General features: G+C 48.5%; 5 protein-coding genes, 1 long non-coding RNA gene and 1 pseudogene across 21 annotated transcripts; 4 read left to right on the top strand and 3 right to left on the bottom strand.

Moving 5' to 3' along the window:
- The first annotated feature begins 48,083 nt into the window (after positions 1–48,083).
- Positions 48,084–100,191, top strand: ST8SIA5 (ST8 alpha-N-acetyl-neuraminide alpha-2,8-sialyltransferase 5). 6 transcript variants are annotated; one of them, XM_027576529.2, is made up of 9 exons: positions 48,084–48,741; positions 65,088–65,195; positions 80,100–80,192; positions 80,890–81,057; positions 90,096–90,182; positions 93,650–93,794; positions 97,367–97,479; positions 98,219–98,311; positions 99,486–100,191. In XM_027576529.2, the coding sequence occupies exons 1-9, from the start codon at positions 48,611–48,613 to the stop codon at positions 99,952–99,954; spliced, it is 1,407 nt and encodes a 468-aa protein (XP_027432330.1). In that variant the 5' UTR covers positions 48,084–48,610; the 3' UTR covers positions 99,955–100,191. The 6 variants fall into 6 exon arrangements, with proteins under 6 accessions (XP_027432330.1, XP_027432333.1, XP_027432331.1 ...); XM_027576530.2 differs by lacking the exon at positions 65,088–65,195 and having other exon boundaries at positions 48,085–48,741; positions 99,486–100,189; XM_027576531.2 differs by lacking the exon at positions 80,890–81,057 and having other exon boundaries at positions 48,086–48,741; positions 99,486–100,188.
- A 17,027-nt stretch (positions 100,192–117,218) lies between these two features.
- LOXHD1 (lipoxygenase homology domains 1) lies at positions 117,219–267,252 on the top strand. 2 transcript variants are annotated; one of them, XM_035723929.1, is made up of 41 exons: positions 117,219–117,348; positions 123,242–123,356; positions 129,684–129,764; positions 131,587–131,771; positions 151,881–151,979; positions 156,520–156,668; positions 165,568–165,691; positions 167,966–168,216; positions 171,527–171,662; positions 172,234–172,394; positions 173,399–173,485; positions 173,920–174,055; positions 184,396–184,550; positions 186,180–186,340; positions 192,022–192,098; positions 192,976–193,172; positions 195,649–195,841; positions 199,889–200,049; positions 202,428–202,890; positions 203,383–203,537; positions 205,757–205,890; positions 211,051–211,217; positions 212,060–212,164; positions 214,653–214,781; positions 215,857–216,021; positions 219,805–219,986; positions 223,686–223,802; positions 224,750–224,912; positions 228,514–228,668; positions 232,444–232,653; positions 232,785–232,920; positions 234,812–235,020; positions 235,900–236,085; positions 238,806–238,933; positions 243,814–243,931; positions 244,780–244,954; positions 246,586–246,771; positions 253,277–253,447; positions 259,254–259,386; positions 260,704–260,862; positions 266,276–267,252. In XM_035723929.1, the coding sequence occupies exons 1-41, from the start codon at positions 117,219–117,221 to the stop codon at positions 266,754–266,756; spliced, it is 6,825 nt and encodes a 2,274-aa protein (XP_035579822.1). In that variant the 3' UTR covers positions 266,757–267,252. The 2 variants fall into 2 exon arrangements, with proteins under 2 accessions (XP_035579822.1, XP_027432285.2); XM_027576484.2 differs by lacking the exon at positions 235,900–236,085.
- On the bottom strand, positions 227,886–232,857 carry LOC113912775. Of its 2 annotated transcripts, none has more exons than XR_003516955.2 (3): positions 232,474–232,857; positions 230,351–230,487; positions 227,886–228,623 (listed from the first exon to the last, which is right to left on the bottom strand). It is a non-coding gene; the product is annotated as an uncharacterized LOC113912775 (long non-coding RNA). The 2 variants fall into 2 exon arrangements; XR_003516956.2 differs by having other exon boundaries at positions 227,886–228,599.
- A 12,324-nt stretch (positions 267,253–279,576) lies between the features above and the next one.
- Positions 279,577–405,585, bottom strand: RNF165 (ring finger protein 165). Of its 6 annotated transcripts, none has more exons than XM_027577136.1 (8): positions 405,567–405,585; positions 294,240–294,555; positions 292,425–292,535; positions 288,624–288,753; positions 286,749–286,853; positions 286,307–286,402; positions 280,808–280,914; positions 279,577–280,302 (listed from the first exon to the last, which is right to left on the bottom strand). In XM_027577136.1, exons 2-8 carry the CDS (start codon positions 294,413–294,415, stop codon positions 280,185–280,187), a joined length of 843 nt encoding a protein of 280 aa, XP_027432937.1. In that variant the 5' UTR covers positions 294,416–294,555; positions 405,567–405,585; the 3' UTR covers positions 279,577–280,184. The 6 variants fall into 6 exon arrangements, with proteins under 6 accessions (XP_027432937.1, XP_027432934.1, XP_027432936.1 ...); XM_027577133.1 differs by lacking the exon at positions 405,567–405,585 and adding an exon at positions 382,151–382,234; XM_027577135.1 differs by lacking the exon at positions 405,567–405,585 and adding an exon at positions 382,151–382,234 and having other exon boundaries at positions 286,749–286,796.
- LOC113912379 lies at positions 394,585–395,533 on the top strand (annotated as a pseudogene).
- A 28,062-nt stretch (positions 405,586–433,647) lies between the features above and the next one.
- On the bottom strand, positions 433,648–515,739 carry C14H18orf25 (chromosome 14 C18orf25 homolog). 4 transcript variants are annotated; one of them, XM_027575821.2, is made up of 5 exons: positions 515,614–515,739; positions 478,142–478,926; positions 457,150–457,332; positions 445,648–445,774; positions 433,648–437,660 (listed from the first exon to the last, which is right to left on the bottom strand). In XM_027575821.2, exons 2-5 carry the CDS (start codon positions 478,854–478,856, stop codon positions 437,471–437,473), a joined length of 1,215 nt encoding a protein of 404 aa, XP_027431622.1. In that variant the 5' UTR covers positions 478,857–478,926; positions 515,614–515,739; the 3' UTR covers positions 433,648–437,470. The 4 variants fall into 4 exon arrangements, with proteins under 4 accessions (XP_027431622.1, XP_027431621.1, XP_027431624.1 ...); XM_027575820.2 differs by lacking the exon at positions 515,614–515,739 and adding an exon at positions 515,002–515,284; XM_027575823.2 differs by lacking the exon at positions 457,150–457,332 and having other exon boundaries at positions 515,614–515,666.
- LOC113912541 (28S ribosomal protein S33, mitochondrial-like) lies at positions 505,193–505,581 on the top strand. Its single transcript, XM_035723906.1, has one exon. It carries the CDS (start codon positions 505,228–505,230, stop codon positions 505,546–505,548), a length of 321 nt encoding a protein of 106 aa, XP_035579799.1. The 5' UTR covers positions 505,193–505,227; the 3' UTR covers positions 505,549–505,581.
- Positions 515,740–516,480: the final 741 nt, after the last annotated feature.

Below are 516,480 nucleotides of genomic sequence, written 5' to 3'. Positions count from 1 at the left end.
TAGAGCAGTGCACACTGAGGAAAATAAGGTGTAAGTAGGTATTGTATTTAAACCTGAAAGCCTAAATGACCCCCTTGCAGACCCAGCCTCCTGTGTGCGTATATGACTGGGAAATCTGTATAATCTACATACATAGGACCACTCATCTGGGTCAGGTACGCCACACTGAGTTACACAATACCATTGTAGATGTAATTCTGATTTGTCAACCTCAGTCTCTCAAAGGTAACAACTTGACCCAAGTCGTCATTGGAGTCTATACTTTGTTTGGAACTGGAACAAGAATCAGTTAACCTGATGTCTCTGGAGATCAGGCCCACATGCCATTAGATGAGCAACAGGCTTATCCTGTAACATATGGGTAGTATTGAAATCATGAAAATGCAAGAGCTCAACCTGAGAAGTCAGTGAGAAAAGAGCTAGGAAAGGAACACAACAAAGAGATTGAGAAGGAGCACCTGAGGTAGAAAGGAAATCAGGAGTGATATCACAGAGTCCAAAACAATAGAGCATTCCAAGAAGAGAGTGTCAGTGGAGTTAAAAGCTTCTATAATGTAAAGAATATCCACTAAAAGACCTAATTTCAGAAACACTGTATTTGATTGAATCCATACCTGATTGATTGTAACAGCTTTGTGTAAACAAAGAAAAACCTGATTAAACTATGACCCATTGCTTTCAACCGCATTGATTGTAAGATAAAGCTCATTAAAATGGGGAGGAGTGAATCTGCATCCTGGAATTTAAGAGTTAGGATAATCCGTATCTTCCTTTAGTTTTCTCAACCTGGCCATATCTAGTAATTGCACTAAGATCAAGTTCAGTGGAATGATGAGGGTAAATCTAGGTTGCATTGGGATGAGGACTGCAAAGTACAGTAATGAAGTGTGCAAATATAGACAACTCAGCTAGTCTAATGAAGGGTGAGGCTGTAGCAGTAGAAATGTGTATGGTGGAGGGAATTTTTTTTTTTTTTTAAGAGGGAAAAACTTGAGTCTCATGTTTCCATGCTAATTAGATAGATGCAGACGGTAGGAGAGGGAGAAGTGAATGTGGGTAGTGCAGGGGTTGGCCAAGATCATTGGTACATCTAGGTCCCTGAGCAAGAGGGGGAAGTTGGGATCCATATCAGAGGCAGAGGAGGGCTGGATATGGACACAGTTGTGTCAGGTAGCAGAGAGTATAATGTTTTCATCTAATGGCTTTGCTTTTATGTTTTTGAGAACCAAGTGAAATGGCCAGTTCCAGAAACGGGAAGGAGATGAGAATGGAGGTACAAAGTCAACAGAGATAGAAATAACAAGTGTTAGGCTGTGGAGAAAAGGGAACTTTTGTGCACTGTGGGAATGTAAATTGGTGCAGTTACTCTGGAAAGCAGTATGGAGGTTCCTCAAAAAATTAAAGAAGAGACCATATGATCCAGTAATTCCATTTCTGGGTATTTATCTGAAGAAAATGAAAACACAAATTCCAAAAAAGATATATGTACCCCTATGTTTATTGTAGCATTATTTGCAGTAGCCAAGATAGGAAGCAACCTAAGTGACCTTCAGACTGAATAGATTCAATAGATGAATGGATAAAGATGTGTGTACACACACAGTGGAATACTATGCAGCCGTAACAATGGTGAGATCTTGCCATTTGCGACAACATGGATGGGCATAGAAGGTATGCTGAGTGAAATAAGTCAGAAAGACAAATGCCATATGATTTCACTTATATATGGAATCAAAAAAAAACCAAAACAGAAACAGACATACAGAGAACAAACTCGTGGTTGCCAGAGGGGAGGGGATGCAGGTATGGATGAAATACGTGAAGAGGATTAAGAGGTACAAACTTCCAGTTAGAAGTTAGGGATGAAAAATACAGCATAGAGAATATAGTCAGACATATTGCAACAATTTTGTATGTTTACAGATGGTACCTATACTTACGAGCATTTCATAATGTATGTAATTGTTGAATCACTCATTTTACACCTGAAACTAACATTGTATATCAACTAGAAATTTAAAAGGAAAAGACAACAGAGTTAGTTTGAAATAGTCTTTTTTTTTTTTTTAAAGATTTTATTTATTCATGAAAGAGAGACAGAGGGAGAAGCAGGCTCCCAAGGAGCAGGGAGCCCGATGCGGGACTCGATCCCAGGACCCTGGGATCATGACCTGAGCCGAAGGCAGATGCTTAACCATCTGAGCCACCCAGATGCCCAGTTTGAAATAGTCTTAGGATTGGAAAGAGAATGGGCTAGAACAGCAATGAGCTGGACAATATAGGTTTAACAGTGGCATCCATTTCTCTGTGGGACTTTTCAGCAGTGCTCATTGGTAAAGTCTACTTATTCAAGGCTGGGTTTTTGTAAAGTTGGTGCAACAGAAGAATGACAGGAATAACATCTTGAGGATGCTGGCAAGTAGTTGACACAAAGCTCAGCTGCCATCACACTCCTGAAATTATTCTTGCTGAAGTCAAAATGTGCACGTAATTGTCAAGTTCCGTGGACTTGACTTTCAACTTCAACATCTGCATTTGACACAGTCTCTTCCATTCCTTGGTTTTTGTGACAACACAATTCTTTTCCTGATTACTCCAGGAACTCCTTTTCTTCTCTCTGCCCTGGAAATGTACATGTAGGTGTAACTTTGCTTGGTTGGCTGCCTTTCCCAGCCACTTGACCCACGTTCCTTATTATACTCAACTACCCTCCGCTAGAATGTAAGCTCCACGAGGGCTAATATCTTTGTTTCTTTTGTTAACCACACTCTTGTAAGTGTCTAGAATAGTTTTACTTTTAACTTATGCCATTATATTTGAGGTGAGTTTCTTGTAGACAGCATATGTTTGGTGTTTGTTTTTTGTAGAACCTTTATTGAGCTATAATTCACACATGGTTTTAGTTTGCAAGGGCTGCTATAAAACTCGTAAGGTGTCAGCAGGGTCGGTTTCCTCTAAGGGCCTTGAGGAAGATCTATTCCAGGCCTCTCTCTCCTTGTAGTTGGTCGTCTTCACTCTGTGTCACTTCACATTGTCTTCCCTCCATGCCTGTCTCTGTGTCCCAAGTTTCCCCTTTTAATAAGGACACTTTATATTGGATTAGGGCCCACTGTAATGACCTCATTTTAATTTGATGCTTCTAAAGATTCTATCTTCAAATAAGGCCGTATTTTGGTGTTAGGACTCCAACAACTTTTTTGTGTGGGACACAATTCAACCCATAACACACATGCAGCTCACTCATTCAAAGTGTACAGGTCATTGGTTTTTGGTATATTCACCGAGTTGTGTAACCATCACAACTTTCTTAGAACATTATCCTCACCCCCAAAAGAAACTCTGTACCCATTAGCAGTCACTCACCCCTGGGTGAAGGAAGATGTCTAGGCTTTCCATTCAACTTTTGCTGATGGGTAGCGATGGAACACAGGGTTTTTCCTGTGGTGTTTGACTAGAGTGATTGTTGTCTAAAGTAGTTAAAAAAAAAACTAAGTGTTTTGTTTTCTCAATTAAAAGGCCATATGGCAAGTGTTGGCTAATAGAAATCTCTAAGGAAAGAGCTGCAAATTGCTAGAACTACTTGTAAGAAACATACAGTTAAAAATGGTGGTTAATCTCAGGCTGTGTGAGATGATTCTGTTAATCTGTTCATACGGCATTTCTCTTTTCCTTCCTTCCTTCCTTCCTTCCTTCCTTCCTTCCTTCCTTCCTTCCTTCCTTCCTTCCTTCCTTCCTTCCTTCTTTCTTTCTTTCTTTCTTTCTTTCTTTCTTTCTTTCTTTCTTTCTTTCTTTCTTCCTTCCTTCCTTCCTTCCTTCCTTCCTTCCTTCCTTCCTTCCTTCCTTCCTTCCTTCCTTCCTTTCCTTCCTTTCCTTCCTTTCCTTCCTTTCCTTCCTTTCCTTCCTTTCCTTCCTTTCCTTCCTTTCTTTGACAACTGAGCCACCCTTCCTTCCTTCCTTCCTTCCTTCCTTCCTTCCTTCCTTCCTTCCTTCCTTCTTTCTTCCTTCCTTCCTTCCTTCCTTCCTTCCTTCCTTCTTTCTTTTTCTTCCTTCCTTCCTTCCTTCCTTCCTTCCTTCCTTCCTTCCTTCCTTCCTTCTTCCTTTCTTCCTTTCTTCCTTTCTTCCTTTCCTTCCTTTCCTTCCTTTCCTTCCTTTCCTTCCTTTCTTTGACAACTGAGCCACCCTTCCTTCCTTCCTTCCTTCCTTCCTTCCTTCCTTCCTTCCTTCCTTCCTTTCTTTCTTTCTCTCTCTCTCTCTCTCTCTCTCTCTCTTTCTTCTTTTTTTGCAAAGTTCTTTAAATTTCAGTGAACCACATGTTGATTACAGACTCGGAATAGATAGGTAGCCTTGGTGTGGTTTTGTCATCCCCTTCTCCCTGGCAGCTATGGCAGAACAATATCGGAGAAGGATTTCACAGGTGGAGGAGTAGGAGAAAGTGGTATGTGTATATCTCTTCTGAATACAGAAGTAATACTCATTACAAAAAATAAAAAATAAATCTGGGGTGCCTGGGTGGCTCAGTTGTTAAGCGTCTGCCTTCGGCTCAGGTCATGATCCCAGGATCCTGGGATGGAGCCCCATATCAGGCTCTCTGCTCCGCAGGGAGCCTGCTTCTCCCTCTCCCACTCCCCCTGCTTGTGTTCCCTCTGTCGCTGTGTCTCTCTCTGTCAAATAAATAAATAAAAGTCTTTAAAAAAAAATCTGAAATTAGGATTAAAGAGATACTTCACCCAGAGAGAATTATATTTTTAGCCTCACATTTGTTTTCTTTCAATTTGCTGCCTATTTGTTAACATGAAAGCTTCATTAATAGGCATCTCAAGAGATTATAACTGCTTGAAACTTAATTGTTTCTTAAATCATATTCCTGTACCTCTCATCGGAGAAAAGACAAAGTCTAGCAAAAGCTCTGGCAACTGGGTTTGGTGATGTGGAAGGCATCAGGGACCCTCACAAAGGCAGTTTCAGTAGAGTGTGGTGAGAACAAGAGCCTGACTTGGAGGGACTCATGAGGCAGTGGGGGAGAGGAAGTGAAGGCGGTGGTTCCTGGCAAGCATGCAGCGATTTTTAATGCTGAAGCCTAAGGTATGTTCGTAGAAGGGGTGCTGAGGTCAGGGAGGAAAGGCAAGATTTTTAAAGGAGAGGATGTCAAGGAACTGAGAGGCCAGGGTTGGAAGGGCCATCCATGCAGATATTGAGATCACCAAGAAACGCAACAGGTGTAGTAGTGGACAGAGGAACTGAGCCGGGGGCTGGCTTCAGGGAGTGTGGTGAGTGACCTACAGGCCCGTAGATGACTGCACCAAGGAGGGGTGGTATCATTTGATCATAGGAGCTGGAGGTTTTCAGGGAGGTGAAAGGGAGAATCATCTGGAATCAGTAACTGGTCCGTCCACTGGTGGGAGGAGTGATAAAAAGTATATCCCCTAAAGAGGGTTGCAGGTAAGCAGGGTCCTCAGGGGAGAGCCAGGGTTCTGCTAGATCAAGACATTGAAGGGAAATTTCAGAGAATGGATGAGAATACAGGGGATTTTGCTGATGATGGATGGACCCTGAGTTGCAGAGGATAACACTGGAAAGGTTTGGAGGACTGAGAAATAATGGGGGATGTTAGGTTGGGGAATGTGCAGAGCCTTATGGGATAAGAGTCTAAGTGGATGTGGGATTCTCTGGCTTCATGTAATGACATATTAACAGGGATGAGGGCATGATGGCGTTTTTCATGCCAGTGTCGTGTGTGTGTGTGTGTGTGTGTGTACACACATATGTATACACATATTTATATCAGTTTTATTGAAATACAACTCCTATGCAGTTTACCCATTTAAAGTATATAACATTGGTTTCCAGTATATTCAGAGTTGTGTGCCATGACTACAGTCAATTTCAGAACATTATCTTCACCTCCCCAAAGAAACTCCATACCCATTAGCAATCACCCATCCCCAACCGTCCATCACACCCCACAGCACTAGGCAAACACTAATCTACTTTCTTTCTATATATTTGCCTATTCTGAACATAAAATATGTGACCTTTTGTCACTAATTTCTTTCAGTTAGCACCCAATGTTCTAAAACTTCATCCATGTTGTAGCATATACTATAGCATTTCATTCCTCTTTATGGCTGAATAATATTTCATTGTATGGATGTACCATACTATATTTATCTGTCCACCAGTTGGTTGACATTTGGGTTTCCATCTTTGGCTATTATAAATAATGGTACTATGAATATTTGTGTATAAGTAGTAATGTGGACGTATGTTTTTGTTTCTCTTAGATATATACCTAGGAGAGGAATTGCTGGGTCATGTGGTAACTCCAGTTTAACATTTTGAGGAACTACCAGACTGTTTTCCAAAGTGGCTACACTGTTTTAAATTCCCTTCGACAAAGAAATCAGGGCTCTGATTTCTTCTTATCCTCACTATTTGTTTTTTGTTACTTAGTTTCTAATTATAGCCTTCCTAGTGGGTTTGATATGTTACCTGATTATGGTTTTGATTTACATTTCTCTAATGATGTTGACCATCTTTTCACATGCTGGTTGGTTATTTGTATATCATCTTTGGAGAAATGTCTGTTCAGATCCTTTGCCCATTTTTTTTTTAAGACTTTATTTTTTTAGGGCAGCTTTAGGGTCATAAGAAAATTAAAGGGAAGGTCCGTAGATTTCTCATATAACCCCTGTCCTCACACGTGCACAGCCTCCCCCATTATGAACATCCTCCACTGAAGTGGAACATTTGTTAACAGTTAATGAACCTACATTGAGACATCATAATCACCCAAAGTCCATAGTTTACATTAGTGTTCACTCGGTGCATATTAGATAGGTTTGGAAAAATGTATAATGGTATGTATTCATTATTGTGGTATCATACAGAGTATTTTCATTTCCCTAGAAATTCTCTGTACTCCCCCTATTTATCTCTCTCTCCCCCAGCCTTATCCCTGGCAGCCACTGATCTTTTTTACTATCTCTGTAATTTGCCTTTTTCAGAATGTCATATAGTTTCAAATAATTCAGTATGTAGCCTTTTCAGATTGACTTCTTTCACTTAGTAACATGCATTTAGGGTGCCTCTAGTTCATGCTAAGAGTATGTTCAATTTTGTAAGCAACCATCAAACTGTCTTCCAAAGTGGTTGCACCATTTTGCTTTCCCACCAGCAGTGAATTTGAGTTCCTGTGTTTTCTACATCTTTGTCAGTATTTGGCATGTCCGTGTTTTGGATTTTAGCTGTTTTAATAGCTATATAGCAGTATCTCATTGTTATAATTCCCAATTCCCTAATGATGTGTGATGTTAAGTATCATTTCATATGCTTATTTTTCATCTGTACATCCTCTCTGGTGAGATGTCAGTTCAGATCTTTTGCCCATTTTTTAATTGGGTTCATTTTCTTATTATTGAGTTTTAAGAGTTCTTTGTTTTGGAAACCAGTCCTTTATCAAATATATGTTTGCAAATGTCTTTTCTGAGTCTGTGGCTTATATTCTCTTCTCTTTACAGTGTCTTCTGCAGAGCAGAAGTTTTTAATTTTAATGAAGTCCAGTTTTTTCTTTCATGGATTGTGGTTTTTGTGTTGTATCTAAAAAGTCATTGCCCAACCCAATGTCATCTAGATTTTCTCCTATGTTACCTTCTACTAGTTTTACACTTTGCATTTCACATTTAGGTCTGTGATTCATTTTGAGTTAACTTTTGTGAAGGGTATAAGGCTTCTGTCTGGATGTTTTTTTTTTTTTTTTCATGTGGATGTCTATTCTAGTACCATTTATTGAAAGATTATCCTTTCTCCATCGAATTACCTTTGCTCCTTTGCCAAAGACCAGTTGAGGGTATTTGTGTGGCTCTATATCTAGGTTCCTTATTCTCTTCCATTGATCTATTTGCCTATTCTTTTGCCAAGACCACACTGTCCTGAGTACTGTAGATTTATATTAGGTCTTGAAGTACTGTAGATTTATATTAGGTCTTGAAGTATTCTCTTCCATTGATCTATTTGCCTATTCTTTTGCCAAGACCACACTGTCCTGAGTACTGTAGATTTATATTAGGTCTTGAAGTCAGGTAGTGTCTGTCTTTGTTTTTCTTCAATATTGTGTTGGTTGTCCTGGGTCTTCTGCCTCTGTATATAAACTTTAGAATCAGTTTGTCAATATCTACAAAATAACTTACTGGGATTTATATGAATCATTATATGAATTTATAGATCATGTTGGAAAAAAACCCTGACATCTTAACAATATTAAGTATTCATACCCATAAACATGGAATATCTATACATTTCTTTATTTTCTTTGATTTCTTTCATCAGAGTTTTGCAGTTTTCCTGATGTAGATTTTATACAGAATTTGTTAAATTTATACCTGAATATTTATTTCTTTTCCTTTGGTGTTAATGGTACTGTGTTTTTTATTTCAAATTCCAGTTATTCATTGTTGCTATATAAGAAAACAATTGACTTCATCCTCATCGCCTGCAACCTTCCTTAATCGCTTATTAGTTCCGGGAGGTTTTTTGTCTGCTATTTTGGATTTTCTACACAATCATGTCATCTGCAAACAAAGACAGTTGTATTTCTTCCTTCCCAATCTGTATACCTCTTACTGTCTTACTGTATTAACTAGGACTTCCAGTATGATACTGAATCGGAGTGTAAGAGGTGACATCCTTGCCTTTTGTTCCTGATCTTAGTGGAAAGATTGAGTTTCTCATGACTAAGTACGATGTTAACTGGATGTTTTTAGTCAATGTTCTTTATCAAGTTGAGGAAGTTCTTCTCTTTTCCTAGTTTGCTGAACATTTTTATCATGAATGGGTCTTGGATTTAGTGAAATGCTTTGTCTGCATCTATGATTGTGATCATGTGTTTTTCTTCTTCGGCCTGCTAATGTGATGGATTATGTTAATTGATTTTTGAATGTTCAGACAGCCTTGCATACCTCAATAAATTGCACTTCGTCGTGTATAATTCTTTTTATACATTGTTGGATATGATTTGCTAATATTTTGTTGAGGATTTTTGCAGCTGTGTTCATGAGAGATATTGGTCTGTAGTTCTCTTGTAATGTCTGGTTTTGGTATTAGGGTGATGCTGGCCTCATAGGATTAGTTAAGAAGTACTCCCTCTGTTTCTGTTTTTTGGAAGAATTTATAGAGAATTGGTATCATTTCATACTTAAATGTTTGGTAGAATTCAGTGAACCTCCCTGGTGCTTTCTGTTTTGGAAGCTGAATAATTATCAACTCAGTTTCTTTAGTAGATACAGGCTTATCCAGATTATTTCTCCTTGTATGAATTTTGGTAGTTTATGTGTTTCAAGGAATTGGCTCCTTTCGTCTAGGTTATCAGATCTGTGGGCATGGAATTGTGCATAGTGCTCCTTTATTATCCTTTTAATGTCTATGGTATCAGAAATGTCCCTCTTTCATTTCTGATATGAGTTATTTGTATCTTCTCTCCTTTTTTCTTAATTAGCCTGGCTTCAGGTTTATCAATTTAACTGATTTGGGGTGGGGGAGGGGCTGTGTTCATTGGCTTTTCTCTACTGATTGCCTGTTTTCAATTGCATTGATTTCTTCTTTAATTTTTATTATTTCTCTTCTTCTCACTTTGCATTTAATTTGTTCCTCTTTTTCTAGTTTTCTAAAGTGGAAGCTTAGATGGTTGATTTTAGATATTTCTTCTTTTCTAATATATACATTCAGTGGTACAAATTTTCCAAATAGCAGTGCTATTTGCTATATCCCATAAATTTTGATAAGTGGCATTTTCATTTTCATTTAATTGACAATATTTTAAAATTTCCCTTGAAACATTTTTGGCTCACAGGTTATTTAGAAGTATGCTGTCTAATCTCCAAGCATTTGGGGATTTTCTGTGTCCTCTCTTAATTGCTTTCTAATTTAATTCTGTTTTGGTCTGAGAGCATATTATATGTTTTCTGTTCTTTTAAACTTGCTAGGGTGTGTTTTACCCAGAATGTGATCACTCTTGATGAGTGTCTGTGTGGGCTTGAGAAGAGTGTTGTCAGATGAGGTGTTCTATAGATGCCCCTTAGATCTGGTGGATGGCACTATGCAGTTCCTTACGTCCTGATTTTGGGCCTGCTGGATCTGCCCATTACTGGTAGGTGTTGAAATTTCCAACTGTGTGGTGGTTGTATCCATCTCTTCTTGAGGTTCTATCTGGTTTTGCCTCAAATATTTTGACTTACTATTAGGTGCAGACACATTAAGAACTGCTCTGTCTTCTTGAAGAATTGACCCCATTTTCCCTGATAGCTTTCCTCCTTCTGAAGTCTGCTTTGCCTGAAATTAATAGAGCTAGCTATTCTAGCTTTCTTAGTATTAGCATGGTACATCTTTTTCCATTCCTTTACTTTTTATTATCTGTGTCTTTATGTGTAAAGTGGGTTTCTGGTAGACAATATAGTTTGGTCTTGTTTTTTTTGATTCACTGCTGAGCTGGGAGCCCGATGCGGGACCCGATTCCAGGACTCCAGGATCATGACCTGAGCCGAAGGCAATCTATCCTTTAATTGGTGCATTTACACCATTGACATTTAAAGTGATTTTTTATATAGGTGGGTCAATACGTGCCATGTTTTTTCCTGCTTTCTGTTTGTTGCCCATCTTATTTGGGTTTTTTTTTCCTCTTTTTCTGCATTTTATATTCCATTTTTTCTTTGCAGTATGTCAATTCTTTTTTATTTTTGTTTTTTCTTTTTATTTATTTTTAAATTCTACCTTTTTTTTTAAACTTTTTTTTTTTTTTTAGTGGTTGCCCTTGACTTTGCAATATACATTTACAGCTAATCCCTGTCATCTGTCAAGTAGTTCTGTACTGCTGCACAGGTAATGTAAAGTGTCTTATACTGAGTATTCCCAATTCCTCCCTCTGTCTCTTATGATACTGTCCTTCAGTGAACTCATCCGTAGCTATAATCACTGAATATTTTATTGCTTTTATTATTTTGAACAAACTATTCAAATAAGAATAAGAAAACTAAAAGATTTTATTTTACCTTCGTGTATTCCTCCTCTAATACTCCTCCTCTAAGCAGATCTGAGTTCCTGACCTACATCATTTTCCTTGTTTTTTTTTTAAAGATTTTATTTATTTATATTGAGAGAGAGAGAATGAGAGACAGAGAGCACGAGAGGGAAGAGGGTCAGAGGGAGAAGCAGACTCCCTGCAGAGCAGGGAGCCTAATGTGGGACTCGATCCCGGGACTCCAGGATTATGACCTGAGCCGAAGGCAGTCGCTTAACCAACTGAGCCACCCAGGCGCCCCACATCATTTTCCTTCTTTCAGGAGAATCTCTTTTAACATTTCTTGCTAGACAAGTCTGCAGTTAACAAATTCCCTTTATTTTTGTTTGTCTGAGAGAGTCATTATTTTGCCTTCACTCTTGAAGGTTAATTTGGCTAGTGACATAATTCTAGGTTGGTTAGGTCTTTTTTCCCCCACCACTTTAAATATTTCACTGCACTCTCTTTTTCCTTATGTGGTTTCTGAAGATAAGTCGATGTCATTCTTACCATGGCTTCTCTATAGGTAAAGATGTTTTCTTCCTTTGGCTTCTTGCAAGATTTTCTGTCTCTTTGATTTTCTGCAGTTTGAATATGATATGCTTAATGTAGGTTTTTAAAATATTTATCCTGCTTGGTGTTCTCAGAGCTTCCTGAATCTGTGGTTTGGTGTCTCATTAATTTTGGGAAATTCTCTGTGATTATTGTTTCAAGTATTTCTTTGGTTCCTTTCTCTTTTTCTTTATGCTCTGGTATTCTTACCAAGTGTATGTTATACCCTTATAACTGTCCCACAGTTCTTGGATATCCTGTTCTCGCTCTCTCTCTCTCTTTTTTTCATTTCCATTTCCATTTTGGAGGTTTTTATTAACATTTCTTCAAGCTCACTGATTCTTTACTCAGCCATGTCCAGTGTGTTGATGAGCCCATCAAAGGTATTATTTTTGTGACAGCATTTTTTATTTCTAGCATTTATTTTTGATGCTTTCTTAGAGTTTTTATCTTTATGTGTTATCTCTCTGTTCTTGCATGGTGTCCCATTTTTTTCATTGGAGTCCTTACCTTATTAATCATAAGTTGTTTTAAATCCCAACCTGGTAATTTCAGTATCTCTGCCATATGTGGGTCTGGTTCTGGTGCTTGCTCTGTCTCTTCAAACTGTCTTTTTGGTTTTTTAGTATGCCATATAATTTTTTTGTTGAAAGTTAGACATGATATACTGGGTGACAGGGGCCCACTGTTGGTTCCTGTGATGGTTTCTGCTTTGGGGCTTCTGCTCTGATTGCTGGTGATTCTCTGTGTCTGCCTGCCAGCAGTTTGCACTGTGATACTAGTTCTCTGCTGGATCTAGAAGGGTTGTTGGTTTTCAGTTTGAGCTTTCTTCCTGTTGCTAGGGTGGGAGTGACGACTTCCAAGCTCCTTTCATGCTGGAAGGACTCTTCAACTTTTGAAGAGGACTCTTGGCTTCCTCCTGCATTCCCACTTCTTGCCCTGTGGCCTGAGACATAGGACTCATCTGGCTTGTTTCCCCATCCCTCTCGGATTGCTTTCCTTCATTACCATACATCCAGTGTCTTGGAGAATTATTTTTTCACACTTTTTCCCATTGTTTCAGGTAGAGGGGTAAGTCTGACTCCTGTTATTCCATCTTGGCCTCAAGCAGAAGCAGCAGGTTTTATTTTCAATAATAATATTTAATGCCAGTTTTCCTCCCAAGCACTCTCTATTTATAACTTTATTTCTTGGTCATGTCTACTACTTTTAAGTGAATAAGATGAGAGGTAAAGGAAGTACCACTTTCCCTCCCCAGTAGAGCTGTGGCTAAGCCAAATTTGGCAGCATTTTCCTTGGTCATGTCAGCTTCCCAGCTGTTCTAAACTCTTTTCCTTATTGGTTGTACCTCTTCTTGTCCAGGATGTGAGAGCCCACAGCCTTTTCTCCTGCACGCCCTAACCTCCGAGTCAGCCCTTTTCTTTCATGCCATCAAATGGTAGCTTGACTCAAAGCATCCCTACTCATGTCTTTAGTTAAAGAAGTAAAGCTCTAGCAGTAGGATTAGGTCCTTAAAGGCATTTTATTTTAATGGGGGAAGACATGGTAGTAACAGCATTCTAACTTAAACAACGTAGAGTTCTATCTCCCACATCGTTATTTCATCTGAACCTCATAATAACTTTGTACTGCAAGTTGGACTGTGTGCATGGATTGCTCATTTTAAAAGATAAAAGAGAACTTTGATCTAAAACATGTGGAACGTGAATCAATACTGGTTTCTCGGTGATTTATATAATGATTTGGAGATACATATTTTCAGAGCTGATGGACTATCTCTCATTCATAGCAGCCATGTGTTGGGGGATACAGAAGCCTAGGTTTTTAATTCTTGAGGAAAACTTCCGTCTCCGCAGGTAATTACACGGTCTGGCTGCATGGCGGGAGGCCGGGGGTGGTCATGCTGCATATATGTCTTTTCCTTACCTGGACGATTGTAATTGTAGGAAACATGTCTTGTTGCTTTCATCCTGGCCTCCCTATGGCTATTTCTCATAGCAACAAATTTGTCTTCTTAAAACACAGATTGAATCAGGTAACTGCTCTGCTTACAACTCTTCAATGTTTTCCTGGCTCACTCGGTAAAATACAAACGCTTTTACAAAACATGACTTACAAGGCCCTCCGTTAGTGATTCTAAACTTTCACTTGTGACCACAGTAAGAAATATATTTTACATTATGTCTTAATATACACGCTTTGTATATACACATATTATTTTACTATTTTCTTAAGTAGGTTCCATGCCCAGCATGGAGCCCATCAAGGGGCTTGAACTGAATACCCTGAGATCAAGACCTGAGCTGAGGGCGCCTGGGTGGCTCAGTTGTTAAGCGTCTGCCTTCGGCTCAGGTCATGATCCCAGGGTCCTGGGATCGAGTCCCACATCGGGCTTCCTGCTCAGCGGGAAGCCTGCTTCTCCCTCTCCCACTCCCCCTGCTTTTGTTTCCTCTTTTGCTGTGTCTCTCTCTCTGTCAAATAAATAAATAAAATCTTAAAAAAAAAAAAAAAAAAACCTGCGCTGAGATCGTCAGATGCTCAACCAACTGAGCCACCCGGGTGCCCCCCCCACACCTATTTTTTTAAAGAAAAGTTTGAGAAACAGTATTGGTCCTTATATATCTAAGAAGTATATATGACTTCATTATCATTTAAATACAGCATGACTGATCATCTGGTAATTTCATTCAGTATATTTTTCATCTCTGGAAGTTCATTTGGGGTCTAATTTTAGTCTCTTCCAAGTTGCTATTTGATTTTTGAGCATGTGGAATAAAGTTACAATAACTGTCTTACTGTCCTTATCAGCAAATTCTAACATCTGGGTCAGTTCTGGTTTGCTTTTGATTGATTGATATTTCTCCTAATTATTGGTCATGTTTCCCTGCTTCTTTGTATGCCTGGTAATATTTGTTTATGTGCCAGACATTGTAAATTTTACCTTGTCAAGTGCTGAATATATTTGTATTCCTATGAATATAGTTGAGCATTGCTCTGGGATACAGTTTGCTACTTGGAAACATTTGATCCTTTCAGGTCCTGCTTTTAAGATTTGTAACTCCAGAACAGTGGTCTCTCTCGAGCTAACTATTCCCCACTACTGGGGCAAGGTCTTCCCGGTTATTGTACCCAGTGCCTCTTGAATTATGAGTTTTTACACTCTAGCTGTTGGGAATAGGTACTATTCCTGGCTCTGTGTGAGTGCTAAGCATTGTTCCCCCCTAATTCTTCCAGGTAGTTCTTTCCCCAACCTCAGATCATTTCCTCACACACACTTAGGGATAACCACGGGGATGAATTTCTTAGGGGGTGCCTCTCTGTTTAGCTCCTTGTCTCTGGCACTCTGTCTTGCAAATTCTCACCACCTTGGTCTCTCTGGGTTCTTGGCTCCATTTCCTTAATCCAGGGGCTCTTCTGGGCTCTGCCTAGGTTCTCTGTGCTGCAGCTGAGAATCTCTCTAGGCAGTAGGGTGCACCCCATTTGTTTCCTCACTCCTGGGGATCACTGTCTTTTGCTGCCTGATGTCCAGTGCCTTAGGAGCAATTGTTTTACATATTTTTTGGATGTTTTGATTGTTGCAGGCATAAGGATACATCCAGTTCCTTCTTGGGTAGAAGGGAAGTCACTAAATTTTTTTTTTAATGTTTCAGATTTCTTTCCTGGAATGTAGTGAGTGTTTGTGACAGAAAAATGAGATATAATACCACCTCTATTTTTATTTCATTCAGACCATTGTCATAAAAACATTCACATTCTTTTTTAAAGATTCCATTATTTATTTGACAGATTGACAGCGAGAGCAGGAACACAAGCAGGGGGAGTGGGAGAGGGAGAAGCAGACTCCCCTCCAAGCAGGGAGCCAGACGTGGGGCTTGATCCCAGGACCCCAGGATCATGACCTGAGCTGAAGGCAGATGCTCAACGACTGAGCCACCCAGGCGCCCCAAAAACATTCACATTCTTAGGAGTGTTAGCAAATTTAATAGAGTGATGACTTTTAAGTCTTGTTTTCGATTTGAAAAATGCTATCCTTGATAGTATTCTTTCTAAAAAATGAACTCATCGTAATTGAACAACTGTCAGAGTATTGACACGTTCACCAACAGTGGATTATAGGACCAAGAGTGGATTGTGTTAATATAAAATTCAAATAATACAGGAATGACCCTGCCTGGGCCAGAAAGTCAAATGGAGCTCCATTCTACAAAAGAGGAAATGATCTGTTCCTTCCATTTCATCTGTTCATCACCTGCCCCTCACTGTTTTTCCTATACTGTTTGTCTCAGCCATAGTGTTTATTGAGACTTGTCTCGTTCCTGTAGAGAGTCCATGGGCTCTCTATTAGGTACTTTCTATTCTAATAGCCATTTCAGTAGATATTTCTGATATTTCTATTTTTTTAAAAACTGCTGATTGTGACCCACTGCATTGATTTCCTGACACATTAAACTGTGTCAACCAGCAGTTTAAAAAGCACTGCCTGACAACACTGGGTGTTGTCCACTTGGCTGCATGCAGACAGGTGTCTGGCCAGGTTAGTGCCTCCTGCTACAACAAGCAACTTCCAAACTGGCAGGTGGATAAGTGGGATGTAAAAAATAAAAAAATAAAATAAATAATAAATCCAAATGATAGAAATAAAGGAGAGAAATAGAAACATCAAAATTGTGGGATAAATGGAAAGCATGTGTCTCATACATAAGTTTTTCTTAATCTCTGCTAAATCTCTACTTATTGACAAAGATGGTCATATGAGAGAATATGCTGTTTACAAAAGAATCTGAAACAAGAGCACAGAAATACTGGACTTAAATAGATAGCAGAAGATACATTAGGCAAACTCTAAACCAGAGAACATTGATGTAACTGTATTAACATCAGAACAGCCACAAAATTATCAGCTAAAACAGTTTTAAAGTTACATGCACTTAGTAACATAGCCAAAATATATATTGCAGAAAATGTCAGAACTGCATTGAGAATGAAAAAATCCAGTTGTAGGAAATAGTAACACACCTGTCTTTGTAATGAATAGAACAAGCATATTAAAAAATTAGAAATGTACCGAATTAAATAACATGAAAAACATGGTTTAGTGAACATATAGAGGACCCTATATCGACCAGCTGCAGAATACACATTCCTTTAGAGCACAAGTGGGACACGTCGTAAAAACTGACCAAAGACTAGGCCAGCAATTTCAAATCTCAAAGGGTTGAAGTACCAGAAGTATGTTCTCTGACCACAATGCAATTAAGCTAGAAGTCAGTGCAAAAAATCCTGTCTGGAAATTAAGAAACCTACTTGTAAATAACTCCTGAGTTCAAGAAGAAATAGTATTAGACATTAGGAAGTATTTAGAATTGAATGACAATGAAAACATGGTACATCAAAACTTTTGGGATGCAGCTAGAGTAATACTTGGAGGTTTGTAGCCTCAAAGATGTATATTAGAAAAGCTAGGCTGAAAATGGATGAGACAATCCATATAAAGTTAGAATAAGACTAGCATAGTAAATTAAAAAAAAAAGCAGAAATAAAATAGAAAAATACAATGGAGTGATCAGTATGTTTTCATCCCAGCCGTTCACCCTCCTCACCATGCTGAGTTACCCTTCAGATTCCGGTTTGGCCATCCCTTTCTCTAGGGCCGTGGTTCTCTTAGTGTTCTCTAACTGGGAGACTCTGTCAGAACTGAGACTGAACCAAGACTCTGGGGGTGAGGCCTCCGGGGCTTTGCAAACTAAATGTATTTTAAGGAGTCCTGCAGGCAATTCTGATGCCCGTTTAAGTTTGAGAACCACTGCTCAACCCACTGCTCAAACTTGAGTTTGTGTTAGAAGCCCCTGGAAAGCTGACTTAGGAGATCTGGGATGGGATTTCTAACAAGTTCCCAGGGGATAGTAATGCTGTTCTTTTAGAGGTTGCTGTTTTAGGGGCTCTTAAAAAATTGCTCAAGAGATTCTGATGGTTTAGTCTGGGCTGTGGCCTGGGCTTGGCAATCTTTTGAAATCTTCCTAGTGTTTCTAGTATGCAGCCAAGGTGAAGGGTCACTTCTCCAGGAAAACCCCAACAATCCCTGGCCTCCCCAGCTTTGGGTACAACTCTCTCTCAAGAGCTCTCCTGGCACTCTGGGCTTCCCTCCCCAGGAGTCATTGTCCTGCTGCCAAGGACAGACAACTATCTACTTACCTTTTCTCTCATCAGAAGGTAGACCTGTTGTAGGCAAGGATCTTGCCTCCTTTGCTCTTTTACCCTCAGTGCTTTGAAAGGCACTCAGTAAATATTTGTTGAATAAATAACACATAAAATACCTCTATTAGTAGTGCTCACCAGCATGGGGGATTGTTGGTGCTCTCCTTTGACATCAGTAGAAACACAAAGAAAAGCCTGTGTTCTGTGGTTTGGGATGAGGTCTCTGGAGGGAGAAGAACCAGAGCTATGCTTCCTGTCCCTTGGAATTGAGCAGTCTGGCCAGATCCTGAGGTAGCGGTTAAGAGTGTAGACTCTGGGGCTAGCCTGGGTTCAAATTCTGTGTCCCTCTCCGCCACTCACTGCTTGTGTGATCTTGGCAGTTACTAAAGTGCTCTGTGTTCCAGCTTCCCCTCGTGCAAAATGAGGATAATTGGAGTACCTTCCCTTTGAGTTTGTCATTTTGGAGGATTAAAATACAGGTAAAGCCATGAGAGCAATACCCAGCTTCTATTAAGTACTATTATCACTCCCTTTCAGTTTATGGATGTGATCAAAATTATCTGATTATTTTAATCTCAGGTTAGAATAAATGGTTCTCATTTCCCAAGCCCCTAATTAAGCCCAAACATTCGCTTTTTACACCACAAGTTGTAAGCAAGATAAATAACAGTGAAGCAACACAAGCTAATAAAATTAGGAAACCACAAGGCATGAAAGTATTTGCTAGCATGAGTTCCTGTATTTCACTCAGTTTGAGTCCCTAATTTAAAATCAGTTTGGTTTTAAACTGAATGCTCTTTAGCATACTTTTTAATTGGATATATTTGGATATAATAAGGCTATTGCATTTTTCTTATTTTGTAACTAGGACCAGGCTTACGTTTTGTTGCTTTTATTAATACCCCCACCAATTTCTTTTCTTTGCAGTTCTCCTCAGAGCTTACAGGTAAGATTGCTCTGAGCTCTGGAGAGAGGTAAAGATACTAAAACATATTTCCTGTGTTAGGGTACTGACTTTATTGGGGATATATAAAAAATGCCCTTTTCTATAACTTTTTTTTTAATCCCCGAAAAGCTATATCTCATAATCCCATGAGGAATATAGGGTAGAAATCTATTTCTCTCTCTCTCTCTCTCTCTCTCTCTCTCTCATTTTCCAAAGGGAAACCAAACTACAGACTATTCACCAAAGGTCAGACAGGACTCCAAACTGACTTCCAACCCAAGACCTTTCCCATCAGGCCCTGCTGTCCTGGGAGGAGCAGTAACCATCCTACATAGAGCTCGGGAGGAGGTCGTGGCAGGTGGGTGCCAAAGGACAGTGCAAGTTCACCCGTTTCATCCAAATCCACAAGCTCTAACCCCGTGGTTCCCAGCCCCGGCTGCACATCAGAGTCACTTGGGGAGCGTTTTAAGAATTAACCTGTGACTGGGCCTCCACCTCTGACTGATTAAGTCAATTTCTGGAGAATGGGGGTCCCGCATGGGCACTTTTTAGAAAGCTCCAGGTGGGGGATCAGAGGGGGGGATGCGGGTGGAGGTAGGTATTCCAAGGGGCAGCCGGGGCTAAGAACCCTTGTGCCTGGAAGTAGGAAGTACCTGGAATGAGTGAGTAGGTGAGTGGACCTGTAGGGCTGTAGGAAGCTGCGGCCCACCGAGGCCCAGTCACCTGCTGTAGGGAAGGTTGATAATTCCCAAGGCTCCCGTGTACACAAGAGAGCCCTCGCTGCAAGGGAAAGCCTGCTGCAGTCAGGAATGGGGGTAGCAGGAGAAGTCCACCCTGAAGCTCCAGGTCCTTTTCTGTCTCTCTTTACTCCATCGTCCCCTCACACCCCAGCAGGGGAGCGAGGGGCGCTAGCCTCTGGGCGTTGGTGCTGATTTAGGAAGCTACCCTGGCCCACAGCCCTTTGAGGGAATATTGCTGCAGGTCCTTGGGGTGGTCAGGATGGTCCCTACCCAGACTTAAGAGAGCCCTCCAAGCCGGGGAGAGAGGACAGTGGGTTTCTGATGGTGACCAGTGCCCCTTCACGGCTGCTGCCCAAAGGTCTGATGGCCAGGGACAGCCAAAGGCATGTCAGGAGCTCTTCCCAAGCATGTCCAAAGAGCCGGTACTCCAGGGTGCCCACAGGAGCGGTGGCTGGTACCTGGAACCTCTTCAGACCCCAGCACCTCTTGGGTATGGGTGTGGGGGAGGCTCTCCCCGTGCCTGAGGCTGGATTTCCTACCTGTTCCGTGAGTGGGAGTGGGACGGGGGCACAAGCAGGATCATATTTATTGAGAGGAAATAAACACAAATGCCGGAGTTTATGAACAGATTTATTCCTGCTCCGCATGCCACGAAAGAGAAAGGAATTAGCCTTCCTTGAGTGTCTAACAGTAGCTGACATTTACTGACCCCTTCCTACGAGCCAGGCACTGGTTAGCTCGCTTAGTCAGCACAGTGACCCTGTGAGGGAGGCACTGATATCTCCATTACACAACGGAGACATTGAGGTGGCCACAGTCCCGCGCCAGTAAGAGGGAAACTGACATTCGAGTTCAGGGCACCTCGTTCCAGCCTCTTACTCAGATTGCTGGCTACGTTTTCACCTGCCTCTTCTTACTCAGTGCTCAAGATAGCCTTTCAGGCAAGTGGCATGTCACCCATTTTCCATCAAGGAGACTGGGGCACTGAGAGAGAGAAACTTGTTTGACCCCTCACAGCTAGTAAATGCGGCGGGGAGAGGGGAAGCTCAAGATCTATCTGGTGATAAACACAAATTCTGACTCATCACATTACCTCTGCCAGATGCTTGGACTCATTCTGTCTCCCCTCCCTTCCGGAGGGAATAACCACAGAGCCAGGCCCTGCCCGGCCTCGCGAGGCAGACACATGTGCGTCTGTAATGTAAGTAATGACGTTGTGATGGGATACATGCTAAAACAGAGTTGTGGGTGAAGTCTTAGGGGCGGTGGGGTAGGGTAACGGCCCTGGCATGACAGAGGGAGGGCAAAGTTCTGGCCCAGAACCAAAGGAAGTAGGGAATTTTCAGGTGACTCGGCTCAGCTGACTCCTCCCCAAGTGAAGGTATTAGCATGAGAAAAAGCCCCAGAGAAGAGAGAATGTGGACTCAAAGGTAGATCCACATTTTGTAGAGTTTGGACATTATGCAGTTTTGGGGTCCCTCTTCGGGAAAATGCAGTATTAGGAAAACAAGGTTAGATAGGAAAGTAAATATTTACAGAGGGTGAAAAAGATCAGAGCAGTTGCAAATTCGAAAAGCTGACTGTGTTGGAGGTCTGTAGGACCACCCTCGGGCTCTGTGATAAGCTAGAAGGACTCAGAAAAGCAGTTAGGCTAGTGGTTGTGGTTTATTACAGGGAGAGGATGCAGATGAAAATCAGCAAAGGGGAAACGCACAGAGGGTGGGGTCCAGGAGAGACCAGGTGCAGGCTCCTATTCGTCCTGTCCCGGTGAGGTTGCACGGGCAGCACAGAATTCTCCCATTCATGCTGTGCATCAACGTCTGCGAAGTGTCACCGAACAAGTGAGCCCACCTGAGACTTGTGTCCAGGGCTCGTACTGGGGGAGGTGTCAGTCGAACAGGCAAGCAGCTCCCATGCAGCTGATCTTAGCTACTCAGTCTCCAGCCCCCCAGAGGTCACACTGATAGGGTATGGCCCAGGGCTTTGGACACACAAAAGCAGGCATTCCCCATCGGTCTCACTGTTAGCCTAAACTATCTGTTCACACTGACAGAATGTGGCCCAAGGCCTCAGGTATTTAAAAACAACCTCTTATCAGGATATTCCAAGGGCTCAGAAGTTCTCTCCCAGGAGCCCGTAAAGGACCAATCTTTGGAATGTGCAAAGTTTGAACAGTCTGAATCTGTTAAGCTAACCCTTTACTGCAGACTGATAAATACCACAAAAAGTCCAGCAGAAATTTTTTTTTTATTAACTGCTTGACATACCTCTATAAAACATTGCTCAGACATTACTGCATATTTTCATCGTTTCATAGTTTGTAAGATTTTCTATAGAGAGAACAGAAAGTTCAGTTTTCTAGCAGTTGGTCCGAATTTATTGCTGGTAGGATGCATACTCAGCTTCACAGACATACCCACTGTTCGTAGTACCACTCACTACAGGTTTGTGTTTGAAAAACACTGGAATTCTGATGCACTTTATTTCTCACAATTCCCATTAAGAAACATCATGCATTTATAATTGCATATGTTGCATTATCTGCAAATTTTACCAATACCTATGACGGGTGAACACGTGCCTAGAGCCCTCGTAGGGCTTTTAAAGGGGTCCCGGGAGCTTAAGTTTCCTCAGCTTCGTGGTAAAACCTCCTCTGGATTAAAGAGTTAGTCACTGGCAGGCTAGCCTGTGCCCAACACAGTGCTGAGTTTCACAGGAGCAGCCCCGATCCCTGCTCACGAGTGCGCAGGCCTGTTAGGGAGAGTAAGGTGTAAAACTGTACAAATGAGGAACAAAATTGACTTCCAGGCCTGGGAGAATTTAGGAGGTGTCTTAGTCTGGGCTGAATTATCAAAGTAGCAGGGACAGGGTGGTTTACACACAACAGGCGTGTATTTCTCACCATTCTGGAGGCCAGAAGTCTGGGATCAGGGGGCCAGCACGGTTGGGTTCTGGCCCCTCTTCCGGGTCGCAGACCATTGACTGTTCATTGTAGCATGTGGTACAAAGAGAGAGCTCTGATCTCTTCGTCCCCTTATAAGGACCCTAATCCCATTCTTGAGGGCTCCAGCCTCATGACCTAATCACCTCCCGAAGGCCCCACCTCCCCATATCATCACATGGGGCGGGGTAGGTGTCAACATCGGAATTCTGGGGGGACACAAACATTCTGTCTAGAGCAGGAGGTCTGCTAAGCTTTCTCCTTGAGCCCCCCTGCCCTGGGGTCCTAATCTTCAGATTTAGCTCTGACCCAGGACCACTGAGGACCAAAGGGCAGACTGGGGATAACTGAAGAAAGTGACGAATCGGGAAACTGCTTTATTACTAACAGAGTGAATTTTCTAAGAGATTCAAATCTAAGTGCCTCCTTCATTTAACATGTGTGGTAGTTTTTTACCAAAATTATTTAGTAAGCAAGATCGAAACTTATAAAGTGCAGTGTATAATTGACCACTGGTTTATTTGTATTTAATGGGTAAATGAAACAAATTATGGATACCAAAGTCTACTATTATGATAAAGATTTCAACAACAACAAACCAAAAAAACTGACATATGAACTAGTGAATAAAGTGCTTATATATTTTAAAAAGTTTTTAACTCCAGTCAACATACAGTGTTGTGTTAGTTTCAGATGTATAATGTAGTGATTCAGCACTTCCATACATCACCCTGTGTCATCACAAGTGCTCCCCTTAATTCCTATCACTTGTTTCACCCGGCCCCCCACCCCCTTCCCCTCTGGTGACCAGCAGTTGGTTCTCAATAGTTAAGAGTCTGTTTCTTGGTTTGTTTCTCTCTCTCTTTTTCCCCTTTGCTCATTTGTTTTGTTTTGTTTTTTAATTCCACATAGGAGTGAAATCAAATGGTATTTGTCTTTCTCTGACTGACTTCACTTGGCAGCATACTCTCTAAATATGTCATTGTAAATGGCAGGATTTCAGTCTTTTTTATGGCTGAGTGATATTCCATTGTATGTATACACCACATCTTCTTTATCCATTCATCTATCAATGGACACTTGGGCTGCTTCCATATCTTGACCATTGTAAATAACACTGCTATAAACATAGGGTGTGTTAAAGCGCATATATACACACATATATATATGCATTTTTATAGATTTTATTTGAGAGAGAGTGAGTGAGAGAGAGGAGAGCAGAGAGTGTGGAGAACTACAACATATTACCAAGTTGGCTACAAAGAAAGTATTTTAAGAGGCGCCCCACCAGGCAGTATGGACAGCTAAGCTGTTTCTGGCACTAAGACACAGGAGTGGCGTGCGCGGCTAGACACAGGCAGCGCCCGCCTGAGCTCTGTGGGGAGGGACAGTCCTGGAGAAGGAAAGAGGCAGTTACAACCCTCAGACACAGGCTGCGCAGCAGGGATGCCCCTTGGCTCACGAAGCCTGCTCACCTGAGAGCTCCCCCCGGGGGATCGGCGACAGCCTCTGCAATTGGCAGCAATGGAGTTGTTAGAAGAAAAAAACCCGGAGGAGGTCGAGCCGCCTGAAATCAGCATCGGTAACGGAAGGCCGGTCCTGCACACCTGTCACCCAGCACAACATGTCACCGAACAGCAGCTGCAATGTGAGCATCCGAGAGGCTGAGAGCCTTCTCCTTCAGCCTGTGGGCCCCACGCTGAAGGTTCTGATGACACCAATGGATGCCAGTTAGGTAGCCCCGTACGTGCCAAGCGCTTCCACGTACATCCTCTTATTTTTAATCATGCATCACCAGAGAATGATTTACCATGCTCTATGGAAAGAAAGATAACCTTGCAAATTAAAGCGGTCATTCTCAACCCTAGCTGCACCCTTGGAACACCTGGGGAGTTTTACAAACCTGTGGTGACCACACTGTACCCCAGGCCAACCAGAATTCAGGGGCTAGGAGCCAGGCAGAGCGGGCGCCCACAGTAGAGCTGCTTTCTGCTTTCTCGTGTATCTGGGCCTTGGCCTGCATGGGGGTTGGGAAGGGCCTCCGGCCCCTGAAGATGCCCTGCATCGCTGCCCAGGAGCACCTGGCCCCGCAGTGGGAGGGACGTGGGGCCCGAGGCAGGAGGGCCAGAGTGGGGCAGCTTGGAAGGACTCTTGGGTGAACGGAGATTTAACGAAGCAGGAACTCAGCCTGCTGTCCAGCTGCCTTTAATTGTCTGAATTTAGAAAGGAAGACAAGATTACGGCAAGTGCTCTATTTTATTTTAGCTCAGGCAAACCCAACACCATGGGTAGAAGGAGAAAAAGTAAAGGCCCCATTCAGAGCATACTTCCTCCAAGAATTCAGGAGATTTCTCATTTGTCTCCCCGTCAAGGACCATTTCATAACTCGGAGCAGCTGTTTTTCTTTTATGAGCCGTCTTCATTTTTTACCAAATGGCTGTGCGTGTTTTGGTCTATTTCTGTACTTTTGATTCTGTTCTTTCAGTAATCTGTCCCTTCACGTATCACTGCCATACTGTTTTAATTATCAAGGCTTTGTAATGCATTTTAATATCGTCAAGCCATTGCCCTCTTATTGTGCTGCTTTTTTTCAGAGTTGGAGGAAAAAGTTTAATCCAAGTCACAAGTTCATCTAGCCTAGATTTAATCTTTCATGTCAGTGCTTTGTGGAGTCCTTCCCTCCTTGGCCCTGGTCCCCGTTCTCTTTTCTTCATCTTTGGTGAAACTGTCTTTCAAATTAAATCTTGTAAGTAGATGAGGAGGAGTGGCTCAGGTGGGATGGGGGTGGTGGGGTCCTGGAAACGTTGCCACAGAAACCCATGTTCTGAAGAAGGGTCTAAAAATCCCTGACTTACATACTTAGGATGCTGCATGGTAATCTGCTGGAAATGGCAAGCTGTTCTACTAAATAACTGTGATTAGTATCATTTTTATATTGACGGCTCATTAAAATTTTTTCCTCTTCTCACTGTGTAAACACTCCAATCTATTAACTATGAATAGTATTCTCTTAGCTGATGTCTTTGTCTCTCTTTCTTGCACACACACACACACACACACACATACATCTCAGGGGACAGACCCAGACCTTGCCCCATTCTCCCCAGGACAAGTGTTAGGCATGGCATGATTTTAGGGCAACATTCTCTCCCTCTCTCTCTTTTTTTTTTAAGATTTTATCTATTTATTTGACAGAGAGAGACACAGCGAGAGAGGGAACACAAGCAGGGGGAGTGGGAGAGGGAGAAGCAGGCTTCCCACTGAGCAGGGAGCCTGATGTGGGGCTTGATCCCAGGACCCTGGGATCATGACCCAAGCCGAAGGCAGACACTTGATGACTAAGCCACCCACACGCTCCAGGGCAACATTCTCTTAGCATCCTTCTTCATCTACTTATTAATGCCCCTCATTTCCTTTATAAGAGAAAAATCCTTTCATGACATAAAAGAAACTGGTAAGCATTATTGTGAATAAGCTCTACTCCAAGCACATAAGAATTTTTTTTTCTTTTTTGGACAGCTACCAAGCAAAAAGATGAGGAAACCATGAAGGCCACTGTGTGTCAAGGTCATAGGAAAGGGAGGATGGATATACAGAAGGCTCTGGGGACTTCACAATTTTGTTGTGGCCTCTAGTCATTATTTTTCTACCTGCATGTGTACAGTGAGAACGGTGGGCTCATGAGAGCTGGAGCCAGAAAGATAGGGTGCAGCCTTTAATTACGGAACCTTCATTTTTTCCTTATTGGTTAAGTCAGCCTGTTCAGCCATCATTCTGTTGAGCATCTACTGCATGCAAGATGCTGTGGAGAATACAGAGATTTAAAACCTCAAGGTTTTTATGATTTCTTGGAGAAATAGGCAACACAACCTCACAGAAATAGAAGCAAATGACAAATTTGCTGGATGATAACACAGGTGAAAATCTGCATGATCTTGGGTATGATGATGACTTTTTACATACAACATTGAAGGTAAAATCCACAAAAGAAATAATTGATAAGCTGCACTTAATTAAAACTAAAAACTCCTACTCTGAACTCTATAGAACACTTATGAAAGAAATTGAAGACGACAAAAAGAAATGGAAAAACATTCCATGCTCATGGATTGGAAGAACGAACATTGTTAAACTGTCTATACTACCCCAAAACAATCTACACATTTAATGCAATCCCTATCAAAATACCACCAGCATTTTTCACAGAGCTAGAACAAACAATCCTGAAATTTATATGGAACCACAAAAGACCCCAAAGAGCCAAAGCAATTCTGAAAAAGAAAAGCAAAGCTGGAGGCATGATTCTGGACCGTCAAGCTGTATTACAAAGGTGTAGTCGTCAAGCGAGTATAGTACTGACATAAAAACAGACATGTAGATCAGTGGAACAGAATAGAAAACCCAGAAATGGGCCCACAGCTCTCTGGTCAACTAATCTTTGACAAGGCAGGGAAAAAAAATCCAATGGAGAAAAGTCTCTTCAACAGAGGGTGTTAGGAAAACTGGACAGCCACATGCAGAAGAATGAAGCTGGACCGCTTTCTTACACCATACACAAAAATAAATCCAAAATGGATGAAAGATCTAAGGAAGGTCTATAGGTGTTTATAGCAAGGTCTAAAGACCTCCTATGAGACAGGAAACCATCAAAATCTTAGAGGAGAACACAGACAGCAACCTCTTTGACCTTGGCTGTAGCAACTTCTTACTAGACATGTCTCTGAAGGCAAGGGAAACAAAAGCAAAAATGAATTATTGGGACCATCAAGATAAAAAGCTTCAGCACAGCAAAGGAAACAATCAACAAAACTAAAAGACAGCCTACAGAATGGGAGGAGATATTTGCAAATGACATATCTGATAAAGGGTTAGTATCTTAACTCTGTAAAGAACTTAACAATCTCAACACCCAAAAACCAAATACTCTGTATTTCTGTATAATAATAATAATCTAGTTAAGAAATGGGCAGAAGACATGAATAGGCATTTTCTAAAGTAAACATACAAATGGCTAATAGACACATGGAAAGATGCTCAGCACCACTCATCATCAGGGAAATACAAATCAAAACCATGATGAGATACCACCTCAACACCTGTCAGAATGGCTAATGTTAACAATGCAGTAAATGACAGAGGTTGTCGAGGATGTGGAGAAAGGGGAACCCTCTTACACTGTTGGTGGGAATGCAAACTGGTGCAGCCACTCTGGAAAACAATATGGAGGTTTCTCAAAAAAGTTAAAAATAGAACTACCCTATGACCCAGCAATTGCACTACTAGGTATTTACCCAAAGGATACAAAAATACAGATTTGAAGGGACACATGCACCCCTATGTTTATAGCAACATTATCAACGATAGCCAAACTATGGAAAGAGCCCAAATGTCCATCAACTGAGACATTTAGACATTAGACAACTAAAGAAGATATGGTGTATATATACAATGGAATGTTACTCAGCCATCAAAAAGAAGGAAATCTTGCCATTTGCAGTGGTGTGGATGGAGCTAGAGTATATTATGCAAAGTGAAATAAGTCAGAGTAAGAAATACACTATATGATTTCACTCATATGTAGAATTTAAGAAACAAAACAGATGAACATACAGGAAGGAAAAAAAAGAGAGGCAAACCATAAGAGACTCTTAACTACAGAGAACAAACAGGGTTGATGGAGGGTGGTGGGTGGGGGATGGGCCAGATGGGTGGGCCTTAAGGAGGCCACTTGTTATGATGAGCACTGAGTGTTATATGTAAGTGATGAATCACTGAATTCTACTCCTGAAACCAATATTACACTATATGTTAACTAACTAGAATTTAAAAAAATTTTGAAAAAATAAAAACTAAAAACTCCTGCTCTGCGAAAGTCATTGTAAAGAAAATGAGAAGGTGAGACACAGGGAGAAAATATTTGCAGAAGACATTTCTGATAAAGGATCGTTGTTCTAAATATACAAAGACCTCTTAAAACTCAACAATAAGAAAACAGCTCCATTTAAAAAATGGGCAAAAGTAAAAAAATAGGCAAAAACCCAGATACCTCACCAAAGAAGATACACAGATGGCAAGTAAATATATGAAAAGATGCTCAGATGAGAGGTCATTATGGAAGTGCAAACTAAAACAACCTATTAGAATGGCCCAAATCCAAAACACTGACAACACCAAAGGGTGGCCAGGATGTGGAGCAACAGGAACTCTCATTCACTGCTGGTACGGCCGCATTGGAAGCCAGTTTGGCAACTTCTTACAAAATTAAACATTCTTTTACCATATGATCCAGCAATCGTGCCCCTTTGTCTTTACCCAGAGCAGTTGAAAGTTTGTGTCCACTCAAAAACCTGCACATTGATGTTTATAGCAGCTTTAGTCATAATAGCCCAAACTTGGAATCAATAAAGATGTCCTTCAGTAGGTGAATGGATAAACCGTGCACATCCAAACAATGGAATGGTTACTCAGCACTGACAAGAAATGAGCTATCAAGCCATGAAAAGACATGATGGAACCTTAGATGCATGTTACTAAGTGAAAAAAACCAATCTGAAAAGGCTACATACTGTGTGGTTCCAACTATATGACATTCTGGAAAAGGCAAAAGTGTGGAGATAGTGAAAAGCTCAGGGGTTGGTAAAGGTGGGGATGGGGGAGGAGAGATAAATAGGCAGAGCACAGGGGAATTTTAGGGCACTGAAACTACTCTGTGAGATACTATAAGGATGGATACATGTCATTATACATTTGTCCAAACCCATCTAATGTACAACACTGAGTGAACTGTAATATGAACTATGGACTCCAGATGATAATGATGTGCCCATGCAGGTTCACTGATTGTGACACATTTCCTGTTCTGGTGGGGATGTTGGTGGTGGGGGAGGCTGTGCATGTGGGGGGAAAGTGGGGTGGGGGTACATGGGAACACTCTGTACTTTCTGCTCAATTTTGCTGTGAACCTAAAACTGCTCTGAAAAATAAAGTTGTGTTGTTTTTTTTAAAGGCAGTCTACACAAACACTTTGAACTTCCTCAGCTTAAAAAAAACTTCATGGAAATGCCAACTATCAATTGTTGCCTCTAAACAAAGGAATTATTGGTTAAGAAAAAATGAGTTTCAGGGGCACCTGGGTGGCTTAGTCAGTTAAGGGTCCAACTCTTGATTTTGGCTCATGTCATGATCTCAGGGCCGTGAGATCGAGCCCCAAGTTGGGGTTCTTTCTCTCCTTTCTGCCCTTCCCTCTCCACCTCCCCGGCCCTCACTTGCACTCTCTCGAAAGAAAGGGAAGGAAAGAAGGAAGGAAGGAAGGAAGGAAGAAAAAAAGGAAGGAAGGAAGGAAGGAAGAGAAAGAAAGAAAGAAAAAGAAAGAAAGAAAGAAAGGAAGAAAGAGAAAGAAAGAGAAAGAAGAAAGAAAGAAGAAAGAAAAAGAAAGAAAGAAAGAAAGAAAGAAAGAAAGAAAGAAAGAAAGAAAGAAAGAAAAGAAAGAAAGAAAAGAAAGAAAGAAAAGAAAAGAAAGAAGAAAAGAAAAAATGAGTCCCAGACCTAAATATAATTCCTGAAGCTGTGAAACTTACAGGAGGAAACAGAGAGAGAATCTTTATGATCTTGTGTTCGGCAGTGACTTCTTAGTCAACACCATAAACACTCACTAGGAACAAAGATACTCTGAACTTCACTAAAATAAAATTCTGTTGTTTCAAAACACACTGTTGAAAAAATTAAAAGAGGAGTTGCAGACTGGGAGAAAATACTTGCAAAAGACACATCTGTATCTGGAAAAAAATATATAGGTATGTGTAAAAATTTAAGAATAAGAAAACAAACAACCAATTATTAAATAGGCAAAATATTTGAACAGAAATTTCGCCAAAGAATAGACACGGATGGCAAATGATGTATACATTAGCACAGCTGTAGAGGGGGAATAAATCCATGGGGGAGAATAAACAGATCGCCCATGGAAAAGAATTCCAAATAACTCTACCCTGAAAGATGTGGACCATAACTCTCCACTCCTTAAGCGGGGCTACACATGGTGAAGACTTCTTTCCCAAGGGTATAGCACAGAGAAGGGGTGAAGTAACATTGCAGTGAAGGCTGACAAACTCTGCTTCAAGGTCAAAATCAACAGTGATTAGTTATGTTGATAGTATGTGCTGTTGACACGATATGATGAAAATGGCACTTTACCTCTGTGGTCTTCTTGCCAAATACCAATAAGCTCAGTCTAATCATGAGAAAAGAATCAGATGAACCCCACTTGAAGGGCATTCTACAAAATACCTCCTCAAAACTGTCATCACAAACAAGGAAACTGAGAAACTGTTACAGTCCAAAGGAGCCTAAAGACACATGACAACTAAATGTAATGTGGTGTTCAGGATGGGATCCTGGGACAGAAAAGGGACTTTAGGTAAAAACTAAGGAAATATTACACACTGGACTCTAGTTAATAACATCATATCAGTATTGTTCATTAATTGTGAAAGATGCACCACACTAATGAATTTGTTGACAATAGGAAAAACTAAGTGTGGGTTATTTAGGAGCTCTCTGTACTACCTTTACAATGTTTTTTTAAATCTAAAAACTTTTTTTTTTTTTGAAGTAGGCTCCATGCTCAGCGTGGAGCCCAGTGTGGAGTCCAGTGCGGGGCTTGAACTCACAACCCTGAGATCAAGATCTGAGCTGAGATCAAGAGTCAGATGCTTAACTGACTGAGCCACCCAGGTGCCCCAAATCTAAAACAGTTCTAAAAAATAGTTTATTTTTAAAATGCTGTTTACAATAACATCAAAAAACATAAAATACTTAGGAAGAAATTTAACAAAAGATGTGGGAGGCCTGTATGCTGAAAACTATAGAGCAGAGCTGAGAGAAACTCAGTAAGATATGAGTAAATGGAGATGTATTCTATGTTCATAGATTTGAAGACTTAATTTGGTCCAGATGTCATATTGTTAAGATGCTATCCCAATTATAATCCCATCAGACTTTTTGCAGAAATTGGAAAGCTTATTCTAAGATGTACATGAAATTGCAGAAGGACCTAGAATAAGCAAAACAGTCTTAAAGATTGAAGTTGGAGAATTTATACTGCCAGATTTCAAGACACACTATGAAATTATAATAGGACAATATGGTATTGGCATATGGATAACTAAATAGATCAATGGAATAGAATATCAAATCTAGAGGTAAGCCCATAGAGTATAACTTGATTTTTAATAAGAGCACTAAATGAATAATGGGGGAAAGGAATGTCTTTCCCAAAAATGGGACTGGAACACTGAATGTCCCTATGGAGCAGAAATGAACCTTGACCTCTACCTCACACCATACAAAGATTGATTTGAAATAGGTCCTAAATTTAAGTGCAAAAGGTAAATCTACAAAGCTTCTAGAGAAAACATTCTTAAAACACCTAAGTCCCTAATCATAGCAGAAAAACATGGGTAGATTTGACTTCATCAAAATTAAAAATTTCTACTAATCAAAAAAAACTTCTAATCATGTCAGAAATAAAAACACAGACCACATTCCAGGAGGAAATATTTATAAGCCACTTTGACAAAGAACATGTATCCAGAATGTATCTTGAAAGCCTCCTACAAATCAATAATAAAAGACAACAGCATTATGAAAAGGACAAAAGACCTATGCAGGTTCTTCATAAAGAAAGATATAAAAATGGCTAATAAGCATATGAAAAAGCTACCCATTTTTCTTCCTCCTCCTCCTACATCTTCTTTAGGCACAGGTATTGGATAAGTGGGGGTGGCATCATTCACTCAGTGTATTAGGGTTCTCCAGAGAAACAGAACCAATAGGGTGTGTGTGTGTGTAGAGAGAGAGAGAGAATGTTTAAGGAATTGTCTCTCGTGATTGTGGGGGTTGGTGAGTGCTAAATCTGCAGGGCAGGCTGGCAGGCTGGAGACCCAGGGAAGAGCTGATGTTGCAGCTCGAGACTCAAGGTAGTCCAAATGCAGAATTTCCCCTTCCTTGGGGGGAGGTTGATCTTTTTTTTCCTAGGGCCTTCACCTGATTGGATGGGGCCCACCCATATTGTGAAGAGTAATCAGCTTTATTCAAAGTTTTCTGATTTAAATGTTAATCTCATCTAAAAAATGCCTTCACTGAAGCATGTAGAGTAGTGTTTGACCAAATGTTGGGTACTGGCCCTGGCCAAGTCGACACATAAAACTGACCAACCCATTGAGCAAGCATTAACTGAACACAACTTCCCTAGGTATGCCCACTGGTGATACAGCAATGAAGGAGAGGTTGCTGTTCTCAGCTCTCTCCCAGTCTGGCAGGTTTAGCAGCTTGCACACCCAGAGAGAGAGGCAATGAACTCACCCAGCTGGTGGGCATGAAGGAGTGGAGTGTGGGAAAGCTTTCCAAGGGAGATGACAATTGAACTGACTCTTGAAGATTTATTGCTGTATTCTGAGCTCCTAGAACAGGGCTTGGCACAGAGCAGTGCTCAAAAAATATTTGTGAATGAGGTCAGAAGCTATGGAAAGAGAATAGAGCGGGACAGTGATAATCCTTGCATGCCTGGCTAAGGAGTCAAATGCGGTGAAGAGCATCTGATGGGTTTTAAACAGTGCGTGAGATCGGCGTTGCGAAGTCTCGTGACAATGTGGAGAACAGACTCTAGAGGCTGGCAGGGAGGTTGGAAAAACAGTCCAGAGTGTACTACATTAGACCAGGAATGACATGAATAGGCAGCTAACTAAGACATTGGCAAACCTAATTGGTGAGGGACGGAGAAGAGAGATTTAGGGGCCAGGACTGAATGCTGGAGAGGCTCCGGGGAGGAACCCAGCACAGGACGGGGCCTCACACACCATTATTTTCACAGATGAGGAGTCTGAGACCCAGAGAGGGGATGCAACTTGCCCATGGCCACACAGCATGCTGAGAGAATGTATTAGACCAGAACCCAGGTCCTGTCTCTGATCAGGTGCTCCTTCCATGCTGGATGGACCGTGTCCTGCTGTCTCTTGCTCTCCCAGCCAACCTTGTCCTCAGGGAAGTTTCCAGTGTCCTCGGAGCGTCTGCAGTGGGAGATGAGTCCCCAGGCGGCCTCACTCAGCACCACCTCTGGCTGCGGAAGAAAAGGCCACAGCACTGCTGAAAAGCTGGGGAGTCTGGGGGATGGTGCTGGGGGCAGGGGTCACCTGAGGATTCTTCTGGGCACAGTCCTCATCCCCGAGTATCTCCCTCGTCATGGCTGAGGCTGACCCTGAGTGGCGGCTGTTATTTTAAGTAATTCACGTTGGAGGGAGGAAGTGAGGGAAATGTGAAAATGCATAGCTATTGCAAGATGTGTGTGATAAATGAAACAGGGAACATAAAGACAGACGAAGAAGCACATCTGTTATTTTCCTCCTTTTTATAGCAACCTGTAAGGCAGACTTTTCACACCAAGTAGGAACCCCTTAGCTCCTGAGCAGTCTTCTGGCCCCAGCCCTCATTAGCCCCGACGGGAGCAGTGGAGGAGGGTGCTTGCTGCCGGGGCCGCGAGAACTCGCGTGAGCCCCCAGAACCGCACCCCACTCCAGGCCCTCCCAGCAGGGCAGAAACCAAGGTTTTGTCCGGGAGCGGGTTGGTGGCTTCCTCTCCATTTATTGAAGTGTGGGGCGGCTCCCTCAGCCAGTCCCTAAACCCAGGGACATCTGCTCCCAGACTGCTCCTTACAAGCAGCTGGGAATGCAAAGGGGACGTTCGTAAGAATAGAGACACGGCTCCCTTCGCGTGGGGAAATACTGACATTCTTTCTCTCAAGTCACTTTGCCTCTTTTTAGAGGTGGATGGTGTGCCCGGTGCCCGCGTGCCAGTGTTGTAGGGAGCTGGGGCCGACGCAGCCAGAGGATGCTGAGCTTTCTTCAGGGGGCTCTTCTCTTTGTTCCGAGGCCCACCAGCTGCTGTGAGGAAGGATCTAAGGGCTGCTGGGGGGGACCAAGGCCCCCAAAACAAGCCAAGTCAGCCTTCTTGGGGCCTCGGACTTTCCCTGGGAGCCTCCTTCAGAGTGAAGCATGGAGCGAGCATCGATGCCGAGTTTAAAAACAAATCACCCTGGGAGTGCGTCCAGATGAAGCTGTGGGTCACTGGGGCCTCAGCTCTCATCAGGTCATTTCTGTCAGTTGTAGGATTCAAGGGAAAGAGCAGGTCGGCTCCTTCCTGGGTGGCAGTCAGCCCTGAGGGGAGCTGGGGCAGCTTCGGAGGAGTGAAAAAGACATCTAAAGACAGAGGAGAGGGAGGAAGGGAGGGAGCTTTTCAGGGGAGTGACCAAATACTTGGGATGACTGCCACGAGGCAGGCAAAAGAGCAGGGAAAAGCCTCATCCAGGAGTGTGGGGGGCTCTGTGGGGCTGGAAACCACCGTCTCCAGAAGTGCCTGTCAGCATGACTGTGTTACTTTCTCCAGCAGCAGGCCAGCAGGAGTGGGTGGTGAAATCATCACCGCCTGGGGATGGACCAGGGGGGTACAGCCAGAGGACTGTCCTCCCTCCTCCTCCCTCTTATTTGGGGCAGGAAGTAAGCAGTGACTGGGTGAGGCTATGTGACTGGGTTCTGGCTGTTGGGATGTAAGAGGAACGTGTTGCATGGGGAGGTTCTCTTCCTCCATTGTGCTGTCTGGAATGTAGACACCATGGCTGGAGCTCCAACAGCCATTTTGGACTCCGAGACAATGTGCTAGAACATGGGCAAACAGCAAGAGAAGAGGAGCATGGGTCCCTCATGCACTTAGAGCTACCATCCCACCCCTGAGCTAACCACCTCTGGATTTTTCTTTCTTTCTTTCTTTCTTTCTTTCTTTCTTTCTTTCTTTCTTTCTTTCTTTCTTTCTTTCTTTCTTTCTTTCTTTCTTTCTTTCTTTCTTTCTTTCTTTCTTTCTTTCTTTCTTTCTTTCTTTCTTTCTTTCTTTCTTTCTTTCTTTCTTTCTTTCTTTCTTTCTTTCTTTCTTTCTTTCTTCCTTTCTTCCTTTCTTCCTTTCTTCCTTTCTTTCCTTTCTTTCCTTTCTTTCCTTTCTTTCCTTTCTTTCCTTTCTTTCCTTTCTTTCTTTCTTTCTTTCTTTCTTTTTCTTTCTTTCAAGATTTTATTTATTTATTTGACAGAGAGAGAGACAGCAAGGGAGGGAACACAAAAAGGGGGAATGGGAGAGGGAGAAGCAGGTTTCCCGCTGAGCAGGGAGCCCGACGCTGGGCTCAATCCCAGGACCCTGGGATCATGATCCGAGCCAAAGGCAGACGCTTAACGACTGAGCCACCCAGGCGCCCCTGGATTTCTTTTATGTGAGAGAGAAATACACTCTAATGATTTTAAGAAGGGTTATTTTGGGTTTTCTATTATATACCACTGAACCTGATCCTGATAGAAACAAACCAAGCATGAGGAAATCGTGGGTAATTATAAGAATGTCAGTAAAGTGATTGACCACGGGGTTTTATTTAGTGAAGCAGGAAAGGACAAGAAGCCGGGAGGTGGCCCGTACACTGGAGAACGGGGACTCCAGCCCCATTCTAACACAGCAGAGCAGTCTAGTGGGGGCTGAAGATCTTTAAGAATGAAAAGTGGGAAGTTGTGGTTAGAAAGTAGAATTTCTGACTTTATGGTTTCAGAATGTGCTTGACAAGACGCGGTCACGGTATGCGCTAACATTACCTGAATGCTTCCCGTGCCTCTGACTGCCTTTTAAGTGGGTGAGGGTGTGCTCAATCTCAGTCCCCAGCGTAACCCTGGAAGGTAGTTTCTTTTATTAACCTATTTCATAAAGAAAGAAACTGAGGCTCAGAGAGGGCAAGAAACTTTTCCAGGGAGACAAAATGTAACTGGCTGGATCACCATTAGAACCAAGGCAGCCTGACTCCAGAGCCCAAGTTCTTGGCCAGGCTTCTCTGCCTCCCGCAATGGGGGCTCCCCCAGGGGGAGGGAGGAGAAGCATGCAGGTGCAGGGAGGTGGAGGCCCCTGAGGCTGGCTCATGGTTGCATCTTCTGGATGGCCGTCCCAACCTCCCAGCCTGGAGGCAGGAGGCCAGGGCAAGGGGAAGGCAGCCAGCCTCAGTACCAAACATTGAGTTTACAGAGCAGGCTGAGGAGAGGGTGAGCCATTGGTGATGGGAGCCTGGAAAAGGTATGAAGGGCTCGGATCTGGCCACCCACGAGCAAGCTGACTCTGCCCTGGGTCCTGGGGTCCTGCGGCTTGGGGGAGAGCACAGGAGTCTAGGGAACGTGCACCCTGCAGCAGGAAGCAGGAGGGTGGGCTGTGGGACCTGGGGGACTGGGGGCCTGGGGGCCTGGGTGCAGATCCCACTCTCTCCTCTACCTAGCTCTGGCACCTTGGACAGTTACTGAACCTTTTGTGCCTCTGTGTCCCCAGGTGTGTAAGCTCCATAACAGTTCCTTCATCTACCTTCATTCAAGGGAGATTACACGCATTAAGAGCAGGGAAGTGCCATGAAGAGTGCCTAGCACACAGTGAGCGCTCAGGGCCCCGTGGTGCTGTTCCACACCCCGGTGGAGAAGGAAAGGAGCTGTGACATGGTGAGCAAGCGGAGGACAGGATTCCAGAGCAGACAAGGAGAAACCGCAGGGCTTGGCTGAACCACCTCCATGGGAGGCTGTCATTCTTGTGCTCCGCACTTCACTTTGTTCACATCCCTAGGCCTCCTCTCCTAGGGTTACTTGCTTCTCAGTCTTCTTTGTCTCAAAGAAGGAAAGACCCGGCCCCTTCTAAATAAATGTCTGAACACCTTAGGGAGGGATGAGGAGTTTTCCCCGAGCCCCCAAACCACACAGAGGCATGTCTTGCCCAGCACCCATCCCAGGGACATTATCCAGGAGTAGTTGTTGGATAATGGCAGGGACAGCCCAGTGCTGCCAACATGGCCAGGCCGGGGCCTGACTTTGGTTCACTGTCCTCCTCCTCCCACCAGCTGCCCAGCTTGCCCCCTCCCAGCCCTGCCCCTGTCCTGGCCACAGACGCTGCCTTGACCCTGAATGCTCCACATTCTGTCTGCTCCTGGAGGGTCCCACACGCTCTTTGCATGGCCAGCTATTTACTCCTTGGTGTCTGCAGTTATTATTAGACACCACCAGAACCCAATCCTGCTGGGGAAGGTTTTATCAGCAGATGTTGTAAGGCTGGCAATTGTGTATCTATTGAGGAAACCCTCTTGCGGGGCAGAGACAAGCATGAAGGTGACAGTGAACCAGTTAAGGAACCAGGCACCTCTGGGCCAAACAAGCATCTGGACGGCCGGGGGCCTGTGGGCGGGTCCGAATTGCCTGCCTGGTCTCAGCCCCTCTGGGGTAGGAGGGCTGCAACTCCAGGACACATGCTGGTGCAGCCTCAGAGCTCAGAGGCTGGCCCTTCCTCGGCCGCCGACCCACCAGGCAGTGTAGGGCAGGCCATTTTGCCTCAGTGGACATCTCGGCATCTATCTGTGAAATAGAGGTAATGAGTGCCTCCCGGGGCTCTTAAAAGGCCCAACCAAAGGAATAAAAAGGAAAATGCAGTGACCGTCACATGGGCCACCATGCACGGAGTGCCCAGCATGCTGCCGGACGGTGATCTGACCCACAGGACAGAGATGGTGTCTCTTGCTCGGATTCACAAAGCTAGTGAGCAGAGGAGCTAAGATCTAGATCTTGGTAAGTCTGGCTCCACAGGTCATGTTGTTGCCACATGCTATGTGCCAGAAGGCAAAACAGCCTCAATATGTGACCCACCACCACCCTCACCCCTGCCCCCCGGGGTTTCTGAGAGGCCTGGGGTGTGAGGTGAGCAAGAGAGAAGACAAAGAGAGGATAGAGGATGAAAGGAGCGAAGAGAAATGACGGGGCACATTGGATTGGGAGCGGCACGAGGCGGGTCCAGGCGCTGGTGGTTTCCTTCTTTCTTTCTCTTTTTTTAAAAAGATTATTTATTTATTTATTTGACAGAGAGAGAGAGAGAGAGAGAGCACAAGCTGGGGGAGCTACAGGCAGAGGCAGAGGGAGAAGCAGGCTCCCTGCGGAGCAGGGAGCCCGACGCGGGGCTCGATCCCAGGACCCCGGGACCACGACCTGAGCCGAAGGCAGACGCCTAACAACTGAGCCCCCCAGGCGCCCCTTCCTTCTTTCTTTCATCTTAGTGGTGGTTCCTTGGGTGTCTTCACTTTGTGGTAATTCATGGGGCTGTACACCACGATTTGCATACTTCTCTGTACATATGTTATACTTCTTAAAAAGGTTAAAAAGAAAATAGGAACTTTTTAGCATATAGTTATTGAGTACCAATGTATTTTCAAAGTTCACACACTCTATTACTTATGCAGCTCTAATCTGCATCTATTCAAATGACATTAAAAGTTATGTTGAAGAATCTGAAGATATTCCGGTAAAATTCTCAAGAGTCTGGGCCAACATATAGATCCCAGAACTGAAATTCTGGGAATTGTTGACCCCTGCCTTGTGGCTAACTAACTCCTGACATGGAACCCACCATTGGTCATGGGTCCTCCTTCCTTGGAATAGTAGAGTAATGAGCTAGAGGGAGCCTGGATCTTCAAAGACTTTTTTGAATGGAGCCACTCTCTGAGCCTTGGATTGCTCACCTCTGAATGTCTGTTATGTCACAGGTAAAAAAAACCAAAAAACAAACTGTGTATATTAAGTCTTGTTATTTGGGGAATTTCTGTACCCAGAGCAGAACCTGATTATAACTCATCCTCCTTCCCTGCCCCGTGAAAGACACGATGACTTTCCTTGTCTTCCTTGGGCCTCGTGGTTAACCATGGAGCTGATGGGAGCCCATGCTTTGGCAGGTCCCAAATTGGGGAGCCAACAGGTCACTCACCACCCTGAAAAATGCCATTAACCACTTCAAAATTAGGCCCTACATGAACGCTGAATGGATGACCCAGGTTGAGTGATTTCAGGGGATCCAGGGAGTCTCTCAACTACCCCTTTCACATACATGGTGCCTGAAATTCCATCTTTATTTGTGAATTCATAAGAGTATGCATCTTTGAGAATTCGTACTTAAATACAAATGATTCTAGGTGGGGGAACCATATTATATTATGTCTCACATTAGCATGAAGTCATTTATCTTAGAAGTAGAAACTGAGTTAGAGAATTGTAAAGACGAATGGGCCCTTGGGGGATCATTTAGCTCAGTGGTTTTCAAAATATGCTTCAGCAAAGCCCTTGCATTTTTATAATGGTACTTCTGGGCTGCCATTCAGGCCAAGAAGTGCAGGAGGGGAGGATGGAGGGCACGGAGCACCGCTGTGCTTCCAAGCCAGGTTTCCACGCTGGAGAAAGTTTTAAAAACCACAACTCTCTTTTATTTTATGGGTTCAAAGTCCAAGATTGCCACTAGGTTAATGTAGCCTGAATTCAGAGGGCTGGTCAGTGGCAGAGCAGGGCCTACAATTCCGGATTCTGCCCCTGAGGGCTGTGCTCTCCACCATTCTGTGCTTCCCTCGGTGAGTTGCAGATGTGTGTTAAGGAGATGGGATGGTGAGACTCAAGATGGGTAAGTTTTGATAGGAGGAGAGCGAAGGGGGCAGATCCAGGTCTGGGCTTCAGTGGGGATGCCACAGAGTTATGGGCAGTAGACAGTCCTGGGCACTTGGAGTAGTCAGGGCTGATGGGGATGAGGGAGGCTGCTGAGGACACCTGACCCCCTTCACAAATCTGTTGAGACTCAACATTTATGAAATCTCTCTATCTCGGGCCATTGCAAATAATGCTGTTTATCTTAGAGTTGTATAGCTTTATGGTTTACAAAATGCTTTTATAATTTCACATTTGATCTTCAAAAACAACTACTTTGAGGGCTAGATATTATATTTTCCAGTTTCCATGTGAGGATACCAGTGGGTTAGAGAAGGCAGGTGTCTCTCCTGAGCTCCTAGGGCTGTGACCTAAAGCATGTCTCCTCTGACTCCCCTTCCTGAGCTCCTTCCCACCATCCTGTAACATCTCCCCACCCCCACAATGGCAACTACTTTCCCCAGCCTGTCTCTGTCTTTGCAGCCAGACACCAAGGCATTCAGACGTAAACATAATCTGTGTCCACACTTGTAATTTGGCTGACCTGTTGCCTGGCTTCTTTCTTGTACCGCAAGCTTGGTGAGTACAGTCGTAGGTGCTGCTGTCAGTGAACCAATAACGTGTGTATGTCTGGGGAAATGGGCAGGAGACAGGGCCACAGGTGATCCTCTTCATGGTTCTGAAACAACATTTCTGGGACATTGGAGGGGCACCTTTTCTCACTCTCTCGTTTGTCTGTCATCAACACTAATCAATGACAGCAATGGTACGCCATCAAAAGGAAGAAAGGAAATGTAAGTGAACAAGTGCTGCTCTTGATGATGTTGGGTTGACTCTCCAACATCCATTCCATCTCCAGCTGTGTAAGCAGCTATGTGGTTTCTGGGATTGACCCTGGCTCCTGGGAAGGGTTCTTTAGTAGACTAAACCAACTAGGATAATACCCTGCCGTTGTCAGTGACTGGTTCAGGAATGCAGTATAACCCGGTCAGTGCATGGCATCCCTCTGGTGATTATTATTGATCCTAGGTTGGAGGAGTCTCTCTCTCTCTTTCTCTCTCTCTCCTGCTATCCTCCCAATTACTAATGGCAGCTGTCATATAACCATGAGGACAGCCACTCTTAAAAAGAAGCCTATACTTTAGATGGTAGAGCAGAGGATGGGAAGAACCTGGGTTCTAGAAAGATTGATTAGCCAGTTGCAGAGCTCACCCCACCTCCAGTTTTTCTGATATGTGGGATAATACATTTCTTTATGGTCTTTGTTACTTTAGCCAAAAGATCTAACTGACACGATGACCTTTAGAACACAAGAATTTATTGTCTCCAGAAGTGAGATGGCATCTCACCAAGCAACCCATATTTGTGCTCAGGAGTCCCTGGTGACCAGGGGCCTATGTTTATGAAAGAGATGGTCCAGGTTAGGGGGAACTTTCTGCATGGAAATGTCATCCCATGATCTCCAAGCTGTACTTCAAGGGTAATTGAATCTGTGCAAACATGTTGACGGTGGAACAGATTAACATGTTATAATTTATCAGGCCTTCGTAGACGTCCTGCCCAAACACAGGGGAATGCCTTTCATGGTGATTCTCTAGTTCAGTGGAGTCGGACTTTTGCATGGGGCTCTGCAAATCACATGGTGTGGCTCTGGGCGGAGAAGCAAACTGTAATCTGTGGACCAACTCTGGTCACACTCCTGTGTTTCCTTATTGTTTATTCTTTCACATTACAACAGCAGAGCTGTGTGCAACAGCGACTGTATGACTCACAAAGCCCTTTCAGGTTGCTGACCCCTGGTATACAGCACTGTCCACTCGGCCCGTAAGTAGTGGCCATCTGGGCAAATCCACAACATAGCCAGGTGAGGGCTGTCGTACCAGTGACCACACTTGTGAACAATGATCGGTTATCAGGGTGTTTGGGCAGAATACATCAATCCTGTTGTTCTTCCAGTGTAAGTACTGATGTGGTTGGATGATGATAAATTTCCCTTAGACACAAATCCTGTTTCCACTAATCCCTATTTATAAAACCAGGTATGTATTCCTCTAGAAAACCCCTCCCTGTTAGACTGCACCAGGAATGTCTGAGGATGTGGTTAAGGTGATGGTCACCCATAGGTCACCCATAGGTCTCTTCACACGGCTCTGCGTGTGGTTCTAATAGGACATCACCTCTACCACAGGCACTAGGATATAAATGAAAGCTATCAGAGCCTTTCCCAAGGGCAGGGTTTTCAAAGGGAGGAAGAAGAGAGTGTTTTTGCACCAGGAACCTGTGGAGCAGAGGGAACCTCAGAAAGTGGCAAAAAGGGTGTCCTGGAGACACGCTCTGCGATTGTACCAGTGTGCAGTGGTCCGGCCCTAACCACACTTCACCAATTTCCACGAACACCAAATAAGAGGGCCGATGAAGCACTTCATACAGCGACAGTGTTCATATATGAGGCAGTAAGCCCGTGCCTGCTCCCCTGGAAGGCGGCAGAGAATTCCTTCTCAAGTTGGCACAAAAATGAGAAGAGTGGTGGGGCTGCCTGCCCCTGGGTAGGGGTGTGTGTGATGCTGCAGTGGTGGGGAGGGGTCTGGTGCTGTCAGCGAAAAGAGAGCTAGGCTGTCACGCCCATGCCTTTTCAGGCATTTCTCCCTCCAGCCGCTCTCTACCAACCTGGAGGTTGATTTACCCAAAATGCAAATCTGATCATATTATTCTCCTACTTAAAATCTTGCAATAGTTCCGTGGATAAAATCCCGACTCCTGTGCTCCGGCTCCTGCCCACTCCTCCAGCCTCATCTCTCCAGCCACCCTGAGCCCAGTGGGCCACGTGTCCCACTGCCAGGCTTTGTCCGCATTGCCCCCGCCCCAGTCCTTGACCTGGCGAATCATCCTTCCCCGGCACAATTCAGGTCAAAGGCTACCTCGTCTGAACCCCTTCCTTGCCATTCAGCTCCCTACCCACCTCCCCAGCCTGCCACCCCCCATTTGGGTTAGCGGCTTACTTGCCCTACTAGAGGGTACTGTCTGTCTTCTTCACTGCCACCTAAATTCCTTTAAGGGCACTGACTGTGACTTACAGATTCTCATTTCCTTGGCATGTCACGTAATATCTAGCACATAGTAGACACTCGCACCACAGGCACTGAAAGCCTGGCCTTTGAGAACCTAGGACAGAGGCTAAGTGACACATACTTTGCTATGGCCATGGTGTTAGGACCGGGAATCTCCTCTGGTGTTTTAGAAATGGATGATCATAGTGGGACACACATCCCTTTTCTCTTTTCAGGTACCCAGGGAACATTAAACTTTTCTAAGCAGCTGTGTTCCCAGGGCATTCTTTTGAGGTTTTGGCATTATACAGACCACCAACAAAACATGTCGAGGAGCCTGCACTAGACTGGAAATGAAAAACATTCTCTCAGCTGAATTTTTCAGAGCTCCTCCTCGGAGGGCAGAACCTGATCCCAGGGTTTCTACCCCAGGACTTGGCCTCGAGGGTGAGTAAAGAAGATACCGTGTCATCTAAACGTGTCCCGAGTGACCTCATGATAAAGCGTGTAGCTGTTTCTGGCTCCCTGTGGGAGTGTGACATCCCCAAGGGGGAAATGAGCCTTTTCTGCTCTTCGATGCAGGAGCTATTGTGTATTAATACCAAGAAGCCTGTCTCTGCCTTTGGAAACCGACTGGACCCATCAGGGCAGATACAGCAGAGGAATCCCCAGGGGGTGGTGCTAGGACCAAAGGAAGTGTCTCTCAGGTTGGAGATGTGAAGGCCATAATGTGACTTCATAGCCTTGTTCAGGATTATTTAATACGTTATTCTGAACACACCTCGTACATTGTAAGGGAAGTGAGCACAGGGTTTAAATTCTAGTGCTATTCTATAATAATAACTTAATAAAAACCAGTAGGCTCCAGTGTCTGCAGCTGACCGAGCAATGGTGAACCCCAGCTCTCTAGATTCTGAGATTATCACTGGGCACTTTTGCTCAGTGGCTGCAAGACACCCTCAGCACAGACAAAGTGTCCCCAAATCAGGAATCAGCCTCTTGGAGCCTGCCTTGTTAACACAAATATAAAGAGGCATAAGAACAGCATGTACTTATCACAAACTCCGTGAACACATGGGTGGAATGTCACTTACATAACCTGGCAGGTTGCAGTTGTGCCGTAATGTTACAAACCCTGGCTTTCTTAAACCAGCAGAAATCTCTAAGGTCTTCTTTTAAAAAAAGGAGTCTTTCCGTTTCCTACTGGAGACAATGCTCACAGCATGAGTAATGCCCATCAGTTATCAGTAATTTAGCAGATTGTGCCAGTGTTGACATTTGTTCTTGGCTTAATTGTGCGTGCGTGTGTGTTTTAAACAATGATGCAGCTGTCCCCATTGCTGGCAATTAGGATATAAAAATGGTGTTCACTGAATCTGGCATAGTGATCAGCTATCCATGTGTTTACTCTTTTGTTTGCAAGGCCTTCCGAGTGTTTGCTGCAATTCCACAATCAGAATATAGATTTGGCCTAAAATGGAACCTAGATCCATATATTAATAGCAACAACAGGGACTGCGGACCTCCTTGTTTCAAGATCTTTGGTCTCTGACTCCACCGCCGACGCTTGTATCTGAGTGTATGTTAAAGGTACCTCCCAACTTGATACCAAGATGGTCGGATTTAAGACACTGTTAGGATTAGGAGAGCCCTGTCAGCAGAGGTGCGCTGGACTATTGCTGATCGTTTGCACGGTATCAAGTGATCCAAACACATCGCACATAGAAGACTACCCCAGAGTTCCCAGCTGTGGCCAAAGTCGGCATCAGCCCTCACTGCAGATTCCTGCAGGCCACCTGGCCATCAGGGAGAGTCCGCACCCAGCATTAAGTAATTCCTTTCTCTGGACTCTTTTGGCTCTTAGCTTGGTGGGGTTTTCGCTATTAGATTAGCCGGTTAATGTTAGCATCAGCTGGGGTGTGGACCAATTCCCATTAGGTCATGGCAGGTTTGAATCAAATACCTATGAAAAGAAAAACCTGGCCCTTTGGAAAACTGGAAGGAATCACTAAAGCTGAGCCTTCTGTGACCCAGCAATTTCACTTCTAAATACAGCTACCCACAGACAAGCATGCGTGTATTCACCGAAAGACGCACACGGGAAGGCTCGTGGGGGGCAGCTCTCCGGGGGTCCGTCAACAGTACAGTGGGTAAGTAGGCTGTGTCACAGTCCAGCCATGACATACGATACAGAAATAAGATCGAACAGACTAGAATGGTATCTGTAAACTCTCTAAACCATAGTATGCGAAGTATTCGTTTTCTGGCACTGGGAAACACATGGCCAAACCAATTCAGTGGCTGAAAACAACATAGGCTTTTACCAGCTCGCAGTGGCGTAGGTCTTAAATCTCGCTTCTCCTCGGAGGGCCTCACAGGCCAGGAGCTCAGGACCCTCTTCCCAGTTCATTCAGGTTGTGGCGGAATTCAGGGTCTTTCTTGTGATTGGAGGACTGACGTCCCCCATTTCCTTGTGGCCTGTGAGCCAGGAGCCAGTCTTGGCTCTCAGAGGCCGTCAAGAGCTCTTGCCATGTGGAACCCTCTGTCACCAAAGCCAACAGTGAAGAGCTTCCCTCGAGTCCATCTGTCTCATGCTTCAAAATCTCTGTCACCAGGAAGAGCTTAGTCCCTTGTAAAGGCTCATGTGATCAGTCCCACTGAGAATAGTCTCCCTTAAAGCCAACTGATTTGGGCCTTAATTACATCCCACCATCCCTTTACAGCAGCACCTAGACTGATGGTCGATTGAATAACTGGGAGAAAGTGCGAGTACCAGAGAGGATGAGGAATCTCAGGGGATTCTCTAAGAATCTTAGAATTCTTCCTACCATACACAACGACATGGAGGGACCTTCCAACTGATGGTGAGTGAAAGAAATCAGACATGAAAGAATATATAAGGTATGATTCTGTTTGTATAAAATGCAAGAACGGGAAGCACTGATCTTTGGGGTTAAAAGTCAGAATAATGGTTACTCTTGAGTACATAGTAACTGGAAAGGATCCGGAGAGGGGTCTTGCGGGGGGCGGGGGGGACTGATAATGTTTTTGTTTCTTGATCTGTGTGCTGGTTACATGAGTGTGTTCAGCTTGTGGAAACTCAGCAAGCTGTACGTTTTTAGAATAATTTAGATTTCTTATTTTAAAATAGATTCGTTTTGTTTTTCCAAGGCACTATGCGTTCAAAGACAGCTATCAGAGAGGGTACTTGATGGGGGTGGGGAATCAGCAGGAAAAGAAAGGAAATGAGAGTGCTTCCCCAGCAGTGATGGGGATGGTACCTCATGACCTCTGCAGGGGAGGACCAAAGAAGTGAAAAATTAGACTCTGTCAACTTGGACTGCTGTGCAGGACCCGCCACATAATGTGTGTGGTCCAGTGCAAAGCAAAATGCAGGGCCTCCTAGTTCAAAAATTATTATTTTTTTAAAGATTTTATTTAATGTATTTATTTGACACAGAGAGAGGAGGAGAGAGCAAGCCCAAGCAGGGGGAGTGGCAAGCAGGGGAGAAGCAGGCTCCCTGCTGAGCAAGGAGCCCGATGCGGGGCTTGATCCCAGGACCCTGGGATCATGACCTGAGCTGAAGGCAGTCGCTCAACCGACTGAGCCACCCAGGCGCCCCTAGTTCAAAAATTATTAAGAAGTTAGACAGCAAGAGTGGAACATTAAGCCAAGGGTAGGGGTGCGGGTGGGGCACTGGTCCCCCACCCGTGAAGCCAGCCCTGCCTCTCTGGGGGAAAATGCCACATCTCCCATTCCAAACACTTCTTGCTAGGTGAGTTACTTTGGCCAACCAGAGCTTTGGTCCTTTTGATTGTAAAGTGGGTTAGCTAGAGGCTAGCAGGCACTAATTCAATTAATATATGCAAGAGCAAGCACTTTTTGATGTGTAAGACACCAAATAAATATAGGGATTGAATGGGCCATCTAAATGTTTATATGTTCTTTCTTTAATTGACCTCATAGATATTTTGGTACATAAACTCTTTACAGATAGGACAGGTTCCACTGCCACCTTGTGCATTAACACGAATTCCAAGCTTATTGGTGAATCCCTAATCATGAGATTTGCCTCCCTGTTCTTGGTCTTTCCAGCTCGAAGAGCAAACTACTAAAGGGTAAGGCCAGAGCATTGGAGTCTGGACGCTTCCTCATCAAAGTCACTTTTTCTTGCTGCGATTAGAGTTTCAGTCTAGTTGGGAGCCGAATCCTTGCCCGGACTCCAGAACCTTCCCAGCGGTTGTGGGGCCCTGGGAAGGGGCGCCCAGAAATCATCCAGCGAGGGCTCCATGGTGAACGCCGCGGGCACGTGACTCTCCAGGCCTCGGGAGACTGCGGTGTCGGGATGACAGGGCTGGCACCTGGCTTTCAGAGCGGGGGTTTAGGAAAAGGGGAGCACATTTAGGGACTTGGATTTCTGAAGAGGCGCGACTTCTGTGTTTATTTTCCCTGGCGTGCCCTCTGAAGCACAAACCTTTCCAGACTTGCTGACTTACTAAAGCTTTTGGGGACCGTGGTACCCTAAGGCGGCCGGCCGCCTGACCTAAGATTTATGAGCGGCTCCAAGGATGAGACAAGGTCCCAGTGTCTCGGTGACAACAAGGTCTTTGACGAACAGCCGCGGGCTGCAGCTGGGGAAAGGGAGGAGGCCTAGGGTCGGGGTGTAGAGCCTCTGGATTTTCTCCCTGCAGAGTGGTGCCCGGGGCGCAGGCGGGCAGCCCCGCAGGCCATCAGCATGCAGGAGCCGCGCGCGCCGTCCTTGAAGGGTTGCCCGTTGACCTTGCTCCGCTTTCTCCGGAGAAATCTCCCGAGCGCGAGGACGCGGTCACCGCGGTGACTCAGTGCCCTGCGCGCCGCAAGCAAACGCTCCCTTCCAGCATGCCCAGCTCCGCAGCCGCGGCTTCCCCTTCCTGCCCCCTTTTTTAATTCCACGATTCAAACCCGGTGTTTTCCGCTCCACCCCTCCCCCTCTCCACCGCCCGCCAGGCATTCGCCAGCCTGTCCGGGTGTTTGGTCCCCCCCACCTCCCATCTGCAGAACTGAAGGCTAACCTTCGCGCTGCCTCGCTGCGGGCCCGAGGATCGGACGTGGCCCGCCCGCGGCCGGGCACCGCGCTGGGCGACCGCGATCCGGCGCCCGACCGGAGGGGGCGGTGCGCCGCGCTCTGTGCTGCTCGGGCGGACGGCGCCCGGGCCCGACTCCCCATTGGTCATCACCTCGGCGGGGAGGGGCCGCCCCGGGCCTGGGGCACCTGGAGTCGCCTCTCCGCAGGGAAATCGGCGGCTGCCGGGCACGGGCGCCCAGAGGTAAAGGCGTCCGGAGGGAAGGCCCGGGGCCGCGGCCGAGCTCTCGGCCACCGGGTCTAACCTGCCCGCCGCTCCGGCGCCGGCCACGCTCGGATGCCCCCTGCGCCCGCCCCGCCAGGCGGAAACTTTGCCCCGCCAAGTCCCCCGCCCGCCTAACAGCGCCTAGAGGCGCCTGGTCGACCGCGCGCCCCGCCGGGGCCCCGAAATCCCGCGCGTGATTGCGGGGGCCCCCCGGCGTCCGGCGCCCGCCGCGCCCCGCCGTGCGCGTGCGGCCGCCAGGATGCGCTACGCAGACCCCTCGGCGAACCGGGATTTGTTGGGGAACCGAACTTTACTCTTCATTTTCATCTGCGCCTTCGCCTTGGTGACCTTGCTGCAACAGATCTTGTACGGCAGAAACTACATCAAGAGGTAAGAAAGTCCGAGCGCGGGTGGGGGTGCACGGAGCTCGCGGGCGAGCCCCCAGGTGGCGGCCACAGCGTCGTCCCCGGAGTGAGTGACCCCGGGGTCGGCACTTTGGCCGCGAGCACCGCCGCGTTAGGTTTGGGTCCTGGCCCTCCGAAGCGCATCTCTCCTCCCAGCGGCAGCAGAGAGCCTGCCCTGCGTGGGCCGGAGGGGCCCGACAACTTTGTTCTCTTGTGAAAATGAGGGACAGCTTGGAATTCCGAGCGGCCACGCTGTTGACAAATCCATCTGAACGCCCCGAGGGGCCACAGGGGTCAGATGGGTGTCCCCCAAATCTACAGTGCCATGGCCGTTTGGTTGGAGGGGAGGCTTCCGGGAGTGGAGGGCTCAAAACCGGATAGGATTACCCTGTGAGTTCTGAACTCCTGTGGGGGCTCTTGGGGGAAGAGCATCCCCCCAACCCCAGGAGCGCCAGGTTAGGTGGGGAGTGATAGTGGGCTGGGGCTGCGACAGGGATCGTCAATTTTCATGAACCAGTAACCACTGGATGTGTGAAACTCACAACCTGATCCGTCCTGAAACAGATGGTTCTCTCTCATGCTTACCCAGAAGGTCAGAGCTGCAGCAGGAGTTAACTCTCCCCTCGTTGGGCTCTCTTCCTCCACCACCACCCACCCCCCCCCCCCGCCCCCATCCACCGCCAACTCTGTTGGAAGAAGGAGCAGTAGGAGCTGTCACAGCCCGGGTCCCTGTGTATGCGAAAATCCCAGCTGTTTTGTTCTCCTGGCGAGGAGAGACGCCTTCGGGGTACTCTGCCCGTTTCAGAGCTTGGGGATAGCGGTTACCGCAGGATACTCCCACCTCAGAGCCACCCTTTCGGAAATAGCTTATCTCTCCTTTTGCCTGGAGGTTTGTTCTTTGTTGCAGTTAGGCTACTTCCCTTTCCCCCCGTCCCTCCCTTCCCCCCCCCCCCCCCCAGAGCTGGGGAGTATGAGGCCCCTTGCCTGGAACATTTGTTTTTTAGCCAGCCACAGCCCCTGACCTCCCCAGACAGCATTCTTCCCTGGGGGAGGGCAGCTGATGAGCTTTGCATGGTGCTGGTGGCTTTAAAGGACATTTTCGGGGTCTCCTGGCTGGCTTGGGTCTGCCTCCCCTTCTGGCTACTGCCGTGCCTCCAAGATAACCCCATGCAAGGACTGCTGGGCCCCTGCTGGCTTCCACCTGCTGCACTTGTTACCTCCTCAGCAGGTGACTCTGGGTTCCTGCACCCTGTTGGCACCTACTCAGCACTGCTGGGGCTGCTGGGGTCCCTGCTGCCTTGTCAACAGTGGGAAAACATCAGTACCCATGCTCAGCGCCAGCTCATCTACTAACTGCTTTGCTCTAGCAAGCCCTCCCTGGTCTTGCGTGGATGTGCGAGCTGCCCAGAGTTCAGCGGCCATGCAAGTTGCCTCCCATCCTCCCTCACATATAGATCCTGACTCCCTGAATCTCAGATGACTCCTCTCAGGCCTCACTCTAGGGACATGGGTTAATCCAGTCAAGCAAGCAGAACTGGCCTATACTTGATCCTGGAAAGTTGCTGTGGGGGTCTGTGAGGAGGCAGATGATGTGGTCCTGGTGTTCAGGAGGCTTGAGATCTCTTTGGGGAAACAGAATGACTGCAGAGGAGATAGTTAAGTAGTAAGTGTTAACTTGTCTGAGGAAGGAGGTACCAATGGGCTGGAGTAGTTAGGGAAGACTGCCTGGAGGAGGTAGAACCTGAGTGGGCCCTTGAAGGAAGGGTGAGATTTAGATGGGTGTGTGTGCGGGGAACGTGTGAACTGAAGAGTGTGTGAGCAAAGGTGCAGAGATGGGGCACCACCTCCTTTCCCCCTCCCATGCCCAGACTACCCACTCATGCATTCACCTGTCTTGTTTCGTATACATACAATCATAATGAACTGACTTGATGTGATTATTGGTCTGTGTCCTGTCTAGAAATACCTCACACTTGAGTGTTCCCCAAGCAGAGATCTTGGGACAGCCTCATGAGAATCGCCTGCAGGGCCACTGATATGCAGATGCTTGGGCTCAGAATTGGACTGTCTGGGGATAGATCCAGTACGTGCTTGTTACCAGGTGCCCACATGGTTCCTAACAAGCTCCCCCTGCTGCTCTAGACCCACAGTTCTCAAGGGAGAACAATGTTACCCCCAGGTGATATCTGGAAACATTTTTGGTTGTCACACTGGGAGAGGAGAGTGCTACTGGTGTCTTATGGATAGAGGCCAGGGATGCTGCTGAAGATTGCACAGTGCACCATCTGCTTCCCACAGGAAAGCGTTATCCAGCCCTAAATATCAATAGGGCTGAAGTGGAGAAACCCTGCTCTGGACCGAAAGCTCCAGGAGGCAGGGATTCACTCTATTTTGGTGCCACCTGCACCCTGAGCACCAAATATGATGCCTGGCATGTAGTAAGCTCTCAATAAATATTGGATAATGAAGAAATGATTAAAAGTGGTGTGTGTGTATGTGTGCGTGTGCCCACGTGCGCCCAGCGTAACTGGAAGACACAGTGAAGAAATGGATCCAACTGGTATAAGGGAGAACGTGGAGAATGGGGACAGATGGAATGTTGGGTGAGCAGCTTTAGTGAGGTGCTTTGTGGATGGGGAAGGACAGGTTGAACTGGGTTCATTCAGTCATAGGGAGCCACATGTGGTCTTTGAGCAGGGTAATGATATGATAAAAGCCTCCGGGGATGGAGGGTTATTTGGGCTTTGTAAGGAGAGGTTAGCGATGGGGAGAGGCTGGGAGGCTCTTGTTACAGCCTGGTACAAAGTGAGGAGAATCTGGTGTGGAGGGCAGATCCACTTTGGACGTTGGGGGTTCCTGAAGGCTGCCATTCTTCGTTTCCGTTCTGAGCTGGGCTGATGATGTATTCAGCAAAGCCTCCATTGTTTCCCACCTTACAAAGAGCTCAGGGGCGCAAAGGTGACAAGCTATTTCAGTGAGAATTCGGGACAGACTTCACCAGAAGGGAGTGGGGGATGTGAGTTGGTATGTGTTCTTTCCTTGGCCCCTGGTCTCTGCCTGTGCTGTGCTGTGGCCACTTCTGGGGGTGCCCGTTGGAGCAATCAGGACTCTGGGGCCCATCTTGCAAACACCTCCGGTGCTCAGAAGGGGAGAAGGTGGGCAGTGCAGATGGCTCAGGGGGCATAGTGTCTGTGGAGAATGTGCACACTCTGGACTGGGAAGAGAGAGCATGAGACAAAGCTGCGAAGTTTGCTGTTGATGTTCTTGGCTTCCTCCTGCCTGCGCTTTGTTGAACACATACTTAATGAAGATTTGCTCTATGCTGAACACCACGCTAAGTGCTGAGGAGAGTCGTGTGGCAGGCGGACACAGTCCACGGTCTCCGGGGAGCTTGCAGTCTATTAGGAAGACAGAAAGGCACGTAATACGTACATAAGCCAAATTGGAGGTGTGAGCAAGAGCTTCCAGAAATGAGGAGGGAGCCGTAGTGGATCAGGATGGCTTCAAGGTGCATGGAGGCATTTGAAGGGGGTCTTGAAGAAAGGAAAATGATCCATAGGCATGGGGGAGGAGGAAGGAAAGGGGTTGAAAGCCAGCTTGAATAAAGATAGCAAAGTGCAGGGGAGAGCTAAGTAATTCTGCATGACTCAGATATCACAGCTGTGTAGCTGGGGGCAAGGTGAGGCAGGCAGGGCCTGATTATGGAGAATCGAGTAGGAAATGTGTGAGAAGAAGCATGTCTGGAGGGAAGAGGGTAACAAATTTAAGTCTGGATCTGTTAGGACACTCACTGCAAGGAGATCCACATGGAGCTATCCAGCAGCTCCTTGGAAATGAGCTCTGGAACTGTGGGCGGAGAAGAGCCAGGCTAGCAATGCAGATTATTTAGTTACCATCAAAATCAGTGTTTTCCCAACTTTTATAATTGTTAGCCACAGTAAGAACTGTGTTATACCCAGGGATCTAGAACACACTCATACACATCTGAAACAGGCACAGTAAGAACTGTGTTATACCCAGGGATCTAGAACACACTCACATACACATCTGAAACAGCCATTTTGTGAAACAATGTTTGGCCTTATTATAAGAAATGTGCTTTTAATATTTTCTATTCCACTTAATTTACAAAATAAATTCAGCCTTAAAAAGGAAGGGAAATCTGATACATAACATGGATGAATCTTTTTTTTTCTCAACATGGATGAATCCTGAAGACATTATGCTACAATAAACCGGACACAAAATGATGGATATTCTATGGTTCTACTTACATGAGGCACCTGGATTAATCAGTTCATAGGGACAGAAAGTAGAATGGTGGTTGCCAGGGGCTGGAGGTAGGGTGGGAGGTTAGTGTTTAATGGGGACAGAGTTTCAGTTCGGGAAGATGAAAACGTCTTGGAGACGGATGGTGGTGATGGCTGCATAATGGATTGACTACACTTAATGCCACTGAACTGTAGACTTAAAAATAGTTAAAACAGTAAATTTCTGTTATGTATATTTTACCACAATACAAAAGTTGAAGAAATTCTCGGGGTAAACCACCAAGTTGATTTTATAACTTGTTGGTTTGAAACCCTTAGTTAGAAAAACACTGGTCCCGGGCTCCTGGGTGGCTCATTCGGTTGAGCGACTGCCTTCGGCTCAGGTCATGATCCTGGAGTCCTGGGATCGAGTCCTGCATCGGGCTCCCTGCTCGGCGGGGAGTCTGCTTCTCCCTCTGACCCTCATCTCTCTTTAAAAATCTTTAAAGATTTTATTTATTTATTTGAGAGAGAATGAGATAGAGAGAGAGCACGAGAGGGGAGAGGGTCAGAGGGAGAAGCAGACTCCCCACCGAGCAGGGAGCCCGATGCGGGACTCAATCCCGGGACTCCAGGATCATGACCTGAGCCGAAGACAGTCGCTCAACCGACTGAGCCACCCAGGCGCCCCAATAAATAAAATCCTTAAAAAAAGAAAGAAAGAAAAACACTGGTCCCCGTGATGAGGTTGGATGAGATCACCCAGGAGAGAGCAGAGTGAGGATGATGAAGCCCGGGGCACAAAGGAGAGCCTTAAGGACTGCCTGCATCTAAGGGTCCAGAGAGGAGAGCTGGCTCTGGAAACTGAGGCTGCAGAGAGGTAGAGGGGAACGGGTGTTAAGGAAACCAAGGCATAATGGTGCCAAGCAGAGAGCGACGGTCACCCGTGACACCCACTGCAGAGGGATCAGGTAGGATAAGACCTACCTGGATTTGGCTATATGGGCAAGGACAGTTCTGGGGGGCGGGGGCGATGGGTCCAAAGAAGGATTTTCTCGAATCAGGGGCATGGAATTTGTACCGTCTTCCTTTAGGCCCTCCACTGCCCCCAAGCTCCTTTGTTAGTGCTAAAAATCTTCACATGAACTTGCATCCCTAAGAGTGCAGAGGACTAAAAGTACTTACACTTTAACAGAGGGGCAGGGAAAGGGCAGTAGGTTTTTGTTGTTGTTGTTGTTTCTCTGTTAGTTAGAAAGGTCACTGTAGATTTTGTTTTTACAATCTGGTCTCAACCTGCCTTTTAAACTTAATCTCAGAGGAAGACCAGATAGGCGTGGGCCTCGCATGTCCTCTTTTTATGTCTTTCAATGACATTTTGTAATTCTTCGTAAAGAATTTGAACATTGCTAGGCTTATTTCTAGCCACATAGTTTTTACTGCTATTGTAAAAATTTATTTTTAAAAATTAAATTTTCTAAACATTTGTATATATACAAATGTATATACTAAAGTATACATATGTATATATATGTAGTATATACAGTATTTGTATAGCATTTGTAGCTAGTATATAGAAATAAATCTGATCTTCTTGTATATAGATTTTATAACCAGCAACCTGGATAGTATATACATAATGACAATAATTTGTCTGTAGAATCTTCTGGGATTTCTGCATAGACTTTTTTTTTTCTTTTATCACAACCCTGTACTTTAATTATTTTTCTTGTCTCATTGAGCTGGCTAGGACCTTTGATATAAGGTTCAATAAAAATGTCATCGTGAATATCCTGGCCTTAATCCTGATTTTTTTTTCTTTTTTAACTCTCTTTTAAAATAGCTTTATCCAAATATACAATTAAATGACTTTTGGTATATTCACACCATTGTGCATCCATCACCACAATCAATTTTAAAACATTTTCATTATCCCGAAGAGAAACTGTACTCCTTAACCATCATCCCCCAGGACTCCCATTTCTCCTAGCTGTAGGGATGCACACATATGCTAGTGTATCTTCTGTCTCCATAGGTTTGTCTGTTCTGGACATTTCATACAAATGGAATCATATGATATGTGGTCCAGTATGACTTTCATCTTTCATTAAGTGTGATGTTTTCAAGGTTCATCCACGTTATGGCATGTGTCAGTACTTCCTTCCTTTCTTTTTTTTTTTTTTAAGATTTATTTATTTATTTGAGAGAGAGCACCTGAACACGAGTGAGGGGAGGGGCAGAGAATCTCCAGCAGACCCCGTGCTAAGTGTGGAGCCTGACATGGGGCTTGATCTCAAGACCTTGAGGTCGTGACCTGGGCTGAAATTAAGAGTTGGCTGCTTAACCGACTGAGCCACCCAGGTGCCCCAATACTTCATTTCTTTTTGTTCATGAATAATATTCCATTTATAAATATACGACATTTTATCTGTCTGTTCTTCAGTGGTGGAAACTGGGTTCTTGTTTTCACTATTACAAATAATGCTGTGATGAGGATTTGTGTCCAGGTTTCTGTGTGGACATGCATTTTCATTTTTCTTTCTTTAAAGAGTTTATTTTATTATTTATTTGAGAGAAAGAGAATGAGAGATAGCACGAGAGGGAAGAGGGTCAGAGGGAGAAGCAGACTCCCTGCTGAGCAGGGAGCCCGATGCGGGACTCGATCCCGGGACTCCAGGATCATGACCTGAGCCGAAGGCAGTTGCTTAACCAACTGAGCCACCCACGTGCCCCATTTTCATTTTTCTTGGGTATATACCTGCAAGTGGGATTGCTGGCTCATATGGTAACTCTACATTTTACCATTTGAGGAATTGCCACACTCTTTTCCAAAGTGGTTATGCCATTTTATACTCCCTCCACGCAGTGCATAAGGGTTCCAATTTTTCCATATTTTTAAAAAACACTCATTTTTATCTGTCCTTTTGGTCATAGCCATCTTGGTGGTTTTGAAGTGGTATTCCATTGTGGGTTTGATTTTGTATTTCTCTGATAACTAATGATGTAGAACATACTTTCATGTGCTTATTTGCCATTTGTATGTTTCCTTTGGAGAAATGCCTATTCACATCCTTTGCCCATTTTTAAATTGGATGATTTGTCTTTCCGTGATTGAGTTGTGAGAGTTCTTTATAGCTTCTAAATATATTGATTTGCAAACATTTCTCTTATTCTAGGGGTTGTCTTTTTACTTTCTTGATGATATCCTTTGAAAATGTTTAATTTTGATCAATTCTTATTCATATATATATATATATATATATATATATATATAGTTGTTGGTTGCTTGTGCTTTAGGTGCTGTATCTATTAAATCATTGCCTATGTACACTGCTCAGTGTCACAAAGATTAGCCCCTGTGTTTTCTTCTAAGAGTTTTAGAATTGTAGCTCTTATGTTGAAGTCTTTGCTCCATTTTGAGTTATTTTTTGTATATTGTATGATTAAACCTGACTTTAAGGAGAATTATAGTACAAGTGTCTGCTTAAGTTTTTGTTTTTGTTTTTTGTAGATAACCTCTAAGAGATTAAGACTCCCTTGTGGAGTATGCTAACAAGTTTTGTTTACTTGTCTTACCGTGTTTGGATATTCATTTTATCAGATGCTTTTTTACTGCTCTTGGATAATATGTAGTTTTTTGCCTTTAATCTTTTGATGTGATAAATTACATTAATAGGTGTTAAACTTATAATTTGGGGGATGAACCCAGCTTGTTTATGGTGTATTATTTATTTTCTGTGATGGGAGATTTTGTTGGCCGGTATTTTTATTTAAGATATTATATCTCATGTTAGTGAATGATATTGGCATGTCATTTTCTTATAGAATGCTGTCTCTGTCTGGTCTTAAAACCAGTCTTGTAAAAAGAGTTGGGAATATTCCTTCTTTATTCTGTGGGATGATTTATGCAGGTCTGAGATCATCTATTCTTTGAAAGTTTGGTAGAACTCACCTGTACAGCCATCCACACCTAATGTTTTTCTTGGGGGAAGACTGTAAGTTGCTAATTCCGTTTCCTTCCTGGTTAAGATGATTTCTTCAACCACACAGGAGCAGAGGTTGGGTCTGTTTTGTTCTGCCTTTTGTAGAGCAGACTCTCCTCTATGCTCTTCCCTCCAGCCTTGCTCTCCTGCGCACGGAGGGTGCAGATCTGGGCTGCCTGCATGTGGCTGGTGCAGGCCTGAGACCTGAGGATATGAAACTGGGTCAAGAAAAAGCACAGCCTGACTCCGTGCTGTATCTGAAGTTGCATTGGAAGGCTCTCCTCATGCAACCAACCCTCCTTCTCTTCGACTGCCCTGAGAAACAGGCACAGCCCAGGAGATAGGACCACAGGGGTGGGAGGGTCTATCCAGGGGCTGGTTCTGGAGGGGGGCAGGTGCCTCATGGGGACCTGGTGGAAATGGATGGTTCCCCAGAGAGGAGAAGGGATGCTGAGCTGACCGGCACCAGGGTGTGTGCTGGGCCGGCAGGATGACCTTGTTTGGCTGATCAGAGCAAGCTTGTCTTGAGCATCTGACACAGGGCTGGGATTAGGGTGAGGGAAGCCTGGCACCCAGGGGACAAGACTCGAGGAGGCCTCCCTCTCAGGGGTCTGCCCTGCACCTGCGTGAGCCTGGGAGGGTAGGGCCCTGGGAGCCTTGCTTGCCTCCGTCCAGTCCTGACCCTGACCCTGACCCAGGCTGCACTTGGTTGTCTGTCAGCTGCCTATCCCTGCCCCACATGTCCTCCAGGGATGCAGTGCTGCCCTCTCACACTTCTCCCTACCCCTCTCTTGGTCCCGTTCTTTTCTTTTTGACATCTGTACTTTTCAGGGAAATTGGACCTCTTAGAGGTCTTAGCATCTCTTCTGTGACTTATCCAGGCCCACTTACTTCTCCTCTAATACCCTCTGATCCAGAACTTCCCAAGTTTAGCCCTTAACCCTATGTATAGGGACCCCTGTCCCCTCCCTACCACACACGGGTGAAGGATTTATCAGGTAATGATATTAATTATTAACATTCCTTAAGGGTTCATGAGCCAGGCTCTGACCTAAGGAGATAGTCCTAACTGAGGATTCTTTCATTTAATCCTTACAAGAGTCCTGTTAAACAGGTACAATCATCCTCATTTAATACTCACTCAGAGAGGTGAGTAACTTGTATAAGGTCACATAGCTTGCAAGATCCTTAAAAAGACGTTTTATCCATCTCTGAATTCCCAGGACCTAGCACAGTGCCTGACATTAATTGCTGAATGAATGGATGCATACAAAGGGAACCTCTAGGGGTGCTTGGGTGGCTCAGTCCGTCAAGCATCTGACTCTTGATTTCTGCTCAGGTCATGATCTCAGGGTGGTGAGATCCAGCCCCACGTCGGGCTCCAAAAGTCTGCTTGTCTCTCTCCCTCTGCTCACTGCCCAGCTGTCTCTCTAAACAAACAAACAAACAAACAAATCTTTTTTTTGAAAAAAGGAACCCCTAAACTTTTCCTAATAATTATCAAATAGCAATTAAATGCGCACTCAGCTTTGTACTGGGGCGGGGGGGGGGAGAGGGGATGTTACTAAAAATTATTAGCTATGATGCATATTCTTAAGGAACTTAGAGCACACATAAAGAGACAAACATGAAAAACATGTAAAACTGTATAAATAAACTTGCAGTTGTGTGGCATAGGTGATAAAGCTCGTAGGGTTCAAAGGAGATAGCAGTTGGGTGATGAGTAGCCTGGCAGGAGCTGATGTGGGCTTTGGAGAGCTAGTTTATTTGAGGGGGTGATTCTGGGGGACAGGCTGGGGTGTTGAGGCTGCAGGTGCAGAGGGTGGCAGTCATGGAAGGCTTTTGAATTTCTTTTTATTCCCTGGTGCTTGGTGAGGCGGATAGCCTCCCTCTAGGATCTCAGTTTAGTGTTCTGCAATGTGAGAGAATGAGCAGGAGGGCTGTTCTCTTTCCCAGCTCTGAGGAGGGGGGCTGGCCCTTCAGCACAAAGGCTCGGGTCAGGCTTTGCCGGTCCTGTCTGTGAGGGGGCGCACAGGTCCTGCAGGCACGGGAGATGGGAAAGAGGCTGGTAAGCCAGGGGATGGGGGCGGGACTGCCAAGGTTATTGGGAGAATAAAATGCATTCGCGCTCACTCCAGCCTGAGATGGTACCCGATTTGTGTTGCTCCTGTTGAGCCTCTGAGTAAAGGAAAACAAGCCCCCCCCGCCCCCCAGTACACCAGTTCTCCACTCTTCCCCGGGCCATCAGGCTGAGGATCAGTATTTCTGGGATCAACACTGCTCTTTCCCCAGAAATAAACCACAGCCCCCCCAGAAGAAGGCTTACAGGACTCAAGACTCCCCCAGTGTTTTCTCTTTTCTCAGTGTCAGGCTGGGTTGCTATCCTGACACCAGTTCATCACTCTGGGCCCTCTTCCCCCAGCCAGTGCTTGCAGAGCAGATGTTCCCACCCCTGTGGCCTCCCACCCAGTGCCCTCCAGCTGGTGGAGGTGCCATTCTGCACATCTAGTCCCAGCCTCCTCCTGGTTAAGGTTCACTAATTGGTTCATTCATTCATTCATTCGTTTGTTCATCAGCAAGCATAACTCACAGGCCCTTTATGTACCAGACCTTTGGTGTCCAATATAATAGGCACTCGCCATGTGTGGCTATGGAACACTGGAAACATGACTAGTCTAAACTGAGATGTGCTGTAAGTATAAAATACACACTAGATTTCAAAGACATAATATGAAAAAAGATGTAACCTATCCCATTAATTTTTCAACTAGCAATAATCACACCACGGATAAACCTCATTGATTATATGTTGAAATGACAATATTTTGGATGTGTTAGGTTAAATAAAATATATTATTAAAATTCATTTCACCTTTTTTTTTTTTTACTTCTTAGAAACCTTTTTATTTTGAGAATTGTAGATTCACATACTGTTGCAAGAAATAATACAGAGAGAATCTGCATACCTTCCTCCTGTTTGCCCAGATGGCAACATCTTTCAAAATTATAGTACAATATTACAGCCAGGAAATTCACATCCATACAATCCATCCACCTTACTCAAATTTCCCTAGTTTTACGTACACTCATTTGTGTGTCTGTGTATAGCTAGTTCTATGGAATTTTATGATGTTTGCTATTTTTTATTTTTATTTTTTTTATAATGTGGCTACCAGAACATTCTAGATGACATCTGTGGCTCCTGGTGTATTTCTGTTGGATAATACTGCCCTAGTCTCTGGTTGCCAAGATGTATGAAACAGGCTTCCTCTCAAGGAGCCCTTCGGAGAGAAGGACCAAGCACTTGTGAAAAGTTGACAAACTCTCCTACATACTAAGTGCCAAGTGTGCTGGGGTTCCAGGACAGAGAGACTCCTAGAGCCTCAGACAACGTGGAAGCCTGTGTCTTAAATGGAGAAAGGAGGGTACTCGTTTGACACAGAGTGGGGGCTTCAGTCCTGCCCACCTGGCTCCCTGTTCCTCAACCCCACCCTCTGCCATGTCCCCTCCCTCCTCTGCAGTCACAAAGGGTACCCCAGTGCCCCGCAGAGCCAAGCTGGAGAACTGCGGGCCCAGGCTGAGCATCTGAATGGAGTCTTGAAGGAAGAGTAAGTTCCTGCCCTGGAGGATTAGAGAGGGAACTCAAGTGTATTGTCGGGTAGGACTGCTGTCACAGGACCACGAACTGGGTGGCTTCAACAGAAAGTTGCTGTCATGCAGTTCTGGAGGCCGGACATCTGGGACGAAGGTGTCAGCAGGGTCGGTCCCTTCAGAGGGCTGTGAGGGAGAATCTGTTCCATGTCTGCCCTGCAGCTTCTGCTGGTTTGCCTGTAATCTTTGGCCCTCCTTGGCTCGTAGATCTCTCCCTTCATCTTCACTTGGCATTCTCCCTATGTACGTGCCCATGTCCAAATTTCCCCTCTTTATAAAGACACCAGTCGGTCATATTGGAGTAGCTGCCCCCCCCACTTCAGCATGACCTCATCCTAATTTAATGAATTAACTCTGCAGTGACCCTATTTCACAGGTAATAGGGGTGAGGATGTCAACATAGGAATTTTGGAGGGACACAATTCAACCCATCGGAGTCGTAGGAACGAGCAGAAGCAAAGGCTGGGGCAGGAATGAAATGATTGGAGAAGTTCAGCTGGACGGGGTTCCCCAGGTTTGGGGGAGAGGGTTGTTAGTTAGCGTGGGCTGCTAACATCGGAGAGTTGGGGACGTGTCCTAAGATGGAGAAGATAGAATTAGTGGGTGCTCTTAAAGGAGAGTGGTTGGAGTGAATGCATGCATGAGTGTTTGAGGGCCCCCCGTGTCCACATCACCCCACTGCCCTCCAAGGAGGCAGGGGGTCCCCACTCTGCTCGCTGTAGTCCGCCGGTGGGGGTCTTAGTGCCGGAGGACAGACGAAGACTGTGTGCGCAGCCCCAGCCCCTCCCTCACCCTGTGCTCCTGCTGCAGCAGCCTCTCTGGAAGGGGAGGTCTGGAGCGCCGGCCCAGGGAGCGCGACGTTTGGATGTGGGCCTGGGGGGCCCAGGCTCCTCTGCGGTGCATAGACTGGGGGTGGCAAGGTGGTCTCACAATTGTGCCTGGAGCTTGTCTGGTTTCTCTCTCTGGACCCCTCCCACGGCTGGGTGTCCCCGTGTGTACCCCCGTGTGTACCCTTGCCCCAGCACTGTCAGTACGGAGACCCCTGGGCCCTGGCCCAGCCATTCCTTAGCCAGAAGCCTCTGCAGAGCCATGGAAGGTCTTAGAATCCAGGAGCCTCTGTCTGCTCCCTGGAGCTATGGGTTCCAGGCCTGGGGGCTCTCAAGGAGGCCAAACCTCTGCCACCTCTGGGCAGTGCTTGTAGGGAGGACAGCCCCCCCCCAACTCCTCTCCTCCCTCAGGAAGCCCCCACCTACAGCAGCTTTTCTGTGGCCCCACATGAAAGTCCCCACAGGGATGAATCCACTTCCCTTTCCCCCTGAGGTTCTTCTGGGGGGAAGGTTACCATCCGGCCCTTCACAGAGAAATACCGTGAGTCACTAGTGAGTGAGGAGCGGGGACGGGCAAAGGAACTTGTGGAACCTGGTAATTTTGCCCATTAATCTCGCTGAAAAGGCTTCCCAGCTGGCAGGCACTTCCACTTGCATCTGGGTGGGAAGGTCTTGGCACCTTCTCAGAGAGGCCTTTTCTGACCAGATCCTTCTGGAGACCCAGAGCGGGGGTAGGTAGGGGAGGGCCTGGCGCTCGCAGACTCCCTGGTGGCCCGGCGGAGTTCTTGGCTCCTCAGGAGATGATGTGGTCCCACCTCCCTCTTAGATGGCTTTGAGGGAGCACAGCAAGGTGACGCTGCTTCTCTCGGCCCATGCCCTGTCACCTGCCACCTGCCCTGGCTCAGTCCCAACTACAAAGACCCTCTTGCCAGCCCCGGAAGAAGCCATCACACCCCTCAGGGCCAGCACAGGTGCCAGTGCTGGAACATTCTTCCTCGGGAGCCACCTGCTGCCTCATCACCCACTTCCTGTCCTGCTCCATGTCACCCTCTCAGAGAGGCCCCCTGGCCACCCAGTGTGGACCAGCACCCCTCACCACCCCAAACTCCTCATCCCCCTCGCTGCCCTTTCTTTTTCCCACAGCGCTTGTCGGCATCTACACGTGTCACCTGTTAGCTTATTGTCACTGTATCTGTCTCCCTCTGGTAGCAGTTAAGTGTCCTTGGGGCAGAGTTTTTTTTGGTTGGTTCATTGTTGAACCCCAGCACCCAGCCTGGCAGGGCTGTTCAATAAATATAGAATAATATAATAAATATTTGAAATATATCTACCTATATAATAAAATAAAAATAGCTTGAAGATAAAGGAAAAATGTCCTCAGTCAGTTGTGAAGTACGACACAAGCAACTTGCTGATGAATGATGGAAAAGTGGTAATACCTTTTATTTCACGAACTCGGTGTGAAAGGAAGAGTTCATTTCCTTTTCTTCTTTTAACTGAGCTTTATCCACCAGCTGGTGGGAAACTGAGTCTCTCATCCTTGAGGGGCCTTCCATCCACCCTCCTCCCCCCACTACCCCAGGTTTGTGTGGAACAAAGCAGCTGGGGGGCTCCCAGGGCCACCCCGGCCTTGGTCAGTCTGCTCACTGCTCTCTGGAGGCTCCTGGAGCCCTGGGTCCAGCCTCCTGGGGTGCCCCAAGCTGTGGTCTTTCTGAGGCTCCCCTGTCTGTTTAGAGGGGGATGTGGTGGGGGAACCCCAAAGCAGGAAGCTGGCTTCCTGGACTTGACGCATCTTCTGCCAGCTACCCCTCCTAGACCCGAAGCCGGTTTGCTCCCCTCCTGGCTGCCTAGGACAGTTTCTTCAGGGAGCTGGGAAGCTTTCAGCCCCCACAACACACAGGGTCCTAAAGTAAGAGAATAAAAAGCCCAGCTCCCTTCTTGGAATAAATAATTCAATAGATTATCCTCCCACGAAAGTTAAGTACTGATGTTTTCTGAATGACTTTCTTCTTTTATTATTTTTTTCCACATGGAGTCAACTCAAGGTTAGCCTTAGCCTCACAATGATAACACGTTGGGCATTTCTGTTCCCCGTTGCTTGCTTTGCCAGTGGGCGAGGGGGAGGGAAAGGGGTAGTCACGGGCTCTGGGCACGCACTCCCCCAGGCTTCCTCGGTGGGCGCCCCTTGCTGTTTGTTTTGTTCTCTGACTTTGAGGTTAAAGCTTTTCTTGCGTGCTGGTTGGTGGCCTTTCACTGCCTGTTCATATTTCAGGGCGAGCCAGTCTCCGGAAGGAAGGTTCGTTGGAGCTCTGTGAGGTGGGCATTGTCTTAGGACAGTGGTTCTCAGCTGGGGGGATTTGGCCCCCCAGGGGATGCTTGGCAACCTCTGGAGACATTTTCGATCATCCCAATGGAGGGTGTGGGTTGAGGTGTTCCTGGCATCTAGAGAGTAGAGACGGGGAGGGGCACAGCTCAGCACCCAGCAATGCACAGGACAGCCCCACAACACAGAATGACCCAGCCCCGGATGTCCGTAGTGCCGGGTGGAGAACCCCTGTGCTAGGGTGATCAGGTGACACAGTCCTATTCCTCCATAGTGGTTTTTTTGTTTTGCTTTGTTTTTTTCTTTTTGACTTGGTCTGGTTCCCTCCTAAAATCCACCCTCGCCACCTGTGAGACAGGGTGTGGGGTGGGTGGGTTGCAGATTGGTGTCTCCGTGTATGAGGAAAATTGCAGAACTTCTGTGGGTCAGCTACCTGGAGCGCAGCCTCCTGCCGTCTGTGGGGCAGGCCGGTTCTGTGCCCACACTGCGTGGGCTGAAGGAGGGGAGCCGGTGTTGGGGGGGTGTCCCGCCGCTCCTCATACAAACCTGAAACAGCCCTCCCACTTTCAGCCCCACTCTGCGCTCCTGCCCTCAGTGGCCCCGGACCCCCAATTTCAGAGCCTTCTTGAGTTGTGCACAGGGAAGAGATCGACTGCCCATAAACATTTGGGGCTCCACTCTTTCGGGTCTTAGGGTAATTAATTACCCATCTGCTTTTCATCTTCCATGGTGTTGTCACTGGCCCCCCCTCCATCGCCTCCTCTCCGTGCTCACATCCTTATTTATTCCTTTGCTATCATTTCAGTCAGGGGTGGGGAGGGAGCAGAGATGACCATGGGTGTGGAGTCTCCAACCAGGAGGTGTACCCTTATGCCTGGGAGAGCCGGATTGCATGAAAAGCTTTGCAGTGTGGCCCTCCGAGGCCGCCAAAGTGCTGGAGCCTGAGAGCTCTTCCGGTCTAAGTCTCCAGCGGTGGGGGTTGAGGGACTCACCACATAGGAGGTAGCCGAGCTCTCTGACCCTGACCTCGCTAAGCCTCAGTTTCCCCGTGTTTATAGCGTGTGACCTCAGCTCTGCTGGTAGAGGCGGAGAGAGGGGATGGAGATAAATGAGCAGAGAACACGATACCGGGCTTTGGTTTATCATCGTCCTCCTCATGGGTGGGGATCCCCTTTATCTCCAGTAAGCGAGCGATCAAGGTGACGTGTCCCTCGGCACGGCAACGGAAGGAGGCTCTGTGGTTAGATGGGTTTCAGCCCGCGGGTGAGTGCTGAGTACCGACTGCCTCGTTTTCTTGCCAGAGGCCTCCAGTTTGGTTGGCAGAGTGGCGACCAGCTGGCCAATTGGACGGGGCTCTTTAATGTCACGGACGACCCGGCAGTGCAGAGCGGCAGTACCTCCAGCTCCAGGTACAGACCCCCCGGCAAATGACCAGGGAGGGGGGGGAAGCCCATCCTGAGGTGGCCTCAGAGCCCTGCCCGTGGCCCACCCCCAGAGCTACCCTCAGGGGAGAAGCAGGTGGCTCAAAGCTCACTGCGTTTGGCACCCCGCCTTTGACATGAGGGGTGAGGGCTAGGACCCAACCACAGCACAGCGGGGACTCACTGGCCCCTCTCTCAGGGAGCGGGGAGCTGGAGGGGGTGTGGAGTCTGGATCTCAAGCTTTCCTTGGAAGTGGGGGCTTTTCACTCCGTCCCTGCTGCAAAGGTTTCGGATGTTGGCCCACAGGTGTGTGTAGGTCTGTGTGTGGGTGGCATCAGGGGTGGGCGTCGGGCACGGGGCATGGGCTCTGCTCCTCGGATGTCCCGTGGTACGGGAAGTTCCTATTCTGCCCCCAGGCGGGGCTGACCTTGGCTGGGAAAGAACGATTCCCATCAAGATGGTGCTGAGATTTGACATCCTTGCCATCGCATGGTTCTTCCTTCCTGCTCTGCTGTTGTGTTGGGAGTGAAATCAGTAACGAGGGGCACTCTATACTCAGGAGCTCAGCGTTTGTTGAATGCGTGAAATGCAGGATGCTCTGGTGGGGGGCACTCATGGCGGGGAGGGCATGGTGGGGAAGTCTTTCAGACAAGGCAGAATGCTTTCTCTGGGTGTGACTGGGACTTGCCAACTAAGGGTTTCCAGGGGCCAATTAAGTTGTTTGGTCCCTTAATTTTTGCATTTCTCGGTATGTGCTGTCAGGTCTGTTTCCCTGGGAAAGAGGCCTGAGTTTTTGCTGTTGTTAATTTTGACACTAAAACCTTAAATTGACCCCACAGAGGAGAAGTAATGTGTTTTTTAAGGACCGCCCCCCCCCCCCACCCGGATACGTATGATTCTGTTCAGTGCTTTGAAAAAGTACAGACGTGGTTCCAACGTCAGAAGCATCTCAGCGGTGGCAGTGTTCACAGACAGGACTTAGTGTGTGGGCCAGCCTCAGAAACCCAGGTCTTACTCTGGCCAGTTCTTTCCATATACGGGGGTAGAGCCCCGGCCAGCTGCTGGGCCCTGGGATGTCACCCAGTAAGAGTGGGGCATCCAGAATTGTCCCTTCTAAGTATCACACCTCCACTGTTGGCCCTTCTGCTGTGTGACTCACCCACCCAGATGGGGGTGGTCTAGGTAAGTCCGCAGTGTCTGCCTTCCTGGGTAGGACTCTTTGAAGAACTCGCCGAGAGGTTTGGCTAGAAGGTGCTTAATCAACTGAGCAAGAAGGGACAGGCCCCTGGGAGCCATCTCTGGGGGGAGACCCCAGCAAGAGCGCTCCTTGCACCTTCTCCTGTTGCCAGCGGGCTTTCCCTCTCCTCCTCTCTCTGCATTTTGTTGCTGATTTCTCTGCCCCTCTGCCCGACCTGTTCTCCCCTCCTTCCTGCTACCCTTTCTTGTTCCCTAGTTCCTGCTTCCCCCCCCATCTCTTTTCTTCACTACTCCCTCCTTCACTTCCCCTCCCTTTTATTTTTCTCCCCCGCCACAGTGACCCTGGACAGCCCCCTCTTCCCTGTCACCCGGGACCCCCCAGGGTCAGAGCCACCGCTGGTCTCTAACCATTTGGTTTCAGAACTAAGGCACCCTTTCGTCACCGTGCTCCGCAGCTGAGCTGATTTCCTTCTGGAGAGCTGCCATTTGACCCAGAGCCCCCTTAGTCATGGAACAGATGTGATGAGCACACAGCCCAACTTCTTCTGGGACAATTCCAACGTCAGTTCACAATTTCTGGTTGACCCCCCCAAAGTACTATTACATATGTGAGAAACCATAATATGCATCGTTCCCACATGTGGGAAATAATGGTTAATGTAATTAGAACTGAACCGTATGTTGGAGATTTTTTTTTTTTTACCTCGGCGTAGGAGTGGCTTCTGCCCTCTTCATAATGGGTAGGACAGCTCCTGGCAGCAGATTTGCAGGGCTGGGGGGAGAGGGGGCCTAATGCCGCTGTGGAGAGTGCTCTTCAGGGTGAAAGTACATCATCCCGGTGAACAAGTCTCTACGCCTGGAATATGTGATGTACTTTGTGGTATTTTTCACCTTCTGAATAATTCAGTGCATGCCATATTTTGCTCCGTATAGTTGTGTGGTGGGTCGTGGTGTGGTAAAGTGTGTTATTTATTATTAACGTGGTTGGAGGGGAAGTTAGGAGGTACCACGTATAACCAGAGCATAAAGAGAGGCAGAAAAAGCAAATGACTCATAAATTGTATATTCAAACAGGAGTCTTGGGAGAAGGAGCAGGTCCAAGCGATCGGTCTGGAAAAGTCCAAATAAGACCACAAAGAAAATCCAGGCCAGAGAGTGCTCAGAATGGCTGCAGTCAGGTCTTCTCATTGGACATGAACTAGGAGAAGTCCAGGCTGAGTTGGAAAGTGTGTGAGTTATAAAATATACATCGACATACAGCTTTATTAATTTCAAGTGTGGGTCTAAAAGTGTCCAGTGAGAGTCCTCCGGGGAGCTGTTTTAGTGAGCAGATAGGACTCAGTTGGAATCAGCAAATGCTGCTATTTAAGTGGGTGCCTTGAACGCAAGCAGGAAGGTCTTTGAAGACACTTCTCATCATGTTGGGGTTATGTTTGTGTTTCTTTCTCCCGCACTAGACAGTGATGTGAGCCCTCAGCACCCAGGTAGCACCTAGCATGTAGAAGGAGCTCAATGCATGTTAATGGAATAAAATAATGAATTAAGCAGGTGCACAGTAAAGGCTGTTGGTAAAAAAAAAAAAAAGCAAACTTACATTTCGGGGTTCCCGAATTCTCCCTTAGAGATGTATTCCTTTGAATAAATCTGTCTCTGGCACTGTCTTTGAAAATTAATCCCCAGAGGGGAAGCACTTTGAATCATAAACTCCTTCACAGTTTGGAATGATGGGAGAACGTTCTCTTGAGAAGAGCAGAAGGTAGGACCATCGGAGCACTCTGGGCAGCCTGTCAGAGGGGGAGGGGCTGGCTCAGCAGGAGAGAGAAGACAGTGAAGGCAGAGTATACACTCCTGCAATGACTGACTGAGAAGCCCTCCCAGACGCCACGCACAGAGCACCATAGCAGTTCTGGAACGGTAGATGTGCGGGTGGGGAGCGCCCGTGTCCTCCACAGCCAGTTCAGTGCCTTGAGCCCTCTGCCCGGGCCCCCCAGAGATGGCCCAGAGGGCAGGGGCAGGCAGCAGCACCTGTGGTGGTCATGGTCCTGCAGGGTGGGAGTGTTGCATGCACTGCCTGAGCACGTCCCGGGGGTAGGACTGAGTCAAAGGGGCTGAGGGCAGCTGGGCCAGGAGTCCCCCCAGGTGCTGACTCTGAACCAGGCCTGTAGCCACAGCGCATAGGGCTTCACTCAGCTTCTGCCACCTGGACCCTGCTCCACATCAAGTCCTTCTCATCCTGTCGGTGTCCATCTCCCACTCCACCTCCTCCTTGAAGCCTTCCTGGACAGCCCCCTTACCTGTACATTCTGTAAGAAGTGTCTGCCCGGAGGGCTCTTTCTATCATTTCACATACACTCAGCTCTCTGGCAAGTGCACATAAACGTCTCCGTGTTTGCTCAGGCATTCCGCAGATCCCGAGAACCGGCCTGGACCACCTGTGCGAGCATATCCAGGGCCCTCCAGACCCTCCAGCTTCAGACACAGCCCACAGGCGGCCCGGCTGGACGGTCCCATCAGCCCCTGTCCCAGATTCTGTACAGCCTCAGCCCTCCTGGGCTGCGGTGGGATGGCAAGAGGCAGTGTGCAGCCCACTGTCTGATGTCTGGAGCAAAACTGCCCAGGCTGATGCCCATCCAAGCTGCCCATTCCTGGGACAGCATTCTCCCCGTGTTGCTGGGCTTCCAGGCTGGGGTGCAGGGGACTTCCTGAGTGGGAGAGTAGCACCAGCCATGGGAGAAAAGAGCCAGCCTCAAACCGATAACACAGGAGACTCTGCTCCACTGAAGAGTGAGTTGGGTGAGAGTCCAGGGCCTGGGCCAGAGCCCTTCACTCGGGGTGCGATCTGCGTGTGTGTCTAGCAGGCACCTTGCAATGTGGGCTTCAGGATGGTCATATTTCAGAGCTGCGATTCAGTTACCATTTTATTATGCTGTATTCAGTTGTTCCCTAATTGTTTCAAGATGGTATATAATTAGGTAATAAATTGCGTGGCACCGATGACGAGTGTGCCAAGAGCTCAGCGTGGAGGTCAGAGGTGCTTCCATGGAGGGGCAGGACTTGGCTGGGATCTCGGCAGGTAAGGGCTGACTGTGTGCCAGGTGCTGTGCTGGGCACCTGCACCTGTTCCTGCACTCAATCCTCACCCTCCAGTGCCTGAGGCGGGTCCTGTCGTTGCCTGCATATTCCAGATGAGGATACTGAGTCACCACTTCGAGGTGGTGGCTGACGGAGCTGGCCCACACAGCATCCTCCACTCCAGAGTCTAGGGACTAAGGCCATGCTAGACAGAGGGCTTCTGCTTCCTGGGTTGTGGACAGGTCAGCCTGGGTAGGGTTGGGTGTCCTGCTCCATCTTTAGGGTCTCTCGTCTCCCCACCCCTCCATCTTCTGTATCATTCTCCTACCCTCTCTCCCCCCACTGTGCTTAGTGCTTTCTTGATTGTTACACCTGACAAATGCTTCCTTCTACCTGCTCCTGGACATTCTACATTTCAAAGAGGAGCCCTTGGGGGCAAGGTTACCCCAGGGGAAAGAATTTTCCACGTTGGACTTGCAGGTGTGGTGACAGCTTTTGAGGGCTGGCGCCCGTGCACCTGACTTGTGGTGCAGGCTGGTTTAGCATAAGCCTCTGCGGTCAATTTTTAAGTCTGTGGGAAAGGACAAAAAATAAAAAATAAAAAGAGGGATGGAATTCTCGGGCTCCGTCCAATGGAGAAGAGTTTGGAGAATCAGGTTTGGCAGAATGTTCTGGGCTGCATGCTGGAAAAGCAAAACAAAGTTGGTATGGCTTCCCCATCTCCTCCCATGTACCTGATGAGGGCCTCTGGTGGCCAACAGGCAGGAGGCTGTCTGTGGAGGCCAGGTTGTGGGTGTCTTGGACTCGCCAAGTGGTGTTGTCCCATAGTCCCCCTGGACCTTGAGCTTTGCGGCCCTTGGTTGAGTCTGAATTGAGTCTCCTGGACAAATAACCACTTAGGTGAATGGTTCTGTGCCCCAGCTTCCCATCTGGTAAGCTCCTGCCTTGCTCAGTCACTAGTAGGGTCCCCTAAGAGGACCTTCTGGGTAGATCCAGGCCCCAGCTTCACCCCGACTCACAGCTGGGTATGAGGACTTCCCCCTCTAGGCCTCATTTCCAGATCAGATGGTCAAGGGTGACTGTCAGGGCCTCACCCCAGGTCAGCTCCCAGAATGGAAAGAAAAAGGGGGCCGGAGTCAGCCCGGGAGGACTCAGCATCCACCTGATAAGCAGTTTAGGGGGTGCCCAGCTGGTAAGGCACACCGGGCTGTCCCAGCTTTCCAATCCACGTAGTCACGCATAGCCTGCACCTCCTACATCGAGGGCCCTAAAGACTGTGCTGGGATGGGGACAACGGGGTTCACAGAGGCTGTCCTCCCCACGCAGGCCTCCTTGTGTGGAGTGTAAACCTTCCCTCCCTCACGCTCCACTGGGGCCTTCAGGGTCTCAGAGAACACTGAGGTGTGTTCCTTCTAACTCTGGCTGGTTCTTCCCACGTTGAGGCAAATGCCATTCTTGCCCCCTCAGCCAGGACTGAGTCTTCACGTGCTCCCTGTCCCGGTACGGGCGGGCTGCTTCCACAAAGTCCTATAGATCCGGGTGGCTTGTAAGCAGTACACTGTCTCTGATAGTTCTGGAGGCTGCATGCTGGAGATCAGGGTGACAGCACGGTTGGGTTCTGGTGGGAGCCCACTGTCATCTTGCTGTCCCCTCACATGGTGGGAAGAGGGTGGGGGAGCTTGCTGTGGTCCCTTTTATAAAGGCCCTGATCCCATTCATGAGAGCTGCACCCTCATGACCTAATCACCCCAAAGACCCCACCTCCTAATACCATCACCCTGGGGGTTAGGATTTCAGCATGTGAATTTTGGGGGGACACAGACATGCAGTCCTTGGCACCCAGCGCTCATCACACAGACTTCCGCCATCACTGTCCCCAGCATCTCCCACTTCCGTTCTCACTTCAGCCCATGCCAGTGGGGCTTCTGCCTTCCTGCTCCGCTGAATCTGCTCTTGTCAGGATCACCGACGACCACCTAGTTGCTAGGTCAGTGGGACCTTCTCTTTCCTCCTCTTCCTTGGCGTTCATTAGCTCTGGACAGAGCTGGCCCTCTGTCCTGGAAGTGCTCTCTGCTCCTGGCATCCGTGTCTTTGGGATCTCCGGATTTTCCTCCTTCCCACGACTCTCCTTCTCAGACTCCTTTGGTGGCCCATCTCCCCTGCCACCATCCAAATGTCTGTTGGAGCCGCAGGCTTGCCCTCTGCTCTCCGCCCTCCCCTGAGATCTCTCTAAGTCCTTTGTCCCTTGACCGTGGAGCATGTATCTCTGACCCTGACCTCTGCACTGGGCTGCAGACGTGTGACTCTGACTGCCTACCTATGATCTCCCCTTGAATGCCTGACAGTCACAGCAAGCTTCCTTTGATTCAGGCCCAGGCTGTTTTTCTCCATCATTCCCTCCTCTTACCATGGCTCTGTGATCCAACTAGTTGTCCAGGCTAAAATCTTAGGAGTTACCGTTGATTTCTCTCCTTTTTTTCCACCTTTCCAGTCTTGCCATCAGCACATCCTGCTGGTTCTATCCTTAACGCATGTCCTGTTCGGTCTCCTTCTCGCACCTCTTTGCTGCCTCTTGGCGCAGTCCACCATCCCCCTGTCTGCTCTGGCTGGACGGCACGGTCTCCCTACGGCGGCCAGAGGCAGCTTTCACATCGGGCCATGCGTTTCCTCTGCTCCAGCATGCTGCCGTATCGAGCAGCCCCCAAGCCCAGCTGGACCCGGTGCCACTCACCCCCGGGCCTCGATTCCTCTCACCGCCCATCACCCCACGGCCCTGTCCCTGCAGCCCTCTGGCATTGTCCATCCTCGGCGTGTTTGTGTTAACTTGCTGTTCCTTCTCTAGAATGTTCGTCCTGGACCCCTGCTGACGGCTCCGTCTGTCTTTGTCCGGAGAGGCCATCCTTGACCTCCTACCACCCTTCCAGGTGCCCTCCAGCCCCCTTGCCTGCTGTACTTTTATAGCGCTTATCTCTACCTGGCTCTGTGTTGCATTCATATTTCATTTGTCTCCTATCCTGGAAGTCCGTGAGGGTGGGGGCTTTATCTGGCTTGGTCATCACGGCCTCCCGGCCTATCCCAGTACCTGGCACGTAGTCGTGGGTCAGTAAATCTTCGGTGAGTGAAAGAGGAGAAGAGCCATCCGTCGAGGGCCCTGGCCCGGGAATGGGGTTGTTGGGCAGAGTGCAGTGTAATAAGGACGGAGGCGGAGCGTGCAGGGCGCTGTGGGCGCAGAAGAGGGAGGGCAGGGAAGGCTCTGGCCAATAAGCCGGGAGCAACTAGAGAGACATGGTGAGGAAGAACGTTCCAGACAGAGACACGCCTCCAGGGAGAAAAGAGGACGGACTCACGCCCCTCGTGCCGGGAGGGGGAGAAGGGTGCCGGAGGGCGCAGAGGTGACGAGCGGGGTGGGAGGCGAAGGGCGAGGAGACCGGGAGGGTGCCGCCTGTGGCACCTGGGGGGCAGGGTGGTGAAGTGGGGCAGGGGCGGTAGGGGAACCAGTGCTAGTTTAGACACCGGGAGGTGGGCTGGAGTTTACACAGGGGAGTTTTTCCGGGCTCCCTGGTCCGGCCCAGAAGGGAGGGCCACCGCATGTGTCCTCTTGCATGGGATATCGAGACACTGGATCAGGGGGCCCCGAAAAACCACTGGCTGCAGCGGGGGAGGAGGGGCAATAGGCTTTGCCCCTGACCCCTTCAACCCCCACCCCATGCCGGGAATGACACTCCAGTGAAGTTCACACCGGGAGCAGATTAATCACAGGACTATCAGGGTTGCGTTCCCAACATCGGGCTTTTTTAGCTTCCAGCTCTGAAACTTCAAATGCCCCTGCAGATTCCCATGCACGGATGGGGAACTGGTGGCCCAGAGAGAGCCAGCATCTAGTCAAGGGTCTGAGCCAGGTCTCTCCAGCCCCCGCCCCGGGGAGGGGAGCATCTCCCCCTGGCAGCTGTGACCTGTAAGTCACTGACAGCCCAGCCCTTCTCGCTTCTCTCTGTACCTATTTGGGAAGACACTACAGTCCTTTGAATTGTCAGGCTGCAATTTGCAGACTCTCATTTCGGTGCATTTGCTCTGACAGGTAGTGTGCTGTCTCGAGATGGCACCTGTTCTCGCTCTGAAATAGCGCTGAGCTCCCTGAAGGGGAGGGGGCTGTTCACCGAGAACCGCCCCCCAACTGTGGCTTGTCAGAATCAGGGAGAGGGAGTGCACTGCCGCGACAGAAGAACATGGGTTTGGGCTCTTGAAAGCCCTGGGAAAGCCCTTTCCAGAGCCCCCATTTACTAGCTGAATGACTTTGGGCAAGTTGCTTTACCGCTTGCAGTCTGAGTCTTGGGTATAAAATGGGGAAACAATGCCTGCCTCATAGGGCTGTTGGGAGGATTAAACAAGACAAAATTCAAGAGTCCAGTATCAGGCTGCCATGGCCGGTTGTGCAGGGTGGGCACTGCACAAAGATACCTAGCCAGTAGGTCACTCTCACTTGATAAGCCATGTGACTGGCATGTGGCCTAATTCACCTGGAGAAAAAGGTACTTTTTCCTAATTTGCACAGAGGTGTCATACCCTCACTGGGTTCCTACCCAGTGTGGAATAAATGAACCACTCTGTGGTCCCCTGAGACTCTGCACCAGGTTCGAGAGGAGCCCAGGGCTTCCAATTGCTGAGCTGGGGCTGCTTCCCTGCTTGCTGGGCTGGTGGAAGCTCTTGAAGGATGTCGGGACCTCCCTGGGCTCCTGTTCTCTTGAACACCATCAGCACCTGGGGAGGAAAGGCAGTGTTAGCTGGTGTTAGCTGAATGCAAGGGCCTTATCTTGTACTGGCCAGTGGTGCTGGGGCTCAAAGTACGGTGGCCTCCAAGAAAGACACCATGGCCCCGACGAAGCTCTGGAGGGGGTTCAGGCCAACAGGAGAGCCCGCTGAGGGACAGGCTTGTGGAGAAAGGCTGGCAGGGATGCACGCAGGCCCCTGGGCATGCTGAAATGAGGCCTCTGCAGCCTGCAAAGCCAGAGCCCAAGTCTGGGGAGGAGGAGGGCCGTCGTGGTCACCTCTGCCGTTGTCTTCTCCCTTAGGGAGAAGGGAGTGGCAGGACCAGTCCTGCCACTGGTCAGGGAGCTGGGGCTGCCCGCCCCCCCCGCCGCAGTTCCTGAGGGCACCGAGATGGGGCAGGACGGACGCAACTTGGTGCCAGTCCCGGATGTGGCTGCCGGAAGCCAAGTGGCATCTGAGATGCTGCTGGGCTGACCGGCTGAGGCTATTTATACCTGCGCGGGTGCCAAATGTGTTACCGAGCCCCTCCCCTCTGTGCTGGGCAGAGATCACCTTTCCAAAACTGGAAGAAGAGACAGTGACTAACTCACCTTGAGAGGCTAATGGAGTTGAGAAAGTGGGAGAAATTGCTTTTCTCAGTCTTACAGCAGGTTAAGGGGAAGCTTGAGCTGTTTCGAGGGAGATCTAGGACTTCAATAAAAGGGCATTTTTTGGTGATTTCCAATAACACAAAAATCATAACCCCATTACAGAAAACATAAAAATACAGAAAGGTATTTTTAAAAATCGTTCATGGTCCCATTACTCCAAGAAGCCCACTGTTAGTGCCTTGTTACGGCCTTTCCCTTTGCCCTGGGCATTCACATATGTATGTCCCATTCCTTTGGGAGATCACAGTGTTGTAACTTGCATTTTCCACTCAGCAAGTTATGTCATGCGAGCATCTTCCCATGTCATTCCAGAAAGAAACTGGAAGCCTCATTTTTGATATCTGCATAGAAATCTGCGTCCAGGCCAAACAAGGATTACCACGGCTTTTCCCAGAATGCAGGACGCAGGTGTCCTTTCAGAAGCAGAATGCGGGGGCACGCTTGGCGGCGCTTGTTACAATCTCATTTCCCCAAGTTAGATTATCTTCAGAGACTGGGACGGAGCAGGGCAGCCCAGAGGAACAGAGCCCAGGTCGGATGGGGATGTCAGCAAGAGCTATTAGCTCCATTTTCAGCTGGGAAAACGAGGGCTTTCGCCCTAGGCAGGGCATGGTTTTGATGGCTTGCCTGGGGTACCACGTGGAGTGTTTTCAGGGTGGCTGGGCTTTGTCATAGTCGTGCCTTGTGAGACACACAGACATGGGAGTCATTGCCAGGAAGGAAGAGGGTTTTATACCCACAGATGCCCAGAGACAGGAGGCACGCCACACCATAGGGGAGCACCGGAGGCCGGGGCGGGGGGGTCAGGAGCAGAGGGAGTGACGGGAAAAAGTGGGCAAGAGCCTCTACTGTGGAAGAAACAGGTGAGACAGGTTCACAGGCTTGGGAGTCATCAGTCTGAATAATTTCACTGGGCTCCGGGGCATAAAGGCTGCCCCTAGTTGTCTGGTACCTGGCCCTGGGATGATCAGGGCAGGGGGAAAGAGGCCCCCCACCGTGGGAGGTGGTGGTGGGGGGGTTGTAAGCTCTGGATTGGTTTGTTTGCATAAGAAAGGTGCTCACAGGTGGTTACTATCTCAAGGAATTGGCTAGCCCTGGGAGGGACAGTCTCCCCAGGGTCAACAAGGCCCGGATGTTAAAGCTTCAGACACAGTTTATCCATGGAGTCTGCAGCAGAGACAGGTGATCAGGGACATCCCCGCGTCCAAGCAGAACGCAGCACAGGCTCTAGCTGCAGGGTGGCAGGGAGGGGTTTGCTGGTAGCCGTGGAAGAAGGATGCCAGCTGATCCAGATGGCAGAGAAACTTCCTGAGGGTACTTGTGCCTGACCCAGCTCTGCCATCAGCCAGCCGAGGAGCCATAAGCAATCACTGACTCTCGGGCAACTCTTGCCCTTTAGTGGCAGGAGAAAGGAGCAAGAAAGGAGTGAACATTTCTTGGGCACTTGGCTGTGTGCCGGGCACTGTCCTGGGACTTTCCCCAAATTTCTCATCAATATCTTCTCTCCACCCTGTCACACATGAACTGCACTTTTTTTGTGTGTGGATTTTACAGATGAAGAAAGTAAGGCTCACAAAAGTGATGGGCCTAGGGTGGCTTATGGGGGGCAGGGAAGGACTATGACCCCGTTCTGAAAGCCTGTCCACCGAATAGCCACCAAACACACGGCACAAGAGCATTTGGAATCACTGTACCTCCCAGTTCCCTGTATGGGTGAGGTTGGGGTTTCAGGAGAGAGGGAGACCGAGTGGAGGCTGCCGGAGGTAAGGCGGGGAGGGCCTTATGGAGACATTGGAGGGGCTGGCTGATGGCAGGGGAGTGCTGCCTGGTCTTTGCGAGTTTCTTCCTCATCTTTGTGGATCATCCATCCACAGTCATATTCTGGCTTGGTTAGTGAGTGGGAAACACTGAGAGATCATATTGTAGTGCTGCCTGGGCCCTTGGCTATCACGTAGTTCAAACAGATTATTTTAAGGAGGAGAAAGAAGAGGCCCAGAGCAGGCAAGCGATTGACCAAAGTCACACAGCTGGCTTAGCGGCATAACAAAGATGTGTCTGCAAGACTCCCAGCCCCCTGAGACCACTGGGGTAAGTCTCTCCTAAATAACTCCTGCACCATATGAATCTGGAGCTTTTCTTTGTAGCAGCCTGAGATCATGGATTCACATGACCCAGTTGATTCCAAAGGACTTAGTGCCAATGGCTCTGGTTGCAAATGATCTTTGTGCTAAGACACCAGACCTCACTTATTGTTGTGTGACTGGAAAATGATGTGAGTTACAGCCAAGGTCATGGATTTTTCTGGTGGCCTCATGCTGATCCCTTGTTCTTAATTGTAGGTAACTGAATCCATTGAGCTAGTGAAAGCAGAAAGGGATTTATTTAGGGGAAAGAATATAATATATAATAATAATAAATAATATATAATAATAAATATAATATATTTATATATAAATATAATAGGGTGTGGTGCCACTGCAGTTTATATATAATATATAATAATAAACATATAATAATTGTAATATATTTACATAGAAATATAATCATGAGGGTACTGCTACCACTGCAGTTTCCAAGAGCCATGCCACTTCTGCCACATTCGGCACCAGCAAAACAGTGCCTGGAGCCTCGTCATTCTTTACCTATAACCCTACAACACAGCTCTGAATCAGTCTCATGTAAACGCTTCTGACTGGTTGAACCTAAATTGCATCTGCACCCTAGCTGCAAGGGAGTCTGGGAAATGTAGTTTTTAGCTAGCCAGCATCTGTAGTACAAAATGTACAGAGGTAACACAGACAGAGTCCCGGTGTTTGAGATATTCACAACACCGTTTGGAAGGGAAAACAGATACATAAACAGACTGTTAAAATACAATGTTATTTGCTCTAATTAACGATGTGGATGGAACTAGAGGGTATTATGCTAAGTGAAATAAGTAAATCAAAGACAAGTATCATATGATCTCACTGATAATGAGGAATTTGAGAAACAAGACAGAGGATCATAGGGGAAGGGAGGGAAAAATGAAACACGACGAAACCAGAGAGGGAGACAAACCATAAGAGACTATTAATCTCAGGAAACAAACTGAGGGTTGCTGGAGTGGAGGGGTTGGGAAGGATGGGGTGGCTGGGTGATGGACATTGGGGAGGGTATGTGCTATGGTGAGCGCTGTGAATTATGTAAGACTGATGAATCACAGACCTGTACCCCTGAAACAAATAATGCATTATATGTTGATTAAAAAAATGTTATATTTGCTTTTAATTAAGAGACAAAGTAAGAGGGACCCCAGGAGTGAGGGTCAGAGAAGGCTTCGCAGAAGTGGGGGCATTTGAGCTGGGTACTGAACGATCAATTTGGGTTTGCCAGATGAGAAAGACAGACAAAGGAGTTCCAAAACACGGGGAAACAGAAAAAGGTGAGTGTGATATTTTGGGAATCCACAATGCCTAGTTCTTAGGAATTCTGCTTCAATTCTTTCATGACATGAAAACAAGGAGCCAATTTCATTTTGTCAATAGGAGCCAATTTATTGTATAAAATGTTTTAATATTTAAAAATATTACTTGAAAGTACTGAAAAATACAACTAACACTTAACCATTAAATTATATGAAGATTAAGAACAAATATTTTAAAATATATAATTTAAAAAGTTAAATATGATACTACCTACAGAAGTTATTTAAATACAGGTATTTTAAGAAGAAGCCACTTTATTGGGTAAAATGCCTTTCTGTGTGGAAAGCAGCACATCCATGACACAGAACTGAGGCATGTGAGAACGCATGGGAAGTAACCACCCCCATGTGTCGGGAAGGTTTCTGGGAGATGCTCGAGGAATGATTTTATTTTAAATCCTCAGTCACGGCCCACAGGGCCCAGGAGCAGCCCTGGGGCACCACTCCCACTTCTGATTCGCCAGAGCCACCTGTCACCAGGACACTGACCCCACATTTAGAGTGGCTCAGCCCTGCAGGCTTCTGGATTCTCTGGTGTTGAGCAGTCCAGGATCCAATCCCCCAGCCTTTTCTGAGCAACCTCCAGAGAGAGAGGCTGCGAGGACAGGCCCCATCCTGCCTCCGTGGCTGAGCTCAGCAGTGAACAGCTATGTTTTATGTCTGTGGGAACCCTCCACCCACCAGCCCTCAGGCAGGTACTCTTCCCTCTCTGGGCTGGTGGGAACTTCAGGTGTGAGAGGGGTCAGCTTTAAAGGTCTCCTCACCCAGTGGCTGTGGAAGGCCACAGGGCCCTTTTCAGGGGACACCAGCTGTCCTTATAGGTGAGTGGACAAGCGTAGCCTCGAGTCAATGTGCAGGCTCATGTCCCAGCTTTGCCATCTACCATCTACGTGGCTCTGGGCGAGTGAGTGAACTCCAGAGCTCCAGAGCTCATTCCAGATGCTCATGCTGATGACTTACCTTGTAGGCTAGTTCTAAAGATGAAAAGTGGATGCATCCACAGCAAGCACTTGGCCCGAGGTAAGGGCTCAGCAAGCACTGGCTGGAACTGGATTCTGCGTGGAGCTGCAGAAGGGACCCTGAGGTGGCTCTGGCATGCGTGGAGCCAGCCGGTGTTGGGAAGGGCTTGGGCTCCCCTGTGGTGGGACCCAGCTCAAGCTTGGCCTGGTCCTACTGCTCATGGGACCTGAGCTCCGTCTCCTTAGCCTCAGCTTTCTCAGCTGCCAAATGGGAAGAAAGAAATGTCAGCCTCACTTAGGCACAGCAGGAGCATGAGAGTCAAGTGAGCTACTGACTTGTAGAAAAAGCAGCAGATCTTAACTGTGCTCTTGTCCCAAGGGGAGGAGAAAGGGGCAGGAAAGTGTTGAAAGTGCTGCCTCACACAGAAGCTCAAGAATGAGACCATGCCCGGGGCATCCTCCCCCTTCCCTTCTCTTTGTAGCCACTAATTTGGAACCAAACCTGCTTCTGAATGTCATGATTTGCTGAGATGAGTTCATGCCTTGTAAAGGCTTACACTCCTGGGGTAGTGGGGTGCTGGGAGTAATCAACCACCCAGTGATCAAGCCAGAGGGCCCCAGCAGTCCTGGGGGCCCCCACCATCTGCTGGGGTGGGGCTGGTGTGCTCTGTTAATTTGACCAGGATCGACCCGCCCCCACCAAGAGCCCCACAGTCCCCCCCCCCGGCCAAAGTCTGGCTGGCTTCTTCGCGTAGTAACCTCTGTCCCTGTTGGTTCCCAGGTACTTTGAATTTTACGAGGGCCCGTTTGAATATAACTCCACGAGATGCCTGGAGCTGAGGCACGAAATCTTGGAAGTGAAGGTGCTGTCCATGTGAGTGTGGCCAGGGTGGGTGGTGGGCACGTGGGATGGGGCAGGACCCCACAGAGCGAGAATGACAGGCAGGACCCCGGGGGCAGGGGGGAGGTGGGCGGTGGGGGCATGGACCCCACAGAGCGAGAATGACAGGCAGGACCCCGGGGGCAGGGGGGAGGTGGGCGGTGAGGGCATGGACCCCACAGAGCGAGAATAAGATCTCCTTTCCCCGGGCCTCTGGCATTTGGAGAGCAGGGATAATTGTGCATTCTATGAAAAAAGGCCAAGTTTGCAAGGTCACCTCTGGTGACTCAGGGGATTCAGTCCCTGTCTCAGTTACCAGTCTCCAAGACATTGTGCCTGGGGTCCTCCTGTACGGAAGCCAAAGAGAGCACGGGAGCATCTTACCTGAAATTCAGGACTCCGAGTGGAGGGTTAAGCAGTGCCCTCTTGCTATTGCCTTTTCAACATTTTATAGTCATTAGATTAAAAACTTTTTAATTATTTAAATGATACAGCATTCAAGTGGTACAAAAAGGCGTATAGTGAAAATCCCCCTCACAGCCCCTCGGTCCTCGTCAGAGGCACCCCAGGTGTCCTTGTGCATCTCCCCAGAGAGTCTGCATCAACCAGCACCTGTGCACGGATGTGCTTTATTTATTTATTTTTTTCACAAATCACAAAAGAACTGTACTTTCTGCTCCTCACTCAACAGTACAACACCTACGGCTCTTTTACAACCTATGGGAGAAAAAGCACAGTACACGCTGCACATTTCAGTGAGTGGGAGCTTCCGCCAGCCTTCTCTCCCACATGGGACCACCACGAATTCATCACCCGCTGAGAGGAATGTTGTTGTGCTCATCATGGCATTTGGTTTCAAGTAAAATTCATATGTATTTGAAAACAGTCCTATCTGGATGTGGAAGGACTATAGTTTATTCAGACTCAGGTGGTTTTGGGGGCTCTTGTGGACTCCTGGGCCCCCGACACGATCCTGGGATCACGGTCTGTGGCCCCCAGGCAGGAGCCGCTGCGCCTTTTGCCATTTGACACGATTGCCATGCAGTGTGGGTCATAGACGGAGCATGGGCCTGGGGGCTGGCAGACCTGGGATCTTAACAGCTCTGCATCTTTATACAAATTACTTAACCTCTCTGAGCCTTTCCTTACCTATAAAAATTGGGACACTATTACCTAGCTCTTATGGGTCACCACAAGACTAGTTGAAATAAGGTATGTGAGAGCAGATAGCCCTGCAGTCCATGCCCACAGTAGCACACATAATAGGTGCTCTGTCAGTGTTCATATGCCTCCCTCCCTTTTCTTCCCCTGCTGGACCCACCCCCAGGGGCAGTAGCTGCAGCAGGTTTTCGGGGCTGTCATTCAGAATCCAGAAGTTTAGTAGCTGCAGGGAAGCTCCCAGGACGCGTCCAGCTGGGGCTAGCTGCGTTATGGTCCCTGAACTAACCAAAGGGCTCCGTACCCTCTCTAGAGGTAAACACGGGAGGCAGGTCACCCTCCCATCGACCCACCCAGCCCTGCGCTGAGCACACACAGTGCACCGTGGTCCCCGCCCTCATGGAGCTCACAGCCCAGTGAGACCTACGTACCCTAGGGACACAAGGGGATGGCAGAGAACTGGACTTGGGCTGGGGCGGGGAGGGTGTTGTCAGGCAAAGCTTCTCTGAGGAAGGGATCCTGGCGCTCCTGTTGGAAGGGGGGTAGGAGGGAAGTAGGCCAGGTTCCAGAAGGTTCCAGACTGAGGGAACAGTCTGTGCAAAGGCCCTGTGCCGGGAAGAGGCCTGCCGTGTCCCCGATCTGAAGGGTCAGGGCAACTTGAATGCCAGTGTGTGTCGGGGGGGGGGGTGGAGAACAGGAGCCATGTTGCTGAAGGGGCAGACGGGGGCCCGACCTGGTGAGGCCATGCTGTGCGGACCGGGATTCAGATTCTGTCACTGTCTGAGGGCCGCGGGAACCCGTGGGAAGGCTTTAAGCAGGTGGCAGTGGCGTGTGTGTGATGTGATCGGTGAGGAGTTGGGATTTAGTGGCAAACATGGCCGTCCGGACCTCAGGCACGAGCCAAATTTATCAGCTCCTGAGCAGAGATCCTTTGTCTTTTCCCAGAATTCAAAGACCTCAGGCCCTTAGATGTGCCATTCTGGAAAGGCAGGGCTTGCTTTTTAACAGCATACCTTAGTGTCTTCCAAGGTAAATAAACTCGTTTTAAATTATAAAATGCAGCTAGTTTCTTCATGGTCACCTCAGAGTCTAGACCCGAAGATCTGAGAGTCCCCATAAGTGGGCCATCCTTCTCGGTGACTTCCCATTCCTCTAGCCATGCACTGCCTCTGTGTTTGCGTTAGCCCCTCTGTGAGTTGGCGAGAGCCTCCATAACCAAGCACCACAGGCCGGGGGCCGAAACAATGGAACTTTGGTAGATCCCACAGCTCCGGCGGTGGGAAGTCTGAGATCGAGGTGCCGGCAGGGTTGGTGCGGAGGCCTCTCTGCGTGGCTTGCCGATGGCCGCCTTCTCCCTCTGTCTTCACATGGACTTCCTTCTGTACCTGTGTCCTCGTTTCCTCTTCTAATAAGGACACCCGTCATACTGGATACGGGCTCACCCTAATGGCCTCATTTCAGCTTAACCACCTCCTTAAAGACCTTGTCTCCAAAGAGCCACATTCTGAGATCTTAGAGCTTAGGATCGCAGCATAGGAGTTTTGAGGGAGAGACGATTCAGCCCCTAACAGTCCCTATCCCAGCTTCCACCCAGGCCCTGCATCACAACATCGTGGGGTGGGTGAGGCACCTCACCTTTCCCGTGATCGGTGCCCACCTTTGTCCCTTGTCAGGGACACGTGTTTGGTGCTCTGCGCGTTAGGCTTGAGCTCTCCTCTCTGCCTTGCGGCACCGGCTCTAGTTCTCCTGAGCTGAGCAGCTGTCCCAGCTGGTGACGCCTGGGCCTTGCACCGCCCTGTGTCCTTCACCTCTGCATGGTCCCCACACCCTGGGAGCCTGGGCCCTGGTGGCCCTGGGGCTGTGAGAGGAGAGGAAAGGTGGAGGCTCTTTCCCGGGCACAGGCATGAGGCTGGCAGCTCCTTTCCTGGGCCTGCAAGCTGAAGCTGGGTGGGACCTCCAGGGCTGACATCAGAGATCCCGGAGGCCAGCCTTGGACTCGAATGGTCCTAGCATCATCCAGGTACCTGCGGGCCTCACTGTGCTCTGGCCTGGGGCCATGAGCGCTGCTCCCAGTGGAGACTCTGAGTCATCGGGGAAAGGTTAAGTCGCCATCTGTGTGTGGAGGGGGCTGCGCGGCTGGGCTGTGAGGCCCTTAAGGCGTAAGAATGTCAGCCGGCATTCTGAGGAGACAGGGAGGGGTGTGATTCATCTGGGAATGATTCTGATCCAAAATTGCTCCAAACACTGGTAGAAACCAGTCAGCCGGAAAATTCCCACGTGGAGAAGACCTTGGTCCCTGACGATGGCAGACGCAGGAGGAGTTACTCTGTGCTGATTTATTATGAAAGGCATTGTCACTAATACTTGTAGAAATTATTTATTTGAAGGGAGTCATTCTAGAGTCTCTTGGTTTTGGAGCCAGTTCCTGCCACCAGGTGGGGGTGGTGTCTGGGACGTCACCCTGGGGCCTCTCCTGCCACCCCTTCCCCATCTTTCTGGGGTAGGGAGGCCTGCGCTGCACCCAGGAACAGAGGTTGGGAGGCCCCTTCGTGCCCAGGCGTCTCTGAGCCCCCGAGGGTGAGCCTGCACGGGCTCAGGACGTGGGCAGGGCACATATAGGAGAGCTGGGTGGAAACAGAGGAGGCCAGCGGAGGAAAGAGGGAGAAAGAACAGAGATGGTGACGATCACCTCCTTATCACCATCTCTTGCACATGGCAGGAAAAATCAAGTAGGATCAAGAAGCTGCTAATAATAAAAAGCCACAGTCCCCTGCCCCACACCTTTGCCCTGCAGCCTGCTCCTTTGGACTCTGGCTGTTTCTTCTGGTCATTACCTCCACACCTCTCAGTAACACGCACCTGCTGTTATTTCTCAACTTACTGCGGCATGCACTGACGTCCTGCCTTGGTGGGTGAGGATTCAGCCCCCTTATGCCGCCCCCACCCCCTCCCCACTCTTCTGGGTTGGGGGATAGTGCTATTTTTAGTTCTTCTGTCTGTAGATTGCCTGAGTAACTTATTTCTGGTTCTACCAAATACTGGCAGTAGCTCTTGAGCCTGTACTTTGTAAGGTAGGGCTATGAAAATCGTCCCTATGTTTTGGTTCCGGTCATCCGTGTATTTACCTTTAAAAGGTCATTCTATTGGTACCCATAACGAGCCTTTTTTGGGGGTTTCCTCTCTAGGTTGACTCTAAAATTTAAAGAACAGAAAATAGTGATTCTCCTTCCTTTCTCGTACCTCCTCCCCCTCCCCCCCTTTTTTTTCTGGAGCTTCTACTCATCTTTTCCCTCTTGAACTCTTTGTCTCTATTATGCCCTGTTTGGGGTTTCTGCTTGCCTCTCCACCGACCAGCCTTCCCCTCAGAGTCTCTCTTTATCCTTGTGCTTCAGGCTGGACAGGCTGCTCTCTTGCTGGGCCAGGTGCCAGTGTCCCAGGCACTTCCCTTCCCTGCCTTCTTTGCTTGGATTCAGTTTTGCGGAGAACCGACAGCTACTTCTTGTTTACGCCTTCATTTTGCTTCTACCCATCTTCCAATAGTCATTTCCAAATGATGGGTAGGAGGTCAGGTTTTGAGTTCTATGTCTAAATGACTTAATTCTTCCCTTATACCTGATTGTTGGTTTGGTGGGGTTGGAATTTTAGGAGAAAATCATTTTCCCCCCGCATGTGCTGAAGACTTCCCCCATCACCTTCTAGTGTCCAGGGTGATGGGAACATGATGCCACCTGCTCCTTTGGAGGCAACCTTTTTCTTTGGAGTGTTTCCGGATCCTGCAGTTCTGAAATGTCTGGGTGATATGCTTCAGGATAGACACCTGTTGGACCTCTGCATCTGGGGCTCATGTCCAAATTCTTGAACGTTCTTTTGGATTTGTAAAATATTGCCTAGGACGCCTGGGTGGCTCAGTCATTAAGCGTCTGCCTTTGGCTCAGGTCATGATCCCAGGGTCCTGGGATCGAGCCCCGCATCGGGCTCCCTGCTCCGCGGGAAGCCTGCTTCTCCCTCTCCCATTCCCCCTGCTTGTGTTCCCTCTCTCGCTGTGTCTCTCTGTCAAATACATAAATAAAATCTTTAAAAATAAAATAAAATAAAATAAAATAAAATAAAATATTTCCTTCTCTCCATTCCTCTCTACTTCCTCTTTCTGGTCCTTCTAAGGGTTGTACACCGGACCTTCTGGATCGCTCATGTAGTGCTCCCTGTTTGATGCCATTTTTTCTGTCTCTGCCAATTGCTTCCATTTTCTGAGAAAAGTCCTTGACTTCATTTTCCAGTTCTTTCAGCGAACTTGTCCCCACCCCAGAGCTCTTTCTTTGCCCTCAGAGCAATCTATTCCTATCTTTAAGGATGTCATGTCTTTTAGACTCTCTGGAGACACTAAGTAGACTATTTTAAAGTTGTATTTTGTTCCTCCAATATTTTTCTCTTTGGATATTTTTTTTAAAGATTTTATTTATTTATTTGAGAGAGAGAGCACAAACTGGGAAGAGAGGCAGAGGGAGAGGGAGAAGCAGACTCCCCGCTGAGCAGGGACCCCCCCCCCCGCCCCCCCATGCGGGGCTCCATCCCAGGACCCTGGGATCATGATCTGAGCCGAAGGCAGATGGACCAGACTGAGCCACTCAGGCGCCCCTCTCTTTGGATATTTTAACTGATGGGTTTGTCTTCATCTGTTTCCTTCCAGTTGACCAGGTGATCCTTGCTTATCTTATTCGTATTTAAATTTAGAACAATAAAAAGCTGATAGGAACTCTGTAGGAGAGCAGGACTTCCTCAAGAGTCATTGTTGGAGATGCTATTCCTTTTGCTGTTAGAATGTCCAAAGCTTTTCACTGGGAATGATAATTTGTTTTTGTTTTTTGGGTTTTTTTGGTAGGAACTGACAGTCTGATTCCATCCCTCCCCTCCCTCTGCTGGACACTGAATATTTGGCTGCTGTGGGGGTGGGTTTGATGGTTCTGGATACGGACTTACAGCTGATGCTCATTTTCAGCACCATGCCCCATCCCCACCCTCCACCCCCTTTAAAAATGTCCCGTGGGGTTGGACTCTGTCTCTGGGCCATGTCATCCCTCCATATGATCCCCCTCCTTCCACACACTTGTCGAAATCTCTCTTCCACTGAACTCTCCCCACCGCCATCATTCTATTCATCTGGTAGGTCTATTAACTTTTTTATTCCTCTTCTGGAATTTTAGTGGTGTCTGCAGAGAAAGGAGATCAGAGCCTGGGGTCAACCCCTCATCTTTAAAGATTTTATTTATTTATTTATTTATTTATTCATTCATTCATTCATTCATTCATTCATTTGAGAGAGCGAGAATGAGAGAGAGAGAGAGAGCACATGAGAGGGGGGAGGGTCAGAGGGAGAAGCAGGCTCCCCGCTGAGCAGGGAGCCCGATGCGGGACTCGATCCTGGGACTCCAGGATCATGACCTGAGCCGAAGGCCGTCGCTTAACCAACTGAGCCACCCAGGTGCCCCAGCTCAACCCCTCATCTTTAAAGTAAAAGTGATCTCTACATTTGTAAAGCAATTTATAAAGTATTTTTATGCATATCATCTCATTTGATCTTTCTGACAACCCTGGAGATTAACAGAGCAGAGGTTATTATATCCGTTGTACAGATAAAGCATCCAAGTCTCAGAGAGATTCAGTGACTTGTCCACTGCAAGTCGGGGATGGAGCCAGGATTCAAGATTGGGTGTTCGGGCCCCAGCTTTTGTCCAGCGCGTGACAGGCATTGGCACAGAGAATGGGACCCAGATGCTGGTGACAGTTGGACTTGGGACTCCGGCCTGCAGTCCTGCGAGGACTGTGTTTCCAGGAGGTGTCTGAGGCACTGGCCATGTCGGGTGCTGTTCTAGGGGCCTATGGGTTGCAGAGAGCAGGGGAGGGAAGCAGTGGGTGAGGCGGGGGTGCTGTGTAATGCCTCTCTTCAGATGTCACATTAACCCGAGAGGGGAGGGCCACAGTGGGGGGTTTGGGGAAGCCAGAAGGAAGGCATCAGCTTGGGAGGAGGGGTTCCTTCCAGCTCCTTAAACCTGCCAACTAAGTTCCTGCCCCAGTGCCTTTGTACTCACTTTTCTCTTTGCCTGGAATACTCCTTCCCCAGGTGTTTACATGGCTCACTCCAACCATTCCAGTTCTTTGTACAAAGTTCTCCTCTTCAGGGAAGCCTTCCCTGACCAACCCTTCTGAAACAGTCACTTTTTAGTTCCTTTACCTTGCTTCATTTTTCTTCATAGCACTCACCTCTCCCTGACATGGCATTATTATCTGTTTTCTTTTTCTTAGTTGGGCTAATAACACTTGACACGAGATCTGCCCTCTTAAGCGTACAATCCAGTATTGTTAAATGTCGCACTAAGTTGTACAACGGATCTCTAGCACTTATTCATTAGAATAAGTAGATCGTGGAGCAGCCAGGAGCTCCCCCTTTCTCTTTCCCAAAGCCTCCAACAACCGCCATTCTACTCCCTGTTTCTCTGAGATCGACTGTTTAGATGCTTCGTGAGTGGAATCATGTTGTGTGCATCCTTCCATGACCGCCTTATTTCACGCAGTACAATGTCCTCCAGATTCATCCAGCTTGTCACCTATGGCAGATTTCCTTCTGGTGAGAGGCTGAAGAGTATTCCATTGTACATCTGTAGCACATTTTCTTTATCCATTCACTCATCAGGGGACATTTAGCTGGTTTCCATACCCTGCTTACTACTGAATAATGCCGCAGTGAACATGGGAGTGCACCTAGTTCTTTTCCCATCCTGATGGCAGTTCTTTTGGATATATACCCAGAAGTGGAGTTGCTGGATCGTAGGGTAGTTCTATTTTTAATTTTTGGAGGAACCTCCATGCTGTTTTCCATGCTGGCCACGCCAGTGTGCATTCCTACCAGCACTGTGCCAGGCTTCCCTTTTTTCCACATCCCCGCCAACGCTGGTGATCTTTTTTGTTTTCTTGATTTTAGCCATCCTAACAGGTGTGAGATGATATCTCGTTGCAGTTTCAGTTTGCTTTTCCCTGATGATAAGTGATGTTGAGTGCCTTTTCATGTGCCTGTTGGCCATCTAGATGTATTCTTTGGAGAAATGTCTGTCAAGTCTTCTGCCCATTTTATTTTGCTTTGTTTAATTTTTATAAAAGATTTTATTTATTTATTTGAGAGAGAGGAGAGAGCGCACGAGCGGTGTGGGGGGCAGAGGGACAGAGAGAAGCAGACTACCTGATGCAGGGCTCAGTCCCAGGACCCCGGGATCATGACCTGAGCCAAAGGCAGATGCTTAACTGACTGAGCCACCCAGGTGCCCCACTTCTGCCCGTTTTAAAATCAGGTTATTTGGTCTTCCGCTGTTGAGTTGTAGGAGTTCCTTATCTATTTTGGATTTTAACCCCTTATCAGATATATGGTCTGCAAATACTTTCTCCCGTTCTGTATGTTGACTTTTCTCTCTGTTGTGGTCCTTTGCTATACAGAAGCTTTGTAGTTTGACATGGTCCCACTCATCTAATTTTGCTTTTGTCATTTGTGCTTTTGTTGTCATATGCATACATATCTGTTTTCCATTTGCCTCCTTACTAGAATTTAAGCTCCATAGGAACAGCAAGCTCTTTTGTTCTCTGCTCTATCCCCAGTTCCTGCCATATAGAGGAGTTCAATCAATAATTATAGACTCTATTTGAACTCAGACTTATGGGTTCATTCACTAATTTATTGATATGCTCAACACCTATTTCCCACACATTGGCCATGGGCCTTAGCACTGGATTTATGGGGGTGACCTCAGGCATGACCCCCTGACCCCACAGTATTTACTATCTTGTGGGAAAAATTAGGAGTGAGCAAGGACAGGTTATGGGTTTTACAAAAGGGAAAAGTCAGGGGATCGTGAGCGAGCATCCTCATGGTAGTGCAGTTTAACCATAAAAATAACTTACCTCTCTCAGGAACTTTCCGTGTGCACTTCCCATGCCTAGCCCTTTATTTTATCATTTTATTTAATAATCTTAACAAATCTGGGACTGTGAGTGATAATCTATTATTATGCTCATTATACAGATGAAGCTCCTAGAGGTCAAATACCCTGTCTGAAGTCCCTTAGTTAGGAGGTGTCTGAACTCGGTCCAGGGCCCAGCTCCTCTTCTGGCTCCAAAATCTACACACGTTGCTGCCATCCTGTATGACCTCTCCAGCAATCACCCCTCCCCACATCAGTCATGTGTGCGTTCCTTCTGTGGGGGAGGCTTGCCCTCTTTGGGAGCAACTGGTTCCCCTCCAACAAAACACAGGGGACCCAGCTCTGCAGAATGAACCTGGTTTTTACTTTAAGGTTAAGTGAGTATTTGCCCTGTTTTTAGAATCAAAGACCTCTTTGAGAAGCCAATGAAAGCTTCAGATTCTCCCCTAAGATATGCACATGGGCGGACAGACAGGGGATTTTGTCTATAATTTGGAGCGTTCCTGAGTTCCCTTAAGGCTGGTGGCTCAGTTGACAGAACTGACGATGAGGAAGGTAGAAGGCATGCTTGCAGGAGAGCAGTTGGCTATCTCTAGGAATGAGCAAGGCCCCAGACGCCAGAGCATCCAGAATGCCCCAAATAAGAAAACACCGTTCATGGAAAGGACCACCCCAGGATGTGGCACCTGGGGAGCAGAAAGGGAGGTTTGGGAATGCCTACAACTCTGTCCAGCCTGGCCCCTTTCACGTGCTCTCCTGTCCTCCCCTCCCAAAGGGTGAAGCAGTCGGAGCTGTTTGACAGATGGAAGAGCCTGCAGATGTGCAGATGGGCGATGAATATCTCTGAAGCCAACCAGTTCAAGTATCTGTGATTTGTCTGCCCTCCCCAGCCCTGCCTTTGGTGCTGTTCTCCTTCCTGCCACCCCGTCCCGCAGGGCCCTGCCCCGGGCTCATCTTCCCCAGAGCTGGCCCCGCCTGGGCTTTGGGATCTGGGCCGTGGGGAGGTTCTGACTCAGTGCACAGGCTGAGGGGGGCACCTTGCTGGTGGCTGTCCCCCACATTCCGGCCCTTCGTCCTCGTGGCAGCCCTGCGGGGTCAGGGGTGTCGTCTCCATGACAGCCCGTCACGGTGCCGTGCTGGGCTCCACATCTCCAGCAGGCCTGAGCGAGAAGGCACGCTAAGCATCTCCTCTGGCCGCCCCCCCGTTGCCACCCCCTCGTGGGGCAGCCTGCACCAGAAGCGTGAGGCCTGCTGCAGATTCATCTATGATTGCTTTCTCACCCAAACTGATAGGTTATAAGCTCCCAGAGAGGCAAGAGCCATAGCTTCAGGTTCCCCTGTCTGCGAGAGCTAAGCAGTCAGCAGGTGTCCACAAATTCCTTTTGATGGGTGGGAACTGTAGGGGGGTCTCTCCATCGCTGAACTCCTGTGAGTTCCCAGTATTGTTGTGGTGCAGATGGAGCTCACGGAGTGGAATCGGTGGGATTCTAGGTTCATGTGCATGAACCGGAGGTGGGCAAGTCAGGCTGGAGTTCATATGTACCAAGGAGCCATCAGACGTGGCCATCCTGCCTGGGAGGCTGTGGAAAGCAAATGACACTCAGCATTTTGTCTTTTCCTTCGAAGTCATTTGTTCCAGTTTGGTGCAGTTCTGGGCCCCATGTAGAGACCGAGTCGTGGTTTTAAGTGGCACATTTCTAGAAATGAGGATGTCTACCATGGTAACCCCTGAAGAGCAGGTGCCAGCAGCCCCGACCCAGAGGCCCCGATGAGACTGCGGATTCCCGGCTAAGGCCACACATGCCCCCATCATAAAAGTCGAACGTGAACTTGAGCAGAGTGCTGGGAGGCGGGAAGAGGGCCAAGATCTATGCGGCAGGTGCCACCCCAAATCTGCCTTTTAGCAAGAGGTGTTATGGTGGGGTGGCCGAGGCCTGAGCGTCCTGGTGGTGTGGCTCATCCACACCCAGCCTAGATGAGGTCCATGGGATGCAAAAGGATATTGTCTGAGCTGAGAGCTGAGAGCAGCCCAGAAGTCTCCTCACTGGGATTCACAAATAAATCTAAGGAAATAAGGAAGCAACAGGAAGATGAGGTGGCAGAAGAAAACCAGGGATGAATGTGGGGGCCTTCAGCAGGGATCAGCCGGAACTATTCTGGGGAGAGGCTCCGGGGAAGCCGGGACCCTTCCGGGGGCGGGGCGGTGGGGGGGAGTAGTTTCAGGTGTGGAAAAGGGAGATGACATCAGGTCTTGCTAGGTTCTAAATGGAAAAACCTTCAAGGCTACTGGGTGGCCTCCCTTTGCTCTCGTCACAAGCTCATTGAACCGTGATGAGATTCTTAATTCAGGCTTGTAAGAGCCTGGCACGGTGAAGTGGGCGGCATGGAAGGGGTGTGTTAGAAGGCAGACATGAGCTTTCCAGTTGTAGGAGAGGGGCCCTGTAACTGAGGCCTTCCCCCATCCTACCGCCTACAAATAGACACATTGGCATTCTGGTTTATGTATCAGTCATTCGTGAACTTGGTTAATGGGAGTCAGTCTCCCTCTATGGAGTATTCTCCAGCGGGCTGACAAGATTGAGTTCCTGGACCAGCAAAGCTAAATGGGCCAATGCTGACCCATGGCCTCTGCCTGGCCCCCACTCTGGGAGGCCTTAGTCACATTCTGAAACTCAACACTCCACAGGAAAGGCCTCTCTCTGTGACCGGCGGTCAGCTGAGCACCCCAGTGAAATCCTTGCAAGAGAGAAAGTCATAAAAAATAATTTTATAACCTTCCTGGCTTTGGCAACCTACAGTCACAGAATTACCGAGGGTCAGAGGTGGACCAGCCACGGCTGCGTTCTACAGACAAGGGAGCTGAGGTCCAGCCTGGGGAAAACACCTGACCAGGGCCCCACCGCTGGTGGGAGCAGACCAGAAACTAGAACCCAAGCCTCTTGACACCAGGGTGGCTACCCCAAGTTTCTATCCCAGACCTTGGAGGGGAATTTTCCAGAAAGCTCCTCCTCAAACGTTGGTGGTGGTCATCATCCCGGCTCCATGGAGAAGGTGTCCCATCCCTCCTGGGGCTGCCTAGGTGCTGCATGGGACTGTGCCTGGAGCCAGTGTTGTGGGGAGCAGGCCAGTGTGGAGTTGGCACCCACTGCTGCTTCTGGAAGAAATGGAGCCTTGTGGGCTCAAAACCCCCATGTGAGAGAGCAGAAGTTGGCCTGCTTTGTTAGCTGTGGAGGGCTTTGGGCCCCCAGGGCACGGGAGGACAGGTCCCAGGGCCCGACCCCTCACCAGGCCTCAGAGAGGGAGTGACCAGGTGGAGCACTAGCTCTGACCCGAGGGATGACGGACATCTCTGCCATCTCCGGCCTGGCCGGCTCCCAGGGCTGCCTCAGCAGCTACCTTCTCCCTAGGAGGGTTTATTTTTTTATTTTTTATTTTTGTAAAGCCTGCTTGCATCATCTGAGCTTTAACCCTTCTGTAGCTTGTGTTTGAGTGTTTTTTTGTTTTTGTTTTTGTTTTTTTTGGTGAGTGAAAGCCAGGGCTTTTTTTTTTTAAAAACAATGAACTCCTGAGAACCTATTTTGGAAATCAGTCAGACTCCTTTTTCTGCAGGAAGTGGTCCAGCACCAGCCCACCAGCCCACTTTCTGACAACCCCTCTTCCTAAAACACTTTCTAAATGATTGAAATTGCACGCTTCCATTGACCATTTTGTCTTGGGGTTTTCCCCCCCGAGACAGGGTAAATGCCTTGTTTATAGTCTGATAGGGGCCAGGAACCCAAGGATGAGCTCTCTATCCCCAGATTTCCATCAAGGCTGGAGAAACAATTGTTTCCAGGAAGTAGTAGAATGCTTAGTGGATCTTGATGAGCGCCCGGGTGAGGCGTGATTCATCCCACCATGGCCGGCAGCTGGCTGTCCACACTCGTGTGACTAACACCGGGCAGGATCCAGAGAGGCAGGGTCCCTGCCATCAAGGGGCTTTCATTCAGGCGGGGAGGGAGTCGGTAGGTGATGAAGTGGAGGGTATCCAGTCTGTGCTCCAGGTCTTCAGAGGCCAGCGAGGTCCGTGGGGTGGGCAGCTGGGAGCTCACGGGGATCAAGGACAGCGTGAGGAAAGGAGGAAAGGCCCAGGCACTGGGAGGCGTGTTAAAGGCAGAGGAACAGCATGAGCAGGGGTGTGGGGTGGGGGGTGAGTGCGGGAAGGGGTAGGAGAGCACGGAGCTCCCTGATCACCTTGAGGAGCCTCAGTTCCATGACCCCCCTGTTCTTCCAGCAGCTTGGCTCTGCCCCATGTCACCTGTCTCTCCCGCTCTGTCTCCTACCTGGCAGGTCCACTCTGTCCAGGTGCTGCAATGCCCCCTCCTTCCTCTTCACCACCCAGAAGAACACCCCCCTGGGGACGAAGCTCAAGTATGAAGTGGACACCAGCGGCATCTACCACATCAACCAGGAAATCTTCCGCATGTTTCCCAAGGTGCTGCTTTGGGCAGGGCAGTCTGGGCGGGGCAAAGGGGCGACCCCACATGGCCCTATGCGGCCCTGCCTGCGGGGTGTGGCATCCCTCTGCTACGCCCTCCGCATCCACCGTCCTGGCTCTGGTTGGCTCAGTAGACTGTCTTCCAGGGCTCCTGTCTGGGCCCGGTGAATGCCAACTGGCTACTCTTTGAGGGACTTTGCTTATCAAATTTTGGTTATTGCGTTGCTTGCCGAGGACATCCTGAAGACACCTGGGACAGTGATTAAGTCTCCCACTGGAGGCAGGTGCAGGAGCAAAAAACGTTCATGCAAAGGTTGTGTGCCCAAGAAATCACAAACCAGTAGAAAGCAAAGCGAGAAAGACTGATCTCACGTTAGCTGACCTTGGATGGTTATGATGTCTTCCAAGGCCTCAGTCTCCCTGTCCGGAACACTGGAGTTTGGGCTAGGAATAGGTGTGGCTGCTCATAACAGAAAATCTCACTTAAACAAGTTAGATGTTAATTGTTCTCCTTTACATAAAAGAAGTCTGGAGGTAGGTTGTTCTTCAGGACTAGCACAGTGGCTCCCTGGCCACCAGGGGGAACTCAGGGTAAGTGATCCCCCTGCTTGACGGCTCAGGTCACTGAAGGCTGGGCATATGCACTCACCTGTGGCCTGATAGCGGCATCAGACTCTCAGAGAAGGGGCCCTGGAACCTGCATTTTCAGCTCATTCTGATGGTTATCATCTAAAGAGGAGGAAGATTTCACTGGATGTGTGTATAAGCACCTCCTGGAGATTGCTGGGTCCAGAGCAGGACTTAGTGGGTCCAGTGTGTAGACATGCTGAATGGGGGCGTGTTCAGGTCTTTCTGGATGAAATCCGAGGGTCTGGGCTGCCCTGCTTCCACAGGAGGGCTCCCTGCGTTCTGGTACTTGCACAGAGGGTCACACAGACTCTCCCCCATCACAGCGCTGGAGGATGATGGATACAAGCCAACTTCGAGGTGGGTCTTGCAAGGCCCGGAACAGGAGGCTGGGGACAGCAGGTGGATTTGCATCTCGTGTGGGTCGTGCCAGTGGGTGACGCACAGCTCGGTTATGACATATGGGTCCAGGGAGGGCCATGGGTTTGGACTGCCGAGGCCCAGGGAGTTAGAGCAGGGTTGCCAAATGTTCCCTGGGAAGGGCCAGAGAGTAAACATTTTAAGTTTTGCAGGCCATATGGTCTCTGTCATAGCTGTTTACCTTTATGGTGCCAGCACAAAGCGGCCACAGACCTCCGTGAGCCTGTGAGGGTGGCTGGGCTCCGGGATGCTCTAGTTCCTGTTAGGCACTGAAATGTGAACTGCACCTAATTTTTACATGTCACAAAATGTTCTTCTTTTGATTTCCCCCCCAACGATTTACAAAGATAAAATCCATGCTTAGCTGGTCGGAGAGGGTGGGGGTGGGGGCAGTATACAGAACCGGGCAGGTCTGATGTGGCCCGAGGCCGTAATGAGCCACCCCCTCCCCCCAATCAGATCCTGTGACGTAAAGTATTGCCTCAGGGTAAGTCTTTCTTCGGGTTTGTATAAGATACAGCTTCTTGGTCTCCTACCCCCACCCTAGAGATTCTGATTCCGTGGTTCTGGGATGGAGCCCAGGAATTTCTATTTTCAGAAAGTACTCCAGGTTGTTTTTGATGTGCAGAAGTTTGGGAAACACTGACATAGAACATAAAGGCCTCCCTCTCTCCAAAGATAACTTTGGTTTTTTCCTTTCCCTGGTAGAAGTCAAGCAGTGCCGTTTTCCCCACTGGCTCTGAGATACCCTTTCCCCCCTCCCACCCCCCCCCCCCCCCCCCCCCGCTCCGTGGCCTCTGGGCCCATCCCTCCAGGGAAAATGGGCCTTGAGGGACAGCTTCCCACAGACAGACGCAGCGCCTCCTGCAGATCTAGCCTCCTTCCTGAGGGTCCGCTGTGGTGTGATTTTCCATGACGCCACCTGGTGGTGGGCCCTACCGGAAGCCCAAGGTGCCACCAGGGCCATGATCATTCAGGGCTGGCCAGCTGCTGTGTGCTAGGAGGGGAGCCCCGCAGGCTTGTGGGCCCCCGGGGGGAGCTTTGGGGCCTCATGACAGTAATAACAACCTGGTCCCCGTGCAGAGATACCCGTGGGTCAAGCACCACATTGGGTAGGCTTTTCGTTTACACCAGTGGTTCTTAACCATGGGGACCTCTGGCAATGTTTGGAAACATTTTGGTCGTCGTGATATCCTTGTCGTCTAGTGGGGAGAGGCGACGGGATGCTGCTGCTAAACGTTCTGCAGCGCATGGGTCAGCCCCCCACAATGAGGAATGGTCTGGTCCAAAATGTCAACAAGCGCCAAGTTGAGAAACTCTGCTCTGCATCATCGCGTTGAAAAGCATGACACTCGCATGTTATTATCCGAATTTTGCAGGTGGAAAAACTGAGTTGCTGAGAACTCAGAACACCAGTCCATGGTTCCTTCATCTCATGATGGGGCAAAACCAGGGCTGAGCTTGGGGCTTTTGCCTCAGGCGCCCAATCCTGGTTGGCCTCAGACTCTCCTGGGTGGACCCAAGCAAAGTCCTGCATCGTAGGCAAAGCTCCCCAGTCCTGGGCCAGCTGGGGTGGTTGGTCTCCCTACCCTTGACTCCAGGTCTGTGCTTCTGCCTGTGCCGTGCTTGTGGCTGCTGGGCTCCGGCTGCCCCCGGCTGCCCAGGGGGGGATTATGACCTAGAGCAGGGATGTGGCAGGACCAGGACTCTTAACCCCTCAGGCCAGCCAGCGCTTGCCTGGGGTCCCCTGGAGGGCATGGCCAGGGAACCTTTGTGGGCAGCCGGCGCCCAGACCGATGTAAGCCCAGCAGTCAGGGCGTGACAAGGTCAAGGTGCTGTGAGGTGGTCATGCCCAGGGCTCCTGCAAGGGCCACTGTCACTGGGGGGTGAGACCCAGGCTCTCCTGTACTCTGAGCCCTTCCTCTGCAGAGATCTGAGGTGTTTCAGGCTCTCACTGCTCCCCTGTGGTGGCCTAGCTTCTCAACCCTTGGTCTCTTGTTCTGCTGTTTCCAAGTCCCAGCATCTGTTCCAGGCCGTATTACCTTTGTGTCCCAGGCCTACGTCCTCCCTGTGTACCTTGCCCTGAGCTGAAAGGGGGGAGGGCCAGGTTTAGGGCCCTGTGCCCGTCTCTGCTGCTGTCACCCCCCAGCACATCTGCACGAACCAGTAGCCTACGCATCCTGGAAGTCATAAAGAAGATGAGCTTCCAAACACTGGGAAAACCAAAAGCAAGCAGGACTGGCCATCACCTGTACTCCCTTCTTTCAGGAAACCTGAGGCATCCCAGGGCTTGTCGAAAAAGGCTGTGGAGACCCGGCTTCTCTTCCAGCTTTCGTAATTGCCAGGGGGACTGAGAACAAGTCTCCTGACCGCTCTTCTCATCTGCAAGGTGGAATAACCACTTTCCCCCCACAGTCCCTGCCAGGCTGGCTCGGAGAGGTGGCCGTCGGTACAGGGGTGAGGGCAGCGGAAGAAGGCAGGGAGGGCATTGCCCCTGACAGCTGTGTGCCCGTCTCCCCCAGGACATGCCCTACTACCGGTCCCAGTTTAAGAAGTGTGCAGTGGTGGGCAACGGAGGCATCCTAAAGAACAGCCGCTGTGGGCGGGAGATCAACAGTGCCGACTTTGTCTTCCGGTAAAAGAACAGCCCCGGCCCTGCACCTGCTGCTTCTACCCCCCACAGCCCTCCCGCTCCCTGCCCTTCCCTCCGGGGGTGCCCCAGCCCCATGCCCTAATGCCCTGTGTCCTAATGCTGCCCTTCAGGTGACCGGTCCCCACTCCCCACCCCTGCACACTTTTACACTCTGGCTTGTTCCCTTCTCCAGCCCTGTCCTTCGGGGCCAGTGGCCAAACCTGTCAGGGCCTCAAGTCTCCACATCTGCGGAATGGGAGGTTGCAGCCTCCTCCGTGGTTGAGTTCTCTTCCAGAAGCAGTGTTTGGAACCAGGGCAACCTTGTGGCTGACACCAGTGTTGGCTTGCCCTGGCTTTAAGCTGGAGACTGGCCCTTGTATTTCTTCTTCCTTGGATAGAGCCCCCTCTTATCTCTTTGGTGATCCTCGCTTACAGTCTTTAGCCTGGATCAAGAAAATGGGTTGAAAATAAAAGCTTAAAGCAAAGGGATTGGGGTTGAGGCTGTAGTGGGGTCTCATGGGTCATGGATCCATAATCACTGTGCCACTCAGTGTGGGAGAGGGAAGGAATTGAACTTGCCCCTCTGTGCACAGGCTACCAAGGTTCCACCCCACTGGCTGCCTCAGCACCCTTCTGCGTGTGAGCACCGTCTTCCTTTCCCCACACCCTCGCGCTGCCCACTCTCCAGCTCCCTCTGGAATGAGTGAGTACATGCAGCCAGGCTGCCTTGTGTCTTCTGCAGGTGCAACCTACCCCCCATCTCAGAGAAGTACACCATGGATGTGGGCGTGAAGACAGATGTGGTCACTGTGAACCCCAGCATCATCACAGAGAGGTCAGTGAGCCTCCCCTAGACTCATGCTATCCAGGAGAGCAGCCCTGACTGCCACACGTGGCTACCGGCCATGGGGAATGCGGCATCCAGATTGACAGGTGCTGTCTGTAGCGGGAGACACACACCTGATTCCAAAGATTTACCATGAAAAAGACGATGGGCCACAGCTCATCAGTTGTTTATGTTGATTACATGTTGAAATAGTAGTATTTTGGGTATATCAAGTTAAATAAAACATTGTGAGCATTCAATAGAATATAAAAATAAATTTCACCCATGTCTTTCTGCTTATCTAAATGTGATCATTAGGACATTGAAAATTACATATGTGGCCTACATGATAGTTCCCTTGGACAGCACTGGTCGGGACAGTCTTCACCTAGATGGGCCATAAAGCTTTCCAGTGTGTGATGGGGGCAGGCAGCTTCCTATGCTCCTGTGTCCAGGTGGCTCTGGGGAGAAGCCTCACGCAAAGATCTCAGTCCCCACTGAGTGCCCTTCCTGGGGTCTGTGCATGTGGGAGGCCTCAGGGAAGGGGGTTCAGGGGTTAAAACTCCAGCCAGGGGCACAGTCACACCATCCAGGTCAGGCTAGGGGCAAGACGGGGGACAGCCAGAGACCAGAGGGTGGGGAGTCGGTAAATCAGGTGAGGTGCCCAAGGACACTTACAGAGTCAGCGCAGTGAAGGATTAGGGGAGAGGAGGGAGATGAGCCCATGGGAGGGCCCTTTAATGTGAGGAAGAAGGGCAGGGAGGGGCTGTGGGGGAGGAGCGGCCGAGAGGACAGGCAGACTCATTTGGTGAACTTCACTGGGGACCTTGGGAGAGAAAGCACAGGTGAATGGCCTGAGGACTCCAGGGAGAGCCTCCACTTCCTCACCCCTGCCCCACCGAGTCCACCCTGGGATGCCCTCATCCCTTGGGGTGAAGCACGGCAGTCCCTACATTGTTGTCCCTTTGGGTCCACTTACACAAATACAGCCGTCCCGAGAAAGGCAGGGCATTCATCCTCGGAGGCGAAGGAAATGAAAGGGAGCAGCAGGGTGGCCTGGAGTGCCCTGCGTGCTCCGAAGAGGCCCCGGGGTGGCGGGTGGCCGGTGGGGGCGGCAGGTGGCTCCGGGGGGCACATGGCCTGGAGAGTGGGCTGCCGACCGTCTTGCTCTGGTCCCGCCCAGGTTCCACAAGTTGGAGAAGTGGCGGCGGCCCTTCTATCGGGTGCTGCAGGTGTACGAGAACGCGTCGGTGCTGCTGCCCGCCTTCTACAACACGCGCAACACCGACGTGTCCATCCGCGTCAAGTACGTGCTGGATGACTTTGAGTCGCCGCAGGCCGTGTACTACTTCCACCCGCAGTACCTGGTCAACGTGTCGCGCTACTGGCTCAGCCTGGGGGTGCGCGCCAAGCGCATCAGCACCGGCCTCATCCTGGCCACGGCGGCGCTCGAGCTCTGCGAGGAGGTGCACCTGTTCGGCTTCTGGGCCTTCCCCATGAACCCCTCGGGCCTCTACATCACCCACCACTACTATGACAACGTCAAGCCTCGTCCCGGCTTCCACGCCATGCCCTCCGAGATATTCAACTTCCTGCACCTGCACAGCCGGGGCATCCTGCGCGTGCACACGGGCGCCTGCAACTGCTGCTGAGGGTGGCGCGGGCTGGCCGGCCCCCGCGGCGAGCAGGACCCCGCTCCTCCTCTCCTTCCTGCGCCGGGCGGGGTGAGGGCGGGGGGACGGGGGGCGGTGGCTGGCGTTCAGGCTGTCACTACCTCGGGCGTTCAGCTTCCTGCGTGGGTGGTGTGGGCCAGGAGGCAGGACTGGGGGCCCCCGGGGCAGAGCCGGCTGTGTGCTAGGCTCTCTGGCCTGCGCGGGGCGGGGGGGGGGGGGCGTATCCCCGCCCTGCCCACGGGTAGCATGCTGCTGAGCCACGCCCCAAGATCAGGGGCCTTGAGGGATTGCAAGTGAATAAAGCACATTTCCACTCAATTTTAGCATTGGGGAGAGCACACACTGTAGTGGCCTTGCTGCAGTAAAGGAAGGCCCTCCAGAACGGAAACGAGGGAGACCGGAACTGTGAGCACGGTCAAGATTTAATTCCGACTTTTGGCTTCCAGGGTTTTATACCACGGCCCCAGCTGTGAATTGCTATCTAGAATCTCAGAGCTTACAGATCAACCCAGCAGCCAGACCCTCCTGTGAAGACAGAGTGGCTCAGGGAGGTCCAGGGTCTTAACCACGGTCACTCCAACTGATTTGAGTCCCTTAAGTGACGCCGTGAGATCTACTGCAAGCCCCGTGTCTCTTAGCATCTTCATCTCAACACCATGTGATGGGAGCCTCGCGCTTTCACCCACATCCTCAGGCACACACACAGTCTTGGCGCCTCCAGGTCCAATCCTGTGTGTGATCTTCGGATGAGAAGGACCAGCCATTTGCACGAAGGTTTTCAAGCCAATGGTATTGACTCAACCTGCGCTTTGCAATCTGTTTCCTCTCCTGTGTCCTTATTTTCAGCTCTGTTTTAACCAGAAGTTATTTATAAGATCCCCTCTCTGTTCCTGAATCCTTTGGAATCCTGCTACATTGTGTTCCTGCACTGGAACTGTAGGCTCTGGGCTGGAAAGCACTGACATGTAACTGATGAACTCTGCAGATGGAAGTGCGTCATGGCCTCCGACACCAGCATCACTGAGGGTCCCACGGGGCAGGCAGACTCCCCACATCCCACAGCCTGGCGGCCTTCACACACACGGACCCACAGGCCTGTGCTTTGGGAAGTTAACTGGGCCTGGGCCGAAAGGGGTTAACTCTGAAGTTCATTGCCTTTCCTTCCCCTGTGGTGTTTTCACCATCAGCGAGGTCCTACCTAATAGACACTTGCGGTGACTTGCCTTAGAACCTAGCTTTGTGGGCATGTGGAACGTTAGTTCCGGAGGGACGTCAGACCCCTTCCTCCCACCCTCCCTCCCTCCCGCCTTTTTCCAGAAACCTATTCTGCTTAGGTCTGGGGTGGGCTTGGGAAGATAGGGTGACGAATAATGGCAGAGTCGCTTTCTTCTAGGGATGGAGGGCAGGCCGTACACAGACCCCAGCCCAGCCTGCTGGGTGCCCTGAGGAGGGCGGGGAGCTGCGAGGTCTCAGCAGGGAGGGGACCCCGCCATCCAGTGACCACCTTTTACAGCCAGAGCAGGAGGCCCAACCAGTGAGAGACAGGGGAGAGCATGGGCTCAGTCCCTGGCCTCCAGGCTCCCGGTCCAGGGCTCCCTCCTTGGCAAAACCACTTTGTGTGGGCTTGTGTTTCATGTTGGTGGGTGGTTATGGAGTGCATGCTCCGTGCACAACACTATTCTAGATCCTCCTTCATTCTGAGCCCTGGTCCTGACTGGGCAAGTCTCGGGCTGCTTGTCTGTAGAGCAGGGACGCAGCCAGTAAGACAGCATGGACCCTAGTGGGCCATAAGCTGGGAAGACCTGTGCTAGGGCCGTGGGTGACTAGGCTTTCTTGGGCTCCGCCTGTTCCTCCCAAGGAAGGTACTTCTGGGGAAGATTCCGGCTAGCTGAACTTTCCAGCCATGTGCTTGTGGTTAATTAAGCCCAGTTCTTGAAACCGTGGCATGTCAGGACTTCGAGGCTCCAAAAGACCTTTTTTTCCCATTTAAGGAAACAGACCTCGAAGGGGTAGGTGGCCTGGGTCAAATCCTGCCTAGGGCTCTACTGAATGCCTGCTGTGGACCAAGCCCCCTGGGTAACACTTCTGTTCCAGGGAGGGCCGTGTTGGGGGCAGGAACCGTGGCGAATCAGACATCAGAGTTCCCACCGCTTGAGGGTGACACGGGTTGGCATCTGCTCCAGCAGGGCCCTCGTAGGAGCTGAGGAGAGAATGCAATGATCCACCCCATAGAGGAATCAGGACTCATGGTCCCATTTCTGCCTGTGGATCTTAGGGTGAGTCTCTTCTCTCCCCACAGATCTGTTTCCTCATATCTACCACCAGGGCCTTGGGAAAATCTCTAGGGTCTTTATTATCTCTAATTTGTTTTTGGAGGTATTCCTGATGTACGGATCTGAGCCACAAATAGTATTTACTATTATAATAGCTAACATTTAGTGTGCTCTCATTCTGTGTCAGGCCCTGCGCAGTGCACTTTCTTTGTAGTTATCTCCAGTGATCACCACAAGGCCCCCTTAGGTAAGAAGGCTCCCATGGGACAGGTGAGGCGGAGGCTCAGAGTTGTTTAGTGACTTGCTCGTAGTCAGGCACCCGGTGGAGGAAGACGCACTCAGATGTGTGGAACCCCCAAGCTGATGCTCTGGACCTCAGTCTTAGCTGCTTCTCAGCCAGTGTCACAACGCGCCTTGGCAGCACTCAGCCACCCGTGGTAGAATGGGTGCCATTTGGGCACTGGAGGGAGTTGAGGTCATCTCTACATCTTGCAGGTGAGGAGAGCTGCCCAGAAAGAGTAAATGGTAAGTGACAGCATGTTGAGTGACTTGCCCAAGGCCCCATGGCCAGCCGGTGCCCCAGTTGGGACTCACCCAGTCTCCTGACTTCCAGGCCCTGCTGGTTGTCTGGCAGTCCCTGTTTGTGGGAAAAACATTGTTTCCAAAGGCTCATTGTTTCCTGGGCATTGACTCAAGAAGCCCCCACCGTGTTCCGCCCCCCCCCCCCGCAGCTTCCCCCCCCAACACCATCCCACTGTGCAGTGCAGACTACCAGCTAAATTCTTATTTAAGGGAAATCGATTCCCCACAAATAAAACAACCCTCATGTCTTCCTTTGTGCTAAACCCACTGCTCTAGGGTTGAAAGGCAGCAAAAACAAGTAAATGACTCAGTGCTTAGCCAAGCAGAATGGAAGGTGGCTCAAGGTCAGACGCAGCCTTTGAGACTCTGCAATGCTGCCGAGGCAGTTCTGCCCGCTAATCACCTGGTGCTGCAGAGAGCCTGGGGGCCGGGGGCTCACTCCACTGAGTGGGGGGAGGGGAGGGGGCGCACTTCCTGCCGGTGGAGGGAGGGCACAGGGCTGGCTCTTCAGCCAGGCCTTCAACAAGTAATTATCGAGCACTCACTTTGTGCGGGGGCTTTGTGCTAGGGGCCGGCGGCCCAGAATCACACAGTAGCCCCTGCCCTCCCGGGGCGCGTCCATTCGCTGCACCGAGAGCCCACACGCGACACAGGAGCTGTGCTGGGAGTTGGCAAGTCTGGGGACAGTTATCAGGGAAAGAGGACAGGGCCTGCCAGAGTTATTGCCAAAGCAGCCGCCGCTTCTCCGGCCTCATCCCTCACATTCATGTGACAGGTGAGAGGGATGGCGTCGCCGTCCTTTCGAGTCTTCTCCTCCTTTGTTTCCTCTCCTGACGTTCCTCCTGTCTCTGAATGCTCCTTCTCAGGCCCCTTCGTTGAGTCACCCCCGGTGAGGCTTCCTCGGGGCTCCCTCCTCTCAGCGGGAGCCCTCCCAGAAAGCTCATCTCTTCACAGCGTCTGGGCTGTCCCTGCGTCTCAACCCCCTCACCTGCAGGCAGGGTCTCCCTCCGAGCGTCAGAAGCATGCTCACCGTGGCCTCCTGATCTTCTGTACCTGTGCTGATCTCCAACCTCATCGTGTCCTCGACTGGCATAGTTGAAAGGACAACCTGGCTCCAAGGCTCTTAGCACTTACTAGCTGGGTGACCTTGAGGGGGCTGCCGAAGCCCCTGAAGGCTCTGATTCGTTTTCTTTCTTTTTTAAGATTGTATTTATTTATTTGAGAGAGACAGATCGTGACAGAGATAGCGAGAGAGAGCACAAAGGGGGAGGAGAGGGAGAAGCAGGCTTCCCAGAAGAGCAGGGAGCCCGACGTGGGGCTCGATCCCAGGACTCTGAGATCATGACCCGAGCTGAAGGCAGATGCTCAACCGACTGAGCCACCCAGGCGCCCCTGATTCGTTTTTGGAGGAGCGAGACCCGGACACCAGCCACTCCGGCCGTGGCAAGGGTTAAGTGAAGTAGGGTTGCACAATGCTGAGCACAGAGCCCGGCACAAACTAGACACTCTGCAAGTATGGCTTCCTCGGCCCCCTCCCTGCCCCAGCCCTCCCACCCCCCCACCCCCCGCCCCGTGAATGACTCTCCCTCACTCAGCCCAGAAACCTGGGCCACCCGTGCCTCTTCCTTCCTTCAAAGTCAGCACAACTGCTGGAGAACCGTGCCCCGCGATGCCCCGTTAGGTGGCTGCCACCAGGTGAGGGGTCTGGCTCGAAATTGAGACTAGGGTCTTAGATGAGAAAAGAGTGAAAGTAAAAATCTGCCACACAACCCAACTTATGCGCTTTCTATAAATATGAATATAAAATAAACCCACTATTAAACTAGCAACAAAAAAAAATAATTGGGAATCTAAAACATTTATGAAATCTGTTTTCGCCTTGACACTAACCGATTTCTTTTTCTTTCTAATTTTGATTGTCATAAAAAACACAAGACATTGAATTTACCATTTTAGCCATTTGTAAGTGTACAGCCCAGTAGTGTTAAATACGTTCACATTGTTGTGCGACCAACCTCCAGAATAGTTTTCATGTTGCAGAACAAACTCTGTCTATCAGAGGACAACTCCCATTTCCCCTCCCCCAGCGCCCGGCAACCACCGCTCTGCTTTCAATCTCTGTGAATTTGACTATTCTAAGTACTTTGTATAAGTGGAATCATATGGTATCTGTCTTTTTGTGACTGGTTTATTTCATAGAGAATCATTTAGGTAGGTACAAGCTGTTCTTAAATGACGTTAACTGTTTTCAGTGTCTCTGTAATAGAATTCTGATTTTCCTTTTGCCTGGGGCAGTTGTCCTGGGCCCTTGGTCTGTCCCTGGCTTCTGATTATCTTGGCGCCTTTGCTGAGGCTCAGAGTGGACCTGGTCTGCTTTGCTGGCTGGGTTCAGCTGTCCTGGCCGGACAGTGCCCTGAGAGGCAGCTGCTCTGCCCATCTTTTTTAAGTCTTTAGATATTTTCCCCTGCAGAGTCTCTTCTTTGAAACCCCTCCTTTTTTTTTTTTTTTTTCCATTTCAAAAAACCAGGGAGAGGGAGAGCAAGAGAGAAATATACACTTCAGTCAGTGATTTAGCTCTTGGCACAAAAGCCAGAAATCAGTGACTGTCTTTCTTTCCATTCAGGGGATGGTTCCCTTGGCAACTAAGTAACTCATTTTCCTTCAACAAAATGACTTGCTCAGCTTTGGGGTAAAAGTTTGATTTCCTTTGGAATTGTGGTTCTCAGCCTTGTGTGCACATTATAATCACCTGGGGATCTTTATAAAATACCCCTCCCCCTGGCCCCGCCACATCCTCACCCTCCCAGAGAATCTGATTCGGTTGGCTTAAGGATAGGGCCTCCTGTCTTTATTTTAAAAAATCTTCTGTGACTCTATCACACAGCGGTTAAGATTCATTGCCCTAAGGCAGAGGGGCTCCACGTTGGCTGTACTTTGGAGTCACCTGAGGAGCTTTGAGAAATACTCCTGCCTGGACCCCGCCCGCCCCCAAGAGGCTCTGATCCAGTTGTCTGAAGTATGACCAAGGTACTAGATTCTTTCAAACTCTCCCGATGATTCTAATATGGAGCCAGGGTTGAGAGCCACTATTCTAGAGCAGCAGTTCTTGAACTAGAAACCGAGTCAGAGTCTGAGTCACCTGGAGAGCTGGGGGCAGGGGGGGCGGTGCTCCTGGGCCCCATCCTGCGGTCTCTGATATGGTGAGCTGGTCTCGGGCCTTTCTTAGCCAGCACCCCAAGCAACAGTGATGCTGGTCCCTGGCCCCTGCTTTAGAGGATCTTCTAACTAGCTTGACCCTGTTCTCTTACATTTTTTCCCCTCTGGGGGTTGAGAAAAGCTAATTCAAGCCTGAGGCTTCGTAAAGCTACCAAATAGATTTTCCTTTTCCGAACATTTTAAACATTGAAATAAACATTAAGAAATATTTTTAAAGCAAAGGTACATAGATTGCTTCTCCCAGGTTAGGAGGCTCAGAGTGTGCCTGAATTGAGAATTTATTTGTGCCTGGGTTTTTAGGATGCATTTGTGATCAGAGCTAAGGGGTTGATGTCTCTGGAACTGGGGACCACCAACCTGTGACCAGGTGAAGGTCATTTTATGACCGGTGCTGGAAGGTGAGCAGGACACCGCAGTCTCAGCACAGAGAGTTCCTGGGCCCCTGGGGGTGGAAGATGGGCTCTGTGATCTGTCCCTGCCCCCACTGCACCCACGGAAAACAAGCAGGAAGGTAGTGATGAGGAGACATCCTATAGAAATGGCCTGTGTGACCCAGGGACTAGGGGTCCCTCCCCATTGCATTACACTCTTCCTTCCTTCTCCGCCTCCCTTTGGAAAAGGCTCCAGTTGAAACCAGCTACTTAGTATCTGGATCCTGCCTCCATCTCTCCTCCCTCCAACGGGATCCATGTCCCCTGCCCCTTCCCTCTGCAGACACCCCCAGTGGTGTAGTCCCAGTGAGAACTTTATCTGAACAGCCCCTCGGAATCCCGCACTCAACCGCAAAGTTTACAAGACCCCCTGAACACCTTGAAGACTTGTTAAGGGAGAATATGGTCACCATCTTACCGAAACAAAGTCAAAGCACACCTCACTTCCCAGGACCACTTACCCAAGCAAGCTCACTCAGCTCTTAGGTCGGTGGGGACTCAGATGAAGGAAAATTAATTTTGAGCCCCTGAAATAGCTATAAAGCTCTGTATTAAAGACCAAACATTTTGCTAGCAGCAGATCCCTCGTGGCATTCACTTTAATTTTAAATTCAATTTTAGGGAACTTGATTCTGGTTTCTCATAATAAAGTGAATGAAGAGAATGACAACAGGTGCTAGATCCAGCAAGAAGTGGCAGCTAAAAGCCTAACAGTAACGGCATTAAAAAGACCAAAACTATACATCTGAGGAAACACCATGTGATCTGAGGCCATTTAGTGGAGGGGTAAATACGTTGTCACAACCCTGAGGGCAACAAAGCGTTTTCGATCTGCTCACCCAGTGATATCTGCAACCACACATGGGTGCAGAAACAAACGGCGTTCAGATCTGTGTTTCAGAAGGTGGAGAAGCTGCTTACCCATTTTGGAATTATTTCCATCCCAAACACTTAAAACACCATCATGGAAATATTGGTGCTTAAAAGGTTAGCCCTCAGTTATCCTGAAGTTCAGGTAGATGCAATGGTTCATTATCTGATAACGTAGGATACACGAGATGGGCAAAGTCACTCCTTTGGACTTACGTGCTCCCTCTGACATTTGCTACCCCTTCCCCCAAGAAAAAAAAGCGAGGAGAAGGGGGGTATGCACCCCTCCCCTCCCACCTCCCCTCTCCCTTGAAGGGAACTGCAGTGTGGTGGATGCGGGGGGGCACGGGACAGGGAATTCTCTTTCTGCATCTCAGCTTCCACCTGTGGTGGCTTTGTCGGGCTGGGACCAGGGCAGGCTCTGCAGTGACCCAGGCCTGTGATTTATCTGCGAATTTAAGAATATGAACAACCCACCCCCCCCCCTGCCCCGGGGCCCACCCCGCACAGGTTTCTACTTTCTAAACACCTTCATCGTCGATTTCTCACTAAGATTGGCTGTGTTCCTATGAGAAGGCTGGGGCAGTTAGGGGCATCCCTACCTGACTTGAGGCCCAGAAAGATGACGGTGGCATGTCCCAGGGCACATGGGATTGGTGGTGGAGTCCTGGTGCTGGGTGGCCAAGCTTCCCAAGTGGTGGGAGGGGCCCCTGCTCTAGCCTGTGGGGCTTTTCTGCTTTCTTCCCTCTGAGGTGGTCAGGCTGAGTGGCATCTGGGCCAGGCCTGGGCTTCACCCCTGGCCTCACGCCCTGCCCGGGTCTGGGGAGGGTCCTCTTGGGTATTCGTTCCTCTCTAGGTCCTGCGCTCAGGGTATCCAGAGCCAGAACACTCAGTGGCTGTACCCAGAGTGGGCTGGGAATGGAGACAGTTGTCCTTGGCAGAGTCACCCAAGGCCACAGGCCTGAGCGAAGTGGGATTGTGGAGGGAGCTGGCATCAGACCCAGTGACGCAGGCCCCTAGTGCTCTGGCTGTTTGGGAGGAGGCTGGGTGGTGGGGCGGGGGGGGGGGGGGGGAGGGGGGTCGTCTCAAGCAACAGATCCTACCAGCCCAGCCAGGAGCCAGCTCTCCTGTAGCCTTCTTCAGCAGGACCCTTGACTCTCCACTGTGGCTGCCTTCTGAGCATGTCCTTCTGCCTCAGGTTGCTTTGGGAGGACAGCTCGTCCTCCCTGGGGCTCCCACACTTTGCACAAATGTTTTAGGGATGCGACAGGGTCTTCTTGGTGGCCTGCAAAATTTCCTTTCTGGACCCGACGGCCCTCCCTTCAGAAAGCCATAACTCTTTTTCAAAGCCGTATTGTTTGAACTGAAATGTATGCATATGTATTATTTCTTTTTTTGAAACAACACTTTATCTCAATGAGCATACACTGGGGGATTCAGTGTTACAGTTTAGAGTCAGTCCCCCGCCAACTTGCTCCCCAAACGAAGCCAGGACAGACGATGGAGGTCAGCAGAGGAGGAGTGGGAACCTTTTGCCCAGCAGCCGGGTGCTCCCGGGTACTCCCTGCCCCGCAGCTGTGCACGACTTCAGCCGGGCTCCAGGTCAGTTTACAGGAAGCCCTGCCTCGGGGCTCCCGTGAAGGCAGAGGAGTTTGTCCCTGAGGGTCTGGTGCGTGTGAAGACAAAGTGGCCACGCGGCCATGACCTCCGGGTGCTCCTCAGCCCCGCGCCTCTCGTGCTGTCCTCTCTCAGGAGCCGAATCACACTGCATCGTGCTCCAGAGAGCCTTTCCCACTGCAGAAGAGGGAGACCGGGTGTCATTTGCTGGGACGTGGAGACTCGCGATCCGAGTGGAACTGGACTGTTGCTGGTACCCCTGGCTCGCTCCCTCCGCTGCCCTGATCGCTGCGGGGAGAACTGCCCTGTGCGGGGGAGGAGCCGGGGAGCGGGGGCTGCAGCCCTCCCCTTCTCTTCACGCAGCCGGCGCTCACGCGCGGGGGTCCGCAGGCACCCCTGCAGCCTGGTGCCGGCAGTGTGTGCCTGTCCCCGAGGGACTCAGGAGTGATGACTGATCTCTCCTCAGAGCATAATCAGGGTACTTTGTATCTGTCACTGCGCTTGAAAGGCCCTCCATTTACACCCAATAAAACCGGTCACGCGGTTCATCTAGCAAAAGCTCTTTGGCTGTGGCTGTGTGTGTGTTCGGGGATGGGGCCACAGGGAACAGCCCCATGGGAGGAGGCTGCCGGGTCTTGCGAGAGCCTCCTGGCCACCCTGGGCACACGTTTGGGCGGGCTTGGGTGGGGTCCTCATGAGACCTGGTGTCTGCCAGGGGAGCGGTGGGCTCACAGGAAGGGCTCAGAGACCAGATCCAGACCAAGTCAGGTGCAGTGCTGAAGCGACACTCTACAGGACACAGGAGGACATGGGGAGGGGACTGCAGGCTCAAGTCAGAGGAGGGAGACTCCAGGAGGGCCGGAGGGCTGCCTGAGCAGGTGGTGCTTCAGATGTGCTCAGACCTGGAAGCTATGCAGACCTACCTCTCTCAAAGCAAGGTCGCTGTCAAGGTCTGGAATCACATCAAAAGGCATCTGAGCTCTAATTACCTTCTCCATGTGTGTGTTTAAAATAGGATTGTGTGTGTGTGTATGTGTGTGCATAAAACATATATACAATTTTTAAAATTCATGCATAAACCCCTGACTGGGGCTAGCCTGTAGAAAAGACTCCCCAAATCTTCATCTTGGGGAAGTCCAAAACCTTCCTCGTGCTTTCCCATCGGAGAAGACAATGTGCCAACTCCCAGAGGCTGGCACTTTTATCGTCCCTCTGCCTTCAGACTCCTGCTTCTAAGCATGTTTTTGTTTTATATCCCTTGACTACTCGGGTACTAGATGCAGACCCTACCTTGATATCAATGATCGGATTATGCATCCCAGAGTGATGCAGGAGGGGAGGGGAAAGGGATGCAAACCACTTCCAAACATGTAACCCCAAATGGAATGTTCGGCACCCCCAGGCGGACATGTCCTTGGCCGGCCCAACCCAGGGCCAGCCTCCGGGTGTGCACATGCCATGCCACCCCAGCCTCAGCCTGCCGCTCTGGCTCCTCTTCCTGACCCTCCTGTGGCTCCCTGTCCCCAGCTCCCCAGCTCCCTCCAGCGGAAGACATATCTCTGTGCACGTGGTCTCCTATGGAACCCGGATCTCAGCTCACCTTTTACCTTCCTCCTAACAAGAATGGATGGATGTCGGCTGCAAGATATTTAAACGTTTCTTATTACAGATGTAAAATACCAAACACTCAAGCAAGCAACTGTGGAATCTAAGGATGCTGAGACCTGGGGACTGTATTCTAGTCTATCATCATAAGAAACAAATCTGGGGGTCAGGGAAGCAGGAGTTCAATACATATTTTTGAATGAATGAATATATGTATCAGTAAGCTGGGGGATGGAAGTTGAATGTAGTTCATTTATTTATTTCATGAACACCTATCAGAGGCTCACAATCTGATTTGTTTTTAAGTAAAATCCCTTGGTGGCTCTGAGCAGAGTGGATTGGAGGGAGCAGAAGTGGTTGAAGGCAAGCTTTTCTAATACCCCAGGGAGCCTACAATGGCTGTGGGAGCTAACATTTCCATGAAACAGGAAAACGCCCAGCCTCACAGCACTGCATCACCAGCCCTGCTTCCAGGATAGGATGCGGTTCATTTCGAGATAGCAGACTAGCTGGTTACCTTGGGTGAGAAATCGGGGACATGCTGTGGTGGAGAGCCACAGGTGGGGACCAGAGCATCCAGGACACATGCTCAAACTGTTTGTACTTACATGTGCTCTCTACACCCCACTCGCCCCAACACACACGTTCCTTTAACGTGTCTTGAGGGCCACATTCATACTCTAGGAGGCACCAGGGAACACATGACTTCCTTGAAAGGGAGTGCAGGCTGGTGGAACGGAGAGGGGTGGGGGTAGATGGAATTACGGGTCCCCATTCTTCACCCCTTGCTGTGTCCACATCCTTTGCTATGAAATGTTACAGCCCTTGCCTCTGGACCCGGCCAAGTGTGTTGCTGGGCATAGCCAAAGGATGTTAGCCGATGGGATGCAAGTGGAGGGCTTAAGTGTGCTCACGGCATCAGAGTCACCCCCTTGCCCTTCCAACCACGGCCACGAGAAGAGCTCAGAGTGAACCCAACACAGACAGAGCTTTCCCAGCCAAGTGCAGCCAGTCCTGCAGCTTGATGCAGCGCTGCCAGTTGAGCCCAAGGTAAGCGAGTCACCGCAGCCACAGTCCAGACCCGTGAGAAAGAATGCCTATACCACTGAGTGTTTTGTGGTTGCTCATTATGTAGCAATAGCTGGCTGACACAGAAATGCACACGAAATGCATGCTGCAGTTCTAATGTCAGAGTGAGCTGAGGCTTGCAGAAGGAAAGCACCAGGGATGTCTTCAGTTGAACTACAGTGTTAACTCCACTAAGGCGGAGGTTGGGTCTGATTACAGAGGGCCTCCCATGTCAGCTAGAGGTGCTAGAATTCGTGTCGGGGACATTTGTGGGATTCTTTTGGCAACGTAACCTCTGAGCGCCCTTCTAAAGTTTGAGGAGGGGACAGCTCCCAATGTCAGAGTTGAAAATGCCGTGGGCGCCTGGGTGGCTCAGTCGGTTGAGCAACTCCCTTCAGCTCAGGTCATGAGATCTGAGGACCCTGGGTCCTGGGTCAGCATCAGGCTCCCTGCTCAGTGGGGGGACTGCTCCCTCTCCCCCCGCTCGTGCTCTCTTGCTATCTCTCTGTCTCTCAAATAAATAAATAAAATCTTAAAAAAAAAAAAAGAAAATGCCAAATACTCACTTTCCCAGCCTCCTTTGCAGCAAGGTGTAGGCACATGACTTTGGCTCAGCCAATCAGATGCACAAGCCCCGGACTCCGAATTGGCAGAAGGCAGCAGAGGCTGTTCTGGGGAGGGGAGGCACCCGCGGGGGCGGCAGAGACCAGTGCTGAAGCTTGGTACAAACTGCATACCCAGGCGCAGTATTGGGGGCACTAGGGGCCTCCCCAGGTCAGTACAATTCCAGGCCTCCTTTCTAGGATGCAGTCCCTAAGACCTCTTGGAAATTCTGAGATCCCCTTCCCCCAACAGTAACTTTTCAAACAATAATTTTTCTGCTTAAACTAGCCAGTGTTCGTTTCCGCTGCTTGCAATCCACAGTCTTGGCTGACAAAGTTTGTTTGCACTGAGGTGTGAGGGAAGGTTTTTGAACTGGAAAGTGACAGGACCAAAGGCAAGCTTTAGGAGAATCCATGCAGCAGCAGGAGGATGCACTGGAAGGGGAATGAGGCCCGGGCAATGAGATCATTTTGTAAGTGTATGTGTATGCATTTGTGCACATATGCAAATGGTCTGTGGGATAAACAGCCCTTTCCCTATAATCAGAGGTTTGGGATTCCTATAATTACTATGTCTGCTCTTTGTGTTTTTATCAGTACACAAGAAACGGACGGGAATCCAAGTATCAGCTTTATCAGTTAGGGTACATAACCACCTTGCACAGTTTAGACTGGAGGATGCTAAGTGTAGATGGAGGATGTGGTGGGCATGGACCGTGGCCTTGCTTGGGGTCAGAGTGAGTCTGCCAAGCCTGCCCTGAGCGCCGTTTCCCAGCCAAGCCCACGCAGGGTCCTAACACCACAAAGCTGGGGATGAGGTCAGGTCAATGGCCAGACTGCACTGTGGGCTGTAAGCAGATGGACTCTCACCTGGACATGGAAAGTCAGCAGATGGGACAGGCCAGTAAGAGAGATAGGGTAGAGCCCTGGGGCAAAGCACTGCCTTCTCAGGTCACCTTGTCATCAATCCCCTGCCCTCATGCCCAGCCCCTGCAAACACTGGTCTGGCTTTACATCTTCCGGAATGTCACATAACTGTCATCAGACAGAAGGTCGTTTTTTTTTTCTGACTGGTTCTTTTCACTTGGTTTAATGCTTTCGAGATCTGTCCATGATGTAGCATGTATCACTGCTTCTCCCTTTTTCTGGCTGAGTAAGTATTAGCCAGTTGATGGGCATCTGAGTTGTTTTCTGGGTTTTGGCTCTTATGAATAAGGCTTGTATGAACATTCACATGCAGCTTTTGTGTGGACATGTATTTTCATCTCTTTTAGGTAAACACCCAGGGGTGGAATTTCTGGGTTGTGTGGGAAGTGTCTGGTGAGCTTTAGAAAAGAGTGCAAGCTCTTTTCCAAAGAGACCGTACCAATTACCACTGCCACCAGTGGTATGAGAGTTCGAGTTGCTCCATGTCCCTGTCAACATTTGGTACTGTTTCAGACCCTGTTCTCTTAATCATTGTATTTTAATGCCATGGATTCTCTAAAAATATTTTGATTTTAATTTTTTGCAAAAACAGTCCAATAAACATTTTCTTGTTTTTTATCTGAATCAGACTTCATGCAAAATGAACATTTTAGTTTTTGTCTGGATGTATAGTTTTTTCCGTAGTAATCCTAATAATTTCTCTGTATTTAGAGTCTCTTTCTAAAGAGCCCAAAGGTAGAATTAACCAGAGGTCAAACCACATACTGCCAGCAGGGGGCGTGCATCACCCACGGTCGAACTTCACTGTGCCCCCGCTCATCAGGACTTGGAGCGGATTTCAGGGCTGTTCCTCCGCAGAACAGGGGAGGAGGTGAAGTTGATCTCTCCTGGGCGATGACGTCTCCCTGTGGTGAGGTGAGGACGCTGGTGGCTCCAGAAAATGAAGCTGCCCCAGACTTTGGGGAAGGGTGTGAGTGCTTACTGCTGCTCAGATGTCCTGTATCTGCTGGGAGCTTTGAAAACTCCCAATGCCCAGGCTCCACTGCTGACCTAGACCGCATAAATCGACATCTCCAGGGTGGGACCCAGGCATCAGCATTAAAAACTCTCCAGGTGACTCCTGTGTGCTTCTCTGGGACAGAAGCTTGCTGAGCCCCTCCCCTTAGTTCAGATGAACTAATCAAGTGAGTGAGTTCACCTGGGCAGGTGTCGTCCCCACTTGCTCTCTAATTTTAGAGAGCAAATCCCCACCCTTGCCGAGGACAGGGGCTTGTTGAAACTGTAGATCCCCAAGTTTCATCTTCAGAGATTTTCAGTAGGTCTGTAGTGGGGGTGAGGGGTCTGAAATCGGCATTTGGTGAGTTCTGCAGGGCTAATCCAGGCATCCCTGGAATCCTACTTTAGGAAACATTGACCTTGACAGAGAGCATCTCGGAGAGGAGACGCTGTAGAACAGAGAAGGTGAGGTGGTGGCCAGGGTCCTGGGTTCTGGGGCTCGCGGCTAAGGGCTCAGTAGGTGGGCTCAGCTCGGGGCCGCCAGGTGGTAGGACACGGAGGTGACAAAGGAGGAGCGAGTGAACGTCTCGTGGTGGCTGCCGACCAACTCCCTTCTCCTTTCCAAACCCCACCTCATGCCAGAGGCCCCGGTCCTGGCTGAGTCTTTCCTCCTCCTGGTCTGGGGATAGAGCTGCTTTCTGGCCCTGGCTTTTGCAGCAGAGCCTGGCGCTGGCTAGTGCTCTTCCCTAGCCCCTGGCCCACTGCGGTGGCCCCGGGCTGGGTGAGCCGTCATGGTTCGTCCACTGTCTGCCTGCACCTGCCATCCAGCATCGTAGCGTAGCCCAGCTGCGAGATGGACGGCTGTCCAAGCCAAACCCACAAGGGCCGCTGGAGCGCCCCCTGCTGTAGGTTGACAAGCGATGCCATCCGGCCACTGTATGTCACCCTAGGCAGTACTCAGGGTCCCATCCTTCTCTTCCTGGATTGGATTGAACCCTGCCTTTCTTCAGTCACCGCCCACAGTGGTAAGACTACCTTTTCAGGCACACAGAATAGACCAGTGCTTGCTCTACGGGACGGTCGTTTACATGGGAGGCAGTGCCCTCTTTTCTAGGCCACATGTGCTCAGAATGGTATCCGTTCCTTGTGTTTCCCTTGCGCAGTGGGCCTTGTGTTCATGACTGCTTTATAGGTCTGCCTGCAATTTGCTCATGCACACATGTGTGCATGCATCCGCTGAACGGATGCTTACGAAGCCCACCGTGTGCCAGGCATATGATAGGTCCTGGGAGCCTAACAGGGAACAGGGAGGCATGATCTCTGCCCCCCAAAGAGCTTGTGGCTGGGAGAGGTGGTGGGGTGGTGGTGGTGGGAGATGGACAAGGAAACAGGCCCTTACAAGATAGTCCTCCCAGGAACTTTGAAGCACACAGATGATCCAGTGTGTTTACCTGTAGCTTCTGATGTGTTGCTGTGGGTTGGGCCCCACAAAGGAAGGAGGACACGTGGAGCCAGTCCTTGCAAACGGGACCCAAAGGAGGGCTTCTGGAACAATCTGAGATGATAGTAAAGCATTACCTGCCCACCCCCCCCACATCATGCTAAATAAGAGAGAAACCCTGATTAGGAGTCACAGGCATTTGGTAAGCCCTTACTGTGTTCCCGAGGCTTCTGCTTACTGAGCACTTTCTCCAAATGCTCAGTACGCCTTAATGGGTCATTATCCCCCTTCCACGGATGGAGAGCCAGGCGTCGTCCAAGGCCACACAGCCAGGAGGTGCTGAGCAGTTCTAATTCTGTCCAAAGACCTCATACTGCCAAGACAGGGATAAGAGTTCCAAGTAGATAGGAAATTTCTAGCATTTCGGGATTTATACAGAAATCTTACAACTCGGGTTGTAAGAAATCTTAATAAAATCTTAATTGCCTTAATAAAATCTTAACAAAATAAAATAAGCAAGGTAGAGGAGTCTAATGGTCCTAAGGGAAACTTTTCTTGCTGATTGAGGGTGGAGAGGGGCCTCTGGGCCCTGGTTCTCTTGCCCCAGCTCAGAATCCCGTGTGGGGCAGCATTTGGAGGAGTAAGGGCCAAGTGGCGTGGGCTCTGAGGGTTTGGCCCATTTCATTTGAAAATGCAGAAAGCAATGTGGGCAAACAGAGTTCTTGTTAAAACAGATGCCTGGCCTGGCCAGGCATGAGGGGGTCACCCATGATGCAGTGGGCCTCTCCAGCATCCATGGCTCTGGCCTGGCGTTGCTGGGAACTCACGCCTCAGAAAATGCTTTGTGAATTGTCAGAGTGCTAGAGTGCTGGTCAGAGCCGCATCTCTGAAGGGCAGTAGGTTTCCACCAGCCAAATGGTCTCTTCCAGAAGCCAGCTGTCTCAAGGAGACGGAAGCAGAGAGATGGAACGAGAAGGATCCAGTAAGAACCTTGTCTGCTTCGTAAGGTGAGCAGAGGCATGAATAATGGAGAGAAACAGAGGCCTCTGAGTCCTGGTAGCTCGGAGGACTCGGGGCCCTGCCCTCTTCAGGGAGGCCCCGGGCCCTGGGGACATTGTTCACGGCCCTAGAATGCTGTGAGGTTACGGGGATCTCCAAGGGGGAGGCCCCCACCTGCCCCTGGGGTGACCCAGAGGGGCCCCAGGGGGCCCCCTTGCTATGGGGCCAGGTGGGGAAAAGATGCCAAGGGCTCGATGTCACCTGATTCTCCAGGAAGGGAGGAGAGGGGCGGGGTAAGGAGGACAGCCTGCCCTCAGTCCCCATGAATAAGAGATGAGGCCCAAGGCGAAGCCTCAGGGCAGGTGCAGGAGGAGGTGGCTGATGGGGGGGGAGGGGGGCAGAGAGAGGGGCCAGGGACAGGAAGGGCAGAGATAGGGCACCGCGAGGCTCTGCTCCGTGGCCGGAGAGGACAGGTGTGGACACAGGGAACCCAAGCATGGCCTCTGGGCCACCCAGAGGTGGGCACTCTCTCAGGGAGAAAGGGCCTCGGGGCCAAGAAAGTGCAAGGAGGTGGGCGCCGTGAGCCCGCAAGTGCCAGGAAGGGGCAGCCGGCAAAATGATGCCCCAGAAGAAAAAGAGGAGAAAGAAAGACATCGACTTTCTCGCCGTGTACGAGGAGGAGCTGCTGAACTACGCCTCGGAGGACGACGAGGTCGAGCTGCAGCATGAGTACTACAAGGCCAGAGGTGCGGGCGGCAGGCCGGGCAGGGCACACGGCCCTTCCCCGTGCGTGGAGGAGGGATGGCAGGTTCCGATGCAGACTCGTGCCCCGGGACTGTCCTCCATCACCTGGGAGTAACGGGCAGGCATTCCACTGGGGTCCCCGCTGTAGAGTCAAGACCAGCTGCCCTTAGACGCAGACCTTATTGGCACAGATTAGACTAGAATGGCAGTGCCCACACTCTCCAGTGCTATACATCCCAAGCACCAAGTTCCAGCCTGATCTCCACCCTGCAGCCTGATGGCCCAGAGCTCCCTGCTCTGCTCAGGCTGTGGAGGGGTGTAGGGTGTGGGGAGGGGCGTGCGGAGGAGGCCTGACCCCTCACCACCTGCCCAGCGGGAGTGGGGTCTGCTGCCACCCTGGCGATGGAGAAGGGGTCTGGGGCCCACGTGGGGAGGGCCCTCGTTCTGCACCCCGGGGCTTGTCCTTCTAGGCTCATCCTCCCCTGGGGTGTACGGGGGCTGCCTCAAAGGGCCCCCCTTCTTAGCAGGTAACCAGAGAGGGCTGGGCTGGGGATCCAAGAGTTCGTTTTGGCCAGCAGAGGGTTTTTGTTGGTTTGGTTTGGTTGTGTTTTGTTTTTTTTTTTTGCCTTTATAAATGTTCTGAAAGATTTTGACTGTGAGTGCCTGTAAGCTGTGGATGGCCGGTTTGTCACAGTCTCCACCGCTCCCTATCACTCAGATGAGATCTGTTCCACTCATTGGTGCTGCCTGCCTGGTCCCTGAAGGCATTACATTCTCAGGGCTGACTCTGAAGTGGCTTGCTAGTCCCTGGAAGCTCCAGATTCATTCATTCACTCACTCATTTGTTCATTTACTCATTCATCCATCCATCCATCCATCCATTCATTCACTCATTCATTCATTCACCCATTCATCCATTCATTCATTCATTTGTCCATCTATCCCTCCATCCATCCATCTATTCATTCATTCACCCATTCATCCATTCAGTCACCAGATATCTATTGAACACCTGTCCTGTGCCTGCCCATGAGCTTGTTCTCCCTCTTCTTATCTTAACTTTGAAAGCCCAGCTCAGGGCCCCCTCTTCCACGGAGCCTTCCTTAATTCCAGTTCAACATGAGTTCCTTGCCTATATTCACTTCTTCATTGTTCCATTGCTTCACATAAGCCTGGTGTTGTTGGGCTTGTAGCTTCTTGAGCCTCAGCCACCCTGCCCCCCATGAAGGTGGAGCCTTGCTTTATTTGTCCTCTCTCCTCACCCAGCTCCCAGCACAGACCCAGGCTCAGAGAAGGTGGTCACCACATGGACGCAGTGGTTCAGCGGGGGTCCCTTTCCTGGCACAGTGTCCTGGGTGCCTCTCGGAGTGGAGGTGAGGGCTGGCACAAGGCAGGCCTGGGACAAGTGAGGCATTGCTGCCTTCCCCCGGTGCAGGCACCCCAAACTCAGACCAGTTAGTGGGAAGAGGTCTGTGGCTGAATGTGCGTGCAGCACCCTCGACAAGTACTCTCAGCTTCCGGGGTGGTCTCCCTAGCACACATGGTTGCCGGGGAGTGCATCCTCAACCTCTTGGTAGCCACTACCCTGTCCACTTCTGTTCAGGGGCTCTGCGGGCTCCAGTGTGACCATCTGGTCCCTCACATGTTTGCTCTTCTTTTTACCCTTTGTGAAGCCTTTTTTACTTCCATGCTCACATTTGATCTTGAAGATTCCTGAGAACAGTCGAGGCAGATGTGATTAGTCCCATTTCACAGGTTAAGGACTGAGGCCCTGGAACTTCAGTGACTTGAGCAAAGTCACAAGTGGGAGAGAGAACAAGAATTTCAAATACCCTCTCCCAAGGCAAGTCCCCACTTCACCTCTCAGTGCTGCCACACAGAATGACCCTCGGGGTGCTAGGTTCATGGAGAAGCTCTCCGCTTGTCTTAATCAATGTAACCTTCACAACCACCCAAGGTGTAGGTTGCATTCTAGTCTTCTTTCTCAGATGAGGAAACTGAGGCATGGTGAAGCTAAGTAACTTGCCCAAGATCACAAAGCTCGTAAGTAGCAGACTCAGAATTTGAATCTAGCTGGTCTGGTTGGTGCTTGCTCTTGACTGTGGTGAAAACACTTGGAGAAGAGTAAATCGAGGTGAGTGCCACGCTGACATTTCTCAGAGACGTGGGCCCACAGGCTCTCCAGACAGGGCAGGACACTGGCAGTAAATGTGGAAGATGCGGTAGTCACACACCAACCCCGCGGTGTCACTACTACTCTCTAGAACAACATGTTTCCTGCTCCCGTTGAGCTCTGGGTTCTTGCATTACCGGGGTGAGTGTGATGGGGAAGAAGAAGAAGGAAAAGAAGAAAGCCTAGGTTTCCCTCTCTGTTCCTCAGGCCACCTCCAGGCTACACTGGAGTTCACAAACAGCCGGAGGGAGCAGAGTGGCTCCCTCAGTGCCCTGAGGGAAGGCTGAGCCCAGTGCATTGGTCTCTTTCCTGGCTAAGACGGGGCCCTGAGGGGAAGAGAGTGATTCATATCAGAATGTGAGATACAAGGGACCTCAGAGGCCATCCTGCACAAGCTTCCAGCCCTGGGACACTCTCGTCTTGTGCATCTCAGACAGGGGTTGCCAGCATCTGTAGGGGTATGGTATCCCAAGGCAGCCTCCCCAAGAATATTGTTAATGGGGATAATGGCAAGCATGATGATGATGCTGTTGATGTTGGCGATGGAGAGGACGATGACCATGAAGGTGATGATGGTGATGACACTGACAATGACCATGAAGGTGATGATGATGATGATGATGATGACCATGAAGGTGATGATGAGATGGTGATGATGCTGGCAGTCTACCACTTAAGGAATATGTATCTTTCATCTGACTGTGGAAGAGTGTCTGTAAGATAAGTTCCCAGAAGTAGAAATGCTTGAGTCAATGAGAATGAGCACTGAAAATTTTGTTTTATCTGATTTAATCCTTCTCATAATCCTTCAAGGAAGAGATTATTCCTGCTACAGAGATGAGGAAATTGAGGTTCCGTGGGGAATTTGGTTGAAATCACATAAGCAGTAATGATAGAATTGGGATTCAAATATTGGTCAGTTTAGCTCCATAATCTACATTCATTTCACTGACTGATTCATTCATTCATTTTCTCGTTCATTCTCCCAGGTAATTATTTATTGTGCTCTTCCTGCTTGCCAGGGTCTGTGCTAGGAGCCACACCGTGGTGCCCTTGATAATTCTTTGTGCTGATCAGTGCTCTTTGGGGCCCTCCCCTCTGGAGCCAAACAGAATCTTATGTTTTCCACAGGACATTTGTCCTCCACAAGATAGTTCTTCAGCTATCTGAACGGAGTTTTTAATTAAAATTTTTAAATCAAGGAGTAATATATACACAGTACAAAACTTTCATAAAGGTACCACCTGATGACTTTTCATGTATGTGCATGCTTGTGGAATTACCATTCAGATCAGGACACAGAACTTTTCCAGCCTTCAGAAAGTTCCTTCACTCTCCTTCCCAAAGGTAACAGCTCTCCCCGTTCTATCAGTATAGATTAGATTTTTCCATTCTTGAACTTCAGATAAACAAAACCATACAGTATACACATATTTGTGTCTAGCTCCTCTTTCACTCAACATTCTGAGAGATTTACCCATGTTGTGACTTGCTATATAGTTTGTTCTTTTTTGGGTACTATTGTATTTTATAAATACATCATTTATTTAACCATTCTATTGCTGGTGGGCATTTGGGTTATTTCTGGTTTTTAGCTATTATGCATAAAGCTGCTACGAATCTTGTACACATCTTTTGATGGACACGTGCACTCATTTCTTTGGGATTTATAATTAGAAGTAGAATTGCTGAGTCATAGAATGGGCATATGTTTAGCTCCTGGTGCTTGAACCAATTTACACTCCCACCAGCAATGTGTGAGAGTGCCAGTAGCTCCACATTTTTGTCAACACTTAGTATTGTCGGTCTTTTTAGTTTTAGTCATCCTGGTGGGTATATGGTAGTATCTCATTGTAATTTCAATTTGCATTTCCCTGATGAATAATGATGCTGAGCACTCTTCCATATGCTTAGTGACCACTTGGGTATCCTCTCCTAGGACATGCCTGTTTAAGTCTTTTGCCCATTTTCCAATTTTATTGAAATACAATTTTATTGAAATATAATTACCTCATAATAAAATGCACCTATTTTAAATGTGCCGTTTGACAGGCATTGAAATATGTATACATCTGTATAACCATTAGCACAATCTATATATAAAGCATTTAAATTATCCCCCAAAGTTCCCTGTGCCCCTCCTTAGTCAGTTCCCTCTGCTTCCAACTCCAGGGCAACCATGTTCTGCTTTCTGTTAAAATAGATCAGTCTTTTCTAAAGCTTCATGTAAATAACATTACAGTGCATAGGGTTTGTGTCTGACTTCTTTTGCTCAGCATAACCTGCTTGAGATTCATCTATATCACATATGAGGGTAGTTCATTCCTTTTTGTTGCTGAGTAGTATTCCATTGTATGGATATACCACAACTTATTTATCCATTCATCTGTGCTTGGATTTTTAGGTTGTTTCCAGTTTAGAGTTATTATGAATAGAGTTGCTATGAACATTTGTATGTAGGTCTTTGTGTAGACATGTTTTTATTCCCCTTGGATAAATACCTAAAAATGGAATGTCTGGATGTTATGGTAAGTGTGTGTTTATCTTTAAACAATTTGCTGCCCATTAAAAAAATAGTGTGGTATCTGTTTTCCTTACTGATTTGTGTGAATTCTTTACATCTTCTGAGCATGAGTCCTTTGTTAGATATATGCATTCCAAATATCTTCTAGTTTGTGACTTGCCTTTTCATTCAGATAATGGGCTTCATTTCAATAAGTCCAATTTATCAATTTTTTTATGGCCAATGTGCTATTTAAGAAGGAGCTGTGTGCCCTTTGAGGCAGCTTCCTCATCCCTCTCACACCCCGGACTCTCCTTTCCTCCAAACCACACATCTCCAGACCTCTGTGTCCTTTCTCATGTGATGTGGTCCTGGAATTTCCACCATGCTTCTCATTCTTCTGTGGACAGTTTGGAAATGCCCCTGTGTACGTGCAAAGCCATGTGGGCAACACTTTAGGTCTGGAGTTGTCCCAGGGAGGAATCCAGGGCTTGTCTACAGATCAGGCACCGCTGTAGTGTAGACTATGAAGAATTAAGGATTTGCTTATCACAAGAGACAAGGAGTTGTGCAAACATACTGCTTCCTCTCTTGTCTCGCAGTGCCTTGATTAGGATCTTCATCAGAACCAGGGATTTCCAAAGAAAAGGCATTAATAGCAAACAGTAGAGGCTTCTAGGAACCAAAGAGCGGATATCAGTGCCCCTGTCAAGAAAGGAGCCCTGGCGAAGCTCTCTGCATCACTCAGCTCTGGGATAGCTCATCCTGGGCCAGCAATGGTAGTGCTCAGAAGGTCAGGGGAGGTGAGGGCTGGCAATGCAACTGCATTCATAGAGAGGAGGGTGAGAGCAGGGGCAGGCTCTGAAGGCCAGGTCTAGGAGGCATCTGGATGCTGTGCTGCAAAGATCACGGACTAGGTGTCCCGAGGCCCTGGGCTGGGCTCCAGTGATGACACTGGGTGCTGTGTGACCCGCCCCTCCCATCCTACAGGTTCCTCACCTGTAAAATGAGCGTGCACCATTAAATAGGTTTGGTCTTACAGCAGAACTGGGTGTGGGTCTGACCCTGCCTCAGAGGTTTATGGGCTGTAGCAGGGGTGTATAGAGACCTTTTGGCTGGGTATCCCCTGCGGAGCTGACAGGAGCTCTGGCTTCTCCAAGCCCATGTAGGATCCTGGGTTTTCTGATAAGCCTGTGATCTGTCTTCTTTTCTCCTCCAGTGTATGAGGTGGTCACAGCCACGGGGGATGTTCGTGGTGCAGGGACAGATGCCAATGTTTTCATCACCCTTTTTGGAGAGAATGGGCTCTCTCCCAAGCTCCATCTCACCAGCAAGTGAGTACCAACTTGGCCTTGGTGGGACTGTGGGCCACTAGTTGGGACTGATGCAGTTCTGGAACCCAGGGAGAAGACCCGTGTGTCCACATGCATATTAAGTGGCATGGGGCCTCTGCTAACGACAGACCACATGTCAACTGGGTCCTTCCCAGTGATCTCCCGTCAACCTTCCTGTTGGTGTTCGTGCGAAGTAATGCCCACTTTGGATCTCAGAATTCCCAAGAATCATATTAGCTGTCCCTTGCTGTGGGAGAAGACACTCAGGACCAGGAACCCTGGGTCTGGGTCCAGCTTTACCACATAGTTGCCATGTCACTTTGGCCAAATCTCTTTGCATCCAAGGCCTTGGCTTCCTCATCTAGCATCTGGGAGTGATCTGATCCCCTTTTACAAAAACCACAGGGCGGTTGAGAGGAGGAGACAAAATCATGCATTCAAAGGAGCCAGGAGTTTAGAATGCTCTGCGCCCGTGTCTCTCCTAGGGCTCACCATCACACAGCACCTGCCTGCCAGCTAATGCATGCTCGAGTCCGCCACATGGACTTCTTGTGTGTGTACTTGTGCATGTGTGTTTGTGTAGATGTGCTCTGTGTGTGTGTTTGCGTGTACGCTTTGTGTCCTCCGTGTCATTTGTAATCCATTAACAACAGGGGCTGCTGCCTCTTCATTTTGATCCTCTCCCCTGACCACACACGAGTGCACACAGATATACCCAGAGCAAAACATGGGGACACGTTAGCAGGGTCCTACAATTCCAGAGCTGTCTAGGGGCTAGAGCACTGTTGTAGACAGCTGGTTTGCGATCTGTGCTGAACAGAACTGGGGATAGGTCAGCCGATTCTGAGCCCACTGTGCCCCCATCCTTCCTTCCTCCACAGTAGCTCGATTTATGGTTGTCTTGCCCACCGACTTTCTGAGTCGGATTTTATTTGCACCAAGAGTCCTATAGCCAAGAAAAATGTGAAAATCCACTAAATTTATTTCAACTCATTCATGGGGAAACTGAGGCCTCGAGAGGAGGGGAGATGAGCTCTGAGTCATAGAGCTTCTAGATGGTAAAGCTGGTCCTCAAACCCCAGGGGATGTGGACATTTTCCTCGAGCACGGGCCCTGTGGCCCGGAGGGTGTGCGGGAGCTTCCCCTCCAGGCCTCCTGAGCCTCCAGGCTGCGACCTGTGGGGTGGGGGTCAGGGTGTGGTAGGGGAGGCTGTGGAGCGGTGGGGCCCCCAGGCCAGGACATCCACAAACTCTGTGCTTCGCAGACTGACCCGGCCCTGCCCCTAGGTTTGCCCTGAGCGTGGGCTGTGGCCTAAAAGTGGCCTCATCGAGGCCGGCGTAACGTCCAATTTTGTCCATTTCCGCAGAACAGGGTACCCGCCTTCTTGTACTGCTTACCCTGCAGAGTGACTGGCTTGCGGAAGTCTTTCTCTCCAGTGATGTGGGCACGGTAAAGAGAAGACATGAAATGCCCATCCTCTGCCATGAGACCTCCCCAGAGAGCACTACTCTAGGGAGAAGCCACTAGGCTCTGGGAAATCAGCCTGGGTGGTTACTGGAGTCCCCCGCCTGCCTCTCTTAAACAAAAAGAACCGTTTTCTCCTTTCAAGGTGGTTCCTCACTGTTTTTCCTACTTTCTTGCACCTAGTACCCTCGCTCTTCCCCCCCCCCCCCCCCACTGTTTCCATTTGTCAAAACAGCCTCTCGGGAAGGTCCCAGAGTCACCCTTCATAAGCCAGTAGGCAGGTTTGTCACTGAGTCCCCCTTCCCAGGGGCGTGAATTCCAGGGGCAGAAGGGAAGACTGCATCATGGCAGAGAGAGGGACAGGGTCAGGAGGTCCCCACGTGTCACACGTCAGCCAACATCTCAACGCCAGCTCCACGGACAGAAATCAGCAACCCCCCCCCCCCGGCCGCCGCCCCATGACTCAGCAGGTCTCTCCGTACCTGTGTCGTGCTCCGGGTTGGGCAGCAAGGGCACAGGTCTGGCCCGGACCCCGGTCGGCCTGGCCTGGAGGGCTCTGCAGGAGCCCAGGGGGAGCAGGAGGGTTCAGAGGTGGGGCTCATTTTGTAGCCCCCGCTGTCTGTCCTGGGAGGCTGGGGACATGATGTGCAGAGGGATGCCAGGTGGAGTGGACGGTGAGGGGAGGTCGGCTTCATCCCTCCGGCCCCTCTCCCAGGTGCTTGCAAACAGTCAGAGCCCCGTAAGTGCTGCGTTGTCAGGGCGGCCAGAACGGGACTTTGCAGGGAAGGGCAGGTGATCTGGGCCTCGGGTAGTGAAAGAGACTCAGATGAGAGAGGAGCAGGGGGAGGGTACTTGAGACCCCAGGGATCAGCTTGCAGACACACAGTGGCGGCACGGAGCCAGGAGGGGAGGACCGGGCTTTAGAAGGCCTTGCTTACAAGCTGATCAGCAGAGGCCCGACTTACAACATGGCCAAGAAAGATTAACTTGGCCGCTGTGAGACCTGAGGAAGTGTCTGCAGAGAGAATTGCAAAGACACAACCCTCGCCACCTAAGATGCTTTCAGTTCAAGGTGGAGACCTTGGGCCTGGGAGGGGAACACCGCTTTCCAAGGAATTCCGGGCTGCTCGAGGAACCCAGACGCTGAGGGCCGCAGAGGTCGCCTTGCTGTGACATTTAGAGGCAGGCGTTCCAGCCCACCCTTCGCCCCCACCCCTGCCCTGGGGTCTGGCTCCCAATTTCTCATTTCGCTGTGGGCTGCTGTTCCCTCCTCGAGGCCCTACCTCACCCCAAAGCCAACTCGTGTGTCAGCTGGCACCCAGCTCCTTTTCCTTGCTTTACACACACGCGCGCGCACACACACACAGAGGCTACAGGGTGTTTTGAGTGTATAGACTTCCCTGATACTCAGGACACCAGAGCGAGTTCCCAGCACAGCAATGCAAACGACTTGAAATGGAATCTTAGACAGATTCTGACGTCTGAAGATTAAGCCCCTGCCTACCCTGGAATTTCTCCCTGGCTGCTTTCTCCAGGGCGTGTGGCCACGCCCCCTCACTCCACCTTCCTCTCCTGCGTCTCCCACGCCCTCTCTATTCTCTCTCCTCTCTCTGTTCCCGCCCTGTCTTCTGCCTTTTCTCCTGTGCCCCTGGACTTCACCTGCCTCCCACCTGGCCTTTCAGAATGTTTATTTCCCAATACAAAATAATTCTGCTGCAATTGTCTGGTGCCTGATGTTAACATGCTGACTGTTCTGACCCTCGTGGTCCGGTGTCTGACTCCTCAGTACACACGGGGTCCTCTGTTAGGCAGCAAAGAGAGTGGCACGTTCACTTGGATCCCCTGTCAGCTGACCTCCACCCCGACCCCACACCATGTGAATGTCAACAGCCATGGCTCCCAGGGGAAGGCCCCATGTTCTGGGTGCCCTTCCCTGTTACCCAGGACCACCCCCAGCACTGGGTCACATGTTCAGAATATGGCAAAAGGATGGGATCTCATGCATCTTCTGGAACGTGGTTCTCCTGTTGAGAATTCACCGTCTGAGTGTCGGAGAACGCCTGGCATTTTAGCCCGCTAGCTCTGCCAGGTTGGCAGCTAAAATGCCCTGTGCGGCCTTCACAGGCTCTCCTGGGTAGGGGTCCCCGCTGAATGGGCAGGCCCCGGGCAGGCAGGGGGCTGCTGACTGTATTAGCCTTCATTTGCTGAGCGGCCAGGAGCCACGGGGCAGCCACATTCCCCCACAAGGGAACGTGAAGAAGTCTGCATTTCTCATGTTTCCTTTGCCGGGGGATCCTCTGTCCTTTGGTACTTCTCTCTTGCCTCCAGTCAGTTCTCTGAAACCAACCGATATTGCCTTCTGACTTCCCAGAGGTGGGCATTTCAGAATCTGACCTGGTGGGTGGCAGTTGGGGCTTCTTTGGGATTATCCTGGCCCCCCTCTGCAAGAAGAGAGTCCGGGTAGGTCTGTCTCTGTAGTCCCTCCCTTCCTTCCTCTGGAGAGAGGCCCTGCCAGGGAGATGTTGGGCCCCATCGCATGAGCTCTGCGGACAATTGCTCCACATCCTGTGATACCCTGGAACACTCCGCTGGGGTCCGGAGACCCTCTGCCCATCGTGGTAGACCTCTCTCTCCTGGTCTCCCTCCTTCCACCTCGCTTTCTAACATTTGTTGTCCGAGGGACAGTAAAGCGCCATGGTCAACTATTAACAAACACACTGGGACGTCCGAATGCACGTGCCACCTGGTCAAGGGCACAGGGCCTTTCTGAAGGTTAAAGGCAGCTGTCAGAGCTTCTCCAGAAGGGGCTGTGGTCAGAGGCTCCTCAGGACACCAGCTGCTTTCCCTCCAAATCGCCCCCCTTCCCCCTGCTCATCAGCATTGGCTGTTTCCCAAATTCCAGGCCCCGCAGCAGATTAAGCCTGACCATCCTCAAACCCGTCCCCGAGGATTCACGCCAGGCAGCTGCAGGCCGTGGGGAGCGGGGGCTGCGGAAACGGGACTGCGCTGTGTTTGTGATTGCAAATCAAGATGCGTTCCCTTCAGAAAACTTAAAAGAAATGTATACAGACAAGAATAAATAACCAACATTTCATAATAGTCTTACCATCTAGACACGATATTTTTGGATAAATCCTTCCACTCCATTGTTTTTAAATGCAGTTGGCATCCTGTTGTGTTGGTCGTTCTGTTCACACATTCTATTTTTAATCTGCTTTTTCTTTTAAGCCTATATCATAAGCCTGTGTCTGTTCTATTAACTCTTCTTTTATAACAGGAGTTTTTGACGGCTGCATGATATTCTTCCACACAGCTTCCCAGGGCCACTCTTTCCTAGGTCGATGTAGAGATATAGAGATTTTGTCTCTTCTAAAAATGTATTTCCTTATCTCATGTTGAAACAGAAAATACCTCCTATTCACTTCTTTCCCATTCACACAATCCCAAGGCACAGAATCGATGTTCATGTGTTTTCCACACCATGGCACACCATGTAACAAAACACGGGCTGTGTCATTATTCACTGTTGGAAGTGAGGTTCTGACAGGTATGTGCAGCAAGCCTGCAAATGGGTCCTTTCACTCGAACAAAAATCCAGAAATTTCTAGCACTTTCTCCTCCTCACCCTCTGTGCCCAGACCTCAACTTGTCCCCTGACAAGGCTGCCTCTGTGTATGCTTATCACCTGACTTCATGAGCTCTGCCTGCTTTAGGAAGGCCTGAGGCCTCATGCCTCATGATGCGCCCACCTTCAGGAGACTTCTGAGGACAGACTCTTTGCTAAAGTGGGCCTGTTTGCAGGACCACAGCTTCCGAGTCCGTAGAACCTTACAAGCCTTCTGTGGCTGAGAGAGTGGGAGCCTTGTTGCCTTAGAGAGAAGGTTCTTCACTTCCCTCTTTATTTGGAAACACAGTAATGGCCAATAAATAGGCATGTGTGTTTCACACTTTTCTTTTCCTGGGGGCTGTGTGCTGGTGCTGGGAGCCCCAGCTGGGGGCCCGGGGGGACGTCCACAGCTCTCCGGCTTCACTGTGGGGGCAGGAAGAGCTGTAAGCAGGCTCCACTGGCAGCGTCCCAGCCCACACAGAGGACGCAGCCGATGTCCACACGAGATTCCAGCTTCTGCTCCCGGAGGACTCTGTGGTGAGGCTGCTCCTGCCCTCCTGTGTCTAAGCTGATGGAATCTAGGATGCTCCTGAGTTTGGACTCACCTGGGCAGCTCGTTGAGGAACATCTCAGGTGTACTTGCTTCTGTTCACACCATCTGTGTAATGCCAGATATGTATTCCCTCACCGCCCCACTCCCTTGGTTGCTGGTTTGGGTTGAATGTTTCCTTCCTTGTTGGAATGGCAGGACCGTGGACCACAACCCAAGGTCTGCATCCGCTTGGGGCTGCCATTACAATTTCCTCCAGCAAGAGCAAGGCAAGTGAGGAGAGGCCCGGGGGCCTGCAGACCCAAGAGCACCATGGCATTCACTGTGCCTGCCTTCTTCCTCCACTGTCCCAGCTCAGAGCAACCAGAGCCCGTTGGGTCATGACTTTGGAGATCCAGGTTCTGGTCCCAGCTCTGCTACCAGCTAGCAGAGTCCCTGTTTGTAAAATGGGGCTAATATTGCCCACCATACTTGTCCTAGTGACACATGGCAAGCATCACAGGACAACTTGACTGTGAAAGCAAGGAGTGAATACTAACCAACCTTGCCCTCTGTTGGAAAGGATTCTTAGAATGGGAGCAGTGACTCGTAGCACCTCCCGAGACTGGGACGGTGGAGGAAGAAGGGGGTTGCCAGCCCTTGGCTCTCCTCCCGGGCTTGTGAGCCAAGTGCAAATCTGTGCTAACTGTGCACACGTTCATTGTAGGAGTGAATCTGCCTTTGAGAAAGCCAACGTCGACGTGTTCCGGGTGAGAACCAACAATGTGGGCCTCATCTACAAAATCAGGTAGGAATCTGGCCCCTGACCAGGGAGGGAGTGAGAAGAAGGCCAGTAGATTAGGGACTGACGTCACTACTGACACTTTCTGGGTGTTGATTATTCCCTGATGTCATTTGAGGGGTGATTGAAGGCCCAAATCTTTCCCACCCACCCCAAACTCGCCCATTAGAGATTCACTTCTTTGGGTTAAGACAGTTTGAGACGCTGTCTCACAAACTGGGGAAATCAGCTCTGAGAGGCACGAACACAGTGGTCAGGAGCCAATTCTGAGTCCGGATCACTGTGGTTCAAATGTCTGGCCCGCCATTTGCTAGCTGTGGGACTTCAGACAATTCCTCTCTAAGCCCCACTTCCCTCACTTGTAGTAACGAGGTAGTGAGGACTCAGTGAGTTAGTGCTTAGATAGTAGCAGGCACTCAGCACGGGTTAGAGATGCCAGGTCACGTTGCAGGACGCCTCTTGTTGCCCTCTGGGGGCGTTGGTGTGAGCATGTGGGGAAGGAGAACTCTATCAGCCTGGTTGCCAAGGAAGAGCCTTCAGTTGCCCTCCCTGTGCCCCCTCCCTCCCGACTACCCATGCCCATTCAAGTTCACGCCCATTTGTCAGGATGTCAAGGTCATCTGTGGTCTGCTTGCACCCAGGCTAGGGCCTGGATGGGGGTCAAGTGCTTCCTCAGTTCAGTCCTGATTTGTCTTCCTCCCACTAGAAAGTATAAGACCATGAACTTTCCTGGGGAAGTAAGGGACACAGGAGGGCCCTGGCACTGGCTGTGTGACGAACAGGGAAGGGGAGGGTCGGGAGAGGGTGTTGGTGTGGGGAAAGGCAACTATTACTCTGAGGTCCTACTGCGCTGGGCTCTCTGACAGGCAGAGACGTGCATCCTCGTGTACACCATCAGTCCGTCTGGAATGTGCTGCCTTGAGTTTGTGTTTGTCCCACAAATAGCAAAGATAGGGCCTCACTGCAACGAGCAGGGAGGAGACGCTTGGTGCAAAGTGAGGCCATCCAGAGGTCAAGGTCGGAGGAGACACTGACCTCAGAGGAAAAACTGGGCCTGCCAAAGCCTGAGGGGGACTGTAGGAAGTGGGGGAAATTTGGGAGGCCAGATTTTTGAAGAGTGAGGATCTGTGCTGCCGGATACGATGGACCCTGGCCACGTGTGGCTACTGAGCACTTGAAATGTGGCTGGTCCAAATTGAGATGCACTGTAGGCATATATAAACACACTAGCTTTTTGAAAATTTAGTAAAAGAAAAGAATGTCAAATATCTCATTAGTAAATTTTCACATGGTTAGGTGTTGAAGTGATAAATGGATGAAATAGAATACATTATTAAGATGAACTTCCCCGGTCCTTTTTCTTCTTTTTTAATGTGGCTACTAGAAAATCTAAGCTTACGTACATGGCTCACACATGCAGCTCGTGTGATATTTCCACGGGGCCACGTCAGTCTAGACGGCCAGGGGGCATCAATCTGGGTGGTGGGACTAAGGTGAGTATCTGGGGGCGTAGGTCTGGGGGTCTGGAGGCCAGAGAGGGAAGGGAAGCTCAAGATGGTCCTGCCGCAAGCCTAGGCAATCCCGGATTTTCTGTGGCAGGCGTTATTACCTTGCCAGTGATGTAACCATGTAACACTCATTAATAAGCACCTCTACCTTGCAGGGTATTCCCATTTTGCAGATGAGGAAGTTGAGGTTCGAGGGGTAAAGCAACCACAAGAACAAAATGATGGAACCCCTCTTTGGAGTGAACATTTGGGTATTCCAGTGTGGAAGGGGTGTTGTCTCCGTTCTGCCAATGACGTGTGGGTGTCTGCTTCCGCCCCAGGATCGAGCACGACGACACGGGCCTGAATGCCAGCTGGTACCTGGATCGTGTGATTGTCACCGACATGAAGCGGCCTCACCTCCGTTACTACTTCAACTGCAACAGCTGGCTGAGCACGGTAGAAGGTGACCGCCAGCGGTGCCGTGACCTGCTAGCCAGCTTTGACCCCATGGACGCTCCCCGAGGTCAGTGCCGAGGCCGGCCTGCCCGCCATCCCTCCCTGCCCCAGGCTGGCCCGTGCCTCTCTCTTGCTCTGGCCAGTCCCCTGTCCCCTTTGCCACTCCTCCAGGGTCCTCCTGTTGGCTAGGGCCCGGCTGAAGCCCCATCTCTCCACGTGGCTTTCCCAAGAGCCAGCTTATGTGCTCTGGGGGTTCAAGGGAAGGGGAAAGCGAGAGGACCGGACGCATGACTGAGGGGTGGGGGCAGTTCTCAGCATGTCCTGTGTTTTCGACAACTCTCGCTGATAGGTACCCGCCGAGCGTCCTCTCTGAGGTCAAAGGAGCTGTCCCTGCCATCCTGTTTCTTTGCCGTTCTACTGATGCCCAAAGGAAGGGGAGCTATGGCCAGGGCGTGGAGGATAAGAATCAGAACTCACTGCTTCCAGGGCGCCATCAAGCCATCCCCATCTCTTCCTAATTTTATGAGGAGGGAAACAACTAATTTCAAGTGCATCAGAGGCCTTAAATTCAGTCATTTTAGCTCCACGGGAGGCAGGGGGACAAATCATGGAAGAACACACACCATATCCCATGAGCTATTTTATCACACTTTTGTCCCCTAAAGTGCTGACCTCACCCTACCTCATTATTGGACATATTTGCCTTTCCAAAAGAGGAGACATCACATGTGGGTACCACCATCACAACACCTTGCTTGCCGAGAGTAATAGGCCATCGGAGGGAAAGGCATTTGGTAGCCAGGGAAAGTGCCTTTGCCAGGGTCACTCAACAAAGCAACAGAGGGGAGGCGCACCCCTTAGACTCGGCCATCCAACACGTGCCCTGTGGTCTCCAAATCCCATCCTCTCTTGCAACCCAGCTGGGCAGAAGGAAACATATCCCTTGTCCCACTGGGCTTCAGCTCTCCTTTCTCTGTCTACCTCTGACTTTCTACCTTCTAGCTGACCTTGAACTTGCCTCGTTCCTCTGTGGCCCCCATCATCATAACTTGCAACATCACTGTTTCTTTTCTTAAAAGGATATGTTATTGATCTTTCTCTTCTTTTTTTTTTTTTTAAAGATTTTATTTATTTATTAGAGAGAGAGAATGAGAGATAGAGAGCACAAGAGGGAAGAGGGTCAGAGGGAGAAGCAGACTCCCCGCCGAGCAGGGAGCCCGATGTGGGACTCGATCCCGGGACTCCAGGATCATGACCTGAGCCGAAGGCAGTCGCTTAACCAACTGAGCCACCCAGGCGCCCTGATCTTTCTCTTCTTAACAAAAGCCAAATTTGATCGTTGTAGAGAATTTAGAAAACAGAGACACGTGCAAACATAAAAACGGAATGCCTGTAATTCTATCACCTGGATAAACATCACTGGTGACATTTTTGTGCACTCATTTCTAGTCTTCTCCATGCATTTCTAGTCTTCTCCATGCATGTATAGTTTGAAAGAATGGGCTGGTACATCCTGTTTTAGAGCATGTTTGTTTCTATGCCATTAAATACTGCTCGACACCCCTGCTTGCCATGGCTGTAGGGAGGTACCATCTTGGACTCACTCATCCCCTTAAAGAGACTTAAAGTCTTCTGATCACCTCGTTAAACAAAAGTTTAATGGGAGGTACAGGGAGGTACCATCTTGGACTCACTGATCCCCTTAAAGAGACTTAAAGTCTTCTGATCACCTCGTTAAACAAGAGTTTAACTCTCTTTGTTTTTCACCTGGAATTATACCAACTTGATGTTTGGTTGCTGCAGAACGTCTCTGATCAAAACGGGGAAGATAATTATTTCTTCATCCATGCAGTTTGATAGATGAAAATACTTTAAGACATGGGATGTGGGCAATAATAGAAGGGGACATTTTAAGTGTATATTTCACCCCTTCACGACCCTCCAAGACATGGTGGTTCATTAGTTGGATAGCCTTGCTCCCCCCTCCCCACCCCCAGGACCATCTCCTGAAGTTCTGGCTGATAGTTAGCTGGAACCTTCTTTCATTCCTGCTCTTCAGGGAGGGTAGGTGTTCTAGGCTGACTGACTGACCCTTTGACAGAGGTGATCAGAAGGTAGTGGCAGGGGTGGACGGGCTGGACCTTGATCAGGTTTCTAGATGGTTCCCCTACAAGGGATCTCGTATATCAGGCTTAAAGACACAGGCATGAGGGGAGCTTGCCCTACCTGTGGGTGTCAGTGAGCTGCAGAGCTTTAGGACTTCTGCCCTGGACAAGAATGTCACCCTCCACTGCATGGCACAGTGCCTGACTTTTGCCATGGAGATTACTTTTACCTCTCTAGGGTTCTCTTTAAATGTGGGAAAGTGCCCAACATCTTCCTAAGCCGTTGGGGTGAATGCCTGGTCAGGGCCACCCTCTTCCTTTGTGGATCCCACTCTGGCAAAGGTAGGCATGAGGAAGGAAAGGGACAGGAGGTTGCAAAAGAAGGGGGTGGATGACGGCCAACTCACAGTTGTGTGGCTGGAAGATCCTAGAGACAAGTTCAGTTTCTCAGTGGTTCTCAGTTGGTTGGTAAAAATCTCTGCATCTGACACCCTAAGGAAACCAGGCATCAGGGCCAACCCAAACATTTCACCTTTTGGTTTCCTCTGTGTCTGATTGCCAGGCCTTGGGGATCTGTCACTGGGGTGAGGGGAGACAGGTTGTTGTGTCCCCTCAACCACTGGAGGTTTCCAAACCCCAGCCACTCACATTCCATCTTCAAGATTTTTGCTTTATTCAAGTACAACAACTTCCTTTATTATTTTCTTATTCTTCTTCTTAAGCTCACTTTTGGCAACTTGTCTATTGTCTTGTAAGTCAGTTTAAGAAGAAAGTGGATATTATTATCACAAAAAAAACCCTGTTATTGGCTATAAATATCAGGTATACATCAGCACATATTAAAACAAATGCACAATGGTAGATAACCCTCCTGTATCACCGTTAGCATCCCACGTACCACCAGTGGCGTGCAAACTGAGCACTGGGAAACAGTACCAGCCCTGATCTGTGAGGAAGGGAAAGTAGAAATACGGAGGAGCGGAGGAGGCTGGTAAGATATCTGGGCTCTCCTCTTCATGAGTCCTGGCTTCACTCCATCCCTAGCACACCTCTGGGGGAGGCAAGGTGAAGGAGGGCGGGCAGGTGTTGGTTACACAGATGGGTTAACTGATGCTCAGAGAGGTGGTGATTCATCTAACATCAAACAGCCGACCACAGATGGAGCTGACACTAGAATGCAGGGCTCCTAATTCTTGGAAGAGGCTTTCTGCCTGTCCCTGGGCAGGGCAACCAGCCTGGCCCCTAAGAGACCAGGGCCTGAGGGGTCACAGCTAGGGATCATCGAGGGCAGAAGGACCAGTCTCCTACGGTCACAAGAATCCCTTTCACAGCGTACATCCCCACCGGTTACTTCTCCAGCCTTGGTTTGAATCTAGCCTTTCTTGAGCGGTGGACAGCTCCCAATCACCCAGCCGTTCCAGTGCTAAGTGGCACTGGTTGTCAGAAAGATCTGCGGGAAATTAAACCCCAAACGGTCTCCCTGGCACTTCCTCTGCTTGTCTGTTGCAGGCCTCTGCTGACAAACAGCCTGTACATTTTCCTGTCTGCCCCTCAACCGTGTGAAGACAGGCTGCTCTTGGCTTCTCTCGGGGCACATGTCCAGCCTGCCTCGCTGAGCAGCTCTGGTTTGCCAGGGCTCCCCAAGAATGTACCTCCTAGACAAGAACCCTGTGTTCCAGATGGGGGCTCCTCAGAACAGAGTGCACAGGCCTCCCTGACTCCATCAACCTACTTCTTTTTAAAATTATTATTGTGGTAAAACATATAAAATTCACTTTCTTAACCATGTTTAAATGTCTAATTCAGTGGCATTAAGTAAATCCACAATGCTGTGCAACCATCACCACCATCCACCTCCGGAACTTCTTCATCTTCCCCAACTGAAACGCTGTCCGCATAAAATAATGACTCCCTGTTCCCATTTCCTCCAGCTCCAGGGAACCTCTGCTCTACCCTCTGTCTCTATAAATTTGACTCCTTAGGGATCTTATATAAGTGGAATCATAGACTATTTGTTCTTTTGTGACTGGCTTATTTTACTTTAGCATAATGTCTTCAAGGTCCACCCATGTCACAGCATGTGTGGGAACTTCATTTCTTTGTAGGGCTGAATAATAGTCCATTATATGCCTAGACCCTGTTTTATTTACCCATTCAACGGTTGATGGACATTGGGGTTGTTTCTATCTTTTGGCTATTATAAATAACGTTATGAATGTTAGTGTACAAATAGCTATTCAAATTCCTGCTTTCATTTCTTTTGGGTACAGACCCAGCAGTGGAATTACTGGATCAGGTAGTAACTCTATGTTTAACTTTTTGAGGAACTGCCATACTGTTTTCTACGGTAGCGACATCATTTCACGTTCCCACTAACAATGCATGAGGGTTCCAGTTTCTCTACATACTCACCGATGCTTTATTTTCTGTTGTTGTTGTTGTCTTTTAAATAATAACCATGATTACTGACGTCAGGCATCTCTTCTTGTGCTTATGGGTCATTTGTACATCTTCTTTGGAGAAATGTCCATTCAATTCCTTTGCCTATTTTAAAATTGGGCTGTTTGCTCTCATTGTTGAATTGTAGGGGTCCATCCAGAATGTATTTGTGGATATTAACTTCTTAGCTGGTGTGATTTGATTTACAAATATTGTCTCCCATTCCATGGGTTGCCTTTTCCCTCTGTTGAAATGAGTTGTGTTGATGCACAATAGTTTTTAATTTTTATGAGTCCAATTTATGATTTTTTCTTTTGTTGCCTGTGCTTTTGGTGTCACATCCAACCATCATCGCCATACCCAATATCATGAAGATTTTGTCCCATGTTTTCTTCTAAAAGTGTTATACTTCTACCTCTTATGTTTAAACCATTGATCCATTTTTAGTTAATTTTTGTATAGGGAATGAAATAAAGGTCCAATTTTGGGTTGTTGTTTTTTTTTTTTTTTTTTGCACGTGGAGATCCAGTTTTCCTAGCATCATTTGTTGTAAAGACTGTCCCATCCCCATTGAATGGTTTTGGCACCCTTGTCAAATATCACTTGACCATATACACAAGGGCTTATTTCTGGGCTCACTATTCTTCTCATTGACCCAAATGTCTGCTCTTAAGTCAGTACTGAACTGTTTTGATTATTGTAGCTTTGTAGGAAGTTCAGAAATCATGATGCATAAGACTTCCAACTTTGTTGTTTTAAGATTGTTTGGATATCCAGGCTCCCTTGATGTCCTGCTTCTTATAACCAATCCCGCCTTTCCATTAACCCAATACACCACGGTGACAATACACCACACTGACTTTGCAGTCAAAGGGCTCTTATTCCCCTGGAAGAAAAGATGAAAATGCTGTCTCCATCCCAAGTCCTCAATTCTTGCCCAGGACTTCAAGGCTTCTGGAGAAACAACCTGGATTTTCCTGACTCATTCCCACGTGAGTCAGCAGGAGTGGGTGTCCCATTTTTGGCTGGCTCCCCTCCATATCTTAGCCGAATGGTCGAGGAGACATCACACCTCCTGATTAATAATCTCAGACATACACGCACCCTACTAGGGAGTTAGCAGCCATCGCTATGCTCGTCTCCCTCTTAGAGTGGGTGTCAGGGGTCCTGGCACATTCTGGGGCCTGTGGAAGGCTGGCAGCCGCTCGTTCAGCATGTCTGCATTGACTATCCGTGGGAATACAGTCTTGGCTATCGAATTGCTCCAGAATTGTAGTGAATTTTCCATCCCGCCATCTGCCTCTTGGCATCCCCTCATTGCCATGGATGTCTGACTCTCTTCTTAGAGGATTTCTGTCTAGAATGGCTTCCCCTCTTGACAACTCAGAACCCAGAGGGGCAGAGTAGCTACCTTGACATCTGTACACTGAGGGCCTCTGGCCAGAATCTCAGCACAGTCTCCCAGGCCTTGAGCTGAAGCATCGCCATTAGCGGCTATCATGGGTCATGCCCCTCCGCTCCCTGAGCTGCTCTTAAATGCTGGGTCTGGGTTAAGGATACGGTCCAGACACTCCAGTTGCTTGTAGTCCAGTGAGGACACAGACTACCATAGTACGAGCTACACTCAAGGAGAGGGGAGGGCATCACATGGTTCAGAGCTCCATGTCTCAAGACATAAAAGTCTTAGGTCCAAATCCCCAAAATACTACCTTCTAGCTAGGTGACCTTTAGACAAAATGTTTCTATAGTCTTGTGTCTTCATATGCATACACTGTACAAATCCACAGTGCCCCTCGGAGGTGAGGTCTATTATTATCCCCACTTTACACCTATATCAAGGTCAAGGTGAGCATGCATAGACCACCTCCTACCTCTCCCTCTGTTTCTTAGTCCCAGACCAGCAGCTCCCATTTCTCAACTTGTTTGCTCAGATTGTGTTGGCTCCAGTGTCTGGCAGACGGTGGCTCTGAAAGCTGTTCTTTCCAGCACTTATAAACCATGAGGAAGTTTCAAGGGACCCATAGGAAACGGGTCTGAGGATGAGACATTCTCTCCCCACCTGCTCCCTGATGGTGGCGTGGAAGCCAGACTCCTGACAGAAGTTTCTGGGGCTCAGGCCCTGTTCCATCAAGCCCCACAAGGACCCAAAGACCACTGCCTGGAAGGGTTACCCTTGCTCCCAGACTTCTGTGTCAGGTCGGTTAGAGAGAAGGCTGTCAACAAAACATATTTCAGGGTGAGAGGAAACATCAGAGCCAGCGCCTTTCCCCTTTCCATGCTCTCCTTCATCCTGTGCTTCAGTTTTCCCCATGCTACCCAAGCCCTGCTGGGGGTAAAGCCCCAGCCTCTCCGGAAAGCACTGCCTACCCCCTTGCCTTGCGTTCTCCCCCTTGAAACCCTGGAGAAATTGACATCTGTGCCCTACACAGAAGTGGATTCTCAGGGGTCTGCCCCTCCCAGCTGCAGTCAGGGATGTGTAGAGAATCTCATGGGCAAGGAGGGGAAACTTTTCAGCCTGCTCCCTGAGATTCACATGTGATCTGGCCAATTCATGGCCAGAAGTAGCCACTGTGGCTGATGGGGTGGGTTGTAACCCACCCTGGTGTTTTAAGATGGATAGATGGCTGAGACACCCCATATCTCAGGGACTGCTATTGGCCTGTTTGGGTGCTAACTGCTGAATATATGTCTCTCTGGGCTCTCCAGCCAAGCTCAGGTTTCTCTGGGGTCTCCCTACCTGCCAACTTGGCCACTGGGACTCAGGGGCTTGAGGGAGATTAGTAAAAAACAGGCTCCTCTGTGTGTGTGTGTGTGTGTGTGTGTGTGTGTGTGTGTGTGTGTGTGTGTGTGTGTGTGTGTGTGTGGTGGTTGGTGGGGGGTCATGTGTAGACACACCCACTTATGAAGACCAGCAGCAGAGATGGGTGGAAAGAGCTCTACGAGGGAGTGGGGGGCAGGTAACTGGCTTCTAGTCTTGCCCTTTGATTACTGTGTGCCTTAGACAGGTTACTGGTCCCCTCTGGGCTGCTGCTTCATCTTACCAGAAGGTTGGACTAGATGTTCTCTTGGGTCCTTTGTAGCACTGGCTTTCTTCTGGTATTCTGCTAGCTGAATGTCTCCTTGTCTCCCTTCCCTGGCTCCAGGTCTCCCACCCCCTGAATTCACTCCCCGAACCTTGATGTTGTTACTTCTGGTGTGACATCCCTGGGGCCCAGCACGCAGGTGCGATTGTGAGTATGGTGCGGAGTTGCACGGGCTGAGAGCACAGGGCTGCCCATCCCTCTGGCCCCAGGGAGGCTCAGGACACATCTCTGAGGCTGGAGTGGGCCAGACCCGTTTAGGACAGACCCTGCCTGGCTTTCTCACTGCTAATATGATGTCACTTCCTGTCTTCTGGCCAAGTAATTGTCCTCATCCCAGCACCAACCCACAAACCCTCCCACCTTAAAAAGCGCTGAGATGATCACGTGGCTTAAATTAGTACTGAGCCCACACCACATTGCTTGGGGAAAGTTCTGCCAACTTGGCAATGTGACAGGCCTCGGAAGCCAAGAGCTGAGTTCCAGCTGGCCTGGGGGCTGTTCACACCCCAGGGCTGTCGGAAAGCAGGCACAACAGCGTATCGATGTTTCAGACCCAGGCCTTGCCGGCAGCAGAGGAGGCCCTCGCATTCAGAAGGGCTGGGTCGGAAGTGGGTCCTGCCCCTCCCCTTCTCCCAGCTGAGCCTGTACCCTAGGCTTCCTTTGGGACAAGGAGCATTTATCTTCTTTGGTGGTCTAATAGTAAATATGGCTGCAGCTAGTACTGTGCAATGCCCCAAAGAGACCAAGGGGCTGCTTGCAGAAGTAGCATCGGCTTGGGCAGGTGGGCCAGAAGCATGCAGGTGGTTGGGAGGCTGGGAAGGGCGGATGACCTTTTCGGCCAGGCTCCTAGTCTGGCTTCCTCCGCCCTTCCTTCTTCCTTCCTTTCTTTTTCTTCTTCTCCTTCTTCTTCTTCTTCTTCTTCTTCTTCTTCTTCTTCTTCTTCTTCTTCTTCTTCTTCTTCTTTTTCTTCTTCTTCTTTCTTTCTTTCTTTCTTCTTCATGTTGTAGCAAATGGGACAGCTAATGCTGGGGCTGAAAGCTGCTCAGAGGCCAGGGAACAGGTAGAAATGGGATTGTGTTTGTCCAGCATAAGCATTGTTTCCACTCCCAGTGATTTCATCAGGCAACTGGGTTTATAATTTCATTACGGCCCACGGTGTGCAGCACAGCGATTATCACACAGCTCCAGATGTGCACCCGGTCTTGGCAAGACCGTGCTGGGCACAGTGCCCATGGTGCATTTGAAGAAGGGATTGGACAAGAAAGGGCTCGCGATTAACATTTTCAAGGCATGTGCAAATTTCGCTGACCTGCAGCGGATTATGATGGGCCTACCAGAGAACTGCCTGGTGCAAAAGCAAACACAGCATGCAAGCAGCCTGGCTGATGGAGGCAGAAAGCACCCATCACGAGGGCTCTGCCAATTAAACCAGCAGCCCTGACTTACTCCCACATTCTATAGGATGATACCACCCGGTAATCAAATCATTGACTTTAAAATATAGCTCTCTGGGTCAGAAAGCACAAGGGACGATAAACCCTTAATTTAGTTCTGGCTTTGCCACCAACAGTGATGAGACCCGGGGCGGATCTCAGTTCCACTCCCATCCTCAGCTTCTTCCTCTGTGGGTGGTTTCTCAGGGTCTTTTTAGGATTAATAGAGTTAACCAAAATGAGAAGGATGGGTCTAGGGCTAGGCCTCCTCCATGGAGCAGAGGAAACCGGCTTTTGGTGTCCTCCCTTCTGTTGTGGATACTTTTTTCTCATTTCACCCCCTCCCATACTTAGCATTCTTCTGCATAGTGCCCATCCCTCCACCGTGAGCAAGGTGCCAGACCCCCATTCTCTGCCGCCCAGACCTGGCTCTGCCACTCCACTTGTTGGGTAAGCAGGAGCAGATGTCTTACGCTCTGTGCCTCTATCTCTTCATCCGTAAAGTGGGGACAGCGTGAATTCCCACTTCATAAAGTGGTTGAGCTGATTCATTGGGGGAAATGAACGTAAACACTTAACGCATTGCTGGCCACAGCGTAAGTGCTCAGTAAATGACACCAGTATTGAGGAGGTGCTGCTTGTTACGATCCTGATGTTTTCCCTTCTTCTTCCCCTACATCCAGGTTTTTTCTGACTCTGAGATGCACAGACTCAAGATTCTGGCCTTTCAGAATCAGGTAGGACTTTGGAGCCACTGAGTGCCAGGATCCCCTCTAGAATCCACCAGGCTCATCTAGACAACTGGAAATAGGCTCATGACCTTGATTTCAGTGGAAGCCTGCAGGGAGAACCTCTCTTCCACACCCCTTTCCTTCTTCCTGATGTTTCCCCTTAACCCAGCTCAAACATTACCCAGAGCCCTCTGAGCTCTATTTGCTGTGGATGCTGCTTGGGAGTCATTGTTCCCTCAAACCCTCTGGAGGTGGGCCTGGGCCGTCAGGGTTTCGGGCGGGGTGTGGGGGAGCTGGGCCAGTCCTGCAGCGCTCTCCTCCTCTGAACTTCGCAGCAGCTCCCCGCCCACCCCATCTGCTCCCACCTAACGTTGCAGAAAATCATCTCCGGAAAGAGTGGGAAGCAGAGAACTGTTTCCAATGAGGCCTCAGTGAGGAATATCAGAGAATTTCAGGACCGGAAGGGACCTTATCAACTCTTCCTCCATTTTATCGATAAGAAAACAGAAGCCTCAGGAAGTTAAGCCACTGGCTCTTGGTCACCCAATGTGGGCAGAGCTAGTGCCCTGGGCTCCAGATGCCACCTTGTGCTCTTCCAATGTCATTCAGTTTTCAGTGGGCACTTTGGGGAATCTTTTATGTACCAGATCCTTTGCTCAGGGTAAATATGTACAGGTCTTTCTCTCTAGGAACTTAGAGACTAAAAGGGAGAGAGTCGAGCCAGTAAATAATCAGTGCAAAAAAGACAGAATGTCCTAAGTAGGGAATGACCTAGACCAATGGAAGCATAGAGGAAGGAGAAATCAGGAGGGCTTCATAGAGGAGGTGATGCCCAATTGAGGCTTCCTAGTTGGGAAGGAGTTTGCTAGGCTTCCAAACAGAATGAGGTTTTCAAATAGGTGTTTATAATAACCGTTTTTTTTTCCCTATTAGTGGAGAGCACTTTCTCAGAGCTGCATTTTGTATGCATGATAATTGGAACTTATAATACAGAAATTGCCTTGGCAATGATCCAGCCTGTGGGTGTCCATTCCAGCCACCAGTGGTTTCCTGCTGGACCCTTCCCCTGAGCTCCAAGTGTTGGCCAGAGTGGCGCAAGGGTGTCAGAGAAAGGGTTCCCACCTACCCGGGGCTGGATGTCTTTGGTGGGCCCCTGCCTCTGTCTTTTCTCTTCCTTAGTCCAGTCCTCAACCCTCCCTCTAGCCTCCTAGCTGCCCTGACCAGCAAACTCAAAGGTTTCTGGTACCAAAGCCAGTTCATGTAAGGTTATCTATCAAGTGCATGGATTTTCTTTAGGTGTGTCTTACAGACTGGCGGTTCTCAACAGCTCCTCTGGACTACAGAGGGCGTGACTTATTCAAGTGTTGGCTTTAGGTGACGTCAATCTTTAGTTTTCAATTACAGGGGGAAAAGTATGGCTATTGTAAAAATTGTCAAAAGTACAAATAAGCAAGAAGAATAAAAGCTTCCATAATCCCATACCCCCAAAATGATAATAGCTAATTTTTATTGGGCACTCACTCAATGTCAGACATTGTTCTAATCTCTATCTATCTATCTAATCTTCACAACACTTCCATGACAGATTTATTATTATTATTCCCATTTTACAGGTGAAGCAAACTAAGGCACAGAGAGGTTAGGTCATTTGCATAGAAGTGATGGACCCAAGAGTAAACCCAGAGCCTTGAACTTAATAGCCGTGTAGGAGAGCCCTGGAGATACTGCTGTTAACATTTTGAATTTCCTTCCTTTTCTTTTTTATGTATGAATATATTAACCACTATTAAAAGTGGTATTGTATTACAGTCAACTTTGTAACCAGGTTTTTTCACTTAATATCATATCATAACATTGAACAATCTTCTAAACCATTATTTTAAATGGTCGCATGGGTGAATATTGTAATTCACCCCAACGATTGCCCGTTTTGGATGTTTTTAGGTTGTTTTCAATTTTTCGTTATTAACGATGCTGTGATATGCTGTGATAGACATCTTTATAGGTCATTTATGAACACAATTATTTCCTAGTATAAATGAATTGTTATGCACAGGGATTGAATTGTTAGTTCAAGGGGTTTGTAAAATAGTAAGCCTTCTGACAGGTATTACTCACCTGCCCTCCAGGAAGGCTGTGTGGCGTTCTGGTTCCTCCAGCAGGGGACGAGAAGTGCTGGTTTCCCAGCAGCGGAGTGGAGTCTGGGGTGGAAAGGTGAGAAATAGAGCCAAGATTGCTGGGGTGTGCAGGTGGAAAGGAAGGGTACTGCAGAGCAGTGGGGGTGGGAACCAAGGGAGATGAGTGTCTGAGGGACATGTGGAAATGGCTCTCTGGGGCTTGGCAATGAATTGGATGAGGGCGTGAGCACAATGAGCTAAAAGGAGTGAAAGCGTACCTACTCCATAGTCTTTCAGCACCTGATAACATCAGGCTTACATCACAGTGTCCTAGGAAAGGATACTAGCTATCTATGATTTGGCAGTGAAACAAGGGACAGAGTGCTTTTTCTTGATTACCACCCAGGAGCAACCGTTAATGACTGAGCGATGTTTTAATGTCCTCGCGTAACCAGGCTCAGCATGTGCTTGAGCACCTGTTAGGTACCAAATAAGTGATACATGCCTGGAGAGTTCTAGAGTGGAGCACCGCGGGCTTGGGAGGTGGGCTCTAAGCTAGACCTGGCAGGGTGGGCACAGTGACAGCTGAGAGAGAACCTCCCTGCCCGGACCTCTTGAGTCCAAATCTGGGCTTCACCCTTGCTAACTGTGGGAACTTGATTAGGTTTCTTAACCTGCTGCTTCCAATGCTTTCTCAGTGAGTGGTGACCGCAGTAGTAATAGGGTCTGCCATCGTGAGGATTACAGGAGAAAGAGATGTGACGGGCCATGTCAGTCCTCAGTAAGCATCAGAGGCTCTTACCACTTTGGTAAGTGCGTGTGTCTGCAGGGGCGGCAAGGTTGAGGGAATTCTCGAGAAAGCAGAGGAGTTCCAAGTCCTAATTGAAGAATCGGGTGACTCTGGGTGAGAGATGTGGACCTCTGGACCAGAGGGAAGGAAGAGGAAACCTTTTGGGGGCAGCAAGGGGGGAGGTAGACTCGAGTCTCTGGACCTGGGAGGACCTTCACTGCTCGGGGGCTGTGACCCAGCTCCCCGCGCTGGGTCTTCCGGGGTCCACCCCTTCCCGCACCCGTGCAGGCGCAAGGATTCGCGGGGGGGGGGGCCTTCCGTGGCTGGGGGAGAACATTCCGCTCGCCCCCACCCCCAGGGCAGTCCCGCCGGTGTCTCTCGCTCGGTTCCGTGTCCTCCTCCGCGGCGCGGGTGAGATCTCGCTTCTGCAGCGGCTGGCTCGGGCTGAGCGGAAGTGATGGGTGCCAGGGAGCAGCTGTGGACTCCGGTGGGGCTGGGCCGAAGTCAAGTCCCGCCAGCCCCCTGCCTCCCCCTCACCTCCTCTCACCGGCCCCGAGTGAATGAAGCCGCGTTCTAACCATGCAGGACCTGAGAATGCTCGAGGCTAGGGAAAGAAACACCGTGCGTCAACGCAGCAGGACTTCATTCATGATTCCCTGCTTCCTAAAAAAGCCCGGGCCACGTGAGCAGCTGGGAGGCTCAGATCACGTTGGGTGTGGGAGGGTCCCTTCCTTGGCAAGCGGGACCGAGGCTTCGTTTCCGGGCATTTGCTTGACTTCTGTCATCGGGAACGTGACGAGCAGCTCAGCCCGGCTCGGCAGCGAGATCTGGGGGATGCGGCCCACTCGTGGCTGTGCTTCCCCCCCCCCCCCCCCCCCGCCGCCCAAGGTGGCTCTCTCAGATGTGTCCTGTCGCTGCTGTGTGCTGACTGTTCCAGACAGAGCGCAGGCGAGGCTGTGGGGGAGGCTGGCGCACCAGGCGCAGGCGGCAGCTCGGGCCTGCCATGCCTGCCTTTTCTGGAAGCCCACACAGGCAGCTTCCGGTTGGCCCACAGGGGACATGGTTCCTGTTCAGAGGGAGCAGGGCTGTGCCTCTGCCATGCAGCCTGCAGAGGAAAGAGGGTGCAAGGCTCGCCTGGTGGATCCCCTGGGCAGGGCAAGCAGGGCCTTAAGGCGGCCACCTGTCTTTAAGCTGCAACTTATGCCATACCTGCAGTACCCCAACTCAGTTCTGTTTGGCTCTGGAAGGTACCCTGGGATTACCTTAATCTCTGGTCCATTTCCCTTACTGTATATTGTTCGGATCAACGCTCAAACTACTTTGGCTTCTTTGAGTTCTCACTGACCTTCAGGGAAAGGCAACAACTCTGAAAGGTAGTGTTGCCGGGTTCAGATATGCAGGTTGTGCACGGCACAACTGAGACTATGTAAGGAGACACTTTTCACATGATAGAGGTTGTAGGTTTGTGTATCTATTATGACAATTATCCAACAGATGGCAGTAAAGTGTCTTGAGGAAGGGAGACTTTTTCTGATTTGTAGAAAGGCACCCTATGAGCTAATGGTTACCCACTAAAAGGCCAGAGAGAAATCAGTTCAAGGGAAAATGTTATAGCGTTGATTAAACCACAAGCCAACCGAAGAACTGTCTTGGGCAACCGTTCCTGCGATACATCACTAGGCCCTGTTGGTCCCATGCTTGCTCAGGAAGGTCAGTGAACTTGCTAGTCCCTCCTCCAACCTGACCTTCACCCTCTCTTTCCATCTCTGCTCCTTGTTCACTCTCAGCCAAGCAAGGAGCTGAAGGCACAATGCCTGAAGTTGCAGAACTGATGCTGCCATCTGTCCCCACCTTCAGGAAACCCCAGCCCAGGCCCCCATACTGTACTGCACTCAGGGGAACGTTGAGCTCAGCCCAGTCACCCAGCATTGTAGGGACAGGGAAAGCTGGCCCTCCCTGCCCACACTAGGCAGGACATGGTCCTTCTCACCCCCTCCAGCCCCACAGAAAAAGGGCAACCGTTCCCCAGTCTTCAGAGCCTTGAGCTGCTTAGCTAGTGATGAGTGTGCTGTGATCACCCTGCGACCAGCAGGCTGGCCACCCCTGCACCAAGCACTTCCACTCCCATTCCAGGCCACCGAGCAGAGAACTGCCTGCAGTCCCCTGCCGAGAAACACAGAACAGTGCCTGGAAAGCACAAGACAGCTTGGGGCAGCGGGTGGCCATCTACATACAGGCTGTGGGCCGACTAGGTATAGTCTTGTGAGGACCTGGAGCGAACAGAGATGTTTACATTTTTTCAAGGTTGAAAAGAAATCAAACACGAATAATATCTGATGACACAGGAGAGTTCTATAAAGTTCAATAAAGTTCTATGAAGTCCATAAAGTTCATTGGCACAAGGCCACGCCCACTTGCTTACGTAGTTTTACGCTGCGCGTCCGGCGTGCGCGGTTTCAGGAGGTCAGTCCGCCTCCGAAGCAGAGGCTCCACTCATGACCGGTGGTCGGAAGGCGAGTCCTGGAGCCTGCGTCGTTCTCTTCACGTGGTGATCATGCAGGCATTTGTCCTCTCCCATCATCTCCAGAGGGGTGAGCCCAGTACGGGAAGGAATTTTGAGAGAGGGAGCCCACACTCACACCACTTTTATTACAGCATATTATTGCAGTTGTTGTAACATTATTAGTAATCTCTGTGTCTGTATAGGAAAAAACCTAGTTTCTGTAGGGGTGGGTGCGCGCCAGGGTCGCAGGCATCCTCTGGGGATCTCCACCGTAGTCTCGCAGGTAAGGGGAGGGGGTACTACCGTATGGCTGGCTCATGGCTGCCTTCATGATAACCCCTGCAGAGTCGAGTCCTTGCAAAAGAGACCAGGTGGCCTGCAAGGCCTGAAATATTTACTATCTGGCACTTTACAGAAAAAATGTGCCTACCCCTTGGCACAGAGAATGAGAGGCCCAGACACATTCTAGAAAGAGCCCTAGCTTCAGGGAAAAGAGACCTGGCTTTGAGCCCCTCTTGCATCATTTAGCAGCTGTGTGGCCCCGGGCAAGACGCCTTGCCCCCTGAGCCTCCGTTTCCTCATCTGTAAATGAGAATGTCAACAGTATCTGTTCTGCCTGTATCGTGTGGCCGTTGTATGGTTCAGATGACATCAAGGACTTGCAGGGGCCTCATGAGCTGCAAGGCCTGGGTGACCGTTTAGTATTCTTTGCCCTAGAATGTGGGCCAGCCCCGGCCATCCTCTTTGAACTCTTTGCTCTCATCTGCTTTCTCTGGCCCCCCTTGTTCCCTTCTGGCCTCTGGGGCAGGGGTTTTTCCTGGCCTGGGACCTTCCCCTCTGGCTGGTCCTTTCACCAGGGAGGCAGCCACATTTCACATACGGACATTTTGCTCTCACACGGATCACCAGATCTAAGGGGTGAATTCGACATACACAAACCCACTTGTGACCAGAATGGCAAGTTTGTGCTCATTGAAATCCTGATCACGGGAAAGTGGGGAGCTCTCATGACCTCTTGGGAGTAAGGCCGGGTGCACTGTGCTGAGTCGGCCAGCCATGAGAGAATGAAGCCCTGCTTTTATCCCGTCATGTTCTCTCAACAGTATATGCATTTTATCACAATTTAGGGTTGGCACAGGGCCCTAGGCCTTGTTTGGAAAAACGGCACATGAGATAGGATGGGGTTCTGCTTGGAGAGGAAATGTGGAAGCAAAGCCGGGAGAACAGTAATATAATAAGCCTCATTGTCCCTCTTCAGGGCCTTTTAGAGAACAGTTTTGTGAGGTATGCCTGTCCACCCTGCTGCTTTTCTCAGCCTCTCCTCAATTTGATAGGAGGTCATCTGGCACACGGGGGTGCTGCTCCTCACCCAGCCAACCACACGAGAACCCAGGGCCCCATCTTGCCATAGAGAGTTCTGCAGAGGTTAGAGAACAGTCCAACCTTATCCCAGAACTGATTTTTTCCTGCATTCTGTTCATCTGATTTTCTGACCCCTGGGCTTGGGCCCCTTGTCCACCTCAGCTGGAAAGTTCTGGAAACTCCTTCCACCCTTGTCTCCTACGTGGCCTTATTTCAGCCTTGATGCCTGCTTCTCTGGACTTTCCTGGGAAGGGGATGCTTTGTGTTCCCAAAGCCCTGCGTGGGCTCCTGCTCCCCAGGCCTGCCTGCACCAGCCTCGGGCACCTCCCCCCCCCCCCCCCATCTCTTGGCTTCCCTCTCTAGTCTGCAGCCTGCCTTTCCTGGTCAGATGTCATGGAATTGCAGACTGAAAAAGACCCTTAGTGTTCTCACATTCTTTCACCTCTGGTATTTTCTTTACAGCCTCCCTGACAGATGGCTCTCCACCAATGTGCTTGTCACAAAGTGACTGCTTAGATGTCTCTAGGGATGGGAAACTAACTTCCCCCAAGGTCATCTCCTGCCTTTGTTGGATAGCCCTAGCTACTAGAAAATGTTTCTTTTGGTGAGCTAAAATATCCTTCTTTATAATTCAAGTGCTAAGTCCAATTCTGCCTTCTGGAATGATGCAGAATGTCTGCTGCTCCTTCCCCAAGGGCTCCCCAGCCCCCCTTATCCTTTCCTCCTGCTGCACTGTGCCCCATTCTTTCTGGAGTCCTGTCGCCCTCTCTGACCCACTGATACTCAGCAGTGGCCTTTAGGGCCTCCCCCAGCCCCCACCTCACCCTGGCATCACCAGCCAAGGGGACCCTGGGCATCTTGTCACCCTACAGAGGGGACTTGCCTCTGTGTGAAGTAAGCCCTAGACTGGAGCTGAGAAAGGATGTGAACCCAAATGAAGGGTTCTCAGAGGAGGAAAGAACAGCCCGCAGCCAGAGGCCTCTGCGACTTGGAAGATGATCAGGAGCAGGCGCTGCTGGACTGGCCAGGGCCCTCCTGGTCCTCTACAGATATGTCACAGGATCTTCGGGGAAGGGGGGTGGGCTGGAAACCTGCCCAGTCAGCAAGCTCCCCAGGTAACCTGAATGTGGCTCAGACTTCAAGTCACTGACCTAGGGGTTCTTCTGAAGACCCTGGTTCTGTCTCCCATCTCAGAGGGGTCTTCATGGGGAAGAAAGTGGGGTGGGAATCTGGGAGCTCTTTGGTTGGGGACAAGAATTGGAGGGTCTTCCCTCTCTTGTGAGGGATCTCACCAAGTGAGGTTCAAGGAGAGAATTGTTCCCTCCTGGCTCAGGTTCTCAGCAGGTTAAAGATCAGCCTTCAGGGCTGTGGATATTGGGGGTGTCCTCTGTGGGTGCCCCGCAACATTCGGCATCATGTCATCTCTAGATGGCAGCTGCTGGGCAGGATTCAAGATAGGAACTGGGTGAAATTAAGTTTTCTCCTTATCTCCCCCACCTCACTCCTTTGCCCTGAGTGACTTCCCTGGGACTTTGAGCTTTAGGAAATGCGAATCAAGTTGCTTTCTGACATACTTAGTGAGACTCTAGTATGTGCTCAGCAAAATGTGCTAGGGGCTGTTTTGGGGGGCTATACATGAGAAGGAGGTCCTGCCCCAGACCTTTTTTAAGTTCTTGAAGAACTTGGAAGCCTCACCTGCAGGAAACAGCTAACCATGCAAGGCGATAGATGGTAAACTTGGGAATCATTGACACAGACAACATGGCAGAGCCAAGGAATGCGGAGGAGAAAGCCCCTGGGGGCTAGGACATTAGGAAGGAGATGGGAGGAGATGGGCAGGCAGAAGGCCTGGAACTCTGGGCCTCAATTAAAACAGTTCCAGTTTATTTTTATTGAGGTATAATTGACATAAAACATTATATTAGTTTCAGGTATACAAAATAATGATTTGGTATGTGTATATACTGAGAAATGAGCATCATAAAAAGTCCAGTTAACATCCATCACCACATATAATGACACATTTTTTTCTTGTGATGAGAACTTTTAAGATCTACTCTCTCAGCACCTTGCAGATAGGCAATACAGTATTATTCACTACAGTTGCCATGCCGTGCATTACAGGTCCTAATTTATTTATCTTATAACCGAAGGTTTGTACCTTTTGACTCATCTTGTTTACTTCCTGTACCCCACTTCTGGCAACCACCAATCTGTTCTCTGTATCTATGGGTTTGCGGTTGTTTTGTTCTGGTTTGGGGGATTTTTAGGGGTGTTTTTGTTTTTTGTTGTTGTTGTTTGTTTTTTGGATTCCACATTATCAGTGGAATCATGCTGTATTTGTCTTTGTGTGACTGGCCTAGTTTAGTTAGCATAATGCCCTCAGGGTCCATCCATGTTATTGCAAACGTCAAGATTCCCTTCTTTCTCGTGGCTGAATAATATTCCATTATATATTTATGTATGTTTGTGTGCATGTGTGTGAGTGTGTATACTTCTTTATCTATTCTTTCATTGATGGAAACTTAGGTTTTTTCCATGTCTTGGCTATTGTAAATAATGCTGCAACAAACAGGGGGGTACAGATACCTTTTTGAGTTAGTGAAACACCTCTAGTTTTATAAATTTCACATATTGGGCATAAGAAATCTGAACAAAATTCTCCTACATAAAAAATAAAAAGTCACTGAAGGAAGGGGAAAGGGAGGGGAAAATCACCTCAGCCCTTGGAATTGTTAGCACCCAAAGAAAGTCTAGAGGAGCCTTCCTTGCTGCACCACACAGCAACCCCTCTCCTTCGCTCCTTCACTCTAAGGCAGGCTCCAGCTGGGGAGACCTAGGCAGAGCTCAGCCTGTTGTGTAGTTTACATTGAGCCCCATCCCCCCACAAGGCCATGGCCAGCGCTGAGGCATTTGGAGGTTACAGTGCATGGGGTTCTGCCAATTGGGGAAAGATACGGGCAGCAATACAGATCTTTAAGTGAGGTAACCACTAAGCATGCATTTGCTGGCTACTCTCAGTGCCTCTAGTTTTTGCATTGGGTATGGCCCTGATAATTTACATATAAATTTGATTTTCATTTGCAGAATGTATTTTCCCCAGTGAATTTTTACACTGTGATGAAGTGTGGAGAACAGATTGGAGAGGGCAGAGTAGATGTGCAGTGGGCCCAGTAAGAAGCATTTCAGTATCCAGGGGAGATGGGCTGGTGGTCTGGTTCAGTGTGGCATCTGGATTGGGGCTGATTCATGCATCCCAAGGTAGCATGTTAGTAGATAAAAACAGAAGTTCCCTCTACCTGATTTATGCTGCACACACCATTTAGCAATGACCATTTGACTTTTTATTTCAGCTTTATTGAGATATAACTGACATGTAACATTGTCTAAGTTTAAGGTGTGCGGTGCCTTAACTTGCTACACATAGATACTGGCAATGACCATTTGGAACCAATGTCAGGCAGCTTGTTTCTTACCGTGTTCTTGACAGCAATGGTGATACTTCAGGCTCTGTTGGAGGGAAGGGTGGGTGGTGTAGTAGCTACCTTGGGGCCTTTGTTGTTCTCTCTTCAGGATCCTAACGAGCCGAGGCTTTCTCTGTCCTCCTTCCCAGGTAACAAGTATGAGGTCAGGGTGTATACCGGTGATGTCATTGGGGCGGGGACCGATGCTGACGTCTTCATCAATATCTTTGGAGAGTATGGAGACACAGGTAAGAAATCCTTTCTTCCCAAGCTGTGCCCAGTTCTGCTTCTTAGGTGGGCTGTTCCCCCGACGCCTAGCAGAGGAAAGCAGCTCCAGTCTCCTCTGTTGAGCTGCAATTCTGCTTGCAGTGTGGTTGTTCATGGCCTTCCCTGGGCAGCCAGGTGCCCATCTCGTAAAATCCATGTGTGTGATGTGTTTTCAGAATAGGGTGTTTGGTCTGGGTCTGTTTAAACTTGTCCTTCCTCCTAGACAATGAACAGACCCAAGCTTTACGTCACCAAGGAACTCATTCTTACTTTCTTTATCTCCTTCAGCTCCGTGGCCATCTTGCATTATATTTTGAATGTGGCTGGGCATGGCCTGATTCAGTGCAGTGGTTTGGTGCAGAGTAGAATGGAGCCAGGGATAGATCATTAGACTTGTCTTCATAGGTGAAGCAAGAACTGAAGACGCAAGCATGGCTACAAGTGTTGGGAGGACATTCAGGCCAGTAGAACTGAGACAGGTGGTTCTCTCCTGCTTCCTCCAAGTTAATGAAATAACAGAGGAGTCAGAAAAGCTACTGAGATCCGAATTTTGGATGCAATATATTAAAGAATTTAAAATGCATTGCTGAGCTTAAGAAACAAAAAGAGAAATCTCCAGGTGCCAGAAATGAAGAGGGAACTCAAAACCGAAGTATTAGGGGGCACCTGGGTGGCTCGGTTGGTTAAGCGACTGCCTTCGGCTCAGGTCATGATCCTGGAGTTCCAGGATCGAGTCCCGCATTGGGCTCCCTGCTCAGCGAGGAGCCTGCTTCTCCCTCTAATCCTCCCCTCTCTCATGTACTCTCTCTCTCTCTCTCTCATTCTCGCTCTCTCAAATAAATAAATCAATCTTAAAAAAAAAACAGAAGTATTAGGTATGAATTGGTGCTATGGCGTTTGGAAGGAGGGACCTTTCATGTTCAACAATCTACAGGATAGATTTCCATACCCACTTGGGGTCAGAAAATAAGATTGTGTCCTGCATGAAGCAAAATAGGCAAAATTAGAACCGCAGGTAAAGCCAGGAGCCCTGAAGGTTCACAGGAACATCTTTAGTGAAAAAAACAGGTCAGGAAAAAGTTGGCTCATCAGTACAATAACCTTATCTCTGCAAGAGCTCTAGATTAAAAAGACAGAGTTGTTGAGAAATTGATACCTTCTGCTCACACTCATGTGGGCTTGACATCTGATTTTATACTACAAGTGTGGTTTGGGGACCTCCCCTCCCCCAAGCACAGAAAATTCGTTCCATGCCAGTAATACCTTTGGTGCTTGCAGAAGCATTTGCAAGACTGCGTGAGATTCCCAAAAATAAGGTACTGGAGATGAGTTCACTTTCCGAAACTACAAAACACTCAAGGACATAATCCCCCATGACTAAACATCAGTGGACACAACAGTCAAGAGTAAATGCTCAAGAATTTCAGATAATAGGGGCGCCTGGGTGGCTCAGTCGTTAAGCGTCTGCCTTCGGCTTAGTCATGATCCCAGGGTCCTGGGATCGAGCCCCTCACTGGGCTCTCTGCTCCGCAGGAAGCCTGCTTCTCCCTCTCCCACTTCCCCTGCTTGTGTTCCCTCTCTCACTGTGTCTTTCTCTGTCAAATAAATATATAAAATCTTTAAAAAAATTTTTCAGATAATAGAGTAATCTGAGAAAAGCTGTAGTTTAAATATGTTTAAATGGACTGCAGACAGGAACAAAACAATTGAAGAAAACAACAAGGCACCATGAAAAGTATAGAAAACAGAAATATAGGAAATGAAAATATAGTTACTAAATATAAACACTTAATGCATGTGTTTCACAACACAATTAGAAACCACTGAATAGAGACTTATGAACTGTAACACAAATATGAACAAAATAGAGCAGAGACATGAAGAGGAAAATACAAATGAGAGAGGTCATGATTCATGAAGGACAGAATAAGTTCTGATAGATGTTGAACAGGAGTTCCAACAGAGAATAGAATAGGTGAAAGGAAATACTTGAAAAGATAATGGCTGAAACTTTTTCAAAATTGAGCAAAGACATGAATTTTCAGACTCAAGTGACAGAAGGAGTCACTGAGCAGGATGAAGGAAAACAAATCCACATTTAGATACATTGTGGGGGAACCAAGTGCAAAGAGAAAGATCTTAAAGGTAACCAGAGTTGGCAGATCATCTTCTACAAAACCAATTAGAATGATAGTAAATTCCTATAAGCTCCTTATACAAGGTCATAAGTTCATGGAATAATAGCTTTAATGTTCTGAGCAAGAATATATATCAGTCTAGAATTCTGTGTCCAGCTAGGCTATCATTCTGGAGTGAGGGCAAAATTACTGAATTGCCATGCAAGCAAAGAAAAATAGGGTTTACCACTCATAGACCTATACTTAAACAGCCGCTGAAGAAGATACTTTAAGAAAAAGGAAATCATACCCACAAGAAAGGTGAAGCAAGAAAATAATTGAGCAAAAATATTGGTACTGATGTAACAAAGCTAAGCAAGCATTGACTATAGTAAACAATACTGATAGTGACTATCATCAGGGCATGAGAAAATGTGGACCCAAAATACTAGAACACGATCATCTTTGAGAAGGAAGGTAAATAATGAAAGTTTAAATATAATTAAGTTCTTGGTCACAGCTCATCCCCAAGCGATAGGAGAGTATAGGTATTGATGAACTTTAGACTTCAATAAGTCAAGCATGCATATTAAAATTGTAAAAGTAACCCCCCCATAAGAAATGTATAACTTCTAAACCAGTAGAGGGAATAAAGCCTCAGCCAATCCAATAGAAGGCAGGAAATGAGGAAAGAGAAGCAAAGAAAAAGTATGGCTAATAATAAAAAAATAAAATAAATGTACAAATAATCACAATAAATAGAAATAAACTAAACTCATCAGTTAAAGGATAGGTATTCTCATATTAAATGAAAAGAAATAAAATCCAGCTTAAACATGGGATGCAGAAGGGCTGAAAATAAAGAGAATGCAATGAAGTGTATCAGGAGCACATCAACAACACAGAAGAAGGTGGCACAGCTGTATTATTATTGGCCAAATTAAACTTTAAGGCAAAAACACTTTCTTAGAAATAAAAAAATATATCAGACAATGATGAAAGGAACAGTTAACCTGGAAGATGTGATAATTCTGAACTGGTATAAATTTTACAACGTATTCCCAGAATACGTGAAGCACCTCATGAACACAGCGCTTAGCTCAGGCAGCCACTTCGTGGGGACCCATTCGGTTCATCCTCACAGCGGACCCTATGCGGTGGTGCTGTTCACATCCCCGCTGTGTGGATGACGAACCTGAGACAGAAAGATATGCACTGTGATGTTATTCTTGTAAATTCTAAAACGTGCAAAAAATAGTACATGTTCTCTATGAATACTCCACGTGCGAGCCAAAATTCACGGAGACAATACAGGTCGCTTGTGGGTGGGGTTTATTTGGGGGAGGGAGTAGGAGAGTCGGGTGGCCAGTGAGACTTTAGACCTACTTGTCATCGCTTCTTTAAAAAAGAGAAAGGTCTAAGCCAATTAGGCAGAGTGTTAGCACCTGTTCTGCCTCTGAAATCTGGTGGTAGGTGTATGGGTGTCTTATACTGCTTTCTATAGGGTTTGAATGGTTGCACTTCAAAATGTAGAAAGATGTAAAGAATTAAATTTTAGGAAATAAAGCAAATGGATGGCATAAGTGCGAAGCTGGTGCTTAGGTGGGGCTGTAAGTGTTAATATGACCTGCAGGCTTGGGGACATAATAGTGGAAAATTGCAAAGTAGAAAGAACAGGTTAGAATGGATCCTAACGATGTGCTTATCACCCACGTGACTTCTGGCATGTTATCGGGCTTCTCTAAGCCTGTTTCTTCATCCACAAGACAGAATTAATAATACCCCCTCTTGGATTGTGGTGACAAATAGAGAGAAAAGAAAAAAAAAATCTATGAGGAACTAGGATGTCTGATGGTAGCTGTCATTGCTGTTTTCCAGAAAAGGAGGCAGGCCTAAGGACATCTCTTGGCTGTCAGGGGCCCAGCACAGCCCTGGACCAACTTCCATGGCTATGCTCCCAGTTCAGGATAAGAGGCTGGGACAAGCCAGGCAGGACTTCAGCTCTAAGGATGGGGGTGCGCATGGGGTTACCAGAATGGGAACTCTAGACTAAGGCAGAAAGCAGAAACCCAGTTATGGGACCTGGGCACGAGCCACATGCAGGGCAAGCTTCTCCCTTGACTGGAGGTTGGAGGGATTTACAGAGCCCAGAGATCTCAGGGTTGACTTCTTAAAAAAATTTAACATTGTCGTTAGAGTAGTTTTAGGTTCACAGCAAAATGGAGTGGAAGGGCAGAAAGCACCTACTATGTACCACCTGTCCCTGCCCCACCCCCCACCACCTCCCACCTTGTGGACTTTCGAGACCCACCTCCAGTGGGCAGAGCATTAAGCTGAGATAGAAGTGGGTTTTTTCTCCTCCTCTGGTCTCCTTTGTAAGTTTCTTACCTGTGTGTGTATACAGGGGAGCGTAGGTTGGAAAATGAAAAGGACAACTTTGAAAGGGGAGCTGAAGACAAGTTCATGCTGGATGCTCCGGATCTGGGGCAGCTGATGAAGATCAATGTTGGCCACAACAACAAGGGCGGGTCTGCAGGTTGGTTCCTGTCCAAGGTAGGTTCGGCTGCCTTTCTGTGGTCCCTGTGGCCTGGGCGGGGAATTCTGGCTCTTCAGAGGGCGTATTTCAGCCGAACCTCCCTCTCTTGGTCTATCTGTCTCCACTCTTCTGCCAAAGCCTCCTGGCCAACCATGCTGCCTGACTCCCAGCCTCCCAGGCCCTGCACATGTTACCACATTCCCAGAAAGCCCGGGGCTCCCATCCAAAAGTAGCCAGGGCCTGATCGTCCTGCAAGACTCAAGCTCTCCCTGACTCTGGCCCACCAGAACCTCTCCCTCCCGTGAATGCTTATAACCCTGCCTGCTTAGGGCATTCATTGGACCCTAAATCATAAGGTTTCTTGTGACTTATCTTGGGCTGTTGCCTTGCAACATCTGCATTTAGGTGCCTCATAATCTTACCAACCCAGGACGAAGGTAGGAAGCAAGAAGAAAACAAAAAGGCTTCTGAGGAACTAACCTTTATCTGGTTCAGAGTTTGTGAGGAGAGCTCATGCCTCTGGCTCTCTCTTGCCTTGCGCTGATTTTGAAGGCAAGACCCCTCAGACTCTCTCTCAGCCTAGTGCCCATTATAATCTCTTCTAGCAAACTCTTGCCTACAATTTAAAACCTACAGCAAAAGACTAGAGAGGGAAAGATTCATCGTATTAGGTAGGGCTATTGAGGACTGTAATGGGGACCTTCTTCTTCTTCTTCTTCTCTGAAGAAGATATAAAAAGCCAAAAGAATATTCAAAATCCACAGAAGTCTGAGGTCACTTAGAAAATGGGCTACAATCCCACATATCTCCCTTCATGAGGCTATCAGTAGGTTTCAGCTCATTACAGAAGGATAGGGAAAGGTTATTATAGAATATGTATTTGAAAAATATTTTGAAAAAGATCTTATTGCTTAAAACAGAAACCACTCTGACTTATAACAATTTGACTGCAGAATGAGGCTGCCTGATAGGTGAGGTTTTGTTATTGCTTAACTTCATTACCTTCTTATATCAGCCGTGTTTGACGGCAGTTGTCAGACGATTGAAGTGCAGTGTTATATAACCAGGGCTTATTTTTCTCATCTCACACAAAATCCAGATGTGGTCAGCTCAGGGCTGGTACAGCTGCTTTTAGGACAGCTGCTGTCTTGCTGTGTCACCATCCTGGGCACTGTGGCTTTTATCCCCCAGCTTGTTGCCTCATGATCACATGATGGCTGCTGAATCTCTAGCCATCTTATCTGTGTTCCAGGCAGAAAGAGAAGGGAAGACCAAAGCGGAAAACCATTTTTTTTTTTTTCCTGGCAAGCCTTGCTTTATTTTGAAAGACACAATGCCCTCCTTGGGCCTTCTGCCTACATTTCATTGGTCAGAAATGAGTTGTGTGGTCACCCTAGCTACAGTGGAAAGTAGGACAAGTGGCTGGCTTTCCAGTCTTTATAGTAGAAGTAGGCTAAGAAGAAGGTGCTTGGGAAAGGGCTGAGTGAGCATCCTCGCATGTCTGCCGCACTCCTCTCCATAACTAGGCTGGACATTCCTTGAGGGCACCACCCCAGCTCTTGGCCTGGAATGGGGCATGAATTGGTGAAGTGAGGAGTGGCCAAGGTTCCTTTGGAAAGGAGGGGGCTTCCCTGGTTTTAAGAGCCGCAAGCCTGGTGCTGAACAGGGTTCCAGGAGGCTAAATGCTGCTTGGATTGGCGAAGAAATGGGGCAGGAGTCCAGAACCCTAAGTAGCCAGTGAGCAGGCAGGGGTGTGTCCTCAGGGAGGAGGAAGGAGAAGAGACAGGTGTGTTTTATGACTGCAGCCACGTTCCTCCATCTGGGAAGGAACACAGTCTGAGTGAAGACCCAGGGTTAGTGCACAGAGCTGCAAGGTACACCCCAGAGCCTGAGTGTGGCCTTGGCAAGGTTTTGCAGTTGCACCTCCCACCCCCAGGTCAGGTTCCTTCTTGGTCACACGGGCCCACTCATCCGATGCACTCTCTCGAGAAACTTCACGAACAAGGCGGGTTTGCACGCCAGAACAGGCCCCTTTGTTGTCTTCATGCTCAAAGGAAAGGACAGCTTGGCAGGGTGAGAACATGTTTTTTTCCTTTTCTTTTTTTCCCTTTAAGATGTTGGAAATTGCATTCCGTTGCCTTCTGAAATTTGATATTGAAGCCAAGGGGATTTTTGTTTCTTTCAAGATGATGTGTTTTATTTTGTTTTTGTTTTTGTTTTTTCCAGCCAGAATCCTTGCAGAATTTTTTTCTTTATATTTATAATAAAAAGTCTAGAAGAGGGGGACCTATGTTAGTTCCTTTATACTCTCATCCCCTTACCCTCCCGCCCTTCCTTTTGCTTTTGTTTTTAATTTCTCAGGGACATGATGAGTCTTTGATGCAAAGGATATTTATTTATTTATTTATTTATTTATTTATTTATTTATTTATTTATTTATAGCTCAGGAAAGAGATCTCCTATGATATACCAGATTCTTGCTTGGATGGCATCTGTTCTGGCCTCTTCTTCGGGAGCACCAATTAGCCATTTATAGGATCTCCGTTCTCTGCTTGGCAAAGTGCTCAGCTTCCTGTGGCCCCTTCCCGCCTCTGTGCTTTGCATCCTGTGAGAACGTATCACCTTCTGCCACCCCGTCATTGATTGACTCTTCCAAACTACCAGGTCCCTTCCTTTCTCCTGTCAATGTGCATTTTAATTCTGAATGTTTCTATTATTTTTTTCCTTCCTATAAAAGTAATACGTAGTCATTGTAAAAAGTTAGGAAATACACATGAACACAAAATGAGATAAACCTAAACCACCATGATTTCACCACCCAGAGATAACCAGTGAGCATATCTTGGTACACATCCTCCGGATATTTTTCTGTGAATTAATATACATATATCATTTTTTATAAAACGGGGTCATTGTAAACAGTGTTTTACGAGCTGCTCTGTTTCCACTTTGAAACAGAGTATGCAAATGTCCCCATGTTATTTAAATAAAATGCCATGAAGGTTTTACAATGTAATTTTTTGGTGAGTGCGCTAGTGTTGCAGTGCACAGATACACCAGGACTGATTAAACCGATCTTCTTTTGTTGAACATCCTTTTCCTCAGCATTCCGATACTATAAAGAGGGCAGTGACCCACATCCTTGTAGTTTATCTTTATGCACAGCTAAGATTACTTCTTAGGATAAATTCCCAGGAGTTGGTTAAAGGACGCGCCGGATGGTGAGAACTTTGACGGATTTGCTGCTTTTTGGTTCTCTTGATACCTTTCCTTATTCAACCTAGTTCCCTTTTAATATCACCTTTTGCCTTTTCCGTGCAGCCCCTGCCATCCTTAAAGATGTTTAGTCCTATTTCGTAAAGACCAAATCTTCTTGTATTCCACGAAGCACGCCCGCTTCCCTGAATCCTTGTACTGTATGCTGTGTGAGGCCCTTGGCAGAGTTCTGCTTTTCTTCTGATTCTTTGGAATGATGTTTCCACCTTTCCTGCCGCCCTCCCCCTCTCCCTTCTTCTTTCTTTCCTATTTCTTTTCTTATTTGCTAGTCAGACACTATTTTGAACCAGAAGGCCAGGCAGGCTGCTTTCAGTGTGAGGCTGGTTGTTCCTTTTGCGGCTGTATCGTGTGCAGGGGTGAGTTCAGGGCCCTACCTGCCCACTCTGTCCACCCCCCAGTACCAAGGCGGTTTGTCCCTCTCCAAGTTTCGCTGCTTTCTGAAAACCTCCTAACAGCCTACTCCTATACCTGAAGCCAAACCAAAATGCTTCCTGGGGATAAGACAAAAAATTAACTCAAGCACTTTGTAGACCATTGTGCCTGGATTTCCTAGCTATTTTCCTGAGGAAGGGAGGAAGGAAGGCTTTAGGTCCCAGGCAGGGTGGGTACAAGCTGGAAGCCAGAGGCTGGGGGAAGGCAGTCTGTGACTACGCCGTGGGCAGCCAGCTCCGGCGTCCCGCCTCCCCTGCCTCGGCTGCCTCGCACCTCGCGCTGCCCCTCCTCAGTTCACTCTGACTGATCTGCTGGCCCTCGGCTCCCTAGGGACGCCAATTAAAGGGGCTGTTGAACTGGCCATGTTTCCAGATTTGACACTTGCACAGTAAGTGCTCCTGGTCCTCGAAGTTGCCAGGCTGGTTGCCTTGGACTTCCACATGACAACCACTCCTTAGGTATTTACATTCAAGGGCTTGGTGGGATAAATCTAAAATCCAGTATAATTAACTCCTTCATAGGTGGTCGCCCCTCTAGTCGGCTGCCCATGTGTGCTTCTCAGCCCAGGCAGATGGGCTTCAAGGTCACCCATGCACCCCTTCCTCCCTGCCTCTCCCTCTCCCGGAGTTGGAGGGCTGGCATCCTCCCCACCCCCAGCTCTTGCCCCCACCCAGGGTTTGGGCCCCCACGTCTGGTTAGCTCACAGTCTTGATCAACTCAAATGGTCTGTGCAGTTCAAAGACCGCTTAGGAAGAGCAATAGTCACAAGATGGAACATCATGCACCAGTGGGTCCTGTCCTTGGTCCATCTGCTGCAGTAAAGAGACTGGCCCAAGGCCCTGCAGCTCTTCAGTGGCAGGCCTGGGACGTGCCTCAGGTCCTCTGGACTCCCAGTCTGGATTCCCTCCACGATGTCACGTGTTAAGACAGTCCACATGCGGAGATCGCCTGCTGCGTGCGGCTGGGAATTGTAGCGCAGCCTGCACCACTGCACTGGCCCTGGCAGGACGAGGAGACGGGCTCGTGGAGTTGATTTCAGGGATGTCAAGAAGCTCAGTGTGTCCTCCCATTACCAATTAAAACTCAACAAACATTTATGCGGCTACCAAATGCAGCTGTTATGATAAACACTGTTCTGCTCCTTAAAAGAGTAAGACAAGTCCCTAAAATAATCATACCTGCCGTACCCTTATATCCCAGACTTCCAGGGACAGCCCTGCTTTCAATGAACAAACATTCTGTCTTGGGAGTCCCACAATTAGAGTAGCGTGGATCAGACCAAATTTCCTGGTGTGAAGACCAGAAATCAGAATTACCCTGAGTTTAATGCAAAACGGGAGGAGATAAAAGACTTGAGTAAGGTACAAATGAAGGTTGTGGGGGTGAGCTATGTCTCTCGGGGCCTCAGGGGTCCACTGGAGCTGGGCCATGAAGATGGGTAGGGTTTTGCCGGGAGGGGCAGGGAGGAGGGCTCCTGTGGGCAGATGAGGAGGAGCCGGAGGGTAGGGCAGGGATACTGAGTAGCTCTGGGCCAGAGCACAGGGCTCAGAGGACTGCGAAGTGGGAAATAATATTAGGGAGGTAGGTGTGGGAAGGACCTTTCCAGATCCTGATCATAATAAGCCGTCAGAGGTCTTTATTGACTGAGGTGGAGCAGTGGTCAGAGGTGGTGATGAGAGAGTAGGTGTGTGGGTGGGCTCAGAGAGGAGGTGCGGAGGAAGAAGAGAATGTTAGGGTGTCACCATTCAGATGCTGCCGTTTACAGTTATCTATATTATGTGACAGAGTTTTTCAGTGTAATGACTGAGACCTGGAGCCTGGGGCTAAGGATAGCCTCGTGACAAGAAGAGCTCCCCTTCCTTTGGTGGGCCTCAGTTTCCCCCATAGAACATTCTCTCACTCTTCCATGAGCCCAGGTCTTCCCTGCTAACTCCTAGATGCTGAGATTTATTTTAAAGTGGGTTCATAAGCTCCAAAAGTCTTCCTCCTTTTTTTCTTCTGTGTCAAAACTTACCTGCCCTTTGCCCTATGATCTTAGAACTCTAACAGGAAGGCACAGTTCAGCAGTGGCTCTGGGAATGTCGCGATGGCTGCTCACAGGTCATGGGCCACTTCTACTGGATAACCCATATGCATTTTTAAAGGGAAGATTGAAAACTCCTTGAAGGCAGAGGTTTGTTTTACGTGCATTGCCTGCTGTGGTGGCTGGTACACAGCGGGTCCACCCTTCGTGGGCCCCCCCCCAGACTCTGTGTATCTTGGGCACCTTGGCACGTGGGCAGGAGGGAGGAGACCCTTCATCCTCCTCACATTGTTCTGTGTGTGTTCAGTTTTGCACAGAACGGGCCTCTGTTCCCCTCAGGTTATATAAAATCGGTGGAAGTTCTCCCAGTGTAGAGCGCGGAGAGCTGCTATGAATCACAGCTGACGCTCCACATCGATCTAAAACCTGCTGACTCCAGGCCCCGCTCCATGTGCTCACGCCCGTGTGTTTACCCTGTAAGGGGTGGGGGGCCGGCGGAAATGAAATCCCCAAGGCCTCCGATCATTTGGGTGTGTCTAAAGAACAGGGAAGAGAGGACCCCTACTTGGCCGCTCCACCTTTTCCTCCTCTCCTTCAGGATAGTGTAACCTTCTTGGCTTTTCCCGTTGGCTGGTCTTGCCTTCTGACTCGGCTGTGTCCTTGTCGCTGCTGAGACAGCGGGCTCCAGCGTGGACAGGCCTCACCACTCCGGGGGCCTGTGACCCCGGCTTTCCTTCTCGCCTCTGAGAAGGCGAGCCCTGCCTGGGGGCTTGTCTTCCGATGGAGGGTGTTCCCCCCAGGAGATAATGGTTCTTGTTTTTTATTTGGTCATTGCTTCTGTCTGTCTGTCTCTCTCTGTCTCTCTGTCTCTCTCTCACACACACACCCTCTCTCTCTTTCTGTCTCTCTCTCTCTCCAGGCGTGTGCTGCTCTCAGTCATGGGGCAGGGGGTTTCTGTTTCCCCAGTCTTCTTCTACAATGGTTTCTGCCGTAACGACAGAATCTGTGAAGCAGCACTCTGGCTGGAACACCAACCTTTCATTCTGTTAGCAAAAACCATTCCTGAGACGTCCTGAAGTCTTACAAGGAACTCCATGAAAACTCAGAGCTGTCTGAGGAGGTTGTGAACAGAAGTGGGAAAGCTGCTCCCTCCTGTCTTACAAGGGACTCTTGGGAATGCCCCTCTGAGCAACAGGGGTCCTGAGTCAGCCAGGACCCATGTCAGCAGAGGCCAGAATGCCTTTGGGAGAACCCTCTGCCCCCTCTCCCCGGCTAGTTTCTCTGTACTGCAGCGCTCGGTCATTTCCTTCCCTGCCTGCACCTCTGCTCCTTCCCGCTGTGGTGTGCGTCCCAGAGGTGCTCCCAGATAGTTGGCTCTCGGGGAGCCGGCTTCCTCCAGCCTCATCTTGCAGACCTTGCGGCCACGAATTTTCACAGATAATTGTTTACACAGTTTAATATGCATCTGGAAAATTTCTAGAACTGTCCATGGACTTTCATACTTTCTGTACCAGTACTTAAGCTCTTATCTTCTCTCTCGGCCTTTCTTTGTATTTAGTATTTTGGGAACATCTAGTTTTTAGCGTCTTGGTTGTTATTCAAAAATTTATTTTTCAAATATCGTCTCTTTGTGATTCAGCTAGTTTTGTCCTGTAGGGGTATTGAATGGTACACATTTTATTTTTCAGATTAGCTAAACTTCTCAGGTCAGGAATTTCCATCAGACACTAGGCCAGTGGAAGGCCCTTTATTGATGGACTCCATGGGCTGTGAGGGTGGTGCTCTGGCTCTTGAAACCATGGCTGGCACACTCGTCTGTGAACATTTAAAGACAGAGATGGTGAATCTGTACATCTAGGTTTATTAGTAGACTTGATAGCCTGTCTGATAAACCAAGTCCTATCTTCCTTCACTTTGCTTTTCCAACTCGGTGAGCATCAGAGTAAGGGGGGTTAGGAGACAGGTTGAAGCCTCAGACCTTTGTCATTGACTCCCCAATCTCCCCCTAACACGGAGATGAAAGCCACAGAGAAATGTGCAGATAGGAGGGTTGGGAGAGGCTGGACTTTGGCGGCAGAAGACTCTCTGGGCTGGGCCACAGTGGTGTCCAGGCACTCAGCTTGAGAAGTACAGACAACCAAATCAGCAGGCTCTGAAGGGTGACTCACACCAACCAAACTCACAAGGGACTGATTTATATACCGAAGCCGGAATACTGATTTATCTGAGGAGAGAAGTCTGGTGTGGCTTCCAGTTACTGGCGTAGGCCACTGGCTCCCCCCCTAGTGAGTGGTGTCCTCAGGAAGACTGTTCTTAGCCCAGAAGGTTCCTATACGAACATGGGATTAGAACAAGGTGGGATGCCTTCAGGCAGCCCATGTGTGCCCTGTTGACACACTGCAGACACTTGGATATTAAGAAATGAGTCTTTCATTGAAATCAGAGTCCCTTCTCTCGGGCAGTCTTGGGAACACCTGCACAGACATGTCCACTTTCCAGCTTACCCTGTGTGTCCGCAGATGCTTCTGTCTGCACAGTGCTAGGAGTGGAGGGCATGTTCTAGTTATTGACCAGTCTGCTTATCTTAGAGTAGGTTTTCAGCTGGGGTCCTGGGACATTTGGGAGAGCCCCTCGGCTTCTCCGTAAACTCTGAAAGACCCCCTTATCTCAGTCTCTCCAACCTAGCTCACATGTGGGTGCCCTGCGGGAAGCTTCATAAATGGCCGATTCCATTATCCTCCCTGTCAGTGACTGATGTTTTCGGACCTGATCACCAGATCCCAGGATTCTGTGTGCCTGATTTGGGGCTCGTAGTTCTCCTTGTGTGGACTCTGCTCCTCACCAAGAAGTTTAGGGTCCCACCCTTCAGCAGGTGGGGAAGATGATGCTCTTGTTGTGGTCCGCAAATCCAGGCTTCACACCCAGGTCTCACAGGGCACATCCTGCCAAATTTCCTGCATTGAGTTTTTTAAATGATCTGTAATGGAAGAGGGAAGAGTGGCTCAGTCATCCCCATGTGCCTCTCAGTGCTCTGCACCAGGTGTGTCCTTGTAAGAAGCTTAGTGGGCCACCAGGAAGGTGAGAGTGTATTTATTCTCAGAGTGCACTCGAGTGGTGGAGGGATTCGATCACCAGGTGAGCCCTCCATGACACTGGCCATTCCCTCCCTCTCTTCTCCTTCCCAGATTATCATTGAAGATATTGGGAACAAAAGGAAATATGACTTCCCCCTTAACCGCTGGCTGGCCCTGGACGAAGATGATGGCAAAATCCAAAGGGATATCTTAGTGGGCGGAGCTGAGACCACAGGTAGAACTGAAGAAGGGGGAAGTCTGATTGGCTGATATTTCACTTTGCCCAAGGCTCCGTGTTCTCATCTGTGGGCCTGGAGGCCTGTGATCAAGTGGGAGCCAGCCACTCCTCCTGCTCTTGAAAGTGTTCTGTCCCTTTGGGCTGGAGCCTGGGGCTCTGCTGATACCAGAGGAGGTGGGGAGATGCCCCTGGGCAGATACTAACTTCCCAGGGCAAAAGAAGTTTTCCGCTGCATGAAGCTGGAATGTGAACTCCTATTCCACGTGGACGTTTATGAGAATATGGATTTGCTCTTAACTCCTCCTGCTATTGAGTGCTTACTATACGCCGGGCCCTCTGCCAGGCACCTGACCCATTTCAGCTCCTTTAATCCCCACAGTGACCCTGTAACATAGGAACTGTTAACGCTCCCATTTCACAGATGAGCAAACTGAGTCACATAGATGTTAAGAGACCTGTCCAAGGTCATATAGCTGGTAAGTGACAGATCTAGGATTTGATCTGCCACCTAAATCTCTACCCTGTGTGAATTCCACAGAAAACCTGCAACTCCCAGCGTGAGAGTTCATGGATGTTCGAGAAAATCAGTGTTGTGAATGTGCACATCTGAGAAGGTGCTCTGCTGCATAGCCTCCTGTTGCTCGGCACTGCATAGAGAATACATCCAAGTTCTGGGGCACAGTATGCAAATTGCTCTACAGTTTAGCTCCAGCTCTTGGCAGCATCTTTCAACATCTTATCTCCCCACTTCCACCTCCCCACTCATCCCCCTCCACCTCATCCATACACCTGTCCCTCTTTCCTGAACCTACGCCCCGCCTCATCCACCTGTCTTCTGCTCAGCTGCCCCCCCCCCCTCAGCCATGCCTTCCCCTCCCCTCACTGCTGGTCTTACTCTTTCTCTCTCTTTATCTTTAGAACATCGTTCTCCTCAGCCTGTGATGCCATTTCTCTTCTTTGTGCTACCCGCCACTCCCTCTGAGCCCTGCCTTCCTCCTGTGGATAGAGCACTCCCTTCCTTTGCCGTACGTAGACCATGACTGCTCTCAGTTAGGAAATCCAGTGTTCCTCTGCTCCAACACCCTTCAACCTCACACGTCATTTGTAACTGAAGTTTGCAAAGTATTTACTTAAAAACAGATACCAGAGTGGGTCTGCTATGACCCCTTTCACCATGTGACTCTTACTTGCCCCAGTGGTAGAGGAGCAGGAGAAATGGCCGGCGAGGGCTGGGCATTGCTGGTAGCCTGGGCTGTGGACGTATGTCCCAGGTCCGTGTGTTTTGGAGAAGTAGAGCTGGAGAGCCCCTCTTTGAGGGCAGTGGCCACTTTTTCCCATCTTCATGGTCTCCCTGAGGCCTTGCATGTAGTAAGCGCTCAATCAGCATTTGTTGAACAAAGGAAGGTGTAAGTGTATAAATGAAAAAGGCATCCACGGAGCCGCATGTGCTATAGCTCCAAAGAAAATTTGGGATTTTCATCTCCCTGGGCTCTGGGGTGGAGGGTGGGGCTGGGGGTAGGGTGGAGGGGTGTGTGCGAGCTCGGGAGAACTGACAGGGACTAAAGGGCCATTGCCTTCGACTCCAGGACAAAATGAGGGGAGGCCAGACCTTAGCAGAGTTTCGATGTTTGCCTCCAGTGTATTCTCTTACTCGGTCCCATCTCAGAGCTTAATCGCCGTTTGCTGGCTCTTGCCCAGAACTTCATGTCCTCATCTTGCCTCCTGACTGATCAAACCCCAGTTTGATGGCCCAACCACAATGTTGTCTCCTTCCCTCACCCTACCACGTCAGGCAGTGAAGGAGGACATTAGTGCCCTCTCTTAAAAGTTGTCTTTTTAAGTTATGAGCAAAAGAGCAAGTGAAATGAATCAGATAGCCTTGAATATAAATCTCCATTAATGGAGTTGACGGTTATAATTAAATCAGACATAACAGAATTCATCCGGCAGCTATTAATAATAGGCACGTGGTAATTAACGTTAATAACAAGTACTATTCTTAGCCAACTCAAATTCTGCCTTCTCTTTGTTAGTTTTTGTAATCAGGGCTGGCAGCTTCTTATAGTAATACCTGCAGTTTATTCCGAAACTCAGATAACATGGAGCGGAGAGGGGTACTGGATGTCATCTTGGGGAGGAGGAAAGGGGGGAAATGAGGATGTATGGAGGAGGGAGGGTCTAGGGAGGCTGGAGCCGGGGAGAGGAGAGTGTGGGTGGGATTTTGTAACCAGCTGGCACTAACTTTCTCCTCCCCTGTGGCTTCTACACCAGCTATCTCGTATGTGGTCACCGTCTTCACTGGGGATGTCCGGGGGGCTGGGACCAAATCCAAAATCTACCTGGTCATGTATGGGGCCAGAGGGAATAAGAACAGTGGGAAAATCTTCCTGGAAGGTGGTGTGTTTGACCGTGGCCGCACAGACATCTTCCACATCGAGCTGGCTGTCCTCCTCAGTCCTCTGAGTCGGGTCTCCATCGGGCACAGCAATGTGGGCGTCAATAGAGGCTGGTACTGCGAGAAGGTAAGGGATGCCCTCCCGGGGTGGAGGGGCCCTTTCCTGATTCAGCCCCTCTTCTTTAACTTGCAAAGAGAAATGCTGACCTGCTTCCTGCTTCCTACTTCCTTTGGACCAATGACAGAGCACATGGGCAGGCCCTTTCATTGGGCAGTTGGGTTGGTAACGTGCCCATCCATCTTGTTCTGCTTATGGTCAGGAATGAGGGCTGTTCTGTGCATGCATCCAAGGGCCAAATGCAAGTGCTAGCTGGTAGTTATAAACTGTCCCGATTCTTGGTGTTGTTTCACTTCAGCTTATAAATCTCTCAGTCAACAAGTATTTGGGGGGCTCCTGGGTGGCTCAGTTAAGCATCTGCCTTTGGCTCAGGTCATGATCCTGGGGTCCTGGGATTGAGCCCCACATGGGCCTCCCCCTGCTCAGCAGGGAGTCTACTTCTCCCTCTCTCTCTGCCCCACCCCCCCACTTGTTCGCACTCTCTCTCTCTCTCTCTCTTATTCTTTTTCCTCAGGAATGTGTTAATATTCATGACCTTTAACCTTTCCATGGAAGTTTTAGAATTTTCTTGCTAAGTTCCCTGAAGAACTGTGTTGAACAGAATTCAATTGGATCTATAGATCCATTTGGAAGCATTGACGTCTTTATTAGATATTTTTTGTATCTATGAACATTGTATACCTCTTAAAATTTAGGTCTCCTTTAATGTTTTTCAATATAGTTTTATATTTTTCTTGATAAAGGTCTTACATGTCTTTGTTAGATATATTCATAGAGCCCTTACAATTTTTTTTGTTATTATAAATGATATCTGTTTAAACTTATATTTTTAAACTACTTGTTGCTGATGTAGAAATAGAAGTACTTTTGTACATTGAGTTTACAAACAGCCATCTTACTAAACTCTAATTAATTCTGATGATTTGTCTATAGATTTTTGGGGAATTTTCTTTATGGAAAGTCATATTGTCTGTGAATGATGACAGTTTGGTTTCTTTCTTTCCAAAGCTTATATTTAATTTATATTTTATTTGACCACATGAGCAGTACAATGCTGAACAGAGGGTTAATAGTAGACATCTTTGTTTTGTTGTTGATTTTAAAGGAACTATTTCTAATGTTCTATTTAGTTAATTATGATTGTTGGGGGTTTTGGTAGACAGTCTTAGATTAAGGAAATACTCTTCTATTTTGTATTGTTCAAAGTTTTTATTATGAACTGTTGAATTTTATCTAATGCTTTTTCTGCACTTAGTGCAATAGTCATAAGGCTTTTCTCTTTTATTAATTTGGTGAATCATATGACTGCATTTTCTTTTTTTTTTCCTGAACATTTTATTTATTGAGAGAGAGAGTGCAGAGAGAGAGAGAGCAATCAGGAGCAGGGGGGGAGGGGCAGAGGGAGAGGGAGAAGCAGGCTCCCCACCGAGCAGGGAGCCTGTTGTGGGGCTCAATCCCAGGACCCTGGGATCAGATCCCAAGCTGAAGGCAGACGCTTAACTGACTGAGCCACCCAGGCGCCCCGATATGACTGTATTTTCTAATGGCAAACCGACTGTGAATTTCTTCAAGACAAACTTGGTCATAATGGATTTTAATTTTATGTGTTTCTGGAATTGGTTTGCTAAGATTTTATATAAAATTTTTGTGTATATGTTCATGAGGGGCATGGCCCTTAATTTTCCTTTCTCATCTAGTCCTTGACATGTTTGATCCTGGCATGAAATGAGAATTATTCTCTTTCCTAAAACAGGGTATATAAAATTGCAATGATCTACTCCCCAAATGTTTGGTTCCAGTCTCTTGCAAAATTATTTGGGATTTTGTGTGTGTGAAATTAATGATTTTAACAAATTGTTGTTTCTGTTTTGCTGGTTATAGAATTATTCAGGCATTCTATTTCTTCTTGAATCTAGTTTTTTTAAAGATTTATTTATTTTTATTATGTTCATTTAGCCAACATATAATATTTATTTTAGAGAGAGAGAGAGTGTGTGTGTGTGTGTGTGCGCGTGTGTGTGTGTGTGTGTGCGCGCCCAAGTGGAGGAGGTGTATGGGTTGGTCCACTTCTGAATACATGGTCGCATAGCATAAAAGATGGAGTGCAATCATGGGTCCCAGTGGACCTCAGCCATAATAGGAACCCTGAAATTCTTGCTGATGGGTATAAAAGGCCCTGCACTGATAATTATAAGTCAGGAGCATTTGTGCTTCTGGTATTGCCACCAACTGACTGCAAACTTGGGCACTTCATTCCCTTTTCTGGACCTCTGCTTTCCCATATGATGAATGCATGTGAGGGTAGACTATATTAATTGCTAATACATTTGTGTCACAGGACCAACGTGTTTGACGAGGCTGCCACCTGAGGCTCTGAGCCATCATTTATCTTGAGGGAAGAGAGTTTCTCTGGGAGGCTGAGGGGGTACAGACTTCCCTCCCCCGATCTTTTATCTCCCTTCCCCTTGGTGTTTATAAGTTAAGGTTTCATATAGCTACCATGGTCAGAGAGTAAGTATTAGTTGAATTCTCAGAGATATCTGGGTATATCTAAGGGTCATAATTCAATCCAAAGAAATTACAGTCAATGGCAGTAACCATGAAAAACTGACAACAAACAAACACAGTTAAGACAGTGGCTAGTCAAAATGCTTGATCAGGGGTAGGGTCAAATTAGTTTTCAAGTTAAAAAGAAGGTAAATCTGAGAATCTAGCAGTGTGAATAGTCAATTCTTGGCTGATAGAAAATTTTGTAATGTCACAAGAACATTCCTTTGGCCATAGCTAATGTGAGTGACCTAGGCTGGTCACACTTCTGAGTTCTAAACCCATGAGTTCAGAATGTGAGTAGAGGAGAGAAAGTGTGAGAAAGAAGGTTGAATGAGGCACAAGCCCAGAAGAGGGTAGTTTGTTTTTGTATTATATCCCAGATATTCATTGCCTTTTATGTGATTGACCTTTTTCCTACAAGACAAATATAGGGAATTAATTTAGTATTCTAGTTCATTTGGTTTAGACTGAGATTTTATGTGCATGGAGAAATATGGTGTTCAAAGAAGGTGTTTTGTGTAGGGGGAAGAATTTGAGATTTGGGCTGGTAAATTGGAAGATGGATAATACCTACTCGGGAAGACTCCTTGGGGGAGGTATTTCTTGATCTAAGATTTAATGAGACTGGCAACAGGAAGAAAAGTGCCATTCCTTGAGAATCCTCATGTAGACCACCCTTAACATGAAGAGGCTGTCAGACATTGTAAGGAGGTCCCAACCAGGGGACCTGCTGCAGGAGACTCATGATCTGCCCCCCCCCCCGCCACAGGTGGTGATTCTGTGCCCCTTCACGGGCATCCAACAGACCTTCCCTTGCAGCAACTGGCTGGATGAGAAGAAGGTAGATGGGCTGATCGAGAGGCAGCTCTACGAGATGGTGTCTCTCAGGAAGAAGAGGCTGAAAAGTAGGTGAAGAGGGCCCAGAGGCTGGTGGCTTCCCAGACAGGGCCAGCAGAAGCCAGGATGTCAGACCCCTGGGCAAGAGCTCCGCTGTGTAGGGGTCCACTTTTGCTTCTCATTTCTCCTCTAGAGAGGAAGAGAATGGGCTCCGCAGGAAGCTCAGTTCTCCAAGGTAAAGGCCCCATAGAGTTACATACCCAGCACCATGGATAGTACCCCCGTGACCCCCAAATTGAATAAGCTGCTGTGATGGGCTAGATGTTAAACTGAATGGTTCAACACAGTGCACTTTGAATATACATAGGGTGCAGGGAGTCAGCTCTTTTTCCTCTTTAAAACATACTAATAGGCTTTTGTCATTAAAAGGATCATTGAGGTACCCTCTTTCAAATAGCAAGGAATCCCTGGGTCCCTAATATTGGCACCTGTTATAGTGGGTTTCTGAGAGTGGGCCATACCTGTGCATGATCTGCACTTTAGTCCTGAACACCTTTGATTTGCTTCTCTTCCCCACTGGTAACATGAAAATTCTTTATTCCTGAAGTCTTTATGGGACAACTTGACCTGTCTCTGCAGCATTCCCTTGGTCCCTGTGGGTCTGGACAACCGACTTGAAGAAAGCTGGTACCAACTCTCCCATCTTCATCCAGATTTATGGACAGAAGGGGCGGACGGATGAGATTCTCCTGAATCCCAACAATAAGTGGTTCAAACCAGGCGTAATCGAGAAATTTAGGGTAGGAGGGAAGTGTAATACGGTGGGAGGGAGGGGGAAGGAGGAAGGGATATAAAAGGTATTTGTCATGAGGATGGTTTTCTGAGCCAGATTTTGAATCAAGTTTGAAGACAAAAAGGTGCTACCAGAACTTCAGGCCCCTGCAAGGGGTGTCAGAGTGACCTATTGACTGAATGGGGTCCACTTTGCATCTGGCCCTTCGCCTGAATCAGACACTCCAGAACCAAGCCTGGGGGAAAGAAGCAGGTATAGCATGTTCTTGAAGAGCCTTGAAACCTGGGGAATCACTGTAGAACAGAGACCCTGAACACATTAACGTCAAACCGTCTGATGTGGACTGAATTAGAGAGTGAGGAGCAAATTGAAGGGAAAGTATAAACGGTAGAATATTTTAAAAGAAACTTAGCTTTAAATTTCTGATGCGTATATAACTAGAGCAAGGCTTGTTTTGCCAACAGAAGTGTGCTCTGACCTTTAGGTGAGAATGATTTGTAATTTTCAGCTGTCTTCCCAGAGCACCCTACTGGTGCTTCTGTTATACACTCAGTTCATTGCTCTTCATGTATTTGTCTTCCCGGCTAGACTGCGAGCCCCTAGGGAAAGGGCATGACTGCTGTATTGATCTTTTAGTCTGTTTTAGTGTCCAGTGGAGTCCTGGGGCTGTGGGCCTGTGCTAATTTGCAGGATTGCCATATGGGTTTTGTTACTGGGAGTTTATTGCTTGGAAGATTTTCTTTATTCAGGATCCTACTGTGGGTCAGTTATTTTTGTTCGATTTCGCCAGGCCAGACTGAACCCGGGCCCTACACGGCTGTCTTGCCCTCACGTGCCCCTGGTTGCAAGGGCATGAGAGGACACAGTCTACGAGGGTGGCTTGAAACAAAGCCATCCTCACTGCTGAAGACACGGCCCAGAGCGGGTGCCCTCCTGGCAAGGGGTCAGCTGTGAGGTTAAACACATTTCATTTGATTATGTCCACCCAAACCTTGTCAATTCTCCCCGTAGATTGAGCTCCCGGATCTTGGCAGGTTTTACAAGATTCGGGTGTGGCATGACAGAAGGAGCCCTGGTTCCGGATGGCATTTAGAAAGGGTGAGGTGTGCCATCCCGGGGCTTGGGAGGTGCTCGGGAGAGGAGCCAGAATGGTCCCTTTCTAATGACCCTGTCACCTAAGTTTGCCTTTATTTCTCTTGGGAGTGGGGGTGAGTAAGCGTGGGTCTCAGAGTGAGACCCGAATTTGGACATAGGACACGGGGACGTCCTGATGGGGAGAGGACCTCCAAAGTCGACTGAGAAAATGCTTAGGTGTTAGGAGACTTGCATTCTTCCCTAGTCACCTGGCTGCTAAGGAAGCATGGGTCTCCAGGGAGCACGAGGGATAGATGTTAATCTGGAACTCCACCTTCCACAAGAGTCATCTCTACGGGATGGCCTTGGCCTCCCTTTGTTGAGATGGCAGAATGGCGACCCCAGGGTGTGGTTTATCGCGGGTAGGACCTCTTGCTCACCCCAGGACTTCATTCCAGATGACCCTGGTAAACACTCTGACCAAGGACAAGTACAACTTCAACTGCAGTCGTTGGCTGGATGCCAACGAGGATGACAATGAAATCGTGAGAGAAATGACCGCGGAGGGCCCGACAGTGCGGAGGATAATGGGCAGTGAGTACTGACCAGCTCTCCATCCCGGGGGAGGCAGGGATGGCTTCTCTAAGGCATGATGCCAGAGCTCTGTGGTGGTGGGCGTGGGGGAGGGAGGCGACATTTAAGGGTCTTCAGGTGGCTGAGGGGATGAGAAGAATCTGCACGGAGCAGTGCTTCTCCATAGCCTTCCTGACATTAAAGAAACATTCTCTTCAAATTATGCATGAGATGCTCCCCAAAAGGAAGATAAATCTGGAAGCCATGATTGGCTTCCCGGGATGAGTCCTCTGTTTCTGTTTAAGGCTCGTAGGAGAGGAACTAAGCTTTTAATCTGGGGTCCAGTTTCCACATTCACAGGGGTAAAGGGAGATCATTTTGCCTCTAGATGATAGTAGCAGAAGACACAGAGGCACAGCATGTGTTCTGCCCTATTCCCTTGGCAGACATCACTAAGCGATCAGAGCTTTCTCTCCCACTGAGTCTGAAATGAATTTCAAAGCTCCCAATACAGCACTCCAAGCAGAGATTAGCAATTGATCAGAATTGGCACTTAAGATGATTAACCTATTTGCTATCACTGTGGCAGTCCTTAATTTTTAAATCGTAGAGTAATACTGCAAAATTACAAAGAGTTAAGAATATATCGAAAACAACGTCACTCATAGTTCCCAGTAGCTCTTCTAAATATTTGGATAGTGTCACTTCTCAGACATTTGTACATCCAGTAGAAGCTCTGTATATATTTGTTGAAATGATTTAAATAGAAGTAACTACCCAAAAACATAGAAACTCCACATGGCAAATATCTATTAAGGGATCACCCCGTCTATTAGGCTAATTAGGCAATGCTGGCATTTAGCACGATCTATCATCTACTTTATGCTTCTTCTTCATTTGTAATTAAAAATGTGACCATTGAATATTTGGGTTTGAAGGCCTTTAAAATAGCCTAATGCAATTCAGGAAAATGAGGAGTTCTTGTCCTGATTATATATATATATATGTTGAAGACAGAGTCAGGCCTAGAACAAGGTCTCCCGCCTCCTGGGTCAGGGGCTGTATTCTGTCTTTTCACATTCAGTGCTATTTTCTGAGACAACAAGGCAACCATCTCCCTGGGAACATGGTAGGTAACAGGATTCTGCCCCAAATTGGGACTTGATATAATAATGTAGCCTAGTGAGGCAGAAACACACCTGCTCTTGTCAGATCTGTCCCCTTTGTGTGCTGGAATGGAGCCTGCAAATGCGAACCAGTGGGGAGGGGGTCTTGGGACCTAACGGCTTCCTCGATCTTTCTAACCAGTTCTCATGACTTTAGCTCCTCACTTCCTGTTTCTGAAGTTACCTGGTGCTTTCATTCCGGAGCCTTTTTGCTGGTTGCCTCTCAAATTTCACAAGTGATAGCTCTGGTCAGTTCTGGTGAGTCAGGGATCCTCAAACTTCCATGTGTGTTATCACCCAGAGAACTTGTTGCCACAGAGTGTGCAGCCCCACCCACAGGGTTTCTGACTCAGGAAGTCCGGGGTGAGACCCAGGAATTTGTCTCACAGATTTCTAGGTGATACTGCTGCTGAGGAACCACTGCACTAAGATATTAATCACTTTTCCAGGGGCTGTCAAGCTCCCCAAATCTTGTTGCTGTTATCTCTACTTGTCCTTTTTTTTGGTCTGGTTAAGTCCTGAAAATACCTGTTATATATTGTCATTTTAGTGAGGTTTTTCCAGAAAGAAACCTACCGTTTTTACTTAGAAATACCCAAGATGTTCTTTACCTCCACGTCCTCTTTACCTTGACTGAAGCCTGGCTACCTCGTCCCTCCAAACCTGTTTTCCCTCCTCACAGACTGTGGAGCCAGGGGGAGGGGCTTTGCCCAACTTCCTCTGCACTCTCAGATGTGGGGCTCACGCCATCTCACGATGTCGCCTCCGCCCCACATCAATCCCATCTTCTGGTGTCCTCTGGTTACTTTTTTCTTTCACTGAAGGTGGTGTCATATGTCTCTCGGTCATTCTCCAGACCCCCAACTCCTGCCATTGTTCTGGGGCAGTATATTAGTCTGCTCGGGCTCCCATAACAAAATACCACAGACCAGGGGCTTAAACAGCAGAAATTAATTTTCCCACAATTCTAGAGGCTAGAAGCCCAAGATGGGTCAGCACGGTTGGGTTCTTCTGAGGCCTCTATCCTTGGCTTGTAGATGGCCGCCTTCTTGCTGTGTCCTGACAGGGTCTTCCCTCTGTGTGTGCTCTTGTCAGTGTCCTCACCCTTTCTTATGTCATGTTGGATTAGGGCTCACCCATAGGATCTCATTTTAGCTTAATCACCTCTTTAAAAGCCCTACCTCCCTATTGTCGCATTCTGAGATGCTGTGGATTAGGACTTTTTTTTTTTTTAAGATTTTATTTATTTATTTGACGGAGAGATAGAGAGCACAAGTAGGCAGAGCGGCAGGCAGAGGGAGAGGGAGAAGCAGGCTCCCCACTGAGCAGGGAGCCCGATGTGGGGCTCGATCCCAGGACCCTGGGATACGACCTGAGCAGAAGGCAGCCGCTTAACGACTGAGCCACCCAGGTGCCCTGGGTTAGGACTTAAACTGAATGGAGGGGCAGTGGGGGGACACAATTTGGCCACACCCCAGAGATGTTGATTAGATTCTTTGAGGGCTATACCTGATAACCTGCATTTTTATCAAGCATACCAAGTAATTTTTTTGCACATCAAAACTTCAGAGTCTCTGTCCTGCTCCTCTCAATGTGCATGTGGAAAATCACCTCGCCCATATCCAGGCCCTCATGCACTCTGATGATCGCTGCCTCCCACCCCCACTTACTCCCCACCCCAGTACCTCCCTCGGGATCATCCCATGAAACTCCTCTGAGCAACACGCCCCACCTCTGGCTCAGGCTCCTACCTCCCAGCCCGTTCATGACCTTGGTGACACTCCAGCCCGCTCATGACCTTGGTGACACTCCACCCCATCCTGGAACTCCTTCTAGCTCCTTCTTCACAGCATTTCTCCTGGCCTGTCTCATGGATGTATGGAGGATGGATTTAGGGACAAACCTATAAGAAGTCATCAAGCAGGGAGAAGAAGAGATACTGGAAGTGGGCAAGAATTGGCTAGACTAGAGAGAGGATAAATTCAAGAGCCATTTTGAAGTTGGCTGTGGCAGGACTCGGTGAAAGAATGCCATGGAGACACAGTGGCGAGATGAACTTTCTGCCCAGGACATTGGGAGAACCTGCAGATGAGGTGCCGTTTGAGCTAGGTCTTGTCTGAGTAGGGATTTGACAGACAGGGAGAGATGGTTGTAGAAGGGGTAAGGAGGAAGAGCGTGTCTATAGGTTACATGTGTAAACGTGCGTGTAACATTTTAAACAGTGTACAAGATGTGGGCCTGTCATAGCTGTTGGTTTTTGCCTTCTGTAATACTATTAAAGAACCATTTTAATGGGGAAAAAAAGTCTCTAGTGAACAGGATTGGATCGAAGGGCTGTCTGTCCTGGCTCTAATGGCAGTTTGATGTCTTCTGGGGGGTCCTTGGCAGTGCTTTCAAGCCCATGTCAACTTGGATTCTATCTCCCAGATGCTGTATCTGGCCCACATAAATTTCTTTTGAAATTTGAAGGTCCTCATTCACCTCTACAGGAACTTGGATCTCCTTTTGTGGTCTGGATGCTTCTTTGTAACAGTAAATAGAGCTAATGGCAAGTCCTACTTCCCCAGTTGGTACCAGGGTATAGTGAATAATGTGCAGGGCTATCTGGAATTCCCTTAAGTGGAAAGTGTTAGACTCACATAAAATAAGAACCAATTCAAAACCATTCTTGGGGCACCTGGGTGGCTCAGTTGGTGAAGCGTCTGGCTCTTTGTTTCTGCTCAAGTCATGATCTTGGGGGCCTGGAATTGAGCCCCATGTCAGACTCTGTGCTCAGCACAGAGTCTGCTTATCTCTCTCCCTCCCCTCTGCTCTTCCACACCCCCCCACCCCGCACATGCATGCACCCTTTCTCTCTCTCTCAAATAAATAGATAAAAATAAATTAAAAAAAAAAAAAAAACCAGTTCTCTAACTTTGAATTATGTTGCTCTGAGTTTACTTAAAAAACAAGGGCCAGTCAAAGAAGCAATTAATGCCATGTCTGGCATCAAGAGGCTTTGAGGAGTGACCTCACTGACTAACATGGACCGGGGACACAGACTAGATACGCACGGCTTGTGATATATGTCTACCCTGCCCTTCCTCAGGAATTTTGTGGGATGGTAGAAGCCATGTGATCTGCATTCTCCCCTGCATGTGCAGCAGAAGTGATTACACACCACTGATGAGTGGGCAGGAGACCACTGGACTCAACTGCTGAAAAGAGGAGCTTCTTGTTAATCAGGCTGAGCTGTAATTTTTAAATTCAAGTACAAGAGGCTCTGGTACTTACCCATCTGTTTGAAGTCTTTCACTGCTGATGCTTAACAATACAATTATTTTTAATTGTCCGTAGACTTCCTGCCAGGAAGGAGTTTGGGGCCTCAATGGCTGGTGGGCTGGGAGGAGCCCCTGGAGAAGATCAGGAGTCCTGAGAACTTCCAGCCAAATGAACCTTAACGCTCCTGAGCAAACAGGACTGGAATTTCCAGGCAAAGGGATTGCTACATTCCCTCATCAGTTTGCTTCTGGGAATTGCCTGATAGTTACAGCTGAAAGAGCAGAACTGTCCTTTGTCAGGATTAAGAATAAGCTCTTTTGAATGGAGATGTTTTATTAAGTTCATTTTCAGAATGTTTATTGCAAAAGAATAGAAATACAATGATTCAGGTATATTGATCTTATACTCTACAACTTTGCTGAACTCATGTATTAGTTCAGATAGTTTTCAATGGAATCCTAATGATTTTCTGTGTAAGATCATGTCATCCATGCACAGAGATAGTTTTCTTCCTTTCCAATCTGGATGCCTAACTGCTTTGGCGAAAACCTCCAATACCATGTTGAAAACAAATGGTGAGAGCAGATACCCTTGTCTTGTTTCTGATCTTAAGGGAAGCATCCAGTCTGTCACCATTATGTGTTGGCTGTAGGTATTTCATAGATGACTTTATGGGTTGATGAAGTTCCCTTTTATTCCTAGTTTGTTGATGGTTTTCGTATCATGAAAGAGTGTTAGATTTTGTCATATGTGTTTTCTGAACCTATTGAAATAATCATATTTGTTTTTATTCTCTTGATATGATACATAACATTAACTGATTTTCAAAACTTGTATCCTTAGGATAAATTCTACTTTGTCAAGGTGTATAATTCTTTATGTTGCTGGATTTGATTTACTAGTATTTTGTTGAGGATTTTTGCATCCATATTCATAAAAGAGATAGGCATGTAATTTTCTTTTCTTGTGATATCTCTGTCTGGTTTGGTATTAGAGTAATGCTGACCTCATAAAATGAGTTGGAAATATTCCCCCCTATGCTTTGGAAGAATTTGGGGAGAATTGGTATTAATTCTTCTTTGAATGCTTGGTAGAATTCAGCAGTGAAGACATTGAGGACTGAGCTTTCCTTTGTGAGTAGTTTTTTGGTTTTTTTTTACTGATTTAATCTTTACCCTTGTTATAAGTCTATTCAGTTATAGTCAGTTCTGGTGGCCATTCTTTTACTTTCAACCTATTTATGTCTTTGAATCTACAGTGTATCTCTGTATATGGCAGATAGTTAGATTCTTTATCAATTTTGCCACTCTCTGTGTAATAGTGTGACTTTTTTTGGTGTTTGACAGCTAACAGCTTTCAAGCTACACTACCCCTCCCACTTTCTGCCTGACATCTGGGCAATTTGATAAGACTGGATGCTTCCTCTCTTAGCACTGGTGGAAAGTTCAAGCCATGCAAGTCCTGACCCCCCACAAGGGAACTCTTATCTCCTAATCACCATAAAATCCCAAGCTAGTCACTCCTCCCTGCTGCCTCAAGCCATATTTGTACCTTCTTGGAAACCTACCATACTCTCCCAGGAACTCCTCATTATGTGAATGATACATCTTATATTCACTCTTGGTACATGTATGGCATCATCAGCCTTGATATCTGAGCAAATACGGGGTGAAAGGACCACCCTGTCTCTGCGGGATGACCACACACTCTGCCTTTTGATTGAAATATTTAGTTCATTTATAGTTAATGTAATTATTGATACGGCAGGATTTATGCCTGCCATTTTGCTATTTGTTTTTTATGTTTCATATCTTTTTTTCTGTCCCTCTATTTTTATATTACCACTTTCATTTGTGTTAAATATTTCCTAGAATACCATTTTTCTTGTTTCTTTTAATATATATATTTTTGTTAGTTTTTAATGGTTGACCAGAGAATTACAATTAATATCTTAACTTGTAACAATCTAGTTCAGATTAATATCAACTTAATTTCAATAATATACAAAAACTTTGTTCCAATATAGGTTTATTCTCTTCCCCCTCCTTTGTGCTATGCTGTCATACAAATTACATCTGTATACATTATAAAGTCACCAGTGTTTTATATTTATTGCTTTATGCAGTTGTCTTTTATATAAAATATGAGAAGAAAATAATTACAAACAAAAATTACACCATACTGTCTATATATTTACTATGTTATTGCTTTAACTGGTGCTCTTATTCCTTTGGGTGAATTCAAGTTGCTGTCTAATGTCTAATGTGAAAGATTCCCTTTAAATTTTCTTGTAGGGTGGGGTTCCTGGGTGGCTCAGTTGGTTAAGCATCTGCCTTCAGCTTAGGTCATGATCTCGGGGTCTTAGGATCAAGCCCTGCGGAGAGCCTCCTCCTCCCTCAGCCCCTCCCCCCACTCGAGTTCTCCCTCACATAAATAAATAAATAAATAAATAAATAAACTTTTTCTTATAGGGCAGGTCTATTAGTAATGAATTTTTTCAGTTTTTGTTTATCTGAGAATATCTTAATATCTCCTTAATTTTTAAAAATCAACTTTATTTTTTAGAGCAGTTTTAGGTTCACAGCAAAATTGGGAGGTAGGTATAGAGATTTATCATATACTCCCTTCCCCCACACATGCATGCCCTCTCCATTATCATCATCCCCTGCCAGAGTGGTACATTTGTTATAATTAATGAACCTACACTGATACATCCTTAGCACCCTGAGTTCATGGTTTACTTGTGGAGCACTCTTGGTATTGTACATTCTGTGGGTTTGGACAAATTTATAATGACATGTATCCACCATTATGGTATTAGAAGAGTAACTTCACTGCCCTAAACAATCCTCTGTGCTCTGCCTATTTATCTTTCCCTCCTCCCCTACCCAAACCCTGGCAACCACTGATCTTTTTACTGGCCCCATAGTTTTGCCTTTCCCACCCTAACATTTTTCAACTTCATCAAGACCTATAATCCACTGATTTTATTATCACTTTCTTCTTATACTCAGTTTTCTCAAACCAAACCTGGCTCAAGATTGCCTGGGCCACCATTACAGTCTACCTCTAAACATGCCCTTACCTTTTCTGCCCTTATATCTCTCTATCATCCTTGCTTGGATAAACCCTATCCTAGGTAAAGCCAACAAATGACCTATTTAGTTATTGTGGACTTGCTGTAGGAAATCATGCAGCCTTGTAGACTGGTCTCATTTTAAATTCATGACTCAGTATATCTCAATTTGTACTCAACAGCTGTCCTACAACCGATCACTGCCTTTGTGGCCACACCTCTGCCCTCCCTCCAGTCTCTATAGTTGTAGTTTCTTGAATCCTAGAAAAGCTAGTCCTCTATTTATGCTCTGGTCATTCTTCTTTTTCCTCTCCAAAGAACTTCACTAGTTCTTCTCTCCTGCATTATCATTTTCTTTTTCTCTACAGGATCATTCCCATTTAGTATAACAATGTAGTATCTCACATCTTAAACATTTTAAAATAAAACTTCTCTAAACTTAGACCCCACTCCAGCTATTATTTCTCTTTTGTATTCCTCTTCACAACAGACTAATTGAAGGAATTACATCCAGGCATCCAAGTACTATATCTACTTTCTCACCTCCTATTCTGTACTCAGACTCTTGCTATAGGGCTTCTTTCCCTCCCCCATAATTTCACTAAGGCTGCTCTTGTCCTTGATGCCAGTGCTTTCCATGTAGCTAAACCAAAGGCCACTCTCTGTCCTCTGTGGCATTTGCTACAGACGATCATTCCTCCCTTCTCTTGGCTTCAGAGACATGTCCAGCAGTGCCTTTTCCCCTTGCTTCACTGGCTGCTTCTCATCTGAGTTGCTACCTTCTCCTGGGCTTGATCCCTAATGTTTGTGTCCCTCTATAATCCTCTCTGTGGGGGACCTCATCTGGTCCCAAAGCTTTCAACAGAATCCATGTGCCAGTGATGACCAAAGTCATGTCAATAGTCCTGACTCTCCAGACACATATTCAACTGCCATCTCGGCCTCTCTTTATGAACTTCTAATAGACAGCACACATTTATAATGAACAGACAGAACCATTGATTTCTATATCCAAACCCATCCTTCCCTCAGGCATCCCTACTTCTTACTGGAAATACTATCTACCTGGTTACCCAAGCCAAAACCTAGGAGTCGTCCATGATTCCTCTTTCTCTCAATTACTTATCCGATCCATCACCAAGGACTGTTGGTTCTACCTCAAAAATTTATCTCTAATCTCCTGGCTTCTCTCCATCTCCACCGCACCCCCAGTCCTAGACACCCTCCTGTCTTTTCTAGACAACTGTAATTATTCTCCTAACTGGCCTCTCTGATTCACTCCTTCTTCCCCTACAGTCAGTTCTCCACATGGCAGCCAGAGTGCTCTTTAAAACATAAATCAGATCAAGGGGAGGGGGGTGGGGGGATGGGTTAGCCTAGTGAATAGTATTAAAGAGCGCACATTCTGCGTGGAGCACTGGGTGTTATGCACGAACAATGAATCATGGAACACTACATCAAAAACTAATGATGTCATGTATGGTGATTAACATAACAATAAAAAAATTATTTAAAAACCCCATAAATCAGATCAGGTTACTTCTTGCTTAAAGCCCTCCAGTGGCTTCCCATTGTATTAAAAAAAACAACCAACCAAAGGAAGTCACACTTCTTACCTTGGCCTGTCACATACACGCTGCCTCCCCACCATGCTGGCCTTGGTCCACTTCAGGACTTCATCTAATCCTCCTTCACCCAAGCCACACTGGCCTTCTCTCTGCTCCTGGAATATTCGCTGCTCATCCCTACACTGGGTCTTCCCGCACTTACTCGCACCCTCTTCTCTCAGACTTTCCGGTGGCTGGCTCCTTATCAGTGGCATTTTACCAGACGTCAACTTCTTGCTGCAAGATTTTCTGCCTCTCTGAATCCTTTTTACTGCCTCACCATATTCCCTGCCTCCACTTCCATCCCATTCTGGGGAACCCCTCTCCTATGTAATCTCTGTTGCAGACATAACTCAGAAATTTTCCTGTTCATAATTTGTTATGATTTTACTGTCCATCTTTCCTCTCCACCCATCTATTCTCACCTCTGATGGAAGCTCCATGGGGGCACGAGTCTGTCTGTCTTGCTCACTGCTGAATCCCGGTCCTATAATGGTGCCTAGCACCTACTGGGCTTCAGTCAGTAGATATAGGGCAAATGAATGAGTGAGTGAGTGAATGAATGAATGAATGAATTTCACTTTCTAGCTTATTCGAAGTGAGAAGGAAGGCTCTGATGTGCAGGCATGCAGGTCTGCCTCCTCCAAGGTACATTTTCAATAGGGAAAGAAGCTGCTGCCCCTCCCACAGTGGGAGGGGCATTTTGTGCCTTTCCATTCTGAAGCAAAGGGGGGCTCAGTTCTGGCTCACAAAAAAAAGCTATCTTACTTGAGAACACAGGACACATGAGTTGGAGAACAACCCGAGGCAAAAGAGTCTGCTGGGCTGGATGGAATCAAGGGTCAAAATGTTTGAGTCAGACCTGTGGTCCCCAAACACTGCCAACCCCCTCGGAGTGTCCTGGGGGAGCATATAAACAAAGCAGTTTTAGGGATCCTACCTCTGGAAACTAAAATTAGAGAAGTCTCGGTGGGACACGGGAATCTGCATTCTTACAAGAATTTCCCAGGGGATTCTGATGCTTGACTAGGCCTGGGAACCTCTGGTTTGTCTGGGAAGATGGACCTGCAGGTGAGCTGACCTTTGACTGGGTGGGATGGGGTTTGCATAGCCAGGGAGGCCGCAAGGGCAGCCCAGGCGAGACCTGGGCGGGGGGCGGGGGGCAGCGCTTAGAGGCAGGAGCAGCAGGACCAGTGCTAGGATTGGGGGGGGGGCGGCCGGTGAGCCTGTGTCCCTTCCTCTCCCTGATAGTGGCCCGGTACCGGGTGACTGTGTGCACCGGAGAACTCGAAGGCGCAGGAACCGATGCCAATGTCTACCTCTGCCTTTATGGCGACGTGGGGGACACAGGCGAGCGGCTGCTGTACAACTGCAGGAATAACACCAACCTGTTTGAGAAGGGCAGTGTGAGTACAGCCATGCCCCGTCCCTACCCACCCCCACGCCCTGGCCCCAGGTCCCCTTCCCCTGTTCTTCCCTGCTCTGCTGAAGCTGATATGGGTGCCCCGGCCATCAGAGAGGCGTACTTAGGGGAACAGCGAACTAACATGCATGACACCCTCTAGGCTCCTGGGACAATCCAGCTGGGGCCTGGTGGGTCATGGTCCCCTCCCATAAGCTTTGAGAAGGGGGCAGAACAGGAAGACATTTGGGGGTAGGAGCGGCACCAGGCAGGGAGGGATGCTGGGCACCTTGGCTTGAGGACTGGAGGACCCAGGCTAGTAGAAAGCTGGGAACTTGGCCTTCTCCACTAGACGTGACACTGGGGGCATTTTCTCCATTTCCTTTTTGAAGGAGAAACCAAGAAAGACACTAAATACGGGACTGGAAGAGCTGGGTTCTGCCCCTAGCCTCTTCACAGATGTGCTGGGTGCTCCCCTTCATTTCCCCACCTGTCAAATGGGTTTCCTGGGGAGGCTGTATGGGGCAATGGGGAAACTGTCAGGCAGATCTGGGGGCAAACCCAGTGTGGGGCCAGTTGGTCCATTCTCCCAGCCTCAGTTTCCCCACATCTAAAATGGGGAAGAGATGCCCACCTGTGGCCAGCCGATGTGAAGATTAAGGATGCAGATGTACCGCCTGGCCTACATCACAGAGTAGGTGCTCAGTAGAGTTGTTGTTGCAATCAAACGAGGCCCAAGGCGCTTACCAGGTGAAGCAGATTTGCGGACTGACCTACCACAAGCCTTGGCTCTCTCCTCACCTCTGCTGCCCCATCCTCGGCGAGGGCAGGGCGAGCCTTGGAAATCGAGTGGAGGCCTCTCTCTGAGGCCACTCCAGGCTGGCCCAGTCCTTGGGGTCCCAGACACAAGAAGGCTATGGTGGTAAAAATAATCTGAGTGTTGTGGGTGGACCGAGGTTCATTTGGGGAGGGACAGAGGGGGCAACTTCACATAGATTTATAGGTTTCCTCTCTCCCTCCCACCCACACTCACCCTTTCCTACTCTTCTACCTCTTCTGACTCCTTTGTCCATCAATCCCACCTTTATGTTCCTGTTCCTGGAGGCTCCCGGGTGTGCTCATGTAGGCTTAGCAACTCTCCAGCCCCTACTGCACTTCTGCTGCCCCACTGGCAGGCAAAACTGTGCAATTAGCGAGACCACTGGTCCCCCCTCCCAGGTCAGTCCTAGCCATGCCTCAAAAGGGGGCTGGTATCCTTCGGTAGCAGGAGCCCGAGTTGTTTAGCCAAGGAATGAATTGATGATATATGGTTAGTGCCTGGTAACAGCTTATCATGTTCCTCCTCCTGGGAGATCTGCCTTTTAGAAGGAGATCGTAGGGAATGGCCATTGTTTAACCAGAAAATAAAGCCCTCCCTTGTTGGAAACTTGACATAGGCTGACTTCCCAGTGGGAGCAGTTGGAGGAGGCGTTAGACCTGTTCTTTCTAGGTATCCCTCAACCCACCTGTGAAAGATCAGTAGCCCAACCCATCAGCCCCGGCTCTTCTGATTTCTGGGCCTGTGTCTCCCCTTGGTGTTTGGGTCCCCAAGGGAGCCACCGTCCAAGTGACCTTGCGGTCTTCCTCTCTGAAGGCCGACGAGTTCACCATTGAGTCGGTCACCATGCGGAAGGTGAGGCGGGTGAGGATCAGGCATGACGGCAAAGGCGGGGGAAGCGGCTGGTTCCTGGAGCGGGTGCTGGTGAGAGAAGAGGGGCAGCCCGAGAGCGACAACGTGGAGTTCCCGTGTCTCAGGTGCGTGGTCCTGCTGCTCTCTGTGTTCTCCAGCTTCGGTCCTGGGCCCTGGCTTTGGGGAGACTCAGCCCTGCCCGCTACCACAGACCAGGGAGCACAGTCGTGGCTTAAGGATGGAACCAGGGCAGGAAGAGCTGGCCCCTGCTGCTGGTGCTTAGACTCATGTCCCCACCGCACCTGCAGGTGATGAGCCACTGGTGTCTGGTGTCCCAGGGCACCGCTGGGGTGTCTATTTAAGTACCAGAGTGTTGTTACTTTTTAAAGATACAGTATGACAATTTCAGAATTTAACAGAGTTCCCTCAGATTATTAGTTACCCACTGAATTCAACTTTTGAGTCAAAGGTGTTTGTTTTTTTTTTTTTCCAATTTGAATGGGCCTTCAACCACATCTGTCCCTGTGAATGTCTTCTCAAGATACCTTACTTTGTTTTCATTCCCTTTCCCCAGCTTGCTAGTGAGGTAAAGTTTCATTTCTCTTTCTTCTTAAACATTTGGGTTTCTTTCATAACCAGTTTGGGGTACCATTGACTCTAGAAGTTACTGACAGAGGTTTTTAGAACAAGGAGCAATATCAATTTTTTTTTTTTTTTGCACCGTCAAGCTGGCCATTCACATTCACCTGTGGCAACATCTGGGAAGTGCACGCAGTCTGCTTAGGTTGGGGCTCTGCGAAGGACTCAGCCTGCACCCATCAACAAGGTGCTGCATGTCCAAGCTCCCTTCATTAGGGCTGGCCCAGGCTTCCTGAGGGTGGCTGTGCTAAAGACAGTCTTCCTTGGAGTGGGTGGGGGCAAGCTGCCCAACAGCCCTGCAGTGAATATGTTCCTTTTTCTCTAACCATGCACACAAATGCACTCGTGTGCATGCATGTTCACTCAGACGTATTTGCTACAGCCGAATTGCTTACCACCCCCACAAGTCCAGGAGGAGTAGTTTCCCAGCCATGGAAGGCCACTGGGACAATAATTATGAAACATTTTTGTCCATCACAAAGGTCTCTACAGTCTTCAAAGTCTAGCCACTGTTAGTATTATAAGGGATTATATCAAAAAGATAAATAATGACTCCGGTAGCTCTAAGTAAGTGGCACTAATGGACAGAAAGAGGCTCAGAGTAAAGGCTGAGAAGGCTGAGGAAGGCTTCTAGAAACAGGTAGAACTAGATCTGGGCCAGGAATGATCGGGGGGGGGTCGATGGTGAGAAGGGAGGGTGGCTCATCCAGGTTGGAGAAGTGGCATGAGGCACAGGACCGAGGAGGATGCTCATGCTGAGGCTGGTAGGGGGCTGCCTGGCACGTGAGGATGAAAGATGAGGTGGGAGAGTTCTGGTCTCTCTCCAGGTCCATCACTGATTCATTGCCCCCCCCCCCACTGGGCCGGGAGGCTGCCCAGCTGGGATGCCAGGTGGAGCAGCTTTATCCCCATCCACTTGAAAGAGATTTTTTTTTTTAAGATTTTTTTTTTTTAATCAGAGAGAGAGAGGCAGAGGCAGGCAGAGGGAGAAGCAGGCTCCTTGCTCAGCAAGGAGCCCGATGTGGGATTCGATCCCAGGATGCTGGGATCATGACCTAAGCCGAAGGCAGACGCTTAACCGACTGAGCCACCCAGGCGTCCCTCGAAAGAGATTTATTAAGCACTTACTATGCACTTGCTCCCCGACCTCATGAAGTGTATAGCCGAAAGGGGAACTAAACAATAAGCAAGGAACTAAACAGAGAAAGCCATACTTACGAACTCTGTATCTGAGGTACAGGATGAAGGAAACACACGATGGCGCAGAGCCAGTGGGAGCGGCCACACTGAGGTGGGCTGGTTAGAGATGGAGGAGGTGGGTAAGTTCTGTCTGCAGAGGGGGCAGTTGGGCTGACTTCCTAAGGGATAGAAAGGAAAGTGCTGGGGAAAGAGCTTGAGGGTTCTAGAACTTAACTGAGACCAAAGCAGGTGGACAAAAGAGAAGGCCACCAGGTGAGGTCAGCGGTGGACAGAGGCTAGTGTCAGGCAGGGACGGGCAGCCACTATGTGGCTTTGGGCAAGGAACGTCCATCTGAGGAAGTTCCCTCTGGCTTCTGGGTGGAGGGCAGGCTGTGGGGGATCCAGAGGAGAAACGGAGCCTGGTGGGAGGCTTTGCAGGGCCCGCGATGGCACGTATTAGTTTGCTAGGCTGCTGTGAGAACACGCTACAGACTGAGTGTCTTAAACAACAGAATTACTGTCGCATAGTTCTGGAGGCCAGAAGTCCAAGTACAAGGCGTCTGCAGGGCCGTGTTCCCTCTGAATGAGATCTGCCCCGTGCCTCTCGGCTTCTGGTGGTCACAGGCATTCTTGGCATGTAGATGGTCATCTTCTCCCTGGGTCTTCACATCATCTTCCCTCTGTACATGTCTGTCTCCGTGTTCACATTTCCCTTTTTTATGAGGACACCAGTCATTTGGGATTAAGGCCAACCCTAAGGACCTCATTTTAACTTGATTACCTCTGTAAGGGCACTATTTCCAAAGAAGGTCACATTCTGAGGTACTGGGGCTTAAGGCTTTAATACATCATTTGTAGGGGACACATTTAAGTCCGTAACATGGCAGCTTGCCCTAGGTAGTGGCAGTGGAGGTAGGGGGAAGGGGCTACGCCGGAGACAGGGCCTGGAGATAGAGCTCATGGGATGTGCCCACAAGAGAGAGGGCAATTGGAGACCCAGGTCTCTGCCTTTGGTAGGTGGGCAGAAGTCATGCTCCCTTTGCTGAAGCCGGGAGCCTGGGGGGGAAGGCTTGAGGGTGGGGCTGGGCTGGACTCTAGAGGTTTAGCTGGGGCAATATTAGGTTTGAGGGGCTTGTGAGTCGAGTAGGCAGAGTCAGGCCTTGAGAAATAGCTCCAGGATATGAGAGCATAGCGATGGAATTTAAAGTCAGGGAAATGGATGGGATCCTTCAGGGAGAGTGTGGATGAAGAATTGTGAGGACCGAGCCCTGAGACGGGGTCAATAGGAGGACAGGGAACCTGGAAAGGGGATGAGGAAAAAGTCGGTGTGTCCACACTGCCTGCATTGCTACATGCCTGGTGCAGGGCGAGTGTGGGACCAGGAGTCTAGCCACCCGCCTGCTGTGTGGCTTTGGGCAAATTTCTTAACTTCTCTGGTCTTCTGCGCCTTCCTGACCAGCATGTGTCCGACAGTGATGGCGAGGGTGATATGGGGTTGCATTCTGAAAGGAGCCGAGTCTGCCAATGACAGAGGTGATGCCGATTGCAGGGCAGAAGGCGAGCCAAGGCCCCCAAACACCCTGGAGTCCTCCCTGCCCCCAGACACTTAAAGCGTTCATGCCTTTTTAAGAAAATGAATTCCTGTACCTTGCTGAGGCATGTGGGGGTGGCATTTACCGACTGGGAACCCGGGAGGCCTTTGAAGCACCTGGAGGTAGAGCCTGCTCTCCCACGCTGCTGCTTTTTCACCTGAGCTGTGTGTTAACTGCCGGGGGGGGCGGGGGAGAACACACGGGCCTCTTTATCAAATTCTCTGCCAGGGTCAGGTGGTGTAAGCGTTTTCTCTGGCAGCTGTGTGTTGTGTGCACACGTGTGTGCATACTTACACATTTCTTGTGAGCTCAGGGAAAGAGCAATAAAATCACCAGCAGAGGGGCTCACCCATTTAGTAGCATCTCACGCTGAACCCGGGTCCAAATGTATGAAGCGGAAAGAAAATGACTATATTTGGAAATATCTATTAATACCCTTCAGTTGGAAGTTAAAATGACAAGCCACGGTGTCCCTTTACTGCTGGGGCGGGCTTGGGGATGGGTGAGTGGTGGAGAGTGGCAGGAGGGTGCGTGGGTTTCCCCATGGCCGCAGGCCTGCTGGCTTCCACCCTTCCCATCCCTGTGAGTGAGAGCCCGGCCATGCTACACCCTTCTTGGCAGTCTCTGTCTGTGGATGCCGGGTGACCTCCACGGGACAGAGGGGGGGCTCCTAATGGGTTTGTTGGAGGGACTTGAGGCAGTAGTCCCTGCTCTCAACTATCTCTCCTTTCCCCTTCATTGTCAGTGCCAAGAATTCTGCAATTGCATCTTCATGTCTTGGAATCCCAGATGATTTTGGTGTTGAGACTCACAGCACTAAAGCCCATGACCAGTGTAATCACTTAGCTGCCGACTAACATTTTGTGCAAGCTAATCGCCAGCAGGCAGCAATATCCTGTGGGAATAGAAGATCACGTGCTTGGGGAGGGAGGGCGAGAGAGAAGAGATGCGGATCCTACCCTTGGGTGGGGTATATTGGCAGAGGGACTGTGGTTTAAGGAGGCCTGAGCTCCAGGTCGGGGGCTGGAGAGAAGGTGATGCCTTGGTTTCCTTTGATGGGTTCTGTGGCCAGGAGGCACCTCCCTGCCAGGAGTATAATCGGGCTGGGTTGCCAAGCTGAGCTCCAATGCAGAAGCAAATTGGGAGACGCTGGTCCAGAGGTGAGCACCTTGGCTTCCCCAGGGTGCTGGAGAACACTGAGGGTGTCTCTTCCACTGCCGTGACCTGCATCACAGACCCTCGGGAGTACTGGGGCCTGGGCATCTCTGCTTGCACGGCCGTCTGATGTCTCTGGCTGCATCCCCATGCTCGGTGGGGATGGAGTTTTCGGGTGAGCCAGTCCGATGTGTTGCCCCCAGGTGGATGGCCCGCAGAGAGCTGGGGCCATGGCCCACTCTGAGGAATAGATGAGTCACGGCCATCAAACCCAGCCCTGTAGGGTCCAGACCCAGCTTCTCCTTGTTGGCAAATCTCATTCCTCCTTGAGGACTCAGTAAGCCCCTTCCCACAAACTGTTCTCATTTCTCTAAATTCCTGTTGCACTTACTTTGGGCCAACAGTCATCCTTGTCCTGGACTTCAGTGCCCTGGCAAGTCTCTCCTATCTTCTTTTTCTTTTAATTAAGAGAGACAGCGCGTGCATGAGGGGGGGAGGGGCAAAGGGGGAGGGAGAGAGAATCTCAAACAGACTCCGTGCTGAGCGTGGAGCTCATTGCGAGAGGCTCCATCTCCCAACCCTGAGATCATGACCTGAGCAGAAATCAAGAGTTGGCTGCTTAGCGGACTGAGCTGCCCAGGCGCCCCTAGTCTATCCTCTCTTCTTAACTAGACCGTACGTTCTCTAGGGGCTGAGCAGTGTCTTACTGATGTCAGTGTATCTTTTGTGCCTTCTCCCCCTCCCCAGAGCCCTCAGCACAGTGCCGTGCACACATTAGGCTCTCCCAAAAAGAGGTGGTTGTTTTTGCTGATAACAGTGACTCCGGCGTTCTTGGCTTTCAAGATGAACTCTTTACTGTGATTGCCAAGGGTCCTATGTCCTGTGATCCTTCTCATTTCCCCGAAAGCTAGCTACTCTTTCCCTCACTGCCTTCCATCCCCAGTGGCCTTCATTCAGCTCCTGGAGGCTCTGCTCCATCCCGGCATACGCTGTTTCCTCAGGACGGCACCTCTCTCTTCTCCCAGCCAACTCCTTGTCACCCTTCCAGCCTCAGCCCATATCACCACCTCAGGGCGGTCCTCCCTCCCCAGTCTGGGTGGTGACCCTTTGTTCTCAGCTCCTGTACAGTCTTTTCCTCTGCTGAACGTACAGTTCTGACCTCCCTGGTTACTCTGCGGGAGCAGCATGATGGGTGGCCGTCGGCCACTCCAAGAGCTAACAGCCCCTTGTCTGCCTCCCAGGTGGCTGGACAAGGATAAGGAAGACGGTCAACTGGTCCGAGAGTTGCTGCCCAGTGACAGCAATGCAGCACTGAAGAGTGAGTCGTCCTGATGACCGGGTGGCGGGTGTGCCCCTGGTGAGAGAGGCACCCTCCCCTTGCTGCACGGAAGCCAGCCCTTGGAACGAGCATGAGCTCTTTACTTCATTCCCCCGGGGGCAGCAATGGGGAGGATGGAGAGGCAGAGGCTCTGAGGGAGGATCTGGAATTTTCTCCGCTGTCTGGGCTTGTGTGCACAGTCTCATCGTGGCATTGAATGTCAATACGAGCAACAGAGGCAGTAACACTAGCCAAACAGACATTTTTATCCTCCCTTAGGCACAGACGGCGCAGACCTTTCTGGGTGTTAAAATGGAGCACCATCGGCATGGTGCCCTATTTCATGATGGGGCTTTAAGTCCCCATTAGACTTTCACTCCTGGCTGGCTCCTCCCGAACTGTTGACATCTTGAGCCAAACATGTTCCCTTCTAAGGCTGTGATCCCTCACTTGTAAAGCCGAGATCAGAATACTTAGAAACAACACTGCGTATAAAATGCTTTAAACACTGTCTGCCAGGCTCGATGCTCCTCTGCCTCCGTTTCCTCATCCATCAGATGAGAAACTGGACAAGGTGGTTGCCCTAGGTCCTTCAAGTCTCTTGCACTCAGGGTTCTTTGAATGCTTTCCTGTTCTCGGCGTGCTCACACCTCGTGGGCAGGCCAAGCAGAGATTAGCATCCCAGTGTTGTCAATGAGAGGACCCGACAGAGATGAAGGGAGCCCTGCCCCATCACAGGGCTACTTAGAGCAAGGGCTCAGCTGCTGACCCCTAGCTCAGTGTCCCACCCTGGCTGCAGACCACCCTCCTGCTCCAGCCCTTCCCACACGCCCTGCGCTAACCCCTTCCTCCCTCTCTCCCACCTTGGACTGCCTAGACTTCCGCTACCACATCAGCTTGAAGACAGGTGATGTCTCTGGGGCCAGCACAGACTCCAGGGTCTACATCAAGCTCTACGGGGATAAATCTGACACCATCAAGCAAGTTCTCCTGGTCTCCGACAACAATCTGCAAGACTATTTTGAACGTGCCCGGGTGGATGAGTTCACCCTCGAGACCCTGAATATTGGTACTGTAAGTCTCCTTCCCAAGACCACGAAACACGGTCTCACTCACCCCACATATACCCATATGTGGGTGCACACACCCGCTCACATGCACATGCATTTACACATCACACCCACACCCACATGCACACACATCACACACGTATATGCCCTCACATGCACACAGGTGAACCCATTTTGAAGGGAAAAAATGCCCACTTGGGGATAGGTGAGGTATGTTGTTTTCCAGCTATGACCCAGAGCAGCAGAAGATATGTCAACAGTGGGTAAGCTTCCACAGTCCCTTTAGGGATGGCATGTCTATTTTTGGTGTCTGTAGTCCCAACATTTCCTTTACCTACGTAGCCAAGACCAGTGTAGCTGGGTCCCAGACACTGAAGAAGGGGACACTGGAATGCAGGGAAGAAAAGTGGGGCTGAAAATACTTCCCATTTCCAAACCCGAGTGTGCATCTGAGTTCTTCTCAGGAGACTTGTTTCAGTGTGCACCCCGAGCAACACTGGAGAGATTCTGCCTTTGAAGATGGCACCTGACGGTCTCCCTCTGTCAAGGCCCCAGGTGGCCCTGCTGCTAGCAGTCTGAGCTCTTCATCTGGAAAAGCACAGCTCTGACACCCTGGACCACAGTATGGGAAACTTTTCTAGAAATTTCTGAGCTGGGTTCCTGTTACCACCTGCCCTTCTCACGGTGTGGCTAGCAGGAACCGGGATGCCGACAAGCTCTCCGTCTACAACCTTCCTTTCCTACACTTCCTTTCCCCTCTCTCTGAGCCTCACCCTATTTCAGGTACTCCATGAAAGTGCTCTTGGGGAAAGATCTCATGTCAGTCCTTTTTATCCCTCGATGGTAATGAGCTTAAATCAAGGTTTTCCTTCATTAAAATATATTTACATTTTCCACTGAATTAATAACCATAGAGTGAAATGCTGATCCCTTTACTGAGGATTTCTGGCAACAGCCAGCAGATAGACGAGACATCTCAGGGGGAGGGGAATGGTGTTTGAGGCCCTTCCTTGTATTTCTGAAACCCCCCAGCAAGCAGTGTGGCTGAGAGGTTGGGAGGGTCAGTCTGGCAGCTGATTGCGTGAGGCCCCTCCACTTTTCCATTTACCTGCCAAGCCTGGCAGTGACTTCCCACCTTCGTTTGCCTCATTCATTCGTAACAACGGGGGATGCTAAGGGAATTGTTGGTAGCATTAACTATGTTCTAACACCCCCCTGCCCACAGTAAGTGCGCAGTCAACACTAGCTGCTGTTGACTGAACTATTGCTCCAGGGAGGTGCAGGTGTTCTGGAACTGAAAGAACTTAAGGAGTTCTGTCCTTAAGGAGCTTCCCGTTGGGTCAGGTAGAAGACACTTGTCCCGTCTTTACTCATCCAGCTGGTCCCGTCACTGTCCCAGCACCACAGACAGTGAAGCCCTCCTGTGACCCTTGGCACCCACCCGAAAGGCTATCGGGCTTTGTAAACAAAGCTGGTTTCCTTCCTCCAATTCCAGGGGACCCAGGCTACAGGCACTCAATTATGATGGTTGTTTTCGTTATCAGCTCAAAGAGGCACTTCGTACTCGTAAGAGCAAAAACAGGGCTTGGAGGGACAGTTCTCTAGAACTAGCCTTCTGACCCCAGACTCATGGCTAGCATTTCCTCTCCAAACCATCACAGAGAGAATCTGGGGGAGGCTTGGCGGGGATCTCAAAGGCTATTTGATAATTCCACCTAATGTTAGAATTGCCCTGCAAACAGCGTTTCAAAAAAGCACTAAAGCGGTTTTAACATTGAAGAACCAACTACTCATAAGGATGGTAACACGATGATCTACGCAGTCATCTATGTTAAATGTAAAGATGTTAAAATGTAAAATAGCAAAGCAAGTGGACCGTTGAGTGTTACTGGAAAGAGATGGATGATCCTCGGGGCCCAGAGTGAGAGGAGGGGTTGAGCAGAGAACCACAGAGAGGCTGTCCTGAGAGGTTGTCTACCTATCCTGTCACCTCTAGAGAGGTATGTCAAAGAAGAAATGCAGAAAATATGTTCAATAGTGTATTGTTTTAAAACCAAACAAAGCCAAATCAATAACATGGCTAATCGGAAGCAAATGGTTAATGTTTGGAATGTTTGCTTTCTTGTGTGGCCACTACCCAAGTACATGCTGGCGCTTTCAAAGTTCATGCCACACCCACTTGCCCCCGCTTGCCTCTCACAACTTCCCCGAGAGGTGAGCTGCTCTTAAGAGGAGGGAACGGAGGCTCCAGGCAGGAAAAGTGGTCCCCTAGTCCCCCAGCGGGCTGGTGGTAGACAAGACTGAGACCCAGCCTCCTCCTGCTGAGCCCCTCTCTTCTGCGGAACTGAAGATCTGGGTTGAGGACAGCAATTTGTACCAGTGTTGTTTGGGGGGGGGGGGTGCAGAGTGGGTAGGGATGGAGGTATAGAGGTTTCTACACACCAGCTCTTCGCTCACTCGCACCCTGGGTTTCCCTCCAGATCAGTCGGCTGGTGATTGGGCATGACAGCACGGGCATGCACACCAGCTGGTTCCTCGGCAGCGTCCAGATCCGCGTGCCCCGCCAAGGCAAGCAGTACACCTTCCCCGCCAACCGCTGGCTGGACAAGAACCAGGCCGATGGGCGCCTGGAGGTGGAGCTCTATCCCAGTGAGGTCGTGGAGATCCAGGAATGTATGGAGGCAGCATTGACCATCAGCGTTGTTTCCCCTATGGGATGGGGCCGTGGGGAAGGAGGAGGGACTATGGGGTGACTTGGATCTTGTTTCTAAGGGGAGATAATGGGGCTTCGATTGGCTATGGTATCACGGTTCTTGGAGGGGCAGAAGGGCTCATTGTACAGATGGGGAAACTGAGGACTCAATGGATGAAACATTTTTTCCTGGAATAAAGGCAGTAAATGACTCTATTAAGAAATGTACATTCTCAGCCCTGTGTATAAGAGTTTGAGACATAGTATGTGTCTTCCCCTGGGAAGACTGGCTGAGGAGATAAAGCTGTTTATTCATACATTTATTTAATAAGTATATATATTGACTGTTTCTCTGAGCCAGCACTGCCCTAGGCACAAAGTAGACCAAATCCTTGCCTTTGTGGAATTTACATTCCACCAGGGGAGGCAAACAATAAATATATAATACATTGCCAAGTAAGAGCGAAGAAGAAAATGAAGCGGGATAGAGTGACAGTCATGGCATGGGGGTGGAGGACATTTTGGGACAGGGTGGCGACATCTCTGAATGAAGGTGAAGTTCAAGGTGATCTGGCCACGCTTTGTACATGATGTGAGAGCCGTAGTTATGGTAGGGGTCAGAGAAACAAGAGTTTATCTAGAGGGTCAGGAAGACAGTGGCACCAAAAACTGATACAGAGAATATCATTTCCCTCACCTCTGCATTTCTACATCTACCCTGAACGCTATTGCCCAAGGCTCACTTCCACCAGAAGCCTCCCTGAGAAGGAACCCCAATATGCACTTACCTCTTCCTTGCCCGGAACTCCTTATGTCTTTTCATGTGTGCATTTTCTCTCCCCAACTAATCCTGTAGGTTCCTTGAGGGCTGTGTCACATACACATACATGCTTTGTAATGGTACCTGCCAGTATGAAAAATCAATTCTTTTCCTCCTTTTAGAAATTAAAATTTGATTTCTATCACAGTACTACAGGTACTGGTTAACAAGATATAGATTTTTAAAAAGCAGTAGTTCCCTTCGCCTTACCATCCCCCTTCTTCAGAGGTAACAATTTTTAAATTACTTCCACTTTTCCTCTGAAATTTATCTCTATATTTTTATTAATTTGTTTACCAATTTCTTTATTATTTTATTCATAGACATTAACTCTTAACTTCCTACAATGGAAGAGAAGAGCTTAGCTCTTTTAACACACGTGTATTTGTGTGTGTGTGTGTACATACACACTTCCCCTCCTTCCAGCCTTCCATAAAATTAAATCAGTATTCAATTTTTACATTACTATAACTATGTAAATATTATTCACTGCTGAGACCCCTATTGTATGATGATTGCATTTCAATTAGTGTACAACTTTTTGTTTTTTTCTGAAGTTAATAATAGCCTCATTTTTCATTCGTGTAGTTTTCTATATACCCATCTGTATTTCTATTATACCTACCTATCTGTATTAGTGTGCTAGGGCTGCCATAACAAAATACCACGACTAGTGGCTTAAACAATAGAAATTTATTTTCCCACAGAAGTCCATGATCAGAGTGTCAGGAAGTTATGTTTCTTCTGAGGCCTTTCTCTTTGCCTCGCAGATAGCTGCCTTCTTGCTGCAGGTTCATATGGTCTTTCTTTTGGGCATTTGCATGTGTGTGTCCTAATCTCTTCCTCTTATAAAGACAGCAGTCATAATGGATTAGGGCCTCACCCTAATGGCCTCAATTTAACTTAATCTTCTCTTTAAAGGCCCTATCTCCAAATAAGTCACATTCTAAATTACTAGGGGTTAGGCTTCAACAATGAATTTGGAGGGAAAGAAACAGTTCTCTCATAACATCATTTTATCTCCATCCCTCCAAAAGAACTAAAATTCTTTTCCTAAGTCCAAACTCAACAGCAATTCTGTTTCCTCTCTACCTCCTTCTACTCACTCGCCATCCTAAGACATTCCTTTAGGAACCTCTCAAGGTTCTAGGCTGCCATGAAACTGTCCTTTGAGACTTCCTTTTGGCCATCTTTTTGGAAATTCCTTTCTTTTTTCTCCTGGTTGGATCTCCTGTTTCCTGGACTTCATGTCTTCCTCTTCTTTGGTTTCTTCCTTCTTTTCATTTCTACTGAATAGCTTCCTGAGAAAAGGTGTATGGAAGAGAAATGTCTGCAAATGTCTCACAATTGATCAGGAATTTGGCTCATTACAGAATTCTGATTTAGAACTCATTTTCCCTTAAAGTTTAGAAGGAATTATTCTACCATCTTCTGGCTCCCAGTGTTGCAGCTGGGAAGTCTGATGCCATTCTGTTATCTGAACCTTTGGGATTTTTTTCTCTCTAAAAGTTTATAGGATCCTAGTTTCATTTCTGGCATTCTGAAATTCCACGATGTCCTCACTGGCTTTCGTGATTTTAATTTCATCTGTTGTTCTGGAAACTCATGGGCTCCTTCTAGAAGCATTTTTTAATTCTGGGACTTCTTTGGCTATTATTTCTTTGACAATTTCCAACTCTATATTCTCTGTATTCTTTAGAACTGAACTCTTGGTAAGATGTTGTAATTCTTCTGATTTTCTTACGTTTCTATCATCTGTCATTTTGTTCTTGGGAAATTTCCTCTTTTGTTCTTATGTACTGTCCTTGATTTTATTCTTGCTATGGAATATTTTATTTCAGTTACCCCCTGTTAATTTCTGATAGTTGGTTCTTGCTTTCTGAATGCTAATTTTTATCTGTCCAAGTTTTGTGTAATCCTGGCTGCTTATTGCTCTAGGATCTGAGAGAGGGAATGAGGTTGGGTATTCTCTCCATTCGGAATGTCAGCTTTTACTGAATCCCCTCGTTGTCCATACACTCACCCACCTGCATTCCCAGCTGATCCTGGTATCTCTAGTTCAACTTCTTTAGGCTCTCAACCAGTCCTCTTGCTTTCTGCCCCAAATCTCTCACATTGCTATGGTAATGGAAGGTCCTCCATCTTGTTGAAAATAAGTCTTTTCTTGGGGAAAAAAAATCATAATACCTTGTTATGGCATTGCTGGGAGTGCAAGTCTTACAGCAGCCCCTGAAAAACTATGATCCCTTAGTTCTGGTAGACGTTTTGCTCTTCACTGGGAAATGCCCTCTAGTGGTGCATACCTGTATCACATTTCCACCCTCTAACCGCTTGATAAAGTATTACTTCAAAATACAGACAACTCTATCTGTGTAGATGTATCTGTTGATATCATCTGAAAGATCATATATTTAAATGAAAATTATTATTTCAGGGGTGCCTGGCTGGCTCAGTCGGTAGAGCATATGACTTTTGATCTTGGGGCCCTGAGTTCAAGCCCCATGTTGGGGGTAGAGTCTACTTAAAAAAAAATATATATATATATATATATATATGCGTGCTTGGGTGGCTCAGTCAGTTGAGTGTCCAACTCTTGATTTCAGCTCAGGTCTGATCTCAGGGTCATGAGATTGAGCCCTGCATTGGACTCCACACTCAGCGGAGTCTGCCTGGGTTTCTCTCTCCCTCTTCCTCTGTCTCTCCCTGCTCTGTGTACACATGCATGCTCTCTCTCTCAAATAAATAAATAAAATTTTTAAGAATATATATATATATTAAAACAGAAAATTGTAATTTCAATCCCTTGTCCTTTACTGAAAATAAGGAAAAGAGACAAACACACAGACTTTGCTTCTTTCTGTTCTGTGGTGTCCGCCCACGGGTAGGCACACAGTAGAGAATGCTAGCTGGTATATTGACTATTCCTCATTCTTGGCTCCAGGAATGTGGTGCAGTGGATGACTGGGCTTTGGAGTCTGATTGGTTGAGCTTGCCATTTCTACCACCTACTCAGTCCCTCTAAGCCTCAATTTGTCAGCCTGCAAAATGGCGGTGATAGTCCTCATCATGTTGCTGATGAGAGGATTAGAGAAGATAATACCTGTGAAGGACCAGACATGGTATGGGGTCAGGAATGTCTGTTTTGTCACTATCCCTGCTGTTGCTAATATTGCTGAATGTCCTGTTTTTCCGCCATGTGCCCACCCAGTGGTCCATTATGAGGTTGAGATTTGGACGGGGGACGTGGGTGGCGCAGGCACCACCGCCCGAGTCTACATACAGATCTATGGTGAGGACGGCAAGACAGAAGTGCTCTTCCTCTCCAGCCGCTCAAAAGTTTTCGATCGTGCATCCAAGGACACATTCCAGGTATGTGGGGGTAAGGCAGTGGGGGTGCCCACAGAGCACCAGTGGGTGCCCCAAAATGAAGGGATTGGACTAGATCAGTGGTTCTCATCCCTGGCTGCTTCTTAGAATCAGCTGGGGAGCTTTAAGAGAAAAAAAAAAGGACTGCCCGGCCCACATCTGGATCAGTTAAGTCAGAACCTCTATGGTGGGGCATGTTTTCTGGGTTAGGCTTCTAGAAGCTCTTCCAGGGAGGCTAACATGCTGCAATTCTGAGTACTGCTGGAGTAGATGGTTCTAATTTGGCAAAGTACGGCAGGAGGCCCCTGATTACTGTTTACTGCAGCCGCTGCCAGCCTCTGGTTATACAGCTCCCCCCGCCTGTGGGCAGGGCCATGCTTCCCACGCGGGATCTGGGGAGGAGTCTCCTGGCTGTGTTCTGAGTGCCCCAGGACTCTGCACTTCCCTTTGAGTAGAGAAGAAGAAGAGATGAGGATGTGAGCATATCGCTGGTAGGAGAGGAGGATGCAAGTGTGATGCCCCTTGGGGGAAATATGAGTGTCTGTATGGGATACTAGCGCGTGTGTATGTGCGCAGATATGTGTATGCCGGAAGCATATTCGTGCTGGGTGTTCTCTGTGTGTTTGTGTGCCACAGACAGCCCTCAGCAAAGAGTCCTACCCCAGGGCCCAGCAGAGAAGGGCCTGGCTGAGCTGGACCAAGGTGTATGGAACATTTAGTGCTGGAGGCGGCCTCACTGAGTCCAACCCCCCATTACACCGCTGAGGAGGTAGAGGCCATAGGATTGCACCTCTCTGAGCCTCAGATTCTTCATCAGTTCAGACCTAGCCTTAGACTACCTCCCTAGCCTGCTTCACAGTCCTTGGGAGGATCAAAACAGCCAATGTCAGAGAAAGTCCATGGGAAATTATGACCAGCTGTGGAGACGTAAGAGAGCAGGGCATCTTCCAGTGCCACCAGGCTGTGTGGCTGGAGGTGGTGTTGGACGCAGTCATGGCGGGGCAGACAGATGTGGGCGGAGGGGAAGGTGAGCAGGCCTGCCTGCAGAGGTTGATGGCAGGATGCTGTGCTTGGAAAATTCTGGAGAGATTTCATGTGCTGAAGAAGGAACTTATCAGGTCCAGAGCCCATCCTCTCAGTAGCTGAGAAGGAAAAAATGCCTCTTTCTCGGGGCTCCTGGGCTCCATTTTGGCTGATGCTGATCATTTTCTCATAAGGGTGGTTTTGGCTACATCGTAGCTTCATGAACAGAGTCAGAAGACCTGAGTTCTCGTCTAGGCCCAGACTCCAATTATAGGGCATTGAGCAATGCATGGGGACAGCCCCAGATCTTAGTTTCACTAGGACACATGTGAGAAAATTGGTGGCCCCAGACTTTGAAAAGTGTCAGACACCCAGACCATCAGAGTGGGGAACCCTAAGAGTGGCCCAACCAGCAGGCACCCCATGTGAGCCCTCCCCTGAGGTCTGCAGCGACTGGGCCTCACTGCAGTGTGAGGCTTAGAACATAGTGGCAGACCGAAGGCTTGAGGACCTGATCTTCTGAAGAAAGCTAAATCCATCCACACTGCCCTTGGAGCCAGCCGTATGCCAGACCCCATGGGGGAGAGAAGCAAGAACGAACGGTCCCTATCTTTAGGAATTTCTGTTCCAGTGGGCAGGGAGCAACTCATGTGCACAGGGAGGGCATCCAGGACGGGCCAGGACCATAGCCAAGCTCGGGGCCTGCTCTGTGCTGTCAGGGACGGAAAAGGCCATGTGCTGGGGAGGGGCTCGGGGTTCCTGGGGGTGTGGGTGAGATTTTTTTGTTTTTGAAAAATAACACTTTTTTTTCTTGCTTATTTCAAAAGTTATATGTGATTCATGATAAAAAAAATAACTTTGGAAAGAGAATGCAGAGAGGCACAAACTAAAAAGGAAAGTAGTAGTAAAGCTCAGAAAATGGGATGAATAGCTTTTACTTGGAGGTAGAAGAGGGAATCAAGGCATTCTGGGTGAGGGGAATGCATGAAGAAAGCTCCGGAACCAGGAGTAACAGGAATGAGTGTGATGTGCACGTGTGTGTGCGTGCATGTGCGTACGTGGGGTGGGGGAGAAGGGGAAGAGACCGAGAGACAGGGTCATCCTGACCATCGCCTGGGGTTAAAAGGAAATAGGTTTGGGTGGAGGGTGGGGCCTCCAAGAGGTCCTGGAAGGCTGGTGCAGCAACCAGGCTGAAGGTGGTCGGAGAAGGGGAGTTGGTGGAAGCCTCTGGTCCGGAGGCCCTGGGCCTCGGGGCCTCCCCATCCTGCAGCTCCGCACACAGGCCCGTGCTGGGCTCCGCAGGGGAGGCGGGGAGGATGCCAGGGGCCGCCCCAGCCACTGCCCTGCGCTTTGCACAGCTGGAGGCGGAGGACGTGGGTGAGGTCTTCAAGATCCGGCTGGGGCACACGGGCGAAGGCTTCGGACCCAGCTGGTTCGTGGACACACTGTGGCTGCGACACCTGGTGGTGCGGGAGGCGGACCTCACGCCCGAGGAGGAGGCCCAGAAGAAGAAGGAGAGGGACAAGCTGCGGCAGCTGCTCAAGAAGGAGCGGCTGAAGGCCAAGCTGCAGAGGAAGAAGAAGAAGAAGAAGGGCAGTGCCCAGGAGGACGAGGGGGGTGAGGAGGAGGAGTCCTCGTCGGAGGAGTCCTCGTCGGAGGAGGAGGAGGAGGAGACGGAGGAGGAGGAGGAGCAATTTGGGCCTGGGATGCAGGAGGTGATTGAGGAGTACAAGTTCGAAGCCCACCGCTGGCTCGCCCGGGGCAAGGAGGACAATGAACTGGTCGTGGAGCTGGTGCCGGCAGGCCGGCCGGGTCCTGAGCGTAAGCCTGGGGAGGGGTGCGCCCGGCCGCTGAAGGGGGCTTGGTGCAGGGGGTGTCTAGCTCTCCTGTCACATGGCGGCCCCAGAGCGGGGGGCACCCATCATGGTTCCCAAATAGGTCTCCTGACCTGTGTCTGAACACCCACCACAGACAGGTCTCTGTGTGGGCCTAGCTCTGCCCCTGTGCTGCAGCTCTCAGGAGGGGTTCGGGACTCCAGGAGGAGCCTGGATATAGTTCACTATGGCTCCCAGTGGGGCATGAGGTAGGAGGGCTGCTGAAGCCATTTTCCCATGACTCCCAGCCTCCTCGGGCTTCATGGCAAAGGAGAGTCTTGAGTGGGGAGGAGGGATAGGTTTAGTTCCAGGCTAGTGCAGGTGCAGAGGAATCCGTGGGTCCTTCCCGCTCCCGTGAGCTGGCTGCATCTGAGAGGCTGAGCCTCAGATCCACCCTGAGCGCTGGTATCCTCAACGCTGCATTTTTCTCTGTCCCCAGCCAACACCTATGAGGTCCAGGTGATCACAGGGAACGTGCCCAAGGCTGGCACCGATGCCAACGTCTACCTGACCATTTACGGTGAGGAGTATGGAGACACTGGCGAGCGGCCCCTGAAGAAGTCAGACAAGCCCAACAAGTTTGAGCAGGGACAGGTAGAGTGTGGGCTCTCTGGCCCTTGGGCAGGTGGTGGAGACTGCTGATTCCTGAGGCCACCCCCTGGCCCCCAACAGCATGATGTCCAGCAGGGTGCTTTGTCCAGTCCACCCAGATATCATGGGAGTGGCTCCTCTGTAGGCACCGGCACTTTGTGCTGGGGGCCATAAGAAAGGCCCGGGGAGTGGGGCGTCAAGCACCGTGAAGCCTGCAGGAACTAACCAGAGCTAGTAGAGGTAGCAGAAGCTCAGGTGCTGAGTGGCCAGAGCAGGGGTTCAAGGGGGAAGTACTGATGGCGCTTTGGGGAAAACACGGTAGGAAGGAGAGCTGTACCGGTACCTGGGCCATGGCGGGGGACTGTGGTATAGATGTCTAAGGATGACAGTGACAGGTGTTCCTCGGGCATGGGACCGCAGGACAAAGATGTGGGCTGGAAATGTGGAAGGCCAGCTCGAGGACAATGAATCTTCCCGCTGCGCTGTGTTAGTGCTGAGCCAGGGTGGGCACTGCCCCTGGGAAGCTTGATGAGCCCGATGAAGGGGAGTGGGGCATGAGAACCTTGAAAGAAGGTTGAGAAGCCTGGCCCACGTCCTGCCTGCTGTGGTGGGAGACACAAAGGCTTTTGAGCGTTGAAAGAAATGCACGCATGCCCCTCTTCCAGGTATAGTGGGAAAAGCGTGAAAAACCCAGCTGTGCTCTTTGTCTTTCCAGATTTTACAGTATGCTCTAGCTGGAAGACTGTCCCGTGTCACCTTTCTCATTCCTGCCCCTGATCTCAAAGCCACGTTCCCTCCTCCACACAGAGGAAGAAAAGAAAGAAACCCAACCCACGAAAGTACCCGGGGGCTCCTCTGATGTACTTCAGAGGAGTCTGCCTTGTCTTCCAACACTCCCTTGCCATGACTTGAGGATTAGGGCTTATTTCCTGTTTTGATACTTTCCTTTAAAAATTATAGCCACGGGGCACCTGGGTGGCTCACTCCTTAAGCGTCTGCCTTCGGCTCAGGTCGTGATCCCGGGGTCCTGGGATGGAGCCCCGCATCAGGCTCCCTGCTCCGCGGGAAGCCTGCTTCTCCCTCTCTCACTCCCCCTGCTTGTGTTCCCTCTCTCGCTGTGTCTCTCTCTGTCAAATAAATAAAAATTTTTAAAAAATTATAGCCACTATGATCCCAGATTGGAAGAAAACTGCTAGAGAGGGCATAACTGGCACGCTGGATGAAATTTGCATACAGACTTATATGTTAGATAGTAATATTGTGTCAATGTTATGTTTCCTGAATTTGGTAATTGTCCCGTGATTATATGAGAACCCCTGTTTTGGGAAAGCTCTGCTGAAGACTTCGGAGGTGAAGAATCATGGTATCTGCCACTTACTTTAACATGATTCAGAAAAAAGTAGACAATGAGCAAAAGAGACAGGGCAAGCAAATGTGAAATCTAGGGGAAGGGCTTGCAAAATTTCATCGTACTGTTTCTGCAAGTTTTCTGTAGACTTGCAATGTTTTTCAATATAAAGCCTCAGGTCCTGAGGCTGCCCGCCTCCTGCAGGGCATGTACACACACTCGTGTCGTACACATTGTCTTCCCACCTATGTGGTAAGCAAGGGCAAGTCTCCTGTTTCTGTGAGTTACTTTGGATTTACACTTTGAATTCTGTAAATCACTTTGGATTTGCACTTTGGCTCATCCCAGGTGCTTAATCAAAATGTGTGGTTGAAGGGGTTTATGCACACAGGTTCACACTTAGCTCGGAATTTCAGCACACACCCAACAGTGGCCCTACACACACACACACGCACGCACGCACACGCACACACACACACACACACATGCACGCACGCACACACACACATCCCATAACACAAATGCGGGCGGCCAGCCAACCTACCTTCTCGTCTGCCGCTTGGTCACCTTCATGGCTCTCTCCCTCCTCCCTCCACCCTTTGGGACACAGCAAGAGTGAGAAGACCCCCTGGTGGGGGCGGGTTAAAAAAAACGACAGTGCAGACCATCCACCAGTCAGCCGGCTGCATTTTCCCCCGAACTGGCCTCAGGCTGCCCTAGATGCTGGGAAGGTGAAGCTGATGGCCGGACTGTGTGTGTGGTGGAGGTACCGTGTGTGTGTGTGTGTGTGTGTGTGTGTGTGTGTGTGTGTGTGTGTGTGCGCGCGCGCCAAAGGGGGTGCCTTCCCTCTGAGTGCTTCCCTGGCCCTTCCCAGACTGACACCTTCACCATCTATGCTATTGACCTGGGAGCTCTGACCAAGATCCGGATTCGCCATGACAACTCAGGCAACAGACCAGGCTGGTTCCTGGACAGAATAGACATCACGGACCTGAACAAAGAGATCACGTGAGTTGGGCTTGGGGCGGGGCGGGGCGGGGGGAGGGGGGGACAGCCACAGCTGCCTCTGAGACAATCCTGGAAAAAGGGCTGAGGGTGGGGGTGGGGCAGCTGGGTGGGCACTGCCTCCCTCTCTTCCTTCTTACTGGGCAGCCCCCTGGGGAGCTACTGCCCTGTCAAGGGACAGTCTGGTAGGTCCTTCCCTCTAGTTCTTGAGATCCATCAGTTCAGAAGGTCACGTTTCCTGTCCCTGTCATTCTCCATGCCCGGACTTTGTCACCTATCTGTCCCTCCACATACGAAGTGGCTTCCGGTACCATTGTTTTAATGTTCTAGACCAGGAGTAAGCAGACTTTTTCTGTAATGGCCAGAGAGTAAATATTTTAGGCTTTGGGACCATTTGTTCTCTGTCTCAGTTGATCTATTTGCTTTGCAACAGGGAAGTAGCCCACAGATGATACCTAACTGGATGGATGTGGCTGTGTTCCAGTAAAACTGGATTCATGAACACTGAAACTTGAATTTCATGTAATTTTCACATGTCACAAAGTGATACTGTTCCTTAGATTTTTTTCAACCATTTAAAAATGTAAAATTCGTGCTTAGCTTCTAGGGTGTACGTAAACAGGTGAGCAGGCCAGATTTGGCCACCAGGCCATAGTTTGCAGGCCCCTGTTCCAGATTCCCAGCAACCACGAGGAGCTAGGTTGGGAAGGGGACATTGTCCTCCTGACAGGTGAGGGAATCATGCCCCAAGGAGGTGAAGCCACAGCCCTAGAGCCAATTCATGCCGGAGCCAAGACCAGAACTCCAGATCATCAATGATGAATCTGGTGTATTTCCATCATTACGCCCCATTGCCTCTTGAGCAAAAGGGGCCAGGGGACAATAGACATGAAAGGCCCGAGGTGTGGTAGGGAGGTGTGGAAGGAGGTAGAGAGGAAAGCAGGCAAGATCCTGAGTGGGTTATGGCTCTGCTGAGGGCCTGCCAGTGCCTGGAATATAGTGGGCACCCAGTAAGTGTGTGTGTTGACTTCACTTCTCGGCCTGCGATCTGGTATCTCTTGGAGCATGCTCTGTTCTTGGGTTCCCCTCTGTGCAGGGCAGTGGGTGATGGGTCTCACCCCATCTCCCACCTCTACCCTGCCTGTCATCCAGTTACCCCATCCCCCACCCCCACCCCAGCAACCCTCAGTTTGTTTCCCATAGTTAAGAGTCTCTCATGGTTTGTCTCCAACTCTGATTCAGTTTTCACTCCTTTCCGCCACTGTTCTCTGCCCTGTATCTTATATCCCACATATGAGTGAAACCATAGGATAATTGTCTTTCTCTGATAGACTTATTTCGCTCAGCGTATTACTCTCCTCTTCCATTATTCTTTAAAAAATATTAGCTTTTCTTACCTTTTCAAATCAAGACATTAAGTGATTTGAAAAAAAAAAATCCCGTTGGAATTTTGATTGTTATGCCATTAAATGTATGTGTGGAGAATTATATATTTAGAGTATTAAGTGGTGCTCCCAGGTATGCATTTCCATTTATCCAACTGTTCCTTCTAGTATCTCAGCAATGCTACACAATTTTCTAGTCTTATTAAGTTTATGCCCAAATATTTTGTATTTTTATCACTCTGGTGAATGGTATCTTCTCTTTACTCATCTTCTTCCCTCTGTCTCTCTTTTTCTTCCCTCCTCCACTCCCGGCTTCCTCATCTCCTCTCCCTCCCTCGCCATCCTGTCTTGGTGGTGTGAGTCAGACTCCACATCTCCATCTTCCCCAGCCCTGGTCAGAGGCTCCTGCCTGGTCCCTCTGCTGCACCGCGGCCCTCCTGTGTCTATGGCAGTCCAGCCCACAGGGACGTGTTCCTCCTCTGCTTAATAACCTGCAGAGGCTCCCATTCACTCTGAGTAAGAGCCAGAGCACTTCCAGTGGGGCCTGCCCCATGCCCCCTCCTTAACTCTTGGTCCTGATCTCCATCTTGCTCACTCTTTGCTGTTCCTTGAACGTGATGGTCATGGTCCCACCTCAGGGCCTTTGCATATGCTGTCCCCTCTCCCTGGTACTCCTTCCCACAATGGCTCACTCTCATACTTTCTCTAGGTAAGGTCTCTGTGCTCAGGTGTCACCTACTCATCAAGGTCCCAACCCCCTTTGGAACTTTTATTTCTTTTCCTCTGTTTCTTTTTCTCTACCTCACTTATCATTTGATCTACCATCAGCTGTAGTATTTTTTTTAAAGATTTTATTTATTCATTATTCATGTGAGAGAGCACACAAGCAGAGGGGAGAAGCAGAGAGAGAGGGAGAAGCAGACTCCCCGCTGAGCAGGAAGCTCAAGGCAGGGCCCAGTCCCAGGACCCTGGGATCATGACCTGAGCCGAAGGCAGATGCTTAACTGACTGAGCCACCCAGGCGCCCCTCAAATGCAGTATCTCGTCATTTTTCCTCTCCCCATAACTGAATGTAAGGTCCCTGCCTAAGCTAACGGCTTCCTCTGTTTTGTTCCCTGCCGTGTCCTCCCCAGTATCTAGAAGAGGGCCTGTGCACAACAGGCCTACCACAAATACTAAGTCAACGAAGGAATAAAAATTACGTTTGATGTATTGATTCGTTGGTTCATTCAGCAAACACATGGCATGCGGAGTGCTGAGGGTCAGGTGGCTGATTCCGACTCTGCCCTTGAAGAGCCGGAAACTGTGATGGTCTAGGAAGCAGATGTTTTAGGTCCAATTCCTGTCTCTTCCACGCTTGATGTGTGTGGCCTTGAGGGGGGCGCGGGGCTGCTCTGAGCCTCAGTTCTCCCATCCGTGCAATGGGCGTAATAAAACTCGCTCACAAAGTCGTGATGAGGACTAACTGAGATGACCCGTGTGAGGGCCCAGTGCCGCGCCTGGCCCCCAGCGGAAGGCGGCACGGACTCCTCTGCCTTGGCAGTGCAGATCCAGCGGGGCAGGCTGCAAAAGCCACACAGCAAGGCAGGGATGGGCGTGTGCAGGATTGTGAAGGAGCTCATGGGGCCGTGGGGGCTGCAAGGCAGAGCGTCTCAGGGTGGCGCCCCCAACTGCCGAGGGGGTTCAGGGAGAGGGGGGCTTTGTGGTGGGGGGGTGTCGGGGCGCTCCTCGGTCTGAGGCGGCATTTCAGATGGGCCTTCACAAACCTTGATGTTTGGGGCTTGGAACAAAGGGTGCTCAATCAGCTGAACTGTGGGTGTGATGTGGGAGGCACAGAAGCAGGGCCGAGGGGCTCCCACAGCCAGTGGTGGTGCTGAGGGGCTTCGAGGTCCCAGCACAGAATCTCAGGGGCAGTGGGGAGGGCGCTCCGTGAAAGCCAGCTTCTGGGCCCCTGCACTTGCACATGCTTGGCAGGTGTGGGCGGGCTTGTGCCTTACCCCTTCTGTCTGTCTGACTGGTTTCTCTCTCCGGGGATCAGTCTCCCACTCCTTCTTTGTGTCTCCTCCCTCTGTCCTTGTTCTGCTCCAGCTTCCCACTCTCATTGTCTCTGCCTCTGCTCCAACCCCACTCCTTTCTTTATTTCTGTCTCTCCTTTAATTGGCCCTAATTTAGAGCTAAAGCCTATTATTCATAGGTTAATTGGTTGAATAAAAATGTAACTTTCCTGTTCATAATTTAAAGACTGGGATGTGGAGCAATATGCATTTTTCACTTAAACACTAATTTAACTGCAATTTAGTCTCTATCACCCCTGGTCGAGCTCTTCCACCCTTTGAATCCATGTCCATGAACACAGAATTGCCCCTCTATACCCCGTGTGAGCCCGCGGGCTGAAGTAGTGGTCTCAGGTTCTGCTCCACTAGCATGTTGGCCTTGGGAGTCTGTAATGTCTATTGGGGAACATGGGGCTCCGACAGAGGTGAGACCCTCAGCCCACACTGCTTCCTCCTCTCCAGACTCCAGACTTGGGCATCCAGACTGGCAGGAAGGGGTGGAGATGGGGTGGAATGGCCCCAGTTTACAGATGGGCTGGCTGTATTCCCCGACCCCCTGAGCTGTTCTGGGAGCTTGGGCGCCCAAGGGGATCTGTCCAGCCCACAGGCTCCAGAGATCGCACACATGGGCAGAGGAGAAACAAAGGGAAGTACAATAATAAGAATAACAACAGCAATAGTATTAACAAATTCTTACCAAGAACCGGACATTTTTATGAGCACTTTAAAATGTTTAACTCACATAATCCTCGTGACAACTTTGAAATAAGCAATATGATCCTCATTTTACAGAATGGTAAACTGAAGCACAGAGTGCGGTTACCAGATAAAATACAGAATGGCCAGTTATTGAATTCCAGAGAAGCAGTGAATAATGTTGTAGTGTAAGTATGCCCCAAATATTGGATAGTACATACTTCTGCTAAAATATTATTCATTGCTTCTCTGAAATTCAAATTTAACTAGGAGTCCTGTGATTTCATTGGCTAAATCTGGCAACCCTAACACAGAGAGGTAAAGAAACTTGCTCAAGGTCACAGGACTGTTAAGTGGCAGAGCCAGGATTCAAACCCAGTATGGCTCCAGAGGTGAGTCCTTAACTACCCCATGTTGCTGCCTCTGCCTCTGTGATCCCTGCACCCCCCCCCCCACTTCTCTTTATCTAGGTGTTTCCATTTCACTGGGCTCGGCTTCAGTCCTGAGGAGTCTAACTTGGACCTCCCTTCCCTAGATGCTGCCAGCTTTCTGCTGTGCCTGCTTCTTAGCCACGCTCTTTGTACCTTCCAGAAGCATAATTGGGTATCATTCCATTAAAATCCATTTATTCAGCCCTTAGGTATTGAACACCTACTGTGTACAATATTCTCTGCCAAAGTAGCTTTGGCTACCAGATTCATTCCGGTATAGTCCCTGAAAGCTCTTCTTCTAGATACCTCCAGCACGACCCTGAGTGGGGGTTTGATACGCTCCAGGCGCTATTACACAGCCATTTTCAATGGGTTATCATCAAACCTTGTCCTCATATTTGTTGTCTGCTCCAGGCAAGTGACTCTTACAGGGTAATCCCTAGGCTAGGTAGGATGGGAGGGCCATGCTTTTGGGAGGGGGGGCAGACGCGAGTGTCTGGGCCCCTGAGGGCCTCTCGCTTTGCCACCCAGGACTGCTCCTTCATGAAACCTTTCCAAAGAGACGTCCCCAACCTTACCTTATTCCCCACCCCACAGGTACTACTTTCCATGCCAACGCTGGCTGGCTGTGGAGGAGGATGATGGCCAGCTGTCCCGGGAGCTACTGCCAGTGGACGAGTCCTGCGTGCTGCCAAGCCAGGATGAGGAGGGTGGGGGAGGGGGTGACAGCAACCCCCTCGACAACCTGGCCCTCGAGCAGAAAGGTTTCCTAAACTGGAGCTGGTTCTTCCCTCCAGCATCCCTCCCTTCTGCCTCTCCCCCCATCCTCAGTCTCCATCTTCCCTTTCCCTGTGGGCTCTGGGCAACTCCTCCTCTGGCCGTTTCTATACTGCCTTCTCATTCCTCCATGGCAAGAGTGGGGAGGTGACAAGACATGTTCCCACATGTCTAGCATAAGGCTCGGTGTAAAGTACATGGCTTAGCACAGAGTTACTGTCAGGAATGGAGTGGAATGGGATTGGGCAGGATTAGAATAGAATAGAATAGAATAGAATAGAATAGAATAGAATAGAATAGAATAGAATAGAATAGAGAATAGAATAGAGAATAGAATAATAGAATAGAATAGAATAGAATAGAATAGAATAGAATAGAATAGAATAGAATAGTTGTAGCTGGCTCTGATTTAGTTTTGCGTCCTCCCCTCCAGGCACATTATAAGCTCTCAACACATTTTTGTCAAGGGAAAGAATGAACTTTCAAGAATTCTAAGATGCTTCCCTTCCTTGAAACTTGCATCCCTAAAACTCTTCCCAACCTGGAGGAGTCAGACCAGGCTCCTGGCTGATGAGCCCGTCTCCCCTAAGCATCCTACACCTCTGTTGATTGAGAGCTTCCTGTGTGACCTGGAGGTGGGGGAGACCTCACCTTGCCCTGAGGAAGTTTCCAGACTAAAAGGCAACTGCAGAACAACACATGCTGCAAGTAAAGCAATTCATAGAAATGGTCAACATGAATGTAGAAAAGTACTCGGTATGTTTTCTCCCTCCTCCCTCCATGGGAGGGACAATCTACCACTCACTTCTCCACACTCCTCTCCCGGCAGACAAATCTACCACATTCTCAGTGACCGTAAAAACTGGGGACAAGAAGAATGCGGGCACAGATGCCAACGTCTTCATCACGCTCTTCGGCACACAAGACAACACTGGTAAGTAAGCAACGCGGGGCCGAGGCTCACCCACATTCCTCCCCAAGGAGATAAGGAGAGTCAATAGAACTTTCCAAGGAAATCCTGGTCCCGCTTCTGTTTTGCAAGAATTCCCTTTTATTGTTTTACTTTATTTTACTGTGGGAAGAACACTTAACATGAGATCTATCCTCTTAACAAATTTTAAATGTATAATGCATCACTGTTGACGATAGATACAGGTTGTACAGCAGATCTCTGGAGCTCATTAATCTTACTAAACTGAAAGGACGCTTGTTGATTAATAACTCCCCATCTTCTCCTCTCCCCAGCTCCTGGTAACCACCATTCTAGTCTTTGATTTTATGAATTTGACTATTTTGGATCCTTTGTGTAAGTGGCATCATGCTGTATTTGTCTTTCTGTGTCTGGCTTATTTCACTCAGTGTAATGTCCTCAAGGACCATCCACAGTGTTGCATACTGGAGAACTTCCTTCTTTTTTAAGGCCGAATAGTATTCCATTATATGGATATATCACAGTTTTTTCTATCTGCTCATCAGTTAATGGACAGTTAGTTTTTTTCCACACCTTAGCTATTGTTAATAGTGCTGTAATGAACACAGGAGTGCTAATAGCTTTTCAAGATCCTGATTTCAATTCTTTTGGATATATACCCAGAAGTGGGATTGCTGGATCATATGGTAGTTCTATTTTTAATTTTTTTAGGCTCTTTCATACTATTTTCCATAGCAACTACACCATTTTGCATTCCCACCAACTGTGTACAAGAGTTCCAGTTTCTTCACATCCTCACCAATTGCTGTCTTTTGATTTTTGATGGTAGCCATCCTGATAGGTGTGAGATGAGATCTCGTTGTGGTTCTGATTTGCATTTCCCTGAAGCTTGGTGACAATGAACATTTTGTTCATACACTGTTGGCCATTTGTATGTCTTCTTTGGAGAAATGTCCATTTAAGTCCTTAGCCCATTTTTTTTCATTGCGTTATTAGCTCTTTGTTATTGAATTGTAGGATATTGTGGTAATGAAACCCTTATCAGAATATGGTTTGCAAATGTTTTCTCCCATTCTGTAAGTTGCTTTTTCATTCTGTTGATTGTTCCCTTTGTTCAGAATCTTTTTAGTTTGATTCAACCCACTTGTTTGTTTTAGTTTTTGTTGCCTAATGCTTTTGATGTCATATCCATGAAATCATTGCCAAGACCAATGTCATGAAGCATTCCCCCTATGTTTTCTTCTATGAGTTTTACAGTTTCAAGTCTTATGTTTAAATTTGTAATCCATTTTGAGTTGACTTTTGTGTATGGTGAAAGGTAAGGGTCCACATTCATTCCAGTTTTCTGGAAGAGACTGACCTTTTCCTGTTGTGTATTCTTGCATGCCTCACACACTTGACAGATTACATGCAACCGGCCCTATTGGAGAAAGGCAGTTTCCTTTTTCTTAAAAATCTCCAAGTGAGGGGCACCTGCATGGCTCAGTTGGTTAGCATCCAGCTGTTAATTTCGGCTCAGGTCATGATCTCAGGGTCTGGGATTGAGTCGGCATTGGGCTCCACACTCAGCAGGGAGTCTGCTAGAGACTCTCTCCCCCACTGCCCCTGCCCCCGCTTGCACTCTCTCTCCCTTTCTCTCTCTCAAATAAATAAATAAATAAATAAATAAATCTTTAAAAAAAAAAAAATCTCCACATGAGGTGACTTGTCTACTTGGATTGTGAACTTTGGTTCCTTTAGAGATTCTTCCTAAATCTTACTAAGTCAGTCCTGTTGTACTCCAGGGGCCAGAGAGCCCCCGGCGCTCTCTCCTGTCCTCATTGCTATGTCTACCACCCTAGAAGTATTTGGAAGCCATATGAATCATCTTCCCTTCAGCATCCTCTCCTTAGGTAATGGTGCCGGATCCTTTGGTCACTCTTGCTCTAGGCCTTTCTGAAACTCTACCATTTCCTGGGACCTTCCTGGAGGCATCACTCTGTTTACCTTTTGAAACCATAGTGAAGGGCCTCCCAGTCCAAACAGTGACTGGTCTGTTCTCTGACTTCTGCCAGCTTTCTCCTTCTGTTCAAGGATGTCCATGATGCCCCAGGGAGCATGGGGAGGGTGGTTTTGTCACTGGCTTCCTCCCCATGTAGAGAAACATGAGGAGTGTGGAAACAGAGCTGACACTGACTTAGGGCCCCACCACTCTCTCCTGGATGGTCTTGAATAAGACCTCTTGGTGTGTCTCCTGTTCTTTAGGTACAAACTGGAAATAAAAATACATACCTTGAAGACTAATTACAAAGCTCAATAAAAGGACACCCCCCCCCACTTGCTAAATACACACTAAATATGCAAAGGTGCCCGTTGGATAGTACTTGCAAAGTCTAAATTTTATGAAAGTCAGAAAAACTTGGTCATTATGAGGAGGGACTAAAAGGGGCAGTCAGACTAGATTTGAAGGTCTCGGGCCCAGCCAGTCATGCGGGGGCCATTTGGTTGGCAGGAACGACCCTCCTGAAATCCTCCAAGACCAACAGCGACAAGTTTGAAAGGGACAGCATCGAAATCTTCACAGTGGAGACGCTGGACCTGGGAGATCTGTGGAAAGTCAGGATTGGTCATGATAACACAGGTCTGGCTTCCCTCCCCCTCTGTCCTTACAGGTCCCTGTGGGTGTCTGGGAAAGAATGTGCAGGAAACCTGGATGTCATCTGCCTTCCATGGTGACCCAGCTTTCTCAGTCCCTTCCTCAGTCCCTGGCTGCACACAGAGATTCTGGTCTAATTGGCCCCTGAGCTGGGGCCTGGACCCCAGTGATTTCTCCAAACCCCTACTGTCAGTTATTTCTTTGCACGGCCACATTTGAGAATCCCCGATCTAGCTCAGTGGTTCTCCAACTTCAGTGAGCAACAGAGCCACCTTGGGGGTTTGTTAAACATAGATTTCTGGGCCTCACCCACACGGGCGTTGATTCAGTAGGTCTAGGGTGGGGCCCAAGCATTTATATTTCTCACACATGATGCTGAGGCTGCTGGACTCCGCTTTGAGAACTACTGATCTAGTCAATTCTTCCCAGAACCCACTGACACTACAGCCAAACTTGTTCTCTTTTAGTAAAGTAGGACTTGTTTTCTTGGTCTTTTCACTAAATTTTAAGCCTAAGGAAGGAGTCACTCTCACTGGCCCCTGGGATGGAGAGACAGAGTTCTCTGCTTAACTTCCACTTCCTTCTTTAAGCCCAGTCACTCATCTTCCCAGGGAAGACCATCAGTCCTTCACAGATTCCCTTCATGCACCCCAAACGGAAGCCAGGGAGCTCAGACTGTCATCCTTGCCGCTGGGTGGAATTATGAAATCCTTGTTAACACAGGCTCTCTCTGGCATCTCTGCGCTCCCTCTTTAGAGTGTCTTCCACCCTGGACAGTGTGCTTGCTGTCACCTTCTGTCACCTCTTCCCCAGGCTCCTGTGCTCTTGCTAATTTCACTGACAGCAGCCTGGAGTGTGACCCAGCTTCAGCCTTCAGCTGGGTGTACATCTGAACAGGAGTCATTCTAGCAAAGCTCTCAGCGACAGGAATGGCTTGTGCGGGGTACAGCCATACATGTCAACCATGGGGCAGGGGAGAAAGTTTGGAGTCCCTGAACTTGCCCACAGTGAACCATCTGTGTGGAGCTCCTTGGTGGGTTCTGTGTTTCCTTCTCTCCAGGCAAGGCTCCAGGCTGGTTTGTAGACTGGGTAGAGGTGGACGCCCCATCTCTTGGAAAGTGCATGACATTCCCCTGTGGCCGCTGGCTGGCGAAGAATGAGGATGATGGAGCCATCGTCAGGGACCTCTTCCACGCAGAGCTGCAGACGAGGCTGTACACACCATGTAGGAAGCGCGTGCGGCAAGGCTGGCCCTCCTCCCACACCCCGTCGCCCACTACTCCAACTTGGTCCCAGCCCCTCCTCCAGTCCTGACCTGGGCCAGGCCCCACCTTGGAGATTTGGGTCTCTCGCTCCTCTCCCAAATACCCTGGGCCCTCTTGGGCTGTGCGCAGTGTCTTGGATCCAGGGTATGGAAATATGGGACTTATCCCAGCCTCTACCCCAAACCAGCTGGTGACAACAGGCAGAGAGCCTGACCTCTCTGGGACTCGGTTTCCTTGTAAGACCCCAAAGGGAAGAAAGATCAAAGTCTAAACTGTGAGAGGTCATTATCAGCCCCATCACCCATCTTTAATCTAGTCAGTAATAGGACAGAGAAATCACTGCTATCAGATTTTATCCTGACTGGGGGGAAAAAAGAACTTGAAAAGATGATCGATGTAATTCCTTTTGCCAGCTAAAGGAAAGGGGGAAGGGGAACAATTTGGTCAAGTTCTGACATTTCCTTTCCAGTGTTATCAGAAAGTATGTATTCAATGTTTATTTACATGTTGGTACATGCTAGGTGCTGGGAATCCAGCTGGAATCAACCAAACTATAAAAATCTGTCTGAATATGCTAACATCAGAACCAAACCCACAGAATACAATTTTTTTCCTAACCAAATAATTAGCTATACCAGAAGATTTCCCCCAAACAGCTCATAATTACACAATGTGAATCAGTGATGGTTTTTGTTTTTTGTTTTTTTTTTTTTTGCCTAAAGCAATTCAACTGGAAAAGACCTGATCCATCAAGATATTTTCTGGTCAAAAGCCCAAAAGAAAGTGACATTTCCCTCCAGTAAAATCTCTGCATATACAAAGCAAACCCTGGCTCTAGCCACTGCCCCCAGGAGCCACCTGCAGTCTGGGACAGACACACTGACCTGACAGATGTACGCAGACTTGATAGCAGTGCTGGGTTAGACGCTTCCAGGCACAAGTAGCCATTTCTCTCTTCATGCCCTAGGACGGGCCTTGCTCTGGATTGGTATGGCCTGACCTTGAAAATATTCAGTTCTAGCCTGATATGAAAGCAAGCCCATTTGCCCTTTGTCTTCGACTCACATTTATCGATCAATCAATCAATCAATAAAATGCAGGAGAGGTTTCCTTTCGGACTAGAGAGCTATGCAGGCAGCTTCAAAGGGCGGTTTTCACCAGGCAGGTGCCCAGAGGGGAGGATCTGCTGCTCAGAACCTATTTTCTTGTTTGGGAAGGGTCTTGAGGGCCCAAAGCCAGGAAGCTCCAGGGGCTGGGGAGCTGCAGTCCCAGGAGTGGTGGCCAGGTGTCATTCTCAGGGGCCTAGAAGGCTTAGAACTAGATTTGGCCGTTCATCAAGGCTGCCCAATACGCGTGAATCCAGAAGAACAGAGCAAGATGGCTCTGCTTCCGGACCGACTGAAATGTGCTGCCTGCGCAGGAAAGGTGGTCCATTAGGAAAGGGACCATTGTGATGGTCTAAACTTATAGCGCCACATAGCGTGAAGCCTCAAAGGTCAGAATCATGCCACGTTAGGGCTGAGAGGCACCTCAGCCTTAAGCCCTGTGATCTGAGAATTGATGGTATCAAAGCCAGGGTGGGGGAGGGTGTCTCAGGGCAGCTGGTGGGGGAGGGGAAAGGATGAGAGGGAACAGCTCCCCAGTTCATGCCATCCACAGCAGCTCCTCGGCTTTAAGAAGTCAAGTTTGTTGTTGTTGTTGTTTTTCCCTGAACATTCTTCCTAAAGGTATTTTTAAGAATTGCACAAAAACATTCCACTGAAAATTAATTTCGGTTAAACCGTCTGAAAACCAAATTCTGTTAAGCCCTCTTATTTTATAGACAAAGAAAAAGGCCCAGAGAAGTACATCCATTTGCCCAAGGACACACAGCTCCTCAATGGCAGAGGCAGAACTAGAGACCAGGGAACACATCGGAGCCCAGGCCTAGGGCGATGAGGGACGAATGGTGGGCTCTTTCTGCGTAGATATTTCCAGGGCTTCTCCCACTGCCAGCTAGTCTCAGGAAAGCTCAAGTCCATTGCCATCTTCTCTGCTCAAGGCCTTCTGGGCCTTAGACCATGGAGACACCCAAGAGGACTCCAAGGAAGTTGCCTCCATTATTGCAATGGCCTGTGTTTTTCCTTAACCTTGGTGAGGGCGCTGTCCAGGCCACTGTGGGGACTGTGGTCACCTCCCCAGGACAAAGGCCCTGGGACCTGTAGGGTAGGAGCAGTACTCACCTCCAGTTCAGGACAATAGCACCCCTAGAGGTTGACCACCCAGGACTTAGGGCTCAGACAAGCCGGGGCTCAAGTTAGAGTTCCGCCTCTGACCAGCTATATGACCTGGGGCAAGTTACTTCCCCTCCCTGAGCCTTGCTTTCCTCATCTCTAAAGTATAATATCTCCTCCACAGGTCATTGTGAAGGTTGTAGATGAGGAAGGTAGAACGCTCGGTAGAGAGTCTGGCACAGGGCGAGCACTCAGCGAATGGCAAGTACCATTCCTATAGGCCTTACAGCTGCAGTTCGACAGCAGAGTGACCAGCGTAATAAACCAATGAAAAGAAAATTCATTTGCTTTGGAGCAAAGTTGGAAAACGTTAGGGCCACCTGTGAGAAGGTGACTTTTAATGTGATCCCTTTTGAGCTTGAGACCACAGGATAGGGTAGATTTCTACTTACACTGTTTTTCTGGGTTTTTAATATTTTTTTATTATTGTGACTTAGAATATATATATATATATTTATATACATATGCAACAAATAAGTGTCACAAAAAATGTTTACCCTTACTATGGGTGATGTCCACAGAGATGATATTTTTTATTCAATTCTATTTAATTCCATATATTTTTTAAATCCTGGTGACTTAAAATTTATTTTAAGAATTTTACCCAAGAAATTTATTTTACAACCTGCTAATGGATCTCAATCTGTAATTAGCCGCACACTCTTAAACTGCTGGTCTCAAGCGCCAGTGTAAAGTCTGAGTTAAATATTTAGATCACTAGAACCCATCTCATAGAGAATCTGAAGAGAGGTTGGGAATCTGTATGTTTAATAAGCACCCAAAGAGTTTCTGAGGTGAAGGGTCCTTAGCACCCAGTGGGCAATGCTGGTCTCTACGCATGCTGACGGCCACCCAACTGGAAGCCGCTTACCGACGGTACTGATGAGTCAGCCTCCCTTTTAAGGAGTCCACAAGGTTACCCCCAACCCCAGTATCCAACCCAACAAGGGCCAGGTGAGTTATGGAGGGCTTGGGAGGGCAGGCTAGCGTGGAGCAAGTGAGGGCCAGAAGAGAAATATTTCTCACCCTGTAAACCGCTGATCCGATTGGTCCATTGCCCCCTGAGATATAACCCTCCTGTTTATATTCTCTACAGTGAAGGACCATGGTGAGGACACTTTACAGAAGAGGAAACTGAGGCTCCTAAGTGACTTGCCCAGGTCACACAGAAAGCCAGGGTAGAGCTTGTGCTTTCAGCCAAACTGCTGGACTAGCTCTGTGATGGGAGAGGCACAGAGACCCTGGTCTGAGGTGACAGGGGCTTACTGTGGGTACTAGCTGTGACAGGACACTGCCTCCCCTCTCCCCCTACACCTGCAGTTGCTAAGCAACCATGTGAAGAAGATCCAGGTCCCTGGGCAGCAGCTCCTGGTGACGGGGCCCCGGGGCGGTGGTGCCGGTGAAGAATTTGATCTGTTTCTGTTTTCTGTTCTCACCTCCCCTCTGACTTCACCCTCCATCCGCCCTCAGTTGTCCCTTATGAGATCACCCTGTACACCAGCGACGTCTTCGGCGCTGGGACGGATGCCAACATCTTCATCGTCATCTATGGCTGTGACGCAGTGTGCACCCAGCAGAAGTACCTGTGCACTAACAAGAGAGAGCAGAAGCTGTTCTTTGAGAGGAAGTCAGCCTCCCGCTTCATCATGGAGGTACGCGGGCTCCGCGGGCTGCCGGGGGAGCCAGCATTGGGAGGTGCGGGGGGCACCAGAAGATGGGAGGAAGAGCCGTGCGTCCAGAGGCACCCTAATGGGCTGCTGTTGGTAAGGAAGCCAGGTGGTTCATCCAGCCTCACTGGGCCTCACTCAGTACATCTGAGTCACCAGGAGGACTGGGCACCTCCCCTGCCCCAATGGGACTAGTATCAGGATCTAAGGTGCCAAGGAGTGGACAAGGCTTGGGGAAAATAGAGGCACAGTTCCGGTTCCACTGGGACCAACTCCAGTGCTAGCAACAACACACATGTATCCCTGGGGGAGAGCCAGGCTTCCAGACATCCCGTATGTGGCCCAGCTCCCCTTCTGGCCTGGGGGCTTGCTTGTTCCATGTTTACTATAGGTGTAGGTCACAGCACCTGGGCATCCTGTGCACTTCAGCTCAGTGTCTCCCCTGTGCACTCCACTGTGTGCTGGGTTAGGTGGGAGAGACGAGAGAAGGGGAGGACCCAGAGTCTGCCTGTAAGGGGCTTGCAGTCCAGCTGGAGAACCCCAAACCTCCGTATAAGGCTAATGAGAGAGTCCGGTCATCCTTAGAATAACTGATCCTTTGGGTAAGAAGGCACCGCCATAGGGCTTTATCCGTTAACTCACTTAACCACCACAGCACCTCTGTGCTGTAGTTATCCCTGCTCAAAGATGGGGAAACTGAGGACAGGGGGTGGAGAAGCTTGCAGAAATTCACACAGCTAGGGTGTAGTGGAAGCAGGATTCAGACGCAGGAGAACTGGCTCAGAATATGTGCTCTTAGCCCCTGGACACTAGCCCTTGGTGATGAGGGCAAGTAAGGGATTAATTGAGCATGGGATGGGTACTCGGAGAAAGAAGAAGGCTCCCCGGAGGGGGTGACTTTGAGCTGGACTGAATGCGACTATAAGCAGGGACAAGAAGGGGAGGCATTCCTAGCAAGGGGAACATTGTGGCCAAGGGCCAGAGGTGGAAATAAACACAGCATGTGGTATGAGGTTTGATCAGATGGACAGCGGGAGAGTGACATGATGGCGTAGAGGACTGGCTGAAGCAAGACTTAGAGGGGACAGCTCTGAAGGAAAAGAGCTGGATGTCTCAGGAGCCTGGACTCTCCAGATAGTGGGGACCTTTGGAGAAACGCCCCTTATCTTCTGATGGGAAACAAAGTCCAGAACCCCTTCCTCCTTCCCCGGCCAGTGTCTGTGCTGGGGGATTCCCTGCTCCCTGCCCCACCTTCTCTGGGAGCAGTCAGCACTTGTGGGAAGGTCGCCACCTTGGTGGAGTCTTTCACAAGGAAAATTCAAGGGTGATTCATTCATCCACACACAGCAACAGCTCATCCGCCCAGGATGGCATGGTACGTCAGTGGGGGGCTGGGATTACACATCAGCATGACTTCCATGGAGATTTATCAATGAAATTCCTGCTAATCGGCAGCTATAATTTGACGGTAATTTGTTGCTTTTTCTTTTTCCTTTTCAAATCTCTCTGGCTGTTGGGGGAGCGTGAGAGTTTGGAAACAAATGAAAAAGCTTTATGTCCCTGTCTCTCCGTATCTCTTTTCTGACCGATCTTCAGGTGAGACATAGAGCACCAGATCACAGGCACATGACCCCACGTTCTGGTTCTGGTTCTGGTTCTGGCTCAGACGCAAACTCACGAGCAAGCCACTCCCTCTCTCTGTGGCTTTGTCCTAAAACACAGGGAATGGCTAGGAAAACAGCAATCATAACTCATATTTATTCTACACTTGCCTTGTGCCTGCCCTGTTCTGAGTGTGGCGTCTTTATCACCACCCCAGAGTTGGTGGTATGATTACCGCTTCTTCCAGCTGAACTGGCAGGGTTACAGACTTGCTCAGGACATCATAATTAACAAGGGCAGAGCCAAGATTTAGACTCAAGCAGTTCGATTCCAGGACCTTCTCTGCTTAGCTCTTCCACCTCTTGGGAGAATACTAGGGTTTCCTCTGATTCTGAGTCTCTCCCTGAGTCCCACCATCCGTGGCTAGCAGTCCCGTAGTGGCCTCCTTGCTCGTCGAGGGTCACTGCTGAGACAGCCACCTGACATGGCATGCCTGACCGAGTGGCTGGATGATTCGGGCTCCAGAAGTACCACTGAAGCCCAGGTCCACGCATCTCAAACCTCAGAGATGGGATGGCGAAGGAGGAGAAGAGGCCCCTGGGCAGAGGGAGACACAGGTGAATCTTTAGTCCTCGATGCAGCCAACAGCTCAGTGTCCACAGGTGGACATTCCGTGGGCAGACGGTTTCCTCCATAGCTTCTGTGCCTCTCCCACCATGAGGGAATGAGGCCTGATTAAAAATGTCCAGAGCATTAATGTCAGCCTGAGGTCACCGATCTGTGTTTAGTGATCAGACTGCCCCTCGGGGGCTCACAGGGGACAGCACTTCTGTGGTGAAGTGAGGGTGAGCTGGCTGGTAGGGAGCGGGGAAGGGGCCAGTGCTGCAGTTTCCAGCAGTGTGGCACCATGCTGGTCACCTGGAAGGAGGGAATGGTTGACAGAAAGAACCATGGCTGAGATCTTAGACCTAGAAGTGACCTCAGGGGACTACCCTGCCCATGCCTCTGCCTTCCTTTGAGTAAGACATTGTTCTTCCCCATTTTATTGAGAAGAAAGTTGAAGCCTGGAAGGTCAAGTGCCTTGCCTCAGGTTATATGGGTCGCAGGTCCAATTGGGAAGGTTGAGGGTGGGGCTGGGAGTGGGGGGACGTTCCTCAAGCAGTGCCGATGGGCCTGCCCTTGAAGCTGTTCCGTTTCATTCAGAGGTCACTTCCGTCTGTGGTTCCAGAGGCTTTGCATTTGATGAATGACTTCATCTATCATTCAGATGCCATTCACTCATCACAGGCCTCACCCACCCCGGAGCTGACTGCTGTCTCCTAGCACCAAGAATTTGCCCGTGCCAGCCAGGTGGCCCGTTCTGCAGAATTGCAGAACGTTCTGCAGGTTGCAGAAGTGCTGGGGCAGGGGCCAGGGGTGCCATGGGATGCTATAAGTGCCTGTCATAAAGAGATTTGACTTCTTTGAGGTGGTCAAGAAGGCTTCCCTGAGAGAGCGACCCTTGATCTGAGATCTGAATGGTGAGGTTGAGGTTTAGGTAAAGAAGAAGAAAGTGGAGGGGCAGGGGGAGCCTGTGCAAAGGCCCTGTGGCAAGAGAATGTCAAGTTTGAGGGACTGGAATTTGAGGGATATAGAAGAGGGGTGGTTGGAGACAGAGGGGCTCTTAGGGGCCAAGAAGAAGGCCAGGCTGGCAAGACAGGGCATGGGCGGAACCAGAACTCATCTTCTGATACCCAGGTTGGTTCTCAAGCTGGGAACGAGCTGCCACAATGGTAAGTAATGGAAGACGGAGAGGCAGGCTCCACCATGAAAGGGGGGACAGTGCCCCAGAGGTTGATTGAACTGAGTTCTGGAGTCTAGGCTGGTTTTAAGTGGGGAGAGAGGAAGGGAAGCCTGAGCATGGCATGCATAGAGGAGAGGAGGGGCTAGCTCAGCCAGACAGGGGGGACATGGTAGGAGAAAGTGGCCCCTGGACATTCAAAGGGACTCAAGAGCAGATGCCCTGGGGAGGCAGGATGTTTCCGAGGTTGTACTTTCCCGGACCTTTCAGCTCCCACCTGGTGCCTTTTCTCCTTTCCACAGTTAGAAGACGTGGGAGAAATCATTGAGAAAATTCGGATTGGCCATGACAATACGGGCGTAAATCCTGGGTGGCACTGCTCCCACGTGGACATCCGCAGGCTCCTCCCAGATAAAGATGTGAGTTCCTGACTCATCTGTCCTGCTATTTCTTTTGCCGCTTTCCAGAAGAGATTCAAGCCGAACTCCTGATAAGAAACTACAGCCTTATGGGTGCCTGGGTGGCTCAGTCAGCTAAGTGTTGGACTCCTGATTTCAGCTCAGGTCATGATCTCAGAGTTATGAGATCGAGCCCCTTGTCGGGCTCCACGCTCAGCAGGGAGTCTGCTTGAGATTCTCTTTCTCCCTCTGCCCCTCCCCCTGCTCGCTCGTGCTCTCTCTCTCTCTCAAATAAATAAAAATAAATCTTTAAAAAACAAAAGAAAAAGAACCTGCAGCCTTATTAAGTTGAGGTAAAATCTGAGGACAGTTCACCCAGTTTACTCCAAGTGTAGGAACCAGCTCAGGTCCAAGGCGGAATCTTTTAGAACTTCACGTAGGGGGTCAAGGAGGAGCGTCTGGGCCACCCTATCTCTGCTCCCCACCCCCAGGACCACCCTGCTAGTGAGTGACCAAGCATGCCCTTCCTGCTGCTCAAGGTCAACTCACAGAAAGAAATCCAGTGGAACAACTTGGCAAACATTCTGAAGCCACAGAATTCTAAACATGGAAGGCAGGTCTCAGGAGTGGCTGTGGTTGAGTGATTTGAGAGTAATTTTAAAATACTGAGCCCCTCCTCTTACCCATGGAATCTGAGTCTGTGGAATGGGGTTCCGATATCTATGTTTAAGTGACCCTGGGGACCCTGCCTTCAAGAGCCAACCCCTGATGCGGTTGTTGAAGTCTTTGAGTAAGAATGAATCTGCTGGAATTGGGGCAGAGCCTGGCCTCCGCTGCAACTTTTGCTTTGTCTGCGGGGCTCCATGACCCTTGTCCTTGGTCCCCATGAGTGTTGACGTGCTGATGAACCACTGAAGTCGGAAGGGTCCGCACAAAGGACTAATTTTCCTCTTGCCTCCTCACCCCAGGGCACAGAGACCTTGACTTTCCCTTGTGATCGATGGCTTGCCACATCGGAGGACGACAAGAAGACCATTCGGGAACTGGTCCCTTATGACATCTTCACTGAGAAATACATGAGAGATGGGTCCTTAAGACAAGTCTACAAGGAAGTAGAAGAACCTCTGGACAGTAAGTGTGGCGCCCTCCTCGCAGTCAGCAGCAGCCTCCCCCCCTTGTCGGGTACCTGCCTCGTGCCAGGCCGAGCGTTTGCACCTAGGACGCAGGGTCTGTTGTTAACTCCAGTCAATAGCGGGGCCACCTGAGGCCCACAGAGGGGGTCTGACCTGCCCACGTTCACACGGCTGATAGCTGTCCTTCAGGGTCCTAGCTGTCCTTCCCTGGCCTGACAGCGGGACACACCGTACCCACGTGCATGTTCTCCCGTGCCTGGGTTCTCCTGGTCCTTGAGGGCCTCCCTCCTCTTCACTGACTCAGCTACTCCTCTGCAGAGCTCAGCCCTCTCTGCTCCCGCGGGATCCAACTGTCTCTACTACATTTGAACCAAGAAACATCCCAGACTTGTGTGTAGCTGGAGCTGTGCACAGGGCTTGGGTGCAGTCTCAGAAGATCCGGGGCCATGGCTTTCTTTTCTCTAAGTGCCCGTTCCTCACGCGGCGCTCTCTGCAGGATCTGCATCCGCCGGACCACGCCCTCCGTGTGCTTTTCCCTTTGCTTGGGGACCATTCTCTTCTCTTCTTACTTCTCTGCCTGGGCCGCTGAGTACTGTTCTCCTCTCTCACGCCAGGTGGTATTCCTCACACTCTGTCCTTAGCCTTCTCTTCTCCTTTCCTCTTACATTGCGTGTGTGCTTTCCTCCTGGACCACGGGGACAGTCACGCCTCTTTTTTGACCAGCAGGGCCATTGTCCCATCAATCCCCAGGCTATTCGGTCAGCCCTGAATGAGCTTTAGCTGCGCCAAAAATCAAATTCACTTGCAAAAAACAGGCTTTCCACCACTGGTGATACACGCAAGAATACCACGGGTCCCTCCACGAGGGGCAGTCTGCACAGATCAGAGATGCTCTGAGAGCTTGGAGATCCAGCTCCCATTTGTTGTGTTGCATCCCTTCTTGGAAAAAAAGGGAGTAAACTCCAAGATTCCAGGCCCCATATGGAACCAGGGGGGTGTAAACCAGCCATAGCTCTAACATTTCCCTTCATCTCAGTTGCCACTTGCTTAGAGATAAAAACAGGTGTCGCCTCCGTAATGTGCCTTCCCCTACCCAAATCCCTTTGCTATTAAGTCTTGGGGGGAAAATTCCCTTTTCTACTTGGATCCCAGAGGACACCCCGGAAAACTGTCCCAGCGGCCCACTTGGGCTGTTCTGTATTAATAACATGCCACAAACCCACTCCTGCCTGGCGATGTTTCTAGGGAAACATCTTTCCACTGAGAGCTGTGTGGCTTGGGTGGAACAGGGAGGGAGGAGGTCCCAGAAATAGCCGGATTTGTCTGCACCACTGCATTGCTCAGCACCCAGACGCTGAATCAGTTTTCCATTCCCCGAGGCCTGGAAAGAGCAGCGGAGGGTGGAGGAGGGGGAGAAGGAGGGCCATTCAGCCGCAGCCCCTGGTGACACAGCAGCACCCCACTCTGGGGCAAGGGCTCCTAGGAAAGGTCCTGTGTCAGTGTGGAAGCAGGGCCGAACATACAGCCAGGGAGTGACTAGGGAGAAAACGTGCAAGGGAGGACAGTCGGTTGTTGTGTCTAAACTGTGACGAGATTCCTAATGTCACCTCCTGTCAGTATGAGCCAGACAGACCTGGGTAATGTTGACTCTTAAACACCAGAGAGGAGATTTTAGTTATTAATGCAATGCATGAAATGCTGACAGATGTTGCACTGAGCTGAGCGAGGCAGGGGTGGAGGGCAGTATGGCGAGTCCCGGTTCCTGGCCTGGGTAGGGACAGGTCCCTGAGAGCAGCCTCACAGGGCACCGTGGAGTTCTGCAGAGCAGAGTGCTGGGCAGGGAGGGTGGGTAGGGAGAAGGTTTGGAAAGGGGCTGGCAGAGTTCAGGTTTGCAGGTGAGTTTGTGACATCTAGTCAAGGCGGACGTGTCCCCTAGGTGACAGGGTGGTGGATCCAGAGCACAGGAGGGAACTGGGTTGGAGATACAGACTCGGGGAACTCACGGAAGTCAACGCCCAGGGTGTGCAGGAGGGGAACTGAGGAAAGCGGACAGCACCAGGCATCTGAGGGGCGGGAAGAAGATTAGGAACCCGTAAAGCTGCTCCAGAAGGAGCGACCAGAGAGGCAGATGGAGAGCAGGAGAGAATAGCTCTGTGGAGTCCAAGGGAAAAAGAGGAAAATAATAGGAACGACGCGGTGGGCGTGAACACGTTCCATAACCATGGGTATGAGCAACTCACGTCACCTTCCTTTTCTCGATTTAATTAAATGTGGTCTGAGCCCACTTGCAAGGGTTGGGAAGAAAGTCCATCTCAGTCACGACGAGGAGGGAGAATCTCTCTTTTTGGGTTTCATGAGAATCCTGAGCCTCAGGAAGGGCCTGGCCCTTAGTCCAGGGCGGGTACCACGGACACCGGTGTCCTCCCGCCACATGGTGACAGGGGCTGCTGGCTCTCCACAAGACACACAGGCCTCATTTCTCTAGGTGGCCAGAAACATTTCAGCTTCCTCCTGAGACTCGCTCTTTGGCCATGAGGCCTCCTTGCTTCAAGTTCCCAGATAACCCCGCAGCCATCTCCCTGTAGGGACTCTGAGTACAGGTCCCTGCCAGCCCAGGGGACTCCCGAGCCCTCGCCCCCCTCGCAGGCTGGGGACAGGAAACTTCCTCCCGGTCTGGCCACTCCCACCCTTCACCTCACAGCCACAATTTCCATCCTTCTTCTCGGGATCATCCAGCGAAGTCCCCTCTTCTTGGCCTGAAATGCCAAAGCTCTTGGGACAAAGGCATAGGGAGAGGAGACAAAGAATTCTTCGCCTTGTAAAAATGCACAGCTCGCCTTTCCCCCTGGGGTGGAGGTTGGAAAAGGAGATACCTTATTCTTCCTTGATGAGCCCACAGCAGCAAAACAAAGACAAGACCACGTTTGTTTTTATTTTCCTTAATAATTTTTAATAACTGTCACACCAGCATTCACAGAGCCCTTGCCACAGGCCACAGCGGGTGAAGGAGAGGGTGGTGGTCACCGGGGGGCAGGTGCCGCATGGCAGGGAGCTGAAGAATAAATAAAAATAAGGACATGGACACTATGGGGAAGCTATACTTTCAAAAAAATACTTGATTTTTTTCCAAAGACTGTTTAGAAGCAACTGGTGTGGGTCCTGGGAACCCCCAAATGGGAAGGCATATTATTGTCGCATGTCAGGGCAGGTAGATGTAGTGACCACAGCGCACATACATCTTGGGCCATCTCCTGCATCGCCCCCCCCCCCCCCGCCCCCAAAGCGCAGGCAGCTGATGGGTGGATGGTTCGAGAGCTGCTGGGAGAAGCCTCCATCCTCCGGGTCTTAGAGGACAGCCGTGTCCAGATCGGGTGGGCAGACGTTCCCTCCCCCGCCGCCCCCACCGGTGAATCCTTGCAGATTTGTAGCAGAATGTGCACAAGTGAACAAATGAAAGGCAGATGCTAACTCCTCCTTGGGGCCCCAAGGAGGGCTTAATACCTCCTACAAATCCAGTTCCCTCCATCCTAAAGCAATGCCATTCTTTTCTTCTCTTTGTCTGTCCATCTGTCCGTCCGTCGGTCTGACTACCCGCCCAGTTGTGCTGTACTCGGTGCAGATCTTCACAGGAAACGTTCCAGGGGCAGGGACGGACGCCAAGGTCTACATCACCATCTATGGAGATCTGGGGGACACCGGGGAGCGGTACCTTGGCAAGTCAGAGAACCGTACCAACAAGTTCGAGAAAGGAACAGTACGTAGGGCACACAGAGTTTACCCCTTCCCCTCCCCTCCTGGGTCCAGTGTCCTGGGGTCAGCTCCTCTTGGTGCCAGAGGCTGTCCCTGAACCTTGTGCAGGGTCGTGCTCCCTTGTGTGGGCATTTACCCTTGGCACTTCCTCCTGCAGAGTGGCTGGTCCTCTCTCTGAGCCTGTGCGTGGGCCCTGGGTCCTGATCTGGGGGGGGAGGTAGAGCAGAGAGTAGGGCTTGTCTGAGGACTGTTTGAGACCCAGGTTGCTGGCTGTCTGGGGGGTCAGGAGAAATCATCAGAAAAGTCAGCTCACTGTGGGCGGGTCACCAGAGTGGCGGGAACTGCCCCATCTCCGGGGCTGGAGGCCTGCTCCTACCAACAGCTCCTGATCTGGTTGACCCTCTCTGGATTTGGTTTCCTCGTCTATAAAATGAGGAGCCTGATGTGAATGGGCTAAGCTGTGCTGTGCAGAGCTCTGGGCAGCACCGAGGCCCATGGGAGCCACAGAGGGATCAGAGGAGCAGGCAAGTACCCCACTGCCCCAGTTGGAGTGCACCTGGACCTGGACTATCTATTGGGGTGCCAAGAAAAGCCTCTATTAGGCAAAGGGCTCTGACATACTGTGGTTTTAGGAAAAGGAAGGCATCTGTCCCGACTTCCTTCCCAGCAGCTCGGCTTCCCTCTCCCACTGTGGCTCAGCAGTCTCCAGCGCCCTTTCTGCCTCACCCCCTTCATTCAGCCTCAGCCTCTTTCCCTTCTCTCTGCTCGCCGAAATTTGCCAGAATTCCCCACAGGCCAGGCTGTAGCTTCAGGGTGATCAGAGCAAGGTAACCCGATCTGTGGTCTTGCCCATGGCCATGCACACGTGGGGGTTTCCTGCATTGACCAGTGGGTATTTAGCAGGGGTCTCCTTAAGCCCCACCCTCAGCTAGGCGTGATCCTTGGCACGGAAACATTTGCTACTTGTGAGAAGGAAATTTGCTCTGGGGCAAGGATAGCAGCGGCATCTAAGTAGGTCTGCAGCTGGCTGGTGCATGAGCCAGGCCATCTGGAAGGAGTCCCAGCCTGGCCTCAAGGTCCCGGGGGAGTCAGGCCCTGGGGCGCCCATTCATTTGTTCCATCATCCAGGTAGGAACTATTTACCTTGAGCCTTGGTTTACTGCTTCTGAAGTGGGAATAGCAGTGTGATGGCTACTGAGCCCCCTGGGCTGACAAACAGGACAAGAGATGGAAGAACACTTTGTATCGGGGGGGGGGGGGGGGGGGGGAGAAATAATTTCACACACACACACACACACACACACACACGTATGTGAGATGTTAATTGTTTGCTGCACTTGTAAGGTAGCTAATAGGAGGCCTAACTATTTTGGACAAAATGGAATGCTAAGAGGTCAAATGACTCATGTGGTGTCCCCGACGCTACACTGGGAACACGATTATCAAGCTCACTCACATATGCTGGGATGTGGCAGTGCCGTTCAGGGGTCAGACCTGTGGCCAGGGCCAGACCACCTGAATTCACATCCTGGCTCTGACACTGACTAGCTGTGTGGTCTTGGGCAAGTTACTTAACATCTCCGTGTCTCAGTTTCTTCCACCGTAAAAGAAGTTCACTGAATTAAAACATCTGAACTGCTTAGCTCTTCGTTAGTGCTGAGTGTTGTTGAGGATGGGGGAGCTCACCTTCCCCTGCCTTCAGTGGTGCCTGGGCGGATACGTGGAGAATGCACTGTAAGACAGCAGCGTGCAGCACACAGCTGACAGATCCCTGTTTCTTTGTGGCCAGATCCACGGAGCCAGGCTGTAGGCACAGCAAATATCTGTAGAGCACATTAGTGAATGAACTTATAAATGAAGGCCATGCAATCCATTCCCTTCTGGGCTCAGAGTCAGATTTTTTCTCTCTTAGCTATTGTTACATTGTAAGGAAAACCTTTGCCCTGTTCTATTACCCATCCCTTTCTCTTCCTTCCCTCCTATCAAGGGAGCTAGAGCTACTTCTGGTTTACTCACGGACAGTTTATGTGACTTTAAGTTCACTGCTGAACATCTAGCAGCTTCCATTTCTCTGACCATTTCCTCCACAATACAGAAGTGCCCATTGCCACCCTCCCCCCATGAGCACCCACCCACCCACTTCCAGCCCAAAGCCAGGTCTTGGAGATTCTCCCTTCTACACGGCTCCTAGATCAGCCCTGTCAGCTCCTGAGCCCTTCCTTAGCTGACCTGGCTTATTGAACCACCTGGGCTCCCTGCTCTATCCCCCCTCCCCGCCCCTCGCTGGAGCCTCCTCATTTCACGAATCCAAAGCTGACAGTCATGCAGCCCGCCGGGGGCTCTCCATGATCCCAGATCTGGCCTGAGCCCTTTGCAGGATTCACGACCTTTTGTGGCCCACCCGGCCAATCTGTGTGAAGTGTCCACCACAGAATGCACAGTGGAGTACCTTGGAAATCTTTCTATGTCAGGATATTCAAGCATAGATGGAACTGGCTCATCCTTCGTAACCACCACACACGTGACATTCTACACACAATATCGCCACGCTTACTTAGCCATTCCCCAAGCACTGGACGGCGGATGGCTCCTAGCGTTCCACTGTAAAAATTATCCTGCAGTGAAAATCCTTGTGCACATAAAAAGGCGTCCCCTCAGGACAAAAGCAAAGAAGTGGGATTGCTCGGTCATAGGCTGTGCCTGTTTCTGCCCTAGTGAACTTAGCCACTTGTCAGAGCACTGTGGCCTGCCGAGTCAGCTGTGCATGGCTCACCTGCAGTCTCCTCCACCCGCAGACTGACCTGCCCGGGGGGCCAAAAGGCCCAGCCACCCCATCCTTAGCTTCATGCCACTACCTGAAGAATCTTCCCAGCCCTGCCTCTAGTCCACGGACAGGCGGCTACTTCTGCACATGGACCGTAGTTACCCACCTCCTCCTCCCCCTGCCCTGGGCTGGGAGGTCCCCAGGAGGGGCAGAGGCTTCCTCATTGTATTTATGTCTGAGTTCCTAGCACTCTGTAGTGACTCAGCACATCTTCCATCATCTGGAAGAAAAGTGCTGTAACTCAGGACCACCAGCCTCTACTCTCCTGCCCTAGGCTCCTGCCGGCCACATTCAGCCCGTGTTTTAACCGCACCTCACCCAAGGCCTAGAACGCTACATCTCACTGAGCAATCCCAAAAGAATCCAAGCACCTGGGAGGGTCACAACCCTTTACTGAAGGGATAATCAGGGACCTAGAGGGCCTTACATCACACCCCATAGAAAACCTGCCTGCACCTGCATTCCAGATGGTGTCCCTGAGCTCTCCTCGGCTTGGCCTCCATCAGAGCCTCTCCCTGCTGTCTCCTCTCCCTGGCCTGGCCCAGTGGCTCCTCTGAAGGCCTCCCAGCTTCCCCCTGGGTGTTTCAAGCCCCCTCCCATTCCTCCCTCCAGCCTCCCACCTGAATTCATGCTGACACTCAACATAACCAAGGACATCCAGGTACCAGGACCAGGCTGAGCACCCTTGTCTGCCTCATACCCACTCACATTCCATCTTCCGGACATCCACAAGGTGTACCCCAGGAGGAACGGGCCTGCAAAATGGGGCCATTGTGAAAGGGAGGCCGCGGAATACCCAGCACTTCGGGTTAGGGACTCGTGCCTGGAGGGCTCCCAGCTAGGAAAGTCTGTTCAGCCCAAAGGCTGAGTGGGGTAGAAGGTACCGGACAGTCAGGGTTGCCGTGGGTGGAGGTGGGGCGCACCCCACCCAGTCCCCAACATCTGGACTCCCCAGGCGGACACATTCATCATCGAGGCTGCTGACCTGGGTGTCATCTACAAGATCAAGCTCCGCCACGACAACACCAAGTGGTGTGCAGACTGGTATGTGGAAAAGGTGGAGATCTGGAATGACACCAACGAGGACGAGTTCCTGTTCCTGTGCGGGCGCTGGCTGTCCCTGAAGAAGGAAGACGGGCGGCTCGAGAGGCTCTTCTACGAGAAGGTGCAGGAAAGGCAGTGGCGGTGCGGGGTGGGGGGATTTGGCTCAGCCACGGCTCGCCCCCATCCTCGTGCCTCGTACTCTGGCAGAAGGTGCCAGAGCTGTAGTGGGCAGGGCTGGGCTCTTCTGGGCAGGAGTACACTGGGGACCGAAGCAGCAACTGCAGTAGCCCCGCTGACTTCTGGGAGATCGCCCTGAGCTCCAAGATGGCCGACGTGGACATCGCCACGGTGACGGGGCCCATGGTGGGCTACGTGCAGGAGGGCCCAGGTAAGCCAGGCAGGGAACTCAGAGAAAGAGGGGCAGGCGCCTGGACATGTGTTTAAGCGATTCTTGGACAGGCCGTGCGTTTGCCCCACCATCATCTGACTTCTACCTAATGCTTTATAATTCACTCAGACCGCCTGTTTCCATCCCCACAACAACCTGCAAGGGCAGCCGTCAGCCCTGTTGCAGAAGGGGGAACAAAGGCTAAGAGAAGTTAGGGGCATGATGCCCTTAATCCACTGACCCACCACCAGGAGGGCATCGTGGTATACTCTGCCCTCGCCCGGACTCGCAGGGTATAGGTTCAGCCCCGAGCGCCTGGGACAGTTCTCATCAGACAGAAATCAACAGCAACAGTGAGGACCCCCTTGCATGTCAGTAGAGCACCACATGGAAGACTTCAGCCATGCAGACCTGAGGCACAGTGTGATGTGGTGAGGAAGGGGAAAAAGTCCTAAGATGGCTTTATGGGATTTAAGTTCCATTTCTGCTTCTGACAAGAATATATGTAGCCTCAACAAGTCACTCTTTTGGCCTCAATTCTTCCCTCCTCCATAAAACGATATTGTAATGCCCTGACAAGCTCGTTTTTCCAACCAGATTTTTGAGATAAAGCAGTTCTGTGTTTGTTTATCTGACATTTAAGGTCACTGCCTATCTGTTCAGCTGTCTTAAGTATAGAGCGTGACAACCACTCTATTCCCCTCCAGGAGTCCACGTTGGCGGGGCGAGGGGGGGGGGGGTGTCCCTGGGGCTGGGCAGAGAGAGCCAATCATTTTATATTCTACCTTTTCACTCTGTGAATAAATGACAGGACCCACAAGAAAGTGCTCCTCCTGAATTAAGCACTATGATCAACTGTGAAAGGCCAAGGAAGCTTCCTGTAAAGATGAAATAAGGCTGTGGGCAGGTGCAGAATTACAATGCTGGTAATTCCAGCCAGGAAGGGCTAGTTTGGAAACTTTCAAAGAGATACAAATTGTACAACCTATAACCATATTACCTATAGCCTATACCAGAACATTGTCTCCCAAGATATTGAGGAAGATGATCCCAGAAAAGGGTTTCCAACTTGTATCAGTAACTGTAAGTGACCGAGACAAGATAGTGGCTTAAACAAATGAGGATTTTTCTTTTCTCTCACATAAAAGTTCAAAGGTAGGCAACAGGGACTGATACAGCAGGTTCCAGTGAAGTCAGGGACTTCCATCCTAAAGGTTGTCCATGGTTCCTACATGGCTGCTGGAGCTCCAGCCATTGCATCCACATTCCAAGCAGAACGAATGGAAGGGTAAGGGGCAAAAGGGTGCTCTTCCCAGATGAGTCAGAAATTTCCCCGGAAACCCACCCAACAATGTCTGCTTACATTTTATGAAGCACCCCTAGCTGCAAGAAGAATGGGCACTTGCTGGGCAACTAGAACTCTGCGCTGCACTACCTGAGCAAGGTTTTATACTGATTATTCTGGTCTGTTTTGGAAATGGATGCCTTCTAGAGCTTTCATTTACCATGTTATACATACAATACTATTCTATTTTTCTTCCCCAAATTCCTACTTTCCGTGAGACCTTGTTTTTTCCAACCTTATTTTTGCTGACTACAGAAAGGCTGTTGGTCTTGCTCTACTTCACATGGGAGTGCTAGGTACAACTGAGATCACTGGTCAGCAGGGCTTTTAGAAGTGGCAAGGATGCTCTTTTAGGATGATCTTCACTTGGGAGATAACAATCTCTCATTCCCTGGAGAGTAGATGCTCCCCATAGATCATTCACCGGTCTGGAAAGTTCTGTTTCACTTTGTCTCAGAGGCAGGGAGCTGAGATCTGTGCTCTCCAAAAGTCATTTCCAAGTCTGTGAGCCCACCCGTGTCCACCTGGCCCCATAATCTCTTGCAGTGATTCCCTACCATGTGTCGGTCACCACCGGAAAGCACAAGGATGCAGCCACCGACAGCCGGGCCTTCATCTTACTCATTGGGGAGGGTGACGAGCGCAGTAACCGCATCTGGCTGGACTTCCCCCGGGGGAAGAAGGGCTTCAGCTGTGGCTCCGTGGAGGAATTCTATGTTGCAGGCTTGGATGTGGGCATCATCAAGAAAATAGAGGTGCTGGTCCCCGGGTCCTGGGATGGCGCCCACCCCCAGGGAAGGAAGGAGCCAACCAGGACATAGTAGGTGGAGGTGTAGAGGGCAGGCAGAGTAACTGACCTGGAGCCCCACCTCAGACCAGGTCATGGGGGGAGGTGCCCTGGCCTCTGCCATCAACTAGGTGACCTTGAATGAGCCACTGCCCTGCCGGGTCTCAGTTTTCCACCCACCTAATGGGGATGCCTGGTGTGTTAGTTTTCTGTTGCTATGTAACAAATTACCACAAACTTAGCATAAGATCACATAGATATATTATTTCCCAGTTTCCCGGGTCAGGAGCCCAGATGTGAATTAGCTGGGTCCTCTTCCCAAGGTCTCACTGGGCTGAAATCAAGTAGCTGCTAGGGCTGTGGTCTCCTCTGAGGCTGGGGGTCCTCTTCCAAGTTCACGGGTCTCTGGCAGAATCCATTTCCTTGCAGTTGTAAGACTGAGGCCGCCAATTCCCAGAGGCTGCAGGCCTCCCCTGTCACATGACCTTCTCCAAAACATGGCAGTTTGTTTTGTCAAGGCCAATAAGACATGATCTCTTCTGCTTCAAATCTCTCTGACTTCTCCCATCTCTAACATCTGGACCCTCTCTTAAAGGGCTTGCCTGATTAGGTGAGGCCCACCCAGAATAATCTTTTGATTAACTCAAAATCATCTGATTAGAGACCTCTATTTCATCTGCAAAACCTCCTCACCTCCATAGGGGGGGCCTGGGTCATGGTGCACAGAGCACATTAGGAGGAAGCACCGAGGAAGGAGGGTGCAGAACAGGGAAGGGGAGGCTGAGTGGCGAGGGCTTCTTTCCCAGTTTTACCCAGACCCTCACGGCCCTGGTGTGTCCCCTCCCAGCTGGGCCACGATGGGGCCTCCCCCGAGAGCTGCTGGCTGGTGGAGGAGCTGTGTCTGGCTGTGCCTACCCAGGGTACCAAGTACACGTTGCGCTGCAACTGCTGGCTTGCCAAGGACCGAGGCGACGGTGTCACCTCCCGCGTCTTCGACCTCCTGGACGCCATGGTGGTGAATATTGGGAAGAAGGTATAGAGAGGGGCCTGGGTGTGCATATGGCATGGCAAGGGCCATGCAGGGTGGGGTGGGAGAGCAGAAGGGGAGACAGAAGTGAGGGAAGCAGGCGACTCGTCGCTGGGCCACTGGCAGGGGCTGCAGCCTGGTATACCAGCCAGACACCCTTTGCTAAGAGCCAAGAGACTCAAGTCTCTTTGGGTCTGCTGCTGTGTGACCTTGGCCACATCGCCTCGGTCTTCTCATACAGTCCATGGAAGTAACGCTTTCCATCCTGTTCCAGGTAAGATCTTGATGAGAACAAATGAAATCATGAACAGTCTGTGAAGCGTTTTGCAAGCTCTGCATAGATTGTTTTGTTTTGTTTTTTCTCTAAAGGCTCCCTCAACACCCAAGGACAGTGGTGGGGAAAGATAGCATTTGGGCTACCATGTGCCTCAGGATCTTGCAGTACAGTGAGAGCTGCGTGCACGAGACCCTCTTTAAGGCAGGAGCTCTGAGCTCCTGTCCTGGCTCCATCTCTAACTGGTCAAATGACCAGGGGCAAAGTTGTGTGAACTCACAAGTCAGCACTGGGTGCCTGAGTGCTGGGCCCGAGGATACATGGCCAGTTGGTGGCTCAGATGGCCCTGGTTCATGCGACCCTACAGGCTTCTCTTTCCCTCCGAAAAACTGTGGAGTCAACAGGATGCTCCAGCCCTCATCTCTCTTCCTGAATCCAAACCAATGGGCTAGAGATTTAGGTCAGAAGGTGTCTCACAAAGATAAGAAGAAATCACCCTGGACCTGAGTGTGCCCTGCTTATATTGCATATGGAAACAGAAGGAAGGGCTGAGTTTGGGGCTCTGAGAACCTTGACAGGCAGAAGTGTGGATGCCTACCCCTCCCCTGCTTGAGAGCCAGAAAGCAGAACTTTCTATAGCATAGATACACCCCCCCACAACTTACCCAGACATCTCCATCTGTGGCCAGACGGATGGTGTGGGTGAGCACACAGTTCATCCAGGGACCTCTGTCCTGACCCAGTTCCCAGCATGCATGTGGGCGAGAGTGTGTCTGTGTGCGTGTCGCCCCCCACACACACACATGCACACCCCACTCAGTACAGCTGTATCTCCCCCAAGCCCTCTAGTCTGTGGAAATGCAGACCCACGCCCCTATTATTCATGTTACAAAAGAACACAGGTTTATCACTTTGCAAAGAACCACAGGCTTCTTTGGACTGGCCATCTCCCCAGGAGATATCAGACCAGAATTACAAAAGCTCCATTTCTGTGTCTCTTTCTGGAAACAACCTATTACCTAAAAAGAGATGTGTCTGTGTAAAGGAGAGAAAGATGGGCCCAGAGAGCACAACAGTCTGGAGGGACTAGCCTTAAGGGGCCAGTCTCCATGGGGTCACCAAAGCACTCATTTTGATCTTTCTATTTTTCATACCTGTCTGAGTAAGAGCAAAAAAGCATCAGGCTCCTGCCTTCATTCCCAGTAGCTCCTCCTGCCACCATGATACCGTGTTAAGGTCTGAGAGGATCTTCCTGATAAAGCAAGAGGCTCTTCAATCATTACCTTGGCAAACAAGTACTGAACTTGTCCTCTGGGCCAGGCCTGCAAAGACCACTCCTAACCTCATGGTATCATGGCGAAGATCCGAGATGCTGCTTGAAAAGCACCCAGTACCCAACAGGCACAATGTCGGGAACATGATCACTGTGACAAATAACTTGGGTTCTGAGTTCGAGGGCTTCTGGCTAGGGGGGACTGGGTGAGAATGCAGTGCTGCAGTCTCAGGAGAAGGGAAGGGCCAGCTGGGTTCAGAGGAGATGGTCAGCCTGGCATTTCCGTGGCCAAGTGTGCAAACCTCTCCTGAGCCATCGAGACCTATGCTAGTCGTTGGGCACCTGGCAAGAGGGAATGGAGTAAGAAGCCAGAGGACTCTCCAGAGCACAGGTAAAGGTGGCCTCTCTTGCCACACAGGCTGCCTCTGGAGAAAGAACCAGTGAGGGCACCGTGCAGGGAAGAGCAGGCTGCCCCCTCCCCCCTCCAGTGGAGACAGATAAACACTTCCTATTTGGAACAAACCTCAGGCAAAAGGGCAAAATCCCAACCTGAAGAGCAAATCATGGAATCAATGTGTGTCCTCCAAACGTCACTGCTCACGGGTGCTCACAGCGTATGCCGGCTGTGCCTGACGTGGGGATGGACCTGGGGCTGTGCTTGCTGACCCACAGCACGTGGCAGGCCTGGCATGGGCTCTCACTGCACTGCTGAACGGTCTGCAGCCCTCACTGCACCAGACGTCTATCCCTGTTTCTCGGGGGAAGGAAGCAGAGCCTGGCCAGGGTGGGGGGGCCTGTCCAAGTTCGACAGCTGGCTGGTGGCAGGCCCGGGGAACAAGTGGCGTGCTGGATGACTCCAAAAGCCACCGTCCTGCCACCACATGCTGCTCAATTACATGAGCTCAGGCTGGGGTTTGGTTGACAAAGAAACTGGGGAATTCGGGGCTTTCAGTCTTGCTTCTGGTGCACATGTGTTCTCTCTCAGAGACTGAACTCCTCTCTAGCACCGGACTGGACACGGCCAAGGACACAGAGGGACAAGGCCCGACTCGTGTTCTCCAGGCATTAGCAGTTGATTAGGGGAAGGGCTCTTTTCAGAGCCACAGGGCTTGGAGGGCGTCTTGCCCTGGGGAGAGTGAGGCAGGCCAAGGCTCAGGGCCCGCATCCCTCTCCCGGCAGGTGCTCTATGAGATGACAGTGTGGACGGGTGACGTGGTCGGCGGTGGTACTGACTCCAACATCTTCATGACCCTCTACGGCATCAATGGCAGCACAGAGGAAGTGAAGCTGGACAAAAAGAAGGCCAGGTATCCAGAGATGGCCTCCGCCCCTCACCCCTCTGCACATCCAGTCCCCCAGCCTCTAATCCCACCCTGCCTCAATCAGACTGCTTCCCTCACTCTCTCCCCTCATTCCTTAGGGCCTTCTAGCCTCCACAGCTTTATCCATATGATTCCTCCCTCCTGGAATGCCCTTCATCCAGTCCCTTCTGTCTCAGGACCTTTCTCTTCCAGGGGCCAGCTCCAATCTACCTCCTCCAGGAAGCCTTCCTTGATCACCTCAGCCCAGAGCACGCGCCTTCCTTCCTGCCTTCCCTGTATCCTTCCACCCCTCCTTCCTTCCATCTCTCCTTCCTTCCCTCCATCACTTAAAAATGTTTACTGTAAGGTCTGTGTATTAGATGATAGCATTGTATCCTTGTGAATCTCCTGCTTTCGTTCCCTGGACCATGGTGATGTAAGATGTTTACATTAGGGGAAGCTGACAAGGGTATGTGGCTTTTTTAGGGAAGTAAGTGCCTGTAAGGAATCATTCCCAGGCCCAGTAGAGACAAGGAAGTTTCCTTGGTCTGGAAGCAAAGGGAATTCAGAGTTCTGTGGGTCTGCCCAACAGAATTTCCCCATGGCTTTCATAAGCCTTCAGTGCAAAGATGAGGAGCTGAGCCCAAGGGAATGCCAGCAGAGGGAAGAGCCCAGTGGGGTTCCAGTTGCCATTTTAGGAGGCAGGTGGGAACTCTTAGGCCAGTAACTGTGGCCAGGCCTTTGATAAGCTCGTGAGTTTTGTCTCTTTATCACTTAGACCTCACACTACCTGGTTAGCATTAAAGCTCTGAGAATGGAAGGGGCCCATCTTTGGGGACTTCAAGGGCATAGGAGTGGGTGGGGAGGCTGAGTCCTTCCCTCAGTCAGGCTTGGAGGCAAGTCTCAGGGGACACAAGAAGAAGGCAGGCTGCATTTGAGGACCCCCAGGTCAGGCAGTTGGAAAAATCCCAGCCCCCACTGCTGGGTCAGCTGTCCTGACACATCATCTTCAACCTGGAGGCCATGCTTTACGAGGGCACTGGTGGATTTGAACATGCACGGGGCCTAATCTTGGCATTGAGGATGACAGATATTTAGAATCTGTTTGAGATTTATTTGACTGTGGTCTACATTCAAACCACGGCAAGGATGCTCATGCAATATGGATGCAGGCAGGTGGATTGAGCTCCCTGTCGCCTTCTTATATCTCATGGGGGCATGCACCATGTTCACTTATCTTAATGGTCCCTGAGGAGGGATCTGAGGAGCCAGAGGCTATTGGCTCTGCCTTTTACCTCCCAGGCACGTCAGCATCCGTGGACACTGACGCCACCACGGAGGTGGTCGTCCTGCTACTCACCCATCCTTGGAGCTCCCCCTGTGCTGGTTCCAGGGCAGTCTGCCCTCATCTGCCCCCTTCACGTCCTGAAATGCTCCATCCATGCCTCTTGGGGTTGTGATAAAAATTTACGGCAAATCTAGTGACTTCAAACCACAGGAATGTATTCTCTCCCGTTTCCTGAGGCCAGAAATCTGAAGTCAGTATCACTCGGCAGAAATCAAGCCCAGCCGCACCCCCTTCAAAGGCTCTGGGGGAGAATCCATTCCTTGCCTCTCCCAGCTTCTGGGGGCTGCCCGACTTCCTTGGCTTGTGGTCGCGTCTCTCCAGTCTTCAAGGCCAGCATCTTGCAGTCTCTCCCTGCTCCATCTTCACATCACCTTCTCCCTTGTGTATGTGTCAAATCTCTCTTTGCCTCCTTCTTATAAAGACACTTGTGACTGCATTAAGGGCCACCTTCAGGGGGGGTATTTATCAGCCTACCACAGGGGCTGTGACCCACAGAGCATGGCTCTGAAAACCCTGTCATATAAGGAATAGTCAACAGTTCCAGGGACATTTAATTTTTTTAATGTTTATTAGGAAATATATATGGGTGGGGATAGATGTCCTTCCATGATCTATATAATCCCATAACCTCATGCCTCTTTGGCACCAACTAATCAGAGAATATAGTTATATTTATTTGTATCCAGCCATCTGTTCATATATATATATATATATATATATATATATATATATGACAAATGTAACATGCATAACATATATATGTACATAAATTGTAAACAAGTACAGAGCAAAACCTATGCAGCCACCCCCCAGGCCAAGAATCGGACATTGCCAGTTCACTGTACCTCCCCACCCCTAGAAGTGAGCATTGTCTTGGCTTTTAAGGTAGATCCCTTTCTGCTTTCCTTTATCGTTTTATCCCTACCCTGTGCGGGCCTCCCTAAACAACCAGTTTCCATTTAGTCTGGATTTCAGGGTTTTGTAAGTGAACCAGGTTGCAGGTATTCTTTTATATTTTATTTCTTTCCTCGATATTAGGATTTTCAGATTTCTCTGAGCCACTGAGTGTGGCTGCAATTTGCTCATTTTCACTGCCGCCTACTATGCCATTGATGGAGGCCCAGAGAAGAGAGGTCAGATGGCCTGCTGCATGGGGCTGGGGAGGGGAGTAGAGGCACCGAGTGTGGCCGAACTGTTGACAATGAAAACATTAGCTCTGGTGGGCAGAGCTGGGGCCCGTGAGGCAAGGCCCAGCTCAGTGTAAACCAAACTTATTAGGAGTTGGCCACAGCTGCCCAAAGAGGGAAAGAGCTGCACCAGGCTGACGGGGGGCCCGTCACTGGAGACAACAGGCCATGAACTAGATGGCCCTCGGTGTAGAGAGTCCTGCCTGGAAACAACTAGGTCTAGCCTAAAGCTGCAGCAGAGGCTTTGACCCCGGCGATTCCCGAGAGCCCCAACCACGCCTCTACAGGCACAAAGGCAGACTGCCTGAGCAGCAGCCCCAGTGAGGCCAGCTTTGGACCCCACACCCTTCTTCCCTGTCTTCCAGCCAGCCCCTTCTCAGGCTCCCTACCCGCAAACTTTCCCTAGCTTCTTAGCAATGAATAAAATTCTTCCATTGAATAGCTGCTTTTCCACACAAAAGCTTTGGCCCTGGTTAGCTCTCCGGCTGTTCTAAGTCACAGAGACCAGTGAGCGAGTGGGTGCTAGGTCCTTTCCCAAGGACAGCCTTTGGTGGGGGGCAGGGAACAGAAGGAAACCAGAACAGGAATGGATTGAGGGGTAGCCAAAAGTTGCACTCATGTGTATTTTATGATGCAGCAGTCACAGACCGCTGACCGCCTCTGATCTGAGGTGGCCCCTCAATGCAGGAGCCTTCCTGTGTGTCAGCTGAGGTGTCTTAAGGGGGTCTGGGGCAGCAGGAAAGATGTGAGTAGTGAGTCGTAGAGGGATGAAGGGCCACGAGGGGTTTTCTTTTTTTTTTTAAAGATTTTATTTATTTATTTGAGAGAGAGAGAATGAGATAGAAAGCACGAGAGGGAAGAGGGTCAGAGGAAGAAGCAGACTCCCCGCTGAGCAGGAAGCCCGATGCGGGACTCGATCCCGGGACTCCAGGATCATGACCTGAGCCAAAGGCAGTCACTTAACCAACTGAGCCACCCAGGCGCCCCCACGAGGGGTTTTCGCTTTGGTTGTGGGCCTTTTACCCTGAGAAAAGGAGGTCCATCCAGGTGTAATTGGGGGTCTAGCCTGTAATAAAGGGTGAGGGGACAGAGTCATCCACTCTTTAGTCTTCTGGAAGAAAAGCTTATTTCTTTCTCCCTTTTATACCTGCCCCACCACAAAGTCTCCATAAAATGGGAATACTTGGCTAAATTCAAAGGGTGAAAATTAAAGAGAAACACAAAGCAAAGAATTCTAACATTCCCTAGATCTGCAAAATTATACACCTGGTGAGGAATCAACTAGTTGAAAGATCATTTGAGAGAATCTCAGTATGTGATATGAGCTCGACGAGGGAACTTGTAAACACCTCCTTCTAGTTTCCACAGGGCCAGGACAGGCAGGGCTTAAATTAGAACAGGGGGGATTTAGGGCAGACTTCTGGGAGAATGTTTTCACTTCTAATCATCATAAAATACACATGAGTGCAGTTATTAAAAAAGATTAGGTCTCTGTTCCACCACTGCCTCTAAGACCAGGAGTAGTTCTTGGTTTGCAGCGTTTTCAGTCCCAACGCCCGCTGGCTGTGGCCTCTGGTTTTAAACGTGTGTCTTGTATACAAGGAAGCACAATTACCATGCAGCGCCCTATCTTCAGTGCCGCTTGCGTTACCCCCAAGGGCTTATCAGCAGCAGCATGTGGAATCAGTCAGCAGTCAAGCAATCAGCACTAAAGGTTGCATTATACATGTAGCCCTGTAGGAAGAGCAGTAAGACATCAAGATAGAGCACCTCTGAGATGATGAGGTCATTCAGCAGAAAAATAGTAATAGCAACAAAAGCAATGTTACCTTCGATTTGCCTGCCATTTACTAGTTATTGGTAGCATTACCTAATCTCAGGCCACTACATTTAGTTTTGCAGATTGTGTATAGAAAAATGTAAATGGTACCATCTAGAGTTGAGCAGGGTACAACCTGCCCCACCATTCATGGCAGCCCTGTCACTCCTAGAATCTCATCTGAAGCTTTGCAGGTATGGAATTCCTTTTACATTTTAAGTTGATATCACATTCATTTGATTCTCCTGACAGTTTTATGAGATTGCAGGGCCAGTATCATTGCCCCCAGACTAAGGATGAGGAAATCAAGTCCCAGAGAGAAGCTTGGACTGCTCTAGGAGGCTAGCAGACTGAGATTAGGACCCATAGCCTGATTCAGGGTCATTGCTATCAGCCAAACACACTTCACCCATTCTTTCAGGAACACATCTGGGGTGCAAGAGACAGACTCTTGGGGAGTCACTGGGAGCCTCCCCTTGCCTCCTCACTGTAGCCAGCATCCTCACTTCATGCCCTTACTCTCTTCCCCCAGATTTGAGCGGGAGCAGAATGACACCTTCATCATGGAGATTCTGGACATTGCTCCATTCACCAAGATGCGGATCCGAATTGATGGCCTGGGCTGCCGGCCCGAGTGGTTCCTGGAGAGGGTAAAATGTCTTCCTTCCACCCATAGCCTAGCCCTTCCTCCTGCTCTTTTGGGTTGTCGGTGGACCTGGTTAAAGGGCAAATGTCACTTAAGAGGGTTATAACATGAATCAGACCTGTGTAATCCAGTGTGCCCTTTGGCGTGAATTAACCAGAGAATGTAGTTTTAGTTATTTGTGTCCAGAATGCGCTGTCAGTATGTGCACAGAGACTTCGCATGTACTTCTTGGAGGAGGTAAATTGGGAGGACTGAGAGAGGAACAGCAAGAACCAGGGTAGCAGAGGCTCTAATGTTGGGCACTTCCGGCAGGATGGCAGGAGCTTTTGGTGCCCTGTGATCCCACATTAGGTGGCTGCCTCTTTTTCCATCTTGGACTCTGTTTTCCCTGATTCAGTCCTCAAATCGCCCAGCCACCAAAGGCTATCTGTCCTGAGTCCCCTCAGGCTCCCACTCCCCTGTTCAGCCAGTAGCAGATTTTTCTTGAGCCAACAATATGGGTGCCCACACCAAGGACAACTTGGCTAACTTCAGGTATTTGTGGCTGATAGTGGTTTGGTTGGCCTGTTTTTCTGTCATTCATTCAACAAACTTTTTTTGTGCACAGTGACAGGTACCTCTCAGAAACATGTTTGGGTGAATTTTCCATTTCCAAATCCCCAAACTAAGGGGCTTCAGACCCTATGCAAGGCATACCGGGCAGGGTCTTTGTCCCGGAGAGTCTTAGTCAGAAGAATTCATCTTGGGTCTGGAATCGTGGGTCCTTGGCATTCAGCCAAGGGGGCTGCATTCGCAGGTGGACAGCTGGTGGAGGTGAGGGAGGGTGTGCCCACACTGGCTCCTCTTACCCAGATCCTCCTGAAGAACATGAATACTGGAGACCTGACCATGTTCTACTATGGAGACTGGCTGTCCCAGCGGAAGGGCAAGAAGACCCTTGTGTGTGAAATGTGTGCTGTCATTGATGGGGAGGAGATGATGGAGTGGACGTCCTACACTGTCTCAGTCAAGACCAGTGACATCCTGGGTGAGTCAGGGCATCCCTCCCATCTCCCAGTCCCACATCCCACTTCCCTTGCCCTTCCTCAAATTCTGGCTCAGGTCCTGGGCCCTGGTCAGGCTCTCACTTTTCTTTGGCTGACATTTCAAATGTTAGTCAATGCAAGTCCTTTCCACCATGTGTCACTTTCTGTCCAGACAAAATATTTCCTCCCAATGCCTGAATTGGCTCTGCCCCTCCTCCCTCAAGGAGGTCTGGGAAAACCTGACCGGGCACTATGGTCAGCACTTTTGAAAACTGTGTGGGAGCATGACTCAGAGGCCCTCCGTCTTCCTGCTGCTGCCTCATGCCCCTCACCTTCGTGCTGTGCATCTCAGATGCCCTTGGGTTCCTTCCCACATGTGTTTGGCAACCATCTTCTGTGTGCCAACTTTGGCCTAGAGTCTTAGGATGGAGAAATGACCCTGGGTGCTTGTGAGTCTGACATTCTAGTAGAACAATGACAGTGAAGCTCTGACAGAGGTCTGCACAGGAGCTGGGGAGCCCAGAAGAGGGTGCTTTACCTAGCTGGGGATCAGGGGCAAGGGTCATGGAGGGCTTCCCAGAGGTGATACCAAAGTCTCGTGCAGAAAGACAAACAGAAGCCACTGAGGCAGATGGAACACCTGCTGAAGGGCTTTCCAAGCAAAAATGCTAGTGTGTGCAAAGGCCTGAGGTTGAGAGGGAACACACCTCATCATGGAGGCATTGTGTCCCGCCTGTCCTTCTCCATATCACATCTGTTCTCCAGGAGCTGTTGTGAGGAATGTGACAAACTCATTTGCGCTGATTATAAATGACTAGTGAGGGATTAACTTGTTGGTCCTAATAGCTTACATTTTCAACAGAGAAGCATTTAGCCAAAGAAATTAGGCTTTCATGGTAGGATCTCAGGCGTGAGCGATGGGTCTGTATAGTGGGTAAATTTGTTGGCACCTCTCTTCTTCATTTCTCCTAACAGTGGAGGCTTCATGATTTTTGCTAAAAGTTCCAAGTGTCCACATGTTTTCCATCCCCAAATCCCCTCATAATGTGTTCTCAGAAAATAGTTGGTAAGTCCCTTGATAACTGTAGGGTGTGTGTGTGTGTCAGAACAGCTTCATCGAGCTACCTTTTCCAGAAACATTTTCTTTTTAACTAGGTTCAGTACCTCTGTTCGGCTCAAGCAAATGATACAAAGCTCTAGTATAGACTGTCAACCAGGGTTAGATCTGGGGAACAAAGAACTTTCCTATTTCCTCCTGAACCCAGGTTGTGCCGGAAAGAGCCTGAATTTCTAAACTGCAAATCCAGTCTTCATGGCACACCTTTTAAGTATGGGTGTATTTCCCCAAAAATAAATGAGTTTTTGCACTAAACTACTCACACTTGCTAACCAGGACTCCAGTTAGCCCAATAGCATCTATAAGGCACAGAGATAAGATGAAGGATAGAATTGGGAGACCCAGGAGTCCCAGTAAACTAATCAGCCCTTTCCAAACTCCCCACTGGCCTCATCAAAGCTAAACTTCCCATCTGCACCACTGGTTCCTCCAAGGAAGCCAGGATGGAAACCAGAGCAAGTGGGCTGTGTGTTGGAGAAGCTAGCACCCAAAGCCCTTATTCTGTGCACCCCCTAGGAGCAGGCACGGATGCCAATGTGTACATCATCATCTTCGGAGAGAACGGGGACAGCGGGACCCTGGCCCTGAAGCAGTCAGCCAACTGGGACAAGTTTGAGCGGAACAACACAGACACATTCAACTTCTCTGACATGCTGAGCCTGGGCCACCTCTGCAAGCTGAGGGTGTGGCATGACAACAAAGGTAGCTCCTGCTCAAGGTCAGGGTGATGGGGATAACAGACCTCAGCTTTCCACCATCCCCCTGGCAGCATGTTGACCCCTCTACCCCAGGGTGGCAGGCAACTAAAAACTGTTGATTGCCACGATTTTGACCCTTCCATCAGTTAGAAAATGTCCTGTGTTTCTAGACAAATTTTAGAATTCAAGCTTAGCTCCTAATTACACCATTGTCTTGTTCATTGCTCTTTCCCTAATGCCTATCACATTGCCTGTACTATAGTAGGGACTTAATATAGTTTTAATGAAATTTATTTATAGCCACGTTTCACTCTCTCAGATCCATTCCTGGTTTTTTTCATGCCTCAGTCACAGGAAACCCACATTGCTCTGGAATCAAGACTTTTTCCCCATGCCTTGATACGTTAAACAATTAAGTCCTGGCCATGAATCTCAGGGTCATGACTAGGTCCACTAATACCGACTTCCCCACCTTGCCCCCAACACTAACTATGCACATATCTAGACCTCATTTTTCTTGATGCATTTTTCCTTCTATGCATAAACTTGACAGCCATTCATTTTGTGTATTCCCCACTGTCAAAAGGAAAGGGAAGCAGCTCAGCACCACGGACAGCTCCTTACAGGTCCAGCTCTATTGTGTGTTGCTACTCCTGTGGTTTAGGTGGCATGCTCTTCAAAGAGCCTGACCCCTCCCTTGGATAACTCAAGACTATCTGATTGCCTTGGTCCCATAAGGGCCCCTGGCTAACCCCAGGGCACAGATGTTCTCCACTTTCTTTTGTAGGCAGAAAAGTGGGCCTCCTCCCCTCCATTCAGACTTTGGATCTGAAAGCAGGGGAAGGAGGATGTCTGTCTGTATCCTCAGTGAACCCAGGTGGTTGGGATACTAGGTTCAGGAGAGGTACAGGGAAGTCCAGGTTCTGGGCCTAGCTTCCTCTTTATAGTAACTTTCTCCTCCATAGATGGAAGCTTAAATGTTAATATAAACCAAGGCAGCTAAATATGTCCTTAAGCTCTCTCTCTCTGCCACATTTTTTCATATTTAGTTTAAAAATATTCAAGCTACATTATGCTTCCCTTGCATAGCAATTTATGAGGACAAAAATATTTCATTTGAGAGCCTTGCACAAAGAAAGTTGTGATGCCACATAAGTTAAGTTACAAACGTTTAGTTAACTTCATAGCATGGCAGTCATCTCCTTTCCTTGAATCTACCTTTCCGTCTTTTTTTTAATCCAGTAATTTTTTTATAAAAAATTGTAAGGAATAGCAGGAGAGGAAGAATGAAGGGGAGTAAGTCAGAGGGGGAGACGAACCAGGAGAGATGATGGACTCTGAAAAACAAACTGAGGTTTCTGGAGGGGAGGAGGGTGGGGGGATGGGTTAGCCTGGTGATGGGTATTGAGGAGGGCACATTCTGCATGGAGCACTGGGTGTTATGAACAAACAATGAATCATGGAACACTACACCAAAACAAATTATGTAATATATGGTGATTAACATAACAATAAAAAATTAAAAAAAATTGTAAGGATGCACAAAAGTGAGGAAAAAGGGTATAATGAACCTCCATATACCCATCGCATAGATTCAACATTCATGATTTGTCATATCCGCTTTCCTCTTTTCACTTTTTCTTTTTCGTTCTTAATTTCTTTTTGTTGCTAGGTGGTATAAAATCAAACCCTAACTTCATATTATTTCATCCCAAACATGTTTAGTATGTTTCCCTTTTCAAAATGGACATTTTTAAGTGAAACACAATGCCACTATCACACTTCACAATGATTTCCTTGTGTCATCCGATTTCTACTCCATATGCACATTTCCTTAACATAAAAAATGCCTTTGTACTTTTGGGTTTGCTTGAATCTGGATGCAAACAGGGTCCACGCTCTACGTTCAGCCGCCGTCTCCCTTCATTATCTTCAAATGCAGAGCATGCCTACTCCCTTTGTTTTGTCATGCCATTGGCTTGTGGAAAGGATTGGGCCCAGTGATCTATAGAATGTCTGCATTCTGGACCTGTCTGTCTGCTTATCATAGCGTCTTTGCCTCTTGATTCCCCGTATTTCCTACGATCTGGAAGTCAGCTCTAAAGGCATGCTTGGATTCAGGTTCAACTTTCTTTGGCAAGAATACTCTATAGGTGACCTCAGGACTTCTTTAAAATGGGACCATGTACTTCCCATTACCTCACAGCCATCCTACTCTTCTTGATGCTCACACTGAATAGTGGATCCAGGGACTGTCAGTACGGTTACCCCGCTCCCCCAATAACTGTTCGTCTAATGGCTTCATCCAGTGATGATCAATTAGGATTGCAAATAGCGATTATCTAATTGCCCTTTCTTATCCACTTATTAGCTACAATTCTTTTGTTAAAAAAATGCTCCCATGATTACCATGAAATATAGTCCAGAGAAGAAAATAAGGGTAAATGATTTATTCTTCCCTTTAATTCCAATTACCTGTATAGCTTTTCTAATACTAAACAAATTATAACATATTGTGTTTATTTTCTAATTCATCTTGCTCTCTTGCTTTCTCTGATGAAAACTCTGGGGAAATGAAAAACCTTTTTTTAAGATTTTATTTATTAAAAGATTTTATTTATTTAAGAGAGAGTCAGAAAGGAAGAGAGAGGACTATCAGGGGGAGGAGCAGAGGGAGAGAGAAAGGAAGAAACAGATTGCCAGCTGAGCAGGGAACCAGATGCGAAGCTCGATCCTGAGACTCTAGGATCATGACCTGAGCTGAAGGCATGATGCTTAACTGAGTCACCCAGGTGCCCCATGAAGAATCTTTTTACCACAAAATTTGATCTATGATTTAAAGAGTTCACTATGATATACGTGGAAGGATAATAACTGTAGCATCAAGTATAGGAGTAAAAATCTGGAGAACAACTCTCTGTCCACAAGGTAGTGTGAGCCTCCATAATTTCTAGTGTCTGCATGGAAAGGAAACCCATACAACTATGAAAGAGGATGGGGCAGATATGTTCTGATATGGATTGGCTATGAGTGAAAAGGTATGTCCAGCAGTGCGGGGTTACTGTCTTTGTGTAAAAAAGATAAAGTATAACTTTAAAAGAGGAGACTTTGTGGGCACCTGGGTGGCTCAGTCAGTTAAGCATCTGCCTTCAGCTCAAGTCATGATCCCAGTGTCCTAGGATCAAGTCCCGCATCTGAGCAAAGAGCCTGCTTCTCCCTCTTCCTCTTGCCCCTTCCCCTGCTCATGCTTTCTCTTGCACAAGCAGTCTCTCCTTCTCTCGGTCTCAAATAAATAAACTTTTAAAAAGAGGAGACTTTGTAAGGAAACAGACTCTCTAATTGTAGGTCTCAGATGGTTCCCTGTTGGTCCACAGGGTTATGCAGGGTCTCCACCATCAGGCTAGTGCTGGCCACACTGTTAACCAAGCTGTAACTATGGCTTTGTCTTCACCAGTAAAAGCCAACCATATGACATCAGCCTGCCCAGAGCTGCCTGTTTACAGCTACATGTCTGATAGATTCTTAGCAGAGTTAGTTGTGGTAGGATGCCTGTCAATCACATTGAACATTTCTAAAACAAGGCAACTAAATCAGCAATGAGAAAAGAGCTGAGGACAAGTTTCTTTCATCTTAAAGGAGTTGGGGTTAGACTGCTATTTACCATGGAAGGAGGGTTTTTGTTTGTTTTTCAGAACTTCTACTTAAAGAGAATTGGGGATTGGTGAGACAATGCCATGCTTTCTGAGGACAAGGGAAAGGGGGAAGTGTGGGAAGAGAAGCAACCAAGCATCAGGGCAACCCGGGCTAGGCACATTCTTTCTCTCTGGTTGTCTTCACCCCTACATTATAGCACTGAACTGTCTGTGGATAAAGTTAAAGCCGCTCCGAATCCACACTGCCCCTCAGCTCACTGTCACCACCCTGCCTGGAATTCAGGGAGTAATTCAGGAGTGAAATCTACTTGAGGTGAGAAGCAGGGTGAATAGTGTGTTCGGCAATAGAAATGATCTCGTGATGACCCACCTCTCCAATTAATATCATCCCTCTCCACTAACACTCATGCATACACACACTCTCACACAGTTATAATTCCCATTGATTCCCATTGATCGTTTTGTCATGATGTCATAGCAAGACCATCATCCTGGAGTCAGGAGAGATCATTAAGCCAGTGATTCTCAAGGTGTGGCTCTGGGACCAACAGCATCAGCATGACCTAGGAACTAGTTAGAGATGGAAATTCTTGGACCTCACTACGAACCCACTCAATCAGAATCTCCAGGAGGGGGGCCCAGGTGATTACAGTGCAGGTCCTAGTTCTCAGCCTTGCTATTCATTGAAATCACTGGGCAGCTGTAAAGACCATTGATGCCTAGCTCCTACTTCAGAGATTCTATTATAGTTGATTTGGGTAAGGTCTGGATAGCAGAAACCATCTCTCTCTCTCTCTCACACACGCGCACATGCACACACACACACACACACACACACACACACATACACACACACCTTCCAAGAGGCCCAACATTTTGGCTTCTCTTTTTCTGCCTTCCTTTTTACTTGCCTCTCCCTTTCTCTGCTCCACTCTGGAAGCCTGTAAGGACTGCTCCGATAGGTCTCCTGTGCATCATTTCCAGACTGAACACACCAGGGATTATTAAGCAGTTGCATCAGTTTCATGATATTATCAGGGACCATCTCAGAAAGCAGCCGATTTATAATCTTACAGAACTGGCCCCAGTGTGGAAAAGTAAAAATATTATTGAGAGATTTTTTTTTAAGTTTATTGATAAAATTACTCACCACTGTTTAACTCAACAGAAGTGTTTTAAATTTTAACATAATTGTTTTAGCATTCATGGGTTTCTACTTCAGTAAAGACCTATGTTTAAAAAAATATATGAAGTGGGGCGCCTGGGTGGCTCAGTTGTTAAGCGTCTGCCTTCGGCTCAGGTCATGATCCTAGGGTCCTGGGATCAAGCCCCACATCGAGCCCCGCATCGGGCTCCCTGCTCAGCGGGAAACCTGCTTCTCCCTCTCCCACTCCCCCTGCTTGTGTTCCCTCTCTCGCTGTGTCTCTGTCAAATAAATAAAATCTTTAAAAAATAAAAAATAAAAATAAATTAAAAGCTATATTAAGTGCTTTTTAAACCCAGAATTAGGCTATCCTAGGACTGCCAGTATGTATGCCCTGCCCGGGAGCCTCCACATCTACCCCCCACACCCCCCGAAGTCCGAGGGACTAGAAGTGTGTGTCCATCTCTGTGTGTCTTTGTGCTTCTAAGACCCTTGAGACCAGCAGTAGGATCTACAGGTATTGCTGAGGGCAGTGTCCAATCCTAGAGAAGGGCTTTTTGGTGGGGACATGGGACCGCCCCCACGGACACCCCGGTGACATGGGAGGGCAAGACATGAGAGTTGGGCTTATACATGCCTTCCTTGCGAGGTTGCCTTGTGGACAACTTATGAGCAGCCTGCACCATCACCATAACCTGTCACACAACCGGATTTCCCCCCACATGTGATGGGTGCTTTGGCATTCAGAGTTCTCAGGGAGTTTGAAGGGTGGAGAGTAACTGAATCAGTGTGTGGTACAAATAATACGCAGCTGCCACGGCAAATGCACAGAGATTTATACTTGATAGCTGTGATTTGGGGGGAGCACTTCTGAGGGAAGCCCTGCCAATTATAACAGAAATAGCTGTATGTTCAATATTAGGCCAAGACCTTTCAAGTTTAACGTATACCCTGAAGAAATAGCAGCTTCGAATCCCTTCTATGACTGCTGAAGAGCCAAGGTCCTCAAAGTCATAACATATACATCCAGCATTCATGGAGCAGATACTACATGATAGTCAATATGCCAGGCATTAGGGAAACAAAAACAAATAAGACCAGGTCCCTGCCCCCAAAAGCTCATGGTCAGGGGAGGAGACACATGGAAACAATGATGACACGGGGTGGTCAGGGTGTGGTCAAGGCAGGTGCAGGGATGCCAGATACAGGTCTACTGGGCAATCAGGGGATGCTAGGGAAGGCTTCCCGGAGGAGGTGATGCCTGAACTGATTCTGGAAGGATAACGGGCATGAGTCAGGTGCATACTAGTGTCAGGAAGTAATAGGATTCATCCTTCAGCTGTGTGAACTCCCAGAAAGTCAGTGGCCCCCATTGTGAATCTGATAGAAGCTATGAGCCCTCTCCCTGGTGAAATGTGTAATTACAGCACAATTTCTCCGGGCCCTTAGACTGCTTCATTTCCATACACAGATCCTCTAAGGGCTCATGAACCCCAAGCTAAGGATTTTGCAAAGAGAATTACATGCCCAGGGCTAGAGAAGCCCTCAGAGACCATCTAGCCCACCTCCTCATTTCATCAACAAGGAAAGCCAGGCCCACAGAGGACAGAGAATTCGTGTGGGGCTGCGCGGCCAGTGGGCTGGGGGCAGCAGAAAGCTGAAAGGGGGGGCAGCATGTTCAGCTCCCGATTCCCACCGTGTCTTTCCCACAGGGATCTTTCCTGGCTGGCACCTGAGCTACATCAACGTGAAGGACAACTCGCGTGATGAGACCTTCCGCTTCCAGTGCGACTGCTGGCTCTCCAGGAGGGAGGGAGACAGGCAGACGCTCCGTGACTTCGCCTGTGCCAACAACGAGATCCGTGATGAGCTGGAGGAGACCAGTACGTGGGGGGCAGGTGTGACTCGTGGGCTGAGTCTTCAGAATTAAATGAGAGGAGGCTCAGGAGGGGGGTGGGGAACGGCGTTGGTAAATCTGAAGTGGAGACTGTTATAGCTGGAGGGGAATCAGATGTCCAATGAAGGAAAGAATTTTGGGAAGGTACATAAATAAACACCCTAAATATTACTTGGTGAACTTGGAACAGCCAAGACACTGGTCCTCGATCTTGGCCCCAGTCACAGGGACTAATTAGGTAGCAGGAAAACCACAGGGGACAAGTTCACCCTGCCCTGAGGGCTGGGCTGGGCACTTTGGTGGGAAGCTCTGTCTCTGGTTTATTTTTATATCACGGGCTCCATACAATTGGTGCCTGTGGGCAAGAGCTGACAAATCAAGACTTCTGGAAACAGAATGTGTAGTGGAGTCAGCATCTCCAGCAGCCACTTTCTTTGATCCTCAGGGGATATTTAAAGGGAAAAAGTAATGGATCCGTAAAGTGGATGGCCATCCCGGGACTAGGGAGTTGTTTCTTTAATACAGTGTCTGGGTTCAGCAGATTCGAAGAAGTCTTATCAAAGGCAGAGCCCAGTTGTAAAGAAAGGATTTTTAACCTCAGTTGTTAAGGTAATGTTAAGGTAATGTTAACTGCAGTAAGAGGCGAGCCCCCAAATTTCAAGGCTTAACAAACCAAAATGTATTTCTCACTCATGTAATAAACCTTCCAGTGTGGTTACTGGCAGGAGACCTTCCACACTGTGTTTCAGGGCCCCAGGCTCTTTTGATCTATGTCTCTGCCATTTTCAAAATATGGCTCCCATAGTTCTCGCAAAAGGGAAAAGAGCATGGAGAAGGCATGCTCCCCTACCTTCTTAACAAATTGACTCACTTTCTACTGGTGAGAACCGATCACTTGGCTCCACCTAGATGCAAGGGCATCTGGGAAATGTAGTCCCTTGCTGGACAGCCCCTCCCGGGGGGGGGGGGGAAACTGTATACCAAGGAAGGACAGCATGGCTCTCTGGTAGAAAGCCACCCACTCATGTTGGCCACACCATCCAAACTACCCAACTGTGAAATTAACTGCTCCTAGAGATAGTGAGCACTATGTCCCAGGGAGCATCCAAAGGAGGGGCCAAGCACCCCCTTGTCAGGTTTACCGTGCAAGGATTCCTCCCTAATTCAGAGGGTGGACGCCACACTTACTGAGGAATTACCGGGTGCCCAGCTTCATTATAGATGCTGTGAGTAGTGCACACTGCTTTGTGACCTCCAGTTTATTTGTGTCAGCCTTTGCACATGGTTAGTCTCCCATACAACTAGAAGCTCCCAGAGGTCAGGGACAGAGTCACTCATGTTTGTAGCCTTCTGCAGCTCTGTAGGCTTTGGGACTTGGTAAGTGTGCAGTTAGTGCTCAGCAAACGGAAGAAGAGCCTCATGTCTTGTTAGAGGGAGAAGCGTTAAGCCCCTTATGCAATAGGAACGCTTAAGCCCCTTACATACTGCCAAGAAGAGCAATAGAGGCTCCTCAGGCTATTGGTGTTCAGGGGAGGAGAGATTTGTGCGGCTCAGAGCATAATCACTGAGCCTTCTTCACAGATTTCCTGCCAAACAGCTGCTAAGACCTGCGGGGGCTGGGTTGGCAGGGAGATTGCTGAGGGGAGGCAGCACTTGCTTTAGTTCCGGAAGGATGTTACAGACTGGAGATTGGACAGCAGGGGCATGGAGCCCAGGAGCCGGCCAGGGTGATCTGTCTTTCCTTAGAGGCCTCGGAGGGCAGAGCGGTGCCCTCTAGGTGTCCACGGGGAGACAGATGACCATACCTGTGTCCTCAGATGGAGGGTCACCCTGGGGAGAGCCTTGGACATAGCTGGAGCCAAACATCCCAATCCTCAGCTACCTTTATTTAACCATTTGGTAAAGATTTACTGAGCACCTGCCAAGTGCCACAGCCTCTTCTGAGGTCTGGGACACACCAATGGATGAAACCAAGACCCTGCCCTGGTGGCATTTACTCTCAGTGTCTGTGACCCCGGGGCGCTTCTGGGTACTCAGCTTGTGAGAACAAACACCCTCTCAGTACTCGAACAGAACTTCGTCTGTGGAAAGCACTCTACGCCTCTGTTCTCATTAGGTCTTCACAGCTCTACTCCCACCGCATAGGGTGGGTGCAAATTCATACCTCTATACCATGGGTACGGAAAACAAAAACCCAGAAGGGTGAAATGACACATCTAAGGCCCATTCACAGCTGGTAGGACCCAGGTGACCTGATTCCTAGACCAGGACTCACTGCCCTGCTGCAGGCTCTCTCGTCTTTATTGGGCTTGGCTGGTCTCCAGATGGGTCAATTGCCCCACCTGACTTAACCCTTGTTCTCTGCCTTCACCTCTAAGTCTTGTTAGCAGTTCCAGAAGCTGCTCCCAGCCCTCTGCAAGCACCTGCCTCTGCAGATGATTCCAGTGTGCAGCAAAGCTGAAAGCCTTCAGCAACATTTAAATAACAATGACATCTGGGTCCTACTCCCAGATTCTGTTGCAATTAATCCAGAGTAAGGACTGAGCAGTAGGATTGCATGCTCATGTGTGCACACGCATGCACACACATTCACATATGCACGTGCACACACACGCAAGCACACACCCCTGGGAGGCTCTCTCTCACTGGGACATCCTCCAGCAGGACCAGTGCCCCCCCTCTTCACAGCCCTTCTCCTTCCTGTTCTCCCTCCCTTGACACCTTTTAGGGCTGCTCAGTCAGCCTTAATCTACAACATTTCTAGGCCAGATATAGTCCCGTTTGATGACCAACTCCCCAGGGATGGAGGACTCACTGCTTCACCAGGCAGCTCTGTTAGAAAATCCATCTTCATACTCAGGTTCTCAAAGCTCCCATTCTTTGGGAGTCCCAGTGGAGTCAAACGGAAAATTTCAGGAGCGGTCAGGACTCTTGGTTGTTTGTGCCTGAACCCCAGATCTAAGCTGGCTCTAGCAAAGAGGGAGTGTGTTGGTTCCCAGAACTTGGAAGTCTCAGGTGGAGCTGGCTTCAACTTGGTTGTCTCCAGAGGCTCCAGTCATTTCAGTACATCTCTGTCTCCAATTTCTCTCAGCTCTGCTTCTTTCTCTACATTGTGGGAAGATGGTCGCTCGTAGGCCCAATCCCATAGCTTTCGGCTTAACATTCTCAGTGGAAGGGAAGACCGTTTCTCCCAAGGGAAGATTCTGACCGGCCCGCTGAACCACAAAGCAGGAGTCCTCCCTGACAATGTGAGGTGGGAAAGGTGATCTGGAGCAAGTTCCAGGAGCCCAGTGTCCTCCTCCTGGCACTGCCCAGCATCATGTGCCCCCGCACTTCCTGCCTCAGGACAAACACCTGTTTATCCAGCAACTGCTCACATGATGGGGTATCCTGAATTTCTTGTTCATCTTCCCCTGCAGATGCCATGCCCAAGAGCAAGATTTCAAGGGTGGTTGCTCTCCCCTCTCCTGTCTTGCCACTTGAAACCCACTCATGCCCCCAGAGCCCATGGTGGCTTTGCTGGTGGCCCCTTTGTGTTGGTGACTCATGCTGCAGCTGCTGAGCTCCTTTCCCCAGCCAGGCTTGCCCTGTGGGTGTGCTGGCCGCTAGCCTGGGCTCACCATTCCCACCTGCCCCATTCCTTCAGGCCCCTGATGCTCCTCCGTCCATTTCCCCCCAGCAACATATACACAAAGTTGAGAGTCACGCCCTCCACATTTTTATCAAGCCATGGGAAAGAAGACAGGGTGAACTATGTTCATTGAAACTTTCTCTAAATGTCCTTGCTGACACATCTTACTTTGCTATCTTACCCTCAGGACCAACAGGGAAGGATTATGGTCCATTTGCACTCCATCTACAGTGGTTCCTGAATCTCTGACTTGAGTTCACCTAGTGAGCCTGTAGGTTCCTATCTCCCTTGCCTCCTCCCCTAGGTGCCAACAAACCATTTCCTCAACAAAGCCCAGGATCCCCTTGGAATTCCCAGGTGTTGGGTTTGCAGAACTCACCCCACCCTCTGTGGGGAAAGCAGAATGGCATTGGGACCTGACAATGGCTCCACCATCACAGGTCCTCAGTGTCCTGGGCTGGAATTTGTACAGACCCCCAGAGCCTCACCTTCTTCAGGAGTTGTGTGCTCTCTGTGGCTCTCCACCCCTATCACTGACTACCTGCCCCTTTGTCCAGATTCATTCCACCCGTCTCAGCAGTAGACACTCTCCTTGAGAGAAGTCACAAGGGCAGAAGGGCTAGCATTACACTGAGCTGCAGGCACAGCCTCGCCTTCTCTCCGTTGTCTTTATCACATCTCTGGGAGAAAGGTGCAGAAGCGGAGCTGTCCTTTGCATACAGAATCCCAAACCCTCAGTGATTCCTTTACTGCTGCAAGAGCCACATGCACGGGGGACACTCTGGACAGCTCCATCTCTGGCCAGGTCCCTGGGGCACGGGAGCTGGCTCATGTGAGCTGGCTCATGTGAACTCCCAGCCCTCCTCACCCCCTCAGTCTTTGCTTGTGCTCCTCCCTCTGCCTAGAACCTCCCTGCATTTTCTGCCGATGGTCATCATGGCTCTTTTTCGAGCACAGGCTCAAATGCTGCCTCCTTCCTGAGGCTTCCTGTGGCCCGATCGTTCATTCATTTGCTCATCAAATATGTATTGAGTGCCTGTGGTGCCAGGCACTGTTCTGGGCACTTGGGATCTATCAGTGAGCAAAACGAAGGATTCCCCCCTGCCGCCCCGCCCTTATGGAGCTTCCATCCAGATGGGAAGGAGAGTACAATAAATAGTAAAATAATAAGCAAACTACATCACATGTTACGAGGTAACAAGTGATAAAGGGAAGAGAAAAATATGGAGCACCTGAAGGCAGGCCAGGAGTGCTGGGGGCAGTGGGGTTGCTATCTTAATTAGGGGGGTTGAGGCGGACCTCCATGAGCAAGGATGAGGTGAAGGCTGAGCCAAGTTGGTGTGGCTGAAGAGAGCAAGGGGGGCAGTGCTGCAGCGCTGGGAATGAGGGCACGCCCCAGAGCTCCAGGCACAGCAGGGAGGCAGGGTGCACGGAGGGAGCAAGGGAGAAAATACGAGACGATGGGGTTGGAGAGGTAATAAGCTGCTGATTTTTCCTCTCGCCCTGAGCTCCTTCTGCCCTTTTTATGTGCAAGATTAGCACATTCCTTCTGCGGGCTGTGGTAGTCAGTGTGTGTCTGGGGCTACAGAGGAAGTTCCAGTGTCCCCCAGAACCTAGCCGCCTCCTGACACTTGGCACCCACATAACAAATGTTGCCGAGTGAATGCAGACATGCTTGAGGGCAGTGCAGGGGAAGAGGGCAGTGGTGCTCAGGGCGACACCAGAGTGAGAACTGAGACCGGGCAAGACCTGATGCTTGGGCACAAACTTCAAGGGTCTCGCGCAGTCTGGCCTGCCCAGGCTTCCCTGTCCCTTTCCTCTTTCCTCCCTCTCTCTGCTCCTGATCTCCGTTTTGCATCTTGGGGGCTGTCCATCCTTGAAAGCCAGACCCCAGCACCTCTCCCAAAACTCATCCCCACCTGCTGCTTCCTCCCGCTTCACTCCCAGCCACAGCCACGGTCACTAGGCAAAGCGGTTGCTCTCTAACTAAAAGAGGTGCTTACAGTAGCCCCAGAGGGGGCACGTTCTCCTTCTAGTTCTCCTCATTGTGGAGACTTCAGCCTGCCCCCAGGCTGTGGTCTAAGATCAGATGGGGGACCTGGAAGCCACCGGTGGGGGGTGCTTCACCCCAGCTGACCCTCTCCCACCTTCTCCACCGCAGCCTATGAGATCGTCATAGAAACGGGCAACGGAGGCGAAACCAGGGAGAACGTCTGGCTCGTCCTCGAAGGCAGGAAGAACCGATCCAAAGAGTTTCTTGTGGAAAATTCTTCCCGACAGCGGGCCTTTAGGAAGTAGGAAGAGGGGTTCCCACAAAGGAGTGGTGGTGGGTGGGGTGGGTAAGAGAGGGACCCCCAAAAATCAACCCCCTTGGTGGGCACCATAAATATACAAATGGGCCTAAACTGCACTTATGGATCTCCTATTGTGTGCCAACCCTGTGCAAACTCGATGGAGGAATTTCCTTTATAAAAGGCAAAGGAGGGGATTGCCACTCAAAGGAAGGCCACTGTATGAGAATTTAATTATGTCAATCACTAAAAAGAAAGGCTAATTCTGTAACGTGCTAGAGGTGCTAATTATCGCTACAATGGCAGTCATACTACAATATACAGTTATATAGTTATATAGTTATAATATATAACTATATTAAATTAACATGTTGTATACCTTAAATTTACACAGTCTTATGTCAAATATATTTCAGTTTTTAGAAGTTAATGGAAAGCTACAGCAAAAATTAATAATTAACTCATTAAAGAGAGCCCACTTTGCAGCAGAACCAGGTAGCATTGCAGACCTTCTCTAAGTCCGTGCAGACCAGAAGCTCACGGTCTAGTTGAAAAGGAAAACATTCAGCCATGAGATGGCAAGAGAGTCATCATGGGAGACAGCACAGAACTGAGTTCTCCTTGGAAGGAGGAAGGGAGGAGAGACCCTCTGTGAAGCTCTCTAGGGAAATCAGCCTTGGGTTTTGGGTAAAGGTGCCTCTTCTCACCGTTCCTGGTTGGCAGGCACGCTGGAGAATCTCCCCTCCTCCTGCACACCAGAGCCCCCCTCTGAACTGCCCAGATGCCCACTTCATCTCCCCGCGTCCGCCAGAACTGCTTACAGAAGCCTTCCCCGCCTGGGACCCACTAAACCTCTCATTCGAACTCCCTGTGCGTCAGGATGAGGTCTGAGCTCCTTAGACTGGCACTCCGGACCAGCACAGATGGCCGCACCCCGCCTCTCCTCTTCCCTTGGCTGAACCCCAACTGCAGCCAAGCCAGTACTCCCCCCAGGGGTGCCTATGCCTCCTCCCTCGCAGTCCCCATTCCAGGACTGTGCCCAGTCAGGTCCCCCTCAGGGCCTCTTCCCTTCCTCCGGAGGCTCTGCTCTCTGAATCCCACCACCCTCCCCAGCCCAACACCCGGGGCCCAGGGCCTCGCCCTCCTCCCAGCTCCATGTGCTGCATGATGTTACCAATCCCTGGTGCATTCAGGCTGTGGTCGCCAATTCCATCCCTGCTCCTCAGACCAGTGCCTGGAATACAGTAGGCACTCAATAAATGCTCACCTCCTTCAGTGGACACGGGCAGCTCTTGAGGGCCATACCTTTGTATCCTGCAGGGGGACCACAGACACGTTCGAGTTTGACAGTGTCTACTTGGGGGACATTGCCTCCCTCTGCGTGGGCCACCTCGCCAGGGAGGACCGGTTCATCCCCAAGAGAGAGCTGGTCTGGCACGTCAAGACCATCACCATCACGGAGATGGAGTACGGCAACGAGTATGTACTGTGCCTCCGCCCTTCCCCCCGGAAGTGCTGCTGACTCTGAAGGGACAGAAGGGCTAGAGCATGGGCTAGCCACCAGGCCCCAGGGAGCTGTCCCCTTTGAGGCCACCTCATTCAGGAAACTTGCAAGGCAGGAAGGGAAGAGGCAGTGGTAGTGTTCTGGAGCTTTCTGAGCTGTGGGCCCACCCTCAGAGGCAGGGACTAGAGCAGATGAGCTTGGATGCTCCAGCCTTTTAATCCAGGGATGCTTCCTTGAAAAACACTGAGTAAGCCAGACAACGCCAGACAGCGGACGCTTCCCTTCCCTTCCCCTCCCATCTCTGTGCAACAACAAAGAAACACAGCTTTGAAGCCGGCTGCTTCCGCCGTCCCCGTGAAAGCCCTGCCGTCGCGGTGGGCAGAGTGGGGACCAGACCAGCGGGAGTCATCCCTTGGCCCACCTGCCTCTGAGGACTCTGGATAAGGAGCTTTGCTTCCCCCCCACCCCCACCCTCCAGGGCCTTCTGGAGCCTCGGGCATTTCTGGAGGATTAAGGGTTTTAGTTACCTGGGTAACAGTCCACAGCCATCGGTTTTTCTAATTAAAACCACTTGGTTACCACATTGGATGCCAGAAAGCAGGAGGCCCTGGAAGGCAGGAAGGACAGTGTGAAGGCACCAGGAGGGGAGGAAGGGGGTGCTGGGGCCACTGCTTGCCTTGAGGAGGCTAGGCCCAGGGAGTGAGTGACAGGCGAGGTGCACAACTCCCAGGGCCAGCCTGCTTGCTGCCCCCCACCCCAGAACCCCGGAGCTGGCCCTGCCCATGGCCGTGCCTTCCCGGTGCCCGGGGAGCGCAGGGGACAGAAGCAGCAGCTAGGTGCAGGCTCCGGCCTCCAGAAGCCCAAGCTGCTCAGAGCCGGTCCGTCTGCGGTCCCCCCCACCCCCCCACCCCCCCCCACCCCCCACCCCTTCCCGCTGTATCAAAAGACCACAGACTGAGTGGCTCAAATAGCAGACATCTTTTTCTCACCATTTGGAAGGCTGGAAATGGGAGGTCAGTGTACCAACATGGCTGGGTCCTGATGAGGCCTCTCTTCCTGGCTTGCTGTGTCATTATGGCAGAGAGAGCAAGAAAGAGAGAGAGAGAACTCAGGTACCTCTTCCTCTTCTTTCTTTTTTTTAAGAGAGAGAGAGAATAAGCAGGGGGAACGGCAGAGGGAGAGGGAGAAGCAGGCTCCCTACCGAGCAGGGAGCCCGATGCGGGACTCAATCCCAGGACCCCGGGATCATGACCTGAGCCAAAGGCAGACACTTAACTGACTGAGCCATAAGGGCACTATTCCCATCAAGGGGCCCCACCCTCATGACCTCCTCTAAACCTAATCACCTCCCAAATATCCAAATGCCATCACACTGGGGGTTAGGGCTTCAACATATGAATTTGGAGGTGAGACATAATTGAGTCCCTTTCAGGCTGCAGTGTTACCAATTGCTCTTTTAGAGAAAAACCAGCAGGTACAATGAATCCTGCCAGAGTTCTGGGTGTGGCTGCTTGGAGCAGTACTGATGGGGACTGGAGAAGGGGACACAGAAGGCCCGGAGGAGTTACCAACTCACCCAGCAAGCCGGGGCCAGGGCAAAGCCCCTCTGCCACCCAGTACTGCCTCCCAACCACATGGAGTGTGGCTGCTGATACCACACCTCCACAGACCCCGGTAATAAACCAGACAAGCAAAGACAATATAATACAATGCAATAATAAAATGAAATCGTCCCCACTTTAGTTAGCTTTGAACCGACAATGTCTGCTGTGAGAAAGAGAGTGAGCCCCAAATCTCAGCACCACCCAGCACCTTCCAGTCTCTGAAGGGAGGGGAAAAACAAGCTCAGCCCATGAACTTCCTACCCCACAGTCCTGGGCCCAAGTTGTAGGATTTCTCTTCCAGGGGAAAGAAGCCCCCATTGCTACACCCTCAAGAGTGTGGCCTTTTGTCATGATGTCACCAGGGCTGGAGGAGGAGGAAGGGATGTCCATGGGGTGGGGGATCCTCCCAATGGGAAGGGGGTGCAGGGAGTCAGACCCTGGATACTGAGCCGTGTGGCCTCAGGCAGTAACCCCTCACCTCCCTGTGCTCACTCTCCCCTTTGGGAAGAGAGCTGGGTGTTCACTGGAGTCTGGCGCTGGGGGAGGAGGATGACAGGGGCCCCAGCTCAGGGAGCTCTCAGAGCTCATACCCCAGCCGCCCCGCCTGTGGTTCCTGAGGGATGGTGTACCTGCATCCACAGTTCCTTTCCAACCACCATGTTAACCGTAATAGCTGGACTTCCGTGAATTACAAACGAATTTAATCTCAATCTCCTATAAACACACTAATCTCCAATTTTCATCTTTCAACCGTTTCCTCCTCCCCTGCAATGGGCAGTACCTCCTAACCTGTTCTCCTTCACCACTAAGATCCTCAGGATTGCAGTGCAAGGACACACACACGGGCTTTCCTTTCTTTTTTCTTTTAACCAGAAATAACTTTATTGTTTTATCTCAATACCATATATAACACACAATCATTATATTGGGGTGCCTGAGTGGCCCAGCCGGTTGAATGTCAGACTCTTGGTTTTGGCTCAGGTCATGATCTCAGAGTCGTGGGATTGAGCCCGGCATCAGGCCCCAAGCACAGCATGAAGCCTGCTTGAGATTCTCTCTCGCTCTGTTCCCCCCCCACCCTACTCTCTCTCTCTGTCGCTCTCTCAAATAAATAAATAAATCTTTGGGGCACCTGGGTGGCTCAGTTGGTTAAGCATCTGCCTTCGGCCCAGGTGGTCCTGGGATTGAGCCCTGTGTCGGGCTCCCTGCTCAGCATGGAGCATGCTTCTCCCTCTCCCTCTGCCCCTCCCCCCCCCCCCGGCTCATGCTCTCTCTCTCAAATAAATAAAATCTTTAAAATAAATAAATAAATAAATCCTTAAAAAATACACAGTCATTATAAAGATTCAAATAATTCACAAAGTCTATAAAAGAAAGTAACACCTCCCTAAACCTTACCCATCAGAGATGGCCACCAGGAGTATTTGGTGACTCCACTGTCTCTGACACTTTATAATATCTCACGAGCACACTGTTCACAGAAGTGTGATCAGATTTACATGTTTTTCAAATATATTTAAATTCTTTTCATTCGCTATTCTTTGCTTTTGCCTTTACTCTTTCTGATGACCCTATCCTCATTTCTAGCGGGAAAAGCCCGGAATGTGTCCTTCCACATCTAGAGTCTTAACTCCACAAAGCCCTAGGGTCCCACATTTTGGTGATCTTATAATTAGATCTATTAGAAAGCTTTTCCTTATAGCTATACCAGGGAATATTTTTCAGCCATTAAAAATAATGAATTAAATATGTACCAGATGACTTGGAGCAATTCCCAGGAAAAGCAAGATATGGGAAAACACATATTATATGATGCCATTTTGTAGAGGGAACACTGACGTCCCGCATATGTCTGTGTCTATGTGGGTCTGTGCAGGGTTGGGTGAAATGGAAGGAAACTTGGCAAGAGACACCTGCAACTGTTACATGGGTTATCTGAGGTAAAGGTGGGACGTTGAAGTAGAAAGGAAAGAGGGAAAAAGGAGACAGCCACGCAGAAAGGAGAAGAAAAAGTGCATTTAGAAAAACACGCATGTGATCGCATGATTTGTGCATTTATATAGAATTATGTATATCAGTGAGAATTTGCATAAAGAAATACATTTTTAAAGAATGTCTAAACAAAGAATGAAGTTATATCCCCTCTAAGAAAGTGTATGTAACAACAATCCACATTTATCAAGTGATAACTGGGGGAAGAGAGATCTTGAAGCAGAATTCAGATTTCCTGCCCGTGTCTTTCAGTGGCTGGCTCCTCCAGTGGCTGGGCAGGCTGGCTGCGGGCCCGGCTCTGGCTCACCTTGGGCAGTGACTTCTCTTCTTAAAGACTTAGTTTCCCCTTCTGTGAAATGGGAGAATGATGCCTACAGCTCTGTGTTGTTGTGGGAACTAATGAGATGCAAGAACGCAAAGCCCTAGCATTTAGGAAGCATGCAGAAAAGCAAGCTTTTTTTGCGGTTATGGATTTTCATCTAAAAGGGGTCTGATTTTGCACCACTGGGCACGCCCCGTCAGGGCTGCATTCCTGACGTCATCGGTCAGTGCCAGGAGAGCTTATTTCCGAAGCTGTTAAAGTATTAGGAGTTGGGAGTGGGAAGAAACCATAGCAGTTGTTCAATTCAAACCGCTAGCATTGCTGATGGGAAAACCAAGGTCCGGGTAGGGGACGTGGCTTGTCCAAGGTCACATGGGTGGGAGGTGGCAGGGCTGGGGCAGACCCCATGTACCTTTGTTCCCGTGCATCATTTTCCCACCATGCCCTCTGACTTCCTCCTTTGTACTTAATTATTGGTCTCACTACCATTGCCCAGAGGCTAAAATTGGGGTTGTGGGGGGTGGGGGTCGAGAGGGGACTTTTTGGTCCAAGACATTTCTCTTGTCCCTAGATTTGCTACTGCTTATGGTAGCTTCTTCAGTAAGTACTTTCTCTAACCCCTTTCGCTCTACAGACCATGAGGACATGCACACTCGCACGCGCGCACACACACACACACACACACACACACACACTCATAGTTCAACTCAGCCCAGTGCAAGGGACTTGACAGCACATGTTCCCCAGTGACATCTCCACTTGGCTTTGCCTGGGATTGTCACTCTGGATCCTGCAGCTATCTCTGAAGGTGACTATACTGGGTAGAAATATTCATCAGTCCCTTTGAAAGAGCAAGGGGACCAGCATGGTTAGTGTGGAGTGAGCTTAGAGAAGGCCAGGTGCTGGGTCAGAAAAGCAAACACGGGGCAGAGGGTCTAATCACAGAGGGTCTTTCAGACCTTTGTAAGGTGGTGGTTTTCACTTAACCTAAGAAGCCATTGGAGGGTTCTGAGCAGAGGAATTACATTCTCGGGCTTCTATGTCTACAGAGTCACTTGGCTGCTGTGTAAAGAATGGACCACAGGTAGCAGGAAGCAGGGAGACCAGCTAGGCGTCTGATCTATCCCAGGGAGAAGGAGGTGCTGGTGACTTGGACCAGAGGGGCAGCAGAGAGGATAGTGAGATACTGCATACTTTTCCAAGTGGCTGATTCTGGACCTATTTTAAAGATGGGGTCAGTGGGATTTGCTGGTGGATTGCACATGGATTTGGGGGGAGGGGTAAAAGGATAGAGAAGCCACTCACTGTGAATTTTAAGACAAACAGACTCCATCCTCATATTTTAATGCAGACATTTCCAGCCCCAATATCCTGCCACCTGGGAAAGGAATCATGTATGGACCCGGGGCCCAGGGGGAGGGCGAGAGCCTCGGCTGGTGCCCCCTGAGCCTCCTCCCTCCCCTCCCCCAGGTACTTCTTCAACTGTGACTGCCTCATCCCCCTCAAGAGGAAGAGGAAGTACTTCAAGGTATTCGAGGTCACCAAGACGACGGAGAGCTTCGCCAGCAGGGTGCAGAGCCTGGTGCCAGTCAAGTACGAGGTCATCGTGACGACGGGCTATGAGCCGGGGGCAGGCACCGACGCCAATGTCTTCGTGACCATCTTTGGGGCCAACGGGGACACGGGCAAGCGGGAGCTGAAGCAGAAAATGCGCAACCTCTTCGAGCGGGGCAGCACCGACCGCTTCTTCTTGGAGACGCTGGAGCTGGGCGAGCTGCGCAAGGTGCGGGTGGAGCACGACGGCAGCGGCCACTACTCGGGCTGGCTGGTGGACAAGGTGGAAGTCACCAACACCAGCACCGGCGTGGCCACCATCTTCAACTGCGGCAGGTGGCTGGACAAGAAGCGGGGGGATGGGCTCACCTGGAGAGACCTCTTCCCTTCCGTCTGAGGGGCTGGAGGCTCTCCCTCCCAGCCCTCCACCGAGATGCTCCTGACCTCCACCTTGGGGTTTCAGCAGTCCTTTCCCAAAGCCTCCTGGAGCTGGGACTGGGGTTCTTCGTGGTTCTTCCTCACTTCGTGGTTCTCCAGAGGCCTCTGCGGGTGACTGCTGGGGGGGTGTCCTGCCCCTTCCCAGTCTCCCGGACCTACAGGAGTCAATCAACAGGTGTCATCATCCATGGCTGCACCTTCTGCATTTTCTTCTCCAATAACAGCAATGGCTAGGCTGAGACTTGCTGCCAAGTGTGGACGGGAAATTGGGGCTTCACCCAGGGGATAGAAGTGGGGAAGAAGAGGCCATGGAGATGGTGTATTTTAAGCGAAAAACTAATTAACATGTTTTTCCCAAAAAAGCTGGGCTAATTAAATTATTACCAACCACACCCCACAAAGAACTCATCTTGGCATCTGCTCACTAAGAAATGCATCCTTTTCCCCAGTTTCAATAAATCCAGTGGCAAATGGAGAAAAACATCAGGGGGAAGTGTTTTAGCCCCGGGGGGGATTCGTGAGCCTGTGATAAGGTACATGATTTTTTTCCATCATTTACAGAGAATGGTGCCCAGGTGCTCACTGGTTATCCTAGCCTGTGATAACACAGGTGAGACCCAGAGAACTGAACAGAAGTTGATGGGGGGGCAGGACCTGGAAAAGCCTGGTCACTGGCACACTCGGGCCGGGCCAGGAGGAGGGGACACGGGATGAGTTAGCACCATCACCATCACCCGTAGTTCCTGGGGCTCCCGTGACTCCCCACGGGGCGGGCGATGTGTGCTGAGAGCTCAGGGGAACAATATAAGGGTATGGTCTCTGCCCTCAGGGGGATAGGACCTTGATGGAGAGGCAGTGGGAGAACCACACACACACACACACACACACACACACACACACACACACACACACACACATCCTCCCTGATGGACAAACACAAAGAGATCTGCAATGCGCAGCAAGAATGCCACAGAACTCAGCACCTGACTTCTGACTTTCCTACAGAAGCAGGACTGAGTGGGAAGGAAGTCATCCTCCAGGAGGGTACCCTGCACCAGGGTTTCCAAGGACCCGCCCTGTCACCCACTGTCCCGTAGCCCAGACCGGTGGGAACCCTTAGCGAGGCTTTGTGAGTCTGAAGCAAGTTCCAGGAGTTCCCGGAGACCGTTGGAGAAAGGCTGAGGTTGCAGGCGCTGGCTCCGAGGCAGCCTGCCTGGGCTTGAGCCCCAGCTCCAGCCGGAGAGCTTGGGAGAGCTTGGGCACATTATTCCGTCTCCTGGGATCGCAGGTTCCTCACCTGTGCCACAGGGAGAATGATGACAGCTACCAGTCACCGGGAGGGCGAAATGAGTTCATCTGCAGGCAGTTTGAATTCAAGGCCTGCACTGAAGGGGGAGTGTGTCCGTCATGTTGAGCAAGGGAGCAGGACTCCAGGGAGCTGGGGTGGGGGTCGGGGAGAAGTAATCGTGAAACAGCTTTATTGAAACTGGTTTTCGCCATCTGCATCCTCCGCCTCCCCACCGCCCCATCCTCCCACCACCCCTGTCCCAGGACGAACCCTTAACCAAGCCTCGAAGCTCTTCTGAACCCTCTTAGGTCAGAAAAAGAGCAACCACCACTTTAAACCACAAAGCCCCTAACTGTTCTGCAATTGAAATGTCCGGCTCCTCTCTAAAGGCCAAAGCACACTCAGGATTCGTCTTAGCCCATCCCCTAACTCAGTCCTCTCACAAGGGGACCCGACGTGGAGGAGGAGTGCACGCGTGTGTGTACATGTGTGCGTGCGCGTGTGTGTGCACCGCGGTGGGTGCGTGGGGGGGCAGTCCCTCCACTTCCTCCCCGCCTCGCGCTGTCACTCCTGCTCCCCCTCTTGCTGACCCCAGGTTCCCATCCCTTGGGGAAGGAAAGAAAGGAAGGAGGCCCGTGGGGGTTCTTTCCCCATCCCTTCAGCCCTCCAATCTGTCTTCTTTTTAGGACCTAAGATACCTATAGAGGAGGTCCTCGGGCATCCTTTGCTCTGGCGAGCTCTGGGCATTCAGGCCACTCATCTCTGCCATCAGCAGCCGGCCAGCCCACCCCTCATCCCTAGCATTGGATAAGAGGGCAGCCAGAAGGAAGGGGGTACTCTCACGCCACCAGCAGCCATTTCTGAGGGTCCTGTCCGCATAGCCACGGCCTCCTCCTCAGCCCCTCCCCTGTGTCTGAATGAAGAAAGACGGTCAGCTCGAAGTTGAAAACAGTGGTCCGCCCCGCTGTCGGGCAAGCACTGAGTGCCCTCGCTGTGGGTTGCGGCCTCCGTTGTCTCGTGGCTCCAGCCGAAGCTGGTGTCATCATGCTGCTGAGGGGCCCAGTGTCAGCAACTCTTACCCGGATAGGGCAGGCCTGGGTTGAGGACACACCCCATGACCTTCGTCCCTTTACTTTCTGTCCCTTACCTGCCCTGCCCCCTTTGCTGGCCTCACAAAGGACTTGTCAAGCCCTGATGAAACTCTGTGAAGACCCCACAAACAACGGTCACACCTTTGGCTCATTCAGGTACACTTCCCCCCAGCCTGGTTCCCCAAGTTCTTGGGGCCTGGGTCATCCCTGTCATGGGCCCCACGTGCAGCAGGGTACCCTCCAGCAATGCCGAGCACCACCGTGCTCCCTGCTGACTCAGTCCTGTCTGCCTGAGGTCTCCTGGCACCCACCCAACCCCTGTTCCCAGGCCCCATGCTAGTCCACCCTCCCTGCTTTGTGGGAGCAGGGAACTTAGCACCCCAGCGAGCCTCTGACTCACCCAGGGGCTCCTAGGGGTGAAGCTGGGCTTGAACTAGGCTGTCTGATGTCCTTCACACTCCGTGGAGGAGGTGGAGGGAGGGGGTGGGGGGGAGAGGCGCATGGCGGTGGGGAGGGGCTAGGCAGGGGAGTCCCCAGGCTTGCAGGATTCAACACCTGTCAGGTCCTGCTTCTTTAGGCAGCCCCTGGCCGGAGGGAGTGTTGGGACCCTCGGCAAGTCCTATCATTGGGGGCCCTGCAGGCCTCCTTCCTTCCACCAGTCTGTGCTGAGGCTGCAGGCAAAAGTGAGGGGCATGGCCTCCAAGTTGGGCAATCTGCCCTCACTCGGCTGCTGCCCTCCCCCTGAGGAAGGAGTGAGGGACACGCACAGGACGCTCTGCCTTGTAGGCAATCACAGGAACTCCCCTCTTGGAGGACAGAAAGCAAGGCTGGGATGAGGGTGAAGCAGGCAAGAAGCCTGGGGTGCAAAATTTAAGTGGGAGCTCAACCTCAGGCTCCTGCAAAGGCAGGGCCACAGCTAAGAGTGAGGCCCTTAAATGCTGCCCACGCGGCACCTCCCTCGGCTCCCCCTAGTCCTGGCCCCAAGCAGGAAGTTACTCCCTCTGTAGCAGCCACAAAGCTCTCTACCCCAGCAGTTCGAAATTCCATCCCAGCCACTGGCCAGGGTGACGGTGAACAGGCCCTTCCTCTTGGGACAGTCCCTCCTGAACCCGGCTCACCCGAGGCCGTGCTGCCAACAGAGCCCCAGGGGCATTGCTGGGCCTTTGGCCACGGGCAGGTGGTGCTGGACGCCACCCCTCCTCCAGCCAAGACAGAGCCCCTCACTGGGCCCCAGGGTAAAGGAAACAAAGGAAGGACCGGTCTCTTCCTCCCCCAGAATCTCCCTTCCTTTCCTTGATCCCGGCCAGAGCTGCTCATTCGCTCCCCAGATCCCCCTGGCACCCGACAACTCGACAACTCGCTGTGCTCGGAGCTTCTTATAAGGATGGCTTCTTGAGTGACAACGTTTCCTATCCGCTCCACCTTTCCTCTCCTGATTTAGAGACAAGCCTACTTTTTTTTTTAGAGACAAGTCTACTTTAAAGAATATTTGGAGAGAACCTTAATTCTATTGCTTTGGAGTAACTGCTAACAAAGTATTTCCAAATAAATACCCTGGGGGGTCCACATCAAAGAAAAGATAAGACTCATTTGCAGTTAGCACAAGCTATTTACATACAAACTGTTGCACCAAGGTCTAAAAAACACATCTGCTCTTAAGTAGGTTCAACAAAAACCTTCCAATTTTATTTCCTCAGCTCTTTGGCTGAACAACATTTTTCTTCCAAGATTTTGATAAAAGTAAACTCGGCTCAGTTCAGTTACACACCTTCTGAATTCTGATTCTGCGGGGCCCACCCACAGAACTACTGTGGGCGCCCTGCGTCCTGAGGAGCTCTTGTGCTGTGTGTGCATCCTGAACGGGTACCCCCATCTGGTCCAACCCCTTGGCAGAGCATGGCACCGGGCATCAACCACTGGCAGGCACCCAAATGCCCCTCGAGGGCAAGGTAAGGGGCTTCGGGGAACAGGTGGGGGAGCCTCAGCTTTGGACAAAGAGAGTCAAGAGCCTGGAAAGGAAGGGAGGAAAGAGCCTTTTTGCCCTAAGTTTAACAGGGGAAGTTTGGATAGGGGCACCCGGATGATGAGGGAGGTGGTACTGCTTATGAGCTGGAGGGAAGAGGAGTTCTGTGCCTTTGGCCTAAAGACCTCAGTGTGGCTTTTCTTCTAGAGTCTCCAAATGAATGAAGAAAGCCGGCTACAGAGCCGTGAGATTCCAGAAGTCTTGGTTTTGAGGTCTTAGCTACCAACCCTCTTACTGAATTGGCCATTGGTGGTGGCGGCCCATGGCCAGGGTGGCCAGAAGGGAAGAGTAGACATTGATGGGCCTGGAAAACTCTCTGGGAAATGGAGACGGAGGGGAGAACAGGAGGATGGAGGAGAAAGACTATGGAAGGCAAGGATTTTCTTTAAACATCATCATCATCATCATCATCATCATCATCACCACCATCACAGCTAATATTCATCTAGCGCATACTAGGTACCAGACATGTGGTAAGCACTTTCCATATATTAGCTCATCAAATCCTCATAAAGACATATATGAGGCAGACGCTAACATGATCCCATTTTATAGATGAAGAAACTGAAGCCCGGAGAGTTTAAGTAATTTGCCCAAAGTCACACAGCTAACAGGTGGCTCAGGAAACCCAAGGGCAGGGCCTTCCGCAAAAGAAACTCTGAATGGAAGCTGGATCCGTGAAACAGAGGAAAGAACAGCTTCTCAGGCCGGTGGTGGGGACCACGGGGTGGTTCCCGAGACAGAAGGCCGCTCAGCAAGTGCAGGGCGAGTGTGGGGAAGCAGTGTTATTTCCTGGGCTTAAGGCTGCTCCTGGGGCATGTGGACGAGGGCAAGAGGAGTGGGGGGCGGGGGGGGGGCGGCGGGAAATGAATGCCCAGGGAAGAGAACTTTCTTGTTTCCTACTTCCCAGGAGCAGTGGGGGTTCCCCCAGGGAGCAGGCCTGCTGGGGAGAAGCGGGAGGGAGACCAGGGTGGAGGGAGCAGAGCACCGGCTCCCTGGGGGTGAGGGGAAGAAAAACGGAATGGTTCCTTGGGCTGGCCATGGGGTCCCCAGACGCAATGTCACTGGGGATGTGGCCAGAAGGGTTTCCGGATGAGATTAGTATTTGACTCAGAAGGTAGATGGCCCTGAATGGAACAAAGAGCAGAGAAAGGGAGACTCTGTCCCTTTCCTGCCCTGGGACTGGGATTCTCACCGTGGGCTCTGCTGGTGCTCAGGCCTTCCCACGCCGCCAGCCCGCAGACAGACAGCAGGTGCTTGGACTCAGCCTCCACAGTCATGCAAGCCAGTTCTTCTCAATAAATCCCCGCTGGAATATACTTCCTACTGCTCTGTTCCTCCGGAGAACCCTGACTAATTCAGAGACTCTTCTTCCTTAACTTAAGGTCCCATCCCGGGGTGGGGGTGGGGGGGACCTTCTCCGTGACTGGGAGTCTCGGGCCGGCCTCGCTGTTCTCTGAGGAATCTCTTTCCTCCCAGGCGCTGCCTCAGCACGGTTGGGGGAAGCGAGGTGGAGAGGATTAGGAAGGGTGTGCATCGGCCCATTGTTGGGGGGGCACGGTACCCACGGAAAGAGAACTAGTGTCCCAGCCCCCTCCCCCCAGCCCAAAGCTAGCCCAGGCCTGGCCTCCCAGGGTCACCTCCACCGCGGGGATGCACGGAGACTAATAGGGATAATGGAGGGATGCAGGGCCTGTAACTAGAAAGCTGCAGAATTCAAAAGCTGGAGGGAGCCTAGTCTGCCATTCCCATTTTCACAGTGTGCAAGACCAGGGAAGGGAGCCGTCTCTGCCCTGTCCCCACGCCGGGTCCTGGTGAGTGCTGCGTTCGGCACTGGAGACAGAGCCCTGGTTCTTGGATCAAGAGACACCGATGGAACTGTGTGGAAGGCTACTGACAGCATTTTGGATCATCTCGCTTGCACAACGACGAGGGATTTGAACCTCCTGCAAACTAGGGATTTTCGTTAATAATAATGTCTCAATATTGGCTCATCAGTTGTAACAAATGTACCCCACTGAGGAGAGGTGTTAGTTACAGGGGGAGAGAAAGCACGGGGGACCCTCTGTACTTTCTGCTCCTTGTTCTGTAAACCCAAAACTGCTCTAAAAAGTGAAGTCAGTTACTTAAAAGAAAAGGCTTACTAATATCAGTTCTGTTTTCAGGCGATGAAAGAAAGTCACCTTTCAGTTCACTGATCCACACATTGGGAAGGGACTTGAGACCACGACGCAGGGTATCCTGGGCTCTTACAAAGAAATAAGAAATCCACGCCTGCTGCTGGAAAGCAAAAGTCCTCCCTCACAGAGAAGCTGAGGAACCCTCTAGTTCAAAATGCAAGCGATTACAATTGAAAACTGATCAAAAATGAGAACTTTCCCCTTTAAGATTCATAGACTAAAGTTTAGGAAGCAGGTTAATTAAGTCCGTGGCACTGAACAGATTTTTTGAGCGATAAAGAGGTTTAAAAAAAAAAGGATAAATAAGAGAGAAGGAGGAAGAAAGAGAAGGGGGGAAGGGAGGGGAGGGGAGGGGAGGGGAGGGAGGAAGGAGAGGGGAGGGGAGGGATGAGGGAAAGGAAGAGGCGGAAGGAGGAGGGGAAGGGGGGAGGAGAAGAGGGGAGGGAGAAGGGGGAACAGGTGACCGACAGGGACAGACAGCGAGGAAAATGGATGGGAAAACGGTGAATATTACCTCATTTCTTAGACAAAGACAGGTCTGTGAGAGGCTTTCTCCAGATGCCCCTGGGTACGCAGAGAAATAAGCACCCTGCACAAGTGAGGTGTAGTTAGCAATGCAGTTCATTTTTATTAGTTATAAATAAAGTACAAAAAATCCACCAAAAGTGAATCTAAGCATTTACACAATTCCTAATGTCTCCGCCTTTTCATTGATGCACTATTGCTTTAATATTCATAATAAATATTCTTCTAGCTTTCTGCTATAAAATAGTCTATGTAGCAAAATGTTGCACAGCACAACAGAACAGAACAGCAGGAGGGTTACAAAAAAGGACAATCAACACTGAGGAGAATCCTTTCACTTACCAGGGGCAACCGAATTACCCCAGCAGGCCCGGTGCGGCTGGCTCTAGAGCTGAGAAGTGAGCCACAGCCAAGGCCAGGGCGGGGGCTCGGGGAGGGGTGGGAGGGGTGGGGGGGGGTGGGGGGGAGGGGAGGGGGGGCACAGCCCAGCCAGGGCAAAGGGCCCCTTCCCACTCTGACCCCGCAAAGCAGCGTAAGGCATGTCCGCCCAGGAGCCCTGCCGAGGGGGCAGTGTCCGCCAGGCCTGGCGGTGTGGTGGTCGCGCACCCCGGTGGTCGACCCCACAGGCCATCTCCGAGGCTCCAGGGCAGAGGCAGGAAGGGAAGCTGGGCAGGCAACAGGCAGGAAGCCCAGGGAACGGGACCCATAGTCTTGCTGGAGCAAAGTTGGGGCGTAGGGGCCCGACGAGGCCCGGCCACTTCCTGCAAGCCCGGGGCCGTCTGCGGGGCGAGTCTGGGCCTCCGCCTCCTCCCCCATCAGCACCATCCCAGGGGCCTCATGTGGAGGATGGACGTCTCCACCAGGCAAAGGCAGTGATGTCAAGAGGCAAGAGGGAAGGATGAGCGGGAAAGGAAGGGAGGGAGGACAGAAGGGAGGAGGCAAACATGCAGGGAGCACGGGAGTGGTCCTCCTTCTCCCGGCCAGGGTCACAGCGGGGCCCAGAGGCCTCTCCTGCGGGCACGGACCTCCTCTCTCTCTTTGTTGGCTCAAAGACATCTGGGCTCAGGGCACTGCCAGCCTTTGAGGCCACCGATTCCCCAAACCCTCCCCGGGCATTCCTTCTCAGGAGCAGTGAGGCCAGAGGGCCCTGCCCCATCCTCCACAGCAGCCCCTCCCACCCACAGCCTCCAAGGAAAAAAGACAGAGCGCCAAGGAGAAGACCCTGGGAGGAGAGACCGGGAGTCCCGAATCTGTGTCCCAGGGCTCTGCTCAACAACACGGGCTCCAAGAGAGGACAGGTTGGAGTGGCAATCCCAAACATCACACTTTGGGGCTGGTATTCTGCCTACCCCATCCCCACAACTAACAACAACACGTGGATTTCAGCTGGCTCTGCAAAGGCCCACCAAGGCTTGTGAAAGCACATGTCCTGTGTCCAGGATGTGTCCGCCTATCCCGCCTCCCTGTCCCCCGCAGGATGCCCTCCTTCTTTCCATCCCTCCATCCTTTCTCTTCCCCTTCCTTCTCGCCTGAGAGGGTGAGACAGCACAGCGTGGTGTCCCACCCCCCCCTTCTGTGTCATTGTCTCTCTGGGTCTGAGGGACCCTAGACACCCTCCCCTTCGCCTCCCTCAGCCCTGCGCAGAACACCGAGACTCAAGGAGGCCAAATGACTTGCTCAAGTTCACAGGGAAGTTTGCAATGGAGCTGGTCTGAGAACCTGAGCCTCCTGACCCCCCAGTCCAAGGCTCTTTCTAATAAATCAGTCTTTTTGGCTTTCAGATGCTCCTGCTGGTAATGTCTGAGGGGCCCGGTTCTGGAACCAGAGAGATCTGGAGCCCAAGTGGAGAGAGTGACCCCTAGTGCCCCCGGACCTAGCTGGGAGGATGAAGGTGGGGTGGGCTGAGGTTGTGCGAAGGGTAAGGGAAGAAAGTAAAAGAGATTAATGATGGGGATTTGGGGAGGGGGCCAGGGTAGCAAGTGAAAGGATTAGCCCAGTCTGCTGACGAGTGCAAATTATATTTATATATGTGCTAAATACAGTCACTATATTGGAGTTTTTCACTAGGTCACAGCATACAGAATCAAAGGTTTGCATTTCGTATGGAATGTATCCAAAGAGGCCAGCACCACAGTAGGACAGCTTGCAATCACACACCCTGATAGTTTGGACGAAATAAAGTTCGCGGAATTTTATTTAAATTTTTTTTTTTTGTATTCATAGTTGTTTGTCATCGTACCAATGCATGCAAAGCATTCCACTCCCAGAAACAACGCCAAAATGAGGTAATAGGAGTAATAAAAAAAATTAGTATCCTTTCTAAATAAATAAATTATAATTAAAAATGCAAAACAACTATAAAAATAATTAAATAAGAACCCACGATATCTACAAGTTAGTCATAAATTATGATTGTTAAATATAAGGCATTTAAACTCACAAAACCCTGTAAACTAGCAACGTGCCATGTTTTTTGTTTTTTGTGTTTTTTTTTTTCATTTTTGTTTTTCTATCAGCTGAAATCGCTCTAGCATTTGCTCTACGCGCAGGAGATGAAACACGACAGGGGACCTGACAGACGTTGCTACAGCCCCACGCGGGGAGTGTTCGCCCCGCCAGCAGGCGGCGGGCGGGGGGCTTGGGGGATTTCTTCAGGAAAAAAAAAAAAAGATCTGGTGCTTTGTCTTCACCTTTGAAAAAACTGTGCTTGTTCATTAGGCTTAAAGAGTTGAGAATACTTGCAGGGGGGCTGGGAGCATTTGCAGAAGAGGAGCTTGAGTCCTGCCACAGCTGCTGGGCCGGGGGAGGGGGGGTGCGGGGGCGGGGGGGGGGGGCCCAGGGGTCCCGGCAGGTGGAGGAGCCCCGCGCCTGGGCCTCTGCCCCGAGCCAGCCGCCTGTGGCGTTGGTTGGTTTCGTGGATTGGCGTCCTTGGCGACCCTCTTTGGCCCGGGCTGCACTGCGGCTGGGAGGCCCACCTTGAATCCTGGGGTGGCTCTGCCCCAGAAGGCACTCATGCGTCTCAGTCAGGAAAGGGTCTGAGTCCCTTGAGTTGAGCAGGAGGAGGAATACCGGTGGTGTCCCCTCCTGGAGGTGGTGGGTACAAGATGCTGAGGCCTGGCGCCTGCCTCTTCGTCATCTTCCCAGGGCTCCCCAACAAGGGAGAGGGGGCTTCGAGGGCGCAGAAGCACAGACTCCTCTCCCGGGTTCTCACCCAGAGAGCTGTCCGGCTAAGGAGCCTGGAGCTGGCAGGGGCCTGAGTCCACATCCCCTCCTATGCCCACCTACAGGGTACAAGGGCCCCAGAGAGATGGGGAGGGGAGGAGGGCTTCAGGATCCACCCCCCCCCCGAAGTCGGTGGCTGACCTCTCCCCTCTGGGGCGATCCCCACCCCAGTCAGTGCCTAATGGTAGCCTGGGGCACTCAGAGCCTGCCCAGTACAGGGAGGAGGAGGGGACCGCATGCGTCCCACTCGCAGCCTCTGAGACAGATGTTGGTGCCCGCAGGAAGTTGTTTACAACAGCTCGGTAGGCACTCAGTCCTACCACTTGAAAGATGTGTTGATGTCAGGGAGGATCAGAGAATGTGAGTGTTGGAAGGAAATTTAGCAAGCATCCAACCCAACCTCCTTGCCTTACAGCTGGGGAAACTGAGGCCCAGCAGCGTGGCATGCTTTGTCATTGAAGAACCAAGACTAGAACCCACACCCCAGCTCTCGCGCCGTCTGCCGCCGTGCCGACTCCCTCTACTTGCTAGCCTTTTGAACCAGCCTCAGAGAGCACAAGAGCCCCAGACTGAGAGGGGAGTGACCTTCCCTGGACCACCCTGGCTACCCCCAGGTCACCGCAGGCTGGGGAGAATTCCCCACTCCCTGTGGCTACTGGTAACTGGCTCTCCCTGAAATCCTGACTCGGGAGCACTTTCTACACCAGTGGGTTCTCCAGCCTTTAGCCCTGGAGACACGGTTCGCACACTGGAACCATGGAACTGGACAATGTAATGCTCATTGCTGTTAACCCTGCATCAGCTAGTCACCATTTTTGTGCTATTATATGCGTCTTGGCTCCTCAGCTTTAAGTTCCTCAAGGCAGGGATATTGTCCTCTTTCCCCGCACTGAGCAGGCACTCGGTAAAGATTTTATAGAACACCAGAGTATGGGTGCTGGAAGAAGCCTCAGTCTGAGGAAGATCCTTGAGTAACCCTCCCACCAGAAGCCAGCCACATCCCCCATTCTGTGCCTGCAGGTGTCCGGAAGAGCCATGCCTCCGCCTGACAGCTCTGGTTGTGCTAGAAGGTTCTACCTCAAGCCCAAATCTGCCTCTCAGTCATTTTTACCCATTGGTGCTGGATGTACCCTTGGTAGCAGCAGTGCAGACTCAGGTTTTCTTAACCTTACAGAATTTCTTCATGTATGGGATAAGTATTCTGTCCTCCTTAGTCTTCTCTTACTGGTATGAGGGCATTGAGACTGGGGGAGGGGGGAGGCTTTGAGGGCAGTGCAAATTAGGGAGGGGGAGAGGCAAAGGAAGGGAGCAGAATTCCAGCTGGGCTGGGGTTTTCCACCTGTGGGTGAAGAAAACTGGGCTGGGGTTGGAATTTGGTGGATCTTCCCATCTCCTCTCTTCTGTCCTCCCAACTCTCTGCTCCCTTTGAGGTTCAAGAAAAATCGCAGGGTGGTGCAGAAAGACACATGGTGTGGTGTCACTTGGAACTTCCATGTCAGTCTCTCCACCCACCCCCCCACCCCGTCCCTAAACCCCAAGGAGGTTCTCAGGACGGAGCATGAATTTGTTGTGTGGAGAGTGTCAGTCCTCACAATGTCTGGGTGAGGTAGAAGAGGGGGCAATGGGGATGCACTGTCGTTTGTCTCCCCTCTAAGGAGAAGGAAAATGAGGCACAGAGAAAGAGCGGGATTTGCCCACGGTTGTCAAAGAGTCAGAGAAAGAGCCAGAGACTAGGGACCCAGGGCCTCCCAAACCCAGCCAACACAGTCTCAGGACCGGGGCCATCTCTGAGAGACTCCATCGGGATCTGAGACCCCCCAAAGGAAGCTGAAGGCCCTCCTCCAGGTCCACAGTGTTTGACCTCAGCCCCTGAGTGCTAGCCAAGAGCACTTTGGCCAAGGCCAAGTGTCTACCACCCGTGCTAACAAATCTTCATCATCCAGTTAATTTTTTGCATAGGGAGGCAGTGGCCAAAATTGCCTCTTTGTGACAGGGCTTAAGCACAGCCAAAAGGAAGAAGGTGGTGTGAGCAGGGACACCCTGGCTCCAAGGAACACGGGGGCAACTCTAGCTGAAGGCGGGCCCCTCCCTAGTTCCACGTGGAACCGGGGACATGGCTGGAACTGAGTAGTTGGGCCCTGGAACTGGGGAGCCCTCCTTCCAGACAGAATCTCCCCTTCTCCTACTCAAACTCTGCCTTCCTCACCCTGGCTGAGCCCCTCGGGGGCCCGCCTAAGCCCCCCATCTGCTCCTTTTCCAGTCCTCCCCTTCCCCAGATGCTCCCCTTCCACACTCCATGCACTGTAAACATGAGAAAAACAAAAGCAAAGGAAAAAACAAAACCGAAAACAAAACAAGAACCCCCCCCTCCCGCCTCCCAACCTGGGTGGGGAAAAAAAAAAAATCATCCTTTTTCACCAGAAACAGGATTTGGATTTTTTTTTTTCCCCCACCTTTGATTCCTTTTTCCTTTTTTTCTCATAAAGACGGGAAGATTTGGGCTGTCGTTGGTTGGTTCAGTCAGGCACCAAAACAAGGAACTCAATGAGAAATATTTGGTGCGAATTCGTAATAGCGACATGTCCACCACAAGATGACTAGAGCACCACACACAATATTTTTCTTAAGCTAACATGCTCCGGCTGCCATCCACAGAAATAGCTAGAGACCCCTACATGGTTTCTACGTGGTCGAGAGGTATATATACAATCCTTCAAAGGACAGGATTGAGGGGCCTGTCTATCAGCTAGGACCTTCCAGTTCACATCCAGATTCTCAGCAGCGTGGGCCCCCCCTTCCCACCCCTGCTCCGGGCACGGCCAGCTCCCTCCCGCGCAGCGAGGTGGATGGGGGCAGTCACCATTCTGGATGGGGGGGTCCTCCCCCCACCCCTCCTTTCCCTCAGACACCGATACCGCCTACTCCTCTTTCCACAAAATGTGCTTGCAGGCTTTTCCTCTACATCAAATGGCTCAGAAGGCAAAGTTTGGCTGCAAGGGCTATGGCCGTGGGGGGACCTGGTGAAGGAAAATGGGGCATCCACGGGCTAATTCCTCCCTCAGCTGTCGGCTCCCAGTTGTGTCTCAATGTCCACTCGGCAGATGGGACATTTCTTGCTCATGGCGAGCCACTGGTCCACACACAGTTGGTGGAAGAGATGCATACAGGGTAGGCGCCTGGAAGAGAAGGGAGGGTCAGACGACTGGCGGAAAGGGAGGGGTCCCCGGCAGGCCAGGGGCGGCTATCACAGGCTGGGGGGGGACCCACACTGGCACCACTGGGGGACGGGCCAAAGAGGGTCTTGGGAGCCCTGCCCCAGAGTGAGGCTGTGGCTGGGATGAGAAGTCATGACAGGGAGGATCACCCCATGGCCCTCCTCCTCCAGGAAGCCCTTTCAGACCAGCCTGAGACAAAGCCATGACTTTGTCTGAGACCCATCCAGGCCAAACATCACTCTGTTCTCTTACACTTTGTGTCCACCAGTCCACACCATAAACGTCACACATCTAGAACATTCCACACCCCACCTTCCCAGAACAACCACATAGCCCACTATAGCAGCACACTTAGCACACACACGCACAAGAGAACAAGCACCGTACCCCTGACATACGGCACATGACTGATTACTAACACCTGTCGGGGGGAAGGGAGGGGAAACAGAAGAGGCGGGTCTCCTACCTCACATCTTCTCCATCTTCCAGCATAGACAGACAGATTGTGCATTTCTCGTCTGTGTCTGACTCCTCCCCCTCTTCCTTCTTGCCCTTGCCATCCTGGGGTCTTCGCTATGAGAAGCAGAGGAGAAGCATTAGGTACCTGGCTCAGCTCACCTGGTGACCACTGTCTTTCGACCACAGCCTCCCCCTCCCTTATCTGTGAGTCAGTGTCTTCCTAAATTCTTAAGGAATCCCCAGACTTGTATGCTCACCCCAGGCCCTTTTCCCGGCCCCCTCCCCAACTCTTCCCCCTTGCCTCAGGATACAGTGGTGGTTATCCTGGCTGAGGGGTATAGAGTTTGGAAAGGAATTGGGTGTCTAATGAATCAGTCCATGGCAAAACTATGGCTTGTGCATAAACTACTTCTCCTTCCTATTCCCCTCATACTGTCCACTCCTCCTTATGTCCTTTCCTACCTAGATCCCTGCCTCCAGGCTTCTGCCTCCGCATTCACGTCCAGCATGCTTCATCCCTCCATCCACTCATCCATTTACTCCTCCACCCGTCCACTCATCCACCCATCCACTCACTCACTCGCCCTCCATCCACCCAACGTCTCACCCATCCACCCATCTACCCCTCCACCCATCCATGCATATATCCATACGTGCATTCATCTACCCAGCCACCCAAGCATCCATATATCCATACATACATTCATCTACCCAACCACCCAAGCATCCACTCACCCACCCATCCATTTACCCACTCAGCCTCCAACCACCCAAACTTCCATCCATCTACCCATCTACCCTTCCATCCATCCATCCATCCATCCATCCATCCATCCATCCATCCATCCTGTCTTCCTGTCTTCCTTCCTTCCTTCTTTCCTTCCTTCCTCCTTTCCTCCTCTCCTTCCCTTCTTCCTTTATTTCTTTCACTCTACCAAGGTCTACTCATTTATTCATTCATTACTAGATGAAGGCAAAATTCCTCAACTCCTATAATTTTTACCATACTGTTATTTTATATTGTTGGATTTCTTCCTATCCAGAAAATTCCTTTAAGATATAGGCACTAGCTCCAAAATGAGTTTAGACATCATGTAGTCACTTTGTTTATATTTGTTGACTTTAGTTGAACTGTTTTAAATTCTATGCTAATTATTTGAAAATCATTAACTGCTATGTAGAAAGTTCCAAGTTCTTAGATTGTGTGGACCATGGTTCACCCTTCCTCGGGTAGAGTTCCACACTTGGCCAAGCAGAAGGCACATTATCAGTGCTTTAAAAAACATTCTGGGGAGGAAGGAATCTAATCAGTGAATGAAATCAGCCCAGCTTTCTTGTCCCCATCTCCAAGCTGTGCAGTGAAACAGTCTGATAATATCCATGGGAAGAAAACTAGCCCTTCTGTCCCCTCTCCAGAGAGAAGCAGACTTAAAGGTCATTTTGCCAAGAGAAAAATCTGAAGAGTCACAAGATTTAAAGAAAACAAAACAAAACAAAACAAAACACCACCCACAGAATAACTGTGACCTTGGAGCCAGGCCCAGATGCTAGGTTTCCCCACTCCAGTCCCTGGTCCTAAGCTCTGGAGTTCCTTAGTCTGATGTGGTCCCTGGAGTATTAGAGCCTCTTCACTGGAACATAGAAGAAAATCTATGCTTTCTGCTCTCAGCCTCCCTGGGCCCTATATACTCCAACTGCAAACCATGTGATAGCCACTGCAGTAAGTGTTCCCTCGTCTAGAACCCAGAAAATCAGAATTACATCCATAGTCCCATATAATCATCATGGCTATTGAGTCTGAATGGAGTCATGATGGTCTGCCTGCCTAACAGCCCAGCTGTGTTTCTGGGAGGAGTGGCCTTCTTTCAGTTGGTCCTTTGAGAAAAGGGATGTTCTATAAAAGATACTAATAAGACTCACTACTTGCCTATTTTCTACTGTTATTTTCCCACCATTATTCATGATTTCCTTTTTATAGTTAATGATTTCAAACAAATAGTCTTACCTTATTCCACTACATCTAATCTATATATATTTTTTAAGATTTATTTATTTGAGAGAAAGAGAGAGAGCAGGGGGAGGGGCAGAGAGAGAGGGAGAGAGAGTCTTAAGGAGACTCTACTGTGAGCATGGAACCCAACTCCGGGCTCGATCTCACGACCCTGTGATCACAACCTGAGCCAAAACCACGAGTTGGATGCTTAACCGACTGTGCGACCCAGGCGTCCCTAATCTATATTTCTTTAATTATTGTCTCTTCAAATCTTACCCTGTCTTCTCTTTTGTATTTTCAATCTTTTAGGTCTTCTGGGTTTTGTCTTCTCGTTATCTCTGTAACTTTTAGTTTAACAGTAACTCTTCTCAGCATGTATTTCATAATTATTTTTTTTAAGATTTTATTTATTTATTGGAGAAAGAGAGAGAGAGAGAATGAGAGAGAGAGAGAGCACATGAGAAGGGGGAGGGTCAGAGGGAGAAGCAGACTCCCTGCCGAGCAGGGAGCCCGATGCGGGACTCGATCCCCGGGACTCCAGGGTCATGACCCGAGCCGAAGGCAGTCGCTTAACCAACTGAGCCACCCAGGCGCCCGTATTTCATATTTATTTTATCCCTTCTGCCTGTACCTTTTTGTCCTCATTCACATTCCCTCTCAGGTCAATGTTATTGGTTTTAATTCTGTATGTTGTTTTCATATCTTTACCTAATTCCTATTTTTTATATTTGTCTGCATGACTATATTTCTTTTATACTTTTTATTTTTATCATCACTATTGTAAAATATTTTTTTGTTTTTTATTATTTGACTCTCAGTTTAAATTTTTAAAGTCTTTTTCACATTTTATTTGGGTCCTAAACGTTATCATTTCATATTTTTAATTCTTATTTCTTTCTTATAATATTTTATTCCCCTAATTCTCCCTTTATTCTCATCAGCTTTACCTCAACTCTTTATGTCATTGGCTTGGTTCGTGTTCCCTTTCCATCCTCAGTATGTGTTCTCTCCCTGTCTCCTCAAGGCCTGTGGCACTGAGGGCAGGTGCAGTATGTGGCCCTGGCAAGAGTGAGTATGCCCTGGTCAGAGGAGTGGAAGCTGCTCTGGACTCCTGAACACGCCCCTCATCCCCTTTCCTGTTCTCCTCCAACAGCCTAAAGCTCACCCTGCGGAGAATGATCATCTTCCCTTTGCTGATGATACCCTTAGTGACTGAAATACTGTCATTTCTTCTATGAATACCCTACCCGTATAGGACACATTGTAGATAAAAAATGTTGGTTGAAATAACTTGTGGATGAATCCAATGCCTCTATGAGGATCTGCACAGACCACGATTCATGGTCTTTGAATTGATATCATGGGCATCTCTGCAAGCCTAGAACAAGTGAGCCCTATATCAAGGTGAAAGCAGTTCACCCTCCCTGATCACTCACCAGATACTAGGCACTGTGCTAAGCTGTTATATGCATTGTCCCACTGAATCCCTGGAGAACCCCTTATGGTTGCTACTAACACATCATTCCTATTTTACATTAAAAAGGACAGGGAAGGGGCCAGAAAAGCCAAGTAAGTTGTCCAGGGTTACACAGCTACCGGTGGTGGTTATGGACTGAATGTCTGTGCCTCCCACACCCAAATTCATATGTTGATGCCCTACCCCCCAATGTGATGGTATTAGGAGATGGGGTCTCTAGAAGCTAATTAGGTTTAGGTGATGTCATGAAGACAGAGCCCCTGTGATGGGATTAGTGCCCCTATAAGAAGAGGAAAAGACACCAGAGCTTCCTCTCTCGGCCATCCGAAGATACAGCAAGAATGGAGCCATCTACAAGTCAGGAAGAGAACCCAGTGCCTTGATCTTGGACTTCCCAGCCTTCAGAACTGTGAGAAATAAATGTCTGCAGTTTAAGCCACCCAGCTGATGGTACTTTGTTATAGCAGCCCAAACAAAACAGTAGTAACACTGAAATTAAAAACTGGCCCTATCTGACTCCGACACTTAGTGCTCACAACCATTGTGCCCCTAGTGCCTCATGAGGCAGTGAAGATGGGCTCTGGCTTGACTTCAATGAGCACTTTCCCATGCCAAGTCTCTCAGCACTTGTCAAGCTTTTAATTCTTAAATTTTTAAAAAAGTATTTGTTTTCATGGCAGAATTTATTTTGTAGAGCAATTTTAGCTTACATTAAAATTGAGCAGAGAATACAGCCCATTCACATATCCCTCCCCCACTCAACACACACACACACGCGCACACACACACGCACACACACACACACAGTTTGACCTGTTATTAACATCTTGCATTAGTGTGGTACATTTGTTACAACTGATGGACTGATAGAGTGATACACTGTTATTAACTGAAGAGTTTATATTAGGGTTCATTCTTCCTGTTGTAGTGTTCTGTGGGTTTTGACAAATGCACAATGTCATGTGTCAACCATTACAGTGGCATGCAATAATTTCACTAAAAATAGCCTGTGATCCCCCCATTCACAGTCTATCCCTCCCCCCAAAGCCCCTGGCAACAAGGGACCTTTAAACGATCTAGTTATGCCTTCTCCGGAAGGCTTATATAGTTGGAATCATACAGTATGCAGCCTTTTAGGGTTGGCTTCTTTCACTTAGTAATATGTATTTAAGTTTCCCTAATCTCTTTCCATGGCTCATTTTTTTTTAAATCATGGAATCATATTCCATCGTATGGGCGCACCACTGTTGTTTATCCACTCACTTATTGAATGACATCGTGGTTGCTTCCAAATTTTTTATTTATTTGAATTTAAAAATGTTTTAAAGATCAGATTCCAGGGCGCCTGGGTGGCTCAGTTGGTTAAGCGACTGCCTTCGGCTCAGGTCATGATCTTGGAGTCCCGGGATCGAGTCCCGCATCGGGCTCCCTGCTCAGCAGGGAGTCTGCTCGCCCTCTGACCCTCCCCCCTCTCATATGCTCTCTCTTTCTCTCTCTCTCCCATTCTGTCTCTTTCAAATAAATAAATAAATCTTAAAAAAAAAAAACGATCAGATTCCTGGGTCCTAATCCTACTCCACATTCCTGAGCCATAACCGTTGAGAATCTACTTCTACAGGCTTGGGGTAGAGCCTTGAACGTGTGGCTTTAAAGGCTCCCCAGGTGATCCTGATGCTCAATGAGGATTGGAAGCTCTTGCTCTGACCTTAGTTGCCCATTTGTCCCCATGTGGGATTGGACTTGGACTTCTTTTCTAAGGCGTAACTTAGCTTCACTCATCTTCACTGCAGGTGCTCCCTTTGCCCACCTCATTCAGATACGAGCATTCATACACCTGTATGCCTACCTAACACACCCATTCACAAGTCCACGTGCACACACACACACAGCCTTCCTCCTTTATGATGAGAGGCACCCCCATCTCTCCTGGTCACACCTGATGGAGACAGGGGAGAAGACCCTGGGAAATCATCACAGCTTCAGAGCACCTAACCACAACCCCTCAACTACGCAGGCTGACCTGCAAGCACCCTCACCTTCTTGTATTTGTGGGGGAAGGTGAACCTCTCAATGGTGTTCTGTACAGCTCCCCGAGTCACATTTCCCAACCTGTCCTCAAGCTGCAGCAGCTCCTACAAAGAGAAAAATGTGGACATATGCACTCTGCATGCACTAACTCACACAAACACACACACGCGCGCGCACGCACGCACGCACGCACACACGCACGCAATAAGGAGGAAGGGCATTGAAAGATGTTAGCAAGAGGCATTCACATAGCCATTGGGAAGAACTTGTCTGGTACTGAAAGACCTCAACATCTTTACTCGCTCTCTCTTCTCTCTCATACTCTCAACCCCGAAGTTCCCCCGCAACCTCCCATGCCCCACCCACCAGCAGGAGAAAGGAGGAGGGAACAATGAACAATAATGGTGTCTCCACCGAGCCAGCTGGAGCCAGACAGAGGAGCGGGCGTACCTCGTAGCTCTCCCGCACTGCGGAGGTGTGTCTGCTGGGGTTCAGTCCCTGGAGAGCAAGGAAGTGAAGCTGAGGGTAAGGGTAGTTTCGGATTTCATGGACGACCTGTTGGGGAGAAAACGCCTCGGATAGGATTCCAGGCTGCACGAGTCCAGCATCTGACTTCTCCCCCCATAACCGGCCAATCTGCACATCCCGAGATTCTTCAGGCAAAAGTGCTCTCTTTCCTGCTCCAATACCCTCCTCTCCTTGTCAAGAACCAAGCCCGTCCCAGACTGGCCCCAGAAAAAATAACAAAATCAATAAAGTAAATATAGATTAGTAAATATATACACTGTATACTAATATAATTAGTAAGATGACTAAGCTGAATCGGCATTTATTTCAAGGCAGGCTCTGTCTAAGTACTTCACGTGACTAATTGATCTCATGAGATCTAGGATGTGCGTGCAATTACTACCCCCATTTTACTGGTAGGGGAAATGAGACACAAACAGATAAAGTGAGTGCCTAAGTTATGCAACCAAATGGCAGACCCTGGCTTCAAACGAGGCAGTTGGGTGGCCGTGGGCCACTTCCTTCCCCTCTGCTCAGCACCGCCTCAGGCCATGCCTCAGACGGTGAAGAGGGTGGGCCACGTCCTACCCAGGCGGGACAAAGGAGAGCACAGATTTCAGCACAAAAGACTCAGTAATCAAGGTAAATAATATTTTAGCACAATAGACTCAATAATCAAGGTAAATAATATTTTAATGCAATATTTCTTTTAAAAAAATCAAAATTAATGCAAAAAGTCCATAATGAACAAAATACCAAAATTTTAAATAAAAACAGGATCTGACCCTGCCCTGGCAAGGCCCTGCCCTGCTCACCTCATCCTGGCCCCGGCTATGAGATGGAGGGGCCAGATTTCCATCATAGCTCCTCTCCTGAGCTCTGTTACTTAACCTCTCTATGCCTCAGTTTGCCCATCTGAAAAACAGGGATAAATACCCTCTCATGTAAGGTTCTGGGTAATTCGCATAAAGTGGTTAGAACAGGGCCTGCCATGCACTAAGCGCTCAATAAATGTTAGCTTTTTCTCTTAGGAGATGGTGCTTCATGACACCAACCCGAGAACCTCAGAGTGGACAAGGGCTTCAGCGATCACTCATCCAAACCTCTCATTGTGCAAACAAGGAGACTGAGGAACGGGGTGGTTAATGGCAGAGACAAGGGCTGGAAGGGGAGAAATGTGTTGTAGGGCAGCAACACAAACGAGCTGTCTGGAGATAAGACTTCTCAATCAGTCCGTTGCTGCTTTAATGGCCTGTCTTCACCTCTGCCCCATGGAGCTGGCCGCGCCAGGGCCTGCCCCTTTCTGCAATCGCAGCACCCTGCAGTGACAAAGGCCAGCCCCTTGCACAAAGCAGAACTGGATCAGCAGGCCCAGCCCGAGGGCCACCTGTGGAGGCTCCTTTGTCCCTAACGAAGGCCCTTGCCAGCCACCCCCCACCCCCGCCGTGAGAAGGACGAGGCAGGCATCTCCATGCCATCTCATAGATAAGTAAAATCAAAGCCCAGGGAGGCGCTGACCCCAAGAAATTAGCTAAATGAGGTGATAATGAGGGACTACCCTGGCTGTTCTTAGCCCCGAGCCTCTTCCCCACAGACCACAGCCCACCTTGCGCCCCTTTCCCTCCTCCAGTGCCCCACTCAGTCCCGCCCACAGTACTGGCTTTCGTCTGGCAGGTGCCATCAAGCCAGGGTGGGAACAGGAGCAGGGAGGGGAGGACAGCATGACAGCAGGACACGGGGGAGCCTCTGGCCTTAGTCCACCGCCGGCACCCCCAGGCAGCAAGGGGGTCGGTTTCCTGGCAGAGCCCTTGCACTCACCATCTGCGTAGAGGAGGAGTTTCTGGGAAAGTGGTGCATTCGAGGAGTCGCTAGGTAATGCTGATAGTGCTGAGGGATGGGCCGCACCTGGAACTGGGCCGGGCTCAAGCCGGCGTCCACACTGAGATCCCTGCAGGGACAAGGCCACAGTGAACCACAGGGCGGTGGACTTCAGCCATCTGCCTACGGGAGGGATGTCAGACCTCGAGCCCAGGGACAAGACGGAGTCACAGACCACCAGAGCGGCAAGGGACTCGGCATCACCTGCCCCTTCCCCTCTTTTTAAAGTGAAGAAAACAGAGACTTAGGGGAGGAAAGGGGTCTGCCAGGGCTGAAGGGGCTGGAACAGTCTATGCCTCAAAAAACTTGTTAAAATGAGCGCACCGAAGCTCCCTCCCAAGGCAAAGCCCATCCCTGAGAGAAACGCTAGAAGGATCCAAATAGAGCCAGTCAGGGGTATGGAGCAAAGGGAAGACAAGTTAGGCGGAGGCGGGAGCAGAGGTCATATTTGTGCCACTGTGAGAGAAAACACGGAAGAGGGGCCCCGGTAGCCGTGAGGCTGGGAAAGCTATCCTGGACCCCTGCCCCCCGCTCCTACAAGGACAGGAAAACTCATTTCACGTAAAAAATTAACCAATCTTTGCAACTGAAGAGGAACCGAGGCTCCTTGGGAACTGGCCAATTTCGGGTCTGGAGCAGAAAATGTGCAAAATGATTTGAAACCTCTTGTCACAACTGAAAGCAAGGAAGTTGTCAAGGTCATGTCAAGAGGATTCAGGAACCATCCTGAAGAGGTTCCCACTGGGCAGGGCTTGGACAAGCGGCATGTCAGTGAGCATAATTCCAGCAGATGGAAACTCCTCGAACAGGTTCGGATCCATGAGAGGGAAATTATACTAAATTATACAAAGAAAACCGGTCCCTTTGAAGGATGTCAGGGAACCAAAGCTTCATTTTGAAAACTAGTAAAGAAAGGGGAAGAATCCAACACTGATCCTGCCTTTCCTCTGTTAACTGGACCGAGGGTAGCCAAATGGTTGGTGAAGGGAAATTTCTCTTTATAAAAGCTCTCTAGCTAATAAATGAATAAGGGATGATGGAGTTATCTGTCACCTCCCTGCATCCCCGAAAGAAATAAAGGCTCCTGGTGAAGATCACCAATTGCTGCTAACACCACAGAAGGACGGACAACCAGCTTTCTGCTGGGAGAATACATCCCTTTTCAGTATTTTTGCCAAGAAATAGTAAGAGTTGAACGTGAATCTGCTCAACCCTTGATCTAAGCGCCAGTGCACCGGGAACAGAGAAAAACTGAGGGACATCTGAGGGGACAGCAGAGCACAACCAGCACGATCCAGAGAGAGGGAAAGTAGAAAAAGCAGCCCACATTGCTTCAACAAATACATCCAAACTAAGGAAAAAGATACGAGAGGCATTGAAGGAATTTCTGCTTCCAGATGTGATGTGTGTGTGTGTGTGTGTGTGTATGAGTGTGAGTGTGTGTGTGTGTCTATATATGTAGGGGGGGCAATGTCTCAGTGCAGAGTTTTTTTGTCAGTTGTGTCTAAATATCAAGCTAAACTTTATTTTCCACTCACTATCAATGACCTTGAAGCGTGCTGTGGTCTGCTTGCTAACATAGACCCTGACATTCTTCCCGGGGGCTTAAGTGCTGGCACCTTCTCGCAGGTGAATCTGGAGTGTTGGCCGAGGCAGAGCTGCCTGCAGGGGAAGGACAGTAGGAGGCTCTTGTCCTCCACCTGCCGTCTCACAGGTCCCAGGTGTCTCTGGGGGGCTCTGCCTGGCCAGGGCTAGGGCTGGGCGGTGGGGCGGGGTGCGATCAGAACCCGGGCATCACAGCGGGAAGTATGAAGCCGGGTATGAGTCAGAGAAGGAGCATGATGACAGACAGAGACATCGGAGCTCAAGGTCAGGGTCGAGTTATCAGGTGCGGACCAAAGAGGGGGCATATTTGGGATTGTTCCTGCAAGCCCTGCAGCTCCCACACACTCCCAGGCCAAGCTGCCCAACTAAGAGAAGCTGCCTGGATAGGGTTCAAATATCCTTTAGGAGGGGTGGGGACAGGCCAGGCAGAAAAAGCCCAGGGTGAACCCAGGTGTGACTCAGGGCAGGAGCCTCCCTCACCCCCAGCAGAGGCCTCTCAGGGCTTCAGTCTTTGTGTTTCTCAAGCAGACAGAGGTCAGGAGGGCAGAGGGAGTGAAGTGCAGAAGGACGGGGGATCTGGCAAAAGCGAGGGAGCTGGCAAGCGAGCTGGGGAGGCTCACACCTGCGCAGCTCCTGACACCGCCCCAGGACAATGCTCACCACTCACCCATGTCACCTCCCGGGTCCCACTCGCCACGCTGGCTGCCCTGTGTTTGTTCAAATCCCTCAGTGTGCGCTGAATTGAATCAAATTGGATGGACTTGACTGCTGAGGGACAGAATTCAATCCAAACTGCAATTAAATCTTCCTGATTTGAATCTGCTAATTAGAAAAAGCCTAGGCTGAAGTTGGTCGCCCTGTAGCCTCTCTTTTGAGGAAGTGTTCAATTTCACAGAGCGTCTCCCAGAACCAGCAGAGGACTGGGAGACATGGGAACACGTTAGAACAACTATTTCCTGCCCCTGGAAGCACCTTTCACATGCAGTCAACCAGAACTTTTGAACCATTCCTGGATGCCCAGTCCGCCTGACTGACGGCTGAAAAATGACACTGTGCACCTCTGGTTTTTTGAAATATAGTCCCTGCCTCTCCACAGAAGTTTTCTGTTTGTTTGTTTTACGTTCTCTAAAACAACAACATTGTTGACCCCAAAGTTGCAAGACCAGCCCAAAGAATTCCTGGATACCCTTCACCCGGACTCCCCATGTGTTAATGTTTTACTATTTGGCTACATTTGTAGTTCCTTCTCTCTCTCTCCATGTATACTTACAACAGCTACACACATACTTCTCCGTGGGCTTTTTCCCTGAACTATTTAAAAATAAGTTGCAGGCGTGATGCCCTCTAAACCTAAATGCCTCAGGGAACTGCACGTCTTTTTCAAGTGTTTGGGCGTACGCATCGCACCCTAGTGTAGGTCAGCCAAGTGCGGAGCTAGAACCAGAGTCAGGTGGGATGGAGGACCCCAAACCAAGCAACGCTGCGTCGCAGGGCAACAAAGACCTCTGTCCCTCTGTGTCCCGAGGGCAAGAGATTTTGGAGGACAAGGACGTGGTGCCTACAAATACACCACAGCAAAGTCCTCAATCTCTCTCCCCAGCTTCTGTCCACAGTCCTTACCTCCAACCTTGCTGGCTCTGCCTCCACAAGCCTGTGTTTGGTCTTGCTGGGTTGCCCTGGCTCTTCTCTGTGTATTCCTCAAGGTCCACCCCCTCCGGCAAGCCTTCCCTGACTAGCTAGCTCCTGAGACTCTCCTTTCTGCCTGCCTCCCAGAAACCACTGGTTTCCTGCCCTCACTGACCTTGGGAAATGTTTTGTATCTCTGTCCCCTCCTCCCCTGCAGGACCTTGAGCACAGAGCCCCAAGCTGGGCACATGATGCTATCCAGCCACATCCTGAGCTAACTGCTGAAACCAGGCCCAGTGGGGGCCATGTGGCCTTGAGTGTGACTAGGGGCACAGGCAACAGCGGGAGCTTGAAGGCAAGGTCCTCTGTGCCATTCAAAGTGAAGGAAATAGCGGGAGCTTGAAGGCAAGGTCCTCTGTGCCATTCAAAGTGAAGGAAATGGGAACTCCGCGAATCAGGCAAGCCTCTCCTCCCCCCCCCCGCCCTTGCTTAGGCACCCCAAAGACTCACCAGTCAGTGCCCTCAGCCAAATACCTAGGCTGAGGCGTCTGGAGTTGGTGGCCGAAGTCGAAGCTGGGGTGGAGGCGGTGAGGATGGACAGACACGCGCTCCTGACTCCGCCTGCACGGGAAGGGAAGGAGGGCCCACGGTGTCAGGACTGCCCCGGGCCAGCCCAGCCCGCAGGAGCACAGAGCAGCCCTGGCCAGCCTGAGCCTACAGCCTACAGAGCAGTGGGCTTTGCCCCTCGTCCCGAATTCCAAGGACGCTTCCCAGCCAGCAGCAGCCGGTAACTCAAACATTCCTGCTAAGGGGGGGGGGGGGGGCAGCCCACTGCCCTGAGGCCTCTCCCTCGGTGTGTCCTGTCGGCGGCCACTGGTCCCACCCAGACTCCCTTGCCTCCTCTGCTCCTTCTACTTTTTCCCTCTGAATTTCCTGGGCTGTCTCCAGGGCACATAGATGTGCCTCCTGTAGGCTTTCCCACACCGGTGGACCCCTCTGGTCCCACCACACCCTTCTCTGTCCATCCTTCTCTACACTCTTCCCAGCTTTCACGGCCCCGGTCAAAGCCACCTACCGCCTACAGGAAAGCCTCCCTGCACACTGCAGCCATGTGACCTGTCCTCCCTCTGACCTGCTACAACATTCACCTCTGCCCCAGGCACCCCAACCCCTATTTTCATAACAGTGCTAGGATGTTTCGTGCTTTTCTAATCTCATTCTCTCACAGGTGAATGGTGAAGTTCTCTAGAAACTACATGTGATTCTGCAACAGATTGAAGGCAGAAGCAGACATGAGAACACAGCTGTCTTCTATTAAGCCAGGCATTAAGAATTTGCAATTATGTAAAAACAAAAAGCCCTTCTTCTCACTACATGTATATATACCTTCTTTTCAAAAAAGATATAATTGGTGTTAACATATAAGTTTGTTCTTGTATTTTTAAATGAATTAATAAATATGGTTTAAATTTCTCAGTTTTTTAAAATTTTTTTTAAAGATTTTATTTATTTTTTACCAGAGAGAGAGACAGCGAGAGAGGGAACACAAGCAGGGAGAGTGGGAGAGGGAGAAGCAGGCTTCCCGCCGAACAGGGAGCCTGATGTGGGACTCGATCCCAGGACCCTGGGATCATGACCTAAGCCGAAGGCAGACGCTTAACGACTGAGCCACCCAGGCGCCCTAAATTTCTCAGTTTTAATTTCCAACATGGCAAGTATCAATAGTCATAACCCACATAAACAGAAGCTTGTGTAATCCTCAGTAATTTTGAAGAGTGTGAAGGGTCCTAAGGCAAAAATGTTTGAGAACCACTGATGTAATCAAACTCTCTTTAACAGTTGAGGCTCAGAGAGGTGAAGTGACTTGTCCAGTATTATCTAATTTTACTCTCCATTTGTTTCATAGCTGGTCCCCACAACCAGACCATGGGCTTTCTGGCGGCGGGGCCGAAGCAGCTGTGTCCTTTGGTGTCCCTTAGGGAACTAGGTGTTAGAATCAGGTGATCATGAAGCTCCAGGGGACATGAGGGATCCCATCTCCCCCACCGAGCAGAAGACCACCATGAGCACTATAAACCACCAGTCACCTGGGCCTTGTCCCTGCAGCTGGGTGATGTGACAATGACACACACTGGCTACCGAGGGAACCCGTGTCGGGTCCAGGTGGCGTTCACTGCCTGAAACGAATGCCTCTAACTGGAGCAAAAGCTGCCTCCCGCACGGAACCCCACGTAGTGACTGCCCACCGGGCCGGCGGGGCGGTGGCAGCTGGGAGCCAGGTGTCCTGCCGAGGCCCCGCCCCGGCCCCGCCCCGGCCCCGCCCACCTCGGGTGCGAGACGAGCCTGCGGTGCTGGGCTTCCAGGAGCTGCTGCTGCAGGAGGTATTGCTGGTGCAGGGCCTGAGGTAGGAAGGAGGGACCGGTGACGTCCTGGAACTGCAGGGTGGGCAGCGGAGTCAGCGACTGGTGCAGGGTGCCGCTGTGCTGGTGGGCCGGGGCCATGTGGGCGCTGAGGCCCGGCTGCGACTGCACGGGGTGCGCCAGGGGGAAGTCGGGCGCCAGCTGCTGCGGCTGCGGAGGGCCCAGGTGGAAGTGGCGGCAGGAGGTAGCGTGAGGATGCTGAGACCTTTGAAAAGGGGCACCTGGAGAGGCAAGGACAGAGAAGACTCCATGAGGACCCGCCCTGCGCCCCTCCCCTGCCGAGGGGACGCCCTGCAGCTGGTGCCGCTGGCCGTCTTCCTTGGAACGCAGCGATGTCATTGCTTTGGGGTCCACGTGGTCATCCTCACCACTGCCAGGTAGAAGCTCTGGGCTGTGTGTGCTGGCGCGGGGAGGGGGTGGGGAGTGTTCCGGGCGGTGAACAGAGAAGCCAGCATCCTTTAAAAAAACCAACACACTTGTTAGAGGAGTTGTAAGCCTCCTCCCATGCAACTTCATGGGCCCGACAGCCTGTTTTAGTAGATGGCACCTAGAGAAAAGGCAGTCCAGCCTCCCCGAGGACCCAGCCCATAGGGAGCCCTAATTTCTAGAGACAAAACAACCCGACATTGTTTTCCATTCAGTTTTGTGAAAAAGACTAATTCAAAAAAGTCATTTTTATTTAAATAAAAATTAAATAATTTGTTACAATGTTATAATTAATTTAAAAGCAACCACTTCCAGGAATAAGCTGGGTTCAGGGTACGTTTAATCTAGTCTCCTCAACTTTTCTAAGTAAAATTGACCCTGACGACAGGAAAGCCTTTACAAATTCTCCATGAGTAATGATCCAGCTCTCGCCAGGGGGGGTCCTTTACTAAGTAAGGCGACAGGACTTGGCAAACTTCAGAAACTTGGCAAACGTCAGAAATGTTTACAGGGACTTCCTGCTACATGTGGCAGGTTCAACACATATCTGCTCCTCCAACCCCCACTGAAATGAGAGCAAAGGAATAAAGAGAAGATAAGTAGATAAGGACAGAGAGAACAGTAGAAGTGACACGTGCAGGCAACAGATGTCAACAGATTTTTGGAAGATGGAAAGCAGATGGAGGAATTAGCAGAAATGAGAAACCGGAAATCCAGCGCCAGCGAAGGGGTGGCCAACGAGAAGTGGACAGATCTTGTCACCCGTGCTGGAAAGGTCAGGAATTGGAGGTGCTGGCTGCTTTGGAAGGCAAGAGAGAGGGCACCGATCACAAGTCCGTATGAGGACCAATTCTGCCTGGAGCTTCTCCCCTTTCCCATGGAGGCACTGACCACCTACCCCTCCCTCATCCTGACATTTTGCATGGAAACTGGGCCAGACAGGCTCCAATAGAGGAGGGCAGGTGTGCAGCACCATGCTCAAGCAAGGGGCACCACCTTCTGACACTTGGTTCTGAAAGCACTGTCACCCAGCATGCTGGAAACTGGTCCCGGAAAGAGCCCTTACAGAAACTTCTAGTTGGGAGTCCCCAGTAAAATGGTTGGATCCCCAACTGGCCGCTCCGTAATGAAGCCCATAAATTTAAAAGTACACACACACACACACACACACACACTCACACACAGTTTCTGGGCAGTTTTTAGTGACCTACTCTTCACTATGAACAGATAGCCCAAGGGTAACCAGTCTTAGAGGAAGATTACAGGGTGAAAACAGAAAGAATGTATCAAATGTTAAAAATGAGAAAAGAAAAGGAACTCCAAGGAACAGAAGTAATGCAAGGACCAGGAAAAAATAAACTTCAAAACACTATAATTAATATCTTCCGAGAAAGATGGATTTGTTTCATGGATCCATGAAACAAGAAGATTTTTTTAAAAGGAGCTAAGAGAAAACAAGAGAGAGAGCTCTTGGAAATTAAAAACAGGAGGGTCAGAAGATAAAGCTGGGGAACTTTCCCAGGAAGCAGAACGAGAAAACCAAGAAACAATAAGTAAGAGAAAAACAGATATAAACATAGAAGGGTGGGTCGGGAGGTTCCATACACATAACTAGTGAGAGAGAAAGGGTGGAGGAAACAGTGGGGAGGAGATTATGAAAAACATTGCAAAAAGTATTTCCCAGAACTGACGGTCTGAGTTTCTCGATAGAAAAGTCTCCCTGAGTGCCCCGCAAAATAGATGGGAGAAGAACCCCACACTGAAGCACCTGTGAGATGTCCAAATTGTAGGAGCAAAGATGATTCTAACACCTTCCAGAGAGAAAGCAAACAGGGGCCACACAAAGGGTCAGGAGAGCAAAATAACATGAGATTTTTCAAGAGCAACGTTGGAAGCGTGAAAATAGGAGAGCAACTGCCTTCAGGATACTGAGGGGGAGAAAAGATCTCAATCTAGGACTCTATGCCCAGCCGAACTATTGACTGCTCAAGTGTGAGGATAAAATAAAGACATCTTCAAGCATGCAGAGTCTCAAAAACATCAACCTTCTCGGCACCCTTTCTCAGACACAAACCAAGAAAGAGGAGCAAAAAATAGGGGTAGCACCTGAGAGAGATGGGCTCCCCCAAGCTGGGCAGGGGCTCCAGCCACTATGTCAGAGGGGAGCAGGAGGGCAGGGGCTCTGAGAGGGTATCTTGGAGGCAGGGATGGAAATGATAGGGTTACCAAGAGATTTAGCCACATAAACATAGTATTTGAAGGAATTTTGCAATTTGATAGAGAAATTTGGTAAGAACTTGTACAAATGTCATAAAAAGCAAGGTAGCCAAAAAATAAGATAAAATAAGCAGTTATTACCTCCAAGAAAAGAAACAGTTGTGCAAGAAAGTGCAATTGTCATGCACTACTTGGTTCAGCAGTGAACAAGATTTACATATGAGTAATAAAATATTAATAAACTGTATTAGAACAGGACATTTCTCTCTTAATAAGGAGAAAATATATAATGTCAAAATTGAAAAATCAACAAATAGCATTATAAGAATTTTATTTAGAAATTTACTTAGTAATTTATGTATTTCAGGAAGTAAATACCCGAAGAAGAGTGGCGTGTGTTGAGCTTTGGGCTATAGGGGAGGGCACGGGGCAGACACATTACTACATGTATCTTATATACTGGTGCCTTTCAACTTTGTAAATGACGTGCATGTCATTGATAGATTTTTAAAAGTATTTACAAACCCAAATGAAAATAAAAAGAATTTCTGACTGCCCTCAAATGAGCCAGAAAAGAATTTCCTAGAAGGGCAATTTCTACCAACATTCTGGATAAGTAGGGCCTCTCTGCCTGTTGCATTCTGGCTTTGCTGAATCCCAGAGCTGTGGCCTACGCAAGCTGGCGCTAGACTCCCCCTTCTCCCTCACTCCGCCACCTGTTGCCTCACCCGACCATCAAAAGAGAAGGCCAAGGTGACAGAAGGACAGGGGCAAGAAGAGGGAAGGACAGCTGTTGAGAGATAAGGAAAAGAAGAGAGGATGCCTGGGTGGCGCAGTCGGTTAAGCGTCCGACTCTTGTTTTCGGCTCAAGTCATGAGATCGAGCCCCGAGTCTCTCGGGCTCCCCGCTCAGCATGGAGTCTGCTGGTCCCTCTCCCTCTGCTCCTCTCCCTGCTCACCCTCTCGTAAATCAATCAATCAACCAATCAATAAAATCTCAAAAGAAGTGAAAGACAGTCATGACTATGGAGAAAGGGAATTGCACAAAAAGAGTATATTGTAAAGACTCTAATCCAGCCTTGTCCCCAAAAAAATGATAAGGTGAGCCACTGTGTGGAACTTAAAATTTTCTGGTAGCTATCCTTCGAAGAAGTAAAAAGACACATTTGAACTTAATTTTAAAACTATATATTACATAGGTCGATATATCCAAAGTGTTAATATTTCAACATGTACTTGAGAGAAAAAAAATGAGATATTTTACATTGTGTTTTATTGTGTAGGGACTCTTCAGAATCCAGTGTAGATTTTGCACTTAACAATGCATCTCAATTCCGACTAGCCCCACCTTCCAAGAGCTCAACTGCCCCCTGCGGTTAGTGCCTTCCCCATCGGAGAGTGCAGCTGTAAAGGAAGCAAGCCAAGTCTGTACACAGAACAAAGCGTTTTAGCCAAGTTTCCTAACCGGTCTGTCTTCCAGTGGGGAGCTCCCCATGGCTTACAAGTGAGGTGCACACCCTTTAGCCTGATAGGAAGCTCCATCTTCCTGATCCCCGCTAACTCCACCAAGCTTGCCCCCCGCCATCCACGTTGGTCAACTCAACATTCCAGACACACCACACACATTCCCACTGAGGGGCCTTTGCTCACACCTCACCGGCTGCCTTCCCTGTCTTTAAAGGTCATCTCTCCACTCTTCCAAAAATGCCTCCCCTGCCCACCAGCCTCCTCTGAGTTCCTGGAGAATGCCCTGTCTGTACCACTCATTTGGCACCTGGCAGGGGCTACCTTGATCCGTGTCTTCACACTCACCACCCCCAGCTGGCTGAGCTTCGTGTCTTACTGTTTCTGGGTCCCCACGCACCTCTTTGGGAGCTGGCGTTCAGTGAAGAGCTGCTGACTGACTGTGGGGGGGTCTGAGGGAGACTTGTTGCACAGAGACAGGTTGATGGCAGACTGGTTTGAAATCCAGAGGGAACGAGAATGGCAGGAAGGACCCGGGTGAACTCCGGGTTTGAAAGCTGCGGATTGGCCGGAGACCAGTCAGGCGGGGCTGGCCAGCATCCTGCCACCAGGGCGCCCACCCTGTGAGGGGAGCCTTTGGGCTTCTGGGACGGCCCATTAGGAAGAAGGCCGACTGACTGTCCCAGCCCAGAGAGGCTGCGCTCCCCTGCCATTTGGACCCTCCGGTCGGTGCACTGGGAGATGAGAGCAGGCACCCTCTCTCAGGATGGGCAGCAAGAGAAAGGGGAACCCAAGTGTCTATTTGTCCCCTATTTGGGGCAGTTTCTACCCGCAAAGACCCTTTGACTTCCCATTCTGGGACTCTGGGTCCCTCTCCCCGTCATCTCCATCCCCAGAGGATTCTCAGTCTCAGCGTCCCTGCTCAGAAGGGAATTGAAGCCAGGAGACAGCCAGTCAGGGACCCTGGGCTCTCCTCAATCCTCTGGCCTTAGGGTCTGTGAAAATAGCAGAAATAGCTATTCTATCTGGTCTCTAAGACCAGAGCAGGAAAGTTCTCAGCATAGAATATTGGGGCGCATGACAAGCCAGTGATCAGTGACGTCTGAACAGCACTTACATCCCAAAATGCCCCCATCAATAGACAACCCACAATTTTTCCCATTAGAGTTACTCCCTTGGGTTAAAAAATAATCTCCAGATGTCCCTGATTACACTATCCATTTATCATACTTCCTCAGGGATGAAATGCCATCGATTGCAAGCTTCGTCATGAGCTAAATAACATTTTGAGGGAGTGAAGGGAACGAAGGAGTGCCCAGAAACAAGAAACCCATCAAGTATAGGACACAAATTAGTTTGGGAAATGGAAGAAAAACATGTGCGTCTTTGAATTCAGAAACTCAGTGCTCACAGCACGGCAGGGGAGCTGGCTGGGAGCAGCAGGGGCCAGGGGCGGGCGCGGGGCGGGGCAGGGCTGCGGAGGGAGGCCCGGGTCTAGCCCTGCACAGCGGGGGCAGGGGACGCAGACGAGGGGCCCGCCGGATGCCCACCTGGCCCACACGGGACACAGCAGGTGCTCCACCAGTGCCTGGGGACCGGGGACTGATTTGTGCCTCGTGGGCAGGGAGCCTGAATAGGCTGGGAGCTGGAGAGTGGGTGGATCAGAAGACAGAAACCATACCACCCCACAGGGGAGGGGAAGCTAAGAAGCTGGGGACTCTGGGGCTAATGGCTGTGCGCCAGGTGCGTGGGGATAACAGTGACAGATTTCCCGAGTCTCTGAAAGGTTCATTGACACGCATCTGGTGAAGGACAGAGCAGAGATTTAAACTGAGGTCTTTCCCGAAAGCAGGCTGTTGATGGGAAGGAGGGGCCGGAGCCCAGGGAACTAGGAGGCTTGATAAAGCAGGGGTGGCAGCGAGGGGGCCTCCTGAGGAGGAGGGTGGCGCAGAAATGGGGCCAGTATGCCCAGAGGACCCCCGGGGCCGGCCTGTGGTTTCTGGCCAGGGGACGGAGTCAAGGGGGCCTGGGGAGCCTCAGGGCTGGGCCTGGGCGGCAGCAGAGGGAAGCCAGGCCAACAGGTCAGTGTGCCCGGGACGGTGACTGAGACAGCAAAGCCATGAGGCCTAACAGAGGCTTTCAGAGCAGGCAGCCTCCTGAGCTGCAGGAATATTCTAGCTGTATTCTCATCTGCACCAACAAGGTCACCCTGAAGTAAAGGTGCTTTCGTCCCCAAGACTCCGGGGCCCAGAGGCACCACCTTCAAGCCCTCAGATGAAAAGGGAAGGGGTCCTGGCATCTCTTCAGCCTGGGCTGCTGCCCATGCAGGTGGCCCCTGGTGACCGTCACCTTCCGCTGGTGGGTGGCTCGGGCATAAGGACTACCCACAGTCCCTGTTGCAGAGCCTACCAGCTGGCCAGGGCCAAAGCTCCCTTGCTCCTCCCTGGGTCCCATAGCGATGGGACCCTGGGAGGGGAGGGCAGGACCCAAACCCTCCAGATCTCCAGGGACAACCGGCCTGGTGTGTCCCATCCTCCCCAGGCCAGTTCTCAGGGTGTCAGGTTCCTGCTGAACCTCGGCTCATTGACCCAGCGTCACCCTCCCTCAGAGCTGGGGGCAGAACAGGCAGAGGGGAGGGGAGGGGAGGGGAGGAGGCCCGAAGAGTCAGAAGGGAGGGGGTGCCCCGGAGACTCCCTCCCAAGGGCCCCAGGACGGTGTGGGGAGACAGAGGATGGGAAACAGCTAGAAGTCTGGTCCCTGCTGAGCCCTTTCCCAGAAGCTAGGGCTGGGGTCAGAGTTTACTCCTTTGTGAAAAGCTGCTCTCAAGCAGCAGAGAAAACCAGTCTTTTAAAAGCAGATTACTGTCCACAAGAGGCCAGTGAGGAAGGCCTCTGCTACCAAAGAGGCTTTCAAAGCCAGGCAAAGTTGTCTGGCGTCAGGGCCCTGTCCTAGAGGCCAGGGTGCCTCCCCCTGCAGTCAGGCTGGGACAGGACGTGGGACTTCTCTGGGCCTTAGTCTCCTAGACTTGTGACCCACAGTGATGACACCTGATCCTATACACCTGCTAAAAAGTCTCGGCTGTCTGAGGCCATGAACATCTTCCCGCCAGGCCTCTCATCTTGCTCACTGGGAAGCCAAGTAGAAAGGCCTGGAAGGTGTTTCTGAACAGACTGCTGTGCTGCCCCCAGGGGCCCAGAGCTGGAAGCCCAGCCCCCTGTCTCCTGCCCCAGCCCCTGCTGAGATCTGTGTGATGCCCAGCATCTGAAGTGGGCTAAACACAGCGAGAAGCAGAGCAGACCGGTGCTGACCTTCAAAACCCACCTTCCGAAGGGCTGCCACATTATCCTAACGCCCAATTCTGAGCGTTCCTTGCCCAGATTCCCCTCCTGGCCTCTCTCTCTCTCTCTCTGCCCTGTGTGACCTTCCCTCTCACCTCTCCTGGACCCCCAGGGCCTTGCCTGCCTCCAGCCCTTGACAGCCATTCTCTGCCCCAGCGCTGCTCCCTCTCTACCCATACTGTCATGCCCTGTGCAGCCTGGACTCCCCAGGGCAGATGCCCGTCCCCCTCGGAGCGCTCCAGGGCCTTCCCAGCCACAGGGGACGCCCCTCCCCATTTCACTGTGGCATTCACTTCTTATATTGGACATTTCATTCGGGGGCAAATTTTATCTCCAAAAATAAGCTGTGACGTGAGTGCTTTGGGGGTAAATACGATGCAGTAGATATCCTTTGTTCTTAGAAGGGACTTAGGAATCTTCTGGGAGGGGGAGGGGATGAGAAAAATGAAAGGGAGAGGAAAAGAGAAAGGAGAAGGAGGAGGAAGACAGGGAAGAAAGGGGGAAGGAAGGAAGGAAAAGGAGGAAAGACCCTCATGATCTCAGAAAAGGTAAAGATTACATTATCACCTATAAGGAAATAGAGTTCTTCATGGAATCATTGAATATTCAAGCTAAATGATACTCAGAGAGTGGATAGCCCTGTTGAACAGAGGAGAACCCCGAGGAGGGAAATGTGGGGTGGCCCGTCCAGGGCCTCCCGGTTAGTGACGGCTGAGCTGGGGACTAGGGCTCGGGGCTCATCCCCCAGCTCTGCCAGCGCCGGGGCCCCACGTGCCCATGCGTGTCCCCACATGGTACTCCCAGAGAGGAACCCACCTGTCCAGGTGGAAATGACGTGCCATGGCCCTGGTGTTCCCACCTCCCCTGCCTCACCCCCCTCCGTCTCCCCAAATGCTCCCAGGACAAAGCGTGTTCCTGCCTAAGGAGGTAGCCATGATATGACAAGGGCCCAGCTGCCATTCCCCTGGAGGGTGGGACAGGCTGAGGAATAACCATGCGGACTGAGATTCCTTCGGCACAGTCCAGTCTCCTTGGGCAGCAGCCTCAGGCCTGCCCGCTGGCCTAAGAAAAGGCCAAGGGCTTGTCCCAGGTTCCTAGCCCATTGGGCGCTTCCATAGCAGGGCAAATCTACGGGGCCCTGGGAAGTCTTATGCCTCACAGGGTTTGACTCATGAAAAGGATGAATGAGACCCCTCGGTACAGGCACCAATTCGGGGCACCTCGTATGAACATGCACGTGGGTAAACTGGACTCCGAGGATGAGGCCAAGGTGGTCAGGGCCCTTGGGCGGTCTGATACGAAGAAGAGCTGACGCGTCTGGGCGGGAGCCGGGAAGAGGACCCTCTGGGGCAGGTAATAGCTGCCCGCAAAGGGATGAAGCTCTTTCTGGCCGATTTGGGTCAACACAAGGAAGACGTCTCTTAGAATGTCACTATGTTCCCCAGAGTTCTGCCCACGCAGAGGCCCCCGAACGGCCCGGCAGTGGAGTGTGGACACTGGGGCAGGGCCTGGCCGGGAGCCCCTGCAGGACCCCTTCCGGGGGCCCACCATGAGAGGATGCGAACTCACTGTCTCGTCTCCCCATGCCAGACTGGTCTTCGGGGGCCCGGAAAGGCCAGGCCAGGCGCTGGGGGAAGGCAGGATGGAGCACAGTGGCAAGGAGAGGGCAAGCCTGGGTCCTCAGCCCCCAAGCTTGGAGACCTGAGCCTGGGTGCAGGGGAGAAGTGAGCCACAAGTCAGACTCCCTGTTCTATTCCATGGAGCCCCCCAAGGGTCTCCTGTTTCCCCTGCTGATTCCATTTCCTGCATTGGCTGAGCCTCCCAATGGCCCACACTGACTTCTCCAGCCCGGGCCACATCAGAGTTCCGTGTGACAAGAAATGCATCCTTTGTGACCCAGTCATGTGCAGGACACAACACTTGGGGAGGTGATACAGGAAAGATGTGGGGTGGGGGGGGTAAGTTATGGGGAGTCTTGAATCGCAAGACCAGGAGTCCGGGGTGTACTTCATGAGCTGAGTACTCGATGGCAGACCAGACAAACCAGAGATGGAGAAGAGGGAAAGTGGGCCATCTGCCCAGAACCCAGCTTCCTCCACTGCTCTTCCCACTCCTTCATCTCCTCCAGGTAAATCGGTTTAACCTCTTCTGCTCCAGTCTGATCAACCCCACGAAAGACCTTATTCCCCAGCGTGGCTCCTGGGGCTGCCAGACATCTCCTTTCCTCCCTCTCCATAGTTTGGTTCCTGGACCAACAAAGCCTAGAAAGGAAGTGATATGCCCAAAGGGGATATGCCCAGAACAGCAATGTGAATGCTCCCCGGCGCCAGTCTTTGATCTCTAATGAAAAGCTCAGCTTCTTCCCAGGAACTGAATTCCAGGCTCTCAAACCACTGCTGGGAGGGGAATTTCCATCCTAAGAAAGCCTACTTGCCCCGACCTGAGACAATTAAATTGCATACTTCTAGCAAGTTGCAAAAGGCCAGTGTTTCCCTCCAGTCGCCCTCTGGGACCGGAATTAGGGCCAGGGAGCCTAGGAGGGTGTGGCCACCTGGGGACCGTCTGCAATTGCAGACAAAAATGTCTATGGGGAATGGGACCGTCTTCCAGGCATCAGCTATCCCAGAAGATATCTTTTCGCCATCCAACACCAAAGAGGCCTATAAAAACATTCCCAGAGGGCCCCCGGGTGGCTCAGTCAGTTAAGCATCTGCCTTCGGCTCAGGTCATGATTCCAGGGTCCTAGGATCAAGCCCCACATCGGGCTCCCTGCTCAGCGGGGAATCTGCTTCTCCCCTGCCCCCCCACTCATGCTTTCTCTCTCTCTCTCTCTCAAATAAATAAAATCTTTTAAAAAACAAAACAAAAACATTCCCAGCACACTCATAAAAGGGCATTTTGTGGAGGGCGTCTATGGTCAGGAGACCTCACTACATGAGGGCAAGACCTGGGTCTATCTCATTCACCTATATTCCCAGGACCTGGCACAGATCCTAATACATAGTAAGAACTTGAATGAATGAATGAATGAATGAATGAATGAATGAATGAATGAATGAATGAATGAAAATGAACAATGGAACATGTAGGAAGAAGCATCTTGCTAACAGCCTTGGCAGTGTGCGGAACAACTGCCCCCGCCCCGTGCATTCGCCCCGGTGGGCTTGGGAGCCAGGAACGAAGGGAGCCTAAGTATAAGGCAAAAGGACTAACCTGGGGAACATCGCAGTTAGAAAGACTCTGTCAGAGTCTTTCAGTGAATAACGGGGCCCGGTGTCAAGTTCAGCAGGGATGGGGGTGGCCGAGCATGTGAGGGAGTCGCTATGAATCACAACCAACTCACTCAGGGGAAGCGGCCGCAGACCCAGACCAGAAGCCCTCCTCTCGCCTTCCTGGCCGGGGAAGGAGGGTCCGCACTGTTGATGGCACTGGTTAGCTTTTGTAAGCCACGTGCTGCGACTCCTAGGTCATGAGTTCAAGTACTCTGCGCACAGTCTTGACAGTCCAGTAAATTAAAAACAAAAAACAAAAAACAGCAACCAAACCCCAACGACTTTCAAGAAGTGCAAGGACGCTACCTGGACCCGGTCACCTTAGCCCTGCATGGTGCCCAGCGGGCAGACCAAGTTCAGCGAGCTGCTGTGATGGACACTTCCTCCTGAGGTTCTCAGAGCACAGGTTCCACCTACACAGAGGTGAACACCGGCCCTGTGAGCACCCGGGACAGGGCTGCAGGTAACACCATTCCCCACCAGGACATTTCTGTCTGTTCTGACGCCAAGTCCTCCCCCACACTCCTCCTCAGAAGAGTGTAGAGGAGTTCAGACCGGGCCTTGCTCAGAAGCAGGTGTGTTTTGGCAGGATCACATTATGAAGTTTTACTGGTGGGGTTTCGGAGAGAAGCCAGTGAGCCCAGGCACTGGGGGAGTCCGTGGCCTCCCCAAGCCCCTGAAATCAAATCGCATCAGTGGGTGGGCATCTGCTTGCTTTCAGAGGGAGCCAGACGCACTTAAGTTCGATTCCCAGCCATTACTGCTCACGGGCACTTCGGCCAGCACCCTGGGGCGAGGGGTGTGGGAGAGACGGAGACAGAGACAAAGGAGGGAGGCCCGGAGGACCTCGGTTGAACTAGCTGAGAGAGGGAGAGCTGGGAGGACCGGTGGGAGATACCACGAGGGAAGAGGGAGGGGGAGGAGGGAGAAGACGCCCGGGAGGAGCAGAGCTACAGGGGTCTCACAACTGGCAGATCCCACAGGCCTCACCAGCAGCAAAGGCCCATCTCAGGTCACCTCCAGTGACTCTGTCTGCCCCTCGGCTGCCACTGGCTTGGCCTATAATAGCACCAGCCTCCCTCCACCGGACGGGCCTTCCCCAGGCGGGCCCAGGCCAGCTGTGCGCTCAGCTCATCGCTTGGCATCCTGTATACTTATTTTAGGCCCCTGTCCCTTCCATCAGGTCACCCCAGCTGGCCTAAGACCCGCCCAGGCCCAGACTATGCCCACTTTCATGGAGGGGGTCCCCACACAAGCCCTCAGCTCTGGCCTTCAGGTCCGCAGAATGAGCGTGTAGTGCCTCTGCCCACCTGGCGGGCTGAACGCTGAGACCCCGCCGGGGCAAGCGCCTCGCAGAGGCTGGACGCTGCCCGCCCTCCACTGGGCCTGGCCCGGGGCTGGGTACAGGGAACACCCCTCCTCCCAAGTCCCCTCGCTCCCCAGCCAGCCGCAAGCATGGTCTACAGTAAGATGGCAGGCAGGGGAGCGTGCCCAGGGCACCCAGCACTGGGCCACCCGAGGGCTCCCTGCCCACAGAGGCACCACCCCTGGCCTCCTACTCCCGGGGTGAACCCAGGAACGACGAAGTGATTCATGGCCCAGTAATAGCATTCCCACCGGAGCGAAAAATTCCCGGGAGGGAGGCACTGCCTTGGGTTAAGCGTGGCTCACACTCCTTACACTCCTGCAACACATTAAGTCCCTGATGTTCAGCGGGGATGGCCGTGCAGAGTATTCCGTCGGTCCAGAGAGGTGGGAAAAGCATGGAGGTGTTGAATGAGGTAGCCACGCTGGGAGAGAAAGTCTGTCTTTATCCCCTTCACAGCTCTGCCCGGCAGCCCTGAGGATGAAGGCAGCCAGCCGGTGGTAGCCCTTTGCTGGGCCTGAAACTCTGGCCACATACTTGCATTTGATTCCAAACTTGACTTATTCATTCACCCGGTATTGACTGCGTGCCTCTTAGGAGCCAGGCACTGTTCCGGGTGCTAGGGATGCAGCCATGAAAGGAAATCTTTGTCCTCACAAGACGGTGCTCTCATTCTGTATTATCCCGTGTGCTCACCACATGGGACGGTTCCGCATGTGAGACGTGGCTGGTCTAAACTGATATAGGCTGCCAGTGTAAACATGCACCAGACTTCGAAGACTTAGTACAAACAAAATAATGTAAAAACAAAAAAAAACCACTAACAACTTTTGAATTAATTATATGTTGAAAAGATACATTTTGGATATTTTGGAGTAGATCATGTATATTATTAAAACAAATTTCACCGGTTTCTTTTTACTTTTTTAATGTGGCTGCTAGAAAAATTAAATTATATATGTGTCTTACATTATATTTCTGTTGGACAGTGTTGGTCTACACACGAAGTAGATATATAAGAAAATACGTCCTTCAGTGATGATGCTGGTAAGATCCATGGAGAAAACTGAAGCAGGGAAGGAGGATGAGTGGGGGGAATGTTTCGATTTTAGACAGGACGGCCAGGAGGGCCTTTGGTGAGAAGGCGATGTTTTTGTCAAGAGCTAAAGAGGGGCCAAGGATTCAGCATGAAGATACCAGGAGAAGAGCTTTCCACGCAGACGGGTCTGCAGTGCAAAGGCCCTGTGGAGAGAGAAGCCTGGCATTTTGAGGACCGTCTGGAGGCCAGTGTGGGTGGAGCAGAGGGAGGTAGGGGAGAGTGGTAAGAGCTTAGGTGAGCTAGATATCGGGAACAGATCGTGCAGGCCCTCGTTGGCCATTATAAGATGCCAAGTGGCCTCGTTGCAGGCCTCGTTGGCCATTATAAGATGCCATTATAAGGGGCCAAGTGAGATTAGGAGCCAAAGGGGGTGTCTGAGCAGAGAAGTGAGAAGATTTGGTTTACTCTGGCAGCTGTGTTGAGAACAGGCTATAGGGATAAACGGGAAGAAGCAGGAACCAAGAAAGAGATGAAGGTTTCTTGGACCTGGGTGAGAATGGTGCAGAGGGAGGAAGGGGTGGTCGGATTCAAAATATATGTCAAGGGTAGAGATAACTAGATTTGCTGAGGGATTAGACGTGGAATGTGAGACCGAGGACAAAGAGGACTCCAAATCTTCAGTCCGGAGCAACAAAGACTGTAGGCTGACAGTTCAAAACAGTAGCCAGGTGATTTGTAGCTCCTCCCATCAAGAGGCAGCCTCTACTTCTCCATCCTTGATTCTGTGCCTGGCCATGTGACTGGCTTTGGCCAGTAGAATGTAGTGAAAGTGACATCATGCCAGTTCTGAGGCTGGGCTCTAAGAGACTTGCCCGTTCCCACTCTCCTGGACCCTTGCTTCTCCCACATAAACAAGCCCAGGCTAACCCACTGGAGGATGAGACACTTGTGAATCTGGGAAAACTCTCCTAGCCGAGGCCATCCTATACCAGTCTGTCTCAGCTGACTGTGGATATGTCACTGAGCCCAGACAAGACCGGAGGTCCCAGCTGAGCTCAACCCAAATTATCAACCCACTGAATTGTGAGCTGAACAAACGGTGGTTGTTCTGAAACCGTGCTTTAGAGTAGTTGTCATATAGAAAAAAGCTAGCTGATACCGATGATGTTGCCATTTATTGATGTGGGAACTCAATTTTGAGTGATGCTCTGTTTTGAGTGATGCTCTGTTTTGAATGTGAGTCTGGATGTTTAGAGAGCAAAATCCTCATCCCTCCCCGAAACACCTAGAGCCCCTCCGAGAGGCCTGGATGGTATGCAGGTGCACACTGAACATTTACTGGGTGGAGAGATAGACGGACGGACGAATGGATGCATGGATGGATGGATGGGTGACTTATTATTTGGCCAGGTCGCTGCATCACCCTTTTCCCCTGCCAAAGCCAAAAGAGCTTTCAGTGGCTCTCCTCTCTGCCTCCAGAGGCTGCGGTTGAACCTGATTTCCTCGTGCTTTCATCAGCAACAGCAGCAGAGAGCTGAACCCCGCAGGGCCATGTGCTTCCTTGAGAATGTGAAGCACTGATTTTTTAGCCTGCTTTTTGACCTCCCACACCCAGCCTGTTCCCAGATGTGCTGGCAAAGAGACAAATCCATTGTTTTGTGTTTTTCCTGCTCTCCACCCCCATGACATGTTAATTAGCAGGGAAAATGCCAACAGCAAAGTCAAAAAGGCTGAGGGACAGTCCCCAGCCCTGAGTAGCCAGCTGGTGCAGCCCTGGCTTATCCTGACTCTTCCGTCCGAGGTTGGCGTCCACCTCCAGGGCTTCGGGCACCGTTTTCTGCCTCCCTGCTTGTCTTACCCGCACCCCAGGTGCTCGAGATTCCCTCCGGAACTCCATTTCAGTGCCTCGGTGATGCCGACAGTAACATCGGTACATTGCGTCACCTCTTAGAAAGCATTTCCCAAATTCAGCCCCCCAGCCACCCAGCACAGTGAACTGTGGAGACTGGTCCCGTTTTAGAGATGAAGAAACTGAGGCTCAGAGGGTCAGAGAGCCTTACCAACATCCCTTGGCCCAGGGCTGGGGATTGGGAGTCTAGTTTTCTCTTGCCGAGCCTCTCTTACTTTCATTGTCCGCACCACCAAAATATGGGGCCGAGAACATTGACAAGGGGGACTCCATAAGCAAATCACTGGTAAGGTTACCATTTTAGGTCTCTCGTGGGCATTAAGTGATGTCAGTTAAACTCTGGCCAAAGTCTTCCAGGCCCAGGGAAGGGGACACTTTGAAAAGACGTAGGGCTCTCCCAGGCCCTGAAACTGCCCCCTGCCCCCATGTCCTGGGCTTCAGGTAACACCTGAAGCTGGGGGTGTCTGTGAGCCACGAAAGCTCCCCATCCATAATGTTGTGACGGCACAGAGTGAGGAGGTTTACTGGGTGCAAAGTGGCCCCCAACGAACCTAATATGTCTTCTCCCATGACCCTTCCCAGCTGCCATTGCACCCCTCCCTCTCCACTAAGGCAAGGGAAGCCATGAGGAGCACGGGGTTCTACATGCTGCATTTGCCCTTCGGGAGTCTGAGGGGTGTGTGTGTGTGTGTGTGTGTGTGAGAGTGTGTGTGTGTGAGCGTGCACACACATAGAGGGCAGCTGTGGCCTTGATCCACAGCCTGCTCCCTGGCCCGCTGCAGTTAGGCCTGCCTGTTGGCCATGGCTACACATAGCCCTGCTTTGCCAGGTTGATCATTTTTTGGTTAAATATCTGCTCTGTACCCAACACGAGAAGGGGGAGTGGGGTATTTTCCTGCAAGGAAGCAGTGGGGTACCTCTTCCCTGGGACCCAGGTGAGTTGCATTCAAGTTCAGTCTTACTCTCGGGATGGCCTTAGGCAAGTAGCCTGCCCTCTCTGAATTCCAGCTTCCCAACCTGTAAGACGCATAAGGAGGCTGCCATCTCGGTGTCCAGGCTGGTCACGGGTTCAGAGGAGACGTGCTGGGGTAAAGTACTTTAAAAAGGGTACAACGACTCACACCAGGGAGGCCTGGTAGGAAGGGTATTGGAACAAACACTCACAGAAGAGCCTGAGGGTCCTGCAGTAACGTCAGGTAAAGTCTGCGGTTATAATGTCTGCGCGGCAGACGATTTCTGGAAGGGCACATGTGCTCTAACAACAGTGGTTCCCTTGCAGAGGGCAAGGGAAGGAGGGGGATGTGGTTTTCTCTGTCTCTATACATCTTTTCCTACCGTGCGTATTTTATACGCACGGTAGGAAACTGCGCACAGTTTCCTACTGTGCGTATAAAGTACGCAAAGTAGCTTTTAAAAACAATAATAAAGGTGAAGTACAGCAAAATGGGCAAGCTGGTCAGTCTCTGGTGTTGTCCTGCCCCCCTTTCTGTCCTCCCACTTCTTCACCCCCGTTCCCAGGGCGGCCCACAGTGTCTCCCACTCTTCTCCCCCAGTTTCAGCTTTCGCCCTCTCCCCAGTTTAATGATAAGCCAACAGGGGCACAAGGAAAGTAAACAACGGGTCATCACGTTACCCCAGGTGTCAGGGCTAACACAAGGTGCACTGGGGTTCCGTCCCACAGGACCAGGGAGGTCCTCTGACCCCACTCAGAACCTACAACCCAGAACTGCTGAGAAAGCCAACGGAAGGCCGTCCTCCCGTGGTGTTGAGCTCAGGCACCATGGGCCAGGCTGCAGCAGACAGACTTTGGGGTGGAGAGGGCCTTCCCAGGGCCCCTTAGATGTCACCACATGGTCTGCTTCTAGATAACGCTGGGCTTGAGTGATGTTGCTTCATAAACAGTGCTGCTTTGGGTGTGACCTTGAGAATCGGTGCCCTTGGAAAGGGTCGGGACAGCCCACCTTATTCGAATTCCACTCTCTGAGAAGAGGTCCTGGCAGGGTCCCCAGCTTGCAATGTTTGAACCAAACACTTTTGAAAACTGAGTCCAAGACCTGTCACCCGAAGCGACAAACTTTTACAGAGGGCCGCTTAGCCTGGCCACCCTGCCCACTGCCCCCACCCCCCACCCCCAGCTAAGGCAGGAAGATGCTTGGGACACCTCCAGCCCCTGAGAGCGCTGTGCTCTTTGAAGCCAAAGTCTCACTCTTTCCTGAACATCCAAGGCCTCAGGAATTCTGGCGGGGCATGGAGGACCCTTGTCAGGGAGACAGGAAGGATTTGCCAGTGACCTTGAGCCGTCTCCTCTTCGGGCCTCTGTGTCTCAGCTATAACTGGGCACAGCGGTACCTGCCCTGCAGGTGTGACCTCTAGAGGCATTCACTCCATGATGGCTGAAGGAGCAACTCCACATCCAGCACAGCTCCTCCCTGAGGTGGCCTTGTCCTTCTCCAAGAGTGGGGGGCTGTCGGGACCACCAGCAATTCCCTTCCTGTCTTCCCTGTGTCCCCTGGCAGGGGAGCATTTCACTGCCAACCCATGGCTGGAGCTGCTAGGGGGTGGGGGGGTGGGGGGGTGTTAGGGAGCAGACGTGCGGCAAGTGGGAAGAATCAGACAAAGGAGGGGGCCTCCGCAGCGCCATGACTGAGAGGCTGGCCTCCCTGGAGCCGTCTCCACCACCATGGGCTGTGCGCAGTATGGGGCTCAGCTCCCAGAGGCACGTTTGACGGGAGGGCGCCTGCTCTCTGCTCTTGCCCTGCTGTCTTCAGAGCCTGACAGGCAGCTGTGAGCTGCTACCAAGAGTCAAAGACGGTGGCAGACAGCAGACCGGCAGGGACATGTTTGCCCACTGGCCTAGTGGTGAGCCTCCAGGGCTGCCAGGCAACCAAGAGACCAGGGCTGTTGGCCTGCCTCCGACCAGCTGGGCAGTCAGCCCAAACCAGGATACGTCCTGTCCACCCCGTGGCCCCTGGAGTCTACCCGTTTCCCACACCAGGACATGTGGTTGTGGCAGGATCCCATATGAGATGTGATTTGCAGGACGAGGGTGGGGAGACTTAAACTTTGGTTAAACTTGGGGTGGGGGGAGGTGGGGAGTGATGCTTTGATTCCCAAGCCTCGAGATGAGCCATTCTCTCCCGCTGAGCTTGAGATGTGCACTTGGGGAAGAGAGGACGTTTAAAAATAGCATGGCTGGCTTGGATACCTCTGCTCCCTGCCTGTGCAGGTCCAATGCAATTACTCTGCTAACAAGAGGCTTTTAGCCCAGGGAGCTTGGCATCTCTGATGCCCCTCCAGGGGGCTGGACGCCATGGTCCCCCAGCCCCTCCTCTTCCCAGTGGGCAACCAAGAGAAAGGGACCAAGGGGATGTGAAGATTACAGACACATAGGGCTCAGCCCCCGGCCATATTTCAGGCATGTCCAGCTACTCGGCTGAATGACACCCCCTTTTATTTTTTTTAATGAAGTGTCTATCACATACCATATTATGATTAGTTTCAGGTTTAGTACAACATCTACAATATGAAACGATCACCATGTTAAGGGTAGTTACCATCTGTCACCATACAAAGTTAGTAAGATATTGTTACCTATATTCCCTAAGCTGTGCTTTTCATCCCTGTGACTGACTGACTTTTCACTGGAAGTTTGCACCTCTTAATCTCCTTCACCTATTTCGCTCATCCCCCCAACCCCCATCCCCTCTGCAAACACCAGTTGTTCTCTGTTTTTCTAAGTCTGTTTCTTTTTGTTTTGTTTTGTCTGTTTACTTGGTTGGCTCTCCAGATTCCCCTGGTAAGTGAAATAATAATGGTATGATTTGCCTGGCTCTGTCTGACTTATGTCACTTAGCATAATACTCTCAAGGTCCATCCATGCTGTCACGAACGGGCAGGATTTCATTCTTGTTCACATTGGGTGAACAGCCCAAACACCTGACCCGTGCCTGAGATTCCATCAGTACAGCCTCAGCCCTTTGGAATGTGAAGACTTTTTCAAGAGTCCCCCACTAAGAGCCAAGTGAGCCTCCCTGGGATGGGTGGTCCATCACAGTCGAGGACACATATGGAATGCCAACTCCATGAGGCAGGACCTCCACTGCCTGGCTCAGTGCCGGCACACAGTAGGCACTTCACAAACATGTGTTGAGATGAACGGATCAGTAGTAAAGGGGTATCGGCAAGAGAGTGCAAATGGCTCCATGCAACTCCCTCTCAACGGCCAGGATGAGAAAGAATCTGATCCTGAAGCACGTGGCCTCTTAATGATAGCCAGATGGCCTTATGTCACCACCAAAGGCCAAGGGTAGAGGCCCTGAGGAAGTATTGTCTCTTTCCCTTCTCTAGCCAATGCCCCTGTAGTTCTCAACTTTCAGCAAACTGGCCCAACCCAGAGCAACTTGCCAGTGACCCTGTTACCCAGCAAACGCTAGGCCTGAAGCTCTCGCTTGCGAGCCTCACCCCACCTGCTCCGTGGAGCAGTCCTCTCTTATCTACTCTACTGCCCTCCCTTAAAATCACCCGATGCTCAGGGAACAAAAACTAAGAGAGCTGTCACTGGGAGTGAGGAGGGGTCTGTAGGATGCAATTTGCCCGTCTTGTCTAAGACACTCGTCACTTTGCATCCCGTCCTTTGTCACAAGAGGCCTTGTCTAAGCAACTCTTCCGCTGGGTGGAGGCAGGGTCTTGGTCATCTGTCACCCATGCACAGCCAGCACCTGGGACACACTGGTGCTGGGGAGACGTTTGTTTAAAGAGTGAGTGTGTGTGTGTATGAGAGAGAGAGAGAGAGAGAGAAGGGCCCTGTAAATGTTACATAGACACACGTGCGGGACGCAGGGATGACTTGCTGACCACTTGCATCAGCCTGGACAATCGAGGAAATGATGCATAAAAGTGAGCTCACCAAGCGCTATGCCAACGACAAGAACGGAAGGGACAAGAGGCACCCCCCCCCCACTTGCTCGTTGTGTTTACACTTCCTTTGTGACAGATTTGCGTTTGTTGGAGAGGTCCCTCCCCCTCAGCTATGGGATGGCTGTTGGTGATAGCTTGGAGTATTTCCGGGCATGGCTCCAGGTCACAACCGAGGTCTCCGCCCCACCAGCACCTTCCTGTGGGGAAATTACCTTTAAGTATCGGGAGCCTTGGTAAGCTAAGAATGATGATCCCTCACCGAAGACCTAGACAGTGAGTTTGCTCTTCAGCCCCGCAGCCCAAGGGTTCTGACCTGCCCCAGGACACACACAGCTGGCTGGTCTTCTTCTCCTCCTCCCTTCCTGTGGGAAGCAAGGTGTGTGTTCGCAGAAGTTGGGATGATGACCGTTGCAGGCACATCACTAGTGAGACACTGAACACCTGGGACTCTCTCATTCTCTCTCTCTCTCTCTCTCTCCCCTCTCCTCTCTTTCTGAAATCGGGGTGGGAAGTAGAAAACAAGTGCAAAGAGAGGAGCTTGAAAAGAAGCCAAGCCCAGCTGAGCATTCGCTGCCTTAAGAACCGGGAGCAGCAGCAGAGCAGGACTCCGGATCATGAAGCCTCAGACGAGATAGGTATATTGAGAGATCGTCAAGAAATCCCACCCCGCACCCCAGCCACGTGCGTAAGATAGCAGGGCCCACACTCGGCAGTGGGATTATAACTGGTGCAGCCACTGTGGAGGGGGAATCTGGGGATGGCCGCGCAAGTTACAAATGCACAGCCCCTGTCCCGGGTAGCGCCACCTGGCATCCCACGGCTAAGTGTGGACAAGTCCATAGAGACAGATGTACAAACTGTGCTCAGCAGCTTGTCAGTGCGCAAGACCGAGAACCGCCAAGTGTCCATGGAGAGTGGCACATGGACTCAACGAATATTGTGCAGTCACGAGAAAGAATGAACATGATCTCCTGAATGCCTTGCAGCGAAGAAAGCAGTGAACCTGAAAGGTCTCTGAATCCTCTCTCTTATAAATGGGAGGCTAAGACCAAGAGAGAAGAATGAGAGGCAGAAAGCTGCCGCCCCGCCACTCAAAGGCACCTGACCCCCATTGCAGCGGGGGGGTCTCTCCAGTGCACCTCAACTTCCACCCTGGTCAGGTGTGGCCAGCAGCCCACGGCCCTTCCGCCTCCCCACCCCGGGACTTAACAACCCAGAGCCAGACAGTTCTTTCCCTATCAAATCCACACCCCAGAGCGTCATTGCTTTAGTGCATTTCCTCCTGCGCTGTCCTTGGTCACACTGAGGAGGAGTGTGTCACCACCCTCATTTGCACACAGATGTGCCTCAGACCTCAAAGCATCCTTCCATCCCCTTCCTTCACTCCACAGAAGATCACGCCAGTCAAACAGGACTTGCGCGTCCTAGATCACACGGTGGCCGCTCCCCTGGACACCATCCTGCTGTGGTCCAGGTCTCTCATATCACGGTGTCTCCTTTCCCCCCACCCCCATAAGTGGAAAATAAATTTGCAGGCTTTCTTTCCTTTGGGGGCAGTAAGGATATCAACATTCCTTTTCTCAGTCTTGAAGGTGTGCAGTACCTTCAGTACGGATACGTATAAGGCACCCACTGTGCGCTCAGCACTGTTCGATGCTTCACGCCTGTTAACCCATGCGATCCTCAGGACCCCATGGCCTGGCTGCTCCTATGACTTCCTCTTAATCAATGAGAAGACCAAGGCACAGTGAGGGCCAGTAACTAGCCCAAGGACAAACATGAAGGAGGACATGGCCCTGCGGGCAGGTAGGCAGTGACTAGGGAACTGAGCCTTGAAAGAGAACCCACAACTTGCAAAAAGGCCCGTGCAATGACTCACAAAACAGATAAACGGCACAGCGCAGACTAGCTAAGTCAAATGCTTTGACACCAGCTCCTTCACACCCATATGTTCCAAGATAAGACCACAGACAAACTGATCTGACAGCAATTCTGAACAGACTCGCGCCTTCTAAAGATACGACTTCTGACTGTTCCAGCAACCCGCTCGTTTACAAACTCTGATCAAGACCGTGCAGGGATTCATCCCAGCCCCCGAACTCCACAGGTGCCCCTTCTTTAACGCCCCCTTTGGAGGTGCCCCACAGTGTCCCAGGATGCGTGCCCTCCCTTGCTGCAGCGGGCTGGCACGCTAACTGGGTTTGGCTACGGGTGTGTTCCTGGTGGTCTTCGCTCATGGGCTTTAATGGGATAGACCTGGGATTTGAATCTAGGAAGTCTGGCTCTGTGTGCTGAATGTTTCACCTCTCTAGACGTTCCGCTGCCTCCAGGCTGTCATTATAGATGCTGGGAACCAAGTGGAAGCCGGTCAGATCAGCCTGAGACCAGCTCTGGTGGCGCAGGTGGATGGTAGGCCAAGAGACAGCCAGGCAAGTGCTACTCCTTGGCAGATTTCCCCCTTCCACTTCCTCAGTGGCCCTTCACTGCTCCTTGAAGCTGACCTGAGATTCCTCCTGCTCAACTTCCACTAAATCAGCAACCTCCATCACAGTGCCTGGTTTAGCTACTCCTTCCAAGACAGATGTCACCCTTCACATCTGACTCCGGCCCCCCTTCTCTCCCTCCCCCACCCCGCCTGCTTCACTGAGCTACTTCCAGACCTCCATACATACTGGAGCTTTCCTGCCTCCAACCATCTCCCCAGGATGTTTCCCCAATCTAAAATATAGCCCCCTTCCCCAATGTCCATCTTCAAAGACTTCAGCGTTCAGCCACCAACCCACCTCCCCCAGGAAGGCTTCTCTGATGCCCTTGCCAGATCTTTGCCTCCCTGGATTGCTGAAGGTGCTGTACATTGCCGTCCTTCTCAATAGGCAAGGTTCCTCCAAGCAGCCTTGTGACATTTGTGATGATGTAATGCCTGTGATGTCACCCAACTTTTCACCAGGGTAGCTCTCACCACCCTACCTAGAGCATATGTGCCTTCCAAGCAGGAGTTCCCTGACATGCCTCAGGCAGCATGTCCAGCGCCAGCCCCCAGCCAGTGCTCCCCTGCCCTTAATTTTAAAAATCCAGCTATGATTAGCAGTTGTGATTCATTTTTTTTCCCATGCAAGCCACTGCTGGAGCCACAGGTCTGGAAACAGCCTCTGCATTACAGGGGATTAACCTTCAACTTCAAAACAAAATCAAAAGACAAAAAAACAAACTAAACAAGACCTCATTGGCCTAGGGAGAAAATCTAGAAGGAAGGACACCAACAGGTTACCATGGTCTTGTTGGGTGATGGGATTAGGAATGATGTTTTCCAAATTTCTTGTTACAGGATTTTGTAATGCGGGAAGAAATAAAGCCACAGACTAATAATAAAGATAATATGTACCAAAGAGAGAAAGCACATGTGAGCAAGCAAGACAGAGCTAATCCCCAGGCCAGCCAGCAGTGGTGATGCTCGGTGTGTGTGTGGGGGGGGGGGGGAGGTGATCAGGAGGGTCAGGAGACAGGCTCAGAGGGGAAACCTGCTACCACCCCTGCCTGGGGGGTCTGAGGTGGATGCCCAGGCCAGAGCTGGTCTCCCACCCTGTGGGGTGAAGGCCTCACGCTCCCTGGAAAGGGAGGCCCTAGCCCTCGTTCCCTGATCCCAGTACTTCAAATAGATCTCAAACACAGGGGAATACAAGGCAGATCAAAGGAAGCCCAACTGTATGCGGTAGGATGCAATTTATAGTCCTCATTTCCCCCAAGAGCTGGTAGAGGCGAGGGCAAGAGTCAGGTTTGAGAGGGTTTTAGATAACTCTTAAATAAGAGCTCCATAAATAGTGATTTTTAAAGGGAAACTAGGCTGTTCGGGGACAGAAGGAGGGTGACACCAGCCCTGTCCCTGGGTGTCCCTGTCAGTCCCAGGATTCTGGGCGAGATGGGGGAGTGCCTGGAGCTGCCTGACAACTGCCCTCACTGCCCACTCGCAGGTGCCAGCTGGGCCCTGCCCCAGGGACAGCAGCTCCAGGGGACAGGGGCGGGGGGGCCCCACAGCCCAGCATCTGGACTCAGTGCTGTGGGTAGGCTCTGTGCCCAACCTTCGAAACAGGACCACCTCTGACCCCTCCGAGGATCAGACGTGTCACCCGGGCACGGAGAGCTCCCCTTGCCCCAGCTGCTGGTGTTCTAGTCCCTAACCTGCCACCACCGGGCAGGGTGACCCTGGGCAGGGCAGGTTCTCATCCGCACAACGAGACAAATGAGAAGCTCCCTATGAATTCTTGGAGTTTCTACACTTTGTTCCCCTCCAGGGACACTCTGGTGCCCTGTTTCCTGGGGGCCTGGAACCAGGGACAGAAGGGTGACAATCCTCGAGAGGTTCTGCTCCAGCCCCAGCCAGCGCCCACCAGCTCGATGGTGATGGGGAGCAGGGAGCCACCCCAAGTGCGGGCCACCTGAGAGTGGAGCTGTTCCTCTGCCTTGGGCACCCAGTCCCCAGAGGGCGGCCCGGCTCTCAGGAGGCTGTGAAGGCCTGGCTCTGCAGCAGGAGCCATTTCTGAGTGGGAGGGAGCAAGAAAGGCTACACGTGTGTGTGAGGCTGTGTGCCTGAGTGAGTGTGCGAATGTGTACGAGTGTGGGCGTGGGAGTGAGCATGTGTGGATGAGGGGAGCGTGTGAATGGGTTGCATGAGAGTTGGGGAGGTGAGGGTGTATACCACGTGTGCGAGTGTGTACTAGTGTGTGGATGTGTATATGAGGGGAGTGTGTGCATGGATGAGTATGGGAAGGTATAGACATGCATATGTCAGTGTGCAAATATATACAGGCGTATGAGTGTGTATGGAGGGAGTGTGGATGTGTAAGGGGACTATGCATGTGGATGTGGACGCGTGGGTAAGGGATACACAAGGTGTAGCTGTGTTCTAGCGTGTGAGTGAGTGTGTTCAAGAGGAGTGTGTGTTGGGTGAGTGTATAAAGATGCACACATGGGTGTGTATGTGAGTGTGTGGATATGTGTGTGAGTATGTGGGTAAGTGTGTGAGGGTGTGCACGTGTGGGGGGTGAGTGTGTATGTACACGTGTGTGAGTGGACAAGTGCAGGGGACTGTGGGATGTGTGTGGGTGTGTGAGGGCACACACATATGCACAAATCCCAGCGGAATCTCACTGGGTGGGAGAAAGGGCATGTTGGTTCTGCAGGGAGGTTTGTTTCGGGGAAGGTCTAGAAAACCCACTACCCTCCTGGAGGTAACCCCAAATCTCTGCAGCCAGTGTCAGACCCTAAGTCGCCAGCCAGGGCGCCCCACTGAACTGCTGACGCTGCCCAGCCCAAGCAAAGTGATCCCCCTCCCACCTGCTCCTCCACCTGTCTCACCCCTTGGGCTGCACAGATCCCACCTGGACCCATGGCCAGGGCAGGGGCCTGCGAACCTTTCCCAGGGTCACCTCGCTCTCTCTCTGTCTCTCTCTCCTGCACCCTTTCTGTCCAATCCTCCACTCACTTGTGTCCTTTCTGCCGCCTTCCCCCACCGCCCCAGCCCCCTGCCCCAGCTGTGTCTATGGCCCTCATCATCCCTACCTGGGCCACTGGCCCAGGCCCACCTCTCGTCAGGGGCGCCCCACCCTGCACACTCCTGCCCTGGGGCCCGCAGGACTCCACAGCGCCCAGTCCCTGCACTGCCCCCCCTCCCTGGGCCACAGACATCTCACCCAGACGCCGCGATTCCTGGGAAGCCCTCAGAGCTGAAGAAGACTGGCCTCTCAGTCTGCCCCACAGCTAAAAATTCTCCTCTGGGATCCTCAACAAGTCACTCAACCTCCCTGTGTCCCAGAGCGCAACAGCGCAGTCTGCCATACGGTGAGCAAAGGATGTGTTCAAAACAGTCCACTCACTTTGTGAAGCAGATCCTAGGTAAAAAAAAAAAAGAATCATATGATGAACTTCATCTCTCTAAAAACTGAGTTTTGCCATATGATACTTGCTTCAAGTTCAGCACAGGTCTGTAGTACAGTGGAGAGAACCCAGCCTTTGAAACTCAACAGTGCTGGATGTGAATTCTGCAAATATCCCACAGACACACCGGCTGCATGACTTCACTTCTCTGAACATCTTGGCCTCACTTTCTCCAGCTCGAAAATGGGACTAATAGTCCCTGCTGCATCGAGTTCGAGGAGGGGGGTAGTGATATCATGAACGCTGAATGCATTATGTATCTGACGCAAAAGAAGTGCTTACTATCTATTAGCTTCTTTCTGTCGCCCTTTCTCCCGTCCTTGACCTACATCCATCAAATTACTTAGAATTCATTAGAAGCAGAAGTTAAGAAGAGTAAGGCAGACAGCTCTTCGGCACATTCACCGGACACATGTCTTTCAACTCTGTTAAATTATAGTGTGGCACAGGGGAAGGGCTTGCAGATGAGACCGCAGAGCTACTGAGCAATTTTGGCAGAATCAAGAATAGGTGGGGAGGGGCAGACGTTTCCAACCATGCATTGTGTTTAAATTTTCCCACAAGGAAAAGAGATGAAATCAAGAAACTTTAAATTGGAATATAAAACACCTTGACAAATTTTTAATGGATTTCAAAATGGTTTAAAAAGGGAAGGGGAAGCAAGAGGAGTCTGATAAACAGTAGGGGCCAGTCGAGTTCCCCATAGAATGGGCCTTGGCAACGGGGTTACCTCGATTGGGAGAGGAAGAACACCAGAGCGTAATGGATCTGATTTTCACCAGGCATCTGGCACACCGCACAAGGAAGCATTCTATAAATACTCCCTGAAATGAATGAATCAGAAAATTGAAGAAGAGTGTTATGAAATGTTTGTAGATGAAATGAGAAATGTAGTCTGGGTAATAGATACTCCACTTAGGTAAGCTGGCCCAGGGAGTGTTGGTTAATGTCAATCCACAGGAAGTGGGGAAGGGAGGGCTCTCTGCAGGGGTACACCAAAGGTGTCCGTGCCTAGCCTTGGCCAGGTCCACCTGTTCATCCATTACTTGACTGCAGATCTACCAGTCAGGCGTATCGGGTTTGAATCTCTTCTAATCTGGGAGGGATGGACTTGTTGCTTAGGTTACACACTCTAGCTTCCATGACATGCCAAATGGCAATGGCCTAGAGACATGGACAAACCAACAAGATGAAATGACAGTGGCATAGATGAAGGAGCCAAGACAGTTCAAGATGCCTAAGAGCTGGAGGCGAGGCCTGCCTGATGGCACCCAAGTGAATGAGAGGTCGGCAGAGACCATGGAACGTGACTTGAGAAAGGCTAACAGTCTTAACATCGTTAATTAAATGCACGACAGGGAGACCAGAGGAGGTGCTGTCCAGGACCCTGAAACACCAGGAAGGTTCAGAACACACGGGAGTGCTGAGATTTGTCTTCAAACACCAGAAGGGCTGTTCCTTGGCAGAGGGAACATGTGAATTCTATACAACACAAGAGGGTAGAGCTTACAGTTGCCAGTTAGCAAATAAAAACACAGGATGCCCAGTTAAGTTAGAATTTCAGATAATCAGGGGCGCCTGGGTGGCTCAGTCAGTTAGGCGTCTGCCTTTGGCTCAGATTATGATCCTGGGGTCCTGGGATCGAGCCCCTTGTTGGGCTCCCTGCTCAGTGGGGAGCCTGCTTCTGCCCCTCCCCCTACTCGTGCTCTCTCTCTCTCTTTCTTTCTCAACTAAATAAATAAAATCTTTAAAAAAAAATAATTTGAGATAAGCAACAAATGATTTTTAGTATAAATATGTCACATGCAATATTTGGGACATCTTTATACCCCTTCAAAAAAGCCCTATTCATTGTTTATCTGTGATTCTAGTTTAACTGAGCATCCTGTATTTTAACTGGCCACCTAGTGAAACTGGGGTTGGAGAGTTGAATTTAGAGAGAGTATAAGGTTGGAAAAGCCCATGGCATGTAGGATGTTCTCAATAAGTAGCTGATCTAATAAATGAATTAGTCAAGAAGAGCCAACCAGCAGGGAATAGGCATATACATACGTCAAAACTCATCAGACTTTACATTTTAAATACGTGCAGTTTATGGAGCATCACCTAGACCTCAATAAGATTTTCTGTAACGGGGGAGGAAAGAATGCATTGCCTCCCAAACAACATGTGAGACCTCCCACAGAGCAAGCCAAGTCCAAGGCCTCCTGCTGGGTATCGAGGAGCGGTTTTGTGAGTCTGCATCAGATCTGCAGCTTCCAATTCTTCTCTGTGTAAATAGGTCTCACTGAGAGTCCCCCACCCAGCCGCAAAGAGCAGATGGAAGCCGGTGGCCCCTCCCTCAGTGCAAAAGCCCCAGTCTGGCAGGAGATGCGTGTTATCAGCCAGGCTCCTGGACTGGGATGTGTCTTCCTGCCCTATTTGAGGAGCAGAGGAGAAGACACGTCCAAGGCCTCCTCAACTCAAAGGTCCGTGATACCTGGAAGCCCCCCGGGAAGGAATTGAGCCACCAGGGCTGCTATGAGGGTCACAGGCACTTAGAGGGTAGTCCTGGAGGTGGTGGGCATCTCTTAAAGATGGTTTAGTGGGAAGATGGCAGGACAGAGGGAGAGCCCTTTGTGCGTTCCTTTGCTCCATCCTCCAACCCAGGTGTGGTCCAGGAAGAGCGAGGCCCTGAGCTGCTGGGTGACCATGGGCAAGTCACTTTGCCTGCTCAAAAGAGGATAAGGGTTTTGCCAAGTTCCTTTTGTGCCTTCTTGCTCTTGGATCCATTACAGAATTTAAATACATGGAGTCTTCGTTCTTAATGGAATGACACTGAGAGGTCAGAAAAACTCCACAGTAAGGAAAAAGTGTCCTTGAGGGACAGAGTTGGTTGGAGAAATGGAGGTGGGGTACAGTGTCGCATGCCACCCTCTGACTTTGGCTGGAACTTGGTCTGCTGACCTGCTGAGTTCGGAGTGGCCCGTCCAGCCGGCCGGCTGCTGGGAAGGCTGGTGTGGCTGGTGAAGCAGCTTCCTAGGTAATGGACCCACTGTCCCAGGACCTCCCCCTTAGACAGCCTAGAGGAGCAAGCCTTGCCTTCAGCTCCGAGCAGGTCCGAGCAGGGCCCTGGGGACCCGGTTCTAGGCTTCCTGTGCCCTCACCTCCTGTGTCACATGGCCCTGGGGTGCTCAGTCTGCACGATCAGTCTCTCAATCCTTATGGGAGGGTCAGGCCTCCCAGCATTTCCATACAAGGCTTAGCTTTGATGGCGGCAATCTCGGTTTCTAGAGGCTTTGGCCTCCCTGGGCCCCATCCCCATCCCTTCCACCTGCCCATCCAGAAGCTGCTCTCCCCGGAAGACCCAGAAGAGCTGGGTGGTACATGCCTCCCTGAGCCTTAACCCTGAGCCCTTACCAGCACATTTCGTTTTAACAGAAGACCACGGAAGGAGAAATGCAAACAGAGAAACAGGATTTGGCCCTCAGGAGCATGGTGCCAGGGCTGCCGAGAAGCTGGCACAATTCAGGCTGTGTTCAGAGCGAGGAAGACGACAGACCATCCCCAGCAGACTGTCTGACTCGGCCCACCACATTAAGAGGCACATTGACGCATCAGGGAATGTTCGGAACAGCTGGGGACTTGTGAGAACAGGGGGGCGTTCTGACTGCCTAGAAATGACATTATCTAGGCGATGTTTTCCCCCATTTCTGCAGGTCACACAATCTTACAAACCGCCCATTAACAGACAGAGGCTCCCCGTTTGATCTGAGTCCATCGGGAAGGGGACGAGGGCAAGGACAGCACTCTTTTAACAGGCCAGGAGGAAGCCATCAGAACCCTTAATAAACATCTATTCACTGGAGGCCTGCCGGGTGCCCAGTCCCTCTCTTAGGGAACACAGAGAAGTGAGGAGTCAGGTCCCTGCCCTCGATGCAGAAACTGGCCAAGCCCAAATACAAAGACGGCCTCCAGAGACTGCTCATGTGGTCCAGGCAAAAGGCTCAGAGGAGAGGAGCCGACACTAGGGGTGATAAACAAGGGTCAGAAAGGCCCAGCCCATTCTTCGAAGTCAGAGCTGGAGCTAGAGAGGGAAACCAGGACATCCAAGCCCTGGGAAATGAAACTAGTGGAAGATTAAGAGGTGGGGTGAGGGTCCTGGTGTGACCTTGGGGTGCCCACTCTGAGAGTCAGAATGTCCAACGCCAAAGGCCTGAAGATCAGAAGATAGCCAGGGTCTGGTCCCATAGCTGAGCTCCACTAACCCTGAGGCTCAGTTTCTTCATCTGTAAAGTGGGTTGCTTGCCCCCATCACCTTTCACGATGGTGTACACAAAAGTGCTTTGGAAAAGCCAAACACAATGTAGAATGGGAGGGCTCAGTATCAGGGAATTGGAAAGAAAACCAGAGAAACAGTCCAAGATGGCACAGAAGAGCAAGGGCAGGTCCTGGACCAGAAAGGAGGAAGGTGCATCAATGCTGGATGAGTGGCTATTGAATCTGAAACAATCTACGCGTGTGCCCTAGTCCGCTGATTGATTATTGTGTGAGTCGTTTCCTGTGTCTGCCTCTCAGCCTCCTCACCTGTAAAGTGAGCTGCCTTCCAATTTTGTAACAGTCTACGATGCCCAAAGCGCTCCGGTGGTCCTCCCAGCGGTGAGAAGGAGAAGGGCAGCCAGTACTCGCCTCCAGGACTGGTCGAAGGCAGCACTGGACACTGTCATTACCAGCTGACCCTTCCTTTCATCGCCTCCCCTTCTCTGCCTGTCAAAGCCTATCCATCCTGTGTCCCAGGCCCCCAGGACTCTGTTCCCTGCCGCCAGTCAGCACCCACAGCACATTAGCTAACCAGATAAATCAGGCTCTTCCTGGGGAGTCACATGCCTTTGCCCAGTTCAAGTGCACACATTCCCAGGAGGCCTTGCTGCCTGACCCAGTCTAGTGAGAGTATTTGATGGAAAAGGGCGTCCCAGTTCTACCCTCTACCCCCGTGTGCCCCTGAGCGAATGCTCCTCATGGGTTCCACTGTCCCCATCCGGGAAATGGGCGCAGCTCTCCCTGCTCAGCTCACATCACAGGCAGAGGGAGTTCTGGGCAGTCCGTGTAGTTGAAGGTATTTTGCAATCATAATGCACGGAAGCAGTTTCCAGGTCCTCCTGGGGACTTTGTTCAGATGCAGATTCCCAGGCCCCTAGGCAGGTTTGCTGCACCGCTGTCTCTGACAGCCACCCAGGGGCCCGACACTTCACCAAGCACTCCCAGGACAGCCTTTATCACACCACCTTTTCCGAACCGCTGCCTTACACAAGGCCTACGTGGTGACTAGGTATTGGTGACGTGTCTCATGTGAGATGGGATCCAAGGGGGGAAGGAGGGAAAACGCACAGTAAGCACCCACCCCACCCAAGAGCACCAAGCAGAGGAAGGCAGGGTCACTGCATTTGGGGTGTGTGGCCTCTCCTGGCATGGGGAGCAGACCCCTTGATGGCAGCTATCAGGCCACTGGTCTCCACAGAGCCCCGGGGCTGGACTGTGTGCTCTCAGTTCAACCGCGGGCAGCGATGCTGGGCTCCCCGGCATTCCAGAACCCCCAATCCCACTGACTCCGCTCTTCTCTTCTCCAAGCTTCCCTCACCTACCCACTCTATCCCTCTGGCCCCGATGTCCCAGCCATACCATGTGACACTTCGCGGGACACTGTCCAACCCTGCTGGTCAATGGTCTCAGCTGTGCCAGATACTTGTCCCCACTTGGGGGGGAACCTTGTGAGGTAAGGGGCTGCATTTCTTCTCCTGGACCATCCACAGCTTCTGGCAAAGACTCAGGCCACCAGATGCACACTCGACCTATAATATCTGTCTAGTATTTGCTCTTCTATCTGCCTCCTTCCTCGCACCCTGCCACCTCCCCAGGGCCACACACACACACACACACACACACACACACACACACACACACACACACACACCGCCACCTCCCCATTACCACTCCCCAACACACACATGTTCCACACACCCTGACCTAGTGACTGACACGGTGATCTCTACTCTCAGTCACCACTGAGAAGTCACGCACAGCGGTCTGATTACTTCCTGATCTGGAAAGAATCCCACTTTACCACCCACGCCAGGCCCCATTCCTGACTCTGGGAAAGGCTGAAGGTGGAGATGAGAGAGAGGAATGATATCTCATTAAGGCCCCTTCCTTCCTCTTCACACTGGAGAGCAGGAAGAGGGGACGCCTGGGGCACGGGCCCGCTTGGCCAACACGAAGCCTGGACTCCAGGCCTGGCCGGGGGAGGCTAACCTCATTGACTCCTGGCAGAAGGCAGCTTCCTGTTTCTAAGAATCTGGGGCTTTGAAAGCCTCTCCCATCCCGGCTGCCCTTATACAGACAGCATTGTGGTGAATCTCAAGCACCGTCTCAGATTTCCCTTCCAAAGCTCTCGGGCTTTCAAAGGGAAAGGGAAGCCAGCAGGCTGCCGAGACACCCGCTGGATTTGGCTAAACTGAACCACTTGGAAAATCAGCAGAAAATCCACCCAACCCACATGGTGCCAAGAACTTGGGAAGAGTTTCCAGAGACCCGGGCCTCTTCACGCCCTTCCCTGGATGGCCCAGGCTGTCACAATATGGGTGTGGTTTGCAAGGCCAGCACTTCCAAGGCTGTCTGGATGCCGTCTCAGTCACGTGCGCCGTCAGTCATGCCCAACGTTTGGTTCGTGGTCCCGATAGCCAGGCAGAGGACTGGACGTTCTTCTGACTCTCTTGGATTAAGCAGGGCCAAACTCAGTAGACAGTAGGTACTTAACAAAAACCACTGAAATCAGGTGACATTGAATTAAATTGAGGTGAACTTATTGAATTAATTTCATACTTCACAACTGAGAACCTACTGTGTGTCACACGTGTTAGATTCTTTGAACTGAGGGGTGAACAAAGGCCATATCCTCCAGGAGCTCACCAGCCTGAGAGCTGACAGGAGACCTGCTCTGCATCCTGGCAGCCGGGATTGCTCTGCAGAAGCCTGAACCTGCTAACATTTCCCTTCCCTCTCTCACTAACAGGGCCTGGGCCCCCAGGGGCCTTCCAGAAGGCCGGATGAACTGTTGGAGAGAAGGAATACAGAAATGGCCGCGGGTGCCCACTCCCTGTCTCCATTTGCTCGCGCAGTGACTTGGCAGCCCCTCGCATTAGAGGCAGCGTCTGTTTCTGCGCCCTAGAATCTGGGCTGGCTCGGTGACTCGTTTCGGCCAGTAGAGTGAGGCAGACGTGCCTGTTCCAGTTCCAAGCCTCGGCCTCAGAGGGCCTTGCCCATTTCCTCTCCTCGTTTCTCCCTCTCAGATTGCTGCTTCCCACTTCCCCACGCGAGCAAGCCGAAGCTAAGCCGCCGGTCGCCGAGCCCGCAGAGCACAAAGCCGGGACAGCCCCGGTGTCTGCGCAGGAGCACGGATGCGCCAGAGAGCCCAGCCCAGAGCAGCGGACCACACACCCACGAGTGCACCCCACCGAGCCCCCACGAGACCAGGGGCACTGCCGGGGTTTCCTGGGGAATTGTGAGCCCCAACAGATGATTACGGTGCTCAGCCCCTGGGTGTTGGGGGGCTCAGGACGCAGCGTGACTATGGCCCTAGATAGAGACACGGGCTCCAAGGCCAGCCAGCCCCACTGCAGAAGGCAAGCCGCTCTACCACTCAGCTACTTCTTCCCATCCCTGCCTGGCCCTGGAAGAGAATTCATAGTTGGGACCCTTGCGTTGAACCTATTAGCTCCCTTTTCCCAAACCCAAGCTCGGGCGTTCTCCCAGGTGAGCACCAGCAGATATCCCCGGCTCCTTGCAGCTTCAGAGAGTGAATGAGATCTCCTCCTCTGCAGCCGGAATCGTGGTTAGATTCATGGTTAAAATCATCGACTTCAGGGGTAGGTGGCAGGCTCCGGTTGGGGTCCTGGCTCTGCCATTGCCTAACTGCGAAGATATTGCCTAACTCCCCCAGCCTCGGTGAGTTCATCTGGAAAGCGGAGGTGATAACCCAGGCTGGTCCCTCAAGGGGCTGCTAGGATTATGTGTGGTGACATGTAAAACCACAGTTCTCAAGTGGCAGCGATCTCGCCCCTCAGGGGACACTTGACACGGAGTCAATGGAGATATTGTCACGAAGTTGGGGGGACAAGTGTTGCTGCTGGCCTCCAGTGGGAGGGGCCAGGGATGCCGCTGAACATCCTGCGAGGCAGAGGAGAGCCCGCACTATAGAGAATTCTGTAGCCCAGAATGTCAGTAGTGAAACCCCAAGGTCTCCAGCCCCAGTCCCTGGCACACGGCAAGCGGAGGCAGTCACACAGCCCCTGGAGAGGTGGGGTTCAAGGTCCCCTGCATGCTTCCTGGGAGGTCCCTTGTAGAGCAGCAGTCTCCCGTTGGGTGCCAATGATAGCCAGCCCACCTTTCCCTTTGAGCCCATAACCCCACATGTCTGTAAAATGGGATCTCAGCTAGTCTGGATGGACTTGAGGGTCCAGCTGGAGTTCCAACAAGGCGGGGGACATTTCTGAGTTTCTGGCAGTCTGTGGCCCAAAGGTAGCCATCTCCATAAGCTAAGTGAGGCTTTGCATGGGATTTCTAGCACACTCGGAGCCAAGTTCCACATAACAGTTCATGTTAACTGAATGTTGCAGGTTCCCAGAGATACCCTGTACCCTCTGTTAGGGCATCTGTTTTTAAAGAACTAGCGTGTAGTGAAATACACTGGACCCTTCCTTTGTTAATTAAGAAGGCCTTTGGCTCCTGCAGGAATAATCATGGGACCATTTATCAGGATCCACAGTGGGCCTTGCACAGTGGCCGGGACATGAAGGGAAAGCTCTGTCTTTTCTGGATTCCTGCTTGTTTGGATTTGGGGTGGGGTGTGGTGGGGTCTGTTAATCCCCAAATAGAAGGAAGTAGGAAAACACCACCGGGATGGTTAGTTATGGACATACTTCAAGCCACTCGAGACTGTATTCTATTTGATCAGTCTGGATCTCAGCAGAAATCTCCTCTATTGCAGCTGTGTGAGGAGATGAGCTAGGAGCCAAATGGGGCTGTAGGGGGAGCAAGGAAGCCTGGTGACTCAGGACCCCCCAGAAGGAGAAGTCTGGAAGAGTCATTTGGGTGTCAGCTAGCAAACTGGGAGGGAAGGGGAGAGGCCTTCCCAGCAGCGACCAATCAAATGTCAGGGCCACCTGGCAGGCTAGAAGGAAGGAGCTACCTCAGTGTTGGGCAGTGAGCTGGTGCAGGGGGCTGGGACACATGCGGGATGCCCAGGCCAGGGCTCGCACTCGTGTCCCAGAAAGATGGCCTCCTATAGTGAAATCAGGGCACGCACTTGATCTCTTGAGGTTCATATTCTCACCCTGTTTCAAGTCTGTCTCTCTGTAGGAGCCCCCTCATCATCGCACCATCCCCAAGTGAGAAGGTTCTGGAGGAAGGAAATTTGTGACAGTCTGGTTTGCAGCAGAGTGTGCACTCCCCATGCCCTGGGGTTGCTCCTGGGCAGCAGAAAGCTAAAGGGAAAGGTTAGGGCACTTAAGGCCACTCTCCCTGCTTCTCATAATGCCAGGAACCAGTGCCCCTAGAGCCACCTACAACCCCAGGCAGTGGGCACCTTCTCTTTTCTAAGCCTCACATCAACCAAGATTCAGAAGCTTAAGGAACTACACAGCCATTAATGTGACGGAGACAGGCATTGAACCCAGGTCTGTCAGACTCCAGAGCCCAAGATGAGTTCTCCTGACTTCCAGTCTCCACACTGTGAGTCTACCCTCTTTTCTACTTACTGGGCCATCGCCCTGTTGACCTCTGCAGAGTAGCTGACACTCCTAGGAATTGGAAAATGGCTTCACTGCGTGGGAGGTTTTAGAACCTGGAGGACACATCGAGATTGGACAAGTATTTGGAGTGGGGTGACAGCGGGTCCCAGACCTCGCCCTTTGGTGAGTTCACCAGTACATGGGCCAGCTCTGGTCCTCCCTGGAGGGCAGAGGAGGGGGCCATGGCCCGGGCAGGGCGTGAGGCCATAGAGGAAGGAGGTGGGAACACGGGGAAGGAGTGCACACGGGGTCTGCCCCCTGGGAGGCTGTGGTTGGGCGGCCTGCCTCCCACAGAGCTGCTGGGAAGGAGGAGAGGTCGCCTGGTCAGATGCAGCTTGGCCCAGGGCCCAGGGCCCCAGGCCGTCCTCACACCTTCCCAGAACGGGCTGGGAAGATTCACACCACGAAGCTCTCCTCAAACTTAACTGGATGTTGTCAGAATGAAACCAGTGGGCATATCCTCTTGACAAATATTAGAATTCATAACACAGTGCCCCTTCATGCTTCTGCTGTTAAATACAGAGCCACGATGAAGCAAACCTGACCCATGAAAAATCTGAATGTGTGAGGCCCATAGAGCAGGACAAAGCTCCCCCCTCCCTGAACCCCCACTGGAAAGGCCTTATCCTGCACCAAGGGGCTGTGCAGCGGGGAGTGAGTTTGGGGGCCTCCGGGTCTGTGCCAATGACATGGGGAGGCTGCCTCGGGGACTCCTATTTCCTTCCGAGCTCTTACATGGTGGTTCTCGTGTTCCTGGGGCTGGACCCAGAGGGGAAGAGGACCAGGAGTCACTGCCTACAGGCCAGGACCGTGCATCTCCCGCACTTCAGCTCCATGGAGGCTCCCTGTCCCCCTGCAAGCAGGAGTGAGGGCGCTGGGTGGCTTGCTCACATGGGCCCAGTCCCAAGCTGGGTGCCTGGGCAGGGGCCAGGGACAGTGTCTCCATCTGCCCTGAGGCTGCTGCAGCACCTGCCAGGCTCGACCTCATTCCACGGGTCGTCCCCTGTGTACTGACCCAGCCCCCCACGCACGGGCTTCCTCAGGCAGGCCAGCGGGCCTGGGATACTGCCACAGAGAGCCTCGCAGGTTCCAAGAGTGGCTCTCAAGACCTGGCAAACAGTACAACACTGAGTGTTGTCCTCTCCCACCAAGTATGGCCAACAAGTGACCGCAGGAGGGCACCGAGGGCCTTAGCCTGGAGGAGCGTACAGGGTGGACACGGAGGGCCGTTCCGGGCAGCAAGGAGCCCCCAGCTGAATCCAGTCAAACACCCCAGTAAGGAAGGAGAGTGCAGCCTTGCGTAAGCCAAGCGTCTTTGGGGAAGAGGCAGGCTGAAAGTGAAGGCCAGGTAAGGGGAGGGGCTGACAGGGGAACGGCATGGAGGCAGGATCGAGAGGAGGGATGTGTGTACGTGGGGGTGTGGTGTTTGTGTGTAGGTATGTGTAGCATGGGTTCCATGTGTGCATCGTGTGTGTAGTGTTGTGAGGTGAATATGTTGTGTGTGTTGTGGGGTATGTTGTGTGGTGGGTGTTATATGATGCAGTGTGGCGTTGGGTGTGTGACAGGTATGGTGTGTAAGCTGTGCAATGTAGGTGGGGTATGTGGTGTGCTATGGGGTGCAGTCCATGCGGTGTGCTGTATGTGGTGTGTGTGTGCGGTGTGTCTGGGTGGGGGTGGCTGCATGTGTGGTGGGGGCCAGGCTTGGGAAGAGAAGTGTGGAGAGGACACTGTCTGGAGATCGACATGTCCAAAGCTCTTCACACAGCACAGCCTGGAAAGAGCCCAAGTGACCACTTGGTCAGTGTTGCACAAATGTATTTTAAATGTCAACAGACCCAAGCAGGGCAGCTTAGGTTGAAGGGAAGGTGGGAGAACCTGGCTGTGCCAACCACCCCTGCCCCCTCCAAGGTCTGCCTAGGAGGCTCCCAGGAGCCCCGGGACTCCCCGGGGCACAGGTGGGGAAGCACAGAGTGGGTCCAACACACATCCCGAATGAAGACACTGGGGCTGGAGCCCGGGCAGGAACATCAGGGTTGTCGTTTCTGAGAGCGGGAGCATGCAGTGAGCCAGGCACCGTGCCAGGCTCCCCAAGCCTCGGCTCTGATTCTCCTCACAACCTAAGGGAGCAGTAATGTCCTTCCCACCCAACAGAGAGAGCCTACAGCCCAGAGCCTGCGAAGGACTTGCTCCAGGTTACAGGCCGCTGGGAAGGCGCTGACTCTAGAACCCCAATCTCCCGTCTCAAGACTAAACAACATAATTCCTGTGGAATACGGCCCACACGGAAGTGCTAGTGAACAGGGAGCCGGAGATGACAAAGCAAGAAGCCATGGCGCCCACTTGAGGGAGCCGTGGCCAGGCGCCATTTTGTCCTCAGCCCTGTGAGGTAGCAGCTCTCACCCGCCGCCACCCTGCTGGCCAAAGCAGAACCCGATTCAAACCCAGGCTGTCACACTTTCAGACCAATATGAAAGGTGAAGTGTTTCCACCGTGTGTGTTGCTCTCAAGAATTCCAGTGACCGCTCTCCTAAATGGCAAGTCAGTAAGGATCCCCTTTAATAGAAGAATCACCGCCGTCCACCGACTGCTTCCTAAATGATTCACATCCAGTACCTGGTCTGGGCCTCACCCCACTATGAGGCGTCAGAGCCCCATTCTACAGATGAGGCCAATCGAGTAGGCAGAGCAAGGGCTCCCTGCTCACTGGAGCTGCAACAGGAGCCCGAGCCCAGGCCTCCCGGGTTCTGAGTCCCCCGCTCCCGCGTTCCCCTCCTGTCTCCTTAGTCCCCACCGGAAGTGCTCGTGGCGGGGGGGATGGGTTCACTGTCCTAGAGTGAGAAAAATAGAAGAAACTGGCCTATTTCCATCGCTCGGAGAGGGTGAGTGTTCCGTTTCACAGGAAGCCGGAAGTCCACAAGCTTGAAAATCAAGCTCCACTGAAAATAGAATCTATATGCCAGAGCTTTGTGAAACCAGCCATGCCACCTGAGGACACAGACGCAGTGACCCATCTCCAACCACTGTCACCTGCTGTCAGACCAGGGCTGGCTGATGGAGTCGGTTTCCTGAGAGACCCCCCACCCTGGCAGAATCTCCCACAATGCCCCATTCCTATGCCAACTCCACACCGGGGAGCGGGGGGAGAGGGGGGATGCGGGCAGACAGGACGAGGGGGAGTCACAGGGTCTAGCGATGTTAGGGAAGGCTGTGGGGCTTACTCCCAGTGGAGAAAGACAGGGGAGAGCTAGACTGTCCCTCTCTCCATCAGCTGTGGGCCTCTGACTGGGTGGCTCCTGCCCACCCTGCCTCCCCTTCTGTGCCTAACAGAATGAAGGACTTGAACCAGAGGACTCGGCCACGCTCTGCTTCCTATACATGCTTTGCATCTGTCCCAGGGGAAGGCATCTAGAGCATTCAGAATTTACAGCGATGCTTCATTTATCAGCCTTGTTGAGAAAGATTCACATACGTGAATTTTCCCCATGACATAAACTTACCCATTTAATCTCCATCATTTAGTATGGAAATCTTTCCTAAAGTCTCCCTTAGTTTCCTAACTCCTTATAGTAACCAAATATAATGGATCCTCCCGTTTCCTCGTGGTCAGAATTACCCAATGGTGAGTTATGATACAGGACGAGTATGTACCCAGTCATCTCCATTATAAGTTCTGCTGTCCCTGAGCCCGTCCTTCCCCTTCCAACTTGTTGTTTTCAATCTGTTGTGGACTGAGCACCAAGACTGGTAGAACTCTTTGTAAACTAAGAGTCAATAAACTATGAAAGAAATCCAAAGAAATCTGGGGCAACCTATGCCCCAGGGTTGAGCACATGAGCTCCATGATAGCTGTTTCAGTGTTTTGTATCTTTTTTTTTTTTCTTTTTCCCTTTTCTACCTCTGTGTTCTTAGCTCCTTTTTTGACCGCCCCTAAGTGGCATGTTAAATTTTCACTCACACCCACCTCTCCATACAAACATGTCTCTTGATTCTCTAGGTTTACTCCTCACTCTGGGGAAATGGAATTTTCTTTGATTTATCTTAAAACGACCTTCCAAAAGAGATGTTTTTTCTTGTGGACAAGGATTTGGTGAGCAGGCCCTTGCCCACCCCCTTCACACACACACACCACCCACAGGCCCACCTGAGAAGCCTACACCACCAGAGCAAGAAGAAGCCATGAGTCAATGACCCCACAGACCCCAACTGAGGGCTGCTTTATTTAGGACCAACCCCGTGTCCTCCCGCGTCCTTGATCCTGGCTGAGGCAGACCCTGAAAACAGAGCATGAGCATCTTGCCACCCAATCTCTTTCTGCTCACCCTGCAGATCCCAAAGTGTGTTTCAGGAACAAATTGTCCTGCAGGCCTGAGCAGCTTCTAGGCCACGAAAGGGTCCTAGGACCAAATGCACCCAGGAAGCAGTGGGTTTAAAAAGTTCCCAGATAGTCAAGCCTGTAATATAACATGTGAGTGGTGAATTTTCAAGGCAAAGGCAACGTTCCATACAGGAGAGGTCAATCTTACCTAGCCAGGACCCAGCCCCCCTTGACGAGGGCATCTTATTACGCAGCTACCCTCTCTCACTTCCCAGCAGTAATTCCAAATAACCATTGAGCAAGCCTCTCTCAGCCTCCTGTTCTTCATGGCTCCAATGGGGGAGTTCATCTAGATTGGGAATGGCAAAGAGGCAAGCATGGGACCCCCGTGCCAGCTCGAAGCTGGGAACATCCCGGCTGCAGTGCTGTGTGAATTCTGAAGCTGCCTCCAGGCTTGTGGGAAGGTTGCCGTGGCCACTGAGGATGTCTGTCCCTCCCCCCGCCACCCGGAACTTGGCTGGCAGCCTGTGTGCCCCACATTGGCTGTTCCCATAAGTAGATAACCCCTAAGGTTACCTTCTGCTTCAAGAGTCTGCTTTTGGGAGCCCCGAAGTTGGGATTTCAGAAGTCCCCAACGGCAGACACAGGAAAGCTCTCTCCTTTAGCCTTTGCCTCTGCCATGGCAGCCACCTGGGGTGTCTGTCTGTTCCCATTCTCTGGGCCCTTGCACCCCTCAGTCAACCTGCCGGCTCAGTTCTGGACCTCCTTCAGATCTGCTGTCCTCACTTCTTCCCACCTTCCAGACCTGCGCTCAGGCGGATTTGGAAGCACGGGACTTTCCATGTTTCTCACAGCATCAAGAGGACCTCGGCACCAAAGTTTGGACAAGTTTCTCCCTTACAAGCGCTGAATACTGCAAGTTCTAACCAAATGCCTCATCCCCAGAGCTAAGCACTGTTTTCATACTGGATTTATTCCCAAAGGCTCTCACTGTCTTGAGGAAAGCTGCTTTCCCAACTTCAGGGGACTACAGCATTGGAATCATGGCATTGGGGTCAGAGGGAGCAACTTGGTTTAATGCAGGAGTTTATTTTAACCTCCCCCCCACACACTATGGGACCCTCTAGAGGTGGGTTCTGGTCATCGGTCTTATTCATATGTGGCTGGACACTAAAGTTGAGAACCACAAGTCATCAAGAAACTTGTCTGCTGAGCTGGCCAGAACAGAGCCGTGGGCTGAAAAGGCACATCAGGACATCATACTGCACCCCTAGAAATCACTGTCTCTCTGAACCTGACCCACTCTCCCTCGGGGATGTCGTGAGAAATGAATTAGATGAGATGTGTCTGCAAAATGCCTGGTCAGCACCAGCACCCAGCAGTGCCTATAAACATCAGTGTCCTTGCTCCCCTTGGCTAGTGTTTAGCTGCCCTGCTGCTACCCAAATCCTGCTCACCATGCCAAAGTTTCTAGAAATCAAAATGACTTAAAACTGGTCTGCTGTGGGCCGAAGGAAAAAGGAAGTGATAGGAAGGGAAAGCAAAATCTTCCTCTGAGAGCTTCATGCCCAGGCCTTCACTCTCCACCTTGGATCTTTCTATCTACGGAAAAGAGAATCTCCACTTAACCCATAGCAGCTAGGGACAGGGAACAGGTTTATTTTTGTTTACTGCTGTAACCCTACCTACATGCTTGGCTCTTAGTAATTATCTACTGGATGGATGGATGGATCTGGGGTCAAGTCATAAGATACCATGGAAAGAGAGCTGGATTCCAGTTCTGGCCCCAGTACTTGCGGCCTTAGGAGGACATTGATATTAAGCCCTCTGAGCCACCACTTCCTGTCAAATAATGATGATTATGTCTGTCCCAACTCCATCAAAGCAGGAATTTATGCCTCAAATGGGACAACTACGTATATGGTGGCTATTTGATAAACCACCTGAATATATGAATGCCAGAGGTGATGGCGATGATGGTGACCATGTTGATGATTAGAGAGTAGCCAAGGTGTCAGAGTCCACAGATCCTTGTACATGGATAGGGAGCCTTTCCTTCAGCCTGCCTCTCCAGTGTGGGCACTGAGGCAGCCAGGAGAAAGAGAATAAACCGTGGCACAATGGGTACCCATTTCCTTCTTACCCGGGAGAACACTCCCCCCTTAACTGATGGGCCGAGGCATTTACTGCCAAGGCCCCATGAGGCTGTGGGTGGACCCCAATACCTCCTTTTGGCAAAACAACTGCGCGGAAGGCCCAAATGGCGTGGAAGCTTCCTCCTGTAGACATGGGGTCCATGTCGCCCGAGTGTCAGAGTTATCAGATACCACCATGATGTCATCTAGCCCTGTCCCTTCATTTTATGGAGATGATATTACAATCTTCTTGGCACGTATTAATAAAAGCAACCCCTCCAGCCCCAGACACCTCGTTGGGCTCAGCTGAAACACTTGTCACTTACAGAGGGGGAAAAATCACTCTTCCAAGCTGAAGGCAAACACTGATTTATCAATTAATTACCTCCAGGGGGTCCTGCCAAAACCGTAGGAGAAGAGCAAGAGGCTGGGGTGGGGGAGTGGCAGAGAGGCTCCGGGAGAGGTGGCGGATGCTCCACTCACACTCCAGAGGGTGAGAGAGCTGACATGTTCAGATCAGGGACTGTGAGGCTTGTATTTAGATTTAGATTTTCTCTCTGTGCATTTCAAACAAGGCTCATTCCTCCTTCCACCCATCAGCGGAGAGGAGCAAAACCTGCGGGATTTAGAAGCTCCAGACGTGGTTCTTTGTCCAGTAGGGTCATCAGAGCCAACATGGAAAGCTCCTAGTCTTGGCCTCAACATCCTTGTACATCATCTTCCTCTCTAGAACCGCTTTCTGCACGTGTGCCCATGCACGCATGTGCGCGCACACGTACACGTCTTCCTAGTTCCTAGAGCCCCTCCAGTCAAGACAATCTGTTCTCAGTCATTTACACCCAACTGTGAAGATGCGCCACCACTCTCATCTCCCAAAAGAATGTACAACGTAACTCTCTTTTCCATGCAATTTGATTTAGGGCCCAGGAAGAAGCCCTATAATTGCTGGGGTTGGAGGGGCTTCTTCTGGCCCCTGACCTCACATTGCCCGGGGAACCTTTGTCTCTAGCTCAAGAGATAAGAGTGTGGAGAGCAGGATCTCAGAGAACATATGTCCGTGCTGGTTGGACTACCTCCCATCGAGAATTCAAAAGGTTTGCCAACCAAGAGGTTGAAGGGGGCCCTGGAGACTACTCTAGAAATCTCTGAGGGGGAGGGAATGGGGCCATTATATGTGGATGTGCTGTCTGTGTCGGGCACAAAGATGTCTTGCAAAGGAGTGATCAGGACTTAAGCAGCTGTGTTTACGCCCTGGCTCTGACTGGGGGAAGCAAGCCATTTTCTAATTCATGCAAAAGTACAGAAGGGGCTGGCCTTGGCCCCAAGTGGGAAGAAGTGGAAGATAGAGATGGACCCCCTTTCTATCAGGAAGCCATGTTTCTTCAGTGTACCTGAGGGAGGGAGTTTGCTTTCATGGAAGGTGCTACGTGTGGGACTCTGTGGTGGGGCAGGAATAGGGGAATATATGTCTGTGGGGAAAAGTCAAGGAAAGAGCAATGGATTTGGAAGAGTAGACAATAAGGGCCAGGGTTCTTTCAAAAAAGAAGAGGCTCTCAAGCCCCAGTGCGTGGCAGAGCTCTAAAGGAGAGGGTCCCTGTGTGTGAGAAGAGAGTGGAATCCCATGCACGCACGCACACGTGCACGCGCACACCCACACCCCACAGGAAGACTGGGCACCTATGGGGAGTCCCAGATCAGCCCTTGGGTGTCTCCAGCCTTCTCGGATCCATGTTCATCATAAAGTGTCCGGTCCAGGTTATCCTAATTACCAGAATGGAATGTTCTAAATGAAGGGAGGGGTCAACCAAGTAGGTGGGGCAGGGCCAGAAGAGGTGGGGAAGTGGCCTTGGATGGTAAAAAATCCTCAGTGTCATCTCTGTCTTGGGCTCTCTCTGGCTGGAATCCTTCAGTTTTACCTCTTGGCTGTTTTTGCCTGCTATTAAGGAAAAATACCCAAAACTTTAAAATAAGACAAAAAAGGAGACTGCATGCTTTCAAAGTCATACTAGAACACAAATGGTCCTGCCTAAGAGTCACCTGGCTTTCTAGGGCAAGATAACTTTATCTGACTTACTGTTTACTGTTGATGGAACCCAGTCTCTGTAAAGGTAGACATCATCCTCAGGAACCTGGTAAGGCGCAAATGATTTTTGCTCAATGGAAACTACCAGTTTAGTATCCAATTTAGCAATTTTACTCTAGCATTCTTTTTTTTCCATTAACATGTATGCATTTGTATATAAATCCTGCTGATTCTCTCATAAACAACTTAAGTAATTCTTTGACTCGTACTCACCATATATTTGTAGGAGAATTATGTCTTTAACATTTTGAAAATCTGACTTTGACACTGTCTTGGCCTGACCCTCTGTCTTCAGCCCCAATACCAACAGCTTCCCACAGCTGGATGGGGGCTGACCACAGCCCCCTCTTGGGCAACCATCCCCCCAAGTCTGTCTCACATGACGGGCTCCTACCCTGGCCTGCGTTGGACCCTTGGCCTGACCCTGGCCTCGCGCATAAGAGGACGGAGGGCACGGGGCGGGAGGCGGGGGTGGGGGGGGCGTGATGTGGCCGCGCTGGCTGGGCAGGCTGGAGTGTGCGTGAGGTTCCAGATCTGGGGCCGTGAGAGGCAGACATCTCAGCTCTGCTCATCTCAGCTCAGTTCTGCTGCCTCTTCACCAGGAGGGAAGCCTCGGGCCAACCCTGGCCCTCCCTAAGCCTCTTTCTTTCCCTGCGCGGGCAGGAGACCACGCCTCCCGAAGTTGTGGCGGATGAGATGGACCCGAGACGGGGATGGCTGGAAGAGCTGAAAACTCATGCTAGGCAAGTGTCCACAGAGCCGATGGGGGTCTTGGAGCGGGCAGGATTTTACCCTTAACGGTAGGTAAAATAAGCAATGGGAAAATAAGAGACAGACACTAGATGAAGGTATTAATATTAAAACATTAAATGACATACATTGTAAAAATAAAAAATCTCATCTCTGAATACCACAGGTCTGCAGAAACGCAGATGCAGTGGGGGCCCAGCCAAGGGCTCTGCGCTCTGCAGTGCATCTGAAGCCGAGAGCCAGGGAAAAGTGCATTTCTCCAAAAATACCTTCTCCCTGGGGGTCCCTGAAATCCCACCACTAAAGCTGTATTCCTGAGAGTCTTAAAAGATGTGCTTTTTCCCTCCAGGAGGACTCTGTGGAAAGAGGAGGACGTGGATGCTGCTGAGAGCCCTGGAAGCTCAGAGCGAGGGACAGCCTGCACCCCGGGACTGCGGGGAGGGAGACGGTGCAGAAGCACAGCTCTGCCCCCGGCACAGGCCACAGTCTCCGGGGGGCGGGGCCTGCCCTGGTGGCCTGAGTTGGGGGGAGCCTCGCTCATCAGGGACCAGAGCTGGATCAGCAAGTCGGGAAGGACCCTGGCTTCAACCGCGGACAACAGAGGACGTGCTCAGGCTCATCGCCACACCGGGCTGGCAGTCGCCGCAATCCCGCCTCACTTAGAACAGCTCTGCTTCCCTCCTCTCGTTCCGTGGGTCAGAGGGATAGCATCGTCCCCATTTTACAGCCGGGGAGACTGACACCCTGTAAAGGCTTTGCCACACTCCCGCACATGGCCAGAGGAACCCAAGGATCAAGGATGCTCAGGGGCGCCTGGGTGGCTCAGCTGGCGAAGCGTCTGCCTTTGGCTCAGGTCATGATCTCGGGGTCCTGGGATCGAGCCCCACGTGGGGTTCCACGCTCAGCGGGGAGTCTGCTTCTCCCTCTCCCTCTGCCCCACCCCCTCAACCACTGCTCTCTCTCTCTGTCAGATAAATAAAACCTTTAAAAAAAAAAAAAAGGATCTAGGATGTTCTCTATGAAAGATCTGTTTCTGAGAGAGAAAGAAACCCAAGCCAGGCTGGGGTTACATTCTGCGTAAGTCCCCCTCTGTCCTTTTCCTTCCTTCTGCACCGTGGGGCTGGCTCTGGGGAGCAGGGCTGGGGAGAGTGTGATGACGGGGACCTGACACAGGTGGACACCCCGCCTTGCCTTCCAGCCTCTCTTTCCCCGTAGTTAGTGGGGGGCCACTCGGCGGCAGCCAGCCCAGGGTATGCAGGCTGCGTTCAGAGCTCCAGGACCCCAGAGACTGGGAGTGGGGGGACCTCAGAAGCCACCGGCTCCCAGCCTGCACCCAACCTGAGCTTCTCTGGCAGCCAGCAGGGAGCACAGTGTCTCCCTAAGGCTGCGGATTCAGAAGCTTGGGGATCTAAGGACAGACAGGCCGGGGGCCAGAGTTCACGTAGGTGGAGCACTGAGAGCCACGCCTGGCCCACGGGAACAGCTCGCCGGAGCCCGCGATTACTATTACTATTACCCCTGCTGTTGACCTTGTGCTTGTCATCGTCATTATTACTTTACTTTATTCCTCTCAGGGAAAACGTAAGCAAGGTCCTCGGGGCTCCTTCAGGCCAGCGGATGCCCCTGCACCCACCAAAGGGGGCCCGGGGCACCGGCTTCTCCAGGCAGGCTCCCCCTCCGGCCCCTAGCCTGCGCAGGACCAGACTGGCTCCTTGAGACCACAGCCCCACCCAAAGGGGTCCCCACCCAAAGGCACAAGCTCATGCATTGGCTCAGTTTCCTTTGTGGTCCGGAGAAAGGGGTGAGGACCAGGACAGCTGTGCCAGGCCAATGCACTGTGTGACCTCAGGCAGCTCGCTCAACTTCTCTGGGCTTATTCTCTCATCCGTAAAATGGATAGAGGGTGGGAGGGTGGTGGGAAGGGAGGAGGGAGGGACCTCTAAGAGTCTGGAGGGATGAGAGGAAACCAGCACTTTGCCCTATGAGACTGATTTGTTCTCTTAAATTTCAAGTTAAATTTAAAGGAGAGGATGTGTTTGTCAAAGTGGAGACATCCTCTGGACTAAATGCCCCCCCAAAGAGAGATAGGGGAACTTTCCTTGACTGAGTGACTCACCAGGACCATGTCATTTCCAGCTCTTCTTATCACAGAGTAGAATGGGGGGCAGCGCAGGGGGACTGGGGGCTCCCAGCAGGGACAATGAGGCCCTAAAGCTGTCCCTTTCCTTCCCTGCCTTGCATCCATGCATCCTGGGGACCAGACGTCGGCTGCTGCCCCTTGGCATTCCCCTAACTCGGAGCAGGTGAGCCCCATTCGGGGCCCTGGAGTCCCTCCCCTTGACTGGTGGTTACTTTCAGCTGCTTACTCATCTGAGCCCTGCTGGGGGAGGAGGCGGTTTGACATCCGGCGGTGAAGACCCCTCAGAGCTTCCCCTCAAGCTCCCTGAAGCTTTTCCAATCTCGTGGTGAGTTATAGAGAAAGGGCTACAACAGGTCACCACTGTCCCTCTCCCAGACTGTGTTCAGAGGGACGAATGTTCTAGAACACATGCCCCAGGTGCCTGGCTTCTGGCCCTGACACTGACCCTGACGGCTCTGTGCATTCAGCAGCCACACAGCCCACAGCCTCTTTTCTCCCCTGTGGCATGGGCAAAGAGGAGAAACTCCCGTGTATTACCCGGCAAACTAGAGCCAGGCCACCCGAGCGGATGTGTGGGGTCCTTATCTTGCTTTTGAACCCTACCCTCAATCTTGCTCCCCCAATACAAAGTGATAAATGGCTGGGGGTCCCTTGGAGCATTAATGAGGTCCACACTAGGATCTGCAGAGTAGTTAGCTCAAGATGCAAAGCCCACGGCCACCTTCCACTGGCCTCAGCTCAACGACTGTGGCTCATCAGCTGCCAAGACCCGCCACCCGATTCCCAAGGGCCTCTTGAAACAGCCCTGCCTCTCCATTCCTGTACCACCTCCCTCCTGTAGCCCACTATCACCTACTTGGTGTCCTACCACCTCCCTCCTACTCCCCAGATCTTTCTCGGAGATTCCTGATCATGCCAAGTCCCACCTCCCTGTACTCTTTCTCTCAGACATGATGGCCTGAACATCATCCTCTAAATATAGCCTGCATATATTAGCACGTGCTTCTCCCTCTGCTCAAAGTGCTCTCAACTTTTGCTTATCAAACTCCTATTCATCCTACAATGCCCCAAACACCAGCCCCTCCCTGAAGCTTTTGTCTATCTCCCTTGCCTCTGCCCCCAAGCAAATTTAATTACACCCTCCCTTGACTTCCCATACATTTGGTTCATAGAGCCTTTATACACACTTTTCTCTCTACCTGTTTACCTTCTCTCCAGCTCCCCACTTCATCCTCCAGCCCTTCACCCGACAAAATACTGCTGTCCTTCTAGTCACCTCTCCCACATCACTTCTTCCTGGAAAACTTCCTCCAGCTGCCCCCTGCCCCAGGACTAAGCAAAGTACCCTCCAGAGGGCTCTTGTGGCACCTCCCTGAGTAGGCATTTTGGAGCAATGCTGATACTGTCTTTTTTTTTTTTTAAGGATTTATTTGGGGCGCCTGGGTGGCTCAGTCGTTAAGCGTCTGCCTTTGGCTCAGGTCATGATCCCAGGGTCCTGGGATCGAGCCCCGCATCGGGCTCCCTGCTCAGCGGGGAGCCTGCTTCTCCCTCTCCCTCTCCCCCTGCTTGTGTTCCCTCTCTCGCTGTCTCTCTCTCCATCAAATAAATAAAGTCTTTAAAAAAAATTTTTTTAAAGAAAGATTTATTTATTTATTTATTTATTTATTTATTTGAGAAAGGGGTGGGGGTGAGCAGAGGGAGAGAATCTTTCAAGCAGACTCTGTGCTGAGCACAGAGCCCGACTCGGGGCTCCATCTCACAACCCTGAGATCATGACCTGAGCCAAAACCAAGAGTCAGACACAACTGACTGAGCCCCCCCAGGTGCCCCTGTCTTTTTCTTTAAGTAGACTTTTATAGAGCAGTCTCAGTTTCGATATTACCTTTTGTCTGTCTCCCTCACCTCACTATAAGCTCCTTATTGCAACCTGTAGCTAGAATAAGCTTGCGTGTCTAGCACGTGGCAGGTGCCATTGGCTACCTGTTGAAGACTAGGCAGTGAGGGAAAGAGAAAGAAGAAACGAGGGAGGACAGAAGGAGGGACGGATGACATCACATCTCAAATATCCAGTCTCAGTTTTATGAAACATCATTCTTTTCATTAAAGGCTATTTACTAAAGATATAATAAAATGTGATACAATTTACACCTTCCTAAGACCTTTCCTATACATATGTTCGCAGTTGAAAACAGCCCATCGTCAGACCGCGTGCTGACTCGGAGTTCAGGTGAGTGGCCAGTACTTTAACCTCTCTGCCTGCTCACCCAATGCAGCAACCTCCTCCCAGCGGCGAGGGCGCCCCCGGGACAGGGGCTGGGTATTGCATCTGTGGGCCTCTGCCATCCCCTGATCCTCTGCACATAAAATATTCTTAAAAAAAAAAAAAAGATTTTATTTATTTATTCGACAGAGGGAGACACAGCGAGAGAGGGAACACAAGCAGGGGGAGTGGGAGATGCAGGCTCCCGTGGAGCAGGGAGCCCAGTGCGGGGCTCAATCCCAGGACCCTGGGATCATGACCTGAGCTGAAGGCAGATGCGTAACGACTGAGCCACCCAGGCGCTCCTGCACATAAAATATTCTTAACCCCGTGTTTGTTGAACTAACTTCAAATGAACTGAATTGAGGCCCCAAAAGAAATTCCTTTCCAAAGGAAAAAAAAAAAAAGGAAATTCCTTTCCAGTCATTGGCCCATGATTTTGCAACATCCCACAGATTCTAGCCTACTGTTCTGATGCACATGGGGGTCTGGGGTCCCATCCAGGAGGCTTCAAAGGGCCCCGGACAGGGGCGCCTGGGGGGCTCAGTCGGTTAAGCGTCTGCCTTCGGCTCAGGTCGTGGTCCCAGGGTCCTGGGATCAAGTCCCGCATCGGGCTCCCTGCTCAGCGGGGAGTCTGCTTCTCCCTCTCCCTGCTCTGTCTGCCGCTCCCCCTGCTTGTGCGCTCTCCCTCTCTCCCTGACAAATAAGTAAATAAATAAAATCTTTAAAAAAAGAAAAAAAAAACAAATCCTGACAAAACTCTCTCTCCAAGAAGCTGCATATTCTGCTTCCTTTATGCCCGTGCCTCCACCTGACAGGGACAAAGCCGGATGCTGGGCGGGCGAGAGCCACGCTGCGTCCTCTGCCATTGTCCTGACCATGTGGTCCTGGTCATGCTCCTTCGTGAACCTCGGTTTCCTTGTCTGTAAAGTGGGCATACTAACACTTTCCTCCCAGAGATTCCTGACACAGAGAAGGTAGCCAAACGGTGTCAGCTCCCTCCTTGCTGTGCATTGATTTTAGGAACGCCAGGCAACAGCTTTGCTGTCTAGAAGCTGGGGCTGCAGAGAGGAGGCTCCGAGCGGACAGCAGGGGCAGAGAGGTGCTGTTAGCCCCCAGCCACCGGCAAGGGTGCTACTCAGAGTGGCCGGTGCTTGCTGGGCCTGACTGTGCCAGCCCGGCCCCAGCACTCACAGGCTCTATCTCATTTTGTCCCTGGACAACCCTGCGGACATCATGGTCCCATTTTACAGATAAGGAAATGGAAGCAAAAGGAGGTGAAGTAAAGTGCCCAGACTCACAGTGTCGTGCAGGGCAGGGTCTCAGCCTGCGCTGTGGTTTCCCCAGCACATCATAGCTGACCCACCGATCCACAGCCATGTGATGGAAGCAGAGCCGTGGTTGCCACGATGGACTTACAGGACACCCAAAAGGGACTCCAGTCCGTGTGCTGCTTCCAACCCCAAGGATCACGCCCCACCCCCGAGCCTGCCTGCCGCGGGGTCTGAAATTCCCTGTGTGCTCTGGACATTCCCCTGAAAACTGCCAGGAACCGAGAGTCTCTGATGAACGTAGAGCTCCCCGAGGCCCATAAACTCATGCAGCAACTAACATGGCAATGAATACTCGCACGGTGCTAAGGAAAGGGAGCTCAGGACAAGTAATTTTTGATGAAAGGGAAAGGAACCATCTAGAGCCAATATATGGATGAGGCCAGCGGGAGCAGAACAGAGTGGGGCTTGGGCAGCCTGGAAGGAGCCGGAAGACTCTGCGTGGAGGAGAGCTATAGCAGGTGTTAGGAGGTGAGCGGGGCCGGTGGGGAGGAGAGACAGGAGGTTTCCACCATGTCTCAGAAGAAACTCAGACAGACAGATGCTGATAAACACAGGCTGGGGGAGGTTGGCAAGAAGGAACCCCAGATCCCCCCAGCAAAGGACATTTTTTAACTTTCTCTGGTCCGAGGGGTCTGGCTGGGGTCCAGAGACATGAAGAGGACATTTGGAAGGAAAGCCGAGGAGGCAGGAGGGGAGTGGAGTGATGGAGGGAGGCCAGGGCCCGCAGCGACCCAGGACCGAAGCTTGCTCCCTCTCGAAGACGTGCAGGGCTCCCCGAGGCAGAAGCTCTGCCCGGGACCCAGGAGCTCCCAGGGAGGGTCTCCAGGGACCCCGCACTCAGGGTGGGGGTTCACCCCCCCCAGTTCAGCCAGAGCACCTCTGCTCTCGTGGGCCTTACTCAAGGGCCTCCAGGCAAGATTTTGCGTGGGGAAGAAAACAGCTGAGCCCTTTTTTTAAGTTTAAAAATCAAAGAATTAGAGCAAAAGAGAAGGTATTTAAAAAGCCACCTGGCTGAGGAAGGAAACTCTGACACACAGTAAAACATGGGTGAGCCTGTTGGACGTTATTGTGAGTGAAATAAGCCAGTCACAAAAGGATAGATATTGTCTATTTCCACTTACATGAGGTTCCTAGAGTAGTGAAACCCGTAGAGACACAAGGTAAAGTACAGATTGCCAGGGGCTGAAGAGAGGGGGTTGGGGTGTTAGTGTTTATGGGGAACAGTTTCAACTGGGGAAGATGACAAAGTTCTGGAGATGGATGGTGGTAATGTTTGCCCAACAATGCGAATATACTTAATGCCACCGAGCTGTGCACTTAAAAAAATGGCTAAAATGGTTACAATTTTATGTTATGTCTATTTTGCCACCATAAACAATAATTAATCAATGAAAATAGAACAATTTTTTTTTTTTTTTTTTTTTTTTTTAGTAAATTCTATGCCCAACGTAGGGCTTGAACTCAGGACCTTGAGATCAAGAGCCGCGTGCTCCATAGACTGAGCCAGCCGGAGGTCCTAAAATAGGATGATTTTCATAGAAAACAAAAGCCACCCCCCCTGGCTGGCGCACCAGCTGCCTGGGCCCAGTTTTCCTGTTTGTGGGAAGGGCTCCATGCCGGGACACTTGGTAGGGAGGGGAGCTGGGGAGCCAGGATGACAAGAATGCCCCAGCCTGGCCTTGCTCACACCGAGGGAAGGAAAGAACACCAGGGGTAATTAGAAACACGAGGGGCCCAAGTTTGCCATGGGAACGGCAGCCCGGGCGCCACACATGCCCTTTGTGGGAGCAACTGCCCATCTGCTTGGGGAACGCGGGCAGCTGCCGGAGCGCTCAGGGCGCGGGGCTGGGTCCGAGGCCTAGCAGGCCATCCCAGACACTGAGCCGCTCTTGGCCCGGCTGCCCTGCACTCGCAACCTCCCTCCTGCTTGGATCCTGGGAAGGGTCCAGTCCTGGGAAGAACCACACAGGGCTATTTACACACGGGTCTGCTCTAATGGCTAGCGGCAGGCTGTCCCTGGAGCCCGTAGAGCTTCTACTGGGGAGCTCAGCGCCATTCTCGGCGTCAGCAGGGGTTTATCAAGCCCCCCTGTGTCCCCAGCACGTGCTCTTTCTTGTCGCCACATCACTTGGAATTGGGTCATCAATGGCAAGAGACACCATCACATTGACATGTTCTCTGGGATGTGTCCAACTAGGCCAGTCCTCCCAGCCAGGACCCCGTGGGCCGCTGGGGAGTCGGGAGGCCCGGACAGAGCCCACCCCTCCCTGGCCACCCCAGCCCAGTCCCTCAGCACCGCTGCGCTCCCACTTTCCTCATTTTTCTGGGGGCCAGCTGCTTTCGAGGTGATTGTCAGGATGAAAAACTAAGGCAACCTTAGCAAGCCTGCACGAAGCTCTGTGGAAATGTGCATTGTTATTATCCAGAGCCTTTGGCTGGCATCATCATTCCCCAAGGCTGAGCATTAGCCACGCTAGACCAAGAGCCACGGCATCAAGTCATCAAGTTCACGGCCCTGGAGGCCCCCGAGGAGTCTGCATCCCCTCAGGAGGCTTCGTGTGGGTACCAAGAAGATGGGGAAGCCCTCTGTGCACTTGCTACCTTTGGAGTTGGAAGCCCACCCTTGAGCACATCCTCCAACACACAGGGGCCTACACGCACACACGCACGCACACATGTGCTTCCTGTTTTCAGAGCAGGGTTGGTGACGCCCCCAAAAGGCTTCGGGGAGAGAAGAGAGAGTGGAGGCCACAGAGGTGAGGAATCTTATTTTCCCTATGCCCCAGGAGGCCTCCTGGACACCACGCAGCCCTTACATAACAGCACTGCAGTGTGGTTAGGGTAAAGGAAACATGGATTTTGTCCCTTGCAAAATGCACAAGATTGAACACGTGTAGATAAAACAGCCTGGCCAGAGGCAACAGAACCTTTCATTCCTGGGCTCAGAGCAAGAACAGGCGTGGCTCAGGAGCCCTGCCTCCCCTCCCCCAAGCCCGCACAGGAGAACCCCTAACCACCCCCCCCAAGGCCAGCCTCTCTCCGGACCCCTGCCTGCCTGTTGCCATGGAAACGTGGCTAGGGCCACAGCCGGTGGCCCTCTCTTCCAGGACCCAAGCCAACCAGAATGTGCGGTGAGCTGGGAGTGAGCATGGGTGCCCCCCACAGGGGTCGTGGGGGACACAATGACGCCCTGACATCCGAGAGCACTGTTTCCAGACTGTCTTGTGCACTCTTTCATTGAGTCCCCACAGGACCTCTGGGAGGGAGAGTGGCAGGTTTATGGCTCCCAGCACTGAGACAGGAAGAAGCCAAGGGTCCTGCCTCAGGATGCACTCCAACTGAGCTCCAACGTTCTTCAACCAGGCTCTCTCCAGAATGTGCTACCATACCGATCGGCACCCTCCACAGGGTCCCACGCAGGACCTGGGTTCTCGAGCACCCCTGAACTTGGCATTGCTGAGACATGGCAGGCAGTCCAGCCTTCAAGGACCTGTAGCCACCCCACAGCCCAGCAGCGCTTTCGTGCCCCCTAATGGCACATTCCCATGTAGATACCGGTCCCTTTGTTCTACCCTAAAAGGAATCTGCCTCACCCTCGGGATGCTTCCTGACATGGTCCGTACGGGACACCATAGCCAGCTCTCAGAAATGACGTGTGGCCAAGTCCAGCTTACTTCAAAGTAGCTATTGGTTGAATGGATATGAGTAAACAAACGTGAGGACGATGAGGTTCAAAGAGGCTAAGTGACTTGCCCAAAGTCACACAGCTCATGAACGGCAGAGCGGGGCTTGCACCCCAGCATCATGCAGATGCTCGGTGCAGGCTGACCCACATCTTGATTGGCAGCCAGGCCTTGGTACCAAGTAAGCGCTCCGGGACCCTCTGAGCAACAGAAAAGACCCACCTCCGTGGAGCTGTCCCGAAGAGAACAGAACTGCGGAACAGAACGGTCGCAGGAGGAATTCCAGCTGCCCTCCTGCTGCACAGCGGATGAGGCCTGGAACAAAGCCCATGACAAATCCGGACCAAGGTGACCTGGGTGCCCCGGCCCACAAGGAAGCCAGGGCACTCGGGGGCATCCTCCTGCTTCTCTATCCCTTGACTTGGCCCTGTCCTGACGTCCTGGTTTCCCAAACCACAGCTCCGGGGGGCCAGGGTGGTGATGTGGGCAGGCGGTGGGCGCAGGAAAGGGGACAGATTGGGGGAAGGGCAAATGATTTAACCAACATATTTTATTCTCTGTTCAGGACCCCAACCCCATCTTGGCCAGTAGCAGCCAGGCCCAACCTCCGTCTCTACGGGTGAACCCCGTTAGTGAACTTCCAACAAGCCTCACCTGGGAAGGGTTTCTCTGCAGGAGCACAGGGCTTGTGGGGATCCAGCGAAGCCGACAAGGCCTGGGGCACCTGAGCCACCAGATGGCTTCTCATTTAGCGGCTCTGGGGAGGGGCCCAGGACCCTGCATGTTTCACAAGCTCCCAGGTGAGGGAGCTGCCCAGGGGACCACCCTTGGAGAGCCTCAGGGAGCAGTTCTCAACCTTAGCTGGGCATCAAACCCATGGAGGGAGTTGGTTAAAAGTAGAGATGCCTGCTCCCAACTTGGAGCAGCGGCAACGAATACACAGAAGAAGAGCCCAACCATCCGAATTGTTTCAAGCATCTAAGAGATTCTGACACTCAGGAAGTCTTGAGCGGCATACCCGTAACCTGATATTCAGGGGAGCTGGGGTCTGGTCTCCGCTAAAGTGCAGGTCACAGGCTGCAGGTTCGGGAAGAAGCCAAGGCCAGTTTGGTGGAGTATGTTGCCAGAGGTTATTCAAACACAACTCACTCCATCATGCTGGAAGCTTTAGACAATGGGGTAAGGCCCAGGTTGACGGCTACTTTTTCACTATGAAGACACTGCCTGATTATGAAGATACCAGGTTAGCAGTCCCACAAACCGATCTCTCTCTCTCAAGAACCAATTCAACCCTGCTTCAAAGAGTGTCAGCACAGGGCTTTGGCACAAATGCACGGAACAGAGAGCCACTTTTCTTCCAAGCAGAAGCACGCTCACTTTCCGGGTCACTGCTATGGACAAATGATTCTCCATCACGCATGCTGAACATTAACACAATCTTCCGGTTTGAGCTTAGATCCTGAAAATCCCTGGATTGTTGAATTTTAAAGCAGATGGAGACCTCAGGGGTCATCTGGTCTACCCAACATCTGGAGAGGGTTGAACCAGTGGAATACAAGGCTAAATCCCAAAAGGTCCTTGGAAAAGCCCCAAAACGCTGCATCTGTAAGAAGAGATCCCACATCCCCCCCGCAGATGGGCAGCCTGGAAGGAGACTTTCATCATCCACCCAACCCCAGTGTCTTCCTGTTGTGTTTGCTTTGTAAGGTCCACAGTCTTGTTTTGCTTGGTGATTTATTCCCTTTTTCTTAGAAATTAAGTATATGATGAATTTCCTTTTGGTGTGAATCCCAGAAGCTCAATAGGAGGACTGGGCCCCAAGCCAGTTTCAGAAAATCCATTCTCTCCCGCAGGACACAGAAGGCTTTTTGCTAGACTTGCATTTCACTCTCCAGGACTGTTTGGTTTGCCCCCATTTCCCTAGGCTCCAGCTCTGCGCCTGACATACAGTGGACCATCCGTATGTGTGTGCTAAGTAAATGAATGAATGAGTGAATGAATGGATGGATTCAACCTAATTCCAAGACTAGGAAGGGTAGAGAAAAATCTCAAGGTGCAGCTATCCTTGAGCCATTCCAGAAAGAATCGCCTTCCTCCTAGTCTAGAAGCTTTTCAGAAGTCCTACTATTCCTCTGTCCTGACTCCTGCATTTAATGACCACTGGGCTATCAAGCAGTTCTCCTGGAATCCCCCCGAAGGCATTACAGGGCACTCTCACGTACTAAGAGCATAGGGAAAGGTGGGAGCAATTCTCCTTGACCCCTCACCAAGTTCTCAGGGGCTTATCACAAAATGAAATACAGCATCTGAGGGGACATTTGGGAAGAACAATTTTGGGGCTGGGCTGGGCTGGCCTTGGGGAGGAGGGGAGAGAACACTGTCAGTCCTTCCCAGCTCACCTCCCCTAATCTCCCAAAGGACTAAAGCCTGCATCCCAAGCATTATCTCTTAATTAGACCCCAATTTGTACTATTACCCCATCCTTTGCTCGCAAGGTATGACATTTCCTTTGCAATGCAAATGATTGTAACCTCCCTCAGGGCGACCACCTTGCTCTACCCCTTGCCTGCAGTCAGTCCTGTCCCTTGCTCACACCCTGTACTCTCAGGAAAATCTGGCCACAAAGTTAGAGCTCTGAAGGAGGATGTGGAAGCCCAGAAGTGAAGTGAGATGTCCAAGGTCACAACATGAGAAGGTACCTGGCCAGATTTCAAAGCCGGGACCCCGCACGGCAAAAGCCAGCATCCTTGTGAAGAAATAATTACATGTGTTTACTTAGCATAGAAAAGTCTCCTTCAGAAACTTCTGGAGACAGACATCAGTCCCCCCAGAACAGAACCCCTGGACCCTTGACCCTACTTGGCCTTGAGTCAGGGGTGTGGGGTGGGTAATGCAGATAGGGAACTCAAGTTTCTAGAGAGCACACCTGGGAACCTCAAGGCCAGGGCTGAGGCCACCTCTCATCTAGGCCCCTGCTGTCCAGGCCCCTCTCCTCCGGCCCAGGGCTGGTTCCAAAGAGCAACTCTCCTTCCTGTCCTCCAACAAGATGGCAGGAAGCTTCCTGGAGAGGACATGGCAAGAGAAGCAGGAGAAGGTGATAACGTAGGGCTATCTGGGAGAACCAGAGACTCACAGAGTGCTAGACGCAACAGGAGTTCCAGGGATGCCCAACTCACTCGCGCTTCTCTTGGGACAGAGAGAGAGACACACCCCGAGAGCCTGGGAGGGAACAGCTGGGACCAGAGGACCCAGCTCTCCTGATTCTGGGCCACAGCTCTTTTCCAGCACCTGAGTTTCCAGGAAACGTGGCCCATCAGTCAGCTGCTTCCCGCAGCCTCCAGCCTGCCGCCCAGGCAGGAGGAGCTTGGACGAATCCGCTGGACCTGCTTCCCCTGGTTTCTATGCACCCAGGGCTGTTTGGTCCTCAGCAAAGAGACCACCCCCAACCAACACGCAAGGACAGCTTGTCAGAGGGAGCCTAAGGGCAACCTTGTAAAACCACCAGAGGAGACTCCACAAAGCTTCCATCCCCTTTTTGGGGCACTTCTGAAGAAAATAAAATGCAACTGTAAACCAGTCCTAAAATCCAGGCATCACGCAGCAGATGGAGGAGGGCTGCTCGCAATGAGGGGTGGAGGATGACCTGAAACCACATGCCCAGGTGGTCACCTCACCTCTGTGTGAGGCAGGCGCCACTAAAGGTCCTGGAAGGTGCCACAAAATGAGGCACTCTGTGGTCACGTCAGAGTGCGTGCTCTACGCCCTTGGAGCCTTTACTCTGATGCTTTGTTAGAACACTGAAACACATCTGGGGTAACTCTTGAGGATTTTTTGATCCAAGCAAACTTCTGGCTGGCAAGGAAGTACATGGGTAGGGGGTGGGGAGAAAAGATCTCAGAAGAGATCTTTTGTCTTTAGGAAAGGGGTTCCAGGGAGAAGAGCCCAGGCTGTAGGCCCTCTGAGAGGTGAGTCAGGAGGTCACGTTCTCACTGGTGGCCCCAGCTGTTCCGTGTGAACTTTTCAATTCTGCTCAGACAGTCCAAGGAGACCCAAGGCAAAGAGGCAATTTCCCTGTCCTCAAGGAGCTCGCAGCCAGGCTGGGGAGACACGGCCAGCTCCCTATGGCAATGAGAGTCCTCCACCTGCCCATAAACCCCCCATGGCTGGGCTGTGGCTTGACCACCTGCTCTCCCCCACGTCCCCTCCCCTGCACCCACAACAGGGCTGCGCTCAGAATAGGGATCAACCAACACATGGGTGGGGGTGGGCGGTGTGCAGGGATGAGTCAGGGACCCAGAGACCAAAGGGAAAGTCCTGACTCGTGGGTGCCTCAAGATGAGAAGCGGGGACAGGCTCCCCTTCCTGGCCGGCATAGCCCCCTCCCCCCGCCCCCCGCCCGGCAGGCCGGAGCTTTGCCAACCACAGCAGACCCGGCGGGGGGCCCTGGGGTGTGTTCCTTCCAATCTTCTGAACATCTAGAAAAGAGCCATCTGTTCTGCCAGGTAGGAGACAGCTTTTGCTTCCTCTGCAGTCAAAGGAGGTGAGCAAATTAAGAGTGCTCATCTTCAGAGCCACATTCAGAGCCCAAGGAAGGAGGGATTTTCTCGGCTGGCAGCACAGCAAAGCCACATTTATCCAGACCCCTCTGACTTAGATGAGTTATAATTCCCATTTCTTGGCTCAACTCATATTTATTGAGCATTTACTGTGTGTCGGTCCTGCACCGGGCCCTGGGGAGCTTCCCTGCTGTAGGCAACAGAGGGGCTGGCCTGGGTCCCGCTCCACACTCTTTGTGCAGCTGTGGATCCACACAAGGGCCCTGGGGTCTGGCTGGCTCTTTGCCAGCACCTCATCCTCTGATTCTCCCCCTCCGACCCTCAGCCTCCACCTGTGCCCAGTGGAGGGCTGAGCGAAGACACCTCTAAGAGCCTTTCAGCACGAGGATGCTGTGCTTCTGTCGTTTAAAGAAAAGGGCCAGAGGGGACTGCCGGCAAGAAAACCTTGTCAGGCGCTTTGAACACAACCTACTTAAAACACCACTGAACTTGGGATGGTTCGCAGAGCTCCCTCTTGTCTCTTCACCAGATCGTGTTCCCAGAGCGTTGTTGGCCAAGGCTGAGCTACCCCGAGTCTGCACGTCACAAAGCCTTGAAGCTCTCACTGGTTCAATGAGTGAGGTGTGGCTGCACCCCCATCTGTTTGGGTGGCTTCTGTGGCGCTTTTCAGGGTTTTCAAGACTAGGACGTGAGGCACGAGGACGATACCCAGGATGGAATTGCGGGCGTGGCGAATGAGGGGGCCAAGGTCCTGGGGCCAGTGGGACCTTTCCACACGACATCCCCACCGCCCTTCTACCGACCCGCTCCTATGAGGCCAGCGTCTTGTCAAAAGTCTGTTATTCCTTTTAGGAACGCCCCTGAGGGACTCTCCCAGCTGGCTCTAAGACAGCAAACGCAGGTCTAAGGAAGCTGGGGAAGAAACCAACTTTCTTGAAAAACCTTGAAGGGAATCGTGGTGATCTCAAGAACCCATCCCGTGGGCCTCCTGGGGCCTACTTCATGGCCTGGTGGAGAAAAGACTGGCCTCGGACGGAAGCTGCTGCCTCCAGCCCCTTGTCACCTTGGACCTGTTCCCAAGCCCAGGGCCTGGGGCCTCCCCTGCCACCATATTTGAGTGGGGACGGGACAGGAGCGGGTGCCTTTGGCAGGCCAACCACAGCTGAATTTGAGTTCCATTTCGCTCGCACTGTGTAAATGCTTTGAAATCCTTCTGGGACATAAGTGAGCTATTATCTTCAATGCTGCCCTATTTCTTAATGGCTTTAAGTGGGGAAATGGGGCATGAAGCAGATAAGAGACTCAGGGAAATTTGAGCTGAAAAGCATCTTGGAGATCCGCTTGCTAGTCCAGTAGACTAAGGTCCAAGGATGGTTGGAGGGTCATTCTCCCAGGAGCCAGCAGAGGTGGGGCCGGAGGCCTCAGGGTCTGCTAGCCCATGCGTGGGTAGGGGACAGGCCCTCACACCAAGGCCACCACCCCATGCTGAGTGAGACAGGCCCTTTCCTGGACAGTCGGCCCCGCTGCTGCTCTCCTTTCATAATCACGTATACTTAATAACCACACTGAACATCACATTAACAGGGATCAACAGGGCTGACCGGAATGAGCATGACAGTCCTTGACACGGTCCAGAGGAAACTCTGGAGGGCCCCTGGGTGGCTGGACACAGGGGAGGAAGCCCCCCTTTCACTGTGTGCACCCTCTGCCTTTTGGGTACTACATCATGCCCCTATGGTGCCCAGGCAAATATTAATAAACATATATGCATATATGTATGATGTATATACACATACGTAATGATTTCCATATCATAATGTATAATTACTATTTTTTCTGTTTTTTAGAAGAGCATGTTCACAAGGATTGAGGTAAAATTTTGTTTTGGAACTCTGGTGTGCACCTGAAACCAATGTAACATTGTTGTCAACTACACGTCAATTGAATATAGATATAACCAAAAATAAAAATAAAATTTCACTTTGGAGAGCAAGGATGAGCGTTCACCTTTTCATTTTCCCATCTGGAGCCGGAGTGAAGCCCCGCTTAGAGCACCTAGGGCTCTCAGAAGATCAAGAAGCTAGCACCTAATCCAACTCGACTGCAGGCTATGTGGTGCACGGTGGTAAGACACCGGGCGTCGGGAAAAGGTGCTCACACCCCGGCTTTGCCGGCCCGCAGTGTGGGTCTCCAGCAAGTCACTGTCCCCTGCCCAGCCCATCTCCCACCTCTCATCAGCTGCTCACTGAGGGGCTGGCTGGAGTCTTCAACTTCTGTTTGCAGAGATCTTCCTTTAAATGCCTGTCCCATGAAAGTCCCCTTTGAAAGCCGGTGGGAAGTCTCCAGCTGGGGTGCTGAGCCCGGCCCCTGGGTTCCTCCCTCCTCCACCGCGCTGCAGTCCCCATGGGTCCCCGAGAGCAGCGGGAACACCCCCAGGCTGGACGGCACTCCTCTCCTTCCCAGTGCAGGGTCCTGGGACCAGACCGGCCCCTCCAGTGTCTGACTGCTGGCGGCACCCCAGACAGAATTCCTCACCCCACCTCATGTGCCTGTGAAGGGCAGTCCCGGGGGCAGGGAGGGGTTCTCCCGTAGCACCCCACCTCCTGGCCCCCAGGGAAGCTCTGATAACTTCCGCAGTCTGGGGTCCTTTGCCTGGTGCTACCCGCTGCTTTGGGCCCAAAAGAGAAGAGAGCAGGGCAAGGCTGGAAAGCAGGGATTTGCCATGGAAATGTTTGAGAATAGGACACAAGCAACCTGGGTTTCCAGGTTTGTTTGTAAACGATATGATAGAATTCCAAATGCGTTTTCTTAGGAACCCTAGCTTCCCAGGTTAGCCCACAGAAGCAGTAGGAATGCTATGCCAATTGAGTCTGACTACCCGTTTGAGTCTGACTACCCGTTTGAGTCTACTGTTGTCCCCCTGTGGTCCTCCATGGCTGGCCACAAAGACATTATCCCTCCTCCCAACCTAGCAGCAGGAGGGAAGACCTCCAACACCTTCGACATCCTGGCAGAGAGTGAAGGCTCCGTGGAGGAGTGGGGGGGCCCTTGAATGGACCACATTAGTGGGACAAGGCTAGCTCTGTTTGGGGCAGTGAAGTGGAAGCCTCTCAATGATGCCAGTGCATGGATTCATGATGCATGTCGCCATTCTGGGTCCAGAGTACCCTCATCAACGGAAATACTAACCATAATGACTATGGTGGAGGCCATGACTTATCTCCCAATATCCATCTTCTCTTTCCACAGTAATAGAACACCTCGTTTTCAGCTGGCCCGTGGCTATCTGGAATAAAGACCATTTCCCAGCCTCCCTTAAAGCTAAATGTAATTCTGAGACTACAAGCTGCCCAACAAGATTTACATGGAAATGGTACATGTAATTTCTAGGAAATGCCTTAATTTGAGAAGGCATCCTCACCCCTTCTTCCTTTGTATTGGCTGGAATGAAAATACAAGGGCTGGAGCTTTAGCAGCCATTTTGGGCCACAAATGGCTTTGGGAATGGAAGTCATGAATGGCAGAGCAATTATTAGAAGGAGCCTGACTCTCTGACACTTTGAAGCCCACCAGCCTTGGATTGCTACCTCCAGACTTCTACACAGGTGAGAGAAATAATCTGGATTTTAAACCACAGAAAATGCCAACTCCACCTTTCAGGTGGAGTCCATGTGGGCTCTGGCCTCAGTTCTTACATCGCCTTTGCTCTCTATGCTCCAACCATACCAGACGGCTTCTAGGACAGGCCATGGGCTCTAGTCTCCAAGTTGCCATTCCCTTTGCTGAGAACTCTCCTCCCGTTCTTTGCCCGACTGACTCCTCCTCATCAGTCCACTCCCCTCTTATGGGCTACCACCTGGGGAGTGGTTTAACCTGACCCCTGCACCAGCTGAAATCCATCCCAGCAGACCGTCCATAACCCCTGCAGGCAGGACACAGCCTGTCTTGCCCATCCTGAACCCCCTGGGCCTGACATAGGTCTCAGGTTGTCAGACTGAATCAAAGTGCATGATTCTAGCTTCTGGACAACTGTTCACGTTTCCTTCTCATGAGAGCCCTGTGCAGTGGGCACGGCTGCCTCCACTTTACAGGGAGGACTCCTGAGGCCTGGGAGGGGGCGGCTCCTCACCCAAGTGCCACCTCAGCTCAGCCACAGTGTCAGGACAGGAGCCCGGTCCTCCTGACCCAGTGGTTGCATGAAGGGCTGGGGGGTCTGGGCCTCTGCAGGGACAAGATCTGAGGGTGACATTGTCAGGAGTCTCTCTTCTCGCTGTGCTCTTCTTTTTAAGTCAAAAGAGTATTTCTTGTGTGCATCCTCCGAGCGAATCCTTGTCTAGGTCCCGGGGAACAAGGTGGGTGTCATCCCACCTGCAGGTTCCTCCCTGAGCGTGTGAGAAGGGAAAAGATGGAAAAAGGAGCTAGTTGTGTGGGCATAAGGCAAGGAAGGGACGGTCCTGAGTGTTTGGAGCCTGTCATCAAGGGGCCAGAGGCTCTGGGCTTTGGGGACAGGTGCTATTCCTCCCAGGAGCCCAAGTGATGGTCACTTCTCCCCTCTCTGCAGCCACTGTATCTGAAGGCCAGAGCCAGCAGTTGGAAAAGGTCACAGAGGACACCCCCGGAGCCCCCCTCACTGACTTCAAGGGAGGAGCAAACGGGTGACCCGTAGGATGTGCTGCAGGCTTCCCAACTGCCATGGCCTCATTTTCCTGGACTCACAGTTCTAGAAGGCAGCTCTGAGGAGGTCCTTGGTGCCTCTTCCCTATGGCTGTGTGTGCTTGGTGCATTCCTGCCTCTGGGCTGTCTTTCACGCATCCACTTGCTCTGCTCCACCCTCCTCCCCAAGTACCTGGAGCCTCCCCAACCATCCAGACCTTCCCCTTGTTGAGGCTGCCCTGCCCCGCCCACCGCAGCCTGCAGGGACCCAGGGCCCCCCTCCTGGAGCCCTCACCGCCCTCCCAGGCTGGGTCACTCCGGGGCCTGCATGTTTCATCCTTGCTGTGGGTTGAGTTGTGTCCTGCCGAAAAGACATGGTGAAGTCGAAACCCCTTGTACCTATGCAAGGGACCTTATTTGGAAATAGGGTCTTTGCAGATGTGACCGAGTTCAGATGAGGTCACAATGAGAGAGAGCGGGCCCTCATCCAGAGACTGGTGTCCTTATAAGAAGGCCCCGTGGAGACATAGAGACACACAGGGAGAAGGCCACATGATGACAGAGGCAGCGATTGGAGGAATGTGTCTACAAGCCAAGGACTTCCAGCCACCAGCAGAAGAGAGAAGAAGCAAGGAAGGATCCTTCTCAGAGCCTTCAGAGGGAGCATGGCCCTGCCAACATCTTCATTCCAGACTCCTAGCTTCTGGAACTGTGACAAAATAGATCTCTATTGGTTTAAGCCACTCATTTAGCCTTAAGACAATCCTAAAGCAGCCAGTACAATCCTTAGCAAGACTGATGTCCTGTGTCCCCAACCGGAAGGTGACTCTGAAACATCGGGAGGAGTCTTGCTCCCCTCTGTACGCCAGACACAGAGAAAGAAGTGAGTGGAGCCTGAGGGTTGCAGGAGAACCCCCTGGCATCCTGGACAGGACACCCGGAAATCCTCGCCCCTCTGCCACCACCCCCTCCAGCACAGCACAGCCAAACGAGGTCATCCCTGCTGTGCTCCCTCCAAATACCCCATTCTGGTCGTCGGGACCCTTCTCCCCTCCCGTGACGACATGCATATTTGTGGGTCATCTGTTTCACCCCGTCACCTCAACTAGACTCTGTGCTCCCAGAAGGCAGGGACAGAAGGGTTCTGTTCAACACAGTACGTGCCCCGTCAAGGGCTGCCCCTGCTGCTTAATCTAGGAGGAGTGTTAACGACCGTCACCCGTGGGGAGAGGGCCGTGGAACAGGAAAGAAGCCTGCTCTCAGCAATGAGTCCTCCTACCGCTTACATTTTTCCCAGATGCAGGTGCGTGTCTCTCTTCTTTAATGACAAAACAACTCATTTGCATTTAAAAGTCACAGGTCCTTGAGAATACAGATTCCTACCTCAGAAAGGTATCTGTGCAGTAGGGCCTGGGAATATGGATTTTGTCCCGCTCCCCAGGTAACCCTAATGGCAGAACCCATTGTCCCTACCTGAGGCCACCATTGCAGCCCAAAGGCACGGAACGTTGCCCTCCCAACCAGGGCTCCACCTGGCTCTGGAGGAAGCCTCCCCAATCTTTAGGGTCTCAGTTTCCCCTGAGTGTAAAGTCTAGGTCTCCACACCACGACCAGATTTGACCAAGATCTCAAATGGAGGCCAGGAGTTAGGGGGACAAGAGGCAGCGCCATGAGGGAGCAGAGGGGAGTGCCATGGAAGGCGGCATGGGGAGGCGGGGCCCGGGAACAGGCGCCAAGACTCGGGCACCCACTCTACTCTCAACCGCCTGTCGTGGGCCTGACTCGTGGGCGTCCTTGGTGGCGTGGGCGTGCGAGTCCCCCTTACGTCACCTGCCCTCTCCCCGGAGATGGTCCTGAGCAGATGGACGGACCCGCCGTGCTCGCACCTCCTCCCAGCCTCCCCCCTCCCATGGCCCGGCCACCAGCCCTGACGCTCCTGGGCAAAGAAACCAGACAGAGGGACGAGGAGGCAGGAGAGGAGACTCCCTGAACCTATTTGGTTATTAATTAGTATGTGGCTCAGAGCAAGTCAGTTTGCCCCTCTGGGCCTCAGTTTCCTCACATATAAAGGGAGAGTGAGCCCAGCACCGAGGAAGACCCTGAATGCCGTGCTGGGTGCTACCCCGACCAGTCAGCACCCCTGCCCTGAGGGGTGAGGGCGAGAGAGGCAGCCGTCTGGTGGCAGGGCTCGAGAACCCACTGGACCCAGGGGTGTGACCGCGACATACGGGGGCAGCGTAGCAGGGTGGTGACAACTCAGACTTTGGGGTCCCCTGCCTGGGTCTGAGTCCAGCTCGGCCTCTACATGCTGTGTAGGCTTTGGCGACCTCTCTGTGCCTCAGCTTCCCCATCTGTAAACTAGGGATAATGACGGGATCTACCTCCCAGGGATAGGAGGACGGACTGAGGCTGTGCTCAGAGTGCCCGGTAAGGGGGACCCTCCAGCCCAGCCAGGAGGCAGGAAGCAGCCAGACTCGGCCGTGCTCACAAGGGAGGCGAGATTCGGCCCCCTACAGCCTCTGGGGCCCTCTGTCGCTGCCCTCCGCGCAGCGCCTCACGCTGACCACAGAGCTTCTCCCCAGTGTGGACGTAAGGTAAGCACCCCCGCCTCTCCTGGCACCCCCGCCCCAGCATCACTGCCCCCATGCCCTGAGCTATCCTGCCCCCTAGCCCGTGTCGCCTTCGCATGCTGTTGACCTGCTTACTTATTCGCCGTCAGCCAGCCCCCGCTGGAGGGTCAGCTCCGTGAAGTCGGGGTGCAGATGCTGCAAACTTGGAGCCTAGAGCATGCCTGGAACAGGGTCAGTCGCTCACTCAACATTTGGGAATGAGTGAACGAATGAATGAATGAAAGGCAGGGAGATAAAGCCATCTCTTTGTCATCTTCTACAAGTTCCTGGCACAGAGTAGGGGCTTAATAAATATTTCAGTAATAAATCAAGGGGGGCAATGAGGGTGGAATGGCAGCAGCTTGGACCTGCCCTGAGCCAACCTCCTCCTGGCCTAGGGCCGAGCATCATGGGAACCCTGCCAAGGAGTGGCCCGTGGCCTTGGCCTGGCAGAGCAGCCCCATCACAAGGCCCTGCCTCCTCCCACCACTAGAGGCCCTTCATCACCATCTTTATCATCACCTTCATCACCACCATCATCATCATCATCCATACCGGTCAAATCCCCCACGTGGCGGGGCCATCCCGGGTACTTTGGTGCTGGGGTCCCGCAAACATCGTGGGGCCATGCAAGGCTTTGGCTCACGTGTGCACAGCTGGGCTTGGGGAAGGTCCTGAGGGGGCAGCTGAGTTCACAAGGGGTGGAGACAAGGAGGGAGCTGCCAGGAGGCCAGGCAGACACTGAATTCAGGGATGGCAGAGGCCCAGCAAGGGACCTCCCAGGGCACTGGGAGACAGAGGAACGGGAGGGGGAGGCATCAGCATCCCTGAAGGGTCATCTGACTATCTAGAAGATCAGCAATCTTCTGATAGGCACAGGAAGGGGGCTTGGACAGTTGGTTTGGGGAGGGAGGGAAAGTCAAGGAAGTTCGCATTTTTCCTAGAATATTAACTCTGGGGCAGGTCTGACCTTTCCAGAGCCTTTTAGACAGCAAGTGTACACTGTGGTCCTCCCCAGCCCCTGAAGAGTAAGGCGGAAAGAGAATGCTCCTCCCATTGGACCAGCAAAGAACCCAAGGCCCCCAGAAATGTTAACAAGGCTGCTCCTCATCCAACGGGTCCTACGAATTTTGTCTCCCAATTTGCTGACTTCCGGCCCTCCCCAATGTGCTCATCCCCCTGAGTAAGGACTCAAGAGAGGGTCGTGAAATGTTAAAAACAAGACGAAGGGGGATGTGTAGGTTGAAAAAGGAACCTAGATGTTATGAATCACACACTTGGCACTGATGTTTGCCTCTGAGAGTCCTACAGACTTATTGGTGGCCCCCAAAGCTTTGTGAATGGGGGGCATAAAAAAGCTGCCAAATTTCATCAGTTCTAGGAGGCCGTCAATTGCATGGTGAACCATCCCCTTATCGACAACAAAAAGATTTTTAAAAGGCAATTAAACTAGAACACATGGGCATTGATCAAGTGCACTCCAGTGTCAGAGATGTGAAATGCAAGAAGTGTGCGTACAGCTCAGAAGCCTACTGATGGCTGACAACAGCAGTATGTTGTGTGAACAGCCTGAAGTGTGGGGCAGAGACCCCAGAAAGATTCTAACCAACTATGGAGACTCTTGTCAAGATTTCTCCTGTTTCTCCTGTTTGTCAATGGCTCTGTTTGATCTTGGTGCCGACGCATCCTGACCATGATTCTTCTCCTTCCCATCCTGTGCCTCGTGCCCAAGAAACCTCACCTTTACGGCCCTGATGGACAGAAGCCCTCGAACCTGAAAGGCCCCTCACAGGTCACAAACTTGTGTCAGCTAATCTCCACCCTGACCCTAGGAGGCAAGTCCCATGGTGCCCACTCTCGTCCTTCGGCGCACACCTGTGAGCCCAGGCCCCCAGGCCCTGACCCTGCAATGCCCCCTCCCCATCGTAGCTGCTCCCCCAAGAGATTGTCCCCCGAACCCCGCTCCGCAGGTGCCTCTGCTAATGCGCGGGCCCCTCCCTGGGCCTTCCCCAGACAGGTGACTGCAGCCTGAGAAGAGACAGAGTAATTGGGGGCAGAAGGCAGAGGAGGGCAAAGAGAAGTGGGGAGCACAGAGGCTCATGGCTCCTGCCCTCCTGGTTCAGGAGCAAGAACAGAGACCAAGAGGAGGGTCTGGGTCTTCACCCTGGCTGAGGGCCCTTGGCCAAGCCCCTGCCTCTCTCCAGGCTCTGTTTCCTAAAACGAGGGGGTGGGGTGATGAGCCAGATCTCTCTGTGTCCTTTCCAGTCCTACCATTCCAGGCTTCCAGTAAAAACCCGGAGAGCTGAGTCTTGGCAGACAGAAAGACAGAATCACCTGGGGTGCAGTCAGGCCACCCACCAGGAGCCCCGGGAACATGTTCCCAGCCCTCAACGTGGGAAGTCTGGGTCTAGTTATTGCTCCCGGAGGCACATCCCATTTCCCACAGCAGAGGGTCTGAGGCCGGAACATGGGGCCTGTCCTCTACCCAGCGGCAGCTCCTTGGCCCCATCACCCCCACTCCGATTCCCAGAGTCCTTCCCCATGTCTCCACCAACCACCTGCTGAGGGAAGGGGAGGGATTCAGGGATTGGTATGTCACACCCCTTACCAGGGGTGGTAGGGTGGGGCCCAGGGAGCAAGCTAGCATTCATTGAGTGCCCACTACTTACCAGGAACCTGTGCGGAAAGCTCTAGGGATCCCATGTGGCTCACGAAACTTTTCCGGAGGTTAGAGCCTCACTCTCTCCCAGCCTCCTGACCTGGAGCCTGTGCTCTTGACCCCCAAGCCATCCTGCCTCTGTGGCAGTTACCATGCCCTGCCCCAGCCATGGCTCGGTGCTGCCTGTGGGCTCTCACTGAATCTCCCCAACAGCCCCAGCAGCTGGCCACGATTACATCACCATTTCTCAGATGAGAAAACTGAAGCACCGAGAGTTTAAGTACCTTGCCCAAGGACACACAGCACTTGCTGAAGGTCTACTGCACACCACCCCCTGGGCTGGGCACTTCCAGTCATCACCTCAGCCTCTGCTCTAACACCTTACTACATTCTTGTGAGCAAGATGCAAAATGAGAGCTAGTCACCGGGACCACAAGAATCTGTAATTAAATGAATGCGTACATGCCATCAATACGGCACAGGGGTTTGATACCAGGGTGGAGGGAGGGTGGCTTCTCCTTCCCACCTTGGGGCTTCGTGAAGCCGTGGGGAGCATGCTAGCCCACCTACCGCAACACTAAATGGAGAAGTGCACGCACAGGACAATCTTTAACTAGGATCACGGTAAGGCCTAATGTATGGGTCTAAGAACCAACTGAGGCAAAGACGACTTGTCTCCCAATATCTATTCTCTCCTTCTATGGTAACAGAACCCCCAAATTTAGCTGGCACATGACCTTCCAGAATGACGACTACATTTCCCAGCCTCCTTTGCAGCCACACATGGTCATGTGGGCCCGTTCTGACCAATGGGATGTGAGTGGGTACCAGGCAGCGTTGTGTCATGTGCCGCCTGCCCTCTCTTTTCTTCCTCCAACCCACTGCTTGGAAGGTGGACGTGGGGGTGAACCATCCTGGACCATGCAGAAAAGGGCCACACCCTAGGGAGGGGTGGAGCAACAAGAGTGGAGGTACCTAATGATTGACATCAAGTACCCACCAACCATGACTACCCAGGACCACTAACTCCAGGCTGTTCTAGAGAATTGCTACACCCTTTAAGCCACCTTTATTTTGCATCGTGGTCACCAGAGCCAAACTTACACCTTACTGAATAAACCAGCTCCACTAGGCTAAGACAAAGAGTCTCCATAGCAGGTGTTGGCAGATTGGAGAGTTCTGGTCCACCTGAACTAAGCTCGATAAAAGGGTGTTGTGTGCCCAGAACAGCTAATACAAACTTAGACTACATTAACACAAGTGTGGATTCTCGACTAGGGGAGGGCATCTGATGGAGTCTGTACTGGCTCCCTTCCCATTTTATGAGCTTTTACTAGTTCCTCAAAGCAAGTGTCCTGGATGGGGCTTACGGCACCCAAGGAGACGGAAATGAGGATGTTTGGCCCGAAGAATTCTCAGAAGTCCCCCCAGCAGAACCCTGCAAAAGCTGCCAAGAGCGGACAGGGAAGGAAAGGCCCAGGCCTGGGAGGCAGAGGGCATAAAGCCGCCATCCTGGGGACAGGCCCAGGAAAAGCAAGGGGAAAGGCAAGGGGCAAGGTCACTGCCCATGGGCCACTGCCACCCATCAGAGCAAGATGAGGGTTCCTTGTGTGAGTCAGGTAGGCCCTTGTCCTCCACAACCCATCTCCCCCACTGACTTGCAGGGACAGGATCTGCCAGGCTACCAGTGGAGAAAGATCCATTGCATTCTGTGCCAGAGGCCCCCCTCAGGAAAATAGAGCCAGCCCTTGGAGGAAGGCTGCTTAGGTCCATGGAGCAGGAGGGCTCCTTGAGCACCTCAAGTTCTTACAGATCCCTACGCCAACATACGCAGTAATCTTACTCTCTGCGGAGGGGTGCGGTGTCCGTGGGCGGGGGGGGGCCTGCCTCCAGGTTAGGAATACTGCCTGAGGTCATAGAAAGGACAGCCATGTCCAAGCTTCATTTAAACCCAGGCCTCAGTTTCTAGGCCATGAAATTTAACACTGCTTCTTGCAACACCTCAGTTTTCTTATCTTTCAATTGGCTTTAATAAAAGATAACCCGAAGATCGACATAAGATGCCTGAGAGGTGATGCCTATAAAGCCCTCAGAGGGACAAAGAGGGACAACATTCATGAACTAATGTTTCTCTCCTGCTGGGCAGGAGGGTCTCACAGCCAGCTGAGTGGCAACAATGCTGGGGGGCCCCATGGGTACAGGGACACAACCTTTGCAAACTTTACCATTTTGCTCATTCTTTGCCGGCCCTTCTTCTGTCCTTTTCTCTCCAGAAATCCAGGGAAGGGAAGCCTTTTTTTTTCGGAGCAGAGGGAACCTGGAGGCCACCTTGGCCCATCCATAGGCCAAGACTCGTCTAGGCAAGAGCATACCAGGCAGGCCTCCTCTGAGAACAGTCCAGACTCAGGTACTCCCAAGCCCTACCCCTAGGCTAGGGGAATCCGCATTTTAATAAGCTCCCAGATGATTCTTACTTGGTGTAGATTCCAGAGTTGGAAGCTCCTTGGCTGGGTGACCCCCCAGTGTCTCTCTCCCTGCACAGGTGGTTGTGCTCCCCCACCTAGCTCCCTGGGCCTGCAGACCTGCCCACCTGCTGGGATATGCCTCTCCCGCACGTCACCGGCTCAGGGAGCTCCCGGGCCTCCGGTCTCCTCACTGCTGTTGCCTTCCGTGATTTATGACCGTGACTCCCACACACACTCTGGAGCAGGAGAACCCAGCGCACTGTTCACAAATTAAATCCAGCCCTCCTCTCCTCCCAGGTAATGGGCCCATCTGATGATAGAAGAGCTTATAAACAGCTATCATCAAATTAATCTCCATGTCAGAGAAATAATAGCAGTTGTAAATAAGACTGAGTGTGCCTGGCTTACCATCTTGTTAGGACACTTTATAAAACAAGGCAGCAACATTAATACTGCATGGTCTCTTTAATTCCCCCAACCACCTGGGTGCAGAAACCGAGCACTAAATGAGGGGTCTCCCAGGTCGGCAGGAGGAAATCCCAGCAGCGTAGGGCTACTGGCCACTTCCAGACCTCGCTGCTTCTTCTCTCATCTCTGCTCAAACTGTTCCCATAATCACCGCTGGGGTTCTCTGGGTTGGGGAGGCTGCCAGCCACGCTCACTCCTCCCCATGCTCTTCACGTGGCCTCCCCACCTCCCTGTCCTCCCCTCTCTTGCTTCCTGATGGCACGGTCCTCAGCCTTCTCCCCAGCTCAAGCCCCACCTCCTCCATGAAGCCCTCCAGGCCACTTGACATCCAAAAGGGGCTTTTGCGGTTTGCTTTATCCATCATCAGGTGACTATAGTGGACACCCCGGCAAGTCAGCCGTGCCCCCCACATTAGCCCACACAGACACTGCCCCTCCTGGGCCTCAGCAAGGCCCCGTGGAGAAAGCAGAGCCCTGAGATGGGGACAACTAGGTGTCACGCGGCCCAGCTCTGAGGCAGGTCTGGGTCCCTTAACTTGGCCAGCGGCATATGGAGAGGCTCAGGCCTCGCGGCTTTATCCTGGCTGAAGGTCTCCATCTCTTTTTTGGACGATTAACTGTGTGAACTCAGTGATGGTGGGATGGGGGCCTCATCGGGCACAGGTGGCAGGCATGTCAGTTACAAGAAGGAGAAGGAAGTCCCATCTGGGGACATTTAAGCTTGCCTTTTGTGAGATAATGCAAGTAGGTGTCATGGATGTACCGGTGTGTATGCATATATGTGGGCTGCCAAGCGGGGATGTGTGCGCTGATTGGCATCTGTGAATGTGTGTGTGGGTGCTCCATGCTCCCATCCAGCACAGATGTTAATGAGTGTGACTGAGAGTGTGTGCTGTGTCCTAACCGTGTGCGGATTGTGTATGAATGCATATTACATTGGGACCGTTCAGGGCTGAGTGTGCGCTGGGGCTGAGCATCTGGAGGCACAAGTATGTGAATATCAAGTGCCATGTAGACTGTGTGTCAAACGTAGCTGGGGGCCAAGGGGCATGGGGGCTCACAGCTGGGCAGGGAAAAAGCCCCCCGCCATGGCACCTGGACAAGGTCATAAATATAAAAAGGTAGGAGGGAAGTCTGAAGCAGAGTGGGGCTTTGGTACAAGGCCATTCCCTCCAGGGCCCCCTCGGCTCCCTGGCCACTGGCAGAGCTCCCCAGGGCTGGCCAGCAAGGGTGTCGCTGGGAGGGAGCGACGGGCTCACCCCTGACCTCCCGATCTCACAGTCTTCTCTTCGGCAGGTAAAGATGGCCCTCCTAGGAGGAAGACTTGGGGCGGGGAGAGGACTTCGAGACAGGCAGTCACCAACAGATGGGCCACCTTCCATGGCCTTTCTTAGCTGCCATTTCTCTGCAGTATAAGGAGTTGCTGGGCCAGCCTTGAGCTAGATGACCCAGTTCCCGGGCTGGCATCTCCCAAACAGTCTCCATGCACCAAGTTCAAGGGCTGTTTTAGGACTCACACGAGCACACACAGGTCTGCCGGCAGTTAGCGTGGGGAAGTGCTACCCAGGCAGAACCAAAGGGCTGGCTGTAGAGGCGGGGGGTGGGGGTGGGGGGGTTGTCCGCGTGCTCGCACGCATCGGGGCTCTCCGCCACAGGCGTGACGCACAGAGCAGTTTGCTCATTGGGGGAACATGTAACTCTTCTGCAGAAACAACTTTGAACAGCTCAGGGGGTCCCAGGGTTTGGATGGATAGAGTGGAAGACGCTACCCCGGGGCCCTACTGCAAGGGTCGGCTCCACCCACTTGTCCTCCAGGACGCCCCCCACTCGACGCCACATCCCCCTCACCTTGCCCTCCTCTGGACCCCTGCCGGCCCTCCCAGCAGGAGACCATGAAAACCCCTGGAAGGTGGGGGAGGCTACTCTGCCCCCTCATGGCTTCCTGGGGCGGGGGGCTGTCGAGATGTCAACCTTGTTTCCTGGGCCTTCAACGGCACAGCCCTGGGCTTGCCCTCAGCCCTAAGCTCAGGACATACACCTCTGGGGAGAGCGTGTGCACTTCCTTCCTGACAAAAGCGAGCCGGCAGGCAGATCTGCGGACAATACTGCAATGCTGACACCCAGGAGTGACAAAGCCCCAGCTCCCCCGCAGGATAGCGGGGGCGGCATTCTGCTCCTCAGCCTGCCCTGTGCCCCCGCGGCCCCTCTGCCCGCAACACGCTGCCCCACCCCTTCTCCTGGGCAAGCCCACGCATCCCTTAAGACTCAGCTCAGGGTCAGCTCCCCCAGGCTGGGAGAGCACCCAGTACCTACCTGGGACCTTTCTGTCTGTCCGCGCATCTGCTTCCCCTCCCACTGGGTCTGGTGAGGGTAGGTAAGGAGCTTAGGAGAGTGGCTGGCCCAGACAAGTGCCCGGGGGAGCATCTGCTGGTGCTTTTGTTGTCGCTGTTCTCCTTGTGTCCCCAGGGCTGGGCACAACGCCTGGCCCGGGGCACATGCTCCGTTCACAGCTGTCAGATGAGCTGAACAAATCCACCATCAAATCTCAGCCTCAGTATAACCCTGTTGGGGGCCAGTGCGGGGAGGGGAGGTGGGTTGATCAGAATTGTTCCCATTTTACAGATGAGAACACTTGGGCTCAAAGAAGTTTTTCCTCCTCCCCTCTGTTCCCCTTACCAAATTCAGAGTGCCTTCTAGAAGCAGGCAGAGGATTCTGTACGTGGCAACTCCCTAGCAGACAGCCACGTATGACGAGAGTAGCCCCATCGCCTGGGTCAGGCGTCAGGGTGGACATCGTCCGTCCCCCACCTCATTTCATCCTCACTCAGCCCGGCAGGTCGGGAGGAGCACCCCATTCTGCAGAGAATGGAACCAGTGCCCTGAGAGGGTTGCCCACTTGAGAGGGCGGTCACGAAGCCCCCAGCTCCCCCGGGGCATCCTCGCCCTCTGCCGGTGTACCCGAGGGATGGCATGTGGACCCACTGGGGCCCTCAGGCGGCCTGGCCAGGCAGGGGTGGGAGAGGGGGCAGAGAATTGCAGGGGAAATGGCCAGGCCCAGGGGAGATAGCAGGGAGGAAGGGACTGGAATGGGTGGCATGACAGTGAAATGAGAGGACCCAATGCTCCAGAAAAGAAAAAAAAAAAAATCAGACAAGGATGACAGCCACAGGACTCTGAACATTCACCTCTTGGATCAGATCAGGGTCTATGTCGGGGGGCAGGGCACAGGGCCGGGAAGGCAGGCTGACCTGAGAACTCCCCCAGGCAGCAGAGGTTCAGATCTCCCTCTTGGGGAGCGGCTCCAGTTCTGCCTCTCCCAGGAGGCTCTCCTGGCTTCTCCAGGCCTCAGTGACCTCTCCCCATCCCGTGTGCCAGCCCTGACCAGTTGCCTCCAGGCTGGGCCAGGCTTTCTAGCCAGCACGACCATCAGCTTGGCCCTCTGCGGAGCCCGGCTTGTGTTCTCCACCCACTTCAGGGGTGCTCAGGGCTCTCCCCAGCGAGGCTGTGAGCCAGAAGCTGTGTGTGCCTTGGCTGCCCACAGCCCATCCTAGGTTCTCATTAACTGCTTATGCAGTGACTCTGAAACATGCCCGGCCCTCTCTTGTCTGCCCCTTTGCACTCCCTTAGGACCCCCTAGACTGTTCCAGGGTTCCAGGCCTGAGCAAACGGGGTGTGTGTTCAGAGGGAGCTGGAGAATGACCACCTCTGGCTAAGCACCGCCCAGGGCTCCGAGTGCCTTGTACTTCATCCGGTCTCCATCCTCACCTCCCCCTGGTGCCGGCACCCATAACAATCATCTCCAGTTTTTCTGACGAAGAGATGAAGCTCGGGGAGGTCCAGAGTCACCTGGCTAGGCCAGAACCCAAGATTCCTGGATGCCAAGATCGGTGCCCTTCTTGCTACCACTTAGTGTCCCCAGTTGTCCTCAAGGAGAGCCCGCAAGCAGAGCCTTGCCTGGCCCAGGAGCAGGCCTCAAAGTCAAGGCAGCCCTTAGTTTCTGTCTGGGGTGATGAAAAGGTTTTCAAAGTAAAAAGTGGTGATAGTGGCACAACGTTCTGAGTACACTCAATGCCTGTGGATTGTACACTTTCAAAGGGTTCACACAGGGCGCCTGGGTGGCTCAGTAGTTGGGCATCTGCCTTCAGCTCAAGATCAGATCACTGTCGTGATCCCAGGGTCCTGGGATCGAGCCCCGCATCGGGCTCCCTGCTCCGCGGGAAGCCTGCTTCTCCCTCTCCCACTCCCCCTGCCTGTGTTCCTGCTCTCGCTGTGTGTCTCTGTCAAATAAATAAATAACATCTTAAAAAGGGGGGGGGGGGCAGTTCAAACAGCAAATGTTATGCTCTGCCCTAGTTCCCCCTTATCCACAGGAAATACATTCCAAGACCCCCAGTCGATGTCTGAAACAGCAAATAGCACCGGGCCCTATATATACTATGTTTTTTTTCCTATACACACATACCTGGCATAAATTTAATTTAGAAGAAGAGCACAGTAAGAGATTAACAATAGCTAAGAATAAATTACAACAATTGTACTAATACGCTCTAATAAAAGTTATGTGAATGTGGTCTGTGTCTCAAAATAGCTCACCGTACTGTCCTCACCCTTCTTCTTGTGATGATGCGAGGTGGGAACATGCCTGCGTGAGGACAGGAAGTGAGGTGAAGGACACTGGGCGGCCATGTGACGTCGGGTTAGGCTGGGCTATCACCGACCTTCTGACCGCACGTCAGAAGGAGGAGCTTCTGTTTCTGGACTGTCTGACAGGGGGGAACTGAAACTGCGAACTCAAAACCGCAGAGAAGAGGGAAGCGCTGTGTATATTTTACTACAGTAACAATGAGGGTCCTTAGAGTCCCGGGGGCAGCCCGGCTGGGCCTCCCCCACAAGAAAGCCTCCCTCACATGCTTCCTCATGGCATTCTTGTCCACCTCCCCGCTCAGACCCTCGCTCCCAGTCCTGGCCCTAGCCCCCCGGACTAGGGAACAATATGGCAGATCGGCCACCATACTGAAATACCATCCTTTTCTCTATCCAGTCAAGCCCCACACGGTCTTCAGCCTCACCCAGTTGTGCTTCCGACAAAGCATCACTCCACCACCCCTGTTGGAGCTGCTGGAGCTTGGGCCGCTTCCAACTCGCCTTGAGTCAAGACCCAAGAAGAGCACGGGCCCCCAGAGTCACAAGATCTGGGCCCAGTCCTGACTGGGGCACTCGGGAGCTGGTTTTGCAACTCCAGCCCCTGGACAGGCTAGGGTTTCCAGTTCTGTGACGAGGAGACCTTGCTTCACCTGGCGCTCCTCATACTCTTCCCCAGGAGTACCCGCATGTCAGAGGGGTGTGAAACAACCAGCCCCCAGCCATAGGGCTACTGTCTGGCCCGCCCGCATGAAATATGTCATCAGAGTCCTATATTTTCACTCCAAAGTTCATGCAACATTTGCAACTGGTGACTTAAGAGTTCCTTGTAGACAAGGAACTCATATAAAACCCCCTTTCTCCCAGATTTAGCAGTAAAACTGGACACCACGCCATGTTTTGCTGGGGCACGGCAAGCCCCTTTATTGCCGGGAGTCAAGGGTTCTGCTCTGGATTGCACACCCTTCCCAGCTCCCCTGTAGTCTGGATGCTCCCAGAGGGCAGGCCAGGACCACCCTGCCATGGTGAGCCCAAGGAAGGACTCTGCAGGGACCGACACAGACGTCGTGAGTCCTCAGGAGATGATGAGCGGCCCCTGCTGAGGAGTGGGGACAGTGACAACAGGGCATGTCTCTAACTTCTTCCTCCCACCTTCCCATCCTCCATGCTCCTTCTTTCTTCCACCTGTCTCCTGGGGAAGATTGGACAGGTCAAGGGCCCTTCAGGATGCGGTGGGGATAGAATGGGAAAATGCACCCCAAGTTCGTGTCTGGGCTCCTCGCCCACCCTCTCCATCACACTCCCAGCTCACCTGCCCAGGGGAGGGCTGGCTGGCTGTTGTCCCCTTCACCACCTGTGACCTCTCTTCCCCTCACCCCTCCCGTAAGCCCTTTCCTCCTGGCAGGGAGAAGGCTGGGCTCCTCAGGCTCTGGGGGGCCCAAGCCCCCTCCCACGGCCTCTTACTGCCCTTCCCCTCTTGGCTTGGCTCCAGCCCTGCCTCCCGGGCAGGGGGCAGCCTCAGGATCTATCCCCTCAGCCAAAGGAAGTCCAGCAGGTGCCGCCTCCCAGGCCCAGCTTCCCTACAGACCAGCGAACCGAGCTCCCCCCTTAGGCCTGACTTCCACCTATGCCCCGAGGAACATGGGTCCACCAAAGGGGAGGCCAGGGCCACAGCCCACCTAACCAGGGGTTCAGCAGGGGCTCTGGTGAGCTCTGACTCAGTCGAGGCCGAGGCTCTGTCCAGCTGCCTCTTCGGTCTCCCTCACCACCAAGCACAGGCTACTGAGCCGGGGGTGGCTGGCCATGCCGGGCGCCTTGAAGAGGGTCTGTGGACACCAGTGTTCCCCCTGTCATGCCTCACCTTCCCCAGAGTCGGATTTCTCAGCTCTGCTCCGCAGGGCCCTTTCCTGGCCAGTCCATTCCAGCTCGGCCTCCAGGGAATGCCTTAGAGGCTGAGGGCTCTTCGGGAGGACCACCCTTTGGCTTCAGGAAGACTCCTGCTATCGGCAGCCCTGGGGGGAGGCATTAATCCATTCCCGCCCACAGTGTTTGGGAACCTAGGAGCAGTTGCTCTAGGAGAGGGGTGGTCCTAGGGGACAGACAGTCAGGCCCTTCGCACTGAGGAGGGTGGTATGGAGGCCCCGGCTGCTGGGGGAGCAGAGGCCCAGCGAAGCTGGCTGTTGGGGGGAGGGACACTGGAGAGCGCCCCCCTCTCCCTCCCTCCCACTCTCAGCCCCAGACTGGGAGCAGCAGCTGTTGCAAAGCTTCCTGCCCTTCCTTGAGACAGGTGTCGGCCGAATTCCCACTTCCTCCCAGCCTGAGAGAGTTCTTCCACCCCCTCTCCACGTGGCAGGCTGGTGCTGAGTCAGCAGCCGCCACTTCCTCTCCTAGCTGCACCCCGCTACCTCGGAGGAGTGGCTGAGCCCCAGTGGGACAGGCCACCCTGGGGGTGGCTCCCCTGCTCGGGCTGGTGCACTCCGGGGGGATGATTCAGGGAAAGGATGCGTTAGGGAACAAGGGGAACTTCTCACTCGGGCATCACGCAAGCCTGAGCTCAGGCCGGCGGGCCATGCCCCCTGCCGTCCCACAGCGCTCCCGGCTGCCCAGGGGAGGTGGTCTAGCCACCGGGCACTAAAGAGCGCACGGCTGCTACCCCTGTGGAAAGTCAAAGAGGCAATGAAGGGTGCCTCACATCTAGGGGAAAGCCCAGTGTTTTCACGCAGGAAGGGACCACTGGGCCATTAGCTCCCTTGGCAGACAGCAAGTGAGTGCGTGGAGTAGTCAGCCGGCCGCAGGCCACCCCGGGGCAGGGCAGGACAGTGAGCCCCAGCTGTTCCCACTGCACCGCAGGACCCATCTGAGGCCCAGCACCAAGAAACGCCACTCATTATTGCTACCATTGCCTTGGGCTGGCTTCGCGCTTTGTTTCCCACGCATCACTTCACGGGACAAGTCCTGGAGGACGGACATGATGGGTCTATCCTCCCCATGTGACTGGCGGTCCAACCGAGACCCAGGGGAGGACGTTGACCTGCCCGAGATCACAGAAGTCTATGGCAGAACAAAGACCAGCACTCAGATCTCAAAAGTGGCTTCAAACCTTCTTCCTTCCCCAAGCCCTCTCTGACCTGCCCTCCCCTCCAGCTATCTGGGCCTACCGATGGGAGGGGCTGATGGTGAGCAGAGAGGCTCCGGAGCCGTCAGCCCCACGCCACCCACCTCTCCTCCCCTGGGGCCCACAGCAGCCCTGCAATCCAGGGCCATGTGAGTGCCTCCCATGGCCCCGAGCCCAGGTGCAGAGTCACGGTTCATGGGGAATATTGTGCAGCCAGGAACAGTGATGCTTGTCAAAACAACATAGGAAAGCATGAAAAGGCTGTGACATGTTACGTTAAAAAAAAAAATGGAGAATGCAGGATTGCGCATTACTGTGTTTGCAGCTTGACAAAAAATATACATATATGTATGCACAGAAATGTGGGAGGAATTTCACTGGCATGATCTCAGAGGGGTGGACGCCTGAGATTATTTTTTCCCCTCCCAAAATGTCATTCTAGTCCTTCCATGATCGAACCTAGATGGAAGTTGTTGAACCCCCAGGTTCTTCCTCCTCACATGGGCAGAGCCAACCTTTTTTGCAAACCCATGAGGGCGTGACCCTGGCACTTGCCTGCCTTGGAGTCTCTCTTCTCAAGAGGGGTGAGATTGGATGAAAATCCTTCAGGCTGAGATATCAGGGCACAGCGGGGCGCAGCACCCAGGGGGTCCATGTCGCAAGAGAGGCCACGGAGAGAATGGCCTCCTGACTAAAGATGTGTGCATACAACCAGATAAGGGGATTCCAAGACTGGAGAGAGAGGTTCTTGAGGAGTTGTCATGGAAACATGAAGAATTTTTATTGAAGTGAATTTCCTAACCCCACCGGGTACTCACTAGAAGTCTTTAATCCCAGGACAGTGCCATGGTCCCCTTCTTTCTGTCACTCTTGGCATCTCAAACCCACTGAACTCATCTCTCCCTGAAACTAACTGTTGCTCCCATCTTCCTGGTTTGTCCCCTCCGCTGGACTCAGTTCTGCTCACTTCTTCTTATGGTAAGGCTCCTCGTGGGAACCGTCCTTCCCATCCCCCAGACCTTTGGTGTAGGCTTCCATCAGCCCCGGAAGCCTGCCATGGCCTCCTCCCTGGCCTCAGCCCCTAGGCTCACCCCTCTGTCACCGGCTGCCACAATGAGTTGTTGAAATACCACTCTCCCCAGAGAGCTCCCAATGGCTAAAGGAGCAAGTTCAAACTCTCCCGGAGCTTCCCGAGGCCTTCCGAAACTGGCTTCAAAGTATCTTCCGGCCCTTTGTCCCACATTCTCCAGACCTTGTGCTGCTTAACTCCTAGAGCTGTGCTCTGGGGAGAACCATTCAAAGACAGACAATGGTCCCCGTGCCTCCTGAGGCCACGCAAGGCAGCAGACCTGCACGCATACCCCTACACACATGCACGCCCACACACACATACACACCCCTCCTCATATGCACTTCCTGTTCTTGCCAAATCAGCGGAGCCTCTTGGCCTTAGCCAAAGTCTCGCTCCTTCTCCACCCCCACCTAGAGCCCTTCTCCCTCTTCCTCCCTCCTGAAGCACACTACCCTTTGAAGCACATCTTAACCCACCTCCTCAGCAAGGTTGTTTCTGAAACTTTATTTAATCCCTCACCAATAAATTCCCAGGGTTATGGGGGATGGAGGGCAGCCATCCAGGAGGCCCTAGGCACCTGCTGCGTGCCAGGTGCCTTTGAATAGTCTAAACACACCCTGTCAGGTATCAGGATGGTCACTGTTTGAATGATGCTCAGAGCAGTGGTCTAAATTCACCCTTCCGGGCCAAGACAGGACTAGAACTTAACCCCCGGATGGCCCCAGGCGCTTTCCACCTCACCCAGTCCGGATGTTCTGCCATCGTTTGGGTGCTTTGGCACAGAACATCTTAGACAGCATCCGGTTTCCTAAGCATTCATCTCCCAGCCTCAGCATAAGCCTCCCTTGGGAGGGCAGACACCCAGGTCCTACATTGCTTTCGTATCCCCCTTAACTTGGCCCCAAGTAGGTATTCAGTAAACACCCACTAACTACATGAATAAACAAGTGAGTGAGTGGATGAACGAATGACTGAACACACGAAGTCACAGGCATTGCAAGTGGATTCTGCTGTGGGGTTACGAATGTTTGCTTTGGGTTCTTAAGTAATCCAGAAAATCCTTAGAGTCTCTCTAAGGCAAGCTGTCCCCACCCCTCTCCCCCAACTCTCATGGAAATATATTGGCTCCTCTGTGGCAAAGCCCTGCTGGAAACCAATAAACACTGATTCACGTTCGTACTATGTTAAGCCAGGAATGTTTAAAGAGCTAGTTAGATCCACAGAAAAACTAAGGCACAAATGTCTTGCACCTTTGTGCAAGCCCAAGTGAGGTAGGACTGAGAGATCCAGAGTCACACCCTGAACTGGAGTCGGGGGCCTGTGTCTCCTGGCCAGGAAAGGGGCTTCACAATGCACTTGGATCTGGCATGGAGTTTTGCTTCCCTAGCGCAGGAAACCAGTGAGTTTTCCAGTGGGACACCTTAATTTAAAGACGGGAAGGATGTGGGGGGAAAGGATAGGGCAGGAGGTAAGCAAACTGTAAGACGAAGAGAGGTGACCCAGTCTCAGTCACTTGCATCTTGGAGCATCAAGACCCTTGATGGTCTTTTCCCCTAATCCCGAGGGATTCATAGTATTGGCTGGTTTATGGATAACGATTATTTAAGAAAACTCATCATTTAAGTGGTCCTTATCTGCTGCTAGCTTCACGAATTCTTTTGTTTGAAAAGAAGACTGGTAAACAAGAGCTGTGCTTCTTCTCACTAGAAAGTCTATGGTGTAGGATCTAAGTAACAGATGGCTTTTCCAAAATCCCGGAGTCAAAAGTTATTAAAACGGATATGTGTCAGATGGTTGAGAGAGTAGATACAAAGTACAATGGCTTTGTAATGATTGGATCATCCAGTCAAGGGGGAAAGGGCTTCTTCATCTGAATGTGTTTCTTCTGACAATCTGGGTGAAAATAGAGTATGCATTTGATAAATTGCTGAAACATGACTTCCCATTAACCCCACTATCTTTCTATATTATTGCTAGGTTACGAGCCCATCCGTGCAATGTATCGATTAACTAATTCAGACATATATAACACTAATCTAGAGAAGTAGAATCTTAGAGCTGGTTAACATCAATCTAATAATAGCCACTGCTCTCTAGGACAAAAACGAGGGTCATCACCTGATTTTGGGGGGTAGTTTTACCGCTTTTGAAGATGGGTTGGAGAATGGTTGCTTCTGCTTTCTCAAACTAGGAACAAAATTAAAAGTTTTGTGTAAATCGAAATTAAAGAAGAAAAAGGAGGAGGAGAAGAAGGAAAAAAAAAATCCTTGAAGGCCTGCATATCTCTTCTTGCACCAACTACAGCATGAGCCTCCGCTGGGAACTTCCATGTGTGTCCATGTGTCACAGTAAATCAGCTCAGCTTTCCCACCCAGGCTGGGCAGAGCACAAGAACAAAGGGCCAGAGCAGAAAGGGCAGTAATGGGAGGAGAGGAGAGTCCAACCAAGCCACAAAGAAGGCAAGGCAGCACTGTGGTCAGGCAGGGTGCACCTGCGTGGAGAAGGAATGCCAGCCGTGGGGCAGAGGGGCCCCGGGAGACAGCCTGGGGGAGGGAGGAGGAGGTATGGTCTGGGAAGAACAGCTCCAAAATGATGACCCTTTGGAGGAACTGAGAATTTCTTTAATCAACCTATTTCCTCCGTGTCTAAAATGCCTCATTTAGCAAGACTTGTTCTGGGCTGAAACTGAATAGGTGTAATTGACAAATGCTTGAATTTGGGTTCCACTCTGGGGGAAAAATACCTCTCCACTGGCTTCTCAAATGTAATTATGGAAAACAGATACACGTTAAGGGCTCTTCTTCCAATTCAGTTTGGGGGTAGGTCCTGACTTCCCTCCTGATCTGTGCCCCACCTCCTATACACACACACACACACACACACACACACACACACACACACACACACACACACCCCTACACACTTAGACAACGGCAGAGATCTGGCTTTCTTTCTCAAGAGAGGCACTAGGACCACAGATGAGGCAGCTGTCCGGGAACTAGGCTATAATCAGCTTTAACTGGCTTACAGCCTACAGAGGACACAGACCCTCTTATTTCTACGGTAACAGGTCAGGCTGCTGACCCTGGGATAAATGTGGGGGGTGGTCTGAGTTGGTTTCTGTTCCCAACATTTTCTTTATGCAGGATCTCAATGCAAAACTTACACTGCAGGTCCCAAGAACTTAAAGATGTACATAGAAGAGGGTACTTTAAAATTCTAGACCATGGCTTCAACTACATGTAACATGTTACCCCCGGCATGGTTTATAAGGACAGTAAATCAATGAGACAGTAAAAGGAAAAGTTAAAACACAACTAAAAATGGGTTTTTCAGGCGAGTCTGAAATGCTACAAGATTGCTAGTTAAGAACAGTATCCCTTTTCTCAACCTAAGTGTTATATCCCCACCTCTTCACCAGCATCACAAACCGAGTGCCGTGTTAACTCAGAAATTATGGTGAAATGTGCAGGCTGCACAGGTGGCCAAAGATAGGGGTTGTCTCTACACGGTTGAGCTGTTTCGGTGTGGCCGGGCAACTGACCTTTCCCATGGCCCCAGATGTCTACTGTAAAAAGATACGGACTAGTTGGGATTAAAGTCACCATATCTGTACCACCAAAAAAAAAAAAAAAAGAAAGAAAGAAAGAAAGAAAAAGAAAAGAAAGGAAAGGAAAGAAGAAGAGAAAGAGAAAAGAAAGAAAGAAAGGAAAAGGAAAAGGAAATAAAGAAAGGAAAGTAAAAAAAAAAAAAGGCATTCACTCGAATCTTACAATGGGAGGTGGGAGTGGTGGGTGGGTGGGTGGGTGGGTGGGTGAGGGTGGGGATAGAAAAGCAAGGGAAAAAATCTAAACAGCAGGATACGACAATAAATGGGGAAACAGCAAGAGAAAAAGCACACTAGGTTAATATAGGAAAACTAGTTCTTTATTGAGAGATTGTATATTAGTATTAGTGGATTCTGTGTGTAACAATGTCATCATGCACACGATACCAAAAAAAAAGGCTGGGCCCACCATGCTTCGGAAGGAGCAACAGAACAAAAGCAGCGTACAATGAGCAGATGGCCCGGGCTACACGACCACAGTACGTTTCAGCAGGGTGACATCTCTAACCGAGCGCTGTACATTGTCAACTGGGGGATGTAAAAAAATACAGATCATGCTTTAGTTTTAGTACAAGAAAAGGTGAAAAAGATACACAACCAAAAGGATATTTGATACAGAAAAAATTACCCACAAAATAAGAACAGGAAGTAATTCAGCACAGCAGAACACACTATCCCTGTTTAATGGAAAACCATTTTGCTGGGGATTCTTTCTTCTTCTTCTTTTTTTTTTTTTTTTTTTTTTTTTTGCTCTTTCTTTTCAGATTGCCAAATGGCAATCTGGGGCAGCCACTTGGGACTTTCTTTTGGAAGGACCCTCGAAGTAGGGGCCTTATTCTTACATTACTGCCGTCGTTTTGTTGCAGTTTTCCAGCAGGTCCGGCTGGTGAGGCAGCAGAAGGGAGCCGGCTGTTAAAGGGGCAGCTCTGAGGGCCAGGGCGGATGTCCAAAGATGCTCTTGACATCGTACAATTAAACAATTAAGACACCATGGCCATGGCTCCCCCTTAAGCCAGGGACCTTGCTGCACCAAATTTTCAGAGGCTATGGGGTAACAGCAACCATCATTTCATTCAAGATTTTCATATACATATATACATATACTTATTATTTTTTGCCTCCGACTAAATGTACTCTCTTCACTTATGCCTGGGTGCTGCCAAGAAGCTAGCTGACGGGCACCCAGGTAAGTGGGAAATGGGGTGCCAGAGCCTCCAAGCCAAGGCAAAAGGAATCCACTTAACAGGGATTTACAGTGCAATGTACTCAGCTAAACAAGATGAAGATACAAAAATGGTTATTTCTCTACATCTATCCTGAAATGGCCTACATCCTATACTACTACAATGGAAACTAAAAAGAACAGACTTAAGCTGGCAAGCTATCTAATAGTTTTACAAGAAGATTGTGGTGTAGGACCTTGTTGGGTTAAGCATTAGTATCCTCTATCGAAAGGTCATGAATTCTTATCTCATTGTGCTAAATTTTACCCACAGCCCAACTCACCCTCAGCCCTTGAATTTCCTGTGGGCGTGTTTGCCATGAAAGTAAACTTTGACTGAGGGGCAGAATTTATTGGGGGGGCGGGGAGGGGACCTTGTTGGGGGGGAGCATATTAAAAATGAAATTTAAAGGCAGCTGAGCAATTTGAATTTCAAAACGTAAAATCGGCATCCTGCAATGGTATTTAGAGATCTGTGGTATTAATGAGGATGATAATGATTTAATCAGGATAATTATACTTTCAGGCTCAACATCCTTCTTAATCATTTTTGAATTTCTGCCTAGTGTAATGTTCCACACCCGTTTTAAGAGGAAATGCCAAGTAAGAAGACATAATTGTGTATTGGGGGAGGGGGTTGACATTTCCAGGGAGAGCTCACCCGCCCCCGCCCCGACCTACTCCATACACACCCCCTCCACCGCTAGGCCGGCCTGAGATAGGGATACTGCCGCTTAAATAGCAATGCTTTCCTCAGATGGAGACAGGAGATGGTTAAGAGGGGTGTCACAATACAGCTAAATGCGGAGGCAGAAGGGTCACAGCGCACACAGCAGCGAGTTGACCATTCACTGAGCTACACAATGAAGAAAAAAAAAAGATTTGATAAATGCAGAATGTCATCATTCTATCATCACACAAAAAAACTGCGGTTCAAACAGGCCTAAGGGGGCCAACCTTGCCTTTTAGGTTCTGGGGAGAGGCGTGGGGCTGGGGACAGCTGGGCTGGAAGAAAGAGGGCCGGGCTTTCATTTTCTTGCCCAATCGGGCCCCTGGGGGCGCACTAAAGCGCTCGCCCCGCGACCCCACCCCCTGCTCTGACTCGAAGGAGCAGCCCTGGTCGCAAAGGGAAGACATCATTCTGTGCGTGAGGGAGGGGGGAGTGGGGGAGGGCCTCAGCCAGCAGGGATTTAAGCAGACTTGGAGTGGGAGAGGGTAACAGAAACATTTCCAAGAAGAGAAATGTGAGTCCAGAGGCAGAATACAAAAAGAAAAAAAAAAATGAATCTAAATGCATCTCGGATTCGCTTTGGGAGGTGGGAATTTTTGATTAAAAGAAAATGGAAGAAATGTGGGGGGGGGGGGAGAAGAGGGGGAAACCAAGCTATTGTTGGAGCAGAATGTAAGGGAAAGGGGATGTGGGGAAGGGGGACCGTGCAAACACACCCCATGTATCACAGTTAAAAACAAAGCCGGCGCCGGCCTGCTGCTTTGTCAACGCCTGCCCAGGGCAAAGGCCCGGCGTGGGGGCAGCTTCGCACCTCATCCGCACACACAGCGCAACACCCGAGGGCCGGGCACCCCGCTCCGGCCGGGACCAGGGGTGCACAGCAGTGCACGTCTGACTCCGAGGCGCACACACCCTGACACACGCGCTCACATACACACACCCAAGCATTTTGAATCCATAAATGCAACTGTCATACAAAGACAATGGGGGGGGGGGGGGGGAAGGGAGGTAGCACAAGGGCGATACAAAAAAGGGTTAAAGGGGAGAAAACGATGGGACCGGACGGGAAATCGTGCAAGTGGCCACCAGAGGGTGGGGGCTGGGGCACGGGATAGGGCAGATACCAGATCCCAGCTAACCAGCCAGCGGTAGCGATAACCAAAAGATGAAGGAATACAAACACAAATAACCACAAAACATACATATGCCTCAAAAAAAACCAAATAACAGAAAGCCAAGTACGCTTGCACACACATACACACACGCGCGCGCACGCACACAGTCATGTATCTCTCTCCTTCTTTCGATCATACAGGGCTAGGTATTAGGGGAAGGGGCTGTGATTTGGGGGAACCGCGTCCGCCGCAAAGAATAAAAAATGGGGCTGGGGAGGGAGGGACCCAAATTCGCCAAACGCTAACTTCACTACAAAAGCTCCCACGAGGGCGGCCACCCCCACACTGGGGGGTCCCCCAAAAGGGAGAGGGGAGAAGCCACCCCTCGTCCTGCGTCCCACGGGTGTGCCCTGAGCCCCCCGCCGCCCGCGGCGCCCGCCCCCCGCCCCGGTGCCTGCGGCGATCCACGCTCCGAAGCGGACCCCGAAAGGAAAAAGCGATACCTCTGTTTCGCACAGAGCCAAACACTGGAAGCACGAGATAGCCGACGTGGACCAGGACCATCCTGGCTCCTCGCGCGGCGGCGGCGGCTGCGCGCGGGCCCTTTGTGGCGCGGCTCCGGGGCGCGGGCGCGGGCGGCGGCGCGGCTGCGGGAGCCGCCGGGGCGGGAGGCGGAGCGCGGGGCGCGGGCGGCGGTGGGGCGGCGGCTGGCGGGGAGACAGATGGCCCATGGAAAGGCTCCCTTCCCGGCCCCTCTCGACATTCAAAGGCGCTGGGGCCGCAGCTGCCGCCACACAAAGGCGCGCGCAGCCAATGGGAGCGGAGCGCAGCGCGGCGCGGCCTCGCCGGAACCGCGGGGGACAGCGGGGACCGCGGGCGCGCGGGTGGCGGGGGGGGCGGGGCGGGAGGGGTGACGGCTGCGAGGGCGCGGGCGGCCAATCGCGGAGGCCCGCGGCCCGGCGCGGGGGTGGGGAGGAGGTCAGCCCCGCGGGGCGTGTGGAGCCTGGCGCGGGTCCCTGGCCGCCCGCAGGCCCGAGCGCGCGCGTGAAGTGCCCCGCACACAGACACGGTTGGCGTGCACACGGAACGTGCACACACTGAGGGGGACGTGCACCCAGACATGTGGAGGTGCGTTCGTGCGTGCGGAGAGACTGGCACGAGCGCACCAAGTGCACACGACCCGGAGGTCCTTGCACACCGCGCACAGGTCACTCGGGGACGTGCGCATGGGGAATGGCGCACGTGCAGAGCCTGACTGCGGGCACAAGTGAAGGTGGAAAGCGAGCGAGCAGCCGCACACAGGATCCAGGCACTGACACACAGACATGCACACACCAAAAGCCTTGTGAAGGCAGGACACGTGCCAAGAACACATTTCCAAAGACACACAGAGGGGACACACAATGCAGATATGTACACTCCCAGGCTCCCTGCCCGTGGCAACGCTTTGTTGCTTTTGCAGAGCACAAAGCTCACAATAATTATTTGCTGAATCGAAATCCACTCATACACTGAAGTAATGTGCACTGATTCCATACAGAGACACACTCACCCAGAAAACCCAGAGCCACTTGGTCACCCTCCCTCCGCCCTGCTCTGACAGGGGCACAAGCAGCCATGTGCACAGACACGCCCACTTCCTCAGCCCCGAAGGCACACATGACATCAGGGCTAGCAGGCTCCTAGGATTCACAGTGGAGGTAGAGCCGCCGCGTCGTCACATGTGGCCTGTGGCTGGTCTGCCAGGTACAGGCAGGACTGAAGTGAAGAGCATCCCCCCCACTCCCCACAGCCCTGTTGTCAGGTGGACTGCTAAGGCTGTGTCCAGGCACACTCAGCCCACGTGCTATGAAGATTCCCAGCGTGACCCCAGACCACGCTCATAGTCCACACCGAGGCCAGAGTCCACTTGGGGAGCCCATCCACAGGTGGAAAGATGGAGGACACTTCCGACATTGGGACTTGTCTTTAAAACCCGGTGGCTCCTTTATTTAATGAGTCTGATAAAAAATTAGATAGTAAAATCACAGCATATGGAGCTAAAAGGAATCTAATACAACCCAGGCTCCCCCCATTTTAGAGACAAGGCAAAAGATGATCATTCATTGAATACATGAGGTATTTGTGTCAGGGCGTTAAGGGGGCCATGCAGGGCCAGCCCCCTGACATCCCAACCCCTGTAGTGCAGAGGGGCCTCAGCAATATAAATGCCATCACCCAAAAGCCTGCTAGGTGTAGACATGGAGCTTAGCATAGAGTGCTGGGGAAGGGGACACCTAGGAGGGGCACGTAGCCCATTTGGGGGTGGGGGGTGGCAACTGGGTTGACCGCAGAAAAGTGGCTTCTAAGCTGAGACAAAGAACGGCAAGAGCGAGGTGAGGCAGACCCAGGGCACACTGTTCTCTCCGTCCCAGGCACACGTTAACTCTCAGACCTCTTTCCACCCAGACACCTGCGGCTGCCCCCAGAGAACTCTAGGGTGAAGTCGGGGGGGGAGGACTGCCCACCAGACCCCACCCCACCTCTTGAGGGTCATTTCAACAAGCTTCTGCCACCAGCTCTTTCCTGTTTTCATGATCTGTCAAATAAACATAATGTCACCACTAATAAAAATCCTAAAAAATAAGAAGACCTTAACAAACACCTAGCTACTAGAAGTATTTCGTGTTCTATTTCAGGCTTTGCCAATATGCATAGAGACCAGATTGGTCATCGAAATCTACATATTTTTTATTCTGTGTTTTAATCTTAACATTTTATCAGAGACAGTTCCCCATCCTTCTACACAATTACCTTCATAATTTTCATTTTAAATGTTTTCATAGTATTCCAACTAGTGAAGGTTCTGTGAAATTACTTAATCATGCTCTATTCTTGGGCATTGCACTTGCTGCATTACTGGATATCACACAATAAGCTTCATGCCTATAGCTTGCTGCTTTTGTTGAGCTGTAAGCTTAGAACAAACTTCTAGGGTTGGCACTCTTTTTTGTAAGATTTATTTATTCATTTATTTGAGAGAGAGAGCGAGCACGCACACAAGCAGGGGCAGAGGGAGAGGAAAAGAGAGAATCCTCAGACTCCCTGCTGAGCCTGATGGGGGGGGGGGCATCCCAGGACCCTGAGATCATGACCTGGGCGGAAATCAAGAGTAAGCCACTTAACCAACTGAGCCACCCAGGAGACCCTAGGGTTGGCATTCTTAAATTGACAAATATGGAGAAACTTTATGGGTCTTGCCACATATTGTTCACAAAAAGATGAAACTCATTGTCAATACTATCAGCAAAATATGGTGTGCCACTTTCCCTGCAACCCTGTAGCTTTGAGTGGGGCATTCTCTCTCTCTCTCTCTTTTTTTTTTTTTTTTTGGTATCTGAATTTATACCAAAGCAGCTCACAAAGGCTTATATGACTACCCAATCTGACCTTGACAACGGAGTGGTTAGGCTATAAACTCTGAAACCAGATTGCCTGGCTTCACATTCTGGCTCGGCCACTTACTAGCTTGGACAAGTTGCTTAACTTCTCTAGGCCTTGGTTTCAATATCTGTAAAATGGGCATGATTATAGCAACCTTCCTCATAGAATTAATGTGAAGACCAAGTGAAGTCGTACTTACAGAGTACATACAATAGTGCCAACAATTCACCTCTGAATTCTTGCCCCTTTATTGGTCCATCTCTCCTTGCCTACTACCCCTGGCCCTCCTGTTACTATTTATGATCGCCTAGTTAAAGCATTCAGTGTAAATTATACCATAACATGGAACATCCATCCGACAAAAGCAAACATCAATGAGTTCCCTGTAAACCCAGGGAAATCATGAGTCCAACTACTAATCGCACCCTTCTTACTCACACAGCGGAGGAACATAACAGACAGATGCCCACATTCACCAATATGCCCACATTCAGGCACAGGCATGAGCCTCCTGCTTAGAAGGAACTATTCTGGATTAGGAGGAGGGGTTTCATTACCAACGAAAGCTTGGGAGTTTACTATTCCTCAGCCTCAGTGCAACCATCTGTGTAATGGGAATAATAATAACCCCTGTCAGTACCTTAAAGGTGTATTGTGAGTGTCAAATGCGAAGATAACTGTGGAGTCTGAAAAGAGTATGGAAGATTCTAGAAGCATTAAAACAGGGCATATAGTGTATCCCCAAGAATGAAATATGATTATTGTTTTACCCACTCTTTGTCTTTATGGGTAAGGAAACTGAGGCTCAGAATTGGGGTCATGAACAAGGGCACCGCCATTCCTGGCTAAGTTAGAACAAGAATCCCTATTTCCTGGCACATAGCCTAGTATTGCTGCTACTTCCCACTGGTTCTCCATCATGCCAGGATGACTGTTTTCCACCTTCTTCCCATTAGTTAAAGTCCACGGAAGTACAATAAAGCAGATTCCTGAGAATAGGAAGATTTGTGGAAATATTTCATTCATTGGGGGTTTTTTCTTTATGTGCGCTTCCTGCCCCCTGCCAAAGTCAAGGACCTAGAGCAAGTTTGCAGGCTTAGTGGGAAGATATATTTAAACAATGGAAGGTGAAGGTCAATCTGTAATTCCTGATCCAAAACTGGAGAAACATGACCCTCTAAGTAGAAATAGCATTGTCCCCTTGGACCTTGACTCACACGGGGATTCCTCACTCTCTTTTGCCTCCATCCTGGCCACCCGCAGAGGGGGTTCTTACAGAGCTTCATGTTTCTGGGGGCCCAGACGCATCTGTTTCGAGAGCTACTCCTCTAAGAGCCCAATATTAGATCTGGGTGATGACCACCGTTGCATTTTATTCAGCAAACGGAAGCAAATTCAGCACATCAGCCATGTAGACATGAACAATTTTCCAAGACAGACCACAGAATTTCTGCTCCTCTCCAGGTTGGGCTGGCATCAGGTAGACCCAGCTTTGAAAATCTGTGCAAACCAGCTGGACTTCAGTAAATGCCCCTCCGTGACTGGAGTCACAACAGCCTCTGTGCTAAACGTGGCCAGAGTTCCAGATGCAGCCTCCGCGCACGGGAAGAGGCACAGTGGGGCACTGACACTGGGGAGTCAGGGCATGACCCTGAGAAAATAAAGAGGGATCCCAGAACAGCTGCCCATAACCAGGGATGACCATGAGTCAGGCCAAAGTCAAGGTGGGCTTGAGTCTCAAGAAATCCTTCAGGACAGAGCAGGACAGGAGTGGTCCCTAAACAGGCTGAGAAAATGAGAGAGGCGAAACATGAAACTGGGCCCAGAAGTAAACACAGGAGCAGAAGGAGAAGGAGCTGGGGAGGAGGGGAAAGAGAAGGGAGGGGAAGGAAGGGAGGAGGAGTGGGGGGGGAGAGAGAGAGAGAGAGGGAAGGAGGAGGAGAGGGAGGGGAAGGAAGGGAGGAGGAGTGGGGGGGGAGAGAGAGAGAGAGGGAAGGAGGAGGAGGGGGGGAAGGAAGGGAGGAGGAGTGGGGGGAGAGAGAGAGAGAGAGTGGGAAGGAGGAGGAAGAGGGAGGGGAAGGAAGGGAGGAGGAGTGGGGGGAGAGAGAGAGAGAGAGGGAAGGAGGAGGAGAGGGAGGGGAAGGAAGGGAGGAGGAGTGGGGGGAGAGAGAGAGAGGGACGGAGGAGGAGAGGGAGGGGACGGAGGGGAGGAGGAGTGGGGGGAGAGAGAGAGAGAGAGAGAGGGAAGGAGGAGGAGGGGGGGGAAGGAAGGGGAGCAGTAACAAGACGATGGGAAGAGTGAGTCCGCAGGAGAGAGCTCCTGCTCTCTGCACAGCGCAGGGACACGGGGCAGGCAGAGCTGGTGGGGACGGGACCGGGGGACGCATGTGTTGGTGTGCACGCGCTCTGACAGGAGCTGGTGTGCCAGGAGCTTGCCTCAGCCCTTAACCGGGGGATGAGCCGACGGGGAACGGAGAGGGACCTGGGGGCCGCGGATCCCCTTCTCCATTGTAATAGGGAAATTCCTCTGAGCTCCCGGCTGCCCAGGTTAAGGGCTGAAGGTCCCAGCCCTCCTGGCAGTGAGTTGAGCTCCTGTGACTATGTCCTGGCGAAAAGGGATGGAAGCAGGAATTCTATGGGATGGCTTTCTTAGAAAATAGAGCTGTTTTGGAGGGATGCCAGGAAATCATTTAAAACAGGCAAACAAACAACTGGTAAATAGAATCCAGCATGCCATTGCCTTTCCTCTATGGACTCTACTTCAGGTTAATGAAATATCTGATGAGGGGAAGTTTCTCTTTACAGAAGTATTGGATAATAAATGAAGAAGAAATGATATAATGAGAATATCATCATAGTGAAATGATAGTTCTAGGCAATGACCATCGACAGCTGTTAACGTCACGAAAAGAGAGACAGTGGGAAGTGACATGTCTCCTAATAGAAGAACAGCCTGCCCGCTATGAAGTCGTCTTTTCAGAAAATGGAACCTGAGCCTAATCAAACTTCTAGATCTTAATTCCCAATTGATAGGAAGCACAGGAAAGTGAGAAACATATTAAAAGATATCATTGGGGGCGCCTGGGTGGCTCAGTCGGGTTAAGCATCTGCCTTCAGCTCAGGTCATGATCTCAGGGGTCCTGGCTCCCTGCTCAGCGGGGAGTCGGCTTCTGCCTTTCCCCTCTTACCCCTCCCCCCACTCATGCTTGCTCTCTCTCAAATAAATAAATAAAAATAAAAGATACCATTGGATGCAATGAGGAGAATCTAAATCATGGAAATGCTACAGGACAAACCAACCCTTTTCTCAAAAAATGAATGATAAGGCAGAAAAAAGGAGACAGAGGGGCGACCTATAGAGACAGAGGGGATACATCCACCAATGCAGCATTTAGACTTTTGTGCAACAAGATTAGAATAAACTATAAAAATAATTGGGCAAATGCGGACATTGTATATTAGGATATTAAGGAATTGGGTTTTTTTCAGATGGGATGATGGTATTGCGGTTATGTTTACACAAAGCATCCTTGTATTTACAGAGCTTTGCAGATAATATTAAACGACGTTTGGGAGGCAACCTGACTGGCCTAGCTGGTGGAGCGTGCGACTCTTGATCTCGGGGTTCTGAGTTCGAGCCCCACGTTGGGTGTAGAGATCACTTAAAATTATTTATGTATTTTTTTTAATAAATACATAAAGTCTGGAAGGTTCTTACCTCTCCTGGGGGAGGAGTATAGGTGAAACTAAGTTGGCATTGAGATGGTAATTGTTGAAATTGAATGACAGACACATGGGGATTCATTACATTATTCTCTCTACTTTTGTGTGTCAACATGGACTGGGATGCGCAGAGAGCTGGCGAACGTTATTTCGGACGTCTGTGAGGGTGATTCTGGAAGAGGTTGGCATTTGAGTGGGTAGAACAGAGTAAAGGAGATACTCTCCCCAGTGCGGGTGGGCATCATCCAATCCACAGAGGGCTCCAGTAGAACACAGAGGTGGAGGAAGGGCAAATTTGTTCTCCTGCTTGAGCTGAGACATCCAACTTCTCCTGTCCTCAGACCTCAGTGCTCCTAGTTCTCGGGCCTTCAGACTTGGCCTGGGACCCTCCATCATTGGCTCCCCTGGTTCTCAGGCCTTCAGGTTTGGAATGGAACTCCACCAGCAGCTTTCCTGGGTCTCCAGTTTACAGATGGCAGACTGTGGGACATCTGAGTCTCCATAACCACGTGAGCCAAACCCTTATAATAAATCTCCCTCACTCTATCTATCCTATTGGTTCAGTTTCTCTGGAGAACCCTGACTAGTACAGTTTATATTTTGAAATTTTTCCAAAAATAAAAGTAAAAAATAAAGCACAAACCAAACAGCCAGCACACATCCTTGTACTCTGCAGGCGCACGAAAAGATGTTTCCTGTGGTTGGGCAAGTTAGGAAATGGTGCTTGTTCTTCGTATTGGACAGAGGCTAGGCCAGAAGCTCGGGGCCGATTGTCAGTTCCCAGGCAGGCCACTCGGATGGTCCCTGCTCTGCTGCATCAAGTGCTCAGCAACACGGAATTCTCCAGCTCACCATCCAGTTCACCATGATGGGTTACCTGCTTCTCGACCTTCTTAAGGGAGAGAAATCAACTCTGATCTTATTTAAGCCACAGTTTCTTTGGGTCTCTGTGTTCATAGCCACACCTAATCCTAACTGAAGTAGAAGGGACTAGTACTCTAAAAAAATGCACTGAAAAATGCTGCAGGTATTCACACTGAATGTCCATAATCAGGTGGATCAGTTAACAATCGCTGCAAAAATATTACATAAGAAATAGTTGTAAAATCACAGGGGCCACACAAGAAGCCTGTAAGCATTTATTCTCACAGATCTGCGGGCTGGCCGGCCCCCTCTGCTCTGAGGCATCTGAACTGGCTCTGCTTCTCACAACGGCCAATCTGGGGGTTGCAGGGTGGCCCTGCTCCACATGTCTCTCATCCTCCATCAGCAAGCCCAGACATGTTTTTCTGTGGCAGGAGCCAGTGGAACCAGGGCAAAGCCTCATATGGAAGGCCAGTGCTGACTGGCTTAGGCAGAGCCCCAAAGAAGCCAAGACACACGGTGAATCAGGGGAAACAGCAAGGGGTTTTATTTGATGAAACTTCGAAGTGTGTGTGTGCCTGGTGAAGAAATTAAGAATATATTTGGTAGGGTATGGGGAACCCTGGAGGTTTCTGAGCAGAGGGGTGAGCTGATCAGGAAGAGGAATCCATCTATGCACAGAATGAACGGGGGTGGGGGCAGATTCTAGGGCCTAGGAAATCAGCGGGATAAATAATGAGCTGAGGTTGGAAGTCAGACTTAGGAACAGCACATTGATCCAAAGTGTAGGAGTGTAAAGGAGGAACAGAGGACACCCCTGACATTTTTAACCAGGGAAAGAATGTTCTATGAGCACTCCTCCCCTTATGAGGATGTCAGATTTCAAAGGTGCTTTCCAAGCCCCTCTGCTCGCCAAATCCAAAGTGATTACATATACCTGTCTCTGAAAAGTTATGCTTTAGTCTCATTCCCTTTGTAATTATCTGATTCTCTTACTATCTTTTCCACATTTTCTCTGATTGCATTCTTATTAGACATAAGGCAATTATATACATTCATAAATCAATTCAAATGTAAGATCACCATAGCAAACATGCCCCAGATTGAGGAAGGACTACAATGGTGCTGCAGAGTGCTAGCGGCCCCGATTATACGTTCTCCCCCTTTTTCCTTACCATACAATGTCTGACTTTTCATTGGACATATGGCCACCAGGATAATGACTACATTTCCCAGATTCCTCTGCAGCCAGGTATAGCTGCATAACTAAATTCTGACTGATGGGCTGAAAACAAAAGTTCATGTGCTACTCCCAGGAAGTATTCTCCAAGGCAAAGAGATGAGCCTTTCTTCTCCTCTTTATCCTTTGTACTTCCTGGGAAGATGGCTGTAAGGGCTGGAGCTAGAGCAGCCATTTAGGACCATGAAATGGACAGTATATAAAGAATCTCATGCAGCTGGTGGAGAAGCAAGTTTCAAAGAGCCTGGACACGGGATGATTGCATAAAGCCACTCAGTAAGCCCCAGTTGGCCTCTCCGTGACTTCTTTAAAATGGAAAAGAATTCACTGTCTATCTCGCTGAAGCCATTGTTACTTTATAGCCTTCTCTCACCTTCCTCCCACGTGCAGGCAGGTATTAAAATCACCACATGACCACTGATTCCTGCCTATGTGGGTACTAGACAGAGGTGGCATGCAAGGCTTTGTTCAGGCTTCTGGAAATGTGTAAGTTCTAAGTTCCTAAAGAGAGGCACTACTTTCATGCACATCAGGAGGCCATGAGGAAGAGAAGAGCAGGGGGGAATGTGCCTGAATGTAATCAGCAAATGTTAAGGGCGGCTGGAACAAATTGGGATGTGACAGGATGAATGGCTTAGCTGCCCTTGCAGGCAAGGGGGACATTACAACTTTATCTCACTCCTTAGTTCCCTCATTCTCCCTTCTTGGTTGGTGGGGTTGCATGAGGGGTGGAAACCCATGTTGGAGGCAGAGGGCAGTCCCTAGATTTACTGTCCTGAGGGGCTGGTTCTCACACTTCAGTGTACATAAGAATCATATGGAGAACTTGCTTAAAAGGTCCCAGCCCCTGAGAGTCTGATCAGGAGGTCCCAGAGCAGGCCCCAGGAGCCTGCATTATAGCAAGCCCTGCCTCCTCCCTGGTAAATCTCCTGCAGATGGTGAGGGCTATCTGGGAAAAGCCCAGCTGTGATGGCTAGATTGTCGGCCCCAAGGGCAGCTTCTGCTGCGTCTGTTGGCACAGCACCCCGCAGACCTCAGCTCGGGTGGCTGTTCAATGCCTATCCATTGGCAATGGGGAGCCGCTGTGCCATCTTGAGCAAGAGAGTGACTTTAAAAACACTTCCCCTTCTGGCTCTGCTGCTCTGGGCCTGCTGAGGGAGAACAAAAGAATTTCTAATCCAACAGGAACTGAGGATTTTCTTTTTAAAAAAAAAAATCAGATTCTCAGGCCAATATTTTGATCTTCAACCTACTTTCTGACTTTGCAGCCAGCGTCTGACGGGCCCACAGTGAACTCCGTGTTAGTATTAGGTGATCCATCCTTTGGGAGATGGGGCCCGGGACGGCGCTGAGGGAAGAGATGGGTGTGGCAATGAGGCATTTTGGGGCCTGAAGCCTCCCATGGGCAGAGCCTCCCAGGGGCATCCTCATGCCTCCCCTCACAATGCTTCTCATCTCTCCCTGCAATGAGCACAGAGGGGAAGGCGAGGCTCCAAGAAATTAGGTCACTTTGTCCAAGTCCAGGGTGCAAAATTTATACCCGGGCCTGCCACCTAGGCCTGGTCACTCCACCACAGGACACCACACGTTGCTGGCATCAGTCACTCTATGTCCCAACCCCCAGAGGCCAGGCCGGCCCCTTGCCCTGTTGGAGGTATTGGCCTCACTTTCCAGGGGAACTTGAGGGGCCCAGACTTCCCAGCCCATCCCCTCTACATTTGTCCCCAAATCAGGCACAGCACCTTAAGACACCACTGCCCCTCACTCCTTTGGGTTCAGTGGCTTCAACATGTGGCCTTGAAAGAAAGCTGTAAATGTTCAAGTAAATTTACGCAACAGCTCCTCTCTGACCTGTCCACCTTCCAGAAGCTGAGTCTTCCCATAGCTCAGGAAGTGTGTGCTCAGCGCTCCTCAGTATGTTTACCACATCCTCGGAATTGACTAGCAGAGCCTTTTGTTTCCCTCTCCCTTCTCCTGGGTCCCCTGTCTCTGCTTCTCTGGGTAGTATGGGTGCCCTGGGTCGGGCTCCAAAGATAAAGAGTTGCACGTTTGGGCCTGGCAGAGGGGTGGATTTGACAGGCTGGTCCTCAAGACAGGGAAGGGCTTAGGGCAGAGGCCCAGCCCCTACCCCCTAATGGGCCCAGACGGAGGTAGGAAGAGGTCAGAGGCCAGCCAGACCTGGGGATGTCCCCCTGCGAGGCAGCTGTGGTCCAGACTTCACCCTACAATGTGTTCAGGTTACATCATTAGGGCTGAATTGATGTTGATTACAAATAATAACTGCTCCAAAGCAAAGCCAGATGGGGAGTGTTCAAACTGAATGAAGAAGGAAATGAGCTGCCATCCACAGGGACAAGGGCTGCGTGGGGGGCCTTGGCTCAGGGACTCTCAGACCCAGAAGGGAGAGTCTACAAAAGCCAGTCCATCCCCCAACTCAGGAAGGGGATCACCCACGAGTGTCACTCAGCGGGAAGACTTCCGGTGACCAGGGGCTCCTACCTCCTGTGTCTGTCCTTCTGGGGCCCATGCATCCATGCGTGTACAGCGAGGCGTTCATCCGGGTGCTCTTCAGAGTCCCTGCCTGGGCTGACGCTCCCTGACCCCTGGATTCTTAAACCCTTTTGGGCATCTGACCCAGAGGACCCGCCCCTAAGTGAGGTCACAGCAGTAATGGCTGACGGGAGTCTGAAGGGTTGTCGCCAGGGGTCGGCAGCAGGTTCATGCTACGTACTTCCATCCAAGGCTGCACGAATGAGTCCCAGGTCCCTGCAGGCCCAGGAGGACAGGGGACCGTGAGACACCTGGAAATTAGCGGCGGTGAGGGTACCGGGGACAGTAGCATTTCCTGGCGGCCAGGACGTGGTAGCCCCAGGGAGACAAGACGGCGGAGGCGGGGGGGGGGGGGGGGGGGGGCTGGGGGGGCCGGCACTGCGCTAAACGGTGTCTATTCAATCTGCACAGCGGCCACTTGCGGTAGGTCCCGGTATTACCCCCATTATACCGATGAGGGAACTGAGGCTCAGAGAGCTTCAAAAAATTTTCCGTAGCAACCTAACTAGTAAGCCTCCGATCCCTGAGCCCACACTTAAATCACCTCACGGGCAGAGAAGTAACGACTATTTCTTTTCCAGCCCAGAATGAAAGGATGTGATTTGGCAGAGAGAAGAGGGAGAGTGCTACGTTGTTCCGTCAGTTAACAGACAACTGGCCAGTGGGTGGGTGAGCAGCTGGTGACCCCGTCAGTCAAACAAACACGGATTCATGTCATGATTGGCTCGCCCTGAGTCAAGAGCGCACACGATGCTCTGGGGATGTGAGACCGGGGATGTCCCCGTCCCTGTCCTCAGGGCACTTACAGCCTAGACACCAGCAAACAGATGACTAGAAGACAGCCTGACAAGGGTTGTGTTTGTCATGCACATGTGCCTCTGAACACAGAGGAGGGCCTGGCTGATCTTGAACTAGGAGATGGGCAGAGAGCTGGGGACTGAAGCCTCACGGTGGAGGGCACATTTAGTGGATTTCAAAGTAAGGCTCAGGAAAACAGCATGGTGGTTTCTTAAAAAGTGGAACATGGAATTAATTACCAGCACTACTAGGTATTTACCCAAAGGATACAAAAATACAGATTTGAAGGGGTGCATGCACTCCGATGTTTATAGCAGCATTATCAACAATAGCCAAACTATGGAGTTCGATCGGTAGCGGGAGCGGAGAGCAGACCCCACAGAGCCCTGAGCAGCCCCACCGCCTAGTTACCTTCACATCCCGGGAAGCCTCACATCGAAGGCACCTGACGGTGCGGACAAGAAGGTCATTGCAATGAAGGTTTGGGGAACAGTAAAATGGTTCAATGTAAGAAACGGATATGGTTTCATCAACAGGAGTGACACCTAGGAAGAAGTATTTGTACACCAGACCGCCGTGAAGAAGAACAACCCCAGGAAGTACCTTCACGGTGTAGGGGAGGGAGAGACTGTGGAGTTTGGTGTTGTTGAAGGAGAAAAGGGTGCGGAGGCAGCAGATGTGACAGGCCCTGGTGGAGTTCCAGAGCAAAGCAGTAAATAAGCAGCAGACCCTAACCATTATAGACACGCTCCCCAGTGCAGGCGTCCTCCATACAATTCCCAGCAGAATTACCTGAATAGTGAGAGAAAGGACGAGGGGTCGGAAAGTGCTCCTGAAGGCCAGGCCCAATGGCACCGGTTCCCACTACATGCGGAGACCCTCTGGGTGGCGACCACAGTATTCCAACCCTCCTGTGCAGGGAGAAGGGATGGAAGGTGCTGACAACCAGGGTGCAGGAGAACAAGGTAGACCACTGAGACAGAATATGTGCCGGGGCTATAGACCACGATTCCGCAGGGGTCCTCCTCGCCAAGAGAGCCTAGAAAGGATGGCAATGAGGAAGATAAGGAAAATCAAGGAGAGGAGACCCAAGGTCAGCAACCACCTCAACCTCGGTACCGCCGCAACTTCAATTACCGACACAGACGCCCAGAAAACCCTAAACCACGAGATGGCAAAGAGACAACAACAGCCAATCCACCAGCTGAGAATTCGCCCCGCTCCAGAGGCTGAGCAGAGCGGGGCTGAGCAAATGCCAGCTTACCAACTCTACCAGCATCCGGCTTAGTCATCCACCGCGAAGAAATGAAGATGAAAGTCCAGCAATAAGGAATGAACAAAAGATTGGAGCTGAAGACCTTAAGTGCTTGCTTTTCGACCATTGACCAGATAAATAGAACTATTTGCAATATCTATGCAGCATGGGATTTTTATTAGAATATATATAGAAAATATTAGATTTTTATTATTTTTTATTATTATTTACAGACGTCTCTGTTTGGTAATGACAAATGTGTTTTGTTTTGTTTTGCTTTGTTTTTAAAGCCTGGTTTTTCTCAATACACCTTTAAAGGTTTTTAAATTGTTTCATACCTGGTCAAGTTGAGATTTTTAAGAACCTCATTTTTAATTTGTAATAAAAGTTTACAACTTGATTTTTTCAAAAAAAGTCAACAAACGGCAAGGTCTTAGATAAAACAAAAAAACAAAAAAACAATAGCCAAACTATGGAAAGAGCCCAAATGTCCACCAACTGATGAATGGATAAAGAAGATGTGGTATACACATACAATGGAATATTATTCAGCCATCAAAAAGAATGAAATCTTGCCATTCGCAATGACATGGATGGAACTAGAGTGTATTGTGCTAAGTGAAATAAGTCAGAGAAAGACAAATACTGTATGATCTCACTCATATGTGGAATTTAAGAAAGAAAAGAGATGAACATAAGGGAAGGGGGAAAAGAGAAAAAGGAGAGAGGGAAACAAGCCGTAAGTGCTTCTTAACAACAGAGAACAAACTGAGGGTTGATGGAAGGAGGCGGGTGGGGGATGGGCTAGATGGGGGATGGGTATTAAGGAGGGCATTTGTTGTGATGAGCACTGGGTTTTGTATGTAGGGATGAATCACTGAATTCTACTCCAGAAATCAATATTGCATTATATGTTAACTAACAAAATTTAAATTAAAAAAGAAGAGTCATAAGAAAAAAAAAAAGAGGAAGGGTCCTAAGAGAGCTTGCTTCCCCTCTGCTCTCTGTCCTGTGAGGACACACGAGAAGTTGGCCTTTCTACAATCCAGAAGAAGGTCCCCACCAGAACTTGACCATGCTGGCACACTGATTTCAGACTTCCAGCCTCCAGGACTGAGAGAAATAAATTTCTGTTGTTTATAAGCCACCCAGTCTGTGGTACTTTGTTATAGCAAAGTACCAAACTGACTAAGACAGCCTTTTTTTTTTCAGGCACCAGAAGACTCTGCCAACATATGGGAGGACATCATCACCAGGGAGGGGTTAACCTGACAAAGAATCAGGCCCAGTTCTGAAAAGAAGGGTCCTAAGCCCCCAAAATGATCTGGCTTCAGAAGGCAGTATTTGAATGAAGCCCAGAAAGAATAACGTCAGCGTCTTTCCAGTGTGTGGTCCATCCTCCCTGCTCTCCACAGCACCTAGCCACGTGGTTGCAAAGGGTGCTATCCACCCAGGCTAGTGGGTTGGGTTGTCCTTGGACACGCCTGGCTGGACACCATGCCTTCTCACCTGAGTAGTACCCACTTGCCCAGTGGGTACTGGGCCTCCCTCCCTCCGAGCTCCCTGTGAAGGGGCTGCAGGTGTGGGGGCTCTGAGAGACCCCGAGAGGTTGGGGCTCTGGGGGTCTGTCCCGAGGGAACCTGTCTCCGCCTCCCAGCTGCAGCAATTTGAACTGCTTTGCGGCAGAGAGAGGTCAGCAGGACCGAGCCTCTGCGAGTTGCTGGTCACTCGGTAGACTAGTTGGAGCATATAGCGAGGCTATGATGACTTGCCATGGCAGACTGAACATGCGCATCTAGGCTTGCTCCCTTCCAAAGTTCACTACAACTAATGAAAAGATTTTTTTTTTTTTTAGGACATAAACATACAAGGTCAGAGGAGAGAAGACAGGAGCTTACAGTGACATATTGGCGGGGGGGGGGCTGGAAATGGACAAGTGGTAACTGGACATGGGCAGCCCCAAGGGAGCGAAATCCTAAAACCAGAGGGAGAGAAATTCAGCCAGGATCCAATTCTACTGCAGAGTTCTCGGTGCGCCCAAGCGCTAACTGCCGCAGTGCCCTGGGAGGAGCTAGGGGGAAGGGGGCTGGTGGAGACAGGGAGACCTGGGAAGCTGCCCGTCCTCCAGGCCCCTCCCCAACTCTGCAGTGCTGGACACCTGTCCTTCTCCCTCAGGGCAGGGGCTGGAGCTTATTCTCCGCAGAAGTTAAAGCAGAGAAGAGAGTCTTCAGGCAGGGATTCAGTCTTGGCCCACCTACCCTCCAGTTCTCCTTCCCAACCCAGCCCCCACGGGACTGGCACCGGTCTTTGCTCTCCAGGCAGGAGATCAGAAGACAACTCTCTGGGCATTTGACCATCCAACAGGAAAAACCTAAATAAAGACATTGACCCAGAGGATCCCCAACAGAAGGTCCACCAAGATCACCCTACAGTGAGGCTCAAAGTCAAAGTGCCCCAGTCACTACTCCCTCCAATGAGCGCTCGCGTTCCTCCCCGTTCACCACTATACGTAATTATGAGCAGACAACCAAAGATTACCAGACTTCCTAGAAAGACCTCTAATAAGGAATCTAGAGACCAAAGGAACTGAGGCAGCAGAAAAGATAAAAAAGATTTTTAAAAGATCATTAATATCCCCAGAGAAATAACAGACATTGCATACTCGAATGGAAGTGTGTTTTTTTAAAAAGATCATTTAGAGAACAACAAAAAAAGAATGATTAGAAATCCTAAACATGTGAACAGACACGGGAAACTCAGTGGGAGCCCCTGAATCTCCCATGATTCCACAGAGAGGTTTGCTGGGGCCAGGGTGCAGTTGGTCCCAGGGGAGGGACCTCCTCCTCACGGGGTCTCCCTCTCATAGGCAACTGTAGGAAAGCAGTTTTGTCAAGGGGGTAACCATAGGCTATTGAGGCACCAGGCAGACTGGATTCAGGGTACCTGATATTTGCCATTGCTGGAGATAGGGGCCCTGGCTTAGGTCTAGGCAACCCACAGTGAGTTCCCAAGGTCTTCTTAATAATTCTGCACCATGGGGGACGCCTGGGTGATTCAGTGAGTTAAGCATCTGACTCGATTTCAGCTCAGGTCATGATCTGAGGGTCGTGAGATGGAGCCCTGAGCCTCTGCACTCAGCACAGAGTCAGCTTGATATTCTCTCTCTCCCTCTGCGTCTGTCCCTTCCCCTGCTCATGCTCTAAAGACATGCATACATAACAAACAAACTCTTTAAAAAGTAATAATAACAATTCTGCACCATGGGAGCACCTGGCTGGCTTAGTCGGAGGAGCATGTGACTCTTGATCTCAGGGTTGTGAGTTCAGGCACCATGTTGGGTGTAGGGTTTATTTAAATAAATAAAAATTTTAAAAAAAGAATAATAATTCTGCACCATGAAGACTGAATAGCCCACTGAGCTTCCAGCATAGTGGCTGGAAGCAGTCCCATCCCAATGTAGATCACTAGGAGTTTTCAGAATACTGAGAACAGGAGAAAATCTGGTCAACTTCCAGGGAGAAATGTGGGGTCAGTGCTTCTAATGGATTTGAGCCTCTCAGCAGTCATACTGGCAAAGAAGATGATGAAGCAAGGCCCTCGATATTTTTTTTTAATTGTGTTATTGTTATGTTAATCACCATACATTACATCATTGGTTTTTGATGCAGTGTTCCATGATTCATTGTTTGTGCATAACACCCAGTGCTCCACGCAGAACGCGCCCTCCTTAATACCCATCACCAGGCTAACCCATCCCCCACCCCCTCCCCTCTAGAACCCTCGGTTTGTTTTTCAGAGTCCATCATCTCTCATGGTTCATCTCCCCCTCCAATTTCCCCCCGTTCATTCTTCCCCTCCTGCTATCTTCTTTTTTTTTTTTTAACATATAATGTATTATTTGTTTCAGAGGTACGGATCTGTGATTCAACAGTCCTGCACAATTCACAGCGCTCACCACAGCACATACCCTCCCCAGTGTCTATCACCCAGCCACCCCATCCCTCCCACCCCCCACCACTCCAGCAACCCTCAGGCCCTCAATATTCTAAAGGAACATGATTTCCACCCTTGTATTCTATGTCCAGACTAATTATTAATCAGGTAGGAGAGGAGTATTTTTCAGCCATGCAAAGTCTCCAAAGATCACCAGTGCAAACCCCTTCTCAGGAAGCTACTAGAAGTTGTTCACCACTAAAACCAAGAAAGATGGATGCAGGAAACAAGAGATCCAACCAAAAGAAAAGTCAAAGGCATTTTCTGGAGGATGACAGAGGGAGACTCTGGAGGGCAGACAGACCAAACTGGAGTGGTCATCATCATGCCTTCTGCTGCTATCCATTGTTCGCCAGACAAGGTGCATTACCAGAGCAAGAGTGTAAAAAACCGAGGAAGAGAAAGCCATGAGATCCAGGACGCACAGACCCCCAACTCCAGAGAGAGGCAAAGGGAATTTTAAGGATGACAGCAAAAGGAAATCCCAAGACAAGCACTGGGTAGGAGGCCTGGAGAACAGCAAATCCAGACTGAAGGAAAACGAAGGTCTCCAGGAAGGACAGCTCCAGGGAAAAAACTGGAAATGATGGATTACCTCCTATGACTGACCTTATGGACAAGAGTACTATGGAAAGAATATGCGATGGCTATAAAGAAGGGTAAGCAGGGCGCCTGGGTGGCTCAGTCGGTTAAAGCATCTGCCTTCGGCTCAGGTCATGATCTCAGGGTCCTGGGATCGAGCCCCATGGCAGGCTCCCCGCTCAGCGGAGAGCCTGCTTCTCCCTCCGCTGCTCCCTTTGTTCCTCCCCCCACTAGTGCTCTTTCTCTCTCTCTCTCTCTCTCTCTCTCTCTCTCTCTCTCTCAAATAAATAAATAAATAAATCTTTAAAAAAAAAAAGAAAGTAAGTTAGACAAATGAAAGTAACAAAGCAATTATTAACTTTGGGGAAAACAAAGGCCAGAGAAAACAGAAAGGAAAGAATAGCACGAATTACAAAGCTCAGCTGTGAATAATTTTCACATAGGCATAATACTGTAGACTCTGAATGTTGACTTAAATTATAAAATAACCATATTGGAGGGGAGCCTGGGTGGCTCAGTCGGTTAAGCGTCCGACTCTTGATTTCTGCTCAGGTCATGATCTCAGGGTTGTGAGATCGAGCCCTGAGTCTGCTTAGGATTCTCTCTCCTCCTCTCCCTCAGCTCCTCCCCTCACCTCACCCTTTCTAAAAAAACAAACAAACCCCAAAAACATATTGGAAAGTTGGGGGAGGGGAAGGAGAGAGGACATTAGTGTAAGAGCATTAAACTTCATCTATCATAATAAGAAATCAATTAATTAAACCTATAATTAAGTAATCAAAAGCAGCATAGGCATATTCTTCAGACATATAGGAATGAGTAAATTCCAGAAGAAACAGTAACGGAGTTTGGTGGTTGCCTTTAAGGAGGAGAACTAGTAAAGTAAGGAAAGGTGGAGCAAGGAATCACCACACTGTCATAAGACTTTTAGCACTATCTGACTTTCCAAATGTGTGTATGCATCATATTGGCTTTTAAAATCAATTAAACAAATAAAAGTACAGCAATATTGGAAGGCTATGACTTGGAAATTGTTCCAATGTCTATCTGTAAGCACTGTACAAAGACTCATGCATTTGCTCTTACTTAATAGCTTTGCATCGGAGCTTCTTCCCAAGAGAATGAATATTTCCAAGATATACAATAAGCAATTTGTGGGGTGAACAAATGAACCAACAGATGAACTAACAAGCAAGACAGCCACCAGAAGTAAAGCATAACATACTCATAAGAATTCATACTCATGGGGGCGCCTGGGTGGCTCAGTTGGTTGAGTGTCTGTGGATTTCGGCTCAGGTTGTGATCTCAGGGTCATGAGATGGAGCCCCGTGTGGGCCATGGGGCCATGAGAGATTCTCTCTCCCCCTGCTTGTGTGGCGCTCTCTCTCTCTCTCTCTCAAATAAATAAATAAATAAATCTTTTCTAAAAAAGAACTCATACTCATAAGATGCTGGTGCCATGTGGACAGATGCCGTCTTTGAGGGGCCACGGCAGACTGTTGCACATGACCAGGTGGCCTCTCGGTGAGAGAGAGGTTTCCTGGAAGCTGCCACTCTCCATAGGAGGTCTGGCGGTACCAATTCCAGGCCCAGGTGGGACAGCTAACCCCATGGCTTCGGTGCCTGTGTCCACGGGAGCTTGGGCTTTGTTAGTAGGATGACTTCGGTAGAAAGAAATCAAGACTCACCTAAACCACCTTAAGAAAGGAAGACATAATGGTCAGAAAGCGTGAGGACTGACACTGGAACAGACAGGACAAACAGGGAAAGCCCCCAGGGGCAGCTCTGGGGACCTCCTCCTGTCTGGTGCCACTCTTTCCCTCACCTTCTCTCTGGGTGGGAAGCGGACATTGTCGAACGTCCTTGCTACGTTTGGGGGCATCTCCATCCTCATGAGGCCTCCTCCCCACAGCCAAGCCCACAACCCTGGCCTCCGCAGCCTCCTTGGCAGTAAGGCTTCAGGCGGGTGACATAGACTCCATTATTTAGTATCACTCACACCAGGCTCGGAGCAGACGTGAGCACCTGAAGAAGAAAGTACCAGATGGCACAGGCATCTAGCTTGGGGACAGTGGCACTGACTTCCTCTAGGCGGGGGCCATCCTTCCTGGGAGTGGAGCCTCAAACCTGGTTCCTAGCTCTCCAGGTGATTCTGCATGGATCTTGGTTTAGGTTCCCCAGAGTAGACAGTGATTCAAATATTCAAGTGTAACTAGTAACTATTTCTCCTGGGAAATAATGGTAGAAGAGAGGAAGAGAGGGGCGCCTGGGTGGTCCAGTCGGTTAAGGGTCTACCTTCGGCTCAGGTCATGATCCCAGGGTCCTGGGATCGAGTCCCACATCAGACTCCCTGCTCAGCGGGGAGTCTGCTTCTCCCTCTGCCCCTCCCCCTGCTCTCTCTCTCTCACTCTTGCTCTCTCTCAAATAAATAAATAAGATCTTAAAAAAAAGAAGAGAGGAAGAGAGCTAGAGAAGGAAGTTAATAAAGTATGTGTTAGCGGGTGTGGTGGGTTGTTTCATGATCCCCTTTCGTCCCATCCAGTACCCAGCATGCTCCCCATCCAGGGGGAAGTGTATTTCTCCAGCCCGTGGATCTGGCCAGCCTCAGGCCTTGTTTAGACCAATAGAATAGAAGTGGAAGAGGCACGGAATGAGTCCTGGAGCCTAACGAGGCCTTGCAGCTTCTGCCTGGGCCCTTTCTGAACACTGCCCTGAGACTACCTCACCAGGAACCTGGTCTAGCCCTAGTGGAGGATGAGGGGTCACATGGAGGGAAACTGAGGCCCCCAGCCAACTGCCAGACGTACGAGGTTATCTTGGACCTTCTTTCCTATGGAACACAGCTGCACAAGATGACACCAACTGCAGAGTTGTCATCCAACCCACAGAATCATGAGAAATAATTCATCATTATTATTTTACACCACACAGTTTTTGGATGGATGGTGCTCCACAGCAATAGATAACTGTTATATCAAGCTGGTTACCGCTCAGGGCAACTGGAGCTCAATCCTTGGGGAGAGCTCTGGAGAGAGTGTGGAACAGGCCTCAGAGTTAGCTCAGTTGAGGAAAGGGGCCTTTCTGACCAGTTCCCCATCCATCATTGGCTCAGAGCTGCTTCCAGGGGCATGAACTTACCAGCACTTTGGGTTTGCCCTGCACTCGGGCCCAGTGCGCTCCCTGTGGTCAGAGATCCAAAGACTGTCACCATAAGCAGACTTGATGAGTGGCCGTGAATGCAGAGGGGTCTGGGCAGGGCGCTGACAGGGCCTGCTAGAGTGTGCATCCCAGTGTGCTTTTCAGAAACTTCTTTTCAGTTTAATCGGGGAGAGTCAGCGCCTGGTGCTTACGTCCTGGAGCCCTGACTGATGAATGTGTGTCTCCATTCCAATCCTTCCTGCCTACCAGCTGACCCAGCCCATCTCTAATCCAGAGTCTGGATTCTGGAGGTAGCCACGTGGATTGGCTCCGCACACCACCATGGCCCCTCATGGGCAGAGCCGCTCCAGTCAGATGGTAACCAAGTGACCCACACATGGGCTGCCTGCAATCAGGGGCCTGCTTGGACCAGTCAGGGTTCAGCTACTTTCCTGAGCAAGGCCATTGAGTATGTACAGATACTATGACTGATCTGCTCCAACAAGGTGGGGCAGCCATTGGTGTCTGAATTCCTGCTCCCGCCCCATCTTATGGCTGGGACATGGCCCATTGTGCCTCAATTTGGCGCCTCTGGGGCATGGAGCCCTCTGTCTATGGTGGGGCAGAACTAAGGAGCTCCTGGTGCCTGAAACACTTGCCCCATCCCTCCATCTCCCCAAAGAGCCACCAGCCCCTTGATACCACTTAGAAGTGAGATGTTATGCCTGCATCCCCCCATTGGAAACTGAAATGCATTTTCTCAAACAAACCACACTATAAAAGGTGAACAGGGCAATTAACATTGTACTGCTAATGATAAACTTCAGGAACATGATGAGTTAAGTAGAAATTTGTGGACTGACCTGAAAAACCACCACCATTTATAACTTGGTTTCTATGGGAAAACGCATTCTGAGTTCCAAACAACTGGCTCACATAGAGATTTCTGGAACACAGCCTGCTCACCACAGTGGGAACTGTAGGTGGCTTCTCAGTATACCCAATTAACATGGTCATTGTGGGTAGTTAGTAGTGGGTTCTTGCTCCAGGCTCGGAGAGCCCTGAGCGAAGCTGGGAGATATTTTGGGCAACCTGTGGGGTACCCCAGGTCCTTATGAAGCTGGAAGGACATCAGGGGTATCTGGTCCCACACGCTACCCAGGGTAACATTCCTGACAGTCACTGCTTACACACTCCCCGCGTCACAGAGATTTTATAAGGCTAACTATCACTGGCCAACAATTCTTTCTTCTACTGAGCAGAAATCTGCCCTCCCATCCCGATTCCACCACTGGAAGTTCTGCTCATCCTTCAAACCTTGCTCAGGTTTGAACGTCTGTGTGAAGCCTTCCCTAACCCCCATCTTCCTATGCATGAGTTAGAGTGATACTAGCTGCTGTAATAAATAAACCTCAAACATTTCAGAATATATCGCTCCTTATCCAATAGTGAGTGTCTTAGCTCGGGCTGACCATAGACCGGGCAACTTAAACAACAACATGTATTTCTCCCAGTTCTTGGGGCGGTGAAGTCCCATGATCTACAGGTGCTGGCAGATTCAGTGTCTGCTGAGGACCCGCTTTCTGGTTCATGGATAGCCACTTTCCCTGATGTGTGCTCACATGGCAGAGAGAGATGGTCTCTCTCGGGGCTCCTCTTATAAGGGCATTAATCCCATTCGTGAGAGCCCCACCCTCACGACCTACTTACCTCCCCAAAGACCCACCTCCAAATACCATCACAGTGGAGATTAGGGCCTCGATATATGAATTTTCAGGGGAGGGGGTAACACAAATATTCAGTTCCCAACAATGGAGCACCCATTGTTGGGATGCAAGCAGCATTTCCCACCTAGTGATTTAGGGTCCCTAAACAGCCCTTAACAGCCATCCCTGCTTCTTAACAGCCATCCCTTGGCTGCTTCTTAACAGCCATCCCTCTACTCAGTGCCTTTGGCAAGAATGAAGCCCATGGCCCCACCCACAGGAAGACAGAGCAGAGGTCTGGAAATGTCATCCATAGCTGGACAGGTGTTTCTAGTGACAGCTATAGACCAAGGAAGCAGAAGTACAAAGATGGACACAAGTTCTCTCTCTCTTTACACACACACACACACTCCAGGCCTGCTCTCGGCTGATACACGATTCCCAGCCAATCTGCTTGTGCTCAGCCATACACTGAGCTCCGTCTTACTGAGGCAGAAGAGGGGACCCATCCCCCTGCCCCACCCTCATCCATGTGTCTCTGGGGTCACAGGACACCAAGGGGGCTGAAAAGGAATGCTCCAGGCATTCCTTCCTCCCACTGGAGACATAATGGGAACAGAAGCCTTTCCGACAAGGGCAGGACCTACCTGCACCCGCACAAGCTTAAAAGAGAGGCGAAATGTTCCCTGTTGGCAGTTGCCAGCGGTCCGCCCGTGGGAGCTGCGCTGCCGAGGCCTCAGGCCCTGTACGGGAAAGAGGCGAACGCTAATCAGCGCTCACACTTCCTGGGCACGCAGGATGTGCCAGCATTGTTCTGAGAACTTGACACTGTTAACTCCACCTTCTTTCAGGCTTGGACTGAGTTCTATTATTATGCTGTAGATTACAGACGGGCACAGGCACGTTGAGGCACCCAGGCTGTCACTTGCCCAAGGTCACAGAACCGGAATGTGGCGGAGCTGAGCAACAACCCCAGACTTCGGCTGCAGAGCCAGCTTCAAGGAACCCCTGGCCCCTGCTGCCCAGCTCGGAACAGTGCCTGCGGGCCCCCAGACTTTCGCCCCTCTTTATAAAGCCATCCCAGCTCCCTTCTGTTTAGGGCAAGGAGGAGAGGGGAGGGAGCTTGAAGACTCCAGGCCAGAGGCTGGGACGGTTCCTCCTTGGGTCCTCCCCACTCCCATCCCCTCCCAGGGTGCCCCAGTCAGCCACCTGTCACCCCAGCACCACAGAGCAGCTGTGCCCTGGAGGCCAGCACCTGCCCCTCCCATCGAGAAGCCCCAGACTTGGGGGTGGGCGGCGGTGAGCAGCTAGTTTCGGCAGCAAATGACGTTCCCTTCCCCAGCCTGAGGCCCCTCCCCGCTCCAGCCCCCAAGGATCCTCCTTCCCCACCTGCAGCAAGCCTTCCACCCCTCCTCCTTCCCCCCAACCCGCTGGGAGGCCAGGGCTGGGAGCCTAGTTCCCACCTTTCCCAGGATGGGAGGGCCCTCAGGGAAGCTGCCTCCCAGAGCTGACCCCTCACAGGCTGGAAACCCTGGAGTTCCTGCCTCCTCTGTCAATAACTGGAAAAGAGCTCAGAGGGCACATCCCCATTTGGGGGTTCGGTTTCCTCATCTAGTGAAAGGGCTTTCTACCCTCGGTCAACGCCTCCTGGGGCTTCTCTTGGCGTCAGATCCTTACTAACCTGGTGCCCTCAGCACAGCCACCCTTAAAACGATTTGCTTCTCTAGCAAAAAACAAAAACAAAACAAAACAAAAACAAATTCCCATGTGTGACATTCTGCAGCCACGAAAATGAATGTCAGAGGAAACAGCTTCATATCATGTCTCTGGTGTCTGTCGGATTGGATGGGGGCCCCCAAATGTGCGGTGATGATTGGGTGGAAGCTGGAGGCGTAGGGGCGGTGGGTGGGGGGGGTGGTTAAAAGATTCACCTGAGGGGCGCCTGGGTGGCTCAGATAGTTAAGCGTCTGCCTTCGGCTCAGGTCATGGTCCCAGGGTCCTGGGATCGAGTCCCGCATCGGGCTCCCTGCTCCTCGGGAGCCTGCTTCTCCCTCTGCTTCTCTCTCTCTCTGTCTCTCATGAATAAATAAATAAAAATCTTTAAAAAAAAATTCACCTGAGGCAGAACACAGGAGATAGAAGTTTATTGAATGATTGAATGCCCCAGCAAGCATCCCAGGCAGGCCAAGGAGGAGAGGCCGCTGCCTACAAGAAGGCAGAGGGTGGCGGCTGTATTTAAAGGCGGAAGGTGGGGCGGTATGGGGAAGTATGGGCTTTTCCCTTTTTCGGTAACTGTGACTGGTTGTGAGTAGCCCACTGGTCAGTTAGGGCCCCTGGATATTTCGAGGTGGGTCACCTGCTGGGCCCATGTGTATTCAGCCAGGTGGCTGTGGGCCCTTGTGCCTTGGTCAAGTTTCCATCGCTCAAGCCTGTTGTCTAAAAGTGGACTCTCCGATATCTATACCTAAAAATAAAAAGCTACCATAATGCTAATCAGGTGGAATAATTATGGGGAAGTTCTAATTTTTGATGTGTGTGTGTGTGTGTGTGCTTTCAGCTTTTTAAAACACACTTTCTACAGGTATTTGTTACCAGATTGAAATTTTTTTTCAGGTACTTAAAACCCTAATTTCACTATGTTCATCCCCCCACCCCTAAAATACCGAAGGCTCTTTCCAGCCAACATAATAACATCAGTGAGAGACCTTTCATGCTGGAAGCATCTGGGGCAGTGATTTTTAACTCTTTGAGAGCCACAGCTCTCTCAGATGGAAACCATGGGCCTGTCTCCAAAATGAAAATACACACAGATGCAAATCTCATGTGATCTGGCAGGTTCTTGGACTCCACGAAGTCTGCCCATGAACTTCAGGTTAAAAGCTTCTGCCTGGAGTTCACCTATCCTCATTCACTCCAGAGCTGTGTAGTATCCCCCAGGGTGGATATCCTGGTTTATTCAACCAGCCTCCCTGCTTTGATATTTAGACAGCTGCCTCTGTCTGAAAATCGCAAATCCCGCCGCTCTGAGCCGCGTGCTGAGCTATCTCCGAGCTGTGGAGGTGAAGCTAGGTAAGCCCGCGCAGCAGGTCTCCGGGGTGAAGGATAAACGTACACACGGGTTCCTTAGGTCTTGACAAATCCTTCTCTGTGGATTGTGCCATTTGGCCTTCCCACCAGCACCGTGTAAGACAGCCCATGTCCCCATAGCCACGCTAACAGACTGGATCGTGGAGCTGCTACATTTTTGCCAATCAGAGGAGTGAGAAATGGTATCTCAGTGTGGTTTAAATCAGCATTTTTCTTAATATTTTTATGTTTAAGGGCTATTTTTGTGTTTTGTGTGTGAATTGTTCATATCTTTTGTCCATTCTACAGAGTTTTAAATGTCTTTTATTCCTTCAATTTTTAAATGTTCTTTATATATTAGGGATATCTCATTTTCTTATTACTGTGTGGCACCTACCTTCTCTGGGCCAGGCCCCATCTGGGCGACTAGGGGTCCTATGCCTGCAGTAGTCATAGTTTAGAAGGAGAGAAGAATTCCACACAGTGTCCTGAGGGTTTCATAGAGACATGAAAAAAGTGGGAGGAACTTCTCTGCTTGCTGGCATCCAGGAAGGCTTCACAGAGGAGGTGACTTTTAGAAAGCCATCCAAACTATAAAAACATAGAAAGGCAAACAGACGCACATGGGGAAAGGCTGGGAGAGAGGAGGGTGTGGCCGGGGCTCCAGGGCCTTTTCCAGCACCTTCTGACCCCTAGATTTGGAGGCGGAGCTCTGACACCTTCTACTCAGCCCTCTTCCTGGGCCACCCCAGCATCCTTCCACGGAGTCATAGTTCTGCCTGACCTGTGGTCAGCTAAGGCCTGCCAAGCTGTCATGGCTACGCTTATCCTGGTTGGTTCGAGCAGTGGGGGGCAGTAGGTTTGTTCTTTCCCACTGTGGATGCAACTGCTCAGCTATCTCAGGCATGATGCCCCACTCCAGGTTCAGCCGCAGCCCTTGGCCTCACCCCCTTTCAAAGGTGCTGAGAAAGGCTAATTAAGGGAGTGTGCCTGGGAAGATGGTCTCACTTGTCTCCCTGCAGATCAAGGGGTCCAAATCAGCTACCTTTGCTTTCTGAGACCATATCTCCTGTCCAGCCAGATCAGCCCCTGGCTTCTAGCACTCACCTCCTCCGGGGAGCCTCCTGGACTAACACCCCTGATCACAGCCTACCATGCAAAGCCTCCGTGCGGGTTCGTATGTTTGGTGATATTTGATCTGATCTGTGATCAGAGTCATCTAGGCTACGAGAATCCTCTCCCTCCTCAGAGCTCTCTAGAGCAGGTGCACACAACTCTCCATTGTCGGTTCTTCTCTTTTCCACCTGGCTCAGGCCCCACCATTCCGTACCCTCACGTGTTGCACGTCTGAACCTCACTAGCAGCACTTTCAAATGGCGCCGACCCCAGGAGAGTGTGGCCAGTGACAGCTCATCTGTGACACATTCCTCACTGAGCCCTTCCCTTCGCTTATGCAGAGACTCGCTGCCGCTTCGGCTTTAAAGTACGTTTTAGGGGCACCTGGGTGGCTCAGTCGTTAGGCGTCTGCCTTCGGTTCAGGTCAGGATCCCAGGGTCCTGGGATCGAGCCCCGCATCCGTCCCTCCGGCTCCCTGCTCCGCGGGAAGCCTGCTTCTCCCTCTCCCACTCCCCCTGCTTGTGTTCCCATTCTCGCTGTGTCTCTCTCTGTCAAATAAATAAATAAAATCTTTAAAAAATAAATAAATAAACTACGTTTTAAAGACAACGTTGTACCTGCCCTTTGTTCTGTAAGCCCTGACATGGCTTTTGACAAAAGGGGGTGGGGAATATGTCCTCAAGAAATTATAAATCAACACATTTCCCATTTTTGAAAATTGTATAGGCCTTATGTTTTTACATGAAAGAATATACGTGTTAAGTAAATCCAAATTATTCCCAGAAGAAACATCCAGTGGTGATTTGTAAAGAGTGTTCCTCCCTCCCTCTCCCTCCCTCTGTCTCCCTGCCTCCCTCCTTCTGCCTCCTTCCCTCTCTCCCTCCTTCATGTTCCCTCTCCATCCCGCCCCTTCCCTGTCCCTCCCCCCCTCTCCCCTTGTTCTCCCTCCCCTTCCTCTCTCCCTCCCTCCCTCCCTCACTCCCTCCTTCCTTCTCCCCCCATTCGCCCATTTCCTTTGGACCCCGCTCCCTCATCTCTCTCTCTCTCTCCCTCCCTCCAGAGGGCACCTTCCTAAGAGGTTTCCTGTTTTTGACACATGTACATTCTTGTTTGGGCCACATGTAGTTTTAATTAATGTAACTGGGTTGTGTTATAGCTCTCACTCTGACTTTTTTCTCTTGGCTCAGTTTTAAGCTCCTCCATTTGGCCGTATGTACATCAAAGCTGTTTCCTCTTGCCACGTGCGTACAGGGCACACGAGACAGGCCTGAGGGTAGGGCAGGAGGATACAGCACACAGGACCGTGCGGGTCCAATGGCTGATGGGATAGGGCCCAGCCAGGGCCCCAAACATGGGATTCGTCGGACCTAATCTCCAGCGGGGCTAGTGGCCGCCCTGTGTCCTCGCCCATCCAGTCAGGCTCGGATTAATGCCCGAGGTGCTGGCCTTTGTTGGGGGTGGGGAACGGCGTGGGGGCAAGTCCAGGGTGGCCCCCCCAGGCCAGAAGCCTGCCTGTGGGCTCCCCGCCCCGACTGGCTTGAGGAGGAGAAGGCCATGGAAGGGGCCTCCTAGCTGAGGAGACCCTCCCTTGTGGAATGGCTGAGCTTCTCCAACGCACTTGGCCCTGGCGGCCCACGGGGGCACCTACCTGGAGGAGGACTCCAAGACCCCGGGCTCTACCCAGTCTGAGCCTGAGCACTGGAGTAAGGATATTTGAAGAATACCACCACAGGGCACTGCCCTGTCTGAAATGAAGTGCATTCGGTCCTCAACGCCTTCAGGAAAATGAGTTTATTAAACCTCTATCCTCCTGAACAGGCTCTTTGGTAGCATGAGGGCCTGAGCACCCCAGGGATCAGGGCTGCCGGAGAGGAGGGAAAGGGGAGGCCGGGGAGCCTGAGAAAAACAGCCTCCAGCAGCACCCTCCCAGCCCTCCCCCTTCCTTCTCTGGCTCAGCTGCCCACCTGTTCCTGTTGAAAAGGAAAGACTGTCTGCAGGCTTCCCCTGCCCCACAGGACACCCCCAGCTGCCTGCAGAAGGGACAGGGAATGGGTGACACCAGAGACTATTGCCCCAAACTGGTCTCCCCAGCCCCAGACAAAAGAGGGTGGTCCCGGCTGCTCTGAGCTGAAAGGAGATACTGGCCGGACTGGATGTCAGGATGAGTCCCTGGCCCCCGCCTGGCTTCCTGCCTCCTCCATGTGAGGCAGGGAGGGAAGCCCATCCCTGGCCTGGGCCTCGGGGAAGGGAACACTGTCTACCTTTCCCTTCACGCTTGGCTGATGTCAGTGTAGGAAGGAGGGGCAGTGGCTCACATTTTTGAGCCGTATGTGTCAAATTCTGCGCTAGATGCTTTCTGAGCATTATCACATTTCAGGTAAGGTGCTCCAGTGATTTCCATATACAGAGAAGCGGGCAGATTCTAGGGTCAAGTGACTTGCCAGGATCCAAAGGCTAGTGAAGAGGTGGGTCAGGGACTCCCCCCAGGCCGTCGGGCTCTGTGCTCCTCTAGGAGCGGGTGGCTCCATTCGGCTGCGAGCCCATCAGGGCCCCTGCAGGCTCCTGGTTACTCTCAGGAGCCCCTCTGGCCTGGTTCTCATCCTGAAACTGGGTGGGTGTCAGATTTGCCTGGAAGTTTCCAAAATGCATCTGTCTGGTCTGTACTCTGGCTTGTTTCAGAATAGGCTGGGTGGGGTGCACAGAACATAGCTGGGAACCGCAACCCCCCCCCCAGTGATTCTGATGCTGCCCCCACCAGCCTGCAAGCCTGCTGTCCAGGAGGAGGGAGGCTCCAGGAGAGGTAGCCAAGGTCCCATTTCATGTTCCCAAGGAAGCCTCAGGGCTCCTGCTGACTTCCCGGCGGGGCCCCATGGGTCAGAGGTTCCGCCTGGCTCCCAGCCTGGCAGAAGGGCACAGATGTGACCCCCTAATCATACATGTCAAGCATTGTGAAGCACGGGGGCAGCAAGGAGAGAGGATTCTGACCGCAGAGACTTACCTTCTGGCTCCTCCACTGGCTAGCGCAGTGCCACCGGACCTCACCAAGCCCGACACGCCAGCATGGGCCATGTTATCCTGCCTCCTTTTCTGAAAAGTTGAACATTCCCATAATAAAAAGAGCGGGTTTTTTTCCCCTAATGGTTTGCAGTAAGGACCAAATGTAATAATGGATGCCACGTGCGTTGCCTCTCTTCAGGCAGAAGAGATCACGGCGGGATTAACCAGCTCATCTCTAAGACGTCCTGGAAGAAGGTTTGGCAGAAGGTCAGGCCGCCAGCCCTGCCTGGGAGGAAAGGCACAGGGGCCGAAAGAGAGTGACCAGGTCACAGACGTGCAGGACCGGGACAGGGGGCGGAGGGGCCCGAAGCTTACACTGCATTTCTGGGGGGTGGGAGGTGTTCTTCCAGGTAGACTCTGGAAGAACAAGAGTACAAAATGACAGATCCAAAATGGGTCCAAACCTGAAAATGTATCTAGAATGGGAAAAGAAAGCATAACAAATTTACAAATGTTATAAAGCTAAGAAATACCAAATATATCACCAAATCCAGGAAAAAAAACAATAGTTTAATGAATTTGCAGCTGAATCTACCTATACTGTACATTACTCCTATATATATGTATATATATATATTTTTTTTTTTGGCTTATCAAACATCCTGTTTGATGACCTCTGCTTGGAACCATTCTCTAATGGTTTTCCACAGAGAAAATGCAAAAATATTCCAGTCTTTCCTCTAGCATGGTTGATCCAAATTTGTTTGTCTATTATGGATAGTTTAGAAAAGGTTCCCGGTCACAAATGATTATCGGTATTGTCATATATATGTTTAGGATTGTCACAAAACTTGGGAAAATGTCTATCAGTTTCTTTTGTATGTGAGCTATGGGAATTCAGGGCATTTCAAGTTTTCTTGTTCAAATCAGCCAGAAATTTAAACACAAAAAAATCTGATATATCCAATTGCATGTGATTCCCACTTAAAAAAAAAAAAAGTATGGTGTGTATTAGGTTAAAAAAATTATTCATGACACTTGCGAGAAAGAGGGTAAGAAAGACTTTATTGAAGCAGCCTACTACAGCAGGTTTTGTAGTAGAGGAGACAGATCAGGCTCAACCCGGCACACAAGCTGGAAACATAGGAATTTCTAGCCAAGGAGCAGGGGAGGGTCATTGGGTGGAAAATCATTCAGAGGAGCCCTCAAAGGACTCTGGTTAAGCTGACCTCACAGGACTCTTACTGAGGGCAGGCCAGGGTGTTCAGATATCACCTGGGTGCTAATGGAGGATGACAGTGACCAGATCTGGAGGCTGGGGAATTCAGGCTCAACTCACTTAGCAGGGTTCTTGCTAAAATTGGACCGTGCAAACACAAATGTGGAAGCCCAACCGTCAGGGCCCAGTTGAGACTGAGTAGACTTTGGGCAAGGAGAGAACTTTGTCAATTATAGGATCAATAAAACCGAAGTTTCTGGGGCGCCTGGGTGGCTCAGTTGGTTAAGTGGCTGCCTTCGGCTCAGGTCATGATCCCGGGGTCCTTGCGTCTTGCTCAGCGGGAGCCTGCTTCTCCCTCTCCCTCTGCTTGCTGCTCCCCCTGCTTGTGCTCTCCCTCTCAAACAAATAAAATCTTTGAAAACAAAAGACAAACAAAAAAAACCCCAAAAGTTTCTGATTTTTATGTATCTGATAACCAGAAGAACCCATCATTTCAAACATTTCAAACCCATCATTTCTTCTGCACTACCCACATGTTCCGTAGCCCAGCCTCAGAGGACAAGCTCATGTTGTCCCTGGGTGTCCTGATGATCACAGTGAGCCACAGGAATATTCCCGAAGCCGTTTCTACACTGACTATAGCTGTATGTGGCTACAAATCACATAAAGGGATCCCAGTTAACCCTAACTCAATGAACTTTCAACTCCACTTCCCCTTAGCTAGATTCTCAGCTACCCAGAGCCACTCCAACACCATCCATCATGAGAGGAGGCGACGGAGGGAAGGAAAGGAAAGAGACAGTGGACTTAACCAATTACATTGAAAATTATCTTACTTTTGCAAATCCTATAAAACTATATGGCCATGTGCACACATTGCTAGGGACTTCCCAGGACCCCATAACGCCCAAATTTACATTGACCACAAGAGACCAATGAGGCTGGCCTGGGAGCTGGTGTCCTGAGTTCAAATTCCCAGGAAGACCCTGAGTGGTCCAGTTTGGCCACAGCCCCATCCCTGGACCAATCAACTCTGGCCTGATGGGCAGATGTGTATGTGCTCATGACTCGTCTTGCTGTAACTGTGTTAGATGCAGGTGGAGCAGTTTTCAGAGAAGGGAAGGAGGGGTTCAGCTACAGCCCGACAGAGGTACGGGCCCACAGGTGTGGAACACCCTGAGGGAAGAGACAGAAGTAAATGCACCACAAAGCCGACTGAGAAGGACCTTGCCATTCCTGGACTATACTTTGTACCTTGCTCTTTTTCCATATGCTGGGAATTCCTTCTACCCGTTCCCACCCTGGGCCATCCTAGAACTCAAATGCCATCTCCTCTTTGGTGGTGCCTTTGACTAATTACTTCCTAATTGTGCCTAAAGGTACTAATTATACCTTTATCTAGGTTCACCTTATAACAGTCTCCTACAAGCACTTTCATTCTGGCTAGCTTTGTCTCTCTCTCCCCAGTCAGATTGTCATACTGTGAATCCCTCTAGGGTGAAACTATGTCTCATGTTCGCAGCATCAGCTTGGAGCAATATGGCAGCAGGCACGCGGTAAACATTCAGGTTATACTTATTGCAATGAAGACCTCACTAAGTAAGTAACGGAATCCCTGTTGATCGTCTGGGGTTCAGTTCCGGCCCTCCTCCCACCATAGTAACAGTCCCATTCCCTGTCAAATGTTCGCTGAGTGCTTCCCGTGCACTCTGCCCTTGCAGGGTGCTGAGGAAGGACCCCCAGGGCAACTGCGAAGCAAGCAAAGACTATCTTAAAATAAGCACTGGAAGTTCCATTCTCACCACTCTTACGCCTGAGACTCAGATCCTCTCGCCTGGGTGTGGAGGGACCGACTGCCCGTTTTGCCTTCATCTTCTGGTGTGTCCTGAGCTCAGCTCCCCAGAGACCTGCTCCCATCAGGGTGCACATGTGGCTGGCAAACAGCTAGGGCTTAAGAAATTTCATGCAACGGAATGAATGAAGAAGCAAATGTGTGTCTATCCCTTTAGAATCCCGCCAGTCTCCCTGTGGTAGCACTGATTTTCCAGGAGTTCTGCGACTTTAATTATTGTATTGTGTCCCCTCATCCCCATAAATATGCTGTTATCCATCAGATTATCGGTCCTGAATCCGTAAGTGCCAACTACGTGCTCTAGTGTACCACCCTCCCCATCATGGGCTCCTCCGGGGCCTCCATGACAGGACTAGAGCTCGGGGACCTGCCATAGGGATGGCTCTCCGCGGTGATGTCCATCCGTTCATCCAGCTCCTGGGGAGAAACTGTTCGTATTGTTACAGACCTCGCCTACCCATCCACCACCCTGCTCGTATATCTCTCTCATGTTCACACGGAGAGCATGGAAAACTTCACTGAGTGCCTTGCCAAGATATGCTCTGCTTTTCCTAACATGCTGACAATAAATATGCTGAGTGAATGGAAAACAAAATCCTTTGATAATGAAAGTCACTGAGAGTTTGGTTTGACACGATTTAATGAATTAATTCCAGAAAAGCGTGTTTCTCTGTAAAGTGCTCCCAACCCATCTGTTTGATAATTCTACAATGCTGTTGAGTGACGTTAAACTTACATCCCAGCAGTCATAATCCTTTCTTTTAGAAAATCCGGACATTTTGCTCCCTCTGGCTGGTTAGTCCTTCCTCTCTTCTCTAACCCATCCTACTGAGTCCTGTCTCAGGCCATTCATGATCATTCAGTGGATTCACCCTTTCCTGAACTGTAACCATTCACAACCAAGCAAACAGCAGCAACAGTACCAGCTCCCACCTAGTAGAGCTCATTCTGTGCCAGACGCTTTGCTGAAGGACTCTACATCCTTCATCACAATGTATCACTTAGTTCATCACTGTATCATATATTTGAATCTATGCAATTAAAGTTTTAATCACTTGAATGACAGGTGCTACTGTGATCCCCATTTAGCAGACGGGGCAACGGAGTTTTGGAGAGGTTCACATTCCTCACCGTCCCTCGGCCGGTGAACAAACCCAGGTTTGTCTGGGTCTGAACTCTCACTTCCTTACATAACCCCAGGCATTGGCGTCTGTGTTATGCAATTCACTGGTCCATTCTCCTGTTGTTTCTGGGGCTTTCGTGTTAGTATTTCTGGTGCCTCTTGGGCAGCACCTAACAGGGCCGCAGGCATACAGTCAGCCTCCTCGGAGGCTAAGTGGTCTTGCTTGAGCCGCCCCTGGTCCTGCCCCTCTCTGGGTGCTGGCCTCACCCCTCACCCCCACCGCCAGGTGCTGGGAGAAGCTGTCTCCGAGGGGCCTGGCAGGGGTGCAGAGAGGGCCCAGCTGTGGCCACCCCTCGCTGCAGGATGAAGGAGGGACCACATCACAGAAACAAGAGGGATGTGCCTAACCCCCCCTGAGACACCAGGGAGGTGGACACTGAGAAGTTTCCATGGTCTGTTCTCTCCCACCGAGCCCCTCGGAGCCCAGGCCCCCGCTGACACCTCTGATCATCTAATTCTCAACAAGCCCCTCCTGGCTGGTAGTTGAATTCTGGGTTTCCCTCCCAACCCAATCAGGGGGGCTTACTCCCCACATCTGCTCAGCAAAACACCTGGCCGGGCATCCTGAGACCCTCTTTGGCCTCCGGGTGCTTCTATCGCAGGTGCCCTGGGTACAACACTGACGACAGGAGTGAGCGGCACGGCGGCGACGGCCCAGGACAGTCGCTGTGGTCAGGAGGCTTCAAGGAGGTGAGCCCTGGGGTGTGTGTGTGGAGGAGGGAGGGCATGGGTTGAAAGCAGGATTCTGAGAGCCAGGAGAGGCGGAAGCGTGGGCAAGGCCTGGAGGTGGGAACATGCATGACACGTTCGAGGGACAAGAAGTGCCCCTGCCTGGATGAGCCTTCACTGCCCTTCACCTAGGACCGGCTCCTCCTGAACGCGAACCGCCCAGCAGTGCCCGGGAAGAGCGTGTGGAAGGGGCGGGGGGAGCGGGAGGGTCGGAAGGCCTCTTTGTCTGGCCCCGAATGGGACCCTGCCTCATCTCCGGATCCCATTGCCCCGTCTTAGTAGGCCCTCTCCCAGCCCTCTCTGCCAGGCCGGCCGCCATCACTCTGACCTACCTCGGGGCTCCACACCCCCCTCCCCACCCACACTCCTGTGGCCACGCTGTTCTCTAGTACATTCTCCACACACTTCTCCCCGAGGCTCCCTGGAGCCTGTGGGTCCAGAGCGTGGTGGTAAAGCCTCCCATGGCTTTGTCCCATCTCTCCAGTGTCATCTCCAGAGATATTCTGCTCGTGTCTGGGCCTGTAGCTCAACTTACAATTATAACCCCATCCCGACAGTAAGAAGGAACATTTCTTTTTTCTTTTTTTTTTTTTTAAGATTTTATTTATTTGACAGAGAGAGACACAGCGAGAGAGGGAACACAAGCAGCGGGAGTGGGAGAGGGAGAAGCAGGCTTCCTGTGGAGCGGGGAGCCCAATGCGGGGCTCGATCCCAGGACCCCGGGATCAGGACCTGAGCCGAGCCAAAGGCAGACGCTTAATGACTGAGCCACCCAGGTGCCCCGAAGGAACATTTCTTATAGGTTCTTGATCCTCACAGGAAGCCCAGGTGCATAAGGAGCACACAGGCTAACTTGCCTGCAGTCCCACTAGCTAGTCAGGGCGCAGCAGGACTCCCGGCCAGACGGCTGGTGTCTAGAGCCCAGCTTCTTCAGCACTAGATTATAGTCCTTTTAGAACCTTCTGTGGGCATGAGCAATTCCGTCACCCTCCACATTCCCCTCGAACTCATGTGTGCTCACAAGCCGCCACTGCATTGAAGGCTGCTGCCTACCTGACACCACCTCCAGGAAGCTCTCTCGGATGTCCACCACACCACCGCCGCCGCCCCTGCCTCCCCAGGCATGGGTTGGGGCAATGGTTCCCCTGCTTCACTGCACATTGGGATCACCTGGGGATCTTTTTAAAAACTTGTGATGCCTGGCTCCCCCTCCCAGACATTATGGTTAATTGGTATGGGGTGCCCCTAGGTGACTCTCAAGTGCCGCGAAGTCTGGTAGGCTCTGGCAGTCATTCTCAGATTGGGTGTGCACCAGCATTGACCCCGGGTTTCTGATTTTATACCCCTGGGCTCAGGCCCGAGATGGCCTTTCTAACAAGTTTCAGCTTCTGCTGCTGCTGGGACCATAATCGGAGAGCTGCTGAGCTCTGACGTTGTTGTAATCGTCTGTGCGCTCCTCAGCTACCTCTGCCAGGCCCAGAGCTTTCTGCCCAGTTCTCTTCGGTAACCCGGGCCAACACATGTTGGATGAGTGAGTCCGTGAGACACCAGGCAGGCTTTGCATGGTGATCGGCACTCTGCAGCAATCTTTGCTTCTGCATGGGAAAGGAGCTGTACAAGCCGAGCTGTCTTGTACGGAGCACAGAGGGGTGGAGTCCAGGGCCACAGAAGGAAGAAAGGGCAGAGCTGGGGTTCCAGGAGGTAGCCTGGCTCCCAAGCCCACACCTTTAACCACTGTACTGCGAGATCCTACCCTAGGTGATCCCAAATCTATCCCCCTACCCCACCCCACCTCCCCGTCCCCACTCCCGGGGCTTAGATTCCCAGTGGGTTTCAGAGTACAGGTGTCCATCTATTGGTGGGTGTGAGTAGCATTTTTTTTAAGTTTATTCCTAGGTATTTTATTATTATTTTTATTTTTTTTATGTTTTTTTTATTTTTTATTGTTATGTTAATCACCATATATTACATAATTTGTTTTGGTGTACTGTTCCATGATTCATTGTTTGTTCATAACACCCAGTGCTCCATGCAGAATGTGCCCTCCTCAATACCCATCACCAGGCTAACCCATCCCCCACCCTCCTCCCCTCCAGAAACCTCAGTTTGTTTTTCAGAGTCCATCATCTCTCCTGGTTCGTCTCCCCCTCTGACTTACTCCCCTTCATTCTTCCTCTCCTGCTATCTTCTTCTTTTTCTTTTTTCTTAAAATATGTTGCGTTATTTGTTTCAGAAGTACAGATCTGTGATTCAACAGTCTTACACAATTCACAGCGCTCACCGTAGCACATATCTTCCCCAATGTCCATCCTAGAAATAGATCAGAGTGCACCCATGTAGTAAGGGTAAGTAATGCTTAGCAAGATAAACATGTGCACAAACCAGTACTGATGTAAAAATGTATGTCCAGCTGTGGGTCACGGTCAAAAGAGTCTGCCAAACCCTCGAGTAGAGAGCCTCCACCAAGTCTCCAGGCAGCCAGCAGTTCGCCACTGAGCAGGAGACGGAGAAGAGCTAGGCTGCCCCCTGCTGGGCGCTTCCAGAATTGCATCAGGAGCCCTAAAACTACCCCTTGGTGAGAGGGGGTCTGGCCCTGTCTGGGTGTGTGGGTTGGGGGGGGAGGCAGTAGCAATTTCCTCATGACCAATCAAAATACAAAATAATTTTTTGATGAAATGAATTCATTTTATTTTTTTAAAGATTTTATTTATTTATTTGAGAGAGAGAGAGAGCGCGCACATGAGAGGGGGGAGGATCAGAGGGAGAAGCAGACTCCCTGCCGAGCAGGGAACCCGATGTGGGACTCGATCCCAGGACTCCAGGATCATGACCGGAGCTGAAGGCAGTTGCTTAACCAACTGAGCCACCCAGGTGCCCCTGAAATACGAATTCATTTTAATCTCCAAACTAAATGCAGATCTCGTGGCGAGGGATGGTGTGGGTTGCTGACGGATTGACCAGCACCGGAGAAGGAAGGGGTGGAGGGCCACCAAACATTTCGTTAATGATTCTGAGCACCCAGATGAGAATCATTAAGACTCGCATTTGTTTTGTTGTTGCAGAAGCAGGAGGAATGTGGCATCTAGAACAGATTAAGTAGCTACTCTGAGGCAGGTATACATAGATCCTATTTCATTAAATCTCTGTTCCTCCCTTCCTTCTCCTCACTGTACAGATGGGAACACAGAGGCCGAAGACCACAAGGCTGACAAGCAGGGGAAAAAGTTCCCGCAGCCGGGCCTCCTGACCCCTAAGCCGGGCCTCTGGAGACAGGAGGGGGTTGGGTGGGTTGCGATCCTTTTCCCACTCGGGCCTCTTGGCCTCTAGCCTTGCTCTGCCTTTTCACTTCTCCCTCCACGGTCCCTGGAAGAGCTAATACCTTGCAAGGTGAGACTAGATCTCAGAGAGTGGGGTTTAGAGTAGCTGCAGTGGGTTTGGGCATAAATCGTCGAGGCCCCCACACTCCAACTGATGAAGCTGTAGTCTTCCAGAAAGCACACCTTCATGCGTAAGAGGAAGCTCTCTTTGTCTACCGTGCACCCTGACAGTTTGGGCAAAGCCTCAGGATTGGGGAACTCAGGAGGACTGAGTAAACGGGGGGGGGGGAGAGGGATGGGAAGAGGAAGAGCAGGGTGCTCACACAACGGCTCAAGGGTGGATGCTGCAAGACCCAGACCTGGCCACGAACCAAACCTTTGGTGTGAGGTGGTTCTGCAGAAGGAGAGAAGGGTTTCACCTCCAAGTCTGAATCTGTGGCAGAACAGAGAGCGCATGTAGACACGGGAACCAAGAGGCAGAGGTGACCCCAAAACCTAAACCCCAAGTCCACAAAGCTCTCGGCAGAGAACTCTGGGTCTCCACAGGCATTCCACAGAGAAGAGGAGTGCCAGCTGGCATCTCAGGGGAGACCGGAGGGCCCACAATCCCTTGTGCTCACCTCTGGAACACACCAGGCAAGAAAAAGGACAAACTTCCCAAGGAGACTGTTCTGGGCGAGCAGAGCAATACAATCAAACACCATATGTAATCTAGCATCAGGGACTTCTTTTTTTTTTTTTTTAAGATTTTATTTATTTATTTATTTGAGAGAAAGAATGAGATAGAGAGAGAGAGAGCACGAGAGGGGGGAGGGTCAGAGGGAGAAGCAGACTCCCCGCCGAGCAGGGAGCCCGACGCGGGACTCGATCCCGGGACTCCAGGATCGTGACCCAAGCCGAAGGCAGTCGCTTAACCGACTGAGCCAGCCAGGCACCCCTCTAGCATCAGGGACTTCTTAACAAGCCTCCCGCCCTGCCGCACCTCTGCCTTCGCGTGCCCTGCAGGCAGCCGGCTCCTAGACTTCTAAAGAACAAAGAGGCCCCAAGTTAGCCCCTCAGCAGGCTACACTCTCTCCCTACAGCTGCCTCCTTCCAACCTCAGAGGAAGGTTTTCTTACTTGACCCAAGTGAGTGTCCCTGTGCTCTGGATTTTGGTAGCACGGACGCCCAGGGGCACTGTCTACCATCAGTCATCTCGGTCCCCGTGGCCCCTGGTTCTTGATCATCGCACACGCAGGATGTTTGGTCTTTCCGGGATCTTTTGTAAACTCGTTCTTCTCTCTGCTGTTCCTGCTCGCTAGTCCCAGCAGCCCTTCCTGTCCTTCGCCTGCAAGCTCCTGGGGTGGCTCTGTCCTGTCCTCACTAACGGCCTTCCACTCGGGCCCCCCTCCGCACCAACCAACTTCTGCCCCTCAGGGCTGGCGGAACTGCTTGGGTGAAGGTCCTTGCTGCTAAGCTAGGTAGGCAGCTATGGGTCCCGCCCTCCCGACCCGCCGGCAGCACTGACCTGCCCGTCCCTCTGGCCCCGCGAAACTCTGGCTGTCACAGCACCACCTCCTCCCCATTTTCTTCCCGCCCCTTCTGCCGCCCCTTTGCAATCTTCTCAGGACAGTTTCTTACCCTCAGCACTATTCACATTTGGGGCTGGGTCATTCGTTATGGGGATCTGCCCTCTGCCCTGTAGGATGTTTAGCTGCATCCCTGACCTCCACTCACCAGACGCCAAGAGCAGCGTCCACGCCTCCTCTACCCCTCCCCATCCGCTGTTGTGACCACCAAAAATGTCCTCAGGCATCGTCCAATGGCCCCTGGGGGGCAAAATGGCCCCTGGTTGAAACCACTGCCCTTAAAGGGTGCTTCTCTTTCACTGACCTCTTAAATATGGGTTTTCCCTGGGCCTGTGATTTTATCTGCCATCTTATGCTAATATATAAATCTGCATCTCCCAAAGTCCTGTGGCCCCTACCTGCCTCCTGTTCCCTAGATGCCTCTTCAGCCTGTCAGATGCAGAGTGGACGCAGACACTTGCTTCTTGTCTTAGTTTGGATTCTCCCAGAAGCAAAGCCGGAGATGAGGACTGGGTGCAGGTGGTTTAATCGGGAGGTGGTCTCAGGAAATGGGAATGAGGAACAGACAGTGAAAGAGCAAAGGAGGAAAAGCCAATGTAAGGCCCGACCACGAAGTCAGCGTTGGAAGCAGTGGGGGCTCACTTCCACTGGGAATCTCCTGAGAGACATACAGAATGGCCCCCAGAATTGTCCAACCAAAAGATGTAAGGCTGGGCCTTCAGCCCCTAACCAGGGCACGTGGTGGTGGGGGGGGACATCTAGCCAGTGGCTTCCATACTTCGTCGTTAAGGGCTGTCCCAGGGCCACTAACTCCCCAAACTTCTGGGCTGCTTTGAGCCATGCAAGCCAAACAGACCTCTGTGGCTTTGAGGAAAGTGCTAGAATAGACAGGAGAATGACACACTCCCTGGGCTTCAATGGGGGTGCTGTCAACAGGAGTGAAGGCTCACCAAGAACATCCACCATGGCTGTAGGTGAAATCAGAGGGTGACCAAGAGGATGTGATGCAGGGCACCCAAACTGGTCTACCCCGATCCGCCCCTTGCACTCCAACCCACCTGTGCCCCATGAAGTCCATTCCGTCACCGAGTCTTCAAGGCAGTGGCCAGCCATAATCTAGTGACAATAGTGTGCATGGGAGAGTCGGTGGGATTCACCACAAGCCACTCACTGGTGCAAGTCGAGGCTGAAACTGCTGATCATTACCCTCCTTCACCACCTGTTCTAGATGTTTCTGTCAGCTAGTCGAGGTTGTCGCCTGACCGAGTGACTCAGACCCACATCCCTGAGCGCTCTGAGCCTCAGCGGGCGTAGCCTTGTCAGGCCATGGCTGTTGTCAGGGGCCCTTCTCTGACACGGCCAGGCCCCGAAGCCCTGCGTCCCAGCCACCCTTTCACCTGGTGTGAGCGGAGCAGAGAGAGTGGCGGGGAGAGGGACCAACCCGCCCTCCACCCTGGACTCCTGGACCCGTGTATTCCCACGACTGGGGACACAGCCCCGCCCACCGGCTGTATTCTGGGGACTACGCCCAACTGAGTGTCCTCCTCCAGCTGGGATCTTAGCTGAGTTTCTGCCAACGGTCCCATCACTCTAGTCGGTCCGCTGCGTCCCGCGATTTGGTATGTACCAGACCAGCCCGTCCCGCCGTCCTGCACCCACTGTTGTACTTCCTTTGTCATAAAATGGGCCTCTTGATCTGAGGCGATGAGTCATCACATGTAAATAAATCAGGCAGTCTGTAAACACTCAGATTAACACTAAAGTATCCATCCCCAGAAGGAGGATTAGCGGCTCTTTCCAGGGTGGGAGGGGCCCAACGTAATCAACTTCCGGCAAGCCGCTGAACGCCGGTCAAGGGCTCAGGGCCTCTGTGCCCACAGACCAGTCAGCAGTGGCAGGGCCAGACCGCCTTCGAGAGGGAGCTGCTGCCGCCAGACCCCTGCCTGCCTCCATCCGTCACCATGGCTACCCCGTGCATGAGCTCAGCACGCAAGCCTGGGGATGGCTGAGGACAAGGCTGACCTCCACGGAGCACCATGTTGTCCATGTGGTGGGTGCACTCTGACCAGCATGAGCGTGAACACAAAGACCCACACGCTTTGTGCCCACGCCCAAAGAACAATCCACATGCCCCTTCCCCACAGCTCCTTGTCTCCGTCTTCTCGGCATTTTCTTTTCAGGCACCTGACCAACCAACCAACCCAACTGATGGCCACTGCACAAGATACATATCCTTATAAAATACACACTTCTCCCCCTGAACCACATTGAATTACAGGTGTTCTGCTTGAAGTTCTGCCCACCTGGAAAGGCTCCACGAACCGTCTTTCAGGGCTACCCTGCATGGGGCTTTAGTGAAACCCACAGTCCATTTTTGGCCAACACCAGCACGTTGAACCAGGCCTAAAACCTTTCTTCCTCCATCAGCTGATCACAAGAAAATGCTTGGCACGAACTGAGAGAGAGACATCAATGCAACGGTGGCGGGGGGTGGGGGGGAGGGTGTGCCTTGGAGGTCTGGGGAAGAGGCATATGCAGCGAGTCTCTTTGTGCAGCTTACTTGTGGCCCCTGGCCCTGCTGACACCTGATTCTAGATGTTGCCACTTCCATCTTAGAGTCGAATGAATTTATGACATGAATGGTACAAAACCCTGCTCATGATGAGCAACTCCAAGGTCTCGGTCAACTGACGTCCTGTGGTCAGGGCCCAAGAGCATGCTGGGAGCTGCTTTTCAAATGGGGACTAGAAAGCATAGTCCTGCTCCTGAACCTATCGGGTCCATGATACACCTCTCCTCCTGGGGCTTTGCCAGAGACTCCATGCTGCATCCTTACCCACCATGGATACCTGTAGCACCACTGGACTTGCTGGGTTGCGTGGTCCACACAGAGCAGCTTGCCTGGGAAGCAGGCTTGCTGCAAAGCCCTTCCCTGCTCCAAGTCACTCCATGAATGGACTGGATTAGTATTTCCAAATATGCTATATATGTGTCCCAAAGCCAAAGGGGTCCATCAAGTGCTCTGTCTCCTTCCTAACAGCAGAGGATACAAAGGACAATAACTTGTCCTCATCTTAGAGGAAGGTGACATGGGACACCCCAAAGCCTCTGCTACATTCTCCACACTTGACCCCTTTCTCGACCCCTTTTCAGCATTTCCTCCTCAGTGGGTACAATAACCTGGGAGTTCCTCGCTTCCTCTTTGTTCCTCATTCACATGCTCTGCACCACCCCAACTCTCTGTCACCAAGTCCTGAAGATTCAACCTCTTACATTGATTTCTTCAGTCAGACCTCTCCTCCCTGTTCTCCTTCTCACCACCTTGATGCAGCCTTCTTCGTTTATCTGCTCAATTCCTGCAGAAGCTTCCTAATCGAACTCCCCATTTCCAACCTCGGGTCTCTTCTAGTTCATTCACCCATTTTACCACAAGGGAGAGCTGCTCTCATTCCTCCCCTCTGCACAACACCTTAGTGCTCCCATCACTTCAGAGCTACACTGCTGCCGTTCACTGTAGGCGGGCTGAGGGTAAGTTTCCTGTTCTCTTGAGGGAGACCAGTACCCAGAGTGTCTGTGGGATGTTAGTGAGGCATTCAAGGCCCTTCCCCACAGGGCTCCCAACTAGATCTCTGGCTTACTCCCCACCACTCACCCCATTTCTCCCAACTGGCAGCTTCTCTATTAAGCCAAACTTGCTCTTTCTCACCTTCATGCTTCACCTAAGCTTTGTGCCTTGAACGACACCCACCATATCCTCCACTCTCTACTTCCTCAGACCCCACCGTTCCTACCCCTCCCATGAACTTAGCTCAGCCGTCACCTTCTGCAGGAGCTCTTTCCCCATTTGTTCATTCCACCCCAATGCTGGCCTAGGCAGCCTTCCTTTTGTTCCCACTGCACGGAGCTCTGTCTCAGCGCCTGTTAGGCTTTGTGACAATGATTTGTTACTCCAGACAAAGCAAAGCTACTTGAGAATGAGGACTGGCTTCCAGTCACCTTCGTGTCTCTGGGGACTGGCGCAGTGCCCAGCGTATAGCGAGTATTTACTAAGGGTTTGCTGAACCAGTGAAATTTGCATGGTACGGGGATAGCAAACTAGCAGCCTACAGGCTAAATCAGACCTGCAGGCAAGTTCTCTTTGGCCCACACACTTTCTGGCTGAGTGAGGTCAACTAGGATTGATCCAGGTTACAGGGCTGATGACACGGAATTGGCCTCTATTCCCTTTGGCTGACTGCCTAGCCAACTAGACATGTACTCAGGCAATACACTAGACCAAGATTGCGAGCGACCACAGCCCCTAGGATGCACTGTCCCTTACAGCGAAGGCTCACCTGCAGCTTCAAAGGCTCAGCAACCTGTACAGAATGAGGATTGGAGCACCAGACTTACTCGGGCTCCCTGCTTTTTATCCCATGCAAAAAGACTGGGGTGCGGGTGGGGGTGGCAGGAGAGGTGGGGGTGGCACAGGTCCACCTTATTTTTATTTCTTCCTGTACCAACAGATCTACTCAGGTTGTATCTTCAGCAGGTCTGACCATGGCCACACAAGAATATACACAGATCAGAAATTTCACATTTGCATTTTAAAAATCCTGATTCCCTTTCTCTCTTGAAAAAAAATCCACAGACCTGACATCAAGCCTGCACTTTCTCACAAAAGAGATGCAGCTTCTCCCTTAGACAAGGCCCAGGCTCTCTGCACTCTGCCACACCCCCACTGGTCTCGCCCAATGATTGCTTCCATCGCCAACCCTGCTTTGTTATCATTTGGGTCTGTAACTTCTGAAGTGCTTCGAATCATCCTCTGCTATTTTACGATCTTCTTTGATCGACCCATGGTAGGCGTGCATGTATCCTCCTTTCAGAGAACAAAAGGCTGGGATCCAGAGAAGTGGCCCATGGTAGTAGGTCACGGAGCTTGTGAGCAATGAAGGCAGGACTCAAATCCAGACCTTGGGACTTTTTCCCCCCTGCCCCATGCCAGTTAGCACAGGTGCGAACTGTTGCTTGCCTTCTTGAAAGTACTTCACTTGTTTCGAGAATATTGTAAGGATTTAGTCTTGCTGCTGGGAAACTGTTAGCAGCCTACAGCCTAGTTTTATTTGATCTACACACTTCCTGGTTGAGCCAGCCAACTGCCTGGAGCAGGGCTGGCAAGACAGAGGGCACGGTTTGGACGTCACTCACTCACCACTCACTCACCCCTCTAATGACAAGCCTGTAAGGCGGGTACTATCATCCCCACTTGATGGGTGGCACAGAGGGTGGCACAGAACGCAAGATGGGATCATCTGATTATACACCAGATTGGTTCTATCGGTTGTTAAAATAACAACATCCTTCAGTTGCAGTTGGTCAGCTGCCCCTGCAGAGCCGCCTGAATGCCTTCCCCACCGCCCTGGGCACTTCGTCAGGATCTGCAGGTTAGCCGTGACAGGGCTAATTGCACAACTGCTGCGGCAGCCTGTGACGGGCCGTCCTCCTTCTGGTGCTGCCTGGCTCGTGCCTATGCCGACAGGATTGGGATGATTTCATCAGAGGGGGAGGTTCACATTTGTAACTTCACAAACTAAGGTACTCTGCCAAGGGCCCAAAAAGCTGACTGGTAGAATTTAGTCATCCACTTTGGGATGAAAGAGAACAAGTACTACCCGGCACAGCCTAAAAGCCAAGGGTCCCAACACGTTTTCTGCCTCAAGCCCTCTAGGGAACACCGGGCTCCCAGACGGAACAGTGACAGCGACTTGGGGCCCGTCACACTTGGGAACTGCTGCAGCAGAACCTCGCAGGGCAGTGGGAAACCGCCCCGGGCCCGCCCACCGTGCCTCACTGGCCGAAGGATGCGGCGAGGGCCACTCTGGCAGGGTGTTGGCTGTCAGACATGGTGCCTGAAGGTGGCTGCAAACTTTATGGGCCAGGGCCAGGGGCCGGGGGCATGCACTCGCACTTTAGAGGGAAGAGCTGGTTTCTTTCACGATAACCTTCATCCCCAGTGGTAAATCTGATCTGCACAGAAACCTCAGCACTTTGCAACTCTCTTCGGAGGGTGGGTCCCCTCCCAAAGCTGCATCTTGGGGGCAGGGCGATCTGCACTGAAGTTGGGCCTGCTTGCCTTCAATTCCTGTCACATTGGTCTCCTGGGTCCCTTTTCATCACTGGGTTGTAATTTACCTAAACCCAGTTTCTGCAGTGTGTGGCACCCATTCATGCCAAGATAGTAACATCTTAAAAAGCGTGGTCCTCTTGATTCCAAAGGATTTGGTATTTTTTCAATTAACAGATATACTGAAATATCATACACATACCATAAAATTCACCCCTTTAAAGTGTAATAATTCAGTGGCTTTTAATATAGTCAGAGTGGTGTGCCATCACCACTCTGGAATGTTAGAGTATTTTCTTCACCCACCCAAAGAGAAACTTAACCCATTAGCCCTCACTCCCTATTCCCACTTCCCCTCCAGGCCCTGGCAACCACTAATCTACTTGTTGCTGTAATTTGTCCATTCTGGACATTTCCCATAGATGAAAGAATATGTGAGCTTTTGTAACTGGCTTCTTTGATATGCCTGCCTCCAAGGTTCACCCGTGCTGTACCATGTATCAGTACTTCATTCCTATCTACAGCTGGATACCCAACTGTGCGGCTAGATCACACGCTGCTCACTCACTCAGCGGCTAGCTGACAGCCACTTGCATTGTCGCCACCTTTTGGCTACTATGACTAGAGCTGCCATTAACACTTGGATTTAAGTTTTTGTGTGAACCTAGGTTTCCGTTTCTTTTGGGATATACTTAGGATAGGAGTGGCTGAGTCGTATGGTAACAGTCAAACCATCTTCCAAAGTGGCCACACCACCGCACAGCAGCGTACGAGGCTCCCGATTTCTCCACTTCCTCACCGACATGTTATCTGACTTTTTTGATTCTAGCTATTCTAGGAGTGGTGAAGCGGTATTTCACTGTGGTTTGGAGGTGCATTTCCCTGATGACTAACGACATTTAACATCTTTTCATGTGTTATTGACCATGAATAGATGTATAAAGACATACATCTATTCAGATCCCTTGTCCATTTATTGGTTTGTCTTTTTATTATTGACTGGTAAGAGCTCCTTATTTATTCTAGATCGAAGTCCCTCACCAGACAAAGTTTTGCAAATATTTCTCCCACTCAGTGAATTGTCTTTTTGTTTTCTTAATGGTGGTGTCCTTTGAAGCACAAAGTTTATTCTGATGAAGTGCAATTCACCAGTTTTATTTTTTTGTTGTTGTTTGTGCTTTTGGTAACATATACAACAAGTGCTGAGGGGGGAAAAAAGTGTTGAGGACGTCTAAAAAGAATCAGCTTCAGATCTTACCCATGCCCACTAATATCATCTGGGAAGTCCTAAGGAGCTTTTGTTCTTTCTACTTGAGACAGAGGAAAAAAATTTAATTTTATTATGAAATATTTAAGATACATGAAAAAGCACAAAGAATAACACACGTCTGTGCCCCCACTACCCAACCTAAGAAGTTTCACGCACAAAGTTGAAGTCCCCGTGTCCCCTCTCACCCCACCTCCCCTTCTGGGAGCAACCATTACCCTGAATTTGGTGTTTATTATTCTCATGAATTTCTTTATAGTCTTACTACACGTGTATGTATCCTTTATTAATATATGTAGTGTTTTGTCCTTTTAAGCTTCATGTAAATGGCATCATGTAACACATAATCTGAAACTTCCTTTTTCTACATGGAGATTTATCTATGTTGATAAAACTGCTCTAAGTATATGAATATAGATCTCGTTCATTAATTTCCACAGTGGCTAAACATTGTATAAATAAATAATAAACATCCATGTTGAAACAGCCAAAAACTGGGGAAAATGACACTAAATATTTTTGAGCACATAAACTAGTTTCTCTAGAACCATGGCTTTCCGTATCTGTTTGACTACAACCCCCAGTAAAAAAAATGTGCTTTGTATCTTGACCCTTTGCACACATACATATACTTACTTGCGTGTAGGTGTGTATCAGCATATAACAAAAGTTTCATGTAATAATACTGTTTTCTGCTGTGTTGTTCTATTCCCTTAAATAAACAAAAGATGGTTTACAGACACTTGAACTGATTTCATGACTTCCCTATATAGGCTACCACCAACGTTTAAAACCTGCTCAAGAATATTATCCCAAGGTGTGGAGGAATTTGTGGGTCATGAGACGCCTTAGTCAGCTCAGGATGCCATAGCAAAATATTATAGAGTGGGTGGCTTAAACAACAGAGATTTTTTTTCTCACAGTTCTGGAGTCTGGACGTCCAAGACCAGGGTGCCAGCATGGTTGGATTTGGGTAAGAGCTCTCTTCCTGGCAGTATGCCTCCTTCTTACGGTGTCCTCACATGTGAAGCTCAGGTCTCCTCCTCGTCTTATAAGAACACTAACCCTATCACAGGGACTCCCATGTTATCCAAATGTAATTACTGCCCAAGGGCCCCACCTCCAAATATCATCAGACCAGGGAGTAGGGCTTCAACACATGAATTTGGGGTAGGGTAGGGGGGGACATAAACATTCAGCCCATACATGAGGTATACACATATTCGGCTTTACTAGACAATTCCACTGTTTTCCAAAGTAGTTGTAGCAGGTTATGCTCACACAAAAAGACAAGTAAGTTGCCACTCTTCTGTGTCCTGGTTGGATTTAAATGTATTCCCGATCCTGCCTGTGTGAAATGGCATCCTGTAAAGTTAAGTATGTGTTTCCATAATTAGTAGTGAGCCCAACCAAGCATCTTTCCTATGTTTACTGGCCATCTGTAGTTTCCCGTTCCACAAACTATGAGACACGGAATCTATCTATGGAAAAAGTTTCCATGGTCACTCCAGAGCCTGTGCTGGGAAGCATACTCAAGTGTGTGGTTCTGAGGTTTAAATCTTTGACCACTTACCTAAGAGTAAAGGGACTCAATCAAACATTACCTTCTCAGGAAGACTTCCAATTCTTCTCAAGCCAGAGCAAAGTAGAATCAGTAGCAAAAAGAATGAAGGAAAACCAGGTGGAGAAAAGAGGTTTTGTTTTTCTTAAAGCTAAAAAGTCCTAATTTGGACCATAGAAAAAATCTGTTCTTGCAAAGTCTAGCCATGCAAATCTGGAAAAGTTGTTATTCTTCTGTTCTCAGTCTTCCAATCTGCAAAATTAGGATAACAATCTGTACCACTCCTTATTCCCATGTGGAAATTTTGAAATAAACACTCTTAAAACTTTGAAAATAAAAGAGATTGTCAAAAGTCAAGGTTCTGTGAGCGTTAGTCAACCAATGCCTTCCAAAAGTCTGAGAGGACAGAACTGTAGTCCTCTGAACAGCTTCCTGGAGTGAGCCGCTCTCCTGAATTCTTGCCTGAAAAGCCTAACGGCTTTGCAGAACAACAAATTATCTCCTAAAAGAACATTGCCCTACCTTTCAGTCTCAGACAAGAGATCTGAGAAATTCTTCATTTTACAAGTATAGAAATTAACTCCCTTAGGTGGTCAGATAGTCTTTCATGGGTCTCCTAGTCTCTGGTTCAAGCTTTTTATACACTAGCCACCACACCCTCCCCGCCTCTGGTCTAATGGCCCCTGGCGCTCCAGGTCCCAAGGTCCATCCTAATGTCAGACTTGCTTGCTTCAGACTCCATTACAAGTGTGAGGGCTCAACAGTGAACAATATTTCACCTTCCCACTCTTAGAATGGAGTCATCACGGAAAGGAAACAGAAATGACTCCTCTCAAGTGTCAATTATCAAAAGCACGAAGGAAAAAGCTGGTATCATATAGCTTCTTTCACCAAAGAATAAGAAGCTAGATCGATATAATTTACAAGCAAAGGGTATTCCCAACCAGCAGGCCAGGATCTGAGGTCACATGGGTTGCTGCTGCCACAGCCCCCTTCTGAGGTTTGACTTCACTGCCAGCACTCGTGCTGACCCTTCACTCACCCACCCCACCAAATGGGGGATGGCAAGGCTAGGCTGAAACAAAGAAACAGTGAATCCTCATCACACAAAGGGATCCCTGCCTAAAGCCCCCTCCATCTACAAGGCCTGCGCCTATGCAGAGATGCACCATCGCAGCACCGAACCGAACAGTGCCACAGCCTCTGGAGCAAATGGGTCCTCTTTCTGCATCTCTAGGAGGCGCACAATCATCACCTGCATCTTTGTCCGAGCCCACTGTTCCTTCTGGTATTTTCTACTGCTTTCTTCTGCTACAAGCAGATTCTCCCAGCCAAAGGTCCACTGTAGCCCAGGAACTTCTCTGACTCTGTGACTTGGTGCTCTCAAACATGGAGTCAAGAAAGTCAGACCTACCAATGACCTAGGAAGTTCACTCCTTCCTAGATGAGCAATAGAGTTAAAACAACCAAACCCAGGGACCCCTGGGTGGCTCAGTCGTTAGGCGTCTGCCTTTGGCTCAGGTCATGATCCCAGGGTCCTGGGATCGAGCCCCGCATCAGGCTCCCTGCTCAGCAGGGAGCCTGCTTCTCCCTCTGCCGCTCCCCCTGCTTGTGCGCTCTCTGCGTTAAACAAAATCTTTAAAAAACAAAACACACACACACACACAACAAAACCTAGAAGAGGTTCACTTTACTTCAGCTACAAAATTGGAGCCAAAGAGCTATTTATATATTTGGTCAAGCATTATCTATAATTTTTCTCAGGAGTAAAGTTATAAATAGCTGTCATCTACCGTGAAAAACACACCAATAAGGCAAGGCGAGGCCAAAAGCCAGCCAAGCATAGAAGGAGGAAGGCAGAATGAGATTAAGAACTAGCCACAAATTATTTTACTTGCTCATTCTATAAAAGCGGCATCGGAGGGCAAAAGGGATCAAAAGCAAGGCCCTAGATAAACAGTTTTCTTCTGGAGTCCAAGAAAAGAAGAGTTTCTCACAGGCACTAACATGTCGAGGTCTCAGATACAAGGCAGTTCAATAGAACCGTTCCAGAATGCTGAAAACATTTCCCAACTGCTAACACTGCATTTCCTCATTGTTAATGGACCCCCTTTCCAGTGCAAGTAGAACCAAGAATTCCCGAGGAACATGAAGAGACCCAGGAGTGGTGTTTTAGTAAAAACAGGCCTCATTCCCCCCAGTTCCTTGTTCCCTTTAACATGAAGATAAATGAAAAAAGTCATGTGATGTCAATATGTAGTTCCCATAATTTTTATAGCTAAATAAAACCCCTGAATATAGAACCAAATTAAAGGACAAGTTCTTTAGGCTGTTTTGATACCCCCTATATTTGATTCGATGTTCAACCACATGCAAAGTGCATGCAGTTGGGCGTCTGGTGCTGGCCCCTGGGAAGTAACAGTCTGCTGAGTTTTCTGCCCAGGAGCAAAGGTGCTAGGAAGTTTTCTGCTCTCTTTGAAATCTCACTGGTCCTAGCTGGAAAGGAAGGCAGGGGCTAGAGGAAAGCCAGTGCAAAGCGACTTTTATCTAGATCGAACACACCAACAGCCACGTGCAAAACATCTTGGGAGTAGGATACAACTATTGCTTGGAAAAAGTCGGCATACCAATAAGATCTGTTAACAAAATATAATCCACTTTCACATCCAAAAGCTAACTGAGAAGCTGCTCCAGACACCATCTAATTAACTGAAGCAGATAGGAAAAAAAATCCTCAGAAATTATCATTGTTTAAATACACTCTATTTTATTTTGTCTTAAAATAGTTTAACCTTTATGCTACAGACTTATTTCAAAAAACAGAAAATCTTATCTTGCACCAAAAAATATATATATAACACTCTGTTTTATTATTTTTTTTCTCCAAAGACCATTAAATACTAAATGGAAACAAAAACTAAATAATGAATGTAAAGAAGAACTAAATTTTGTTTTAAAAACTACAGTTGCACATTTTAAAACATTAATTCTAAGCAATGATTTGTCGTCACTGCATCAAGTCCACGCTCACACTCCAGCAACAGCAGACCTGTTAACCACCAAGTGCATTGGTTCCTAGCCATACAATGGCTAACATTTCATTTTCATGGTAAGAGGAGCAAAAGGCTTCATAGGACCTTTGTACTCTTTAAAAAACAAAACAACAACAAAAATATTTCCTAGTTATCCAGTGATTTTTCTTTTAAGATCACTACCCTTTAAAATTTGTTAAAAGAATAAGAAGTATGTAGTGTTTTAAATAAAATGAAAAATACAACAGCATTGGACTAGAATACGTGATTATTTTAAACAAACAGTGCACAATCTGAGGAAGTTTGGTTAGGGCGCATTTTTATATATACATGGAAGTCACATCATACACATACTAGAAAACAGAAATTACGGGCTCCTTGCATTTGAAAAAAAAAGTTTAAAGTAAAAGACAACATTGTGTCCCCAGCTCTTTCAAAAACCTTGTGACACAGTATAAAAAGCAGGCAAATTCATTTTTAAGTTAACTATGGTGCTAATCTGCTAAAAGTAACAGTGAACAACTGACTAACTTAGCAAATCAGAGGGTTCATATTCACAATTGAGAACAATAAAAGCCGAGTTTATGCAATGCTCAATTGTAACGAATACTGGAGTCCATTCAGTCTTGCCCCTTCCATCAGAATGAGAAGACAGCTGCTGGTGAGCAGCACGTACGTGTTCTAGTTCTAGGGCAGCAACAAGGACGCGACAGCCAGTTCTTGCTCTGTGCTCTCAAACCAGAGGGCAGGAAGGGACTTAACTGAACTTGTGCCACAATCCAACCTGTGACCCAAGTGCACCACTTTAGCAGATATTACTTTGAACAATGTTCTGTGAAGCATAAAGAAGTATTTACGCTACCAAATCCAACACTTTGGTTAACAACAATCCCTTTAAGAGAAATTTCAAATGTCACAGAAGTTGTTACCCACAGAATTTTATCAGTACAATGCCTTGCCAGAAACCACACCCCCACTCTTCTGGATCTGGCAATGAAAGAAGAGTTGAAACAGAGTCTCTCTCTAGTTAGTAGGTGGAAAAATCCCAACCCTGCAGGGGAAAAGAGTTGACTGTCTCTACCATCCCTTCCCCTCCCCCTTTTGCATATTAATTTCTAAATCCCTGCTCTGGTGCATCAAGTCAGGTAGTCAGGATGCTGGAACAGGGGCAGGTGCGGGGAAAAGTGTGACCTGGTGTAAAAGCAAAAGGCCACAGAAGAGCTTGGTTATGACTCTGCTCTCTGCTCCCAATCCACAGTGCACACAGCACACCAGAAGAATTCTCTTTAGAGGATGACTATTAGGGGCTAAAGAAAGCATGTCATGGGAAATCACCTGCTGTGTGGAAGTAGACAAAACACACTATTAACATAAGAATAGATAATACGAAAACATTCTTTAAAATGGGGCTCTGCCCTGATGCTGGGGAAAAAATAAGCTGCAAAAACTTCAAGTCATATAATCCACTCTATTCATTTCCCAATGATTTTCCTGGAGAACACAGACCAGAAATTGTACATTTCTGCTTTGTCTAGCATTTTAATTCAAGTCAAAAACAACGTGTAACAGTAAAATTCAATAAATTAATCCTAAAGTAAAATATGAAGGTCCAAGGATACACCAGTAGTGAATCTGCAGAAGGTCCTATTTCGCGCTGGCCTCTGGATCTTTGGTTTTTGTCTACAACTGTGGCCATGTGAGAGACTTGATATATGAGGTGCTAAAACTGGAGGTTCATGATCTTTTAAAAGCCTGATCTATTAAAAAGTAGATTGACAGGAAAATAAAAAGTTGATGAAGAACAGAGGCCAGATCAAATGAGAGGCTATCAGAGAAGATCAAAGGACACACGCTTATATCCACTCCCATGGAAGAGGTACATGGAAGAACGAAAGCAGCAGGAAGAAGGGTAAAGGACTAAATGAGTCTTTACCAAAAAAAGAAGAAGAAGAAGAAGAAAAGGCCAGGCAGGTGGAGCCAGGCGGACTCTGAAGCATGTGCACGCAGGGGTGTCCCCATTTGTCTTGGCAGCCCTGCTGCACCTACCCTGCACCGTGCGTTACGCAGGACAGGTACTTGGTACATGTGTGTCCACTGATTGACAACTGAAAATGGTAATTCCATGCTCTTATGATAAGGAAGAGCCACCACGGCATCTGGGGAGGGAAGCAAAGGGCTACAGCAATGTTATATGGCAAGTATGGAAACAAAAGAAAAGCAAACAAAAACCACGGAAAAACAAAAGATGAGGTCTTCTAAGCCAATAGTACTTCACTCCTCCCTGTGCACAGTACATAGTGTTCTAACTAGGTATTGCTTGTAAAAGAATTCACTACTAACTACAACATGTTAGAGGAAAAAAGGTAGTAACTAATGCCACAAAACTCCAACACTGGCATTTCCTGAATTCCCTGAAGCTCCTATCACTCTTTGCTTATTGAGAGACTGTAAAACCTACAGTGTCATTTATGTGCTTTGCATCTGGTTTCTTATGGTGCATTTTGCTTTTTCCACTTTTAGATGGTAGAGGAGAAAAAGACCCAAATATAGCATCAGGTCTATTTCAGCTCAAGTGTTAAAACAGTTGTTCCTCCTGTATGAAGAGACCAGCATGAAAGAAGGCACTGTCTTCTCAGACTTGTAAGTGCCCACAGTCTAAGAGTGAACGCAACTCTTCATATTCTACCTAATAGGTTTCTGTGTTCTCCCATTATTTGAACAAACCAGGAAAAAAAGTTGAGAGAGAGAGATTTTCCTACTGATCTCTTAATACTCTCCTCCCATGCCCAGAAAACCTCATGGTGGGTATCTATCTGAAATGCCTCTGCCCCAAAAGCAGACATTTTCCAAAGAGTTATGAATTATTGCAACAAGGAGACCAACTAAGTCACCTTAGCAGTATTTATAAACACAAAGGGCCGTATCAATTATTTGTATTATGGGAAGTCAGCCAGGAGCAAAGTCAGGAAAGAAGGCAGAAGACTTAAGCTAAAAGAAAAGTAATACTTCTGTCTTCTATTTTTAAGGACAGGTTTTCAAATGCACATGCCCTACTAGGTGCCAAGAAGGACCTGACTAAATATGTGCAAATGCCCTAAGGTAGGAGTGCCAATGGGTGGGCTGACAGTGGTCAAGCCTAGATATTAATTTTATTACACAGAAAAATAAATACAAGATTCAAAAACTGATATCCATTTCACCTGGTAATTAAAATATTATTCTAAAAGGAAGGCAGAGTTTCCTAAGATCAAAAGTCACCAAGTAACATGAAGCTCTCTAATAAATTCATCATCCTCATATTCCTACTGAGGGAAAGAAGAAATTCTTTTCTCTGTGCTAAGTTATTTTCCTAAGTGACTTCTTTTAATTTAAAAAAAAAAAAAAAGGAGGGGAGGGGGGCAATTTTCCATGAGTTTTGATTATACAAATGCCACAAACAGCTTCTGAGGCTGAAGCTATGACAATGAACTTCCATGTCACAAAGAGGAGGAGGAGGAAGTGGAAGGGAACAGTGCAGAGGAACCACAGTGACCGTGTATTACAGTAGGTATTTACGTCTGCTATCCTCATCCAAGGTAAGATCAACAACTTCCGCGGGTGAAGCCCAAGTCTGCTGGGGAGTCACAGCGGTCCATGACTGTGTTTGCCGGGTGCTGACATACTGCGTGCCGGAACCGTGCTTCCACGACGAAACGCTCTGAATCACACCTCCTCGAGGATGAACACACCTGCAACCAAGGTGAAGAGCAAAAGCATAAGCCTGGTTAATCCCACCACAGGGAAAATAGAAGGCAATATGGCTTCAGTAGCACTGACTGATACTTTTACAAAGATAAGCCTACTGTGTGAGTTCATGAAACTCACAACCAATATCCTTCCCTTCTTCCTCCCTCTTCGTCTACCTGCCCGGCTCTCTCAATTTAGCCTAAAAACGGACAAGAGTCTTGTCTCAGAAACTCCTGAGTTACGTCTAGATCTGTTACTGAAATGGACAGATAACATAATGTTTCTCTTAACACAATTAAACCTCTGAGGTCTTCAGGACAGGGCAGAATATAAATCCAGAGCAAAATTAAGATACCCAAACAATCTTAGTCTAACCAAATGAAACAGTAAGAAATATAGGTATAAGCTGTTCTCCTAAATAAGTTCTATGCCATCCTGGGAATAGTATCTTCCAAGAGAGTAACAGTAATACTCCTTTACAGACTGGATTTCTAGGAGTCTATAAGTACTAGGTCATGCATAAAGGATCAATTTCCCTTATCCTGAAGGTCACAACAGAACACCTGGTTCATTCATCTGAACTGCTTATGTGTTTTATATTTTAGTTCAGGTAAAGTAACAAGGCTGAAGTGCTCCGTCTGTTAAGGTCCTCTAAAAGTGCTTTATCAGAGGGACAGAACTGCCTTGCTGATAAATCTCACCAAGAGTTCACTGGAAGAAAACGGTTTCTGAAACACTGACATAATGAATTCCACATTCCAATCAAATGCTAGAACTGTGAGCCTCCTGGATGAATCACTGAGGGACTCTGGATTCTGATGAGAGGGAAGGCAGGCCGCTCAAGCTTTTGGTGCTACTTTGGTCCTCACATCTAACTTACTGACCAGAGCCTGTGTAATATACGTGAAAGTGACAGCTGGTAGGATTCTAGTCACATAAACTACTACAGTGGGTCCTGAGCAGCTGCTGGAACAGGCTGCGTACAACAAGTGGTGCTGGATCACTGGAGAATTCCAGCTCTACCCACCGCTACCTGCACTACCAGATGCAAAAGAACATTACGGTAACAATGGATAAGATTTAGTTGCAAAACTGCTGAAGGACTCTTAAGATCCTGCAAAGAGGCCTTGCTCCTACAAAGGTAGCCTGAAAGTTACTCCTTTACCAAGAGAGGTGCCAAGAAACAGATCCCCTGGGGCCAAAGCAAGGGGCAGACTGTGGATTTGTTACCATACCAGAGCCCATTATCTGTTCAGAATGGGCAAAGTAGCTATTAACCCAGAGGCTACTATGGTTTCAAAGATTAGCTAGTGAAAAGCACTAAAATATGAGACATAAGGTCCAAAGACTAATCCAGATCTGTCCAATCCATTAAGTATACTCAGATGAAGTGATCTTGTAATCACAAAAGAATGTCAGCCAAAGGAGTCCATGCGACATTTACAGAAATGGTTTTGATGACTGATGACACTAGCATACTGAGTTTCTTAAGCAGTCTCACCTCATTTGACAATCCCAACAGACCTATGAGGTAGACCTATGAGAAGTTACTATCCATACTCAACCAAAAGGGAAACAGGATTCAAGTGGTTACATGATTTGCCCAGGGTCACACTGCTTGAAAGTGGTGGGCCAAAGAGCTTCAAGCCAGGTCTGATCTTGAGTCCACTGCTTTTCACATCAGCTTGTTGCTTTACAAATGTGTGTATTAAATTAGATAAGGCAAAACATAGTGAGTGTAAAGCCAAGTGCAAAAATAGGCCCAGATTAACAATTTAAATATATAAAGTTCTTCAACAATTCAAAAGCTCATCTGTACAAGTACTAATTAAAGGAAGCTAGAACTTAGCAGAATTCAGAGAACGAATGGCTAGAAAGAGAATCAATGCAATCTTTGGCAGAATTCCTAGAAATATCTCCAAAATAAAAGAGGTATTTAGTCCCAACTCTTACTCTGCACTGCTCCCTAAGTAATCATACAAGGGAGTGGCTTTAAAAAGGATCTGATCCAGGGGCTCCTGGGTGGCTCAGCTGGTTAAGCGTCTGACTCTTGGTTTCAGCTCAGGTCACGACTGAGCCCGGTGTCAGGCTCCCAGATCATAGTGGAGTCTGCTTGAGAGTTTCTCTCTCCCTCTGCCCTCCCCACCCCACGCTCACTCTCACTCTTGCTCTCTTGAGTGCGCTCTCTAAAATAAATAAACAAATCTTTAAAAAATAAAATAAAAGGGATCGGATTTTACAGAAGGGAAAACCAAGGCCATACAACAACTGTCCAGGGTCTTAAGCAAGTTAAGCACAGGACCCCAAAAAAGGTCTCCATCAGGGAGTTTATTTTCCACTAAGTAACTGTGCCTTCCTCAGATTGCACCTGAAGCACTATACTATGTCTGATTGTAAGGAGCACTGCCTGGCCCCTGGGAATCATTCAATAAACAGCAAAGCAGATTCTAGAACATACTCAAAGTAGGAGAGTGAGAGGTGTAGAGACAGTACATACCACTGAGGACTGATAGACACAGAAGGAGAATAAGGAGATGAGGCACTTCAACTCTCTGAATTAGATCACTTCTGTAGTTATGTTACATAAGAATCCAGTTACTGGAAACCAACTTGGACTACTTTAAGCAAAAAAAAGAATTTGCTGGAAAGACACTTGAGCACCTCAAAGAACCTAAGGATGATGGAATAACTAGGTCTCATTCATTTGATTCAAGCCTCAACCCTCTCAGTCTGTTTCTCTCATTTCAAAATTTTAGATTCTCTGGATTATGTGATGATCCCATCTTCAGTCAAAAGCTTTCTCAGCTCCTATTTAACTGCAACTGGAAGGTCAATTCCCAAAAAAGGGAGAATCACCATGGAAGAAGGTGGCTACTCCACCTTGTACAGGGATCTCAAGAGCAAACTAACAACCACGAATCAGTTTATGGAAGGAAGTTTTAGATGATCATTACTACACAACATTTACAGCTAATGGAATACACTGCCTTTTAAACGTTCAAGCAAGTGCTAGGGTATCTGTTAGGAATATTAAGAGTATTCTAAGATGACTTCTAAGGTTAGTATCGACTTTAAGATTTTGAATACAGGCAAAACTCTCGTTTTAGAAGTGAGGCTGGTAGTCACAGGGGGGCACAATGGTGGGAAGGTTGTAAATGGAAGATGGAGTTGTTTCTTGATCAGAGGACTAGTTACCTGAATGTGGGCAGTTTGCAAAAAGTAAAATGTACACTTACAACTTTTCTGTGTGTGTTATAAGCCAATAAAACATTCAAGAAATTTTTTGTGATTTAATGACCTCAACCTTCTTGAATAAAATGGTAGCTAAGAGATGGATGAGGCCAGAACAAGGCTTTTACCACATTTCCTTTTTAAGTACAGGGCAAAAAGACCCAAGCTGGTAAACAAAAGAATGCTGGAGAAACAGTTCAACTATTTTATATGATGGTGTACATTATAGATCAACTTATACCAGATAGGGAGGGAAAAAATTTCAGGAGGAAAAGGGACCAGAACAACTGTTATCAGCCCTATAGAGATGCCCTATAAAGAAGGATATGAGAGGCTCAAATTTCTGGTAAGGCTAGGAACATAAAATACAGTTTCATGGATTATCACAAAACCCTTTTCTGTATGATTAAAGATCTGGCGTGGGAACATACTCAGCTGTTTTTTAATTGATCCAATCCAATTCTAGTGCAGATACCGGCTGTGCTTTCACAAAGCCATCGAATCTGTGTATGATGGGCAATAGGCATAAAACATAACCTAGAGTCATATTTTGAGTCATATCCAAGAAAATGCTTAGGACTCACTTCCCCCCAAAAAAACTTACTTTATAAATAATAAGTTTTGAAAGAATAATTTCCTGCTCTTCATATACTGAAACCAATAAAGGAGAGACTTCACAGTGGAAAAGAAAAAACACAAAAAGAGGGCAGGCTCTGATGATCAGCTTTTGATAGTTAACTTACTATCCTAAGAAAACAACCTTAAACATTAATCATTTTTGCTCTCATTTATAGAGCATGAACGTGACCTCTTAGATAACATTCCTACTTATTTTTCTTAAGTGAAGATGAAATGAATCCTTGGCTTCAGGGAAATGCCTGTCCGTCTCCCTTGCTTTTTTGAAGATTAATGTTTGCAATTGGTCCTAGGAAGCAATCAGTCTTAAATGCAAAAGGATTCTAGCATCAGTTCTTCTGTTGAGAGATGAACCAACATTAAGACAAATGAACACAGGACCAAAGACTACAGTGAAATGAGGTAAGGATCTGATTATTCCCAAAAGCTTCACAGGACAGGTACCAAAGAAACTGTTCCAACAGTTCCGTAACAGAAAGGCCTATTCTGTATGCATTCATCTTCCTAGGGCAATTACCAATGAGGCTAGTAGAAGAAAAGGAAAAAGGACCAAGGACAAAGAAAAATATTGGCAGAGGGTCATAAATTAAAACTTCTGCAAAATTAAATGGGCACAGAGGAACTAGAGGTGCTGGAAAAGTCTCTATCTCATTGGCGAAGAACATCTTGTGAAAATGGACTGTCCCAAAATTAACATCTAGAAATGATAACATTTAGGTAATGTCTGGAGTTAATCACAGCAATACAAGACAGCCATAAAAGATGCATTCAAACCATTAGTTCAGAAGACATGCTTTCTAGTCTATGACTAGAAGAAACACAGAAACTAAGAGAACATATCAAAATCTAAATTTAAAAAGGAGGGAAAGATATTAACATGCGAGAAAAGAAGAACTGTTTAAAAAAAAAGACACAACATAACTAGAACTACTGAGTCAATGTGACACAAAATGCTTCCAATATGGAAAAATGGCAACACAATTCAAGTCAGAGCAATCCCAATCCCAAAGAGAACAATTCAAGAACCATGTCTGAGTTTTTTAAAAACTCTCAGAAAGCCCACAGCAAGGTAGAATATCAAAAGAAAAAATAAGAACAGGACAACCAAATCCACACAAAACATCTATGCATGCAAATCAAATTAGAAAAGATGTGGATCAAAACCTAAAACCTTTTTCCAAGCGATAACCCTGCCAGAAGCCCATCAATACTTCATAACTGCAACCCTAGACCTGTAAAAGAAATAAATTCCAGATGAGATACAGGCAGCCAAAGTGGTCACTCTGAAGCAACCAAGAGAGCTTCTCCCCCCACCTGCTTCTCAGATTTTTAAATCTCAAATGTTTAAAAGACTGTCAGCCTTCATCTAAAGAAAGTACTGGAAAAATGTTCAGAAAGACACAAAAGAGCCAGTGAGACTCTATTCAGTGCTAGGCCCAAAAAGCAAAATAAAAGATCCCCTCAGAATGACACAGGAGTCAGTTCAAAGTACTCAAACAAAACTTGCCAACTGTACATTCTATCATATGGGCAGTAATCACCATCTCTGAGATTTCATAATCAATTTGTCACCTCTAAGATAGCATTTCCACAGGATCCAAACCAAAGGATCAGAATAAAACATATCCTGATGATCCAGAACCTGTAAGGAAAAAGTCCTTGAAAGTAACATTACAGCGTATTATTTACAACGTAGCCAGTCACTTGACTTAGTTTAAGAGTGGAACAAACAGGTCTATAGAGTAAAATGACAATCTGGATAAAAGACCTATTAAGTATGGAGACGGGTATACTAGAGAAAGAGAGAGGGAGTGAGAGTGAGTGAGTGAGTGAGTGAGTGAGTGAGTGAGTGAGTGTGTGTGTGTGTGTGTGTGTGTGTGTGTGTGTGTGTGTGGTGGGTAAGAACTTAGAATTTAAATTTCCAAGTTTTAACAGAAATATAATGATAATTTTAACTCCAGATACCAAAATACTGGTAGAAAAAAAGAAGCTAAAGAGTTTATGATGGAAGAAAAGTTGAACAAAGAAGCCAAGAAGAAAGGTGGCTCACTCTGTAACACTTCTAGGCACAAGTAAACAGTAAAGAAGGGAGATCTGATAGAAGTTAATAGAGAACTGGACCAAGTAATATGTCTCAGAGACAAAGAGATCAGGTAAGCAACACAGGTTATTACCTACTCTTTGCTACTTCAGTAGGAACACATGACTAATAGTGAATTAAAACATGAAATGTAACTCAAGAGGAAGTTGGTGAATGGATAATGTGCTCCTGGCAAAACTGAAGATAATTTACCTCTATCAATTTGTTAATAGGCAAGATAAGGTTTATGGTAGGGATTAAAGGATAATCATGTCTTCTATATTGTAAGGAACAATGGTAAAATAAATAATGGCAAACACATGCTAAAGTAAAGGAAAAAATCAGAAGCTCTATCCTCTCATCTGAGGGATAAGTCGGCATGTGGCGAATAGATGAAAAGAGAGAACAGGGAAAAGTTCTTGACTAAGGAAGAAAAAAAAGGACAAAGAAGGAGATTAAGGAAAGACTGAAGAATGAAAATTCTTTCCCACCAGAATAGGGGAAATAACCATTAAAAACGGGAAAGAAAAAAGGAAGCAGCCATGCAGACATACTTATGGCATAAACACAGGAGAGAGGAGGAAGTGTTTAAGTCTGATAACATCTGAGTACGGGCCACTTTTGGGGAGAAGACATATTAAACAATGACTTAACTCTACATCCTTAAAGTCCCAACAGGTACGACCTGAAAAATGCTCTCAGAAATTAGATCAGTTCTCATTAAGACAAACATAGCCTCAAGTTACACACATGTGTATTTTGCCTGCACTCTCCACTCCTAAGTTCACCTTTTATATACATGACAGAAGAAATGCTGGTGAATGTTTTATTACCTTTCTAACCAAAGAATAAAATCAGATCTAAGAGCCAGGTAATATAGATATTGTATCATATACCTACTTGGGGCAATCAGGAAATCACAACTTAACTCTTGTGGCCCAGGAGAAAAGTTGTTTGCTAATGTAGAATACAGATTTTCCAAAGTCTACATTTTTGTTCTTTAGTGTGTGTGTGAAATGTTCCTCAGGAGTACCGCTGAGAGGGCTATAACTAATTCTTAGGAACATTATCTTAAAGCGAGAGTCAGTACATTTTTTCTACAAGGGGGTAGAGGTAAGTATCTTGGGCTTTGAGGACTATGAGGCATCTGCTGAAACTTCTCAACACTGTCACTGGAGGGCAACAGCCATAGACAATATGTAGATGAACAAATATGGCTCCGTTCCCATAAAATTTTATTTATGGATAAATGCAATTTATTTGAATTTCTTTTCATATAATTTTCACATGTCACAAAACCTTCTTCTTCTTTTGATCTCCCCTCCCCCTACCCTTAACCATTTAAAAATGTAAACCAGTCTGTGCTTAAGGTCCATACAAAAACAGGCAGCAGACCAGATTTGACCTGTGGGCTAGTTTGCTCACCCCTAAACCTAAAGAATGACAAATTTCAAAAATTTTTGTAATACTACACAAAGTTGACATCTTGTGGCTTTTTTTAATCCTAAAAAAAGAGGACTGCCTGAGTCACATGAACATCACTAGAAATCTACTATGTTAGGAACAGACAGAGCAACTCACAAGTTTTAATGAAAGATAAGGAGAGGTGCTTTAGGAAACAAGCAATAGAGGTATGATGTCCGATGTATATTTACCAATTGTTTGCTCCCAAAAGATTTCCAGATAAAGTGAAAGGCAAGAAAATATGAATGACAGGGGGAAAAGTAGGGTGATACTTAAGCCATAAGAGAAAAATCTGTCAAGCTATCTAGACATTTGCTAAAAATAAAAGAGGAAAACATCAGTTCTATTTCACATACATGTATGGTTGAAAAGTTTTTGATAGGAGACAATATGCAACACATTCTGAAGCTCATATCATGTCTAATCAAAAAGCATTTTTTAAGCCAAAGGAAGCTGAGAGATAGCTCCCACCATTCATGCCAGCCATGCCATGAGGACTACCATTTTCTTCTCACTTGGCTTCTCGTTAAAATCAAATTCACATTTAAAATATCAGAATGCTCCACTTAATATCCTACCTTGCATGTTCCTGAACTCCCACAATCTCCACTTCACTATCTGAAGAGGCAATATTAATTTCTTCATTGAGAGGTGCATTGCCAGCTGATGTCTTGTCACTTGCTAGGAATCCTGGATCCAAATGACCTGAGAGAGAAGGGGGAAAAAATAAGCTCTACAGTTTGACTTCTTACAAGCAGCCTGAACAACTCATTGACAGATTTCCCATCAAGGTTTAATCACAGAAACAGGACTGCTGTAAGAGAGCTCACCAGAGTGAAACTGTCAAGTCTCTGGCTCTCTATTCCTTAGGAAGAGAAAAAAAAAAAACTTTGAGTACTTTAGTAAATAGGTATATATAAACTGTGATAATACTCTATTTTATTCCACAATGCTTTTTGCATTCAACTCCGGTCTGTTTTAAATGACCTGTATAACAGGTTTGTCACCACCTAGGGGGCAACAGGGTTCTCTACTGCTAACCGGTGAATTTTAGTAGAACAAAATTCTAAACCAGAAATGTTCAAAGGCATAAGTGGAATAAATAACAGAAATACTCACTAATATCATATTTATACTGGAATGCTTTATGAAGGATTTAACAATTTTAAATTTTAAACAATTTTAACAGTCTTTCTCAAAAGGAATGGAGAGCTGACAAAATCTAAACCACATCTAAAAGAAAAGGCTAGAGGCAGATCACAGTTTTTGTTCCGAGCAACTGAAATATAACCTGTACGTTGCTGACAGTTCTTATTAGACAGAAGGAAACCACATACTCTTGGAAAAGCGTAACAATTTGTGGCATTGGGGCATGTAAGAACTTTTTCACAAGGGGCTTCACAAAGCATCTATTACATGGTGCAGTAAAACACACTCTCCAACGCACCGAAAACATGAGCTTCATAGAACTCTCTCAATAAAGGCTAAGAGCAAGTAGCAAAGTACACAGCGATATAAACAATTCTAACAAGAGTTAAAATAATTCAGTCTATGTACCCAGCTCTTAAGTGTTCTGGCCTTTCGGAAATTTAGAATATCTAGGAGTTATGAAAAAACCGAGTTGCAACAGGTACAAATTTTCAATTACTCTTTAAAAGGTATTTTTATTTAAATATATTGTCATCTGACACAATATTATGTCTCTATATTTAAAAAAAAAAATCCTTGGGGCGGCTGGGTGGCTCAGTCGTTAAGCGTCTGCCTTCGGCTCAGGTCATGATCCCAGGGTCCTGGGATCCAGCCCCGCATCGGGCTCCCTGCTCCGCGGGAAGCCTGCTTCTCCCTCTCCCACTCCCCCTGCTTGTGCTCCCTCTCTCGCTGTGTCAAATCAATCAATCAATCAATCTTTAAAAAAAAAAATAAAATCCTTGGTGACACCTCATATAAACCACGATCAGTAAGATTTTACACACACGACTCTCACTTCCCCCTCCCTCACCCCTTCACATCACTCATTCCAATGCTTCAAGGTCACTGAGAAACCTTGTACTTTCATACTCCTGAGAACTTTCAGTATAACCCTTTTGGAAAGTTATAGACAGTCCCAAAGCAAAAGCCTTCTAATTTTTAAACCCTCTGACCCTGTAGTCCCATCTCTGAGAATTTAGCCTAAGGGAAAAAACTTTAAATAAGCAAAATGCAATGATGTCCAAAGACAGTGACTACTGCCTACGAAGAAACTTGGGGAAGTGTATGCATAACACAGAAAGTGTCACATATAACACTATAAAAATATTTTGGTGCTGGGTGAAAGCTGGTAAAAGGCAATCAAGTTTGAATATAACTGTGGGTCTTTTTTTTTTTCTTTTTACAATTCTTTAATATTATCTTTTTTTATTCGGTTGACTATGATGCATATGAGAAAACAGAAGACCACAAAGCTTAAAATGGCTCCCAGATACAACTGGTGATTGAGATTATATTACAGTCTGCAAGGGCTTGACTTTCTCTATTAAAGAACAGCAGAAATAGGATTCTAAATATTGGCAGTGGGGAAATAACTGAATCCGACGAGCATATGAAAGGCAGCATTCACCAGACAAAACCCAGTTTTGTTAAATCTGGGGTGGTTGCTTAAATGGGGAGTATGTATGGTTAAGTCTTGATTTGGTAAACTCAGATTCTTGCTCTGACCCCAATACCTTGCTTGTGGTCAAGTGTTTTGTCCAATTTCTAGTTCAGTGTTGAAGTTACAACTATTATCACATGTACTGTTCCTACTGCACTGCTAGGAAGAAATATAAATTGATAGTCTTTTTTCAAACCTTCAACTTGTCCATATTCAATCTTTTGAGCAGCCTTGCTTTGTACAACTATAACAATTTACCTCACCTATTTGTTCCTACAATAAATACTTGTTTATGACAGGCTATGCACTAGGTGCTAGGAATATTACGGAGAACAGAGACAGGAGGTATATAGTGTCTACCCTCAACTAGCTCACAATATACTCAGGTATTATAAAAAGCAGTCCATCATACTATGGCTTGAAAATTGCTCTGTTAGAGAAGTAAGGAGTACGTTTAAAGACACAGAAAAGGGAAATTTCCCAGACTTGGGAATAATCGAGGATGCAGAGCTCTTAGGGAAGAGTAGGCACAGGTGAGGAAAAGTAGCAGTAAGGAACACTGTGTTGCCCTTTAGGGTATAATAATTCATTAAAATGTGGGGTAATGTAGTAAAAACAGTAACGGGAAATGAGGCTGAGAAAGTCAGCAGGGCTCAGAAGGTAAGGTGTCTGGACTTGAACTTGAGAAGTAGGAAACCACTGAAGAATTTAAGCAGTGACATGATCTGGTTTTCCATTTTCAAAAATTTCCTTTTGGAGTGTACAAATGGAACTAATATCAGGGCAGGGAATATGAAAGGCAAGAAAACCATTTAGACTGCTATAGTTTCCTGGGTGAGAAAGGACTACTATGGCCTAAACTAGTAAAGAAACAAAATGGGGGGATACTATCTGTGTACATGTATATACAGAGGGTTAGTAATGCTGGGAATCAGGCAAATCAACAAACAAACTTAGCAAAAAATAATGGCTAGGTTTCTGCTTTAGGTAACTGGACAGAGTTACAATGCCCTTCAGTGCACCAATGAACAAATGAGGGTGGTTGCTCAGGACATGATGATGGCGTGCCTCTAAGATGTCCAACAGGCACAGCTGGGGTTACTATTCTAAAGCTCAGGTCAGAGGTCTGGGGAGGAAATAGAGTCCTCGGCAGTAGGTGGGAAGGCAAAGGGCAGCAGAGGAGTGAAGGAGGCCTAGAACAGAACCCTGACAAACACCAATAATTAAGGACGGACAGATGAAGGGGAGCTCACCAAGTTAAGTGAGAGGTAGAAAGAAAACCTTAAAATATGAAGCCAGGACACCATGGAATGAGCATTTCTAGGAAGAAGTGCTTATCAGTGCCCAAAAGAGAGGCCCAATGAGAAGAGGGACTAGGTAGAGTCCACTAGAATCAGCAATAAGATGACCATACATGTACCTTGGCAAGAAGAGCCTCAGAGGAGTGACAGGGCTAAATCCAATGTAGCAAAGCAAGCTGAAGAATAACAGAAAGAAAGGAAGAACAGACACATTTTAAATAGTTTGGCTATGAAGAAAAAGGCAACAGGATAGTACTGAGCAAGGAAAATGGGTTTGAGGGAGAGGGATGTGTGTGTATGAAGAACGTTAAAAGATGGGAGAGACCCGGCCATATGTGGAAAAAAGGCAGAGCAGAAACAGGCGTGATGGCAGAAGGCTGAGGCAAGGTTCATCTGTGAAGAATGCGGCAAGGCCATGTGCAGAGCACAGGTGTGGGTGGGTTGCAGGGTGAGGGTTCAGAAAAGTGAAATAGCCATATGAAGACAGAACTGCCTAAGGAAAGACAGGATCTGCTGCGCAGCACTGAGAGCCAGGGTGACACTGCAGATTAGGAAGCTAACTCAACCCACGATTCTGCCGCTATTTGATTTTCTCCAGCTATGCTAAGCAGAGTGATACAGGTTCCAAGTGTGCGTCCAGGGATCAGACTATGCCAGCTAGGTGCAACAGGAAAGCCCGCTATACAGGGAGCTGGGGATATGGCACAGGAGAGCTGGGTTTAAACACGCTGGAGCAGGCAAGAAGTGACGCTAGCAGGGGGCTGGCAAAGGGCTGGGTGATGGGTCAGTGAGGCGGAAGAACAGTATAAGGGAAGTAACAGCATGAGAGTATACAAGAGCCCCCGTGGAAAAGGAGAAAGCAAGAGGAAGAGGTAGCAAGAAAACCAGTGATTATGAGAAGTAAAACACTGTAATTCTATCTTCTTGGCCACCCACAAACACAAGCCTCTGGGACCCATCCACTGCTCTCCTGTCTCATCCTCCACTCCACTGTTATTCTCCTTTGCTCCAGCCACCCACACTTACCTTCCTACAACCTTTCCACTGCCCTCTGGAATGCCAGATCCATGGAAAACTGCACTGAACTTTTCACCTCCCTGTGGAAATCCGACTCTCCTGAAAATGCCACCAACCATGTAGTCCTTGGAAGCTGCTCCTACGCCACAGTTGGGGGACCACAATCACTTACGAATACTGCCCTCCATCCTCATGTACAACACCAGCAGCCCCCATCTCCCAGAGCACTTCCAAATACTAACTACAGGACAGTTTCACCCCTCCATGGAACGTTACTGGCACCGGGGTTAGTTTCTCTCTCTTTCCACTTTAAGTCCTGCTACCATGATTACTTATGACTATGTGAGTGCTTGTTATTCATGTGGACAACCACCCCCAAATTCTCCACACCTACTCTCTAGGGAGCCAAGGCTCAAGAGGCACTTAACACTCCCTGTGGTTAGACTCATAGCAAGGGGCTCAGCCCTTACCATCCTAAAAATAAACAAGAGGGCGCCTGGGTGGCGCAGTTGGTTGGGCGACTGCCTTCGGCTCAAGTCATGATCCTGGAGTCCCGGGATCGAGTCCCGCATCGGGCTCCCTGCTCGGCGGGGAGCCTGCTTCTCCCTCTGACCCTCTTCCCCTCTCATGTACTCTCTCTCCCATTCTCGCTCTCTCAAATAAATAAATCTTTAAAAAATAAATAAATAAAAATAAAAATAAACAAGATAACTGAATTAAACCAAACTAAAAGGGCAGATTGTAGGAATCATGGTTGCTATAACTAAACTACTCCTCCTTGAAAAGACTCAAATCTTTTCAACAGTAATTAAGAAAACATGACAAGAATATGACACAATTAGTTCTTAGTATCTCTGTGCTCAGTTCTCTCTCCATAGTTCCAATTTTTTTAAATTCTTTTTTTTATCTGAGGGTAGCCTACAGTTCTAATTTATAATTCCAACTTATGAAATGTCCTGTCTCAGTCATCAATATTTCTGAATAACCAATCTTTATTGATTAGGCCCCTCATTCTGACCCTATCACCTACAGAGCCTCACTTCAGATCTGGAAATATCTCTTTGCCTTTCTTTGTTTAAAGAAAGGGGAAGAACAGAAAAATAATAAAGGGGAAGAAATGAAAAATTACTATGCTACTTTTACTCACAATTTTACTATAGTATCTTAAGAAAAACAAGGTAACTACCGTCAATATTTAAGATTCTTCTAACGTTATTCATCCATTATGGATCCAGAAACTAGTATTTTACATACCACCTTCCCATTATTACATCAAGTCAAACCATTTTGTTAGCACAATTTGGGCCATAAAAACTGTAATCCCACCCTGCTGATATTTACAGAACTTGTGTGATGTTCTAAAACTGATCACTTAAAATCAGGGTTGGCTCCTGTGGCCAGTATTTTTACTCTTTAGTCTAAAAATCAGTATAAAATAAAATAAGGGACGCTGAGATTAAGTGATGGGGGCTAAATACAAATTTCCTGGTGAATGTTAACTCTAGACTAATGATTGTGAGAGTTTTGCCACATTTCTCGTCAGAGCCATTAGATAAAATGTGCCACTCAGATAATAAGTCAGCTGCGACCCCACCAAGTTTATGGGACACCATGCTCTACAAGAGACACCAAGGCTTTCTCCAAGAGCCAGGAATATATCCCCTCTGCGGTCTATTTCAGAGCCAGGGCAATTAGTCCTTTTCTCTCAACGTAACCCTCTTCAGTATGTCATACATTCCTTTGGGAGTTCCTGTGCACAGCTTCAGATTCTCTGGCCTTTGGGCCATCCTCCACTGTCAACCCTCCAACCCATGACCTCACAGGAATCCAATGACAGAGCAATGGCTAAAACATACACAAAACGGAGCCTCAAAGATGCTCTGGGGTTCTCGAATACTGTCAGTGGCAATAATCAGTTTCCTGTTGCAGGACAAGAATAAGCCCTGTAGAAAAAGTGTAAATACCACAATTACCATATAGTAAACTGAAAATAAGTCAGAGGACTTATTTAACTATGGGGGCAGCTGGCTGTGTAGCTCTTCGGAAAGATAACTTCTTTCACTCTATGAGAAATTCTAAAGACCTTTTCAATACACAAGTCAGAAAGAAAACAGCATAAAATAATAACTAAATTATCACGGCAAACATTTTCTTTTTGTCTTCAAAAGAAATAATGTAGCTACTTTTAAAATCACAAATCTACTAAGTAAGAACTAGTCCAAAGCCAATTTGCAGCACGTTAAAGGACAGGAGGACAGCGACATATTAGGTATAAAAAAGGTTAATATCTCAAGTCATCGTTCATTTAGCTTGAAAACAAGTGAATTATTACCTTGCATTTAGTTTTTTCAGTAAGAATGTGAAAAACTTTAAAAAGTAGGGCAAAAGAGGGTCAGAAAACTAAAATCTTAGAGTTCATAAGGACCAGGTAAAAACAAGCGAAACCTGACCAAATGTGGTCTCCTTCACAAGACTGATACACTGACTTCAAAGTGCTATTAATAGAAACATGGCCATTCTGGTCTGATTATAAAAAGCCGTAGGCTAAGAACAGGAAACCCAAGATTTGTTTCTCTGCACTATAACTAGTGTTCTGGACAAATCAAGATCATCATCCCTATTTTAAGGATGGGAACATGCTCATGGGCTACCTTCTTGATAAGAAGGCTGATGGGAAAAACATATCATTTCTATAAAAGTTTTAATTTCTGGGGGGGGGGTTCACTCTAAATAAATTTAGTTTACCACAATTATAAGCCTTCCATACCAAGAGTACTTCAGATTTCTGCTTGTTTTAGCCTTATCTACTTTTACATTTACAGTGAACTACTACTAGCAATAAGTAAAAATTAAGCCATATTCCTATTTACTGATACAGTTTCCTCAACATGTCCAACACAAGAGTTACCTGGGAGTGATTACTAGAAACAGATTTTCCAGACCCCATACCAGATCTATGTACAGAATCCTCAGGGAGAAATTTAGGATTCTGAATTTTTAGAAGCACCCTAAGTAATTTTTATGCTCAGGCCAAGTATAGGAAATTCCTGTGGCCAGAGCAACTCACTCCGGGACAGAACAGTAAATTAGAAATTCACTGATTAGGTCCATTAATCACTTCCTTACTCAGCCTACTTCAGCATACGTACGCTAACATAATGCCGGCCAGCATTCCTGAGGTCCTACCTTGTGCTGTATTCTGCACTAAGTACAGTATGGACATTATTTCACCTAATGGGAACAATAACCTTTTGGGATGGATACTAGTTTTATCCCGGTTTGCAGAGAAGAAAAACTGAGGCTTTATGTAATTTACCTGAGTTCACACAGTATGTAAGTGGCTGCTGGTTCAAACCAGGCTGTTTGTTGGCAGCAGGCTGCTACCTACTACACTGTTCAATTCTAGCATCAGGAAAGAAGGAAACACATGACAACAGCTGAAATGGAAAGCTTAGGTCTTTTGTTGACCACTGGCTTTCCTATTATCTCAATTCTTTTCCTTGGTTAAAACTAAAACTGAAGAGTAAAAACTCTTTTCCATATACAAACATCACCTAGGATGCTTGGGTGGCTCAGTCAGTTAAGCAGCTGCCTTCGGCTCAGGTCATGATCCTAGGGTCCTGGGATCAAGCCCCACATCGGGCTCCCTGCTCAGCTAGGAGTCTGTGTCTCCTTCTCCCACCCCTGCTCTCCCTGCTCACTCTCTCTCTCTCTCTCAAATAAATAAAATCTTAAAAAAAAAATCATTGTCTAATTGCCTGGAAAAAGAGGCAAGCTACTCTATCTCCAAGGAATACTTATAGCATCCTAAATGGAGTGGGGCTGCACACCTGATCTGAAATGCTACTGATTAACCCCTGAAGAGTCTGTTCAGTGACTGGGTTTTTATTTTGTTGGGAGGGAGAGTAGGACAACTCAGATTAACCACAAGAACATTTATCTTAAGAGGCACTTGGGTGGGGGCACCTGGGTGGTTCAGTCGTTAAGCGTCTGCCTTTGGCTCAGGTCATGATCCCAGAGTCCTGGGATCAAGCCCTGCATTGGGCTCCCTGCTCTGCAGGAAGCCTGCTTTTCCCTCTCCCACTCCGCCTGCTTGTGTTCCCCTTTCTCGCTGTGTCTCCCTGCAAATAAATTAAAAAAAAAAAAAATCTAAAAAAGGGGGGGGCAATTTGGTGGCTCAGTCAGTTAAACGTCTGCCTTTCAGGTCCTGATCCAAATGCATCAGACTCCCTGCTCAGTGGGGAGCCTGCTTCTCCCTCTCTCTCTGTTGCTTCCCCCACTCATTCTCTCTTTTATTCCCTCCCTCCCTGTCTCTCTCTCCCTCCGAAATAAATAAAATCTTAAAAAAAAAAAACTTACCTTAAACTCAAACCATAAGAATGACATCTCATTGATGCTAGAGTTCAAATCTCAAAACTATAAACTGGCAAGCAAGCATGAATTCTGTTAACATTTTGTTGTGGCACTGTTAAGTATATTCAAAATTTGCGAGATGGGCTCCCACTAAGACAATTATATCAAGACCATAGTGTATTATTAAGTTTTATCACTCACATACCTGATTGTCAGATTTAGAAAAGACTTTGAGCCAATATATGGCTTCATAAGAAAATGTGATGAGGATCTGTTGAACAGTGATGATATACAAAAATCTACACACAATATGTGTGGCCCAATACATGCATATGTTCTCTATATATCATATCCTAAAGAAATTAATCACATACGTGTACCAAAAGACATGTACAAGAAATGTTAATGGTAGCATCATTTGGAATAGCATCCTAAATGTCCAATAAAGAGAATGGGTAGGTCAACTATGATATATTCATACAGTGAATACTAAACAGCAGTGAAAAATGAATGAACTAGAGCTATATTTATCAACAAGAACAAAACACGAAATGTTGAAAAAAGCAAGTTACAAATCGTTACGTTCAATATAATATCAATTAGTATTAAAACATGCTTGTTTACAGAGACATAATAAATGCAGTAAAAATATAAAGAAACACACGGGAATACCAAACATTAAATACACCAAATTCAAGACAGCTTTGGAATGGAGAGGGAAAAGGAAAGGGAACAGAGTTGAAGCTGTGGGTGTTTCCATTACATATTTTTGTAATGTTTCATTTAAGAATGGTGGCTCTTAAGAAGGTACCTGAGCGATATATTCTTTAAAAATTTGTGACTGAAATTCAAAAAAAACAATCAAAAATAGAATTAAGTACATAAAGGCTAGTGATGTTTTAAACAATCAAGCTAACAATTACTTGAATCTTAAAATGTGATGCTATCGGGGTGCCTGGGTGGCTCAGTCGTTAAGCGTCTGCCTTCAGCTCAGGTCATGATCTGAGGCCCTGGGATCGAGCCCCGCATCGGGCTCCCTGCTCAGCAGGAAGCCTGCTTCTCCCTTTTCCACTCCCCCTGCTTGTGTTCCCTCTCTCACTGTGTCTCTCTCTGTCAAATAAATAAATAAAATCTTTAAAAAAAAAAATGTGATGCTATCCCCGATACTGGTAACTTTAAGGATACTTTAAAGCCTACATCTTTGCACTATTAGGTTGAATTGTCTGAAACTGCTGGGTTTGTTATAGGTCAAATATTAACAATTCCATATGGCTCAAACTAATATTAAAATTCTCTACATGAAAAACAAAACAAAAAGTAATCATTCATGTTTTCCCCAAGACTTTACTATACAGTGATCTACATTTAACGGTAAGACTAAGAAACAGGGAAATAAAAGTGAAGTAGAATGGATCACTGGTGAACAGAAGAAAAATGAAGATAAACTATCCAGTGTATAGAACAAATCATCTAACTTAGAAATACATATTGCACAAAATGTGGTCAAACTACTCTCCTTTAATATAAATTACTGCTTAATTTTTAAAGTACTTATACATATTAATAAATCCTTAAAAGATCCTTGTTGGGCAAAGCAAGTATGTATACATACAAAAACTGAAGTCCAGAGGACACTTTGTCCAAGGTCAAATAGGCAGTTAGCAGTCAAAACATATTTAAAGCTAAAGTCAGGTCCTGCTCCAAAATTAGCTACAATAAATTAAGCAGAAACTCAACAAACAAGAGATTTTTATTTTGTTCCAATCAGATTATGGAAGGAAGAATTAAGGGCAATGATCTGTGGAGCGCTGTCTCCTTTTTTATTTCCTAGCAATTTCAATATATATATATGTTCTAAATCCATTATTTTTGTAAAACCCATAAACATAATATTTTAGGTAGTGATTAAACTATAAGAGAAGCTCATAAAAGCCAATGCAATTTATAATTTAACTAGGAAGCTATAATCCTTCTGTAACACTAAAGTAGGAAAATGCACACTAAAAGCAGTCTCTCAATCCCCTCCCCCTCTCTTTTCAAACTTAAGTACTAGTGCTTTAAGAAAAAGGTTTAAATGAGAAAGAATGTTGAAAAAGTGTTGAGGAACACAATTAAGGAGACTTGGAGGCACTGGGCAATATTTTCAAAAGCAATGCAATGGTTTTTTTTTAGTGAATAAATATCACTCTTCAGAATCATCATAGAGCCCAGATAAATTATGCAAGACAGGGAGGGAGAGAGATTTTCCTGAGATACCAGAAGCAGAAACTGAATGAAAAGGGTTGGAAGAGACAACGTGAGAGCTACCATAGAGGAACTGACAGTGACAGGCACACCGAGAAGCAGAAGAAACACTGCAGCCCCGCACAGCAGCAGCCCCCAGGGGCCAGTTTAATCAGCTCCCTCCCCACACTGCAAGGTAAGGTCGCAGTACAGATTTAAGTGCAGCAAGCCCCTGGAGAAGAGGGGCGGGGAGGAGTATTAAGGCCATCTGGACGATTTTTAACGTATGTGAAGTATTTTTAACCCAAGAAATAGGTCTACTGGAATCTACCTATGCCTACCATTATTTCTCATTTTTGCTTCCTTCACATTAGGAAAGATGAATGACATGCTACCCACATCCTTTTCAGTTACAAATGGCACCCTGGATAGTCACAATCATCTAATGCCAGATGTCTAGTTGGCCTGCTCTCATTGGCAGGGGCACTACAAGGAAAACAGCTGCTGGGACACATGCACAGTACACCAGGAGAGAGGGGGAGGGGAGGGAGACCAACCTGCCTCCGCATTCAGCTCCTCTAGAAGCCCGCTGGTCCTCCAGGTAGCTCCTGTGTCCTGGCCTCCTATAGAATTACTGTGCTCTTGAACTACTGCAGCCGCCAATAAATTGTCCACATTTACCACTTCTGGGTCAGAGCTGGTGTCAGACATATCATAATGAGCTACAACTGGAGGTCCATCTAGGGAGGAAAGAAAATGTATACTTGTATCTAACTTCTGGGGTGAAAAATACTTCTGTAAGAGCCCTCCAAATGCCAGTTGCCTTTATCTTATTATTCTATCTGGTCAGAAAAGCTGCACTTTATACACCTAATATTTTGTACATGATGTGAAAGTGGAAAAGATAACCCAAGCTTATAAAGATGAGGGACACATTTGAAAAGGAGAAAAGGAGTATAATTATGAAGAATGGAGGACAACAGTATACTGAACAAAGTTACATTGAGTTCTTGCCATATTTCTAAAGAGCAAAAGATTATGAAAAAGGGGAAGACTCCACAGAGAGTAAAACTGATTTTTTAAAGGAAAAAAACTGAGGCAAACTATTAAAACTCATTTTATAGTTTTTAAGAGAATGAATCTAGTTCTTTCTCTTAATAGCTAGTACTTAAAAAGTCACTAATAGATTCAGAGAAGAAAATCAAATACGTATTTTCCTATTCTAAAGAACTAAGGCTAACACTAAGAGTTCTACTTGACTATGTCCTGTAAAGCCCTTTACAAATATCAGGGATGTTATATATTTTACAACATTCTACAAAAAAGAAAATACTCACAAAATCCACCTTCAGGATTTTGCTTTGGATGTCTTGTTAGGGACAAATTTTCTTTTTCCTGAGAAAAACAACCAGCTCACGCTCCAAGGCAATGATATGCAACCTTATGGGTTATTTTAGAGGAAGACATTGAAGTTCTTACTGGAAAATAAGAGATCCCTTCTACCTCCAAATCACCCTAACTAACTGAAAAAGGCAGCAGAGCTCCAGAGTAATTAAACTGCAGTGATTCATGCTAAAATAACTCAATATTCATGCTTGTAGAACAGATACATGCTTTAAAATGCTAATGCTACCCTTTTTCTAGTGCAACAGCAAAAAGCAAAAATACAGTTTTCATTCAATTATAAAACACATCCCTTACTACTATCTCCATTTTAGAATAAAGCAGAAATAAAAGAATGCAGTTTCTCCCCCAACAGCTATTTATGAAGTGCAGGCAAATTATGTACTTCCATAAAGATTTTTTAAGATCAAGACTGTTTAACATTAAACACGCCTATTTTATGAAACTCTTGACTATGAATACATACGCCAATGAATCATTAAAATAGAACACAATGAAAGATTAGTTTTAATACAAACATCCATTGTGTAAATTGTCACTGAACAAAAGATGGAACACATTTGGGGTATTTATCCCTTAAAGCAAAGTTCTCAAATCACAGGTTTATGTAGCAACATTTTTAAAATAAAAATGACCAAATAAAAGCAAATGAGTTGTTAAGAGCCACTGTATAAAGAACAGACATGTCACAATATGAAATTCTGACGATCATGACAATTTCAGTTGACTACTTAAAAATACTTTCCAATTATCCCAAAAGGGTAAATCAAGTTCATAAAATTCAATAGTGTGGCCTCAGTATCAGTTGGTAATGGATTTTAGCTCAAATAGCAAAAAAATCGGTTCATGTTTGATATTTTTCTTTTCTAAAAAGGAAAAGAAAGCTCTATCATTTATGGAGTTCTCGTCAGAGTTCAAAATGATTATTATGGAATCAAGATACTGTGTGATGTCCAAATACTTGGGTGCAGAAGATATGAGGGTCAAGTACAATATTGACTATTTGACCAAATGTTCTATTTTTAAAAAGGCTTCAGTTAAGTGTTGTTTTTACAATAAATTAGTGATTTATTTTAAAATTTATACCACTAGGACCATTCACAACCTCTTGCTCACACACCCCCCCCACCCCAACCCACCAAATTGAGGCATCAGGTCAACAGTCAAGTCAAAATTGTACCACTCCTACATGTAGAGTCATGCAAAGAGTATAGTTGTATATGTACATGCAGAGTTAACATCACCTACCCATGGCAATAACTTGTCTGAAAGTCTTCATCAGTAGGAAATACAAGCATAAACTTGTTATCTGGCTTCATTCTTGTATCTTCCATTATTTCCAAACAGCACACCTTATAGCTTAGCTTAAATTTAGTATTCATCATAAACAAAGACAGTAATATTTTCATATTTTAATTACACTTACAAGTTAAATTATCATCAGTGTCATTTCTCATTTCCAGTATATCCAAAACAATGACAATACTACACAAACTTTAATAGGAATGGTTGTCTTTTTATCTTTCTTCCAACAAGAAACCACAGTTAAGAATCTTGTGTTCTGGAGCGCCTGGGTGGCTCAGTTGGTTAAGCCGTTGCCTTCGGCTCAGGTCATGATCCCAGGGTCCTGCGATCAAGCCCCGCATTAGGCTCCCTGCTCAGTGGGGAGCCTGCTTCTCCCTCTCCCTCTGCCTTTGCCTGCCTCTCTGCCTACTTGTTCGTTATCTCTCTCTCTCAAATAAATGAATAAAATCTTTAAAAAAAAAAAAGAATCTTGTGTTCTAAGGTCATCTTACATTTATCATTAGCAAACCAAGATTAAATAAGGTATGTTTAAAGCACTCAACATCAGGGCGTGGACTTTAACCATTAAGTATTAGCTAACTGATGGTGATAATTTGTGATATTCTTTTAAAAGTGATTCTTGCTACATAGCAGAATTAAGAGACAGGTAAGATCCTGTACTAATTTCATCTGCCTTTTAAATGAAAGGGGGAAAAAAGCCACTGAGGAGGAGCTAGCAAAATTCAACACATTAATAACAGAAGCAACGACTATGCTTCCAATTTGACTCTAACAATTCATTACAGGATGGAATAAAGAGGGAGATACTGTCCTCCCTCCCACTTGATTATTCCTCTACGCTGCTGCACTGCTACTAAGATTATTTTCACTTTCAAAAACAACAAAATAGTCCCTTTAAGTAGTTACACATGGAAACATTTCCAATTTAAAATTTAATCATTAATGTAAGCACATTCCATGTTACAATATTTAAGGATTAGCCAAACTGCACAATCTCCCATCTGCTAACCTTGAACTCTGTCACAATCTTAAAACACAAATTTATAATAATGAACTTACTAGTTTTTCTATAATCATTAAAAGCATATCTCAAAAAGGTATATTTGACACAATTAGCTAATAACTATTTGGTCTGTGGTTAATCAAAGTGATGTTTCTCCTCGCGATCGAAATATTTTGAAATTTTTGCTGGTCGTTATGATTATAAGGCAAGAAAAATTAAAAGTCAAGCAATCCACTGCCTTAAGAACATCAATTAGTCCACTTTATGCTAGAAATAGGTTTGGACCCTCTCACTGACCTCCTGGCCTATAAACACTGTTCTAACTTTGCAAATAATAAATACAGATGTGTCTGTGTCATCACACATTCCTGATATAGTGAAGTGTACACTTTTATGGACCTTAAACCTTCTGTACTTCTGTTGTCATCGGGTGTTTAATTTTATGAATTTGTTTTCTCAATATGTTCTTTTTAAAAACTACATTCTTTTAAACCTCATTGAAAGAATTTGAATCAAAAATAAAGAGGCAAAATAAAACCAACATCCTTTACTATGTTTATCCCTGACAAACCCCTTTTCAAATTTGATAATCAAAAGCACACAATTTTTAAATTACATAAGGTAATACATAATTACCATTCTTGTTTTACAGATGAAAGATTTAAGTCCTACTTAGGTGGAAGCAGAATCAATTATATTAGTTGTTCAGTGTTGAGGGAACTGGGAAGATACAGGAGACAGCAGCATAAGAAACACAAAGATCTTTGGCAGCAAACATAATAGGCTAAAAGTCCTGCCTACTACTACTTAGCTGTAAGATTGTTTCTTCACAAGGTTATGGCAAGAGTTAAAGATGACATAACAGCACAATACTGGTCCACTGCCCTATCCTTCCATTATAATTAGCACCTGCCCTACTTTATTATTTGGTTGCTTTTCTTTACATGCAAATTCTGCCCTACAGAGCCTGCAAGCAAGCAGCTTTGCGAAAACATCACTGTCTGGATTGGTGCCTCATACTGGTCATAAGATTAACCCAACTTGTGAAGTAAATGCTCTGCTAGGATTACTGAGATCACCACAAATGGGGCTTTTTTACTTTTATTTTTGTCTGAAGTGTCCTATCAGTGGATGTATTCATATAAAAGTGTTTCAAAGACAAATGGAGAACATTTTTGGATTATTTCATATTTTGCACCATCCTTGCCTACAGAGCCCTCCCACTAAAACAAGTGCTGTCAGTCAGTGCTGTCAGTATGAAGTGTGATTAGACCTAGGAGACAGGAACTCCTCTTGTATCCCAGACATCCTAGAAATGCCACTTCTCTTTCTCTATTGGTTAAGTCTTAGGCCCAAGGAAAGGTGGGGCAAATGGCCCAACAGATGCTTTGCCCCTTCAACTCCCATTTCTATGACTATAGTAATATACAGTAAAGCCCAGAGAACATTCCTTCTGTTGTCCCTATTACAGCCAATCTCCTGAACCCCTCATGAGGAGAGGAAAAATCTATCTTGTTACTGCTAAATGATCCCATACAAGCTCTATTGCCACAGTCATTAGAGGGCCTAGGCCCAGTGCCATTACCTACAACATCAAGACAATAATGAAAATCACACTTAGCCTCAAACCAGATAGACTGAAAACAGTTACACCTGAAAGAAGGGTTCTTAGAAATTACCTACCCAAGGGGTCTAAGAAGGGAGAGTATGTGTGTGTAGTGGCCAGGTGAGAGAATGAGGTGTGGGGGAGTAAGAGTGTGGGTATGAGGAATCGAGAGAAAGGGCAAACCTCCAGAAGGAAATTTGCATGTTAGCAGAACCTACTCAAGAGAGAAGGTTTTTTCATTACATACCAAAATACTTACCAAAGTGAAAATTTATATTTGCAAATGAGAAAAAATACTTGAGAATACTATGCTATATTTTTATTACTATCAAAGTGTATGTATGTATATATACACACACACAACAATTTGAAGAAACAGAAAGCAGTCGTTTTCAAAGCAGCTCCTGGAAAAGACGAATAATTACATCTACCAGAAAAAAACAAAAATCTATATAGAAAAGTGCCATCTCTAGAAAAATAGCTTTAAATACCAAAAACTGTGTGTGTATATTTTCTGCAAAATAATATCAAAAGCTATTTCGGTGAAAAGAAAATTGTCTGAGAAAACAGGGCTAAATGGAAATGAAATGTGCAATATGCACTGAAAATTTATGTTTAGGCAGTAAGTCATTTCTATTTTTTAATTAAATTTTTACTTGTTTTTAAGTAATCTCTGCACCCAAAGTGGGGCTCGAACTCACAACCCCAAGATCAAGAGTCACATGTTCCACCAATGGAGCCAGCCAGGCACTTGGCATTAAGTCATTTTCAAAATAAAACTGAGTCAATGTCTATTTTGTACTTTTTCCATTATACTCATCTCAATTATTAAAATTTTTGAGACTATAAAGTTTGCAAGGTGGGAATAAAGTTTTAAGCATTCCGTCTGTCCTTATATCATACTGGTAAATGACAAGTCATTTTGTCCACCCAGAAAAGTTACCTATGATACTAAGAGTTAATTTTGAAAGGATCAAAGAGGTAAAAGCAAATATTCAAGATTATCAGAGTTGTTAGAAAGTTGATTGCAAGAAAGAAAATTTAATTTTAACATTTCACCACTAACTATAAAGCTGGGAAAATTGGGAGGTTATTCATGAGATAACTTGGGTAATACATATCTGGATGTTCCAAAAAACCCTAAAAATATAGAAAACAGGGCACCTGAAGAGGTCACCATCTTTCAATTTTTCTTCCTTTTTCAGACACAAACTCACAACCTACTGCTTTAGTATTCAGATCTATAGAGAACTAAAATAGCTGCATTACATATAGGAAGGACATAAAAATTAGGTATGATTTTAACCACATCTCCATGTCTATGCTCCCTCCTAAAGATACCTCCATTCCTTTCTGATTACTCCTCGCAGTCTAAATTCTGCTATTTTCCAAATATTCCTCAATTTTTAAGAGGGTAACTTACTAGGACATGTAAAGGAAAAGAATCTCAACTTTTGTATTAACACTGGTATTTGTTATTACCTTTCTCAATACACCAATTACAAAAAACCTGAAAATTATCTCAAAAACATCATGTAGGGGCACCTGGGTGGCTCAGTCGTTAAGCATCTGCCTTCAGCTCAAGTCATGATCCCGGGGTCCTGAGATCAAACCCCACATCGGGCTCCCTGCTCCACGGGAAGCCTGCTTCTCCCTCTCCCACTCCCTCTGCTTGTGTTCCCTCTCTCGCTTGTGTCTCTGTCAATAAATAAATAAAATCTTTAAAAAAAATCATGTAAAACCTATTATTAATTACTCTAACTACAAACTAATACCATCATTTCATTATGGAAAAGCAAGCTTCTTGATTCCCAAACACCTAATGTGAATTAACTGGTAGAGAATCACTAATAAAACCAATGCTGTCCTCAACAGAGTAACAAGAAACATTTCTTTTTTAAAACTTTTATTTATCTAGATTAGTTATTACACTTCAAATGCAGTTAGGTAAAAGATATAAAGAAAATGCGATAAAATAAAATCAGTTATTTGATAACATTCTCCCCAAATCTTAAAGTTATAAGATTTCATTACCAAAGAATATACTTCCTTATAGATTATTATTCCTTCACTTTTTAGGATGTCTTCTATTTTATGTTGTGGTAAATTTAATATAAGATTTACTCAATGCTAGTAAACTAGTAGCTTGTTTTCAATCCCCAATAACTTTCCTAAAAGTCAGAGAAATTAAAAACAAAAATCAAGAGAAAAATGAGAAGTATAGAAACTCAGAAGTTATTCATGTTGTGTATAATTTGTTCTAGTCAAATTAAGAAGACAAGTTTCTTATCTGTACAATGATTATGGATACATGCCATTTTTAGAAAGGATTTTGAGATGAATTTTTCTTCAAGAAAATTTTTACCGAACAGTAAAAAAATTTCAAGTTTAATAAATTGGCTGAAATGGTTTTGATGCTGTATTTTCTAATATGTGACATTCCACAAAATCTTTTTCATTGTTGCCATCACTGTATCATTTAAATAACTCAAACAGGAGAGAAGGAAATCAATATAAGCTAAACAAAACGTAACAGGTACAATTACTTTAAAAGGTCACCATCTTTAAAACAGCTTACCTATAATCTGTTATTCTAAACAAATGACAGCAAGAAACCTATTTGCCATCTTTCCTATGACTTCCATGTAGCTGTACCATTAGGCAAATTCAGCTATACATTAAAAATGAAAATTATCAGTAATATCAACTTGGGTGCTTTATTTGCTCAACAAAAAGATTATAGCATTTCTTTTATTAACAAGCAGATTTAATACATTTAAAATTATTTCATTTCTAATATTCTGACTTGCATACAAATTTTAAGTAATAAATCTTAGGTAAATTGAGATATACCTAGACCCAGAGATCTGGATCTCCACTGTTAAACCTGTAACAGTAGAGAATGACAAAAGCAATGAAGCAAAATTATTTTTTACTCAGTCTGCTAGTGAAATAAACAAGAGGTCAAAAACTTTTACTCGACAAAAAAAAGAAAATCCATAAAGTAACATTTTTCGCCAATTTAATCACCCTAACTAGGCTTATATGTGGGCAACTCTTTTTCTTACATACATGTAGGAAGCAATGAATGGATGTTAATGATGTGAATCCATTAAAATCCCTGTAAGACTATTACATAGTTGTCTGTCTCCAACAACTTGTCAAATAAAACATTAATAAAAATACAGAAATTATTTCAGAATTCTGAATGGGCACATGTGTACGCACGCACGCGCAGACACACATCCTTGAGATGAGGCTCATTCCTCTTACTTGATAACAAGAAAACAGGCTTTTTCAATGACAGAATCCTTTACTTCTAAGTTAAAATAACACTTCATGCAAAACATTAAATCTTAAGATTTTAATTTCACTGCGTTGTGTTCTAAATTAAAATTTTATTTGGGCTTTTATTTCACTCATTTTTAATAATGTGCACAAAATACACATCAATACAATTAAGAAACTTATTATCTAACAAGTGGCTCGAATAACCAGATCGTTCTAATCTGCTGGTTAAATGCTCTTAAAATGATTAAAAATCTAATGTTTTAGAACACTGAGTTAGTACAAACTAGGCAGGAAGTCTGTAGACAGAGTATCTGAAAGCACATTTACCTTTAGTGAGGGGATAATGCCCCTTTTTAAAAATCATCACCTAATTCCATATGTACATATTAAAGAAATGACATGCTCAAATATGGGACTATATTCTTAAATAAAAAGCATTTCAACCACGTCTAGATTAATGTTTTAGGTTGAAAGAAGTTTCTTCCCAGCATTAGCCCTTTACATACTACAAAAAGGTCCACACAGGATACATTTTTTACCCTTTGTAAAATTCTAGGAAAATTAAGGGAATTCAAGAGACATTAGGGAAGACCACTAGGCACTTCTAAAACAATACCTACACTAAAATGCCACACATGATCCAAAAGTCATTCCCACTTCTTAGTTGTAGTCCTTTTAAGTACAACAGTCCCCTTTAGCCGTGGTTTCACTTCCATGGTCTCAGTTACATCAGTCAACAGCGGTCCGGAAGCAGATGATCCTCCTTCTGACAAATGGTCAGAAGGTCAACAGTAGCCTAACACTATGTCATAGCGCCTGTGTCATTCACCTCACTTCCTCTCATCACTTACCCATTTTATCACCTCACATCACCACAAAAAGGGTGAGTACTATGAGAGATTTTGAGACTACAATCACGTAACTTTTATTACAATATATTATCATAACTGTTCTATTTTATTATTGTTGTTAATCTCTTACTGTGCCTAGTTTATAATTAAACTTTATCACAGGTATGTTTGTATAGGAAAAAACAGTATATGAAGAGTTTGGTACTATCCATGGTTTCAGGCATCCACGTGGGTCTTGGAACATAATCCCCACGGATGAGGGGGTATAATCTCAGGGATACAGACTTTGCCTCACTAAAGGAGAATTCACTAATCCACAACAGCAGTCATATAAAAATAAGTATTAAAACTACTTCAACACTTGATACTTCTTTAAATATACATAATATAAAGACAAACTTTTTTGAAAGAGGAATTTTTAAATTGTGCAATCTGGACAAGGTGTAATCATTTTAAAGCACAACTCATATAAAAACTTACTGTTTTTCAAAACAATATTCCCTAAGACAGCAACACATTTTCAAGGCACTGTGAGAAACTGAAAATCAGGATAAAATTTGCATGTATGTTTCTGCTACAAAATTATTCCTAAGGTTAAACACTCCAAACCACAAAGTGTCCAATTCTACTTTAGAATAAATTTTAATATGTTGGAATATATTCTGTGAATGAAATCAATATATTTTGGCGGTCCTTTTCTTTCTACCAAAAACTCTTTTCACCTCTTTATCCAAAATTATGTAGAAAGGCTTCCCAAAATTATTGTTTAACACCTTCCCAAATATCCTAAATGTCATTCCTACCTAGAATATCAATTATTAAAACTTATGTTTGGTAATTCTATTCCACTGAAATTTTGTCATTTTTTCTCTTAAATGCAAAAAATATTTCTGTAGACTTTTTGCTCAATTATCTAATAACAAAAACTAGAATATATCCAATCAATACCAGGAATAATTTGTGTTATTCTTAAAAGATGAATTCATATTTTCTATTTTAAAAATAAAAAATAGCAGTACATGCTTAATATTATCAAATATTAAATCATGAAACAAAAAAGAAACCTGCTAAGTGCTTAAAGCAGTTTATACATGCATTAAAAAGTAGTCACGTTAACATGCTGAAATTAAATTAACTTATTTATTTATTTATTTATTTATTTATTTATTTTTTACTTAAAGTAGGCTCCATGCCCAATGTGGGGTTTGAACTCATGACTCTGAGATCAAAAGTTGCACGCTCTACCAACAGAGCGAGCTAGGCACCCCCCTAAATTAACTTTTTTTTAAAAGATTTTATTTATTTGACAGAGAAAGACACAGCAAGAGAGGGAACACAAGCAGGGGGAGTGGGAGAGGGAGAAGCAGGCTTCCTGTGGAGCAGGGAGCCTGATGCGGGGCTCGATCCCAGGACCCTGGGATCATGACCTGAGCCAAAGGCAGATGCTTAACGACTGAGCCACCTAGGAGCCCTAAATTAACATTTTTTTATGCCTAAAAGTCCATGTCTAGTAAAATCCGTGATCCCAGTAAGAAACTGAAGACAGAACAAACTTCCCTGAAAATATTTCAAATTCAAGTGAAGATTACAGATTAGTTAAAATCTAGTCAGTCATCCCAAACCAGTATGTTCTTCCTGTTGATATAAAACTTAATCTAAAAAAAGAAAAATACTGGCTGAAGTCATTTACAAATGTTGCACTATCATTTCAGAGAAAAATACATCAGTTATAATAAACTCCTATATAGCTTATGGTGAAAATTCATACTAACGTTATGTAAGAGCTTAACTGATGTTAAGAAATTTATTGCAAGTTGCACTGGTGTTCAAACCTTACCCCTATTTGTCAAATATCAAGTTCAGGAAATCTGACAGTCATTACACAATAGAGAAGAGACTTCTAGTCTTCTTCACCAATTCCTACCATACATTCTTCAGAGAGAACGGAGCACATTAACAAGCCTCCCCCAAAGTTAACTCCCAATTCTCATCCATCAGTTTCTACAAAGAAAAAAAAAAAAAAAAATCACACAGTTTATTTTCCAAATAATAAAAACTAGAAAAGAAAAAAAACTGACTTGTTCTATTACAGTTAATTTAGAAGCTGCAAATATTTGGATAAAGAACTAAATAGAAAATGTACTGACAATTTTCTGAGTAAAGTTACTGATAAATTATTAAAATAAAGGTCTTCATTGTTATATAAACTATCCATCCTTCCTCTTACAAAACAGAGAATTAGAGTTTTCCCAAAGTTGTAACTTCATTAAATATTAAAATAATTAACCTTTTTCATATTGAGAAGTTACAAGTTATAAATTTGAAGGGAAAGACTAATAAATTTTTATTGTAAGTAAATCCAGTATAAAGCAAAATCTTAAACAAAAAAAAAAGTGTTAGCAAAGTTACATATTCCTACTAAAAAATTTCATCCTAATTCAGCGGTTTCTCACAATAGTCTTACCAACCCAGAAAAGATAAAATACCAGTATTTCCCAATCCCAGGCCGCACATAAAAACAGCTATCATGTTGCAAGACTTTCAATCCTGTGATATTTTCTCCCCTTTGACATACTCTATGGGCCCTTTAACATGCCAAAGGGCCGTTTATTTTCTGTCCGGGGCTAAAAAACAAAATTAAATCGGTAGTACATTAGCTAATACACTTAGTCACTAGTAACTTAAAAACCCATTCAATACACATGCTTAATAGAGTGACAACTTCATCTGTTTCCTCTAGAAGTACCCTTTATATCAGGGTACCAGACAATTGACTGAATGATGTCTGCCAGGTTACTGCTTCAGGCACTGAGCTTTAAGTTAACGCTCAAGATAAAAATTCATCTATGTAGCAATGAAAAATCTCATGCATATACTCAAAACTCCATTCTATTCTGCTTTCTCTACAGTATCTTGCATAGTAGGTAGAGTATACATTTCCTCAAAAGTTAATTCATTCTTCCTGCATACAAATGTTATTGAAAGTTATAAATCATTAAAGACTAGCAACAAATGCATTCATTAAATGACATACGTTAGAATGATATAAAAATGTTCATGCAGTACATTCATCATTTATGATCTTCAGAGTGGGATTAATTACATGATTCCCTCCTTTGGAAACAGAAGGGAGTCCATAGTGTTTTTAGAGAATAAATGCTAAGAGATTCTCAAGGTATTAATCACTTACCTATTTGGATTCACTTAACATTCCCTATCTTATATCTTATTTATATTTTTGGCATGAAAAAAGCATAAAGATGAGGATTGCTCCTATTATCATCTAAATATGGTTCTATGTTCCAACCATATGTAACAAAACACAAGCTAAAATTTATCCAACTCTGCTGTCTTAAATAGCTAATTTTTAAAAGAAACTGTTTACTATTATAATTTTTTAAACACCATCAAAAGAAACTTATAATAGGCAAAACCATATTCCTTCTTACACAAGCCAAAAACCAGATAGTAAACACAATTGACTTTGTGACAGATTCAAAGGTTGTTCTGTAATGTTCCCATTTTCGGCAAAGTTAACTGGAAGACCGTTATAAGTCTTTGGGAATTCTACTGTACTGTCAACATTTCGACAAGTCACACAAGAACCAAAGGGCTGCTGTGGTAGTTCTTGGAAATCAGGCATCTGCATGTAAGCACCTGACTGGGTGAGAGGGGAAATTCTTTGGCCAACTAGTTGCATTTTAAGTTCCCTGGGTTCCATAGCTGCTTGTTCTCTTCGCCAGTGTCAAGGTGAGTTAGCTTTTCCATCCACACGTGAAACTGCTCCTCTGTCTGCCTCTGCATCTCGGAAAAACAGCTCATGGCCTCTTCCAGGGCATTGCCTATGCAGTTCCTATCATACACAGCACCCCTGTCAAGTAATCCTGGAATTTCCCTGGGCGCTCCTTCAGATCCCCCAGCATGACTGAAGTCAGCTTTAAAGACATTTGAGGCCCATTTGATAAAACATCATTAATTCAGAAAATATTTATTATGACATGCTTAATTAGGAAAATGGTTTAAGCATTACTAGAAAGAGCCATATAAAGCATTGATAAGCACTTAAATTAACAAAAGTAATTCCAAGAAAAATTAAATAACACACTACCATTTTTCACAGCTTCAATATTATTTGCCTGGCAACTTGTATTCTGTTACTACACAACTAATTATTAATCTGTAAGAGTGGTTTTTAACCTTTGCTGAACATAAAAACCTGGAGTGGTTTAACAAATATCAAAATCCAGGGCTCCTAGGCACTGAAGGTTTGTTTTATTTGTTTTAAGCTCCCCAGGTGATTCACTTGGTTGAAAACCATTATATCCCTGAGTATTTTCACTGTTTTGACTTTTAAATTCTAAAAGCTGTTTTCACAGCCGACCCATAATAAATCAATTAATTCTCAACTTACTGATTCTTATCAAATGCTCTTATAATTAAGTTTAAAAATATTCCTTATGGGAAACTACGTGAAGAATATATACAATCCACGTATATGCCTCTGGGTCAGCTTTTTACAAACCCTGGTCTGTGCAAGTGCTAAAAGGTATGCCTTTAAAAAAAAAAAAAGTTTTGTGGTTAAGTTTAGGATATGCTACAAATCATATCCTCCCCCTCTGCAGAGCACATTAACGGCTCCGAGTTGTCCTGCAGTAAAGAAACCTGTTTCGACATGGTCCAGCACTTTCCAAATGTGTGAACAGTGTACAGCTATTAATATCCAGTAGGAAGTCACCTCATGGGATTCCAGTTTAGGATATGTTCCTCTACATATACTGTTTTATCCTTGAACTAGGTAAGATTATCTTTGGTTTGGACTGGATTGGGTCTCCAATAAAACTAATTATGCCAACCTCTTTAGGGAGCTATTAAAAAAATGTTACCTCGTCAGACCACTCTTGACTACAGTACTATCTAAAATAGCTTTTCCACCTGTCAATCTTTATCTCTTATATCCTCCTTTATTATCCATAGTGTGTATTTGATGAATTCATTTATAATCCGTCTCCTCAAAAAAAGATTAAGTTCTATGACTTAATATGTCATTCACTGCTGCACTCACATGCTGCATAATAGGTGCTCAAATATTCGCTGAATAAATGAATGATGGAAATCAATCTTGGCCTTAACCCTTCTACCTATCTCAAGAAGTCTTATAAAGAACAGCCCTATGAAATGCTCTACTGTATTTATTCCAGGGTATTTCTGAAAATATGGTTTACCTTATCTCATAGTGGCTTTTTATAAAGACGCAAAAGAAAAATTTCCCAGGTCTCAGTATTAAGAATAGCAGTGTTTCTCCTAGATAATGAGAACTTTTTAATCAGTCTCGCCACCTCTTTTCAATGCCTAAACGGCTATGGGACAAATTTTTGGCCCAATTCTACTTAGCAAATAAAAACCTCATGGAGTTTATTATTCTCTAAGTTCATATTTTTCCTTTTCCCCTGACTACTCCATCCCTTGTCCTCACGTTTAAAAAAAAAAATCTTGGGGCGCCTGGGTGGCTCAGTCGTTGGGTGTCTGCCTTCAGCTCGGGTCATGGTCCCAGGGTACTGGGATCGAGCCCCACGTTGGGCTCCCAGCTCGGCGAGAGGTCTGCTTCTCCCTCTCCCACTCCCCTTGCTTGTGTTCCCTCTCTCGCTATGTTTCTGTCAAATAAATAAATAAAATCTTTTAATAAAAAAAAGAAAATCTTGTTTATACAAAAATTTTCTCAAGAAAAACATACCTTTCCCCAAAATTTGTGTTTGGCTTATGGAAACACTAAATGAAATTTAAAGAATATTAAACTTTCTTTAAGCGGTTTTATCCCCATTATAAGTGCTGGATAAACTTAAGTGTATAGGACAGGAAATTACGATGGCTACTTTGATCTATTTCATATTCTGGTGCTGTTTATTTTTCAGCAAACACTGAAAAATGGCTGAATTCAGAAAATGGTATAAGAATACTTATGCTAGGGATACTGAGATAAGTTGCAGCCTCATAGAAATGACTACCAGCAATAAACACTGATAAACAAGACATTTTAAAGTATTAAAATCAAGGACCAATTAACTATACATTTGTCAAGACCCACAGAATGTACAACACCAAGAATGAACCCTAATGTAAATACGGACTCTGAATGATAATGTCAATGTAGGTTTTTCACTGTCTCTGGTGGGCGGTGCTAACAGTGGGGGAGTTTGTACATATGTGGGGGCAGAGAATATATGGGAAGTATCTGTCTTCTGCTCAATTTTGCTATAAACCTAAAACTGCTCTAAAAAAAAAAAACAGGGACCATATTCTCACCTTAAACACACATGTATCCTTTTATTAATATTAAGATATATCCTACTTTGAGAAAAAGACTTATTGAAAGCAAAGCTTACACTTTTGCATATACACAGTTAATATAGGCACTCAACTTTAGGAAGTTAGGAAAAGCAGGCCGAAAAAATAATACCTCAGTGCTTTAACATAAGAGATTGCCAAAAGATACCCACCAGTAAGATTGCAAAGCTTCCAAATTTAAGGTAACATTATCCAGACATTATACCATAGAGAAAACACATTTAAACAATGCATGCTTTCAAAATAATCACTTAAGTGGAGTAAAAGAAAAAAATGCTTATGTCTGTTAATTAATACAAAACTGTGCTGTGGTTTTTATAACTAATATGATTTTTAAAAACTAGACTCTGTTGTTCATAACCTGCCATTAGCAGTAACAAAACTGAGTCAGACTACCAGTTTCACAATGATTTTTAGCTATGGGAGACTTAACATCACCACTTAACTGAAGAGTAGCTCTCAGCCCTGGCTGCTCACTGTAATCACCTGGGGAGCTTTAAAATATGCATGATCTCACGTGTAGGTAAAATCTAAAATAACTAAACTCATAAACATAGAGTAGATTGTGGCTGAATGGGGAGATGGGTGAAAGTGATCAAAGGGTATAAACTTCCAGTTATAAGATGAATAAGTTCTCGGATATAATGTACAGCATGGTGACGGCAGTTAACAATGTGTTGTATTTTTCAAAGTTGTTGAGAGCAAATCTTAAAAGTTCTCAACACATATTATAACTATGTGAAGTGATAGATTTGTTAATTAAACCTACAGTAGTAATCATTTTGCAATATATACATACATCAAATCATCACATTGTACACCTTCAACTTATATGATGTTATATGTCAACTGTATCTCAAAAAAGCTTGGAAAAAATGCTGATGCCTTAGGTGAAACCCAGAGATTCTGATTTAATTGGTCTGGCGTGGGGCCTGGGCATCATTAGTTTTAAATGCTCCCAAGTGATTCTAACCTATAGTGAGACTGAAAACTGCACGGATTTCACCTGCCTTGTTTGCATTTACTAAGCTGAAAATAGGCAGTTTTCACCTGATTACTATGTCTCAGTGTATTTGTTATCAATGTATTTAGTGAGTCTCCTAAATAGCCACCAAAATACAGTAAGATTATAAGAGGCTTAAAATAGGAATGTGGAGCTTGTAGCCACTCATATTCAATCTAGGAAAAAATTTATAGGACTGCTGATGTGGGTTTGGGGCCTTCTCCCATGAGTTGCCACTGCTTAATATAAAAATATTTCAAGTAATTCAATCCTCAACAGGCTAAGAACCCTCACAAATCAGTAAGAAAAACAAATGTGGCAGAAGAAAAATGTGCAAAGAATATGAATAGAATGTTTACCAAAATAACAAATGGCCAAACATGATTTTTCAGCTTCACTAGTGATCAAAGAAATGGAAATTAACACTAGGATACAATTCTTCCATCAAATCAGCAAGGTTTTTTTTTTTAAGATTTTATTTATTTGACAGAGAGCAACAAAGCTAGAGAGGGAACACAAGCAGGGGGAATGGGAGAGGGAGAAGCAGGCTCCTCGCTGAGCAGGGAGCCTGATGCAGGTGGCTCAATCCCAGGACTCTGGGATCATGACCTGAGCAGAAGGCAGACGCTTAACCGACTGAGCCACCCAGGCGCCCCTCAGCAAGAGTTTTTAAAAACATAAATATTCAATAAAAAGAACATAATGCAACGAATACACAAACTCCTGGATGCAATAAACTTAATATATTTTAAAAAACAGTTTGACAGTATGTGTCAAGAGCCTTAAAGTATTCATAGACTTTTCTCATAATAGCAGCCCAAAGGCCAAACATTGGGGAATTTATCTTATAGTTAACTAAATAATTCAAACTCCATACATTTTAGGGAGAATACTGTGTTTAGTTAAAATGTGCAAAACGCAATGTTAAGAGGGAAAGGAAGATAGAAGTATACATAGGGTGATAAATTTTGTTACATATTGTGAAAGGCAACATACTCAAATGTTAACAAAAGCAGGATTGTGAATGATTTTAATCTTTTACTTCACATTTTTCTATTTTCAAAATTTTCTACAAAGCATTTACTACTTAAAAAAATTCTTTTTTATTTTCAAACAAGAATTAATTGATGAAGCATAGTAAGTCTCTGCCTCAGAAACACTGTGAGGTAAGATAATAGCTTATCAGGGTGCATTTCAGCGCAGAAGTGTGTATGGTGAGTAAGGGGTACTGAGATCCTGGCTTCAGTGGGGCTGGACCTGGCCACATGGACTGAGAATTAGGTGATCTCAGTTGTCCTCAACAGCCTCCCTGACATTCTCTGAAATAGGTATTTCCTAAATGCAAAATTAGATTTTCTAAATGCAAACAAAACTGACCCTTACCTATGAAGGTGGATTCTATTTTTGGAACCTCAGTCTGAAGAGGCATTTATACAGTGGACTATTAAACCACACAAAAGCAGGTCATTATAGCCAAGACAAGACGAAGCCACCCTGAGGTTTACTCTATGCTAAAAACAACAGGTATGGGCCCCTGGGTGAAGTCGGTTAAGCCTCTGCCTTCGGCTCAGGTCATGATCCTGGGGTCCTGGGATCGAGCCCCCATCAGGCTCCCTGCTCAGTGGGGAGTCTGCATCTCCCTTTCCCTCTGCTCCCTCACTCCTGCTCTCTTGCTCACTATCTCAAATAAATAAAATCTTTAAAAAAAAAAGTTATTGGAAAAACTTTTCCCTGCTGCCCATGTACACTGATGGACGTAAGTAAGTCTGTTCAGAGAACTGATTTCTTTAACTGAATGGAGTCCGATGTCCATTATTCATATTCACTAAAATCAAAATTCCCTGCAAGAGCGGACTTTACAGAACTAGTTTCAACTTAAAGTGATTTTAGAGAAGTGACATCCCACCATAAAACTGCAAGGAGTGATTAAAAGTACAAAAAGGTCATCTATAAAGATAAATGAGATATTTGATTAAAAGCCTTGAATACACAAGACCCCTACAAAGTATTTTCACATTAATATTCACTACAAAATACTCTATATTTTTGCTCATCTCTAAGTCCCCCAAATGCAAGAACTGCCAGAATTATCTTGGTATGATATCTCCAAACAGATTCTTAAAACAGCAATATAGTCTCAAAAACCTCATGGAGAGAATGATTCAGTGTGGATAATTAATTAGCTGCCTGTCAGTTAACTGTTAAGTAAAAAACAATCTTCATAAACATCTATTTCCAGATATCGAGCTCAATTAAGCATGATCATGCACTATAGAATACAGAAGTCTCCATCATTTTCACTCTTTAAAAGAAAATGCATAAAAAAATAAAAATGAAAAAAGAAAATGCATTAATTGTAAATTTGGCATAAGAACATTTGGCCTAATTCCTTCAACGTTTATGCTGCTGACAAAGCTTATAAATGAAGCATTTTCTGAATTACTAAATTAGTTGTACCTTGATGAAAAAGGATAGCAAGAATCTCAGTTTTTACTTTTCCTCTTGATTTCCATTCTGTGTAAACAGCTTGATTCAAATGTCAACATCCAAGAGATTCTGTCAGGCACATCCAGTTTAAGTTCACCTGAATGTCTATGTTGCTGCACTCAGGTCAGTGCATAATTTATCCAATCTTTACAATTTATACAACTTTTCGACAATTGCCCTTACTTTTAGGTTGAGTGTATCCCCTTCCCTGAAGTCATAATGTGACTCAGGAAACTGACATACACATAATTATTACATTAAAAATGCACGATGTCACAATTTTTTAGGGATAGCAATATAGACAGCTGAAAGGAACTTCCTAATATTTAAACTTGGGCTGTTCCATCCTTGCTGCTTTGCATGCCCGCTTATATGAACAGCACCTCCTGAAACTGTGCTGTATGCACAGTGTAGGCAGTCATATATAGTGGCCCGGCACCTTACCTACCATTTGATTTTCCAGGGATTACCTTAGAAAACTCTACAAACTTTCAAAAGCGACAAACTTACTAAATGGTGTGAACGAGAGAAATTAAATCATAGATTCAGATAACTTACTTTGGTGTTTTGGTTTGTATAAAATTCAGAACAGATGAGAAACAGACCACCAGTGTTTTAGAAGTTTTAAACACTGGTGAAAGTAGTCAATTAGCAAAGAGGTTTAGATAATATAAACAAAGCACACCTAATCTATGTAAGCCAAACAGGAGAGTGCCCATGAACACATTTCTCATGCCACCTCTATAACTGGGTCTATTTTGTTGTTTACCCACCTTCTTCTCCCTTTCCATAAGGAGGCAAAATACTGGGGTGGTTACATTAAAATCTGTTTAGTGAGTGAAATTAAGCACTGTATCATTATGATCTTGATTAATAGATCAGAACACAGGACATAAGAATGCATGAACAAACAATTTTACAGGTGTTAATCAACCGTTCTAAAAAATATTAAATGCAAAACTGAAATATACCTAGAATCTGCCTGAGAACAACCCCAAAGTCTGCTTCTCTCATGCATTCAACTGATGAACTTCAAATAAACCACCTTCCCAGCAATTTTAACACAAGGAACTACCAAAGGAATTCAACAGATATTAAAACACTAATCATTTCTAATTGTTAAAAACTCATATTTAATATACGATATGGATGAGACTTTTATTATAATAAGATGAACACCTATAGGATCATTCTTGTTACTGAGTTTATTGTAAGTTTGGCTGGCTACAGGCTTAATTAACCAATATGATTTTTCTTGAAATATTCTTTGTAGATCAGCAATATGCTGTCTTCACGTGTAGAAACAAACTTTTCAGAAAACTAAGAGGAAAGAACAGTCACCCATAAAATTTTAAAAATCAAAACCTCCCCTTCTTTAATGTAGCAATAAACAATGCTGTCATCATCTATTAAATGCCAGGTACACAATGTTCCTAATCATAAGAGTCTCTTCAATAACGAGAATTCACCAATTAAGAACCATTCAGACCTCCTCTTTCTTCCACCTTGAAATCTCAGGACTGCTTTTGTAGTACACAGTACCAGTCATGATAATATGGAAAAAGCAGATAATGTCTAACATGTAATAAATTATACACCCTTATACCAGTGAGAGCTAGAATAAGCAGATTTCTATCAAACTTCTTAAAGCTTGGGAGAGTAAAGGGAAAATACTGCAAAAAGGCATTCTTTCCAATGCAAGGGACAACTTAGAATAGAAAAATGTACAAGGTAACTATCTCATCATGCACTGAACTGGGGGAAAACTCATAAAACTACTGTTCTAGGAGGAACAGATACTAGAAAACTTTAACGGAAGATAGAACATGTCATTTCAGACACCATCAGCTCGAGTACAGTGGCTATATAATAAAGCAAAGTGCCTATTCCTGAGGAGAATTTACTTAGTAATAATGCTGAACAGTGAGTATTAAACCTAAGCAGTGCTAAAAAGGCAATGATGGGAGTTCAGAAAATGTGTTACAGAGAAAGAGACGTGTGAGAAATTCCATTACTTAAAAATAATCTTGTCCCTATCATTAACCATTTAAATATTTTTTTGCTGACGTGCTAAAGTGCACTAGAAACCTCAGAACAGGTTTTTAAAATTGGCCTTGTCTTGTTAATACACTGCAGTCTTCAAATTTACAGAGCTGCAGGTCTCCTGGATTTTTTCAAGTGTCACTCATCTAACTGAGCCTGACATCTTAGAAATGCCATCGGTCGCTCTACAGTCAGTTTAAAAAACATCCTCTACCTGGTATCTCTGCAGTGATTGTCTTGCTGCTCCCTGAAACCTCTTCATCATCATCTGATGAGCTCGTGCTTGAGTCACAAGTCAGGTCACTATCACTGGTACTACTGTCCTGCAATAGGTTATACTTCTTCCGCGCAGCAGCCTCCCTTTTCTGTCTCAGTAGCCTGATTCTCTCCTTGTGCTTTTGGCTCCGATGACCTTTAACCTTGGCGACTCGGCCATTCTGTTTATCACTGGATTGCCGGTTTTTCTTGGCTGCCATAGTAGATGTTTCACTTTCAGATCGGGAACGCCGAGACTTGCGCCCGACTGCGGCACCAGACACTCCAGAAGGGTCTCCTTCCACCGCTGTTTCTGCCTGGGAGGGTTCATTCTCTTCTGCAGAAGACAACGTGTCTGAATCAGCCAGGTGACCACTAGAGGAAGGGGAAAGCATGCAGTGATTAGAGGAGTCACTCTCATAAACTCGGCCAGTGGTCGGCTTGTCACTTTCTGTGGATGCTAACTGAGACTCAGAAGAGTCCCTTCTCAGTTCCATCAATAAGCAGGGCATTGAAGAAAGAACTGTAGAATCCACTACCCCATCTTTCTGAACTTGAGATTCCAGTTCTACAGATCCATCTTCCTCCTTAGCTGTCTCTTGTTCGGATGTTTTTGGTGGGACTTCAGACTCAATGAGTTCTTCGACTTTTCCCACTGCCTCCTCCATCTTCATTTCAGACTTTCAAGTTAAATCATGGAGCAGAGTCTAGGAAACTAGGTCAAAGATGCAACACGAAAGTAACCTGTACAAAAACACACAAAATCAATAAACAGAAATGGAAGATTATTTAATCAGCACAACATGCCTACCTTTCTAAATTAGTAGCAAAAGCTACCATCACACAGGCCTTTAAAATGTACCTGTCATCTGCTTAACAGTCAAATTCAAAGGACTCAGTACTATCAAAATACTAGCATACACAACTACTAAAAATGGCATAATATTAATCCTCAATTACTGAACTTGCAAGCCCAGCAAGGAACCAAACAAGGATTTTCAATTTTAAAACGTTACTTAAAATGTTCAAGAAAGGGGTCCTCAAAACTCCGATACAGTTAAATGTGTATGTTCTGACTTTAACATATATGAAAAAGAATGCTTCAAAAAAACTAGTCTCAAAAACAAGTTAGCTATGCGCGCCTGGGTAGCTCAGATGGTTGGGCATCTGTCTTCGGCTCAGGTCATGATCCCAGGGTCCTGGGATTGAGTCCCGCATCGGGCTCCCTGCTCCTTGGGAGCCTGCTTCTCCCTCTGCTTCTCTCTGTCTTTCATGAATAAATAAATAAAATCTTAAAAAAAAAAAAGTTAGCTAGAATGATTACTTTTATATTCAAATCCTCAAAGAGAGGCCGTTATAGTGGAGTAACATCAAATGTACACACGTTAAAAAAAAAAAACTTTCAATTATATGTATTTGGCAAATGAGCACTCAAAGTAATTGTATGCATCAAACCTATCTGCTATTCCCCTCAGGAAGAGTTGCTCTACAGGGGTATTAAGAGGCCAGGCCTGACTATGCTGTTTCCTCACAATCCTTCCTAGTTCCCACATACCTCTCTTCAGGCTGAATGTGAGTCTAGTGTTTCAACATGTTTTGTTTCATAAACAGAGCCACTAAATACAGATCAACTACTTTGTGAACCCAGAAAACCTAGTACATTCTAGTCTATGAATGACTTAAGGAGCTTAAGAGAAAACACCCTACACACATTTTCCACCTTATATGCTTTTTTATTTTAAGATTTTATTTCTTTATTTGACAGAGAGCTCAAGTAGGCAGAGAGGCAGGCAGAGGGAGAGGGAGAAGCAGGCTCTCCAAGGAGCAGGGAGCCTGATGTGGGGCTTGATCCCAGGACTCTGGGATTATGACCTGAGCCGAAGGCAGCCGCTTAACCAACTTGAGCCACCCAGGCGTCCCTGACTTTATTTTCTTTTTTTAAGATTTTATTTATTTGAGAGAGAGAGACCATGACTGGAAGAGGGGCAGAGGAGGAGGGAGAGGGAAAGGGAGAGAATCTCAAGCAGACTCCTCGCTGAGCTGAGGGCTGGATCCCAACACCCTGAGATCATGACCTGAGCGGAAACCAAGAGTTGGATGTTCAACTGACTGAGCTACCCAGGTGCACCTATATGCTAACTTTAGAACCTAACATCCTTCCCCTACTGAGTGTGCAACAACTCTACTTAATCATGGAGAAACAGGACATAATCTTTAACTACAAGAGCTATGACCTATACAAAGCAAACTCCATTAACTGATGGTTTGGTTTTAAAAGGATGGTGCTAAGAATGTGCAAAGCAAGTAAATACCTCATTCTGTACATATAATGTTATAGAAGGCAATTATCATGATGTCCCACTGGTAACAGACACAAACACTGAGCTAGATGATGTGCTAATCAGATGCCATAAGACATCTTCATCACTTCACTCTATCAATTCTATTACTTGACAGTTTAATATATGGTAGACGGCAACTAGAAGATATTCAGAAAATCCTTTTATGGCTCTAACATGCCACGCCTATTTTTTGCATACTATAAACATGAATATTCTATATTCCTATTTTTTGTTTTTCATGGCCTTGCTCTCAGCTGCTGATGAAACAGACATTCTGATGAAGGTTCCTCAACACATTCATGAAAACCAGAATATTCATGGCCACCGGAAACATCCATTAATGTAAAACAATCCCATATGTAGCCTATTTCATATTTGCATCATTACTAATTTTTGACTTAAATGAAAAAAAGCATAAATGTTATTCCTAACACCATTCCAAAAGGAATGTAACACCTCTGAAAGCCAACAGAGGGAGTAAAAGTTAAACCGGCAAACTGCCAGTGTCATAACTGAAGCACGTTGGCAATACAAACAGGAAATAAAATATTGAGATATGAAATACCCCAAATATAAGGAATAAACCAAGATTTTGTAACTAAATAGAAACAAGAGTTGATTCTTCTGTAGAGAATGATGTTATATATTCCAGAATAAAAATTTTTCTTACAGATGAAATATTTGAGAAATGAAATTAATGTCAGCCATAAAGCACAAGAATCAAAAGCTCGAACTAATTTTTGAAAGCAGGAAGCACTGGACCTTTTCAAAGTACATAATATAACATCAGGTGGAAAGGTAAATATGTTAATATGACCATAAAACTCCTGTTTGTTCAGTAAATAAATTGTATGGGTAGGACAAATAAATCTAAACTGTTTTTCTTTGTAAGAAAACATGACATTATCATTGTCTTTCAATATGACAACTCAATTATCTTTCATTTCAAGATCCTTATATTTAAGTTTATTTAGATCTACAATGACTTCTGCTGCCTAAAAAAACAATTTTAATCACAAACACTAGCATCAACCATAAATAGGACACCAGTTAGCTAATAGTGATACGTCCATACAATGTGCCCATAAAGGATGAAAAAGTTCTTTAATACACTAATATGGAGCAATTTTCAATACATAATGTTAAATGAATAAAAAAGGTACATTATACCATTAGTGTAAATAAAGAACAAAATTATACTTATATGTGAGTTCATCTGTAGATGTACAGAATCCCTGGGAGGATACTTAAAATAGTTAACACCAACTACTTTGGCAAGGAAAGAAAGCGAATGAGAGAACAGGAGTCAAAAAACCTTTTCACTGTACGTAGTTTTTACCTCTTGATTCTACTATCATGTACAAGTATTGCCTATTCAAAACCCCACTCAAACATAAAAGTCTACTTTAAAGTCTTCTGAAGAAAAAGGGAGTTGGTACCTTTCTGCTCATGATACCAACTACTGCTTAGGTCAAATTTAGTCAGTGAAGTCTATTAGAGTCTCCCCCCATAGTGAAATTTTGTCATAATTCATAAAACACAAGAAAAAAAAGTCACAGGAAGTGAAAATACAAGCTCTAACAAAACTCCCTGCAGTAGAATAAAAATAAAGTACTCTAAACATGGGGGAAAGATGTCATGTGTACAGGGTAATCCTCCCCAACAACCAGAGTATTTACTGCATATATTGTTTTTGGTCCGGGAAAAAACGTGGATTTTCTTGGTAGAGATAATCAAAAGTAGCTGGCAGTAGAAAAAGATAAAACTATCGAATGATAGTTGCATCTTACAAATGGGATAAAAGGCTCTCGACCACCCAGTTTAATAGTAAATTCACAATAAAGTAGTAAATATATAACATACAGCATTTATTTCCTTAGAAGAACATTTTCCACCATGCTGTTCTTCCCTCCACTCTAAAGGCGGTCCCCTTCTACATGGGTATTACAGTTAATCCCCGCTCCTTTCCTTAGAGCCTTAGTGATTATTCTTTGGCATTCATCAACTTCTCACACTCAAATGGATCGTCCATCCATCCATTTACTCATTCATTTGAAAAAATTCTCCTACTTACCGCCTCAACCTCTCATCTCCTCCAGAAACCATTCTCTTCTCACAACCTCATTGAGAGCTGTCTAAATTCCCTGCCTCTATTTCCTTACCTCTCGTACTCCTCCAACCCAATCCCATCTGACATCTGCTTTTATTAAACCTGTAGAACAGTTCTTATCAGGGTCATTAACGACCCCTGGTACATTTAAAGCAAACGAACAATTTGGCCCTCATCTTGATGTCTAAGCAGCATTCTATGCTTAACCACCCGCCTCTCCTCCTTAAGCTAATGTTTTTCTTTGGTTTCCCAGGTTTCCCTTCTTCTGGTTACTCCTTCTCAGCCTACTTTATAGACTTAACGTCCTCTACCAAACCTTGGGTGTTAGTCCTAGAACTAGGTCCTTCTCACACCCCTCAAAGTAACCCTCTTCCACATCCAGTTTTGTTTTTTTTTTTAAGATTTTATGTGACAGAGAGAGACACAGCGAGAGAGGGAAAACAAGTAGGGGGAGCGGGAGAGGGAGAAGCAGGCTTCCTGCAGACCTTGGGATGATGACCTGAGCCAAAGGCAGATGCTTAACGACTGAGCCACCCAGGCGCCCTACATCCAGTTTCCAATACCATCCCTATACTAGTAATTCTGTCTCTCCATCTCAGCTCTTCTCCAAGCTCTATACCAGTCTACCCAAACAAGCCATTTGACATCTGCATTTAGATTTCACAAAGGCACCATAATCTCATGTCCAAAACCAAATTAGTCATCTCTGAGTTACCCCACACTGCTCCTTCTCTATCTTTCCCTAGCTCAGTAAAAACAGCACCACTATGGGTCACCTGGCTGGAACAGCTGGTTGAGCATCTGACTCTTGGTTTCACCTCAGGTCCTGATCTCAGAGTTGTGAGATTGAGCCCTGTGCACATTGGGCTCTGTGCTGAGCGCAGAATCTGCTTAAGAGTCTCTTGCCCTCTCCCTCTGCTCCTCCTCCCTGCATGCGTGCTTGCCTGTAAGCTTTCTCCCTCCCTCCCTCTCTCTCTATATATATTTATTAAATAAATAAATAATCTTAAAAAAAAATAACACCACTAATACTTCAGTTGCTCACGTCAGAAACCTGAGGGTTACCCTCGACAATGCCTTCTCCTTTACTCACTGCATCCCATCATTCACTAATTCCTATCAGTCCCACCTCATATTTCTAGCCTAGTATTCTCCATATCCACTGTCAACCACTCTAACCACAACCTCCTTAATTTATTTTTCAATGGAACAACCAACAATCATCATCTCCTGTCTATATATATTCAGTGTTGCTCCTGCCCACAAACCTGTGCTCTATACAGCAGGCAGAACAATATTTTTACAAGGCAAATATAACATGTTTATAGAAAGGGGTTTTTTTAGATTCCACATAAACAGAAAGTATTTTATAAATGTCTTACAAGAGTAGGGGGATGACCAAAAGGAGAGTAGTTCAAGGCAACTTGAGTTTTATCTGAGTTTCTCTCTCCCCTTTAAAAAGGATGATATGCAATAATTCTCAAACTCAAGCTGTCAGGGATGCCTGGGTGGCTCAGCCAGTTAAGCATCATCGTCTAAGCATCATCGTCTTGGTTTGGCTCAGGTCATGATCTCAGGTTGTAAGATCGAGCCCTGTGCTCAAGTAGGAGTCTGCTTGAAGGGTCTCTCCCTCTGCCCTTCCACCCCCCCCCCACTCACTCTTCCGAGCACTTGCGCTCTTTCGCACTCTCTAAAATAAATCTTTAAAAAAATAAATAAAAATAAAGGGGTGTCTGGGTGGCTCAATCCCTTAAGCACCTGCCTTCAGCTCAGGTCATGATCCCAGGGTTCTGGGATTGAGACCCACATCAGGCTCCCTGCTCAGCGGGGAGTCTACTTCTCCCTATTCCTCTACCACCACCCCCCACTCGGGTACGCACATGCGCTCGCTCTCTCTCAAATAAAGTCTTTAAAAAAATTAATTAATTAAAAACAGGCCTTCAGTTCTGGAAAATCAAAATGCAGCATTTGTTTTATTAGTCCTGTGTTCACTAAGAAACTAAGATAATGAAAGAAGAGCATAGGTAGGAGAGCTAAACCATGGAAAGGAAGCAATACAATGCCCCTCTGAGACAGGGAAGTGGAAAGTATTAAGTGAAAAGGAGTGGAAAGTACAAAGTATAAGGCTAAATGAGGCTACTGTGAAAATCTGGAGGGTGTTTCTCTCATATCAGACCTCATTCTTGGTCAGCAAAACTTAATACAAGGTGAAAAGAGCACATTTGGAGGTTTGTGAAAATGGAAAAGGATTATAACACTTGCTACAGAAAATGTGAGGAGAATAAAACTGCTAAGCACAGTAATTTACATAGTGTCAAAAAGAATAATTTGCAATACTACTCAATTTCCACACTAGGTAGGGATTATTAACACAAACTTAAGGGGAGAAAGTAGTGTGTGATTGCTCTTACCTGCTCAAAACCTCTGCCCACATCTCCAGCTTCATCTTGGGCCACTCACACCCTAACTCCTTCCAGATACAAAGAATGTATCATGAATGGCTTTTTCAGATCTCTGGCCTTTCACACTCATTTTGTGCCTGCCCCCTTGCTGGCTACTCTTCACAGATAATAAGTATCATCTCCTTGGGGTAGCCTTTGGTACCTTACTAATAGGATCTCTGTTATATATTGATTACACACCTACTTTGGGACACCTGGGTGGCTCAGTCGCTAGGCATATCTGCCTTCGGCTCAGGTCATGATCCCAGGTCCTGGGATCCAGCCCCATATTGGGGTCCCTGCTCAGCGGGAAGCCTGCTTCTCCCTCTCCCACTCCCCCTGCTTGTGTTCCCTCTCTCGCTGTCTCTCTGTCAAATAAATAAATAAAATCTTTAGGGGGGAAAAAAGATTACACACCTCTTTTCTTTCACGGCACTTTGCAAAACTGTTACTGTTTAATGTCCATATTCCATACACAGGGACTTATAAAGGTTTAAAGAAGTAAAAAAAATATATAAATGAAACAAAAATCACATAATCCCCCAGCTTATTTATCTCTATGATTATTAGGCAAAACAGACCTTAAGACAGAAACTGTCAAGACTAAAGGTGTCATTCTAATTTCATGGCCCAATGATAAACACAACAGCAATCTATGAAGTTCCCTCTGACTACAAATTTTTCAGGTAAGTAGAAAGCAAGGTCATCATTAAGAGTGAAGATGAATGAGGTGGTGTTGAGGCTGATCAGAAGACCACATGTGAAAAAGTATGGTGAAAATGAAGACACCAGAGAAGTTACAGTATATGATTTTCAGACAATAATAAAGGTCCACTTTAAGGGTTATAGCATGAACTTCAAGTGAGACTGGCACACACAGGTCTGTTTTTCTCCTCTGAAATTCAGCTGTGTAAGTCTAAGCACAGAGGAGGAAGAAGCTGGGTTTAACCAGAATTCTCGTTTTACTAAGCAAAGAAAAAAACAAGAGTGTATACAAGGAAATGATTATAATGATCACATCCAGAAGGTACAGGGCAGTGAAAATGTCCAATGGAATGGACATCCCAGTGGAGTCAAGGTACTATAGTGAACTGCAAAGAGAAGGTGGTAGTCCAAGAACACTGCGAATGAAATGGATTACAGAAGGGTTGCATTTACTGGTAACTGATGAGATCTAAAATAGTGCCACTCAAAGTGGTGTTCTTAAAGGACTGTCTGCACCGAGAGAAGTACAAAAATTAAGAAAATTGATTAGAGACTTATACAGCAATTTGGTATTGTCATGACATGTCATGACAACCACAAACAGCATTTCAATTTCCTAGTAAACAATTGTATTTTTTTAAAGATTTTATTTATTTATTCATGAGAGACAGAGGGAGAGGCAGAGGGAGGAGGCAGCTCCCTGCTCCCATGCACCCTAATTAATTGTATTTTACCACAAACATCCACCAATGGCGGACTGGAAATAAAAATACACTGGTTCTGGGGCACCTGGGTGGCTCAGTCAGTTAAGTGTCTGTCTTTGGCTCAGGTCATGATCTCAGGGTCCTGGGATCGAGCCCCATGCCGGGTTCCCTGCTTGGGGTGGCCGGGGGGGGGGGGGGGAGTCTGCTTCTCCTTCTTCTCCCCCCCACCGGCTCATGTGCCCACGCAAGTTCTCTCCCCCCTCTCTCTAATAAATAAATAAGATCTTTAAAATATATATATATACTAGTCCTTCACAACAGATAGTTCGAGAAGCATTGGTTAGAGTATGACTGTGAAAATAACTGGCTGAGGTAGAGAACAAAATCATTATGAGAGTTCACAGAACTGAGTGGGCAGTGTCAGAAGGATCATCTTTGTATATTGAAATCATGAAGAATTAAAGACAAGAGTAATAATGGACAAAATGACGCTAAGCAAGGAACAAAAATCACTACAGTCAGTGGTCAAAAGAGGACAGCCGTATGGGGATTAATGGAAGAGGAAAATTATCTGAAAAGTGGCGATGAGGAACAAGGAAATCCAGGCCAGAGAAGGATGCAGGAGAAAAAAAAGCACAGGCACCCCTTGCAAGGTGAAGCTGTGCCCTCAGTGGAAAGCCACCGTGTTACTAGTGCAGGAAGGTGAGGGGAAGTTGAGAGAGGAAGTTAAGAATATTGGTGATTTCTCTGATGATGAACCGAAGTAGAAATGAGGTGGAGAAGGAGGGGAGGGAAAGAACAGGGAATGTGCAGTACTTTCTGAAGATTAGAGTGTAGGAAATAAGGGGTGACGTAGGAGTTTGGAGCTTCCTGTGGTTACATTCATGAGACAGAAACTTATGTAAAGCACTCAGATATTTTTTCATTCTATATATTTAAAAAATGTAGTGTTGTTCATGACTCAGTCAATTGATTTCACAACCCAATAGGTGGTGACCTAAAAGCTTGAAAAACACTGTCTAGAGAAACACATGTGTCATAGCAGCACTGTCTCTGTGATAGACAAAACAAAAACAAAACATCTACTGACAAACAGTGGAATGGAAAAATAAGCCGTGGTACATTCCTACAGTAAAGGAGCATATAGCAGTAGAAACAAAAGACAACTACATCAACATGGATAAAACAATAAAAACAATAAGCAAAAACAAAACAAACAAAAAAAAAGCAAATTGAAAAAAAAAAAAAACCCATATCGGTCAATGTATATAAAGTTCAAAACAAGACAATACGAAATGACATAATATATATGGATACTTAGTTGTGCTGTAAAACTACTTTTAAAAAAAGCTCAGGAATGATTACCAAAATGTCAGGATAGTGGTTACCTCAGTGTGAAGAAGCAGCGATAGATGATGAGTATGTAGGGTTTCATAAGTATTGGTAAGGCAAGACACCTGGCTGTGAGCATGGGAAAGGGTCACCAAAATACCCCCAAAATGTAATTATAAAGCAAAACAAAATTAATCAAAACAACCACTTCAGGGGTGCCAGCTGGCTGGGCACCTGACTCTTGGTTTCAGCTCAGGTAGTGATCTCAGGGTCATGAGATCAGCCCTGCATTGGGGACCCCCCACACCCACACGCCCCCCCCCAGTCGGGCTCCCCAGTGGGCGCAGTCTGCTTGAGATTCTCTCTCCTCCCTCCCACTTGTGTGTGCGTGCTCTCTTTCGAATAAATAAATAAATCTTAAAAAAAAAAAAAACACTTCAGAGCTCTGGAAATCTATCAAATGCCTGCACCAAAGAGAAGTACTGATGCTTAAAAACCTGCAGGATTGGGGAACCTGCAGGTTAGTCAGTTAAGTGTCTGCCTTCATCTCAGCTCATGATCTCAGGGTCCTGGGATGGAGCCCCCCAGCCCCCTCGTCAGGCTCCCTGCTCAGTGGGGAGTCTGCTTCTCCCTCACTCTCTGCCCCTCCCCCTGCTTTTACGCACTCGCTCGCAAGCGCTCTCTCAAATAAATAAATCTTAAAAAAAAAAACAAAAAAAACTGCAGGTTTGGGGCGCTTGGGTGGCATAGTCAGTTAAGCAGCAGACTCTTGGTTTTGGCTCAGGTCATGATCTCAGGGTCCTGGGATGGAGCCGTGTTGGGCTCCCAACTCAGCGGGGAGCCTGCTTCAGGACTCTCTCTCCATCTACCCCTCCCCCTGCCTGTGAGCTCTCTCTCTCTGTCAAATGAATAATTAAATCAAAATATAAAAACCTGCAGGATTTTTATAAAGAACAGTAGGGGACCTACCTGGGGCCACTCCCATTCCCCCCCCCAACCTCCCAGCTCAATAGGTTCTGCCTAATTAGATGGCACAGGCCTAGAGGATCTGTGTTTGCATTTACAAAGGGGCCTCACTCAATCTGGAATGGTGGGCCACACCTACACCCAGGGGCATTATAGGTGCAAGTGACAATCTAAGCAGCAGGCAGACAGGGCAATCAAGGGATCCACTAGCCTGAGGATGTGATCATGAATGGGTCAAGCATATTCTTGGCTAAGGCTACAGGATTATGCAGAGGAGATGCCAAAAATCTTTACTGGAGGGAGGTATTTGAGCACAATTTCTGTCCAAATACTGGCTGACCAGTAAACTATGCTGGAAAGGACAAGAGCAAAGAACAGAAAGCTAGGTTGAAAAGTTAAAACAAAAAAACTGAGCAGAGACATAAACAACAACACACTGCAGGAGAGACATTTCAGATTCATCCCAGTTACCTAAACAAAAACACAGCAACCCTTTTAAAGGGAAAAATAGTAAGAATCCAAAGCTGCAAAATATTATCTAAAGTGTCCAGTTTTCAATAAAAAATTAAGAGACCTTTGAAAAAAATAGGAAATGTGACTCATACACAGGAGATAAAAAGCAGTCACTAGAAAAACAATGTCCTCAGATGATGAATTTCACAAAGAAATCGAAAGACCTATTTTACTTTTTTAAATATTTATTTATTTGTCAGAGAAGAGAAAGCACAAGCAGGGGGAGGGGCAGAGGGAGAATCAGGCTCCCTGCTGAGCAGGGAGCCCGATGCGGAACTCGATCCCAGAACCCTGGGATCATGACCTGAGCTGAAGGCAGACATTTAACCCACTGAGCCACCCAGGCACCCCAAAAGAGCTATTTTAAATATGCTCAAAGTACTAAAGGAAAGTACATTTTAAAAATTAAAGAAAAGTATAACAATGAGTCAACAAGTAGAGAATCTCAATAAGGGAACAAATTATTAACAGGGGAACAAATGGACATTCTGCAGTTGGAAAGTATAAAACTGAAAAGAAATTTCAGGAAAAGGGCTCAATAACAGGTTCAAGATGGCAGAATAAAGAAATCAGTGAACAAAATAAGTCAATAGAAACTGTGCAATCTGAAGAATAGAAAGAAAAAGATTAAAATGAATAGGGCCTCTAAAACATGAAGGACAATGTCAAGAATATCAACATGTGTATAACAGGAATCCTAGAAAGAAAGAGGTAGAAAAAATACCTGAAAAAATAATGGCCCCAAACATCCTCTAAACTGATGAAAAACATCAATCCACACATATCCAAGAAGCTCAACAAATCTCAAAGTAGACCTCAATAAAGATCCACATAGATACATCATAGTCAAACAAGTGAAAGACAATGAGAAAAATCTTGAAAGCAATAAAAAAAAAATTCATCATATACAAGGAAACCATATTAGATCAAAAGCTGATTTCTCATTTTGAAACACTAGAGGCCAGAAGGTAGAATGACATTCAAAGTGCTAAGGGGAAAAAATAAGAATTCTATATCCAAAAAAAATATTCTTTCCAAAACAAAGACAAAAGGGACACCTGACTGGCTTAGTCAGTAGAGCATGTGACTCTTGAACCCTGAGGTGGTGAGTTTGAGCCCCGTGTTGGGCATAAAGATTACTTTAAAAAAAATTGGGGGGGGGGGCGTCTGGGTGGCTCAGTTGTTAAGAGTCTGCCTCCAGCTCCAGTCATGATCCCAGGGTCCTGGGATCAAGCCCCACATCAGGCTCCCTGCTCTGTGGGAAGTCTGCTTCTCCCTCTCCCACTCCCCCTGCTTGTGTTCCCTCTCTGTCTCTGTCAAAAAAAAATAAAATCTTTTTTATAAAAAAAAAAAAAATTTTTTTTAATTTTCTTAATGGGGGTGCCTGGCTGGCTCAGTGGGAAGACCATGTGCCTCTTGATCTCAGGGTCATGGGTCCGAGCCCAACATTGGGTGGAGAGATTGCAAAAAATAAAATAAAATAAAACAATATAAAATAAAATGTAAAAAAAAATTCCTAGATAAGCAGAGTAAGAAATTTCATTGGTAGCAGACCTGCTTTACAAGAAATAATAAAGGAAATTCTTTAGGCTAAAAGGAAAGAATTTGTGACTCAAATCCACAAAATGAAATGCAGACAACAAAAAGTGGTAAATATGTATGTTAACATAAAAGACCCTATAAATGATTACTTCTTCTCTTACCTTCTTTTAAAAAAATAAATGGTTGCAAAAAGCAATAATTATAACACTGAGATTTATAACACACAGAGATGTCACATATATAAAAGTAATACTATAAAAAGGAGAGAGAAGATGGAGCTCCTCTCTACTGGTACAATGTTTCTATATTTTACTGAAATTAAGTAAATATTAATTTGAAGAAGACTGATAAATGAAGATACAGATATAATCAATCCCTAGAGCAACCTTAAAAAAAAAGAAAAAAGAAAAACCTCAAAAAATACAGTTAAACCCCCCCCCAAAAAAAGACAGTAAAGAAGGTACACAGGAACAACAAATGAGACATTAAAAAATAAAATGGCAAATGTAAACCCAACCATATTAATAATTGTATTAAATATAAATGGCTAAATACTCTAACCAAATAGCAAAATATTGTCAGAATGGATAAAAAAAGATCCAATTGTAGGGGCGCCTGGGTAGCTCAGTCGCTAAGCATCTGCCGTCAGCTCCGGTCATGATCTCGGGGTCCTGGGATCAAGCCCCGCCTTGGGCTCCAAAAGATCCAATTGTAAAAACACGAAACAACAACAACAAAAGATCCAACTGTATGCAGTCTAAAAAACATACCTTAGGTTCAAAGATACAATAGGTTAACAGAAAATGGAAAAAGATATATTATGCAAAGAGCAACCATAGGAGAGCTAAAATGTTTATATCAACATCAGATAAAATAGACTTTAAGACAAGAAATATTACTAGAGACAAAAAAGGACATTTCATAATGATACAAAGGTTAATATATCAGGAAAATATGAAAATCAAAATATATGAAGCAAAAGCTAACAAAATGAAAAGGAGAGAATTCAACACCAATAGTTGCAGATTTCTAGCCCTCACTGTAAACAGATAAAACAAGACAGAAAGTCAAGAAGAATTTAGAAGACTTGAACATTATCAACCAATTCAACCCATATGACAGTATGGAACACCCCACTCCTGGGTGGTTGCTGGCATTTACAACTGGGTACAGGGTAACCCCAAATTAAGATGTGGACTACTGGAGGGCGCCTGGGTGCTCAGTGAGTTATGTGTCCAATTCGGCTCAGGTCATGATTTCACGGTTGTGAGACTGAGCCCCATGTCCGGCTCTGTGCTGGACATGGAGTCTGCTGAAGGTTCTCTTTCTCCCTCTACCCCAACCCTCCCCCCTTTTTACTCTCTCCCTCTCTTTAAAACAAAAACAAAAACAAAAAAAGGATGTGAACTAATGGAAAAGTAAAAAGAGAAATAAGCAACTTTAATTTGAACTACATAATACTTAGGAACATAGGTCTCGAAGAAAAAAATACAGAAATACAGATTTGGACATTATCAATGTAAATAGAGGTGCTAGATGAATATATAAGCTAATCCAGGGAGAAAGCATAAAATTAACAGAGAAGAAATTCTAAACAGAATTTTTTTAAATGTGAATCTGTTGCTTTAGTGTATAAACTAATGGTAAAACAATTATCCTTGGAGGAAAAAAAAAAGATATGAAAGTATCAATAAAACACACAGAAGAAAGTCTTCCTTCTCACAATATAGTCTGAGATGTTTAACAACTTCCTATGAACTAGCATTGTGAGAATGGACCATGATTGATGGGGTCTTATCTAAGGCCAACCACTACAGGAAACCCTCCTGAGAGTTTTGACATAGCAGTATATATAAAATCATTAAGCACTCAACATTAAGAAAGGCTTGCCTTTTATGCTGTTCAATTTTACTCCTAATGAGCAACTAACCATCCTTTTACACCATTATAATGACAAAATGAATGAATAAACTGAAACTGTATTGTCCTTCCTAATGTGACAAATGCAAACTGAAGTCATTTGCTGTTAGAAGTTTACTGTTGCTACAGGCACTTTTCCGTTGAAACCACAAGTTGACACCAGCACAGCCCATTAAGTGAAACTGCTTCTAGGTACAATTTTCCTCTACAGTCATGTAAAATCGGGCATTTTAATTGTAAGCACTCTTACATCTGTTTATTTCATATCACCACCCTAGATCTGTAAGAAATATAAGCAGCTAATGCTTCAAACAATCTATACGAACCCATTAACTTACACTGCTTCTCCACATGTACAAGCCACAGTATTAGATAATTCACGAATTCCAACATTGCTCTTATACAAAACAATGCATTAAATACGGCTTTCTATTTAGACAAAAAAGCTACTTTTTTTTTTAAAGATTTTATTTATTTGACAGAGCATAAGCAGAAGCAGAGAGAGGGAGAAGCAGGCTCCCTGCTGAGCAAGGAGCCTGATGTGGGACTCGATCCCAGGACCCTGGGATCATGACCCGGGCCGAAGGAAGCCGCTTAACGAACTGAACCACCCAGGCGTCCCTACCTTTTTTTTTTTTTTAAGATTTTATTTATTTAACAGAAAGAGACACAGTGAGAGAGGGAACACAGCAGGGGAGTGGGAGAGGGAGAAGCAGGCTTCCTGTGGAGCAGGGAGCCGGATGCAGGGCTTGATCCCAGGACCCTGGGGTCATGACCTGAGCCAAAGACAGAGCTTAACAACTGAGCCACCCCGACCCCCCCAAAAGCAACTTTAAAGAGGATCAATGTTTTAATGACAAAATAACAATGCTTCTGACCATTAGAGTAGAAGAGATAATATTTCCTCTGTCACAAAAATTTCAGTTAAAAAAAATCCTTACAAGTGATCCTATTTCCTTGCAATAAAGTAGGATTTTTCCAAACAGGAAACCTTCTACTGTTTTATCTAATCTAGTGTCAAATACCAAGTGATAGGGCTTACACAAACCACCCCTGGGAGAACACTGTTTCAAATACAATTTATAACATAGATTTTTTCTCAAGATTTAGTCTACCTTGGTTTTTCATTTTGTCTAAAATTGATACTAAGAAAAAATTCTGTCTATACCTATGACCAAAAACCTAACATAAAAACAACTAGAAGGAACACCAAAACCTTTAATATGAGTCTGCTCTTAGCCTCAATATTTAAATTCCTTACCTACTTCCCTCCCCCCAAAAACTATACCCACAAAATTTCAAAGCTACTAAGTAGGTGTTGGACCACTAAAATACAAATTTGGATACAAGTTTTCTGCTCTTTAATCAAAATAGTCAGACTCTAAGGTTTTTTTTTTAAAAAATATTGAAAATATTACCAAAGAGAAGTACACACATTGTTAAATATATAATTTGATAATTTTTACAAAATGAACATACCCATATAATGACCACACAGATACAGAGCATTCCCCAAATTCCAGAAGCCTCCCCCATGCCATCTCTAATCATTACCTGCCCTCTCCCAAAAGTAACCATTTTTCAGACTTTATCACCACAGATCAACGTTGTCTATTCTTAACCTTCAAGATGTTATAAACAAATGGGGGAATAGTCTATATTCATGTAGTGGAAGGCTCATTATTGTTGAGACATTAATTTTTCCCAACCTGATCTAATGATTCAGTGTATTCCCAATCAAATCCCCAAGCTATCTTGCACATATTGACATATAGATCCTAAAGTTTATATGGAAAGGCAAAAGATTCAGAATAGTCAACACAATACCGAAGACTGAAGGACTGACATTACCCAACTTCAAGACTTAACTATAAAAGCTAATCAAGACAGTGTAGTATTAGCCAAAGAACGGGTAACACAGATCAATGGAACAGAATATAGTGAGCCCAGAAATAGATCCATGCAAACACATTTAACTGACCATTGACAAAAGAACAAGAAAAGCAATTCAGTGTATAAAGTCTATTAACCAAATTGTACTGGAACAATTGGACAGTCACATGAAAAAAAAATCGTCTAGACACAGACCTTACACCTTTCACAAAAATTAACTCAAAAATGGATGAGACATAAATGTAAAATGCAAAACTATAAAACTTCTAGTGGGGAACCAAGAGAAAATTCAGGTGAACTTCGGTTTGACAATGAATTGCTAAATATGATACCAAAAACACAACCCATAAAAAAGACTTTATTTGAATTAAAAATTTCTGCTCTGCAAAGACTGTCAAGAGAACAAAAAGTTTGAAACATATGTCCAAGTCTCACCTTTAAAAAACACAAAAACACACTTCTCTTTTTTTTAAGATTTTATTTATTTTTGAGAGAGAGAGAGCATGAGCAGGGTGAGGGGCAGAGAGAACCTAAAGCAGACTCCCCGCTGAGCACAGAGTCCATGCATGGCTCAACCTCACAACCCTGAAATCATGACCTGAGCCAAAACCAAGACGGACGCTTAACTGACTGAGCCACTCAAGCACTCCCAAAAGCACACCTTTCTTGTTCTTTCACTTCAACTATCAAACTTTAGGATCTATCAGCATCCCTAATTCCTTATCTTCCACTGCTTAACCCAATGTAATCCAATCTCTGTTCCCATCATTCCACCTAAAGTTTGCTAAAACTACCTTTATTTCAAGTCACTAAATCCAAGAGACATTTTTAGTCTTCATTCCTTACCTCTCTGCAGTATCTGATGCTGGTGACCATTCCCTCCTTGAAAATCCCTTTCCATTGACTTCTACACCATCACACTACTCTGGTTTTTCCTCCTTCCTCTCCAATTCAACCAACTTATATCTCCTTTACTGACTTATTCTCATCTCTCTAAATTATGTTTTTTAAGAATTTTTTCCCCATTTAAACTGCCATGTTTCATCCCACTGAATTCTCAGCCCACATAAGATCATTTAAGTACCACGTCATTAGAAATGGGAAGGCCACTGAGAGAAGCCAAATATTCCATCATCTGTTCAACCAAATATTCCATCGTCTGTCATCTGGCTTGATGAGGAACACTTCCAACGTGAGGTGTTAAGAGTGATGTTCTTCAACTTCAACAATGGATTATCTGTGGGAAAGGGCCCTGGGTGTATCATGTCCAAAGTTGCTGCTTTAATAACCCCCGTCTGAGGAGCTTCCACCAGGTCATCTTGGTGGACTAATAGACATTTACCAGTTTGTTAAAGGATATGAAGCAACAGCCAGATGAAGAGACACATAGGGAAAGTATGTGGAGCTTCCATGCCCTCTCCGGGCATGCCACTCTCCCCAACTTCCTAGTGTTCAACAACCCAGAAGCTCCAAATTTAGTTTTTCATGGCCCAGTCTTAGGCCCTCCTTTCTCTTATTGTACTTCTAAGTGGTATCATCCACACCCTTAACTCCCAAATTCACACCTTTAGCCCAAAGGGCTCTTCCAAAGATCCCCAAATCCTGATGATCAATTGCATCCTTGACATTCTATTTAAATTATCTCAAAGATACTGCAAATTTATGTTAAAAAAAATACCCAAACTTGCCTCTCCTCTAGCAAGCAATTAATGTACAATTAACTCTGTCTCATTACCAAATCCAAAAACATACCCCAAAATCCCATTCCATCACCAAGTCCTATCAACTTGGCCATCCAATACATCCTACAAGTATTTTCATTTCTCTACTGCCTGGTTGAAGCTACCATGACCCACTGCCTGGGCTATTATAATAATCATAGTGGAGGGGTGCCTGGGTGGCTCAGTCATTAAGCGTATGCCTTCAGCTCAGGTCATGATCCCGGAGTCCTGGGATCGAGCCCTGCATCAGGCTCCCTGCTCAGCGGGGAGCCGGCTTCTCCCTCTCCCACTCCCCCTGCTTGTGTTCCCTCTCTTGCTGTGTCTCTGTCAAATAAATAAAATCTTTAAAAAAAAAAAGAAAAAGTTCATAAAAACACCAGTCCTGACACTAGAAAAGGGAATTTGAAGTGCTATGTGTCCACTGACAAATTATTAATGTCCTCTAAGCCTCAATTTCCTTGTTTATGAAACTTCAGTCCTTGTTAAGATGAAATGAGTAACACATTCAAAGTACCTAATACATAACAACCACAGAGTCAAATTTCAAGAAACAGTATTTTTTTAGCCTTTCTATTCTCTTCTTCACTTCAAGGCCCTCACAGAACTAACATGTCACTTCTCTACAATGTTATCTGGATACATTCATGTATTCAGCACATATTTATTGAGTACCTAGTGTCAGCTACCGTGCCAGGCACTAGGAAATATATAGTACCTTCTTAACAGTACTTACAGTCTAAGGAAGAGACAACTGAACAACCACACAGTTGAATAATCACACAAATAAATATAAAATTTACTACTATAGTAAGTATTACAGAGAGAAGATATACTGGCACCATAAAAAGAGAAAAGGAAGAGGAATGTAACATAGCCTAAAAGATGTAGGAAGGCTTCCTTGAAAAGTAAATAGGAACCCACTGTTTTAAAAGAGAGGAAGGAGATATAGATTTAAGCTGATTTGTACTTCAAAAAGAGCACTTTGGCAGCATAGCAGGGACAGGATGGAAAAGAAGACAAATAAATGTCAACAGAACAATTCGAAGGCAAGGCAAAAAATTACAGTAGCTCTAGACTGATGGTACTGGCAACAGAGAGATGTGGATGCAGACGAGACCATAGAGCACATATGCGGAGTGAGAAAGGCAGGTGTCAAGAACAAGTCTCTGGTTTCTGGATTCTGCAACTAGTCTGACAATAGAACCAATCACTAAGGGAACATGAAAGGACCTGTATAATGAATGGAGGGGAAAAGGACATCAAGAGTTTGGTTTTAGGCTTAGGGATTTTCAAGTGCCTTTGAGACATACAAAGAAATGTGGGAGAAGCACTAAGTATTTAATATTCAGGTCTAAAACTCAGCAGAGATTGGGGATGGATTTTCCTGCCAATAACATTAAAGTATTCTTGGCATTCCTAAGACCAAATAAAACAACGAATTAGAAAAATAATTCAAATACTGGGGCGCCTGGTGGCTCAGTTGGTTAAGCATCTGCCTTCGGCTCAGGTCATGATCCCAGGGTCCTGGAATAGAGCCCTGCATTGGGCTCTCTATCAGCAGGGAGCCTGCTTCTCCCTCTCCCTGCCACTCTCCCTGCTTGTTCATTTTCTCCAATACTTAAATAAAATATTTTTAAAAAAAAGAAAAATTCAAATCTTTGAGAATCAGTTACCATTGTCTCTATTTGTCTGCACCTGACTCTCACTTTACGTAAAAGTAATGACATGAAAAAGAAAGGCAGCAAAGTAGAGAAAGAAAAAAATAATTTAGGTAGGAGTCAGAAACTTGGGTTCTAACCTTAGCTCTGCTACTAACTATGTAACCTAAGATGAGTCTCTCCCTTTGTTCTTCAGTTCCTTATCTGTAAAACTTAAAAAGTTGAGTAGGGAATGGAAATACAGATTTTGCAGGTTAAGAGAAACAATGTAAGAATGCTTTAAAAAGTCTAAAGCATCATAGACATGTATTGCTCAACACACTATTTAGACACTTCTCAATAAATAGCATGTATATAGGAAAGACGAGCAGTTGTTTTAGTAGTTATTTTAGTGCTAATCTTACATTTTAGTAAAAATAACTGCAAATAATCCAGCCTTTGGCATGATTGCATAGAACTGTTTGATGCCCAAGGATACACTACATCTGTTTATATACATATAAATAATAACATTAAAATCAAGCACTCTTGGGGTGTCTGAGTGGCTCAGTCAGGTAAGCTTCTGGCTTCGACTCAGGTCATGATCTCAGGGTCCTGGGGTCGAGCCCCACGTTCAGCGGGGAGTCTGCTTATCTCTCTGCCCCTCCCCCCGCTTGTATGGGTGCGCACACACTCCCACTCTCTCACAAATAAATCTTTTAAAAAATAAAATAAAATAAGGGAGCCTGGGTGGCCCTGGTCATGAACCCGGGGTTCCGGGATCAAGCCCCACATCGGGCTCCCTGTCAGCAGAGAGCCTGCTTCTCCCTCTCCCTCTGCTTTGCTCTCCCTCTCACTCTGTCAAATAAATAAGTAAAAATATTTAAAATAAAGCACTCTTTAGTCTCCAGAAAATCAGCTAAGCATTTAAATGTATAACCCACCCCCAACAACTCTATAAGGCAGATACTATCACCCTATTTTACAGATGGGGTAAAGTTAAGGAATTTGCACAAAGTCAATACTGGAGTTGGGATTTTCACAGAAGCAAGTTCTTTACCACTCATCACTCCACAGTATATCCCACCTAGCACCATACCTTAAAATAAGGAGCTGCTCAATAAATATTTGCTATTGATAATCCTCAATCCTATTTTTTCATAAATAATTAGGTGGTAGTTTTGTTAAACCAAAGTGTAAGGGCTTTGGACTTAGAGAAACAAATCATGATTATACAGAGGAGTTTATACAGAGAATCTGCAGATTTTGAAACACTTAAACATGTTAGGATAAAGTAAAGGGAGAGCAAAGTGCCATGCAAAACCCACAAGATTTACAGTAAAAGGACTTTAGTTTTTATCTAGCAACTGTATGACTTTGGACAAGTCATGTAACTTCTCTGAGCCTATTTTCCAGCTAGAAAATGACACAGTACTAACCTCAGAATGTTATTTTTAAGATTTATTTTTCGGGGGCGGGAGGCAGAGGGAAAGGGAAAGAGAGTCTCAAGCAGACTCCCTGTTGAGCACGGAGCCAGACATGGGGCTCAATCTCACACCCTGAGATCATGACCTGAGCCAAAAACCAAGAGTCAGACACGTAACCAACTGAGCCACCCAGGCACCCCCCCTTCAGAATGTTATTTTGAGTATTAATTTCACTAATGTGTGAGAAAATATTTTGTAAACCATTGAATGCTAGATTAACAAAAGAGAAACATTTAATTTGCATTTTATTGTTTTTAAAACAGACCTGTTCTTGTCCTAGCCTAGGAGAAAAATTTCTTCTAACACTTGGCATCTTTTGAAAAACTAGTAATAAATTCTTACACCACTGGGGGGGGAGACATAAATATTTGTTATTGATAACAGTAATAAAGTCAAGAAAAAGAGTGCTTTCAATATTGTGATTTCAGTCAAAAGCGCTAAAGGATATACAGCCAAAAACTGGAAGCCACCAAGATGTCCTTCAGCAGGTAACCATTCAAGCAAACTGTTGTACATCCAGACAATGGAATATTATTCAGTGCTAAAAAGAAATGAGCTATGGGGCACCCGTGCAGCCCAGTTGGTTAAGGGTCCAATCTGACTCTTGATTTTGGCTCAGGTTGTGACCTCAGCGTGGTGAGACTGAGCCCCTCATCTCGAGATCCAAGCTCAGCAGGGCATCTGTTTGAGATTCTCTCCCTTTCCCTCTGCCCCTCCCCCTACCTGTGCCTGCTTTCTCACTCTGTAAAATAAATCTCTCTAACAAAAAAAAGAAATGAGCCATTAAGCCATGAAAAGACATGGAAAAAACTTAAATGCATATTACTAAGTAAAAGAAGCCAATAGGAAAGGCTACATACTCTATTACTCAAACTATATGACATTTTTGAAAAGGCAAAACTATGGAGACAGTAAAAAGATCAGTGGTTGCCAGAGGTCTAGAGGAGGGAAAGATGAACAGGTGGAGCAGAGAGGATTTTTAGGGCATGAAACTACTCTGTATAATATTACAGTGGTGGATATACATTATAAATTTGTCCAAACCCAAAAATTGTACAACTCCAAGAGTGAGCTCTAATGTTAACTATGGATTCTGGGTGACGATGTGTCAATGCAGGTTCCTCAGTTGTTAGAAACGTACACTGTGATGGGGGTTGTTGATAATGGGGCAGACTATGCATGTGTGAGAGCAAGGGGCATATGGAAAAATCTCTGTACCTTCTGTTCGATTTTGCTCTAAATAAACTACTAAAAAAGAGAAATAAAGTCTATTAAAATAAATAAAGTCAAAAAAAAAAAAACAAACAAAAACCATGGTTGCCAAGGAGAAATGGAGAAGGGGGAGGAATGACAGGTGAAGCAAAGGAGATCTCTAAGGCAGTGAAACTACTCTGTCGGATACCATAATGATAGACAGGCATGAGACATCTGTCAAAATCCACAGAACTGTTATTCCGTGGTATGGTATCTCTATTTTTCAACACAAAAAGTGAGACCTAATATAAACTTGGACTTTGTAATGTATCAATATTAGCTCATAATTGTTAACAAATGTACCAAATTAATGCAAGGCGTTAATAACAGGGAAACCGAAGAGGAGGTATATAGGAACTTCCTCTCCATTTCTCAGCAAACCTAAAACTGCTCTAAAATATAAAGTCTATTCATTTTTCTTAAATGCTGAGGAAATTGTAAGCTTGGAGCTGCTGGAAAGTCAACTGTGCTCTCATGAGAGAAACGCCTGACTGAAAATGAAGCCCACAAAGAAAAGCAGTAGACAGTAGAAGCCAGTATACAAACAGAAAAAGAGTGCCCGGATATCAAATGAGTTCCCGGCTCCAACTAGGTTAGAGGCCAGCTGCACACTGGACTTATCAAAATCAAAGTTAAATGAACCTATTACATCTCATTCTTGCTTTTTAAAAAATGCATGGGATGCTACAATATACACATATTACAGTCATTGCTGCTAACAGAAAACCAGCACAGCTAACGGATTTACTTGCGGACTTCACTGAAAAGTCAACATGAGAGCAATCTGCACTGCTCTGGCCTTTGCTTCTCACCATTAGAAAACTAGTGCCTGTAAGCACTATTACTGATGACTACTGCCAATTTTAGATACAGCATAAAACTCAACCATGAATTAGCCAAGACCTCAATGTTTCAAAAACTTTCAAGGGTTATTTTATTTTTAAAGATTTATTTATTGGGGCACCTGGGTGGCTCAGTTGGTTAAGGGTCTGCTTCGTCTCAGGTCATGATCCCAGAACCCCAGGATCGAGCCCCACACTGGGCTGTGCGCTCAGTGGGGAGTCTGCTTCTCCCCCTGCCCCTCACCCTGCTCGTGCTCTCTCTCTCTGGCTCTCTCAAGTAAAAAATAAAATCTTTAAAATAAATAAATAAATAAAGATTTATCTGTGTGTGTGTGTGTGTGTGTGTGTGTGAGAGAGAGAGAGAGAGAGAGAGAGAGAGAGAGGGAGAGAGAGAGCATGCACGAGTAGAGGGAGAGAATACCAAGCAGACTCCCTGCTGAGTGCAAAGCCCAACTGAGGGCTCGATCTCACCGCCCAGGAGATTAGATCATGACCTGAGCCAAAATCACGAGTTGGATGCCCAACTGACTGAGCCACCCAGGCACCCCTCAAGGAATATTTTAAAAAGCAAAAAAAGATATAGGCGATTTCAACTGAAAAGCCTTTAGTCACCATTTTTAAGAACTGATGGCTATTTTATTGCCTATTTGTAGGCTTTTTTTAAAGCTATAATTTAAAGGGCACCTGGGTGGCTCAGCAGGTTAAGCAGCTGCCTTCGGCTCAGGTCATGATCCCACGGTCCTGGGATGGAGTCCTGCATCAGGCTCCCTGCTCAGCAGGGAGCCTGCTTCTCCCTCTCCCTCTGCCTGCCTCTCTGCCTACTTGTTCTCTATGTCAAATAAATAAATAAAATCTTTAAAAAAAAAAGCTATAATTTAAAAAGATACACACAATAAGTGGTCTATCTGCACTGACAACTACCTAAACAATTCCATTTAGGTTTCCAGAACATTATAATTATTTTTATTAATTATTGCTCATAGTTAACCTGAAATATATAATCCTCATTTCTAAGAAAAGAATATATAGGTCAATGGCCAAGATATATTTAGATAGATTTAGATAGATATATTTAGAACACTTTCTGAATTTCCAACCTGCTTCTTAACCTAAGACTAGATTGTGCTACACAAGTAGCCTCCTTTAACCAAAATGAAGTTCTGAACATCTGGATCTTTACAAAAGATCATTTAGGTTATACACTTTAAAGATAAGGCTTTCATATAGACTCCTTTAAAATAAGCTTTCCTAATGTATTTGAGGTTTGATATTCAAAATTTGGGTTTTGCCCATAAATATACAAGAATATCTCTTCTGTGTGAATCAAGGCACATCTACACTGCACACCAAAGAAGGTAAACAAGACTGCTCCTTGCTTAGACCTAGTTTCAACAGTAAGGCCTATAAGGCATATATTGCTCAAGTCTCACCTCAGCATCATTTTGCTTCATTAGGCTCCAAATTCTTCAACATGCTAAGATCTTTTCTGATTCAGGGGATTTTGCACTTGCTGTTCCCACTACCAGGAAAGCACTCCCTGTTGCTCTTTTTTGAAAGTTGGCTCGCTCTTATATTTCAGATCTCAATTCAAACTCACCTTTAAAAGGCCTTCCTTAAATATACTAAAACACCTCCTCTCTCACCCATATCCCATTATTCTGTTTTTTAAAAGGAGACTAAAATTACCTTGCTCATTTGTGTTTACAGTTTATTGTCTGTCTGCTTCATAGAATATGAGATACAAGAGGGCAGGGGATTTGTCCCACTGATTATTGTATCTGCAGCATCTAGAAAAATACCCAAAACCTACCAGACACTTAATATTTGTTGAACAACATATATTTATATTCAGTATTTATTAAGCAAGAGATATTTTGCTAGGGCCTCTGATATCATTTTTTAAAAATAAGTTTCATTAAAATAGAATCTTGAGGACATTTTGCTTTTTCAAACATTGGCATTTTAAAATCCCTTATTTTTTAATAATTTCCCAACCATTTAAAAATTTTAAGGACGAACTCTGCCAGAAGTGCAGTTACCCTTTACTTCAGCACTAACTTTATCTACAAATGCATCATATTAGCTTAACACATGCCTTTCAGATATATATAATAATGATAAAGGCTTAAGTGACAAATATTTTTTCAATAGCAGCTACAGGAAATGCAAATAACATGCCATTTTTTTCCTGGTTTAAATCTATGGCTCAATTAATATAAGCTATTAATGTTTAAATAAATACTAAGCCACTTCATAATTTGGTTTCACCCACAATTATACAAGAATACATGTTTTGTGGGGCACCTGGCTGGTTCAGCTGGAAGAATGTGCCATTTTTTTTTTTTTAAGATTTTATTTGACAGAGAGAGCGCGCATGCTCAATCAGAGGAAGCAGCAGGCAGAGGGAGAGGGAGAAGCAAGCTTCCACTGAGCAAGGAGCCCAACGCGGGGCTTGATCCCAGAACCCTGGGATTATGACCTGAGCGAAAGGCAGCCGCTTAACCGACTAAGCCACCCAGGTGCCCCGAGGGTGCAACTCTTTATCTTGGAGTCATGGGTTCAAGTCCCACACTGGCTGTAGAGATTATTAAAAAAAAAATAATAATAAACTTTAACTAAAAAAAAAAAAAAATTTGTGTAAATCAAAATATATCAACATTTTACACTTAAGTGAACAGGGCTACTCTGATAACTTTCCCTAAAACCAAATATCCATTGTTTTTATTCACTTTACAGAAACCACACAAGCAGTATACTTTTCCATACTGTACTTACTTAAAACCATGCCCAAGGCATACCGTACAATTAATCAATAAAAGTAAAAACTATGCTGGGACACCTGGGTGGCTTAGTCGGTTAAGCATCTGCGTTCAGCTCAGGGTCATGATCTCAGGGTCCTGGGATCAAGCCCCGCATCAGGCTCTCTGCTCAGTAGGGAGTCTACTTCTCCCTCTGGGGCTCTCCCTCTCTCTCTCAAATAAATAAAAATAAAATGGTTAAAAAAAAAGTTAAAACTATGCCATATAAAGGAGGGAAGGAGTTATTAAGGGAAGTGCTGTCCAAATAGCCTCACAGCAGTCTAAGCAAATATTTTAGTTATTTTTTTAATTGGTTTAGCTTTGAAATCCAAATATTATTAGCTGGCTTACAGTTTAAATATTCAGTTATATGTGTTTGTTCAGGTGTTTGTTTTTGGGTTTTTTTAAGGACTTTTTATTTTGGGGGCACCTGGGTGGCTCAGTGGGTTAAGCATCCAACTCTTGATTTCGGCTCAGGTCACGACCTCAGGGTTGTAAGATCAAGACCCACATGGGGCTCCACGCTGGACAAGGAGCCTGCTTAAGGTTCTCTCTCCCCCTCTCCCTCTGCCCATTCCCCCCTAAAAAAAAAAAAAAAAAAGAGGCTGTTCCATTAAAAAAAAAATTATTTTTAAGTAATTGCTATACCCAACATGGGGCTCTAAACTTATAACCCTGAGATCAAGTCACATGCTCTACTGACAGAGCCAGCCAGGCACCCCTCAACTATGCATTTATTACTGAATCTATGATTCAAAAATGATGCATTCTTGCGGGAGAGGAGTGCACGGGAGAGGAAGGTCGTGAGTAGGGACTCTTGCTCCTTGCTGCTCAAGAAATGTCTTCACTTTCAGAATATGCCTTGCACATGACTCGTCTGAGTGCCCGGCTGTTCGGTGAAGTGGCCAGGCCTACTGATTCCAAATCCATGAAAGTGGTGAAACTGTTCAGTGAGCAGCCTCTGGCCAAGAGGAAGGAGACTTATGACGGGTATCCAAATCACAACACTTATTTTGCGCTCATGGGGACTGTATGTTTTCTTGGCCTCTATAGAGACGAGCACCAGGACTTCAGGGATGAGCAGTTGCGTCTAAAGAAGCTTCGTGGCAAGGGGAAACCAAAGAAAGGAGAAGGGAAAAGAGCAGCAAAAAAGAAATAGTGTTGGTCCATCAGGAGAACAAAGTTCTTTCTCAGCAACTGACAGCAGAAGAAGGTGTATTTATCTTTCCACATATTCAAAGAATGTAAGCTTCCAAAATTGAAGATTATTTGGAGGAACACAATCATTTCTGTGTTGAAGTCCAATCCAGTTGAATTGTGACTGGTTTCCTGGACACAGTCTAATTCTGCAAAGTTATTTTGGCCTTGGTTTTATACTCTGATGTTTACCTCTTTCTCTAAAGAAATGAATGCATAGGTGATTGAAGAAAAAAAAATGATGCACTCTCCTAGCACTAAAAATCAAAGCAACTGGACTGCTTCTACGCTGTTGTAAAAACACTTCTTATATGAATGGAACTTAAAAAAAGAAAAATCATGAGACCACCACCAACAATGCAGCTTAACTCTAAGAGAATAGAAATTTCTGCCTCCAAGACAGTTAAGATATAAAATAGATTATAGCCTGCATATTCTACTGACTCACTTTAAGCAGTAGTAACTTTCCTAGTAATTGGGACCAAGATTTAAAAAAAAGCAAAATCCATGACAATCAATTATGGGTCTTTAAAACCACTCTCTAAGTTCTTTGCCAAACTTAGCCTACCCTACACCTAAAAACTTAAAAAAAAAAAAAAAAAGCCCACGTTAAGGTGTTTTGAAGTTTTGCATGGTTTTACTTTTTAAAATATAAACATGAACAGAAGACAGAGACCAAGAGACACATTGCAACCCAAGAAAATAAAACTAGAATGGCTTTCAAACAGTTCTGTATGCCTACTTCCTGCTGATGTAGGCAACTGTCAAAGATTATAAAGTGACTCTACAGTGTCAGACAAGCTGGGTATCAGAACAGATAGTATGACAATCTAATGGTGGGAGAGAATGACAATATAAATAATCATCCAAAAAATTAGCACCTACTAATTATTACCTGATTTTTCTGACTGTGGCACATAACACATACACTGCTATGAGAGTGATTTTTAAAGCAAACACACACACACACACACACCGAGAAAATTTAAGCCCAAGAAATTAAGAGTTAACCTTAAACACGGGGGAGGAGGGAAACAGCACATTATGAAGAAAGCAATAAAAAGAAACCAGTTACTTGTGCAAATGTTTTTACTCACCCCCCTCAGCCCCATTATACTGCAATCTCCTTTGAAAACAGGGATTATGTTAATCATCTTCAGTTCATTCACAGTTCCTAATATATAATGCTTTTTCCCTAATACATAATATTTAATAAATATTTGTTAAACTGATGAACTGAATCATTTTTAAAAATCACCAAGACCACTAAAGAAACCCCTTCTTTGCTTAACAGCACTATCAACTTGTATATAAAAACGTATTCCATTACACAGAGTCAACATGATTTCTGACAGTGTAACTCTCCTTTATCTTTCCACATAAAAACGGAAGACAAAAACAGACACCACTGCTAATAGCCTAGTAAATCTGTTTCCTTAGTTAGAATACTGTATATAAATGTTGTGAACTTATGCATAAAGATGCAAAAATCAGACACTATGAAACTAATAGGCAACATAACACAAATAAGGTAAAAGCAGCATTATCTTACTAAAGGTCACAAAAAGCCCCCCTCCCCAGATGTTCAGTTCTAGGAAGAGAGTCCATTATGTCTATAACAGTGATGTTGCCAAATCTTTTGAAATAGAAAAATTAACCTTTTTTCTAATTTTTATATATACACACTTCATTTTTTTTATTTTTTTTTAAGATTTCATTTATTTTTGAGAGAGAGAGCACGAGAGCACAAGTGGGAGAGGGGGCAGAGGGAGAAGCAGACTCCCGCTGAGCAAGGAGCCCCATGCAGGGACTCGATCCCAGGACCCTGGAGTCATGACCTGAGCCAACGGCAGAAGCTTAACTCAGCCACCCAGGTGCCCACTAACCTACTTTAATGACAACAGTACTCTTATCTTAGTAAGCACCAATATCTCAAAACAAATTTTGCTCCCAAAGGACTTCTTTTGATTATTTGTTGGATTTGGGGTGAGTTTTTCCCCTGAGAAGGTGTAGGTAGCATGGATAATATGAACAGTGCAGAAACCAAAGATCAGGCCTGAAATAAACCCCCTATAATATTACAATGTAGCGGAAATAGCCCTCTTCTCCACAGCAACTCATCTGTCCCCTTAGCTCTCAAAAGGGAGAGGTTGAAAAGGCTATAAACAAGGTTCAGTATAAAAGCCTCAGAACTGGGAATGATGAAAGGCATTCAGAGTGAGGAATTAGGAGTAATTAAGTAATGCAGCTCAGCAATGAGTATCAACAGCTGCTAACACCACAGAGAACCAAATGTTATGTGCCTCCTGATGCAATTACTCAACATCATCGATAAGGTATATTTTTGCCCCTTCAAAGAAAAAGGAGAGAAACAATATACATTACAAGGGTGCCTGGGTGGCTCACTTGGTTAAGTGCCTTGGGCTTGGGTCATGATCTCAGGATCGTGCCTCACATCAGGCTCCCTGCTCAGTGAGGAGCCTGCTTCTCCCTCTCCCACTCCTGCTCCCCCCGCTTTCAAATAAATAAAATCTTAAAAAAAAAAAAAAATATACATTATAGAAACTGAATCTGATCAAGCCTCTAAACCTAATACCAAATAACAAGAGACCGAGGGGACAGAGGAACATGTTTAAAACCACCATAGGAATGTAACTGACAAATTCAAATGGGGAAAACTGTTTCTTCAACAATTTGCCGGGGGGGGGGGGGGGGGGGGGGGGGGGGGGGGGGGGGGGGGGGGGGGGGGGGGGGGGGGACCTTTAGATTACCAAACAATACACAGACCTTTTTTGATTCAGTGAGAATAAGTATAAAAATACATTTATGAGACAATGGAGCAATCTGAACACTAAATATCATATGACAGTAAGGAATTATTGCTAAATATTTTCAGTGTGATAATAGTTACTTGGGTTTTTTCCTTCATGAGTGAAGTTGACTAAGAAACTGCAGTGCTAAAAGATTGGAGTACAGAAAAGGAACACTAAAAATTAACGCAGCTGAATGGATTTGGCCCACCCAGACTGAAATATAAATTGAGATTGCAACCACGGGAAGAGAGTGGCTTTGCTTGCTTGCCAGCCAACCTCTTCTCCACTGATACAAGCTCTATAAATAGACCAAGAGTGATAATGACTGCTCAAATCACTTCATGTTGCAGATACTACCACTACTGACATGTATCTGGCCCAGCCTCAGACTGTGAATAAACTAGCATCAAGAGCCAAGGAAATACCAAAAGGAAAGAATGCACTATGGCTGATGTAAGACCCTCTAAGTACTCAAAAGCACCATCAGTATAAATCAAGGATACTTTAAAACACAGGTTCTAGATTTCCTCCAAGATCTCTGCTCTGGCCATTTCTATCTCCCTCAGAATATAGTACACATAAAGATGGGATAAAGATGGGTCACCACATGCTAGGACCTGAGGTCCCCAAGATAAATGATGCCAAAAACCTAACATAGCAATTATATGATGGACTGTAGTGTAATAAAGTAATGGGAAACCCTTGATGATAAAGCACTGATGTAAGAATAAACTATGCTTCTATGCTAGGTTAAAACTAGGGCAGACAGGATACCACTTAAAATCTTAACCACATGAGGTTTTTGTTCTTAATACAGACAGGAAAACAGTCCTGTTTTCCCAGAGTTTTAGTCCACACCCAACTTCCCTATCCCCAACAATACCTTTCTCTAATTATAAGGCACCTAGCAAAATGCTGACTCAGAACATCATAAAAGTTTTTTTTTTTTTTTTAAACCAGACAACTCAGTATAAAATAACTTCTGGACACTTTGGTCAGTATCTTGTTTCCCTAATGTTTACCACGCTAATGAAAACTTAAAACTCTACATTACCTAAGCACAAGCCTAGTTTATCCACAGTCTTAGGAATGACTGCTATAAGTTTTAAAAGATTTAATTTTCTTGCTCTCCGAACAATCAAAATTAATTTACTAATACACGGACTTGAATTCCAGGCAGAGGAGAAAGTATTTTATAAATGAACTGGCAATACAAAAAAGAAAATTCAAGTCTCCAATCATTTTCTTTCACATTTAGAGACCTATTTAAGAAAAATGTCATGGGAGGGGCGGGCAAGGAGGAAGAAAAATGTCATTCTCCAATACCTTATTTGAAATGATTTTAGGGGCGCCTGGGTGGCTCAGTCATTAAGCTTCTGCCTTTGGCTCAGGTCATGAGCCCCGCATCAGGCTCCCTGCTCAGCAGGAGGCCTGCTTCTCCCTCTCCCACTTCCCTTGCTTGTGTTCCCTCTCTAACTGTGTCTCTCTCTGTCAAATAAATAAATAAAATCTTAAAAAAATAAAATAAAATGATTTTATAAAGGAAAAGACAACTCCATACTACACTTTTCCATACCGTACTTTTTTCTGGTATAGCCTACTTTTCTTCACATTTTAGGGCACGAAAGAAGCTTACAGGACATCTGGCTCACTAGATTTGAGTACCTTATGCAGAAATTGTTTCTTTTCTCTTTCTACCCATCCCTACCTGGCACCTAAGTACTCAGTAAATGGGCTTCTGATTTAACCAGGTATAAGCACCCCCACATACAAATAAGTCAGTTCTGTGGTAGGTTTCTACTTTTAATTAATCTTAACTAGAAAATAACCATCCAGGTAGTTTTAAAATTGAATCAAGTCAAATTAATAAATTAGAATTTATACCATCTATCTCTTGGCTATTAAGTGACAGAATCAGAGGTCCCTGTTTTAAATAAAGACATGAAAGAGAACAGAAACAAAACTTAAAATGAACACTATAAAGCCACAAATCCTAAACAAGACAATCGTCAAATCTGAGTATGCTGGTTATTTTGTGTTATTTTTAAACCATGTTTACTATTATCATCTACTACTAATATGTTATGAAAAATATGTATAATATATACAACACACATTTCCTCCCTTAGCCCAGAAATATAGAAGGAATATAAAATACTTCTTAGTTTCACCCTGCTCCTTCCTTTTACAAGGATCTGTAGGCTGAGTGTGAAAACTGAACATCAATCCCACTTGTGCTGAGAGGCTGCCCACACAATCAGAAAACACTATTTCCCCTATCTACCATGAGCCCTGAAAGAGTAAGGAATGTAGGTACAATTAAAGATAAACCTTAAAAGGATTTAGAAAAGTTTCATGACAACAATCAAATTTAAATTTAAGACTGGAATTTAAAAACTAAAGAAAAATAACTACCAATCTGACAAGTAAGAATCAACCCAAAATAAAAAATGAAAATCAGTGGGGCACCTGGGTGGCTCAGTCAAATGAGTGTCTAACTCTTGATTTCGGCTCAGGTCATGATCTCAGGGTCCTGGGATTGAGCCCAGCGTCACTGTCATGCCCCACAGTGAGCCTGCTTAAGATTCTCTCTCCCCCTTCTCCCTCTGCCCCTCTCCATTCGCTCACTCGCTTGCTCTCTCTAAAATAATAATAAAATTGAACCAGTAACAGTTCTACTCACTGAACATAAGGATGAAGAAAATCTTTCAAAAGGAATGAATGCCTATCACCTCCTTCATATTCCACCTTAGCTTTTTTCCCCTGAAAGAAAATAACACTTTAGCAGAGTAAGGTACCTTCACAACCTACCCCTCTGTAAACTCAAGGCACTGGCCACACTTAACCAGTCAAGATCGACACTCATGACCTTGGGTAAGCTGTTACCTAGCCTGGAAGGCCCACCTGGAACTCATCTCAAAGTCAGATTTAAATGTTTAAGTTCTTTTAGCATCAGGACCTTGTCAGTCCTTCTCACCAGTGTATCTCTAGCAACTAGAGCACTAGTGGCACACAGTAGGCAACCAGTAAGTTAGTGTTGTGAGAAGAGGTTCTACCTAAATGTGTTGTCCTCTGTTTTCTCAAAGTTTTCAATAGCTCTTCCCCAATTACTAATATATCTATTTCATTTTCACTACAGCTATCCAAGAAAATTTATTTGGGCCCAGATTCTTTCCTAAAATAATACAGAATCCCATAATTGGTATGGTTCAAAAGAAAACACATTAATAGCACATTTTGAGGGGCACCTGACTGGCTCAATCCATAGGGCATGTGACTCGATCTCAGGATCGTGTTTGAGCCCCATGTTGGGTGTAACATTTACTTAAAAATAAAAATTTTAGGGGCTCCTGGGTGGCTCAGTTGGTTGAGCGACTGCCTTTGGCTCAGGCCATGATCCTGGAGTCCTGGGATTGAGTCCCACACAGGGCTCCCTGCTTAGCAGGGAGTCTGCTTCTCCCTCTGACCCTCCCCCCTCTCATTCTCTCTCTCTCAAATAAATAAACAAAATCTTAAAAAAAAAAATAAAAAAATAAAATTTTAAAAGTAGCACTATTTTGGGACACCTGGGTGGCTCAGTCGGTTAAGTATCTACTTCGGCTCAGGTCATGATCCCAGAGTCCAGATCCTAGGATCCAGCCATCAGGCTCCCTGCTCAGCAGGGAGTCTGCTTCTCCCTCTGCCCCTCCCCCTGCTCATGCTCACTGGCTCTCAAATAAATAAAATCTTTAAAAAAAAAAAAGTACCACATTTTTAATCTTTTACAGGTTTTCTCAAGTACTGTCAATCATAAGCACGTAAGCATGAATATACATTTGTTTTCACATCTCTAATCACATGCAGGAAAATTAGGGAAGTCTAAGATGATTTGCCAAAATTACAAACATAGGGTTTAGGTCTCTACTATACACCTGTTCCAAACTTTAAAAAGAAAGAAAGAACAAAAACAAAACCATTCTAGGGGCGCCTGGGTGGCTCAGTCGTTAAGCGTCTGCCTTCGGCTCAGGTCATGATCCCAGGGTCCTGGGATCGAGCCCCACATCGGGCTCCCTGCTCCGCGGGGAAGCCTGCTTCTCCCTCCCCCACTCTCCCTGCTCGTGTTCCCTCTCTTGCTGTGTCTCTGTCAAATAAATAAAATCTTTAAAAAAAAAAATTAAAATAAATAAAATAAATAAAAAAACATTCTAATTCCACATACATCAAGTTTACTCACGCAGACGTCAGAACAAAACCGAAAGATTTAGGATCCCAGCAAAACAACTCCTTGAATACTAAATTTCCAAGTTACACAAGCTTGGAGAAGTTACTAGTCATACAGTAGACTGTATGGTACTTAAGGTACCAATGTCACTTATAAAATAAAATCTTTGAAGGACATATACTGAGCACTCAGTTCCAAGAGAACTGCATTAAATTAAAATCTAAGAGGAATTTATCTTTAATATCAGATCTTGGGTTAATCACGAAGAGTATAAGACAAAGAGCATTAGAACACTTTCATAAATGCATTTACTAATAATATAAACTAAATCAGTAACGTAACAACTACACTGTGAACGTAATATGAAGCTAGCACTGGGGAAAGCTTCCAGCTCCACTTCTTTTTCACAAAAAGAGGTCAGAAAAAAATATTTTCATTAAGAAATCATTTAGCTGATACTTTAGATATAATTACCTGGAAATTTCTCTCTGCCTTTCATATTGTATACACTTATACTGAAGTTTACATCTACAAAATGTTAATGTTATGAAAAATAAGTATAGTTTGAAGTTTTAAGAGTACAGTGGTACTGAAAAGCACTCTGATTTAAAAATGGCTAAAAATAGGGGTGCCTGGGTGGCTCAGCCAGTTAAGGGCTGCTCAGGTCATGATCCCAGGGTCCTGGGATCGAGCCCCATGTCAGCTCCCTGCTCCCTGCTCGGTGGAGAGCCTGCTTCTCCGTCTCCCTCTGCCTGCTGCTCTGCCTACTTCTGTTCTGTCAAATAAATAAATAAAATCTCTAAAAAATAAATAAATAAATAACAAAAAATAAAAATGGCTAAAATATTTTTATTTCTCAATGGAACTGCATGAAATTTCACTAAGATTCTTTTTAAAGCATGATAGGTCATTGCAGTAAATTCCATCTTAGTTTCCTGAACTAAAATTTAACTCAATTTTTTATTTACTGAGCACCTACTGTGCATAAAGCACTCAACTAAGCATCCTATTGGCCAGATTAGACACACAAAATATTACACTTCCCACTAACAAATGGTTAGCGTTGTGACTCCTCAGGACATCAGGAAATAACTATCAATTGTAGGCCTCTAAAAATGCTTGTTAAACCAAAAGGCAATGCTCTTAATGGAGGAATCCAGATTGTCTAGATCAGCAAAACTACATTAGAAAGTTAATAGCCTCCATCCTTAAAATATCCCAGGAGAAGAAAGGGAGTGATTCAAACTGTTAGCATGTGCCCAACAACACTACACAATAATAGCCTAAGCAAAACTGCCAGATGTATTTGTAATTAAGAGGTCCAACCTTGACAAAGCATCATCAGTGAGATTTTCATCCTACTGGGTGGATGGATTCAGAAAGCAAAAGCTCAGTCAAGAAATGAAAAGCACATTAAGCATAAACTGCTCGGGCGGTTCGATCTGGAAGAACAAGTAGAGAGAGAGGTTCATTCGTTCAACCTGCGAGCCTCTATTCTGCGACAGCAGAGAGGAGGACTTAAAAGAGAGAATGAACGACCTGCGGTTTCTCGTGGGGGCTGCGGCCCCAACCATAAACTGAGGTCGGTGCTATAAGAAATAAATTACAAAGCATAAAGTGCTACTGGGGAGAAGTGAAAAACCCCCGGGAAGAGTCAAAGAAGACAACGATCTTTAACTTCGGGCCCGTCAGTTTACATCTTCGCCGATTTTCTACATAAAGTTGACAAACTCTCCAGAAGAGGTCAATTTTGGAGGCTGACACATGCCTCCCATCGACCGGCTGCGTCTGCTGACCGAAGGTAGGGGAAGCGCCGAGAGGCTAGCGGCGCCAGCCGAAGGAAGCCTTTTCTCCCTCCTCTTAGGCCACGGCGCTGGGGAGGCCGCCTGGGCTCCTGGGAGCAGGGACAGGTGTCGGCGCTAGATCCCGGCTCGCGGAGCTGGCAGAGTTGGCAGGGCTACCGCCGCCTCTTCTCCCGCGGGCCGGGGCGCCGGAAAGTTGCGTGAAGACAACTCCAGGGCCGAAAAGCCGCTCCCCCGCGCGGCCCGTGGGCAGCGGCAACACCAGCCTCCTCGCAGCCCCCCGGGAGAGGGACCCGCGACCCCGGGAAGGGGAGAGGAAGCTCCGCCCGCCAGCTCGGCCGGGTTGGGAGGACCCGAGGGTCACCAGCGGGCGGACGAACAAGGCGTCCAGCGATTCCGCTCCTGCCGGGAGCCCCCACCCGGGCCGTGCGTCCCGCCAAGTCCGGGCGCCAACACTCTGCGCCCGCCGGCCGGGCCCGTCACGACCCCGGAGCCCGGGCGCCGCAGAGCCCACACCCGCGGCCCGCACCCCTCCAACCCAACTCGACCCCTCCCCGGGACGCAGCCGGGCCCCAGCCCTGCGCACCTTCCCGACTCACCTGCGCTCCGCGGCAGCTCTGTACCTCCTCGCCTGCTCCGCGCGCCCCGTCGGGGCACGCACCGACCCCCCGACCGGGACTCCACGGGCCGCGGTGACTCGGGGCGCGACGGCCACCGCCGCCTTCTCCTCCTCAGCACAAGCCCCGGCGGCGAGCTGAGGGTCGCGGTCAAAGCCCGGCCGAGGCTAAAGCGAATCTCGCCACCTCCACAGCCTCCACCTCCAAGTCCCTTCACTCGTCCGCGCCGCCCGGAGAAAATGTCACCAGAGGCCGTTCCGCTCGGCGCCTCACTTCCGCCCGGAACCACAGAGCCCGCACGGGTCGGCTAGAGCGGCCGCTGCGGCGGCGGCCTCCCGGGACTGGAGCGGGAGGCCGAGGGAAAGCCAGAGAGCGCCATCTGGCGGAAGGGAATACGCGCTCCTCCCGCTGCAGAGTGCCTGGCGCGCAGGCACCAGCTTCCCCGGCTTCTTTCCCGCGCTCCATCCATCTGATCAGGCAGCTCCCTCCCAGAACTGTCCTTCCCAGAGAGTCGGAAACCAGTCAGTGCAAGCCAAGGACAATGCCCTAAGAGAAGGACAACACTCCCTTTTCCGTGCGCTTCTCGGTACTCACCCCTTCTGAAGCCTTCCCGAATGAAGCTCGTAGTGTCTGAATCCTTGAGTGACTCCAGCAGGGGGTCCGCTCTCTTCTCTCCCCACTTTTTCGCGGATGCCGACAGCTTGGCTCGAGGAGACTCGGCTGCGCTAGTCTCTTGCAGTGGCAACAACATCCCGTTCAAGTTTTTGGTCGGTTACGTTGCAGGCCTGACAGATAGACCGCCACCTGCTGGTGAGTCAGGGTCCGCCCCTCCGCGCGCTGCAAACGCCCCAAATTCCACCTCTGCAGAGTCACTCCTCTCATTTGCACTTCACCGTGGGCAGGGTGACGCACCCGGGTACTCTGAGTTTTCGAGGCCCTTCTTTTAGGTCTGTGATTGAAAGAAACGTGCTGTACGCGGGACCTGGAGGAAAGGTGAAGTGGGCGCCCGGCCACCTGGCCCGTACTGGACTCAGAGGTACGGAGAACAAAACGCAATTCGAGATCTAAGCAAGGGCCGGCGCTCCCAAAGTCAGGGTTTTGAGAAGTAAATGAATAAATAAGAGCGTGAGGAGAAAATGTAGAAGGTCTTCACTCTTTCAGGAGCCGTGCTGACACCTGGGGTGACACTACCCAAGAGGAGATTATGGAAATCACAGCGCTGGCCCCACATTTCCCTTAACATCAGTCTCTCCTTCAGATCTGGTGCTTCAGCTCCCCCAGTTCACTCATTTATGCTGACTGCCCACAAGCATGGGAGTTTTCCATCCATGATTAAACGAATACATTGATAAAAATAATTTTATATTAATAGCTAACTTTTTTTGAATGCTCACTGTGTGCCAGGCACTGTAGCATGTGTTTAAATGGATTCATTCATTTAATCTGCACAACAACCCTATG

This window comes from Zalophus californianus, chromosome 14, assembly GCF_009762305.2.
Source record: "Zalophus californianus isolate mZalCal1 chromosome 14, mZalCal1.pri.v2, whole genome shotgun sequence".
Lineage (NCBI taxonomy): Eukaryota > Metazoa > Chordata > Mammalia > Carnivora > Otariidae > Zalophus > Zalophus californianus.
The sequence above is the reverse complement of the archived record's forward strand: the minus strand, read 5'-3'. Positions and strand labels throughout refer to the sequence as shown.

Coding starts and splice junctions, on each gene's coding strand:
- ST8SIA5 (XM_027576529.2), top strand. CDS start 48,611: ATGCGCTACGCAGACCCCTCGGCGAACCGGGATTTGTTGGGGAACCGA. Junction 80,193..80,889: donor GAAGTGAAGGTGCTGTCCAT/GTGAGTGTGGCC, acceptor CTCACTCAACAG/TACAACACCTACGGCTCTTT. Junction 90,183..93,649: donor TCTGAAGCCAACCAGTTCAA/GTATCTGTGATT, acceptor CCTACCTGGCAG/GTCCACTCTGTCCAGGTGCT.
- LOXHD1 (XM_035723929.1), top strand. CDS start 117,219: ATGATGCCCCAGAAGAAAAAGAGGAGAAAGAAAGACATCGACTTTCTC. Junction 123,357..129,683: donor AAGCTCCATCTCACCAGCAA/GTGAGTACCAAC, acceptor CGTTCATTGTAG/GAGTGAATCTGCCTTTGAGA. Junction 168,217..171,526: donor GAGGCTGGTACTGCGAGAAG/GTAAGGGATGCC, acceptor CCCCCGCCACAG/GTGGTGATTCTGTGCCCCTT.
- RNF165 (XM_027577133.1), bottom strand. CDS start 382,211: ATGGTCCTGGTCCACGTCGGCTATCTCGTGCTTCCAGTGTTTGGCTCT. Junction 288,754..292,424: donor TTGGCTGAGGGCACTGACTG/GTGAGTCTTTGG, acceptor TTGTCCCTGCAG/GGATCTCAGTGTGGACGCCG. Junction 280,915..286,306: donor TCCCCCACAAATACAAGAAG/GTGAGGGTGCTT, acceptor TGCTTCTCATAG/CGAAGACCCCAGGATGGCAA.
- C14H18orf25 (XM_027575821.2), bottom strand. CDS start 478,856: ATGAAGATGGAGGAGGCAGTGGGAAAAGTCGAAGAACTCATTGAGTCT. Junction 457,333..478,141: donor AATCACTGCAGAGATACCAG/GTAGAGGATGTT, acceptor TTTCCTCCCTAG/ATGGACCTCCAGTTGTAGCT. Junction 437,661..445,647: donor GGAGTTCAGGAACATGCAAG/GTAGGATATTAA, acceptor CCTTGGTTGCAG/GTGTGTTCATCCTCGAGGAG.
- LOC113912541 (XM_035723906.1), top strand. CDS start 505,228: ATGTCTTCACTTTCAGAATATGCCTTGCACATGACTCGTCTGAGTGCC.